The following is a 564,553-nucleotide window of genomic DNA, read 5'->3' on the forward strand; positions in this document are numbered from 1 at the left end:
TTTACATGAAGTTCGAAATAAAATATTGGTTGGGCGGTTGGTGAGTGTTTACAAACAAAAATACTTCCAGGAGGACCTATTACCTCTCGAAATTGGCATACGTATTTTATAAACAGCCTCTAAAGCAATAGATTATATGACAGCAATATCCAATTATATTGGTATTGCATTCAATTGAATTCTACACCAAAGCGAGGGATTATATATGGGTATTCGGGTATATATATGGGTGAATGCTTTCTTGACATGATATAACCGACTACAAATAATTTTACGGTTCGTTAATAGATTAATCAATTATTCAAATAAAAATCGGACACCGCTAGAAGAATATCGTCATGTTTACATGCACCGTCAATGTAAAAATTAATGAGACAATTTGAAAAAGACTGGGGCTAATAATAAATGACGTCCCCACTGGAAGAAATCGAGTGCTGACCGATTGCTTTAATTCATCAATGTGTTATAAGATATTACAGCAAAGTGGGAGGAGATGGGTCTAGCAGTTTTTGTTACCTTGTTTTTTAATAATAATCAATGCATTTGAAATAGAACTGTCAACTATAATACTAACACAGTCTTATTAAAAAAAGCTTTACATATAACGGTGTGGGTGGGAGGGTTCTATTATATTTGTTACAAAAGTGTCACGAAGGGGTGAACGATTTAACCGATATGTAATTTATGAATGAGCCCTTAGCTCCAATGTTAGCGAAAGCAGACCGAAAAATGTGAAGTGTATTAGTGAGTATGGGTAATATTTACTTGAACGTTTGAATGTAAAAAAATAAGTAAAACAGGTTGCAGAACGGACTCGAGCCATAAACGTAGGGATTATCACATCTGTGTTTTTTCTCTGCTCTATCCAAACATCTGCTTTTTCTGCTAAAAAAAAGTGTTTGCATGTATTAGTATAATCAAAAATATTACAAGGAAAAAAGTATCTTACATTAATTGTCAATATGACTTATATCATCCACCGTGCGATTCATATACACAGAATGTAAGAACACTATAGTTACATTGATTGCTATAAATATTTCGCTAGAATGCATGATTTATTTGCGTTGTAAATAATTACTTACCGAAGTTGCCAATGTAATTGTTTTTCAGCAATAACTTTCCAAAAAAAAAAAAACAAGCATGATTGTTAATCAGTTTTTATTTATTTTTGCTATTTCTTTCGCAAATATAAATCAATTTATGTTTTATCTGCAGTCCTGCACTACCAATCTCTCTCTCTCTTTTTAAAAGAAAGTTTTTTTTCTCTGTGACAAATCATTATTTAACAAATGATTTTATGAATAAAAAAATTTAAAAAAATCAACATATTGAAAGAAACTGTTAACAGGTATTTAAAAATCACTCATCTTACAAATCGTATTGAAAGTAGACATCATCAAAAATATCACTATTTGCTTTGACAAATAATATTTGTTCAAGTGGAGTCGAACCCAGCTTCATTCTGGCTTTCGTTAAAATGTGTCCAAGTCCGTTAAATGTTCGCTCAACGGATACTTGGGTACATGGTAGTTGAGATACAATTATAGCTAGATCAGACAGTTCTTTGTCTTCCAGCTTTTTTGCTTCCCACCATTTGATAACATCAGTATCCAATGGAGCAAACATCTCCAATGGAATTCTTCGAATCCGCTTTTCCATATCTCCAACTTCTGAAGATTTATGCTGTCGATTAGTGCATAGAAGTTTTTGAATACGTGAAAAAATTCCAGCACCAGTGGATGTAGACGGTACAGGGTTGTCCTCTGTAGTCAAATTTCCTTTCGTTACAGTTCGCAGTACATTCCAAGTCTTCAATAAATGTTGCTGAAAATAATTTTAATAGTCATTATTGCTATGTTAGAAAACAGCTAAAGCCAATAGGGGATCCATTGTGGTGCTAAATGTTGGTGCATTTTTCAATTCATTCAAGGGGATTTTTCGTTTGAGGAGTCTTCGTATTTTATGGCAATGTAAATTTTCTCGAAAATGTTGGATATTTTTTTTTACTTTTCCGTGAACATGACATACATTAAAAAATCAAATTTATTGAACTAAGTATCGTAAAAACAATATAATATTGTGAAATAAATAGCAAGTTATCCTAGGAGTTTATTGAGTATTTCAGCGTGGTGTGTTCTACTGTTAGGGCTTTCCTTAGCTCAACTTGTAAAGGCAAAGCAGAACCATGATTGTCGGTGCCGGAATTTAAATAAAATAAAATCATTATCTAGATTATGATTTATTTGTGCTTTTGTTTTCGCTGATTTCCTTTGACTGTGAATTTTTTTAAAACAGTATTCTCTAGATTATATTTTTTGAGAAATCGCAGAGATAATTTTTTTTTATCATTTTATTGATTCAAAGCTTATGATTTTTTAGCGTGTTAGTTCAAGTAAAAATTGACTAAACATTTTCGGGAAAATGGGGTTTTGCAATTAATATTCAAACGTATCTGCTTTCATACAACCAAAAATTTGACCAGTATACTTGGCCTTTTCATAAAATTCTGAGATTCGTCAGTCCAAACCTGTTCGATAGCGAAAAAGATCTCCGCAGAAGTAGCAACCAACGGTTCCGTATTATTAAAACCGGACCAAAACTGTATACATGTTCCCCTATTAACTTTGCCTCCATTGCACAGTGGTCCAGAACTGGAATGAAATAGTGTCTTCGGTAAAGTTTATCCAATTGTTTTACATACTTGGAGATGATTAACGTCAAATATCAGACTTAAAGTGGTCATTTTATACGATAGATGAGGAGATGAAAGTATATTGTTCCGTTAGAGTACGGTAGTATAAAAATTGTATATAGAGAGTAGATAACGAGCAAAGGTCAATTTTGAGGAAGGCACTAATCGGGGTGATGAATCAATTGTTTAATACAATCTTCTTATATGAGTGAACTAAGGCTATTCCTTACGGGTAATGAGATATAAGTATTTACTTTGTTGTTTTTTAAAATAGATAGTTTAGAGCAACTTATGTTTAGTCTTTGGAATAAAAAATTTGTGTCTTCAGCAAAAAAAAAAATTAAATGTTCTAAAACATTATCCATATTTTTTTTTTTTCCGTCGATCTCCAATAACTGAAAAGTTAATATTTGGAACTCAAACCCCTTACGAAGATTGGCTGAAACAATTGGAAAAAATGTCTCAAAGACACTAAAATCCACTTCTGAAGCATTGTGCAATAATTGGTACATAATAAAAATTCGATTTTTAATGATTGTATTTGAAAAGTTTAAAACTTACGACAGCTTCCTCTTTCTGGTCCTGTGTTAATACTGGAGGATCAAACTCGTTTAGCCGTGGATCTACGAAAAGAGCGGCTATGAAGGCGGGGTTGTCAAACCACATACCTTGTCGGTTCTGCAGTGCTTCGAGCAGTTTATTTCCCAATGAGTCATTCATTTCGGCTAGTTCTAGGCAACACTCCTTCCAATAAAGATACATCGTTCCACAAGTAAGGGACTCTTCTTGAATTCTTTTAGTTAATAAGTAAACTGGAAATGTCGCTTTTACGAACCGTTCAATAGTCATCCAAAATTTATCGTTGAACTCGCGTTGTAGCTCTGCCGGTAGAAGACCCTGCACGAAATCCTTCTGATCCTCAATGCGTTTAACCATTAGGTAGGCAGAGCCCCATCGGGTTTCTCCATCCAAAATTGGCATCTTTCGGGTTTTATCCACTTTGAAGGAATTAACATAGGGCTGAGCTCTCAAGATCTTTACTAACTTCCGCATTTTCGCGAGAAAGTTCGAAACAGTTTTCTTCTTGATCACATCATACACGGAAAGTTGAACATCGTGAGCTGCGCATCTAACACCCACTAGATGAGGTTGATCAATTATTGGAAGGTCGTCATCCGGGTTTTGATCAGGAAATACATTCTCATCGGCAGAGAAGTTCAGAAACTCAGTATCGTCGTCAATGTCGTCGTTTATATCTGCATCCCTATAGTATAAATTATCAATTTCATGATTGACATTTTCCATCCGGGTTTGAGGCCGTGCACTAATTACGTTGGAGTTTATTTTTATTTTTTAAACCCCCTCCCGCTCGAAGTATTACTTAGATTTTCAAAATTACCAAATTTAAAAATTCAATACATTATGAGTAAAGCGGTCATCGATCAATAAAATAACCTCATGCAGAAAAAAAAATTGTGACGTACAAAGGTTCATAAAGAAAAAAATTCAGTGCAATCAAATGGAGAAAAAAAAACAATTGAAATAGTCATTTATGCAAGATTTAAAAAAAACCTTTTAAGGATTGTATTTTTTATGCTTTTTCAAAGATGAGCAATGAATGGTTCATGAGCTATGAATTTTCAAAGTACAATATTAGGGAAAATCCGAAAACTTCAACTAATATTTTTCGATGAAATCAACCACCCCAAATATTTTTTTTAATATTGTTATCTTTTATATAACCATATAATCTAGCTGTGAGCAAAGTTTTATTAAATTTCTGAGACCCTTCGGCTCAAACCAGACCTACAATATAGAAAACAACGGTACCCGAACTGGATTAACCAGACAAAAGAAATGATATACCTACCAAAGAACAAAACCATACAAATGTTCCCACAATTTCATTCCAATACTAAATTTAGCAAATAAATTAGCAAAACGGTACCATAGATGTATTCTTTTATTTGTATTTTGTATTTTAGAAAGTAATTTGCATACATTATTTTGCAATCATTCTTTGGTATTTTACCTCTTATGCCAGCTTGATCCACATTAAATGTTGGTATCAGGATCAAAATGAAGTAAATAATAGTTTTTTTTTCATCAGCGAAAAATATTTTTAAAAGCATGAAAAAATTAGTTGGAAAAGTTGTGTCTCTCAGAAATTAGTATTTCCTGATTTCCTTTGTGATTTTCCACCGTGAACATTTTCGAGGAATTTTTTTTTGCATTGTACTTTTTATGGATTGCTGAAACCATTTCCTTATTAATTCACCTTAGAAGATTTGTTCTACGATGTTACGATAAAAGCAAGATTAGTTTTCGGTTTGATTCAACAGTGTAAAAGTTTGCTCTTCTTTTTGCTGTGTTAACCGTCAAGTCAACCAAAATGAGATCAACTGGAGTATTCAAAATAAGTTACATCATAACACCAAACCAGGGCCAACGGATTCACTTCATTTCCAAAGGAAGATGTGTGTGGAGATTTTTTTTTTTGCCTCAGGAGATAATATTGTCTAACATTTTAGAACTCTAGAACATACCCCCCCCCTCTTTCTCTAACGTAATTAGTGCAGAGCCCTTTATCAACTTCGAAATGTAGTGTATATATATTAAAATCAATCGAATACCTCTATTTGCGTGGTGGGTAGTACCGTCCACCCACTATTTCTCTGTTTCTCGCTGATTTTATTGTATGTAATTATTGTGCATTTTAGACTCCTGTGCAAAAAATATTTGCACAGAAAACAGTGCCAGAAAACAAAAAAAAACATCAATTTATTTAACAGCATTAGCACAAGGGAGGGAGGTTGCTGTCAAATACGAACAATTGTGGCCTACCTCGCATAACTGGTTCCACACGTAAACAAGCCATAAGAAACCTACAGGGTTTGTTTACGTTTGGAACCAATTTCATACAAGAATAATCAGTAGGCGATTTAACAGCACGTCCCACCCCAGCATTAGCAGAGTCAGAACAGTACTGACAATCTACACTGATGAATTCGAGCTCTTGAAAATTTTAAGATACTCAATATTTTTAGTGAAATCTGTAATTCTGACAACCAAAAACTTGTTATTTACAAATAACGAGCGCAATTGGTTCAAAAACAACATAGACATAGTGGTGGGTCCACGATACCACTCACCGCGGAGGGTACTGCATAGTACAGCATTGGAAGGAAAAAAGTAAACACCGTGGTGCCTTCATTAAAAAAAAAAATAATAAAGATCTGTAACTCTTCTGCCTGTTTATTAAAAATTCAGAAATTTTGATTTCTGGTGGACAAAATATTAAATTTTTATCGGTACTGTTTTGAACTTGATTGACAACGTTTTCATTACAACCTTGTTCAAATTGTTGTTTCTCGAAGAACCTACAATCAATTAAATGAGCTGCATTTTTTTTTAATTCATAGGCAAAACATTATGCTCTCAATTGGTACGATATTTACTGAATTCTATAATTAAAGTTAAGAATTCCTAAATAAACGTTACTAACTACCAAAATTTATGGTAAACGAATAGCATCGATCTAAAATGGATTATGACTTTCTGTTTTCAAAATAGCTTCACCAACCCTTTAATCTGTGTACTATTGGAAAGCAGAAGATTACACTGCACAATGGTCCCAAAGCCGTATTTAGGAAGACAACAATGTTTGCGCCCAAACCGATAGAGATGAAAATTTAGTGTCTCCAGCAAAGTTTCTTCGAATTGATTGTTCTACAACTTTTTAGAACACTGAATTGGTCTATCTCAAATAATAAAAAAGTTTGTTTTGTCAATTCGCCTATTTTATGGACCACCCTAATTTCACTAACATAAAAATATTGGCCAAATAAATATGAAGACACATTCTCTAAGACACCATTTACCTAAAAGGCGCAAATATTGTTGTCTTCCTAAATACGGCTTTGAGACCATTGGCCGAAAAATAAAACACAAAAGTGTTAACCGTAATTGTAAAATTAGTAAATTTTATTGTTAAAATACAATAATAATCATGATTTCCGAACTTTTTCATCACGAATAAAATTGCAGTTAATTTAATTCATTGTACTTCGAGAAAAAAAAAAACAATTTGAAAACGGTAGTTCAGCATGACGTGTTTTACGAAAATTGCTCAAACGTCATAAAAACTCACTCAATCAAAATTAAACCAGTACCGATAAATTGTCAATATTTTACTAAACAGCAGTCAACATTTCTGAAATTTTGATAAACATTCTGAAAAATTATTGCTTTGAACTTTTCATGAAATTGAAAAAAAAATCACGGTGTTTATTTTTTCCGTTCCAATGTCGTATACACAGCAGTTTTTTTTATATGAAAAAAATTAATTCACTTACGTAACAGATGCGAATACTTCATCTCCATCCTCGTCCTGGTTCCCCAATTCAACGATACTGTTCTCAATGATATTCTGTTCGGATTCTGGGAGTCCTTGCATTTCGTTTTCGTTTAACACTATCATTTGCGCGTTTCTCATTAGCACTGACGTTTTAAGAAAGTTTTTTCCATTATCCGTAGTTACAGAGTACACTTGTTTGAGGTCGATATCAAACTTTTCCAAAACCTTCTTAATGTCATTGAAAATGTTTTCAGCTGTATTTCGATCCGGTCGCTCAACCATTGCCAGGGTACGAACAACAATTTTACCCTTAATAACAACTTGGCAGTTTATTCCCAATACGGATCTACCTTTTCGTGAAGCTATATCAGCCTTAATACACACGAACTTGCCTTTCAATTGATCCCGTATAAAAGTTGTCATACGAGCTTCAACAACTTCAACATATCGCATTATGTTCCTTCGGCTGACACTGTTTAGTTTCAAAGCACTTTCAAGTGGCCACAAAACATCACTCGCGCACTTCTTTGCAAAAAAGTTCATTGGGATGTTGCATTCAGTAATCCATCGCACTAATGACGTGATGTACGTGTTTTTATCGATGGTTACACTGATTCGATTAGGCTTGGCTGGAGCATCTCCTCCGATCACTTGCTCTTCAGGTGCAGTAACTCCACTTTCTTCTGCTTCTTTTTTATGCTTAACCATTAAATGTCGCGACAAATTAAACGTCGAATCACATTTAAATGGCTTACCAGCCTCGCCGCACAACGAACACCAAGATAAGAAAACCTCCTTTCCTTCTGTATTCAGCACTTTTTTCTTATTGAAGAATTGCTGCACAACATCTTCCCTTTTTCTTTTTTCAGCCATTTTTTTTATTTTCAATCACTCAAACAAAATTAACAACCGACACGCACGAAGCGAAGCACTCATCTGCAGAAATCCTACAAGCTTAATATGCTAGTAGTAAAAGAATGCTTCAACAGCGCTCAAATCTATGCTCTGAAGAGTGGGCTCTGCAGTGAGGTCTCTCGAGAGGTAAACCCTCGAGAACTTTTAGGTGAGTGAACTCGGGAGCACATTTAAATTCATTTCTCTAGAGAGAGTGATTTTAGTTTTCACCACAAAAATTCTCAATAAGCACTCTCTCACACTGGGTTTGTTGTGTTCTCACCGTAAACGTGGTGATTTGCTCGTATGAGTAGCAATGCATACATCCTCAGAGGTGGAAAAATATACGTACGCTAGAGTCGTATTTGGGTGAAATGACATGACTGCATGCAGCTTAAACGAATTTGTGGCTGCGAGGATTAATGTGGTAAGAGAGGTATTGCACATTTTGTACCAAAGTAGATTTCTGCTCATCCTCCAGATTTTGTTTTGCTCAGGCCATTTAAAATAAGTTTTTACTATTTTGAATGTATTAAATCTCAACACGTTACTATGGAACATTATATAATCAGGGTTGCTTCCACTCACTTGCTATAAAAAAAAATATTTTTCGGAATTATGCAATCATTAGATGTTATAATGATATGTTGTACTAGTAAGTAACAAGAAGAGCGTCACAATCAGCGATCTTATGATTCGTGAGCGTTCACTCAGAGTGAGCGCTCACGAGTCGAAAAATCGCTGATTGTGACGCACTGAAAGCAATATTGACAGATTTTATGTGTCAAACATATACTACATGACCTCTTCTTGTAAATTACAAGTACCAATTAGCATTATACTATTTCATAATTTCATAATTCCGAAAAACATTTTTTTTATAGCAAGTGAGTGGAAGTAACCCTGCATATAATCATACTAGTGATGACGGAACTACAAAAAACATCTAATTTTTATTTATTTTTCTGACCTAAGCCTTATACCCTGGACAGACTATGGCTTATATCATGTAATATAGGCTGTCTTGCAATGAGCACTCATACATCTAGTTTTCACTGGAAATCCTATGTATGAGTGCTCATTGCAAGATAGCCTATATTACATGATATCAGCTATAGTCTGAACGTACTATGACGGATATTGTCAACGCAGGAGTCTATTTTTGTGCAAAATGCGCAATAGGTTTGTTGAAAGAAAATTAAAGTCGTTGTGCGTAGAGCGTGAGTGAATACCATTGAAGTTTTTTGTCAGTCACATAACGTCATTTTGTCAGTCACATAATGTCCCGAATAAAAATCATCTATTTCAGGATTCATACCCGTTTGTTTAAAAAGATATCCATAACATCCACGGCCATAGTAACTTGGGTTGATGGAGATGAGTACGAGGTGGTAGATAAATTTTGGTACCTCGGATAATAACTGTAGTATAAAAAAAACGTTACATTCGAAGATCAAGTATGAGGAATAACTGTTCATCATACACATGATGATACCGTGATTGACGTACAGACGCTTGACCGAATATAACTGTATATGTGTGTTACAAAATTTTGAGGCGTTTGTATGTATGATTCTATTACAGATCTGCATAAAAAGCATGCAGTTATGTTTCACCGCATGAACAGATTATGAAACTTGGTCGTCGGAAGGTTGTTTAAATATTTTTTTTTTACTTTTAGGTTGACTAAATTTTTGAACAACCCGGATAAAAATAACTATAAGATTACGATAAAATATCAATAAATTACAATAGATTCTAATGTTGACAATTAATATTATTGTAATAATTTGAACTATTTGAATAATATAATAGTCACCACAATAGGTTTACAACTAATTCTATGAAATCAAAATTTTGATCAATAAAAAACAATAAAATTTATTCATTTTATTTCTGCAGACGCTTTGGACAGCAATTTCACCTTTTATTTAAAAAAAAACTACTATGGACAGTCTTATTGGGTTGTACGCAATTGTGACGTAGGACTACGTGGCCTTATATAATAAATCTTATTTGTTAACTGCAGCAGGAGCTTGTGTTTTGTGCAGGAATAGGAATTTTAGCGGGGTTCTCTCTGTTTATACTCTTTAGTATGCCGCGCTTGACATAGATGGCCCACAGCTACTCAAGAAGATCTACTGATTCCGATCAATAGCGGTGCGGCTTCTTCCTCCTTCTATGGATGCTCATGTGGACTGCAGCTCGCTGCTAGCAGGCAGCCTTTTGTTGTGTACTGGAGAACAACACCACTCACCACGCGGCGATTGAATAAACACCGTTTGGTGAGACCGGATGGAATTCAACTTTGAAATCTTTTTTAGGGAGATCGCATTTCATAGAAAATCGGTGATAATTTTAATTAACATATCAACAGTTTCAGATCCGTTCAATTTCCAATAGTGATATTTTGAAAAATGATAAAGTCTTAATTTTAACAGATGCGTAGAAGAAATCCTATCGATTGGCGTATTAAGAATTAAAATCCATAATCTCTGGATCAAAATCAGACCGCTTTCATGCCACGACCGACTTTGGGTTTTGAAATTCCCACGCCCAATGTTGCCTTAAAGTACATGGTATGATAGATTTAAACATATCAAGATAGAGCTGAAATTAGGCGTGACAACTTTTGTTGATAATGACTTCTCTCGATGATTTGTAGGAATTCAAGACATGCCCACTCAAACAAACATTAATTTCGGGTAGGGGACGTCTTACCCTACCTGATGGTGCTGTGAATTTGCGTGGGCAATAGACTGATGCAAAATTTGACTTTTTCGCTCCACAGTGCTCAAATGGTTTCAAATCGAGTCCTGATTAGCCTCCCAAAGTTACAACTCATATGGTTGGAAACAGACTTCGCACAAGCCATTTGAAGTTTACATGTAAATTACTATGGGAAATCTCAACTTTTTGCTTATTGCCTTCTAGTCTTTTTCCATATTGAGCTGCGAAACAGTTCGATAACCATTATTATAGAAAATTTTGTCAGCTACAACTTTGCTAAACATCGTTTCTACATGTAAAACGAGACAGGAAAAAGTTATTAATTATTTAAGAGATTGGTAAACTTATGACATGATCAAGCAGCTGCTCTGTAGGCAACACTGTATTTTGCAGTGTGACATAGTAGCCATGATTTTTGTGTCCTATTCAATGCCCCAGAAACACCAATGTTGCCTGCTGAGCAGTTGAATGAGCATGATCATAAGACATCAGCGCATTGAACCATTGATAACTTTTTGATCCTTGCATTTGATCAGAAAGTGGTTTGTGGCAAAGTTGTAGCTGGGAAAATTTCCTACAAGTACAGTTGAAAACTTTTGAAGCAGATCGATATGGTGAGTTATTAGATAGACATGAACAAAAATCTTGGTTTTACCATAGTAATTCACATACAAACTTCAAATGGTTTGTGCCATCTCAGTTTCTCATCAAATGGGTTCAAATTTTGAGAGGTTAGTCAGGATCCGATTTGAAATCGTTTAAGTACTGTGGAGCGAAAATTTTAAATTTTGCATCACTCTAGTGGGCAAGCCTTGACTTTCAAGACATCATCAAAGGAAGTAATTATTTACAAAAGCTGTTACGCCCTAATTCCAGCTATATCTTGATATCGAAACTGACATCCGATTGGTGACCTTGACAAATGTCCAAAACATACTCTTTTACAAATTTATGGTGGTCCTGAAAACGACCGCTTTGTCGTGATGGTTGAGTAATGCTGAGCTATCAGGGTGTTAAACACAGATGAGGCTGGTAAGCTGTATGTTGTTTGGAATGAGGGTGACGCGCTTGGCATAGATGGCCCACAGCAACTCACGAAGAGCTACTGATTCCTATCGTGCAATTTTCATTAGTTTCATTTTAAAAAATTATTAAGTCTTAAATTATCAGATGCGTAGAAACATATCTGAACGATTGGTGATAAAATTATTGAAATTGGTCCAGGGACAGCTGAGTTATTGAAGTTCAAAATCTTTCATAATTTTGTTACATGTTCCATTTTTGTTTTTCACAAAGTGTACCCTCATATAGAAATCACAGGCGTAGTCCTACGTCAAAAAATCTACATATGCCAGCAACACTGACTGGCAACTTCTCTGCATCTCTCTTAAGTAAATGTTGGACTAACATACCTATCCCAAAGAAGAATACTAAGATGAAACAATCGGAAGAAAAACTTTCTATTTTGGTGTCCTCTTTCACGGCCCCTTTCATCCACTGAATACCCCCCGTATGCAAGGTAATTTTGTGGTTTGGCTGCTCCCTCAGTAGATATGAAATTTTGCGCTCTTTTTTATCAAAATAATCACACCACCCATTTTTTATATACTCGATTAACAACAAACCGATTATTTTTTGTTCGCTGTACTGTCATTTTTCCACCAATGAGAGTGCAGCTTATGTTTGAAACAATGGATGATTATCATCTGGAGAAGTTAATAATTATATCGGCATGATATAAATGATTACAAATATTTTACTTTTCGGTTCGTTAATCGATTAATCGATTATTCGAATGAAAATCGGCCATGACTAGATGAATGTGAAACGTCATTTCAAATATAAGGACCGTACATAAATAATGATACAATTTAAAAGGGACCGGGACTAATCACAAATTACGTCCCAACGGTAACTGAAATAAACACGAGTGCTCACCGGTTGCCTTTCCTATCCCTACCAGTTGCAAGGACGTGGCCAGGACAATCCTTAACTGTTGCAGAGGGAGATGTCTTTATCTGGGAGATAGTGATTATTTCTTACTTACTATCTGTCCAGTAATAGACATCCGCCTTGCTCTTAATAGTTTTGTATTCGTACCACCTACGATATTGTGCAACTTTTTCGATGCTAATGCAAAGGTTTTATTGTTTTTGTATGGTAAATTTTTATTCAATGGGCTGCAGCTAGAAAATCATCTTTTGAAGGTTATATACGAATATAATCGTTCTGGAAAAAAATTGCTTACATGCTAAAATTTATTGTAAGAACTGGCATTACATTTTTCGTAAAGATCATATGCAGAGGATGTAATAGATGCTGGAACCGGTCAACTGGCTCCGGAGATATGGCCAAAAAATGTTCCGCTGAATACTAGAAGTGAGCTAAATACTAGAAGTGAAAACTGACTGCGACCACTTTCCGTCACCAATCACTCTCGGCACAACGGCTTCAGTTCACCAGTACACAGTCTGGAAGACGCAGCACCAGCCCCTCACCGGCCGAATCAACTCGTATCCAACGCCGAAATCAGAACCGAAAACTCCAGCGACCGAAAACAAACGCGTCTAATTGCGGCCATGGCACTCTTCAATTGCATTTTTGAAAAACAACCTCAACACACAAACACGACGACGTAAACATTTGACAAGCACCTATCGTCCGGGAGGCGGAAGAAAAAAAATGCACACACGATCTGAACTGCTAACGTTGAAAGCCAAACGCGAATTGAAGTGACTAGTGTCTGACTTGGACCAAAACCTATCATGCGACACCTCAAATCACATGAATTGAAAACCTGAATAAAGGACGCTATATTAAGTACACATCCCATTGGTTTTATGAGGGTTCTTTAGACCATGATTTTGACTTGTAGAATGCTATAAAACCGCGATAAAACCTACAATGTTACATGGGATGACCATGTTGCACAGTTGTCCAGAAGGGTGAATTTCAGGAAAATAATTGATGAAGTTGAAGATGAAGTTTCATCAATTTGGTGTCTTCAGAGAAGTTTTTAGATGAAAAATCTGATAAAGGAAACGCATTGGGACGCCAATTGAAAATTCTAACTTTTTTAACTGATGATTCTCGATACTGAAATATTCTACAAAATTGTTGCACTATAAACTTTATTCAAGACACAAGTTTGCTAGCATGTCATTTTCATTGAGATATAAAGCATTCTTTAGGGAAGCTCCCTTAAAATCTATTTTTCGGCTTTGACTTTATTGATTGATTTTTTAGCCGTGTCTCAATTTTGTCTTATGCTTATTTCAAGGAACTTTTAACGTTTTTCTTTAGAATTCAGCTATAATAGGACAAAAACAAAGAAATATCGAAACAATATGTTTTTGGGATGATCTAGGACGTTCAAGCTATTCTGCAGTTCAGACCTTTATCTCTAAAGGATTAAAATACATTTATTTAGAGATTTTATTCAAAGATATGTATTGAAAAATCCTCGTAGAGCCCTAACACACCATATGATATTGCATGGATTATATTTGAATTACGAAACATTTAGGAAAGAATCCTTATGAGGGGCCTCACAGCCTAGTCAATAAAGGCGGTCGAGGGAATCTTTCTTGACTTCCCTGGGCCTAGAGTAGGGTAGATAGGAGCAATATGGTCCCCCTAAGAAAAACACATCATAACACATGAAAAACATTCATAAATGTATGATAGCTGTGATCATGCTCATGCTTTGGAATATGTTTGATAATATACAATGTTCAAAATATGGATAAAATATGATAGACTCAATAAATTATTCTGTTTGAAAAATTTCACTTTGTTACGATCAACAACCATACGGGGCAATATGAGCACCCTTGTAAAAGTTAACGTTTTGACAAGTTTTCACTAGAAAATAACATTCAGGAATCATGTGAAATAGAAACATAAGTGCTTTTAGCAACAGTTACGTGTATTGCTCGCTGTAGGACCAGCGGATCAGTAAAATGTAATATAGTGAATGCAATGCATGTTTTCTTGACTGCATATCTTATAGTATTCTAGAGAATTGTAATTGAATTTTGATACGGTTTTCATGGAGATGAATATTAGAAGCATTTTCAACAAGTTTGTAAAAAAAAATTAGATTGAGATAATAGCTATTATGCCCAAACGAACGGTAGCCCATCTCGCCCCGTATGGTCTTCTTGGTGACTATGCTGACGTATGGTATGGAGCTGCTGATCAAAATTACATATAAGGCAAAATTACTGTACCCAAGGCAAACAACTTAATGATATTGTCAACAAATGCCGCTCCAAAGGTTAGATTCAATTCCCACGAATGAGCTGCATCAAAACATTGTACATATTATCCGGAATGAGATTCTACTACGTTTTCCGGAAATCACATAGCTCGGCAATCTACAGGGCGTGCTTCGCTAAACGTACATACATATCTTTCTCTCGTCTGCCCTAATCTCATCCCAGCGAAATCTCCTATGCAAAATTCGATTTGTAGAATGCAGCTGGCAGGTATCTAGCTGAGCACGCATCGGCACGTGTTGGGCATTCACGAGCGTGGATGCTAAATATCACAATGTTTTTCTACCTCGATTCCCCTGTGTATGTGTGTGCTGCTTGTGATGCTAAGCTGCGGATGACAATCCTGATGACGATGCATCGCACGATGTGGTAGGTGAAAAACGGTGGAACGACTTCTATTGATAGTGATCAAACGGGGTGGTGGTGGCGACACGGGAAGGAGCAGCACGGGATTCTAAATGTAATTTTAACTGAACTGTGTCATAAGCTTCAATAGTTTTCCATCATCCAAGTACGGGAAGGGTTTATTGCTTGGTAGCTGACAACATCATTTGCAGAATGCAACTAAGTTCACTAAAACCAGGTGAACTGTGACGTTGGAGCAGTGATGGAAAAGTTCACGAGCCATAATGAGTTTTTGCCGGTATAAAATATCGAAACAAATCGACATTCTTGGTCAAAGTTGTAAAAACTAACACAATTTGGATATGTTTCAGATAATATCAAAAATGTGGTTCTGTAAAATAATGGTGCGTACGGACGAGACGTTTGTTTTCTTTGCCGTGTTTCAAAATTTGGAAAAAATTTAAATTTATAATTGTCCCGTAATTGGAGCAAATTTTCCGCGATTCGAATTACCAGTGATTACCTGTGATTACCTTTTAAAATTACCTGTTCCGTGTTGTATTTATACATCGGTGCTGATCCGGTCATCAACTACCATAGATATGGACCTGGATTCGATTGCCCAGTTCTGGGTTGCCACCAACGCCGAGATTCAAGATGTTATTTGCACGAGCAGCTCAATTCCTGGTGCAAATGTCCAACAGAGTTATGCATAATTTGAAATTTTCGCTCCACAATACTTAAACGATTCCAAATCGGATCCTGACTAACCTCTCAAAATTTGAACCCATTTGGTGAGAAACTGAGATGGCACAAACCGTTTGAAGTTTGAATGGGAATAACTATGGTAAAACCAAGATTTTTGTTCATGTCTATCTAATAATTCACCATATCGGTCTGCTTCAAAAGTTTTCAACTGTACTTGTAGGAATTTTTTTCAGCTACAAATTTGCTCAAGACCGTTTTTTGATTAAATGCAAGGATCGAAAGTTATCAATAGTTCAATGCGCTGATGTCTTATGATCATGTTCAATCAACTGCTCTGCAGGCAACATTGGTGTTTCTGGGGCGTTGAATAGGACACAAAAATCATGGCTACTATGTCACACTGCAAAATACAGTGTTGCCTACAGAGCAGCTGCTTGATCATGTCATAAGTTTACCAATCTCTTAAATAATTAATAACTTTTTCCTGTCTCGTTTTACATAGAAACGATCTTCAGCAAAGTTGTTTCTATAAGAATGGCTGTCGAACTGTTTCGCAGCTCAATATGGAAAAAGACTAGAAGGCAATGAACAAAAAGTTGAGATTTCCCATAGTAATTTACATGTGAAAATGTACAAATGGCTTGTGCAAAGTCTGTTTCTAACCAAATGAGTTGTAACTTTGGGAGGCTAATCAGGACCCGATTTGAAACCATTTAAGCACTGTGGAGCAAAAAAAAGTCAAATTTTGCATCAGTCTAATGACCAATCACCAGTTACAGAAGATCATCCATTCGGAACTCAGCGAGTACACGTACATCGACTGTGTGCAGGACCTACAAGCTCTACGTCTCTGCGATATCCCCCAGCTCGTTCCTGGAGCCGCTGTCAATCCACGAAACCCTCAACGTCCCATCGTTCGGTGCGATCATGTTGCTGAGGAAGGACTTCATTCAAGTGTTTCAAGTGCCAGAAGCTTACAGCTGACAAACGTCAAATATAAATCGGAAATTTGGTTAACATTGGAGGCATTTGGTGAGATCCTTCGATAACAGTATATTTTATGTACCATTCATTACATTACATATTACTGTTACATTCACTCTTAACCTAACTCGGAGCGTTTGGTTCGGTATGTCCACGCAACCTTCCACCCCTTAAGATTCACGAAATGCATCGCTGTTTGAATATACCGTGTCAGCACCATATTTGACACGTTCCTAATGATGACGCACTCGTCCCTAGTAGCACGCTTGTCTCTAATCGGTTGTGGAAACTTCTATTCGACTTATTTCAGTCATACACAAGTTGCTGCAACTTATTGTAGTGGAAGTGTCCTACTCGGGGTATATTTTTGATCGCATCTCGATTTTGAAAAGAATTTGTTAAAACCTTGTTACACCATCGTCCCTAGAGCACTGTAACTTATATTTGCAGAAGTAACATTTCAAAAATAGTTATTGAAAATAGTCGAAAATTATTGATTGCGTCGATTGAGGAACTGCTTCGAATATGGTACCTACACGGTTTATTTAATCTCGAATCCTTTCTTTGCGGCAAATGCAACGCAGTAGGCCTGGCCGTTTTGATGTTTGTGTCATATTTCAGATATGCTGCAAACATCAATGTTGACAAGAAAAATGATTAGGTCTTATCTAACCTAATCATTTTCCAGGATGCTTTCTCGTACCGGCTGCGTTTGTATTAGATAAGACAAGATAAGATAACATTTGGTTCTGTAAAATACACAGGATCGAATATTTTGTGGCAGTCCATATTTTGCACCAATAGAAACAATACAATTTAACCTAAAAAATCAATAATTAATCCATAAAAAAAAACAGGCAGATGTGCCCATACTTAAGTTGAAATACTTAATAAAAAAGATTAGGAGGAAACATGCATAAGAAAAATTGCACCAGTAAATTTAAAAAAAGGTTTCCATAAAACAAAGGAAATTATCAATAAAAAAAGGGTCCCCTAAAAAATTTATAACGGTTCCCTAAAAATAATGAAACGTTTCATACAAAATATTTGTATTTGTATTTAAATTAATTCATCTGACAATTTATTCTTAATGAATAAATTAGAGCTAATTATACACCGACCTAATCCGATTTGCAAAACGTTCAGTTGGTTCATTGAACTCGAAAAACTCTTCGACAGCCGTAAACGCACGAATACACGCTGAGATTGGTTCGTTGTTCCCAAACATGGTTCGGTGAAAACTTGGTTGCAGTAGCATTGTATTCCGAAGAGATCTGCTCGGCACAGGAAAGTTCAACATCGCAAGCAGGTCGGGGCATCAGTTTCACCATTCAACAGCTTAGCAATAAGCAACGATTGCTGTACTTTCCGTCGTTGTTTCTGTGTGTCTAAGCCCAACAGTCGGCATCTATCAGGATACGGCGGCAAATTGTCAGGATCACTCCACGGCAAGTTTCTCAGTGCCAGACGAATGAACCGTTTCTGAACCCGTTCGATCCTTAGGCACCACGTGACATGGTGAGGATGCCAAACGACGGACACATTTTCGAAAATTGGACGGACAAGTGCACAGTACAATGACTTCCAACAATGTGGATCCGAAACTTCCTTCCCAACTTTGGAAATGAAGCCCAACTGTCGCGTTGCTTTCGATATGATCGCTGAACGGTTTAAATCAAAAGTCATTTTTGTGTCTAGTTGAACCCCTAGATCAGTCACACTGATAACTCTGGTAAGAGTATCGCCGTCGATGTGATAGTTAAACAAAATTGGATGTACCCACCGCATGGTACGTGATAATCTGACATTTTTCCACACTAATAGTCAGTTTGTTTCTCTGGCACCAATCGGCAAACAAAGTCAGCGAGTTTTGCAGAAGCCAACAATCTTCTTGTGTGCGCACCACAATGTTCAGCTTTCAATCATCTGCATAGCCCAGTTTGAATCCTTCGCCCAAAACCAAAGCAGCATCGTTGAAGAACAGAATAAACAGCAACGGTCCGAGATTACTACCTTGTGGAACTCCAGACTTGTTTGAAAACGACGAAGATACACAACCCTCAACCTTCACTCGAAGTACACGCTCTGTAAGGTAGGATTCCAACCAAAAACCAAGTGCATAGAAACTCCAAGACGAGATAACTTGTGTAGCAGTATGTTATGATCAATTTTATCGAGCGCCGCCTTCAGGTCGGTATAAATTACATCGACTTGTGCTTTTTCCTCCATACTTTTTATGCACTTCGACGTCAAATTCAACAAATTGGTGGTAACCGATCGTCCGGGCATGAATCCGTGTTGATCAGTGGATATGTAGCGTTTTGTGGCATCGAGAATAACTCTACCCACTATAATCTCAAACAATTTTGAGACAGGTGAGAGACTCGTGATTCCCCGATAGCTAACAACATTGTAACGATCACCACGTTTAAAAATGGGTGTCATAAACGATTGCTTCCAAAGGCGAGGGAATTTTGCTTGCTGAAGTGAGCGATTGAAGATATCACACAAGTAAAACTTTTTTTGCCGAGATTTGCACAGCCGAGCTCGGTAGAAAAAATTAAGTGTGTGGAACATTCGAAACAAGCCAATCGTTCAAAATGGAGCAAAACATTTCCGCCATTTCATCGACATCTATGACAGTAGATATCGCATTCCAGTCAACGTTTAGCAAAATGTTCGAAAGGGCCGCAAAATCAATCATTCGAAAGTTTAGAGGTCGCTCCTCATGTCTTTCAATAGGTTCGTCACATACCACAAGCGCTGGTAGAGAGATCTCAAGCGGGGGTGGTGAGAGTCAACGGGTAGCAACGGAGCTGAGCAGCTATTCACATTAGCCTCACAATCAGGGTCGCTAGAAATAGGTCATCTATTTTCGTTCTCAGGCCACGTACATTTTGATAATATATCCAGATATCATCATTATCGCGACGGTCATACAAAATATGAAATGCTCCACTAATAATTATATGAAATGTTCCATAAACTTCGGAGATTTCTATAGAACATTTCATCTATTGCACATTTTAATTTGTTTATTGGCTGATTTCATATATTTTAGGGACATTTAATCTTTTAATCGGTTACCACTATTGGACGGATGGAGAGGTTAGGATTCCGCTTATATTTCACCGCCACCTTCTTCGCCGTCGCTGCCACGTCTGGATTACGATTGCCGCCACTTCCAGGCTTCCTGGCGATCGACAGACGCTCCCCGAACACTTTTAAAACGTTTGTCACGGTCGATTTGGCCACATCCAGCAATTTTGCCAACTTGGCTTGTGAGAACGTCGCATTCTATTGCTGCGTGAGCAAAATTTTGACACGCTGCTTCTCTTGCTTGGACGTCATTTTGAAAACTGGAGAGCAAACGGTGAAAACTCATCATAGCAACCATTGTAGGGTAGAGAACTACTTCGACCTAATCGCCAATTTTGGGCCTATCGAGCAGAAAACTTCAAATAAATTCATGATTTCAGAGTTAACAAGTCAATTAAGGCTTGTACTCGAAAAAATGCACCATTTTCATCCGTGTGTAACTTTTTTTATCCGTCGGTAAAAATTGATGAAAATCTGGGTATCTGGGTACTAGTTTGGAGTGAATTGTTTACATGTGCAAAATTTCATAGCAATCGGTTCAGTGGTTATTGAGATGTCATCGAAACAAGAAGAAAATCGCCGGAGAATTTGCGCGCCGTCATGGAAAATCCGACTGCGACCATGAGATGGATCGGAAGACAACTGGGAATCACCCATACAACTGTGTCTCGGATGGTAAAATCGTTTATGGAGTCCCAGACGACCGGGCTGGAAGTGGAAGAAAATCGAAAACAGCTGACCCTGTGAAGGCCCGGAAGGTGTTGGATTATTTCAAGCGTAATCCGAACCTTTCGATTCGCGACGCGGCTCTGAAGGCAAAGTATTCCGCCTGGTTCATTCAGCAAACCATGAAACGAGCTGGGCTTCATGTATTCGAGGTCCGGAAGGCACCGAACCGGCGTGATCAACAAAACACAGCGGCCAAATCCCACGCAAGGAAGCTGTATCGAGAGTGGTTAACGAAATCGATGTGTGTGGTTATGGATGACGAAACCTACATCAAGGCAGACGCAAAGTAGATACCGGGGCTGGAGTTCTACGTTGCCAAATCACGGTTTGATGTTCCAGAAGACATAAGGAAGAAGGAAGTGGACAAATTCGCTATAAAATACTTGCTCTGGCAGGCCATATGCCAATGCGGTAAACTGAGTAAACCGTACATAACAATGGGTATCATCAAAAGCGAAATTTTCCGCACCGAGTGCCTCCAGAAGCGTCTGTTGCCCTTCCTGCGGTCCCACGGAGGCGAGACATTATTTTTAGCCGGACCTGGCATCATGCCATTACGCGCGATCGACGTTGGATTGGTACAGAGACAATAACATTGTTTTTGTACCAAAAACCGCCAACCCCCCAAATTCACCAGAGATTCGTCCGGTGGAAAGATTTTGGGCCATAATGAAGGCCAAAGTTCGAAAATCGTCCAAGGTGTTTAAGAACGAGCTGGAGTTGAAGAAAGAATGGATGAAAGTGACCAAAAAGGTCGGCTCCACCATTGCACAAAATGTAATGAGGGGTCTTAAGGGAAAGGTGCGGGCTTTCAGCGATGGAAAGGAAATTGAATAAAGTAATTATGCACAGCAAAAAATAAATTTTAATATAACATCGAAGAGGATGCACTTAAATCATGTCGAAAATCTCGTGTTATTTTCATGGCCATACAAATACACAAATGCAGTAAAAGCAACGTAATGTCAGTTCATGCACTATATTAATTATAATTTTGCCCTTTTTGGCAAGTAATATTACACCATATTTTCGACACGACTGAAGTGCATCCACTTTTATGTGATATTAAAATTGTTTTTTTGTGTGTGCCGATTTTGAGTACAGACCTTATGCGTTTGGTACGATACTTAAGTAAATAAGCTACCGAACGAAGTCAATGAAAACGCGTGGAATGAAGGTTTACACCCATTATTCTCAAAAACAAAAGAAGCGCTCCGACCGAATCAATTTTATCTTCATCCGATAGGCCGAAGTGAATTCATTGGTGTTTCAATGGTGTTTCAATGCTAGACTTTTGACAATATCTCAACGATTGGTTTCTCTTTATCAAATCTTACGGTACGTACGGAAAGGTAAATAAATTTGGAAGCCATCAGTAATGACAACATTCCGTTTGGTGCTAAACTGCGCTAGATTTAGAAAGAATAATGCGGGTTGTGCTTATTAGGCCGGAAATGGGGTATTTAACCCTATATACACTCAACTTCCAAACGCAGCATTTCAGGTTTTTTTATGCATTTTTAACAGAAATACATCAATTTGAAGTTGACCAATTTTTGCGCGTTCCAGACTTTATGGACAATAAACCGTACATTAAATTTGATTGCGAAACTCTTCTCGGTGATCAGTACTACACCGTTCGTGATGGCCGAATTATTGACGACGTGGAAAAGTCGATTTTTACCGTAAACTTCGGTAAAAAGGCTATGGCTTGGCAAGCCATTTGTGAGTGTTGTATGCATTCCAAACTGTGTGTGAAACCGGTGACAATAACAACCGATCGTGCGTGAGTGATTAAACAAGCCTCTGTTACCCATGATCCACAAATACGACGCCTCAGTACTGTTTTGGCCGGATTCGGCGTCGGTTCATTACGGGACACTCTATAACAGTTTGGTTTATTATTTTATATAAAATCATTACATTTCGATTGGTCATGTTTCATCGATGCCCACTCCATGGATCAGAGGAAATCCTCGTTTAATTTAGGGAAATGGGGCAAAATAGTCCATCTGCCTTCGATGGAATTATCACTAAGCAATTGATTGTGATTTTTTACATAAGAATAATTAGTATTTAATGAACTCAAACATAGTGGGCAAAATTGAGCCGAAAGATTGAACTTAGATCCTAAAAAACTAACTATTCTTTTTTTTTAATCACAACAAATTGGTTGGTGATGTTTTCATCGACAGAAGGTGACGAGATGTGACATATTTAGCCCAATTTCCCCTAAATTAATTAGGGATTTCTGTTAATGCATCGTAAATATTGGGAAAATAGGGCAAAATATAGGCCACTTCCCGTCATCTGCTGTCGATGAAACTATGATCAATCGATTTGTCGTAATTTTTACATAATAATATCTAGTTTTTACCCACTGTGCATTAAGTTGCCAAGAAGAGTCAACAGACGATAATTCCACTGTGCCTTTGATACTTGGATGTGAATGATCTGCACGGCACATTCATCTGCCAGCGAAACCCTTTGAGCTGCAAATCTAGTGTGTCAAGGTACACGGCACGGAAAACGTGCTCGGTATCGTTTACATATGTATGTAGATGACACCTCAACAATCCAGAACTGCACAGGTCCTTGTTGTTACATGCGAATGTAGTAGTGGGTACACGTTGAAATTCAATTTTATTGCAATTTCATACTGTTTGCTCATCACATGTCGTCACGTTCCGGAGTTGACATACAACAATCATGCAGACTATCAAAAGCCATAGGAAGTGACTGGTTGCGCTTCGGTTATCACCTTCCTACATTTGACTCATAACGAATTACATAACCAATTACATATGTAGATACATCTCCGGTAAATGTAGCAGGTGCTATTCATCCTACACCCTGCAATTCAGAGCCATTCATCACCTCAACGACCACCTAAGCGACAGTATGTTTGACATGAATGTCCCAAGTGACTTGACTGACTGACTGCCGCTTGACTGATTCGTCGGATGACGGTCTGCATGCTTAAGGAAATTCCTCAATTCGGAACCATTGAGCACTGGAGTCCAAAAAAAGCAATTTGCAAATAAATTGAATTCATCCATTATCAATGAGCTGGGATTTCATCTGAACCAATCGGTCAACGACTGTATTGAAGCCGAATGGATGGATGACGGACGGGAAATCACACAAGTGCTTGGTTGATCAAAAACCAGCATCCCACCCTTGGCACTGACGATGGGCGTTTGCTCTTCGTGTTAAGCGAAACGAACCCTAATTGAGTTTTCTGATACAATCAATGGACCGCATGGGAACATGGGGAATCGCATTCAATCTAAAGATGATCACTTTTTGCATAGCTGACGGTAATCTCTCTTGCATTGAATCGACTATCATACCTCAAGGAATTGACGGAATGAAAGTGATTGATTCCAATCACCTTACTTTGGATGAGAATGAGTATCATTTTAGGAAAGATTCAATTGTACGTAATAAAATGACATCTTTTATTTCATAGCAGTTTCTATTAACATTCAATTCGGTTTTCTCAATGATTCAATAATGTAAGGATCAATATTGCATTAAGGGCTTACTATCACATGCCTTTAGCTATCTACACTCGTAAAAGAGAAAGGGTTGGTTTGGTAGGGAAACATAAAATGAAAGCTGCATAATCAAAACCGAAAGAAAAATTGAATTTTTGAACGAGATGCAAATTCGATCAGTTACTATGCAAATTTGATGCAATCATCAAGCAGTGGAAAATCTTCCAAGTTTGATTCGTATACTGTAAATTTACTACATTACTATTCATGATATGCTTCGGAATTTCTCCTACATGTCTCTTACTCAGGCCCAATTCTCGGATGAAGGTGTATATATTCTCCGTATCTTCCCTATCAACATAATTATGTTCGAACGATCAAAAATTCAACGTGCAAAGTACATCAGCTGATTGTATCCAACGTTAAATTGATTGCCGAAATACTCAAACAAGCAATTAGTTTATATCTTACCCTCTCAAACTGATTGCATGCATTACTCGTTGAGACGAATTCGAAGACATATTCAAATTATCAAACAGATCATTGGAGTAGCTGGGGGGGGGGGGGTGAGGCTGACCAGTTTGCCTACAGAGTGTTTAGTTTTAACGAAAACATAATTTTGAATCTTCCAATCTTTGGCGGTTTTCACAATCAGAATTTTAAAAGGCACATGATTTTACATCATGTATTTTTGTATTTATTACCCAACTTAATTGAAACCACACAAGTACCATTTTTATCAGAAACTACCTTTTAGCAGCTTTATTGATTCGCATCGCATAGAATAACACACCACTCCTACGAATATCAGAAAATTTGAATGAGAGAAACCATCTTATATATGTATTTGTACAGCAACCCCAAAGGACCTCGGTTCGGTTTTTTGCTGTTTCCAGCATTTGAATTTAATGGGCTTATGTGGCTTCGCAAATAAAAAACTATTTCTGCTCTCAGTGAAAGCGAAATGAAAACTCTTTTAAACATGAGTGAGAGCAAAATTCGTTAAATTTTCCAATCATGCTCGAAAAGTACAGCAAAATTAAAACAATATTGTCAAACTGAATTCCAATTATGACTTCAATTTTATGTTGAAAGCAAAACTTATTTTCATTTTGCTTTAATTTGAATGCTCCACTATATACGGGTAGTTTTTTTTATGGGAAGGGGGGATTGAACCACTGCGTCCATTATTTGAACTTTTGTGGTATCGTGCACGCTGTCCACCATATAATGGATGAACACCTAATTGCCTTGACACATAATTTCCCAGTCCGGTATGATGTGGTTTATAAAACCAACTACCTTTCCAGGATTAGGAGACCATATTTTACTAGGTTGTAAGCAAAGACTACCAAGAAATTAAAACTGCACCACATCTGAAAAGCAGATGTTCCGAGGATTTAATTTCCATATTACTGACACGTCAGATATCACTCTGTACCTGTACAGTATAGAGTTACTAGGCCAGTGTATATACTAAGAGCTCTTTTATTGAGCTCCAAGATAATTTTAGCAGGTTTTTCACTTAGAGTAATACATCTTATCGACTGGTTGCACTTCGAGACCTCCATCCACTTGGACATCAATCTTTGTTCTACCCAGCATTTGAGTTCAATGTTTACCGTAGAATGTGATTTACCACAGTATAGTTCTAGTATAGCATAGCAAAGCATATGCAATTGTACAAATCGTGAGTGGCTACATAATGGTCAACAGCAGAAAACACTTGGTGTTAGTGGTTTTTCCCACACATCATAATTTGAAAAGCAAACATCGTACTATACACCTGACCAGATCCTTACAATTTCAGGGGATAGGAAAGAAAATTTGCCCAACATATATTTAATAAGGTGCAGGGAACCCATGCTACACAGTTAGAAATACCTAATCTTACACGTGACGGAATCCATCTTTAACATAAAGGATGAGACGTAAACAAACATGTCATGTAAAATTAAGTGCTCCGAGATTTTAAAGTTCGAAATTACGTTTCATTTCGCGTATATTATGACTAAAATTTATGTCAAATTTGACGCTCGTATATGTCAGTCTCAGAGCACCTAAATTTACATTATTTTTTTCTAAGTGTGTACCTTTATAGATGTCTCGGGAGGGAACATTTGTGTTAGTAGAAAATGGTATATAGGGGAAATGCCTAAATGCCCCTAGTTTGGACCCATACATAAATTCAGCAATCGACTAAATTTTCAATAGTGACCAAAAATATCCGTTAGTACCGCCCCAATGACGCGTTAATCTAGATAAATTGATAAATACCAGATTTTTAGCGATGGGGCCAATCTTAGATCCATAGGCCAACATGGCTCTCTCCCCTATATATAGGAATTATATTCGGCAATAAAAAGTAAAGATTATGTGGAAATGGAATACAATTAAATTGGTAAGCGTGTTTGCCTCTCACCCCAAAGGGCCTGCACACTTAGAAATAACTAATTTTACACGTGACGTAATCCATCTTTGACATGTCATGTAAAATTAAGTGCTTCGAGATTGAAAAGTGCGTTACTCGACAAAAAGTACGTTTGATTGAGCTGAATTTCTCGTCTATTATGACTCAATTTTATGTCAAAATTGACGCTCGTATATGTCAGTCTCAGAGCACCTAAATTTACATGATTTTTTCTAAGTGTGTGGGCTTCATCCCAGTCGGCGCTGTCGGGATTTTCCGAGGCATAAAATCTCTGATCACGTCTTCCTTCGGAAGGGGAAGCAAACCCGTTGGTTCCTGGTCCATAAGTTGATAGGTAGGGTTCAGGTGTGGGAACTGCCTCCCTGGCGTCGGTAGCATTGGTACTCAGTACAGAAAACAAGATCGACGGAAAGCAAATCAAGTATTCGGTTTTGATACAATCGTCATTCTTGCCTCGCAATGGAATTGATTCGAATTGAAAAGTCCCACTATTTATACCCTTCGAAGAGTGAGAGCACCCTCCAAATGCACGCCCCTCTGTCAGGCAAACTTGGACTCCTTAGCAAATAAAATTAAGCAATGACACCGATAATGACCATGCATCAGAACCTTAGTCATAACCACTTCAAACGAATAGAAGATTAAGAATCACATTAATGAAGACTAACTAACTTATTTCAACAAGACATAAAAAGTAACAAGGAGTAAGATGTTTTCCTTTGATTACTTAAAAACCCTGTTCCCCTAGTTGGAAGTAGTCAGGACTAGGAATCGGTAGTAGATCTTACATCCCGTAACGTACCGTAAAACGGGGTATCTTTGATAATGGGATTAAATTTACTCTCTGCGCTTTTGCTGAATTAGAAACTTTGGTTCCATATTGTAGCTTATAGTATTTCCGTTGATATCGTATGTACTCTACTTGACTGGCCATCTCACCCAGCTTGCAACGTGGATGATAGAACAGGGCTTCTAGACTTCAAGAAAATTGATTATGTCTCATTACTGCAGTATCTTTTTGATCAAGACTGGGCCGATGTGTTTGAATGCATTGATGTCGATGAGATGACTGAGCGTTTCTGTAGCATTATTCAACATTGGTTGGAATCAAATGTTCCTCTCAAAAGACGACCAATTTCCCCAGCTTAGAGAAAAGTCCAGAGAAAACTTCGTCGTCACAGAACAGCTGACACGAAGCGTGACTTCAAGCGTGCCAGTATCGCTTACATTAAACTTAACAGTGCCTTGTACAAATCACACGTCCTCAGAGTCCAGTGGTATTTGCGGCGTAGCCCCCGACATTTTTGGAGCTTTGTCAACAGAAAAAGGAACGATTCGAGTATACCGTCTAACATGCTACTCGATGGGAAAGAGTCCAGTTCTCTTAGCGAAGCGTGTGAGATCTATGCTAAACACTTTGCTTCTGTCTTCGATAGAAATATGACAAGTCACATTGAAGCTGAATCTGCTGTCTCTGATACGCCTAGTGACTTAGTGGAACTGAGCACATTCGAAGTAACTCAGGATATGGTACTTTCAGCAGCAAGGATACTGAAACCTTCCCAACATTGTGGAAGCAGTCGTATATTTTTTTTTGTTTTCAAAGCTGGCAATAAACGGGATATTAAGAACTACCGAGGTATCTCCAGTCTTTCGGCAGCGTCCACACTGTTTGAGATCATCTTGAGCGAATTTGTACTGAGTCGCTCGAAGAACTACATTTCAACTGACCAGCATGGATTTATTCCCGGTAGATGGGTAGCTACTAACCTTTTGGATTTCACCAGTACATGCATCACCACGATAAGGATAAGGCACAAGTCCACGTCATATATACTGATCTGAAAGCGTCGGAGCAACTTAGGTCGTGGTTACATTCCTACTTGACTGGACAAACTCTTCGAGTGTCTCTTCTACGTTTACCAGCACCTCTGGAGTACCTCAGGGAAGTAACCTGGGTCCACCTGAAGTAACCTGTTTGTGAAACACCGACATTCACATCCAGAAAAGGGAAACAAGCTTCCCTTATCTTTACTCAGTACGTCCTCTGTTCCTACTCTGCACGATTTGCAATACAAATGTTCCTACAATTATATCTGATTTTTGCTTTTACCTCCGCCACGACGGTCGTCGTTAATCTACTACTTCCCTTTTGTTCCCTACTATCTCAATAATTGACTGATCGAACTGTACGTTTCACTTAGAAAACTGGTTATTCTTCGCCGATGTAGCAGCTTTGTTGGGAGTTACATGCAAGCTCGTTTATGCAAATGATCTTAAGGTGATTCCTTGTAGAGTCCACAAATGGCCACCACGTAGGCTATAAATGCATTTCCACCTCGAATTTTCAATTACACACATCAATTAATTAGAGAGTTAATTAGGAATTAGAATTAGGAGAGGAAATTAGAGTTCCATTTCACCTGAAATTGCTACTGCATGTATGCTGCAGCGCAGCAAAGGTAGAGTAACAGTTTCATTGTAGTACAAAGGAGTCGCTTTTTACGCGGTTTTTTTTTACACGGTTTTTTTTACGCGGTTTTTTTTACGCGGATTTCGGAATTTACGCGGTTTTTTTTTACGCGGATTCCGGAATTTACGCGGTTTTTTTTTACGCGGATTTTGGTTTTTTTTTACGCGGATTTCAGAATTTACGCGGTATATCGCTTTTTACGCGGTTTTTTCTTACACGGTTTTTTTTTACTCGGTTTTTTTTACGCGGATTTCGGAATTTACGCGGTTTTTTTTTACGCGGATTCCGGAATTAACGCGGTTTTTTTTTTACGCGGTTTTTTTTTACGCGGGACGTATCACCCGCGTAAAAAGCGACTCCAGTGTACGTGTTGTGGAAGCTGATATTTGTGCACTTAAAGTTTCGAAGTGGTAGCGAGAATAAGGATCTCACAGCGAACCACCTTAAGCTATACGGCATAGTTCACTCGATTGCGGATTGTCATCGTCTTCAAGCTCTGCTAGATTTGTTTGTGCCGTTATTGTTATTGCCGTCGCAATAAGCTCATCATCAGCGTTCCAAAGTGTGCAGTGATGACGTTTCACCGCTCTAAGAGTTCAATCCTTTACGACTACTGCATTTACAATGTAACGCTTCGCAGAGTAGAACGTATGACTGACCTTGGTGTTCTTTTGGACCCAAAGTTGACCTTCTATCTTCACTATTCCTCGATCATATCTAAGGCGAATCGTCAACTGGGATTTATTTCGAAGGATTGCACGACATTTCAAAGACCCTCACTGCTTGAAGGCACTTTATTGCGCTTTAGTTCGGCCATACTTGCGAATGCATCTGTGGTCTGGTCTCCATATGAGCTAGTGTGGAATCTCCGAATAGAACGACTTCAGAAAAGATTTTTGAGGTTGGTTTTGCACAGCCTGCCGTGCCGCGATCCAATGAATTTATCACCTTATGCAGGCCGATGCATTCTATTGGACCTGGACACATTGGAACACAGAAGAAAAATGCAACAAGGCTTATTTGTAGCGAAACTTTAAAATGGCGATGTGGACTACCCTCAACTGCTTTCACAATTAAACTTCCGTGTTCCTCAAAGGATGTTGCGGCAATCATCCTTACTACAACCAAGATTCCATCGGACTGCATATGGATACCATGAGCCAATGTTTGCGATGATTCGGGCATTCTCCGCTGTGTAAGAAGCATTTGAATTCGGAGAAACATCGAACCAATTTAGAAACCGATTGAGAAGATTGTGATTTTTTATGTATTATATAAGTGTTATCATCAAGACAACTACTGTCAGATGAATTACAATAAATAACTAAATAAATAAATAAATTACATATTTTACAAACACTTAAAAAACAATGTTGGTGTTTTTCACTTGTTTAAAAGAAAAACACTCAAATGTATTTGTGATAAAGCCATCACAAATTAAATGTTGTATTCTTATTCACGCAGAAACGTTGTATCACTATTTCAACAAAACATATGTTTGAATCAACATAATGGTTTTTTAGAATCAACAAAATTGTTTTTTGAATCAACAAACAGATTATTCACTTTAAAACCGGTTTGTTGATTAAAAAATATGTTTCTTTGAATTAACCGAATAATATATTTGATTCACTAACAAAAATATATTAGGCCCTAAGGGATGGTCCATTAATTATGTCACGCAAACTTGGCCCATTTTCAACCCCTCTCCCCCTTTGTCACATTTTTTGTATGTACCTTAATTTTTTTTGTATGGCTCGTTACAGTTTTCAAAACACCCCCCTCCCACCTAAATGTATGACATAATTTTAGACGACCCCTAAGTCAAAAATATATTCATTTGAATTAAAAAATCATTTCTCTGCGTGTTGCTTATGATGTTTTCTGATTATATACTCATTCAAAGTTTCATATTTCAATAACTAAATTGTCTTTTTTTTCTACATTCATCGAACATTAGCAAAGTAACGCCAAATTAAGAAACTGATGTTTGGTCAGAACGCTAAAAAATAGCTTAGTTAATTTTCGTTAAACAGAAAACTAACGAATAACTTTAGGATCCTCAGTACTTGTTTTAATAAAAATAAAATTTGAAAAACATACATCACTGTAAACAATATTTAAAATATACTTTAAAACGCTATCGATGTTACCCCGTTTTACGGTACCACGAAAAGGTGATCTACCCACGTTACGGGGCATAACAAGTGTTATTTCGTGCATTCTTAGTCACATTATTGTTATCCAAGCAGCTCAGTACATAGATCTATGCTTGTTCACTTTAACGGCACCTTGTAATTGTTTTGCTCAAGTGATTTAATTTCGTTTCAAATATAGCTTAAAAAAAAATCTGCACATGTTCGTCACTGACAGCACTGACAGCATTGAGACAATGCAGAACCTGATTTTTCTAGTTGAATGAGAACCTTATATCGATCAGAATAAATTGTGCATATGCTTAGGAACAACGAAATTGTCAGGTGCAAAGGAGCAACAGGATCGAGATGATAACGTTTATCCTAGCGTTTATCAATTCCGAAAGACTGTTTTGAATAATATGTAATGAGCAGTAACAACGACCAACAGATGAACTACTAACAGCTTTTATTTCTTAAATACTTGATATAACGATTGCCAGCAATGCCGGCTGTGCGTATCCTATGGCTTACCCTATCTACTAACAAAATTCCGGGAACTATTTCAGTCGGAAATTTCCGATTTGAACGTAACAAGGAAAAATACTTGCAACTTAAAAATATGCCATAAAATATCGATTCCAATCGAAATAAACGGTATAATTCGATATATCCCATACCCTTGTCTGGTCACAACTGCTGAAAAATCAAACCCCCTTCAGATGTTACGTGATTTATTCATGTTTTCTAATGGTAATATAGATTCTGTCTTAAAGCAATCTTCGGTTTATTTAAATTTTTGATATTTCAACTTTTTATTGTATCGACTGTCAAATTATCCTTTCAATTTTGACTCTTTGATCTTTTGTTCCATTGACCTTTTACCGTGCAGGACCGAAGTCCGTACACCGTGTTGAATTTGTTTATTTATGTGCATCATAACAATGTAAATATTACATATGAATACATATTCATGTTCATTCATGCATTAGCTTGGATGTCTACGTCAACAATTAAGCAGTAGGTTATGCAATTAAAATAAGAAAAATAAAAACCTTATCACATGTCGGGCTTTTCTGTCTGGTTACGTTTTTAACGATTTTCTACGAAAATCTCTTGGATTTACTTCCAGTTGTTAACCGTATTTAAGTTATATTTGCAAGTAGTTTCCTAAAGGTCGATCGGAGAGGTAAGTGTTCATCGTTTTATATCTCAATTCTAAGCAATGGATCATTCATATGGTATTTATTTATCAAAATTAGTACTGTACGGATTTCGATCCATATTTAACAGCTAATTCTAAATCCGTACACTTGTGCATTAACAATATCGATTCTACTTTATCCAATGTTTTTCAGCAGATCATGGAAGCTAAATACCACTCCGATGGCAGAAACGTCATCCACCAACATTTTGCTTGAAGCCAAAGTTGTTGGTTCTTTGGCTCGATTATCTGCCAATCTAAGACAGCTGATGCAAAAAAAAAAAAAGAAATTATGCTCCATCCATATAGATGTTTGGTTGGTTGCGCGGCAAAATAATCGTGATAAATGTTCTACAAGCGCTTACATATAGGAATTAAATATTTACTATAATAATAATTTTTAAATTCATGATTAGCTTCATGAAAAATTCAAGTTTCATTAATGATTATTTACAAAAGATTTTTTAACGCATACGTGTCGTCAATGCACATATAAACATAGCATAAAAACTGTAGGCTACAGTGCTGACACCACCAATGTCGGTAACTTTTGCAACCCTCCTTTTTGGCAGAGGATTGCTAAATACACGCCGGAGGATTTGGAGAAGCCTGTGGCAATGATGCGTGCGGGGAAATCTTACCGGGAAGCATCCAGGGATTTTGCCGTTCCATTCACCACCAAAAGAGATGCTGTATTGAATCGCTACTCTCTCATTATATTTGTATTGTAAATGTTATATTATTAATATCTTTTAATGGAGAGCGTCAAGAACCATCCGAAAAGTAAAACAACGCAGCTCCCCTACTGGATATCACCAACACGCATAAACAAATTGCAGAGAGCAGACTGAAATGGACAAGAGAACATTCCCAGCAGTAGCCACCAGCGAGGAATGGGCGGAAATATACATGAAAGGATAACGGGAGAAAATTGATAAAGAGAACGCAAAGAAACGAAGGATTGAGGAACGACAAAAAAAAAAGGTTGAGCGACAGGAATAGGAGGTAAGAAAGTTGGAAGCAAGAAAGCAGAAGAATTTATGAATTTACATTTTTTTTATTTGATAAGGCTCAATCGAATTAACTTTACAGAGCTGAGAATTCTTGGTTACTATACAATACATCTTAAAACTATAGTCAAAAGTTACAACGCAATAAACACTTTATCTTCCGCTATCCAAAACGCCTCCTCCATCAGAACGGATGACACTTCCAGTGGTTTCATTGTATGGCAGTTACGCCATCGTGGGGCAAAGCGCTTCCATTGCAGCAATGGACGCAAAACGTGGTCAGCACTCACACACTCATCACGAAACGGTTGCTTTCCAAAGTCGACGTCGCATCGACCGAAAGAACTGCTGATAAAGAACAATGAGGAGGACCACACAATGGTTGCTGCTGAGAAAACAGACGATCGCCTGGCACACATCAAGAAGGGCCTGCTTTTGCCTACAGCCGAGTGAACGCTGAAGCAGAAGAATTTTAATTTGAAAATGCAATGGCAACAAAGGAAAAGAAGCAGAAGAAAGCTGTGGAAAAGAAGCAATGAAAGATCTGCATTTTTATGTTTTTTACTCTCTTGATGTTTAAAATTAAATTAAGTTATAGTCGTTAACTTACCAGTTTTATGAACAAAACGAAACACTCATCCTTGATGTCAGTTTATTGTCTTTTTTGTTGGTTTCTAAGATGGTTGTAATTATTTTTTTTCACTTATCCGCCATTATAGGGCTACCATCTCAGGAACCGCTTATTCAATCGCTTGATGCCAGTGGGTTGGTGGAGCGTTTCCATTATCGGTGTATTAAAGATGTTTCGGCAGTCTTCTCTTAAGTTTGCTATTATTGATTCGACAATATTGGCCAAGCTATACTGCCCAGTTTAATCCCGGTTAATAATGTTTTGTAGCATTAAGCTGGAGTACCCCCAAGCTCCAAAGTATTGCGCATCTTTCACGTTATCACATGTCAAGTTTCAAAGTCCTCGAACTTGTGATCGGAGGTAAAGTAAGAATATTTTACCTAATGCACTAGTATAGAATAACATCTTGGAGGAAATGAGTCCTTAAACATGATACTAGTAAACATATCCAGAAAAGTTACCTTCATAAATAAAAAAATCAGTTATCATTCCTTTGAATCGATTGGAGCATCAATTAATCTAACGCTGATATCACTAGTTTAAAAATAAAAGTAAAAAAATGAACTTGAACTTCTCACCAATGATTCTTATGTAAAATCATGCACTGAATTGTTACTCACTGCGTGTGCTCTCTCTCTCTACGACTACAATGCCCCAGGTCCCTGGTCTAAAGCCACGGGGACCAGACGGGGTGGGCTATCCACCAGCCTCTTTTGCGGCGGCTAGCTCGAGCTTGAGAGACGGAGCTCTCAAGGTCGGCTCCGGACAAATAGGGGACACTGATCAGCAAATGCAAACACGGTCACTTAATCTTTCACTATTTAACTTTTATTAATTAAAACCTACTTACAAATTCTGGGGGTGTGCGTGTGTGTGTAAGGGCCGGCCGGCACGTGGATCTCTGCTGCGGAGAATCGGACGGGGCGGCTACGAGTGCGATCGGATGATCGCTGATATTGCTGCACGTCGGCGGCGTCGGCGTCACTTGCGCTGGACGCAGGGGACTGCTGGTTGAGTGCGATGAATGGGACGGTTGCCACGGACAGTAGTATCAGTGCAGAATGGCACGAGGATCTGTCGCTGCAAACTCCTCGCGGTACCAGGATTCCTACCAAGGTTGAACGTCGGCTCGTTGGCATGTATAGCCAGTCGATCGAGCACTACCTGGCCTAGTGCTCTCTCGGGCTGATTTCACAGACCGTGGCGTGGTATGATAGCATTATTTTATATTGACCGTTGATGATAAGGTGCTGCTGCTGCACCTAATGAATGCTTAGGTGCACGGATTTCGGTCCGCACGGTATTCTGAATTAATTTGAGGCACAAATCTTCGGTCTTATTGTTATAAACTCAATATTGCAGATTTCCTAGCTACGCCAATGTTTCATGTTACCCTCTTCTAGCGGCTAACGATCTCGAGACTTTCATTCAATATGGTGTTAGGGTCGTTCAATTTTTGAAAATAATCTGAAAAAAAGCAATTATAACGGATTAGAAGGGAAATAATTCTACCCACTCAAAAGCTCTTCATAAGGGATTCCGTTAAGAGGCTCGACAAAATTAAAAGATCTAAACATACCTTTTTTATAACTTTTGAAGTAACACTAATTTTTTGAACCCAATATGGCCGAGAGGAAGCAATGAACTTCTCTGAAACTAGAACGACCCTAATGTGGCAATCATCATTAGAAATCATGGCAACCAACCTTGATGCCACCGCCGTCGTTGGTTGCCTAGACGATTTTGGTTCCACGCTTCCAATTCACACCGGATGGTGCTTATCGTTTCCATCTCCATTGACGGATTTTCGCTGCCAAGAACCCTCTTGCTCTCTTAGGCAGTCAAACAGGCATACGCTATCTATTGATCTGAATAGACGGAAAGCTCAAACGATTCAAGCACCTGTAGAAAATGTCGATGTAGCATTATGATTATCGTTATAATCGTGCTGCTGTCGAATTGAATTTTTCGCTCTTTTACAGTCCCATTGCGGGAATTTGGGGGAAAATTATGTCTTTTTGGATCAACTTCTTATGTTTTTTATGCCATTGCTACGTAAATAATGCAAGAATAAAGAACCCTGTATGAACTATGTACCAATTCGATGCTATTTTTAATTTCAAAGAATATAAAAAAATGCTCAATAAGGCAGAGAACAATAAGCAGGACATGGCCATTGTGCAGCAACAAGTTGGTGTTAGAGTTGATGGCAAACATCAATGGATCGATTACCTAGTTGCTGGCAGCATTACCATATTAAGCGTATCGTTTACCGAGACTTGTGTGGCTCCTTTCGGTGATGGCTTAAGCTGCTTCCACAATTTCTTCCATTGTTCGTCGTTCGAGCAGAACGGTCGGTGTCTCTTTCGTACTTCAGTGTATAGTCATCACTTCACCGCTCCTTATCGTTTGGTCGCATCACTCGAGGGGAAAGGTATAGGTAAATTATGATTGAATTATGTCTAGCAGTATATCAGAATTTCCAGGGAGAGTAACGATGGTAAATGTTGGTTGCTATGTTTAGTGATCGAGAATCGAAACCATCGCCTCAAGAATGGTCTGGATTATAACCACATCGTTACTGGTGAGGCTTTCTCTGTGTGGTGAAAAGTAAGGAAGCAATACATAAAATTAGATCTGCCTATGGTTAACAATATTAAATATTTACCACAAACTGGGTCTCATTAATTTTCTCTGGGATTTAATATCTGCACACCTACAAAGTAACAGCGCTAGCTGCCGATTCCTTTTAAGGTTTCTGCTGCCCTGACTAATAGAGTATCTTCTTCCTATCTATTACGTTCCAATCGAAACTTTTGTAAATCGTTAACTTAGTGTTCTTTTAGCTTACACTATTTTTGCATTTGAAAATTTGTTGGTAACGTCGAGAGCTTTTCCTACTTGGAATATTCCACACCCGAACTGGGAATCGATCCCGCCACCTGGTTCTGACATGGATGGACGCATGATGCACTGATTAAACGACCGGGAGGCCCACTAATGGAGCATGTTTGGGTTCAATTAGAGGAACCTTGAAACTGCTTTCCGTAGATCATTAAATTAATTTAATTGCCTGCCAAAAGCGGATTTTCATCTTCAGAGGTGGAGCCTGTTTCTAACAATAGATCTGACACATTTTAATAAATTTATTCATGATAAGGGTTTGAACCTGATTCATTCAGCAACCAGAAGTCATTTATTATGGATGCTAGAAACTGTGTCGGGAAAAAGCCCACTGGAATTTAAACTGCTTCCAATTTTAAACCGTACAAAACCACGTTATTGCAAGACTAATTAAATTTAAAGTTTTTCATTACGCCCCGTAATTGGTTTGAAAGCTTTTTTTATTGTTTTCTCTACCGTTAGGTCAGTTGGATAAAAGCGTAGATTGAAGCATGTTTTTTTTTCTTTTTTTTTTCCTAGGGCAATTTTCGCCCAGTAGGTTTTCGCAACAGGAAACAGACAGAGAGAAATATAAAATTACATTGCCGATTTTTGTTCCCGGGCTTCTAAATGGCTCGAAACATCCAACGTTAAAGCATGTCCATCCACGGGGGCTCGTTAATGAAGCTGTATCCGGAATGTTGGGCCTTTCGCTGGAGAATTCCTGCCGGAACAGTGTGCCTAAAGCGTAATTGTCGAACAGCTAATTGAATTATAGCAGCACCATTTGATGGTGTTGAAGAGTGTGAGCAGCTTGTGCTCTCGGAAATGGTAAGAAGATACGGGACAAGGATCACAAAAAATGTTTAGACCATCGACGCGACGCTCTGATTTAATTCGATAATTTGTTCGCTAATTAACGATTTATGTTATACACTTCACGAGTCTAAATTTCCATGGTTTCCAACGTATTGACTTTGTCTTTTTATCTCTGGGGCTGTGAAATTAAACATTAATTTGCATTTACTGTGATTTAAAATGTATCTACTTGAATCCGGGTTAATTAAATCATGCCAAAATGTACTTCGTTTAGCGATCAAATCTAGACCAGTAATGGAAATAGGCCGAACAACCAAATTTATTCAATGATTTCAATGCAAATCAAAACACGCTCACGCAAACTAATAAGGGCCTATGCATTAATTATGTTACGCTAAATCTAGGATAAATTTACCCCCCCCCCCCCCTATCGTGACGTTTTTCCTATACAGGGTGTCTACTCAATCCAAGGAATCAAATTCCCTGAGTTTTCCAGGTTTTTCCAGGTCGAATGAAAAAATTCCAGGTGCATACAAATTATACACGTTATTATTTTATCTATTTATCCATCTGGAATCCCTTTTATGTACTTATTGATTTATGTTATTTTCGATTGTTCAAACTTGGGCGTTGGTACTTATAAGTCGGCACAGCAAAAAAGTTATTGAATATTACAGCAGAACAGATGCACATAGGTTGTTTAATATCAATTTGTACAACCAATAGTGGAGGTACGTTAGTACAATGTACTTCTATAGCGGCTATAAGCCACCATAGTAACATATTACACTAAAATACCTCCACTATTGGTGCATTTATCCTTCACATAAGTTGCGAAAAGAAATTATATCCATGGGTGTACTGCTGTATTTGGTTTTTGCAATCACATTAGTTATTCATACAGTAACATGCATTACGTCAATCAATATTACATTCTTTTTTGGTATTTGTGTTAATTCAAGAATATAAATACAAGTAAGAAACCTGTCTATACTATTTCGATAAAACGATAGATCAAAATTTGATAACAATATGTTTTCAAAAACAAAATATTATTTTGATAATATGTTTGAGTCCAACTCTGTTTGGAAGACCAAGACAGGATAAATCATGGTTTCACATGTCTAAAATCTCTTAAGGTCCGTTCCCAAGTAGCATTGCAAGTTTTATCGAGGTTTGAAAGCATTCTACAAGTCCAAATCATGGTCTACAGAACCTTCATAAAACCCAAATTGTTACTTGGGTTGAGACTATCTGATTTCTTGGTCTGATTTTGACCACCGCCATAAAGAAAAATCTGCTCGAATTTACTTTCGACACACTTTGTCGAACCCCCCTGTTTGCTGGTGTTCACACTGCTTGCACATGTCGAAAGAACTGTCAATTTAGATTTCAAAACAAAACTGTATCAGGAATCAAAAGTAAATACTTCCATCATGAATTACCGGAAAATTGCTCTAGTTTCGGCAGACGTATTTGCTTTTATTATTTTAAATAAAATGAGAAAAAGAAGGTGAACTTTGTGGAGTAGGAAATGGTTGCTCAGGAGGAACACCGGCAGGGATCTGGCTCATCTTGTCCATCAAGAGCTGCGATATGAAGATGAAAATGGATTTCAAAACTTCGCCAGGATGTCGATACCAACTTTAAACAAGCTAGTGGGAAAAGTTCTCACTAGAAATCCATGATTCCTTGAGTTCTGAAAATTTCTGTTAACAACTCAATTCTGCAAGGTCTTCAAACCTTCTGACGTCCCTGAAGTTTTGTTTCTGTTCTCCGGTAAATTTTTTTTAAAGATCAACAATCTTTCCTGACAATCTGCAAATGTCTAGGTAGTTCTACAGATTTCTTTGAAATTCTGTGTGTTCTTCAGAAGTTCTGCAAATTTTCCTAAAAATCTACAAAGTTCCTGAATCCCTGAAGATTTAAGATCCTTAAAGATCAACAATTATCTCTGATGTTCACAAAATTTCTAATAATCTAAAAACTTCTCAAAAATTCTGTAATTTTCTCTGCAGATATTTATGATTCAATGAATATCTGCAAATATCTCTGAACATCTATACAATTTTCTAAAGAATTAAAAGATTATCTAGAAATTTTTGAGCTTTCCGGAAGTTTAAGGAAGTATTCTGAAGTTTTTCTAATTTTTCTGAAGGTGTGCAAATATCTCTAAAAATCAGTGAACTTAACTGAAGTTCTGTAAATGTCTTTCAAAATCCAAGAACCGCAGTAAAATTCTGAAAATTTATTTAAACATCTGCTAATTTTTGAGTAGATTTACGATCTACCCTCTGAACTTTTCTGAAGTTCCTAAAATTTATTTCAAATTCTGTAAAATTTTCTTTAAAGATCTACAAACTGCTTTGAAGTTCAATAAATTTCACAGTAAATCTCCGAACTTTTATCTTTGTGGATTATTTATCTAAAGATCGGCGAACTTTCCCGAAAATCTGTGAGTTTTGCTGAAGTTTTGCAAATTTTTCTAAAAACGTACGAACTTTCTGACGTTCTACAGACTTCTCTTAAGGTCTACGGACTTCTCTGAAGTTCTTTAGATCTATCTATTTCCGACTTCCATGGAGTTCTGCAAAATATTGTACTTTGTACTTTACTGCGAGTTGTTTTTGGAATTGAGGTGCTTTTCTGACATTTAACGAATTTTTCTTAAGATCTCACATTTGTGTGAAACTGTGAAACTATCTGTCAAATTCCTGCAAATATCTTTAAAGTTCTGTAAAGTTGTCTTAAGCTCCGTAGCTCTATTCCCAAGATCTACAAAAAAAACTTGAGGCTCAATAAATTTCTCAGTAGATCTGCAAACTTCTCTGATGTTTTGTAAATTCCTCTCGGGTTACCCTGAAGATTTGAAAATTGAAAATTACCTAAAGTTGTCAAAATTTATCTGAAAATATTTGAGCTTCTTAGAAGTTTTAAATGTCTCTCTCAAGATCTACAAATTTTCCTGAAATCGTGTAAATATTTTTTTTTTAATTCGCCGAGCTTCCTTGAAGCTCTGCAATTTTTACTGAAGATCCATTAACATTTCTGAGATTCTTGTGATTTTTTCAGAAGTTCTGTAGCTTTGTTCTGAAGATCTACGAACTTTTCTGATGTTGAATAATGTTTCGAGGATCTCCAAACTTCTGTGAAATACTTTATATTTCACTGTAGATTCTTGGAGTTGTCTGAAATTATGCGAATTTCCCTGAAGATTTGCAAAATTTCGCTTATAGTAATTATTTTTACATGCTTGAAGTTTTGAAAATTTCTTTGAACATTTATCTGAAGATCTACGACCTCTCTTGTGATTTTGTTTTTATGAATTTCTGTTAATTACTTTTAATTTGTTTGTAGTTCTGTTCTCAAGATCTACGAACTACCCTGAAGCTCAACAAATTTCTCAGTAGATCTCCGGCCCTCTCTGAAGCTCAAAAAAAAAATCTATGTAGGCCTGCTGTCTGGCATGCTTATTCTTATACAAAACATGCTTCGTATGCTTCCTTTTGACGGTTGCCAGTCTCTCTTTTTCAGCTGTTTACTTTTTACGACGATTTTGATCATCCACATAAAAATCAGCGAAGAGCGAGCGTGACAAGACTCTCTGAATGAACTTGTCTCGTTCACATACGTTGTCTTAGCTGTCAGATGCTTGTCAAGTTCAGTGTCCTTAAGCAACGTTTCGAGAAACTGAACGAAAAACTTCTTTTGAATTACGAATGAAGTGATAATTGGAAAATTCCCTGAGTGGAACGAAAATTCCCAGATTTTCCCAGAAAAAATAAAATTCCCTGTAAATTACCGGTTTACCAGGTTTTTTTCAGGTAGTAGACACCCTGCTATACCTAATGCATTGCTTGTCACAAAATCTTAGACCCCCCCCCCCCTTCTAGATCGTGACATAATATATGCATCAACCCAAATGCCATTAGATTAAGAAAGTTTGCTCTATGATATGCTGGTGTTAGATTGCTTGGATGTGTTTTGATCCTCGAAGAAATTGGGATTCTAGCCATGTTCACGTTTGGCTGTTGAGCCAATTTCAAATGTTGATCTATAAATACTGGCATGAACATAGAATAGAAAATAATCGAAAACAAAACGTTTTTGGTAGTTAGTAAGATTTTTTTCCATCAAATATTAGTTTTTTTTATTTTTTACTACTGAGTATGTTCGGAAGTAACCTCACCCTAACCTACCTACGCCACTGTTGTTTGTTAAGAAATTCCACGCCAAATGAAGATTCGATCAAACGCGGTCTCTTCGGATTTGCATGAAGCTTTGTATAATTGTTTGTTATGGCAAATAATTATGAATTGTGCTACAATTCTGCCTTTATGAATCTTCGATTTTTTTTTGACGTAGAACTACGTCTTTGTCAACTATACTGGGGTACAAATCAAAAAATATGTATGGTAAAATAGTGCTATGTAACTTTGTCATTTATAGATGAAATTAAAATCCAAATACGCCAATCGATGGGATATTACTTCACGAATTTTCAAAATAAATATTTTTCCAATTTTTATTCAAAAAACTATTGAAAAATTTGCAAATGATAATTTTGGTCACTGAATCCATGAACAAAACGTTTTCCCCAAACCAAGTCATCATAAACGAATACCACTTGGTTGCACATCATTCATCTAAAAAAATCACATTTTTTCTCATTTTTCAAAGAAAATTGACGTGATGATGATGATGATGGTCCCACCTCTTACCCCTACAAAGGTTTGAGCTGGACGATTTATCTTTAAGATAATTGAATATGACATTTTAACCAGGTTGGCAAACAAAATCGAACTGGTTTCAGTTACAGATATAGATTCCCTCTAAAGTTTACAGTTGCTTCACAGCGATATAAATGTGGAAAAGCTCAGGCGTCCACCTCTTAGTTCGCCTTTTTGTCCACCTAAAATATTCATAAGTATTACAAGCAATCAAGAGTTAATGAAAAATCAACAAAGCATCCTATTACACTAGTAACCCCGCAATCTGATGCTATCATAATTTTCAGCAATGTCAGGAATGCTCACGAACCCCCAACATTTGCCAGAAAACTTACTACTAACTCAAAGTATCTTCCAAATAAGCTTCAAAATTGCATTTTTTTTTATCAAATATTAAATTCAGTCCTCTATATCCGTAATACGCGCGCGAGGCTCAAACCTTTGTAGACTACTTTTTTTTTTAATTAATCTACTATAAAATCATATATTAAAAATCCATCATCACCCTCGTGGCGAACAGAAATAGTTTTTGCAGTGCTACAATAATTATTAAAAAGTCGTTATGACAGCTATCCATATAAAATAATCCGTTAGAGATAACTTCGTCAAGATACATAATTTGTCAATTCATAAAAAAAAAATCACTGGATAACTGTTCAAAAGACAGTTTTAACGTGTGAAATGCAGTGTCTTTTAAATTCTGTAAGTGTTGCTAAACGTTTGATATGTCTAGGCATCGAATTGAAAACATTTATTCCTTTATAATATAATGAATTTTGTGAAGCACAAGTCAAGAAATGTGGTGTTCTTATTTCAACCGCGTTTCTAGTATTATATCTATGAAAGTCACTTCCTCTTTCAATTCGATCACACAAATATCGAGGCAGCAAACCGTTAACTACTTTAAAAATGAACACCATAGTCAAATATACAATTCTTTGCTTCACCGACAACCATTGTAAGGCGTCTAACATCAAAGTTGAGGAAGTGAATCTATTACATCTCAAAATCAAACGCATTATTTTATTCTGCAAGCGCTGTAATCTCGATATTTGTGTTGCATTGGCCAGAAATAAAATGGAAGGGCAAAAGTCAAGATGAGGAGAGATGATTGATTTGTATAGCTGTATTTTACTGGCAATAGTTAAATCGTTTTTCAGTCGACATAGAATTCCATACTTCTTGGCAATTTTCTTGATGACATTGTCAATGTGAGAGTTGAACTTAAGTGTGTCATCAATAATCACGCCAAGATATTTAATCTCCCGAACGCGATCAATAGTCTCATCATCAATAATAACATTTTTTATAAGTCATTATGTTTACGTCATTATGTCATTATGTTGTACTCAAAAAACCACAATACATCGACTTTTCGGTTTTGCTAAAAACCTTTTTTTTATAATTAGATAGAAAAAAATATTTTTGCATGAAATTTTTGACAAAAATCTAAGGAAGAAACTGATTTTCTTGGATTTTTGATTATATTTCCCAATATTTTTAGAAAAAAAAAAATCATTTCGAAAATATTTTTTTTTCGGGAAACCCATACTACTTTCATAGATGTCACAGAAAGGGAAGAGTTGCGTTAGTGGGAGGGTGAATGATTAAGAAACTCTATTCGTCAATATAGAGCATTTGATAAATCAGTAATAAAAATGGAATAAAAATATATAGATAAAATGAAAAGATCGCACCGAAATGGCCTAATAACTATGCAGCGTCATGTTTTCGGAAATGCTTTATTTAATTTTCCTTGGACCTCCGCAATCACTGATAACGCTCTTCTAACTTATTCTTTTATTCTATTCGCACGCACAAAAGATAGCACTCCACGCATAATCAAGGTCATACATAAATTTACCAAAAGGTGCAAATGTAGACACGACAAGAATAATCTTGATTGTGGCTTCTATTGTTATAAAAAAAAATTATCCCTTTCGCACGCACAATAGGTCGTACCAAGGCCTTCTTCATGATATGCGCCTCCCGTATATACCGCACAATAGCACAATTAATCAACTTCACTAGAGAGGGTCTAGTATAAGAGAGGAGCCGATTCAAAACAAACTGCCGTGGTAACAACAACAACAACAACAACAACAACAACAACAACAACAACAACAACAACAACAACAACAACAACAACAACAACAACAACAACAACAACAACAACAACAACAACAACAACAACAACAACAACAACAACAACAACAACAACAACAACAACAACAACAACAACAACAACAACAACAACAACAACAACAACAACAACAACAACAACAACAACAACAACAACAACAACAACAACAACAACAACAACAACAACAACAACAACAACAACAACAACAACAACAACAACAACAACAACAACAACAACAACAACAACAACAACAACAACAACAACAACAACAACAACAACAACAACAACAACAACAACAACAACAACAACAACAACAACAACAACAACAACAACAACAACAACAACAACAACAACAACAACAACAACAACAACAACAACAACAACAACAACAACAACAACAACAACAACAACAACAACAACAACAACAACAACAACAACAACAACAACAACAACAACAACAACAACAACAACAACAACAACAACAACAACAACAACAACAACAACAACAACAACAACAACAACAACAACAACAACAACAACAACAACAACAACAACAACAACAACAACAACAACAACAACAACAACAACAACAACAACAACAACAACAACAACAACAACAACAACAACAACAACAACAACAACAACAACAACAACAACAACAACAACAACAACAACAACAACAACAACAACAACAACAACAACAACAACAACAACAACAACAACAACAACAACAACAACAACAACAACAACAACAACAACAACAACAACAACAACAACAACAACAACAACAACAACAACAACAACAACAACAACAACAACAACAACAACAACAACAACAACAACAACAACAACAACAACAACAACAACAACAACAACAACAACAACAACAACAACAACAACAACAACAACAACAACAACAACAACAACAACAACAACAACAACAACAACAACAACAACAACAACAACAACAACAACAACAACAACAACAACAACAACAACAACAACAACAACAACAACAACAACAACAACAACAACAACAACAACAACAACAACAACAACAACAACAACAACAACAACAACAACAACAACAACAACAACAACAACAACAACAACAACAACAACAACAACAACAACAACAACAACAACAACAACAACAACAACAACAACAACAACAACAACAACAACAACAACAACAACAACAACAACAACAACAACAACAACAACAACAACAACAACAACAACAACAACAACAACAACAACAACAACAACAACAACAACAACAACAACAACAACAACAACAACAACAACAACAACAACAACAACAACAACAACAACAACAACAACAACAACAACAACAACAACAACAACAACAACAACAACAACAACAACAACAACAACAACAACAACAACAACAACAACAACAACAACAACAACAACAACAACAACAACAACAACAACAACAACAACAACAACAACAACAACAACAACAACAACAACAACAACAACAACAACAACAACAACAACAACAACAACAACAACAACAACAACAACAACAACAACAACAACAACAACAACAACAACAACAACAACAACAACAACAACAACAACAACAACAACAACAACAACAACAACAACAACAACAACAACAACAACAACAACAACAACAACAACAACAACAACAACAACAACAACAACAACAACAACAACAACAACAACAACAACAACAACAACAACAACAACAACAACAACAACAACAACAACAACAACAACAACAACAACAACAACAACAACAGCAATACCAACAATCATAGCAATGGAATAAGAACGTCGACACTTATTAACTCCACACATGCACATACGGCATTACCTCTGGACAAAGAGCTTTTGGCTGCTGCACGTATACAATTTTCTCGTCCACCAAGCACAGACAATGGACTAAAATTCATTAACTTCAAAAAAGGGGAAACTATTCACCCTTATCGCGCCGAAAGGCCTACCGGACATGAACACCCTCCAATCCTGGACCCAATGCGTCCGCCTATAGTCAGACTCACGGAACAGTCTGCAATTGGCGACCGACGCTTTTTGAAGGCACGGTTGCGGGACCCCAAAATTATGGACATTGTGCGGACTTATCTTTCATACTTGCACGACCAGCCACCTTCAGTATGCAATCGCGGAATCACTAAAACTAGTGCAACTTTAATGCTGGCAGCAGAAGGACTACCAACGGAAACAGCCCTTTTACGCGAAATTTTCCTGGACGTTCACGAAGAACTCGGAATTCCACGCACCGACGCTTTGGCAGACCTGAATTCACACCGCGCGTTCCTACTTAGTGAACGCACACAACGACTGCAGCAAACTAGGGAGGCCGCTCGCAAATTTTACAGTCCTCCAAATTTTCAACGGTACTGACGCACTCTACTAAAGGAAGTAACGACGACTATTCCCATGCAAGGGAATTATTATTATCGAATGACAACACTCTACATGAGGTAGACCCTGCTAATGTAAGTAATACTGATCCTCCAAAAATCACTTCACTTCCTCAACAGAATGCGACTGAAATTTTGGTGTATTGCCAAAATTTCAATCGCATGAAAAGCCCAGCTAAAATAAAAGAAATCCACCAGAACATTCTATCTTCTTCTTTTCAAATAATTCTTGGAACTGAAACAAGCTGGGACGAAAGCGTCAGAAGCGAAGAAATTTTTGGAAACAATTTTAATGTATTCCGGCACGACAGGAATTTTCAACTCTGTAATAAAAAGTCTGGTGGTGGAGTGCTCATTGCCATCAATGCTGACTTTACTTCTGAAGAAATCATAACAAATAAGCACAAGGAATTCGAAAATGTCTGGGTCAAAGCACTTATTGCCGGTGAAATACACATTTTTTCTTCTGTGTATTTTTCACCTAAACATGCCCACAAGCAGTCTTTTGAACTATTTTTTTTTTTCAAATTGTTGAAACTATAATGTCAAATATGGAACCAGAAGTAAAACTGCATATTTATGGCGACTTCAATCAACGAAACGCAGACTTTATTACAGACATTGCAAATGAATCATTTTTACTCCCGGTCGTAGGTGAAGATGAAACATTACAATTATTATTCGACAAAATAGGGTTACGGTATGTAATGTGGGTCTAGTCCTTTCATTCGGCCTATCACGCAAATAAATAATTAATTAAGGAATATTACACAAAAAATAAGGAAAATATTGATCACTGATGATTGATAAATGTGTACCACACACAAATCAATTTATATCACAACATTTCAATACATTTTCAGCTCTCGTAAGTAATAAAACTGGTTGAGAATATCACTCTGTTCGGAGTTTTTAGCCGCCATGACTTCTAAGGTTAAGATGGGAAGGTTGCACTGACGATCATCAAATGGCCTGATTATGGCATTTATTGAATGGAATTACCTGATAATACACACTAGACGTAAAACTCACAGTTACTGTTTGAATATTTTATGTTTATTTTAATTGTTTAACAACGTTTTCACAAGTAAATCATGGACCCAACTTTAGGGACACATTTCTTTTCTATGTTCCTAACTTTGGCCCATGAAATTCATTTGACAGCATATAGCAATAAGAGTAACGTCAACAATGTGGTTTGCATTTGGATGATAAGGAACGAACAGGAAGGGAGATTTTTTCTGCCAAATCTGTATAATGAACATCACAATGTTTTGATTTAGATATTCTGCGGTCGAAAGACGATAAGCGAAATTTTTAATTTTTAATTTTTAACTTGAGTGATTTAATGTAGTTTTCGTAAAATTTTCTCTAAGAAATGTTTTGAGGAATGAAGAGTATTAAGTTAACAGTGATAGTGATAAAAAAAAAATACATAAGAAAACGTTACCAAGAGCGTTTTTTTTGAGAATCAAACAGGATAGGACGAAGTTGCATCCATAAATAGACCCAATTTGGGGACAATAGACCGATATTACATACATTTCCCTGGTGAGTTTTTGTCTTAAAAAAAGTAAGTTTTTCAACTTTTTGCGGTTCCTGATAGCAAACGACATGATAAGCATATCTAAGCATACCATTTAGCAGTAGAATATCGTTTGCAGGTAAATTAATTGATGAGTTATGATTAAAAACGTAATCTATGGCTGCATATTAGACCGAGGTTAGGGACGTATACCCTATCTTATTTTGGTCTTAATCAAATAAACCATGTAAAAAATCAACAAAACTCATATTTAGACCTTTTATTTACAAATTGTACTGAAGACTTCTGTGTGGATACATCATTAGCACCTTTATGGAAAAATGAAGTGTTTCACACAGCAATTGAATACTCAATCTTCGTACAAAATTCTTCTTCCTCCAGCGACTGGGAATACGAGGAAGTGCCGGAATACCATAAAGTAAATTACGAAGAAGCCAAACGTAGATGTACAATAAATTGGCAAAATTTAATAAGTATTGAAGGAAATGTCGATACTGAAGTAGAAAAATTTCACTCAATTCTTCAAAGCCTAATTTTAGAAACTGTACCATAAAAAAAAGAAGACGAACACAAAACATGGTTCAATCCACAACAGAAAAATTTAAAGAATAAAAAACAGAAAGCTCATAAACTATACAAAAAAGAAAAAACTGAAACCAATTTGCGAAACTATCACAACTTATGCAACCAATTAAATACAGCCATCAACTCTGCGCTGCATGCTTATCAATATACAAACACTTAAGGAGCGCCGCCAATTTGCAATGCTTTTCTTCATCAACGACATTATTTCAATGCGCATAGATTCGGCAGAAATTCTCGCACAATTAAATTTTTACACACCTTGTCGATATCTTAGAACACGGAATTTATTTTCAGAAACATCGTACAGAACAAACTATGCAAAAAATAGCCCAATCAATCGAATGATGCGCCTATATAATTTGCATTGCGGAACTATCACTATGGCCAAGCAGCAAATAAAAACTAAGCTAAAACAGAATAGAATTAATGCATAGTATGTAAGTAAACATTGTAATAATCATTGTATGTAGTCTACACTGGCTTGGCGAAATGGAAATAAATAAATAAATAAATCGACTCTAGAACATCATTAACCTATGCCTATGTGATTTCTAGAAACACTGCCAATGCAATCAAGATAGACGCTGCTCGATTGGCTCTGGCTTTGACAGTTCGTTTGGCTCAAAACCAGCCAGTCCGCTCCTCTCTTATACTAGACCCTCATCTGTAAACTTTACTGCACAATAGATGAAAAACCGCGTGCGGATGGGAGGAGAAACTTAGAAACACGTCTGCACTGGTCGACTACCGATTCGGTTCCATAAAAGGGTGCACATTGCGTTATACAGTGTAAACGAAACTAGCTCAGAGAGTGAGTAACTTTTACTCAGTTGTGGCTCACGTTTACTCATTCGTATGGAGAAGTTTCTAAAAGGGTACACACTCATTGAAAGTAACTTATAGGCTGAGTCAAGTTGACCATAAAACACACCCTTCTCAAATGTTTACTGGAACATTGTTACAAAAAAAAAAAAATAAAAAATAAACAGGGCTGTGGAGTCGGTTCGGAGCTGGTGACATTTTTGGTAGGTTCCGGACTGTCAATGGTGTTTTATCGGTGTAATAGAAAGAATACTTTTGATTTGGACATCAGGCTCCTCGAAAATGCCACCGACTCTGACTCGGCTCCGCTGCCTTGGAAAAAATACTTGCTTCTGGGTTTTCACTAAAGCTAAAATGACGATTGCAAAAAATGACAGCTAAGAATTCTACAATTCATGGTCAGTAAAATACGTTGAGTATTTTGACGAATGTCCAGGGAAAATCTATGATTACTTTGTGTACAGTAATTATAATTACTGACTTTTCGTACAATGCAGACAATTTAGAACTTTCTGGCTTTCTCAGTAATTACAAATTCTGTGGTCAGTACCGAAGTTCAGTTTTTTTATTTGCTGAATGTCTAATTTGAATTTGAACTGAATATACAGTAAAAGATTTGATTTACGGTTCAAGTTCAGTTATAAAAAAATACCGAACAACTAAATGCTGGATTAGTGTGTACGGTTACGTATTTACGTTATCAGATATTTTCAGAGATGTAAAACTCTTAAAGGCACAACAGCTTCTTAATCAAAATGATTATGAGCTCGTAAAGGCGCATCCGAAATGTTATTCTGAGGTATGTAATCATAATAAAGTTTATATATAGTTCTTAGAACGTGTGATCATGATGAATATGCAACAGCTACGAAACACACGTTGGGTTTTTTCATTCCAAAAACGTTACTTCAACTGTGTTTAACTGCTGTTTAAAAACTGCAGTTTCAACTGCTTCTCTGCCTCTGGCACGGTACCAGACGGTACTAGTGACACTGTTATGTATTTTGATTTAATCCATCACCACCTCTCCACATGGCCTTAATAAAAATAAGCTTTTAGAAGTTGCAAAAAAATGTTGGCATCGAATAGGTCAACATAATTAACGCTTTTCATAGGCGGTAGCATCAACCACCCCCGCAAATCCTATGTATGTATATTAACGCTATATTATACCAACACTTATCTCTCCATTGTGAGGATGTGCATTCGCCACAGACTTATGAAAGGCCAGTAAACGCAGCATGGTGCTATGAAAATAATTAAAAATTAATTAGTTGATGAGCGAAATCAGATTTCAATTATCCCAATTTCCCAATATTATCAACCATTAATACGATAAACAGCCAACCAACAGCTTCAAGCTAATCGCCTTTTTATTAGTTTCGTAATGTTTGCAAACCAATTTTAGATCATGCAGTGAATTGTTGGTTTCCTACTTTTTCAAATACACATGGATCATTAGGGTGCCAATGCAAATTACCATTATGAATTTTCGAAACGGCGCATGTGCAAAATGTTTATTGTTTTGAAAAACGACCCTGTGCAAAATTTGGGCTCAACCGGACGTGATTAAGGGTGGTGCAAAATCGTCAAAGTTTGGGTTTTTTGAAACGAAGCACATGAAATTTCGGAAATTGTTTTTTTTTATGCTGAATGACATAAAAATGCATGAAACGTCGAGATCTGGTGGAATCGAATGCAAAAGTTTTGTCAAAAATCGCCTTTTGGGATTTTGTTCGTGAGATATGGAACATTGGTAAATTGGCCTGTAAACAAATTCCCGACTATTTTCAATCGACTTGTACAGGGGTTGTGAGAATTATAGGGTACTAACAAAATTTTGTCCAACTTTGTACTGTTGTAACTTCGTAAAATTTTGTTAGATTTTTATTCTTCACGAAGAATTCGACGAGAAAACCAATAAACTTTTATTGTGATGCAATGGAAGTGACCATGGCTACCGGATACTGGAGATATTCCGGGTTTCCGGAGGGCATGTCTAAATTGCTAAATTTGTGATGAGTTTTTCTCAGGGTGTCCGTTACTAATCTGTGTTTTTTGTTCATACGGCAAAAATAGAACCATTTTCAAAGCGAATGACGTACCAATAGCGAAACTTGGCCCAGAATTAACCGAGATATGGCAATTTTCCTGGAATCGGTCCTGACGGAGGGTTCTGAGCGCGGTCAGTTCATTTATTCACTCAAAACATGCCGTACGACTTTCTTCATGGCTTTTCATCAGTAGGCTTTTTATTGATTTTGAGTGGGTCATTGACCACATTGGTCACTTCAAGAACTACCAAAGTACCACCGGGGAACCTGCAGTAGGGGACAATTTCATTTTTACACCAAATTACGCCATGCGACACCTCTTTCTTCATGGTTTTTCATCCACAGGCTTTCTATAGACTTTAAATGGATCATTGATTACATTGACCACTTCCGGAACCACCAGAGTACCCCCGAGGGTACCTGTAGTAGGGGACAATTTCATTTTTACACCAAAACATGCCGTGCGACAGCTCTTTCTTCATGGTTTTGCATCAGTAGGCTTTCTATAAAGTTGAATTGGATCATTAATCACATTTTCCGCTTCGGAACCACCGGAATGCCCTCCGGAAAACCATGAGTAGGGGACAATTGCATTTTTACGTCGAACTATGGCAAACGACAGCTCTTTCTTCATGATTTGTTGTCAACCGGTTTTGTAAAGGCTTGAATTGGATCACTGACCACATTGGCCAGAACCTCTGGTATGTCTCCGAGAGTACCTGTTGTAGGGATAAATATAATACTTTGACTATATGTTTTAGTATTACTTCTACATGAAGTCAACGATTTACATAGTTGAAGATGCTAATTTCAAATAACAGACTGTAGTGGTAATTTTTATACGATAGATGGAGTAGATGAAAGCATAGAGTTGATAGTTCCGTTAGAGTACGGCAGTGTGAAGATTGCATATATATATTAGAATAGCGAGCTAGGACAACTTTTAGGGAAGGTACACATCGGTTTTTTCATCTCTCATTACCAAACTCCCCCTTTGGAGAGGGATGGTGAGGGGTGCTCGATAATTGCTGCTACGTCATTTTGTGCAAGCAACTTAATATTTACAATTTGGAATCCATGCTGGCATTGTAACCACTTTTAAAAGCCTAAATGTCAATCAAATCAAAGCTAATTCAAGGAAATGTACACAATACGAAAATTGAATAATATTTATGGTTTCTCCTGTCAATGTCAAAATATGGGTACTCACAGGCACTCCCGACGGCTATTAACAATCGCTAAATACTGGAGAGGCTTGAATTAGATTACCCACATTGGTTGTCCTTGGAATTACCAGGATGCACCCGGGGCACACTGGGGCAGATCAGTGATTTTCTCGGAAAAAATTAATAACTTTTGAACAAAGCATCCAATCAGAATACTGTCTCCGGTAAAGTTGTTTGTATTAGTTAAGCACTTCTTCTGAATAAATTAATTAGTTCGCAACTTGGTCGTAGAGATGGCGCGCGAATCTAACTTTTGAATAAAGCATCCTAGACGAATGGTGTTTTCAACAAAGTTTTTTATCTATTAAAATAAAGGAAAGTTGCAGAAGTCATAAAACTTCCATAACCTTTAGTTTCGGAGATATAGGATGTATTGAAAAATATGATGTCAAAATTCTTATTTGTAATTTTTTTGTATATTTTCATATGTTTGCTCTGGTTTCTGCATTTATTCCAACGAAAACAAACTAGGTGCAAATTTTCATTGCACTATTTGTGGAATTTATAGTGGTTTTAGTGAAATATTCTCGAAAAACATGATATTTTGCCTCTATTTTAGGTGGGTGGGATTCTCGAAAGGGCAGCTAAGGGCAGCTGGACTTTGTCTCTTTTGCTAGCTCATGTCATTGTCTAACATATACCAGAAAACTGAAGACATGATATTCGATGATTTTTTTAAATTTCACCTTTTGTAAACCGTTACAAGTATCTCTACTAATAAGGAAACCTGTCAGTTATGTATAATTTTTATTCGTTAAACTTTTTAAATTGCAGAAGCAGTAATGGTTTAAAGATTAAACTATCTCTTAAGTTAAAGTATTTAGAAATCAGTTGTCCTTAATTGTCACTATTTGTTAAATGAATCCGGTGGTTGTAATAATGCCAATACCTCGCTATTTTTTATAATTTGGGCTGAATTTTTCTTCGGTCTTTTTCGTAGACTTGTAATTAATGGATCTGGTTGTAAAAATAGTTTGATCTATTATCTTTACTAAAATTAATTTTGAGACACCACTAAACGAAATGCATGTTGAGCATATGGCATAGAATAAACAACTGTTGAAAATTTACATTGAAGGTGAATCCATTATAGCAACTTTGTGGATTATTGCTCAACACCGGAAATTGATCACTGAACTGAGACGAGAAAAAAATTCACGCTTATGGATACCAACTACTGAAACATTGACGCACATTAATAATTCTCGATTACTTTTTCGAAGAGATGTATCAGCTTTGTAAACAATGCATTTGATCGTCGGTTTGGCGTAACTGGTAGCTCGCTCACGTATACTAACACTACCATCAGATAGGGGAAAGTTTCTCCTGCATGATAGTGGTGTTAGTATGCGTGAATGAGCTACCAGTTACACCAAACCGACGATCAAATGCATTGTTTACAAAAGCTGATACGTTTCTTCGAAAAAGAAATCGATAATTGTACGTTGTACACGATCACGTTGGCACGGCAGCACACAGCTTGTACGATGATGTCACATATACAACTTTACCTGGGTAATGCAGCTGATTACGTATACATGGTGGAAAGGAACGGATAATCGTGTAGTAAGCAGAGAGTCAAAAGCAGATGATAGCATCAAAAACATGGCCGCCAGCCAGGCCCCTGGTTCGCTGGCAGCTCATAATAAGTAAACAATCTCAAAATTCAGCACAGCATTTGAAAATGGTGACATGTCAAAAATTTATATAATGTTTTTCATTATGTGAAACAGTTCATTTCAATGTAAAGGATGTTTTTATCGGTATATATAAAGTGAAATTTAAAAAAATCATCGAATATCATGTCTTCAGTTTTCTGGTATATGTTAGACAATGACATGAGCTAGCAAAAAAGACAAAGTCCAGCTGCCCTTAGCTGCCCTTTCGAGAATCCCACCCACCTAAAATAGAGGCAAAATATCATGTTTTTCGAGAATATTTCACTAAAACCACTATAAATTCCACAAATAGTTCATTGAAAATTCGCACCTAGTTTATTTTCGTTGGAATAAATGCAGAAACCAGAGCAAACATATGAAAATATACAAAAAAATTACAAATAAGAATTTTGGCATCATATTTTTCAATACACCCTATATCTCCGAAACTGAAGGTTATGGAAGTTTTATGTCTTCTGCAACTTTCCTTCATTTTAATAGATAAAAAACTTTGTTGAAAACACCATACGTCTAGGATGCTTTATTCAAAAGTTAGATTCGCGCGCCATCTCTACGACCAAGTTGCGAACTAATTAATTTATTCAGAAGAAGTGCTTAACTAAAACAAACAACTTTACCGAAGACAGTATTCTGATTGGATGCTTGTTTCAAAAGTTATTAATTTTTTTCCGAGAAAATCACTGATCTGCCCCAGTGTGCGGGGGTCCTGTTACACATAAAGTGGCATACATTTTCAAAACCCAGTTCAATGGCAATCATTTGGAGAAGCCGGAATCACACTGGTTCCGCCTCCGGGGAAGTTATTTGAGTTTATACAACGCATTCAACTGAGTTGGCATGCACTGATCTAGTTCAGTGATGAAGAATCAATAATACTATCTAGGAAAGTAAATGTTCAATACGGTGTGGGTACACCCTTCGCATTTAGAACGGCTTGGACCAGTCTGGGAATTGAATCGTACAGATTTTGGACAGGTTCAAAAGGAACTTTATCCCACTCCTAAATCAAATACTTTTCCCATTCTTTAAGTGAATATGGTCGTGGAAACACACTCCTAATTCGAGCCTCAAGGGTTCACCAGAGTGGCTCGATTATGTTTAACTCCGCTCACTGCGCTGGCCATGGAAGATGGTGGAAATCATGTTCATGCTCTGCGTACCACGATTTGATGGTACGTGCAGTGTGGATTGGAGCATTGTCTTGTTGGAATATTCCGTCCTCATCAGGAAAGACGGTCTTCATAATTGGCAATACTTTATGGAAAATTGGTCAAAATATACATCATTAGCAATATATTTTCTTTATATTAGGGTTTTTTTTATTTGAAAAAAGAAATACCTGGTCGTTCAATATTATTTCACATTCCCTGGCCATTGTGTTGCCCTTCATAGCAACCAAAGGTCAAAGAGAACGCTTTGAAATTGAGCCCGCACCATTACTGAACCCCCACCATGCTTCACAATTGGTCGAAGGCATTCTGGGTTGTATGTTTCATCCGGTGTGCACCACACGTAAGCCCGACCTGTAGTTGGGAATAACGTGAAGGAGAACTCATCCGACCACATCACACGATTCAATTAATCTGCAGTCCACTCCGTATGGTCCTTGCACCAGTGCATCCTTTCCGCAGCATTTTTCGACTTTAGCAGCAACTTTGGAATTGCCACCCGGCCGTGAAAGTTCATACCGTGGAGCTCTTTTCGGACAGTAGTTGTAGAAGAAGGATTGTGTTTAAAACAGCCGTTACTTTAGAAGCACTAATTCGCCTGTCTTCCTTGACGATCCGCTTCAACGAACGATGTTGCCGACTACTCAACTTCCGCCCACAACTGCTTAAATCAACTGACGTCTTCCCAAGCTGCTCGTGCTCACGCATAACCCGGCAAACTGTGTTCCTGGGAGCACCCACCAGTTTGAAAGATTCCGTGATCGAAGCGCCTGCTTGTCGAGCACCGGGGTAAAATGCTTTGTTTTTCGTTGCTTTCCCATTAGAGTGAGGAGTGCGTTGTCACCATCGACGCCTGTAGAAAAAGTTTGAAAAACGTTTGATTGGCGAATGGTATAAAAACCTATTGAAACAATTCAGAAACCGTACGATTCAATACTATTATTGAATTTTCATCGGTGTATACGAAACTTTTCATATCTTTTCATATCGTCACATCTTACATGTTGACGAAAAGTAATGAAAAAAGAACTGTCGTACAGCATGTAAAGGTGTAAAAATATAATTGTCATCTGCTTTACTGCCGGTAATCGCAAGTCAGTCCCATCTGCATTTTTATCAATTTTGAGTTAGCATCATTATTCAGTTTATCATTCTATGTTTTTTGAGATGTGCTATTGAAAAAAATGTGGTATGTTCAAGAAAACTGAAAAACAATACCAAGTCAAATTGTCCCACAGCGAAAAGTAACCGCAAGTCAGTCCCATTAGAAAAAAATATATCAGAAATGTTAGACAACACATCGCATAATGAGATTTGTCTCAATACAGCTTTTGTTCACTTCCCCTAGGGTATCTGGAACATGTCCGGATGTGGTAAATATAGTTCTTACGATACTCAGTTTGACCGCCAATGGATATGGTTTTGAATTATCATGTGAATTGATGTATCGCTTGATGGATTTTAATTAAAAAGGATTTACCACCTTCCCGGGTATACCCGGAACATGTCCGGGTGTGGCCAACATGGTGCTGGTCATTCATCATGACTCTTATTGATCTTATTTTTGAATTCTCTTGTGAATTGATTTATCGCATGGTGGGTTTGGCACGTTTGGCTCTGGTCTGATGAAGACCCATACTCACCGGAATATGTTCCGGCCATTGCTCTGGAACCAGCGGAACAAATCCAAAAACATTCAATAACGTTCTATGGGACCATAGTATCTTTCTACTGTTCAATACTGTGCTAAACTAATGCAGCATCGGCATGGAATTGTGACTGACTTGCGGTTATTTTTCTCATTGACGTTAAATGTAATCGTAAGTCAGTCCCACTCAGATTTTGGCCATAAAATAAAAATTTCACAACATTTTTTCAATATTTTTGGGTAAACATAGATGCATTCTATCACATTGTACGTTTATTTTTAAATTTACCCCTCCAAAATAGGTGTCAAATCAGAAAACTTGGAAAATCTTTGAACGCCGTTTTCTCATTTCCAGTTTTTTACAGATGGGACTGACTTGCGATTATGGGCAGTTTAGGTTTCTGAGGGGCATCTCGATGGTTCCAAAACTGGACAAGGCCGTCAATAATCCACTTCTACATAAACCTTTTTGATGAAAAACCATGAAGAAAGAGCTTTTGCATGGCACATTTTGGTGCAAACATGTACATAATTGTTCCCTGCTAAAGGTAACCTCAAGTGGCCAGCCGAGAGCTGCCAGCATCATAATAAAGTAATGAAACTGGGTTGTTACCGGAATGCTTTGATTTTCATGTGGTGATTTTAACAATTTTATCCATATTTCAACAAACTTCCGATTTTTCAAAATTTCTCATGGACGGGATCGAAATAGATCAGACCATGGCGGATGATAAGTGGAAAAAAGGAAGATCCAGGAGCGGTGTTCTTTGGGAGCTGTGTAAGCTGATGGGCAAAGAAGAACCCAATGCGGTCGCGATGGTGTGAATCCAGCAGGCCAACGTCCGGCGGCTTATGGTGATACTTAGAGATGCCAGACTGTTGCATTCGATGAATTTCTTTTCGAAGACTGGCAACGGGGAGCGATTTTCCTTAATCAAGATCAAAGAAACTTTTCTGAAATGCATTAGGGGGTTTCAAGGGTTATTCGGGTGAGATCCTTTGTTCCTTTAGTTCGTAATATTAAGTGTCATATAAATTTCACAAATCCGGAGTGATTTGAGATTTAGGCGTAATTGCTTTTGTAAACAATCTCACAAACAAACTATACCAAATGATAGAGGAATCATTCCTCTACCTCATAGTGTTATTACTTTTCGAGATTGAGCTTTAATTCGTGAGAAATCGGTGATTGACGTGTTTGTTTACAAATATAATTACGCCCAAATCTCAAATCACTCCGGAAATACAGCTCGAAGAAAACAAATTGAGGAACTCGGTTAGCTTAGCGGCTGCCACTTCTGCTTACTGAACAAAAGATCGTGGATTTTTTTTTTAATTTTTTGCGAAAAATCAATCATTTGCTTTTGGTTATACAGTGCTTGAGGCGTATCCTGACCAAATACCATACCTAATTCTCTAACTCCGTAGTACTTATGAGAGTATCGCTAACACGAAGGCCTGTCGTTGAGTAAGGACTGTTCATTGAAGATAGTGGAAACCTGTTTATCAAAAGTGTAGAGTCAAAACGTAACGAAGAATAGTGAATTTTCGCTCAGTATGTAAAAATATTGTTTATTTTGGCAACACACATAAAAAACTAAAAAAAAATGAGAAATTTCGAACGATTGGTCGCATTAGCTTATAAACTCGCAGATTGATTCTGCACAAATGTTTTTTTTTTCCGAAAAGTTGTCGTTACGAGAATTGGCAAAAAATGTGAAATGCAGTAAATCTACAGTGTTCAAGATTGTTGAGAAGTTTGGAGAAACGTGTTTTCTTGAAGATTTACCGTAATCTGGGCGAAAAAGGGGGCATCGGACCAGAAAAAGGAGCTAGCAGCAGTATGCCTTTTGAAATCCCATAAGCCGTGTTCCGTCGAAACTGTGCAGAATATAAAAAAAACGAAACAATATCAGAACTTACAAGAAGCAAAAAGCACCCAAAAGGACGGATTCATAGAAAGCTTCTTCGAAAATACGGTCACGGACCGGTGCATTTTCATGGTCGACGAGACGTACGTCAAATTGGATACCAGTACACTGCCCGGGCCGCAATTTTTCAACGCTGAGCAGAGGATAGATGTGCCTGATGATGTGCGATACATTCGAAACGAAAAATTTGGATAAAAAGGTGTGGCAAGCCATTTGCTCCTGTGTCTTGAAGAGTTCTGCGTATTTCACAACGGGTACAATCAATGGTGAAAATTACAGAAAATAATGCATCGATAAACTGTTTCTACCCAAAGCACACGGATCCTCTATTGTTTTGGCCGGATTTGGCATCTGCTCACTATGCTTCTGCTACGTTGGAGATGCTCAAGAAGGAAAGAGTCGATTCAGTTGAAAAAATCCAAAATTCCCCAAACTGCCCTGAACTGCGTCCTATCGAAAGATACTGGGCAATAACTAAACGGCATCTTAAGAAAGATGGAAGAGAAGCAAGCTCTGTTGACTGCTTCAAGAAAATTTAGTGCTGCTTCACAACGAAAAGTTAAGAAAAAAGTTGTGCAGAATCTAATGGGCAGTATCAAGAGAAAAGTCCGAGCGTTCTTCAGAAATGTGAAGTAAACATTTGAGGTAGAATATGACAAGACAGCTGAGCCTGAGGATCATGGCATCTCACATAACTTGAGGGATGTCGGGCAGTATGCAGCAACTTCACCCCCTGACCAGCACGACGTAAGTGACCATGTCGCTAGTTTATCAAGTAGCTCTTTTTTAAATGAAACTACAGTCTATTGCCAAAATTTTAACCGTATGCGTAGTGCGTATAAAATAAATGAAATTCAAAATAAAATAAGCGGCTGCACATATGATATAATAATTGGAACAGAAACTAGTTGGTCTGAAAGTATTAATAGCGAAGAGGTCTTTGGTAGTAAATTCAGTGTGTTTCGATGTGACCGCAATTTATCATTATCAGGTAAGAAATCAGGTGGTGGTGTACTTATCGCTGTGAATGCTACATTTCAAGCTGAACAAATTGCTAGTGAAAAACATAAAGATGTGTGGGTTAAAATTTTAATAAATGGTGAAGAACATCTTTTCGCTTCTGTCTACTTTCCTCCACACTTTTCCAAAAAACCAGCATACGAAAAGTTTTTCACTATTGCAGAACTGAAAATTCAAAGAGAATATCCAAGAACCAAAATTTATATTTATGGAGATTTTAACCAGAATACTGGTTATTTTATTCAGGATAGTGATAATGATTCTCTGCTGTTACCAATTGTAGGTGAAAACGATACTTTGCAATTCATCTTTGATAAAAGCAGCCACTTAGGACTTCATCAAATTAACCATGTTCGTAACCAGCTCAATTCCTATTTGGATTTTATGTTTACTAATTGTACAGAAGATTTTTGTTTTGGGAGTCTGCTTTGTGCTTTGGTTGAGAGAGGTTGTGCCGTTCCTCCGTGGCGTGTTATTTTTCTGGTGTCGGCAGATTAGTCCCGTGCGCGATAATTTAATCTGATTGAATTAGTTTTTGCAAACGTTTTGTTCTGGAATTAATGATGCAATGGTGTTTTGTGTGCTCTCACATTGTTTTTTGTTATCCGGCATATGACCTCAATCACGCCTGATCTATTGTTCGGTTGGTGCGATGAGCCAGGCTTTTGTTCAAGCGAGTGAGCGCGCTGATCTATTTTTCTGTTGCTGCGATGAGCAACGTCTTTGTGTAATGTTAAAGAAGAAAGTCCAAAAACACATGACCTTGATTATGCGGGGAGTATGTTCTTTTGTGGATGCGAGCTAGAAGAGCGTTATCAGTGATTGTGGTGGTTCAAGGAACATTAAATAAAGCATTTTCGAAAACATGACGCTGCAAAGTCACTAGGCCAATCGGGTGAGATCTTTTCATTTTATCTATTTAGATTCCATTTGTGTCACTGATTTATAAAATGCTCTATATTGACAAATAGAGCTTCCAAATCATTCACCCTCCCACTAACACAACTCTTTCCGTCCTGTGACACCTATGAAGGTAGTATGGGTTCCCTGCACCTTCTTAAGTAGATGTTGAATTAACTTTCGCTCCCGTCCCCTGCGATTGTAAGGATGTGGCCAGGTGTATAATGCGATGCTTGTTTTGTAGATTTTATGTTTGTGTGGGGAAAATCACAAATCCCAAGTGATATTTTCTGCGTCAACACACGATATTTTCTGCAAAACGCATTAGTTGACCATTAAACAGCCACCCACGATTTGTACAATCGCATACCGTGCGGGACCGAAATCCGTACAGCACCGAAATCCGTACACCCTGTTGAATTTGTTTATTTATATGCATCATAACAATGTAAATATTATACATGAATACATATTCATGTTCATTCATGCATCAGCTTGATGTTTACTTCAACAATTAAGCAGTATAACATGTAATTAAAATAAGAAAAATAAAAACCTTATCACGTGTCGGGCATTTCTGTCAATCGGTTGCGCTCTTAACGATTTTCTAAGAAAATGTCTCGGATTTACTTCCAGTTGTTAAGCGTATTTAAGTGATTTTTGCAAGTAGTTTCCTGAAGGTCGATCGGAAAGGTAAGTGTTTATCGTTTTATATCTCAATTCTAAGCAATGGATCGTTCATATGGTATTTATTTATCAAAATTAGTACTGTACGGATTTCGATCCATATATAACAGCTGATTCTAAATCCGTACACTTGTGCATCACTAATGACGATTCTACTTTATCCAATGTTTTTCAGCAGATATGGAAACTAAATACACGCCGGAGGATTTTGAGAAGACTGTGGCAATGATGCGTGCGGAGAAATCTTACCGAGAAGCATCCAGGGATTTTGCCGTTCAATTCACCACCATAAGAGATGCCGTATTGAATCGCTACTCTCTTATTTTATTCGTATTATAAATGTTATATTATTAATATCTTTTAATGAAGAGCGTCAAGAACCAGCCGAAAAGTAAAACAACGCAGCTCCCCTACAGGATATCACCAACACGCATATACAAATTAGGGACCATGCATAAATGACGTAGCATTTGAGGGGGGAGGTGAGGGTTTCAGAATTTGTGACCGGCCATGTATTGGATATAGCCAAATACGTTACGAGGGAGGGGGAGAAGTATAAAATTGATCAAAAATATGCTACGTCATTTTTGGATGCTCCCTTACAGAGAGCAGACAGAAATGGGCCAGAGAGCATTCCAAGCTACCAGCGAGGAATGACCGGAAATACACATGAAAGTAGTGCGGGCGAAAATTGATAAAGAGAACGCAAAGAAACAAAGGATTGAGGAACGACAAAAGAAAAAGATTGAGCGAGAGAGGAAGAGGAGGAAGAAAAGGAAGAAGAGCAAAGAAAGTTCCCTAATAAACGAATACCATGAACGAACTTTATCCCGGATGGGTAAACTTTCCCACAAATGGTTTGGATGATACCCCGAACACGTCGTTAAGCTCTCTGTTATGGTTATTTTTATTAGGCTTGGAAGCAAGAAAGCATTATAACATGAAAAGGCAATGGTAACAATTGTAGTAATATGATCATTCATAGTGCCACTAAAGCAGGAGAACACTACGAACGTTCTGCTAAATCCGTGGAAATAATTGCATTTGTGATCGTTGCAGTAGTGATCATGCTTGCAATTTTTGTGGTGTATAAACTGATTGCCAATTACGAAAGGGCGAAAACAAATGCACGCATGGACCGAGCCGTTAGCCTGAATAATGTGCGAGTTTCGAATGTGTAAACATGCAAGCTAGTAATGTTTTAATGTGAGTACGAACAATGAAAATCACAATCACAATAATTATGGCCCTAGTCCTGATCGTACTATACGCGCTCATATATCTATTTTGTGTTGAATTCAAAGACTATGTGAAAAACATGAATAGAATGAAATGGGCTATTAAGTGAGTGAGCGGGCGGAGAAAAAAAAATGCAATTCCATATTTAACCGGTCAATACTGACGAACATTCAACGAAAAAAAAAACAGCAGCGTGAATCACCAAGCAAAATTTTGAGCAGTGCCAATCCTGAGCTTACCACTGAGTGCTACGCAGCAGAAATGCTCGGACGAAAAAATAATTTATCATCGATGGTGTGTAACGCAATGAGGAGTCGCAGCGACGCAGTGAAAACCATGTTCTGAAGCAGAGGCGCAAAACCGATCCCGATGCATCCAACGTAAAAAGCAACACACATCAAGTGAATCAGATAAGTAAATGAGTACTCCAAATCCGACACACGATTACAACAAATTAAAAGTTTTGGCTAATAATGTTAAAAAATCAATCAATAATATAAATACTAAAGACACTTTATCTAAACAGTTAACACTATTAAATGAATTATATACAGTTATACAATTAAAAATCAATGGTGAAACAGATGTGCTTGAAGATGAAGACCATATTATAAAATCATCTCCACAATTACATTATGAATCTACCACTATTCTAAAAGCTAAATTGCAAAATTTCGACAAAATGCCACAAGAAACTTTTGATTTGAAAACCGCCATAGCCCTGGTCCAACCATATGATGGTTCACCAGGTACACTTGACGCGTTCACAGACTCAGTGGCCTTATTAAATGAACTTACAGCAGCAGCACATACAGCTGTAGCTGTTAAATTTATAAAAACAAGACTTAGTGGTAGAGCTCGTTCAGCTCTACCTGCTAACGTCAATACTATCGATGAAATAGTACAGGCAGTGAAGCAACACTGCACGAGCACCGAAACACCAGATTCGGTGGTTGCAAAAATTAAGGCATTGAAAACGAACGGCGACCAAGACAAATTTTTACTCAACATTGAACAACTGACCACGCAGTTAACTTCTTTGTATGTCAAAAACAACATACCGCTAGATGTTGCTACCAAAATGGCAACAAAAACAGGGGTCGAATCCATAATAAGCAAAGCCACTGATTCAGACACTAAGATAATTATGAAAGCCGCTAAATTTTCATCAATTCAAGAGGCTATCCAAAAATTTAATGAAACAGCAACAACTCCTACAGCACAAATTTTCAACGCTCAATTTCGGAAAGTAAACTCTGACAGAGGGTACTCAGCTCAAGGAAATCAGAATAACCGTTTTGGGTATCGCAACTCAAACAATCGTCAATTTCAACATGGGAATCGTCAATTTCAACATGGGAATCAACACCAACCTAGATATTTTAATCAGCGTCAACATTCTCGTGGGAATTACCACCAAGGTCGTGGTAATTATTCAAATCAAAATCGAAATCATTATCGATACCAAAATAACAACCAAGAGAATGCGCGTATATTTTACACACCAGCTGAATTACCGCAAGTGCCTCTACAAAACATGCAGCAACAGCAACTTAATCCACCCGCTATGGCTCATGTTCTTATGCCACCAAATATGCCTCATGGTATAAACCAATCACATGTACAACCTCACCCTTTAGGCGGAACGCAAGGGCAGTATTTACAGTAAATGTTACTGCCAGCAATTTTATTACACTTGAAACAAATGTAACAAACCAACCCTGCACATTTATCGTCGATACTGGTGCAGATGTATCAATTTTTAAACCAAAATCCCTATGTACAAATTTATTATTCAATCCTCAAAATCAAAGTGCACTACGAGGCATCACCAACCAAGAAATTTTAAGTTTGGGAAGTGTAAATATTAATTTAATTATAAATAATTTAAACATATGTCATGATTTTCAATTAGTGGATAACTCGTTTCCTATACCCACTGACGGTATATTGGGACGAGACTTTTTAGTATATTTTAGGTGTAATATAGATTACGACTCTTGGATCTTAACGATAAATCTAAAAAGTAATTCTTTAGCAGTACCTATTCAAGATAATTCAAACGGTACGATTATTTTACCAGCACGTTCTGAAGTGATAAGACACATCAGCAACTTAAACTTAGATAATGATGCTTTAGTGGAATCCTCAGAGATTGCCCCAGGAGTATTTTGTAGCAATACTATAGTTTCCAAATATGCTCCATATGTTAGGATAGTTAATACTAATGATGAAAATTTAATATTAACGGATTTTCGACCACGTATTCACTCATTGGAAAATTTTCATGTGTATAATATTACAAATAATGACAAAATTGATAGAAATAAGTTATTAGAGAAGGAATTAAATTTTGAAAACATACCAAATTCTATTCGTACACCACTTTTTAAGCTTTGTAGTGAGTATAACGATATTTTTAGTCTAGAAAAAGATCTTCTTACCTGTAATAATTTTTATAAGCAAAAAATTAGACTTCAGGATGAATCCCCCGTATATATTAAAAACTACCGTAACGCACATAGCCAGCGAGAGGAAATATGTCGACAAGTTGATAAATTAGTTGAAAATGATATCATTGAGCCTTCCGTTTCGAATTACAATTCTCCAATACTCCTTGTTCCAAAAAAGTCTACAACCTCCGAGCCAAAGTGGAGATTAGTTGTGGATTACCGTCAATTAAATAAAAAACTATTAGCTGATAAATTTCCCCTGCCGAGAATCGATGATATTCTCGATCAGCTCGGCAGAGCTAAATATTTCTCGACATTAGATCTGATGTCTGGTTTTCACCAGATTGAAATTGAGAAAGGCTTCAGAGAATTTACTGCATTTTCGCTTCAAGAGCGAGGACACTTTCAATTTAAGCGATTGCCGTTCGGACTTAACATAAGCCCGAATAGCTTTCAAAGAATGATGACTATTGCACTAAGTGGGTTGAGCCCCGAGTGTGCATTTTTGTATATTGACGATGTGATAGTCGTAGGATGTACAGTCGAACACCACTTGAAAAATTTAAGAAGAGTTTTTGAATGTTTTAGACAAAGAAATTTAAAACTTAACCCTGCTAAGTGCAATTTCTTTAAAGCAGAAGTTACATTTTTAGGGCATAAGATTACTGATAGAGGCATCCTACCTGATAATTCAAAATTTGATGTAATTAAAAATTACCCCGAACCACAAAACGCTGATCAAGTCAGAAGTTTCGTGGCAATGTGTAATTATTATAGAAGGTTTATACCTAATTTTGCGAAAATTTGTAGTTGTTTGAATAAATTACTTAGGAAAAATGTTACCTTTAAATGGACTGACGAATGTCAGCAGGCGTTTAAAAATTTAAAGTCTATGTTGCTTTCACCTAGAATACTACAATACCCGGATTTTCACAAACCTTTTATCGTTACAACAGACGCGTCAGATTACGCTTGTGGTGCTGTTCTATCACAAATACATGACAACAATGATCTACCTGTTTCTTTCGCCAGTCGCGCGTTTACAAAAGGCGAAGCAAACAAGCACATCATTGAAAAAGAATTAGCTGCAATACACTGGGCGATAATGCACTATCGACCATATTTGTTATTAAGACATTTTACTGTGCGTACTGATCACCGACCGTTACTTTACTTATTCGGTATGAAAAACCCATCATCAAAGTTAGTTCGAATGAGAACTGATCTCGAAGAATTTGACTTTGATATTGAGTTCGTACCAGGGAAAAGTAACGTCGTAGCGGACGCTTTATCTAGAATTAAATTAGACTCTAATGAGCTCAAGAAAATGAATATTCTGCAAGTGCAGACAAGGTCCATGGCAAGCAAACCTTGTTTGGCCGATTGCGATAAAAATCTTAAACGAACGATGCCTGATCAGCTTCGAGTATATGATGCAACAAATAATGCGCAAATAACAAATTTAAAGAAAATTGCATTTCAAATTTTATTCAATGAAAATCTACCGGTAGTAAATGTAATAATTTTCGATAAAAGATATAAAAATGGCCTAACTCTAGCGTTAGGACTAGAACTTAATCTAAGAAATTTGAAAAATATTTTTCAGATTATTAATGATTTTTTTCAATCATCTTCATCCGACAATACTATAGCAATTTCAAAAAATGACGCTATATTCAATTACATAAGCCTTATTGACTTTAAGCAAACTGGGAACAAAATTTTTAAAGCAGTTCAAATTATTATTTTTAATCCCCCTAAAATCATATCAGATTCTACACAAATACAGAAACTTTTAGAACATAACCACTGTTCACCCACCGGAGGACATATTGGCATAACCCGATTGTATAAAAAATTAAGAAATTCTTATATTTTTCCAAACATGAAATACACAGTTAGCAAATTTGTGAAATCTTGTGAGCTGTGTAAACTTAATAAACACTTTTCTTCTGTAAAAGAAAACATGATAAAGACAACCACACCCATTAAACCTTTTGATATTGTTTCAATAGATACAATTGGACCATTTAGTTTTACATCTAATGGCAATAGATACGCTGTAACGATGCAGTGCGACCTCAGTAAATACATCATTTTAGTCCCCATTTCTGACAAGTCTGCATCCACCATAGCCAAAGCAATAGTAGAAAGTTGTATTCTAGTCTATGGCCCAATGAGTGCTATTCGCACTGACCAAGGAACAGAATACAAAGGTATATTTGACAACATTTGTAATCTTCTTAAAATAAATCACACTTGTTCCACAGCATACCACCCACAGACAATTGGATCTTTAGAAAGAAATCATAGGTGTTTGAATGAATACCTAAGAACTTTCATAAATGATCTCAAAGTCGACTGGGATAATTGGCTTCCGTATTATAGTTATTGTTATAATACAACTCCTAATTCAGCACACGCTTTCTCACCATTTGAAATTTTGTTTGGTAAACCTATAAATAAATTTGAAAATATTAATTGGAATACTATCGAACCATTATATAATCATAGTTCTTATTTACACGAATTAAGATACAAACTGCAAGTAATACATTCTCATGTTTTTAAGAAAATTGAAGAAACTAAAACAAAAAGAACACAGAAAATTAATTGCAATATCAATCCAACAAATTTGTATATCAATGATCTAGTATATTTGAAAATTGAAGGAAGAAAAAAACTAGATAATGTTCAAAATGGACCATATAGAGTCATAAAAGTAGAAGGAAGTAACGCTGAGCTAAAACATGAAATAACAAACCAAACTACAATAGTACATAAGACTAGATTAGTGAAGCATCAAAATTGTTAAAAAAAAAAAAAAAAAAAAAAAAATATTTCATTACATACTAAATTTTTTTTTTGAATGGTTGCACCATTCTTCTAAAGGAGGGAGGTGTAGTAATATGATCATTCATATTATCATCCTCTCTAAATAAATCATTCTTGTAATATGATTCTTTGAAAAACCACCCATAACGAAACATTATTTCTCTTTCATTGTCAGTCATAAATTAAACATTTCAATACACCCTGACACCATAACCTGCATTCCATTCCAACAAAACATCATGACCCGAGAAGAACACAGTCAGCATAAAACCTTTCCTTTTCCTTGTTTTCAAACACACTTAAGTGTTACCACATGTTTTCAATTAACCAAGTTAGGCAGTTTACAAAACAAAGTTAAGCGCCGCGTTTCTGTTTCTTGCACACCATTCTTTACCATCACGTTAGGTTACCACTTAAGCTTCATCCAAAATAAAGACACAGTTGTTAAACTTCAATCGATGAGTAAAGTCGTATTAATATCCGAAGTCCGGTATCTTGCCACACAATGGAGAAGAAGCAGAAGAAAGCTTTGGAAAAGAAGCAATGAAAGATCTGTATTTTTATGATTATTACTCTCTTGACGTATCAAATTAAATTAAGTTATAGTCGTTATTTTACCAATTTTAATTTTCATGCACAAAACGAAAAACTAATCCTTGATGTCAGTTCATTGTCTTTTTTTGTTGGTTTCTAAGATGGTTGTATTTTTCTTTTACTTATCCGCCATTATAGGGCTACCATCTTAGGAACCGGTTAATTTATCGCTTGATGCCAGTGGGTTGATGGAGTTCCAAAGTATGGCGCATCTTGCACGTTATCACATGTCAAATTTCAAAAACCTCGAAGTTTTGATCGGAGGAAAACTCCAGTAAAAATATTTAACCCAAAGCACTGGTAAAGAATAAAATTTGGAAGAAATTAATCCTTAAACATGATATTAGTTAGCATAAACTCCAGAACAGTTACCTTCTTAAATAAAAAGAATTCAGTTACCTCTCCTTTGAATCGATTGGAGCATCAATTAATCTAACGCTGATATCATTAGTTAAAAAATTAAAAGTAAAAAAAATGAACTTGAACCTTTGAAGAATGATTCTTATGTAAAATCGTGCACTGAATTCAACAATGTAGTCGAAAAAAATGTCAGTAGGATAGTTTTTGAGATACAGCTAAAAATGAAAATTCACTTTAAACAAGTTTGATTACTATAATACAAATATCTCCGGTTGTAATGAGATTATATCAATTATTTTAACGCTAAATTAGAGGTAAGAATTTTTTTCGTTCGATCAATTGAACATCAATTGTCAGTGAGATTGATGGTATTGTTGTTAGTTAATAGTTTGTTTTTTAAGTTTTCCTAAGAAAAATTGAATTTCTGCTAAGTTTTTAAGCAATGTTAATTAAAATGTTTATGGTGGTTCTACCATTACTCTCACGGAAAAATAGTGTTATAACGATCGAAAAAAAATTTTATCACGTTTAATTTGGCGTTAAAATAAATAATATCACTTCATTGCAGCCAGAGATATTTGTGTTTTAGTTTTTTTTTAACGTGAGATTTCATTTTTTAGCTAGGGGAAGGAGGGGCATAGTGAACAGGCGGGGCATAGTGAACAGGCGGGGCATAGTGAGCATCCCGTACTTTGGCTCTAGATCTCCAACTGCATGAAACAAATCAACTGGTAGTAGGATCAATATCATTAAGATATTGATCCTACAGCCAACAAATTTGTTCTGAACGGCCGAAAGTCCAAGCTGGAGCACACGCGATGCTCACTATGCCCCACCTGTTCACTATGCCTCTCTTACCCCTATATCTTCAAAACTATCCTACCGAGATTTTTTTTGACTATATTTTTGGATTCAGCGCACGATTTTACATGGGAAATGACCATCAGCGTACAAAGCTCAAATATGCTGTAAACTAGTGTATTTAAACGAATATAGCTGTTTTGGACTCTTAGCCAAGCAACTACAAAAAAAAAAAATTTATTCAAGATAGCAACACGTTTTTTTTTCATTGATTTGGATCGATTTACATTCATGTACGGATTTTGATTCATGACTGTACGGATTTTGATTCATCCTCAACACAGTGTACGGATTTCGATTCAAAACTGTACGGATTTTGATTCAATCGTAAAACGCTGTACGGATTTTGATTCAAGATATGTGCAATTTAAATCATTTTTTCTAATAATTGAAGGTAATTTTATGACCTGGTGTTTGCAAATATTGGAAAAATAAAGATAAATGTAAAGGAAAAAGATGTGATACAGAGCATAATGTGATAGCATTATTTAGTATTGACCGTAAATGATTCTCTCGTGCTTAGGTGTACGGATTTCGGTCCCGCACGGTATGCTATGCTATGCTATGCTATGCTACTAATTGTACAGAAGATTTTTGTATTGTAGAAGCAGCAGTTCCATTATGGAAGAATGAAAAATTTCATACGGCTATTGAATACTCAGTGTTCACAGACAAGCATAGGTCACGCCCAAGCGTTGTTGATTTTGAATTAGTTTATGATTTTAAAAATGCAATTGTTCCTGAATTTCACAGCAGACTGAATAACATAAATTGGCAGAACCTTTTAAAAGATGAAAATAACATGGACAAGGCTGTTGACATATTTTATACTAACTTATACAATATTATTGAAGAATTCGTTCCTAAAAGACTAAAGAGAATAGTAAACAGCACCAAATATCCTGTGTGGTATAAACAAAAAATCAGAAATATTAAAAACAGGAAGCAAAAAGCACACAAGTCGTATAAAAAATTTAAAAATGCGCAAAATTTAGAAAAATACGTTGTTATTTGCAGAGAACTTGAGGCAGAAATATCGTCAGCATATGCGAATTACAATTCAAGAGTAGAGAACAATATAAAATCTAATCCCAAAACGTTCTTTAACTTCGCGAACGAAAAAATGAAGTCATGTACATTCCCATCACGCATGCAGTTTGAAGAGTTTGATAGCACTGATAGTGAGGATATTTGTAACCAATTTGCTCGCTTTTTCCAAAACATATATAAGAAATCCAGTAATGCTCTTGATTTGAACTATTTTTCTTACCTACCTGAAGGGGAAAATGACGTATCAGTTAATAATATCACTGTTCAAGAAATTTTTATGACTCTTGAAAGTCTCGATGCCGGCAAAGGACCTGGTCCTGATAAAATACCTCCATTTTTATTGAAAAAATTAGCAACTAGTTTTGTTAAACCATTGTTTTGGCTTTACAATTTATCTCTCAAAACAGGTGATTTTCCAAAAATTTGAAAGAAATCATTTTTAGTCCCAATATTTAAATCTGGCAAACGGTCTGACATTAAAAACTATAGAGGTATTGCAATTATGTCATGTATTCCTAAAATGTTTGAAGCAATTGTTAACCAAAAAATATTTAACCAGGTTAAGCATCGCATTTCAAATAATCAGCATGGTTTTTTTAAAGGTCGGTCAACTAATCTTTTGGAATTTGTAAACTTTTCTATTGAAGCAATGGATAGAGGCAATATGGTTGAAACCTTATACACTGATTTTAGTAAGGCCTTAGACAGAGTAGACATTCCCTTACTTCTTTTTAAATTAAAACGTTTAGGTATGACAAGTACACTTTTAAATGGATTGGATCATACTTGACAGAAAGAACACAGATGGTCCGCTTTAAAGGAAAAATATCTTCGCCAGTTAATGTTACCTCGGGAGTTCCAAAGGGATCTCATTTAGGTCCTTTATTATTTATTTTATTTGTGGATGACGTGAAGTTTGTGTTAAATTGTTTAAATGTGCTCATATATGCTGACGAAACTGTACATGGAAATCTTTAAAAAAATTCTGATTTGCTACATTTTCAAAATGAAATTGATAAAGTAATGAAATTGGGTTGTTAGCGGAATGCTAAATAAAACAGCAAAAAAGGGTTATCTTCCATTTAATTCCACTTAATTAATTTTGGTATCCATGACAGATACGTATTTCGACTACAATGTGCAGTCTTCATCAGTGTCATTCCCACTAAAGAACTTATCAAAATCTAACCCCCTTAAGTACTCATCCCCTAGGTAAAAAATCTATACAACTCTCTAATAAGGAAAACCCCTTTAGCTTACTTAAATCTTTGGTTTTTGTTAGTTAGGTATTTTCATTACTTTATTATGATGGCTACCAAGCCTTTGGGGGTTTTCCTTATTAGAGAGTTGTATAGATTTTTCTCCTTTAGCTTACTTAAATCTTTGGTTTTTATTAGTTAGGTAGGTTCCGATTCAACACATTGTAGTTTCATTTTTATACCTATGATCTTGATTTTTTTACCTAGGGGATGAGTACTTAAGGGGGTTAGATTTTGATAAGTTCTTTAGTGGGAATGACACTGATGAAGACTGCACATTGTAGTCGAAATACGTATCTGTCATGGATACCAAAATTAATTAAGTGGAATTAAATGGAAGATAACCCTTTTTTGCTGTTTTATTTATGAAATTGATGTTTTCTACAATTGGTGCGTTAAAAGTCTGTTGCACATTAATGTTAAAAAATGCAATATTATATCTTATTCCAGAAAACACACTACTCTTTTTTTTACATGTACTCTAGGAAACCAGCTGGTTGTAAGGTGCGATAAAATTAGGGACTTAGTAGTAATTCTAGACTCGAAGTTGACATTTGTAGATCATGTGAATACCACAATTCACAAAGCAAATAATATGTTGGGATTCATAAAAAGATTTAGTTGTCATTTTAAAGACCCATATACCATCAAAACACTTTATATAGCTTACGTGAGATCAATTCTCGAATATTGCAGTGTGGTTTGGGCTCCATATCATGAAACTTATATAAATCGTATAGAATCAGTTCAAAAACAGTTTTTGTTATTTGCTCTTAGGAAACTAGGCTGGACCTCTTTTCCCCTTCCTTCTTATGAGTCCCGTTGCATGTTGATAAACATTGAAACACTTAAGAAACGAAGAGAAATTTCCATGTTTTCGTGTGTTAATGATATTATCTCACAACGCGTAAATTCAGAAAAAATATTAGCAAGCATAAATTTTTACGTACCATCACGCATGTTAAGAACTCGAAATGTATTTCAACTGTCACCTCACAGAACGAATTATGGTAAAAATGGACCAATCAACAGAATGATGAGAGTTTATAATAATTATTGTGAGCGTATAGATCTAACGATGTCTAAAGATACAGTAAGGAGAACACTAACTGCTAGGCTTTCATCTCGTTAAGTTTAGACAATTTTTATTTCTTAGATATTTGTACATGTAATTTACATTTATTGATAATTTCAAATAAAACGTTTGAATTTAAATAGCATGTAAGGCAACAGAACTATTGTAAAACGGTCTGCACTGATTGACGACAAATAAATAATAAATAATAAATAAATTTAAAAAAACATTCAAACTCACGTGAAATCGTTCATATGTTGATTTTCATTTATATAAAGTAAACTTATTTAAATTGTTGGAAAATAAATATTTTCCTTTGAGAAACAGGTGTCTACTTTCATTAATGAACAGTCGTTAAGTACTACATCAACATTTCCCTCCCTATCCCTAGTTACGGTAAAGATAGGCGAAGTATACCGTACCAACGCTAATCGTGTTTATCGGAAATCCATATCAAATCCTTCTCAAGGACAGTTGTTGTCATCATCGGTGAAATTGCCACCGGGATTGAAATCTAGAGACAGCAAGTTGAACGGGATCTTGATATCTTAGTTCAACCTCAAGCTGCCTCACATTATAGATTAATTATACTATTCTTCTTTTTTTCAATATGAGATAAAGCATAATGAATATCGGTTAGGTTTTCGAGGTTTAGGAAAGATGTGTTGATCAAATATCCACAATAAATTCTTCTCAAGAGCACCCTAATTAAAATTGAATGGTTATTTTGCTAAACGACGAGTTAAGATTATCATCCAAATTATTTGTGGCATCATTTGGATTATCGTTCCGGTATGGTATTTTTTTTTTGGGCAGTTGTTACCGTCATCGGTGGAATCGTCGCCGGGATCAAAACCTAGTAACAACAAGCTAAACGGAAAATTGATCGAGCTCGGTAGCCTAGTAGCGACCGATTTTGCTTGCTGAGCAAAATACCGTGGTATCGAACCCAAGCTCGTCCGCGCTATTGAATCGCTAGGACATCAATTCAACAAATCATTTACCAACACGAATCAAACATCCCAGTGATTTATCGTGGAAGTGTAGAAGTGTTATCGGCTTTCATTAAAGCGAGTATTACGTCAACATATTCCTATCCATTCCTTTCTTGACCTGCATCCGGACATGGCCGGCACTGGTATTGCATAGTTTTAGATCACCAGTATTTACACATTGAGGATGATTGCTAGTCCCAGGCGACGTCTATTGGTTCTCTGTGTAATTACAGCTGATCTGGCAGTAACGGAGTTGCATCCTCGGGCGGTCAATCATACTCATGCTCATATAATTTTGAACAGCAATGTACATTGCTACTCAGCATTTATTCAATGGCTTATTTGTGGTTCTAAAATGTTTGTTGGCGAGCACTAATAACGTTCGGTGAAATTACCATCACCGAAATTGCAAATCCGCATGGTGGGAAACTTTTTCGGTTGATTTGAACATTTTTTAACAATTTTATCATAATGATTACGCTTTCACGGTTTGAAGTATGATAGCTGCAGAAGTACTCCAACTTCAAGTTAATTATCCCATCTCAATTCCACTCACACCCGTTGAATGAGTTCACAAAAACGTGTTTACAGTACGAAGGATTACGGTTGATTATTATTCCCAGGTGATGTAAACATATTTTTTTTTCCCAATCGAATCAGTAATTATATTGCACCAGCAATCATTATCACTCACTGCTTTCGGATGTGTTTCTCGGAAATTGGGTAGTTAGTTTTTCGTTGGAAGCACCAATATAATTCCTACCACGTGCAAAAGTCTCCTCATTTAATCCATCGGAGATGCTACGCTACAATCATGGAGCATAATAAAACTCATCAATGGCAAACCACGTTAAGGGTGGCATATCCGGCAACTTGCTCAGTGCCGAGCGTAAATATCAACTATACAGTGAACCAGTGGCACCGTGATGGCAATCAACTAATTGAAAATTAATTTAAAATTGCAAGCGTAAACCTTGCGCCCAAAGCCAGTATTTTGTCCTATATATTTCAGATCAGGTGCAATCAGCAGGAAAAACAAATCGTGGGTAAAGCAAGATCGGAGAATGAAATTAATAAAGTTTTGCAGCGCAAAATGAGCACTGCAACTGATTGAGAGAGTAAAGTTTTTGCATCGTTTTTTTGTCTCCTTCTGCACAATCGATAGAGAAAATGAAATATATTGGTGGAGACGAAACAGTGCTTTTGTTTGATGAAGCCGAAAATTTATTGACATTTCGTGCAAATGAGGTAACTCGAAAATCTCACGGATATGTGAACTTAAATCGTTTTTTATGGATTTTGGATTGGTAAATATGAAAACAATGTTTTCTGTGAGCCAAAGCTCAGTGGAGTTGAAATTTCTGCAAGTAGGGGTGCTAGGGTTGAAATGGACAATTATTTGTATAATAATAAAAGGTTTGATTTTCAAACACTTTTCAAAGCTGGTTATCACTGCCTAGTATGCTCAAAAATGCACGTAAATTTTCAAATGATCTTTTAGTATCCATCAGAACCATCACACATAGTAATCATGTTGCAACGTAGATGTAATATTTAATAAAAAATAAATGTTTGGATTAAAAAACCTTCGGTATTCGGTGCATTATGGTAGCTTGGATTTGTCATGTTATCTTCGATGTCTCCATATGTTTAGGGCATGTTTTTGTTGAGTGTTCCTACTTGCGGTTAGTGTCAGGAGAAAATCGATAACTGCCTTCAAGAACATGATGTAGACATGAAGGTTGAAATGTTCAATCCGCAGTGCTCAAACGGTTCCAAGTCGGGTCCTGATGAGCCTCCCAAAATTTAAACTCATTTAGAAACTGACTTGGCACAAACTATTTGAAGTATATATGGAAATTACTATGGGAAATCCAAACTTTTCGTTCATTGTCTTCCAGCCTATTTCCATATTGCATTATTACAAAATTCTATAGCTATTCTTAAGAGATTTTTTTTTTTAATAATTACTTTATTTGTACAGGCTCAATCGAATAAACTTAACAGAGCCGAGTTATCCTTTCCGTTATACATTATTGCTGTCTTATAGTTAAAGTTAAACGAACTGGACCGAGTACTCGCGGTTGTCTCGAGGTTAGTAGAGATTTACAATTTTTGGATGGGAAAAGGGAAGGGGAGGTTTGAAATGTGGTTTACGATACAAATATTTAGTTAATCCTAAAACATGAAATTATCTTGATAACAAACATTGAAAAAAAAACCCCCACACGTACAAAATACAAACTTAACACAAGGTTAATCAAACTTAAAATCTAAGGTTAATATTCTTAAAGTAAACATATATGAGTTTCATAAACTCCAGATCGCGTCTAGCCAAAATATCCCGAACTGAAACATTAGGTTGTCTACCTCGAGCCCGAAGGGAATCATTAAAATGTGATCTGACTCCACGATATTTCGCACAAGACCAAAGGATGTGATCAGCGTCCTGGTAACCTTGTCGACATTCACAGAGATTGCTGTCTCCCAACCCCACACGGAACAAGTGAGCGTTTAGACAATAGTAATTGGACATGAGACGAGACATCACGCGTATGAAGTCTCGACCCAAGTCCAACCCTTTGAACCCGACACCTTAGGGATAATTGAATGTAGCCCTCGTCCCAAGCTCCCTTTACTCCATTGATGTTGCCAGCTAACGAGCGACTGCTGACGATAAATAGAAAAAAATTCACTATAGGCGATCTGTCGATCATAAATGTCACCTTCCATAGCGCCCACCTTCGCAAGTGAATCCGCCTTCTCATTGCCCAAAATTGAGCAATTCGAAGGGACCCACGCGAAGGTGATGATGAAAGAGCGCACGGATAAAGCACTAAGCAGTTCTCGTATTTTCAAGAGAAAATACGAGAAGTGCTGTACCGGCCTAATGGAACGGATAGCCTCGACAGAACTTAGACTATCCGTAAAAATAAAGTAGTGGTCTGGAAGAAATGAAGCAATAGTTTCCAAAGTGTAGTGAATTGCTGCCAGTTCAGCCACATATACAGAACAAAGAACTTCAAGTTTTCGAGAGGCGCTATGAAATTCATTAAATACACCAAAACCAGCGGACTCCTCTATTAGAGATCCATCTGTGAAAAACGTTCTTGCAGAATCAACATGGCCAAACTTTGCAGAGTATAATTAAGAGAAATTATCTCAGCTACAATTATGCTCAAGATCGTTTTTCAGCCAAACATTGATTAAAATAGTTATTTTCTGTTCAAAATAATTGATAATCTTAAAGCATGATCAAGCAGCTATTTCGTGGGCAACACTGTATTCTGAAGTGTGACAAAGAAGTTATATTGCCCATGTTTATACCGTTTACGTCAGGCTCATCAACCGCAAGTGCGTTGTAGTCCAAATTCCTTATTCCATCATCCTAATCATCCTAATTGCTCCATCCTTCATTGTACACACCTTAGAGGGGTAGGAAACCCATGGAAACCAACAATATTATGAAGAAACCCCCATTAACAACATGGAAGCACATTAATATGCGAGCGATGCGTGAGTTCATTTATTTTTTACTCAGCTCAATTTGTACTCATCCCATCTTACATTGGATTTAACCGCAAAAAAAAAACCTCCCGCAGTACCCCCGTCTTCAGGTGCCATTATCATCTACGTGTTTTTATGAATTCATTGAACCATTTCGTTGCGCTAATGCCAATACTAATGCTGTAAGCGCTAAGCACGTCATTACCATCCCGACACCCACGATCTTTGCCGTTACTGTTGTCGCTGGTTTGTTCGTTTTCCTGTTTCCGGGTCTTGCACGTGTTTCATCTTGATGCGGTGAGTTGAACGAGGAAAACCGTTGGATTAAAAACCACCAAAAATGTCAATTAAGGGGTCTAATAATAGGCACAGCCCGCTCAGGCCGTAAGGTAATTTAATTTCCTGCAATTTACCATAATAAGATTATCGAAGGGTTCGCACATCCATTTTAATTGGGAGACAAACTTTACTGTATAGATTATTTAATAATAAATTTTAAATTTTTTGTTAATTCGTTTATTTGTACAGGCTCAGTCAAATAAACTTTACAGAGCCGATATATTCTTTTTCTTCTACAATAAGAATATTAAAACTAGAGTTAAGGGGGTTTAACCGATTACTCGCGGTCGTCTCGAGGTTAGGGAGTTTTACAATTTAAGGATGGGGAAAGGTTGAGAGGATTACGAATTTTATTTTTTTAAATATGGTAACTATTTCTAAAACTCTTATCTAAATCTAAAGAACTGATGATTTCAACATAAGATGAACATGAATACTACAGAAGGAATATATACACACACATACACACTTTTTCTCGCAAACACATTCATCCTGACAAACATACCAAATTAATTAAGAAAACAAACTATCTACAACATAAGGTTAATGAATTTCAAAAATTCATATATGAATTTCATATATTCCAAATCGCGCCCAGCCAAGATATCTCGAACCGGAACATTGGGGATTGAAATCTAAATGGACGTCAAAACTTACTGCATAAATAATCTCCCGAATTTCTAGAAACGTGAAATTATGTATGTTTGAACATCAATATCCAAATGGTTGGTTTGAATCCATGGCCAGGTTATGTTAATTTTTAATAATTGTGGGTCCATAAAAATTATCATATGAAAATTAAATTATATAGTTTGTTTCATACAATACTGGTACAACTCAAATGTATTATTTGAGTTGTACCAGTATTGTATGAAACCGACGAAACAAGCAAAAATGTCACATCATTTTTGTTTTAAGCAGATTTTATGCCTGAATTGAAACCTTTTGTTTTCCACCACTAGAAAAAAAAACATATGGCCTTTAAAAACATGGTATGATAAAGTGATATTATTTAGGTTTTGTTTGCTTTTAAGGCGACGCAGAACATTTTACACAAAATTCAATAAGCGGCGAAAAAGTAATCGAGAGTTCTAGAATTCTCATATGACTTTATGTGTCATATGGTGAGTTTCGGATCTGGCTCTGTTGGTTTCCTCCATTGGAGGTACACGGGACATATCCAGACGTGACCAATGTGTTCTTGGATCCACATTATGATCTACAATAATGCAACGCAATAGAAACATTGAATTTTCAAGACTGTTCATCTTACCCCGGATTTGTTTATTTCACCAGCACAAAAAATAAGTTGTGATTGTTCTTGGCCATATATGATTATCGAAAAAAGTGGTTTTATTAAGATTTATCACCAATCCAGACACGTAGTTTCATTAGGCATTAGTTTATCCTACAGAATACTGAAATTACCAGCAAAATGCTTTATTTATTAACGAAAAAAAAATAACAATCCGCAGGGTGTCCATTAGACTGATGCAAAATTTGACTTTTTCGCTCCACAATTTTCCACAGGTTTCAAATCGGGTCCTGATGAACCTCCCAAAGTTACAACTCATTTCGTTAGAAACAGACTTCGCACAAGCCATTTGAAGTTTACATCGACATTACTATGGGAAATCTCAATTTTTTTCCATTGGCTTCTAGTCTTTTTTCCATATTGAGCTGCGAAACAGTTCGATAGCCATTCTTATAGAAAATTTTCTCGGCTACAACTTTGCTGAAGATTGTTTCTATGTAAAACGAGACAGGAAAAAGTTATTAATTATTTAAGATATTGGTAAACTTATGACATGATCAAGCAGCTGCTCTGTAGGCAACACTGTATTTTACAGTGTGACAGTAGCCATGATTTTTGTGTTCTATTCAACGCCCCAGAAATACCAATGTTGCCTGCTGAGCAGTTGATTGAACATGATCATAAGACATCAGCGCATTGAACTATTGATAACTTTCGATCCTTGCATTTAATCAAAAAACGGTCTTGAGCAAATTTGTAGCTGGGAAAATTTCCTGCAAGTACAGTTGAAAGTTTTTGAAGTAGACCGATATGGTGAATTATTAGATAGACATGAACAAAAATCTTGCTTTTACCATAGAAACTCCCATACAAACTTAAAATGGTTTGTGCCATCTCAGTTTCTCACCAAATGGGTTCAAATTTTGAGAGGTTAGTCAGGATCCGATTTGGAATCGTTTAAGTATTGTGGAGCGAAAATTTTAAATTTTGCATCACTCTAGTGTCCATCTTCCCCTACCTCATGTTATGATTTATATTACAGGCTGTTATTTTTCAGTTGGAATTGACTTACCTGAAGAAATGATTTAGACTTCTCGGGCACTTCAGATAACTTTCAGATGCAGTATTGTTTACGAGATTCTCAATTGGATTATTATTCTAGTTTGCATGGACTATGGGCGCTGATTTTCGTTTTCCTTGAATAAATCAAATTGTATCTATCCCCTGAACTTTGGAACATTAAACTTAAGTAAAATGGAAGTAAATCCTTAAATCACATAAGAATTCAAAACTAAGAACAGACACAGAGGTCCAGAAACCGAATGAATGGAATAAATTTATTTATAATCACCATCTTTGCATTGGAGCCGCACAGACTGAATTGTCGGGACTTAATTCTATTCTTTAAAATTAGTTTACTGATATTAAAAACACATACATTGAACAGTCTGCAACATTTGTTGAGTGGATTGTTATAGCCATAAGCATTACGGTGTCCAAGAGTCCCCAAGAGGTACGTATTGCGGAGACAACGAACTGGAGCGTGGAAATTGATATCCCGAGGCACACTACTGCAATCAATATGTTTATGAATCATGTCAAAAATAAATAGTATATTGCCACTCTCTGATCGGTTTTCGGAATTGTCCTTCAGGCTCCTCACATGGTGGGAAATTATGAAACCACTGGTGATTGCAAACTTTGAGAAGCATCTTGCGCTATGCCCTCAAACTCATTTTTTGTCATTATACTACGTGTACATAACACAGTATGTCAGCCCTTCACAACATAATCCTCATCGTGTATGCTTCTCCGACTTCAGCAATTCAATTAATTTTGAGTTATCTATGACGCAAGAGATTCGCGGAATCCCAGAGCATGATTGCTCCGTAAATTTTCGCTGCAAAGTTTGGACAAGTTGATTCCACAAGATCGTTCTTCACAGATTGATCACTAATAGAGGCGTCCGCTGGTTTTGGTATTTATAACGAATTCCATAGCGCCTATCGAATGCAAGGAGCTTTTTCCGTATGTGTTGCTGAGCTGGTGGCAATACATTATACGCAAGAAACTACTTCCACCAGATCACTACTTTATTTTTACGGATAGTCTCATTTCTGTCGAGGCAACTCGCTCCATGAGGCCGGTAAAGCACAACGGCTACAACGAATTTTTCTTCATTTATCGTCAACAGTCGCTCTATAGCTGGCAAAATGAATGGAGCGAAGGGAGTTTCGGGCGATGGCTATATTCGATCATCCCTAAGGTGTCTAAGTATCCTTGGTTCAAAGGGTTGGAGGTGGGTCGAGATTTCATTCGTGTGATGTGTCCAATCACTATTCGTAAACGCTCACTTGATCCGTGTTGGGCTGGGGGACAGCAATCTCTGTGAATGTAGACAAGGTTACCAGGACGCAGAACACATTATTTGGTCATGTACTGAGCATCGTGGAGTCAGATCTGAGCTATACAATTCCCTTCGGGCTCGAGGTAGACAACCTAATGTCCCAGTTGGGGATATTTTGGCTAGACGCGATCTTGAGTTTATGCAACTCATATATGTTTTCTTTAAAAATATTATCCAAAGATTGTAAGTTTGATTAACCTTGTGTTTAGTTTGTATTTTGTATGTGCGTGTGTTTTTTTTTTTTTGTTTCTGTAATAATTGTATAATTACAGAGCTGATATTACGTTGGATAGGATGAAATACATGTTTGAGAATTAGTTAATTTTTTGTATCATAAATCATACTTCAAATTTCCTCCTCCCTCTCCACATCCATAAAATTGTCATCCACTAACCTTGAGAGGACCGCGAGTATTCGGTTGAATTCCTTTAACATTATATTTAAGACATTAATAATGTATAACGGAAATGATAAAATGGGCTCTGTAAAGTTCATTCGATTGAGCGTGTACAAATAAAGTAATCAACAAAAAAAAAATTTCTCGGCAGAAAAATTCGGCAACTTGATAGTGTTTGCAGTTCAATAAGCGCACATCTGTGTTCGCATGGTGGTAGGTTATGGTCCATGGAAGCTGTCGTAAGGCGAGTCTGACAAAACGTTTCTGGATTCTTTCGATTCACGATATGTGCACAGCATAATAGCACAGATTATAGCATAGGGAGCCCCACTCCGTCAAGCTTGTGGCGGAATGGATGAGATCCAGGAAACTGGAGCTTGCCCATCACAAGACGGAAGTGGTCGTAGTCAACAATTGCATGTCGGTGCAGCATGCAACGATGACAGTCGGCGAGAGCACAATTAGGTCTGTGCGCTCTCTGAAACTCTTGGAGGTTATGGTCGATGATAAGCTCAGCTTCGGCTGCCACGTCGAATACGCCTGCAAGAGAGCGTCTACGGCTGTTGGGGCATTATCCCGCATGATGTCAAACAGCTCGGCAGTGAATGCCAGTAAGTGCAGGCTCCTCGCTAGGGTCGTAGTATCTATCCTCAGATACGGCGGCCCTGCGTGGACTGCGGTACTGGATATTGACTGTCACAGGCGGAAATTAGAGAGTACCTACAGGCTAATGTGCTTGAGGGTGGCCAGTGCATACCGCACCATCTCGAGGGAGGCTGTCTTTGTCATAGCAGGGATGATGCCAATCGGCCTCATCATTAAGAAGGACGTGGTGTGCTATGACACGAGGACCGTTCGAGGGGTGCGCAACAACGCGCGCACGGTGTCGACTGCGAGATGGCAGTCGGAGTGGGAAAACTCAACAAAGGGGAGGTGGACCTACCGCTTGATACCTTCCGTATCAAGTTGGGTCAACAGGCGCCACGGGGAAGTAAACTTCCACCTGACACAGTAGCGATATGCAGAGCGGATACCAGTCCGGATAACATCATCCCTAGGATGTGTGGTACGACCGAGAACTGGAGCGCGGTGGTGACTGCGGTTACCCACATAGTTTCGGAACTGCAACGACAGTGGCGTGCCGAGCAGCAGTTGCCTACTGCCCGACTAGATCGATAGAGTATTGCTAGAAGAGTGCCATAGCGCTATAGCGGCCCCTCGCACGAAGTAATGTCTTCGGGCGGTTCCGGGGAGGTCAAGGGCCAAGCGCACAGAGTAAGGTTTAGTGGGTCGGGAGTGCAATTCTCCCATCCCCACACCCTGAGTTCTTTCTCAGGTGTCTGCGAGCAGATTCCCCCTGTATAAAAAAAAAAATAGCATAGGGAGCCTCGATTTGTACTCCATATGTGTGGCATCATGAACCTTAACCAAGGCCTTTCTGGAGGATAAATATGATTTTAACCAGCGAACGACCAAGGCGGTTCAGCTTGGTGATTGCGAGGTCATGAGGTACTTTTTCGAATGCCTGACGCATTTCTATACAACCAATAGGAGTGTTGGTGTAGGACATAAAGTTGGAGATCGTCGAGCGCTTTTTCATGAATCCATGCTGGAAGACTAGAACTTTGGCCAAACAATTAAGGATCGAGATAGGCCGGTGATTTTCCACGCAGTGAATGTTACCTGACTTTATGATCGGTGTAATTGATGCAAGCTTCCAGGAATCCGGAAAAATGCCATCCAGAAGTGAACGATTGAATATAGACATAACGGGTGTGGCCAACGATGCTGCACAATTCTTGATGAAAGACGGTGGAATAGATCCGGACCTGGACCTTTCGATGCATCCACCGAGCAAAGGGCTTTAATGGTCGATGTACTGCTGCTGCGGAGAAGTTTGGGCGAGTTCGAAAACGCTTCGGAAGAAATCAGCGAAGAGGTTTGGCATCGATTACAGTAGGTGACGTCTGCCGGAATACCAGTTGATCATTTGCGAGCGTTTACGAAAGACCAGAAGGACGATGAGTTTTTTTTGAAGCCATTCTCGAGGTTATCGATATACTCACGAAAGCGAATTTCATGCAAATTGCTGCGCACCATATTTGTTATCAGCAGTCTTGGAGGGAAAGGAACGTTTATGGGCTTTACGCAGATTACGCAATTGCGGATTCCACCACGGTTGTTGAAAATGCATATGCAACATCCCCGCTTACCATTACACCACCGACGCCGCTAGACTAATCCACCTTTCGGTTTTGCTGAGAGTCCATTTTTTTTATGAGATAGAAAAAAAATATTTTTACATGTAAATTTTCTCAAGAATCGAAGGAAAAAAATGATGTTCTTAGATTTTTGATAATTTTTCCTATTATGTTAAGAAAAATTGAAACGTGTAAAAAAAATAAAAACGTGCCATTATGTTAAGAAAAATTGAAACGTGTCAAATATATTTTCGGGGCAGTAAAATTTCCCTTAAACGTATATGGCGTACATTTTTGCCGAAGCAACTTATTTACTATATCATTTCGTTGAATAGTTACGTTGTTTTCAAATGTTGTTATCTAAAAATGGCGAAAGTGAATTTGCATGCAATTGGTTGCATTTGTAAGAACATAATTTTCTAAATTGATTGATGAGCGTTTTAGTAGAATAATTGTACACGTTATTACGTTTATTTGTGTGTAACAAAATTCACTTAATTCTATGTCTAGTAGGAGTTGGGCCGAATACTCGCGGCTTACCCGAGGTTAGAGGCGTACATTGTCGAAGGATAGGAAAAGGAAGGAGCTTAAGGGTAGGGTTTCGTTGTCTCATTAGAGCGATGTCGCCAGTATGAACGGTAGTAGAACGGTCGTCTGCTGTTCGACCATTCGCAGGATTGGCTTTACTCCGTTGGTTTTCGAATGAGCCAACATTAATCTCACCGGCGGGCAACCCATCGACGCTAGACCTGTTCCTGACAAATACCGGCTTGTCCAAGACGGTAGCCTTGAACGAACTCAGCTCCGACCACGGTGGTGGCTGAACTGGGCTACGACGTGGCCCCTGCTCCAACTCTGCACAAGGACTACCACCGCGTAAACTGGGCCCAGTTTGGACGCGTGGTAGACAGGCACATAATCGACAACCCGCCGCTTGACTCCGTGGAGGACATCGACCGAGCGTTGGAGGGACTCCACCAAGCCATTACCTTCTGGGAAAAAAAAAACGTGAAATGGCCGATCTGAACAGGCAGATTGCTTCCAGAATGGACTCACTCCGAAATGAAAGTTTTGGGCGTGTTGTCCAGAATCTAGACGACCGCTCCAGACCATTCTGCAAGGTCCTGAAAACTCATCCCAACTCATCGGTGAGTATGTCGCTTCATCGCATTCGCTTGGCTCGAATATCCAAAATCCGCTCGAAGATAAGGTTCCTCCCCTTGTGTCGTGCCTCTGGCGGATATGATTACAGTACAACAAATTTGCTCAGCGCTGAAATGCACCAAGAACATGAAGGCTCCCGGGTTTGACGGTATATTCAACTTGATCTTGAAGAGACTCAGCATGAAAGTGCAGTCTCTTCTAACCGCTATCTTCAATAGATGCTTGGAACTGCACTTCTTTCCAAGCATCTGGAAAGTAGCAAAAATCATACCAATCCGCAAGCCCGGTAAGGATCATACATTGCCTCCAAGCTACAGACCAATCAGCCTCCTTTCAGCGCTGGCCGTTTGTTCGAGAAACTCATTCTCAATTGTTTGCCAAGTTTGTCGAGGAAAACAACTTTCTCCTTCCGGAACAGTTTGGGTTCAGAAAGGGTGGGTGATGAATAACATCCGAAGTAACAAAGCTGTATCCAAGTTCACAGCCATGGCCTTGTTAGACGTTGAATTTTATTTTTTTTTTTTTTTTCCTGTATTATAGAGATTTTTAGCCATAGGCTAGTTCATCTCTTAAGACGTTGAAAAGGCGTTTGATAATGTCTGGCACAATGGGCTTGTATACAAGCTTTGTAACTTCAACTTTCCATTACATCTGGTTAAAATCACCCGTAACTACCTCCAGCAAAGGTCGTTTAAGGTATCGTTGAATGGTTGTCTTTCACACATTTTCCATCCTAGCAGGAGTCCCGCAAGGCAGTCTGCTGGGCCCCTTGCTTTACAGCATTTACACTTCCGACATTCCTCCCCTCGGTGACGGTTGCGTGTTGTTCCTGTTTGCAGATGATACCGCAATAGCCGTCAAAGGAAGGATGCCTCGCGGAAAAAAGAAAAAATTTCAACGATGCCTTAATGCCTTTGCTGATTATGCCACCACGTGGAACATTAAAATCAATCCCTCCAAAACACAAGCGATCATGTTCCTCCATCGGCAATCGCCCAAACTGAATCTGGCTCCATCTTGTACTGTAATCATGGATGACACAAGGGTTGAGTGGTCTGCCGAAGTAACTATCTCGGGATGTTGTTTGATGAAAAGCTCCTCTTCCGTTCGCATGTAGAGAAAACTGTAGTCAAGTGTTCCGCCTTGGTTAGGTGTCTATATCCGCTGATTGCCGCAGATCCCACCTCTCAAGGGTTAACAAACTGACTGTCTGCAAACAAATCATAGCACCTGCGATCCTCTACGCAATTCCGGTGTGGGAATCATGTGCAAAGACTCACAGGAACAAAATCCAGGTCGCTCAGAATAGAGTGCTGAGGATAGTACTTGATCGTCCTTTCGACACTAGAATAGCAATTTTACACGAAGAGGCAGGCATTTCCAAAATAGATTCCAGAATTAACGAAATTAACACTAAATTTTCACAAACACCTCAGAACATGCTTTGATAAGCAATTTGTATATAGTAGATTAGATGTATATAGTAGTTGTAGGTTAGTTGTAGTTGTAAATAGTAGTTATAAGTAGTTTTCTTCTTCACTTTGAAACAAACCAATCCCACCAAGGTGGTCATTCTCTAAAACAGGCCTGATAGGACTAGGAACTGTAATTAATAATAATTGAAATTCAAAAGAACTAAAGTTGAAAAAACGCATCTTGATAAATTATACATGTAAACCACACCAATTTAAGAAATAAAGATTATTAAAGTCAAAAAAAAAGTATGAACAGTAGTGTGGCTCTAGATTCGTCTGAAGTTCGAGCGGTTATGGTGACCAGTGGGTGACGATGAGACTCATCCAGACGGGGGACAAGACAAACAAAAACTAATAAAGAGATGCAAAAGACAAACGAATTAAATTATTATACTAGACATTTGAAGGAAGACATAAATCGACTGCATATACCGGAGATCGCGGGTACCAACACGTCTCTGATAGGGATATATAGTTGTCTTCCTTGGGCCTCAAGGGTATTTAAAAGTCGCTCTCTGGCGGCGTCTCTATCCGTACATTGCCAAACTCACGTTATTACTTTGTTTTTCCTTTTAATTCTACTACCATTGTATCACTTTCATTTTCTCCAATTCACTTTCACTTTCACTAATTCATTAATTCACTTTCACTTTCACTAATTCTCTTTCACTTTTAACTTTCACTATAACTTTTGATAAAATCTATAACAGATACGTATTTTGTTTACTACTTGTAAACTTCTTCGGTGTTTAGCCATAGACACTGAAGAAGTTTGCAAGTAGTAAACGAAATACGTATCTGTTATAGTTTTTATCAAAAGTGATAGTGAAAATAAAAAGTGGAAGAGAATTAGTGAAAGTGAATAAATTAAATAATTAGTGAAAGTGAAAGTGAATTAGTGAAACTATAAGTGAATTAGAGAATGTGAAAGTGATACAATAGTAGAAGAATTAAAAGGAAAAAGAACATAGTAAGGTAAACATAAGTTCATTTATCTACGATGAAATAACTGCGAAGGAATTTTTTGTTAAACTTATTTTAATCACTTTTGAAAAGGGCGTATTTTTACTGAAAATTTATCTTAAATGACCTACAAAAGCGGATAGCACCTAAGTTACCCGGCAAAAATGTGCGATATAGAATTTAATAAAGATTTTAGAACATACTGTTTACGAGAAATCACATTGTTTCTCTTAAAAAAATGATTTTTTAGGAGACACCCTGCATTACACATTAAAAGCATATATAAATAGTGAACCTTTAGAGATAATAAGCTGCTTCATTGAGCAAAGTTGCTTCAAATGAGTTGTTCTATAACTTTGTTGAACATTACATCTATAGAATTCCTTGATTTGTTGTCCGTTGATCTTGTTTTCCGTGCTGAGCACCAATGCTCCCACACCTGGACCCTACCTATCGACCCATCAACTCATGAACCGGGGACCAACGGCTTAACTTCCCAGCGGTGCCAACTGGGATTGAACCCAGGCCTGCTGGGGTTAAAGGTAATCACGCTTACCACTACATCACCGGCGACGCTGTCTTTTCGAATTGTTTCAGTAGACTGTACAGTATGCATTTACAAAAAGAATAATGTTTTTACGTACCACTTGAAACTTTTTGTGTTCAAAAAGGTTCAAAATATGATGAGTAATAAGTAACGTAAAACGGGGTAACTTTGATAGTTTTTTGAAGTACATTCTAAATATTTTTTACAACAATGATTGTTTTTCAAATTTTTATTTTTTAAAACAATACTGGGGATCCTAGAGTCAATTCGTAGGCAACATGTTTACCAGGAATTATTGCACTATTTTTATTGTCCTATGACGGAACATCAGATTTTCGTTTCGGGGTTACTATGATAACACTCGATGAAATTAGAAAACCATGCGAGAATCGCAAACAATTTTGATCAAAAAATAAGAAACTTGGAATGAGTATATAACCAGAAACATCATAAGCAATAAAAAAATCAATATTGAATTTGTCATGGCTACATAGGAAAAACATTTAAAAAGTGATTGTTTGAGTGCCTTTTCAATCAGGCGAACAATAAGAAAACATAATTTTGGACGTATTTGGAAAATATGTAAAACATACTGCAAAAAACTCTACACGATATCAAAGGTAATACCGTAAGCTACAAAATGGAACCAATATTTCCGATTCGGAAATAGTGTTGAGTGTGAATTTAATCATTATATTCTACTATCTACTTTACGGTACTTTAAATTAGACTTAAAGTTTTGATTTTTAGACATACAATTGATGATTTTTCAGCTGAGTCAGCAACGTTAAAAGTGCTGTCAAAATTCAAAACCTAATCCATCATCCTTATTAAAAAAACGTTTATCAATGGGCGATAAAGCTAGAACAAATATAAAATATCAAAAATAAAACATTATTTTTATGGGTTTTGTCCGGCTGCCAGCCACTGTTCAGCCTATTGGTTAGGATCCATACCTCTTACGCCAAAGTCACGAGTTTAAATCTCATCCCCGGACAACTCACGAATACGAAGTAACTATAATGACAAAATCATAGCAATTGCAGTGAATAAAGGGAAATCAAAGAGCAGACTACATGACGCTGCACCATGTATTATTTTCTGTAAATTAGATATTAAATGCTTTAGAATCAACCAAATTCCACCGATGAACAATCAGTTTCAACAGCAAACGATGACATTCTGATTCACCATAAAACATTCCAAACCCTATCAGATATTTTGCAGCTAGAATCCAGACAAATAAATCAACCAACTCTGTGGAATGGGCATTTCTCAACTATCTATTCCAGTAACTAAAACGAGTAGAGTTTATTTCATAGAATTTACTTTGCGCACATGAATGCGTGGCCAGGCCCCGGAATACCTATCCTATTTTTGTTCAATAAATTTCAAATTTATACCTCTAATTTATGTACAGTATTTATCTCTCACTTTGTTTGCCGCATTTGATTTATGACACTAGTGTTAATGTACAATTGATTTCTCCTATAGTCATATTTCATTGTGTATGTTTAATCTATATGTAGGTGCTAATAACGATAAATTTTCGTAGCCGTTCTATTTAATTAATATTTAAGACAATTGCACTAATTCACCTACACTATTGTTACTATTGACAGCATTCGGTGCCGATAGATTACTGTTATTCGTCGCATTGGCCGTCCGCTGCTGTTCGTCGTTGTTACAATTTTTCACATTGTTCCCGCTACTGCTGTTGTGGTGGAGGTTATTGTTGTTATTGTTATTATTCATTAAGCTCCTTTGGACAACAGGTGGACTGGGATTCCGTGAGGACACGGTAGATGCTGCCGTGGTTGTCGTGGTGGCTGTCGTGGTCGGGTCGATCAACAGCCGATGTTGAACTTTCGATGTGGTAAGTTGGGTCGTGTCAGAGTTGGTCCGAGTACGGGACCGCTTCGGCATGACACTATTTTCTAGTTTTAGCTGGGCATTTACCTCAGCTCGGGCGGCACAAGTGCAAGCCTTCATGAAACTTTTCTTAAAATTTTCACTAAGGTATGCATACAGGATGGGATTGATAGCTGAGTTGATGTAGCCTAAGCAGCCGACCAGCAGGAAGAGGATGATATCGAGCCGAGTACTACAGGACCCATCCGGAGAAGTAATTAGGGCTACCTGTGAAATCCAGTACGGTAACCAACAGAGGATATAGACGGTAATCACGGTGAGTACTAATTTCGTTACTTTTCGGTGTGAACGTCGTTTTCCGCGTGATTTGTTCGTCGTTTTGGGGCCTACGTTCCGAAGTTTACGTATCACAAGACAGTAGAATGTCATTATGAAGCACAGTGGCACAACAAATCCCAGAATCAGCGAGTACAGTGTGAACGTGTATCCGGGTATGTGTTCGTGCGATTCAGGCCACACGATTTGACACGAGTAGCTGTTGGGTTGCAGCTCGATGATGTCACCGTATATCATTATTGGTAGCATGATTAGAGCCGATGCTAGCCATGCCAGTGCTGAGACTACACGCGATACCAGTGGCGTCCGGTACTTGGGCGATGAGATATGATGACAAATGGCAATGTAGCGGTCAGCGGACATGATGAACAGAAATATTGACGAGGTAAATTGCGTAATCGATGTGCTGACCATGTATGCTTTGCACATTGCACCGCCAAAGACCCATCGTTTCATGTGCATCGTTGCTATCAGAAACGGAATACCGATCAGGAAGCACTCGTCCGCAATCGCCAGGTTCAGAATGTACATGTTGGTCACCGTCTGCATGTTAGAAAATCGCAGCACCACATAGATTACCAACGTATTGCCCATCACACCGACCAGACACACGACGGCGTACAGTATCATGAAGACAGTGTACGTGGTTGGCATATCCGTCGAGGGGCAGGTGAAGTTGGAACGAGGAAATGTGTCATTTCCTCCTGTGTCATCCGTTGCATCCACTGACAACTCGCTGACTGAGGAGTTCTCACCAAACAAACCACCCGCAGTCAGAAAGTACGTTAGATTACTACTATCCATGTTGTTACACACCTGCTTCAATTTCGATTTCGAATGAAAAGACTCAATTACCACACTTCGTAACGCTATCGAACATTTAACAAGTTTTCCATATAAAAAAATATAGCACCTCTCTGATCCACGGGCAAACTGATGCTTGCTACCGGCCGTCAACGACTCAAACGTAACTGAATGACTGTGAGTGTTTCCAACATTCCATAGCCAAATGGAGGGAGTGGTCAGTAGTGGCAGCAGGACAGGTGATGGGGAAACATTTCCCAGATGTCCTCCAAGCGGTTGTCCCACGACGGAGCGCGTTATTGGCTATCGAGAGGGTGTGTATCCTGCAAATAGACAGACACAGAGAATGAAAGGAACATTGTGAAAATCAGGTCAGAGGTGTTTGTTATTGAGTTTGAAAAAATATACCCATGAGCGGACGTTGCATATGTGCAATGCGTTGGAAGAGGGGATTTGCGCTGATACGGTGGGATTGTTTTGTAGTATATTGGAAAAAAAAAATTGTCGTATCAGAGAGGCTTCCAAGGTTTTAAGAACAATCCTAAACGTTGCATTTGTTTTATCTATTTCAGTGCTGGTCAACCCCCTTTTTTATCAGTGGCTGTATTTTTCGATGGTAATACCTTAACTTGCATTCTGTGTATCCTCCAGTTATTTCAGTCATTCAGTCGTAAATTTAAGTTTATGGCTTTAAAAAAAATGATATCCATTTGAAGATTATTCATAAAAGAGTTAAATTTGAAACGCTTGTCGAATGATCGTCTGCAGATTATTGTTGTAAAGCTAAATTTGTACTGCGTCTTGATTCCAAATTTGCCAAACGAGCTTCATTTTCGTCCTAACACACTGAAACGTCATTGGGTTAGCGCACGGATGGAGGCAGAATAAAATGGATTCGCTAGGAGCGCTCTTATTGTTTTCTTTTCAAACTTTGCGATCTTGTAGACTTTGTGTTGTAGCTATTGTTCTAAACAATCGTACCAAACGTATGAGTGATTCGTTCACGTTCACGTGGTATATTTGATGTTTTATGCTCGATATGATGGAACTAGGTGCTTATACTGAATTAGTTATCTACCCTACCTCAAACGCTTTTATCACATGCATGCTCTAGGGTGTACACTCAAAAAAAAAAAATCGATTCGTCATTGTTACGTGAATCACGTGGAGCATATCTTTTCACTTTTATGTAAAATTTAGCTATGAACGGGAAGTCCTTTTAAGGTCTCTAGTGATTTTCACATATGAAAAAAAAAATGAGTTCCTCACTCATAATGGTACACAATATGGTGGTATTGCAATGTGTATTTTGACGTAGGACTACGTCTGTAATTTCTATATGGGGGTACACTTTGTGAAAACCGAAAATGGAACATGTAACAAAATTATGAAAGATTATGAACGCTAATAACTCAGCTACCCCTGTACCAATTTCAATAATTTTATCACCAATCGATCACATATGTTTCCACGCCTCTGTTTAATTTAAGACTTTATCATTTTTTAAAATGTCACTATTGAAAATTGTACGAATGTGCAACTGTTGCTTTGATAATTAAACTATCACCGATTGCCTGTACAAAGCGATTTCCCTAACACAGATTTCAAAGTTGACACCCATCCGGTCTCACCAAACGGTGTTTATTCAATCACCGCGTGGTGAGTGGTGGTGTTCTCCAGTACACAAAGAAATGCTATCTGGAAGCAGCGAGCTGCATCCCACATGAGCATCCAAAGAAAGAAGACGAAGCCGCACCGCTATTGATCGGAATCAGTAGCTAATCGTGAGTTGCTGTGGGCCAACTATGTCAAGCGCGTCATACTAAAGAGTATAAACAGAGAGAACCCTGCTCAAATTCCTATTCCTTCACAAAACACAAGCTCCTGCTGCAGATAACAAATAAGATTTTTATATAAGACCACGTAGTTCTACGTCACCATTGCGTACAACCCCATAGGGCTGTCCCTTGTAGTTTTTACATGCCAGTTAAAACCTAGTTAATTCTGGGGCTTATTGAAAATTTTGTGTTGTAAGTATAATGGCTAAACATTTCATCACAGACAAATGTTATGGCACTGACGATAAGCAGTACGATGGATTGGAATGCGAGTTAAACTCCATTGTATCATACATTTCCCTTATCCTTCCCGAGTCCTCTTCCATTCGAATTAATTTCTTCTTCTGTTTGAATATTTGCCACAAATAAGATACAGTCGTATAAAGGAATACTGTAGTATCTTATGTCTTTGTTATTTTCATTTGAAATCACGAATACAACTTATTTGAGCAAGAATTAAGATCATTGAGAACCATCGAGGGAATCACATAACATCTACGTGATAAACCCGTGACCATCTCGCTCACTGAAATGAGCGCTTTCGTATGAGAATCACATAGCACTTACTTGAAAAGAGCGGCAGGAAAATCTATGTATGTTTTCACGTAGCATTGACGTCCAAATTATTCTGAGAGTATTAATCCTTTTCTACATTATACAATTCTAAACGTTTCAGGTATATTGCTTTACAATGTCTACGTCATCAGTGAAGTAAATGAACTAACTGGATGCATTGAAAATCATGGCCTTTTATTAAAGCATGCATTTTTCATATCACCTTCTACTTAGCGTAACGTTGTACATAAGACAGGAAAGACCATCATCCTTCCAAGTCCTTTGCGTTTTTCAAGTGAGTCCGATTTCTTAAGGTGATTCGCTGTGAGATCCTTATTCTTGCTACCACTTCGAAACTTTAAGTGCACAAATATCAGCTTCCACGACACGTACTACACTAAAACTGTTACTCGTTGCGGTGCAACATATATTCAGTAGCAATTTCAGGTGGAATGAGGCTCTAATTTGCGAGATTTGTGTAATTTAAACTTCGATGTGAAATTGCATTTATAGCCTACGTGGTGGCCATTTGTGGATTCTACAAGGAATCTCCTTAAGGTTCAATTTACTTTTAAGCATTTTTTAAAAATTGAAAAGCAGTTTTTTTCGACGCATTATTTTAGATTGCAAAAAGCTCGCGTCATTTTGTGTAAAATATCAAAAGGAATCGAATAGTGCGAGATTTTTGCAATCTGAAATAATACGTCGGAAAAAACTGCTTTTGAAATTTTCCAAAAAGCATCAAAGTAAATTGAACCTTAACCAGGGTTCTGCATTTTCGAAACAAAGAAAAAAAAATGAACTCTCCGCAGAATCGCTTCATTTCGAGCAATATAATTTTCGAATAATTCATTGTGTTTCTTGTTATCGAGTCAAGATGAACATTCCTCCTGTCAAACATGACATGGCTATTGCTTGTTTCGTTTGTCAACTTCATCAGTTCATTAAATTTGAAGCAAAGACTTGTTTCAATTGACGCAATGAATGACTCTAAAACTTCTTCCTTCGTATCTTCCACTTTTACCTCAATTCGGGGCTTCATAATATAGTATCCGCACAATATCGGTTGGCGATAGGGATCGCATCCGGATTATATAAAGTAATAAATTGTTATTTTATATTAAACGAAGATTATTTTAACCATTCTGGAGTCCAAGATGACGGCCATCGGGCTCAGGAAAAGTCTCAAATACTCTACAATATGGGTATTTTTGGAACGGAGGAGACGACGCGAAGATAAAGAAAATCAATGTCCAACGTCATTTAGGAATCCAAGGTGGCGGCCATCGGGCTCAAAAAAATGTCAAATGCCCTAAGATATGGGCACAGACAAACAGACGTAACTCTTCATTGTGTATCTTCGTTCATGCATTTAACGGTTGATTTGAATATTATCAGTTCCGCGAATTACTCGCCGCAGCGCTGGCATCGGATCACTTTGACGTTTCTATATATTCTATAGAACTTTTATGCTATATTGTTTACGAGTTAGTGAGCAAGCTTGTTTTCCGCGAGAAGCCAGATAGATGTCGTTACAGTGGTTATATGTTTTGAGATACTATGTTTTCAAGAACAAGGTTTTCAAAGAGTTACGTCTTTTTGTCTGTGATATGGATATTTTCGAAACGGGGAGGATGCGTAGATGGCAAAAATCGATCTACGACGCAATTATGGAGTCCAAGATTGTGGCCATTGGTTTTCATAAAACGTGTCAAATACCCTCAAAGATATGTGTATTTTCGGAACGGGGACGGCACGTAGATGCCAAAAATCGAAATTTGATGCCATTTTGAATTGCAAGACGGCGACCATCCGGTTTCAAGAAAAATGTCAAATACCCTAAGATATAAGTATTTTCGGAAAGGAGATGTCGCGTAGATGCCGAAAATCGATATCCGACGCCATTTTGGAATTCAATATGGCGGCCATTGGGTTTCGCAAGAAGGGTGAAATACCCTAAGATCTGGGTATTTTCGGAACGGAGGTATTTGACAGTTTCACATTTTTTGCTGAACCAAACGTTACTGGCTGGCAAATGAATGGGATAATGCGTACCACCGGTACTTCGCGTAGTTGTGAAGGTTATAAAATAGACCCGTAACGCAAGTGAAAGTGGTCCTTAGCCTCTTGCCCAGTAACTCCTATCCCTTCCTCCCCGCGGCGCCGGCTGGGGTACGAGTAACCTTAGGGAAGACCGGGTAGCCGGTGGGAACTTTGGTCGTATGCTGACAGGGAAGGGGGAGCCGCATCCTTTTCGGAGGATGTGGCTTACAAAACCCGAGCATCTGTTCTCCATGTTAGGGGCGGCTCAAACAGCGTCTGACTGGCATCCAGCGGTTGAATACGAAATGCTTCTCCCCGAAAGCTATACCCAAGATGGCAGTCCCATCATGGCGGATAGGAGACCTTAGGCCAACCACCTACTGTCTCCGAAACCTTCAAATTGTTACAGAAACCTATAGTGAAAGATTACGAACTGATTTTATGGCAACGACTTTTAGTGCTAAACAACGGACAATAATTGGAACATGGAATGTACTGACACTAAGCCAACTCGCCAGTGAGGCCCGCCGTATGAAGCTAGAAATACTGAGACTTAGTGAAGTCCGCTGGCCGAACTTTGGAGAACACAAGCTGCCTTCGGGACAGGTACTTTTATATTCTGGTATGCGATGCACTCCGCGACATCGTGGAGTTGGCTTTCTGCTTAGCGCCCAAGCACAGGCTGCGCTCATCAAGTGGGAACCTATCAATGAGGGAATAATCGTTGCCAGATTTAGAACACGGGTCCGAAACTTTACCACAATCCAACGTTATGCGCCAACCGATGCTGCCGAATTGCAGGACAAAGAGCACTTTTACAGTCAACTGAATGCTGTCGTGGATAAGACTCCAAGAGGTGATATCAAGATCTACATAGGCGACTTCAATGCGAAGATTGGTTCCGACAACTCGGACTATGAGCGCATTATGGGACGCCATGGTCTCGGAGATATGAGCGAGAACGGCGAGCTGCTTGCAGAGTTTTGTGGCTTCGATGAGATGCCAAGGCTGAAAGTCTCGTTAATAAAGGAAGGTTTTGTGGCAACAACGACATGGTGATTGGGGGTTCGCTCTTCCCCCACCGTCCAGTGCATAAAGTCACTTGGGTCTCCCGTGATGGATATACAGAGAACCAAATCGACCACATCTGCATCAGCCGAAAATGGAGACGGAGCCTTCTTGATGTTCGGAATAAACGCAGCGCTGACATCGCATCTGACCATCATCTCCTGGTCGGTGAGATCCGCCTACGCATTGCGCGGGTTCAACGGTGGGAGGAGAGTCTCGGGCGGCGATTCAACACACGTCGACTGGATGACCCAGCAGCAGTGAAGAGATCGTTCGTCGAAGAACTCGAGGCTCGCGCAGCTAATATTCCGGAAGGTGGCAGCGTAGAAGAACAGTGGACGAGCATCAAGAATGCCTTCATTGAAACAAGCGAGAGCCTCATCGAAGCACAGTACGATGCTTTCTCATGCAGAGTGTTGCACAACGGAGCTTTGTCTGACCCGATTCGGGTAATCGCGGGTGTGAGGCAAGGATGTATATTATCACGGCTACTGTTCCTCGTCGTAATCGACGCGATCATGGTTGGAGCCGTTGACCGTGTACCGAACCGTGGGTTGCTGTGGCAGCCTATTACTATGGAGCATCTCAACGACTTTGATTTGGCGATGTTTCGTTATTAGCACAACGGCGCTCTGACATGCAGAGTAAGCTCGACGACCTTGTGGAACGCTCCTCTGAAGCAGGGCTAACCATCAACGTTAACAACACAACACGGACAACCGTTCCAATTTCACGGTAGCTTAGCAGGTAGGGGCCTCATAGCCTAGTCAGTAAGGGCACGGTATTACCAAGCCGGAGGCAGCGGGTTCCATTCCCGGTCCGGTCGAGGGAATCTTTCGGGTTGGAAATTTTTTCGACTTCCCTGGGCATAGAGCATCATTGTGCTTGCCACACAATATACAAATTCATGCATTGGTAATTGGCATCGAAAGCTCTCAATTAATAACTGAGGAAGTGCATTTAGAACACTAAGTTGAGAGCACGCAATAAGGTAATATGCAGTAAGCAATAAGCTTGAAATGCGAATAAGAAGAAGAAGAAGAAGCAGGCAGTGGGGCAAGTTGAAAGCTTCCAATATCTTGGCAGCTAGATAGCGTCGGACGGCGGTACCAAGGTTCACGGATTAAGAAGGTGAGGGCTGCTTTTGCCAGTTTGCGAAATGTATGAATAGCGAATCAGATCAGTCGACGCACCAAAATCCGAATTTTTAACTCGAACGTGAAGTCTGTGCTGTTATACGCCAGTGAAATATGTTGTGTATCAGCGGAGAGCACTCAGAAGCTGCAGGTGTTTATCAACTGATGCCTGCGGTACATAATTTGTGCCTGGTGGCCCCACAATTGGATCTCAAATTCCGAGCTTCATCGTTTGTGCCATCAGAAGCCGATAGAGACAGAAATTCGTGAACGGAAGTGGAGGTGGGTCGGCCACACACTACGACGGAGCGGAAACGAAATCTGCAAGCAAGCACTGGACTGGAATCCAGTAGGACATCGCAGCAGAGGCAGACCCAGAGGCTCGTGGCGACCGAGCCTAATCAGTGAAATTAAGAACGTTGACCGAAATTTGACTTGGGCAAAGGTCAAGGTCAAAGCTAGTAATCGCCCAGGATGTAAATCTTTCACAAAGGCCCTTTGCACCCCTGGAGGTGCACCGCCGTTTCAAATTTAAAAATGGATTCGGATATCGGTTTCAGGACGTTACTCCGATTCTAAAAAAATTGATGGGTATTTGATAAAACTTCCCACTTTTCCTTAGGTGGAAGCCGTTATCTTGGACTTCAAAATGGCTTCGGATACCAATTCCAAAAATATCCATATTGATTGTTATTTGACAGTGTATTCAATATTTAACCTGGCTTTGTAGTGATTATTGGATAATCGGGTAGAGGTTGAGTAATCGCCTTTCAAGTTCACACATAACTAAACAGCAGGATATCAGCTGTATAGAAGCGTAAATAGATATTCAATAAGAGCTTGTCTCAACCATCACAAGCCACAATCTTGGATTTAAAAATGACGTCGGACATCGACTTCCGGCCTCTAGACGTCATCGCGATTAAAATGAACCAAGTGTACAATCAACAAAAGTCAGAAAAACTGCGCGTCTTTGGATCGAACAGTTACGCTTCAATGCGAAAAAAAAAAGTTGTGTTGCGAGTGATTGGTGATGGATAGTGGTCGCAGAGCATTTTTCTCTACTAAGATCCCTCTAGTCGGAGCAACTAGACTGTGTTTCGTGATTGTTAAGGGTTTCCGCTGCTGTGTGAGGAAGGAAAGGCAAAAGAGCTGAAGAAGTAGCGGCAGCATATCTTCTTCTTCATTCCTTTATATAACGTCGGTCTATGTTCCGCAATCTAGCGCCAATCACCGACGGACATCGATTGCCATATACTGAAAAAAGTTTTCACTTAGTTTCTATTAGGAACGCACATAGTATTTTTTCCAAAAACAAAAACAATGATTTTTACCTGAATATCACATAGCATTAGACATTCTATATGAGAAATCATATAGATTTCATTGGACACATAACGTTCATGTGATTTAGTGGTGCAATTTTCAATTATGGGATCATATGAAAGTTATGTGAAATTCACATGGATATTTTCCACTGGTTATGTGATTTATTTTATGAGTGTATATTGACGAGCAATCGAATGTGCGAGAAGGCAACTTCCACACCTGCGTAGGATATCGCACATGGGCCGGGACCAACGGCTTCATTTCCCTGACCTGAGATTTTTTTCCTTGATTTGTTTTCCGACGCCAAGGAGGCAGCTCCCACACCTGGACCCTACATATCGATCCATCAACTCATGGACCGGGGACCAAAGGCTTTACTTCCCTTCCGAAGAAAGGCGTGATCAGAGATTTTATGCCTCAGAAAATCCTGACGGCGTCAACTGAGACTGAACCCAAACCTTTTGGGGTGAGAGGCAATCACGGTTACCATTACACCACCTGCACCGCTAAAGAGACATGAGATGTTTATGCCTCAGAAAAATCCCACCGACCTCGGCAGGGATTGAACCCAGATCCATTGGGGTGAGAAAGCAGTTACGCTTACCACTATACCACCGGCGTCGGCTCGGCAGCATATCCATGGGAGCTCTTCGAAATTATCTTGATGTCATATTGGATGAGATCTTTCCTTTGTTTTTCTCTTAACTTTCATCCCATTGTTATAAGAAACTTTCATTCCATTATTATAAGAAACACCAGGCCACCCGATTGAATGGAAATGGATGGGAAGAGTGGAAATGCCAACTCCCTGTCCTAAATTTTCCCACTGATTGGGGCATCCTTCTTTTAGATGGCCTGTTTTTTGACCGGTTGCATGACCCTGTTTTTGGAAGGAGATTCTCATCCATCCCGTGGATGCACGTGGGCGATGTTGTCCACCAATTTACCCAAACCGTTTTGACCCTTCATACAATGGCAGGTTGAGTACAATTAGAGGTTATTAAAGTTGATCAAGTCGTTCAGCGAGGATAGTCCACAGTCTACTGACAGTTGTTTCGCTACAGTGAGCGATAGTTCCACTTCATCATCATTCTCTTCACTTTGTATGGTCTATTTGTACGACCCTTTGAACCCATTTTTAGAAATTTTTCTGAAAATTCAGAAAATTGCACACTTAAAAATGTTCTATAGAGTTTTCATGTATGTAGATATTGTTTCGAAAGCCAAATCTATCATTCTAGGAGTGAGCAAGTTCATTATCACCCTAATTTTTTTTAACACCCTAATTCTTATCGTACCTAACGAGATCATGGTAGATGAAATGACCGTGTATAGCATCAATATGAAGCATCCAGTGGTGGGCTCATAAGCCACTCGCGACTTAATCGTTCTTCCGAAAATCATTAATTTTTCTTTCGTTAATAAATTCAGACTGAATTTTTTGCCAGGTAATTCAACAATGATAATAGTGTTTCACTATCAGGTATATAATTCTTTTCATTCTAGGCTTTATACGATTCTTTTGCGAGCATTTTGACGACTCTCAACTTAGTGTTATTAATTGAATGCATTCTATGCCAACCAAAGCATGGAATTGAATATTGTGTGGCAAGCAAAATGATACTCTATGCCCGACAAAATTTCCAACCCAAAAGATGTCCTCGAATGAACCGGTAATCAAACCTTCCGCCTCCGGTTTGGCAATACCCTTCATTTACATACATAGGCTATCTGAGACCACTAGAACTAATGCATAGAGATGACTGAAAAATTCTCATCCGATTGATTGAATTTACTTTTTTTCCTGAAAAGTTACAATTAACAGCAACCGCCTACACAATTTTCCAGAACAATTTGCAGCTTTGTGTGCCTTCGCGTCATCGTTAGGCTAACTAGTAAAAGCGCACATATCATCCGTACACCCGCTCGAAGAGATTGAGCGGACATTCATTGTATGTTCATGACGATGGCACGAATGCTTCTATTTGTTCATCGTTTTATTTGATTTTAGAGAGCATTTGAGTCTGCAGCTGACAACAATGTGTGGAGTCCTGTATGACGTAAATGAATAAAATAATGGACTTCGCAAAAACTGTGGATAAATCAACAATGCATCAAATAGCTGCTGCATGCACAAACTGTTTTCCGGAGTGGCTGGAGCATAAACGCTCTATTGAAAAACCGATAGGTATTCCAGAGATGGGCAGTCCAGAAATGTGTTCACTCACGTGCGAAATATGTACAAACGTTGAAACCGAGGAACAAAAAAATGTGATAATAGCCGTTATTAGAATTGTACTATTGTTTGCACAAATGGTCTATGGAAAGTTAAGTGAATGAGTTCAATTGATTCCGCTTCGTGGTTGTGTTAATCCGAGTAGAATGATGGATCTTTGGGGACTGCAAATTTAATGGTTGCACAATTTTCGATTGAAAATTATTCATTTGATGAATTGAAAGCAAACCATTTTACAATACACACAACACAATTTTTTGAATATTACATCATATTCATATTCACATTTTCAATATTTCATATAACAGCTAGAAGTACGTTGATCGATTCTAAATTTTTTTTTTCTTTGCTGTGAAGGTAACATCAAAACGAACAATTCGGTTTTTAAGGAGTTTGAGTTTATGATTGATTTACTTATGTTCATCTACTTTAAAGGGTTTTCAAATTGTGCTCACCTAAGCCTTTACTAATTCTCTGTGAAGCGTGAATCGCTAAATTTTGTTAGGTGGCATTCAGATTTTCTTCGTCATTGAAGGGTAATGGGATTAAACTTCTGCCTATCAAGTAAATAAATTCTTTTTCAGTCAAGTCAAGATAAGTGCGAAAACGCTTTCGGCGCACTTATTCCTTTGCTCATAACGAAAAAGTGCGCAGTAGAACACCAAGACGATACAGCGTACTTTTATTAACGATTCCACACTTTTGAGGAGTTCAGTTAGAAATTCAAAATAAAATATTCAACTATATACTTTCCCCATTTTGGCACTTTTATGTTTATATATTCTAAATTGCTACTGCAATTTAGACCGTAACAAAAACAAGCTTGTTGGTACCGTAAAACGGGGTAACATTGATAGTTTTTAAAAACATATTCTAAATACTTTTTACAGCACTGAATGTTTTTCAAATTTTATATTTTTAATCCAAGTACTGAGGATCCAAGAGTTAATTCGTTAGTAATATGTTGAACGAAAATTAAAGCATTTGCACTATTTTTTTAGTTTTGTAACCGAACTTCAGTATTTTGATTTGGGGTTACTTTGATAATGCTCGATGAATGTAGAAAATAAAGAGTTAAACTCAAACAATTTAGTTCTTTAAATGTGACACTTTGAATGAGTATATAATCAGAAAACTTCATAAGCAATAAGAATACAATATTGAATTTGTGATGGCTGTATCGCAAATACATTTCATAAGTGATGGTTTGAGTGCTTTTTCAAAAAGGCGAAAAACACAAAAATGGTTTTTTAATATTTTTGTAAAATATGTAACAAATACTACATGAAAACTATATAGGGGAATTTACGTATTCTCGGTAACCTAAGCAGCGACAATCTTTATAAAGCCTTTTTCTCTAAGGAACGCACACATATGCAGTATTGGTTTATTTACAATCTTTTGCTGCCAGCTACTCTAACAATTTCAGTTGAAATAATTGTCAAAAACTGTTTTGAAACGCTTTTACAATGCTCCAATCTTCTCTTGTAAGAGCGACTATTGTGGGCAACATCTTTTTATTCGGCAACCGTTCTATTTGAGCTGCGTGTTAAACAGCTTTGCTTTCATCGGCAACTCGAAATCAGCAGCATTTTAGAGTGCGTGTGTTTCATTTCAAGAAAACCCTGCTAGATTGCTTTTTCTCAGTGGTAAAAATATAATCAAATTGAAGCTGAAAGGCTAAAGAATCGTTTGAATGCATTTAGCGAAGTGTTTTCTTGATTTACTCAAATTATTTTTAAAAAAATAGACCAATGTAAACCCGTATGGGGGTAACATTGGCCAAGAAATAAATTTGGTTAAAATATCTTAAAATATGTATCGTAGCTATTAAGAGTACACTTGGTACAGATCATGATGAACTTCGTATGTATGGCTAAATATCGCGTGTAACTGTAGTCTATGCACATAAAAGGGTGTTGGAACTTTTGTTTCCATGCGGTTATTTTTAAAAACGTGGTTTTGCTACCATTTAGGACACTTAACTTTACAGCACTATTTAAATAAAACAACTGGCAAATGTTATCTACACTTTACTCCAGAAGTTCAAGAAACATATTATAGTCATCATTTTCTTTACATTCAAGATATTTGCATCAATAAACATTGTTGACCCAATGTCATCCCATCTTACAGTATTCGATTTAGTCTGAAAAGAACAATCCTTGCAATTCATTTCTGTCGAAGCTATTCACTCCATGAGACTGGTAAAGCACTCCTCGTATTACCTAATAACAATACGAGTGCTTCTAAGTGCTTTTATCAGCACCTTTGCATGGATCCCATCTCATTGCTCGATTCCGGACAATGAGATGGTGGACTCACTTGCTACTATTGTAAAACGGTCTACACTGATTGACGACAAATAAATAAATAAATAAATAAATAAGGTAGGCGGGAAGGCGATATTTACGAGCGACAAGTCACCTACAATTAATTTTTCTTCATTTATCGTCAACAGTCGCTCGCCAGCTGGCAGAATAAATGGAGTGATGGGAGTTTGGGAAGATGGCTATATTCGGTCATCCCTAAGGTGTCGAAGAGTCCTTGGTTCAAAGGGTTCAAGGTGGGTCGAGACCAGAGATGCCAGATTTTGTTTCAGAAGTCTGCGAAAAATGTCTGTGAATTTCAGAAATGTCTGTAATTGGAATTCATAAAATTAGCAGAAGTTTTGCGTGTGACGGGGGGGGGCAGAGGTCATGAAATGGATGGGAAATTTGAAATTGAGCAAGCAAAACAGACCTGCTTTTAACGAATCGAACCTAATTGGAGTTGGTAATGCATCCATTTACGCCTTATACGTTAAAAGAAATTAATAAAAAGATAAATTACGGTTACACGACAAATGAAGTCAACTTAGAGTTGAGAATAATTTACTCATATTCTTGAAAACGCAGTCACCTCATAGACTGAGTAAAACTTTCCGAGCTTTTACAGAAATTTGTTTTCTAATATGAGCAACATCTCGATGCACATATGACATTATTACACGGAAAAGAAGTTTTCTCCATTGGGAATGAACATAATAATTTTCCATTAACAAAACCAATGATATCTATCTAAATTTCACATAACATTCATGTCATGGTGAGTTCTATATGATAAATCATTTAAATTTCATTTGACACATAAGGTTGATGTGATTTTGTGGTGAAATTCCCAATTATGATATCCCATGAAAGTTATGTGAAATTGGAATGAATATTTTCCATTGGATATGTGATTTATTCTTTGAGAGTTTACTTCTAAACTGAGTAAATTTTTCGTCGATTTGTATCATATTCGAGAAGATTTATGAGGCTCGGAAAATTTTACTCAGTATACAAGTAAACTACGATTTTTAGAGTTTGAGAAATTTAAAATTAAATTTGAGTAGATTTTATATGCCATGTAGTGTGGAAATCCGTTAGTTACTTAGTACTGGTCCTTTTGCACGACAGCAGCGGGGGAACGACCACATCTTAGTGCGAGATTCAACTTTCCACCAGCTAAATATGGAGAAATCGACAATCAAAGAGCAATTTATAAGCTTGTTAGTACGATTCTAAACACTTCGTGATCAAAAAGCGTTGATGGATCAGGATCAGGGTTACTGAAACGATTGAGATAGGATGGAATATCGAAAAAAAGATAATCGAGAAATGGAGAGTACTGTACAACGAAGCCAAGTTCGATGAATTGGCGCTAAACATGAACACTGTTGTAACGATTTTACAAATACAGTTTTAAAATAAGATATATCAAGCAACATATTCATTACATTTTGCAAAACAATTACACACCTGATTTAGCGAAGTTTTTAGCTAAAGATAACAGAATTTGCTAAAACCAACCTTTTTGCCTTTCTCGTACACCAAGGTGAACCTTGAAATCACTTGAAAAACAATGTCTTTCCAAGACCCAGAGAGACGAATGACATATACCAATATAGACTCATCTCAACGGGGTCGGGAAATTTTTCTGTATGTTTGTATATATGTATGTATGTATGTAAGTTCGTATGAGTGTAACTCACTCAATTTTCGCAGAGTTGGCTGGACTAATTTGAGTGGAACAAGTTCCAGAAGATGTGTTTCAGATTCTCATTGATCGCTATTGATTTTTTTTTTTCCCGATCGGATTTTGGTTCCGAAGATATGAACAAAAATGTGAATTCCAGATTTCACTGGGGAATTCGCAAAAGATTGATATTTATATTGATTTTCCTTAACTTATAGATTAGGGGAAATGGCTCTAATGTTAGCGTATGGATCTAAGATTGGGCCCATCACAAACCTGCTATTTATCAATTTTATCTAGATGAACGTGTCATTGGGACGGTACTAATGGATATTTTTGGTTTCTATTGAAAATTTAGTTGATTGCTGTATTTATGTATGGGCGCAAATAAGGGGCATTTAGGCCGACATTACATCCATTTTCATTGGGAATTCATTGGGCAAACGCACAGGGCACTATTCACCTATTTTCTATTTATTATAAGGATGATCATACCTCAGATTTAAAGTTTCACTGCAATCGCGGAGTTTACCAAGCACAACCACGTTGCAATTTGCTTATTCGTATTTATTTGTGTAAACGGTTTTACTTTCCTTCCGAAGGAAGACGTGATCAGTAATTTTATGCCTCAGAAAATCCCGGTGGCGCCTACCCAGACTTTTTGGGGTGAGCGGCAATCACGTTTACCACTACACCACTGGAAAGAAGCTTAAAACCCGTTATAATTGTGTGAAGCAAATTTCCGGAACTCAGTTATATCATAGTTGTAGGCCGGAAAACGAAAATTATGTTATTGTGAAACGATTCTCATTCTCGGATGAAGAACATTCTATGAACCTGTGAAAGTATCTTTAAACATGATCTGTAATAAAAAATATATAAAAAAAAAATAAAGGGAAGGAAAGCGTTGGTCTCCCGGTCCATGAGTCTATAAATAGGGTCTAGGTGTGGAATCTGTCACCCTGGCGTCGGTTGCATTTGTTCTCAGTATGGAAAACAAGATCGACGGAAAATAAATCAAGGAAAAAAAACTAATCTGAATAAATGAACAAATCAACTCTGAAACTTTGGTTTAATTCCGATAAACACATCTGATTTTAGAATATATTTGTTTTGTGGCAACAATTTTGTACTCACCCTTTAATCCCCATACAAACTTAGAATCATATGCGCGACCTCTAACAGGCATGGAATATCATTTGCATTCATTTCGTGCATTCATTTACATTCATTTGCCTCTAACTTTTTTTTTAACAGCATTCCGCAAAATGATGTGTGGAGCTTTTGTAGGTTTTGTTATTAACTACAACTTTTGTTAAAAGGTCAAAACCATATCGCTTATGCATGACGAAGCAGAGCGAACAGAAGCCACTACTGTTTTTCAGTGAATGTATTTTACATTCACTGAAAAACAGTAACAAGTTATGCCCGCTCTAGTTCGTGATGCATAAGAGATACAGATTTGAGTTGTGAGCAAAACTTGTAGTTAATAACAAAACCTACAAAAGCTTCATACATCATTTTGCGGAATGCTGTTGATGAAAAAAGTTAGAGGCAAATGAATGTAAATGAATGTATGAAATGAATGCAAATGATTTTCCATGCCTGCCTCTAAACGTTCATCAATCTTTAGCATTTTTTTTCTCAGACTCATATTTAAAGGTTATCAAACAGGATGGTGGCATTAATGATTGTAAATACTTTTTTTTCATAATGAAGCACCCCATCAGCATAGTAAGATTTGTTCATAAACAGAACTATTGGTTTTTTCTTCAAACATCCGTATGAATCTAATGATGAGTCAAAAGTTTTGTAATGCCACGAATACATTACAATGCCAGAGATTCAGTGTACTCAAAATCCACTATGAAATGTTCAGTTCATACTAGTACCTTCCCCAAAAGCACCGACTCCCCTCGACAAGACATATTGTAAAACTTTCTTAATTTACTATATTATTGAACCATACATAATGCATCAACACATGATATTGGCTGCATAAATTGGATGATAACAGTGAAATGGATTTGCTCATCTTACGAGCAGCAGCCGACCCAGACTCGAAAAGTGCATCTGGCAGGCGAGCGTTTCAAAACGCACCTAATCATCGGAACCGCATTATGCCGCCGGAAGTGGTTTATTAAACTTTGTCGTCTTGGCTTGGATAATGCCGGTCCCAGTGCATGGCATCTTGTGATATTGCAGTAGGACCCTGGAGATCTGCTTTTGTGGCGTACTTTTTTACTGTAGATAAAGTCACCGGAAGTCAACTTTGGGAGCACCAGCCCAGCTCAGAAAGTCGATCGAGTGTCGCCTCCCCTCTACCTCCGAGAAGTATTAACTTATGCTTCCAAGTATTGCCCGTCTAGAAGGAACACAATTTACGGATTCGAACGAAACGATAAATATCAAGTAGCGAGGAAGTTATATTGGAGATTTTCCGGTATTTTTTTATTTTCATTTGAAAAGTTAGCCGGGTGAGTGGAGGCAGTCATCAAATCGAAAATGTGCTATTTTGGACATTTAGAGTGGAAATATATGTAGCCCATATTATAAATTTATGGATTATGGATATCGAGTGATTTTCGGAGATCTGGGTCAAAACGAAAAAATAAATAAAAAGATGATGGAAAACGCAACGATGACAGCGTAAAAGTAGCCCAAATTAGTTTCCCAGAAGCCAATAAATTAGCACTGTTTATACGAAATCGTTACTTTGCTTTGATTTAAAATTTCACTAGATCGACACTGTAAACATTCCATCGAAAAATGTTTGCCAAAACAATCATTTCGACCACCATCAGTCAAAATATTAATAACCCCCGGAGATGCGGAGATGCTATAAATATATCCCCATTAACATCGAATGGCACCAATCAAGGCCATCCCTCCATTATCCGCCATAAACAACACACAAATCAAGCCCCATAATGCAATCGCACCGTATTACGCTCTTATGTGAAGGGTATAAGATTGCTCATCCGGAACAAAGCATTGCTCGAGTATGATGGGCGTGAAAATTCAGAATGAAAACTGAAAAGAAAACGCCACCACCGGGGAACGCAAACCGCTGGCTGTGAGAAAACAAACACATGTGGTCGGTTTAGCGCGTAGGAAGTTGAGCGGCACATTTTCAATTTTGAGAAGAAAAATATATCCGAAGGGAATGAGAGACTCGACGGTTGTGTAAAGATCTCGAAGAAAGCAGATCAATTAGCACCGGGAAAAAAGAAACAACACATAATTGTTCGGGGCCCGGTATTAAGTCGGTCGCGCAACGGGGTAGGATTGGAAATCGGAAAAAGGAAAATGGATTTCGGAGCTAGCTCGCATGTCGTCACGTGGAAACGGCACGCGAGCTGTGAGGGGATGTGGGAGGAGATAGAAAATCGGAAAAACAAAACATAATATAGACGTGCAGACTAATGTGCTAGGTACTCATAAATAAATATACAAAATAAATGGATAGGTGGTGGGATGTGGGGTGATGCAGCATGTGGTGCTGGCTGCTTTAAAGGAAACATCCACTCGGTTCGAATATTGAAACCATATGAGTTTTTGCACAGTGTGAGTTTATTTGCACGAATGAATGTATCTATAAGAAAAGCGGTGGCAAATTGAAATTGATGGTTTAATTGAGTGCGAATGATTTTCCAAGCAGCTCGTTTACAGTTAGTGCACCTCATAAAGAATTACGGGGTTAAAGGAAATTGACTGCGTGGAAAACAAGTAACAGTTTATCAAAGGGCAATAGTAATTATTGTTGGAAGTGGTTATTTATTAATCGTCAGTTTCATGAGTATTTATTTTAAAATTGGTTTAATAATAATGGAAACAGGGATCATAAATATAAACCAGGGAAATGATGTTCTCGTTAAAAAGGTACATTGAGGAAAAATCAAACATTGTTTTTATGTTTCAGCACGCGAATATTTACAATAGCCATCCACTGAAAACATTGGACACATACAGTGCTGTTCGATATAATAGCAGCGCATGCCGATTTTCATACACAATGGTCAACTTGATCTGAAACCTAAGTCACAGAACTACGCCAAAAATCTGCTCATTGGTAGTCGTAGCAACCGTTTTGTCTGTATCGTTGGTTACTTTATGTGTTTGGATTCGCTGGACGGTACTAATGTATATTTTGGTCGCTATTGAAAATTTAGCCGATTGCTGAATTTATGTATGGGACCAAATTAGAGGCATTTAGGCTGACATTACATCAATTTCCCCTACTTCTTGAGATATTTGAGTTATTAGCACTTTTATCTTTAATATTATCTACACTTTACTCCAAGAGTTCAAGAAACACATTCTAGTCATATTTTTTTGTATAAAGACTGTACTCGAAAAAAAAATACAACAGACAAAATGTTCAACAAAAATTCATTTTAAATCGGATATTTTTGAAACTCTCAGGGAATGAATAGACACATATGAGCTATTTTTTGCAAAGTTGGTTTATTCAACCTCCTCTCCTAGGCTAAATGCCCGCGCCTTGGACTTCACGCTACCCATCAAATCCTGTGCAACACTTGTGCCATCTTTTTTACACACTTTCATCCACACTTTCTTCAAATTCTTGTCGTTTTTGTTGTCGTTTGTTTGTTGTTTTGATCTTCCCTGTGAAGGACAGCAGGTGGTTCTGGAGGCATTCTTTTTTATATATTTGGCTGCTGATGGTGCCGGTTGTTATGTACGGCTTGCTTAATTTGCCGCACCCACAGATCACCTGTCACACTAAGTACTTCTTGGCAAATTTGTGGGTGGGACTTGCCGACGAAAAACTCCAGGCCGGAGATCTGCTTGGCGTCCGCTTTAATGTACGTCGCGTCGTCCATTACGATGCATTTCAGCTGCACCAACCACTCGCGGTACAGCTTCCTGGCACAGTATTTGGCCACCGTATTCTGTTTATCGGTACGGTTAGGCACCTTTCTTACTTTGAAGACATGAAGTCCGGCCCGCTGCATTGTCTGCTGGACGAACCAGACGGAAAAATTGACCTTCTTGGCCACTTCCCGAATCGAAAGGTTCGGATTGCGCTTGAAGTAATCCCTCACCTTCCTTGCGTTCACAGGGTCGGTCGTCTTCGCTTTTCTTCCGCTGCCATCTCGCCACTGGGTCTCCTTGAACGATTTTACCAACCGGGTCACGGTCGAATTGTCGATTCCAAACTGTTTCGCGATCCACCTGTGGGACTGGCTTGGATTTTCCACGACCTCTACCCAGTGATGGCATAATCCTCACTCAAATGATTTTGTTTCGCTCTTAAGGGCTCCCAATATCACGCATGATATTGGAATAAAATATCAACCATGATATTGTTTTTACAAGCTCCTTTGATATTGCGAGACTATTCAGAACATGTAAAATTGCAACCACGAGTTGACTTACCACAAAAATGATTCCTTTGCACATCGTTTTCTTAGAAAGAGAAAGCATAGTTTGCTATCTTTCTTTACGCTTCACAGATGGCAGACACGAAGTTACTGCTGCCAGCAGTGATGGAAGTTTCGTTTCGTGTTCGGATGTACAGCAAAAATCTTGAAGCTCAAACTCAACACAGTTTGGTACGAATTGTAGCCGGGGAGTTTTGTTAGCATGATATCATAGCAACCGTATCACAGCTTGTAATATCATCTGCTGTTGTTTGCGTGTTGAGTTTTTGGTCTACGATACTCAAATGAGATTATGCACATTGGTGAGATTAGATCTTTTGATATTTTCACAACACTGCCTCTACCACAATTTTTTGTTGAAGCACTTCTTACTTGAAAGCCATCTCGATAACCACTTGACAGATTGTGACGAGATTTTGCACATGTCAACATTACACTCTAAACTTGGTATACTCAAATTTTCGTCAATAGTTACCCATGCAATAAAAAGTTATACACAAAAGAAAGTTTTGCATTTTTTTCGAGCACAATCTTTATTCAAGATATTTGCATCAATAAACATTTTTTTTTCAATTTGGGACCAATTTCAACCCCTCTATTGTCCATTGCCTGATGGGGGACGTACTTTGCGTTTGTTGGGTTTCATCGTTTCTTCACGATGATTTAGCATGCCCTATTAAAATATGAAAATAACTCACATGATTCCTTCATTTCATAAAATTAATTCAAAATGTTGGATGGCTCGTTTTCTGATCAATTGGCTGATCAAGTTGTTGGAAGGAGTTTTTTAACTGTCCCAAGGAAATGAAAAGGTGAATTGTCTATCAATCCATCCATTCGTTTTTGGCCCTTCGTACAGCGATTTGCTGATGACAATCAGAGGTTGTTAAGCTTGATCAAGTTCAACAGTGATGAGAGCGCACAGCTATAGGACTAGTTTTCGTGCTACAATAAGTGGTAGGCCACTATCATCTTCATCACCATTACTGAAAAGTGTCATTTTTTGACACTTGTTTTGAATAACATAATGGCCTACTTTTCATAACTAAAATAACAGTGTCGAAAAGTAAAACATTTCAGCATCGAGTGCCGAAAAGAATTATTTTTCGATTTATTTTGCATACACAATTCGTTATAAAATTCGATTTTTTCTACGACTCGTATTGAAAAGATCTTCTTTTTGCAACTTGTTGCATATAAAGCTATATTGCAATTTTTTTTATCATAAAACCTGTTTTTCATTACGGTTTAGAATAATATAACGGTCTAATTTTCGTAACTAAAAATTATCGTGCCGAAAAGTACTACTTTTCGGCACTAAAAATCGTATCAATAAGTAGTAGTTTTCGAGACTTTTCTAAATATTGCCTGCTATTAGTTATAATATCTGCCCTGTTGGTTCCTAGACCAAAGTGGAGGAATGCTGTTTGTGTTCCCTTTTCTTCAAGTAAACAAATCAGAACATTCTAATAAACTTTAAACTTCTCGTCTTTTGTTCTTCATGCGCAATTCATCACAGCACGTCCATTGGGCGGTCCGAATCGGAATCACTCATCCTGAATTATTAATGGCAAACATACTTTTGAACATAAAAACCAATAAATGATCCATAACAAATTTAAAAACGCTCCTTAAAAACACCTAAATGATCCATAAAAACCCTGTGAAAATCTCTTAAAATGTGTGAATGATCCATAAAAAATATGAATATGATCCATATATTCATATATCTAATGAAAAAGCATTGAAATTGTAAGAATTACCCATACACATATTGCAAATGATTCATAAAACATTCAGCAATGAACCTTAAACTAATGAAAGTGATCCATATAAAATAAAGTTTGCGCTCTTAAAAATATAGGCATGATCCATAAATTAGACATATACTGCTCATGTTTTGGACACTAACTTTTTGATTTTGTTCTATAAACCTTAAAAAGATGTTCCATTACTACGTAGCTAATTAGATTTACTGTTTTTTTGAGTTAGAAGGGCGAAGCAATGGGTAAGATTCCAAAAAAAAGCTTCTATAATAATATTTTTAACACTCTGAACACGATGCCTCTGATCCAATGTGTAACGGCAAACTTGTAATGTTTGAAGAATTATAGCTCAGCTATTTATTGACGAATTTCAAATTTATGGGCGTCCCTTCAAAATAAAGATTTTAAAAATTTATTCGGTATGAATAGGTTTAAAATCTATTGATAAATTGCTGAGAAGTTCATTTTTCAAACATTACCAATTTCTCGTTACACATTTAACCAGTTGCATCGTGTTCGGAGTGTTAAGAAGCATCCTTGAGAATATTTTATAAGCCTCTTTTAGGTGCTTATTCTAGATGGTCGCCCATCGCTCCGCTCTTCTGACCAAAAAAAAAACACGGGAAGAACAGTAAACCGGAGTAGCCACGCAGTAATGGGGCAATTTTTCAAGGTTAATGGATTAAATAAAAAAAATAGTGTCCAAACATGAACAAAATATGTCTAGTTTATCGATCGTGCCTATATTTTTAGGTGCGCAAGCTTTATTTTCTATGGATCACTTTCATAAGTTTAAGGTTCATAGCTGGATGTTTTATGGACCATTTGCAATATGTTTATGGGTAATTCATGCAATTTCAATGCTCATTCTTTAGAAATTTAGCTTTACATTTTTACAATTGTGTTGCTAAATTTTACATAAAATATGGAATATATTGATATTTTTTAAGGATTATTCACACTTTTTATGAGATTTCCTGCGGTGTTTTATTGATCATTTTGATGTTTTTTAAAGAATGTTTTTCAATATTTTATAGATTGTTTTATCAATCCTAAAGGTGCATACTTAGGGCTGCCATTATTAATGATTTGAAACCTCGATCGATATTGATGAGAGCTTGAAATTTGGTATCAGTCATATTTCACAGCCTACTTGATCAGAAAGTTTTGGTCATACGCATGGACTTCCATATGCAGTTACCCATGAAGCTGCGCTGCGTTTTATTCAGATAAAAATAATTAAATCTCAAAGGATATTTTTTTAAATTGCGAAAATAATTTCATGCAACTCGTTGCAGAATTCGAATCTTTCAGCACACGTCGTAATTATTTAACTTGACAAGCCCCGTCGTATACATGTGCGGCTCGCGCTGAGAAATCTTCATTTTGCAACTTTTGCATAAATAACTATGTTGATACACTATTCCGAAAAGTGTCTAACTAAAATAACTAACTTAAGTGTCTTACTATTCATAGCCACATTTTTGAAGGTTTCAAGATTTTCAAATTTACTAGATATTTCGTACAAAAAATAGTGGGAAACCCATTAAATAACACATGCTACCCCACTAAATGTTCCAACAACTTTTCAATGAAGAAACTAATCCAACTTACATATGTATGTGAATTAAATTAATTATACAAGTATCAGTAAAATTAGATAACATTTGTCGAAAAAAAAATAATTTTACCCTGTTAAAAGTAAAACGTATCCGCTTTCAAATGATCTGAAGTGAATTGTCTGTATGATTTTAAACTTCTACAAACCATCAAAGAACCTATGAGGTTCTTAAAATGATATTCATTTACATTTAAAGATTTTTCAAAATAAGTTTAAAAATAACGGAAAATCTTAATATACCCAAAACTTTGAGATAGCTTTCAAATACATCCGTGATAAACGAGTACCATACATTAGAATTATCAGCAATGGTGCAACTATATCACTAAAGATTTGGATGGTATCCCGGATAGGAGAAGAACAAAATAGTTTGTAGATTCAAAGCCTTTTGATTAGTAATATTATATTTTTTAGATCATTTGCGATTGTAAGAAGTAATAATTAATACGTAGGGTAGTACAAAGACTCAGGAACAAGTTTGACGTGCATTTTCTTTGCTGTGATTTTTTTCGGAGAATTGATTTCGGCATATTTTTAAAATAGTATAAAAACCAATCTGATAGTGATTTCTAAAGTTATTCAAGTTTGGAGCTGTCTTTCCGTGACTCTCAACAAAACCCGTATCACGAAGTTTTTTTTCAGAGCTTCAGAGGGCAGCATCTCCGAAAACAAACTCGTCACGTCACGACGACGTCACGGAGATGTCACGGAGAAGCGAACCACAAGGGCTGATCCTGGGACTCTTTTAGTGATATTTCATATTAGCTGAACCTGATCTGGATGATCAAAATGTGAAAATTATAAAAAGATAACAGATACAGGACTACAGGAAATTCTCCCTGAAGAAAAGGAATCACCAGGAATCAAGATTTATTCAAGGAGAGGCAACATGTCAATTCGTTGAATAGTACCAGGTGGATATCATCCTGATTCAAGCAGGTAAGATGGACTATGAAAGTACCAGTAGCGCCATGCAATTTCATTCTGTTGACATTGCTCATGGATTCATTTGGTGAGTTCGTTCCTACTTATTAACACTTGTGATTATGATGGTCAACAGTGTTAAATGGTCACAAATAACTGCAGAATCTGGTGAGAGCTTACCATTCATTTAATTTAAATATTTGTACAGTAGTCGTTTGATTTAGGCACGGTTAGATTTTAGCAACAAAATCACAAAACCTTTCGTTTTTGGCACGGGGTTTAATTTTGGCAACGTGCCAAGATTGAACGGAATTTGAAAATAGTGTGTTTTTGCTCCTTGTGATTACAACTTTTAATAAAGTCCGAAGTCAATTAAATCATAAATTAAATTTCAAAATAAGACCGTTCAATAAAGGCAACACTAAATTTTCAGGCTTGCTGCCAAAATTGAACGGGTAAAATTTAACTGCAAAGGAATAGGTGGATTAAAAGTTTGTTAATAAACGTATTATAATCTTGTACGTGAAAACCCAACCCTCTTACCCAACATCCCAGTGATTCCTCGTGAAAGTGCAGTGGATCTCTTGGCTTCCATCAAAGCGAGTGTCACGTCAACACATTTCTACCCATTTTTTTCTTGGCCTGCGTTAGGGCACGGCCGGCGCTTGTATTGCCTAGTTTAAGTTTACCAGTTTTTACACATTGAGGATGATTACTAGTCCCAAGCATCAGGATTTTCCAGTAATCAATGGATCACATTTTAGTCCATATTACTTTTATGACTTGATAATAGTGACAAGACTCGAATAGTGACAACCGCGTTCTTCATTTCTATATTGTATATTTCAAATCAAAAATATTGTGTATGTTCATAGATTTCACATAATCCTTTTCCCTTTGTCCATCTCCTTTTCCTTTCCCTCTTCTCTTTTCAGAAAGTGAGTAATGGCGCTATAGCCATAAGTCATACAAGACTAGGACAAGAGTTAGTGCTCATGCCCCAACCGTCAGAAGAAAATGGAGCATCACTTAACCTTTCTAGCTTTGATGCTTCCAACGACCAACCAATCATATAATTACCAAAATCGGAACGTACGGTACGAGATGTCCACGTTTCATCCATTTATTGGATTCTGAAGCATCGTGTTTAAATTTTTGATTTAAACAGGCCCGATGTTTATGAATCATCTTGCCCCTTAAATACTGCACAGTAGGCCTGGCCGTTTTGATATATGTTACGCATCTTCGATGTGAAACATGTATCAAATAGACAAGAAATTTTTTTACATTTTCCAGGATGCTTTCAAGAACTGGCTGTGTTGGTGTTAGATAAGATTAAATTAGATTAGATACGTAGGGTTGTACAAAGACTCATTAACAGAAAAAAGTCTGACCTTTGGCACCCAACGAAAATCAAAAAACCAACACCTAATCCCTTAGTTATTTATTTATTAGAAGGCAACAAACCGGGACCTCATTTGGGACAAAACAAAAGTTAAGTTTTGATCTTTTGGGTAAGTACTGTTAAGTGCCAATGGTTGAAACGCCATAAATAAATTTGATTCAAATTTAACAAAATTGGATAAAATTTTAGGGGACTACAGTGTTGTACAAATTTGTTCATAATTATTATTTGAACTACTTTGTTGAAGACTGCTCATTTTTAGAAAGGCATCCGAAAAAGATACAATTTAATAAAGTATCCAGAAGCTTAATTGGAAAATTGCTTAGTATTTAAAAATTGCAATTCCTCGTGAAACCTTCGATGGATTAGTTTGATGAACTCTTTCGACTGGTCAACACAGATTTTATGAACATTTACATGACACCGTGAATATGTTGCGAGTGAATATGTTGCGAGTAAATATATAATATGTGATCCTTCACACCTGATCACATGGTAAAACAACGTTTGCAGCCAAGCGTTTATAGCGCTATTGTTCGCCATTTTTGTGCGAATTGATCATGGCAAATATTTTGATAGATTGGAATTTATTGACCAAGCAATAACGGTGTTTTCAGTATTGTCAAAAGAAAAGATTTACCAAAAACTACGGAGGATGTAAACATTATTTACAAGGATATCAAGAGCATTCAACGATTATAAACTGCCTTTCATAGATCTCCTCATTATCAGGGAAACATCTTCATTCGACCAAATTGTTGGCAAGCTGCTTCACCAAGTAGCAGAAGATGATACACGTGTATTATGGGGTGTTTAGACTTATGATATTTCCCTAGCGCTAATGAACCAGCTGCTAGCAATAAAGCTCACCAACATAATGTAAACAGGGCATCAGCGTCTACCAGTATGAGATTTCAGAAGCAACTGAAAATCGTGCTAGTTTTTTTAGTACGCTAGTGCTAGCAAATACGCACAGATGTAAACACCCCATTAATGAGATTTTGTTTTGTTTTGTCTTTTCTCGATCAAGCTATATCCTCAACCGTTTACCATTTCATTTTACTGTTATTTCTATGAATATTACTAAGCATTTTGAGCAAGCATAGCAGTTTTGCCAGAATCATAGTAATTTTGATAACATTCATAGTCAACTATACTGAATTCGTAGTAGATTTAACGGTAATAAGCGAGGTTATATTTAAAATAAGTGTTTTCTGCAAAATAGTATTCCTTACAATGGTCCTTGTTTCAGTGTACGTTTGTCAAGCCAAAAAGAACTCTTGAAATGACGGATGTGGACGGAGTTGAATCTCAAAGGACTCATGTCGACTTCAGATCTAAGGTTGCAGAGCAGAATTTCTCTAAAGAGGCAATATACACTGCAATCTGGTTATATGACCACTATGCATATACCATACACCGTATGGTTGTACCGTACGGTATGTAGTAAAATCATAGCGGTTGCACAACCAGATTGCAGTTTGTATTTGGGAGAATCATCAGGATCTGATTTAGAAACGATTGAGCCTGGTGGAGCTAAATCAATATTATGATGAAGGGCTAGGACGATGAAAACAAAATGTCCGCTTTTCCCTAATTAAATCCCATAAAAACATCAAAGGACTAGTGCAATTTCTAAAAACCTCAATTTTTATAAGAATGATCAAGACCTGATTTGAAATCGATTGAGCTTGGTGGAAAAAAAAAACGATATTTTGAGCCACCCTAATATAGAACTATGATGCATACTAGCACCACGTAGTGAACAGCACCCGTTTACAATACAGTAATTACCCGATTTTTTCAGCTTCACTGGATATCAGAATTTTATCTTTCAATAACTCTTCATAACCGTAATTTCAAATCTTTCTCATTCATCTGTAAGCTGAATGATTAATGTATACTTTGGTGCACTAAGACCACTAAAAAAATGGCATGGGTTTCGTAGAATATTTGAATATTTTTTTTAAAAGGGGCTGACACAATCGGGTCATTATTTTAATATGAAAGTACAGTAGCTTTTGTGACGTAGTTCACAATTAAACCTGAATTTAACGGGCACAGATAGTCGGTCTAACCCAGTACGATAAATTTGTCGAAGGCGCCAGTGGTTTATATATTGAAACAAATGAGGTAATCATCCACAGACATTTAGTGATACTCCCACGAGCTGTGGGTATTCTTCTTTGTGGATACTAGTTCTCGCCCCCCATCAAGCGCAATGAAGGATACCTAATTGTATTAATTTATATCCGACACCTCACACGTGATAACTAAATTAGACTTGACAACATCAATTATCGAAGAAATAATTGAAATCCGAAATAAATCATATACGTGCCTCACCGCAGCAAACTTCTTATTTAAATCTTCATTGTGTACGACCTTCCATGCTCTAGCATTGCGGCAACTAATCAAAGTGCTTGCATCATAAGAAAAATTAGATTATACATTTCAATCAAGAACAAAAAGCTTCTTCTTCGTTTGTGACTATTTTCTGCATTGTATTCAGATCATTTCAGTCTTGAGACGGATACTCATTCATATCTAAATTCAAAGTGGGTTATACAAACTACACCACCACAAACAAAGCCTAACTTCGCCCTATCGTGTTATGCAACAAGATTTTCTTCAGACAAAAAAAAAAGAGACACATCCTCCAATCAATAATCTACCCTGCCCTGCGTTAGGCCTTTTCCGAGGCAGAGATTGATTGTCTCTATTGGAAAACGAATCTCATCTATTCAAATCTCAAGCTGATTTAAATCCACCAGAGCTGCTGATTTCGGATCCCGGCGAGTTTAGCGAAGAGTTTTTTTTTTGCTCTAGACTCTCATGTATCGGAACAAACAAATCACAAACTAGAACTTGAAATAGAATAACTTATAGGGCAAGGCAGATCAAAATGCACCCACGGGGTAAAATTGCAAATAGCGTTAATTCATTCTATTCTTAATTCGTAAATTTGACGAGTGGCATCGCTACTTCACTACTGAAACTAACATTTTTGCATAAGAAAATTTCTAAGATTTAATCTGAGAATTAGAAATAGGCCACCAGACAAGCTCCATTTACCCCACGGCTGCCTTTCCCAAGGCTTGAAAAGAAAATCTCGCCCTTTTACAGCGTATCATTAATCAATCTTCTCATACTGTTATACTTTCTACCTACAACTGAGGTATACATTTGGATCCAGTTTTTTATCCAGTATCCAACAGGGACTGCAGGAGTGAATAAAAAAGAAGTCTAAAATGAAGCCAGATGTCCTGTCTTGTCTTAGTTTTAAATGGGCTCAACAAAGAATTGTGAATTGCCAAGGTGTTGGACGTTGCGTTTATTTAAGATATTCGTAGATGTCAGTGATTCAATTTGCCCCACTCCGCCACTGATGTCATTTTCCAGGACACCTGCCAAGAAAAATCTATTGTTTTGAAAACTCGAGGTTGAAGCTGGAATGCTATTTTTGTGTCAGAATAATTAATTTCGATGCCACGTTCATGACAGGTTGAATAAGCGGTCAAAGTAGAAAGCAAGCGAGTAAATGACAATATCTGCCACTCCAATTGGATAAACGGTGCTCCTTCTGCCGATATTAACGCCATTGAAATATAAACCTTGTCTTTTCATTCACAAGAAAAGCCTGCATTCAAAAGGAAAGCCTCCATGTTCAATATAATGGCATTTCATTTCATCGCCCACTCACGAAAATTTCGAAAGTTTACGTTGCCACCCATGGAGCTATTTTATTGGTCACGCAAACATTCACCGGAGGCCTTCGCCATAAAGCACACGCGTCCAGTTTCAGAGGTGCTTCAGTCACGATGCCTACCATCACATCCAAATTTGGCGTACAGACGACGGCGATTTAGATTCCAAAAAGATCCCCCTCAAATGATAAAAGCGTGGCAGCCAGAAAAAAACACGATCCTTCAAAGTGGCAAATGGCGATCCGTTGGAGAAGGCTTTATTTCTTTTTATAAAGAATGGCATACCGCAGTGACAGGTTTGTTCAATCTGACATGGATATTTCTATCCTGTCAGGCAGATTGAACTAAAGTGGCACGAAACGAAATCGAGGTTTGGCTTTCACCGAAGAATGCAACCGCCGATGCTCAATGGATTTGGGAATTGACGAAGGTTAAGGCATTAGGGCCATTGCGTGAGCCGGCTGAAATTGGATGAGAAAATTTATGGTCAAATTGTGAGAAGAATCGAAGAACGGTTGCATGTAGTAAATTTGAAAGAAGCGTGGGATTAGATTAAGTATTAACGAGCAAGGGGTGAACACACAAAGTAATGGAAGGCTTCTTCTTATCTTAGCATGTAAGAGGTAATAACACTAGCAAATTCCATCGCTAAATTCATTCAAACAACATTATCATTTCATTTTCCTGTAAAAACAAGTCTGATATCATACCGAGCACATGTCTTGCAGCATTACTAAGCAAAATTGTGCACCAATTCGAATTATAATACATAAAACAAGGGCCCACCCACTTTGCCGTCCTTCCAAACCTCTGCTTTACCGAAATACAAGGGAATAGGGGAGAACAGCCAATAATGCACCTCTGTTGTGAAATGACCACTTGTGCAAAAACACGATAACTTCTTAGACGCTTTTTCCGGGTAACGGTTGTGCTTGTTTCCATCTGGAGGTTTCGCAAATAATTCCTCATCATGAAATCATTTATTGACATAGGTACTAAATCTTAAAAAAAAAGAATTTTGAGCAAAACATGGCACAGTTGTTAAAACCATCGACTACAAATTTAGCTTTTAACAGCATATATGCTGCAAGAATGGAACGAATTCACTTTTCGTATATTTTTTAGATGTTTTACTTCATGAATAATACGTTATTGAGACCATGTTTCTGATGTAAATATGGTTTGTCTCTATCAAACGGTGCATTTTTCCCCATTGTTGTCGTACGTCTTGCCCCAATGTTGTGGTATTTATTGCACCGTGAATCAGGCGTTTTACCCCGATATCATGTTGGAATCGATTTAAAAATTACCTTCGTAGAAAACATTGTAAGGAATCATACTCAATTAATTTCTCCTTGATGTTAGCTTCCACACGCAAGCAATTGACAATTTTGCTTAAACGGTGCGTTTTTCACCATGCTACCCTTCAAATTGTATCCTTACTAGCCTGTCTTTCCCTGCTGGATCCATGCAATCTCATTGTGAATATGAGCATAGGCGGAGCCAGAGCACACCGAAAGAATGACAGAACATATTTTCTGAGAAACGTGCTTTGCTTCAATGACGCATTCACACGTCAAATTTCAACGAGCATAGCATTAGCATTGATGACCGTATAATTCGTAGTTGCTACTCTACGATTGTACAAATCCAGAGAAATTTACACAAATTCTCAGTTCACACTTCATTGAATCAGTACTTTCAAGGTCAATACCGGCCACGTCCTTTCAGTCATCGAAAAGGGGAAGGATTGATAATTTGACATCCGATGGTACTAAAGACCAAGAATACATCTGCATCCCCACAGCTGTCACGGGAAGGGCGTTTTTGTTAGTGGGAAATGTAAATTAGATCTGAATTCACTTTGGAAAGTGAAGTTTCCTTTTATAAGTAATGCAAATCATGTGACCCTTTCAAATCAGTCATGTAAAGTAACCTGGGATTGAGCCCACGATCATCTATTCAGTTGGCAAAAACGGTCGCCATTAGGTCACCGAGCCTTGCACATTGCAGCAAACTGCTGCGACCAACGATCGCTTAAGCTTTCAACACTCGCACGCGCCATTATATTTACTTACTTTGGAGCTCGCTCAACGTGAAACTCAACATGTTTCGTAAAATGTAATATCCATGTCCAATAGATCAATAGTTTAAGAATATTTTGGAGAATATCAGGTTTATATCCTCAAGCTACACTAATTTATTCAAGCTCTATAAAACTTAAAAAAAAATCAATATTTAAATTTGATAACCAGTGCGAAAATATTACACTGTGCACTTATGTTTAGGAGTCTTATCAAAATGGCAGGAAAGAATCCAGTCAGCTCTAAACCTTATGGGGACTCCGAATAGCCCATTTCAGTCAGAGACCAGCATGTAAATTTTTCAGCGACTATGAATATTTTGACTAAGTTGACGTCCCGAAACGTGGGTAGATCACCTTTTCGTGGTACGTTAAGGGGTGTAAGATCTACCACCGATTCCTAGTCTTGACTACTTCAAACTAAGGGAAATTGATTTTTCAGTAATCCAAGGAACACATCTCTGACCTTGTTACTTTTTATACCTTGTTACTTTTTATACCTTGTTGATAGTGACAAAACTCGGCTTTGTCCAACGAGGATGATCTTGAAACAAGGAAAAAATGAGTTAGTTAGTCATCATCTATGTGATTCCTAATCTTCTATTCGTTGTTCTTTAGTTTGAAGTGGTTAAGACTAGAGTTCTGATGCATGGTCATTATCGGTGTCATTGTTTAATTTTGTTGCTAAGGAATCCAATGTTGATTGACAAATGGGCGCGCCTTTGGAGGGTGTTCAAACACTTCAAAGGGTATAAATAGCGGGACCTTTCAATTACAGTTGGATCCTGTCCAACTGTAAAAAAAATCGAATATTTCATCTTTTCTCAATAGTGATGGAGTAATACGACATGCACAAAACTAAGGACACGGGATATACTACAATATATCAAATTACTGGACGCAGTGGTGTTAGGTCCCGAACCGAGGAAAAAGTTGACGCCAGACGTTAAGTTTCGGTTGGAATGTAGGCTTGTCATTCGTATATGTTTAAGTGTATTGTAGAAATTGTGTTCATTAATCATATGGAAAACAATTCAAATTCATAACAAAAACATACTTCAAACTGCTACCCGCCCTAGCTTCGTGTGCGACCATCAGTGGAGTCACTGCTTATGTAAAACAAGAAAAGCCCTCTATCAGTTTTTATACTCTCACCTTGTGCCATCAGAAAGACAGTACTGGTGGTATGAAGAAGGTAAACTCAGAGGCGGTCTTCAGTTTCCTTCAGGGCAATCATGTCACTAGGTCTATAGTGTTTCTATAGTAGGATGATAGTTTCTTTAGAAAACTGGATCACCATCGTGTCATCGTCGTCATCACCATTGGACTGATGTGTTTTGGCACTACAAAGCCTTGTATGGATTCCCAAGCGAGGGATTGTTTCCAGCCTGATGGTGGATGTACTGGGGGGTAATTGTAAAGTTTCATCAAGAACCAGCAGCACAATCAACCGGATCTTCAGAAATCCCGTTCACACAAAAGATGCTTTCATAAATAGTGAAAATGTTCAATGGATCTAGCAATTCATTCCGAAAATGTTGCTAATGTAGTGAATGAAAAGCAAATAAAATTTTACTACTCGTTTCTCCCCGGTGGTGGTGAGCATGCTACCGACGGATGGTGATGTAACCAACGCTCGGTCCACGCCCGTTACGGCACCATCACGAAAACTGGAGCATTTCTCTTGAATGATACAACGATAAAATGTGTTGGACGGTTTTGTTTGCTGCCTGTTCTAGACGGGTAAAGTTATCCTTCCATCTATGCGGTGGGTGGTACCGTCCACCCACCGCTATTTCTCGACTATCCTTCAACCAACTGAGCTGATTGTATGTAGATAATTAGTTTATGATTGACACCAATCACAGAGGTGAGTAAACGGTACCACCTACCGCATAAATGGAGAGTATGCTGTATTCCAGTCGCCACCCCACTCCGGGAGTGAGTGAGACAAAAAGGATTAGCAGGCCCGCAGGACGATCATAGTTATATCTAATATGTATGTAGCATAGAAGAGGAATTCCTTGCAGCGCGCTACTGAAAAGTACCAGACCAGGATCAGTTGCGCTTGGCACTGCATAGTCAAGGCGCCTTCCGTGGAATGACCTGTTGAATGTGCTTTTTCCTTTGCTTGGCGAAATGGGACTTGCCAGAATAACGGTTGTCAGTGGCAGTTAAATTGGTTTGTTGGAAAGATAAAATGCTAATACTTTTTCAAGTCAGTAAGCCAATGAACGGAACGAAACGCCTTCATTGCATAATACAGCACTTGCAAGCGTCGTTCGAGTTGTTCAGACAAAGTGAATTGCATGAATTACTGTGCAACAATTCGAAATAATGTATTCCGATTCGGACGAAGAAATAAGCATGGCGCTCAAACTGTGAGGTGTGCAAGGTAGGATCTGTTTTAAACACCTCGTCTCGTCGTCGCTGGGCAAGCGAAAGTAAGAGAGGTATGCTTAATCTTTGCAAAGGTTAATTCTGCTGTCTATGACTATTACGTCCCAAATGCAACTTTTTGCATGCCCTCAAATTAGTGATATATGAGCATTTCCACAGTTCTAATATGGATTTGGCAATGAACAGCGATCGTGTAACGTTGTTTGGTGTGGATGTTTTGCGATTTACGTTGACATATAGAAAAATTAATATGCGCTTTTGGTGCATCACTTTGAAAAAAACATCCACCACTTTGATTCATAACCTCAAAAAATGTATTCATTTATTTATTCAGAACCGTCTTTGTCTAAATCTAAACGCACTAAAAATGAAATAAAATTACGCCAAATAGTGAAAACATAAACGAATTTAATATTTTGCTTCCCAAAATTCCATGAATCTTTGGATAATTGTTCACTAGGGACAATAAACAAAGTTCGTGCTAGAATTCGACCATTATAATATTTGACTCACGCCTAATTTTTCAAAATGACGTTACGGTTTTATCACAGCTCGTTTTTTCACACTCCATTTATATCACTCTCAGTTTTATCACGAAAGCTTTTCGTGATAAAACCGAGAGTGATATAAATGGAGTGTGAAAAAAACGAACTGTGAATATAACGCTGATTCGCATTTATCACGTTTTTCAGATTTAAATAATTAATATGAAAACATATATGTCATTCCAGCTCAAGTCTGTACAGAGTTGTGGTCAATGTCACCGATTTCAATCAAACATTGCCCAGATGCTTATTTTTAATTATTTAAGTGCTCGGAACCCTCTGGGCTACAACCCTGGGTTGTATAGATGTTTGAAAATTATATCTGTGAATAAAGATTTCTCCGCAGCCAAACAAGTTATTTGTGTCCTATCGTATAGAGGCAGATTATCGGAAGATTAAACAAAAATGGCTATTTTTCATACTGCTCGGCATTTATTGTTTTTCTAGATATTGATCTGAATTTTTTCCAGTTATTATAATAACCATTTAAAGATCTGGTCAGAAAATGAAAGAATTTGGATGTATGGTAAATGAAATATAATCAAATGAATGAGTACAGTTTTTTCAGTATTTTAGACGAAAAATCATGCCATCATACTTTTGAATTGAGATTACTCCGCAGTCAAACAAGTTGTGTTTGTCCATAACCCACCAATTTGAAGAGTTTTTAATTTTAAATTTCAAACATAAGTACATATTGGATTTGTGTTATTGAAACTACAGTATAGAAGCAGATTATAGAAGCAGAAGGTATCCAAATTAACATGAAATGACAATGTTTCGTTATGCTCGGGGTTTGTTGTTTTTTTAAGGCATTGACCTGAAGTTGTCACCAGATATTAGAAGAATTGTCTTCTGGATGTGTTCCAAAATTAAAATGATTTGGGTTTATGGGTCAATACATACTGATATTTCTTTCATATAATGAAACTCTTATCTTTTGATAAGATACAACACGATGTTCCTTGCTATTTCCAAAGTGCATTTATGTTTAAAATAGTTTTAGTTAGCGAATACAATACCTGTGCTTTGACATACGTTGGTTGATGAATCGATTCTTTCAACGCTGCCAACGTTGAAAAAATCTCATTGTATCACCCAAGCAAAAATTATCTTGTACACATCCCGATGTATTTGAATTCCTTGTCGAAGGGTGCAAACTTTGTGTATCCTGCGAACTGACCGTCAAAAAGTCACATCAAGCACAGAGTTCTATTAAAAAGGACATTGCGTTATCCAAACAGGGCTCCAGTGGTATGTTACCATAAAAAAGCGAAACAACTCTGGTGGGTGTCAAATCTTCAAAGATGGAGGACGTTAACAAAACGCTTCAGACGTTGGGGCTTAGTCCATTAACAAAATGAAAGCTAACGCGTTCAAAAAATTACCGAGGTAATTGATTAACAGCTTAATGGACAGAGCAACTGAAGCCGATGCCAAAATCACGAGTGCCTGGATTTCGAGGAAGCAGGTAAAGAGATGAATAATCAACTGAAAGACAAATTTTCAACTACAGTCACACAGAACGCAAATAATCTAATTCTGTCAGTGTTACCAAATTCTTGGAGTATCCGCCGAAATCCGAAAGAATTTGACTTTTCCACACGACTTGTACAGGTAGTTAAACAAAATGTTGCTGAAAAAGGCATATTGTGTACCGCAAATACAAAAATAAACAAGCCACTTCCAACAGCGACGGCAGAAGCAGTAGTTGCTTTCTACCATGAACAGGATGTAAGCAAAGGATTACCAGGCAAGAAAGACTTCGAAAGTGTTAAGGCAGGAAAAACAAAAGAACATCGGCAGAGAAAAATAATACTGGGAAATTTGAAAGCGATTTATGTACGTTGTTTTCAGGGATAAATTCCCACAGTACACAGTCGGATTTTCACCGTTCGCGGAATTGTGGCCACCAGAATGTGTGCTAGCTGGCGCTCTAGGTGTGTATGCTAGGTTTTTTTGTTATTTTGGTTCATCTTTTACCCTTGTTACACAGAAGGGTATAGATATCACTTGAAAAACCGACTATCGATCCGAGGCCCGGAGGGCCGAGTGTCATATACCATTCGACTCAGCTCGACGAGATCGGAACATGTCTGTGTGTGTGTTTGTGTGTGTACGTGTGTATGTGTGTATGTGTGTGTGTATGTAACGAAATGAATGCGCTCACGTTTCTCAGCAACCGCTTAACCGATTTGGACAAACTCGGCGCCAAATGATAGGTCTTGGGGTCCCATTGAACGCTATTGAACGGTTTTGGAATCGGTGAATCGGTTCCGGAGATATGGCCGGAATAAGATCCGGTGAATATGGGCCTTCACGCTGGATTTAACGGAAAACGTATCAAAACCATCATGCGACACATCAAATTACTACAGAATTCAAAAATAAGATCAATGCAAGTCGTGTTAAGTGTTCCAGACCACATTGGACACACTTGGACATGTTCCGGGTACCCCGGGGAAGTTGCTTGAATATGAATTGAATTAAAACCCATTAAATCACATTAAAATACGATGATAAGGTGATTGGTAGCCTCACCAAATAGACTACACCAGGATATATTCCGGGTACCCCCAGGCAGTGGCGTAGCGTCACTGGATGACACGGGGGTGGGGGGCTTGGTCACTGATAATGACAATAAAATAAATAAACTTGAATAAGTAAGAAGGGTCTGATCACACCATAGGTGGATAAATTCGGGTTTTTTCATTTTTATTCGTTTAGAAACACATATTGTTTGTGTATGCATGATACATCAGAATTTCAAGCTTCAGATAAGTGGAACTAGACTTGCACGAATTGACAACTTTTTGACGAGACTAAATTTTTTGGGAACTATACGAAATGCATTAGCATGACCTTTTGTTTAACACATGGAGAAGAATGCTATCTGGGGTCTTGTACAAAGTTATTTCCGTATGAGAATGACCAAGCGTAAAAATGTGGCGATACTCAAAGAATGAGAAAAGCGCTACTTTCGTTTTTTGATAGTGAACATGTAGAAGAAATTGAGTTTAAGCACTGGATGCAACAAGCACGATGAAGTCTTGCTGCCAGTATTAAAGATGTGGACAGTTTTTGCGATCAATTTACAGTAGCCATTCCAATTCTTAGAAAGAACAAGGAAGCACCTCCAAACATGGGTAGTTCTTGTAGTTGTATATTTTGCTGAAAACTACGCTTCCCCTTATCAAGACATTGAACGGTGTTCATTTCAACAATAATCAGGCAACTGTTCATTCACTCGCGTGCTACATTTCCACAGAGAAAAGAATTAAACTTACGAACTGTATAATAATTTCTTGCCATTTGGAGCATAAAACAGCGGCAGTTCATACGTTTCAGAGTAAACTGGTTTCCAAAGTCAAGGCTAATGTACCACAGCTGAAAAAAATATCTATTTCACGGATGTTGCAAGTGTTGCAACTATCCAACACAAAAACAGATTAAACATACTCAACGTTCTTTACCATAATGAAGATTTTGGTGCACCAGCTGAATGGCATTTTTTTTTGCCACATCCCATGGCAAAGGACCAAGTGATGGTTTGGGAGGCACTTTAAAGAGACTGGCCACTAGATCCAGTTTGCAAGGTGTTCAAATTCAAACGGTGAAGGAGTTGTTTAACTGGGCTACAAAAAATTAGTGGACCTCACATCGAATTTATTGCGTCGGAAGAATACACTAAACAAAGCAAACGGCTACAATCACGATTCAACAAATCTGTAAGTATTCCAGCAATAAGAGGAATACACTGTGCAATATCGCAAACCATGATTATAAAACAATTATCTTCATCACCAGAAGGAACATCATTTCAGAAATCTACATTAAAAAAAACCTTCAAATTGGTGGGACAAGGACAAAAATAATTTTTTTGGCTGCGGAGTAATCCTTATTCAAAGATATAAAAATATCCGAGCAAAATCTAAAAAAGGCATTTTCTTAGACTGTCTATATAAGCATCTGGGTAAAGTTTGGTTGAAATCTGTGACATTGACCACAACTCTGTATACACTTGAGCTGGAACCATTTCTATGTAAATCCCGAAATTTCAAACTGCTTTATTGTGTTTAATACCAATTATTCAATTAAAGCACTTTGAAATTTCGGGATTTACATTGAAATGACTTGAAACCTATTTGTGTAACAGAACGGAATTGTAGAGTTTTAATGATTATGTTTCTAGTCCCACGTGAAATATCATTGGTATTATTCAGAGAAGTGTATTATAACTTGATGTATTTATTATGTATATCAATGATATGGAACGCATTAATCGTTCTTGAAATATAATTTTCCCGATGATACAGTACAGGTTTGGTATTATGACTGTTAAATGTCATTATCCTGGATGCTGTAATAAGGATTATGATTGAATTTTTGAATCGCTGGGAATGCTGACGAATATTTGTGTCCGACTATAATGGCCTTTTTTCACTTATGTCGTTGTTGATACAATTGAAAACATTCGAACGAATCATTAAGTAAATCAAAGTGGTAAGCGTGACTGCTTTCTCACCCTAAAGGGTCTGGGTTAAATCCCAGCCGAGATCGGTGGGATTTTTCTGAGGTATAAGAATCTCTGGTCACGTCTTCCTTTGGAAGGGAAGTAAAGCCGTTGGTCCCGGCCCATGTGTGTTGAATGGGTGTGATATCCTACACAGGTGTGGAAGCTGGAAGAGAAGGATTAATAATTTCATTTAATTCCACTACCCTAATAACATATCCTTGACATATACGCGTATATCATCTATGTACAATGTGCAGACTTCTTCAGTGTCTTGTACTAATACTCGACTATTAGTACAAGACACTGAAAACGCGTATCTGTCAAAGATAAGCAGTTAAGGTAGTGGAATTAAACGGACATTAATAATCCTTCTCTCTTTCTTTATACATGTATTCAACCAAGACGCCCACATTCATCGGGATTTTAAAAATTAATATTAAATTGGAAGACAACACCTATACCAAATCTTGTATCACTTTATATCTTATCTTTAAACAAAGACAGCATACCAGGAAGACTGATTTAAGCTTTCTTATACAAATTCCAAAAGACAGTGAAAATCTTACTATATATTCCCAAAAAGTTAAACCTCACAGCGAATTTGATAGCAAAGATGTCAACCTCAAAAGAGAGTTTTGCGGATTTGGTCATTTTTTATCCAGTAATGCTCAAGTGCAGCGTTACAGTGTTTGTCCCTTAAATGCTGGCAGAGTTTCCATTCTTATTGATATGGTGTCTTCGATTTAAGAAAAAATCAAAGGATTATTGTTATTTCGAGAGGAATTTGTTTTAGAATAGCAATGTATGAGAAAATTACATCACTAAGGAAATGCTAACATGAGGCTTTAGTGTGATAATTTATTAGCTAGAGAATGATCTTTAGAAGAGGGTAGGTGGATAGTTCCGTTAGAGTACGGCAGCATGAAAATTGAATAGAAGTTGAAAATGAGCGAAGGGCTAGGGAAAGGACAGCTCCAAGAATCAGCATCAATACCAATGGTGGAAATATTAAATATTTTAATATGTGTGATATTTGCGAATCTTATGCTTAGTCTGACAGTTGTTTTGTTTTTGTTGTTGACTATTGTGGGTTTTAAGTGTACATCTGAAATTCGTTTAATCAGCAATTGATGTCGCACGAGAGGCAAGTCATTTTATGGTAATCTTGCTGGCCACCGCCACCGAAATCCGCTATTTGTTTCCATAAATTCGGTATTCTTTGGCAGCTGATCTCAGTGCACATACACGGCTGCACTTCCGTTCCCAGGAAATAGTAATTAATTTCCATGAATTCTTCATCGTCTGCGAACCAACGTGCTGTCCTCCAATGGAACGGGAACCGACTGACTACGCCGCTTCTGTAAACGGAGTCTCAGAGTGATGGTCCGTGGTCGTACTACGCTCGATTCCCCATGAGCCTGCAACTTGGATAGATTTGCTGCTGGGGAAACGTCCAGTGCCGTTTTTATCATCAAAAGCCGAAAACGAAAATCTAGGCAAAAATGATGACAAACAGAAAGCTGCAGTAAACATAAACAGCAAAGATGAAACGTCATTGAGTGTATGCGTTAAAGTTACACTGTTAAAAATTTTACTTTGTTGATTTCCACTTGACAGTTAATATAATTAATATTTATACTAAAAACTATAATAACTACCAATATGAGTAATTTTTACACCAAATATTACTTCAAATCAAGTTGTACTTCCCCTAGGCGAAGGGCCATTAATGCGACAGTTTTTAAAGTCAGACGCACATCTTTTGCCTAACCCGTACGATGTACGCGGAGACTTGAAGTATGTCTTCAAGTCCACAGGCAAAAAATGTGCGTCCTCCTTTTGCTCATAAACTGACTGCGGCTGTGGAATAGTTCTAGCGACGTTTGTGTTGCTCCTCTCGTCATGAGAGAAGGCAGTAGGGTGGTTGTTGCGTGCTGTACCATCATCAGCATTGTTGACGGCTACTCCCGCCTTGAGTTGTTACATTCATAGTTTTTTTTATGTTACTTCATACGCGAAGTTAACGATTTTCATAGTTGGTTGGAAATGCTAACATGAGGCTTTAGTGTGACAATTTATTAGCTAGAGAATGATCTTCAGAAGAGGGTAGGTGGATAGTTCTGGATCAACAATAGAAAAGGGCCCATCAGCATTTGTAATCAAACCGTTCCAAAGCCCTTTACTCACAAAGCGAAGGCCACTCACGCAAACCAACACCATCATCGGATAGGGGAAACTTCTACCTACACGATGATGGTGTTGGTTTGTGTGGGCGGCCTTCGATTTGTGAGGAATGGGCTTTGGAACGGTTTGTTTACAAATGCTGATGGGCCCTTTTCTATTGTTGATCCAGAGTTCCGTTAGAGTACGGCAGTATGGGGCTTTAGGTAGTGATGAAACGTCGCTAGAACTATTCCACAGCCGCAGTCAGTTTATGAGCAAAAGGAGGACGCAATAGGAGACTTCAAAAACTGTCACATTAATGGCCCTTCGCTCATTTTCACCTTCTATTCAATTTTCATACTGCCGTACTCTAACGGAACTATCCACCTACCCTCTTCTAAAGATCATTCTCTAGCTAATAAATTATCACACTAAAGCCTCATGTTAGCATTTCCAACCAACTCTGAAAATCGCTAACTTCACGTTTGAAGTAACATAAAAACACTTTGAATGTAACAATTCCATACAAAACAGTTATTGTAAGTCTCAGAAATTCGTGAAAATTGCTGTAGTTCTTCCTTATCAAGAAAAAATTGGACTAGTATCTTTTGATTCCGCCAAAAGGCGTGTTAGAGTGATCCGAAGAAAAAAATCTATTTTCAAAAATTCCTTTTTTCGTTAGTTGTAAGGAAATTACGAAACACTCAGAAATATTTGATTTTGAATGAAAAAATACGTAACAAAAGATTCACTTGATTTTCACTGCAAGGGTCTTCAACAACTTCTTATTTTAATATTTTTTAATGAAAGATCATTTTATTTTACATAACATATCAAAAAATTAGCGATGTCGGAGGAGTCGTTTTGGGGATACAATTTTTTAATACACATAAAACAAAGAATTCATTATGTATCTCCGCAGTGACTCCTCTGACATCGCTTATTTAAACAACATTAAAAAAATATTTTATTTGAGGGGTCAACCGTAAAAATCGGTCCAGCGGTTCAGCAGTTATGAATTTATGAAAAAAGGAATTTTTGGAAAAAAAAAGTTTTTTTGGACCACCCTGACACGGAAATGGTCACCCTAATGGCGGAATAAAAAAAATGCGAGTTTAATATATGTTGCTAAGGAAGAACTATGCTAATTTTCACAAAATTCTGAGTCTGACTATATTTTTTTTTCTATAAAATTGTTGGTAGGGGAAATCGATGTAATGTCAGCCTAAATGCCCCTAATTTGGACCCATACATAAACTCAGTAATCGACTAAATTTTCAATAGCGACCAAAAATATTAATTAGTACCGTCTTAATGACGCGTTCATCTAGATAAAATTGATAAATAGCAGATTTTTAGCTATGGGCCTAATCTTAGATCCATGTGCCAACCAATAGAGCCATTTCCCTTATTTGATATTTTATCAATACATCATTGCACAAAAACGGCTCATCGTATCGAAATGACGACTGAAACAAAGTTAGAGGAAACTAGATTGCTTTTTGATAAAAAAAAATACTCACTATTTTAACACACAAATGTTTACAGGTTTAGGGAAGTCTTTTGCAATGCTATCTCTCTTTAGAAGCTCAGCTGAATCGGTTAATAACTGATGAAATAGGATTAATACCTTTTTTTTTAGGTGAGAAAGGTTGGATACACAAAAGTTAAAAAAAGCCTTAAAGAATAAGTTGAACAATAAAAACCAAAACAAAAACTTTTAAAACTTCGAAATTGCATTGAAACCATCAACATCCCGAAAAATGGCCTTTGAAACGTCAAAATGACTTTAAATCACTGAAATGGCTAAACAACACTAAATAAGCCTGCAAAACATTAAACTAATTTATTCTATTGCCAAACATGTGTAGCCAAAATTGCATAAGAATACTGAATAACTAGGTAAACGCAAAATGCAGAATAAAATGTATAAAATCGCTACTGACAAAGCTCGGTTGGAATGGTGCAAAAACAGTGATACTATCGGTGAAGGATGTTGTGTGCTCGCTTTGGGGTTGGAACCATAGTTGGCTCCGGGCGCAGTGTTCAGAAAAACTCAAAAACTCAAATCTCATGCGTGAGTTTATTCGTCTGTGAGTTTTGCCTTGCAAAATTTATCTGAGTAAAAATCACCGATGAGGTACAAAATCGTTATTCATTGTTATTACTGTTGTTTTAGTATCAGTGGTTGGAAAGTTAACACAACATGCATTAGTATGAGCTGTCAATTGACGTTTGAGCGATTTTATGGGTTTTAAGAAGGCATTATTTTTTTTGGCGTTGCGAGTGTGAGTGTGTGAAATTGCATGAGAATCTCAAGCGTGAGATTTGTATACCAAATTCACACGCGAGTTTATTCGCTATTTTTCACACACTGCTCCGGGGACGTAATTTCATTTCGAATATGAAATCATACAATCATTAATAATTTCATGCCACCAAGCGTGATCGATCACCGGTAGCAATGGTTTGTTATGACGGAAGGGGCTCGGTGGTCTAATGGTGACTATTTTTGCATGCTGAGCAGAAAATTTTCATTCAGTGTTCCCACTAGCATAAACGTCCTTCCCGTGGCTCTACACGGTGTAGATGCAGAGGTGTATTTGGTCACTAGTAACAATGGCTGGCGAACCCTTCCCTATGACCATAAGGACGTGGTGCAACCTGATAAATTAATTAACCTTCGGAAAATCTGAATTGAAAATGATCAGTTCATCCCCTCAGCTCTCATCAGTGTTCACTCGGCTGTCGACAAAAGCAGGCCACTCTCGATGTGTGCTACGCGATCGTCTGTTTTCTCGGCAGCAACCATTGTGTGGTCCTCCTCATTGTTCTTCATCAGCAGTTCTTTCGGTCGATGCGTCGTCGACTTTGGAAAGCAACCTTTTCGTGATGAGTGTGTGAGTGCTGACCACGTTTTGCGTCCATTGCTGCAAGGGACGCGCTCTGACCCTCGTTGGCGTACAACAATTTGCCATACAATGAAACTACTGGAAGCGGCTCCAGTTCTTATGGAGGAGGCTTTTTGGATAGCGGAAGATAAAGTGTTTATTGTGTTGTACCTTTTGACTATAGTTTTAAGATGTATTGTATAGTGACCAAGAATCCTCGGCTCTGTAAAGTTAATTCGGTTGAGCTTAACAAATAAATAAATAAAAAAAAAAAAAAATCCCCTCAGCTCTCTGCTGAATCCATATGCAATTCCGCAGTTTCTTTTCAATCACTGAGTAGATTTTTCCTTTGGCTAGTTTTCTTTATAGCTCAAGGTTTTTAAACCAGTTTATGAGTTTCATCTCTTACTTTCTTAAACTTGATCCAATGACCGTTTGGCGATAAAAATATCCGCATTACTCGAACTCATAAATAATTTTAATTTGGGAACTCCTCGGTGATACCGGTCTATAAAAAATTATGAAAATACTAGTTCTAGAAAAACGTGTTGTGATCTTGAAGCTAAAAAAATAAAAATTAAACCCGAACTGACAATAACTTTAAAAAATCTAACCGAAGTCCAGTGCTGCTGAGAATAAAATGTTTAAATAAAAAGTCGACGACGATCCATTATCAGTAGAACCTAAATCAAATATTTATTTTTTTTTTAAATCTGCATTGCCAATGGACGAAAGCATGTGTCAATTTTAATCAAGAAACGCTTGAAGTCATCGCTTGATCATGATCAAGCGAAGCTCTGGTGAACATTCCGACGCAAACCCTGCGCCAATCAAACACCAACTCGAACTCTACCAGAGACCAACATGACATTAATCAAGCATTCATCCGATACGAACTTAACATTGAATCTTCATCGGGATGGCACGTCTAATCAAAATTATTTTGTTGTACGTACTTATCCCAATTGAAGAAACTTCAATCCAACTGCGAAACTAAGCAGATGTGCCACCATAGATATCGAAATCTGAAGATCACAAAAAATAAAACCACTGCACTGCTCATAAAAGCATAACTATCCCATCTCTGCTTGATTCCCAATTCATATGGGACATTTATGCTTTTATGGGCAGTGCAGTTGGTTAATTTTATTTTCCTAAGTAAAGAATAATCATTTGAATCGGAAGTCCAAGAAGCAAGCAATAAACGTCAATTCTATGAAAAATAGCCACTCAACCTTTTCTTCTGAAAGTACGGTCCCAAGAGCATTTCATTCAGTAACTTGATTGTGAGTTGCGACCAATTCCAAATGCCAGCTCTTCTCAGCATACAAATTCAATAAAGCTCCCAATTATTATTCCGACGGTATTTTCTGCACAAATTGGACAAGCGCAGAGCTACTTATTCAAAGAAAACAGCCTACTTCATGAATACAAAATTATTATCTAGAGTTTATAATTTATTAAAACTCATAGCAATCGAAATCCCAATTTGAAGGCAATTTGTCTGTTGGCCTACAAGAGCAACAAACAACTATTCCACAAAAACGTAATAACCCATTTCGGCCACTTCAACCACGAAGAATAAGACAGTCAGTTTTTCTCCTAATAATTCAGCTTACTCCCATTTTTCTTTCTTCTGCGAATGTAAGCGTTTGTTTATTTTCTTTTCGCAGCCAGAATCCTCGATAAACGACCGCCTATAGGGCTGTCTGTATACATAACCTAGCAAAAGCAACACAAGCCAAATAGATGGGATTTTGCAAAGTCATATTACCACCAGAAGGTTACATAGCCAGACAGACACACGAAACGGAAATCTAACAAAAACAAGCGGTTAAATAATTGCTTTTCCTACCTTTTCAACCGGAGGCCACAGCTACTCTAGAGCAACATCTGAAGAACCAGTTGAGATATCTCCTTCAGGCAATTTGTTCGTATAGCTCGTACGTATGATCTGGATATGGAGTACGATCCGACTGTGTTAAGCTCGGCGACAGGAGTGTCTTCCTCACTCTGTACGGTGTTGGTCCAGGTGTGCCGTGAAAAAGCACGGAGCGAGGTATGGATGGAGTCTTACTTCCGACTCTAACTACTAGGCTGTGCGTGCATATCCCTCGGGGTTGGGTTTGGGTGGTGGAAATGTAACATAATTTATCCAGTTTTGGGTCATCCTGAAAGGAAGTAGGAAGCAAAGTGAAAGGGATTCGTTAAATGGATAACGATTCGTTTCCTAGACTGGTGTAAGTAAGTTCGGGTGGGAAATTTGAGTTATCATTCCTGAAATAGTGATACATGATAGGTATTAGCGGGTGTAAGGGACGGTGAGTGCTATATTAAATATTTGATGTTCACTAAAGCCCTGGTGCTTTGGAAAAAAAATGTTAAGGTCCAGGACTAATAAAAGCAATAATTTAAAAGGATCTATTATCCTCTTCAGGCGTGTTTCTGCCACTTTACCAAGTTGTTTGCACATATTCAGTCTCTCTTTGCAAAGTAAATTGCACCACTAGGGATGTTGAAAATTGTCTTTTAATCGATCAATGATTACTCATGTGGATAATGTCAAAGTCTGATTAAAAGTAAATTTATACACCGATTTCAATGTACCACGCCCCTAGAGCTCAGAGCAAGAATATTTCGACAGCAGTATCATTATTTGTACTTTATACTTGGACGATTATCTGGTGAAAAATTTCGTCAAAATTGATCAATACGTTTCAAAGTTATAGACCAGGGACGCGATGGTTTCAATGCGAATCTATGACAAAAGGTTTAAATACAAAAGGTCAAAATACACAAGGTCGATAGGACAAAGGGTCGATAGAACAGAAGGTCGAAATGACAAAAGGATTATATGACCTAGGTCGAAAATACAAATACAAATACGAAAAATTTTTGGACGAATTAGTGCATTTTTAAGATAAATAAATTGTATGGATAGGTTGGCTTAGGTTTTCTTTATCAAGGAGGTTTTCAACCTGGGGCTGGTTCGCCTCCGGATTGTATAGATATCTCGATGAACATTTCAAATGGTCCTATCTGCTTTGATCGATTCTCTTCATCGACTTTCTCTTTTCATAACCACTGCTATGCAAACAGATTTCGCGCTAATTCTACCACATAGTTTGATAAAGGAGGTTCTTATCTAGCGTCCAAAACGTCAAATACAACAGGGAAAGGTTTTGCAGCTGAGTTATTGACGAAAGAGAAAGTCGATGAAGAGAATCGATCAAAGCAGATAGGACCATTTGAAATGTTCATCGAGATATGTTTTCAATTCACTGCTCACTTATAAAATAAGTAAAAATCTTTGGAAAACATTAGATTTTCATTTCTCAGATAAGAGCAGTCCCACAGTAGTTCCAATTTGGCGGATTCATCTCTTTTGGCACATATGTGACTTTATGACTCTTGTACCACTCTAGCGAATCCTTTGGATAGTGGCAGGAAGCAAGATCAGGTCAAAAGATAACAGGTTTGTCATGCTGCCTGTTTTCCTTCACGTAAACTTTGCCATTGATTGTGTCTGTCGTTATAAATGGTCGAGAATTTTTCCAAACTGGCATACCGCATGCCGGTGTAAATGGCTTTGACCGTTTCAGGAACATTCTTTTGTGCGAAGTGTAGAACTGCGGTCCTGGCAGAGTCTGATAATCGAGTTTCACGCATGTCTCATCATCCATGATTATACAACCCGATTTCTTCTTCAGCATTGAGCTGTACAGCATTTTCAGATTTCCTCGTAAAATAATCAAAACAACTGACAACACGCGTTTAAAACTCAAAGCCTTTAATACAATTTTTAATCACAGCATTTAAAATAGTTCTCATAAGGTACACATATCCAATGGAAAATGTAACTTTCAAGTGATATCATAATTGGGAATTGCACAACAAAACCACATGAACCTAATGTGTCAAATACAATATAAGTGATTTATCATATAGAACTCATGTGATCACGTGAATGTTATGTGAAATTCAGATCGATATCATTGGTTTTGTTAATGGAAAAATATTATGCACATATGGAAACTACATGAAAGCTTTTTTCCGTGTATGTTGCCACAGGGCACTCGCTATCGCACCCGGTGAACTGGCAACCGATCCAATCAACTATCAAGCAGCCCGCCAGTCTAAGTGCGACGTCATCGACAGCATAAACGTCACCAGAAAAGACGTCATCCATTCGAATCAAGTAGACGAACAATCACGAGTGTGTAAAAGTATTTTTTTCTAAAACTAGTGCCTACAATAGTTCGTTTTTATAATCTAGTTCTACCTATTGTTGCGCACGGTAAATAATCCTAAAGTCTACAGTTTGAATTTGAACCTAATGATATTGATTTCTACCTAGTACTAAAACTAATTTGGGCAGCCAGAAAAAAGGCCTGAGCAGAAAGGCCACTGATTTGTAAGTGGTAACCTACACACTTAGAAAAAATGATGTAAATTTTGGTGCTCTGAGACTGACATATACGTGCGTCAATTTTGACATAAAATTAAGTCATAATAGATGCGAAATTCAGCTTAATCAAACGTACTTTTGAACTTTTCAGTCTCGGAGCACTTAGTTTTACATGACATGTCTGTTTACGTCTCATCCTTTATGTCAGAGATGGATTCCATCACGTGTAAGATTAGGTATTTCTAAGTGTGTATAAATCTGAACTAACCCTAAAGGCCCACGCACATTAGATCCGGATCGGACACGTTGCGGCAAAGTGACAGGTAAACCTATTGTCTAACTGTCAAATTTACGTCAACTCAACGCAAACGGATCTAATGTGGGTGGCCCTTATCTGAAATTTCCAATTTGAAGCGATCACAAAACAAAATAAACACTGTTCAATAACAGTGCCGTGCCTTTTAATTTGGCCGTACCAACAAGGTAAATGTTGGCTTAGGCACCCATTTACCGTTTTTGCAAACAAAATTTCACTGTATTTTCCCATCAAAACACTTCGCAGAATGTATTGCGCATTTTGCACCTTACTGGACTCCACACTTTGAAAGTGCGGGGATGAAATAAGTGCGGGCCATGCGTATGTCCGATAGAGTTGTCAAAGTCACAGTTATGCTTATCCGAAGTCGATGTGCGGTAACAAAGGTGAGGAGAAAGGAAACTAGTGGACTCTTTCATTCTGACGAAGTTCTTATGCAACAGCAGACGTTACGTCACGTCTGTTGCTGCGTAAGAAGACGCGAGAACGAAAGAGTCCACTAGTTTCCTTTCTCCTCACCTCTTATACCGCACATCGATCCGAAGTGAGTGTATGTTTTGGTTTTTGTTGTTGTTTTGATTTCAAGATCTTACACTCTCATTGCATTCTACTCGAAACACGTGTAAAAATAATTTTGCAAAATATTTGCAACTTTGCAAACAATTCTAAATTACTTATTTGTGAACAATTATATGGTTTTTCAAGCATGAATTAGATTGAAAATGATTTTAAGACGTGTTTAAATTCAAATGGTACACCTTTTTTGTTTCCAAATGTGTTAAACTCAATAGCGTTCTAGGCGTGAAATAGCCAAAAAGTTCGTTGTTTTTCGTCAGCGTACCATCAAAGTGCAACTCAAAATATTCCCAAAAATCCAGTCACCACTGCAACAGACAATATTCAAACGATTCCTTAGTCTTTGAGCTTCAATCTGATTACATTTTTACAACTGATCAATCCTATTAGACCAGATTTTTCTTTAAATGAAACCTTCGCACTACAAAATGAGGCTGACTGAGAGTTGCCGATAATAGAACAGCTGGTTAACAAGCACTGCAAAAGGAAAGGTTGCCAAAGAAAAAAAAAGCTTCCAACAATAGTCGCACTCACCGTTGAAGTTTGGAGCGTTGCAAAATCGCTTTCTAACAGTTTCGAACAATTCTGTCGATTGGAATGGATAGAGAAGCAAGTAGCAGATAAATGTAAACAAACAAACGGGTCATATATGTGCGCGACACTGAGAAAATGCTTATAGAAGCGAATACGTTAATACCCCTAATTAAAATAAGAGAAAATACCAAATAAATAATGTTTTTTTTTTCCCATCTATTAAACATGAGCTGAATTCAGATAGGTTGGTTTAACAATACAATGCGATGCATTCTCTTTGAAATTAAATCCAAACCGCGTCGGTTTTTTTTTTCATTTTATTTCTCTCTTAAACAAGTAACATAGTTTCTTCAAAAATAGTTCTTCTTGAAAGTTCGAATCATAACACAAATAATAACGCCGCACTGTTGAAAAAGTAAAATAAATCAAAAAATTTCATGAACTGTTGATTCTATAGTATTTGGTAGCTACTCCTTTGCTCTTAATGATTTTAAAGATTCACTTCGGCATTGAGGTAACAAGATTCTGGATTGCTCCCAGCATTCCCTTATGTACGCATTGAGGTTCTTCACGGTCTTGAACTGACGTCCATTTGCGTAAACCTTTGATGCCATTATTCCCCAAAGGTTCTCGATAGGGTTACAATCCGCACTACAAACAGGCCATTCAAGAACGATGATTTTCTTTGCCTTAAATCATGCCTTTGATTGGCGTGATACATGGATTGAGGCATTATCCTGCTGAAAAACAGCCAAATCGTCCAGATAATCCTCCAAATACGGCTTCAAAACATCTTTCAGAAGCTGGCAGTAAGTGGTTGAGTTCATTCTCGTGGCTATCCAGGTGGCAGATAGGACGCTTAGCATCGTAGGAAAATGCACCCCATACCATTACCATTCCTTCTCCAAAATTTCTCTATGATCGGATGGCCTGTTATCCCTTAAATCGCACCAATAATGACTTTAGCAATCAGGACCATCCAAGTTGAATTTTTTCTCAACAGCAAAAATTACGTGGTTCCATTCAATAATCCAGCGCATGTGGTTCTGTGCAAATTTCAATCGATTGACTTTATGCTGGGATGTAAGCTTCGGTTTTGACGTTGGTTTTATCCATTTTATGTATGAAGACCAGTCTTGTAAGCGGTCACGATAGTTGACACATTTTCTGTGATAATTGACTGCCTTTGCCACCGACACTTGCAAAACAAGCTATCATAGTACAGTACCAAACTAAAATGTCGTATGACAGACTCTGTCATACGACACTGTCGCCGAAGACCGTCACGAATGTATGTATTTTAGTTTTTCTCAAAATAAGAGCTGCTGATGGTGTGTTTGTGTGAATTCTGAAAATAGCAAGCAATGATGTCCTAGTAATACTATTACTGATCAGAAATGGTTTGATTTACTCCAAATTGAGGAATTACAACGAAATCACACATGTCATATGATAGCTATTTTGATAATTTTCTTTTAGCTCGAATGTTATTCTACCGCTCGTGTTGTGTGAGAGAGACGACGGTAGAGCATGAGTGTTCGAATACAAACAGACTGTCGCGCACGACAACGAAGCGAGTGTAGTAAAAAACGACAACTGTTTCAACCCCTGATGAAGACGCAATCGAGTTTGCTAATAATCTGGCGGCAACTCAAGTGATTTTGCGTTACTTCGGCCCGAATGCGTCCTTTCTGTTTGGCTGTCAATTTTGAATACCCTTGGTACGTACAATAATTGCGAACAACCTTTTCTGATCTGATGATCTTCCGAGGAATCTCACGATTAGATTGCCCTTCCCATGTCTGGAAAAATCAAAATCAATTAGGAGACTTTACTTGAATGCAGATAAAGTACAAATTTTTGTGAGATATGAAGCATTTTAAGTAAAATGGTGATAAACATCTACTGCGTCTAGGCGTTTGCAACGCACCGAAAGCAGAAAATATGTCAAAATTGAAATCTGCTACCTATTGAAAACGGTAGAAGCTTTCGCAAAGAGTTTTAAGCATGGTTGAGCATCTCACAACCACATGCATACGTAGAAAAGATTTCTTGTACTGAAATAAAAAGCGGGCAGCTTTATTTTTGAAGTGCGGCTAAACCAAGTCCCCGGCAAGGCGACAGATAAACTTAGTTTCACGTACCCACTTGCAAATAGTAGATGTCGCCGCACAAAATAAACAAAGAGATTGTCCTTTACCGTCGCAATGACTTTTCTCTATGGGAATCCAACTTTTTGTTTCTTCATGTGAGGATGTTAAACAACGGCAAGTATGTTATATGATAAGAGCGAATTTATTATGTTCGTGGTGAAATGAAATAATCCAAACAAATGGAAATCAAGTTGACATTGATGGAGGTTCATTTTCTTATATAATCAAATCACAATAACAATACTTTGCTGTCTTCTATTTTATTTTGCTCTTGAATATAATCAGCCTAAAGAGATTTTTTTATCATAGTGGTGCGATAAAGGCTTGCCATGGGCCGTATGAGTTTACTTTCCTGTGCTTCTCTATTCTAGCGTTCTTGTGCATTTTTCTGACATGCAAGACTTTTGAAACTAAACTGAAAATGCTCATTAACCACCACAAATATTACAACGTTGGAAGATATTACGAACGGCTTGAAAATAATAGAACATGTTTTTTTTTTTAAACTATCAGGACTTATTTTTCAGCAGAATTCAGTAGACAATAATCGCAATATCTTGATAAAATTGAGCATCGATTTATATTTCAAAAGCTGGCTTGAGGAATATGCCAAAAACTTTGGAAGCATTAAGAATTCTATCCGCAAAAAACTTACAAAATTTATTATATTTCGCGGTGAGGAGCAGTTTTGCTGGGTGATCAGGAACATTTTGTAGATACATTTAAAATTGAAGAAATACATAAAATTAAATGAACTAAATCAGATAAGGGCCTCACAAAAATATTCACAATGAGCTTCTAAAATGAATAAATTGATAATCTTTTGTTACACCTGTCCGTATTCTTAACGTTATTTCTCACCAAACTTGAAGAATCAAGAAACAGATGAGTCCATGAATTTGTATGTTCTATTATTAATCAGAATTAATCAAAAATTAGATCTGATGATTTTTGCACATGAGTAATGGTCACTGATCCATTGTAGCAAGATATTTAAATTTAGTCAAATTGAATAATAAATCACATATTTACCTTAAATGCATTTAAGGCCTTCGACATACGTACATAGTACATCTTTATTTGGTCATCATCGACGATAATAGCAATGGCGTTGAAAACACCGCAAGTATCCTTGTTCAATTCTCATTTGTTCAAATTAATTCGATGAGTATCATCCTATTTTCGTTTTACAAATCAGCTTTTTGTTCTGTACTGCTCACATACATACGGTACGCAATATAAACAAAAAGTGTTATGTGTTGTGCATACTACTGAGAATCAAATCGAAATTTTTAGCTGGCATCACTGGAGTTCCTATGTCGCTAACGTGGCGTGTGTAGTTTGGTAAGCGTGCGACAATAAGATGAATTTTAAACTTTAATTTTATTTACTGTACATCATTTCCGCATTCGCCCTTTTCAGATAACACTTCTGGAATTTGTGAATTTGACAGAACCACCAGCACCAAATTGTCAGGGTACACTGGCAATATACTGGAGCTTTCAAATTGCCCCCAAGTTCGGCTAAGCGAATGCATCGCACTGTATAAATATGAAAGAACAGTTCATGTTTTAAAGAAGTCAAAATAATCAATTCATGCGTATTTTTCATTCTGTTTAAGTTCTTTTATTCTTCGCGTAAGTGTTATCAAATTCCGATCATTCCGGTGATCACCTTTCTCCTAGCGGAACCACCTTGGCCACTGCATGCTTCTTCATTTCAATAACCATTCGATCATGCGCCCGTATCATCCGACATTCTTCCACATTTGTAATAATGAGCGATTTTCTGAGAAGCGTATATTGAAAAGTGTAGAATTTCTATTATACCATGCAACATTACAGCAAAATCAATGATGAACATGGGAACAGTCATCTGAATAAATCTGTAAACAAAATTTTGAAGAACGTTCAATGCTCGAAGAAGGGAAAATAGTATAAAATCAAATGTTTCTTTTGAGAATCAGTTTCAGAATATTTTCTCAGCATTCGAACTTCTGTCCTTTTAAACTTTCGAAATTTTGCCCTTTTGACCTCTTATCCTTTCGACCTATTATCCTTTTGACCTTTTATCCTTTTGATATTTAATCCATTTGATCTTTTGTTCTTTCGACTATATGTCCCTTCCGACCAGCGAAAAAAAAATATTCCCATTTGGTTTTGATGAAATCTCGAACTTTTCTTCAAATACCACTCATCATATTTTGGACACTCTGTTGGCTAACCAGAGCGGCCGTTTTGTTCCACCATTTCTTCATCTCTGTCGCATCCCGAGTCATCCACTCTTCTTTATGTTTGCCAAGTGCCCAATATTTCTCAATTGGGTGGAATTGATGTCCTTTTCGAAGAAATCTACCCCGTTGTCTCGACACCACCAAAGCAGAATATTAAGTTGAAACTGTCGGGAGAAAAGCTTTCTATTTTAGTGTCCTCTTTCACGGTCCCTTTCCTCTAATGAATACCCTCCGTATGAAAGGTAATTTTGTAGTTATGCTGCCCCCTCGGTAGAGATGAAATTTGGCACATTTTTTTTTTAAACAATCACACCAAAATCAAAGATGCCTCATTTTTTAATTACTCGATTAACAACTAATCGATTATTTTTCAATCGCTGTGCTGCCATTTTCCCACCAAAGAGGATGCAGCACATTTTTAAAATGATGGACGATGATCCTCTGGAGAATTAAATGGTTTTATCGGCATGATATAACCGATAACAAATATTTTATTTTTCGGTTCGTTAATCGATTAATTGATTATTCGAATAAAAATAGACCATCACTAGATGAATGTGAAACGTCATTTCAAATATAAGGGTCGTTCATAAATAATTATAAAATGTGAAAGGGACCGAGTCTAATCACAAATTACGTCCCCACGGTAACTGGAATAAACACAAGTGCTGACCGGTTGATACTATCTCTTACCTCTATGATACTACCATAGAGGTAACTCTAAGACTAGAAGGTCCCGAAATAACGTGCTCAACTTTTTGGCTCAGCTCTGGTACTCTCTTCCGTCCCAAGCTAATCGATTCACCCCTCGAAACATAGGAAAAACCAATAACCGCTCATTTTATCTGTCAAACTTTCATAGCGAATCAAAACAAACATTGCGTAGTACTAGAACTACGACTAGAATGGGATACGTTAATCGTTTGCTTGGGACCAATAGGCTAGTCAAGTAGTGAGCCAATTTAAAATCTTTAGTTTCGTATTGATTGTTGATACTACTGTAGAACTTCTCCGCTGTAGTAGCAGCTTACCAAAACTGTACAGGTCCATTGTGAACCTTAAAGCACGGAAGAATACGTTTTTTCAGGCACACCTTGCCAGATCATAAACTTTCTTGCAAAATTATCGGCAAAAATGAATTTGAACTTGCTAGGGACATCACCTCGACCAGTGGCTTTATAGAACTGATGTCCGGGAAGCTACCCATAATCCATCTTCACGTACGTTTCGTCGGCCATGAGGATGCATCCTTCGTACTTTGTAAGAACCTCATTGTACAACTTCCAGGCACGTCTTTTGACCACTATATTCTGCTTCAGTGTCCTGTTTGGTTGCTTACTGACCCGAAAAGATCGAAATCCTTCTCGCTGACGAATCCTTCGGACAGTGTTTTGGCTGGAATTGAGGTTCTTGGCGATCCCTGCGCTTTGGTCAGATAGCGTATAGGGCGTCGTTGTGACAATTTGGTCGTGGCACATTTCGAGTATGAGAGAGTGATTGCAGTTTGCTCAAAAGTGCCTGAGTAAAATGCAAGTACTTTCGATGATTACCCATTAGACTGACGCAAAATTTGAAATTTTCGCTCCACAGTGCTCAAATGGTTCCAAATTGGTCCCTGATTAGCCTCCCAAAATTTGAACTCATTTAGTTTAAAATTGACTAGGCACAAACCATTTCAAGTTTATATGGGAATTACTATGGAGAAACCATAATTTCAGTTCATATCGATCTTAAAATTCACCAGTTCACTCTACTTAAGAAAATGATAGCTGAGCTTGTTGAAAATTTTCTCGGCTACAACTTTGTTGAAAATTACTTTTCGATCAAATGTAAGGAACAAAAATTATTAATGATTCAAGTCACTGATGTCTTATGATTATGCTCAATCAACTGTTCAACAGGCAACATTGGTGTTTATGGCGCGTAGAATAGAGGACAAAAATTATGGCTACTATGTCACACTGCAGAATACAGTGTTGCTCACAATACAGTTGCTTAATCTTGCCATAAGATTATCAATCTCTTAAAAAATTAATAACTATTTAATTTGACGTTTGGCTGAAAAATGATTTTCTGCAAAGATGTAGCTGATAAAAATTCCCATAAGAATAGCTAGAAAATTTGTTAACAGTACATTATGTAAAAAGGCTAGAAGACAATGAACAGAAAGTTTTGTTTTCCCATAGTAATTTCCATGTAAACTTCAAATGGTTTGTGCCAAGTCAGTTTCTTATAAAATGAGTTTTCACTTTTGGAGGCTAATCAGGACCCAATTTGGCACCGTTTGAGCACTGTGGAGCGAAAATTTCAAATTTTGCATCAGTCTATTACCCATAGTTGTTACAGTGAAGATATACACCCATATTCTCGTTTATGTCTGAACGTGTTTGTCATACAGAAACATTTTTAGCTGATTTTGTGTGGTGGATGGGTTTCGGGCGTGGACGGGCATATGGGTGATAATATTAAGTTTAAGTTAGGATAACGTTGAAAAATTGAGAAATGTATCGCTTCAGTTTGAGAAGCCCTTCACTTCGCAACCGATGAACCTTTCTGATGGCCCACATTACCGTGCAGGCGCCGTGTGTTGACAGGGTCCAATATTGGACAGTTTGATGTTTATAAAGTACCATCAGTTAAAATTGTATTTTTCAGCTTTATCTCTAGGTGTTTCTTAGAAGATTATCATGTTGGTGTACGCTGATTCAAAGAATAAATGGTATTAACATTGAGCTGCCCATAGTTGGGCGTTGTTGAACTTGTGGTACTTGCACAACATTTCATGTGAGTACCAAAGTAACCATATAACCACAAAATAACTTTAAATGTAGGTTCAGAGTGAGACAATGCCACTGAGGTATGGTTAGTTGGGTATTCAGATGAAACTATTACTTTAAAAAACTAATCCTGGTTGTATCTCCTTTTCGTTTACATGTAACACTGTTTGATATTACTAACCGCACCGAGCCTTCCGGGTGGTGAGCAAACCTGAAGAAGAAGAAGAGCCCCTTCTCGGAACGAGTGCATTGTTGATGGACCTGGTCTACGATTCAAGGATGGATTCTGTGCTGATGAGCATCACAAAGAAGGTAAAATAAGTTGCACGGTCTTCATCGAAATGTAAGTATTATTGACAATAATCATAACAATCAACTCGTATATACATATAAATTCATATATAAAAGGGAAGGGACGGTCCAACAGGGCACCCGATTGAAGCGATTTGGACGGGGAGAGTGGGAATGCCAACTCCCTGTTGATAACATTTCGTGGATAAAAGGTGGGCTCTTTTCCCACTCATTGAGGCATCTTCCTGTTTTGGGGCTTGGCTTTTTGACCAATTAGCTGATCAAGTTTCTGGAAGGAGATTCTTTATTGTTCCGTAGATGCGTACAGGCGACTTTGCCTATCGATCTACCCAATCCGTTTTTGGCCCTTCATACAGAAACATGTTGAGGACAATCAGAGGCTATTAAGCTTGATCAAGACAAACAGAGAAGAGAGCCCACTGGCTGTCGGACTTAGTTTCCGTGCTTCAATGGGTTTGCCCTAACCGTTCTTAACACATTCAAATACAGCTTCCGATCCTTAGTTCCACTTAGACGCTTACTATGATCCTGCCAATCGATAGTATGCCGCTCACGGAAACGTCTGAGAACACTGCACACGGTCGGTTTAGCAATTTCAACGACGATTTTTGAACCTAACCACGTCGGATTTTCCAAGTGGGTGCCCAAAATTAATTTTCGGTTCGCGGCTTCCATCAAATATAACTTCTTTTAAACAAAATGAATCGTGACGAACTTTCCAGCACTGAAAGAGGAAACATTTCAAAACAAGCTGCTGTCAAAACATTCCAGATCCAACCGCTAGGAGCACTGCAGTAAAATAAACAGTGCCTCCAGATATTAAATGACTCAAACTTTATCTGTTGGCTAGACAAAACGAGCGCGATGGGGATCGCTTGAAAAGAAGTGTGATAATTGTCGCAGATGGTGTATGAATTTATTTACCTCTAATCATTGGTGACGTCCGATAACAACTGCAGCAGAAAAATTCGGAGTAGCATTAATTCCGCAAGACTACGCTTACTACCGTCTCCACAAGACCCTGAGGTGTGGTAAACTTCGCAATGCTTGAGGAGAATCTGCAAGCCCTGGGATTTTTCTAAGAACGCGTGATTATGACCATTTATGGTAAGGTCGGTGTATGCAGGAGAAGAATGAACCACGAACTAGCGTAACTCTATGGCGAACCCAGCATCGAAAAAGTCGCTACAACTGGAAGGGTACAATTCTCGATTACTTTTTCGAAGGGACGTATCAGCTTTTGTAAACAATGCCTTTTGATCGTCAATTTGGCGTAACTGGTAGCTTGCACATGCATACTAACACCACTATCAGCTACACAGCAAAAAAATAATGTTGATATCACATCAAAGTGGATGCACTACAATCATGTCGAAAATTTCATGTAATTTTTATGACCACATAAATAAACAAATGCAGTAAAAGCAGCGTAATGTCAATTCATGCATTGTATTAATGATATTTTTGTCCTTTTTAGCTAGTAATATTACACCATATTTTCGACATGATTGTAGTGCATCCACTTTGACGTGATAGCAAAATTATTTTTTTGCTGTGTAGGGTAAAACTTCCCCTGTCTGATAATAGTGTTAGCATGCGTGTGCGAGCTATCAGTTACGCCAAATTGAAGATCAAATGCATTGTTTACAAAAGCTGATACGTCCCTTTGAAAAAGTAATCGAGAATTAGTGGAACACGTTGTAACAATGGCAGACAGCAATCCTTCAAAAAATGAGTTTTCCTCGAGCCCGGCCGGCTCAAGACGCAAAGGAGCGCAGCGAGCTATGTGGTAAGACCAAGTGGAGAAAAGGTGAGACGCCCAAGAAACTGGATTCAAGCAACCACGAACCAAGTTAGTTGGTGAGGTACGTCAGACCATTGAACTTAAAACTAAAGTATACCCAATTTATTGCTTCGAGACTGATATGGCATGATATGGTACTCAACGAAGAGTTCGTTTGATTATGCTGAATGTTACGTCTTTTATGATTTAATTATGTGTCAGAATCTACGCAGTGTCAGCAAAGATGAATACAGTCAGTCTCAAGGCACCGAAATTTACATGATTTTTTCGTACAATAGAGGATGAATGATCAAATTCACCGCATTTGGCTGGCCCATTTGTCCTCGAATAACGTTAACTTAATACTTTTTAATTCATTCATTGCAATACATAATCAGGGTGGCCAGTGAACCGGGAAAACTGGGAATACCAGGAAATATCCGAAAATTTGAAAAGTAACCGGGAAAAACCCGCACAGCAAAAAAATAATTTTGATATCACGTCAAAGTGGATGCACTACAATCATGTCGAAAATATGGTGTAATATTACTTGCTAAAAAGGACAAAATTATCATTAATACAATGCATGAACTGCCATTACGCTGCTTTTACTGCATTTGTTTATTTATGTGGTCATAAAAATTACATGAAATTTTCGACATGATTGTAGTGCATCCACTTTGATGTGATATCAAAATTATTTTTTTGCTGTGCGGGAATTCGGTGGAAGAAACGGGAAAAATAAATTAACCATACCATAGGAACAAATTTTAACACCATAATTTTAGAATTAACCATTAAAATAGAGTGATTATTTACCAAATGAATGTCTTGCTTAGAGGTGCCGGTGGTGTAGTGGTAAGCGTGATTATCCCTCATGTTCTGAGGCATAACATCTCTGATCACGAAGGGAAGTAAAGCCGTTCGTCCCCGGTTCTTGAGTTGATGGGAAACAAATCAAGGGAAAAAATGTCTTGACCTTTTTGCTGCATAATTTACTTCAGTTTCGCGTCTTATTGTTTTTAGAATTAAATTACTTAGCAAATTTGCAATTTGATTTTTGTCGTTTCAATTTCAGATGTAAAGTGCATGGGCCTTTATAAAATATTGAAGATGCTGGACTTTGGAAACAAATATTTGTAAAATCCTAAACTGAACTATTCTTTTCCTCGGTTTTAATTTTTCATTATTCAAAATTCTCATGAGATGAATTCCAGAATTAACTTAAAATTTTTCTCTGAATTATCTGGAATTCTTCTGAAATTAACAAGAAAACACTCCACGTAATAATTACCGGAATAATTAATTCCATTATTAATTTTTGGAATTTCCTTAAAAATAAAATTTCACTTACTCAAACACAAATATCTCCGGCTGTAATGAAACTTTATCAATTATTTGAACGCCAAATTAAAGATGAGATTTTTTTCAGATCAGCTGAACATCATTTGTCAGAGAGATTAGTGTCATTGTTTATGTTTTTATGTTTTGCATATTTCCAAGAAAATTGGGTTTCAGCATAGTTTTTAAGCAAGGTAAATACAAATGTTTGTAGTGGTTGTGCCAATACCACCAATCTCACTGAAAAATAGCATGAATTAATCGAAAGTAAAATTCCACTTCCATTGGCATTAAAATAGTTGATATAGCTTCATTGCAGCCAGAGATATTTTTATTTTAGTAAATAAAATGTTATCAGGTGAAATTTAATTTTTTTTTTATCTGTATCTAAAAAACTATCCTACTGAGATTTTTTCAGACAACATTTTTCGAATTCGCACACGATTTTACATGAAAAACGACCATCAGCGTACAAAGTTTAAATATGCTGTAAACTAGTGTTATTATCATTTTTTTGTAATACATTTTGTTGGAGCTCTGTGATGAATCTTTCTACCTAGGGTTGAAATTAGCGCCAGAACACTCTTAGAACTCTGTGTCTTGTTGAATTTTCTTCTTAAAATTCATTTGCCATTTTCCTCTCATACAAATCTCCTCAGAATCACGTAGGAATTTTCACAACTCCTTTTGAAATCTTTATTTAATTTAGCACTTGCATTCTTTTCCACAGAAATCTCTCCAAATTTGTCTTACAATTTTTAATTCAAAAATTGAATATAATTCTGGAATTCTGCGCTCCTTGGAAAATTATGTGGGAATACTCCTCAATATTTGTTTGAAATCAACACTTTTTATATTTTCAAATTTTACTAAATATTCCAGGGTTTGTTCTATCGACTGTTATGTAATGTGTTATAACCCTTAAAATGCTTGCAAGTCTCAGAGCCTTGACAATTGTAACTCCACGACTCATAAGTATGATTTTTTTTTTCAAATCTGTGATCCTGAAAAATATAAAAAAAATCACATTTTAATTATTTTGTTTCCAAATCTTGTTTCACGAAGATTGTTATTAATCACAAATTTTGAAGTCAGAAACTAGAACTGTACACAAATTTCAAAGTTCCAGAATCTTGGGAATCTTCTTAAATCACATTTTGTATCCTTTAAGTAAATTCCTTTCAGTAAATAACCTTTCAGTAATATTTTTCAAGTATTGGTCTATTGGACATGGGTATTAAATTTCATGAACCATATTTAGTTTCACGTTGAGTGGGTTCCAACGTTAAAAGTTTTTTACATTTTTTTGTGATTAACTTTGTAGATCAGCGCGAGTACTGAAGGGTTAATATTTATGTTAGTATAGACAACGGAGTGAAGACACATTTTCCTTATCTGATAGCCATAACAATTTCTTCTAATTCTTATTTGTATCAAGTTCATTTTTTCTGAAACAATTTTTTTAATTAAATCTCATTCATTATTATTCATCCAGATAGCATTAGGCATAGTGACCTTAATCTCTGTTTCTCCATAAATGCTAGGGCTTTGAAATCATAAGATGTATCGAGCATAATCAATGATTTTTTTTTAATACATTAAGTGACTCATAGAGTTGAAATTATACTTTCAGCTTTAAAAAATACCTTCTATAATTCTGCTTTTTCTTTTCCCACAAATAACCTTCGAAGATTTACAGCTGGACACGTTTTTAAAAATGCGTACAATTTCGTTTTTAGTTGAATATTAACAACCCTTTTAGTTGAATATTAACAACAGGAAAACACCGGGAATTTCAAAAGGAAAATTCACTGGCCACCCTGTTTAATGCACTTCTGCAGGCCAAGCCAAATCTTATAAATTATATGTGGAATAGTATTTTAGTAGGTCCACTATACACACTTAGAAAAAATCATGTACATTTAGATGCTCTGAGAGTGACATATACGAGCGTCAATTTTGACATAAATTTTAGTCATAACAGACGCGAAATATAGCTCAATGAAACGTACTTTTCGTCGAGCAATGAACTTTTTAGTCTCGGAGCACTTAATATTACATGACATGTTTGTTTACGTAAAATGTTAAATGTAAAATTAGTTATTTCTAAATATGTAAACTAAGGCTGACATGCTTCTAGCTGGGTAGAAAAGTTCTACTTTTTGCCACAAATCACAACATGTTTCATGTAACATACAAATCCAACTTTCCCTTCCCAGAAATGAACCCCTAATGCCATACAAAACACCAGAAAAACAGCGGACATGCCTTTCGACACTTTTTGTGGCGACACGGTTATTGTATTCCGGTGGCATTTTAAGTATGCTAATGAGATGGTTTCTATCAAGACCACGACAGGCACCCTCGTTTCATTTCCATCATCCACTCTATTCTCTTTCCGAATGTCCGCATCCTCATCATGATGGAATGGTCTTTAAATATAATCGGAGCTTCAAATTCATGGTAGGTAGTCAGCTGCCGTCGTCGTCGTCGTCGTCGTTAGCCAGTTCCATTAAATCTTGGTCATTTATTGATTTGCCAACGAGCGCGATTGTAGGGACAGGTCAGGCACAGCAATACGGTATTTTGTTATGGTAATAGTAATAAAAATGTATTCCCATCTTATTAATGCCGTATGTGAGAATTTGTTCAGGCAGGAAGAAAAAGGATATGGTACTCGGAAGCTTCGTCTCTGCTAATGCGGAATTTTCTAACGCCTGAACAAATTAATGGTAACTTTTTTTTTCTCACCAGGGAAAGCCAACGCTGCGAGAGGCTTGGTTTTATTTACAGCTGGGATCCTATGTTAATTAGATTCTTGAGAAAATTTACGCTTTTTCTTCGGTTTGTTGAAGCTGCTGATATATGTCACAGCTACGTAAAACAGACAAGGATCACACGAAAAAAGCATGAACCGCAGTCAAACCATGCGCTCCTAATTTGAACGACTAATTAGTTTTTTTTTTTTTGCAAAAGGTTTTGACTTCTGAAAGCGGATATATTCTCTGCCAAATGAAACCCAGACTCCATTCATCTACTCTAGGGACTCCAAAATCATTGGTACGGTATGCATCGATTTTCAGCGGCGCCTGTGGTGTAGTGGTAAGCGTGACTGGCTCTTAATCCCAAAGGGCCTGGGTTCAATCCCAGTCGGTGCCATCAGAATTTTCTGAGGATCCCTTTGGAAGGGAAGTAAAGCCGTTGGTCCCCGGTCCATAAGTTGATGAGCAATAGGTGTAGGGTCCCCAGGGTCCCCTGTCGGTAGCATTAGTACTCAGTACGGAAGAAAAGATCGACGGAAAACTAATCAAGGAAAAAAATGCATCGATTTAATCCTTAAGACATTGAAGATATACTCAAGACCTCAGGTTGATTTATGTTCTTCCTGCAACAGCTGGTTATATTTGAATCCCGATATTGTCATATTTGCTATCACTCATATCGAATTCATTGAGCGAACAAAAATAATAATTACGACAGAATCTCAATTTCCAGTAATTCAATTATCCCTATTGTTGATCAAAGACTTACCATTAATTATAAAAATTAATGGCTCAATTCAATAAACAGATTATCGTTATTATTATTACGGAACACCCTCCGGCTTATTTTGTTGTTGAGTAATAGCACTCGCTGATAAGATGCATAAAAATTTCACTCGACCAATTAAAATAATTAATGATTTCCCAATAGCACTCTCTAAACCACCTAAACATCCCCCCCCCCCTCAGGTCTGCTCTGCTGGATGCAACTTAAATCTACACTCATCCCGCCAAGCAATATCCATCGAACGGGTGCGCAAATATGCTGGTCTACACATTATCCAAACAGCTTGATTATCAAGAAGCAAATTTAATTAAGCTAGCTGTCAAAACACCTGTTCTGTTTGCCGAATAATACGCAAACATTTACCGGATTCCATTAAAACCCCATCACACCGATGGAGTGTGGTAAACTCCACGCTTCGAGTGGCTAACGAGTAGAATATTTCGCAATCAGCAGTTTATCGGTTCACGTTGTTGTTCGGTGGTGAGTGTGTGGAACCGTTGTGGGATGCTAGTGGCTTGAAACGCATGTTTCTAGTTCGTAACATTTGGTAGCTCTTGACTAGAACCGAAACAAATAAACATCATTTATACTAGGTTGGTTTTCGATTGGTTCCGAGGCAATGAAGTGCTGTTTTCGATTTGAAGCAAGCTGTAAACAACTTGATGGGAAATGAATTCCATTTGTCCACACCTTCACCAATGAAAGGCTGAAATATGGCTACGATTTTTGATATATTTTATTAATTATCGGCTGGTTCTTCGAAACTTTGTCCATGAGCTGAGTCATGCGATGAATAAATTTATACCTATCAGCAAAATTTGTGAATTTACAACCCCTTTAACACATTTTAGGTCATTCGTGACTTATCCCGGGATGAGATATGAACTCGTGACATTTAGCTACGCCGGGCCCGCCTACAGCGAAATTACATCAAAGTGCCATTTCTGGTTAAATTGTAGTTTTGTTCGCAGCATTTTCTAAGAAATCACATCTCCTAAAGAACGTTAATGTTGAGAAATATCAGATTTAAATTGAATCTCCTTCCCAGAAATAACGCTTGACACTTAGTTATCTCTAAATAGAAAATCTTCTCGGATTTTCCGCTACAGTATTCTTTGATCAAATCCGATTCTCGAAGAAGTAATCAAACTAAGGCAAACGATTGAAATGAAACATCACTAAAAGAGATGCCTTCATCAAAGTAATCGAACGTGCGCGTGCAAAAGCATCAAACAGATCTCGGAGTCGAGCATCATCTACTCAAACGAGATCCATTCAGCAAAAATGTTCTCTCACAGCCCATTGACTCGTTTCTGTAATCAAAAATGCTCACTGTCAATAGCTCTAGCAAAAAAAAATAGATTCGATTTCCACACGGGTTGCCTCCGCACTTGAAATTTTCATGTCGGTAAGCATTGCCGTTTTGCTCAGTGGGTGCCATACCTAAGAACGTGAGTTTGAACACTGATGACAGATAATTTAAACATTGATTTCAGTTCAACAACAGTAAAGACGTTGCGTGATGTTGATTAAATATGACTGGAAAGCAGATTAATAGTGAACACGCATGGGAAAACCGTTTCATTATAAATGTCTATTGTCTAGACGAATTCTTCGAAAGGTCCTATCCGCTTTGATCGATTCTCTTCAACGACTTGCTCTTTTCATAACCATGGCTTTGCAAACAAATGTGGTGCTATTTTCGTCACACTGTTTGATAAAATAAGTTCTAGCGTTCAGAAGCATAAGGGCCTAACTTCGATGATAGATTCTCTTCATCGGTTATGTCTTGAATTAATAACTCAACTGAGTTATTATTTATCGGTGCGTTTGATGCTAGCCAATACATCCTTTTACATCACTGCATTGGAAAAAAAATCGGAAAATTTGTTCACTTAAGTGTAAAGTCTAGAACGCGCAAAAAATTGTCAACTTCTAATTGATGTATTTCTGTTAAAAAATCATTTAAAAAAACCTGATATGCTGCATTTGGAAGTTGAGTGTACATACAATGGTTGCTATGATGAGTTTTCACCGTTTGCTCTCCAGTTTTCAAAATGACGTCCAAGTAAGAGGAAAAGCGTATCAAAATTTTGCTCGCGCAGCAAGAGAATCTGACGTTCTCACACGAAACGAGTTTTATACAGCATCAGGAAGAAGGAAAGTGGCTGAAATTTTCAAAACCATCAAACTATCGAAGTTCCTGAAAAAATATCTCGTCTGGCAGGCCATATAAACGTGTGGTCTAAAAAGCGGCATTTTCATTACTATGGTAACCATCAATAAAGAGATCTACGTCCAGGAGTGCCTGGAAAAGCGGCTGCTACCATACCTAAAGCAACATAATAGACCTGGGCTGTTCTTGCCGGTCTTGGCGAGATGCCACTAAATATGGGGAAAAGGCAATCAAGTGGTACGATGCGAACAACGTGGTTGTGGTACCCAAAGACCATAACCCTCCCAACAGCCAGAACTCCGCCCTATCGAACGGTATTGGGCCTTGGTCAAACGGAATCTCAAGAAAACTAATAAATCCACGAGCAGCAGTTTAAATCTAACTAGCGTTCGGCGTCGAATAAGGTCGATGAGACCACCGTGCAAAATTTAATGGGAGGGGTTAAGCGGAAATCACGGCAGTTTGGATATGGCAAACCAAAAGAATAAACAAACATTTTCCAATAAATATATGAATAGAACTACCAAAAGAAAAAAAAGAAGATTTTTGTGATATGTATTTTGACTGAAAGAAACGATTTTTAGTACAAAGATAAAATTATTATGTATTACGATTAGTAATACAAAGATAAAATCGAAGAGAATGGAGCATCGCAGTTAGGCCCTTTTGATTCTGAACGCTAAAGTTCTTATCCTAAGAGAAGAGGTGACAATACGGGGGCGAAAATGGACCACTTTTGTGTCAAACGTGAACCAGCTCCTGATTGACCGATTTCATGTGCGTAAGATAGAGATAAAGATAGATAAAGATAGAGATAGAGATAGAAATAAAAGAGGAAGAAGCCAATTGTCACCTCTTCCTCTTAGTTCTTATCTAGTGCTCAGAACGTCAAATACATCATGGAATGTTTTTGCAGCAGAGTTCGCATTGAGCAAGTTGCACAAATTCGTACACTAAGGAAAATAAACTTAAGAAATTCATAAGGCTCGACTTATGAACGACACATATAGATTTTATGAATGATTTTCGCCTAACATGAGGTAGCTCTATACGCCTTTAACCATTTCATTTTCCCAAACTTTGAAAGACGAGTGGTTGACACACGGGCCCCGTAATCTCAACGTCCATAGTTCGGTGTCCATCTGCTTCGTTTTATTATTTTTTAATCAACATTATTTTTCATAAGGCAAATCAATTAAATTCATACCGATTTCTTGTGACTACAACTCAAAAGTGGTTCTTTGTTCTTTAGCCTCTGTGTACGACGTACAAGTCCTAGAACAATGTTTTAGAGTAGCTACCTCCGTACGTTACCGTATTAACCGAGGAAATGGTACTATCTCCAACAATCTAGAACTTCCCTGGCCACGTTTTTGCAACTGCTGGGGATGAACACGATTTTAAGTTGTACACTTACTTAAGAGAGATGCAGAGAACTCTACGACCTCTCATAAGTGTCACGGGAGTTTGGTGGTTCGGTAAACGATGTTGGCTGATTTATAATAACAATGGGAATAGAATAAGACATAGTGGAAAATTGTACGGAAAGGGTTAGGGGCAGGGATTGAACTCCTGACCATGCTTGGCTTACACAGTTTTACACACCAACTGCTCATTTGTTAACAGCTTGTCATTCAGATGTTGAAATTAAGTTTTCTTTGAAGTAATTGATAGAGTAGGATCATAGTTTAATGTAGGTATGCCAGGAGTATTTAAATCTTAACTTTTGAATCAACACGATTGAATTCTAAACTAAAAGTACGAGATGTGTAGCAAGCTTTTCTCACTTCATTTAGGCAACGCAAAAACAAATACAGCTGATTACTAAAACTGAAACCTACTATTTTTTACGTATCTATAACAAGCTTAAACTTGATTCTATTGACTGCTGCAAAAAGAACTGTATTTCGTCTACTGTGGGCAAAGTCATTAGCAAATGAGCAGCTCGTGACCAAAAATGTGTATGACAAGCATGCTCCTGACCCTCTGCTCAGTAATCAAAGACGGTAACCAATAAGCTACCGAGTCCGTCATGTTTTTGCAGCAGAGTTATTAACGAAAGAGAAAGTCGATAAAAAGAATCGATCAAATCTCGAGGAACATTTCAAAAAGTCCTATCTGCTTTGATCGATTGGCTATGCAGACACATTTGGTGCTTTTTTCGTCACACAGTTTGATAAAAGAGGTTCTTATCTAAGTCTCAGAATGCCAAATACAACAGAGAATGTTTTTGCAGCAGAGCTATTAACGAAAGATAAAGTCGATGAAGAAAATCTATCAAATCAGATAGAAGCTTTCCAAACGATCATCTAGATATAATTTTCGCTTTAACGAGCATACGAATTTAGAAACATTCGGAAATTTGTCCGAACCACCCAGATATCGTTCGTCTTCGATTATTGTTCGAATTCATTCGGTGAACGCAAAATCAAGTAAAAATTGTATTTAAGAGAAAATACTTATTTGCTTTCTAGATTCAAACACAAATTACACATTCAATTTGATATTGATACTTGAGAAAAGCAATATATTGTAGCTCAAGTAAAGGTAACAGTGTCACTCATTTAAACTAAAATTACAGTAGTCTGACCTATTTCCTGTCTTCAATAGGATTACCTCTTTACTACTAAATTCGATATTTTATTTTTATGTTACGTACAATTTATATTGAAAATTTCTATTTTTATTTGAAATATTTTGCTTCAAGACAATCAAACAGCTTAAAATGTATTAAATATCTGGTATTATTGTTTAAATGTGTTTTCCGTTAGCCTTGGAATATTTTAACTATAATGTATTCTTATGTTCCAAACATCACAGGATAAATCACTAAATTAATATTCAATACACGTTCTTAAAGGAAATATTGAAATCTGAGATCAAGGATCACTTAGAAAATATCTGGAATATCAATAAATTTGCTATGGAATATAGTTTTGATTAAATGTACTAAAACAGTTTTTGTTTAAACATTGAATTAACCGGATTTCATTGTAAAGGCTGACTAAAAGTAATTTGATACGCCCCTGGCACGCCGCTAGCACGCCTCTAGTGTTGGGAATCGAACATCTTTGTCAGTGGTTTGTTTAAACTTCTATAGAGAACAACTGGTGCAAGTTTGATCAAAGTAGTCAATCGCGTTCAGAAATAACGTCAAATGGAACTCGAAAGAAGAAAAAATACTGTGCACAAACAGCTGGAAAATCTGGAGTGGTCCGGTTCCAAGCTGGCTACAGTGCTGAAGATGCTGAAGACAACAGTTTGTCGAGTGCTCAAAATCAACAAGAAAACCCTGAGTGTGGAAAGGAATCAGCGGACCTACGAAAAAACTAGAACCAGGGATCGTCAGCTGCGCCGCAAGGTGTTGAGGTGCGTTAAAGCCAACCCCGGTCTTTCGATCCGAGATGTGGCCAGAAGGTACAACGCCAACTTTCAAACGGTGCAGAACATCCATGCCAGTGAAGGATACAAGTCGTACAAAGCCAGTAAACATCCGAACCGGCTCATGAAGCAAAATTCCGTGGCCAAAAAGCGTGTAAGGTTCTTGGGCTGCACTGTGATCGATGACGAAATATACGTCAAACTCAATTTTAAGCAGCTTCTCGGTCAAAAGTTTTACATCACGACTGGACGTGGGGATGTGCCGGGAAGATTCAAGCTCGTGTTTGCCGACAAGTTCGCGAAGAAGGTCATAATTTGGCAAGCGATTTGCAGTTGTGGCCTGAAAACGGAACCATTCTTCACATCCTCAACGATAACATCCCAAGTTTACATTGAAGAATGCTTGAGGAAGCGTGTATTCATCCGCAAGCATACGGGTAAAGTAATCTTTTCGCCCGCTACTCCAAGGTGGTTCTGGAGTGGTATGCTCGATTTTGTCCTCTAGCTAATGAATCCTCCAAATTGCCCGGAATTTCGACCAATCGAAAAATACTGGGCAAATTCAAAGCAGCGATTTCAACGAAGCGGCGGGACAGTCAAAGACATCGAGCAAATGCGGTCAAAATAGAAGAAATACGCTGATTTAGTATCCGTTCCACTGTGCGGGCGCTGTTCGAAGTGGAGAAATGTAACCACTAGTGCTGTAACTTTGAAGTTTTTAAAAAATTACTGTTAAACAACCATTAATGGACTTATTAAACTTATTGAATCACGAATTACAGGTCTTTTTGTGCGTACCAATTTACTTTAAGTCAGCCTATAGCACATTTTTATTGTGTTTTGTTTGAATCGCAGTCGGTAAGTAAGTTATTTTCAGATCAGAGGAGTCGGAGTTGGAGCTGGATCTGGTCGATTTAAATCCGACTCCACAGCAAAATTAAACAATTCCTGTTAAAATAATGAAAATCTATCTTCAAATCTTGTATTTGACAACAATATTGTAAAATTAAAGTTAAAGAGGTAAATATGTTTTGTTACCTTCAAAATAAATTGTTTATATGAGTGTTTGTATGAAACATCTGTGAATTTATTGAGAATAATGAAATACACAGACATCACAGAATAACGATCTTGCACAAATTTGCACAAAATTATTTTGGCGTATTCTGAAAGAAGAGTAAAATCAAATATATCATATTAACAATATGATCCATTCATGCCTTTTCAAATGTTGCAATGGCGACCCGCAAAATATTGCTTCACGCACCATCTAGCGTTGAAAAAGGTCAGCAACAATCATTCAATTACAATCGAGGGGTGCGAATATAGCACTTATTACAAAAGTAAGAGTCAAATTATTTTCATTAATTACATTGTGTATATTGCTTTAAAATTTATCTGACATGTCACTGTTGTCATCAAATAAAATAAAATGCTGAAATACATTCATTTGAAATATTAAACAAATTTTCATTTGGTTTACCCCTCGTGACGATAAACAAATACATTGGTAGCCTTTTTGGCCACAGAGGTGCTTTCATCGCTAAAAATTCGCTTCGCCAGCTAAGCAAAAGAGTGGATCATATTGTTAATATAATATATTCGTTAAAATGCAGGTGATCGTGGCACATGCAATCAACCTTCTCCAATTTTTACCAACAATAATTGAAATATGCTCATATTGGGTCGATATATTGAAAATTCATTCGATTATGTTAGTTGGACCGCCCTATTTTTCTTAATTTTTTTAAAACATGCTATTTTCAATCGTCAATATCTCCTTGCCAAGATAAGATACATAAAATTTTAGCAGTTGTTTTAGGCTTGAAATTTTGCAAAACATACGAAAAAAATATTTCATATATTTGGCAGTGTTACGGCGCCGGTGGTGTAGTGGTAAGCGTGATTACCTCTCACCCCAGCAGGCCTGGGTTCAATCCCAGTCGGCGCCGCCGGGATGTACTGAGGCATAACATCTCTGATCACGCCTTCCTTCGGATGGGAAGTAAAGCCGTTGGTCCCCGGTTCATGAGTTGATGGGTCGATAGGTAGGGTCCAGGTGTGGGAGCTGCCTTCCTGGCACGTCGGTAGCATTGGTGCTCAGCACGGAAAACAAGATCGACGGAAAAAAACAAACCAAAGGATTTGGCAGTGTTACCATATATGTTATTTTTCAAAAGTAGTAAAAATCGTATTTTACACTAAATACATGTAGTTTTTTCGACTGCGGACTCGTGTTCTCCAGACTTTTTTAGTCTAGTTCGATCCAAAGTAAAATATGCCGTTGCTGAGATGTGGCGTTTTAAATAATGCAGGATATTTTTTTAATAACCGGACAGGGTGGGCCAAGGGTCTTCGATTTCTATGAAACTTCTTTTAGCAACTCTCTTTATTCAAATCAGGTATAATATCTTCAACACATATCTATCTATACCTAAAAACGGTTTTTAACGGCGTTATTAGGAAAGTTTGCCTGCAAAGTCGCTAAACCGTAAATCAAAAAGGCGTTATTAGGTATTAGTGGTGACGATAATCCAAACGATCTGTTCATAATGTCGACCAGATCGTTTGACTTAGATAAATCTACTCGGCCGACCTCTTGATTTTAATGTAATTAAATTTGATTTTATTATAATATAGATGTGTTGGTAGGTATTTAAGCTACTAAGCGTACGCACGGTGTGCGAGGAGAAAGAACAATTTGATTTTTTAGGAAAACCACTAGACCGGTAATCAGTTTTTCGGGCATATCTCAAAAACGGTATAAGGTACCATCTTGAAATTATCAGTGATAAAAGTTTATAAATTTCCAAACATTTAAAAAATAATGATAAAACCCATGATACAGACGATAATTTCCATAGCTTTTCTTTTGGTTTTTCTTTAATGGTGAAAACCTTCTAATTTCAAGTAATTGTTGAAAATTGACTTTGACTGTGCATTGGTTCAAAAGTTATGATTTTTTAAAGTTGGTGGTGTCCGAAAAAATCGGACAACTTTAACTAAGATTTTTTCGGAAAAATTGGCAACCCTAATTTTTATGAAATTTACTTTTGTTAATATATCTATGAACTCTGCCTATTGGCGAAGTTTTATAGAAATCGGAGGCCTTTCGGCCCAATTTGTCGGATACTTTAAAACAAAAATCCCCTGCAGTCAGTAGGTTTTCATAAAAAAAACCTATAATTTATGAAAATTACGGCACTTTAATCTTTTTATTGGAGGATACACAATATAAAACCATATAATTTGCATCATAATTTGCAAAATTTAAAAATTGAAAACAGCTGCTAAAATTTTCTCATCTTGGCACGGACATATCGATGTTTGAAAATAGAATGTTTTTAGAAAAATCCGAGAAAAAAAGATGGGCGCCTAATCAGAGGGGCGTTTCACAATCGAATGAATTTTAAATATTTTGACCCAAGGTGAGTATATTCTAATCAATTATAATCAAATACTAATCGGTCCCAAAGTTAAGAACCAGCCACTGGCTGAAAATTACTCTAATAAACAAAAAAAAGGGGGGGGGTCGATTTCAATTCTGTATAGTCTTGTGAATCCATGGTGTGGAATGACCCTAGTTCATAATTTTAAGAATAATTCTGAATTATTCCATCTACTTTAATGTCTGGCCCTATTTATCTATATGAATTTGAAAAATGGTTCAAAAATCTATTTAAGGAAGTTCTGAGTAGCTAATTTCTAACATTAAACCAATATGAACAAAAACACGCAATAGGGCTCTAAATTTTTGAAATTTAATTTGTTACACGAAAGATTCTGGTTCATGATGGGTTTTGTCCATTTGCTCCAATGTCGCAAAAAAAAGGTGGATGTGTATGCAGTTCAAAATAATCACAAATCATTGAATCATTTAAAGTCATGAACTAGAACTAGAGTTTTATTTCATTCATAAAACGTGTTTAACGCATCATTTTTATAACGCCTAGCTAGACTATCATCACGAAACGAAAATGAAGAAGAAGCACGCTAAGAACGAGAGGCTGGCTGTGGATTTTCTCGCCGTTGCTTTTCTCACCCCTTTCATTTGAAGTATCGTTGATTTTCAAGTAAAACGAGACCTCATTATGGCTTTCAATCCCTTTCACCGACACTGACCGCTTTTTCAATTTGTTTAACATGCGTTATGTCACATTTTCGTTACTTTTTTATTGGTAAATATGTGGACGGATGATAAATTAAACTTATTACGTGAAATTTTTAAGTGTTTTCAGTTGAGAAATTCTTTAAATATATATTTTTATTTTCCGTCATAGACGTTCTTAAACCTCGGTTGATGTGTTTCATGAAAAACGAAACTATCAAAGTCAAACGCTCTTTCACTCGTCGGCTTCTCCGAAGCTTGATAGAAATACTAATGAAGCGACGGGAGAAAGAGAGACAAATGATAGAAAATTTGTTTGCACACGGAGAAAAAATACTACCCAAAATTTGGGCTCTAATTACTAAACTACCCAAAATTAAGTTCAATTGACTCAAATTTGAGAATATCTCATATACACACTAGTAGCTTATTGAACGATAGTCATGAGAAAGTCGAATCTCTCGTTCCGTTTTTGACAACAGCAAAAAGTGAGAGTGGGATGCAAAACTAAAAATTACCCAAAATTAAGTAAAAAGAACTTAATTTTAGGGTAATTTTTTTTTCTCTGTGTACCCATTTAAGCACACCAACGCCATCAAAGAGGCTTATAGCACGGTCGGTGATTCCTTAAGCCGCGAAAATGATGCACCTGATTCTTAATTCTCCTTTACATGTGTCAATGAATTTATTATCATTAATGCTGTAGTGATACCCCTTCATATACAGAAAATAATCATGCACCTAGCCACCAAGTCCAACCAAGTGTAGTAATCATAGTGGTTGATTGATTCAAACCCACACTTTGTACATTTTCCTTACCTACAACCTATCCAAAAATGATTCCAGAACTCAAACCTCCAGATTTTCACACACCTCGGAACCAAAGAGCCTGAATTTATAAAGAGACGACATCTTATCCATTTGACAGGTCTTCTGCTCGATTGGAATGACTTTTCCTACGACTTTGACACATAATCGATTGTTCCAATTTTGACATGTCTTATCTTTATAAATTCAGGCTCTTTACTCGGAACTATAGTGCAGGAAGCCAAAAGTAGGTAAAGTGGGTAGGTGATTATACTCAACGTGGTTATGCCAACAATCAATACGAAGCTAACGATTTTAAATTGGCTCACCACTTTAGTAGCCTATTGGTCCCAAGCAAACGATTAACGTACCCTATTCTAGTCGAAGTTCTAGTACTACGCAATGTTTGTTTTGATTCGCTATGAAAGTTTGACAGATAAAATGAGGGGTTATTGGTTTTTCCTATGTTTCGAGGGGTGAATCGATTAGCTTGGGACCGAAGAGAGTACCAGAGCTGAGCCAAAAAGTTGAGCACGTTATTTCGGGACCTTCTAGTCTTAGAGTTACCTCTATGGTTATACCATAGAGGTAACTCTAAGACCACTGGGTCCCGAAGAAAATCATTTCTATTTTTGGCTCACTCAGTACCAGAACAACGGTCCCAAGCAGTCCCAAGCTATTTCACTCACCCCTGCATGTTCTGCATGAATCCACACACCCCTGATGTTACCTGTCAAACTTTCATAGCGAATCAAAACAAACATAGTGTAGTAATAGAATTTCAACTAGAATAGGGTACGTTAATCGTTTGCTTGGGACCAATAGGCTACTAAAGTGGTGAGCCAATTTAAAATCGTTAGTTTCGTATTGATTGTTAGTTATACTCAAAGTTAAAAGTAGGTAAATGTGATCTGCTGCTGGATACTTTTTTCTTATCGTGTATGTTTTTGTATTTGCATCATCCTTTTGGCGCCTTTTTCATATCCATTGATGGCTTCGACCAGTGCTACCAGAACGATACATATGTTTGCTATAGAATATTGTTAGGTTCATTTACTTCAATTTTTTTTTCTTGAAAAACAAAATAAGAAATTGGTTTTAACATTTATAAGTGATGGTTTCTAAGTTGAAAACAGTTTAAGCGCCTTCAAAAGCAATAAAAGCATTGTTCATACACATTTTTTTTTTAATTAAATGGTCAACACTGGATACGATGATAGATGATCCCTATACACACCTTCATAATGCGGTATGTAGAAAAAGGTAAACAAAACAGTTTCAGCTTTTAAAATTATTCTCGGCTTGCGATTTTAACGATGCAAGTGATATTATTTAAATAAATATCCTCTTTAAAAGTACATTAACATGAAAGTGCTTGTAAAAGCTCATGTAGTGATAGTGTGGTTCTTAGCAGTTCTTCTTCTTGTTCACATTTCAAGCTTATTGCTTAGCGCATATTAGCTTATTGTGTGCTCTCAACTTAGTGTTCTAAATGCACTTCCACAGTTATTAATTGAAAGCTTTCGATGCCAATACCAATGCATGAATTTGTATATTGTGTGTCAAACCCGCCGCCTCCGGCTTGGTAATGCCGTGCCTTTACTGACTAGGCTATGAGGCCCCTAAGCAGTTAAAGCTAGGAAAACAGGTATTGAAATTCCATGCCTTCAGCTGAACAAAATCAACGTACGATAAGTTTTTTAGATTTGAAAGCAAATGTTACGAATGCGGGAATCCAGCTGTTACAGCCATACAAACATGCTTGGCATGCGCAGTTGTACACACCAACTGCTCATTTGTTAATATCTTTTCACTTAGTTATTGCAATTTGTTTTTCTTTAAAGTAATTGATAGATTAGGATGATAGTTAACTATTGATATGCAAAGAGTGGCTAAATCTTAACATTTGAATCAATACCAATAAGTTTGTCTTCTTAAAGTCCGAGATGTGCAGCGAGTTTTTGCAATGCAAAAACAAATACAGTTTATTATTTGAATTAAAATCTACTTTTTTTTACGTATCTGTAACAAGTTCAAACTCTATTATATCTACTACTTCAAAAAGAACTATGTTTCGTCAAGTGTGCGCAAAGTTATTAGCAAATGAGCAGTTCGTGACCAACATTTATACTATACATACATAACTGGAGAAGACTATGTGCCCCTTTACGAAATAATACTCAGATAGAAATGCTTATATCCAGCACTTTAAGACACCAACGCACTAAAACCACATAATATAATCAAGCAGTTTTGGGACGACCACCTACCAGAGATTTAAAGAAAATGAGGTAACAAATTGCATGGATTCTTTTTAGGGAGATCATAAACATAAAACTCTGTTTCCTCGAAGTACTATAAGCCAAAATTTCAAAGTATCGATCCATTTGAATCAAGTGGTAGAAAACTACATTTTAAACTGCACAAATGCTGTGATTAATTGATTGCAATGAAAACAATTTCATTCCACCAAATACACAATCTGGATTATACACTGCTCTGGGCAGAAAATTTCTTCGAAAAAAAAGATCACAAATCGTAAGAAACAGGTAAAGTACTTACAAAAAATCTTCCACAACTATCCTCTCAAAAATGTTGCAATCATTCCGATCAAATCGCAACTTGGCTTGCAAATCTTATCGTTGAATTTGCTATTCTTGCGTACCTGAAAGACAAAAGAGAATATATTAAATTATATTGTTCGATTGAAGAAAAAAACTGAGCGGAAAATTTCTCCTCTCACATCTCAAACGAAACTGTTTATGATAAGAGATTTCTTCTGCGCTTCTGTTGCAAACATTTCCCATCGGTTTTACGAAACGCTTAGAACAAAAACAGCAAAATAACTCCTTTCTCGCATATGGTGCGATGGGTCCCCCGTGGACCGTTGTTTACTATCACTCGCCCGTATTATGTATGCTCTTTAGCGAATCGTTTACTATCGTTTTTGTGTACTATAGTCATCATGGCATGGAATGGCATGACGCGGTGCGATGGAGTGTAATTCCTAACCCAAACTGGTTCAGTTTGGATTTTGTGTTTTTCTCTACACAAAAAAAAAAACAGGAACCATCTGATTCAAAACACCACCATGGTCGAAGCTGACGGAATGGGAACGGAGGATGAAAGAAAGACTGACCGTGATTTATTACATGGCTTCATGGCATATGTGGTGGTGATTTACTAAATGGACGGAGAGGGGCTTCCTGGAATCTACGCAGCTGGGATAGCCGGATTAAAGGTATTTACGTTCCGTTGTTGATGGGCAGTTGTTTTGGTCCTCAAGGATTTCGTGGAAAGTTATGGGCAAACAACTGGCTCGTGCCGGGTATGGGATGTGAATTAATAATGATGGGCGTCAATGACTGCTTAGCGGCGCCGGTGGTGTAGTGGTAAGCGTGATTACATCTCACCCCAGCAGGCCTGGGTTCAATCCCAGTCGGCGCCGCCGGGATGTTCTGAGGCATAACATCTCTCATCACGCCTTCCTTCGGAAGGGAAGTACAGCCGTTGGTCCCCGGTACATGAGTTGATGGGTCGATAGGTAGGGTCCAGGTGTGGGAGCTTGCCTCCCTGGCGTCGGTAGCATTGGTGCTTAGCACGGAAAACGAGATCGACGGAAAACAAATCAAGGAAAAAAATGATTGCTTAGACCATTTTCTTAAATACCACTAAAATTTCTAAAAATTCTTCTACGAATCTACAAATTACCAAGCGCCTCCACACTTATGGCAAAGCTTATATCGGATCACACGTTCCTGTTTTTAATTGTATAGTCTCAAAAGGAATCAATTCTTTTCGCCTTCCAGATGGGGTATTTTCCGGAACAAAAACAATGGATCAGGAGATTTTTTTCAATGGGCCGCATCGTACGATGCATAAGAGAACATTCAAAACGTTTCCCAACATCACAATAAAAACACCAATCTTATTAGAACAGTCATGTCGTGCTCGTTAGATTAGAAATCTTTCCAAAAGAATAACATCCAGGAAGCTCACCGCCGTGTATTAATTAGAAACAAAGTTTTTATCCAATTTATTTCCTTTCTCGCCGGTCTGATAGAATCTGAAGCCGGTCGGTTTTACAATCATAAATACGTTGTTAGATAGACTCCCTGCCTGGTATCTTCCAAAGTCGAAAATATATGTATACGGGAAAACGAAAAACTACCAGTCTGACTAACGACATCACCACTTGTTGTTGTTTGCATGTAGATATTAATTAATTAACCACCCAAGTTGACACGAGACTGTACAGCGATACGCCGGTACACAGGCAACTGCAACCTAGCCAAGCTGCCGACCGGCGGTAGGTAATCGTCCGTGGTAAATATAAGAACCTCTACCAGTGACGGAGTACTACCACACCGCTCTTGTATCGTCACCGGTTGCTGCATTAGTTTGTATCATTTAGGTACCACAGAAGCCTTTGGTTGAACTCTTTAATATTCAGTTGAATATTTATGGACAGGGTTGTAGTATTGTGTTGAAAAAAATGTATTCAGTAATCAAGAATATTTTTTCAAACACATCTGATACTTGATCAACTGAAAAAAAAACCACCACCGAACGAGTGTAGATAACATTCATCCGTCTCTGGAGATTCCAGAATTATGCATCGATCCACAAAAATCACGCAATGACTGCACTGGTGTGAATATACATATTGCATGTAACGAAATGAATTTTCAATAACAAAAACATGACAACAATAACATGTTTACTGAAACTTACGCAGCTGATGGCATACAGTATTCACTATTGGTACCTATCACGTGGAAAACCGGGAAAACCCAAGGGGGGGAGGTGGCTGTCAAATACGAACAATCGTCGCCTACCTCGCATAACTGGTTCCAAACGTAAACAAGCCATAAGAAACCTACAGCGTTTGTTTACGTTTGGAACCAGTTTCATACAAGATGATCAGTAGGCTGATTTGACAGCACGTCCCCCCCAGGGAAAACCTTCTCGATTGCAACCATTGCCATGACAGAACAGAACAAGCCTGATTCTATGATCTTAACCTGATTTGACGGTATCTTAGCATACTTAATATTATAAAAAATTGAATTCCCATATGCCATAAGAGGATCATGTGGCTATGATTTGTACAACTTCCCTATTCATAGGAAATATTATCAGCTATAACTCAAGACGAACAATGGATTAGGTCCTAAGTAACATTGGTCGATTCTCTTCATTGACTTTCTCTTCCGTTAATAACTTGGCTATAAAAAGATTCTTGTCGTTTTTGGCGTATTAGCTGAGCTTCCAGGCAAAATCAAAAAAAAATTATTCAACCTGCTCCGATATGTATAAAATTTTGCGTAATTGTTGGTGATGGATTTTTTTTTTATTTTTGCTAAAATTTAGCTTTTTTGGATATTGTAAAATTGTCAAATTGGCGTCCTTGAATTTTTTTAAATTGTATCACAGAAACGGCATTTCTGATCGAAATGAGGTCACAATAAAATGGTTATTTTAAGTAAAAATTTGAAAAAAGACATAAACCCCAAAGATCTCAAAATGTCTTTGCCCGATTTAAAAAAAAACTTCAAAAAAAGCTTATTAAAGCCGGTTCATGAGTTGATGGGTGGATAGGTAGGGTCCAGGTGTGGGATCTGCCTCCCTGGCATCGGTAGCATTGGTGCTCAGCACGGAAAACAAGATCGACGGAAAATAAAAAAAAAAAGATAGGCCACCCTCCAGTTGGATTCATAACCCAAAAATATGAACCTGTGCAAAAAATAATAAAGATTGATGAGGTCGCGCCAATCATTTGAATTTTGTATGAATATTTAGGAGAATAAATATGAGAAATTATTGGTTTTCACTTACATTACTTTAACATTGGTTGTAGTTACCCAAACGTTAAAAAAAATACAATGTGGCATGACAATAATCAACAAGCCAAGTTGTGATGAAATTGGCGTTGTTGTATTGCAAAATATGTATATTTTATGTATTTTTTATATTTCTTGATATGCTGATCATTGCAATAGCGGCAACATATTGGGGGTGCAATTTAAAAAAAAAACCTTAATTGACCGCATTACGAAAAGTGGTCAGGTTTTGACGACATATAACTCTGTCAATAGCGGATGGATTTTAATTCTTAACAAGCCAATTGATTATAAATGTTACTACGAGTCTGCTAAACTGAACACGTTATTAATTTTCAATAGGTCACTACTGAAAATTACACAAATGTCCAACTATTGCAATAGTGATCAAAATTATCAACGATTGCCTGCAAACAGTGCATTCTTTAACACAGATTTCAAAATCGAATTTGATCCTGTCTCCCTGAACGGTAGGATTGAGCGATCTTCAGAGAAAGATCGATCTTGACGGATCGATCTTATATTTGGCTCTAGAATCGATCTACTGATTAAATCGATACAAAATAATCGATCTTTGGTAGATCGATCTTTGATTTTTTTTTAATACGCTTTTTAACGATGGTACCCGGTAATATTCAATTAAATCACCGGCTTGAATTTTTCTTTGACTAGAATGCGCGCAAGGTAACGAGTAAATGAAAACAAAGAGGAAATGAACGTCACACTTGCTCACTTTCAATAAGTGTGTCCATTCAGTTCGGTTGCCAACAAAGTACATGGAGAAACAGAATATACATTAATGATTTAAGTTTAATCATTTTCGAGAAAAACCGAGAGAAAAACGGGACAACTCATAATGAAAAATAATTTTTTATCATTTTTGTGTAGTTTTTAATCACTAATGATTAATCAATCAAAATAAATCATTCTGATTCTCCGTATTGGCAAATCAATGTTGGCTCCCGTGAAGAATAGAAGAACTATGAAAGTGATGATGGTTTCAAAGTTTTCCACGGGGAGGTATTCGAGTGCAATCTTAAAATGCATTGCAAATGGAGCATATTATTTAAATCTGGTTGCTGATACAGTGGTAGAAAAGCTGAAATATATGCATGCAACTAAAAATCTTAAAAGAAATTATTTTTGCTATATTATATGTCTAGTCCTTAAGTTTTCTACTTACGTAGCATTAACCAGATTTTATTAAAATAATTTGTTTGCAAAGCAAATACATTTTAAGATTGCACTCGCATAATTCACTGTGTAAAATTTTTAAACCATCATCACTTTCATAGTTCCTCTATTCTCCATGAGTGCCTACTTTAATTTGCCAATAGACAAAATGTGACAGAAAGGAGCAATGAGCACAGGAGGAAGGTAAGGTAAACCTTTAAATGTTGTTGTATTCGAAAATATTGGAAACACAAATTGTGACGTCATTGTAATCCAGCTAATAACATAGGGAGCAATGCTGATGTTGATGTTATGTTCGTTAAATTTACCACGCAGTCTGGGGTGAGAGTAAATAGTTTGTTCGATGCTAGGTCCGATGTAAATACACTTAAAAAAATGAAAACCTATTTTTTTTAAGATCGAAAAGATCGAAAGAAAAAATCGATTTCTTCGATCTTTTCGTGGACAAAGAATCCATCCAAAAAATCGGAAATCGCGATGAAAAAGATCGATCTTTCAAAGATCGATCCAAGATCGCCCAATCTTAGAACGGTGCTTATTTAATCACCGTGTGTGGTGGTGTCAGGTCGGTCGTCAGCAGCAGCAGTGCTTTCGGCGCGTAGCGTTGAACATTGTTCACAACGAAAGGCTGCCCGCAAGGAGTGAGCTGGAAGGAGGAAGAAGTCTCACCGCTACTGATCGGGATCCATCTTCGTGAGTCGCTGTGGGCCATTTATGCCAAGTGCGTGCGTCACCCTCGCTCCAGCCTCATCCGTGTTGAACATCCTAATAGCTCAGCATTACTCAACCATCAAGACAAAACGATCCTTTTCAAGACCACCATAAATTTGATACAGAGTACTTTTTGGACATTTAAAGCTGAACATTGCATTAGGTCCTAAGTAACATTGATCGATTCTCTTTGTTAACTTTCTTTTTCGTTAAAAACTTGAGCACATAACCTTTTTGTGTTTGTTGTAATAGATGCTAGATAAACGCTTCTTTTATCGATCAGTGTGCTGAAAATACCTGGGAATGTCATTACATGGCCATGGGGATACAAAGAGACAGTTGACGAAGAAAATCTGTCAATGTTACTTATGACCTAATGCAATGTTCAGCTTGATTTGTCAAGGTCATCAATCGAATTTCAGTTCCCATATGTTTAAATCTAACATACCATATATTTTAAAGGCAACGTTGGGGGTGCAATTTCTGAATCCAAAGTCTGTCGTGACATGAAAGTGGTCTGATTTTGATCCAGAGATGTGTGTGTGTCATCCTCTATCCTTCACCCAGCCGGGGGCGTTAGACAAGTAGAACTGCGAATAATTTGATCAAATCTCATGCTCCGTAATGGTGCCCTTTATGTTGTGAAGACTAGTACTTCAAAAAGGGGAACTTTTGAGGCAAGACAGGGTGTCCTCAACAAGAACAGGATGCACTAGATGTCCACAACAGGTACAGCAAAACATCATGGTCTGATTTTGATCCAGAGATGATGTATTTCAATTCTAAATACGAAAATCGATAGGAAATTTGTTAACGATTTAAGGGGAAGTTCATTGCTCCTAAAAATATAATTACTTTTCGATTTTTCGAAAAATATTGAAAAAAACATACAGAAAATCTAATATAATAACCTTTTTTTTAATTTTTTAAAGAAATTTAACTTGCAAAAACATTTTTTGTAAGTCATCATGGCATAAAGTTGGACTCAAAAAACCTTAAAAAATTAACCTTTCGGTGAGTCCAAATTTTTTTTAATAATGAGATAGAAAAATATATTTGCATGTAAATGTTCTCAAGAATCTAAGAAAAAACTGGATTTCTTGGATTGTTGATATTTTTTCTCATTTATTTAAAAAAAAATGTTCCAAAAATAATAATTTATTTTTGGGCGGTAAACTTCCCCTTAAATGAACACTTCGACAAAGAGCATGCATAAGGGCGTAAACGCGATGATCGATTCGCTTCGTCGATTTTCTCTATGTATTACTACAGCTAAGCGAAACAATTTTCTAGAATTTGTTCAATGTAGAGTTGTAACAGGTTGTATTGGCTATCAAAAGCAACAGCAAACGCACCGTGAAACGTTAGTTCTAGCGAGTTATTAACTAAAGAGTGGAATCAGTGCTCGTCGTAAGCCGCTGTGGGCCATCTATGCCGAGCGCATCACCCTCGTTCCAAACAACATACAGCTCGTCAGCCTCATCCGTGTTAACACCCTAATAGCTCAGAATTTTTAAACCATAACGACAAAACGGATCTTTTCAGGACCACCATAAATAATTGTTGTTTAAGAGTTAATTTTCATTGAACGTTCGCTCGCCTTGCTGTAAGCCACATAACCCCCAAAGTTTGTGGTCAAATGCGTAAGAGTATTGAAGTGGTACATACAAATTCTCGCAATGACCGAATACCACATGACCTTGGCAATTAACCAGAAACATTTCGAATTAAGGTAAGGTTTTCTCCAGGACGCTAGAAAAAAGCAAAAAAGTCTGATCACGATTGGAAAAATTTTAGCAAGAAATTTCTCCAATCAACTTTCGCTTTTTCTTATTATGTATTGGATAAACTAAAAGTTCTGTGCGTTTTGTGCACGAAAATGCATAATTTGGAAATCAGAAAACGAGGCGTTTTCCGTGATGGGAAAAGTGGTTTCCCAAACACAGTCACCGAATATTTATTTCAAGCACTGAGCATGCCAGACCGTACTCATTTTTATGCCTTTTGTTGCAAATTTCAAGCCCCTCATATTAAAATAATTATGTCAAAAAATCTTGTCGAAGTCTCTTAATAGAAATGGCTTAAAATTTGCATCAAAAAGCATAATCGTAGGTACCGTCCGGTAGGCTCAGATTCTGCGATTGATGTGTTTTCCCTAACAGATATTTCATTTCCGCACCGCTATCATCTCCAAGAACATTGAGGACAAATTTCCACAGCATTGTTCTAAACTGGCTTCCAAGCTTCCAATCCATCGGTCCTTTTCAGGACCAAAAATGACTGATAAATGAGTTAACTACAGAGTAAGAGCTTGTATCCAAGACATATCGCCCAGGATTGGCTTCGGACATCAACAGAGCACTTCACAAACAGAACTCTCAAATTGCTGTTGAATTTCAACCTATCGAACTTTTTCACTGATAAAGAGTTAAGAAATCAATTTAATATATACTATACTTTTGCTGTGATATCAAAACTACCTTTGTTTTGTGCCCAGGGGTTGAAACAGTTGACGTTTTTTACTACACTCGCTTCGTTGTCGTGCGCGACAGTCTGTTTGTATTCGAACACTCATGCTCTACCGTCGTCTCTCTCACACAACACGAGCGGTAGAATAACATTCGAGCTAAAAGAAAATTATCAAAATAGCTATTATACAGGGTGTTTGGTTCCGGGTTTTACATATTTTCAGGGTAGATAGGGCTCCTAAAGTTATGAAAAAATCGACATGAAACATAGGGTCGGAAATGACTGCTAAGTGAGTTATTCAACATTTTTTGTTTTTTTGTATTGCCAACTTTGGTTAGCTATATTTTTTTAATCTTAATTTGGTTTTCTGATTTCAACATACCAAATGAAAGATTAAAGTCTTAGCTATCAATACTCTTTGAATAAGAACTCGATTAAAGTTAACTATCATACATTAAAATTGAAAAGTATGTTGAAAGTACCAAAAAACTGGTAAAATTTCACACAATTTAGTGTTTTTGAGTTGAAAATTTTCATTTCTGTTTATTTAGTTGTTCTACAAAACATTTTCCATGCAGTTCCCTAGATTTATGTCTTTGGTAGTAACCTTGTAACCTTACTAGGGAGTTAATCTCGGGCACTATTGTGATTTGAGGCACTAAATTATCATCACAGTTTTGTTATTGTATGTTTTCCGGTAGCAGATAATGGCCTCCTGGAAAAAGCGAAGTGGAACCAGAGCCCGAGGTTCTGAATCAACAATCTTTATGTAAAGATCCCTTCAGACCGATCGCGTTTGTCATAGTGGTCTTTGCTTTCTTTTTTGTTCATGATTCCATTATAAAAAAAATCTGGGACTTTGAACAGTTATCTGAAGTCTATGACTTGGAAAATTGGTAACTACACTGCAATGCTCATTTCTGTTTGCAAACTTTGTAAACATATCAAACAGAAATGAATAAATAGTGTATTACTGAATTATAAGTGGGGATGGGTGGCATTCACTAGCCCGAGAATACCCTCCACATGCTGCCTCTTTACCAACCATACATCAGTACACACTTATCAAGTCAGTAATTTTTACCGAGTTTTTGAATTGCGGAACTCTTCGGTAAAATTTAAAAAAATCTGTGAAAAATTCAAAGTTGAGAAAATGTGTTACAAAAATTTACCCCCGTGTAATGATGAAAAATAAAATTTTTCGATTTTAACCAATCTTTACGATTAACAGTCATTTGAATTTTAACCGAGTCAGTAATCCAAAAATCCAGTAAAAATACTAACTCCTATAAAAAAAATCTAAGTGTGTATGCAGAAGCAGCGGAGCTCCACACTCCTCCATCGAAACAGCACCGCAGCTGAGCTGCGAGTGCTATGAAATAAAAAGGACATCGACTTATTACCACCTACCTAGTTCTCTCCCTTCCGCTCTCAGAATTCGCTGATTCGGTGTCTCTCGTTGTGTTTTCTGCTGAGACTGAGCAATATTCGATACCGCGAAACATCTCCGCAGTTATGTTTTCTTTCGGCGCAGGAGATGTGCGGTAATTAAAAGTTAAGAATGTAGCTAAACATTTACAATAACATTCTACCAAATTTTCATGTGCGTAGTCCACTGCTACAGCCGAACGTACGAACGAATAGGGTGACTATAGCGCATTTTATGAAAACGTCACAAGTTTTTATCGCTGTTTTAAATCAATAATTACGAAGAAACCATAAAGCCTATAAGGTTACTACCAAAGACATAAATCTAGGGAACTGCATGGAAAATGTTTTGTAGAACAACTAAATAAACAGAAATGAAAATTTTCAACTCAAAAACACTAAATTGTGTGAAATTTTACCAGTTTTTTGGTACTTTCAACATACTTTTCAATTTTAATGTATGATAGTTAACTTTAATCGAGTTCTTATTCAAAGAGTATTGATAGCTAAGACTTTAATCTTTCATTTGGTATGTTGAAATCAGAAAACCAAATTAGGATTAAAAAAATATAGCTAACCAAAGTTGGCAATACAAAAAAACAAAAAATGTTGAATAACTCACTTAGCAGTCATTTCCGACCCTATGTTTCATGGGGATTTTTTCATAACTTTAGGAGCCCTATCTACCCTGAAAATATGTAAAACCCGGAACCAAACACCCTGTATGACATGTGTGATTTCGTTGTAATTCCTCAATTTGGTGTAAATCAAACCATTTCTGATCAGAAATATTATTACTAGGACATCATTGCTTGCTATTTTCAGAATTCACACAAGCACACCATCAGCAGCTCTTATTATGAGAAAAACTAAAATACATACATTCGTGACGGTCTTCGGCGACGGTGTCGTATGACAGAGCCTGTCATACGACATTTTAGTTTGGTACTGTTTTGCAAGTGTCGGATACAAAGGCAGTCAATTATCACAGAAAATGTGTCGACTACCGTGACCGCTTACAAGACTGTTTGTGCCACTCCCCCTGGCTTTTTCACTTTTGCGATGCCATCATCACATTCCATAAAGAAAATGTTAACAATAAAAATAAACCGCAACAAATGCTCACTATTGCATCTGTTTTCTCTGACTTGAAACGGGAGTTATTCAGCCCGGAGATACCAGGTGTATTGAGAGAAAAAAAAACCTTCAACGAGATCGACGAGATGTCATCATATGTCTTCACCTGTACCACCGAAAATTCTAGGTGGTAGAAGGTATTCAATATTTCAGATTTATAAAGTTGAGTCTTCCCATAAGTTCGGGGATCTTCTTAGAAGTTAAGGGCAAATCGTGGAAGTTAAGAGTACATCACTTGATTTCAGAGAACTTCGTAAAAGCTCGGAGCACTTCTCAAAAATAAAGAGAACGATGTAGAATTTCATAGAACTGCATGGATCTTCCAGAAACATCGAGAAACTTTTCAAAACATCATGGATATTCATTGAACAGTGCAGACATTTTGGAAACTTTCTAAAAGTCCAGCAAATCTTAAAGATGTTCAGCTAACTTTGTAATAGCTCTATGAACTTCATATAACTCTAGACCTTTTTTTGAAACGTCAGCAAGTTTTGTAGAAATTCAGAAAATATAGTAGACATCAGTGATGGCATGATCATTAGCAAATTGATATTTTTCCACTCTCATACCCCGTTCACATTACAGCGTATATCACGTGATATACGCTGTCTTGCAATGAGCACTCATACATCTAGTTTTCACTGGAAATCCTATGAATGAGTGCTCATTGCAAGACAGCCTATATTACGTGATATAGGCTGTAATGTGAACGGGGTATCATACGCTCTCAATATCACGCGTGATATTGGAGCAAAATATAATACTTGATATTGATTTTACAAGCTCCTTTCATATTGCGAGACTATTCACAAAGTGTAAAGTTGAAGCTGAGAGCTGAATCGACGCAAAAATGATTCCGTTGTACCTCGTTTTCTTAGAAAGAGAAGGTATAATAATGCTATCTCTTTTATCTCTTCACTAATGGCAAACACAAAGCGACTGCTACCAGCCGTTCGGGAAGTTTCGGTTGCGTTCGGGTGTAAAGCAAAAATCATGAAACTCAATCTCACCACAGTTTGGAGAGATTTGCACCTGGTGAGTTTTGTTAACTTGATATTCCGAGCTGCAACATCACAGCTTGCAATATCAACCGCAGTTATATGCTTGTTGATTTTTGTCTACGAAAATCAAGCGGGATCTTAGGCTTTGGTGAGATTTGATTTTTTATATTTTTCCAACACTGGTAGACATTCATTAAACATTGTTGAAACTCAGAGCTTTAGAGAAATTCAGTGAATTTTGTAGAAAATCAAAGAACTTCCCGTTCAATCAGTTGATAGGTCGATAGGTAGAGTTCAGGTGTGGGAGTTGCCTTCCTGGGGTCGGTAGCATTTGTACTCAGTACGGAAAACAAGATCGACGGAAAACAAATTAAATTTCAGGAACTTATTAGATGTTACTCCGTAGAGTTTCAAAGGATTTCAAAGAAATTCAGGGAGCTTTGTAAGAAATCAGAAAAAATGCATATAATAGAGAACTTTATGCAAGTTTGGTGAACTTCGTTGAAATCAATGGAAGTTTGTTAATTTGAAAGAAATTTAATTAAAGTTCTTCTTTTAGCTTCAGGCAATGCGTTGATGTTTAATAAACTGAAAATAAATTTAAAAAATATAGAAATTCAGGAATCTTTGTAGAACTTTCAGAGATCTTCGCAGTAAATAAATACAATTCTAAAAAGTTCAGGGACCTTTGTAGAAGTGCAGCATAGAAATTGTGAGAACTTTGTAGAAATCAGGCAAATTACTTACGTAGCAATTCAATAGCTAGATTTGGTTTCTCTCTTTGCGTGACTCTTAAACACAGACTCTGGGCCAATGTTCGTAATCGGGACTAGCCATATGTTGTTCAACTGTGGCACTTTAAACAGTTCCATAAATAAATATCGAGGAGATAATTTAAGTTTCATATATTAGGCCAAAAATTGCAATGGTTGGCGAACTCCGGAGATTATGTTTAAATGTGCAATTTTTCTGCCGCTGATAACTTTGGTAGGTAGCCAACAACAAGCCTACTGTTGGTTGCGGATCTTATATCGGTCAAAAAACAACTGAGGTACGATCATTTTCGTGAAATTTGTTCTGTAAAAGTGGTCAATGCTTAAATGTGTGATTCAAACGTCTTGGGGGCCGTTCATAATCCACGTAGACCACAATTTGATACTTTTTAACGCATCATAAGGAATACTCCGGAATCCGGATATACGGATAAATTTTATCCGGATATTTGTGAACCATTGGATATTCGCATATCCGTCTATCCGCGTCTGGATATTCGGATTTCCACTTTAAATCCGTTAACATATATGTACGTCATGCAGTCGTCAGATATCCATATAGCGGATAGATACGCATCAAAGTCTCAGATCATCGTCTGGTGGGATTCTCGGTTATTTTCTTGTGGTATGATTAGAATAGGATCTTTAATTTAATCTTTATGATTAGAATAGGGGGCCTCCCTTAGCTCAGTCGGTAAAGGCGCAGCTACAAAGCAAGACCATGCTGGAGGTGGCTGGGTTCGATTCCCGCTCCGGTCTAGGAATTTTTCGGGTAGGAAAATTTCTCGACTTCCCTGGGCATAGACGTATGATTGGACTTGCCACACAATCATATCAATGCAAAAATGGTACAGGCATCGAAAGCTCTCAATTAATAACTGTGGAAGTGCATCTAGAACACTAAGCTGAGAGCACGCAATAAGCTAATATGCGAAGAAGAAGAAGATTAGAATAGGATCTTCCTAAACATTAATGAAGACGCAATCCATGAAAACTGAATGACATAAAATTTAAACATTGGCCAAAATCCAGAATGTAAACGAACAACTTCAGCCTAACTAAACATGCTGTAAATGCTTCTGTTCACCTTTTCCATTTAAATTAAATACCCCCAAATTCCCACAAGATCGAGATCTAACTACAGGCCAAAGAGCATGCAACGGTGTAATCCTTTCCGAGCAATTTTACGCTGTTACACTCTTTAACCACCCTCCACAAAGCAAACTTTCACACCCACCGAGTAAACCCCTGCCAAAGCCAGCCGGGCGTTCGCTACGACACAGAACCGGAACGGCACCAAAGAACCAAAAGCAAATAGTAAACATCGACACGCAAACGATAACACACCGTTCGGAATGCTATTCGTACGCTGCCTGTTACGCATCTACAACTTTATGCCCCAGTCGCGTAGTCATTTCTCCGTTTAATTGCAGTCCGCGTCATCTACCATTTTCGCTAATTTACTCGGTTTTTCCCCGCTCATTTGCGCCCCCTTGACCGGTCATCCTGTGGGGGATCCCACTATTGCCGAGGTGCGGAAGCGCTCTCGGGAAATTAAAAGTTGTTTACACGCACCACCGTTCGGGACTGAATGAAAAGTTCATTAGGTGGAAATATTTCCTCGCCACAATCTGCCACAGCCAGCAACGTGGTCGTATGCGCAATCCGGTAGGTGGAGCTTGTACACGTCCTCCCCTCCTGCTGAAAGCGATTTTTCGACGCAGTCTGTCGATCCGGCAACTGGCGTTCTTCTTGTGTTTGGTAATTGTAATGGAAGGGGAGTGTTGCAATTAGCGACAAATGCTGACGGGTTTTTCCTGATGACTTGTTCTCATGTAATGAATACGTAAATAAATACTGCTGGTTACGATTTACGATGAAAAAGGTAACGAATTAGAATCGCTGAAAATTAAAAGGATTCTAATTATGATGTATGTGCTGGGACAGTTCAAAATAATAAAAAATACACAGAGCTTCACTAATTGAGTTCATGCAAGTCTATCATTATTAACACATTATTATTATTATTTTGGCATGAACATTGATGTTCATTAACTTCGGGTTGGTTCAGGAGATGTTTAGCCATACTTCGGGTTAGATTGCTTCTTATTGGGAAAAAATATCTTCAAAAACTCCCAATACAACCACAAAAAAAAATCTCAACCTTTTAATTGTTCATTCTCATCCATTTCCATCATAAACGATTCCTTTTTCCGACTTGAATAAATACCAATTACCGTAAACAAGGCACCACGGAAAAAGTTGTCCCATTTAATTACGCTCCATTCGCCGCCATCCAGATTACGAACGCTGCGTGACGTAGAGCAATTCATTCGATTCCGGCCAATTCGGCCCAACTGAAATATTACCACAACGAAGCAAATGGTCACCAATTTGCTCCCCCCGAATCCCAGCAACCATAACAAGTGACAAATTTTTCCCCAAATTGAGTGCCTGCTGAGTAGGCACTGCCCTGTCCTTATGTGTATCGACTGTAGAGGACCTACTACGTCTTCCATCACCACCGGCCGGTTGTCCAATTGAAGTTCATCACAGGAGTCTGGCGTATTGCGCTATTGTCAGTTTCTTATAAATGATGTCGTCGTCGTCGCTCACTGCGGGAAACAAATGACAAAATCATGAAGTTTTACGATTATGGTCGGTTCTTCTGGAGAATAGAGAGATTGGGAGAAAGTATGAGGTGCTGTGTGCATGACGTCGGCCTAATGTGCAAGGCGAAGCAGCCTGGGAGCACATATATTTTACGGTGAATTATTATGACCATGTCAGGAAGCTGCTCTGTGTTGGTGTCTTCTACTGAATACCTTTTTGAGGTTTCATGCCGGATCATTTAACTTGAACCATTTGCGGTAAGTAGCAATTTGGAGAGATGTGCTAATTTAGAAGATTTCACATTTATTAGATGCTTTCTAGATGTACTGCACCCAACCGGGAAATTTAAGATTCAATTACAGATTTGCATTAAAAATCTGCAAAATTTGCAATGTTTCGTGGCATGACCATAATCTATAATATGACTGCCGGAAGGTTTTTTAATTAATTTCGAAATTTTTATGTTTGCTTATTTTTCGAACAAAGTTTGTTCCCCCAATTGCATTGCGTCTAGAAAATCATCTCGTCAAGGTTTTATATAAAAATATGCATTCTGGTGTGCTTGCTTGTACAGTGCAGTCTATTACAATAACTGCCATTACATTTGTTGTATGAAACATATGCAGAGGATGTAATAAATCCAACCTTACATTGGATGTACGAGAAATTTGTTTTGCGTGTGTTTTAATTAAGAAAACAGACAAACAGACATAACACTCGCAAGTTGTTCATCGAACAAGCATTTAACGGTCAATTTAAAAGTATCGTAGTTGGTAGTACCGCCAACTGTGGCGCGTATAGTCAATTCCCTTGCGTTTGACGTTTACACACTACCGCCATCTGTTCAGCGTACTACCCACCACAGTGTACTCAACAGATGGTGGTAATGTTTTAGCGACGATGATTTACAGTGAGAAATAGTCAATGTGTTATGTCTGTTTGTCTGTGGTTTTGTTATGCGATCATTGCAACGAGGTACAACTCCATCGTTGGATCAATGAGTTGCGTGACATCCTCGATAAGGGCGATTTCCATCGATTGGAAGCAGTTAATCAGGAATTATATCTACATAACTTGGAACAGGTGGAGGATCCATCGTTCCCGAATAGTTTCCCTTCTCCCGGATGATGCAATGAAGTTTATGTGCCAAGTTGGAATGTTTGGAATAGTTGACCCTTTCGCCGAATGAAATCGATGCTATGGTTCGGAAGGTAGCCAATTTCCAGCTGAGTGACAGCTTCTGAAGTTGTCGAAAGTTTTCCGCAATCCCAGTTTCTCACTGATGCATGTGTGATAAGACAATTGAGGCGGTTAGAAGGAAAGGAGTGTAAGTGACTTTGATCGATTCTCTTTATCGAGTTTCTCAGTTTCTCTTTTGATAGCCACAGCTTTATAAACATATTTTGCGCTATTCCTGCCACATTGTTTGATAAAGGAGGTTCTCATCTAGTATCCAGAATGGCACACGAATCAAGGAATGTGTTTGCAGCTGAATTATTAACGAAAGAGAAAGTCGATGAAGAGAATCGATCAAAGTCACTTACACCCCTTTCCTTCTAACCCCCTCAAGCTGAACATTGCATTAGGTTCTAAGTCAAGAGCATATTTTCATTACGTCGAAAGTAACAAAGGTAAACAAAGTCGAGCTATCAGTGTCAATCGATGCTCCTGCTATTACACTATATACTGTCCGAACATAGGATCACATCCCATTTTTAAATTTATTTACCAATCAAATTGCTTTTTGACGTAATCACCTTCCGATCAAAATAGTTTTCGATGTTACTTAAGTCACCCGATTTCTATGGAGATGCCGTTTGACTTAAGTAACAGCGCTGAGAAACCCGTGAAAAGTGTACGTTCGTCGTTTCGCTTTCTCATTATTAACTGTTTGTTGCTAAGATGATTTCGGTGGTCCTAAAATGATGAATGGGCTGCACGTAAGGAGACGTAATTGATAATTCTCCCGAATATCCTGGTAAATACACTTTGACTAAGTAACAATAGGGGCCACCAAACGACGTATAATAACTTTTGACTTAAAAACCAGTATTTTTAACATGAAAGCTAGCGAATTGCATTTGTATGATTAGAACCCTGCTATATATGTTAAACATTGCTATCACTATGAGATTATACGAGTTTAATTGAAAATAGGAATAACTTTTTGGTCATTAAAACAAAACTTTATTTTTCTCGGATTGATGCGAATGTTACTTACGACATAATGAAAATTTGCTCTTGAAGTAACATTGACAGATTCTCTTCGTCGACTTTCCCTTTGCATCCCCATGGCTATGTAAAGACTTTTCCAAGTATTTTAAGCACATACACAGCGATAAAAGAAGCTTTTATCTAGCATCTAATACGACAAACACAACAAGAAACGGTTATGTGCTCATGTTATTAACGAACAAGCCTAAATTTTAAGTGCGTCTCACAAGCCACTTTTACTAGATTTGTAAACCATGCAATTTCCCAGAACCAATAACCCAATTGCACAATTCTATATGTATCACACCATACGGTCCCACGCTAGCAAGAAGATCGAATTATAGACCTCCGTGCAGCCTGGGATTCTGTTGCGACAAGCAACGTTTTAACACATGTTGCATTTCTCTTATTTACATACCAAATACATATCGATCGCCAAACCACAACTAGGCTAGAATTAATTTCAATTTCAAATAAAATTCATTCGATAAACTACATGTCGTCGGGTACACATCTGGATGACAAACTATGATCATGAGCATTTGTATAATAATTATGAGCACTATAGTGCAACTATACAAAAACCATGGATGTGCTCATAATTTATTATGCAAATAATGGCCGTGTTCATAGTTTGTCATACAAGTGTATCCGCTGCAGAAGAGTGATGACTTCCAAGTCAAGAGCAAATTTTCATTATGACGAAAGTAACATTCGCACCGATCCGAGAAAAATAAAGTTTTGTTTTGATGATTGAAAAGTTATTCCTGTTTCCAATTAAACACATATAATCTCACATATAACACATTTAATCATACAAAACATTCATGCTAAATATAGTGGTTTTTGAGTCAAAAGTTATTATATGTCGTTTGGTGGCCCACTAATGTTACTTAAATCAAAGACAAACGGCATCTCCATAGAAAGTAACATTGAAAAATATTATGATGGGAAGATGATTCGTCAAAAAGCAATTTGGCTGGTAAATAAATATAAAACTTGGATGTGATCCTACATTTGGACAGTATATAGTGTAATAGCATCGATTGACACTGTTGCTCCACTTTGTTTACCTTTGTTACTTTCGACGTAATGAAAATTTGCTCTTGAAGTATGATAACATAGCAGTGGAATGGCGACAACACATGTTATTCGGATCATCATCGAAATGCAATTTATGGAGAAGGGTGGTCTGTTTTTATTCAGAACGTGACGGAAAAACCATTGACAATATTTTTTGTATTCCCATCAATGTTAAGCGTCTATTTTGACGGCAGTGCATCCTGAACCGCATTCACTTCACTCTTCTCAGTCGGCTGCTCTGTTGTTGTTAACCAGTTCAGTCAGAGCATCGCTACAATTATTACTCGACTATCCTTCGGCATTCCCTTGTGATTCTACACTGAACCAAAACATCCGCAATACTTCGAATGATTATTGCATTGCTCGAGCCCTTTAACAATATGCATTCGAATTTCGGATGATTTTCTTATGGTTGAATTCGTCGTCAGATGATGAACATCCATATGACTGTCATCCAAATACAGGATGAGTTTCCTTTGAAAATTAGCTATAAAACATACGGCACTCAGAGGACAAACATTTAAGAATAGTGTGACATGCAAGTGCTTTTAATTAGATTTATAATTTGATAATCTACAATTCCATACTGAATAGCCATTATAAGCCATTCCATTATGCATACAAAAAATTTCCGTGGTGGAGAAAACCTCCTTCCCCACGAATTAGCCAAACATTGGTTTTCATCCTTTACCTATGTTCGTAACAGCTCTGATAGCGATGCATACCCGAGCAAAGCTGAAGATCAAATTGAAATCAAAATTTGCTGTTATGATGTAACTTATATTGAATACTCCAATTGATCTCATTTTGGTTGACTTAACGGTTAACACAGCAAAAATGAGAGCAAAATTTACACTGTTGAAGCAAACGGAAAACTAATCTTGCTTTCAATGAAATCAATTTGATTACTGATTTTGCATTCATAATGTTTAACTGAATACGGGCCTAGAGTAAATGGTTACCATTCATGTTTCTCAAGCTGAAAGACTTAGGCTCCAATCTCACCGCGGGCAAGTCACGAATAATCTAAAATGTGTTAAACAAATCAGATAAACGATAATCATTAGTTCAACGACGGATGAATTTCAATTAAATTTTAAACAAGACGTAAACAGCAGAACTTCAAGTTAAGTTGCTTTCATTTAAAACGTCTTGACTGCATAATGAAAGCACAATATGATATCAGACTTATGTCGCAACATTTGAAATCAAAATGAGTTTTCATTATGATAGGAACTGCACACTTTAATATCGATTTGCTTTCATTTTGTTAACCGACTTTGCTCGGGTATGCTTTCACCTCGTTTGTCAGCTCAGATCAGCAAATGACGTTCGATAGAATTATTTACATCATCGTTTTGAATGATTTGCGTTATGGGGCTGAACCAATACCATATGCATTTCCATTTAGTATGACAGTCATTCTGCAGAGAGCATTACGCATTTCAACTGAAGGCTCTATCCCTTCTCATAACAAGTTTCATCCTATATTCGAGAGGAAAATCATCTGATTTCAAAACAACCGTCATCCGGTTGCAGCTATCATTCGAAAAAGCGATTTCGGTGTTTTGTTTTGAATAGTCTGAGGTTTCATTCGATCAGAGGATGATGTTTGTGTACAGTGTACGTTTGAAAGCCCCACTTGATTTATTTTGCTCTGTCTCTAGGCGGATCCATCTTTTTTGTTTAATTTGAAACCCGTGAGGGTTTTGTGATGCACTTAATTGACATCAAAAAGCAACAATATGTGCTTTTTGTTCCCGTTTGAAACCGAATAGTTTTATAATTGCTTTTATGTGATGTGATGTGATGTGATGTAAATGGAACCCACCATCAGTGCAAGGATAACCAATGTCTGCAGATACTTTACCGGTTGTAAATGTTCTGCCTGATGGTTTGTTGCAGCAGGGTTAATCAGCTCCATTGAAGGCCTTTGGAAGACAAAACGACCAGATGGCTATTTGTAATCACGTGACCACACAAGTAACAATTTTGTTTTTATTAGGGTTTTGTAGACCATGAATTGGACTTGTAGAACGCTTTAAAACCTTGATAAAACTTGCAATGTTACTTCGGCAGGGACTGGCACATCCACGAACCGTCGTCCAGCCAACAAATCCTTTGATTAGCCGGCGCCGGTGGTGTAGTGGTAAGCGTGACTGCTTTCTCACCCCAATGGGTCTGGGTTCAATCCCAGCCGAGGTCGGTGGGATTTTTCTGAGGCATAAAAATCTCTGGTCACGTCTTCCTTCGGAAGGGAAGTAAAGCCGTTGGTCCCGGCCCTGTTGTGTTTGAATGGGTGCGATATCTGACGCAGGTGAAGAAGCTGCCTTCCTGCACATTCGATTGCCGTCAATAGATGGCAATCGATGTCCGTCGGTGATTGGCACTAGATTGCGGAACAGAGACCGACGTTAAATAAAGGAAAAAGAAATCCTTTGATTCCTTTAGGCTGCCACCCAACCCAGTATATAATATAATGTTTTAAAATTTAAGGTTTACAGTAATGTTCCAATTTTGTGACCTTCTGAAAGCAAAATTGACAAATTTTATATGTCATATACAAACTTTACCACCTCTTCTTGCATCTTACAAATAAAAATTATCATTATAGTATCCCATTGTTTCATAATACGAAAAATAGCATTTTAGCTGTAATGAGCAATTGCAAGCAATTTTTTTTTTTATCACCATGTGTGGATGTCAAACAACAGGCAGAATGCCATATGAAAAGAGCGACTTTGTGATTGAACCGATTGATTGAGTTCCATCTTATATCATCGAATCGCAAACAAAATACTTTGATTTATATTTTTTTTTTGCTATTGAATTTGATCATGACTATTGCTTTCAAGTTTGAACATGGTTGTGCGATGATGGTTTACTTTCCCGTGTTTCTCTTACGGGGTGAGTAAAGTAAACGGTTTGAAGAGCTAAAATAGACCTTCGACAGACGTACAAAGCACACATTTGTATTAACGTTGTACTCTTTTAAATTTGTAACTCAAATTGTACATTATGAAGTACTAGCTGCACAAATTTGACGGATTAGCGGGATACGCTCTTACTTGCTGCAAAACCATTCTTTCTTTGTTCAACAATTTTTTTCAGTTTTCTGGTGACAGTAGTCCATACTTTTACTAGAGTACTATACCCAAGTAACTAAAAGTTCTGATAAAAGGCTATTTGTGGCTTAAGCAGCTTGGTTAAAGGTGGTCTATAGAATTCTAAGCAGCTTAATTTTTAAGTCGTTATAGGAACTTCCGGTACCATAATTGAAGAGCATTCTAAGCTGCTTCTGGCAGAACTTGAACAGAGTTTTAGAAAATAATTTAAAAAAAGGTTTTGTCCTCTGCACAAATTTTATATTTAGTTCACACTTTTATGAAAGTTAATTCTAAAGTCAGGTATTTATGAAAGTTATTTCTAAAAAGGCTGGTATGAAGTGTATTTATTTATCAGCCTTAGTAGTAGAATTGGAGCTGTTTGAAAAATTAAACCCAGTCCTTCTGCATGAGAGCCCCAGCACGAACCGCTACGTCATCTGAGATATATTAAAGTGAGCTGTTGCCCGCCTTGTTGGAGTTTTTTGCATACGACTGAAAATGAAAATGACTGGACATCACTGGACTTCCTATGTCACTAATGTTAATTTTGACGTCGGACTTCACGTGTACCACACCCGCGTTCCGGTTTGGTGGACGGGCAGCAATAAGATGAATTTTAAACTTGCATTTCATTTACTATAGATCATTTCCGCACTCGCCCTATTCCGATAACACTTCTGAACAGTCTTCGGTATTGAACATACAACGTTGTGTTCAAGATGAACGTGTTTTCGCTGTGTTGCTGCCTTTCATGTTTGCACATACACATAACTTTTTACCCATGTGTTCAAACATGTATCACAGATGTGGGCGCGTCCAATGTTTGTACATGATGTTTGAACATTGTGTTTTCAACGTCTCAAACAACAACAGTGCAGCGAATGTTTGAAGGCATTTCTTGGTGAACTAAAATTCTAGATAGAGCTGGAATTAGGGCGTAACAGCCTTTGTAAACAATGACTTCTCTCAATGATTTCTAGAAATTCAAGACGCGCCTACACAACCAACTTCCCCTGAAGTTTTCCCCTAATCGATGGTGATGTTGATTTGCCTGGAAGAGCCATGATTTTCGAGAAATCCTCGAGAGAAGTCATTGTTTATAAAAGCTGTTACGCCCTAATTCCAGCTCTATCTAGAATTGCATGCATTGTGCGTAATTTAATGCTATTGAGTTCACAAATATGTGTGTGGATGAATATATGTATTAAGTTGGTACAAAAATATATAGAGAACATAGATTTGTTATCAACATTTGCTAATAATAGAGATTACAGAGAAAGTTAAAGAGTTTCATCAAGAAAGTATTCTACCATATAATAAGATTTCCAGATAAAAACATTCATATATACGTATTGTTCATTCGATATGTGCGAGTATTGATGGTCCGAAAGTGAGGATAACAATACAAACTAACATTTTTGGCAATAGCGAAAGTGAGGATAATAAACTTCGCTCTTCAAAATGGGATTACGCAAGTGTGCGTGTTATAAACGTCAGAAAGGTCAATAAGAGACGTTTACGACACACAGTAATCTACACGCTATTTCAAAACTACCCAAAGATCTGTCAAAACTGAACCTACCCAAAAATGGGTAAACTGTGTTGGGAGTGACAAGTTGACAAATGAACAACATTGATATGAATCCGATCGACGTTGTTCATTTGTCAACTTGTCACTCCCAACACAGTTTACCCATTTTTGGGCAGGTTCAGTTTTGACGGATCTGGGTAGTTTCTACCCAAATTTGGGAAATTTTGAAATAGCGTGTATGCAAGGCAAATTTTGCGTCGCTATAACTGTTCGTTTATTCACCACCGAAACGAAGTAACACCAGATTAGATTTCACGACCGATACCTAACAGTGTAGGCTTGATGAAAATTTGAAACTTAAAGTTTGATACATTATTATGGTTTATATTTTTGCATAGTGCTTTAAATACGTAAGTTCTATGCTTTTAATTGTTCAATTCAATGTATTTTTATTTGGAAAAATAACGAAATTCAATGTTAAGGACAAGTTTTAAGAGCTTGGTGGAAAATGTTACTCATCGAAAAAAGATGCTGCATAATAATGAATTTGATCACCCTGAGGTGCGATTCGTGTATCCATGCAAAAATCGTACTGGCATTTTTCACAGATTCACCTTCAAAATTGGAATGCAAGCGGTAATCATGTTTCAGATTTAGAAAACAAAATGGGATTGAAAGCTACAAATCTAAGTCCATCGATACGTAGCGTGAGTCGTCTTGTTTTCAGCAAGCTAAATGCTTAATGCATTTCAGTTTAAAATTATGTTTAACTGCGATTAGCAGCCTTGCAGTAATTATTACCAAAATCATTCTTGTTTCGAAAACTTGCGATGAACAAAATAAATTAATGCAAATTGGTTGGCTGGCTTAGGGCACTACCCGTAAAATTTGAATCACGAACGGGCCTATCTCGAACTGACACAATTGGTGGTAAGCTCCAACCGGAATTATCCTCGGATTGAATCCTGATCATCAATATCCGGGTACTTTGATGTCGATTTAATCAGATTTAATCAACAGGACTCTAAGCAAATATATCGCAGATCATCCAAACAGGAACGGGATGAAAAGTTAATCCGAGTTGGAGCTTAACGCCAAAGGTGAGGGAAAAATACCGTAAAAGCACCAAATTCCACACAGTGTCTACTTCTGCGCATAAAATTATATTTGTTAATTTTCAACAACATTTTTTAAATGTTACTACTTTAAATATTAAAGGGAGAACACGAAATTATTGCGACACCGAAAATGTCATGCCAATTTTCTTATAATGTTTAGAATCAAACCAAAATTTGAGGGTAGTTTTATACATATATTTACTTCAGAAATCAAAAGAAAAGTTAATCGATGGAGCCTTGAGTGTAAAATTGAACGCATTTTCGCTTGATGCCCTCCATCAAAGTCTTTACAGTGTCATCCGGTACCAGTTTCTCAGTTTTTTTTCCATTTTCTTAACATGTCCTTCTCGTCTTTGACTGTCTTCTTGCTCTTCCGAAGTTCCCGCTTCGTTATTGCCCAGTACTGCTCCACCGGGCGCAGCTCCGGACAGTTTGGCGGATTCATGTCCTTTGGAACAAAATGGACAGAATTGGCCTCATACCACTCCAGGACACTTTTAGAATAGTGGCATGATGCCAAATCTGGCCAAAATAGCGGAGCTTCGTCGTGCTGCTGCAAGAACGGCAAAAGGCGCTTCTCGAGGCACTCAGATTTGTAGATCTCGCCATTTACTGTGCCCTTTGTCACGAAAGGCTCACTCCTCAGTCCGCAAGAGCAGATGGCCTGCCAAATGAGATATTTGGAGGCGAACTTCGACATTTTCTTCTTCTTAAATTTGTCGTCCACATCGAGCTTGCTCTTGCCGGTGAAAAACTCCAACCCCGGAATTTGCTTAAAATCGGCTTTTATATACGTTTCGTCGTCCATCACACAGCAGCCATATTTTGTCAGCATCTTCTCGTAGAGCTTCCGTGCCCGAGTTTTAGCCGTCGATTGTTGCCGCTCATCGCGGTTTGGGAAGTTCTGTAGTTGGTTGATTTTTACCCAACGGTAAAAATATACACACATATCTCCTCTGTTATGTCCAGTTAGAATCCGGAATCACTTATTATGTTGCAGCGGCACAGAAAGTGACCGCTGCAAGAATTATTTTACAGCGGTTTGTTTACCTAGGCGCCCATTTTCTGTGGTATAAATTACACGGTGTTTCGTGCAGTGACTCAAAAATTATTCCAGATGGAAGCCGAGAGGAGAGAAAAAATTCTGCACACCCACGTTGATAATCCAACGTGGTCCGCAATAAAAATCGCAAAAACGTTGAAAATCGCCAAATCAACCGTGTATGATGTGCTCAATCGTTCCAGGGAGCGAAAGAGCGTGGATCGAGTGCCTCAAGGTAAGCGTCGTAGTGTAACATATGACCGTAAGCTGAACCAGAAGGTGTTGAGAACCGTCAGAGCAAATCCTGGACTATCAGATAATGAAATAACACAAAAATACGCTGCTGCTCGCAGTACCGTTCGAAGAATTCGTTTGCGAGCAGGATATTGTTCTTATTGAGACAGCAAGCAACCAAACAGAACGTTGAAGCAAAGTTTCGTCACCAAAACTCGAACTCGGAAATTTTACCAGCAGGTTTTGACGAAGTACCAAGGATGCCTGCTCATCGACGATGAAACCTACGGCAAAATGGATTTCGGACAGCTTCCTGGCCAACCATTCTACATGGCGACGGCACGAGGAGATGTTCCTGCAAAGTTTAAGTTTGCTTTTATGGACAAATTTGCCAAAAAAAAAACTGATGATTTGGCAAGAAATATGCAGCTGCGGAGCAAAGACCAGAGTCTTCGTGACGAATAAGACGATGGACTCGAAGCTGTACAACGTAGAATGCCTCAAAAACCGCGTACTACCTTTCATTAAAGCCCATAAAGGTCCCGTGAAGTTTTGGCCAGATTTGGTGAGTTGCCACTACAGCCGGGAAGTCATCCAGTGGTGCCGCGATAATAACGTAGATTTCATCGATACAAACATAAATCCACCAAACTGCCCGCAGTTCCGGCCCATCGAGAGATTTTGGGCAATAATGAAGAGGAAGCTTAAGAGAGTGGAAAACGGCTCGGGACGCGATTCAGATGACCAAAATGTGGAACAAATATGCCAAGGAAGTTGACTCCGGAGGTGTGCAGCGTTTGATGGGAGGAATAAAGAAGAAAGTGCGAATTATCATTAGAAACGAAGAGAAATTATTTGTTTTGATATTTTTTCCCCAAAGTGCCTTTTTGATGTATTAACCTTATTTGTACGTCAATCCGTTACCGAGATACAGATGATTTTATAATTCTCGATTCTAAATGGACATAGCTTTAGCTGTATATAGCGCTTTCTAGGGGATGTTTAAATTTGTATGTGAATGTCCAGAGGTCCCGGTGTTCATGTTCTGATCGTAGCCCCAAATTTAGCCATGTACAAGTGCCCCCGAAAGTTAGCAATATCGACGAAACACACTAAAATAACTCTGTGGCAAGTTAAAATAGCAGCATCAATAACGGTTATCCGAAAAGATACGTTCCTATAGTGACATTGTTCAAGTATCCTTTGCAAATATTTAAAAAAAAAACCGTCAACCCCGAACGATTAATGCGTACAGAAAAAAGAAAAGTCAAACAGAAAAGGATACCTACCCACATTCAACGAGGGAAAGTCAAAATCCTCCCTTTACCGGAAACGACCCCCAGATTGTAGAAGTGTGGATAAGAAGCACCGGCAACACTCAAATTGAATCCAAGCTCTGCGCTCAGACACCACCAAAGCATGGAACCTAAAAGAGGAAAGATAAATTTCCAGCCAAATTGTTTGAATATTGAATCGGTAGAAGGCATGCCATTCGCGTGGCGTTCACGTCCAAGTGGTCTTCTATACTGGACCGGATTGGAATTCTATTAGCAGCTCCTCCGTTCGCATTCACACCGCGTCAGTACTACCTACTATGCTCCGCGCCAAGAATTGCGAAAACGAAGAGCAAAAAATCGTATGAATATGGATTGGAATCTGGTCTGGTCCCAGCGTGCACTATCCGAGTTGGAGCTCATTCGTTTTCCCATCCCCGGAGAAATTAATCATGCCAAACTGAACTGAAAATGCCATCCGCCCCCGAAAAAGACGCCGGCAGCTCCACGCAGTTAAAAGCAGCCAAATTTGAAGAGGGTCGACACGAATGTGAGTGATTTAGTTCCGTCTGGACCAGGACCTTTTTCTTGTAGTGTGTGTAAATGTATGTGCGAGGTGCTATTGAGAACGGTGCATCTCAATGGGGCCTTAGATAACCTAGTCCGTAAAGGTACTGTATTACGAAGCCATTAAGGTTGGAAATGTTATCGACTTCACTGGGCATAGAGTATAATTGTGCTTGCCACATAGTATGTACACAAATTCATGCATTGGTTGGCATAGAAAGCTCTCAATTAATTGTAAGAGATGAACTAGCCTATGGCTAAAAATCTCTATAATAAAGTATTAAAAAAAAAAAGCTCTCAATTAATAACTGTGGAAGTGCATCTAGAACACTTGAGTTGAGAGCCTGCAAAACGCTCGGTACAGAAGTGTAAAAATCGTGGAAGAAGAGGAAGCATCTTAATTCTATAAGACACAGAGAATGTATGTGAACACTACGGACAGCAACTCAGCCTCAGGGGAAACTATTCTAATTGAAGAGTTGCAAAGAGGATTGAAGCATTTTGAGTTGAGGTTGTGAAGCTTACGAGTGTCATATTTAATTAATAAAGTATGTATTTACTTCCAATTATGTGTTGAGTCTGCAACGTGCTGTAGAAAATTAGTTCTCAGAAAAAGAGCAGAAACTGTGTTGCCAGTGTTCGGAAAATCATTCTCAAATTGCATTCATTGAGTCTCCCTGCTAGAATAAACTCGCTTGCGAATGCGGCAAGCAAAATTCACGCTTGAGATTCTCATGCATATTCACGCACTCACACACACAACACCGAAAAATCATTCCAGATTTAAACTTATAGAAGCCACTCAAACGTCAATTAATACCATGCCTTTGCATGTTGTGTAAGTTTTCCAACCCCTGATGCACAATAAATAGTAATAACAATGAATAACGCCAAAATATTAAGCAATGAATTTTTGAACCTGAAAACTCATCGGTGATTTTTGCGATGATGAATGTTGCAAGGTTAAACTCAAAGGCGCTGAAACTCATGCATGAGATTTGAGTTTTGGAGTTTTTCCGAACACTGGTTGCCTGATCTAGAAATTATTTATTTTCCCGGGAACCAGTTAAACTCAAAAGTTGAAGCTTTGATGAACTTATTAAATTGCTGTTGGTTGCAGTTGCGACACAATACTTTTAACTGCCAGAAGGTGCAGCTACATGTTAATCTTTTCCCAATATTTTTGAAAACCGTGCATCAACCACACCACAGTTTATGTCAACCTAGGCTTGTTTTCCACGTGCCACGGTTTGGTCACGTTGCTACTGCAACAACCCCAAATTCAAACATCAATCCTTATAGCGAATTATTCGTAATGATTCTATAGAATGTTAACATTAAATATCAATTGCAACAAGAATGGTATAACTCAACTAAACGCATAATTAACGTAAGTCAGTTAGGCAAATTTTCATATCAGCAAAACGCGTGATAAAACTTGTTAACACAGATGATTTAGCCAAATGACAAAATTTAGTTTAAGTATGAACGACTGAATAAGTTTATTAATAGTACAAAGTAGTGTCTTAAGAAAGGCACAGTAGGAGTAAGAACCATAATAAGAAGATCCAGTTAAAAATTTAGCAAATATAGAATAGTTAACAGCGCATATCCTTGAGAAGAATCTCTTCGATATTATTCTCAAGCTGGTTAAGTAAGAGGGGATGCAAAGGCCTCAAATTCCAATATCAATCTGAGTAAGAAATTAACCAGTAATAGACCCCCATACGGTAGTAGAAAATACACAACTTAACAGCAGCAGTGACAATGTTGCACATTTCCAGGGTCAGTTGTTTATAAACAGTTGCTACCGCGTCGTCAGCGATGCGCGCTGGCTTAACTAGGTGCTTCGAGAAAGGTCAAAGTAAACATTGGTGAGTAAGCATCCTACATAGCCGTTCCTACCGCGAGGAGCATTAATTCTTGTTAAAAAAAACAGACACCGACTTTCCAAGAGAAAAGCTATCTGTCTCGCTTTATATGTACATACTGGAGAAAAACTATTGTGTAGAGTTTAAGTAACAAATTCATGTATAAAAGGTTTCGAATAATAAAGAATCGGGGCAGTTGTTCTCATGAGTTTATTATCCGAGGTTTGCTAGGTGCGGACGAGCACAGTTCCAACCTCAGGATAACTGATTCATCAAAGAGCTTTTTCCATACAGTAGAAATGGAACTACACTGTCTTTCATTTTACGGAAAAAGAAAGACCACGCGAGTTGTTGCTCTACGTTGGGCACTTCAACACGGGAGTGAAACATGGATGCGCAACGGAGTATGGGCGCTTCATCTGGCCCAATTATTTCGGTTCCTTTTTCTCACATGTACTTAACCATTTACTACTTATACTCTCTTTATTTCTTCTACTTTCTAGAACCTTCCTAGCAAGCCATAATTCTTGCCATAACTTGTGTGCAACTCCTCTGTCTCTATGTGTACTCTCATGCTCTCAGCGGGCCAAACCGCCTCTCTTAAGTCACCGCCTCTTAATTCTTAGTACATAGTGTTCATTCATTAATTCATTAGCATATATTCTAGTCTCTTTCCTGAGTCATGTCCCCTGTTCGAACGTAGCGACATACTCTGGCGTCTTCATTTGTTTATATTGATATTTAATTTTGCTACTCTGCATGGCCCTGTTATTTGTTCCCATTTGGAGCGCCATTATGAACGTTACGCTGCTCTTCAATGTTTATTTGCTTACATAACCGAATGAAAACATTTCCACCTGTTTGGCGTGTGGTGGTTATTCATTTGCTAATCTTTTCTATGCTTACGTTTACGCTGAGTCAGTGAATCTTGGGTTTACGGAAAATGGGGCGTTGCATCCCCCTATACTTATTGAGCTTGAGATTAATCTAGAAGAGATTGATCACAAACGATTGCGCGGGAGAATAAAACCTTATTTGTATACCTGACTTGTGATTCATTCATTTATGACGTCTTTTCATGAGCGTTACTTGTTTCTGATATTTGGTGTGTAGCATCCTGTCATAGTAGCTGCTTTCGTTGCGCTTTGTCCAATATGTTACTGCATCCATCTTGATTGTGCCTTGACTCCTCAATTGGTCCATCTCGGATTTTAGGTGTGGGTTTCGGTGATTCTATATTTCAGTTTCGTACCATCTCTTGTGCCACTCGTCGTTTGCCTGTCGATCCTATGTCATTCGTTCTTTGGTTTCTCCCAAGTTATTTTTCTGTTATTACTGTTTGTTTCGCGTATTGAGTTCGTTCCGAACGTTAGAAATTTTCGGTTTCCATTCTGTCAAGGGTAAGTTGGAGCTTGTGATAGTTTCATAGTGGACTGTAAAGCTGTTTTGACTTGATTTTACTGCACTCCTTTTCTATTTTGTAATGTTATCCATTGTCCATTGAATTGCTATCTTTCGCCGTTTCTTCATATCATGCCAAGTGATATTCCTAACTACCTAATTCACTGTATATATATTTTTTATTTTTTTTGTATTATTTTCAACTTCTACTATGTTTACTGTTTTGTATTATTTTTAATTCTACTATGTTTACTGTTTTGACCAAGATTCACGACTGTTTTGGCGTTTTAAAATTTGCAGCAATGGGTTTAGCTTAGATTTGCAGTTAATTTCTAGAAGGTCTCGTCGCCAAATTGCTGCAAATGCTCCCCTTCGCTAAAATGAGGTGGAAACGGTGGGTATCTGTAAGTAGACTCAAAATTCAGTTAGATTCGTTCATAAATTCTCGTGCATTCTGGGCTCCGGATGCCCTTGTCCAATTGTTCATCCTCATCCGTAACTGTCTGTAAAATAAAACGTCTTTTTAATAGATTTTCAACCGTAGCCTCATTTATGACTCTGAGATTATTTGCAGTATTAATGCTGTGTTTTGACGGTATTTACCGTTCAAAATTGATTTGCATTCAATCTTGCTGTGAGATTCTAGTACACATTTATTCCAAAGCCTTTTGTAGATAAACTGTGAATATCCACTATGTTTGGGGTTTTCATCGCTTTTGTACTATTGTTATTAGCATTTTTTTTCAATGTCTTATTTTTGTCTTGTTTTTCAATAGTTATTTCTTCCATAGCTATTGCATCTCCTTTGTGCTCTGCTATTTTTTTCTTTGGCTTGATTTTCTTCAAACTTCTTTTGTTTATACATTTTTTTTCATTGTCTATAGTTTTTACGCATTTTCCACAATCTGCTGCGTTTTTTTTCCGAATTTCCACTACTCGTAATTCTCACCTCGCCCGAGTTTTCATTCTCTATTTGTTTTCTTGCCATTTTTTCCCATTTCCCTGGGCTAAAATCTAATGTCTTAGCACAGCAGGAAATTTTACCCTTGAAGCAGCACAAAAATATTCCAATTAGTCCGCCAATAATCATTATAGTAGTTGATGTAAACCATGGATTTTCTAATGGTGTATACATTATGTTTTGTAGAGTTGTACGCTGATTGTCAAGATCTTTAATGTCTATCCCTAAGTCAAACAACTGTTTTTTATTTATAAATGAATACAGCTGCTTTGTATCATTTAGGATTGGAATTTTGCTGTACTTAAACTCTCCAAATTCGAAATTGGAAAAATTGAAATGGGGTTGATATACCGTTATGTCTGGAGTTCTGTTGAAGTCATCAAAAAATGTTATCAACATATTTTTAGTTTTCAATCTCATATCGTGTGAGAGTTGAATAGTTCCCGATTCCAATATTTTCATGTTCGTTGTATTCGAACCATGAGTTAAATTTACTTCTATAGGAAATGGTGCTATGTACATCCATCTGTTTGGTGTCAAAGTTGCAAACCAAACATCGTGGTGTGTCCTTAGTATTTTAGTTCTACAGCTATCTGATCTGTTTTGAAAATACAACTCAGTTACACAGAATTGTGAGTCTGTTAAATCTACTTCTGCTTTGTTTGTTTTACACAGCCTTGTCGTATGTAACTTTTGGCAGGTAAGATATTCGGTTTCTGTCATAACAAATCCCATTTTGGTTTCTACGTCTATAACTACGATATTATCTACAATGTTAATTATTGTTATTGTATGTCCCTTTAGACCTGGTGAAACAGTTCCACGAAATGTTTCAAAACGAGTTTTTCTAACTAGTGGAATTTTCAGGGTGATTTGTAGCCTAAAGTTATTCGTTGTTACAAAATCATATTCAAGAATATTCAAAATCTCTGGGAACAATTCATTGTTCGCCTTTCTTGGAAAAGTTACATAATCTGGAAGTAAAATTTCTTGTTTCTCAAGCTGAATGAAAAATGATTCAGGTTTGATGATTTCTAGAACTTCATTTATGTGTAGCTTGTTTCCCGTTAGAATTGATACATAAATTTCTTGAGCTTTCTTGATGTTGTCTAGTAATTGTTCGATCCACAGCCCTAATTCTATCAGTTCTGATTCTAGAAAAATGAATTTCCTTATGTTGTCTGTAAATTTTAGTCCGTTATCAATTTCACCTTTCATATCATCGAAATGTTTTTCTATCCATCCAATTTTCTGCTCTACTTTAGATGAGGCATTGTTTAGTAGATCAAACATTGAATCTACTACAAATGTTTGATGTTTGATGTTATCCTGCAGTTGCTCTTCATTCCCTCTTAATCTGTCAAAATTTTTATCAATTTGAACTTTGTCAGCTGAATTCATAATTCCAAAGAATGACAACACTCCTCTATTAGATCTATGCGGAAAAAAACTCCTAATAAAATCCTGTTTTGAACTGACTTTACTGTACACAAATTCTAAGTTTGTGTTGAGTCGGTTGCATTTCAGATTATTTATTTGAGCGGCTAGTAAATTGCATGATTTATTGTATAAATTCCATGCATCTTTTAAATATTTCGTGTTTTGATTTAGCTCGGTGAAATCTAAATTTACCTCTAAGCCAAATGATCCTTGCAATATTAGTGAGTCATCCAGCTTTTCCATGTATAGCCTCGGAATTTCTATATCTGATGGGCTTACGCTGGCAGAATAGAACCTGAAACAAAAACATCGTATCAACTCGTTAGCATTTTTATGCAATATTTCTGATATGCTTGTTTGAGTCATAAATAGACCACTACATGATTCATGATGGATTTGTTTTTCATTTGTTCCCATCGGTGTTGGGTTGGACTGTTCACGCGCGCATTTTTTTTTTCTTTTGTGTAGCGCTCGCTGCTTAGGTTTTCAAAACATATTGAGTTCTGCTTGAAAATTTCTTCTTTATAAGTGACTTGAATCCTTCAAGCAAACCATCAGTCATTGGTATACCTTCGTTAAGTAACCAGTCAACTCGTCATCATCAAGATGTCCTACACCAGCATCAGTACGTTTGACGAACCTCGGGTCTTGGGACCCCGACGAACTCGATCGGACCGGACACTAATCACTCGGCGGAGTAGTGCAGCGACTAGGCAGGCAGCTCGGCCTCGGCCATACACCACTATCCGGAATCCTTTGAAGTCAGCTGACCGGACGACTAAAAATCGAGTGCAAGGGTATGAATACTGTTTTGTGCGGCCTTCAGAGCTATGTGCGCCTACTCACGCTGGTGAATGGGTGAACGGAAAGGTTAGCATCTGGCTTAGCTGTATGCTAGAGTTGAACAATCTACCAACTATGACTAATGAAGGCTATTTGCCTTCATTCCGCTTAGCTGGTGTTTCTTTAATCTTCCGTTTGGTCACCTTCGTTTTACAACGTCGGTTGACGTTGTGGGAGTTTCTAAGTGAGCTCCGGGATTGTCACATCCGGCGTTGGAAGCTTGCTTCCAGCCCTGGTTGCCAAACATATTTAGACCAACGCAGGTTGGAAACCGTCTTCGGATGGTTCCACCCTATCGTTGGTTGGAAAGTGCACCTTTCACTTTTAGAAAGATTCAGACGTTACTTTTGTAGAGGTGACCTCTGGATCAACGATGCGATATTCGAATTTAATTCTGAAAACGAATCTATTATGTTACTAAAAAAATGTAAGATATATGAATAAATTTGATTTTGATGTGAACTTGAACCGTCCCAAATTCTCTTTCGAGATTGGTTCTCACTTCGGGCCATGTTTCCGCATAAATGCGTTTGAAATACCCTGATGCCGGATCTTTCAATTTCATCAAAATTACCTGAATTAAAGGTTCATGCGATTCTTCTACTGGCAATTTCTTAGCGAAGAAATCGCACTGGTATAAAAACGATCGTAATTCTGAGGCTGCGCCTCTGAACTCTGGAATGCATTGAATAGCTCTTTCAGTTGGGAACTCTGCCATTTTTTTTTTTTCGAAGCAAACGAGAAAAAATGCGACTGTTTCTCAGTCTCTTATTAAATTATGGATATTGCTATTATCTTCCGTTTTCACGAATTTATTTGGATCAAAAACGCTTTCAGCGTAAATTCAAGACAAAATTATTTTTTTCATGTTTTGTGCTTTGTTAATTAAATTTGCCTGCTGGCCTTTTAAATTTGTTGAAATTAATTTAACGTTCCCTTAAAGTGGTTGAAAAAGAAGGATAATAATTACACCGCAAAAATTCTGAATTTTACTTATGATGAGTGGAAACTTATATTTCATATCACGCAATCCAGCATCTTGCAAGAAATATTGCTTACAAAGATTAAATGTACAATATTTAAAACATTGCTTGAAACGTATCAGAACTTTAATCAATTTATAATGTTCACTTGTATGATATGAGACACTCCATTTATGTGTATCTAGAATAGAACTTAACACATTTTTTTTAACCGTGTACTCACCCTATCAGGAGCAGGATCAGGGTTATTCCTTGTTGAGTCTGCGATGAAGTTCCCAGATGAAGTCCCCATATCTTTATAGTTGACCAGATGTGCACCAATGTGCTGTACTCTTTATTTATCACTAGTTCACTTTTTCCTTTTTTTGCAATTTAATCAAAGTCACTTTTTGGTTTTTTAACACTTACTGATTTTAGCCAGGCGAAATCTTGGCGTTCCAACGCTTGAAAATAGCGGTTTAGTTTCCGCTGTCACCAGATGAAGCGCCCATACTCCGTTGCGCATCCATGTTTCACTCCCGTGTTGAAGTGCCCAACGTAGAGCAACAACTCGCGTGGTCTTTCTTTTTCCGTAAAATGAAAGACAGTGTAGTTCCATTTCTACTGTATGGAAAAAGCTCTTTGATGAATCAGTTATCCTGAGGTTGGAACTGTGCTCGTCCGCACCTAGCAAACCTCGGATAATAAACTCATGAGAACAACTGCCCCGATTCTTTATTATTCGAAACCTTTTATACATGAATTTGTTACTTAAACTCTACACAATAGTTTTTCTCCAGTATGTACATATAAAGCGAGACAGATAGCTTTTCTCTTGGAAAGTCGGTGTCTGTTTTTTTTAACAAGAATTAATGCTCCTCGCGGTAGGAACGGCTATGTAGGATGCTTACTCACCAATGTTTACTTTGACCTTTCTCGAAGCACCTAGTTAAGCCAGCGCGCATCGCTGACGACGCGGTAGCAACTGTTTATAAACAACTGACCCTGGAAATGTGCAACATTGTCACTGCTGCTGTTAAGTTGTGTATTTTCTACTACCGTATGGGGGTCTATTACTGGTTAATTTCTTACTCAGATTGATATTGGAATTTGAGGCCTTTGCAGCTACATTCAAATTACCAACGTGTAAGCAAAAAAGATCAATCAAACATGATGCAACTCTTACCACATAATATAATTGATTTTTATGACTGGGTAGCTCCTCGCTAGAGGCTTGATCAAATACAAACCTATATTGTTAAATTTGCGATCCCTTACACGTTGAGAAGTCAGGGCCGGTATAAATTAAATTATTCAACAACCTTCGAGCCATAACTTTGTAATGGGAATCTCGCGTAAGCATGTTTTCCTCATTTGTCAGAGAATATTACCCTTTCAGAGCAATTAAGCTACAACCAGTCCTATCTGCTGTCCGCTGCTTTTGGCAAAAAATGCAAACGTTCTGTAAATATGTAATAGCTTATTGCATCCAAATTGAAACACATGAAAAAAACAACGAAAGCGCTGGAAGGCACACAAAAAGGTAATAGGTACATACAACCGTGGTAAATATTTGCTCCGCCTGCGTGCAGATTAGATTCTAGCTTCGAATTGCAAATATTAGACAAGGTTATTTTCGGGTCAACATAACAATTAAGTGAATCTTGAATATTCGGTTGTTCGATAGAATTGCTCACAAATTAACCAATTTAATTATATGCATTTGTTATTCAATATATCAAATGTCAGAACTATCATCTTCGAACATCGCTGCGCACAAACAAAAAAAGCTATACGGCGAAGGTGAAACACAACTCCACCAAGGGATTATACGTTTTCCAGGAATGTCAGTAAAATGTGGGTTGCCCTAAAGTAAATGTTTACTCATCAGAGAGGTCCAATATCGATACCAACAATGCTTTTGATATTTTCGGTCCTCCTACAAGGCCATCTATAATGGGGTGTCGTTTTCGTCATCAGACCGACATGGTATCGTTCGTTATCAATACGAAATATGATTTTTTGGATAACCCATCTTTGGCATGATATTCAAATTCCATAGACTGATGGTTGCTATATGATTTGATACTAGATGGTTCGTGTATAGAACAAAAGAATACTGCCTTCGGGAGGCAGGAACTTTACAGGTAGTCACACTTAAATCAGTGCAGTTTGTTATTATTACAAGCAAACCAAAAATGTATTACAATGAAGGTTAGTTCCATTTCCTATCATCCTCTGTTCATGAACATCGCATCGAATGTTAGAAGTTGACCTTGCAGGCGATGTAATGGTTTTTTGCCTATTTATTTCGTGTTCTGTCTGTGCTTTCACCTACACAAGAAAGCATTTGCCTTGATTTTTATGTATAACATGTTAGAACGACGCACACAGTTGCCTCGAATCTCTCCAGCAGAAAATGCATACGAAGTCAAGTATGAGAGGAAATGAGCGCTTCTTGTTTGCTTTTAGGCTAATCAAATTCAAAAGCATGGAGAGAGCAATGGAGAAAGCACAGGTCTGATAATCGCAACGCTCATTGTTCGCGTCCAGTCGGCAACCTTCTTCCTATTTTTTTCGACATAATTAATTTCACTCACTAATACACTCCACATTTTTCGTTCTCCAATTTTCTTGCATTGGACCGCAGCTAGGTGTATTGCATCCTCGGTTCATGCGGTCTCCACTTACATCCTCTGATGATGAATCCCACATAATTGTAAGCGAATCTTACATCCACCGGTTGGGTGTACTATTCAATTATTATTCCACGTTGGGTATTTCTATAACTGCGGTTATTACTTTGAATTTTTGTAAACAATATAGTAAAATTTCCAGGCTGATCTGTCAAGCAGCGAATAAAATTAAATCAGAGCTAAACTTTATGATTGAACGTAAAATGAAAATAATTTGCTTAATATAAATATGACAAATTAAAAAATACAACCAATATTTGCTCAGCCTGCATTGCCGGGGAGGAGGCCCGGGGAAATTGCCCCCATTGCCCCGCAAAGCCGGCCCTGCTTACACACACTTTCATGAGTTAGCAGCATTCGATTTGAGAATGTAAACAAATTCTCAACATCAATTAAAGGAATTGCCAGTTTTCCTCCCGGAAATTTTACTATATTGTTTACAAAAAATTAAAGTAATAACCGCAGTTATAAAAATACACAACACGAAATAACAAACACTTCGTTAATTTCACGAAAGACTGACAAACAATTGAATAGTAATAATAACAAACTGCACCGATTTAAGTGTGACTACCTGTAAAGTTCCTGTCTCTCGAATGCAGTATTCTTTTGTTCTATACACGAACCATCTAGTATCAAATCATATAGCAACCATCAGTCTATGGAATTTGAATATCATGCCAAAGACGGGTTATCCAAAAAATCATATTTCGTATTGATAACGAACGATCCGATGTCGGTCTGATGAGGAAAACGACACCCTACTATAGATGTCCTTGAAGGAGGACCGAAAATATCAAAGCATTGTAGGTATAGATATTGGACCTCTGTAATGAGTAAACATTTACTTTAGGACATCCCACAGTTTACTGACATTCATGAAAAACGTATAATCCCTTGGTGGAGTTGTGTTTCACCTTCGCTATATAGCTTTTTTTTGTTTGTGCGCAGCGATGTTCTCTTTTGAAATTGATGGAATTTTGTTGGCATTCATCAGTGCGAATATGATAGTTCTAACATTTGATGTGTTGAATATCAAATGCATATAATCAAATTGCCATCTGATCTCATATATATATGAGATTGTTGGTCAGATCTTTCTGCAAATCAGCTTTGATTAATTTTAAAAAAGGTCATAGCGTTTTCCAGATGCACAAAAGTGTGCGTGAGACCGCGCGCTACCTTTATAAGTAGTTGTGATAACGCAATACCTGGTTCTTCTTCGTCTTCATTTTTATATATGTATATTGGATTTTAGCGTTCGTGAGATAGCGCTTGGAAATCTCTATTGAGGACATCGTCAACTGCTGAAAGGCTGAGTTCCAAAGTAATGTTCTTAAGAAGATTGATTCTGGAAAATTGACGTCAACATTGAAGCTAAATGTAGGCAGTAGACCTGTTCATTTTAACAGAAATGTTTGGAATGCACCAGGTCAACCGTGATTACTGTTCGTCATGTTAATTTGAAATTCTGTGCAAATTTTTAGCAAAATCGGTGATGATTTAGAGGTGCTTCAAGATAATTTTATGTTTTTAAGGTAATTTACGGCTTATAATATTTGTATCTCGAGACTGAAACGACGAAAACTGCTGTAACAACTTTCATAGCAAAGCTTAATATGTTATCTACCAACTTGTGACCAAAAATTGACTATTCAAAGTGATTTTATTGAAGTTTGACTTAGTTTCATGCTCAAAGGTATCTTAAAGAGTGAAGAATTTTAAAGTATTTGTTCTACGATTTTCCACCCATCTGATATAAAAATGTGTAGTCCATGGCATAATATTCCTCATACTGTTCTAGAAATTTCGTTCAAACATAGTTTTTGTGTAGATTCCATAGATGGAGAGATAAAAATCATAAAAGAGGCCGTCATAGCGAGGTCGGTGGGATTTTTCTGAGGCATAAAAATATCTGGTCACGTCTTCCTTCAGAAGGGAAGTAAAGCCGTTGGTCCCCGCCCATGTGTGTTTGATATTGATATTGATAATGAGTGGATATTGTACGCAGGTGTGGAAGCTACCTTCTGAAGAACGTCGGTGATTGGCACTAGATTGCGGAACAGAGACTGACGTTAAATAAAGGAAAGAAAACTTAGTTCAATGCAAAATGATACTCTCAAGTTAAGGTGATATTCTTAGTGTGAAACTTCAAAGGCACAAATGTCAGCTTCCACAAAACATACAAATTTGAAATTACTATTCCTTGTTTGCTGTGAAGTTTCACGCTAAGGCTTCCTTAGAGTATCACAACAATCGGTCCAACTCATAATGAAAAGTTATCAAGATTTATATTAATACCAATCACCAACCCCGGTGATCAATTTGCCTCCGGATCACAGTAGTTACAATTTTTTCATTTTTTTTTGCAAGATGTTTTTTTTTTTATATAATTACTTTATTTGTACAGGCTCAATCGAATAAACTTTACAGAGCCGAGTTATTCTTTACGTTATACATTATTACTGTCTTAAATTTAAAGTTAAAGGAACTGGACCGAGTACTCGCGGTTGTCTCGAGGTTAGTGGAGATTTACAATTTTTTGGATGGGAAAAGGGAAGAAGGAGGTTTGAAATGTGGTTTACAATACAACTATTTAATTAATCCTAAAGCATGAAATTATTTCTATTCATCTTGAAAACAAACATTAAAAAAAAAACCCACACGTACAAAATACAAACTAAACACAAGGTTAATCAAACTTACAATCTAAGGTTAATATCCTTAAAGTAAACATATATGAGTTTCATAAACTCCAGATCGCGTCTAGCCAAAATATCCCGAACTGGAACATTAGGTTGTCTACCTCGAGCCCGAAGGGAATCATAAAAATGTGATCTGACTCCACGATACTCCGCACAAGACCAAAGGATGTGATCAGCGTCCTGGTAACCTTGTCCACATCCACAGAGATTGCTGTCTCCCAACCCCACACGGAACAAGTGAGCGTTTAGACAATAGTGATTGGACATGAGACGAGACATCACGCGTATGAAGTCTCGACTCAAGTCCAACCCTTTGAACCATGCAAACTTCGACACCTTAGGGATAATTGAATGTAGCCATCGTCCCAAGCTCCCTTCACTCCATTGATGTTGCCAGCTAACGAGCGACTGCTGACGATAAATAGAGAAAAATTCACTATAGGCGATCTGTCGATCATAAATGTCGCCTTCCATAGCGCCCACCTTCGCAAGTGAATCCGCCTTCTCATTGCCCAAAATTGAGCAATGCGAAGGGACCCACGCGAAGGTGATGATGAAAGAGCGCACGGATAAAGCACTAAGCAGTTCTCGTATTTTCAAGAGAAAATACGAGAAGTGCTTTACCGGCCTAATGGAACGGATAGCCTCGACAGAACTGAGACTATCCGTAAAAATAAAGTAGTGGTCTGGAAGAAGTGAAGCAATAGTTTCCAAAGTGTAGTGAATTGCTGCCAGTTCAGCCACATACACAGAACAAGGAGCTTCAAGTTTTCGAGAGGCGCTATGAAATTCATTAAATACACCAAAACCAGCGGACTCCTCTATTAGAGATCCATCTGTGAAAAACGTTCTTGCAGAATCAACATGGCCAAACTTTGCAGAGTATAATGACGGAGCAATCATAGGACGATGATGCTCTGGAATTCCGCGGATTTCCTGCGTCATAGATAAATCAAAATTCACTGAATTGCCGAAATCGGAGAATATTACACGATTGGGAATATTTCTTGAAGGCATGACATCCTGTGTTAAATATAGGTAGTACAAAGTCATAAAACATGTTTGAGGATTTAGCTCCAGAAGCTTCTCAAAATTTTCGATCACCAGTGGGTTCATTACTTCGCAACGGGTGAGGAGCCTCAGAGATAACTCTGAAAAACGGACGGATAGTGGCAACATGCCCGCCAGCACTTCGAGACTCATAGTATGAGTCGAGTGCATGCATCCTAACGCGATACGAAGACAACGATACTGGATCCGTTCCAGCTTGATGATGTGCGTTTTAGCTGCCGACTGGAAGCAAAAACTACCGTACTCTAAAACCGATAAAATCGTTGTCCGGTACAACGTCAGAAGATCTTGTAGATGGGCTCCCCACCACGTTCCGGTAATTGATCGAAGGAAATTGATCCTTAGTTGGCATTTTCGTCTCAGATACTCAATGTGGGATCTCCAGGTGCATTTGGAATCGAACCAGACCCCAAGATATTTAAAGGACATGGAATGAGTGATCGGTTTACCCAAAAGTTGAAGCTTCGGTTGTGCTGGGCTATGCTTCCTAGAAAAAACGACCAACTCAGTTTTCTCCGTGGAGAATTCGATACCTAGCTGAATAGCCCAAGTAGAAAAATTGTCCAAGGTATCCTGTAAGGGTCCTTGCAGGTCAACCTCTTTTGGCCCTGTGATAGACACTACGCCGTCATCTGCAAGTTGTCTCAACGTGCAATTGTCACTAAGACAGACATCAATTTCTCTAACGTAGAAATTGTACAAAAGGGGGCTTAAACATGAGCCTTGGGGGAGACCCATGTAGCTAAATCGAAAAGCTGTAGAGTTTCCATGAGAAAAGCTCATATGTTTTTCTGACAGCAAATTGTACATAAAATTATTCATTAATGTAGACAATCCACAAGCGTGGAGTTTCTCTGAAAGAACTTCAACGGATACTGAATCAAAATCCCCCTTGATATCCAAGAACACAGAAGCCATTTGCTCTTTCTTAGCAAAAGCTAACTGAATTTCCGAGGAAAGCAACGCGAGACAATCGTTCGTTCCCTTACCCCTACGGAAACCAAATTGAGTATCTGAAAGAAGGTGGTTCGTCTCAACCCATTTGTCGAGGCGAAAAAGGATCATTTTCTCCATCAATTTCCGAATACACGACAGCATCGCGATGGGCCGATACGAATTGTGATCCGACGCGGGTTTATCAGGCTTTTTAATGGCTATCACCCTCACTCGTCTCCAATCGTCGGGAACAATATTGAGCTCCAAGAACTGATTGTACAAGTTCAACATGCGCCTCTTAGCGACGTCTGGGAGGTTTTTCAGCAAGTTGAACTTGATTCTATCAGATCCCGGGGCTTGCGAGATGTAGATTCCATATCTTTAGGTATTTTATTTTCTTCGGATGTTTTAAAATTATTTTTTTATTTTATTTTTCATATCAAGATGGTAAGAGGAAAAATACGATCGTGCATTTGAAATTGAAACTTCGAAAGCATATAATATGGGGGCCGCCCTAAGGATAGCTGTATCTAGCACCCTGGATCTTAAAACCGGCGCTGTGCACACCGTGATGTTTGTTGGAGTGAATTCTAACGATCCCAACGAAGACAGGATTGAATTCCAAGGCCCAAAGACGATCAAAAGAGAAGGAATAAGAAGAAGTTTTGATCAGATAGTTTTAAACTATTGTTTACATTCTTATGTAGACAACCAGGATCAAAAGTGTAATTAGTGAAGTTTCTTTTGACTTCCAGATGTAGATCCTAATTTTCCTAATGTTTTACATCATCGACCGCAAATTTCTTCCAACTTCTCTCAGGAGCAGTCTTCACGGTACAGCGTAGCACCGATGTGCAAGCAGGCTTTTGAACTTACATAAGCATCAACTCTGTGTTCACGTGTGCACTCCATCAAACGAACACACACTTTAACGTGAGTACAATGTTTATGTTCGTACTTCGTTTGTTTCAGCGTTAAAAAGAATTATACCAAATCCATGAACCTTTAAATCTCTACTAGCCTCGAGACGACCGCAAGTAATCGGTTCAATTCTTTCAGCTCTAGATTTAAGACATCAATTATGTAAACCGCAAATTATAACTTGGCTCTGGAAAGTTTATTTGATTAAGCCTGAAGAAATAAATTAATACAAAAAAAAAGAATTACAAAACGGATAAGGTCAGGCTAGAACCATGAACTTTGAGTGAATTAAGGCCTGTACTCGAAAAAAAATGCACCAGACAAAAGTGTTCGCCAAAAATTTATTTTACGTCGGATTTTCTTGAAATTTTCAGGGAATGAACTAATACCTATGGATTATGTTTCGCCATAATTACTTTATGCAATTTCCTTTCCATCGCTGAAAGCCCGCACCTTTCCCTTAAGACCCCTCATTACATTTTGTGCAATGGTGGAGCTGACCTTTTTGGTCACTTTCATCCATTCTTTCTTCAACTCCAGCTCGTTCTTAAACACCTTGGACGATTTTCGAACTTTGGCCTTCATTATGGCCCAAAATCTTTCCACCGGACGAATCTCTGGTGAATTTGGGGGGTTGACGGTTTTTGGTACAAAAACAACGTTATTGTCTCTGTACCAATCAAACGTCGATCGCGCGTAATGGCATGATGACGAGTCCGGCCAAAATAATGTCTCGCCTCCGTGGGACCGCAGGAAGGGCAACAGACGCTTCTGGAGGCACTCAGTGCGGTAAATTTCGCTGTTGATGGTACCCATTGTGATGTACGGTACACTCAGTTTACCGCATTGGAATATGGCCAGCCAGAGCAAGTATTTTTTGGCGAATTTGTCCACTTTCTTCTTCCTTATGTCTTCTGGAACATCAAACCGTGATTTGGCAATGTAGAACTCCTGCCCCGGTATCTGCTTTGCGTCTGCCTTGATCTAGGTTTCGTCATCCATAACCACACACATCGGTTTCATTAACCACTCTCGATACAGCTTCCTTGCGTGGGATTTGGCCGCCGTGTTTTGTTGATCACGCCGGTTCGGTGCCTTCCGGACCTTGAATACACGAAGCCCAGCTCGTTTCATGGTTTGCTGAACGAACCAGGCGGAACACTTTGCCTTCAGAGCCGCGTCGTGAATCGAAATTTCGGATTACGCTTGAAATAATCCAACCCCTTCCGGGCCTTCACAGGGTCAGCTGTCTTCGATTTTCTTCCACTTCCAGCCCGCCGCTCGGTCGTCTCGGACTCCTTAAACGATTTTACCACCCGAGACACAGTTGTATGGGTGATTCCCAGTTGTCTTCCGATCCATCTCATGGTCGCAGTCGGATTTTCCATGACGGCGCGCAAAATTCTCCGGTGATTTTCTTTTTGTTTCGATGACATCTCAATAACCACTGAACCGATTGTTATGAAATTTTGCACATGTAAACAATTCACTCCAAACTAGTTATACCCAGATTTTCATCAATTTTTACCCACGGATAAAAAAAAGTTGCACACGGATAAAAATGGTGCATTTTTTTTGAGTACAAGCCTTAGACCTGCATTTTCACCACACGTCTGTCTTTACTCTGAAAATTTAGTAGCCTAAAGGCATGTTGTAACATAGCAAGCCCCGATGTTCACACTTGCGTACAGGTACCAAATATCATGTTCGATGTGCAGAATACACCTGAGTTCAAAAGACAGAACGTGCGTTCAATTAACGCACGAAGAAGAAATTTTAACTCAAACTCAATGCCGTCTGTGTTTCGTGAAGACTGCTCAGGAGTTTCATTTAACTTCATCTCGAAGTATCGAAAAACTTTTCCCGGAATTTCCCTGCCTTATCATATGGGTGAACAGATTTAGAAAACCATTCACTTACAACGAAGCATTGCAAAAACGTCACATGACAACCGCATAAACCCAGTCAAGCTACACCATTGGTGAAGGCCCTTTTGAAATATTAGTCTTGAATCATACATCATACCGAACACATGTAAAAATGTTCATCAAAATCGGAGTGAACTGAGCTAGGTTATTTTGAAAACTCCACTCCTCTTAAAAACAAAAACCAATTCACTAAGATGCATATAACTCGGTACAGTAAACAGATAAACGCATTCTTCCATGTTCAAAAATAATCTACATAAAAATTTCTTTAAAAATAGTCCATTCGCAATAACGGCAAAAATGTGATTGTTCTGCATATACATATATGTAGAACAATCCAATAAACCGTTCATGCCGATTTGTTTCAGTGTAGCATCATGCCGAATAGCTCAGGACCAAGCAGTAGCAAGATACGTCTTCTGAATAGCCTATGTTTGTCGATACTAAGGCACGGAGGTCAAACCTGGGGTACAGAGCCAGCCAGGCGGAATCAAGTGAACCGGAGCACGTGATTTTCAATTGCTTAAGATTCTAGGCTGTGCGAAGGGAGATGCATACACTCCAAAAAATATGCACGTCCGATCTACGTGAAAACATAGGTAGCTTTCGTCCATACTACTTTTCAAGTAACATTTACGTTAATACCATGTAGCCAAAAATATTCCCATTTAGCGGTCAACGTGAGCAGTAAGGTAAATATAACGTGATTTCCACTTAAGTTGGAAGCGGTTATCACGTAATGTTACAATAATAATAATGATACAAATTTTGTATCGTCTACGTACATGACGCAATTAGTTCATTCTTAAACTCATATTTTAGAAAGATATTTTGATTTTCCTCAGATTCTTCAAATTAAAAGGATCCATGCTGTTTAAAGTGTCCTTATATTAATTTCCACTAGTGTATTCAGCAACGCATACTTTCAATTTTACGTTCAGTTGACTATATTAATTCACTAATCGTTCATGTTTATAAGCCGAGATTGGCTCAGAAATGTCTTTGATCAATGATCTATAGGATACCGTAGTCCATTAAGTACGATGTACTGAAGAGTAGAAACTGTGAACGTCTGGCGTGTTTCAGCACATCTCAATGATCAAAAATGTCATCAGTGGCACTCGCAGAAAATAAGTAAAAAAAAATACAATCAGCGTAGAAACCTGAAATCTCGCAAAAGTTACCAATCTACTAACGACAAAGAACCACGAATATAAAATATCTCAACTTACAGATGGCAATGGAGAATGATGGGATGCGTCGTTATAGTCGTCGCCGTCGTCGTCGTCGTCATCGTCGTCGTACTGGTCGCATTTGTTGTGCTGATATCATGGAATCCTTTCTGGTCACGTAGTAGCAGTGCATTATTCTTCTCCCTCCGATATCGAGCAGCGTGCAAACAGGTGAAGAATATATTTCACTTTGCTTCACCATCAGCATTATCGTAAAGGAGGAAGTTATTGAAGTTTCCCAGAGCGAATAGATGCTAAAGTGCACCACGTATAAAGCTGGAAGGGTAGCTGTTTTTCTTTACATCCAGCGCAACGTGAAAAGATGGATAGAGTTGAAATGGAAAAGTTGTGATTTGATGTATTTCATCGTAAACAGTTAGCCCTTGCTTCCCAGGTCCTCTGTTCGTGGGTGGAGGTGAAGAGAGGGAAAAAATGCTTGGCTATAAAGATCCATCGCGTTATTGCACGTGAAACCAGTCAGTGTGCTCGGAGGTATGTGTTGCAAGAGACCATTACTGCCGTGGAAATAATATAAAAGCAAATTATGATACCTTCCTATGATGATGGGTGCGAATATAATACGCGGTTTGAAGCGCATAACAAAGAAAATTTCGCTGACATTAACAACACACCCCGTTGCTGGTGACACGCATTGTCATCCCAGCTGGAAACTGAAATAAATTACTTTTCCTTTTCCTGCGAGGGCTGATTAGCGCACTGAGGCGTAAAAAGGATTTGGAATAATGGCTCATGGTATGGCTCAAACAAATGTACATGATTTTTTGTAAAATTCTTATCGTTTAGATGGTGGTGACGTTTTGCTAATAAGAGTATGCGGTATAAGCCAGGATTTTTCGAAATTTCGCAAAACTTTTGGATTATGGTTATTATGGAAGTTTAATGTGTGGATCATGGTTCTGCGGTCTAGATCTCTCAGTTGAATAAAATATTCTGTTTTGATTGTTATTCCCGGAAATTTAAATTTTGTGTGGTTTCATGTGTTTAGAAGTCAAAATATCTTTCTAAAATATGAATTTCAGAATGAACCAATTACGTAGAAAATACAAATCTCGATTATTTTTCTGAAAGGACGTATCAGCTTTTGTAAACAATGCATTTGATTGTTGATTTGGCGTAACTGGTAGCTTACCCACGCATCCTAACACTACTATCTGATAGGAAAATTTTATTGATTACAAAAGCTGATACGTCCCTTCGAAAAAGTAATCGACAAATGAGGCATTCCACGAAGGTTCGCAAATCGATCCTGACCGATCATTTCCAATTACGCTGAAACTTTGCACAGTTGTTCCTTTTTAGTAAAGGCGCCATTTTGTGCTCTCAGTTTTTCATATTGAATTACGACTTCTTTTTGAAAAGGGCCTGTGTAAAAATAGTACTAATGAGTTTAAAAATATATATTGCCGAAACGCTTTGTTCGATTGATTTGGGGTCTAGAGCAAAGTTGTAGATATTATTTTGGCAATTGTGTAAAAAATATACACTGTAAAAAATTTCGTTTGTATCAATGAAAAAAATTATATTTATTATTAAAAAAGTTAATTTCTCAAAAAGCACATTTTTGAAAATTTTCGTTTTAAGCCTCATTGAAGCTCATAATGTTTGCTACTAACTGGCAAAGTTGGTGATGGTAAACTCAAAAACAAAAAAAGTTATGGTTTTTTTAATATTTCACGATTTTTACATTTTCATTAAAACACATTTTTTTTAACCGTGTATATTTTTTCAAGAATTGCATTTTAATTTTGCACAACTTTTTCGAAGACACCATAGCAATCAAGCAAGCCGTTTTTGCAATGTATTAAAATGTTTATTTTATAAGCGCTTTTCTACACAGGCCCTATCGAAAAAGTAGTCGGGGTTCGCTATTACAATTTGTAATAGCGAATCCCGACTACTTTTTTATTTTAAAATCTCAACTTAAATCCACAAAATACATTTATCTGCTCTTTTTTACTTTTCTTTTATTGGAAAACCTTATGGACAAATGATACATAATTTATTTTCATTGTAATACACTTACTTTCTATTTTTATTTACATCACTTCTTAAATACATCGAATATTTTGGCATCATTATCATTACAGTTTGAGTATCGTTTGGCTTTAATTTTATTTTCTGATACAGGAATGAAAGAATGCAACTTTTGAGTTCCTTGAATTATTTTTTCATTATTATATTGCTCGTTGAGGTGTGAAGCCATACATTCGTATTCCTCTGTTGTGGCAAAACTAAATGATAATTTTGTTAATTCTTCTTCTTTTCGATTATTTGCCCAATTATAAAGCTCTCTTGCATTTTTTATTGGATGTTCACGTTCTTTGGCCAAACTTGCTCTAGTAGCCATACATTTTATTGTACCTCCAATAGCGTCACAAGGACCTTTCCCATGTGAAGTTGCAAAGAAATGCCATTCGGCTTCAATTCCATACTTTGATTTAAATTTACAAAGGCTAGCAAAATTTTTCCGGTTCTTGTACTGTGACGCGGCTCCATCGGACATAAAATAAATCTTGTTGATATTTTTACTTTGGTTAATGCGTAAAAAACTTATCATTTTAGAAATAAATAAGTTAACAGCCACTGAGTCATGCCTTAACTCTTCAGAAATTATAATAAAACTTAAATGTTTAACTTGCATATTTTCTCTAAAATATATAAGAAATGGATGAATGGTAGCTTGTTGGACATTCCATTGATGAGACTGAACTTCATCCTGTAACACAAAGCTGTAGTTTTCGGAAAAATCGCAAGTAATTAAAAATTCACCTTCTTGCAAATTATTTCGTGTAGTTTTCAAAAAATTAGATTGCTGTGTTTTTATGAAATCATGTGGTATCAAACTTGTCAATTTCAAGCAGAAAAATGAAACAAACTCGTCTGCAGGCTTTACAATAGTTTCTAAATCACATCTATCCGTGGTAACCCACTGTTCAAATGAAAGCTGATCAATGCATTTTTCCTCTAATTGTTTTAATAAAATGTTTTCTAATGCGGAAGAGTCTGGACAATCTTCACAACACCGTAGATAGCAATATGTTGTCTTGTTTTCACAAAGTAGGCTGTCAGTTAACGTTTTTACATCATTTAAATGGTTAAGTTTTTTCAAACTGTGTAAAACTAGATTGATGTTTTCATGCGTTGTGCACACGCAAACATTGTGGGTTCCAGAGCTGGTTAAAAGTTTACATTGCTTAGGGCGGAGTTTTGCAAATGAAGAGAATCCAATTTTTACATTGCAGTGAATTTCATTGAATCGTTTATAAGCTTCTCTCAAAGTCATCATTAGTAATCTTTTTTGAATGGCTTGTCGTTTTCCTTCTTTCTGCACAGACATATAATCTTTTTGACCAGGCATTGCCCGGCTTATATCATCATCTTCAAAAAAAATTTTGACTGCCAATTTTGTTTCATCACTTAAGGCTGTGCCATATTTTGCGGTTTTTGACGAATGACCTTCCTTTATCAACTTAGCCTCTGTTGCAATATATCTACTAGCATTAAATTGATCCATAACTTTTTGTGTTGACCATGAATAAGGCAATAACGATAAAATTAATAATTTTTCACTTCTTGCAGTGGATGCATTGGAAAACTTTTCCTTCATGTTTTCTAAAACTTCTTTGAGTTCATTCACTTCGTCAGCCTCAGGCTCGAAGTTGAAAAGATTCTTTCTAATACCTTCGTTGATTTCACGGTGCTTCTTTTCGGGGTAGTGGATGTAGTTGAGTTTTCCCACGTCTATCGGTGATACCTGGATTCCTGCAATGTCTCGGTTGAATATCTCGATGTTGACTGGTTGAGTAAATTCTTGGTACGATTGAACTGAAGTAACTGATGTCATTGATGGTACAGTTGTAAGGCTTTCACAGCTCGGTACGACAGGTACTATCACTGTAGTTGGCATCTTTGAGCTTCCGGCAACATGCTGTTCCTCGTTTGAGATGAAAAGAGCTTGTTTATCAACACGAAGACGACAGAACGTGCAAATGTGAAAACCAGTATTCAATCCTGATGCTTCAGAATATCCAATCGATTTTAATTTCTGGATGGTAATATTCGAAATATTCCTCAGGTCTTTCGAGCACTTGACTTCCTCGAACGGCCGAATGCACCTGATAAAACATGCTCGTTCACTCATGTTGCTTCCTGTATCAAAAAAATTAAAAATAATAATCTTTAAAAATGATTGCATTGAAATACAACTGAAGGTTATGCTTACCTTTTAACCAAATGGTGTTACACTTATTTCCTGTGATAACGTTTTAAGATGTATGCGGTAAAAAGCAATCTTTGTGATCAACTGCTTGTTTTCACCATTCAAACTCATTTAAGTATCAGATCGATAGGTATAATTTCTACATTAGGTACAGACAGATATTTTTGGTGTTCACTACTACAGTGTTGAGTATTTGACTTATTACCGTTAAGATCACTGATACAACTATGCAAAATTGAAGACAATGAATAAAAAAGAAAATTAATCACTAGTTTGAGCATCATTTCACTTTTATTTAGTTCTAACTCAATATTCATCAAATGAATTTTTTAGTTTTGTTAGTAACGATACCTTTTCATGGTATCAGATGTAATGAATCCTAACTTTTCAATAGGGCCTGTGTAGAAAAACTCTAATGAAATAAACATATCTATATTGCAAAAACGGCTTGCTTGATTGCATTGGTGTCTTCGAGAAAGTTGTGCAAAATTAAAATGCAATTCTTGAAAAAATATACACGGTTGAAAAACATGTGTTTTTAATGTAAATGTAAAAATCGTGAAATTTTCAAAAAATCATAACTTTTTTGTTTTTGAGTTTACCATCACCAAACTTTGCCAGTTTGTAGCAAATATTATGAGCTTCAATGAAGCTTGAACTTTTTGTAAAAAAAATGTACTTTTTGAGAAATTAATTTTTTTAATAAGAAATATATTTTTTTTTTTCATTGAAACAAACGAATTTTTTTACAGTGTATATTTTTAACATTATTGCCAAAATAATATCTACAACTTTGCTCAAGACACCAAATTAATCGAACAAAGCGTTTCAGCAATATAAATTGTTTAACTCATTAGTACTATTTTTACACAGGCCCCAGTAGAAAAGTAGTCGTGATTCAATTTGAAGAACTGATAACACAAATTGGCATATTTACTAAAAAAGAACAACTGTGCAAATTTTCATCAAAATCGGAGCCGACAAATTAAAAAAAAATTAAAAAATTCGTCAATCTGTAGAGAATTGCTCAAATGTGATTTTCTCCATCGGATATATACATAAAGACGCCATACAAAAATGTATGGGAAATTGGTAAGCTCTATTTAGTATCTAAAAAATTATTGTTGCACCAAAATAATCAAAAAGTTAGTTCAAATAATGTTTAAACTTGATATTTGCAAAGGTTTACTGAGATCCAATCAGTTGAAGTTTTCAATTTCACGAAAATGCAATTATTGGTTGATCATCGGTGATCACTTAGGAGATACATTCATTTAGGTGTTTCCCGAGCTAGTTTCTGTGTTTCCAAGAAAATTCTAGTTGGAACGTCAAAAGCATGAACCTAATATGATGGATTCCATGATATATTTAACATGATATACGTCAAATCTAGCGTTAATAACGTGTGTGCTATATATCACCAAAATTTACATGAATTTTCCAATGGTATTTTCTAATATACCCACCGATAAAAATAAAACTGTAACGATAAAATCAACGCTATAACTTGCAATTAAGAATGAAGTTTGACTAGTTTACGACTGCTGCATATTAACCGATAGATTTCTTCCAGCCATATGCAAATACCACACATGCTGGATTACCCCGTAACATTCAATTCATTACATCATTTAGCCAAAAGCAGCTGCGCTGCGCTGCATCCACATACTACTTCCTATATTATTATAGATCTGAACGGCTGGTGTACCAGAAATATGCATATAATCCTGTCTGCAGTGCTTATCTATCGGCTGGTACCCGAACAAATGCGCAACCACCAAACCGGTAGTTATAAACAGAAAAGCACCCGCTATTTATTGCGCCAATGTCAATAGGTACAATACTGTATAGCTACGACGCCTATCTACCAATGTGCCTATCAGTGTTAAACTTTTGGCAAATCGATGCATTTCCTCCGTTTTTGACACCGGCCATCCAACCATCCCCGGCGGCAGAACAGAAAGTCAAATTATTTCCTAGCTTTCACAACCTCAAAAATCATTGTCATTATGAAACCACGATGCCCAGCATCCTGTTCAGTTGGCCTAGAACCAAGGATAGGCTCGATGTCATTACAGTCAAATGCAAATAACGCTTCCTTTCACGTCGTTCGCTGTTGTTGCCGGATCGTCAAACCCTCTCCATCCGAATTGTAGTGCACATCCGTCGAGGGTTCCGGAAATTTACGATACGCTATTAGGCGCAGAGATAAGATTTCATCATTTGCTTCCGAAGAACCCCCCGCCGCCGTCGCACATTTCCGTCCATTTACTGTATCGGAGATGACACATAGTAAGCAAAGAACCTATGCACGATGAGCCACCGCTACTGTCCCCCAATATTTATTGCGCTGTCAATCAAAGCCTCCTCAAAAACACCAAGTGATATGCGACGGCAAACAACAACATCCCTTCCACCACCTACCGATATATAGACCACGGCCACGAGGGTGGAAATTAATGAAATTTGGTCCATTCGTTTTCAAGGGATTATTCTATCGGAAAGTTTTCGAGAGGCGAATTTTCCGCTCCTCCTCGACGAAATATGACTTGGCTCAAGCATATCAAATCATGGATGACTTTCATTTGAGCCCCTGGCTGCTGAGCTTCTGAGAACCATTTGCAAGCATTTTAAAAATAAAGTCCATCCACTTTAACAGCGATGTCAGTGAACATTAGGAAACTTTTCGTTGGCGTAATTTACTTCGAAATCGCTGTGTTTTGTTCAACAAATTAAGTGAAGAACTCCGATCAATCACTTCGACTAATGGCATTGAATTAAAAAGTTTCGCGGTGAACTTTTAAAAACTGGGTATTGCTGCTGTGACCTGGTTATGTTTTTGAATTAATTGGAAATAAGTGTTCTCTCGTGGATGGATGTGCTTTAGACCTCTCCACGAGTCACGTCACGTAGATTTTCGGCCATTTTCGTTTAAAACTTATAATAATCTTCATAATGAGGCGATGTTATGTGCACCAATAGAAAGTAGACATGCTGTTATTTGCTTTACAACCAAAAGCTATGAACACTAATTCGGGGGCAAATTGATCACATTGTTTTAAAAACGGGAATATTTTCTTAGCTTGTGGATTATTTATAATTCAATTATTTTTAAATTCATTATCATATAAGCATGAGCATGAGCTTGATTGACCGTGCGCGGATTCTACTCTGCTATTGCCACACACTTAGAAATAACTAATTTGACACGTGACGGAATCCATCTTTGACATAAAGGATCAGACGTAAACTTAATGTAAAATTAAGTGCTCCGAGACTGAAAAGTTCATTACTCGACGAAAAGTACGTTTGATTGAGTTGATGGCTTGGGATTGAACCCACGATCTTCTGCTCAGTAAGCAAATACGTTTGGCACTAGGCAAACGAGTTCCTTTTATTACAACACACCAATGATCGAATTGTTGTTACCCAAAGGGTGGACACACTTATTTTGCGCCAACTTTTTTCTCAGTGTGTCTCAGTGTGTCCCAGCTGTACCGACAGTGCCAAGAAGTCATTGAACTGACTTTTGTTTGCTTGTATAATGCCTTGTTTTTCAATGTTTACAAAAACGACACGGACTCCAGTTGGGACTACACATTGGAAGCAGCCGTCTCCAAGAATGCCTGCAACGGACGAGCCCCGTTGCTACACGATCCTACCATCTTCAAGGGAAAGCCGACCCCGTACAATGACCGTCAATCTTTAGTCAACCATGGTCCTAAACCAGCCCTTCTGGGAGCCGGCGGAGGAAACGGATTTGCATCGAATTTTTCACCGCCCGAGTTTCATCCGTCGGAAAGTTGGAAACCAATACCGGCCGGAACACTCGTCGGACTGATGAAAGACGCACCACTGACCTGAAATGGACCAACCAACTTCATTCAACCGGCACAGCAACAGGGCGCAGTGATGATAGTCTACGAACTCGATAACAACACAAGCACCACCAATAAGTTGTTCAATCTGTTCTGTCTGTACGGAAATTTTAAGATAAAATTCCTGAAGAGCAAAGAGGGTACCGCCATGGCCCAGATGGGAGACGCCATAGCAGTCGAACCAGTCGAACGCAGCATCCAGCACTTGAACAACATTCCAATCGGAAATGATGGCAGCAAAATTCAGATTGCATTTTCCAAGCAAAACAACTTGTCAGAGTCCACCAACCCCTACACCCTGCCTGAAAATTCGATCAGCTTCAAGAACTACAGCGCCTCCAAGAACAATCGCTTCCTTTCATTGAACCAGGCCAGCAAAAATCGCATTCTGCCACCGAGCAAGATTCTCCTATTCTTCAATACCCCACCCGTTACATCCGAGGATCTTCTGCTGAATACATTCACCACCAAGGACAGCCACCCGTCGCAAGTGCGAATGTTCGCGCTGAAATCGGAACGTTCCTCCTTCGGATTGGTCGAGTTCCCGAGCATAGCTCTGGTGGTGAACGCCATAATGAAGTGCAACCACAGCGCGATCGATCACAAAGGCACACAATTCTCGTTCATTATGAAGCTGTGTCTCTCCTCGTCCAAGACGGTGCGTGGAGCAACGAGAACATCGAAAACATGGGCATGGGCATGGCATTAGCACCTGGTAACCCAATGTCGGCAGTGGCTGCGATAGCCTCCGTCCTGGCAGCAGCGTCCGGTGGTGTGACGCCCATTTCGGTTACGGGCGGCTGACTCAGATTCGAACACGAAGAACCAATGTAAGGTGGCGGCCAGGGTATACGCGACGCGATGTGACTCACGCAAGAATTAATAATAAATAATCAGATTCTTTTGAATTGGTAGCGCCGCGTGTCGCGTCTACCTTGGCCGCCACTTAAGATGGAGTTCATGTCCTTAGAAGGAAAGCAAAAGCAACGACGTAGCTCATTTGTCAGCTCTCACCCCACCATCAACGATCATCATCCTCATTGTCAGCACCATCCAAGACCACACATACACACCCCCCCCCCCCCCCCATGTAATGTCCTTTCCAATTCGATTCGAGACTACACGGCGGAAGATCGATCCACTTATTGAATGGAGAAAATATCAAAGCTAAATTTAAGGCACAGTTCAAGACATAACTTAAATAGCGCATTGCTAGAGCCACGGCTACACAAATTAGCGATGTAGCTCCCACGGCTGCGGCTGCTTCTAATGCTGCTGCTGGTCCATCTCCTACAACATTCTTTTGACGAATTTTAGAGGAGACGCAGGTGCAGAAAAAGTTCAGTGTTGCCAGTAACTTTAAAGATCAGAAAAATTGTAACCATGGGTGCCAAACAGTGCCAATGACTGTGTCCAGGTGTGCTCAAGCTTGTTTTTGGCACACTGTGCGGAGTGACCAACCCCTTTTTGTTACCCCAATGTATTCACATTGACAAATAAATCGATTAACGAATCTTGAACGTGGAAGAGCTTCAGATTAAACTCATGATGTTCTACTCAGTAAGCAAAAATGGTCGCTCTAAAGCCACCAAGCCAAGATGACGATGGTAAATTTCACAAACACACGATAATCAAGTGATGTTACTATAAGTCTCCCTAATATAATAGGACCTGGGATTTATTCAAACTCAAACTCGACGGAAGTGCTTTTTACCTAAGAATAAGCCTCTACGACCGACGTTCTTTCAAACCTGACAAAAAAGCAAACCTGACAAAAAAGCGCGTATGCCTTCATTAAATTCTACTTTTACGCGCCGTTCGTTGTTTCGATTTGGTCCTTACGTAAGACGGGAACAGAATCCATAAAACTTTCACATTTTTGGGCTACCGTGCCCCTAACTTTACAAAGTAAACTATGACTAACGCGACGACCAACGAACAAATATTGCACACCTTTTAAGCTATCTCGACCGAACTCTAATGCGTTTTAAAACGACTGTTTTCTCCTTCATATTTCACCAGACCGCCCTATTCAACATCAAACTACCGCATCAAAACCACCAAACCACACTACCAAACACAACCCACCGTGTCTACCGTCAGTCTTCAACCACGGCCTTCATGATCGTGTTAAAGGCACACCTAACACCACATCAAATACTAATCGGTCAAGTGCCAAGCATGCACGTCCGATCACGGCATTTATATACTTAACGAATCATGCTCCAACATGAAAAAAAAACATGATGCATTATTTGTAGGCACCCAACCGTACAAACCGAGGAACATACCTCACTCGATCGAGGTAATCCCTCTGACAAATGGGAAACGATGAATATAAATCTCCATTACTGCCCACAAAAGCAAACACATCCCCTCAAAAATGCAATCGAGAAATTTTTAAGAACAATCTTCAGATGGAACGTACTCACCAAAATCAATATATCCGGGAGCGCAATCCCGATGCTTCCACGCATATTTTCTTCTAGTCATGTTTAAGCAATTCCTCCTGCAGCGATTCCAACCACACAGTAACAAGATATCACTTTTCTTTTTTAAATCATTCTGGGCACAAAAGCAATGCACATCGCAAAAACCTAACAATAGATCAGTGCGGTCGAATCACACCGGCAACAAAGGTAAGCGAGAGCACACTAAGCACCTAAGCAACAGGGGTGAAAAGATCAGCCCAAACCATTCCAAATCAAATTATCGCACCCGGGTCACAAAACTATTCAAATGTACGCCAGCACAAAGACAGCCCCGACTCAAAAAAATAAAATGAAATAAAAGCCCGCAGTGGAGTAAAAAAAACAACCGTTCTTGAAAGATTCTCAAAGCGAACTCCCTAATAGCTTTCGTCATCAAATGATTTATTTATCTATTTGTATCATTATTCTCTGTTGTGTATCGGATCAGCAATTGTCACGTCGCGACTTATCTACGGTATCGGGCTTGTCAGTAGAGTGAAGGATTCAGTGGTGCAGACTCTTGCGCCCATCTACAACCGGATGGTCCGGTTCGCCTCAAAGGCGTACGTCACCAGTCCGATTCCAGCGATTATGGCAAAAGCAGGCACTTTGCCGTTCGATATAATGGTTATGCAAGCCATAATTCATGCTGCAATTCGTTTGATAAAGAAGGATTCCAGAAATATCGATCTTCCAGTTGTGGAACGAGCGTCCGATCGCCTGGCGACGATTGATGTAGAGCTTTCAAACATCGCTGTACGGACACGTCTCGGCTACCGAGAGTGGTAGGAACCCAAGCCGCATATTGTTTGAGATGTGAAACGGCAGATGAAAGCTGCCCGAGCAAAGTCGGTTAACAAAATGAAAGCAAATCGATATTAAAATGTGCAGTTGCTATCATAACGAAAACTCATTTTGATTTCAAATGTTGCGACATAAGTCTGATATCATATTGTGCTTTCATTATGCAGTCAAAACTTTTTAAATGAAAGCAACTTAACTAGAAATTCTGCTGTTTTCGTCTTGTTTAAAATTTAATTGAAATTCATCTGTCGTTGAACTAATGATTATTGTTTATTTGATTTGTTTAACACATTTTAGGTCATTCGTGACTTGCCCGGGGTGAGATTGGAGCCCAAGTCTTTCAGCTTGAGAAATATGAATGGTAACCATTTACTCCAGGCCCGTATTAATTTTCCGTTTGCTTCAACAGTGTTAAATTTTGCTCTCATTTTTTCTGTGTAAACCGTTAAGTCAACCAAAATGAGATCAACTGGAGTATTCAAAATAAGTTACATCATAACAGCAAATTTTGATTTCAATTTGATCTTCAGCTTTGCTCGGGTGGGGATCCCCCGAATACAGTGCGTCTCATCGTGCAGAAATTGCTGGCTAACCGGTTTAACCGTGCTTTGGCTGAGCAGGTGTATTTAGTAGCAGCATTCAGCAAGCAATGGGTCTTCCGTCACAATGTAGCGTGTTTTCGGCGGAGGCCTTTGCAATCAAGTCGGCCGTCATCGCTGCAAGAGCATCAACCGAATGTGTTATCATTCTGTCTGATTCGGCCAGCTGTCTTTCGACCATAGAGAGTGGAAGATCGCAGCATCCGTGGATCCAGGAAATCGAGCGCTTATTACGTGGATAGCCGATCCACCTTTGTTGGATCCCTGGTCATGCCGGATTCGCGGTAACGAAGAAGCAGACCATCTAGCCAGTGAAGCACGAAACAGTCCACCAATCAACGTCGCCGTACCAAGGATTGATTCCCGCAAGAACATGAATCAAGTTTTTCGTCAGCTATGGGAAGCACGTTGGGCACAATTGACCGATGTGAAGCTGAAGTAGGTCAAAAGGGAAACGAAGAAGTGGATCGATCAGTACAGCTCTGCCGATCAACGCGTACTCACTCATCTGCGCATTGGTCATACTAGGGTTACGCATGAATTTCTGCTGAAGAAAACAGCTCCGCCAGCACGTGAATGCTGTGGAACCGTTGTCGATGTTCGTCACATTATTCTGCACTGCAGGAAATTTGAAGCGGCCAGGATGAAATACGGAATCGATTCCACAAGCCTTTTTACGACGTTACGCAACGACGATGATTCTGAGAAGCGGTTGCTGAAGTTTCTGTATGAAACCAAACTTTATCGGAAGCTTTGAAGGGTGAAGATAGAATGGAAAGGAAAGTGCAGGATGCACGAAGAAAACGGAGCGGAGGATGAAGAAAAAGCAAGCGATGCAGAAGAAGGAACGGAGAAATTAAAAATAATGTGGATCATGAAGAATGAAGATGGTGAATATATATATATGTAGAAGAAGTAAAGAAGAAATTTATGGAGAAGAAGTGTAAAACATGAGATGAGTATGCAGACGATGAACCAGGAAACGAGCAAACGATAAGAAAGCTAAGTGAATTTTGAATTGTATCGTAAACACTAACACTCACCCTCACATCACTCTGAACACACCCACACACTGTTTACAAAAAAAAATCAATTTAACTGACATGAATGCATCCGCAAGATGTAAAATGTCACTAATAAAGAACAACAACAACAGCAAATCATTAAAAGTTATTCGAAAATTTTAATTTATTTTCGTGGAGAAATTGATCAAATAAATAAATAAATAAATGAGAAATAAACCCTTTCGTATCTATTTTGACTAAGGCCATTGCAGTACACATAAGTCGTCTTCATTTCACGATCCATGGATGCACATCACCAACCTTGCAGTCAGCGATGGATCCGCAGGTCACCTGGTCGATCCACCTTACCCACCGCGCACCACTTCCTCCCATTCCAGTCCGTTCGTTATTGAAATCCATTTTCTCCGGACTGTCGTGAGACATTCTTAAGACGTGCCCAGCCTACCATTGGTGCTGAGCACCAATGCTAACCGACGCCAGGGAGACAGCGCCCACACCTGAACCCTACCTATCGACCCATCAACTCATGAACCGGGGACCAACGGCTTTACTTCCCTTCCGAAGGAAGGCGTGATCATAGATGTTATGCCTCAGAACATCCCGGCGGCACCGACTGGAATTGAACCCAGGCCTGCTGGGGTGAGAGGTAATCACGCTAACCACTACACCACCGGCGCCGAGAGGAGTAATTAAAACATACTTGTATACTTATATACATGCTGCACAAAGTGGCAAAGCGAGGCCTTTCTTAGCTCAGCTCAGTCGGTAAAGGCAGCGACTCCCAGTCCGGTCTAGGAATTTTTCGGGTTGGAAAATTTCTCGACTTCCCTGAGCTTAGAGTGTGATTGTACTTGCCGCACAATTATACCAATGCAAAAATGGTACAAGCTTCGAAAGTTCTCAATTAATAACTGTGGAAGTGCATCTAAAGCACCAAGTTGAGAGCACGCAATAAGCTAATAATAGCAATAATAGTCTAATGTATGTTCCCACCATCGCCCCAATTTCTTCGGGGAATCGAAAATCGTACAACTCGAATCTATCCCCGCTCTTCAGATCACAAAATCCAAGACGATATTAAACAGAAAACACGAAAGTTCAACACCTTGCCGTAATCCTCTTAGAATTTCGAATGGACTCGAGAGTGTTTCTGAAACTCGATACATCGTCGCTTTGACCAATCGCTTCAGTTTACCACCCTCCTCCAAGGAGTTATCGATCTCTTTAATTCTGGCAACATGACCCCTTTATGTACTAAACTACACGCTTGCCACTTGATCTCTTCAAATCAGGTAAACGTGTAGACCAGTAGTGTCAAAGGAGAGAAAATTTGTACTACGCGTGAAGATCCAGCCAGATAAGCTAACCTTTTAAGAAAATGTCTTCAATGGCATATTAGTTGTTGTGTGTAGTAAATTGTTTAATACTAAGTTTGCAGTGTTAATTATCTTTATAACTTATATTAGACAAGAATTGGTAGTCATGAATGCTTCAAACACATAAGAGATTGCACCTTACTCATCGGAGTCACTCACTTTATTAATACGTATCACCTTTTCTCTCCTTCAGAGTCATAAGCATTACCAATCCTCTAGAATTTAATTCAATACAATAAATAGAACGTCTTGCACAAGAATTTTCAATCGTCGAGAACAAATAAATTCAACAGGGCAGCACACCAAAACGCATCGCTCCGATAGTTAGTACATTATACCCACGTTCTTGTTTTCCTGCAACTATTATACTTCCACTGCTAGTATACGGACATTCAAGAATGCACACTCCATCAGGTGGAAAACTATCGCAATAAGCACATTCCAAAGTTTCATCAAAGTTGCAGTCGACGGCGACGACTCCGGTAAGTGCAAGGTGGAATGTTAAACCAAGACAACACTCTTCCGAGCACACCAGACCGACACCAGACACATGCCGTTGGCTTCGTAGCACAGCAGTAGCATACTGATATAGCGAAACAATCGTGATAACTATCTGATGCATGAAATTTACTCCGAAAGAGTGCATGGGGGCAACGAAATCATCGATCCAGGGCGGGAAAACTTCTTACGGAGCCTTTCCTTCCATAGGAAGGAATGGAAGCAGAGCGAAGGACTGTTGATTGTTAAACTTCTTCTAAAATAGCAAAGTTTTATTTTCGCTCTCTCACATCTCCAGACTAGACGGGAGCATTCCATAAACAAAATTAACTTTTACCAGTAAGCACTTTCCTTTGTTTTTTTTTTTCTTTTCGGTAGCATTATTCTACTCACTCTTTTGGAAGTCATAAATTAAAAAATATTAAATTGTTTGGACTGCTCGAACGCATCGCACAATTTGAAGTTTTATTGAAAACTTGAAAACTTTAAATGAAGGGACGGTTAGCCGACTACTCCATTGTTGAAGAAGAGGAGTGTCAGTTTGCAAGAAGTTGTGCATCGTTTAATTATATTTTGTCGAAAATTCAGAAGGAGAAGCTGCATCCTTACCCAGCAATCTAATAACAGTTTTCTCGCCAATTTAATACAGAGAAAATGAAGGCTATCCATATTGTTTGAGTTACCGTTAAAAGGATACAATAATATCATTCGAGAGACAGAAATAATAACACGATTCGTACCCTTCCAAACACAAGATCAATACAGGAAAACCTGCTAAATCAATACTATGATTATTGGCTATTAATCACATAGAATCTATTTGCAAACATTCTTCCCCGGAAAGGTTCGCTTCAGGGGGAAAATTCCCTAATGACACAAAAGACACGATGCCGAACCAAGTGTCATTATAACACAAAACGATAATTGGTCGAAGGAGCCCAATGAATAGTGCGCTGTGTTTACCTTACTAATTGGTTTCCTTAGGAAGGCGAGGTATTTCCCAATGCGTAGAACGTTTCCGAAATCGAATGCACGTGAACAATGATCGCTATGCTAGCACATTGATAGTGATAATAAAAAACATCTTACGAGTGTTTATTTCAGAAAGTAATGTTATAAACGTGTTATAAAATATGTGCGAAAATGTATGTAGAGTGCAGTATGTTTACTGCGCTTAATGGGAAGCATCATGCAAAAAACATCTGGCACGATTTGGTTTGCATAAACATAAATATGTTATAAGGATATAAAATATACAAGAAAATTAAATAGAATTCTTATTCTATTCCTTCTTCTTAAATTATACATTTATATCTGAACTCTTCAATTCAGATATCAATGTATAATGTTGTTGCTACATAAATGATCATCATGATTAAAATTAACTTCAAAGGTGAGTCGCCTTGATTTTTTCCTTAATTTTTTTTCCGTCGATATTATTTCCCATACTGAGAACTAATGCTACCGACCCCAGGGAGGCACATCTTCCTACACCCGGACCCTACCTATCGACCCCCCTCCTGAACCGGGGACCAACGGCTTTACTTCCCTTCCGAAGGACGGCGATTTTATGTCTCAGAAAATCCTGGTGACGCTGACTGGGATTGAACCCACGCCCTTTGGGGTGAGAGGCAATCACGTTTACCACTATAACACCGGCACCGCTAAGTTACCATGATGACCCAAAGTTATAATGTTGTATGTATGTAACAAAATCGTTATCAGTGATAACGATAATCGGTAATTAAGAAGTGTACCAGAATGTTACTTAAGACTTTAAAAAACATAAAATAAAGTCAAAAGCTTTGAGGCAAAATTAATCCAGAATTTGTGGTATTAACAACAGAGCCATTAAGTGTGGGGGGAGGTATCTCATCGATTCTTCCGGTTCGCCTCCTAGCATCGTGCTATAAGGTACCAGGCGATAACCAGGGTAGTTGATCGATAGCTCGGTGACGTCATTTCGTTGGCGTCTGCAATGGGAAATTCTCATAGCAGGCGTTGACGATGGGACGTTGTCGAGTTGTTGAATAGCAACTATCGTGGTAACTCACCGATTACCTGTCGATCTGCCAAATTTGGAAAGACGTCTGCATTGAATTGTCTCATATAATAATATTCCGCCCACTATATCACAAGAAATTGCGAGTAGCTGAGTGGAAAGGAGATAAGTTAAGCATTGGGTACAGGACCAAGTCTCCCCTGGGTGGTGCAAGAAGATGAGCGCAATAGAATCATCAAGTTGCCATAAGGCGCGGAATGAGACTATTGCATGGCTGGGTAGTCAAAGTCTTCCATACGTTAGTCATTTCAGGTGGATTAGAACAGGTTTAGGTTTAGGGTGGGCGTTGGCCAGATTTGGATTTTTCAGATATAATCCTAAATAGGACCTAGATTATTTAATACACTAGTAACCTCAACTTCTGTCACAATGTTTCATTGTGTCTAATCAACAATGAATGGGTAAAATATCAAATTTGCGGTAAATTTGAAAAAAGGGAACTTGGAGTGTAGAGCGCACTGCCCACTGGACGATTCTGAAGCCTGACCAATGTATATAGATACATTCATACCATTGGCATTTTGTATTTGAGATAAGACAGAGACAGGATGCGGAGGGCCCGCTTAGGGGGAGCGTAACCCATGTTATGGCTTCCATTTATTAAATAGTTCAGATAGGCTGGAAATGATAGGTTCATGGTGAGAAAATGTACCATATGGTGCCCGTTCACTGATCAAAATTAAATTAGATTCAAATCGTCAGGCCCTGCCCTGTAATAAGGGGATTGACGATGATTTGTCAAGTTTCATTTTGCATTTGCATATAATTGTAAGTTTAGGTTTGCTTTTGTAATTGTAAGATAGATAGTTTGGCTCAATTGAAACATTGAGTTGTATAAACTTGACGAATCATACCTCTAAAATAGTAGTAGTTACAGTGCCGCATTATCTAACAACCACTGCCTGCAACTAATGTTGGAGGGGTCAGCAGGGCTGATTACGGATCAAAACTAACATAACTCTAACACTGAAATGATCCCGAAACTAACGCTCATTCATTGCACTTTGAGTCATAAAGTAGTTTTATTTATTTTCCTACTAATCTATCTAACACTTAGTTTTTTCTACCGAGCCCGGCTGTGCGGGTCTCGGCGGGAAGGGAGTTTCGCTGAGATCTCGGCGGGAGTGACATTTGATTGCCGAGTCTCGGATAATGCCTTTTCTAATAATCTGCCTACGTTTCTTTTATTTGTTATCTACTTCATCCCTTTTTTTATTTGTCTGCTCTTCTTTCCTCTTCTCTTCTTTTGTTTTGTTTGTTTACATATAACTAATACTAATACCTCCTTGTTTTCTCTCTAATTTGTCTACTATGTCCCACCATCACGATGTGAGATGAGCTACCGTACATGGTACACGCTCATATACACTCCCAAAATAGTATGCCGCAAGTAAGTATATCACAGATGCAACTAAAGATCCAGAAACGATAACCGATAACGCTGAAGATAATGAGCTGTGGTGATTTATATGACTAAATAGTATTATTTATTTATACTAACCTAAACACAACGTGGGGTGACCCAAATCCAAACGATCACTAACCAAAATAATAGACTTATCTTTTTTCAGCAGCACTACACCAGCCAGCAAAGTTCAACAATCCATCGTTGCTTATGCCTTTGTTGTCGTTTGGAACAAGTTTTGCAAGGTAGGCGACGATTGTGCGTATTTCTCGCGTAACTTTTGAAAAGAGCCTATTTATAGCCTGAACAATACATAAAGAGCAGATTGAAACATTGAACGTCGCGTGAAAGTGGGACTTAATGAAGGCCTAAGTACTTTTTCGTAGTTTTTAGTTTTCGGATTTGAAAGATCGTCGGTTACAGTGGCCTGCTTACTGAGCAGAAAAACGCGGTCCCAGGTCCTTACATATCAAATAGATTTATAGTAAAATCGCTTGTGTATCGTGTATTTTGTGAAACTCGTTGTTGTCGTTGGTTCCGGGTTTGAATGGATACAAAAATTTGAGCAACGGTATTATGTGATATGAGGGGCTCGGTGGCCTTAGAGCAACCGTTTTTGCTTACTGAGCAAAACATCATGAGTCTAATCTCAGGCCCATCCACATTCAAGATTCGTCAATCGTTAATATGACTACATGGTAATAACAGCAACTCGGTGATTAAAAAGGTGCTCGTCTGCCTAGTGGCAAACGTTTTTGCTTACTGAGCAGAAGACCGTGGGTTTAGTCCCAAGCTCCTTCGCGTTATATGATCGTTAGGACATCAATTCAGCTTATCGTTTACCAAAACGAACCCTGCTGCAAACCCAACCCTCTTATCCAACATCCCAGTGATTCCTCGTGGAAGTGCAGAGGTGTTCTCGGCTTCCATCAAAGCGAGTGTCATGTCAACACAATCCTTCCCATTCCTTTCTTGACCTGTGTTCGGGCGCGGCCGGCGCTGGTATTGCCTAATTTAAGATCACCAGTTTTTACACATTGAGGATGATTGCTAGTCCCAAGCATCGTCTATTGGTTCTCTGTGTAATTACAGCTGATCTGGCAATAACAGAGTAGCAACCGTGGGCGGTCAATCAAGCTCAAGCTCAAGCAAGCTTAACAACAGAGCCATTAAGTGTGAGTGTGTAGCCTTTCTGGAGATATAAAAACATTTTAAAGTGGATAAATAGCATCCGAGCAACATTACTTTGAAGACGAAGAAAAAGTGACAACTTTATTTTTTATTTGAGACACGGAGATTTAATCCGAATGGATCGCTTTCCCAAATACAGGGCTGGTAGTGCTGATGCGATATAATAGTAGTGACTTTAGTGACTAAAATTACGGAAATAGTGAGCAAATAGTGACTTGTAAATACTAAATAAGTAACCATTACATGGTAACTTAGAAATTCAAACACGGTTTGATATCGAAATGAACTTTTTATGTCATGGAACTTAAAATCAAATTTCATAAATTCCTCAAATTTAATCGAATCTCACAACGGAATCATGTGAAGAACATTTGAAGTGATTTGTATAATTTACTTTTGCTTACGTTTTTTTAGAAAATAGTAATTTCCATTTTTTATGATATTGAATTTGATTCTGCGTTCAAAATCTTTAATTTGGAAATGCTTAACATCAAATATCAGAAAAAAAAAGTGGATATTTTATACGACAGATGAGGAGATGAAAGTAAAGAGTTGGTATGAATAGGGTAGAGCTTCTCCTTTACCAAGCTCATCCGTTAATGAGGGATGGTGAGAGGTGTTTCCCCCTGCCACCGGTAAAAGGAAAGAAAAGAAAATTGATCTTGCACACCGTTTTATTGGTGATGAAAAGCTTGGTTTTGAGTCCGCAGCTGCAAATGCCTTGCCAGATCATCAGTTTCCAGGCGATTTTATCGGCGAAAACAAACTTGAATTTACTGGAGACATCACCCAGGGAACATGCCTGTAATCTATCTTGACAAAGGTTTCGTTGTCCATGAGAAGACATCCTCTGTACTTCTTCACAACCCGTTCGTACAACTTCCAGGCGCGTGTTCTGGCCACTCGATTCTGCTTCATCGATTCGTACAGTACGATTCGTTCGGTTGCTTGGAGACACGGAATGAACGGTAGCCTGCTCGCAGGCGGATCCTCCGGGCAGTACTACGGCTGGCACCGTATTTTTTGGTGACATCCCGATTCGAAAGGCCTGGTTTTCTCTTGATCGACTTCAACACCTTCCAGTTCGGCAGCTGGATTCGAAGTTCCAGCACGAAGTTTGCTTTGAACGTTTGCGATCAAGGAATCGCTTGAGAACATCTCGGATTTTCGACGTGGGTGTGCAGGATCAATTTTCTTTTCTCGTCTTCCATCTAGTACAGCTTGTTTGATACTGCACTTGTCGAGGCGAAACTTTCACTACTGAAACACGTGTACTTTAAAAAAAAAAATCACTGTCAAAAAATTCCAAATCCGATCACTAGAGGCGCTGCTATCGAATAAAAAAAATTGTCCGGATTCTAAGTGGAGCAGACTTTAGGTAAACTGTGAGTGAGTACCATGAAGTGAGGTTTTGATTCCCGTTTCAACAAGGTGAATTTTCCATTAAAATGAAATTTCTTACTGGTCTACTGGGTTTTTTGTGTGGTACGTTGTCAAGAATTGAATTGTAAGTCTGAACTCCCTCAGTCAAAAATATTATAATTGTTTATAACTAATAAAATCTTTCAGATATAAAATGCTGCTTCAAATAGTAAGGGCTAAACATGAAATCAGTTATTAAAAACTCAATCCAGGTTACTCGATTCTATGCTTCTTGCTATTACAGGGTACAGTTTTAAAAAACAAATCTATAAAATGTTTTCTTAAGTATTTTATTTTTTTCATTGAATTCAACTCAATTCCTGAAATTCTGCACAATGAATATGTAAGATTTTTGGACGCACGTTGCTAATACTTTTTTTTTATCTTTTTCATGATTTTAGCAATGACAGGATTTCCTGATTTTGAATTTTAACTAGAACAGATTTTTTGGGGTCGGGATGTGCACTCTTCAAAATGTTGGCTTTGGCTTTTAGAAGAATCGACTGAAATTTTGAAGAACTGACTCCCAAAAACGTCAAGTGATCCCTACCATGCACACTCCACCCCATGCTCACCACCCCATGCAAAAGTAAAACGATAGGAAAAGTATCAATACAAATAATGCAAAAAATACGTCCGCAAGATGGTGCTAACTTGACTGTGGTTGCTAGTGGAAGAAACAGTGTTAAACCTTTGCCCCTCAATATTCCCAAGGACTACTGTTCTCGCACTTCCGCCAGGACACGCATACACACTCACAAAGGTGAATCCCATCACAATCACGCTCAGTCGCCTTTTTATAGACGATTTATAGCGAAGCGCACAACTTTCCCATATGTTGCCCCAGTTGGACCATGACCATGGTAGGAAGCAGGTTGCGCGTCTGATGATGGGAAAGCAGTATAAAAAGGGTGTTAAAAGCTTTCTCCGCACTATAAAATAAAGTTTTACTTCGTTTCCCGCGAACCTTTTGAAGGCACTGATATTCTTTCTCGACGACGACGGCGACCTAACGATGAACCACATGCCATGGCATGGCACCAGCCAATGAATGCCATGGATGCTTGAAGAAGTAGCAAGGAAACCGCTTTTAAATTGGGTCACATAACGTCGTAAAGGGTTGCTAAAATTACGGAAACAATTTTACGATTATCGCATTCGGAGGTTTGCACTATAGATGCGCGACTATGGAAGCATGGTAGTAGTGTGTAGACGTTGCTATATTGAAGTCAAGCCATCGGAATTCTTTTTATGAGCAATTGAAGGGTTTGTTCTGCTTGCCAGCATCAAACGGTGTCTAATGTGCAAGTCGTACAAGGAATAATCATGCTAAAATTTAAACAACCTCATTTGAAGTTGATCGAATCTCTGTGCCGAACCATGCGTCTCCATTATAGCATCAAATTCTATGGAATGTTTTCTTCTACCACTAGATATAAAACCCATCAAAATTCATAAATTTGGCACCATCACACTTTCTTTAACATCCCCCAAGAAACGATCCTAAAACCACCACTACCATCACACTGGCCAGAATGCTCGTGTATGTATCTCTTTCTTCGGCCATTGGTCCAACCCTATAATTTTAGTACCTCTTCCTGTAGTAGCCGAGTGACCTACTTGCTATGGCAACGTGGCCACGGTAATGAGGGAAGAGTACTAAATTATGCATAATTGCCACATTCATCAGGTTGGTTGGTGGTACACTCTAGCGCAGCTGATGTCGTCGTCGTCACTACACAGCCTTTCTACCATCTACTGTTGAAAGGGTGCATATCTCCAGTATAACGCCTGCCTGGCTCCCTTCGCAACCCCTAGAATACCCAACCATATGGCACCTCTGCCAAGCTTGTATGTGGACATGAAAACAGGCGAAAAAAGTGGCTGTTGATGATGGGGACGTCAACTGGTGAAGATTATGATGATGCTGAAAGTGATGATCCTTGTGCTCTGGTAGGGGACACAGCACTTCCGTGCTTCCGTTAAGACAGCATGTTCAACTTTTTCGTAGCAATTCTACACTGTTATTTGATTCGATTCAAATTTGAAGGGATGATTTTGTAGAACGACAAAAAGGGGCCATTGCATTGCAGCAGATCAAATCAGCATTTCGATATCGACTCACGAACGGTTACCTATAGTTTTACCTTTGCTCTGGTTTGTCACCCTAGGATAGGAAGTGTAACGTTTGCAGCCAGAGGAAAATCGTTTCCTACTTATGCGACAACGACGGCGATGATGACGAGGCCAAGAATGTACGTACAACATTCAAGGTGCACTATAGCAGCAACCAAAATGAGCACATAAAAAGAGCGGAAAAATAAATTGTTTTCTTCAAGTACCTGCACGCTAACTCACGAGCATGAAAGGTGTTACAGCTTGTGAAAAGTTTTCCGTCCTACAATATTTTTTTTCACTGGCAGAGCACGGAAACGAAATAAAAAGTGAAATTTAAAGAAAGTAATCCAAGTACCTTAGAAGTGTTATTATGAGAAAATAATGGAAGCCATCTGTCACAAAATAAACCCACGTGTCGCAGAGCTACCGATATTAATGCTTCTAAAAATCACAAATATTTTCATAATTAAGTATTTCGACGGTGACACCGTGCGTCATAAATTTTAGTTTCTTCCAGGCGTGGAAAATCATTTACATTAATTTCGTACATTCATTAACATTCATTTTTCTCTAACTTTTTTAATCATCAATATTCCGTAAAACGATGTATAACGCTTTCTTAGGTATTTTGATATTAACTACAACATAGGCCGTTTACAATGCTGAGGTTCAAAATTGTTTCAAACTACTCGGCAGTTCTAAAATTTGAAACTGTCAAAAATGAAACTGCAACACAACCCGCACAACGCATAGCTTTAAAATGTGTTTGGTATTCATCCCTACATATGTGTGCGTGTGAAAATTTTGTTTGCTACAGTGATTTTAACACGAACGGAGAAGGTGATTCTGATTCAAGAATGTTTCCTGGAACAAGATGATTACCACAACGTAATCGAGTGTTAGGTAACGAGTAACTACGAGAACAGGTTCCGAACGATTCTGATTCTGAGAATTTCAGAATAGACGTGAGTATCGCTAGTATCCAATCTACGAAGTATATCAAAACAACGCTAACGCTAACGCTAACAAATTTGATACCAAATTTTGATTACATTTTGCTGTACATTTGCTTTTTAAAAATATGGTGTTGCATTGTTTTCAGTGCCTTAGCAAAACATTGAATACCTTTTTAGTTATCAACAGGAAAAATATACATCAAATTGAAGTTTCAGTTTGCTCTCACTGATAGCAGAATTAAGTAGTTTTCAATGTGATGTCATAGGAATATTGTTGTGTTGAGTACTTGGCACTGATGAAGTCTGCAAGCAGTAGACGAAATACGCGTATCTGTCAAAAGATAAACAATTATAACGGAATTTAAAGGAAATAAACCAACACACTCAAAGTTCTTCATAAAGAGATTCCGTTAAGAGGTTCGACAAATTTTAAAAATTGCGGAATATTTTGTTGCTTTAAGTTTTGATATTTTAACCGTTAAAACGACCAAAACGGCAGCAATCTGAGTAATCATAATCAGCGATATCTTAACATAAAATGTAGTATTAAATTTAATCTCATACTTTGGTCGGGTTGGATTGTTGACGGGTATTGAGGTAAATACATATTCGCATTGAAAATGGAACCGAAATCCAAAAGTTCATCAATTTTGGTGCAGTGGAACTATTTCAAATATGTGTGATTACATTAGCAATAAATCACCACCTTAACGCTACTCAATGGGACTTTTTATGATAGCGAACTGTCAACAAATAGAATTAGCGTCAAAAATTAAAAATGTAAATCCTGTTTTAAAATTAGTGATGAATCTATGGGATCGATAAAAAATATCGTTTTGCTCAGAAAACGAAGCTATTTCAGATGATATATAACCCACTGCTCATACTTTCTATGACTAAATTGTGATAAAATTAATCATTTCGATATAGCGCTTTATTGTTTCGAATCATTTACGTAAAACACTGTTCACTTGAAAATCTTTCGGGATATCCTCAATCGCGTCCCTCAAACTATCGACCGTACAGCAGTAGGTGAACCCGCGATCGAAATTTCCGAATCTCTCATAATTCCAACCGTACTCTTGACATACATCCTCACAAAGCGTCTCATTCACTGGCATAGCTTTGCGGAATGGATCGTTGTTAGTGACGAATGCAATGCCAGCACTTGTGGTGGGGGATATAATTATCTTCCAATACCACTTCGGTGCCCTGATGCCACCTGCTTCAAGTGTTATCGGTATCGATTGTCCGTCAACATGTGGCAATAGTAGAATATCATGTACTCCATCATACACGATTACATCCTCTCGAAGTTGGGCCGCTTTGGAGCGAGACAGATTTTCCACCACTAACCAATTACCGGCGTTGACAACCTGTTGAGTATCTGCATGTTCACATGAAAGTACTAAACTAATCTATATACGATCCTGTGCATACCTGCCACTGTGGGGCAACGTTTACATAGAAGAAGGTGGCCCACTGCCAGGATCTGTAGATGCCATCAGCATCCGGAGCCAAATGGCCACGAGCCAAATAATATGATCCACCTTGAAGAAACTGTTTGGCTTGGTCCTCAGATCCTAGCAGTTCAATAAATCTGTCCATTTGTGCTAGCTGAGTGTACGAAGTCGCTGGACTGACATGCGAAGAAGTTCCAGCTATCTTGAATCCAGGTCGGTAAGCTTCCTTTATTGAATCTGTAGAATAAACCTCCTGCAGCAAGATGTATCATAATATCATGCTAAGTATCTTACACTTGATGGCTGCACCAGGTATCACATGCTTGGTATAAACTACCGATGCCTCCGATCTATCATAGCACGATTCGATGTACGTCAGAAATCCCAATCCTTCGACATCAAACCCAAGCTTCAACAAGGTCCCACTGGTCCCACATTTGTCACCAGTCTCTTCAACTTCTCCAGTCATTCGTCCAGAGCATTCCAATTCTGACGAGTTAATAGGCATACCATCAACCAGAAAATTTTGCTCGGATAGGCACGTAAGCGATGCAGTGTTGTTGTTCACTACAACGGTTATTAATACAGATCGACTCACTGATATAAACTAATCAATCATCAAATTACCGTTCGTGAGCGACGCTTTGGCACAAGCCACTATCGAGCTTTCCTGCTCATCCCAAGTTAGTTCAGGTCCATCCGGAGCCCACAGCTGACCGTTCTTGATGAACAGCGGTTCCAATGGTCCCAAATGGTCCTGTAGATTCACAATACATTCTGCAAATGGTCACATTACAAATTTGCACCAAACTCAATTTTAAAATGCTCTTACGTAAACGAACCGGTTGTAGCACAGCAGAAAATAGAATGAACCCGAGTCCTGCCAAGTGCATTATGAATGATGAATAGTTACTATAAAGAATGTCTGGTTACAGGAGATCGTTACCTTTTATAGTCTGGCTGAAGTGTGCAACGTGCACACAAGTGCATAGAGAGAAAGAGATCCCGCTAAAGCGCGTAAGCTGATAACTATCAGCTGTAGAGTAATCAAGTGGCCGCTTGATTCGATTTTTTTGGATTTGTACATACGTTCATCTTCCAATCAAGTGATGTCATTTTAGATTAGTTGCCAATTTTCATAACTAGATAACACCTACGGAGCCTTGAACTTACACAAATAAACAAACAAAACAGAACGCATGCGGCATCGCTTGCGGTTGTGTATCTTCGTGTACATAGCTTTACCGTTCGCTTGTACATTTATTGCTACAATAGCGCAGCTTCAACGATACGATACGTGAACTTGAAGATAATTTTCCGTGCGTAAAACTGGAAAATTGTTACGGTTTAAATTCTTCTGCTATCTGAGGACAACCGAAACAAATGAAGTAAATCTTTTCCGCTTTCTATCCCCGCCTACAGTTCATACGGGGGTCTCAGATAGCCTAGTTAGTTAAGGCATACTATCACCAAGCCCCAGGGGGTGGGTTTGAATTCCAGTCCGGTCGAAGAAATGTTTCGAGTTGGACATCTTCTCGACTTCCCTGCGCATAGAGTATCAGTACCTATGGAGAACATATAACATCTGATATGTATGGAACGCAAATGATGCACGTACTCTATACGATAGTTAAAACATGCATGGTTGCAATGGAAATTTATAAAGTAATGGATGATCTCTTTGATAAATTGACTTGAACTCCAGAACAATTTGGAGAAGCTTTAATGTCTGCTATACATGGACCATTTGCGCGTCCTCTAAACCTCATTCTCTGCTTGACCGTTAAGTAGTTCAGTTCGGTTTTGGCTCGCTCTCTTGAGTTGTTCGCAAAGTTCGTTGCGCAGTTGGCATCGAAGAAGTTGCTGGCGAACAACAGTTATGCCATATTGGAAAACGGCGATGAACCGAACACGGAAAGGAAAGAGAAACAAACAAACCTGCAGCTTGATATTGTTAAGCTAACAAGACATCAAGCTTGGGACAACAGTCGGCGCAATCAAAACGGTATCTTCCTGAATAATGACCTGCAGGAAGTGCAGTACAACACTCCCATTCGGTTGAGTCAGTCCGGTGCTCACGCCACCAAGAACTCAGCTCGGACCACTATCCGGTGGTGGCCGCAGTTCATTCCGCGGTGAACCGATTCGAACCTTCGCGGGACAAATACCATCGCCTCAACTGGTATCAATATTAACACTGCGTCGATACAACCATCGTCTACGATGTCCAACCGGAGACGTCAGCAGACGTTGGCAGGTGTCTGCAATCCATCTAGGAAGCAATACCCCAAACCAGGGAACAACAAATGCCAGTATCCAGACAGGTGAGTAACACTAAAGACTACTAAAGACCACATTAGTCTCCGTAACACCATTCGTAGGCAGATCCAGCGTACTGGTCTGCCTAACTTGAAGACCAATTGCAATCGAATAACAAAGATCATTCAGGATGGTGGATCTCAGAAATAATTATTCAGCAAACAAGATCCATTCTATCCCAGATTGTGCAAAGCCTTTTCTGGAAGCTAACCAGAATCTTAAAAAAAATAAGCCCAGTCCCCACCACTGGTTCCAATGAATCGTCCCAATGATTCAGTGGTTCATCTGATAACTCCTGTTAAGAAGGCTGCTATGATTGGCCAACACTTCGTGAGTTCCCACAATCTCGGACAAAACATGACTAGTCCACATGAGTTCTAAATTCTACGATTACCTGGCACTGATTATGGCTTAGTCACTTCCCCTCGTGCTAGAAATTAGCAAAAGTCATACCCATCCGGAAACCTGGGAAGGGTCCTTTGTCTCCTATCAGCCATATCAGCAGGGTTATCAAAGCTCCTTGAAAAAGCAAGTGATTTACCGGCGTCATCAAACATCTGCCGTCGAAAATAACATCTTACTCGAGCAGCAATTTGGTTTCCAACAAGGTCGGTCGACTACTTACCAACTGACTCGAGTAAGCAATATTTTCAGATGGAAGAAGTCTGTATCTAAGACATCTGCCATGGCATTTTAAGACGTTGAAAAAGCGTTTGATAATGTCTGACATAATAGCCTCGTGTAAAAATTACAACGATACGGTCTTCCAATCTTCCTCGTGAAGACCATCCAAAATTATCCCTCAGACAGGACATCCCAAGTCTATCTCAATGGCAATCCACATTGGCGCGGGCATTCCGCAATTAAGTGGGCCCATCTTCTTCAACTTGTTCACCTTCGTTATCTCTGTTTGCAGATGAAACATCCATCGTCTACCAGGGAAGGGCCATCGGAGCTCTTACTGCCAAACTTCAGAGTGGCTTGGATGTCCTATCTGAGTATTTCGACAAAAGGAAGATCTGTGTCAACGCGGCGAAGATCCAGGTGATCATATTTTCACATTTTCTCTGTCTATATTTAGGTAAGTACTTCTACTTGTTCAGAGGCGCGTCCAACAAAATAAAATAAAAACTACCGCTCGGTTACTAAATTATAACAAATATGGTTAGGGAATTATCATGTTCCTAACGTAGCTCGTTACAAAATAACACATTAGGTAAAATCTAAATAAGGTATAAGCTGGGATTTTAACACATTTTTGGATGAATTTTTTAAGTGTTTTTCTATGTTTAGATCGTCATCAAAAATTAAAAACCAGGCCTCACCCGCAAGGCCCTGGCACCCTTGTTCAAAATTGATTACCAGATTTAAAAAAAAAAACCAAAAGTGCTGCAACCGGGATTTGAAACCAGGCGTCGGAGAATCTTGGAAATGTAGAAAACACATCAAAATATACAGCTTCAGTTCATTGTTCGGTATCGGTTTTCATTGCCTCCCGGGAGCCCGCCCAACTAACATGTTGAGCTTTGTAAGCCAACTTTTCCAGCTTGGTGCTGTAAAGTAGCTGAAACAAAGCTGCGGATAAAGCTACAAGCAGAAGCTAGCAAAATAGTTTTGGAGAGCGTTTGTTCAACTTTTTCACAACCATTATTCAATTTGTCAGTCGCACTGAATAACTTCAGCCAATAAACGCTAATGTCACTTCAATACAAATTTTAATCAACTTGCAACTTTTAGCTGCAAAAACAAAGCTAATAAAGCCAATATATTACTTATTTGATGGCTTCTACACAACCAACCACTCGTGCTGAATAACATAAACATCAAAAGTGCTTTTTCAACAACTAAACAACCTGTACTCAACTAATAAACTGTGTTAGCGCTACTTTGGAAGCTATTTTACAGTCAACTAGGTTTATTTTTAGACGTGTGCAGTTTTACAGCTTTTACTCTGCTTCTTTCTAAAGCTGAATTAACTAGTCGAGAAAAGTGATTCATGTGCACTATTATAAAGCCTCTACTCAGCGATCTTGTTGTAGAAGGGCATGTGTTTTTGTTTACGTCAGTTCAATGTGTTGGCGTAGCGAAGTTGGTAGTATCAAGGTTCGCCAATGGGGTCGTCTCGAGTTCGATTCCAGGCTCCGGTGTAAATTAATAATAAATAAAAGTGTGAATCATTTGGTGGTGTGTTTATAACTAATTTCGATTAATTTGATTCGAATAAAATAAACATGATAAATTTCTCCAACAAAAAAAAAGAGCGTAAACAATATTTAACCTGGCGTCAAAAGAAAACTGTGTAGTGATTATTGGATAATCGGGTAAAGGTTGAGTAAGCGCTTTTCAATTTCACACACAGCTAAACAGCAGGATACCAGCTGTATAGAAGCGTAAATAGATATGCAATAAGAGCTTGTCCGAACCGTCACAACAGCCATAAGTAGCTGAATAAGTTCGCCAGATTTGCTTGTATAGAGGTTGAGTAAAGGTTTCTTCATATCGTATAACATTTGAATACAGCTTGAGGCTGTATAAATGAAATGAGTAAAGCGTTCGAGTTTTGATGGTGATCCGGTGGCCGACGTTGCCGTGAATCAGCAATTTTTCCGCTTGCAAAAGTGCTCGGCTGCTGGTCTCTCGCCGGTGTCGGAGATTGCGAGCAATATGAAAGATGCCTCGCTGGATACGCACAAGACTGGACGGGTGGTAATTGGTGGCCGCGAACTGTTCCTGGGGAAAACACTAGACGCGAACCTCCTCCCAGATGGCAATGCAAATTTGTGTTCGTTGAAGGAACAACGATAAAAGTACATCACGAAATGAGATGCAAAGCTTAGAGAAAATCAAAACTACGGAACCCATTGGAGGATCAAACTAACATGGTCCAAATACATTTAGAATAAAAAAAAAAACAAACTAAATACTAATATTTTTGAACCTGGAAGCGTGTATGTATTACCAATATCCATTTGATAACGGTGATGCATACATGCGGGGCTTATTGTAAGTGAAAGTAACCTCGGAATGGGCGTGACTCTCCAGACATCCTGAAATGGGTTGCTGGATCTACAATAGAGCTATCACTTTCTAGCTCCCGGACTAAAACTGTCTACAATGACCATAAATGCGACATTTTAGAGAGAGTTCTTCCATAATAACACTGCCGGCCAGTGGTGGTTAGAGGGATACACACACACACACACACACACACACACACACACACACACACACACACACACACACACACACACACACACACACACACACACACACACACACACACACACACACACACACACACACACACACACACACACACAAACTTAAGGCATATTCTGTGTCTGAAGCATATTGTAAATGTCGATTTTACCCCGAATGAACTATTGCACAGACGCAGACAGTATATGAGCAAGTCAAACGCGCTCTTTTTTGCCTGTGTATTTAAGGACATACCTCAAATCCCCTAACCCTTCAAAGTATGAGCTAGGTAAAGGAGTACGCATTTGATTAGTATTATCGCATTAATGGCCCTTCGCTCAATTTCAACTTCAGTAACAACACACATTGATTGAATTTTGTTTGTTTGTTCAAATCCGTTCAAAAAAGAGAGTTAAAGTGCAAATTGTGCTTACATAGCGTTATCTATGAATACAACATAAATTGTAAAAATTATCATGGAAGCTAATGAAAGCCCCATTATTCCTTCGTTAATAAACTATAGCACGGCCGGCAACCATGCTCAATCTGCCGAGCACACTTATCAAAAGAAAACATCCTTAAAGGCAATATCGCAGCTTCATGTTCATACTTACGATTAATTACTCCGCTATTATGTAAATCCTCAATGGAATCCGATCCATTCTATCAGCCCCGTCGGCAACCATTCATCTTTCAAAGCGCTCAACTTATACAATGTCTCACTTTCTGTGTTCAGATTTTCTTCGAATTCACTCAGTTTTTCTCATCTCCAGCTGTTTCAACTTAATAAACTTGCCAATGCATCCTCCCACCGCAAAGAGTTACGACAACGACGATCCGACACTCAAAGCAACAGTCGCCTATGATGATGCCAGCACAAGCAACAAAACAGTAATTAATTTCATCGCTTCCACTTCACTCGTCTCCCATAATTGCACAATTAATAACGTTTTTACAATAATTTTAAATTTTCTTCCACTCTGGCGATGACCCTTGTGGTAGGAACTTTCTCACTCTTTTCAGGAAAAATCGTAAATCCACTTTTTATTATGATTTTCATGGACCGTTTCACCGACTGTCGTCCTCCCGCCGCGTATCCTCAACTCACAACTCTAATGGTTTGGTCTTGGACGAGTTCAACATTCACTACACTCCAACCAACTGTGTCTGTCGCTTTTAAGGGACGCTAGAAAAGTGTAGAAATTGAATTTTGCTTCGTTGTGCACGTTTTTTTTCGGTTCTAGCGCATCGGTCTGGCTGCACCAACATCCAGCGTCATTTCCCGATTGAAGCGGAAATTCCGAGTCTCTCTGTCTATTTTCCAAAAGCCAATACCGCCTCTTGACCTGGCGCTGGCGGCAAGTATCTCATCACAGCTCGTGAATGCTGCTGTTGTCGTAGTCCTCAGAGAAGCATCGCCGTAACGCAGAGAATAAGGAAGCAAGCAAAGGGCAAAGCATGAACGCTACGCAGGCAGGCAGGCTTTAATAAATATTTTCATTTAAAACTCATAAATTTTCCATCATTTTCCACCTCATAAAAATGTACACACAGAAGCGAAGCGTTGATGCCCGGGATGTCAGTAATGGAACCGGTACCTATGGACCGTCACATTGCTTCGTTCGAGTCGATTCTCTACACTTTGCCGTTTCATTGGCTCGCACTATAACCGGAGTTGGCGAATAAAATTGCAACGTATGAATGTGAACGCTGTCGTCGTCGTTTGCTGATGTATTTTTTTTTTTGCCGCACTTTCTGATTGCGTTCGTCGTCGATTCCTGGCTGCCACGTAGGTACCTACTTATTATCCGTTATCTTTATTCAGCAAAGTCTGTGACCTACATTGGGATGTAACGTTCACAGTACGGTGAATAGGATTTGCTGTGGTGATTTCGGTTTATCGGTTCAATGGGAACATCACGCCAAATTTGCCTTAACAATACGTTTGATAGAGCGTAATAGATGGATTTCTGGCAAAAGGTTTTTGGAGAACTAAGAATTTGTTTTCTAAATTTATCGACTATAATTCATGTAAATGACTGTTTTTGGAAATATCTATTTAATAAATACTGAGAAGCTAAGCACACATATATATATACATATATATATGATCAGAAGAAGAAAATATTGCGAAAAAAAATCTACGGAACCTGTGGGATTTGAACCCATATAAACCAATCAGTACATGGGCGCATTGGCAATTATACTACGGGTATCGCTAAGGTACACAATATTTGGCTAATGACGTGAAGACACTCTGCAAATTGTAGATGAAATACGCGTATCTATCAAGGATAAGAAAACAAGGTTGTGGAATCAATTGGAAATTACTAATCTTCCTCTATTTCCTTATACGCCCACATTCATCAGAATAGAATATGCCATTTTGATAAATTTTTTCCCGTGAGACGTATTTTCCCGTGGCTTTTTTTTTTTTTTGCTCAAATGTGAATGTATGGCCATAAAATTGCCAATTTTGCAAAGTTTCATGCAAATCGCAGATGGTCGAATCTGAAAATCAATTTATTGTTGCTATTTGGCCTGAAAATGCTCACCACCAGTGCTGATAAAAATCATTCCTTCTACACTCAACTTAGCTGAAAATGAAGACAACCTTAACAGATAGACCAACTACCTGCATGAATTTGAATTTTGACATAAAAGGAAAAGGTTGCCTTGATACCTCTGAGTATCGAAGTCGACATTTGTTTTTGCTCATTCGTAGCTGTTTCTTCATTATCGTCATCTTGGTGGGGATGATTTTGAGGATCAATTGCGCTGTAAAACGTGTTTTGTTGGTTTTTACTCACAGATCGATACAACATTATTGACTCATGCTGAATTGATGATAATATTGAGGTTTTAGGCTTAAGGGTCGACAATATTCAAAATAATCATTTTGCCCAAAATGAATTTGATTATTTTGCTTTTGAGGATCGCTTCTGATTTTGATAATTTTGGGTTGGATAATCAAGCACTGGTGAATATCAACAAACGCGTATTCGTTGATGTATTTTGAACTCATTTGTTCGTTTTGCTCGTACGTGACAGCGAAGATGTTCAAAACGAACACAATTCATCTACACTATGTTGAAGCGCTACTCCTTGCGTGTGATGGTAAATGATAAAAACAGACACTGCTCACCACCATGCTTGGAATGCACAGTTGTACACACCAACTGTTCATTTGTTAATAACTTTTCACTCAGTGGTTGACATTGAAATTTGTTTTTCTTTAAGGTAATTGATAGATTAGGATCATAGTTTACTATAGATATGCAAAGAGTAAGGTAAATCTTAACATTTGCATCAACACCAATGAATGTTTACACTTAAAGTTCGAGATGCGAAGCGAGCATTTCTCACTTCAGTTTTACAACGCAAAAACAAATACATACAGTTTATTACTACTTACTAGAATTAAAATATAACAAGCTAAACTCTATTCTATCTACTGCTTTAAAAAGAACTATGTTTCGTCAACTGTATGCAAAGTTATTAGCAAATGAGCAGTTTGTGACCAAAACTGTGTATGCCAAGCATGCTCACAACGTTGTCATTATTCCTGTGTTGAAGTAAGTTGATTCCTTCGAAAATTTTCACATTTACAAACATAGAACGCAGAAATGATTATGGTGATTTAAAAATTGTTTACTCAAACATGTCGATGTAAAGGTGAATTTCGAGCAGCACTGTAATTACCCACTTTGAACAATGTTAGTAGATCATAGTACATTTATAATCATGTATATCCGAATATATGGCAAGATTAAGGTTACGATCTATTACTGACCGCTAACATCCTAGACGTAATGTTTCTCTAATAATGTTCCAGCATTCTCGGAACTAATTTCTGACAAGTTAACTTTTATTGACGCTTCTGATTTCCCAAGCGATCAGTCTGTGGTCACTCAAAGCTCAACACTAAAGGGCACAGCGAATTATGCTTCATTTTTTAAAAAAAAGTAATTGGACTGAAATATGAATAATGCATACAAACGGCATATTCATCAAATATTGGATTAAGTGTAGTACATTTATCTGAGTTTGAACCTCCCACTGTACATCACGTAATAGTCTGTCGATAGCAGCTAGTGTTTTGGTAAGCTTTTGTAATTGATTGCAGCTCAATTGCTTTAGTCGTTGTTGTTGTTGTTGTTGTTGGGAGCATAAATGAGTGGCGTTGAATATGGAATACGATCGAATTCATTTTTCCCAATGCCCATTTGAATGCGAATTTCGTTCAGATGGAAGCAACTTATCGGATTGCGGAGGAGAAAGCATTTATCATAAAATTCAAGTCAGATGAAACGATACTGCATGCAACACTGCTTGGAAGCAGTGATTGAAAAACCATTCCCAAATCTCATTCATTGAGCCCTTCCCGAGCAAATTCCAGCATCAAAATGACAGTAATCATTATCAGCGAAATCACAACATCAAATTTAGATTTCAATTTGATCTCAGACTTTGCTCGGGTCCTGAGATAATAAACTCGCAACCAAATGAAGCCGATACTAGAGCTTCCATTCTGGGATTTGGCATTTTCCTGGATTCCCTGGTCCCAGGAAATAAGCTTTTTAATCCCGGGATCGCGTGCATCACAGAATTTTTGTTTGAGTAATTTTTACTCCTTTTTTCTCTTTGGCTGGAAGTGGGATGATGAAATAATTAATTTTTATTTTTTCCCCTTCGTTTGACGTTAAAGTAAGGTTAATCACAGCATACATTTTTCATAAGAATTACATTCACTTGAAAGTATTTCATGAAGCTTATCTCCAATGATGGTAAGACTCAGTATTTAAAACAAGGTTGCAAGTAATCATTACAGTTAAAATGCTACTTTTAGAAATTATGGAACTATGAGATATAATAATAATAATGTTAATATGTAAGATGCAAGAATAGAAGCTAAAGTTTGTGTATAACACATAAAACCTGTCAATTTTGCTATCAGTTTGTTTCATTTGTAATAAGCAATCGCGATGAGTGAGCGCTCATCGTTATAGCTAATCGCAAATTGTGTCACTCTGGAAGCGAAATTGACGAAAGGTTTTATGTGTCATACACAACCTTTGCCTCCTCTTCCTGCATCTTACAAATAAAAATTGCCTTTATAACATCTCTTAGTTTAATAATTCCGAATAATAACATTTAAGCTGTAGTGAGTAATTATAAACCTGATTTAAAGTGTCTGTAGAGTTCTCCTTTTTGCTTTTATATCTTTCAAATTTGGCCAGCGAAATTTCAAAAAAATGCCTTTTCCTTCTGGATGAGCTTCTATCGTTCTCCGACAGCTTTCATTCTCCCTCTTTGCTCTGTCATTTCCTGCACGCAAACCAAAAATTTATTACATTGAATGTTAGTTGCGTTTCCTTTCATCCTCTGCAGCGAATAGCACAGCGAATGATATTAGTTGACCTTGCAGACAATGCAATGATTTTTTTTTCTTTTGTATTTCGTGTTCTATCTACACTTTTTACTATACATAATAATGGTTATAGCATTGTACAACGACGCACACACTTGCCTCGATTCTCTCCAATTCCCGTTCAGCAAAAAAAGCAAACGAAATAAAATTATCATAGTATGAGCGCTTCTTATTCCCCCGTTGGGGTGTGTGTCTAGCATTCGCAGATATGTATTATTCTTATTGACAATTATGTATATTTTTATAATTTTCTCAAGTACTTTCGCGAGAGAGATCATCCATCACGGAGATAATGGATAATTGCCGCATGTGACATTGCGGGAAATTCTAGTCGTCCCTTTTTATTTCAAAATAGGGTGTATTGAATTTTATTTGAACACTTAATATCGATTTCAAACTGCTAGAAAGGTAGCTTACGATCCTTTATTTTTCTTTAATTCGTTAATTTGATTAAGCTCAACTGTCTTAATAGAACCTTACAGAGCCGAAAGCCTTTGAAAACAGTTGTACTAAATCAATTAAAAACACTATTTGGAAGCATTTTTGCAGGGGGGTCGTGATTATTTCTTCTGACGTTCCCTCGGTAAAGATTCACAGTGTGCGTTCTACTGTGTTGTTCCTTTATCTGTGTCGGCCACTTGACCTTTTCTAAGTCCCTATTCCTGGAAGTGTCATCATTCGGATGCTTGAATACCGGTGACAGCTGTTTCTGAGCATCACTTACTTCCTCTTCACAGTTTTCCACCCTTGGCCTTCGGGGTTCATTTCTACCATTTCATCTTCAAGCGCTTGTATCTCCTCTTCCGTTTCCTCATCATTGTTGTCCAACAATGCAACTTCTGCCACCACGCCAGCGCACAGTTTTAGTATGCTCAATATCAAGAACTATTTTATTAACGCTTTAAATATAGTTTTATTTTTCAAGATGGTGTTACAGATGAAAATATTTTGTAATTTTCAACTACCAACTGAAGCAGGTTTTTAAATATAAAATTGCATGTTTATCGATCTGAAGTTCAAATAATTATCGGTGAAATTTACACGCTCATGTAAATTTACATCGTTGTTCGTTGAGAATTAAATCAATTTCGATTGAACTTTTGACTTCCAAGTAAAAACACACGTTCATGTAAAATTCAATGCAAATGAATGTATTATTAAATGCTTTCATGTAACATTAATGTTTTATTGCTGGTTTAGTGGTAAGCGTGATTACCTCTCACCCCAGCAGGCCTGGGTTCAATCCCAGTCGGCGCCGCCGGGATGTTATGAGGCATAACATCTCTGATCACGGAAGTAAAGCCGTTGGTCCCCGGTTCATGAGTTGTGATAGGTCGATAGGTAGGTTCCAGGTGTGGGAGCTGCCTCACTGGCGTCGGTAGCATTGGTGCTCAGCACGGAAAACAAGTTCGACGGAAAACAAATCATGGAGAAAAAAAATGCCACATTCATACTCGAATCGGTTGAAAAATACACTTAATTGTCTTGTTTACTCGATACCTATCCATTGCAAGCAATATTTTGATATTTTTTATGTGTTGAGAGTTGGTGCACAGGTAGATTGAGGTTAAAGAAACGCCACTGCCTTACATGGTTCCTAATGAAAATATCGAATTAAAAAGCTAAAAAAAAAGCTTCTCATCAATTATATTTACTTTTCCATATAGCTCGAAAACAGTAGGCTGTGGAATTTTAACGTCTTCAAAGGAGCTACTTTGTTTATTTGTTTATTTTATTTTAGATAAAAAAAAAAACTGTATCTAGAATGTTAAGGTAATAAGTTAGATGTTGGCGCCAGTTTCGAAACATCTGATTTTACCATAAGATGATCCTCATTGTAATAAACAACGCCAAGACACGGATGTGCTTCGTTTTGTCATTATTTATATTTTCCCGCAGGATTGCCGACAGCGCAATGCCTTTCCATCAGCATAATGGAAAGCTAATTACTCGGGGTTATGTTTAGTGGATGCAACAGCTTGAACGTGATGAAAACCACTTTTTCCTACGAAATCCCAAGAACCCTACAACACTAATTTGAAAGTCGGTGTAAAACAAAGAAGAAGTACTGTGTTGATAAAGGCAAACATGGGCTGTTCATAAACTGCGTACATACTTTGGAGTGGAGGAGGTTGAAGAATAGGCACTCTTCAACTTCCCCCCTCTGAAGTATCAACGTGGTTTCCAAAATGTGTATGAACAACTGTCTACGCGGGGAAGAGTTTTTAGAACCTCTAAAAAAAGGTGCACGTATTTTATCAATTTAAATTTAAAAAATTTAAAAGCGATTTGCAAGCAAAGTTCAAGGCGACACGGAATTTTCTCTAAAAAAAATTAAAATCAACATGTTGTGAAGCTGAACAAAATGAAAAAAAAAATCATGATCTAAATTTAGGTTCTGATGGGGAAAATTGATAATGAACTTTTGAGAACAGTTCCGTGCACTTAAGTTGCAATTTACTTTGGTGCTTTTTCAAAACTTCGAAACCCTATTTTTAGACGCATATTCTTCTGGCTATTTTACATAATATGACGAAGATGAGATCTTGACTCACTGCTTATTTTTGTACAACGGTCCTAGTGGTCGATTCTCGAATTTTTGGGAAGCTCTACTTTTTCAGTGGTAAATGTTTTGTTACGATTCATTAAGATTTAAAAAAGTTAAATTGCTAAATCGTTGAATTTAGCTAAGTGCGCAGTGTCCTCAAACGTTTCCGTAAGTGGAAAACTATTGTTCGCATGGATCACAGTAAGCATAGTAGTGGAAATTACGGTCGGCAACTGCATTGGAAGGTACTGAGAACAATTAGAGCAAACCCATGACTCTCTGATGGCGACATTGCCATTAAATACAATTCCAACAAAAGCACCGTCTGGATGATCCATCTACGCGAAGGCTATCGTTCTTATCGTGCCAGCAAGCACCCAAACTGGACACTGAAACCGAACCGAATGGCCAAAACATGCGCTCGGAAGTTATATAGAGAAGTTCTCACGAGGAATTCCGGATGCATACTGATGGACAACGAAACGAATGTAAAGATGGACTTTGGGCAGCTTCCAGGGCAAAAGTTGTATGTGACCACGGCTCAATTAAATGTTCTCAACAAATATAAATCCGTTTTTGCGGATGAGATCGCTGGATAATTTCTGATTTGGCAAGCGATTAGCAGCTGTGGACAAAAAACTTAAGTTTTCGTTACAAATGAGTCTATGAACTCGAAGCTCTACAAGGAAGAGTGCCTGAAAAAAAACACATTCTTCCATTCATCAAAGCAGGCCCTGTAAAGTTTTGGCCAGATTTGGCTAGCGGCCACTACAGTCAAGAGACACTTCAGTGGTAGGGTAATTGATTCTGGTTGGACCTATCGAAAAACTGATGATGGTTGGACCTATTTTTTCAATCGCCAGTTTAGTCAATCTTCGCTAATATTTTTTTCAAAGACCACTTTACTATCATAAAAAAAAACTCTTTTTCTTCAATTTGCATGGGTGTTTTATAGAAAAAAAAACTTCAAAACAATTGAGTTTCAATGTGTTTTCAAAACAGTTCACTTTCCACACATTTGCTCGTCATCATGCCTTACTTTCAAACATACAAAAAAGGAATATTTTTTACATTTAATTTTATTTTCATGCAGTAAAATACTGCTTTAAGGTGTAAACAACACGTTAGTACCCCATTTATCCATTGGTTTCACTAAAATGTTTGAATAATTGACGAAATTCGAATAGATAAATATGATCATGGTTGGACCTACGCATGATGATGGTTGGACCTATGTGTTTCCTAAGACGGCCGCTAGGTGCGCTTCGGTTTGTCTACATCCTTCATGCGCAGCTGATTTGAAATTCGATTTCGTTTTGGCTAAAGAAAAGAGTTATACGGTCGAAAATTTTCAAAAGGCTGTTCTTTTAGCAAGAAATAAATCACTTACCGCGTATTAGGCACAGAAAAGGTACAATATTCCGAAAACGACACTTCACGCAAAAATTAAGGGAAGCCACGGCAAGAAATATGGAAGGGAAATAATGTTGAGTGTTGATTTGGAGAACCAGCTAGCGGATTGGGTTTGTATGTGCGCTGCTTCTGGCTGTGCCAAGACGGCCAAAAAGATCTGGGAAGCTGCTAAAGACCTTGCGTCACTAGTTGAGCGAAAATTTAAAGGAGGAATTCCATCGTTGGCTGAAAGGGTAACCACCGATTTCCGAACTACCACGAAAGCGCCGAAAGAATCTGTTAATATGAATTGACACTAATTACTTCTCATACACCTTCAATGTGTGAATTAATTTGAAATAAAATGTTAACAAACTAAAAATTGCTAACTGAAACATATTTCCGTAAAAAATCTCCTAGGAGAAAAAAGAACTATAAAACCGGAATTAAGTTCTGATATTTTGTCATTTTAAGCCCCTAAATTCCCCGGGGGCACCCAAAACATGCCCGGAAGTGGCCAATGTGGTTCAAGGCACTCAATTTTGTTATTGATCTTGTTATCGAATGATAGGTTTTATTCCTTCCATGTCAAAATTAGGTCCATGTTCCATATACCCTGGAACTTGTTCCGGCCATATCTCCGGAACCAGTTGACCGATTCTAAAAATATTCGATAGCTTTCAATGGGACCACAATACCTATAGTTTGACGTTTAAAATTTTCAAAATCGCGTCAATGATTTTCCGAGAAAATGAGCCATGATGAATAGCTAATGAGTGGAAAGTGAACTTTTTTAAAAATGAAGTTAAACTCAAATTTCTTGATTTTTTAAAATAGCAAATTCATAAAAACTGTATAAAAAGGTTTTTTTTCATGATACCAATAAGCTATAAACTAAGTTTTTGAACAATTATGGGCTAAACTAGCATTTGCAAAAATAGGTCCAACCATCATCATTTTTTAGGTCCAACCAAGATCAGTATAGGTCCAACCAACATCATAATTCTTTGCTGAATAAAAACGTTTTATAAAATCATGTGTTCATAATATTTAACTTTTTATGTTATTATTAGAAACAAGAAAAGTAGATCTTTCACCTAATCACGCATTTTTCATAATTATATGTTGAATTCATCAAAAAAATACGACATGAATGTTGACGTCGTATGAAACCGGCCTAAATAGGTCCAACCATCATCAGTTACCCTACCATGACAACAAGGTGGATTTCATCGAAAAAGACCTCAACCCACCCAATTGCCCTCAATTTTGCCCAATCGAGAAATATTGGCCAATTGTTAAGCGGAAGCTGAAAAAGATTGGAAAGGTGACTCGGGATGCTGCAGAGATGAAGAGATGGTGGAATAAAATGGAGGCTCAAGTTGACGAACAGAGTGTCCAAAACATGATGTGATGTATTTCAAGAAAAGTTCGTCATTACATCAAAACCAAATCGGAGTAAGACTGTTGATACTTTTCCTGAAAGTTGAAACCTTTATTTTGAATGCTCAACTGTTTTATTTCATCGAAACAATCCTGAAATAGAACTGATTTCTAGACTAACATTTGAAAAGGGCGTAGCTCCAAAATGACTCCAATCCTATTTCACGACTATCCATTTTCTGGATGATTTTATAAGCTTGACACATAGTTAACAGTGTAATCTATCATCATGCATCACAATCATAGAGTTGAAAGTTGTAAATACGCCATGTAAGAAGAAACGTTTTTGATGATTTGAAGTGATATTTTCTTCTACTTTTTCGTGTTTATCGAGTAGATTGTGAACTGTTCTCTCTATATGTGGCAAAATATGGATTTTTTACATTTTAGAGCTACCCCCTTTTCAAATGTTAATCAATATTTCTTGCGTACAGATATAAAGTGAATCGGTTAGTTGCAAATTTTAATAGAATTTTATATCACCTCCTTAAAAATTTATTATTATTTATTGTTTATTTATTTATCACTAAATTAGTTGTTCACACATTAATATTTTTTTCGTCGATTATTTTTTTTTATTTTTTGCCCAACCCTATTTAAGTGATTATTCTTTGAATCGGCCTTATGCATTGAAAAGAACAGTGTTTGATTTTTTTAAAAATGTGGCCAAGAACCAATATAAAATTAAAAATGTGTTCTGTTCAGATTTAAACAGTGCCTCGTATTCAAACTCGACTTGACTCATGTCATGTAAAATTCGCGATTTTGCTGAAGCCATAAATTCCGCAAAAGTTATAATAAACCCAAAATAATAACCTGTACAAAAACTAGTAATGTTCAAATGGTTTAAAGTTTGTATGGAGAATATGGCAAATTACTATGGAAAATTTATAAATTTCACTCACATCGTTCTACCTTTGATTCATGCGATCAGAATACTGTAAATATGTAATAGGTGGTTGCCATAGGCGTAGCCAGATGGGGGCAGGGGGGAGGCGACTACCTCCTAAACTCAGCAACAAAAGCCTTTTGGGGAAATGGAATTCGGCCAAATTTTCCATAGTACAATTTTTTTTTCGCACCTCCCTAGCTCTAAACCTGGCTACGCCCTTGGTGGTTGCAATAGTCAATAAACTCAAAGATTTTTTTTTTTACTAAAATTGCAAATATTTTGCTGTCAATTAACTCTATTTTGCATTTTTATAGCATTCTACCTTCATTGTTGCCAAATTATCCATTACAATAACAGTTTTGTTGGTCAGTGTCATATCAACAGCATAATCAATTTTGATATCATTTAGACATCTACACCCAAACTTAAAGCGATACTGATGAAATCTAAAATTCATCCAAACTTTAAATATTTTGAGTGACTCTTAAACCTTCAGCAATATTTAGAGTTTTTGTACAGGCTCATATTCTGTGACAATGAATCAAACTGAAACACTCTATTGTTCATATCCCGATAGTCAGGACTGACAAATTACGAGAAAAGAGCAAGCTTTAGTATTAATTAATGTTCTATCTAGTATAGACATTCTTTTCTGGAACTGATAAGAAACATCTCGAAGTTCATTTTATTAGTTTTTACCAACAAATTTAAATGGTGATTATGGACGACTAATGTTCTAGTAGTCTTTTCCCTTTTGAGTATAACATACTAAATGGTTGAAACTAGAGACGGGCAATCAGATCCAAATCCGTTTAAAAGTATGCAGAGGGAAAGATCCTCGGCTCACTTATTATCAGAACTCTGAGTTCTCAGACCGAAAACATTAAGAGATTCAGAATGAGATGCCGAAAATCAAGGTTGCAAATACTCATATCAGATAAAACAATGTTTTTCTTAAATTATAAAATAATTAGATGCCATGATCATATTTTGAATTGGTAGGATATTTATTTCACTTCATGAGAGTCACAATCAGTGATTTTTCACACACTCACTCACTCACTCAGCGATCATAAAATCGCTGATTGTGACTCATAGAAAGCAAAATTTACAGGTTTTATGTTTCAAGCGCATACTTTGTAACCTCTTCTTGTAAGTTACAAGTAAAACATGCCATCATACCATCTTTTGGTTTTATTATTCCGAAAAACATTATTTTAGCTGAAATGAGTATTTGCAACCTTGCCGAAAGTCACTTCTTGTTTTTGGTGGCGACCACCTCAATGAATAATTGATGAAAATAAGTTGCGTATGAAATTATTCTGCGTTAAATAACGAACGATCACAAAATTTCAAATTTATCTTGGTTAAAGTGATCCGATGAACCATTCAAAAGATCCGGGTCAACTATATGAACGAACCGGTTCTGAGCTGCTCATCTAAGTGATCCATTTTGACCATCTCTAGATGAAACGTAGATTGATTTTTACTGCATTCACTTCATTGTCGTGGGCTAAAGTCAGTTTATTTTCGTACACTCATGCTCTACCATCATCGCTCTCACACAGGATGAGGGGTAGAAAAACATTAGCTTAAAACAGAAAACTGTCAAATAACATATTGTCAGCGTCACTTCGTTCTAATTTTCCTATTTTGGGTACACAGCAAAAAATCAATTTTAATATCACTTCAAAGCGGATGCACTTCAATAGTGTCGAAAATATGGTGTAATATAACTTGGTGTAAAATTATCATTAATACAGTGCATGAACTAACATTACGTTGCTTTTACTGCATTTGTTTATTTTTGTGGCCATAAAAATTACATAAGATTTTCGACATAATTGACGTGCATCCTCTTGGATGTAATATTAAAATTTATTTTTTGCTGTGTATATTTCCACTATTTCTGATTAGAAATGCTTCCACTCGGCTATCGTTGGATATTATAATAAGATGTGTCACAAGCACGGCAGCTCTCATAACCAGAAGAAATAAAAACACGTAAGAGTAACGTTCTTCGGCGGCACAGTCGTTTAAGAGCCATATCATATGACTTTTTAGTTTGGTACTGTAGTTTGATAGCTTGTGTTGCGAGAGTGAGATGAAAAGGAAAACAATTATCACAGAAAATACGTCAACTACTATGACCGCTTTAAACACTGTTTCCATGAATACATGAATGATTTTTTCTGCCACTAGAAAATTAATTGATCATAATTACCATCTAACTTCATACGATCAAACAAGAAAGTGGAATTCGGCACTTTAAGAAATTGATAATACAACAAAAGTATGATATGAACAACCATGCACCTCCATCAAAATCTGATTGATATCCTTCAGTCAACTTCAGTGCCAGTGTCCAAGTGATGCACAAAGCTGACGATATGTACCATGCAGCATAAAATATTCATGCACCGAACCGGGAAATGTAAGATTCTATTACAGATTTGTATAAAAATTATGCAGAATTTATAATATAATATGCATTCTGAAAAAAAAAAACTTGCTTGTACGCTGCTGGCAAGAACTGCCATTTGTTGTATGAAAAATATGCAATTAATCCAACCTTACATTGGATGTAAGAGAAAGTTGTTTGGCGTGAGCCAACGAGTATCTATTCTACCATGAACATTAGACTAAGGAACCGCAAATTGAGGATTTTGCTAGAATCGAAGCTTGAAAATTTTATAAACAAGAAATAGACATCGTAAAACCGTGCTGATCTATACCTACTATACAACTTTTTACGTAAACAGTATACGCAAATCCATTAAATCGGGTAATAAAATTGCTATAACACACAATCTTCCTGTTGACTAGTGTCTTTTCTGTTGCTTAACAGGTTATTTTCCCTTCCGTCCCATGACGATATAAGCAAACGTTCGCAAATATTTAACCAACCCCGAGAAATGCTTCATTATTGTATTAATGGGACAAGACGCAACGCTGGAAATTTAGGTCATCAGTCAGTATGTCACTGATGACCTAAATTTACAGCGGCATAAAACTCGCTAAATATTTACACAGATCATATTACTTTCCGGGATTTGATTGAAAATAGGCACATAGAATGATTTTAACAGATCCTTAGTTAGAAAGCAGTTTTTTTTTTCATGAATATCATACCTTGCTGCTGATGATTGACCATTAGAATGTTTCCATCCCGACGCGAATCATTCCTTCGGCAAACTGCGATATGACGTTTCCAATCAACTTAACCGTGGCACTGATTAACTGGAATCTACAATAATCCGGACTCTTCTGATCAAATGAACTGCACTTCACAGTGTAGGATTCTTAGTATTCACACCCCGAATTCGTAAACACTATCTTCCCTTCGCACATCCGCTGTCTCGTCGTCGTGGTGATTATTTGATTGAATTTGCCTTCGTTATTTTTTTTTTCGCTGCCTATTCCTCCTGTTTTTACAGATAACACATTTTCCATAGACGCATATGCTCGATGGTACGCGGAAATATCGGCTCAAGTTTCGTAATTCCACTCACGAAGTAGTGGTTATCGTTTTCGTAGTGTTTTCCTTCCTACACAGTAATACACCGAGAGAGGGTGGACACAGAAAAACCGTTAGTCTGCTTTAAGTTTCACTCCTGCTTCGTCTATACTAGACTCTCTTCTAGTGAAAATTCATCTTCAGCTAGAAACGCAATTTTCTTTCAATTTCTGCACCGTCACACTTTTTTAATCATTTCTAAGACAAAATGCAAATATTCACGTCACTTCATTTCTAGGCTATAATCAGTGTTGCACGAACAGATGACTACGAGAAAAGAGTATCATCATCATCATCATCATCATCACTTTATTCTCTTATTCATGCAGCTGGACATTTAAATTATACTCGGAAGGAAAGAAGCTGGACTTCCTTGGCTGAAATTATGCGCCTGGGTTGAAGTTACCGTTTCCTTCAGAATAATGACAAACTTTAACACAATGCACTAAGTTCCACACATCTCGATCCTAATTCAGAAACTTACCAGCATCGGAAGCACACCAGTCACGGCACGAGCACGGAACGATAATGAGATTTTACGCCCTGAACTTGAGTTTATGAACCGGCTTCGCGAACGGCAACATCATAACTGTCGGTTCATGAAATATGTTACGGGATGGTAAACAACAATGCTCGCACGGATGCTCGTGTCGTGCGATGGCCAAAGGAACAGAGAAAACAGAAACACCAACCTAGCTACTATGTAAGCAGTGGGTAGTGGGTGTTGAAGGAACTCACACCGAGCACGAAGACGGCGTCTCACAGACGAAACGCGCGTCGCCGGTTGAACGTGTTCATTCGTTCAATAAATACCTACCACCTACATACCTACGTGTGAGTTCCCTGTCACATTCGAGTTCAACGCCACGCGGTTCGTTTTCCAGACGATGCCGGCGCGCACTCACGGCTGACCGAGTGAACGAATGTTTACGGAAAATGAGTGGGGTGTCTGTGTATCTGTGTTGATCGGAGCGCGGTTCTTCTTGTTGTTTTTTTTCTTCTGCCCATTTTCCACAAATCGAACGAACGACCGGCGTCTTACTATCACCGTGGCGACGGTGCGTAAATTTTGGCTCCCGAGGTGACGGAGATGTTCAAAAGTGGTAGATTATTTCATTAATATTTTTTCCTGTTCTAGGTGACATAACTAAACAATGAATCTTGAATATTGTGGAACCATAGTGACAAGAAAGGGCCTAATTTTCACTATGTTTTCATATTGTGTAACTATATTCAATTTTAGCTATGTTTAAAGTTTTAAAGTTTTCCGTGAAAAACAATTGAATGTAATAGTTTTTGGCCCACTCTGACATAAGAACACATGCAAAATGTATAGATTTATTCGATATTTCTTGATGAAGGATTTTAAGTTTACTTGGTCTATTCGTACTTCACATTCAACAAATCTCAAATAAAACTGGATGCAGATTAAATTATCTTGGATCATCAATTTCTAATTGCCTTCCATCTTGACTACATAGAAGGTTCATCTTGGGTAAAGTTGTTCAATAGAATGGAGATATTCTATGGTAGGTAATAGTAAAGTGCGATCTTGGATCCAAACACAAAATATCGATTATTTTGGATCGATTAATCGATGTTTTGAATCGATCTCAACCACGAAAAAAATCGATTCGATCGATCCTTTTCATTCGATTTTTGTTTCAATATAAAAAATGTTTTCAGTGCATTTGCATTTGCAATTAAAGATTGATTTTTTTTTGTCTTCACCTTTGCACATCATTTGCCTTGAACATGAATTCGGTAAAAGATTTGGCGGAAAAAAATTTCACTGCAGTTTGACGAGAGGTTCAAAGAAGTTAAGCTGGTGGATACACACTTAGAAATTACTATTTTTACACGAGACGTAATTCAGCTTTAACGTAAATCAATCAACGTAAACAAACATGTCATGTAAAACTAAATGTCCTGAAACTGAAACATTTGCAACTCGATGAAAAGTGCGTTTGATTGAATTGATTTTCTCGTCCTTTTCAACTGATTCTTATGTCAAAAGGGCCGCTTACATGTGTTGGTCTCAGGGCACTGAAATTTACATTACTTTTTCATAGTGTGTACATTAGACCTGTTCATTTTAAACGAAATGTTCGGAATGTAACGGGTCAACCGTGATTACTGTTCGTCATGTTAAGTTGAACTTTTGTGCAAATTTTCAGCAAAATCGGTGTTGATTTAGAGGTGCTTCAAGTTAATTTTATGTTTTTAAGGTAATTTACGGCTTACAATATTTGTATCTCGAGACTAAAATAACGAAAACTGCTGTAACAACTTTCATAGCAAAGTTTAATGTGTCATGTATCAACTTTGTGACCAAAGGTTGACTATTAGAAGTGATTTTATTGAAGTTTGACTTAGTTTCATGCTCGAAGATATCTTAAAAAGTGAAGAATTTTAAAGTATTTGTTCTACGAATTTTCCACCCGTATGATATAAAAATGTGTAGTGTACGGCATAATGTTCCTCATATTGTTCTAGAAGTTTCATTCCAACATAGTTTTCGTGTTTATTTCATAGATTGAGAGATAAAAATCAGAAAAGAGGCCGTTTTAGCTAAAATTCACAAGACAACAGAGCCAATAAAAGTCAATTAGATTGACAGAACATAGTTGCATTGCTTTTCAATGACGACCGATGACTGTTTCATTGATATATGATTTTACCATAACTATGAATCCTCAGTAGACGTGTTTTTTTTATCAAAGGCAAGTGAGGAACATTATGCCGTACACTACACATTTTTATATCATATGGGTGGAAAATTCGTAGAACAAATACTTTAAAATTCTTCACTTTTTAAGATATCTTCGAGCATGAAACTAAGTCAAACTTCAATAAAATCACTTCGAATAGTCAACCTTTGGTTACAAAGTTGATACATGACACATTAAACTTTGCTATGAAAGTTGTTACAGCAGTTTTCGTTATTTCAGTCTCGAGATACAAATATTGTAAGCCGTAAATTAGCTTAAAAACATAAAATTAACTTGAAGCACCTCTAAATCATCATCGATTTTGCTGAAAATTTACACAGAAATACAAATTAACATGACGAACAGTAATCACGGTTGACCCGTTACATTCGGAACATTTCGTTTAAAATGAACAGGTCTAGTGTACATTAACTATTGCAACAGGGGGAGAGGTAGCTCATCGATTCTTCCGGTTCGCCTCCTAGCATCGTGCTATAAGGTACCAGGCGATAACCAGGGTAGTTGATCGATAGCTCGATGACGTCATTTCGTTGGCGTCTGCAATGGGAAATTCTCATAGCAGGCGTTGACGATGGGACGTTGTCGAGTTGTTGAATAGCAACTATCGTGGTAACTCACCGATTACCTGTCGATCTGCCGAATTTGGAAAGACGTCTGCATTGAATAGAGATTGCTAAAGTATGATTGTATCAGTGATTTGTTTTCATCGGGAAAATTTTCCGCTATGAAGTTTTTTTTCCCGATGAAAACATTTTGCGTATACGTATACGTGACGTAGTGTGCGTACGACAAACGTCAGCAATCTCTATTGTCTCATACAGTCGAAGCTCTTTATAGCGACATCGCAGGGGACTGTCGTTATAGAGAACTGTCGTTATAATAGATAGTCGTTATATAGAATTTCAATGTCGTTATAGAGAGAGATACGTTACTCCATGCTAAACAATCAAAGTATATTTTAGATGATTCCAATCGATTTTTAACATTACAATACATATCGTTTAAGATTATACCAAATCAAATTTCGATTCATTCTTCCCTTATAACCTGTTTTTTTTAATTCAAAAAATTTGCTGAAACTGTCCTTTGGCAGATCTTCCGTAGTTAATAAACCAGCATATATTGTTTGGAAAGCATCTGAAAGTTGATTCTTAGAAGGCGCGCTGGTTAATTCATTGTCAACAGTTTCATCAGTCAATGAGTGGTTTTGATCATCGATACTGCTGCTAGATGACTGATCATGAACAATTCGGACTATGTCATCGTCAGTCAAAAGTTCTCCTTCACAAAGGCCGTCGTCAAAAGTCACGTAGTCTGGAATACACAAATTTCATAAATAATATTATTGAAACATTACATACATGTGTATACCTCCAAATGAATCAAAACCTTTCTCAGTGAGCATTTCAAATTTTGATTGAAATAAACTTTCTTCAGTTATATCAGTTTCAATGCTACTCTCATTAATACATGGTTTGGTTTGACAAAACCAGCTTTAACGAAGCAATTAACAATTGTGGATTGTTTAACGTTGTTATTCCATGCATCAGCTATCATGTTAATGCACTGTAGTAAATCAATTTTCAGTGATTCACCATTTTCAATAGCATTCAGTTGATATTTCAATAGCTTGTTGCGGTAGTGCACTTTCAAAGACTTGATTATGCCAAGATCAAGTGGTTGGAGCACAGAGGTCATATTTGGAAGAAAATATGCCAGTTTGATGTTGCTCAACTTTTGCTGAATGTTTGGATGGCTGGGACAGTTATCGATAAACAAAATTATTCGCCTTCCTTCAATCATCATTCTTTCATCAAGTTTAAGCACCCATTCTTCAAACATGAAGCTTACCATCCATGCTTTTTTGTTGCTTCTATAGATGACTGGCAGGCTCTTGATATGTTTAAAGCATCTAGGTTTAGCACTTTTACCAATGATCAGAAGCTCCAACTTTTCTGATCCGTCCATATTTGTGGCAACAGCAACCGTAATTCGCTCTTTAGAGTATTTTCCCCCATGACATTTATCACTTTTGAAACAGTATGTTTTATTGGGTAAGCATTTGAAAAATAGACCCGTCTCATCCATATTAAACACATCTTGTGGACTGTAGTCAGCAATCAACAGTGGCAACGTATCGGATATGAATCGCCCAGCGTCAACAACATTTACAGCTCCACTTTCTCCACTAGCAATTTTGAACGACAATCCATTCCTCTTAACAAATTTTTGAAGCCATCCGTCGCTCGCTTTAAAAGAATCGTGTTTCATTTTCTTTGCCAGTTCATTTACTTTTTCTTTTATAATCACGCCAGATATCGGAATTTTGTACGAAATCGCTTGCTGGCAAAATAACATCAGAGCTTTTTCTAATGGAACACACTGAACCGAGCGAGTTTTTTTGTGTTGCAGTGAATACAAACGGGCCTGTAATGAAAAATTTGGTAAGATCGAGGGTAAGATAGACTTTATAGCACTTTCAATCAATATCCTTACCTTTTGCTGAATCTGTTCTTTGTTTTTTATGATGGATGAAATAGTATTGTGTGGCACTTTGAATTCTTCGGATAATGTTTTATTTTTAACACCATTTTCGAATTTTTCAATTATGTCCAGTTTATTCTGTAATGTTAATGCTTTTCAAGTTTTTAAACTCATTTTCGACCGTGAACTGAAAGCGAAAGCAATGTACTTTTACTTGACACGAACTTTAATGCATCTTTTGTTTAACAAAAACACGTAAGTTAACCACTACGTGAAAATCTCGTTCAGGTGGTCAAGATTCACGTCAAAGAAAACTGCGACCAAAAAAACATCTTTTACTAAACCTTCAAATTTAATATTGTCTACGGCTATAAAACCACTGTGAGATCGAGGGGGGCGACACATCTAAATCTCAATTTTAGATACTCAAAAAATCTCACACTAGCGAATCAATCTTCGAAAAATCTTCTTGCATTTCTCGCATCTACTTGCATCGCTCATCAATTTTTTGCAGGAAATCTTCAGAATCATCATCAATCTTCTTTCTATCTACTCAGCGTGTGAGCAGCTAGCAACAACAAAACACAATCTTTCCTGCAGCGTAGATAGAGTCGTCCCCCTCGTGTGAGATGCAAATAGTACCTTCATGATACTGAAAAATGTCGCAATAGAGAATGACAAGTATGGGTAAAAAGCAACGATGGTGTGTCGTTATGGAGAAAGGTCGTTATAGCGAAATGTCGCAATACAGAAGAGGATTCCTATGAGAATTTGAAGAAACCTGTGGAAATGTCGTTATAGAGAGATTTGTCGCTATACAGATGGTCGTTATAAGGAGCTTCTACTGTATAATAATATTCCGCCCACTATATCACAAGAAATTGCGAGTAGCTGAGTAGAATGGAGATAAGTTAAGCATTGGGTATAGGACCAAGTCTCCCCTGGGTGGTGCCAAAAGATGAGCGCAATAGAATCATCAAGTTGCCATAAGGCACGGAATGAGACTATTGCATGGCTGGGTAGTCAAAGTCTTCCATTCGTTAGTCATTTCAGGTGGATTAGAACAGGTTTAGGTTTAGGGTGGGCGTTGGCCAGATTTGGATTTTTCAGATGTAATCCTGGATAGGACCCTGTCATTGAACGTCGCGTGAAAGTGGAACTTAATGAAGGCCTAAGTACTTTTTCGTAGTTTTTAGTTACAGTGGCCTGCTTACTGAGCAGAAAAACGCGGTCCCAGGTCCTTACATATCAAAGAGATTTATGGTAAAATCGCTTGTGTATCGTGTATATTGCGAAACTCGTTGTTGTCGTTTGTTCCGGGTTTGAATGGATACACAAATTTGAGCAACGGTATTATGTGATATGAGGGGCTCGGTGGCCTTAGAACAACCGTTTTTGCTTGCTGAGCAGAACATCATGAGTCTAATCTCAGGCCCATCCACATTCAAGATTCGTCAATCGTTTTATTTGTTAATATGACTACACATGGTAATAACAGCAACTCGGTGATTAAAAAGGTGCTCGTCTGCCTAGTGGCAAACGTTTTTGCTTACTGAGCAGAAGACCGTGGGTTTAGTCCCAAGCTCCTTCGCGTTATATGATCGTTAGGACATCAATTCAGCTTTACCAAAACGAACCCTGCTGCAAACCCAACCCTCTTATCCAACATCCCAGTGATTCCTCGTGGAAGTGCAGAGGTGTTCTCGGCTTCCATCAAAGCGAGTGTCATGTCAACACAATCCTTGCATAATAAAAAAATACCATAAGCGAACGATAACCCAAATGATTGAACTATTCCACAAATGGTTTGGATGATACCCCGAACACGTCGTTAAGCAAATTAACCATAACATTTTTATTAGGGTTCCCATTCCTTTCTTGACCTGTGTTCGGGCGCAGCCGGCGCTGGTATTGCCTAATTTAAGATCACCAGTTTTTACACATTGAGGATGATTGCTAGTCCCAAGCATCGTCTATTGGTTCTCTGCGTAATTACTGCTGATCTGGCAGTAACAGAGTAGCAACCGTGGGCGGTCAATCAAGATCAAGCTCAAGCTCAAGTGTGTACATTAACTATTGCAACACTCCTTGATCCTCGTTTCAAGACACTATACCTGGAGTCTTCAGCTCACGCTCGAGCAGATAAAATTGTGTCTGAACAGATACATAGTACCGAAAGAGTATAAGATTATGCATATCTGCACACATCTGTGTCTCCACCAAAACCAACCGGAGGCCTGTGGGGTACTCATGACGAAATGGTAAAGAAAGTTATTTTTCTACATATGTACAAACATTCCCTTCTTATGACATATTTCAGGTTCATCAGTCCTCTGCTATGTCAGAACTGGATCGCCATTGGGGCATACCGGCAGAATTACAAAATTTCTTGTATCAGCCCGTTTTCCCACGTTCTGTCGATCCTTTTCAAACATGGAAGGGAATCCGTAGTGAATATCCCGATGTATACCCCATTTCTCGAGAATATTTATCAAGAATGGTAACAAGTGTTCCGTCAGAGAGGCTATTCTCTAAAACTGGTGAAACCACACAGAATCGATATCGGCTAAATGCAAACGCATGGCTCAATTAGTTTTCTTGGGATCCCTCTCGGATGAGTTTTGGAATATCTGAATTAAGTACTTTCCGTACTTACCTGCTTTTACACTCCGACCATCTAATCGTTTTGTTTCATATGTTAATCTTTCGTTTTTTAATCGTTCATTTAATACTGATAAAACGAATATTATAACTAATTAATCAAGTATCCTGAGCAAATACTTCCACATGTGAAATGAAATCAAAATAGTCATTTACTACAAGTACGTACAACACAATTTATTTCTAAATGATATCAATCATCATACTAAATGACTATTATAGGTGAAATCAAGCTGAACATTGCATTAGGCTCTAAGTTAACTTGACAGATTCTCATTGTCAACTTTCTCTTTGCATCCTCACGGCCATGTTAAGACGTTCCCAGCTATGTTCAGCTCACAGATCTCTGAAAGAAGCTATTATCTATCTTGTTATATGACAAACATGACAAGAAACGGTTCTATACCCAAGTTATTAACGAAAGAGAAAGTCAATGAAGAGAATCGATCAATGTTACTTAGGACCTAATGTAATGTTCAGCATGAAATGTCATAACAAGATAACTTATGTAACGTAATATCAATTTTAGACTGAACTTGGTGTTAATCAGCACCAACTTTCCTATGATCCGTTATATTTGAAACAATTTTGTGCCATTTTGAAAAATGAATCGATTCAAAAGATCGATTCACAATGATTCATTAAATCGGTGAATCGATTATTTAAAAAAAAAATGAACCGATTCACTTGGATCGATTCTTGCCTCAAGATCGCCCAATGCTAGTAAATAAACAGTTGAACATGGCTTAACCAACAATCAATACGAAACTAACGATTTTAAATTGGCTCACTACTTGACTAGCCTATTGGTCCCAAGCAAACGATTAACGTACCCCATTCTAGTCTAAATTCTAGTACTACGCAATGTTTGTTTTGATTCGCTATGAAAATTTGACAGATAAAATGAGGGGTTATTGGTTTTTCCTATGTTTCGAGGGGTGAATCGATTAGCTTGGGACCGAAGAGAGTACCAGAGCTGAGCCAAAAAGTTGAGCACGTTATTTCGGGATCTTCTAGTCTTAGAGTTACCTCTATGGCTTAACTGTGTCTATATATTTTTGTTTTTATTTGACCTCGTAACTTATTAGAATACACTGAAAATATATTTTAGTGTATAAAACACACCTTTCATAAATGGTACGAAACATTCTTTTTTTCTGTCATCTGGCGCAATGCTAATATTAAGCCTTATTCGTATAATATACAAATTCTTCATTCCTTTATTTAACGTCGGTCTCTGTCTAGTGCCAATAACCGATGGACATCGATTGCCATCCATTGACGGTAATCGAATGTGCAGGAAGGCAGCTTCCACACCTGCTTCGCACCCATTCAACACAACACATGGGCCGGGACCAACGGCTTTACTTTCCTTCCGATGGAAGTCGTGACCTGAGATTTTTATGCCTCAGCTGGGATTGAACCCAGCCCCATTGGAGTGAAAAAGCAGTCACGCTTACCACTGCAACACCGGCGCCGGCTTATAAACAAATTCAACTTCATACAATCAAGCCCCCAACTGCTCTTCTTGTCTCCTAAAGTGCTGATTGTGTGTTGGAGATAGAATATTTTTTTTCTAAATATTGTCGGTCTGACCAATGCATGCAAGTTACCACAACAAATCAAATAACTGGTCGCGGTGATTTTATGTCCCGTACAGAGATAAAAATACATGCAAGTAGCAGAAGAATCAAACGAAATCGAATTACAGTTCTATGAGTGCTTCTTTGGCTTTACCATTTCTCGTAGCACAGATAGAGCAAAGTATAAAGCACAAATCTGTCTATCGCAAGGTCCATGATTCGAGTCCGATCTGAATGTTTATTCCTTCCAATGAAGAATTTTTTTTCCATCCTCATTATCATACTCCACATTTTTCAATCTCCACAACCAACACTTGTGGCCCTTTGGTTGGGTGTAGCGATAGCGAGTGTGACAGTTCTAACGAAACTAGCTTCATACAATAAACAAATCAATTTCGAAAACAAAGAATAAATTCGTAGAACAAACGAGCGATTTCGTTGCATAAACGAAATTTTATTTTCAGTGTATAGCTCTCTTCATCAATATTGGCCAGAAAAAAATACTCCATAAGTTGCCAACTCAATTCAGAAGATTCATGTCATCCACATTTAGAAAGGAATACGCAATCCAATTTAACCTTTCGTTTATTAAAAAAAATCTCAAAAATAAGGCACGATTCATCAGTAACTTTTACTCATAAATAGTCTAGAAAACTGCCTGCCCATTTAAACAACTTTACCGAAGACGGGAACCTTCTATTTAGTTCATATGGTAATTTACGAAAAAAAAATTCAAAATTTATGTCACACATGCACTTAAGATTAAGTCTTGTCCATCTGATCAACTTTACCCAAGATGTAAACCTGCTATCTAGTCCATATGTTAGGTTAGTGCAAACAATGAAAAATTAATGTCTCACTAGCGCCGCCTGGTGAGTAAATTCTGAGCTGAACTCTTTACCATAATATAGGTCTTATTCGTCTGAACTAATATGCCGAAGACGGGAACCTTCTATCTAGTCAAGATTTTAAGTTTGGGCAAGCAATTAATAATTAATGTCACACTAGCGCCACTTGGTGAACGTATTATGAGCTGAACTCTTCACCATAATATGGGTCTTGTCCATTTGAACAACTTTTCTCAAGACGAGAACATTCTATCTAGTGAAGATGTTAAGTTAGGGCAAGCAATTCAAAACTGAATGTCATACTAGCGCCGCCTTGTGAGTAAATTCTGTACTGAACTCTTTTTCTTAAGATTGGTCTTGTCCGTCTGAACAACTTTACCCAAGACGGAAACCTTCTATCTAGCCCATATGTTAAGTTAGGGCAAACAATGTAACATGAATGTCACGTTAGCGCCACCTGTGAGTGCATTATGAGCTGAACTCTTACCATAATACAGGCCTTGTAGATCTGAACAACAAGCAATTCAAATGTCATACTAGCGCTGTCTTGTGAGCAAATTCTGAACTGAAGTTTCATTTAGGATAAGTCTTGTTCATATAAACAACTTTGCTCAAGACGGGAACCATCGATATGGCCAGAAACTGTAGATTGCGTTATATGATGTGCATATAAGATGGCGCAACTTGATCATTTTCGTTCAAGCGCCATCTAGTAAGTATATCCTCCCAAGTAACATTTCAAGTTTTATGAAATACTACAAAGCAACTATAAAACAACATTAATAAAACTCTGGTCAAGGCTATTTTGTCATTAATGCATCCAGCAAAACCTCATTAAGACTGGAATATGTCTAGTTGGCCCACTCTGGAGAAGGTTCTGAAAGGTGTATTCTCGAAGCTCTTCAAGATTGATTTACTGCAAAAGGTTGTATGACGAACGCTTTGAGAACTATTTGAAAGCTAGAACAAAAGTTATTTAGCAACAATAAAAACCCTTTCCGAGCCATTTCCCGTAGCTACTTTCTAAATCCACTAGGAAAGCATCAATCAAGATAGAAAACTATTTATTAATCCGACGTTATCAGAATAATTAAAATAGAAACTGATGGTATAAAAATCTTGTTGAATATCCAAATTTATTACAATAGCTCTCATTAAGTGGCCTAGTTTTAAGTGCCTTATGTGAAAACATCGAAAAAAAATAAGTGCGCCCTCGTAAATCGTCAATTTGACTAATTATTATACATTGAAAAAAATCTTCAGATCGAGCTAGGTCGTGATTTTTTTATGATTTTCATCATTTAAATGTTTGCGCATTGCTAAATTTACCAAAATATAGTTATATCCAAGGAACTATAGAATGAAAATCGAAGATTCTAAAAAACAAGCAAACTAATTGTAACATGGCGGTGGCATAAAAGTTGATTTTCATGGGTAATTTGTGATAAAGTTGTTTTGCTTTCAAGAAATCCTTAACAAATTCATAAGGTTTTAAAATGGCTTTTATGGAGAAAACTTGCAGGTTGAATTGTATTTATCTAAAACCGTTATGCTTGATCCTAACCCGTTCAGATTTATGGCGGCAAAGTTACCTGCAAAAAGTTAAACGTCAAAGTTTGTTTATCTTTCGATATTTAGTTGCGCTGTGGGATCCAGGGTTCTTCCAGGCGGTTTTCTCCCGATGGATTAGGAGCAACTACTCAGATACTATGCGATGCTGTTTTACAACATTTCGCATTTCGAACAGCTGCCAGCGCAATCGTTCCCAAAAAAGATCCACTTCTTCCGAATAGTTAAATTTTCGAAGAGTTGATTCTTTCGCCGAATAAAATGACTGCTATGGATCGGAAACCAGCTAATCTTCGCTAACTAACAGTTTCAGTGGTTTGCTGTCGGTTGTTATTTCGATTATCATCTATTCGCAAGATCTGGAGAAGGCTGGTATGTTTTTCAAATTTCGACAATGTTTTATGAGTTCGTTATGAGTTTACTTTTCTCTGCCAGATGTTCAGTTGTTGATGGTGTGCTGGTTCTTCTAAAGAAGAAAATTTTGCTGAAATCGACTTGGATTTGTCATCTTACTTCGTCTATCCTTCGAGATTTCCGTGTCCTAAATTTGGCTTTTATTAACTACGAGGAACCATCTTTTAGGCTCAATTTATAAACATAGTAATTGGGGAGTTTATGATGTACTTTAAAAAACCTAAAAAGCAAAACCTAATGGTTTTATGGTTGCTTTATTGAATTACAGAGAATTTTTAAGGAGGTATTGAGAACTATTTAAAATTTATTTTTAAAACAAGACAGTTTTTGACTTTCTTGCCAGACTACAAAAGGTTTTTAAAACAGCAAAAAGCTGAATTACTAAGCAGGAATGCTTTACACTTTGAAATGCTGTATTTATACTAGATGGACTGTTCATTACCGTTATAAAACCATCATAAATGATAGTGGATGCCAAATGGTTACTGAATTGTTACTTGGTCTACACTAAACATAGTTTAGAAGACATTGAATTCTTGAATATCTTTTCAGCAGGAAGCAACATCCTATTTGGTTGGGATCTCGTGATATAAACATCTCTATCATTAAAATATGCCACTTCATGGAAATATTTTTACTACGACTCAGCCCTATGAGAGATCCGCCCATTGAAATAAACTTTGATACAGTAAACTGAAAGTACATTAAATTCACTTTACAATACATTATTTCAAAAATCCGTTGAACCTTCGCTGAGATATGACAATTTGAATTTGGGGTCAAATTGACCCCAAGGTACAGACAACGTTTTTTTTTTTTGGCACAGACGAAGGGGTAAAAAGTAAAACAAGATGTCGGGCCCTGGGAAGTTTGTTAAAGGTTTGGACTTGCATGAATGTACTGGAAGAATGCTTAAGACAGTTTAGATGTGAGTAGGGATATTCTGAAGACTGCTAGGTGTTCCTGAATAGAGTTCAAAAGAAATTATGATATGAATGATTTTTACTTTTGTTTATTAATTTGTTTGATAAGGCTCCTTGTTCACTATACACAACATCGTAAAACTATAGTCAAAAGGTACAGCACAATAAACACTTTATTTTCCACTATCCAATAAGCCTCATCCATTAGAACGGGATCCGCTTCCACTGGTTTCATTGTATGGCAGTATCGCCAACGGGGAGCAGAGCGCTTCCATTGCAATGATGGACGCAAATCGTGGTCATCACTCACACACTCAACACGAAACGGTTGCTTTCCAAAGTCGACGACGGATCGACCGAAAGAACAGCTGATGAAGAACAATAAAGAGGACCACACAATGGTTGCTGCCAAGTAAACAGACTATCGCGTGACACACATCGAGAGTGGCCTACTTCTGTCGACAGCCGAGTGAACACTGGATATGAATAATAATGGCTCTAATGTTCACCTATGGATCTAAGATTGGGCCCATCGCTAAAAATTTACTATTTATCAATTTTATCTAGATGAACGCGTCATTGGGACGGTATTAAAGGATATTTTTGGTCACTATTGAAAATTTAGTCGATTGCTGAATTTCTGTCTGGGCCCAAATTAAAGGGCATTTAGGCCAACATTACATCTATTTCCCCTATGTGTCAATTTTGTGGTGAGAACTTTAGATTAATTCATTTGGGGAGTTCTAAGGTTATGTGTGGAATTACATAGCATATCTCAGCGTAATTCCATGGGAGATGGGAGTAGTTCAAGAAAATTTCATAGGAACTCTGAAGATCATTCATAGAGAATCGGTAGATATTTCCAATGAAATTTTATTGACAATTCCCATATAATTATAACCGGGAAATTTCAATCCTTCAAAGGCATTTTGACGTGGATTTTAAGAAAATCGCAATACGAATTCCAAGAGCATCTGAATCTGAAGATAGTTCCAATGAAATTTTAAGGGACATTGTTGTTTATCGCAAGTAGTTAGTGACAGAAATCCAGATTAATTAACAAACTCAGAGCTTTTGAGAAAAATTTCCAAGGGATTGGGAAGAGCAGATATTCTAGGAGCATGCTAAAAGCATTTCTGGAGAATTCAAATGGGATTTAAAAAAAAATCCATGGAAATTCTGACATAAATCTATATGATATGAATTCAAAGGAGATCTAGGTCTGAGTAAAGATCCAAAATAATTTTAATGTGGATTCCAACTTAAGGGACGGTTTCAAGAGAATTACGAGATAAATGACAAGGAGTATAAAAAAAGAAGCGTTTTGTATGAGACGTATAGATTTTGATTAATTTCTTTTGTGTACGGATTTCGGTCACGCACGCTACTTAGTGAATGCTATAGAGATTTCTACAGTAATGTTTTGAAGAATTGCAATGAATCTCTGGAAGTTTTTCAAGGAAGCTTTATAGAGTTCAGAGAACTAAAACTACAATGGACAGCCCTATGGGGTTGTACGCAATGGTGACGTAGGATTTCGTGGTCTTATATAAAAAATCTTATTTGTTAACTGCAGCAGGAGCTTGTATTTGTGTAGGAATAGGAATTTAAGTTGGGTTCCCTCTGTTTATACTCTTTAGTATGACGCGCTTGACATAGATGGCCTACAGCAACTCACGAAGAGCTACTGATCCCAATCAATAGTGGTGCGGCTTCTTGCTCCTTCTATGGATGCTCATGTGGGCTGCAGCTCGCTGCTTGCAGGCAGCCTTTCGTTGTGTACTGGAGAACACCACCACTCACCATGTGGCGATTGTATATACACCAGTTGGTGAGCACGAATGGAATTCAACTTTGAAATCTGTGTTAGGCAAATCGCTTTTCGCAGGCAATCGGTGATAATTTTAATTATCAAAGCAACAGTTGCTCATTAGTGCAATTTTCAATACTGACATTTTGAAAAATGTTAAAGTTTCATATTAAATATTTATATTAGAAATATATCTGATTTATTGGTGTTAAAATTATTGGAATTGATCCAGGGGCAGCTGAGCTATTAATGTTCAAAATCTTTCATAAATTTGTTACATGTTCCATTTTTGGTTTTCACAAAGTGTACATATAGAAATCACAGACGTAGTCCTACGTCAAAAATACCCGGGTGGGTCGATCAAAAAAATTTACGACCCATGATTTTATAAAGAATCGAGACAACAATTAACGAACTATTTGAATAATTTTATACGATTGTATTCATGGTTTCACATTAGCTCATCTCTAGCACATTGTTTTACACCATGAGAGCAGTTCTTGAATATCTTCGAAAGCGCAACACAGTTTGTTCGAAGAGTGCAAAGAATCAGCGCTATTTTGGAAAATTATGAGCCTCTTTAGCAACAGTTGCAAAACTTAAAAGATTCTCGAAAGCCAGTATCGGAAACAGCTATTTGCCTGTTGTGTGCAACTTAAACCGTTTTGTGCGTGACGGGATAAACAGGTACCCAGATCCCATTTGCAAAACAAGGTGTAGAATCTTTCACAAGAGATTAAAAAACCCTTAGCTTCGGTTCATGGACACAGATAAGCTGTCTGTGATAAGTCATGACGAGTATGAACACAATGATGTATTCAAAATACAACATGTGAGTTGTACAACTTGTAAGTTAAAAAGTCCATTAAAACAAAAGCATGGTTTATGGACATCATGAAATTTCTAAAGTTACTCCCCTAATAAGCGAGTACCATACTCAAACTATATTACAAATGTTGCAACTATATCACATAAAGTTGTAATGATGCCCGCATAGGTGGATAAACACTTTTTATAGTTGGTTGGAAATGCTATCTAACATGAAGCATTAGTGTGATAATTTATTATCTAGAGAATGGTCTTAGAAGAGGGTAGTTAGATATCTCCGTTAGAGTACGGCAGTATGAAAATTGAATAGAGGTTGGTAATAAGCGAAGGGCCATTAATGCGACAGTACGAGTCACACGCACACTTTTTTGCCTAACGCGTACGATGTACGCGGTGATTTTAAGTATGTCTTCGATGTGATGTGATTCAATATTCATACTGCCGTACTCTAACGGAACTATTCACCTACCCTCTTCTAAGACCATTCTCTAACTAATAAATTATATATCAGGTTTCCCATAGAGCTTGGGATTGGTTAACTCGTGTTCAACTGCTGTTGACACGAAACCCTTCTCCACTTCAGTTGGATGACTGATTCCATTCGCCTCTGTTCAAGAGCAATTTTGACTCAACTTACAGAAAACTGTGCAATTCTTGAAAAAAAATAGAACTCCAGAATCCCAGTCTAAGAAATATTGAAGATATAAAAAAAAAAAACACTTTATGTTTCTAATTCAAGCGAATGGATTGAATATATTGGGAATGGTGCGTCATTTTAATGGACTACCAAGGGAGTAACAATACGGCACTGTTAATCAAATTTTATTGAATGCAATTTAAGCTAGGTGATTTGTTCAATTGTTTTTTATACTTTTATTAAGGAGACTTTCAGCCCTGCCCAACGAACATTGAATGCTGAATATGAGCTTATTCAGACAAACATTTCCTTCATCAGCTAAAAAATTGCTTATTCAGCTATTAATCAGCTCAAATTGTTTGTTGGGTGGGCTGGTTCATCTCCGGAGCCGTTGTTCAATTAGTGAAACCAAACAGTTAATTTCAACTCACAATAATCAGTCACACGAAAAAAAAAAATTATGTAGAAATTAAATACCAGCATAAACGATTTATGTATTATAACAAATTAGAACATATTTTGCAGAATTAAATTCCTTTCAATTCCGTGGAATTTTATCTCCAAATTATCAACAACTCCTAAATATATGCAATGAAAAAGCAATTGCTTGGTATCAACCATAAATAATATCATATTGCATAGCCTTATGCAAAACTAAACTGTCCTTCATCAACTGCTCTCAAACTGCATAGTTTTTTAGTTCTGTTACTTCAAAAACCATGTAATTTATAACCCATATTTTATTCATACACCCTTTGCACTGGATCTACTAAACCGTAACTTAACCTAACTTATCCATCCTACATTTTTAATGACCGTGATATAATATTTCTACAATGCGCAATATAGACATATAGCTTGTTTTCCAATCCTACAATCATTGATCTACCTTGAAAAGAAAAGCATATAAACCCGCTCGAAAGAGCCATCTGCTCCAGAAAATTTCTTACAGAGCACGCATTTGTCTTTTCGCAGTTACTCTCAGCATTTTATAACTTCAAAAAACGATAAAATTGAGCAAGTGACAAATATTACAACGTTTCCTTTGCACTTTCCACAGTCAACTAGCGATGTCTTGATTCTCGCATTCCTTGCATCAGTGTAGAAATTGGTTAGAAGACGGACGGAGAAGCAATCGTCGTAATCTTTTTCATGGTCTATTTCCTTGCTCGACTGAAGGAGTAGCAAAAGTGAAGCATTGATAGGAGCAACCGGAAAAAAAAACCCCGCATCGGTGGGAAAATGTTGCAAATTTATAGCTTTCATTATTTCTCCCAGAGTTGAGCTGCTCCCGCCCGACTGAAAGTAACCCTTTGCATGATTTGTTCCGGGGGCTTTCCACAATAAAAGTTTGTGCTGGCTGGTGGGGATGGATCATCGGCTTGCCGCTAGGTGTGGCATTAAACGGATTCGGATGGGGAAGTAATAAGAAACACCGAAGTACCATGAAATGGCAGCAATGATAAAAAAGAGGCACCTTGCTACACGATTTGGATACCTACTGTTTGCATGAACGATCATGCCAGGAAGAGCGTAAATTAAAGGACGATTAAATCTTTAAGAACAGGGTTGCATAGTAATAGGAAATTGTCTAGAAGTAAGTGGAGATAGCGTGAGCTGTAATGAATTCACTCCGTCAAACTGCTTGAATTTAATTATAATTCCTATATAATTAAACAGGGTCTTACGACCACCATTGCTCCAGTGCTTGTCATTATTAGCATTCATGACTGTTGAAAATAAATCAAAAAATAATGACTGATTAGGGTAAATGCTCCTATAGTTGCGGTAAGTTAGAAGCGTTAGGTTCCTATAGTTGTGTATTGAGTCTCCATGCACAACTATAGGAACCTAACGCTTCTAACGTGCCGCAACTATAGGAGCGTTTCCCCTACAATGTCTTCGAAAATTTATTAAATGCATTCATTTTTCAGTTGATTTCATAGGCCATTTTCATCATTTCGAACGTGTTTGGGTAACCTTGCGTCTCCACCGTAATTCATCTTCGAACCGCAATGAATAACTTTGATATCTAAATTACATCTACTTTAGGGGCTGTCCATAAACTACGTAGACCATTTGGGGAGGAAGGAGGGTTTTGACAAGTGTCTACAGTGCAAACCAATTTTCAAAAATGTGTATGGATGCTTTTCTACGCAGGGGAGGAGTTTCTAAAACCTCTCTAAAGCTGTCTACGTATAGTTTATGGCTAGCCATTATTAGGTCGCATTAAAGGTCAACCGTTGTGAAAAAGAGAACAAAATGAGGGGCGTTTGATTCATTACGGAGGGAAATCAACAATTTGTCTTGTCTTTTGTCTATTTCATCTTTTCGATGAAGATGTGGATGCTGATTTAATATTTTAGAAGTAGGTATACTGATTGAACATAAAAAGTCAAAGGCGAACTCAAATTTTTCTTTTAATTTTACACATGACGGAATCCATCTTTGACACAAAGGATGAGACGTAAACAAACATGGGCAACGAGACTGAGCAGTTCGTTGCTCGATGAAAAATACGTTCGATTGAGCTGAATTTCGCGTCTGTTATGACCAAATTGACGCTCGTATTTGTCAGTCACAGAGCACCTAAATTTATATGATTTTTTCTAAGTGTGTACTTATGCTGTGTTGCCGTTGTAAACTGTTAATTTTAATCATTTTTCATTGGCCGCTCGAGTGATTTATGATCTTTCTCTGATGATTAATTGAAATAAGAGTCAGGGATAATAGGCGATTGGCCAAACAGCATTCTTCTTTAGCCAGGCAGGTAGCCCAGCACTTACTTTTTACTACCACCCTGTTGAAAGCGAAACAATTACTTTATTCATCTATTTATCATTAATCACAACACACCTACGCAAGGTACCTGCACACCCAACCGGAGGATGTAAGATTGCTTCAATTATGATGGATTCATCATTGCAGGATGTTAGTGGAGACCGCATGAACGGAGGATGCGATATACCGAGTTGCGGCCCAATGCAAGAAAATGGAGAAAGAAACATGTGGAATGCAATAGTGAGTGAAATGAATCATTTCGAAAAAATAGAAAAAAAAAGTTTAGTCTCAAACCTCAAACTTTGCGATTAACTGATCTGTGCTCAGTGATGCCACATATACAGATTTATTTGTAATCATACAGATTTTATTTTTTATTTTTGTCAATATTTTGATACAGATATCTGTATATACAGATTACAGATTTTTGAGAAACATGCAGATTTTACCAGGGATTTAACAGATTTTTCAAATAAGGGAATTTATTGTATTTAAATTTTTATATTTATTAATTCCGATGAATCATCATTTCTTCCAAAAGGAGCAGCTGGAATTGTACCTTTGAGTATCAAACCCAAATCGTATTTCTCACTAAATAAATTGTTCAAATATTAATGTGAATCTTTTGAATTGACTTATGATGTTCTAATGTTCTGATCGTTGTAAGGAAAATTAGTTTCCCTTTCTTATGGTGACATATACGGTGTTTAATTCACTTTGTTTTTGGTCAAATCGGTAAACAAGCCATGTTAGCAAACCCTCAAACTGATTGATTACAGCTTTGTGACTCGAAGAGTCAACTGGATATTTTGATATTTAAATAGCGTCATATTACAGAAAAAATAAAAATGAATAATGTCTGAAATTCAACTAAACTTTCAGTTACGAAGTTGAAAAAAATGTCGAGATAAAAATCTGTAATCTCAGACATAAGAAAATTAAATTCTAGGAAATTGTGATTGTTACATCACAGAGGAAGTTTTCAGTCTGAAGCAGATTTGTCTCGCTCTACTGTATCTTTTTTTTGTATTTTCAGACGGGAAGAAAAAAATACACATCACTTTAAAAAAATCTAGATTCCAGGATTTCGAGATTTTTAAAATTCTTTAGAAAGCAATATTTAGTTATTTTTCAAGATTCTAAACTTTGAACAAACTCTCTCTGGACTATATATGAAGTCAATGGAGATTTACGTAAATTCGCTCTGAGACCATGATAAAGAAATTATACAGCCAGATACAGATTAAAAGGATTTTTAGCGATGAATATACAGATTGAAACTCGAACAAATGTGGCATCACTGCCTGTGTTCAGTGTTCACTCGGCTGTAGACAGAAGCAGGCCACTCTTGATGTGTGTCACGCGATCGTCTGTTTACTCACCAGCAACCATTGTGTCGTCCTTCTCATTGTTCTTGATTAGCAGTTCTTTCGGTCGATCCGTCGTCGACTTTGGAAAACAACCATTTCGTGATGAATGTGTGAGTGATGACCACGTTTTGCACCCATTGCTGCAATAGAAGCGCTCTGCCCCCCGTTGGCGATTCTGTCATACAATGAAACCACTGGAAGCGGATCTGATGGAAGAGGCTTATTGGATAGCGTAAGATAAAATGTTTATTGTGCTGTACCTTTTGACTATAGTTTTACGATGTTGTGCATAGTGAACAAGAATCCTCGGCTCTGTAAAGTTAATTCCATGGAGCCTTATCCAATAAATTAATAAACAAAACAAAAAAACATACCTGTGCTTTCTCCACAGCTCTCTCCATGCTCCGGAATATGGAAAAACTAAAAGTGAATAATAAGCGCTCATTTCCTCTCATACTTGACTTCGTATGCTTTTTTTTGCTGAACGGGAATCGGAGAGAGTCGTGGCAAGTGTATGCTTCGTTCTACAATGTTAAAAAAAGGTTTAATAGCTTGCAAGTATAGGCAAATGCGCAGATAGACCACGAAATAAAAAAAAATAAAAAAAAGTCATAACATCGTCTACATGGTCAACTTATACCATTTGCTGCGATATTCAATGTCATACATTTTTGGTGGTAACTAACTGACATTACTTTTGCTGGTCAGCTCGGCCACCAGTTTTAACTATGCCGGGTCTAAGATTTCTTTGATGCAGAATACCTTCCCTGAATCGGCGTTGGATCCTAGCTCCAACCAGTTCGACTGTCTGGCTGTAAATGACGGAGCGATTTTGCAACCGTTGCGTGATCCATCAAACTAACTCACACCTCGGATAATGTCGCAAGATTATGTTCTAAAACAGTTTAATCGATTTCACTCGCGAGTTTGAAATGAGCCGAGCGTAGCATTTTTCTGAGGAGTAGAATACCAACTGCCAAATCATTCCACTGAGCTTCAGAGCTTGTGAGCGAAGGGGGATAAAATAAGAAAGAGGTTTGCTGCCATTCATGTTCATGTTTTCTATCACACGCTCTTACTCTCACTCTGGGTGAACTCTGAGTTTCTTGCGTCGAACAAAAAAGTCATCCGGAGTTTCGAAAAGCGCACCTCACGTCAAATCATCCTCTCGCTGAATTTCACTCTCCCTCTCTCTCGAGGAGTTTTTGTTTACTTCTTCCATACTCCTGCCGCCACACACTCAAGGTGAAGGTTAGCTAAACTCGCAGGACAAAAGTGTATTAAAACCTCCAGTGAATTTGAGAAGTTTCAGCAAGCCTGTATTTGTCTAAACGTGAATTTATCCGCCTATGATGAGACTTTGCCCTTCTGTTAGATAAATTCCGACAAATTTCCACATTTAGGGAAGAGAAGTAAGATAATTTTGGATGATATGTGCGAATTTTCATGCGATACATAATGACAAATTTTGGATAAAGAGCATTCGGAACCTATTTGAATTTTGATGTGATTTTAATTTCTACTACTTTCCTGCAGATTGAGTGGCCAATGTATACTTGTTAATTAAACTTTCATGCACAGGGTGGCAACTACCTGGTAAGCCTGGAATCTGGAAGGGAGTTTCAAAAGACCTGCAAATTTCTTGAATTATCAGGGAATTCGTCCATCAATCAGGGAATTTGTTTAAAGTAGCTGGAGCTGTTGAATCTGTTCGTAATTATTAGTTTGTTGATTGACTTTATTTTTATGGTGCAAAGTTTCAATAGTCCAGAAACATGTAGTTTCCATTAAATCTCAGAATTATGTTATGTTTTCAAAGTTCCAGAATCATGAAAATGCTGGTTTATTTAAGTGCTAGATATTGAAACTTTTTATTAACTATCGATTTTTTTCTATGTTTTAAGCAATTCATCATTTTTTTACGTCTCACAATCTTGGAAATATGTTAATCCAAGATCATATTTCTTCAAGCCTCAGAACCATGAAAATTGGATTATGTCCCAGAATTATGTTTTTGTGATTTTCCGATTATGGTTCAGCAGCATTGAATTTCAAGTCTCTTGGTTGAAAAAGTAAGTCCAAAATAAACAATTAATTTATATACATATTTTAATTAGGTGGTTGTTGAATAAATCCTAAACATAAAATTAAATATGGAATTTAGGAAATCAGTTCCTTTATTATTCTTAATTATGTTCCAAACATGTTCATTTAGCTTTCGGAAGCATTCTAATGTGAGTCATGGCAAAACAACTTAAGAAATCAAAATGCACCTGACATCACTAATCTTTATGTTGCAGAACTATGACAGATAATGACTTTCAACTAAAGCTTATCTAAGGTTACTTAAATTCAGTTTATGTTTATCTGTGCTCAATTGAAAATAAATAAAATAACAAACGTTTGTAATTGAATAAACGGAATGTCAATTTGATTGTTTCATTGAAGCTTATTAAACACCCAATTAAACCATATACATACAACATATAGTTCTTGTTCACAGCAAAATTGGAACAGTATTTATTTAGAAGATTCGTAGAGTTAGTTTCCATCGATTGGCGTATTTGTATTTTAATTTCATCTATAAATAACAAAATTACAAGCATTCACAACCTAACATTATTTCGTCACACATTTGTTTTGATTTGCACCCCAGTATAATCCACAATAAACATAGTTCTACGTCGAAAAGTTCCGCAATCCGGGGGCAAATTGATCATTTCCATGTGCTTTTAGCTGTACCGTATAAAACTTTCGGTTAAGATATCAAGCGAATTCTTTATAGTATTTCATCTAATGATTGTTTTGATGAGATTTTCGGAACAAAAAAGTATATTTTAAAAGTAGTATTCGTGCATAAATTTAAATTTTATTGTACTGCCGCTCAATAGCTTACAATAGGTATGTTGCCGTACTTGCATTTCTGTAAGATTTTGTACATTTACATTAATTTGTCTATAACTTGTTTCATCAAGAGAATTTCGTGAAATAGTGTTATAAGCTTTTGTAGGCTTTGATATTAGCTACATCTTTTTTCAACAACTCATATCTGTACCTCTTATGCATGATGAACCAGATCAATCAGAACCCACCATTGATTTTCAATGAATGAAAATTGCATTCACTGAAAAACAATAACCTGTTCTGCCAGCTCTAGTTTATCATGCATAAGAGGTTCAGATTTTAGTTATTCACAAAAGTTGTAGCTTATATCAAAAGCTACAAAATCTTTTTACACTATTTCACGAAATTCTGTTGATGAAACAAGTTATAGACAAATGAATGTAACCCGAGTAGCACACTTTCGTTAAGAATAGTTGCAGCAACTTTTTTATGACTGAAATAAGTAGTAAAGAAGTCTCTACAACCGATATGTGACAAGCGTACTACTAGGGAAATGAATGCACGAAATGAATGTAAATGATTTTCCATCCCTGGCAAAAAGCAAAAGTATGTTCATGTACTTTATGTACCACATTGTTTTCTTACAGGAACTTGCAGAAAGTTTCAGCAACTTGTAGTAAAAGCAAAATATCAAGGAAGGGAACAGACCTAATATCATCATTCAAACAAAACTATTAAGGATTATTTCATTAATTACGTATAGCTAATAATTTAAATGTTCAACATCCTCACAAACAAAATGTAACACGGAAAGTAATCCCCCTCTTTTTATTCCGTAACGCTCTTAAAGGTCAAAGCTGCGCCTCGTATGCCTCGGAGTCGGTCAGTGGCGTTTCCTTGAATGCCCAGCTTTTAAAATGGCTTAACATGATGGTACCACTTACACGAGTAATCTTTCATTTCCGGGAAGGTCCAGTCCTGTAGCATCAATTAGGGGTTCAACCGGAGGATAAGTAAGCCCAACGGGTTTCTGATCAGATCGAGTGTACCAGAAGCTCGGCAGGTGCATGTCATGGACTTAGCTACCTTCGGCTCCACGTGTTCGCCCTGCTCGGCACAGTTCGCGAAGAACTTAAACGCGGAGAAGTTTGCAGAGAGATACCCGGTGGCGTCAGAAGCGAAAATTAAGGGCACTTCTCATTACACCGTGCATGGGACAGACGGGACTGGATTTGCGTTGGTATAATAGAGGCAACTAGAGACGAACCAGCTAAATGCTGAAAGTCTCTATAATAAAGCAAAAAAAAAACTAGAGCTAGTTGACTCTCTCATTCCACCGAAAATCCCTCCCCGTCCGTAGTGAGAGGATGCCTTTAAGCGGCACTATGCCCAAGTAACATTGCAGGTTTTATCAAGGTTTTATAGCATTCTACAAGTCTAAATCATGGTCTACAGCAGTGCTGTAAATTCTCAAAATCATTTGAACATTTTTGATGAAAATGAGAAAAGTAGCTATTCGCTATCAAAGGGGACCTCCTCCGAACGGGTGATATCAGTTGCTTAGTCATTTGACGAAGGCATGGATCATTCTCATTTGAGAAATGCTATACATGTATCATTCAATTGAGTTTAACCTACACACAAACGGAGCTCTGGACGACATTCCGGCGAAAAAGCGAAGCCAACCCGACACCAACCTGACATCTATCAAAGCCCAACCCGATGTTGACCCGACATTGACCCGACATAAACTCAAAATTGACCCGACAACAACACTACATTGGGTCGACATCGACCTTAAATTAGCCTTACATTGATCCGACATCGGGTCGACTTGTCTGTTCGGACCATTTTGCTGGATTTCTTCCATACTCCACTGTCGTATATCAAATGATACTGAGGGACTCAATTGACAGTGACAATGAACTTCGAACGAGAAAAAGGCTCTTCAAATTATGGTCATGTGAGAATTCGTTTACACAGAATTGATTGAATGGTTGTATTGGTTCATCTTCAATCGAATGATATGAAAATTTACAGCACTGGTCTACAGAACCCTCATAAAACCAAAATTGTTACTTGGGTGTGGACGATTACTACGATAGGGGAAATGGATGTAATGTCGGCCTAAATGCTCCTAATTTGGGCTGATACTTTAATTCAGCAATCGACTAAATTTTCAATAGCGAGCAAAAATATCCATTAGTACCGTCCCAATGACGATTTTTAACGATGGGCTCAATCTTAGATCCATAGGCCAACATTAGAGCCATTTCCCCTATGTGGAAACAATCGGAGAGGCAGCCAAGCGGGCCAACGAGGGAAACTATGATCACTATGATCACTATCACTAGGATGGTTCAAAATATCGTTTTTCTCCATCAATTGACTCAAAATCAGGTCCTAATCATTCTCCCGAAATTTGAGTTTATACGGATGTTAACTCATGCTGCAATTTATAGTTTATATAAGAATTTTTGTGAGAAAAATGAAGTGAATGTTCTCAACGTCCTAGCCCTTTGTCATAATAATTTGCGAGAGTTTGTTATCTGCTCATATGTGAAATTGTATAAACGACAACTTTGCTGAAAACCACTTTTGGATTAGGCTTCAAGGAAACTAGTTATTAATTGATTTCGAAGCCGATAACTTCTAATATGATTATCCGACTACTTTCAGGGCAACACTGCATCTTGCACTTATGACATAGCAACCTGGATTATTCCCCTTTTATTCGTGTCAAGCACACCAATGTTGCCTGCTGAGCAGTTTATGAACCATGTCAGAAGAATGTCATCTTTCTGATTAATTAATAACTAATAATCCTGACGTTCAATCCAAATGCGTTATTCAGCAAAGTTGCAGCTGAGAAAAGTTCACATTAGTTCCTTTGAAGTTGATATGGGAATTACAATGGAAAAATGTAATTCCCATATAAACTTCAAAGGGCCAGTGCAGTATGAGTTCGCATCCAAATGAGCGTTTTTTCTCCTTCAAAATTCGCTGGACCACCACGACCATGCACCATTCTTTCGCATCACAACCATCGACAGGACCTGAACAAGGCCCAAAAATTGAAAAAAACATTATGAACATTATGATGGAGTTGACACTCGGCACACAAGTGTATTCCTTTAGCATCTGACTCACACCTTTATGCCATTATCTCACTTAAGTGAGATGCTGGTCGAAAACAAACCCAATCCGAACCGCCGTGACAGCTTGTGAAGGATGAAGAATACGAACATGACAACACATCAAAATACTATCGTTACAGCTGAAAACTGGGAAAATCCACTAGCGAAAACCTATTTTACCCTCATTCTACGTTATACATAGTGTCGGCAGTAGTGCGCATTATAGCGCATAATTGTGGGATTACAGCGGAAGTAGTCGACACTATGTATTATCGGTACAGTTGAGAACCGGAAAACCCAACACGCGACAATCGATTTTGCTCTTTTATTTTTTTTTTTTTGCTTTATTATAGAGACTTTCAGCCTTAGGGATTTTGCTCTTGTTCTGTACTACGATGCACACTATGTTCAACGTTATGTTTAACGAACACAACGATAGTAAAATCTAATGTCGCTAACTTGACCGACAATATAACGAATAGAACGACAGTAAAATCGGTTTTCACTAATGTTTTTTTCAGTTTTCAGCTGTAATGACAACATGATCTATGATCTGACGAATTCCAATTCTGCATATCAATTGCGATAAAATCCCACAACACGAATCATATTTCAACCAAGTACTGATCACGCGCGACTGCTGCCATCCCAACGGATATCAATAACATGTTTTCAACTGGAATGAACTCGCCAAATTATACCATGATCGATGTCAGGGTGGCAATCCCAGAATCTTCCACGCTTTTCCTCACTCTAGCCTATTTTCAAACTACACGATAATTAGAAATGATTAACTTTTATTCCATTCAATATTCATTTTTGATTTGTTAGCACACTGGTTATTAACTCCAATCAGCCATGATTCAAGTTCAAGCACTGTTTGATAGAACGTGTTTTTTGAATCGATTATATTAAGAACACAGCACACTCGCGTCACAAAAAGCCTGACTCATCACACCGTCACCCATGAACAATTCATCACAGGCGATCGAGGTCATACCGGGAAACAAAAGGGGAATAAATGGGCAACGATGATAAGAGGGACTTATTCATGTAGCTCATCAAATAACATGTTGGCAATGGAAATCGTAACAAATTGTAGGAATTGGAACGCAAAACAAATGGCCTATTTGCAAATAATAAAAGCATGAATTTTTTTCATCCTCTGTAGATATTTCTTACGAAAGCTGTAATGTAGGTTCTTTCAACCATGCTTGGCAAACACAGTTTTGGTCACGAACTGCTCATTTACTAATAACTTTGCACACAGTTGACGAAACATTGTTATTTTTTAAAAAGTAGATAGAATAGAGTTTAAGATTGATTGATTGTAAAAAAAATAGATTTTAATTCTAGTAATAAACTGTATTTGTTTGTGCATTGCAAAAATGAAGTGAGAAGTGCTCGCTGCACATCTCGGACTTTAAGTGTAAAAATTCATTGATGTTGATTCAAATGTGAAGATTTACCTACTTTTTATAGTAAACTATGATCCTAATCTATCAATTACTTTAAAGAAAAACAAATTTTAGCAACTGAGTGAAAAGTTATTAACAAATGAGCAGTTGGTGTGTACAACTCTGCATGCCAAGCACGCTTACAACAGCCTGTAGTAATCAAGCAACTTTTTCCAAAATCAATTTATTTTCGTGCAAAACCAGATCATTTTCTAGGTTTAATTTACTTCGAAAATAAATAGATATCAGTAGCAAACCTAAAATCAACCTCACGCATTAACAAAGTTTCAACAAGTTCGAAACGGAATCTAATAGCTCTTCTAAACAGAACCCAACATCAGGAAAACTTAAAACGGAAGCAATGCTTGACTTCCCGGGTACATTCTATTAAACCATTTTCTCTTCTTTGGATGCTTCTGCTCATTGTTGCAGTCGGTCAGGCTTTCGCTTGTGGCATCCAATTACATAATTTTTCCATTAATTTTCATTTCTTCTTCCTGTTTTGAGGCACACATCCACGAGTCGACTACCTACGCTTTATTTTCCCTGAGAGCTCAATCCTCGGGACTGTGGCCCGATATGCATATAAGTATGTAGTAAGAAAATGTAATACATTGAAGCTCAAGTCTTTTGAATGGCGCATACAAACATCACTGAGTGCGAGGAGACTTGTTTTTCAATCTGTATGTCTACTGAAAGATGTCATTCTAGAAGAAAAAGGAAAACCGCGGTGGGTGCATTAGAAGAAAATGTTGCAAAAGTGCAAGAGAAAACCAGTTCATGATTTTCTGTCACTATTTGCCCAACACTAAATCGGATGCCAATATAAAAAGATGGACAAATTAATCCAAAACTTACGATCGTTTCTTCTTTTCTCAACTTCATTGCCGGTGAAATAGACCGTTGGGAACAATACAAACGACAGCTTCGTAGATAGTTCCTGCTACACAGTAGCTGTGGCAAACAGCAAAGCATACCCCAGGGACATTTGCAACTGTGATGGAACGGCCACGTCCCTTCCATGTGATGTGCCGTTCATCATGTGATATCCGACCAACTGGATTCTCGTTACTCACTTCTAACTCCTAGGGCCCACAATGTTCTTCATTTCTCTTCCTCTTCCGGTACAAAAACGAAACGAACGGAGGAGAACCCTCCGCCTCTACGATAAGCCAGTCGGTAGTGGCTGGCACTTTCAAGTGCGAAAAGTCTCAACTTTGCTTTCTTGTTTGCCGCCTGCAGCCACACCACCACAGGATGTACCGGCCGATTCAAAGTTAAAGTGTCTTCCCGAGCGCCTCCCGGTCTGTTAGTGGGGTTTTCCTACATCTACTTGTGCGCTCAGCCTTTCCAGTCAAACGACAAGCGGCAACATGAATCAACGCGGAAGCTGATGATAAAAAGCAGATTTAATTTACTTTGCACAATTTTATGAAGTTTGACGCAGAGAAAATGGAAGAAACGATAAACCTGACGGATCCCGCAAACTTTGACCGGGAGAGGGAAATTCATCCAACTTGGTAGATAATCGCTTTGGTAAAGTTCGTAACGGTGACGCGGGTGAAATGGGTGAGTTTCTAATCTTTGAGTTCTCGGGAAGTTTAACCAGTCGAACACTCCTCAAAAGTCTATGATCACTTATGGGAAACCGTTAAAACAAGATAGATGCTCAGCTGTGATTATTTTAAAATAAGTTAATCACAAGTTGGAAATGCGTACTGTCATTTTAAATCGTTACATTTTACTCCAACAGTTCCAATTAATTTGACGTCCTCTTCTTAAACAAACCATCCCGTGGAAATCTATTATTGGAAGGAGATTCTTTTATTCCCGCGGGTTTCGCGTAAGTGTCTCTGCTTACGGGCCTGTCCATCTCTTTTTGGCCTTTCATACAGCAGTATGTTGAATTCAGAATGATGACGAAATTTGATCTTGCTGTTGAGTGGAACCGCATGCAAAGCCAAGCTAGGATGGGGGCTATTTACATATATGTAAGATAAACACAAGTTCAAAATCTTTTTGTTTTACATCGAAGTATGTAACTCACCGTATTGCATGCGTACCTACTGTAAAAGAAGATCTAAAATGTATTGATTAAGTTTATATATATAACGGCGCCGGTGGTGTAGTGGTAAGCATGATTACCTCTCACCCCAGCAGGCCTGGGTTCAATCCCAGTCGGCGCCGCCGGGATGTTCTGAGGCATAACATCTCTGATCACGCCTTCCTTCGGATGGGAAGTAAAGCCGTTGGTCCCCGGTTCATGAGTTGATGGGTCGATAGGTAGGGTCCAGGTGTGTGGGAGCTGCCTTCCTGGCACGTCGGTAGCATTGGTGCTCAGCACGGAAAACAAGATCGACGGAAAAAACAAAACAAAGGAATCATAAAAATTAATTCATAGAAAATCAAGTTTGCGCACCAATAAATATAGGAATCATCAAAAAAATTAAATTGAATCCACAATATTATTCTCAGTAAACAAAATCGGTCACTGCTAAGCCACCGAGCTCCTTTCATCACAACAAACCATTACGACTAACGATCGCTAAATCCTGGAAACATGAAGCTATTTTAATGGAATCGATTTTGCCCGGGTGCTCATCGTATTTTTTGCACGGTTTTATATAAACAATAAAATTTGATAAAGCATGTTTGATTTTAGCAATACATGTTGCTGGAAAAAAAGTGTACAACAAAATTAAATTGTCAATTTTTGCGACTTTTGTGAACTTTATTCCAGGATGGTCTAAAAATAATCATAAGTGCCAATTTGTATCTAATCTTAACCCATACTTTTAGAAAAATCTAAAATAAAATGGTTCTAACAAATGTTCAAGTTAATGATGATTATTGAAAAACTTTTATCGAATAAAATGGTAGATCTCTACCAAGACTAAGTTTTCAACCATAATTTTGAAAGTCGTTAAAGATAAATAGCACGCAACATAAAGCTGTTCTTTTATTTTGGTTTGCTTAATTTTCAGAGTCACACAATATTGTTAAATTTTCTAAATGCTAATAGCTTAGAGTTGATTATATGGACAACATTAAAAGGCTTTAGATTCCTTGAACGATTCGTAAAACCAATTTATCGCTTTTCCCCCCTGGTTAATTATTGATTCTGGTTTTCTTCCTAATGTTATTGAGCATGATTTCCATCATCATTATCAATAATTTGAATGAGATAACTTGAAGCTTGTTACTAAGAAAATTCTTGGGAAAATTAAAAAAAAATGTTGTTAGGGTTTCTAGGGAAATTAAAAAGATCCGGTAGTGGAAAATCATAAGATTGTAAGACTAAAAACTAACTTAATTTTAATATGACCCTAGCGTTTTGAAAGGTTCTGGCACTCTGGATACATTATTTATAAACGTATTTTATTTTTATACAAATTCATACAATACCAATGACATATGCCGAAGTATGACTGAAAATTCAATATCGGTCAAGCAACGATCGACTTAGTAATCCGTACGGTATAATAGCGTCACAGACAAACAGACATAACACATAGAATATTGCTCAATGTAAAACATCGTCACTAAAACATTACCGCCATCTGTTGAGTACACTGTGGTGGGTAGTACGCTGAACAGATGGCGGTAGTGTTTAAACGTCAAACGCAAAGGAATTGACTATGCGCGCTGCAGGTGGCGGTACTACCAACTACGATATTTTTGAATTGACCGTTAAATTCTTGTTCGATGAACAACTTGCGAGTGTTATGTCTGTTTGTCTGTGATAGCGTTATAACACAATTATTAACAGAGTTAACAACATGCTTGGTTTCATAAAACGTTTCTGCTGAGCGTCGTGAATTTGCTATGATGTCATTCTTAAACGATATCGTATTGATTCAATAGAACTATTGTCATCCTTAAATGTATACACACCATCCTCTTTGATAATGTACCCAGCAACCAAACCTTTGCCGTCAAATGCGTAACAGTATTGAAGTAGTACATTTAAATTCTCGCAATGACCGAATACCACGGCCCTTATTACCAATGTCACTTCACGGTGAAGTGACAACTTATCATTCACGGTGAAGTGATTTCCATTTGATTTACACGGCAATCACTTCATCGTGAGAGACAAGTGGTCACTTCACTTCATTTTCACCGTGAAGTGTCATCCGTAATAAGGGCCCACATGACCATGTCAATTAACCAGGGACACTTCGTAAGGTTTTCTCTAGGACGCTAGAAAAAGCAAAAATATCTCGAAATTATATGATTGATCGCGATTGGAAAAATTTGAGCAAGAAATTCCTCCAATCAATATTTGTTTTTTTTTTTTATTATCTATTGAATGAAACAAAAAATCCGTGCGTTTTGTGCACGTAAATGCGTAATTTTGTCATCAGAAAACGAGGCGTTTCCGTAATGGGAAAAGTGGTTTCCCTAACACAGTCGCCGAATATTGATATCAAGCACTGAGCGTGCCAGACGGTACCGATCTTTATGCCTTTTGGTTTAAAATTTAAGCCCCTCCTATTAAGAACATTATGTCAAAAAATAACCTTGCCGAATTCTCTTAATAGCAGGGGCTTAAAATATGCATCAAAAAGTATAAACGTAGGTACCGTCCGGTAGGCTCATATTCTGTGATTGATGTGTTTTCTCTAAAAGATTTTCAATTTTATCTAGATGAACACGTCATTGGGACAATACTAATGGATATTTTTGGTCGCCATTCAAATTTGAGTTGATTGCTGAATTTATGTATGGGCCCAAATTAGGGGCATTTAGGCCGACATTACATCCATTTCCCCTACATATTTAATATCCGCACTGCTAGCATTTCTAAAAACATTGAGGAAAAATTTTCACAGTATTGTTCTTAACTAGCTTCCAAGCTTCCAACCCATCGGTCCTTTTTTGGACCATAAATGACTAAAAAAAGATAAAAAAAAGATTAAGAGCTTGAATCTAAAGCTGAAGAGCCAGGTAGGCTAATCAATTTAAATGTTAAATCAATGTAGTACCATAATCAACAGAAATAAACATAATTTTACAACTTGAATCCAAAACATATCATCCAGGGTTGGCTTGTACTACATGGACATCGACAGAGCACCTTAAATACAGAACTCTCAAATTGCTTCCGAATTTCAACCTATCGAAATTTATCTTAGTGATTTTACGAATTAAGAATTCAATTTAATATTTACCATAATTTTTCTGTGACATCATAACTACCTTTCGTAATCCTACGTCAAATCTACGGTCGTGTCTTGGATACAACCTCTTAATTGTTTTATTTGTTTTCAAGACATAGGAGAAATGGCTCTAATGTTGGCCTATGGATCCCAATCTTAGCCCATCGCTAAAAATCAGCTATTTATCAATTTTTTATCTAGATGAACGCGTCATTGGGACGGCACTAATGGATACTTTTGGTCGCTATTGAAAATTTAGTCGATTGCTGAATTTATGTATGGGCCCAAATTAGGGACATTTAGGCCGACATGACATACATTTCCCCTATTGTAATTTATATTACAAAGGCAAAATTGTAACATAGGCGCCGGACGATGTAATGAATGGTTCATATAATATAGTGTAATGGAAAGATCTCACCAACTGCCTCCAATGTTAGCCAAATTCATAATTTATAGATAAAAATGGAATGATCGCACCAAAACTTTTCCGAGCTCTGAAAAACTGCTCGCTTTGGTCACTTTTTCTTGATGTGGCTGCATTACACGATTGGATGTTGGAGGTTTAAAGGAGATTTATTTTTTTGTAACTACGACTTGATCGGGGATCGAGAGGTTGTGCAAGGGGGCAACCAAGGGGTTGGTCACTCTACACAGTGTGCCAAAATCAAACTTGGGCACACCCGGGTGCAGTCATTGGCGTTGTTTGGCACCCATGGTTTCAATTTTTATGATTTTTAAAGTTACTGGCAACACTGAACTTTTCTGCGCCTGTGCAGTGTGCATATGTCAAAATTAGTCAAATTATTTTCAAATCAACCGTGAATCTCCACCAAGTCTCGCCATGGATTCTCAAAATCGTTTCACCCGTGACGGCAGTCGCATCCACATTTCCTCTCAGACGAAGAACAGCTAACAGCGGTATCTTGACCTGACCGAGGTTTCTGGCCATGGCTACACGAACTAGTGATGCAGCTCCAACGGCTGCGGCTGCTTCCAATGCTGCTGCTGGTCCGTATTTTTTTTTAATTTTAGAGGAGACGGACCAGCAGAAGGAACAGCAGCAGCAGCATTGGAAGTAGCGGCAGTCGTGGGAGCTACATCGCTAATTCGTGTAGCCGTGGCCGACGCTGGAAATCTTGGGCCGGTTACGACAAGCGGTGCTTGAGTGTTAATCGGAAAGTCAACAACCAAACAAAAACTATACCATCCGACCATTCGAACTGCTCGAATACATCCATGGCGGTGGCTGCTACACCAACCATTCCATCGTCCAACATATAATGTTGAAGGACCGTCTTAGCAAAATCTCAAATAGTTCAACAAATTATTTTTACTCTCCTGCCAACTAACAGCTTCATAATGAACGGGAGTTTTGTGCATTTGTGATCGATCGCGCTGTGGTTGCACTTCATGATGGCGTTCACCGCCGCCCTGGCTCGGGAACTCGACCAATCCGGAGGAGGAACTTTCCGATTTCAGCGGGAACATTCGCACTTGCGACGGGTTGCAGTCTTTGGTGGTGAATGCAGTCAGCAGCAGATCCTCGGACGGCATACGGGTGGGAAAAAGTGGAGAATGCGATTTTTGCTGGCCTGGGAAGTAGTTTTTTGGAGGCGCTGTAGACCTTGAAGCTGCTCGAATTGTCCGGCAGGGTGTGGGGTTGGTGGACTCTGACAAGTAGTTCTGCTTGGAAAATTGGCTGGTCCGTTTCGGGTAAGTGGTGCGTCCTTCATCAGTCCGACGTGTGTTCCGGCCGGTGTTGGTTTCCAGTTTTCTGACGGACGATACTCGGGCGGTGAAAAATTCGGTGCAAATCCGTTTCCTCCGCCGGCTCCCAGAAGGGTTGGTTGACTAATGATTGACGTTCTTTGTGCGGGGTCGGCCTTCCGCCGAAGATGGAAGGATCGTGTAGCAACGGAGCTCGTCCGTTGCAGGCATCCTTGGAGACGGATGTGTAGTCACAACTGGAGACCGTGTCGTTTTTGAAAACATTGAAAAACAAAACAAAAACAAGAGCTGTTAATATACCGGGTTGCCAAACAAGGTATTATTCACAAGCAAGTCACAAGTCAGTTCAATGACTTCTTGGCACTGCCGGTACAGCTGCGGCACACTGAGGTACACTGAGAAATAAGTTGGCGCAAAACAAGTGTGCAGAGTGACCACCCCTTGGGGGCAACTCAATTTTTTCTATACATTACGTGGTATTATGGAGACCAAAACCGATGGTTTTCATGACTGTGATCGATCATCACAAACTTTTTCATCTTCTCTCTTTTTTTCAGCCGCTCACTTCTTGATGATAAGATCTTCCTGCTTGTATTCAAGTCACCCTTCAACTTGACGACGACCACATTTCCTTTTCTAGCCCAACCTTTCACAGTTATATTGTTAGCGCTTCGCAACCAGCAAGACACTCTCAAACGGTCCTTTTCCAAATCGATATACCATCAATTACGATATTTTCTTCCAATACCAATCAATCGCCCAAATACTTATCACACATTTTGTAAAAAAAAACCTATTTGAACTTGAAAAATCACCTGAGCCTACTGCGATCTAACCCCTCCCCCCCACCTTATATATGTTTTTATATATTTTTAACGGCCTGATGCCACGCAAAAATTTTGTAAAATAATTATCTCGATATCTCTCAAATAACAACTCAATCATATAAATCAACATTACCTTAGATGGAGGTATGTCTCGACTTTCCGATGGAATCATTACTTTGCTTGATTGCATGATCGTTTGCTAGAAATCGGCGATGGAAGTCGAAAGTGACAGATACGTTATATAGAGGTATGCTTGAATGTGGCTCTTTGATGAATGTTGCTTGCTTAATGCTTGGCGTGGTGTTTGCCTTCTCGCTTTATCGATGGTTCGAGTTAGGGCTGATTTTTTGTGTGAACTCCGATGTACAGTTCCTGAACTTATCGTTGACGCTCACTTCGTAAGAAACTCGGTCGGCTACCTGGGACGACGGGAGATCTCTAAATGGTTATCATAGCTGTGGATGCACCGTATAAATTAATGTAAATTTCTGCAATATATAGTGCAATACAGTAGTGACCCGATTTTGTCAGCCCCCTTATTCAAAATATTTTCTAATGTTCTATGAAACCCATGGTCTTATTGCAATACCTTAAATATCCACGTTGAAGATGAATGAGAAAGAGTTGTAATTACGGTTACGTGAAATTATTGAAAGATAAAAGTCTGATGCAAGGAGGAGCTGACAATATCGGGTCATTACTGTACCGCATAAATTTGCAATATGGGTTACAATCTTGCAAGCAATTTCGATGTTTATGCCAACTATAGCTCAAATTAAACGAGAGGAGATTTTACGCGACAGTTAAAATTCAGAACATTTTTCTGTGTCGATAGTCACTACCTTATCAGACATCAGAGCAAAAAAAATAAGACGTGAAAGGGTAAAAGTATATTCATGACAATACTCACAAACATAGTTAAATATGGATAGATTTTGTTTTGCCCTAGAAAAAATAAATTCCAATTTGTCGTACAATGATGTTAGAGGGTCAAGTAAATCCGTGTTTAATTTGATATGAAGGGTATGTGAAAGTAAACGCTTGGACACTGCACTGCGAGGGCGGAGAGTAATTTAAATTCTGGCCAACAATTTGATTTTTTTCGATTTATTCTTGTGTGTATTAAACAAATATGATTTGTGATCAGAAAATCATTTAGTAAATATATTTCAAATTGCTTCCATACAACTTTTAAGGATTTTTACTCATTCAAACACTACACTAGTGGTCACGTTTCAGCTATGACGTCTACCGCCTGCTAAATCCATGCAATTGATTCCACATTTGAGTTAATCAAAACAATTTATCCAACCATACCCGATAAGTCAATCTTATCGGCTATCGTCTGGGCACCGCGATAAGATAAGTCGATTCGTTCACTTTATTTAAAAGACTTCAACCAAGTCTCCAAGGCAATCAGTTTTTAAACCTCTTTCACCATGGAAGCCCTAGTCTTCCTGTTTGCCATTTTGGCAGTGCTGGCTCCAACCACTGCAGAAAACTGTATGGTAATTATTCGAACCGACATTCCTGCTCGGGATCCAGTGTACCTTAAAGTAGTCAATGGCCAGGCAGATCTTTGGGCACCAAATGGTCCGGCCCTGATTTGGAACTCGACTAATGAGGTGACTGCACTGCTTTGCTCCGGAAGTAATAATGCGTTGGTGGCAACGGATATGGCTACGAGTCACAAGACGTGCATTGAGAGAACTACCTTCAACGTCGAGGGAGTACATGCTACCTCACAGGAACTGCAGTGCCGTAATCAGATCACCGGAGATACAATCAACACTGGACAATCTTGTGGCGGACGTGGTACATTGCTATACTTAGGATTCAACTCGCAAGTTTACGGTTTCATTCCGTACATTCATTCGTGCATGGACATGCAACGTGCTTCTCTTTTGTGGACCAGGCACATTCTTCCCGGTGCTGCTGTTGCTGGTGCGATGATTGAGTCTTCTCGTCCAGCGTTTAAGGTAGCAGGAATGCCGGCTCATGTACGACCGGCTACTTCGTACACTCAGGCTTCCCAGTTGACCCGATTAACGGAGCTTTTGGGATCAGTGGAGCAAGCTGCGAAGTTTGTGTTTACAAATTCATTCATGGCCAGAGGGCACATGTCTCCCGACGCGGATGGAACATATAGGAGTTGGCAGTTCACTACGTACTTTTTCACTAACGTTGTTCCGAAGTGGCAGGTATGTCAAGTAGTGTCGTATATAACGTGCAATAATTCTAATGATTGTATTTCAAATAACAGGTGGTCAACAATGGAAACTGGGCCCGCGTAGAACGAGTAACACGCGATACAGCTCTAAACCTACATGAGGACCTTGTGATTATCCAAGGCACGGATGGCATACTAACCCTGCCGCACGAAGATGGAAGACAAATTCCTATCACGCTGGAAGATGGAGGTATTGAGGCACCCCAATGGCTATGGAAGATTATCAAATCTCCAAAGCTGGACGCAGGGATTGCATTTGTTACGTCAAACAATCCCTTCAAAACGGACATTCATCCGCTGGATTTCATATGCACTGACATATGCAGCCAAACAGGGTGGGCACAGGACGAGTATGCCGATTTTGCTCGTGGTTATACGTATTGCTGTGATCCGAACGAACTTATTGCTAACGTGCCTACCGCATCCGCAGAGGGTCGTGTGGGAAGAGTTTTACTGACGACTATGTTGTAAATATTAAATTGACGAAATAATCAATGATATGTTACCCGTTTCGATTTCGGAAATATTTCATTCAATCAAAATACCATTCGTATACCACCGATATTGGTTGGAAGCAAACAAATACCAAAGTAATAATTTATAAATTTGTTGATGAGCCTCGAAGTAAGCAGTGTTTCATATTAAACGGTTTATGTGGTTTTATTCGATTCTGAAAATAGTGCAATGTACAGTAAGGGAATCGCACTTCTGTACTAAGCTCAATGAAGAGATCACGGCCATTCTAACTGTTGTGCAAACATGAGGTGATATACTATTGCTCGCACAGTTAAACCCAGAACGGACAAAAGTATATCACATTGTGTTCGTGCAGGCGAATACTACTGCCTCTACCCTTAACATGAAGTAGCTACTGTACCTATCCATAGATGTCACCCCGTATCATTGTCATTGCTTGTTTTGTAGTTTCCTTGGTGTGTTACGATAAATAAATGTTTATAGTTCCTTAACGTGGGTAGATCACCTTTTCGCCGATTGTTACGGGATGTTAAGATCTACCACCGATTCCTAGTCCTGACTACTTCAAACTAGAGGAACAGGATTTTTCAGTAATCCAAGGAACACATCTTAGTCCTTGTTACTTGTTATGCCTTGTTCATAATGATAAGACTCGGCTTTGTCCACCGTGGATGATGTTGAAACAAGGAAAAAATAAGTTAGTTAGTCTTCATCTATGTGATTCTTAATCTTCCATTCGTTGTTCCCTAGTTTAAAGTTGTTAAGACTAGGGTTGTGATGAATTATCATTACCGGTGTCATTCCTTAATTTTGTGATTGACAGAAGGGCGCGCAATGACAACTGTAAAAACAATCGAATACTTCATCATTTCTCAATAGTGATGGAGTAATACGACATGCACTAAACCAAGGACACACGGAATATACTACAATAGATCAAATTACTGGTCGCAGTGGTGTTAGGTCCCGAACAGAGGAAAAAATATTTTTTGAACCTCCGCCATGGCAGGACGGTCAAATAATCGTTCTCGTTTCAATATTTCCTTTTATCACACAACGTAAAAATCGGGTCCTATACGTGCGCGATCATAATGGTGCCGTGAAAAGTTGCGCGAACCGTTGTGAAAGTGACCGATCGTAAAATATCGAACACTTGTTGCGATTTAACGCCAGTGCTATCGAGGATTCGACTACGCTGCCGACTACGATGGTGTGGCTTTACAGTAGCCATCTGGCAGAGCATCTTGCACCGGGTCTAGTTCACCCTATGGTACTGCTGCAGACGGTACAGTATTTGGCTAGCAGCAGATGCTCAATTTCAACGGACTAGTGTCTACGTCTGATACTCACTAGACTACGTGTTAACAACAGTGCACACTCATTTCATCGGTCAACAATGGACAACAAGCAGCTCGCTTATCATCACAGAATGTGCAGCAGATAACAGCAGATTCACTGTCGAAATCATCAAGTCAAATATAAAAAAAAAAAACTCGTTTTGGGGGGGGGGGAGTGTTCGTGCAGGCGAATACTGCCAACCGGTGGAAACTAACGATTTTGAATTGGCTCACTACTTGACTAGCCTATTGGTCCCAAGCAAATCGATTAACTTACCCCATTCTAGTCAAAATTCTAATACTACACACTTCGATTTTTTGCCGAGATGGGCACATCAAGCAGCTCGGCAATTTATTTTGCTGGAAATTCAACAAAAAATATGTTTGTTAGCTGAGATCTCGGCAAAATTCCCGTTTGTTAGCTGAATCTCGGCAAGTTTTTCACCGAGATCCAGCAAAATAAAATGCCGAGCTGCTCGGTGGTGCCCATTTCGGCGAAAAAATCTAAGTGTGTACACAATGTTTGTTTTGATTCGCTATGAAAATTTGACAGATAAAATGAGGGGTTAGTGGATTTTCCTATGTTACGAGGGGTGAATCGATAAGCTTGGGACCGAAGATAGTACCAGAGCTGAGCCAAAAAGTTGAGCACGTTTCTTCGGGATCTACTAGTCTTAGAGTTACCTCTATGATACTACTGCTTCTACCCTTAAGTAGCTACTGTACCTACCCATAGATGTCACCCCGTATGATTGTCATTGCTTATTTTGTAGTTTCCTTGTTATGTTACAATAAATAAACGTTTATAGTTCTCATGCCTCCGCCATAGCAGGATGTTCAAATAATCGTTCTCGTTTCAATATTTCCTTTTATCACACAAAATTTAACCCATGATCAGAGCTGGTAAATATCACGGCCGTCATGTGACAATGAGAAAACAGATCCTCACACTATCACGAGACGAAACTACCTATCATTAGCTTTCTTGTAATTTTCCAATGATCAAGCACTCATGAGAATAATTCTTATGCGGTTTTTACATCTACATTTCCAACTGATTTAGATTAATTCAAGCAAGTAATCTACGTAATCGGTAGAGTGAATATCCTATTACGATTCTCGGTACAAGTAACTTTAAAAATAATAAATGAGCTAGTAATTACGATGATCACAACACTGTCACGTTTTGTCATGACGAAAAATTCGATGAGATTTTGAAGAAAATCTACATCATCGTTTTCTCATCCGATGATAGTGACAGATCTCTGTAAATATCGCGTGAGGTCTTTCATTGAAAATGACATTTGCCAGCCCTGCCAATGATGTGGAATGGAAGTACGTCAACACGCTCGACAACCCTGCAGACGTACTTTCGCGTGGGCTCCAACCTAGTGAGATGCGACACTTTGACCAATGATGGACAGGACCGCCATTCCTGCGCAAGATCGAATCACCTTGGCCAATTCAACCACAACCCACACCCGCAGAGCAACTCCCGGAAACGATAAATCTAATAGTAAACCTAATACCCCGAACAGACTATGGTTTATATCATGTAATATAGGCTGGCTTGCAATGAGCACTCATACATCTAGTTTTCACTGGAAATCCTATATATGAGTGCTCATTGCAAGCCAGCCTATATTACATGATATAAGCCATAGTCTGTCCTGGGTATAACAGTCACTGATAATCCTGTATCGTTCATCCTGTTCGAGATCGAGAGCAACTTCCGGAAAATGCAACGAACAATGACATGGGTACTACGATTCATCGACCACATTCGAATGGGAAATCAAAAGGAGCACCGATTCGGAGAATTGACCTTCCAAGAACTTCAACAATCAACGTTGGCTCTCACCAGCATCGCTCAACGAGAAGCCTTCTTCGATGAAATCAACCGTCTAAAATCTGGAAAGAAACATCCCATGGTACTTCCATCTGGTCACCCGTTCACGCAAGCTTTTGTCTGATCGTAACAATGCGAGGTCGCTATTGGATTCTTCACGGTCGCAGTACTGTTCGTAGCGTCATCCAAAAGTGTGTCACTTGCTTCAGGGCGAAGCCAACCGTGATGCAGCAAATGATGGGCGACCTACCCAGATCCCGTTTGGAATGAGTCTACCTGTTTCTTAACGCGGGCAACAACTTTTGTGGACCGATCTACATTCGCCAACACAACAGGCGATCAACCGTCACCTACAAGGCGTATGTAGCAGTTTTTGTATGTTTCGCTACACGAGCGATTCACTTGGAGCTAGTGGTCTGACTGCTGATGCCTTTATTGCAGCCCTACAACTCTGTGCTACAACGCTTGGTCTCTCGAAGAGGTAAATGTGCAAAACTGTTTTCCGATAACGGCCTTAATTTCGTCGGCTGCAAAAACAAGTTGAGGAAAATGTACGACATGTTCCAGTCCCAGCAACTCAAAATCAAACTGGACGATTTCTGCACGAAGACCGCTATCGAGTGGCATCTGATCCCACCTCACGCACCGCATTTCGGCGGACTGTGGGAAGCAGGCGTGCGTTCTTCCAAACATTGAGGCAAATGGACGTAAGAATTCCATAAGATCCACTTATGAATTTTAGCCACAAGAAGTCAGTATGAATTTCATAGATGTGCCTTATGAAAAATAATGTTGACAAAAAAATAATAAATCGGAGAAGACTGGAACCGATCCATGGACGTTGAGATTACGAGTCCTGTGTGTTGACCACTCGTCTTTCAACGCTTATGAAAATGAAATGGCGTATAAGAGCTATCTAATGTTACCCGAAAATCATTCAAAAGTCACGCTTATGAAATTCATATGTGTTGTTCATAAGTCGAGCCTTATGAAATTCTTAAGTCTATTTGCCTCAGTGAATACCACCTGAAGCGCATTACTGGAACTGCCAACATGAGCTTCGACGAGTACACAACCTTTCTTGCCCGCATCGAAGCCTTGCTAAACTCAAGGCCTATCACTGCACTATTAGAAGATCCTGGCCTCTCACCCTTGGACACTTCTTGGTGGGACGTCCACTGACTGATATCGCCGAACCAGACCTTTCGGACCGAAAGGAAACAACACTGTCGCGCTGGCAGCGACAGACAACACTGTTGGGCTCGTTGGTCGCAAGACTATATCACGACGCTGCAGAGCTGGAACAAATGGCACAAACCTGTACCTGTAAAGCCGGGCCAAATGGTGATCATCCGAGAAGACAATTTGCCGACCATGCAAGGGAAACTTGGGTGAATCGAGGACGTATTCCCTGGTCAAGACGGACTGGTGCAAGTAGCAAACGTGCGAAGTAGAAGCAAGGTGATCCGACGACCGATTGTCAAGCTGTATTTACTGCCGACAACGACAACAATGTGCACTCCGATGATGAGCTCCACGTAGACGATGACGACAACGATGAAGAACAAATAGATTGAAATCATCCTATTTCAATGGGGGCAGCATGTTCAGTACTAAACGACCAAATAAATAGCTAGGTAGAATGTTCGATGTTTCGTGTAGAGTTGTTTCTTTGATGTCTTGTGATATCTATCTTTATCACTGGTAATCATTTGTGTTAGCGTAGAGAAGAGAGCAATTTTAATGTCTGACCCGAACACAGACTCTCTAGGGCAAGCTAGGAAAGAGGATTGAATAAACTGGCAACTTGGCTATTGACCATCGCACGATACGGTCGTTTTTGTGTAGTCCACGCCTTTAGTTTTATAATGTGTTGGAGTGTTCGACTGTTAGGTTTTACCACAGACAAACAGACGTAACTCTTTGAAAAAGTTTTTCTTGAAAACATAGTATCTCAAACATAGGACCTCAGTAACGACATCTCTCGGGCTCCTCGCGGAAAACAAGCTTGCTCGTTAACTCGCAAACGATATTGTATAAAAGTTCTATAGAATGTATAGAAACGTCAAAGTGATCCGATGCGAGCGCTGCGGCGAGTAGTTCGCGGAACTTATAATATTCAAATCAACCGTTAAATGCATGGACGAAGATACACAATGAAGTGTTACGTCTGTTTGTCTGTGGTTTTACAATAGTCAGTTTCGGTTTTTCGGTTTTACAATAGTCAGTTTCGGCTTGGCAGTCTGGCAATCACTCAATCAGAACAAATTAATTTTGTAATTTGTCCCTACGTTTCGGCTCTGATTAGGGCCGACAAAAAAAATCAAAAAACTTTGAATATTCAACTAAAAACCGCTATGTATAAAAACTTACCAACAAAAAAAAAACAGATGTTAGACTTCAAACAGTATTTAGACAAAGAACAAATCCAACAATTGTGAGTGTAAAATATTCATTAAATGTGAAACAGTTAATATTAAAAATAAAATTCCCCTCAGTTTCCCCTGAAGAAGGCCCTAATCAGAGCCGAAACGTAGGGACAAATTACAAAACTAATTTGTTATGATTGAGTGATTGCCAGACTGCCAAGCCGAAACTGATTATTTTAGTTTTAAAGTTCGTCCGATTGTTCCGAATTCCCCGTTTTCTGTGGCCATAGTTCACGCCGCGTGTGCAGCTAAATCGAAGAGCGAACATACATAGACTTCAAAATCGAGTTCAATCCGGTCTCACCGAACGGTGCTTGTTCAATCATCGTGTGAGGTAGTATCCGGTCAGTCGTCGTCATCATCATCATCAGCAGCAGTCCTTTCGGTGCGGTGCTTTGAAAATTGTTCTCCAGTACACAACGAAAGGCTGCCCGCAAGCATCGAGCTGCAGCCTGCATGAGCGTCTATTCACCGAAGAAGGAGGAAGAAGCCTAACCGCTACTGATCGGATTCAGTAGCTCTTCGTGACTCGCTGTGGGCCATATATGCCAAGCACGTCACCTTTGTTCCAAAAAACATACAGCTCGCAAGCCTCATCCGTGTCGAACACCCTAATAGCTCAGCATTACTCAACCATCACGACAAAACCGTTCTTTTCAGGACCACCATAAATTATTGTTGTTTAAGAGTTATTAAACAAGTATTAAAGTGGTACATAAGTCAATTTTCGGTAAAAAAAAAATTGTAATTTTGTCATCAGTAAACGAGGCATTTTCTTGATGGTAAAAAAGTGGTTTCCCTAACACAGACGCCGAATATTGATACCGAACACGTAATCCTACGTCAAATCTACGGTCGTGTGTTGGATACAACCTCAGCGTTTTTCTCGGCTGATATGCTTTTATCGGCAGTAGACAACGAAAATAAAAATTTGTTTTGGCATTTTTTAACTGACCAGTACCGAAAATACCGGTATTTTCACATGTGAATACTGCTATTTCGGTAGCGGAAAATCACCTGGTATTACCGGTAAAACCAATCTCCTACCAACGATAAACGCACACATGCTGGTATTTATTCCAATCAGAATTGCTAGATATACCGATTTATCGGTATTCATACCGATTTTCGAGCTTGATACCGATATACAGATAAAGATCCTCAAAATACCGTTGTTTGAGATTTTATACCGATTTATACCGTTTTTTTTTAATATTATTACCTGCCAGCGCTGAACTGTATAGCGTCGCCGGTGGTGTAGTGGTAAGTGTGATTACCTCTCACTCTAGCAGGCCTGAGTTCAATCCCAGTCGGCGCCACCAGGATGTTCTGAGGCATAACATCTTTGATCACGCCTTCCTTCGGAAATGAAGTAAAGCCGTTGGTCCCCGGTGTAATGCAATTACATTTGCTTCAGAGAAACTGCAGAAACTTTCAAGAAGTTCTGGAACTTCAGAAAAGTTTAGACTTTTGGGTAAGTTTAAAGATCTGAAAGGGTAAGTTTCGATAAGTCATAGACAGTTTCCTTAAGGTGTTTCGCTGTGAGATCCTTATTCTCGTAACTTTAAGTGCACAAATATTAGCTTCTACGATACGTACCACAATGAAACTGCTATTCCACGTTTGATGTATTGCAGCATACATGAAGTAGCAATTTCAGGTGAAATGGGGAATTAATTTCAGAGATGTGTGTGAATGAAAATTCGAAGTGGAAGTACATGCATAGCCTCCGTGGTGGCCATTTGTAGAATCTACAAGGAATCACCTTAACTTCTGTTACAAATCGAGAACCCGTGAATTTCAGGAAAGTCCAGAGAACTCCAATGAACTTAAGTAAACATCAGAAATAGTTAGTAACTTCAAAAGTCCAAAAAACTTCAGGGAAATTTAATTGTTTTCAGGACAGTTCCATTTCCCCAAAAGACCTGGGTTAAATCTCTGTCGGCGACGCCGGGATTCTCTGAGGCATAAAATCTCTGTTGACGCCTTCCTTCGGAAGCAAAATAAAGCCGTTGGTGCCCGGTTCATGAGTTGATGGGTCGATAGGTAGAGTGCAGGTGTGGAAGCTGCCTGCCTGGTGTCGGTAGCATTGGTACTCAGTACGGAAAACAAGATCGACGGAAAAACAAATCAAGGAAAATAAAGGATAGTTCCATTTGTTTCAGGAGAATTGAGAGAACTTAAGGGAAGCTATGCCAACATCAGAATAGATCAATTAATATCAAGGAAATCGCTGAAACTTTAATGGAGTTCCGAGAAACTCGTGGAATGGTAATGTTCCGAGAGGCTCATGACCATTTTGGAAACGTAAGGTATGTTACATGAACATTAGAAAATTGTGAGAACACTTAAAGGGAAGTTCCGTACTTTTTAATAGCAGCTTCGAGAACTTCAAGAAAATTAGAGAAATCAGGAAGATCAGTGATCATCAATGCTGATGTTCCATTAATTTCAATGAAATTTTGAGAGCACTTCAGAGGTTCCGAAATCATTAAGAAGTCCAGAAGATTTGAGAATTCCGATAGTTTCATTATAATTAAGGAAGTTCCAAGTACCTCAAGAAAATTGCAAGATTTTTCAAGGAGTTCCGCAAAATTATGGAATATTCCGAAGTGCAATTCAGGAATGTGCTGAAAACTTCAAAGACATTGTGGGGTCTTCAAGGATGATTTTCTGTTTTCTGAGCTTCTTCTGGCAAATGGCAACTGTTTCTGATTTCTGGCTTCCTCTGGATGGGTCATCCGATTTTTTCCTTTAAATTTTCGTCATAAGTCTCTCAATATTTGTGTTGGATGTTTTTCCGACTTTTCTTAGAACTTTCCTCAAACTTCCTCCAGAAGATATTCTTTATTCTTTATCTAGAAGTTTTAAAGCTTCCTTTGGAAGCAAATTCAATCATTCCCCGGAAATTTCTTCCAACCTCTCCTGGAAAGCAGAGGTCCAGACCAGACCAGAAGGTCCCAAAGAAACGTGCTCAACTTTTTGGCTCAGCTCTGGTACTCTCTTCGGTCTTAAGCTAATCGATACACCCCTCGAAACATAAGAAAATCCTGGGGGTGCGACACATCTAAATCTTAATTTTGGATGGTTAAAAAATCTCACACAAGCGAATTAATTCACGAAAAATCTTTTTTCAACTCTTGCATCTAAAGCCATCTACTCCTATCGCTTTCCACCTTTTTGCAGGAAATCTTTAAAATCTTCATCAATCTTCTTTCTATTTACTTAGCGTGCGCGTATCTCACAATAGCAAACAAATTTTTTCCAGCATCTTAGATAGAGTCGCCCCCCTCGAGAAAATCCACGAGCCCTTCATTTTATCTGTCAAACTTTCATAGCGAATCAAAACAAATATAGTATAGCACTAGAATTTCGACTAAAGTTTGGAACGCGTAAAAATTGGTCAACTTCAAATTGGTGTATTTCTGTTAAAAATGCATAAAAAAACCTGAAATACTACATTTGGAAGTTGAGTGTATATACAATGGCTGCTATGATGAGTTTTAACCGTTTGCTGTCCAGTTTTCAAAATGACGCCCAAGCAAGAAGAGCAGCTTGTCAAAATTTTACTCGCGCAGCATAATAATCCAACGTTCTCACACGCCAAGTTGTCAAAATTGCTGGATGTGGCCAAATAGACCGTGACAAACGTTTTAAAAGTGTTCGGAGAGCGTCTGCCGACCGCCAGGAAGCCTGGAAGCGGCAGCAATCGTAATCCGGACGTGGCAGCGACGACGAAGAAGGCGGCGGTGAAATATAAGCGGAATCCTAACCTCTCCATCCGGGACGTCGCTGGCAAGCTCAATGTCTCCCATACTACTGTGCAGCGGGCCAAGAAACGAGCCAGGTTGTCGACGTTTAAGAAAGTGAAGGTGGCGAACCGAGATTACAAACAAAACACGTCGGCAAAGCAGCGGTCCCGAAAGCTGTATACGAATCTGCTCACAAAGTTCGACTGTGTCGCCATGGACGACGAAACTTATGTGAAGGCGGATTTTAAGCAGCTTCCGGGACAGGAGTTTTATACCGCATCAGGAAAAGGGAAGGTGGCTGAAATTTTCAAAACCATCAAACTATCGAAGTTCCCAAAAAATATCTCGTCTGGCAGGCCATATGAACGTGTGGTCTAAGAAGCGGCATTTTCATTAATTCGGGAGCCACCAATCAAGAGGTCTACGTCCAGGAGTGTCTGGAAAAGCGGCTGCTACCATTCCTAAAGCAACAAAATAGACCTGTGCTGTTCTGGCCGGACTTGACGAGCTGCCACTATGGGAAAAAGGCAATCGAGTGGTACGATGCGAACAACGTGGTTGTGGTACCCAAAGACCACAACCCTCCCAACAAAGCCAGAACACCGCCCTATCGAACGGTAGTGGGCCTTGGTCAAACGGAATCTAAAAAAAACTGATAAATCCATGGAAAACGAGCAGCAGTTTAACTGGCGTTCGGCGGCGAATAAGGTCGATGAGACCACTGTGCAAAATTTAATGGAAGGGGTTAAGCGGAAGGCACGGCAGTTTGGATTTGGCAAACCAAAAGAATAAACGAACATTTTTTTCTTTAAATATATGAATTGAACTACCAAAAGAAAAATAAGAAGATTTTTGTGATATGAATTTTGAGCGTTCCAGTCTTTAGAATGGGGTACGCTTATAGATGTACTTGGGACCAATAGGCTAGTCAAGTAGTAAGCCAATTTAAAATCGTTAGCTTCCACCGGTTGGTATTACCATGCATGTACCATAACAGAAGTGGAAGGAACGAATCAGTGTACCAAATGTGGGGCAAAATGTTTGATCACCAAGCGATCCTTGTGGATGCGCTTCACACGGGTTTTCTATGGGCGCGCACACCATCAAAACATGCTGCCTTGTAAACTGCAGGTTGCCTTCTACCGCTAGGTGTGCTAGCGTTCACAAAAAAAAATAGAGTTACCTTTGCATCCAAAGTTCTATTTCTGTTCTGTGATGGAGTGCAAATTAGCGGGGTTCAAATTAAAAAGCGTTCAGATTTAAAACGGTCAGAGTACCGGCGGTTCACGGTATCATTGTTGAGAGCCTATAAAAATACTATAAAATGAAAGTTAAGTTGATTTTTGTATATTAATAATTTTAATTATGACCTCGTGCAGCAATAGTATCCGTGAGGTGAGACATTTTGCTTAGTGAAATAATTAGGAACAAGTGTCTGATTAGCACCACCTTAACCTGTCAGTAACTAGACACTCAAAATGAATAATCACGCAATGAAAACACTGCATTGCACCTAATCAGTGGCCTTTTTTGAATGAATGCATTCAAGTAAGAACCGGTTTCATATTTATCTTTTTGGCTACAACTTCAAAGCGAACTATTTTTAGGTATATAAACGACTCATATGATTCAACCATTCAGTATCTCCGAAGAAAACAAGCAGCAACTGTTTGTCGTTGGTCAAAATGAAAAGCTACTACATTTGCATTTTTCTATTCGCATTCTTGAGTGCACTATTCCGCTCATCTAGCGCTGAGGGAAACTGCCCAATGCCATGTACCCACATAATGGAGCCCGTATGTTCGACCGATGGCAGTCAAATCAAGCGTTTCTCGAACCGCTGTCTGATGCAGGCGTATAACGAGTGTGAAAGTGAAAATGGTAGAAGTAAGTACCTAACGCCGATGTATTGTCAGCAAAACCTAGTACAAATTATTTCTATTTTCCACAGCTTATCAAGAGATCGATGCAAGTCATTGCGGTGACGATGAGGACAACTGGATCTGATTGTGTCAACTCAGTCTCGGATCCTAGCGTCTTGTTTTTTTTTTTAATTAAATGCATAGAATATTTGAAAAATATGTTGGAAATTAAATATATTTCCAAATACCTATTCACCCAAATTGGCATTTCATTCTCTAAGATTTTAGATATTGAAGTCCAAGAAATAATAATAAAAAAAAAGAGTTTCTAGTTGCTTGAGACAGTTCAAGTCAATATATACTGCGGTGATAAGGACAACACCTTGATTTCATTGCTTAGCGCAGGCATGTTTAAGCCGGTTATCGCCTCTGTTTCAACAGAGAGTAGGAATCGTCAAACTGTTGTTGTTGTTGTTGTACATCAATCATTATAAAATACATAGTAAAAAAACTCATCGGTGCTTTGTTGTTTCAGAATATTTGTTATAGCAAAACTCCAAGTAATATTATTAGCTTGTAATCGTTTCGCTATCAATCGCAGCACCATCCCATGGACCTTGAACTTGTTTTACGGAAGCTAGCCAACATCGTTCTAAATCATTTCAGTCTCATTTTGACAGCCATCGCGCGCCAATCAACACTCTGATATGAATTCAACTGTCGGTTTGTTACTCGCTTTATTGACGTTGTTTGAAACATCGATAGCCAGCAATGAATATCCAAACAAATTCCATAGCATCTACGGATGCAAACAGATCAACGCGGTAAACAATTACAATCACCCCGTGGAATACATTCCAATGCAAAGTTTTGAGAACACCGGTGCTGGAGTCAACTCAACTTTCTATAGGATAGGAATTTTCGGCAAAAGTGATGCAATTATTCGTTTCTCCAAGGTTCCAATGCCGTACAATAAGGATATTGTGCACGAGATTGGTATGTATTGTTAAGTGGAATTCTCAAGGACCATAACTAAATATGTGAACTTGCAGTCATCGGAGCCGGACTAAATCTCTTCACCGAGATTCGACGACAAACTAGATTCAACGTTTTGTTATTCACCAACCACGTGTTGAAGAAGGTACCAACCCCAAAGGTGCTTTCCGAAGTGGAACCATTCGTGCTGTTGGTGGAGTTTTTTCAGGATGGAACAGTCCGGTTGACTAGAGATGGCGAAATGGAACCGTTTTTGGAATTTTCAGATCCTAAAGCGGAAATCAGCTACAACTACATTGGATTTTCCAACTGGCTATCGAAAATGATATATTTCTTCGATTGTCCAGTTTACAATTTCGATATAAGGCTAGGAGATTTAAATTTATAAACGTGCTGTGCAGAAAGTCGAACTGCTTTCCGCAATGATTGAAACTTTAATACTCAAATAAAACCAGTTTGATATGATTAACTGATTAATTCCTAAAAATCAACCAAAGAGCCCATGCATTCATATGAAAGTAAAACCGAAGGACAATGTGTTTTTCTTTATTATAGAGGTTTTCGAAGCAAATAAAAATGGAGCAGAAAAGTTTTTCCACACTATGGAAAATATATCTCCATTTTATGGACGGGAACGATTTCACCAAATAATATCGTATCTCACTGACGCTGATTGAACAGTCACATTTATTTATTCCACTAACATTACAACGAACTCTACTAAACAAACATTCTAGGAGTAAATCACTTCAACCTACTTCACACAATTCGCAAAAAATTAATCAACCCAACAAATAGCAACATATGTACCCACGCATGCAAAGCAATTCCGTTGGAAGACAACATCGCTGGAGTTAGGATTTCTGCAACAAGTCCCTCGTCGGGTGCATGAGGCACGCTCCTAATGAGGGAATTCGGATCACAACAATACGTGAATCCCTTCGCAAAATTGGAATACTCCTTTTCAGTCCAGCCATACTTTTCGCATACATTTGGACATAGGAGTTGTGATTCCGACAGTGTTGTCTCATGAGGATTGTTCAACGTGACAAAAGCAATCCCAACGTTGCGGCTAGGTGACTTGACAATCTTCCACATCCATAGTGGAACGTCGATTCCGGCGAGTTCCAATGAAATAGGTATCATTTCATTCGTCAAATGCGGTAGAGATAGGACCCCGAATGTTCCCTGAATCACAAGCATATCTTCCTGAAGTAACGAAGCAATGTTTCTGGTGCGTAATTCTACGCTATTCCAATTTCCTTCGTTGATGGCCTAGAATTATAAAATGAAATTGAGAATTATAATTCGCACGTACTTCTCTCGAAAACGTAAACGTAAACCACATTCTTCACTTTTCAGACTCTCGAGCACTACCAGACATAAGTATATAACATCGCGATTTTTTTTTCTCTATAAAAAAGTTCAAAGAGCCAAAACTTTTTCTCGTGTCCTTGAAATTACTACTAATCGGTTGAGTTTTTTTTAACAACACGCTTCTTTTTTTAATAGCCTATTTAAAAATTTAATTTACAAAAGTACAATAATCCAAATATGCTGAAATTATTCTTATTGATAGTCAGGCATGGGAAAAATGTTTCAACATTGCATGTAATACCGCTCACTTGTATACAATATCAGAAACAAGCGGCGTACGTGCCCAGGGCTGTCAACTGATCACTCAATGCGCGCAATGTACTGATTTCCTGAAATAAACAAAGTGAGAATCAAGCAACCACAAAGTTTGCTTGTCTTTCACCCTGCGTAAGTGTAAAGCAGCGGAGGTGAGAAGATAGACACACACCAAGAAATAACGAAAGCACAATGTGCAGCCATCACTCCGACGGCTCCGACACAAAGAGTGCCACTCAGTGTAGGGTTGCAAATGAGAAACCTACATAATGACAGGAAGGATTCGTTGTGCACTTCTGCATCTCCTATGCATGCAGTCGTGGTAAGCAAAGTCTGCAAGAACTCAAGAAGACATTAGCGCTTCTTGTATTATATTCGCTCCCTGCGCCGCACGGAGTGTACCGCTCATTGTGTGGATCGCTTTCTCAAAGATTAGTTGGAAAAGAAGAATGTGCGAAGCAAATAGGAGAACCACACACTCTTTGTCGTGTGTTGTGAGATGCATGCACAAAGTTGCTTTGCAACCGCTCTGAGGTGCTTTTCAGCCCTGTGCGTGCCAGTTTGATTTTGTTCATTTTTTTTCACCGATTTTTTCGCTGAACGAAGAATCGAGCAAAGCTGACAGCTGAGTGTATCGTGATGGATTCTGAATGTAATGATGTGGAAGATTTTTCAGTGTATCCTTTACCCATTTTAATTTGTTCCTGAGTGCATTCGGTTGAAATAACTGAGTGAGAGGAGGAGCAGGAGCTGGTTTTTTGTGTAGGAATAGGAATTTGAACGGGGTTCTCTCCTTGGGGCAAGACAGCTTTTGATCATGAGTAAAATCGGAGTTAATTTTGAGTAACTTTGAGTAACTCGCGTTGCTCAACATAAAATACACATAGCAACCGATACGGTCAAGCAAAGCAAAGCAACAACATTTTAAACGGTGCGCTTGCAATGCTTTACTGGGAACATCTTTCAGCAATTAAAAGGCAATTGCACGTGTATGAAAGGAACTACAAGCTGTCCTCTCAAAATCGATGGATGATTTCTATGGTGACCTTACGGAACAGTCAGAGCTGTCTTGCTTTACTGCCATGCCGATGACGTTTTATTAGGGGGATTTTGTACAATCTCTAAGAGAGTTCCAGTCAATCGCAAAGGGGATTTATGACAGTCTCAGTAGAGATTCCTAACAAGCCTTGGGGGAATTTCAGACAATCTCAGTTCGGTTTCCCAACAATATCAAAGGTAACTTCGGAAAATCTAAAGAAGGAATATGAACTATCCTAGGGAGGATTCCGGACAATCACAGGGAGAATTGCACTCAATATTGACGGGGATTCATGACTGTCCAGGGGGGATTCCATATAATCCAGTTAATCCAAAGGTAGATTCTGGACAATCCCAGTATTAAAAAATGGTATGTGATGGTTCCTACATCCATTCGACGATCGCTCATTGACAAACTTCATATATGTTTCAGAATAGAATCAACTATGAAGTTGACCAGAACTAACCTATTTGGACCTGGGATGAACAATTACATAAAAGACTGCATTCAACAATGCTCCTTTTGTGTCGATCAACACAACAACACAAGACGATGAAAATTCAACCTGTTCCTGTTCAACCTTTTTCAACTCGTGTCTATTGATGTCTTTTTGCAGAAGTATCAGGGAAAACAACGAACGCTTCTGGAGAGAGTTGACCCTAACTCTGACATTTTCTAGCTAAATATTCTCAGAGATTTAAACCCCTCTTCCTTAATGAATGCTGGTAAATAAAATGTTGCTTATCACGAAAGAGTTTCCTCATTTCAGGCATGTAGTGCAACAAAATATGAAACCTCTTTGACCGATTTTGTGAGATTGAGTTTTAATTTTCATGAGCTAAATTAATCTTCTGAAAACATTTGGCTAAATTCTTACTTCCTTAGTCTTGAAATCACACCATCTAGTGTTTCCAATTTACCAGAATTGTTCCCGAGAAGTTTTTTTTTTGTACGAAAACCATGTTAAACATATATTATATTGAAAATGGCCAAACAACTTTCGGGGACAATTGATAGAAATTTCCGGAGAAAGTTTGACGAATCTTTAGTGTGAAGTCAGGAAAGCTTCCTGGCAAAGAATCTTTCAAACGAAACAGGTAGAGGCTTCTGACACAAACTGTGAGAAACTCCCGGGCAAAGTTAGAAGAGACTTTCATGCAAATTTAGGCACCCTGATGAAACTTTCAGAATAATTCAGAAAAAAAAAATTCCGTGGGAAGTCCGGATGAAATGGGAAATAGTTTCCACTTCCAGCGGTAGGACTTCTGATTGTAATCTAGGACTTCTGATTATAATCTGATACTGTTGGAATGAAAAGATGATAAAACTTCCGTTGAACAATGGACGAAGGTGGAAGATTCTTCCAGGGCAAGTTAAAAAAAAACTTCCAGGAGATGTTGGAAGAAACTTTCGTGCAAAGTCAGACGAAACCTCCTGGAGAAATCATAAGAATCCTTCCGAAGAAGCTTGTCGAAATCTTCAAGGGGAAGCTGGAAGAAACATCCAGAAATTGTCGGAAAAATCTTCCTGGAGAAATCCTGACGAAGTTCAAGTTTTAATAAATAACTACCGAAAATATTTCTCGATTTCCGGGAAGAGTCTTCAGCTATTTTAAGATTCCTGGGTAATTATAAATGGCTGCGATATGGAAACACTAACACCACCACATCACCAAAAACTTCAAAGACATTACACTTTAGCCATCCATCCTAGAAAGCAAAAGAGACCTAAACATCCCTTGGCTTGGACAAGAGCCATCTAACTTGGATCTTTTAATGAATGAAAACTAAATCTTGAAATCAAAACGTTCTGTCAGACGGGGATTGTTTGAACATTATTTTATGAAAAATGTTAGACTACTTTGTTTGTTTTTGAGTAAATATTGAGTAACTCAAATTTACTTACTGCAAATATATTAACTCCGAGTACAGTTGTCTTACCCCTAGGTTCTCTCTGTTTATACTCTTTAGTATGACGCGCTTGACATAGATGGCCCACAGCAACTCAGGAGAGCTACTTCCTCCTTCTACACGCAGGCAAAAGAACGTAAGAATTCCGTAAGAAACACTTATGAATTTTAGCCATAAGAAATGAGTGTGAAGTTTATTGATTTGCCGTATGAAAAATAATGTTGACAAAAATAATAAATCGGAGCAAACTGGAACCGGAAAATGGACTTTGAGGTTAGGGGGCTCGTGTGTTGACCACTCGCCTTTCAATGCTTGGGAAAATGAAATGGTTAAAGGCGTATAAGAGCTACCTCATGTTAATCGAAAATCATTCATAAGTCACGCTTATTTGCCTCAGACTGATGCAAAATTTGAAAGTTTTGCTCCATAGTGCTTAAACGGTTCCAAATTAGGTCCTGCTTAGCCTCCCAAAATTTGAACGACTTTAGGAAGAAACTGACTCGGCACAAACCATTTCAAGTTTATATGGGAATTACTATGGGAAAACTTATGTTTTTGTTCATATCTATCTAACAATTTACCACATCACTATGCTTTTAAAAATGATAATAGTGATTGTAGCAAATTTTCTCAGTTGAAAACCATTGTTCAATCAAATGTAAGGAACAAAAGTTATTATTGATTCAAGTCACTGATGTCTTATGATTATGCTCATTCAACTGTTCAGCAGGCAACATTGGTGTTTCTGGTGCGAAGAATAGAGCACAAATATCATGGCTACTATGTCACACTGCAGAATGCAGTGTTGCCCACAGAACAGCTGCATGATCATGCCATAAGATTATCAATCTCTCAAACAATTAATAGCAATTTAATTCGACAATTGGCTGAAAAATGATATTACGCAAAGTTGTAGCTTATAAAATTTCCCGTAAGAATAGTTACATAAATTTTCGAGAAAGCAATATGGAAAATGGGTAGAAGACAATGAACAAAAAGTTTGGTTTTCCCATAGTAATTTCCATACAAACTTCGAATAGTTTGTACCAAGTCAGTTTCTTATCAAATGAGTTTAAATTTTGGGAGGCTAATCAGGACCTGATTTGAAACCGTTTGAGTACTGTGGAGCGAAAATTTCAAATTTTGCATCAGTCTAATGCTCATGTGGGCTGCAGCTAGCTGCTTGTAAGCAGCCTTTCTTTTTTTCCATGGTTTGTTTTCCGTCGATCTTGTTTTCCACCAATGCTACCGACACCAAGGAAGCAGCTCCCACACCTGGATCCTACCTATCGACCCATCAACTCATGAACCGAGGACTTCCCTTCCGAAGGAAGGCGTGTTCAGAGATGTTATGCCACAGAACATCCTGGCGGCACCGACTGGGATTGAACCCAGGCCTGCTAATCACGCTTACCACTACACCACCGACGCCGCTGCAGGCAGCCTTTCGTTGTGTGCTGGAGAATACCACCACTCACCACGCGGTGATTGAATAAACACCATTTGGTGAAAGTAAAGTGAAGTAAAGCCGTTGGTCCCCAGTTCATGAGTTGATGGGTCGATAGGTAGGGGTCAAGTGGAGGAGCTGCCTCCCTGGCGTTGGTAGCATTGGTGCTCAGCACGGAAAACAAGATCGACGGAAAACAAATCAAGGAAAAAAACCATTTGGTGAGACCGGATGGAATTCAACTTTGAAATCTGTTTTTGGGAAATCGCTTTTTGCAGGCAATCGGTGATAATTTTAATTATCACACCAACAGTTTCACATCCTTGCAATTATCAATAGTGACATTTTGAAAAATGATAAAAAATTAATTTTAACAGATTCGTAGAAAAAAATTCTATCGATTGGCGTTTTAAGAATTAAAATCCATCATCTCTGGATCAAAATCAGACCACTTTCATGCTGCGACCGATTTTGATTTTTAAAATCGCACTCCCAATGTTGCCTTAAAGTACATGTTATGTTGGATTTAAACATATCTAGATAGAGCTGGAATTTGGCGTAACAGCTTTTGCAAACAATGACTTCTCTCGATAATTTTTAGGAGTTCAAGGCACGTCCACGCATAAAAACATTCCGGTCGGGTAGAAGAAGACTTACCCTACCTGTTGGTGATGTTGATATGCGCGGGCGAGCCTTAAATTGCAAGGCATCATCGAGAGAAGTCATTGTTTAAAAAAAACTGTTACGCCCTAATTCCAGCTCTACCTTGATATGGAAACTGACATCCGATTGATAACCTTTTCAAATCTCGCGCAACACGAGAAATGGTCCTATCATTGTTAATCGATTTTCTTTTTCCCGAATAACCCAACTGCAAACGAATTTACCATTCAGTGTTTTGTTTCAGGCGCAAGCTAACATCATCTTCTATCGAACTATGCTGCGAGCTTAGCGAGAAATTCGTTTATTTTGCCGTGGTACACCAAAGAGAAAGTCAATGAAGAGGATCGATCAACGAGGATAGGCCCTTTTCAAATGTTATGCGAGAAATGTCCAAAAAATACTCTTTTACAAATTTATGGCGCATTATGGTTGAGTAATGCAGAGCATTAGGGTGTTAAACACAGATGAGGCTGGTGAGCTGTATGTTGTTTGGAATTAGGATGACGTGCTTGGCATAGAAGGCCCACAGCGACTCACGAAGAGCTACTGATTCCGATCAATAGCGGTGCGGCTTCGTCCTTTTTCTATGGATGCTTATGTGGGTTGCTGCTCGCTGCTTGCAGGCAACCTTTCATTGTGTACTGGAGAACGCCACCACTCACCACGCGATGATTAAATAAACACCGTTTGGTGAGACCGGATGCAATTTAACTTAGATATCTGCGTTAGAGAAATCGCTTTTTACAGGCAATCGGTGATAATTTTAATTATCAAAGCAACAGTGGCACATTCGTGCAAATTTCAATAGTGACATTTTGAAAAATGATTAAGTCTTAATTTCAACAGATGTGTAGAAATATATCTGATCGATTGGTGATAAAATAATTGAAATTGGTCCAGAGGCAGCTGAGTAATTAACGTTCAAAATCTTTCATAATGTTGTAACATGTTCCATTTTCGGTTTTCAAAAATGTATCCCCATAAAGAAATCACAGACGTAGTCCTACATAAAAATTATTATTTCGCAATATAGCTTCATATGAACTTTAAGTGTTGAAAAAGACATTGATATGTAGAAAATTATTATTTTGTAGCAGCAGAACGTAACACTGCCAACTTTTAATCGGTTGTACAATCGGTAGGGAAAATTCTTAGATTTTTTTCACCTTTTCGTTTACCCTGTTTTGCTGTTATTCGTTTCAAGTCTGTGTGCAAAGTCACTTACTTGGAAACATTTGCACTCACTCAGCAATCTGTTAAGAACCGAGAATGGATATTTGATTTCTGTGGAGCTCGCACGACTGAATGAGTTCTCCCATGCTTGTTAATATTCAAGATATCTTTTTCGCCATTTGAAACATTTTAGAAGGTTATATTCTTTTGTCCGATCTGGATTTTCACTCTGCGGAGAGTATATAACCTCTTCACGCATTGCTGCGGTGTGAAAAGAAGTTATATACTTTTGTCCGCAGAGTGAAAACACAGCTCGGACAAAAGTATATAACCTTGCAAATTTTCACAACTGATAAAAGTTGAATCCTGATGAATGTGGGCGTCTTAGTGGAATACCTGTATAATGAGAGAGAGAAGGATTAGTATGTTCCATTTAATTCCACTACTTTATTTGCTTATCCTTGACAGATACGCGTATTTCGTCTACAATGTGCAGACTTCTTCAGTGTCTTGTACTAATACTCGACAAGACACTGACACTGAAGAAGTCTGCACATTGTAGACGAAATACGCGTATCTGTCAAGGATAAGTAAATAAAGTAGTGGAATTAAATGGAACATACTAATCCTTCTCTCTCTCATGATAAAAGTTGTTTTGTACTAAACGGATTTTAGTGAAACTTAAAGTATTGGAAAGAACAATGTCTTGTCTATTTTAAATAGGCTCTTCCAAAAAGAAGCGTATTGCTAAACACGATCAAAATACATACAAATTCAACCGATTACTGTCAAAATTGTACCGATAAATTTCGAATACATAAACAACTAGCAGAATATTTCACAGATATCCGAAAAAGTTAAGGCTTTTTGAACTATTTTTGCAGAGAAAAAAAATTGCGATACTTATGCCCGGTACTGTATGTGTTTCTCAAGTGGCAACATGGTTTACTTGCGATTCCACTTACATTCCACTGAGGAACTGCATTTGTGTAGAAGAAGGTTGCATGCTTCCAAGTGTGGAACACACCATCGCCTCTTGGTGTTAGGTGACCTTTGTTCAGGAATACGGTTCCTGTTTTCACAAATTTTTCCGCCTGATCCTTGGATCCCAAAAGCACTGTCAACCGTTCAACTTGCGCCGCTTGCGTGTATGAAACGTCAGGTTTAACTTTATCTCCAATTCCATCGCTTCTCCAGGTTTGGAAATCATCAGCAACAACGGCATCTACAAGATGAAAAAAATAAGCATATGTTCATATGATTTTCACTTAAATCCATACTTGCAATGGCAGCTCCCGGAAGAATGTGCCTGGTGTACAAAACTGATGATCTGGCAGTGTCAAAACAGGCATCAATATAAGTAATAAACCCACTGGCTTCGGCGTTGAATCCCAGTTTATTTAGAAAACCTCGCCCATTTCCACACGGGCTTTCACTTGTAGCAGCATCTCCATCTACAGCGACCTTGCATTTCAAATCTTTTGCACTAACGGTTTCCCCTGCCACCGTAAATTGCGATCCTCGAAGACAGGTCTTCTCAGTCAGTACAGTCCCAGTTTGTTCCAGACCATTTCCCGTTCCCGAGCACAGCAGCGCGGTTTGTTCGCTTGTTCTATTCCACACCAACGTCGATCCCTTTGGAGCCCACAGCTTGAACGATGTGCCTTCGTGTTTTAAGTATACTGGTTCGTTCTGAGGTAGATCCTTCGCCGGAGCTACCGAGCAGAGTGGTGACTAGAAAAAAAAATAAATAGCACCATTTAATCAGGTTAACTACATGTCTAGAGCTAACGTGCAGTTATCGTATTATCACAGACAAACAGACATAACACATTGAATATTTCTCATTGTGAAACATCGTCGCTAAAAATTACCGCCATCTGTTGTATACACTGTGGTGGTCACTACGCTGAACACATGGCGGTTGTGTGTAAACGTCAAACGCAAGGGAATTGACTGTGCGTGCCACAGGTGGAAATACTGCCAACTACGATACTTTTAAATTGTCCGTTAAATGCTTGTTCAATGAACAACTTGCTAGAGTTTTATCGGTTGTCTGTAGTATTATTATTATTTAAAAGGAAATGTGATCCATATTTACCAAAAAATCACGTTTCTCGATTATCGGGAAACTGCTCCCATTTCCCATAGCACGGCTCATTTAATAAATGAGTCATTTATGTTATAATCAAACGAGTAAACGAATTCCTTCCCGGCTGTACATAGGAGATCATTTCGAGTAGTGTTTCAATTTCCCAGTCATTTATGGCTGCCCAGGAATCGGGAAACAGCTGATAGCTCTTCAGAGAATTTCAGAGAATCGGGAAACATGTTTATACGGGGACCAGATATAATTACGACCATAGTTATTTATTTATTAGTTTACATCAACAGGCTGAGTGTAGAATAACATTAAAATACATAGTCCAGCTTATTAAAATACACAATACATTAAAATACATGATCATTCAACGGTTTACTGCGTCAGATAAAGTACGGGAAAAGCGCCCGCGTAGCATCTCTCGTGTAAGGTAGAATTTTTTTTTCCTTTATTTAACGTCGGTCTCTGTTCCGCAATCTAGTGCCAATCACCGACGGACATCGATTGCCATCCATTGACGGCAACCGAATGTGCAGGAAGGCAGCTTCCACCACCTGCGTAGGATACCCAACTAACAATTTTAGCTGCAGACTAGCTAATACAGCTGAAAATTGCCTTTTGCAGCTAATTTTTGTCTGTATAAGCTTACCTGCAGCTGAAATTGTTTGTTGGGTATCGCACCCATTCACAACAACACACATGGGCCAGGACCAACGGCTTTACTTACCTTCCGAAGAAAGACGTGACCAGAGATTTTTATGCCTCAGAAAAATCCCACCGACCTCGGCTGGGAGTGAACCCAGACCCATTGGGGTATTAGAAAGCAGTCACGCTTACCACTATTTACACCACCGGCGCCGGCTAAGGTTGAAATCGAACACTGAAGAAACTCGACTGAACACACGTTGAAGGCCGTCTATAGCACCGTTCATGCTATAGTTAGTGCGATGCTGAGGCAATCTTAACATAGCGTTATTTCGCAGCGCTCGGGGTTGGACGTTCACGTTGATCTTCTCCAGGATTGTAGAACAATCAATTCTACCCTGTAAACTATCCGCGATGAGCAGGGCCCGCGAAGTGTCTCTCCGAGTACGTAGAAGCTCCAGATCAATCAGTTGACATCGACTTTCATAACTTTCTAGACGAAAAGGGTTTCTCCAAGGCAGCTTCCTCAGAGCAAATCGAAGAAATCGACGCTGAACGGACTCAACTCTTTCAGCACCATTGTTATAGCTTGGGTTACATACTGCAGAGCAATATTCCAGGGTGGACCGCACCAGGGAACAGTATAGCGATTTGAGACAATATATATCGGAAAAATTCTTTGCAATCCTGAAAATGAATCCCAAAGATCTTGACGCCTTGTCGACAATGAACGAGATGTGTTGCTTATAGGTTAACTGGGAATCTAGAATAACTCTCAGGTCGTTTACGTGGTTGACACGGCTGATAGTTGTTTCCTGAAGTACATAATTGAACATGATCGGTTCCTTCTTGCGAGAGAAGGTGATAACTGAACACTTCGCGGGGTTGACCTCCATTCGGTTCAAGTTGCACCAGTTAGCAAACGCTTCGAGCTGGCATTAGAGGAAGTGACAGTCATCGAAAGAGTGGATCCGGATATAGATTTTAAGATCATCTGCATACGATAGACGAAGGCCTTCGAGGACCAGATTCACGTCGTTAAAGTACAACAGGAAAATCAACGGGCCTAGGTGACTTCCTTGAGGTATCCCTGACGTGGCTGGGTAAGTAGCAGACTGACATTCACCAACGGTTACCATCAGCTGGCGATCACTGAGATAAGAGCGAAACCATCGCAGGAGGTTGCCATTTACCCCGAGTCTATCTAACTTAGCAATCGCAATTGTAACGTCAGACATATATGATCTTTCTCATCTGCTCCCTTACCTTTGAAAGGAAATAAGATGAGTGCCTACCTGGTTTCAACGGCCGAATAGCCTGAATCGAACTGAGACTATCCGAGGAGATGAAGAAATGGTCTGCGGGCATGTTGGAAATTATCCCTAATGCGAAGTTGATTGCTGCCAGCTCAGCAACATAAACGGAACAAGGTTCCTGAAGTTTGCGGAAGGCGCTAGAGTTTTCATTGAAGACACCGACGCCAGTGGATCCATTGAGACGTGACCCACCTGTAAAATATATTTTCAAGCAATTGACGTGTTAGTACTTTTCAGTGAAAATACGTGGGATAATAATAGTTCGAAGTTGATCTGGAATCCCATGAAGCACTTGTTTCATGGACACATCATATTCAATTGAAGAACTGCAGACACATATCCGAAGATATGTAGTGAAGGTAGATTCTCATAAATCGAGAATGTGAAAATTTTCAATTATAATTGTGTTTGTCACTCCGCATTTGATTAGTATCCTGAGAGCGAGCTCGCAAAAACGGTTCTGGAGAGGTGTTACTCTTGCCAGAACCTCGAGACTCATGCTATGCGTTGAGTGCATACAGCGGAGAGCAATACGCAGAAAACGATATTGAATTCGTTCCAATTTCATTAGGTGACATTTTCTTGCCGAGAGAAAGCAGAAAGAGCCGTACTCTAGAACAGAGAGAATTCGACAGTGAGCATTCATAAGGGCGAATACGCGATGATCGATTCTCTTCATCGATTTTCTCTTTGCATTGCTACAGCTAGGCGAAACAATTTTCTAGAATTTGTTCAATGCAGAGTAGTAACAGGTTGTATTGGCTATCGAAAGCAACAGCAAACGCACCGAGAAACGTTAAGGTTCAATTTACTTTGATACTTTTTGGAAAATTTCAAAAGCAGTTTTTTCCGACGCATTATTTCAGATTGCAAAAAGCTCGCACTATTCGATTCCTTTTGATATTTTACACAAAATGACGCGAGTTTTTTGCAATCCAAAATAATGCGTCGATAAAAACTGCTTTTGAATTTTTTAAAAACGCATTAAAGTAAATTGAACCTTAAATCTAGCGAGTTATTAACAAAAGAGAAAATCGACGAAGAGAATCGATCATCGCGTATAGGCCCTTATGCATGCTCACTGTCGAATTGTTGTTTTATAAAGCGTTATGATGTCTCCCGGATGAGCACCCCACCATGTGCCGCAAATTGAACGGAGAAAGTTGATCATCTGTTGACATTTTTGCTTCAAATACGTAATATGGGTATTCCAAGTGCACTTTGAATCAAACCAGACCCCAAGGTACTTGAAAAACAATGATTGAGTAATGTTTCTGCCCAAAAGATTAAGCTGCATTTGGGCTGGGTACCGCTTTCGAGTAAACACTATCAGTTCAGTTTTCTGCGGCGGATCGATCATTAGATTTCTAGCAGAAGACGACAAGTTATCTAAGGAACTTTGCAATGGTCCTTGCAGGTCCACGACATGTGGACCTCTTTCGGGAACTACACCGTCATCTGCAAGTTGTCTTAGCGTACATTGTTCTGCCAAACAGTTTTCGATAGTTTTAACATATAAGTTATAAAGAAGGTTGGTTGGTTGTCTTTATTACGGAGGATCATCTCCGGACAGTTATAAAGAAGAGGGCTGGGACATGAACCTTGGGGCAGGCCCATGTAACTGATTCTGGAAGTTGTCAGTTGTCCAAGGGAAAACAGTAGAAAGGTCTGTGCCTAGAGGCACGAACGGAAGCATTACGTAGGACCGCTAGTGGACTGAACAAATGTGAAGAGCATTTAGTTCTTTTAATTGATCAATAATCAATTATCTTAACTCTCTCCGTTTTTGATTTGTAAGCGTACCAAATTTGTGGTATTTTTTTCAAAGAGAAAGTTGATGAAGATAATCAATCAAAATCACTTGCACCCCTGCTTCCAAGTTTGATTACAAGATTACAACTCTGTAGAGCATTTTGTGTGGTTGTTGGGTGCCTGTGGTTCTGATTATGGACAAACAGGCACAGATAAATGCTATACCAACTCTTTACTATTATAAGCTTGTTGGCCCTAAAAAGGGCCGTTTTATTATAGACGACATCCATGGCCGCTTACGCGTGGCGTGTTCAGAGTAGGTGACAACATCACGGATCACATTTTCCAGGAACACCTTCAGCACACCTCGTAGATCTAACCGGAGATAAGTTTGACACCACCACGGCGAGCCAGACGACGGATGGTGGTTATCTCGAAGAACTTTGTGATGACGCTTGGCACATCCTTCACCAAGACCTTATCCTCCTTTGCCACGACCAATCAATTGTTGCTTGTTGGGTGTAGAAGAGTGGACTAGCCTCCACCTTCCTACTGCTGCTATTGCTGACCACCACGCCGTCCGAAGCGAAAATGAGCTGATGACAGACAGCAGCACGTTTTTATATCTTTTAAGGTTAAAGCAGAATGATGTGCAACCAAGTGGTACTCGATTATGACTACTGGGTTTGGGAAGAACGATTATTTCATGAAAACAGTGATTAAATTATCCCTTTTTATTTGTACATTGGACAATGCTTGACATTACCACTTTTTTAATAGTTTCTCGTTAGTCGGAAGCATTGCTATAGATGCGTAGAAATATTTCTGATCGATTGGTCATAAAATTATTGAAATTGGTACAGGGGCAACTGAGTTATTAATGTTCAAAATCTTTCATAATTTTGTTTCATGTTCCATTTTCGGTTTTCACAAAGTTGACTCCCAGTATAGAAATTAAAGACGTAGTCCTACGTCAAAATCATTTGCTTTTCTGACAACAAATTGTACAAGAAATTATTTAAAATTCCTTAATATCCACATCTGTGCAGATTGTCGAACTGAGTCCGGACAGACCTTTTTAGCGAATATCCATCGGTGGGAGTATTCTTCACTCTCATTAGAAGATGAGCGGTTACGCATGTTGCGATCCACCCTCCACAAGGTGTTCATTAACGGCGCCGGTTGTGTAGTGGTAAGCGTTCAATCCCAGTCGGCGCCGCCGGGATGTTCTGAGGCATAACATCTCTGATCACGCCTTCCTTCGGATGGGAAGTAAAGCCGTTGGTCCCCGGTTCATGAGTTGATGGGTCGATAGGTAGGGTCCAGGTGTGGGAGCTGCCTTCCTGGCCGTCGGTAGCATTGGTGCTCAGCACGGAAAACAAGATCGACGGAAAAAACAAACCAAAGGAAAAAAAAAGGTGTTCATTGGGGTTTCTTGTGAAAGTCCCTTGACGAAATTGCGCCAATAACCGCGTTTTTTGCTTTACCCTAATTGTGTCAGCTTTGTCTCAAGCTTTGAATATTCCTCAACGTATGTGGAGGTTTTGTGTCTACGAAAAGCTTTGAAAGCATCAGATTTTTCTACATGCAGTTTTGTGCATTCTTCCTCCCATCCAGGTGTGGCTGGTCTCCTGTTGAAGGGTGCTCTTGGAACTTTTCTTTTTTGAGCTTCCAGTGAGCTTTTGTATATCAAATCGGCGAGGAATCGATATTCTTCCAATGGTGGAAGCGTATCTATTGATTCGACACCGATTGTTACCGCCGTTGCATATTTTTGGCAGTCAACATCGACTACAAGGAACATCCCATCCAAATGGAACTCGAGATGGTTCTACAGATTGAGGGCCACGCTTAATTGAAATGATGATTGGAAAATGATCGCTACCATGGGGATCATTGATAACTTTCCACAGACAATCCAATGATAGTGATCTTGAACACAAAGATAGGTCGCGTCTTAGCTATACGTGTCACTTCACCAGTGTTCAAAATAGTCAAGTTGAAATCGTCACATAAATCGTAAAAAATAGCCGCTCTATTGTCATCGTATAGATCGCCCCACCCAGTACCATGGGAGTTCATATCACCCATAATTAACACTGGGGATAGAAGAATCGAAACCAGCCCCTCCTTGCATCAATCATATCTTTCGATGGATTCATCGGGCAAGGTCGAAGATATGATCGCTGTGCTATAGTGGAACTTTAGTGCCTAAACTAGACTAGTTCAAATTTTAACTCTACAATTCTGATTGTGATATATTCGCTCTCTGAAAAACTTGGCTTTTTCTGATAAAGAACTCAAACATAAAGTAAACAATATGTAACTATTAAAAAAAATTACTGAAATTATCTCTTTATAGAAATATAAAAATAAAAACAAAAAAACCCTCCCAACAATCGATTTTTTTTCACTTACACTTACGACACTTAGTTTTTTCTACCGAGCTCGGCTGTGCAAATCTCGGCAAAAATAAGTTTCACTGAAATTTCAACAAAAGCAAACAAATGAAATGTTTGCTGAGATCTCAGTAAAACTTTTTTTGCCGAGATTTGCACAGCCGAGCTCGGTAGAAAAACTAAGTGTGCAAGATAATCACGACGATGTGTTATCTTTCTAGTCCCATCCTATTAATCTCATCAGGTCCCGTGACCATTCTTCACATAAAAAAAACACGCTTACCGCATTTGGTGAAACCTCCCACAACTTACCGTATCCGCGAGTTCTGCCCGGCACTCCCGAATGGATTCCTTCTTGCTTTGATTGGAACTGGCAAGCGCAATGGTCGAAATTATAAAAGCGAACAGTGCTACACTGAGGATCGTCGCCAATTTGTTGTTCAAGATACCATCTATTACGAATTAGGAAATGACATTTCATTTAAAAGGCACATTACAATTAAATGGGTACCGCACCAGTCGGCCATGATTCACTTTCTTTGTTTGTCTGTCCGATTGATAAAAATCAATCGATCGTTGTAACTTGGAGTTCAATTAGAACAACATATTTTTTTTTTTTCGCAGTGTGCAGTGACATGGTTTGCGGGTTTTCAATTCCTGTATCAACTCACCTCTACACTGTCTAAGCAAATCATTTGCAGCCATCTTGAAATGTGATTTTCAAATTGAATTAAACAATTTATTCTAGCTCAAAACGCACTCCCACACCGTCGTACCATATTCGTATCAACTGACTGCGAATCTAATTCGAATTGCTTTCTCAAAAACCTGCTCGATAGCTCTGTAGAGCCGATAAGAGCCCATCCAAATGTTGAATAGAGATAATAGGCCTGTATACTTTTTTCCGCCGATAACCGCTTATCTTCATGACGACATATGGGGGTCTCGATTTTTAAGAACATCCAACCGGTAAAGGTAGTAGTTTCAATTGCTAGATGTATGCAATTAGGTTGTTAGGGATATTGAGGTAAATACATATTCGTAAGGCAGCGTCCATTAATTACGTAACGCTAAAAATCGAAATTTTTTGTAACAAAACGTAACGGGGACAGTAACTCCCCTTTATTTGATACGTAACGCTCTTAAAGCCCTCTCATTTAATGAAAATCAGATTTTTCAATAAATTTTGTTTTGGTTATAACTTTTTCTTTTAAAGGTGATTTAACATATTCAAAATAAAAACAAAAGATAAGCGTAGAGAACGACGAGGTAAGATGACCGACCTAAGTTAAAAGTTAAATTTAAACAAAACTATTCAAAATTTCCGCGATAAATTAAGTGAATATTGATCTTTAGCGTACTTTCCATAATAACATTGATTTTCAGCAATTTTTCTTTTCTTTTGATGACGTTTTTAAATTACATTATTTGTACAGGTTCAATCGAATAAACTTTACAGAGCCATGTTATCATTTACGTTATAAATTATTAATGTCCTTAAATCTAAAATTAAAGGATTTGAACCGATTACTCGCGGTTTTCACTAGGTTAGTGGATGATAATTGTATGGATGTCTTCAGAAAAGTTGTACAGTTGGTCAAGGCCGATTGGTTGGAGCACAGTTCAGAATTATCACACTATGTGGCGCTAATGTGCATGTCAATTTCCAGTATAAACTATATCTTGGAATCTTGACTATATAGGAAGATTCTGTTTTCGGCAAATTTAGTTCAGCTAACCAAGTACTTCTAAATTGTGGGCAGGTTAGTTCAAATTTCTCTCACTACGTAAACTCATAAATTAACCACTTTTATGGAGACCTAAGACGCACACATTCATCAGGATACACTTTTATGGGTATTCCGGATCTTCCTGGAGATCCCTGAATTCATTCTGATACCAGATCTAAAAATGTTTTAGTTAAAGCCTAATGTATTTCAGAAACGAGATATTGTTACATACTGCATTCAGTTACAACCTTGAAGTACATCCAAAAGTGGCCGTCTTACCCCGATATAAGTAAAGCTATAACTGCTCCTCATAAGGATTGATACATATATTATGTCACGCTCTAAAGGGGGTGGGGGGGGATAGTGGTTTAAGATTTTGTGACAAACAATGCATTTGGTATGGGAAAAACTTCACGATAGGGGGGGTAAATTTCTCCTCGATTTAGAGTGACATAATTAATGCATGGGCCCTAATTTAAAGATTTATTTTATTTTATTTTCTCTGTAAGTACATCGAAAAAGACTTGCGCTTTCATAATAGTAACAGCCTTTTTACATGATAAATTATATAACAGCTATAAGCCATTCAATTTTGTAAACACAAAACAGCAAATGATGGCCGTTGCCGTACATAATGCTTGTTTTTGTTGCTCATCTTGACGTTTCACCTGATGTCAAGCTAAAATTAGTTTTGCAACATCAACTAAACTATACCAAAGAACTCGACATCATTTATTTGTTTATTGTTCCAATAATCCAAAGGATGGCCGTCTTCCCCCATCGTCCCTACCAGCGAGTACCTGGTTTTCAAAAGTTTAAAGCCGCTGACAGAGTGAAAACTGGCTTGGTTTTTAAATAAATCGTTCACTGTTCACTTGTAAATCTTTCGGAATATCCTCAATCGCGTCCCTCAAACTATCTACCATCCTCACAAAGCGTCTCATTCACTGACATAGCCTTGCGGAATGGATCGTTGCTAGTGACGAATGCAATGCCAGCACGTATGGTGGGGGATATAATTATCTTCCAATACCACTTTGGTGCTCTGATGCCGCCAGCTTCAAGTGTTATCGATATCGATTGTCCGTCAACATGTGGCAATAGCAGAATATCATGCACTCCGTCATACACGAATACATCCTCTCAATGTTGGGCCGCTTTGGAGAGAGATAGATTTTCCACCACTAGCCAATTTCCGGCGTTGACAACCTGTGGAGTATCTGAATGTTCACTTGAAAGTACTAATCTTTAATCTATATACGATGTTGTGCATACCTGCCACTGCGGGGTAACGTTTACATAGAAGAAGGTGGCCTACCGCCAGGATCTGTAGATGTCATCAGTAGTCGGAGCCAAATGACCACGATTCAGATAATATGATCCACCTTGAAGACATTGTTTGGCTTGGTCCTCAGATCTTAGCAGCTCAATAAATCTGTTGAACTGGGTAGACTGAGCGTACGAAGTCGCTGGACTGACATACGAAAAAGTTCCAGCTATCTTGAATGGAGGTCGGTAAGCTTCCTTTATTGAATCTGTAGAATAATCCTCCTTCAGCAAGATGTATCATAATATCATGTTAGGTATCTTGCACTTGATGGATGCAACAGGTATCACATGTTTTGTATAAACTACCGATGCCTCTGGTCTATCATAGCACGATTCGATGTACGTCAGAAAACCCAATCCTTCGACATCAAACCCAAGCTTCAACAAGGTTCCACTGGTCCCACATTTGTCACCAGTCTCTTCAACTTCTCCAGTCATTCGCCCAGAGCGTTCCAATTCTGAAGAGTTGACCGGTGTACCATCGACCGTGTTGTTGTCCACTACAACGATAATTACTACATATCAACACACTGATATAAACTAATCAATCAACAAATTAGCGTGCGTGAGCGACCCACTAGCGAGCTTTCCTACTCATCCCATTTGAGTGCAGGTCCATCTGGAGCCCACAGCTGATCGTTCTTGATGAACAGCGGTTCTAATGGTCCCAAATGGTCTTGCAGGTCGAACCAGTTGTAGCACATCAGAAAATAGAATGAACCCGAGTCCTGCCAAGTGGAATGATGAAAAGTTACTGTAAGTAATATCTGGTTACAGGGGATCGTTACCTTTTATAGTCTGGCTCAAGTGTGCAACGTGCACACAAGTGCATAAAGAGAAAGAGATACCGCTAAAGCGTGCAAGCTGATAACTATCAGCTGTAGGCAATCAAGTTGTAACTTGATTGGATTTTTTTGGATTTATACATACATTCATCTTCCAATCAAGTGATGTCATTTTAGATTATATGCCTATATCCAGATCACCCCTTCTACCCTTGATCATACACGAATAAACAAACAAAACAGAACGCATGCGGCACCAGCCTGCGGTTGTGTATCTTCGTAAATAGGTACATAACTCCACCGTACAGCTTGTTTTTTTTTATTGCTGCGATAACGCAGCGTCAAACATATTACGTGAACTTGAAGATAATCTTGCGTGAATAAAACTGGAGAACTGTTACGGTTTAAATTATTCTGCAATCTGAGGTCGACTGAAACAAATGACGTGAATCTTTTCCGCCTTATAACCACTCCAACACAAATATAACGGGGGTCTCAGTAAGCCTAGTCAGGCATGGTATTGTCAAGCCGGAGAGGGCGGGTTCGATTTCCGGTCCGGTCAAGGAAATGTTTCGGGTTGGAAATCTTTTCGACCTTCCTGGGCATAGAATATCAGTACCTATGGAGAACATATGACATCTGATATGTATGGAAATGGATCGTAAATGATGCATGCATCCTTTACAAGCTAGTTAGATAAGGCCTAGAATCCCCACTTCCCGAACGACTTCGAGAGACTATAGACTATTACATTAGTGAAGGTCTCAACATTACCATCCGCTTGAGCACGGAGGGCTACAAGCCGATAATCCCGACGAAGAACCACTACAAGGCGGTTCAAGCCATGCTGGACAAACTAAAGGTTAAATGTTTCTCCCACGATCTCGATGTCAACAAGCCGCTCAAAGTGGTCCTGCGTGGCCTTCCGGACATGGACACTGTCTGATGAATTGAAGGCGAACGACGTCAAACTGGCAAGATGGCTCGTCATGACGCCACTCATAAGTATCGTGATTAACTGTATCTGGTCCACCTCGAGAAGAATTCAACGTGCATGAGGAATGTTCGAGCCCTATTCCACATCGTGACGATATGAGAACGGTACAAGCCAGTCCACCTCAACGTCATCCACTGCTTACTTACAACAACCTGCATCACTATGTTAAGCCAATTCACTCGGTCCAGGGCTGCTTGTCTTCAATTTATTGATCGTCGTACCCTTCCAAGATTCTGCTCCACCTTGCCCGCTGAGCTCCTCTTCGTCTTGTACCGGCCGGATTCGAGGCAAACACCATTTTTGCGGGATTGTTGTCCAGCATTCTTAAAACGTGTCCCGCCCATCGTACCCGTCCAGCTTTCGCAACTTTCTGGATACAGGGTTTGCCATAGAGTTGCGCCAGCTCGTGGTTCATCCTTCACCTCCATACACCGTTCTCACATACCCCTCCAAAGATGGTCCTAAGCACTCGTCGTTCGAAAACACCCAGTGCTTGCAGGTCCTCCACGAGCATCGTCCACGTCTCGTGTCCGTAGAGGACTACCGGTCTTATCAGCGTCTTTTACATGGTACATTTAGTACGGAGGTGAAGTTTACCAAACCTCAGGGTCTTGTGGAGTCCGTACACACTTAGAAATTTTTACAGAAATCTGTAAAATTTTACCGAAATCTCAACAGCTGAACGTTCGGTAAACAGTTTCGCAGATTTCCTGTAATTTTTCACAAATAGCTGTGAATTTTTCACAGATATCTGTAACTAATTACAGGAAAACTGTAAAATTGTTTACCGAACGTTCAACTGTTGAGATTTCGGTAAAATTTTACAAAAATTTGTAAAATAATCTTAGTGTGTAGTAAGCACGACTTCCGCCAATAATACGCCGACGAATTTCTCTGCTGCAGTTGTTATCCGACGTCACCAATGGTCCGAGGTACACAAATTCATCCACCACCTCGAACTCATCTCCGTCGATTGTCACGCTTCTGCCTATGCGAGCCCTATCCCGCTCGGTTCCTCCAGCTAACAGATACTTTGTCTTCGATGTATTCACCTTTAATCCAACCTTCTCTGCTTCACGTTTCAGCCTGGTGTACTGCTCCGCCACGGCCTGAAACGTTCTTCCGACAATGTCCACGTCGTCAGCGAAGCAGATGAACTGGCTGGACTTATTGAAGATCGTGCCCTGCATGTTAAAGCCCCCACGTTTCATAACACCTTCTAGCGCAATGTTGAACAGGAGGCAGGAAAGACCATCGCCTTGTCGAAGTCCTTTGCGAGTTTCAAGAGCAAGAACATCGAGTTCGTTTCTCAATGGAAGAAATATTGACATTGCCGTCATAACAGAAACCACCTGAAGTCCGAAATTAACGTCTACCTTTCCGATTTCATAGCTCGTGAGGCTTGATTGAACCCACTCTGGGGGAGAAGGAGTGGCCATCGCGCTAAGGAGAAAAATCTGCTGCCGGATGCAGCCGAGCTTTCAGCTGAAGATCATCGAAGCCGTAGGGGTGGATGTTTCTACTCCTGTCGGCCTGGTCGCGGTTTACTGCCCCAAACAAGTCAACATCAGCTAACACGACGGCAAGAAAACTGCATCATCACTGGCGACCTGAACGCCAAACATCAACCTTGGGACAACAATCGGCGCAATCAAATTCGCACCATCGTGAACAACAACCTGCAGGAAGCACAGTACAACATCTTGAGTTCGGACACTCCCATTCGGTTGAGTCGGTCAGTCAGCGTTGCCAGGATGTTTTAAAGCTTATCGGTATCAAAGGTTTTAAAAAATCGGTATTTATCGGTATTTACTATTTTGATTATTTTTTTATTTTATTTTTTTAACTTTTGGACTATGATCGGAAAATTCCGGCAGAAAACTCCTGGGAATGTTTGAATTAGCTGAAAAAAATCCAGAGAAAGAAGAAAGAAGTTTTCCTGGAGGAAATTTGAGGAAAGTTCTGAGAGAAGTCGGAAAAACATCCGCGGAACTTCTGAGACATAAATTGCGAAACTTCTGGCGAAAATTTTAAGAAACTCTCAGAAAAAATCGGATTTCACATTCAAAGGAAGGCAGAAAAGTTTCGGAAATTGGAAGTAAATTCCACAAGTAGCCATTTCCAGGGGCAGCCAGAAGAAGCTCCGAAAAACCTTCCAATAGAAGTAAAAAAAAAACCAACTGGACGAAATTCCAGAACTAGGCGAAATAAATTTCTGGGAGAAGTTTAATTGAACTTCCAGGAGAAGACGGAAGAAACTTCCTGGAGACGCAGACAGAAAATTCCTAAGGAATATTGGAAAAAAATTCTGGAGAAAGTCGGAAGCTATAGCGCTTACGAAACAGTCGAATGAAACAAGGAGATAATTCCAGAAGAAAGAGCTCCTGGGGGATATTCTTATGATCCAGAAATTTTCCAAATGCTCATAAACATCCCTGAAGACCCCGCAATGCCCCTGAAGTTTTTAGGACATTCCTGAAATGTACTTAGGGATTTTATGCTGTTTTAGAGTACTCTGATCATTTTTGAAATGCTTGGAACTTCCTTAATTATAATGAACATCTCTAATCAACTTTGAAGGTCTCTAGACTTTCTTGAAAACTACGAAATTTTTTAAGCGCACAATTTTCTTGAATTTATTGCAACATCAGCATTGAAGTTCTCTGATCTTCCGATTTTTCTATTTTTAAAAGCTATCGACACCGAGATCGACACTGCCATTAATAAGCACGGAACTTTCCATAAAATGTTCTCACAATGTGCTTATGTTCATGTAAGTTCCCTTACGTTTCTTAAATTTGCATTAACCCCTCGGAACATTGCTGAAGTATTTGGAAATTGCCTGAGTTTCTCGGAACTCCTTTAAAATTTCAGCGATTTCCTTGAAATTTATTGATCTGTCCTGACGTTCTCGGAGCTTCCAAAAGATCTCTCAACTCTCCTGAAACTAATGGAGCTGTTCTGAAGACCTTAAATTTTCCAGAAGTTCTTTGGACTTGTAAAGTATCCAAAATATTTATGATGTATCCTTAAGTTCACTGGAGTTCGCTTGACCGGGTTTTAGAATTTTAACAGAAGTTATTGAAACATTCTTTAATTTATCGAAACTTACTCAAAAGTCTGAACTTTTCCGAAGTTTCAGAACTTTTTAAAAGTTCCTGCAGCTAGTTTGGATCTGAAATCAAAATCAGGAAGCATCCCTGAAGTTCCGGGAAAATTGAAAAAAAAAAACTGGCGGGAGAAGATGGTACAAGTCTTTCACCATAATTTTCTCCAAAATTCGAGTGCGAGCAGGCCATAATCATTTTGATTATTTAAAAAAAATCGGTATAAATCGGTATAAAACCTCAAAAATCGGTATTCTGAGGAACCTTATCTGTCTATCGGTATCTAGTTCGGAAATCGGTATAAATACCGATAAATCGGTATATCTGGCAACGCTGCGGTCAGTGCTGCGTGCTGTCAACAATGTCAGTTGAATGACGTAAGATATTGTTCTAGCTCTGAATTTCACTTCCGTCACTGATATTCGTACACGGTAAGAAAAAATACTCAAAATTAAGTTTAAAAAAACTCAACGTTGGGTTCTATCATTTGAGGTCCACCGTTGAGTGACTCAGAAAAGCGGCGTTGGTTAAAATTTACTCAACTATTGAGTAATAATAAATGAACTCAAATATAAGTTTATTTTCATTGAGGTTGCTTTTATGCGCCTTTAACCATTTCATTTTCACAAGCGTTGATAAACGAGTGGTCAACACACGGGCCCCGTAATCTCAACGTCCATGGTTCGGTTCCAGTCTGCTCCGTTTTATTATTTTTTTTTGTCAACTTGGTCAACGTGGATTCATGATCAGGATTACTCAAAATTGAGTTTTCTTCTTTAACTCAATTTTACCTAGCCCCACGGAAGCCACGTGATGAGTGAAAGGAACTCAATTTTGGGTACTTTTTTCTTACCGTGTACGATGTCAATGTCATTTGCGCACTGACATTGAGGCGAATGACATTGATATAATACCTTTGCGAACTGATACTGATATCAGGAGGCTAGAGAAGTTCAGCATTTTGTAGGTATTGATATTGATATTTTGCAGCACTGGAGTCGGTTCAGTGCTCACGCAACCATCGACATCTACATCGGCAGCATGGCCCACATCTTGCAACGGTTTGTCTTCCAAGAACTCAGCTCGGACAACTGTCCGGTGGTGGCCAAAGTTGGTCCCTCGGTGAACCGATTACCTTTGCGGTGCAACTACCATCGTGTCAACTGGGATCAATATCTACACTGCGTCGACACATCCATCGACTAATATGTCCAACCGAAGTTGTCCGAAGACGTTGACCGGTATCTGCAATCCATCGAGGAGGCAATAATCCAGACCAGGGATGTCAGTATCCAGACAGGTGAGTCACTCGCTGAACCTTGATAGCCCTACTAAAGACCTCATTATTCTCCGTAACATCATTCGTAGACAGATCCAACGTTCTGATCTGCATAACTTGAAGCCAACTGCAATCGATACAAATATCGTTTAGGCCAGGATAGTGGATCTCAGAAATAACGATTCTGCCAACAAGATCCGTTCTCTCCTAGATTGTGCAAAGCCTTTTCTGTAAGCTAACCCGAATCTTAAAAAATAAGCCCAGACCCATTCCACCACTGGTTCCACTGAATCGTCTCGATGATTCACTGGTTCATCTGATTACTCCTGTTGAGAAGGCTGCTGTGATTGGCCAACACTTCGTCAGCTCTCATAATCTCGGACAAAACAGGACTCATCCACATGAGGCTGCTGTTGCTGAAAATGCAGCCAACCTTCATTTGATTCCCAACAACTTCCCCGAAGTTTCAGAGATTTCAGCTTACGAACAGTTGGCTTACATCACATCTTCCAAGCTTAGGCTTGGCCAGTTCCCCTCGTGCTGTAACTTAGCAAAAGTCATACCCATCCGGAAACCTGGGAAGAATCCTTCCTCTCCTTCAAGCTACAGACCTATCAGCTTTCTCGCAGGGTTATCAAAGCTCCTTGAAAAAGCTACTTACAGGTGTCTTCATACATCTGTCGATGAAAATATCATCTTACTCGAGGAGCAGTTTGGTTTTCGACAAGGTCGGTCGGCTACTCACCAACTGACTCGAGTAAGCAATATTCTCAAACGGAAGAAGACTGTATCATGATATTGTTAGATGTTGAAAAAGCGTTTGATAATGTCTGGCATGATGGCCTCGTGTACAAATTACAACGATACGGTCTTGCAATCTTCCTCGTGAAGATCATCCAAAATTATCTCTCAGACAGGACACCAGTGGTGCGCGCATTCCGCAAGGAAGTATCCTTGGCTCTTCAACTTGTTTACCTCCGTCATTCCGGCTCTCCCAGATGGTGAAACATTGTCTCTGTTTACAGATGACACATCCATCGCCTACAAGGGAATGGTCATCGGAGCTCTTACTGTCAAACTTCAGACAGGTTTGGATGTCTTGTCTCAGTATTTCAACAACAACGATCCGTATCAACACGGTGAAGATACAGGTCATCATATTTCCACCTTCCCAATCACCAAGACTTGTTCCGCTGGAAAACAATAAGATCTGATTATACAGCTCAGCGGTGGAATGGTCCAAACAGGTTGGGTACCTCGGACCGAGGGGCGATTCACTTGTGTATTTTCGATTCAGGCCAACGTATTGATGAACGTATTGAAGTATTTTTTATCGAATAAACGTGTATTTTCTGTAATAATGTATTTTTTTGTATTTTTTGAATATATGTATTTTTTTTTGTGTATTAGAAAAATAAAAGTGTATTTTTATGCATTAATGTATTGATGTATTCTGTCATTTCAGTGTTTATGTTTACTACTCGAACCTAGAGTCGGTGTATAATGAGTCACGCCAAGAGTGAAGCCAAGTCTACCTATTGAACTGTCAAACCGGCTACCTATCGTGCAAAATAAATAAACATTACGATGCTATGAAAGGTCCACGAAAGGTATTGCAATAAAATATAAAATATAATCGAAGAAATGAGGATAAACACGCAATGAGCGTTAAATTGTCATGGGATACGCTCGGTAATGATTAGTAATAAGAATTTCTACTATTTTTTGTTAAGATAATTTGACAAAATCACTGATATAATGATTTACTACAGCCGCAATATTTTTTCTCTCGCTAGAAGTCATTTGAAGTTGTTGTAGAAGTCCTCTGTTGCCAAGTGAAAAGAATGGAAATCTTCCGAAAACCGTGATGCGAGTTCAACTGTTTTTCTCTTGGCGTGACTCATTATACACCGACTCTACTCGAACCGAGGATCAAACGGATCAAACTCACAATGTTGACGTTTTGTTTGACAAATGCACAACACACGTGAACTTTAAAATACCCACTGATGAGTAGAATTTCACCCATTTTAAAGAAAAGAGGCTTAACTCATTAACTACGTAGACAGTTTTTTGGGGTTTCCTCGCCCCCCCCCCCCCTTATAAACCTGCGTAGACAAATGTCCAGACAAAATTTTTAAAATTTGTATGGGCCGCGAATAATTGCCATCCCCCCTTAATTGTCTACGTAGATTATGAACAGCCCCTTACCTCGCTCATTACGCATTAATAAGCATCTGTTACATTACGCTACATCTGTTACATTACGCATTAATGAATTATCGTTACTTATTTGTGGCTCACAACTACTCAAAATGTTTTTTTTATTTAATAAATGATTTAAGGCACTTTTCTTAAAAATGGGCGAAATTGTACTCATTAATGTATTGTTTTGTGATTCAAGCTCGGATTAAAACACAAAATAATAAATTTACGCATTTTTTTCGAATTCAGCATTTTGATTGTACATATTTTCGATTTTTTCGTGCAAATGACGAATTATCGTGTATTTTTATTATTCGTCGAATATTTTTGTATTTTTTTTCCGAATTTTGTATTTTTTTGCATTTTTTTGAATAATGACGAGTAATGATGAATTTTTGTGTATTTTTTTCATTAACGTATTTTCGATTCATTCTCGAGAGCAGTGAATTGCCCCTCGCCTCGGACTAATACTAGACAGCAAGCTTCTTTTCAGTGAACACATTGACAAAATGAACACCAAGTGCAGGATCTTGATACGATCATATCACAACAGCAAGTTCACCTTATCCTAGAAAAATAAGCTTGCTGTCTATAGACAACTAATCCTACCTGTTCAGTGGCGCGTCCACCTTCAAAGATGTGGGTGGGACAAGGTATTATCATAGAGGTAACTCTAAGACCAGAATGTCCTGAAGAAACGTGCTCAACTTTTTGGCTCAGCTCTGGTATTCTCTTCGGTCCCAAGCTAATCTATGCATCCCTCGAAACATAGGAAAATCCACGAACTCCTCATTTTATCTGTCAAACTTTCATAGTGAATTAAAACAAATACAGTGTAGTTCTAGAATTTCGACTAGAATGGGGTACGTTAATCGATTTGCTTGGGACCAATAGGCTAGTCAAGTAGTGAGCCAATTTAAAATCGTCAGTTTTCACGGGTTGGTATTATGATAGAGGTAACTCTAAGACTAGAAGGTCCCGAAATAACGTGCTCGACTTTTTTGCTCAGCTCTGGTACTCTCTTCGGTTCCAAGCTAATCGATTCACCCCTCGAAAATCCACTAACCCCTCATTTTATCTGTCAAACTTTCATAGCGAATCAAAACAAACATTGTGTAGTAGTAGAATTTCGACTAGAATTGGGTACGTTAATCGTTTGCTTGGGACCAATAGGCTAGTCAAGTAGTGAGCCAATTTAAAATCGTTAGTTTCGTCACAGACAAACAGACGTAACTCTTTGAAAAACTTGTTCTTGAAAACATAGTATCTCAAAACATATAACCTCAGTAACGACATCTCTCTGGCTTCTCGCGGAAAACAAGCTTGCTCGCTAACTCGTAAACAATATTGCATAAAAGTTCTATAGAATATATAGAAACGTCAAAGTGATCCGATGCCAGCGCTGCGGCGAGTAGTTCGCGGAACTGATAATATTCAAATCAACCGTTAAATGCATGAACGAAGATACACAATGAAGAGTTACGTCTGTTTGTCTGTGGTTTCGTATTGATTGTTGGTATTATGGTCTCATAGAACTTTTTTAATATTTTTTTGATTCGTGAACTGGTTCTGGAGATGTATGGCAGGAACATGTTCTGGCTTGTAAATGCCATGAAACTAAATGCGGCTTGAAATAAATAAAACCTATCACGTTACACTTCAAATGACATGAGAATTCAAAAACCAGTTCAATGGTAGTAATAATCAGAGCAGAGGACTGTTCCGGGAACCCCCGGCTCCAGTTTCTAAGGGCCAAAATCCATCATGCGTTAAATCAAATCACATGAAAATTCATCTATCTTTCTCATCGTATGAGCACTTTAGTCGGAAATTCTATTAGTAAGAAGGATATGATTGGAGGATTAATTCAGGATTTAACTAATAGCTAATTTGTTTATTATTCAGTTCCAACCTGGATCGGGTATCAAGACTAGCTATAAGCTATGACTATTTTTGTGCGTAGGACAATTCCCACCTGTCCCACTCACTCTTCGTGCCTCTAACCTGTTATTAAGTATGATATACCTAATTTGGGAGAGTTGTTCCATATGCCATCTCCTAAAACAAAGGATTCAGAACAAGATCCTAAAGATAATCCTACACAGCCTGTGGACTTGAAATTCTGAGATCCACCTCCTGGCTGGAATTCAGACATTAGAAGAACGGAGTGAATTCATTCTGGAAAGGTTCAGAGACACCTGTCTGAGATCAGATCAACTGATCATACGATATCTAGCACGTTACATTAAGTTACAGTAATCCCTCCATATATGCGATAGGTGTTGTCGTCAACCCTTTGCTGTTTCTCGGTTGTCCATTAACGAATTTAGCTGATTTTCTGTAGATAACTAGTTTATAGTTGACGCTAATCACATACAAAACATCAGCGTTTTTGGTTGAAGGACAGCCGATAAATAGCGGTGGATGGCCGGTGGTATTATCATAGAGGTAAGTCTAAGACCAGATCACGAAGAAACGTGCACAACTTTTTGGCTCAGCTCTAGTACTCTCTTCGGTCCCAATCTAATCGATGCACCCCTAGAAACATAGAAAAATCCACGAACCCCTCAGATTATCTGTCAAACTTTCATAGCGAATCAAAACAAAGATAGTGTAGTATTAGAATTTCGGCTAGAATGGGGTATGTTAATCGGTTTGCTTGGGACCAATAGGCTAGTCAAGTAGTGAACCAATTTAAAATCGTTAGTTTCCACCGGTTGGTATTGCTGTACTAATGCAAAAATGGTACAGGCATCGAAAGCTCCTAATTAATAACTGTGAAAGTGCATCTATAACACTAAAGTGAGAGCACGCGACCCAAGCAACACACTTCGGTCTCAAAAAGTTGCGGTAACTTGATTATGACCGGAATAAGTCGCATAGGAGTTACTACAACCGTTTTGTGATAAGTGTGCTGCTAGGGGATGAGCTAATATGTGATAAGCAATAAGCTTGACATGCGAAGAAGAAGAAGAAGAAGAAGAAGAAGAAGAAGATGATGATGAAGATGAAGAAGATGATGATGAAGAAGAAGACAATTACACTCACAGTGAAGATGCTCTTCCGCTTATAGATATGCTACCCGTTTCAACATCCCCGCGCATTTCAACTTGCCCCGGTGTACCTTACTTCATTCTGTAAGCCTGCCCGTATACAAAAGCAACGACTTGCGGCAGTGATAGCGAAAAGAGTGGCAATAAATTTTCATAGAACAGCATCATCATCATCATCATTCACTTTACAATAAGCGCATATATTTAAAACCGCAGCACATTGGACACGGCAGCTTCAGCAGGAATGGCCGGAATGGCATTCATCAGTGCAGCTACGGTGCAGCAGTAGGTGAATCCACGAGCGAAGTTTCCATAGTTAGCATTGGCCCATCCGTAGGTGCTACACACATCCGAGCAGAGCATTTCACCAGCCGGCATGCTAGTTCGGAACGGGTCATTGTTGGTGATCAATGCGATACCCGAGTTGGTACTGGGTGACTTGATGATCCTCCAGTACCACTTCGGAGCCTGGATACCACCGGCCTCCATGGTGATTGGAATCTGTTGACCATTAACGTGCGGCAAGGTCATAACATCGTGAGCACCAGTGAAGATTAGAACGTCTTCTTGCAAACGTCCAGCAATGTTACGAGTGGCAACCTCCACAGTTAGCCAGTTGCCTCCGTTGACAACCTTGAATAATACACTTGAAAGAAAATATATCACAAAGGAACAATCTCACGAATCTCACCTGCCATTGAGGAGCTACGTTAACATAGAAGTAAGTAGCCCATTGCCACGAACGGAAGATACCGTCCGCATCGGGAGAGAGATGCCCACGGGACATGTAGGAACTGGTGGTGATGAATCGATCAGCCTGCGCTTGTGAACCTAACAAAGCTGCAAGACGAACAGCCTGCGATGCTGTAGTGTACGAAGTGGCTGGGCTCACATGGGAAGCAGTTCCCGCTACCTTAAACGATGGACGATAAGATTCCTGGATGGCATCTGTGGAGATTATTAGTCGATTAGCAACTATAATTTAACAGAAACAGAAATAACAATGAGGACTTACGATTGATTGCCCGCCCCGGAATGATATGGCGGGTATAGATAACTGATGCCGTATTCATGTTGTAACAGGACTGAATGTACGTGACCAACTGATTACTGGGATTCAGAAATCCGATATTTCTGAACAGTCCAGCTCCAGCACCACAGGATGTAGTAGTTTCCTGAATTTCTCCAGTAATACGTTGGGAGCATGTCAGCGCAGACGAGGCAACGGGCGTACCACCGATGGTGAAGGATGTCCCCGATTGACATGTGAGGGAAGCAGTTGCGGTGCCGACTGCAGAAGCAAGATATAGTTTAGGTTGAAAATTTGTAACAAATACTCATACAATACGGAAGACTTACATCCATTGAGCGTTCCTCGCTGGCAGGATATAGTGGTCGTCTCACCAGAGTTCCAGACCAATGCAGGTCCATCCGGAGACCACAACTGGTTTGCCGAACGAAAGAATACTGGTTCATGAGTCTGCAGGTTGGTTCTGATGTTGACGCTGCATTCTGAAAGATTTCATTTCCATGTTATGCATAGTATATGATAAAAACTCCATAAGAGGCTGTAGATATGCTGTACTCTACGGTTTGTTAGTTTAGCTTACTGGATTTCGATCATATTTAACGGCATAAACTTATCATATACATTCAACGTTCGCTTACTGAAAATGATTTTAATGTTTTTAATAATTATACCTATTTACGTACCATTTTTTATCTCTACAAATCTTATCTAAGCGAAAATTCGAACTACTCGCACGCCGAGCACGTCAAGGCAGACTTCAGACAGCTTCCTAGGCAGGAGTTTTATACGGCAACCGGAAGGGGAGAGATGGCAGACATTTTCAAGTATATGAAACTGTCGAAGTTCGCTAATATCTGGTTTGGCAGGTTATCTGTACATGTGGCTTGAAAAGCGACATTTTCAATGCAACCGGGACCGTCAACCAGGAAATTTACGTGTGAACGAGTGTCTGGAAAAACGTTTGCTGCCTTTCCTGAAGCAACACGATTGTTCCGTGCTGTTTTGGCTGGATTTGGCATCCTGGCATTACGAAAAAAAGGCCATGGAGTGGTATGCCGCCAATAACGTGCAGGTGGTCCCCTAGGACAAGAACTCTCCCAACACGCCAGAGAAACACCCAATCGAAAAATATTGGGCCATCGTCAAGCGGATCTTGAAGAAGACCCAAAAAACTGTTGGAAGCCAGAAGCAGTTTAAGGCCAACTGGCGTTCTGCGGCGAACAAAGTGAACCAAGTAGCTGTACAAAATCTGATAGCAGGAGCTAAACGAAATGCCCGGAAATTCGGATTTGGTCAACCATCAGTTGAGCTGATTTTTTTTTTGTGTTCTATAGTAATTGAACTTAAAAAAGAAAAATAATTTGATTTTTTAATTAATAAAAGTAATCAATTGACACGCATTTGGTTAACCAAATTTTGATCTTAACATCCTTCATATCTGAAATACACTGATATCAATAAATCATGCAAGTGTTCAACCGTTATGTCCATTTTTAAGTAACAGTTACTCCACCTCACTCTGTAGAACTTCTGGACAACATCTGAATCTGAGGAAACTTCCAAATTCATGTCTTCCATCAATCCTTACGGCACTAAGAAGCTTTAGAAAATTGAAATGGATACAAAAAAAAATCCAAATATTCACGAATTAAAGAATTATAGAACTTTTAAAATATTAAGAACCGCAAGAACTGAACTTCAGGAATATCTAAAACTCCAGTAAGAGTAACTGATTGTTGAAATATTGTTAAAAATCTAATACTGCTTCTTGACCCCAAACTCGGCCTACGGATTCTAAATTTGGTTTAACACATTAAAACGGCATTGAATTCAATTTAGCCTATTGGAAGAAGATAAAAATTGATTCGTTCGGAGCGCTTCTTTTGTTTTTGAGAATAATGGGTGCAAACATTAATATCACCCGTTTTTATTGACTTCGTTCGGCAGCTTTTGAACTGAACAATCGTACCAAACGCATCAATTACGCCGAAATCATGGTTTTATTTGATGTTTTCTACTCGATAGCCCCAAAATGGGCGATTAGGCCGAAGTAGTTCTCTACCCTACTTAGATTATTTTACAGGAGTCGGTATTTTTACCTGGTGGGAGGTAACTGTCAAATACGAACAATCGTCGCCTACCTCGCATAACTGGTTCCAAACGACAACAAAGCCGTAAGCAACGATGGTTTGTTGATATTTGGAACCAAATTCACATATGGAAAATCAATGAGCAAAAACAGGTGAGGCCCAGTAAATTGATCGTCTCTTTCGTTCTTCGGCTGATTAAATGGATGACGGAGTTTGACGCCACACTCCTTCAGCCGTTTAAACAGCGGGAGAACGAAAGAGATTACAAACTCAATGAGCCTTACATTGATCATCTCATTGATGGATATTCCGTAGGCCGATTTGACTGCACATCACGCTCCTGATTTTTACTGGGTTTTTGAATTGCTGAAAAAGTCGGTAAATATTCAAATAAACCGTTATCCGTAAGAAATCAGTGAAATCGATCAATTTCATTTTCTACCATAAAATGGGGTTAATAGAAGAACAGAAAGTATGTAGGGGAAATGCATGTAATGTCAGCCTATATGCCCTTAATTTGGGCCATACATAAATTCAGCAATCGACTAAATTTTCAATAGTGACAAAAACTACCGTCCCAATGACGCTTTCATCTAGATAAAATTGATAAATAGCAGATTTTTAGCGAAGGGTCCAATCTTAGATCCATAGGCCAACATTAGAGCCATTTGTCATACAAGATCAGAATAAATTTGCTATTTTTTTTTATTTTCCGCAGATTTTTAAACTTATAACCACAGACAAACAGACATAACACTCGCAAGTTGTTTATCGAACAAGCATTTAACGGTCAATTTAAAAGTATCGTAGTTGGTAGTACCGCCACCTGTGGCGCGCATAGTCAATTCCCTTACGTTTGACGTTTTCACACTACCGCCATCTGTTCAGCCTACTACCCACCACAGTGTTCTCAACAGATGGCGGTAATGTTTTAGCGACGATGTTTTACATTGAGAAATATTCAATGTGTTATGTCTGTTTGTCTGTGTTATAACTATAACTTATAACTCACTGGATAAGTGTTAACATAGCTCTGGCAACATCTAGATCTCCAGCAACTCTTGGAACTGCTGTGATCTGAGAACTTTTTTTACATACGGAAAGGTAAATAAATTTGGAGGCCATCAGTAATAATAACATTCCGTTTGGTGCTAAAACACGCTAGATTAAGAAAGTCAAAGTGCGGGTTGTACCATAGAGGTAACTCTAAGACCACTGGGTCCCGAAGAAAATCATTATTATTTTTGGCTCACTCAGTACCAGAACAACGGTCCCAAGCAGTCCCAAGCTATTTCACTCACCCCTGCATGTTCAGCATCAATCCACACACCCCTGATGTTATCTGTCAAACATTCATAGCGAATCAAAACAAACATAGTGTAGTAATAGAATTTCAACTAGAATAGGGTACGTTAATCGTTTGCTTGGGACCAATAGGCTACTAAAGTGGTGAGCCAATTTAAAATCGTTAGTTTCGTATTGATTGTTGGTTGTACTTAATAGGCCGGAAATGGGGTAGTTAACCCTATATATCAAAAACCCCGTTTTAGGGTACATGTTAGATACAATAAGAGGTTGAAAGGCAAGAGTTTGACACATAAAATCTGTTGAATTCGCTTGCAGATAGTCACAATCAGCGATTTCACGACTCGCGAGCGCTCACTCTGAGTGAACGTTCACGAATCATAAAATCGCTGATTATGATATTCTGAAAGCGAAATTGACAGGTTTTATGTGTCAAACACTTGCCTTTCAAAATCTTCTTGTATCTAACAAGTACATTTTTTTATTATAACATCTAATGACTCCAAAATACCGAAAATATTTGTTTATAGAAAGTGAGTGGAAGCAACCCCATTGAGCCTCCCTGAGAGAATAAACTTGCGGGCGAGTCTAGCAAGCAAATCTCACATTTGAGATTCTCATGCATTTTGACGCACTCACACTCACAACGCCAATAAATCATCAAAAAACCCTCATCAAAACACCTCAAACCTCAATTTATAGCATGTACATGCATGTTGTGTTAGTTTTCGATCCACTGTTGCAAAAATAAAAGTAATAACAATCAATAACGCCAAAAATAAAGCAATGAATTTTTGAACCTTAAAACTCATCGTTGATTTTTTGCGCAGTTGAATTTTGCAAGGCAAAACTCATGAATGAATAAACTCACGCATGAGATTTTAGTTATTGAGTTTTTCCCAACACTCGGTAGCAGCCAGCCAGCTCTCAAACACGATTTGCTATAATGGATGGGGATACCATTTATTACCATACCATAATTCGTCATGCTTTTGTTAAATCAATCATTAGACATCCTTCTGAAATTTATTTAGCATCTGTTCTAGTTTATGTCGTGACCAAAATATGTAGCAGTTTGTCTTCATTGTTTTCAGATGTATGATGGAACTGGGCACCATATGACAAAATAGTGCTCCATCCTATCATTGCAAACTCAGAAGTCTGCAAAGTCTGAACAGAAAATTTAAAACTTAACACGTGGCAAAAATTATGGTACACCAGGCGTCTCCATATCATGAACTAGCACTATATGAGCACCAAACACAACTTCTTCATGACATAATGACACCAGGCTCTACTAATTTCGAAGCTTTAAAAGAACACGATCCTTTTTCCATACATTTCGTTTTAACACTTAATTTTCATGGGCCCACATCTTGCAATCTACTGGCTTAATGTACGAAGTTCAAAATGTATCTAAGTATATGATGCAGACAAGCAAGCACTGCGTTTAATTTTCAGATCCATGCGGCTTCTGGATGGTGAGATTAGTGCCTCTGGAAACGCAATGTGGAAGGATTCCGTCAATCTTGTCCTTAAAATCTGAGTTTAAACCAGCCAAAAATAACAGCTCCGCATTCAGAATCCATTTGATCGATAGCTTAATGTTTGATTCCCAACTTCTCATAAACTTCACCAAACATATCAATTCAGTATGAACACACTATCACCCATATGCTCGTGTTTTTGTATGGACAATATTGGGTGTATTTCTCGATATCACGACACTTACGCCCCGAAACCAGCTCCACCGCCACCGCAAGGACCAACAAACCCACGAACTGTTTCATGGTAACGAAATTTTCGAGTTATCGAACTCTACTAACGTTTCACATCGCAGTGGGGTACATTTTTATAGCGAAAACCATATCTTGCAAGATTCACATCATTCCTTATCGAATATATTCGACAAGGTGATACGCGGTTAAAATAAGAACTGTTTTTTTTTGCAGACAAAACAAAGTCTGCGAACGATGAATGGGCTATTCACCTGCGCAATGTTAGGTAGAACCATCAAATACAAATAATGGAGAATTTATAGAATTTTGAGTAAAAAGATCTTTTGAATGGCGTGATTGTCTATGTCAGGCATGTGCGTTAATAAGATGATCAATTAAAAAAATAAATCAGCTAGTTGATTTATTAGAAAATGATTGAATTATCGAAACGGGAATTCCATCTCACCCAACTTGATTAGAAACTCCGATTTGTTACCTTTTATGACCTGAATTAAAATTAATCATCAATTTAAGAAAAGGGATTAAAATACCTACTCAGGATGGGTAAAATGCTCCACCAGATTTTGTAGCATTAAGGACAAAATTGATAGAATCCACAAATGGCCGCTATCCTGGCTGATTTTACAAGGCAAATCAGCCATGACAACGGCCATTTGTGGATTGATAGAATCCTTGTCCTTGTCCATAAGTCGAATGTTTTCAACCCGAATGTAATTTTCCAGAACACCATTTCCCCGAATGGTCATAACCTCAAAGGGGCTGTCCACATTCCACGTGGACAGTTTTTGTGAGGTTTAAGACCCCCTCCTCTTGCGTAGATAATCATCCATATAAAGTTTTAAAAAATGTATGGACTCTGAACATTTTCCCACCATTCTCCCCCCTAAACTGCCAACGATTATGCCGTCTTTTGATTGCTGCTCGCTCTTTTCACATTCGGGATCATGGAATTCGTTGCAGAAGTAACGATATTCGAGGTTGTTCATTACAATAGTTTACTTCTGCATCTTAGCAATGCTCGAACCCAATCAATAGATCATAGCAGGCTGTGTGCGAAAAATAATACTTTAACTCATTCTAGTAATGGTTCTGGTTATCTTTACTATAGAGATTTTCAGCCGTACAGTCTAGTAATAAACTTCTTAACCTAAAGACGTAGGGGAAATCGGGGTAAAACGAACACCCTTAGGATTGTCATTGTTTGCTCGTAAATTAATACAGCATTTTGTTTATATTATACGTATGTTGTAAGATCAACTCATGCTTAAAGAAACTACATATCCAATATTATTTTATATTTTGTATAATAACATCTGTTAAGTGAATCAAAGACGGTCTCCAAATTCGCAACTTGTTTCGGGTGTGGGTGAAATGGACACGGGCTTGGGGTAAAATGAACAGTCTTAAAAACGTTATGTTTCTGCATTATCAAAAGATTTATATAATGTTATGTTTCAAGAAAATCGTTTTGAGGGCTCAATTCCGCATCGACACATTTGGATGCATGTCGTAGTAAGCAATATAGAAGCAGGCATCAACTGGTATGTGTCAAAAATCATGAAGTCTAATTAGCATTCGTGAAAAAATGAATTAAAGGGTGTACGGAATCAAATTGCATCATTTTCATATGGCTGTAAATTTTTACCCATCGGGTATTTTCTGTTGAAATTTTGGGTGAAATTAGTTCTATGTGTATTGTTTAAGAGTTTTGTGTAAATTTCACTAGCAGCTGTGCAATCGTTACGAAGATGGAATCCAAAGAACAGCAACGGCGCAAAAAAAATGTTGCGCACGTGCCTCGAAAATCCAGATCTCTCTCATCGTGCCATCAGCATGAAGCCGGGAATGGTACAAGCTACGGTAATCCGTGGTTTAAACCGGTACAACGAACGTTTGACTATAAATCGGAAGGAAGTCTGAGGTCACCAAATCTGCCCATAAATGAGAAATTGGCTAATGTGCCTGAATCACGAAATCGAGAAAAATGCAACTTTAACATTTTTGTTGGTTCAATAAGGTTTACTAGATAAAATTAACTTTTGAAATGTTCATAACTATATTTCCTATGCCGAAAACATGCCGTTGAATAAAAACGACGAAAAATTTAGCCAATTTCAATGAATACTTATTTTTAATCACAGTAGCCATTTTTTCATTTACAAAGCCGGGAAAATTTGTTAAACGGTCATCTGTTTTGGCTAATGTGCATACGTTCTCATTTATCGCTATGTGAATTCCTGCTAGATATGGCTTTAATTTATCTACAAAAGTACGTAACCAGGGGCATCCCACTCTAGTGCTAGTGAAGTTGTTTATTGATGTAAAATAAACCGATTTATGATTATTTATCCAATTATTACTGTAGCTTCATTCTGTTTTAAATGAAATTAAGTGTGTAATCAGATTGCAGAGCAAGTATTTCCGGAGAACTTCGAGATTAGGGCGTAATCGCTTTTGTAAACAAACACGTCAATCACCGATTTCTCGCAAATTAAAGCTCAATTTCGAAAACTAACAACACAAAGAGGTAGATGAATGACTCCTCTATCATTTGGTATAGATTGTTTGCGAGATTGAGCGTTTATTTGCGAGCAATCGGTGATTGACGTGTTTGTTTACAAAAACAATTACGCCCAAATCTCAAAGTTCTCCGGATTTGAATTATGTTAGTTAAATAATTGAATACAAAAAACTACTGACTGTCTGATGCGCTACCAAACATTTGGGCTCGGGAAAATACGAGACAATTCATGAAAGTGGCGGAAGGACAGTGTCAAGACCGTGGAAGATATCAGATATTGAAGAACGTCGAAATGCAGAGATCGAGAGTATGTTGGACATGGTTTTTGCTGAGCATTGTAAATGTTCAAGCAGGTCAAGGATAATGGAGCTACGCTAGTCATTTACCTGAGAGCAATGACGGTGAAGTGCACCATTTACAGCTGCAGCAGTTCGTTTGGTTGGTGAACTTGGCCATCGCACAGTGGCGGGCCTCCATACAAAGGTCGGACAAAACCTCATATGTTATCCGAAATGGCTAAAACTCACAGGTTAAGATGATTTTGGTATCCTGAATGTATTTCTGATATGAAACTTTTCATATATTTTGGTTTTATTATATTAGGGTGGTTCTAAATTATGAAAATCAGCTCATTTTGGGTTAAGTATAAAGTAATCAATAATAAGCTATCACGATGTGTTAGTTGAATGGAGATTTTGATTAAAAGGGTTCTGAAATCATTATTGATATTGAAATTAACTTACTTGTGTATTTTTTGCTCTTAGGGTGGTCCAAAAGCTATAAAATCGTATAAATTATTAAAAAAGTTCGATTACCTACGTTTTTCATTCAATGGATCGATTCAACTACACACACATGTTAGCTGACAAAACTGATTGGTATTCTTAGGGACCGTCCATAAACCACGTGACGTTTTTAAGGTGCGAACTCAGAGCTAAGTTAATGCTGAAGTTGATGTTATATAAGGATTCATTTCTTTTACGATTTACAATGGGATCAGATAGTCTCAAAATGTGAACTACGTAAAATGTGAAATGTCCCTTACCAATCTCATTTCAACGCTTTCATACATGCTCCTCTGAGTGTGGGCTATAATATACATTGATCTTTTTTTCTCACTTGTCGAAGAGATACCATTGACGAGTGCACGGATGGATTTGAGTTCACTCACTCGACAAAAAGTGACACAACAGCGGGGCCCTGTTTACTAAAAATGAACACATATGTGTTCATTTTTAGTAAACAGGGCCCCGCTGTTGTGTCACTTTTTGTCGAGTGAGTGAACTCAAATCCATCCGTGCACTCGTCAATACAGCGCGCGGCAGCGAACAAAAGAATGATGATACCTCATCTCATTTTACTTGTCGAAAGTGAAACAAATGTCAATACACATTCGCAATACCGAACGGAGTTGCTGATAAACAATCATCAGTGATCGGTAATCATATTGATAAAAAGTAGAGTTCCAGCAAATACTTTCAAATTGTTAATCACTCTTTGTGTGGTTTAGTGGAAATGTGCTCTAAGAAAAACGGTATAGATAACACACAATGAAATTTCTAGTTATATTAGAAGTAATATTTGTTTATATTTTATAGAAGTTTACTTAAAAAGAAAAGACGTATTGGAGGGTGCTCTAAACTGTAGCGATGTGCGTGTAGAGCAGAAACGCAAAGCTGTCGACCAATATGTGTCGCTATATGTTGGATGTGCGGTAGAAGCAACAATCAATACGAAACTAACGATTTTAAATTGGCTCACTACTTGACTAGCCTATTGGTCCCAAGCAAACGATTAACGTATCCCATTCTAGTCGAAATTCTAGTACTACGCAATGTTTGTTTTGATTCACCATGAAAATTTGACAGATGAAATGAGGGGTTATTCGTTTTTCCTATGTTTCGAGGGGTGAATCGATTAGCTTGGGACCGAAGAGAGTACCAGAGCTGAGCCAAAAAGTTGAGCACGTTATTTCGGGACCTTCTAGTCTTAGAGTTACCTCTATGGTAGAAGGTCGTGATGAGATCGTTTCCAAGCTTTTTAAGGAGTTTCAACGAAGATGGCAGGATACGAATCGAAAAAAGGATCAGATTTTGAAGACCAATGAGCAATGGTTTGTAGTTATTGTTTCATGTTTTTTACGGTTAATTATTTTTTGCTTTTATTTAATTTCTTAGGTTAGAAGAGTTCGTCGTTTTTGATGAAGCAACATCATCTTCAACAATGCGGAATGTAGGTGGTCGTCCTTCAAAAGATTTTGAAGACGTTTGTGATCGAACCAAGCGGCGAAAAACAGAAGTGTTGCGTAAATCATTTACTCCGCAAGAACTGAAATTTGCTGCAGGAATGGCTTTGCAAGCAGAAGGAAATACGGAATTGGCTTCGTTACTAAAGAATGGCACCTGCACGACAAGCATTCCGATTGAGCATGCTTTGGCAATATAGGGGAATTTACGTATTCTCGTCAATCTAAGTAGCTTCCGCACTTCTATTAGCATTTTCTCAGTGTCACGCACACATATGACGTGTCTGTTTGTTTACATTCATCTGCTGCTAGCTATTCTATCCATTCCAATCAACAAAACTGTCCAAAACGGTTTGAAAACGTTATTAAGGCGTTCCAAACTTTTCAGGTGAGTGTGACTATTGTCGGCAGCCTCTTTTACTTCGGCAACCTTTCCGTTTAAACTGCGTGTAAACCAGCTGTTCTATTATCGGCAACTTGAAATCAGCAGCATTTTGATGTGCTTATGTTTCTTTTGCAGAAACACCTTCCATAACAGGTTTGCTCAGTCGTAAAAATGTATTAGGAAGGAAGTTGAAAGATTAAGGAATTGTTTAAATACATTCAGCGAAGTGTTTTAGTGAGAAAATACATCGAAATTAACGTTTAAATTGTCGTTGCCGAAAACAGTCGATGGCTGCCGAAGCCATCATTTACCCTATGTCGACGCAAAACTTTCGAAAAAAAAGATACAATATCATTCGCGCACCCGTTAAAATTTTTTATCCATCTTATGAAAAAATATCTTCTTCGAAAAATGAGTGCTTTCCATCACTTGAGCACTTTGAAATTACGGAGACTGCATGTAACATTCAATTACAAGCATTGCTGAACCACACTTGCTCTCGGTTGATTGTACTTGTTAAAGATAAATTTGAAAATCTAGTTCGTGAAGGTTTCAACGATTTCAGCCTTTCACTAAAATGGGGCTGTGATGGAAGTTCTGATTTTAACGAATACAAGCAAAAATTTATGGATCCTAGCTGCTCCGACGCTCACATTTTTTTAACATCGGTGGTACCATTAAGATTAATTACCGACCGGAAAGTAGTTTGGGATAACCCTCGATCGTCCTTTACGCGATACTGTCGCCCTGTTTCATTGAAATTTGCGAAAGAAACTGTCGAGTTAACAAAACAAGAATTTGAGCGCATGAATGACGAAATTTCTAATTTAGAACCATAAGAATTAGAAATTTCAGGCATCAAGGTGTTAATCACATTTGATCTTATGTTAACTATGATTGATGGAAAGACTGTTAACGCCATCACCAATACAAAATCTTCTCAGAGATGCTACCTTTGCTATGCTACGAGTTCCAATGTTAACGACATTGAAGAAATGTTCAACAGAGCTATCATCTCGGATAATCTGGAGTACGGTATGTGTAGCTTACATTGCTGGATCAGAACATTTGAGTGTCTGTTACATATAGCATACCTACTTAGCTTCCGAAAATCGATAAAAACTGCACATATGGAGGAGTACAACAGCGCTAAAGCTCGAATTCATAAAAGTTTCTTCCAGCAACTTGGATTATACGTCGATAAACCTCGTGCTAAATTTGGAAATAGCAACGATGGTAAGATGGCATTTTATAAGACTGACTTTCTTTGATTTGCACGCTAGGATTCTTCAATATTAATACCTTTTACCTGTTAATATTCTAATCTTATCGTTCTTATTATCTACAGGTAACACCGCGAGACGTTTCTTCAAAAATGCTGAGATTTCATCTCAAATCACTGGAATTGATCTTGATCTTATCATTCGATTGAGAACGATTTTGCAAGCCGTTTCATCTGGAGAATCCGTTGACCCAGAAAAATTCCACCAATATGCAAAAGAGACAGCCAAACGCTATGCTTCTTTATATGGATGGTATAATATGCCTACAACGCTCCATAAGTTGCTTGTCCATGGGTATCAAATAATAAATAACGCATTGCTTCCCATTGGTCGTATGTCCGAAGAAGCCCAGGAAGCAATGAATAAAGAAATTAGGCAGCTAAGAGAGCATCACGCGTGGAAAGGTTCACGCAAGCAAGCAATGAAAGATATATATTGTGGATTGGTTGTTGCATCCGATCCCATTGTTTCAAGTTATCGCCATAGGCAAACGGTAGTGGCAGATGAATTGCCTAAAGAGGTACAAGATTTGTTGATAGTTGAAGATTGCGATGAATAAATGTTAGTTTGTTTAATAAATGTTTGTTTATATAAATAAAACTTAAATTTTAATAATTTTTCGGTGTCCCAAATTGATTACGTAATTGACTGTTTAAACGCTACTCAAACTGTTTATCAAAACTCTCAAATCACTTTTTTCTGGAATGAAACCTCTCCAAAAATAAATGTCTTAACAAATAAAGGCTAAATCATTCTTAGTCATCACTTGCCTCCTCTCCACCTAACTGTTTTTTTTTTACCTAATACGTAACACTCACCTCCTTGTGGTCTTTTGTCCGTAGAAAAATTCTAAAATTTGTAAGGGCCGTGGTCATGACCCCCTCCCCCTCTGCCCCTCCCACCTCCCCTCCCCCCTAAGACCACGTGGTTTATTGACGGCCATTTACCTACCAGAATAAGGATTACACTAAATAGTCAGTATTCAGATGGTAATTTTATTTATGTTAAGATAAAATACAATCTTCAAACTATTTTGCTTCCTCCACAACCATGCGTCTCCATAGTGACTTGATAAAAAAAAAATTCGCGCTTTGCGCAAGAATGCTGTGTGGCCTATATACCCAAAAACTAGACAAAATTTCGCGTTAGATCCGGGATATGGCATCGTTTTCTGATGTTTCCTGTAAAAGTACTGACTCTCCTTAATACTAAGTATTTCTCCAAAATTGCATATAAATCAATATTTTTGCACGCTGGAAAACACTATAATTTTGCGAATGGATTTCAAACAAACTTTAAAATTTTTTGGTTATTTATGCCCAAAAACACCTACAGTATTGTCAGATTATCCAAATTTTCCAATGTTTTACAACGAGCTCATGAAGAAAGCTCATAAAATGAAGAGAATAAAAATTGAAAAACAATCACACAAACCTCAACTTTGAAAAAATCCCAAAGACTCAATTTTTGACCAAATGACTTGAAAATTTGGGATTTTCTTAGTTGAAGTATCTATATTGAGAGAAAATATAAGAAAAATAAAATAATGAAGTCAATTTTTGAGGTTTTGTCCGACTTCCGGCCACTGTGCATCGTGCCGCGTTTTGAGGAACATATACATCGGAAACGCTGTATTATGTAGGGCTGGTTAGAGAGTTGAGTATCCTGCTAGTAGCCCATGATTTCTTTTAAAATCAACATGAATTTCACACTGTTAGGTTTCGAATCTACCAAGGTCAGGAAGCTGAAGATTAATAATAACAAAAACACTCGGCTTGTCACCATTCTGTTCTCTAGTGGCAAACATATGACACGTATGGCACGGAAGGCGAAAACGCTAATATTCTGAAATGTAAATTTATTTAGATAACATCCTTAAAGACTTTATTTCAAAAGCTTGTTGATCACATTTCGCCACTAACAATCCAAACTTGTTTGTATTGAATTTATTTCGAACCATTCCCAAAAAAGTCCATATTGATGTTTTAAAATATCACAAACGATTCTGAAAACTTGAGTTTTTCAGACCACTGACAGGTCCACTGACTTGTAAGCTCGCTGATCACATATTCGCTTGTTGGTATACGCGTAAAAAAATATCGATTGTGCTGCCAGATCAAAATATCGATTTCTGTTGTAAAATCAAAATACCGATCACAACTGCTGATTTTATTTGTGATTTTTTAACTGCATAATTTCTAGTTTCGATCCCATGCCATCTGGGGTGCACTGATTTCGTTATTGGTTGCTAATCCTCGGGTCCACGGCTGCTGTTGATGAGCTTATCAACGACAGGCAAACACACTCTAGTATGTGGTTTATTGAAATTTCTGCAAATCTTTTCATACATGAATGCAATATATATTTGTCATAACCATCAACCAGTCAGCCATGTAGCTGTAATAGAGGTCAAAAAGATATCTATTTTCCTCATTGGGTTCCAAATGCCGAGAATCCCACCACGCATGCTATCACGGGTTATTAAATATATAACACATAAACATTTGCTGCGTCGCGGCCATCGGTCTTCTCGTTCATTTACCGGCAGATTGCTTCTTCCGATGAAGTGCCGAATATGTCGATAAATAATATAAACATTGCCATCTATCACCTGGTGTGTCTCGAACTCTCTTTAACCAGCGATGCAAATCGATAACAAGGAGATTATAAATGTGCATTAGACAGATGCAAAATTTGACTTTTTCGCTCCACAGTGCTTAAATGGTTTCAAATCGGGTCCTGATGAGCCTCCCAAAGTTACAACTCATTTGGTTTGAAACAGACTTCGCACAAGCCATTTGAAGTTTACATGTAAATTACTATGGGAAATCTCAACTTTTTGTTCATTGCCTTCTGGTCTTTTTCCATTTTGAGCTGCAAAACAGTTCGATATCCATTCTTATAGCAAATTTTCTCAGCTACAACTTTGCTAAAGATCGTTTCTATGTAAAACGAGACAGGAAAAAGTTATTAATTATTTAACAAATTGGTTAACTTATGACATGAACAAGCAGTTGCTCTGTAGGCAACACTGTATTTTGCAGTGTGACATAGTAGCCATGATTTTTGTGTCCTATTCAACGCCCCAGAAACACCAATGATACCTGCTGAGCAGTTGGATGAGCATGATCATAAGACATCAGCGCATTGAACCATGGATAACTTTCGATCCTTGCAATTTAAAAAAAAAGTGGTCTTCAGCAAAGTTGTAGCTGGGAAAATTTCCTACAAGTAAAGTTGAAAGCTTTTGAAGCAGACCGATATGGTGAATTATTAGATAGACATGAACAAAAATCTTGGTTTTACCATAGTAATTCCCATACAAACTTCAAATGGTTTGTGCCATCTCAGTTTCTCACCAAATGGGTTCAAATTTTGAGAGGTTAGTCAGGATCCGATTTGGAATCGTTTAAGTATTGTGGAGCGAAAATTTCAAATTTTGCATCACTCTAATGTGCATCGATGACAATCTTTGTTGTTCTTTGTCAAAGTTCAAAGTTACGATGATAGGGGAAAAGTTGGCTTCGGCAATACCTTAACCTATTATCGACAGGGGGTAAACAACGTCCTTGAGAGCTCAATTTTGGTATGTGGATACATTGTGTTTCAGAGCAACTAATGGCAAAATTTGACTGCTCTAAGACTTTGTTTACCCCCCTGACGAAAATAGGCTAAGGTATTGCCGAAGCCAACTTTTCTCATATCAGTATTTAAATACACTGGTGGACATAAGTATTCGTCACACGCTCATTATCATTGTTCATGTTACTTTACGGAAATTGTATTTACTATCAACGTAATAATTCGAGTGAAAAAGACTCTCCGCATTGTTCTTTAACTGATGAGTCGAAGTTATAAAAGAACCATTCGATTTTTCGTAGATACTGGCCATAAAATACTTCAGTATCCTTTTTTTTGGGTGGACAAAAGTATTCGTCACGGAATTGAGATTATTTTAATATCCAAGCCAAAAATCTGGGAACACTGCAAATTAATGAATTTGACATTTTCCATTCACTAATGTTTACTTTTTGTCAAATTCGACTGCTCTTGCGCGATCTTTATCCGATTTAAAAAAAAAATGGGTAGAAAAGGCAAAGAAACTACGGTGGAAGAGAGAAAAATCATCTTGAATTTGTTTAAGTTGGGAAAAACTGTTTCCGAAATAGCTGAGAGTGTTGGTAGGCCCAGAACAACGGTTCAGGACATAATCAAACGATACAAAAATGGCGAAAACCTCAGCAATAAGGCTAGAACAGGACGTCCCTGCAGGTTGACGGACAGAGAAAAGCGAAAAATTGTACAAATTATTGGGAAAGAACCGAAAGTATCTTCATCAAAAGTGCGAGCGGAGTTACTGGAGTTCAGTGGAAAAGAAGTTAACTCCAGAACAGTGCGCAGAGTGTTGAATAAAGCCCAGTATAATGCGCGTGTGTGCCGTAAAAAACCTTTAATAAGTAAGGTTAATCAGGCTAAGAGATTGAACTTCGCAAAAGAGTACCAGAATCACCCAACCAGCTTCTGGAACAAAGTGCTATTCTCCGATGAAAGTAAATTTAATGTTTATAGATCAGATGGACGAGTTCTGGTATGGCGGAGACCAGGCACTGAGCTGCAGAAGAAGAACATCCAAACTACCGTCAAACATGGGGGTTCATCAGTGATGGTCTGGGGTTGTATCATAGAGGTAACTCTAAGACTAGAAGGTCCCGAAATAACGTGCTCAACTTTTTGGCTCAGCTCTGGTACTCTCTTCGGTCCCAAGCTAATCGATTCACCCCTCGAAACATATGAAAAACCAATAACCCCTCATTTTATCTATCAAACTTTCATAGCGAATCAAAACAAACATTGCGTAGTACTAGAATTTCGACTAGAATGGGGTACGTTAATCGTTTGCTTGGGACCAATAGGCTACTAAAGTGGTGAGCCAATTTAAAATCGTTAGTTTCGTATTGATTGTTGGTTGTATGGCTGCATCTGGTGTTGGGGAATTGGTGTTTATTGATGGAATCATGAAAAAAGAGGAGTATTTGAATATTTTGAAACAAAATATGAAGCAAAGTGCTGTAAAGTTGGGCATAGGGGACGAATTCTATTTCCAACAAGACAACGACCCGAAGCACACCGCGGAAGTTGTACGTCTTTGGCTTCTTTCTAATACTCCTCACCAGCTCAAAACACCACCCCAGTCACCGGATATGAATCCAATCGAACATCTGTGGGATGTTCTTGATCGGCGCGTTCGACAACATCACATAACCTCACAAAAACAGTTGAGAGAAATCCTTCGTGAAGAATGGTATAAGATCGAACCCTCGGTCTGTGAAAAACTGGTTCACTCGATGCAAAACCGATTGAAAGAGGTCATCAGACAAAGAGGATTAAATACAAGTTATTAATAATTTGAATAATTTCCCCAATGATGATTTTCCAGAGAGATTTTCTTAATGACGAATACTTTTGTCCAGCTGAATTTAGAGTAATTGTTAATGTTTTCTCAATATCATCAGCTTACATTCGTTTTGTTGGATTTTTAATAAACGGAAATGCGAATGAACCTTGGTTGTTTTATTTGAAGTACACTTTGTTACGAAATAAAATCACACCGCCTAGAAAAATATCACGAAAACATGATACATGTGCACGACGAATACTTATGTCCATCAGTGTATTTATTGATAAATATTTGTAAAGAATACTAAAGTCCATGTGACATATCGAAATTAAAAGAAATTTAGTATGGCACCTTTATAAATTACTATCATATGACCGATGAAAAAATAATCTTAAATGTAAGTATCGATCAATAAAGATTTTTAAATGTGTACATCGAAATCATAGAAAATTTAAAGTAAAAAATTGCCGACATTATTTTTTTCACTTTATTTCTGTATGAAGAACTTTGAAGAAGTTTCACGAACGGTTGGTCGGGAGGCGATAATAAACATCCAACCACGAATGAACAAAAACAAATGTAGATTCCGATACTCAGGGGTTGCCTTGACACAAGAGAATGTGTTTATGCCAAAATTCAAATGCATACAGGTAGTTGGTCTACCTGTTAAGGTTGTCTTCATTTCAGCTAAGTTGAGTGTAGAAGGAATGATTTTTATCAGCACTGATCATGTTGTTTCAAAGGTCCTTGAATTTTTGCGGTTCACTGGTCATCCTAGCTAAAAAAATTTAATTTATCAACAGATATGCATATTTTGTCATAACTACTGTAGACTTCCTTAGTGCCAAGTATTCAATTTAAAAATGGTGTTGATATTTTTCCATTGCACTCTATTTTAGTTGTGAAAAAGTGACTTTAGTGACTATTTTTAGGGAAATAGTGACCAGCCCTGTGTAGACCATACAGAGAAGCAGCAAAAAGTCAGCGGCTGGTGCTGTGGAAGGAAACAGGATTGGAAGAAAAAAGGAAGTAGTGGGCACGGCATAAAACGGAAGCAAACCTCCCGTCGCCTCCCTGGCAAAGTAAAGCAAGCATTTCTAAGAGGCGAATGCACAATAGTGTAAAACCTTTTAAATACACGACTAACAACAACAACAAGAACAGTAAGGCAAACAATAATTAATGTGTTCCATGTATATTGATTTATAATTAGGCTGATGCAAATTTTATTTTTATGTAATGTCACCCTTCAATGAGATAAATAAATTACAAAATATTGACGGGACAAAAAAATGTCTGAATAAGCTCTTGTTTTGCTTCCAATGTTTGTTGGGATGGGGGCCCCCATCCTATGTTCAATTTACAATTTTCTAGACATGCGCATATTACCCCCGTTCTCCTCTACCTCCATTGGTATAACGTTCAATCAACGAAAAGCTGAAAATCGATGGATAAGATTAGTGACGAACAAGATTAATATGCCTCACCCGTCCTACTGATGAAGCTCAAGTGCTTCCAAACAGATGATTTCGTGATATTCCAAATTCAAAACGTGACGATTATTAGATTGCTTTATCAACTAAGTTTATTTCAAGTCGCTGTATCAACTGACTTCGAAAACAGTACGTAATAGACGGTCGCAAATACTACCACACCTACCGTTCATTTCTAAACACAAATACCTACAATTAATATATTCTCTAACGAAATGCCACAAAATCGACAAAAGCTGACTGACGCAATGTAGGTATTTAAAAAAAAAAAACTTACACAAACACTACCTAGGCCAGGATGCTCCCCTCCAAACTGTGCTCCACCTTCAGGTTGTGACCGAGCTGGTTGAAAGTGGATGCAATGTCCGCTGCTTTATCCGGATGGCAAACAATCGCCGTTCTGGCTTCGGACGAAAACAACTGCTTCACATATTTGGAGCCGACCCGGGCCAAATCGGCTTCACTGACCTTGCAGATCTGTCGAACCAGTGCCTGGTTGTAGCCAGCCGATACCTGCTTAAAGCTTGACAAGAACGACTGCACCACCACGTTTCCGATGCTCTTTTCCCGTGCGATGATTTCGAAAATCATCGAACTCCGGGCCGATTCCAGCAGGGTCGAGTCCCATTCCGCGTTCGGTTGCAGTTGCTTTTCCTGTTGGAAGTAAATTGTTTAGATCGAACTTTTCCTCTCCCGTTTCTTCTCATGGGTACTTACAGTAATTGACTTGGCTTCTTTGTAGGCAGCAACCACATTAGTTGCACGATATAACGTAAAGTAGAGCAATCCTTCGTTAGGTCGGGGAACGATGTTGTATCCATAGGCGAATCCTTGACCTCGAATTTGACGCCATAGGGGTCCTTCGAGCTGAGTTAGATACTGCAAGAACAACAGCAAAGGAGCCAGATCCTCGTCGTTGAAGTCGGTAATGGCTTTCGAGCTTTGATAAAGGAAGGCACTTTCGACGCTTCCCAATCCAACTACAACACCGGTGGAGTCAACCAGATTGCCGTCCATGTTCATCAATTTCCAGTCAGGGATAACAATAAGCCTATTATTGAGAAAGCAAAATGTCACAATTTTGTCGATAACCTCCCATTTTCGAGCGTTAATTACTGTTTCTCTGAAGCACCCTTCGATGGAACTAATTTCGCCCAGGGTGCCTCCAAATCGAACTGAAGCATAGCCATCTCCTCCCAATCGGCCGCAATGTGCAATCCGAGATTCTCCGGTCTTGTAATAGTCTCACGCACTTTGTTCAACTTGTTAATTACCTTTTCAGCGCTCTGTTCGCTATCCAGCTGTTCGATCAACGTGCTCAAGAACTTTTGCTGCTTGAGAAGCGAACTGACGCGCATGTTGCTATCTGTTTGAAACAAAACATAAGCCTGTTATGATTGAGAGAACATGGGTAACACATTTACAGCACATGGTCCTACCTTTTTCATAATACATAGCCTTCAGCAAATCCCTAACGATGGAATTACCTTCCCGCTTGGCCTGAGCCACATCATTCACCATTTTCGATGCGCAAACCTTGACTCGATCCGGGGTGAATTCGGTTTTGTGCAACAGCTCTGCAATCCAATTGATACCGGTTTCGTACTTGCCCCGTACGACCTGCATACACAGCGTGGCACTGTTGGCAAACGGACCCAGGCTGAAGCGGCTTCTCGTTTCGATACCCAACCGTGCCTCGGTTTCGATGGTATCCGATTCGAGTGCAGCAACGACCGCCTCGTACGGAATCAACTCATCACCCCGACGAATGGGAGATTCCGTGAGCAGCTCCATCAGCAGGAGCAAATATGGACGAAGTTCTGGTTCGACAGGTTCCGTATTCATGGTAACCATGATCTGAAATCAAATTCCATTAACTATTTCACACAAGTGAATAAACTACAACACGACTCACATAGCAAAAATTGGTATGCAAATGGTACGCCTCGGCGTACACTGGCAGTTTCTGTAGGTCCAACCCGGGTGGATTCTTCCCATCCGTCGCCTTGAAGATCTGCACCGGGTGGAATTTGATACCATCGGTCGAAGGAACCGGAATCGAAGTCAACATCTCGTCCGGTGGTGGCACTTCGTTGGCAGCCATGGCTTCGGCCAGCGCTTTGCCCTTTTGGGCCAAACCTTCCTCGCCCAGAGTGGCTCGCTGTTGCTCGATACGATCCATTTCCTCCTTGGCCGATCGTTTCTGCTCATCGATATTGGGAACGGCACGAACCACGACGTACTTTCCCTGCCGGAATGTCAATAGGGAATAGTTAAGGGCTTTGTGACTGGGGGTGGATAGTCACTAAAATGTTTAAAGTGTCATCGTTGTCGTAACGAACGAGGTATATCGCAATGGCATTACAATCAGTTTTTAATACAAACAGTGACAACAGGTACATTCAGTATACATATAAACAATTTTTTGTTCACCAAAATAAAACACCTCGTTTCTCTTATTGACATACGACCCAATTAAAAAGGACTCCCGAAATATTAATTTAGATAAATTAATAAATTAGTAATAGAGTCGCGAAAGCCATCATCAACTCACGCCTAACCTACGGAATCGAAGCTACGTTCCTTGCCAAGCCCCGATTGATCGAAAAGTTAGCGCCGGTCTATCAACAATCTCTCCGAATCTGTTCGGGTCTTTTGCCAGGTACCCCCGGAATAGCTGCTTGCATCGAAGGAGGACTGCTCCCTTTTGATCGCTTCATCTCCAAAACTATCTGCCAACGAGCCATCGGACTTTACGAGCAGACATCAGGAGACGACAAGGAAGATTCCCTCCTCACGGTGGCGAACAATTCACTCATGGAAGCATCCAACCCGACTCTCCCCCCCAATATCCAAGGTTTACTGGGTCGGAGCGAGGGGTTGGAACATGCCGAAGATTCTGACCGACCACACAATCAAACACCAATTCAGAGCTGGTGCCAATCCTTCATTGGTGGCACAAGCGGTACTCGAACTCCAGAACCGGAAATACGGAGGATACACCATTCGGTACTCGGATGGCTCGGTAGCCCAGGGAAAGGTAGGAATCGGGATTTTCGGTCCAAACCTCGCGGAATACCATAGACTCCCGGATCAGTGCTTTATTTTCTCTGCGGAAGCCATTGCCGCCTTCATTGCAGCCACCATTCCCGACGACCGACCAATAGCCATCTTCACCGACTCCGCTAGTGTGGTAGCCGCACTGGAATCCGATACGAGCAAACACCCTTGGATCCAGGCTATACAGGAACACGCGCCAAACAACACAGTCTTTGTGTGGATACCTGGACACTGCGGGGTTCATGGTAACGTAAAAGCGGACCAACTAGTCAAACTCAGGTCACCGATACATCGAGAGCAGGTCATAGTATCCCGACTTCGAACACATCATACAAACATCTCCCACAACTACAAGGGAGACGGACCTTTCCATAGGATCTGTGATCTATGCCGAATTCCTCAAACGGTGGATCACATTATCTGCCACTGTCCGAAATACGAAGCACCAAGAACCCGCTACGACATCCCGGGAAGCATCAGCGATGCCCTCGGTAACGATTCTACCAGAATTACAGCCCTTTTAGCTTTCCTGCGGGGAGTTGAGCTGTTCGATCTAATCGGATCACCTAACTCACCATCATAATCATCACCACCATACCAGATCACACTCGGAACCAGAATTTCACAACCAACCACCCACATCAGCAACTATACAGACCAACGCAACGAAAACGGAATTCTCCAACAAAATGACAGTATTAAGACAGCCACTAAGCAACTAAGGGACCCCTTTCGGAGCCCCACCCTCGGATGTTCCCTTCCAGGGCCACCAAATTAAAAACTCCGTAGCTAAAAACTCTGTTTCCGGGGCCCCACGCCCTTTTTCGGAAATCCCCTCTGGGATCCAAACTATGTTGTTAGGGTAATTTCCCTCTGGAATTCCCACCCCCCTCAAATAGGGGATTCTCCATCTGGGATTCCCAGAGACGAACCAGCCCAAGGCTGAAAGTCTCTTTAATGAAGAAAAAAAAAAGTAATAGAGTCTTTTTTAACTTTATTAGAGAGATTTTTAGCCGTTGGCTAGTTCATCTCTGTAAAATAGGAGGCCCCATAGGGGGGTTCTGCCTGCAAATTTTGTTGCGGAGTTGGCTTACAATTCACATGTACTCAAATAGAAGTAATTAAAACAGATTCCAGTAAAAAGACTAACAATACAGGCAACAAGAAAAAAACAATCTGGTACATCAAAGTTATGTAGGGTTTTGAAAGAGATCGGAGCTCCACCGTAGGAGGGGTAATCCCCCGTCCGACTCCGAGATGTCCAGACAGCCAAAAGAAAGTTAAAAGGACCTAAATGCCCAGCGTCCTTGAGGAAATAAATAAGTAAAGTGGAAGGTTCGTCGCCCAGTATGTTCCTAATGCTGTTGGGAAGTGCGTACTGCTCCCGTAGTTGTTGGTATTGCGGACACAGGCATAGGATGTGTCCACCGATGCAGAGGTTCCGCAAACGTAGAACATTCTGTAGAACTGCGTCCCACCAAAACTATGTGAGATCCTTGTATGGCCTGTCCTAAGACGAGAAACCACATTCTGGTTCCGTAGTTTCGACATATCCGTCCACTTGCTATTTGTTCCGTTGATGGGAACCACTGATTGGCCCCACTCTGCTTCCCAGGCTTCCCACATGTTGCTGACTATCCATCGCTTTATGTCCTGTACAGGCATGGAAAATCATTTACATTCATTACATGCATTCGTTTACATTCATTTGCCTTTAACTATTTTCATCAACAGCATTCCGCAAAATGATGTACAGAGCTTTAGTAGGGTTTGTTATAAGCTACATTTTTTGTCCATAACTCAAATCAGTATCTCTTATGCATCACGAATTAGAGCAGACAGAACTTGTTACTGTTTTTCAGTGAATGTAAAATACAATCATTGAAAAACAGTAGTGGCTTCTGTTATCTCTGGTTCGTCATGCATAAGAGATATGGATTTAAATTGTTAACAAAAGTTGTAGCTTATAACAAAACCTACAAAAGTACAATACATCATTTTGCGGAATTCTGTTGATAAAAAAAGTTAAGGGCAAATGAATGTAAATGAATGCACGAATTGAATGCAAATGATTTTCCATGCCTGGTCCTGTAGCGGCACTTCGTCGGTGTAACGGACTGCCAGGCTGTCGGCTTCGCTATTTCCTGGGAAACCGCAGTGCCCCAGGGATCCAGGAAAACACCGTGTTCGGAGGTGTGGCCTCCACAATACCCTGTATCCAGGGGTGAGTCAGGGTCTTAGATGTAGGGGCTTGTATCACGCTGTACGAATCGAATAGCACCAGAATGGGCCGGTCCGAGGGTGTTGTAACGGCAACAAAGACGGCCGCAGCTTCAGCGGAGAAAACCGAGCACTGTGGCGGTATACTGCTACTCATCGGTGCTGAAATTCCGACTGACATTCTAATTCCGACCCCGGCTCGAGAAAGCGATCCGTCCGTGTATATGTGGGCATGGGTTGCGTAATCCGCGCCTAGTAGTTCGGCTACTGTTCTCCTCAGCGCTGCAGAGTAATCTCCAGCCTTGAACCTGCTCTTTATCCGACTCTCGAGTTTTGGTGGATGTATGCGCCAACGTACCAGTGGACCTTGGCCACTGGAGGGAGCTCCGAATTGGCAGTCATGCGGAGGAGTCTGTTCCTCTCATCGAGGAGAAAGATCCTGTCATTTCCGGAGGTCATTGCTGTAAAGGCAGCGGCTTTCGTTGCATTTGCTGCGGTTATACGATAGCGGAAGGGCAGAATACCCGCTTCGATGCATGCGGCATTGACGGGCGTTGACGGAAGAAGACCGGAGGCAATCCGAACGTAGGGGTTGAAAGTTGGTGCTAGTATCTGCACGAGCTTTTCGGTGGCGATGCACGTCATCTCAAGACCGTACAGTAGGCGACTATGGATGACGGCTCTTGCAACCCGGAAACGAGTGTCGCGATTGTTAGACCGGTGGGGGCGAGAGATGGTGCGGATCAAGTTGATCCTACTGCAGCAGTCGTTCTTGAATGCCTTAAAGTGCTGCTCGAAGTTGAGGGACCGGTCAACAAGTACCCCCAGAATACCGACCGTCTTCTTCAGTGGTATGGGCTGGCTTTGAACTTTGATAGGTGGCCCGCTGACACGGTGCCGGGATGGACACACGTGGCACCTGACGCTTTTGGTGGCCGAAAGCTGGAAACCTACCGCGCTGGCCCACCTGGCTACAGCGGAGACTGCTGCCTTGGCCTTGATCCTGTTACGTGCTGCTGTTGGGCCGGTAGTTACGATAAGGGGCTGTTCATAAACTACGTAGACAGTTTTTTGGGATTCTTGACCCCCCCCCTCCCCCTGCGTAGACAATTGTCATACAAAAATTTTAAAATTTGTATAGGCCGTGGATAATTGTCAACCCCCCCCCCCCTAAACTGTCTACGTAGTTTATGAACAGCCCCTAAGTACATCGTCAGCATACACGAAAATGTAAACATTTTTCGGCAGTCCTCCGAAAACTCCGTTCATGGCCACAAGGAAGAGGGTAACGGCGATAACTGAACCTTATGGGACGCCCGTCTCTTCTCTGAAAAGCTGGGACCTCGTGTTGCCAACTGCGACTCTGAAAGAACGATCGGTCAGGAAATTTTTGATGCAGTGGACCATGGGTCCACACAGCCCCCAGTTGACAAGCTGCTCTAAGACGAGGGGCGTCCACGTCCTGTTGAAAGCTTTCGATATATCCAGCGAGACGATCTCGGTATGGAGACCGCTATCGTTGGCACTCTTGAGAACCTCCCCTAATGTTGCGAAATAAGTTGACGTTCCGTACCCTTGAAGGAAGGCGTGCTGTCGATGGTCTAGCAGGTTTTCGGCTTCAAGAAAATGCTTTAGCCTCCTGTTGACCATTCGCTCCAGGACCTTGGCCATACAGCATGTCAAAGCTATTGGCCGGAGCTTGCTAACTTCACGGGTTGTTTCATTGACTTTTGTAATAGGGTTAACTTCCCTTATTCCCAGCCTATTTAAGCACAACCTGCACTTAGTATTTCTTAATCTAGCGTAGTTTAGCACCAAACGGAATGTTATTATTACAGATGTCTTCCAAATTTATTTACCTTTCCATATGTTCGTTAGTTCTGATAAGGGGTCGCGAAATATTCGTTTATTGTTGAAAATGCAAAACTGCTTCTGACGGCTCAACTTGGCCTACGGGTTTTCTTGGGCCTATTAGCCATTGAAACGCCTTTGGGATTCTCCTTGGTCTATCGAACGGAAAGAAAAGTGAATTCGCGTGCGCCTTTGGTTTTCGAGATCTTATTTTGCGTTATTCAACACTTCGTCTTGCAGCTATTGAATAGAAATATCGTTATGTTTGTTTGACACGTTCACGCCGAATTCATAGATATATTTGATGTTTTGTGCTCGATAGGCCGGGAATGGGTGATTAGGCCGAAGTAGATTTTCCCCTATACTGCAAAATGTTGGCGAAATGCACGAAATTAGGCACTGCAGTATTTAATGGTAGATTGACAAACATGAGACGGACCGAAAAGTGCTGGATCACCTGTGCTACCATGGGAAGGAGAGGGTTAAAACAAAAGATCAAACTGACATTTGGCAGAAGACAGGCAGAGCCAATCTTGATACCCGATCCAGGTTGTTACTTTTTTTTCCATGATTTGTTTTCCGTCGATCTTGTTTTCGTTGCTGAGCACCAATGCTACCGGCGCCAGAGAGGCAGCTCCCACACTTTGACCCTACCTATCGACCCATCAACTCATGAACCGGGGACCAACGGCTTTACTTCCCTTCCGAAGGAAGGCGTGATCAGAGATGTTATGCCTCAGAACATCCCGGCGGCGCCGACTGGGATTGTATCCAGGCCTGCCGGGGTGAGAGGTAATCACGCTTACCACTGCGCCGCCGGAGCCGCTAAGTCAAAAACAGATTCGGTTTAAGTATCTTGAAAATGTGTCCAAGTTCCTGATTTCAATCTGCGAGTTTGATACATTTCTACAGTGCCAAAACATTTGAATGCTTCGGTCTATGGTTCCATTTTGACCCATTGTGTACTAAAACTAAAGCTAGATGCACCTTTTCTCGCTTGAAGATAACCGGAGAAAGATAGCAAGGACAATTACTGTACGGGACTGATAATCTACTTACATCTACAAGGTACTTATTCAGCAGACCAACCCAGAAGTCCTCCGGCTTCGCCTTCAGTGTCTGCAGACATCGGTTCGAGTTCAAGCGGTTATCAAACTGCAATTGTGAAGAAGTCAGTTAGCAACAAATCCAGCACCTATATGCGACACAGAAACTTACGTCCTGTTCCTCGACTCCATACAGAACATCTCCGATAACGTGGAATGCCACGTTATCGTGCGGATTGCTTTCCAAGTTGCTCAACGATTCCAAAATGTACCTCTCCAGCACACTTTCCATGCGTTTCATGTCGATTTTCTCCTCTCCCTTGCCCAACTTTTCCAGCACCTGCTTGAGCTTCCCGTGAATGGCATCCACCTTGTCCAGCGGTACATTTTCGAATGAAATGTACAGCAACGATTCCGAGTTCTCGGCAATGTTATATCCCACTCGACTGGCAAAAGGATTTTCAATTTCAACAAACTCACGCTGCAACGGACTGACCGATGTATCCGACAGGTAACGCAAGAGGACGGAGCATGCGGTCAACTCCTCGTATTCGTTGGTAGCCTTGGGTCCACGCCATCCCACATTCACCAGTCCACAATCTTCCTCATCCGCTGGGTAGACGATTTTAGTGTCCTTCGACTCAGCTAACGGAGCTACCGGTGTTTGCCAGGGACGACCGAAAGCCGGTAATTCTCCTTTGGAGATGATCTTATCTTCAATCGGTTCTAATGCCTTGAAAATGTCCTCCGGTTCAATCTGACCGGTAATAATGACGTGAAGATTATCCGGACGATAGAACCCAGCATGATAGGCGCGAACTTTCTCGTTGTTAGTACTGGTTCGCAAATTACTCATGATTCCACCGGTTTCCGAACTGTACCCGCAGTTCGGATAAATAGCTCGAAGCATATCCAGATGAATCCGTGATTCACCAGTATTCTCCCGCCCTTGCATCTCACAGTAAACCACTCCTCCATCTTCCCCATCCTCGGAGATGTGATGAACTTCCGTTGCATAGCCAGAGTCCGTCAGAGTCGGATAAAGAATGTGATCCAAATAAACCGGTAGCAATGACAGAAAACCTCCGCTTCCGGCCGTTGTCATCGTGTAGCAAGTATGATCGGTATCGGTCCAGGCATTCGTCCCGGATGCCAAGCACCGATTAGCAACCAGATCCAGAATGCCTTTGTAGGGATATTTCTCCGAACCTAAGAATATCAAATGCTCCAAGGTATGCGGCAAACCATCGTCATCGTGCGCCTCCGTTGCCAGCGCAAAGTATCCATTCACAAGCGGACCTGAAACAATAGAATTTTTGTTTTCTTCCATATTGTTTCACCATTTTCCAAAAAAAAAACATTCTGAATACTGACCTTCCACTTCACCTACGATGACGGTCAATCCTGTACGTTCCGAACGATACTTGCGAACCGGAATAACCCCGTTAGCCTTAGCGCTGCTAATTAACTTGAACGTCATCGTGCCGGTGCCCACCAAACAACTACCAGTCGAATCCTGCGGAAAGTACTCCCCCTCCTGCTGACGGAGCAAACAGTACTGCTGCAGTGAGTTATGGAGCAGCAGCAAACAAAGCGGAACCAAGCAAACGGCAACAGTTCCAATACGGGAAATTTTCACAGCAGTTGAAGCAAGCACACAACAAAGGTAAAACAGATCAGATTTTTAACGAGAAAACAGGAAACGAATTTGCACTAAAATCGAACACACGGTCCACCGCGGGATTAGAAAAATGGCCAATCGACGATCGAATCCAAGTCGGGAAAAGAATGATAATGGAAAAATTACCGGTGACAGATTAGCCGTGAGTGCGACCGAAATAACTAGTGTTGCGCAACGGCACAGTCGTTGCATACCATATGTCAAAGAAAACAGATCTGGTACCGTGAATTCGTCATCTCTTTCATTCTCCCGCCTTATATTCGCAACAGTAAGTGTGACGTCGAAGCGTCAAACTCACAGCTCAGTTTAAAATGCATGGGAGTAAAAGAGATGGCAGATTTCAAATTGTCAGAAGGAAATCAATTTTGAAGAGTGGTCGATACAGGTAGCGGAAAAGAGAGAAACAGATACAGAGAGAACAAAGACCGGGTAAACAAAAACATACACAACACACGGAGAAAAAATACTACCCAAAATTTGAGTTCTTTTTACTTAATATTGACTTCAGCTTCTCACTTGTACTCGTTATCGAGCTCGACAAGGGGGGAGGTGGCTGTCAAAAACGAACAATCGTCGTCTACCTCGCATACCCGCATAAACGCGAACCATCACATGACCTTACCGATAATGGTTATAAATTGTTTATAATCCCTGCTAAACTTCAACTGAAATGATTATGGAACTTTACATGAACGTTTGTGTGATAAAGTTTTAACCTTATGTATTATGGTTTTTTGGAAGCGGACCTTACAAATAATGGGTTGTTAAGAACCATTACCATTCCAAATTCTTGTTTTCTCCATACATTTTCGGAAAAAGAACTTATTAGAACGTTTTTACTTATGGTTTGAGAACATTAATGGTTATGGTTATGGTAGTCAGTAAGGTCCATTAATGGTTTTGTATTATCGCTCAACCGCTCAATACGTGGAATATATCGTGAATTGGTAATCAGTAATTTACAGGCAACCAATTCGCGATATATTCCACATAAAGTTGATCGATGTTTCAAAACCATTCATGGACCTTACTGGTTACCATAACCATTACCATTAATGTTCTCAAACCATAAGCTAAAAGGTTTTAGTATAGTTTTCTTTCCGAAAATGTATGGAAAAAACAAGAATTTTGAATGGTAATGGTTCTTAACAACCCATTATTTGTAAGGTCCACTTCCAAAAAAACTATAATACTTAAGGTTAAAACTTTATCATTAAACGTTCATGTAAAGTTCCATAACCATTTCAGTTGAAGTTTAACAGGGATTATAAACAATTTTAACCATTTAAGGTAAGGTCAATTTATGGTTCGCGCTTATGCGGGTAACTGGTTCCAAACGTAAACAAGCCATAAGAAACCTACAGCGTTTGTTTACGTTTGGAACCAGTTTCATACAAGATGATCAGTAGGCTGATTTGACAGCACGTCCCCCCCAGGTTATAGACCTTTTTGACGTTTAATGGTTTAATAGTCTTTCTCTATCTAGCACACATGGATGAATGCACGGTTTGTTTTCCCACTAATCTGTTTCCCTCTTGCTCGCACTCGTTCGTTTTAAATGGTGCAGTAGTGTGCGCCGATTAAACGTCAAAAAGCTCTATTGTTGTCAAAATAGGAACGAGAGATTCAACCCAACGATATAGTTCTGCCCAATAAGTTACTTTTGAGTAAATTGCATATTCTCAAATTTACGTGAATTAAACTTAATTTTGGGTAGAATATACTTAAGAGTAGAAATACTACACAGAAAAACAAAACTACCCACCGCTTGGGTTTTTTAAACTCAAATTTGAGTTATTTGACCTCTGTCCGTTTCATTTCCTCTCGCTATTGTTGTCAAAAATAGAACGAAAGATTCGACTCAACCGTCTAGTTCCGTACAAGAAGCCAAAATTGAGTAATATGCGATATACCCAAATTTGAGTTAATTGAACTTAATTTTGGGTAGAAAAAATTGAAAATTACTTAGCGATGGGTAATTTTTTTTGCCGTGCTTAAATGCAAACTACTTTGAGCCGGTTTACCCAAATTTGGCTTATTGTACGGAACATGGGAGATGAGTGAAAAGAACTTAATTTTGTGTTGTTTTGAATTTCTGTGTAGAAGGAGAGATGAGCGGAGAGAATGTTTTGAGCCAAATGAACTGTCAAAATCCGAGCCAAACGAACATTCCCATTAGATTTTTTTCTGAGGATTTCTTATTCTTACTAGATTAGTTTTGAAAGTATTGCAATCGAACAGAAATTCAATCACCCTTATGTTTCGTGTGCTTCTCAAATTCAACTAGTTTTTAGAATCAAAAGCAATATTCTAGTTCTATTGATTAATTGATCTTATACCCCGTTCACATTACAGCCTATATTACGTAATATAGGCTGTCTTGCAATGAGCACTCATCCGTAGGATTTCCAGTGAAATCTAGAAGTATGAGTGCTCATTGCAACACAGCGTATATCACGTGATATACGCTGTAATGTGAACGGGGTATTAGCACACACAAAAAAAAAATCATTACTACAATCAAAAAGATCGTTTCTAAAATTAAAAGTTTGCATTGGTTCTTTTTGGTAGAAAGCGGTTCACTTTTAAAATGAAAGTCAGCCAACTTTCACATTAAGAGTTGCCCGTTTACTACTTTTAAAAGTTTAAAATTTCAAAATAAATTGTACAACTGTAAAATGAAAAGCATTACAGTGTTGAAATTAATACTGGTTTAATTTTGTTTAACAACAAACTTTTTGGCATGAAAGTTTGATACAGTTGAAATGTCATGTCAAAGTTTTCAATTGAAATAACAAAATTTTCATCATAAAAATATTATTTTTTTTTATTTTAAGTTCTAGTGCTGTGTAAAATTTACAGTTTCTAATATGTAATAGAAAGGTTAATAAATACATTTATTATGCACTGTTCAATAATTTCTAAATCCTCCGATCCAAGAATGCTTGATCGGGCAGCTGCAGCAAACGACGCGATTTGCGATATTTCCTAGTCCAAAGGCCCGTTTATATGTAAATCTGTTTTCTAATGTAAATGTGGATTGCTTGACGAACGGGCCATTTCCACCGAATTACTGGCCACTTTCAGATGCGCATAGGAATGTTTCCACTGGGGATCCAACGAGGGATCTAACGGATACGAGAAATTGTTCTGGATCTAAAAAAAACAAGGGGAAGATTTTACTTCAGATAATTTATTTTCAATGCGTTATGGTGCCTATACTTACTATCATTTTATCTGCAATCCGGCAGATTGTCTCGAATGTGGTGTGTTCGAGCGACTATGCTTCCTCTTATTAAAATCCCGCTCCATGTTCCTATTTTTGATGGATGGCGGAACTTTCCACAGGTCCAAACACTCAAGCCGGTAGATAAAATTGTCCACATTAAATCGGTTTAAAAATAACGTTTCAGGCCGCATTCGATCGCCGCGAATGAATAATTACGTGGTCTTCCATTTGTGAATTGAAACAGATCGAATTGGGGCACATTTTACCGAGCATTTTACTAACGGAATCGAGGCAAACGTTTGCTAAACTCATTTGATCCCTACACACACGTGACTGTTTTCGCTCTTTATACACTCACACTATTCTAAAACTACTCATAAATGAGTAGAAGTCCACCCAATGAAGACGTAATTTTGACAGCTCAACAATTTTCGATCTGAAAATTTGCACTTTTAGAACTACAAGACAAAAACATAACATTTACTTTTAAATTGAAAACTACCTAGTTGTATTAAATGTTGTCATTGCTAGAATAACGAATTAGTGGATACTTTTAAATTGAAAGGTCAGTATTTTTAATGATACAATTTTTGTTTTTTGTGTGCAACAATCAATACGAAACTAACGATTTTAAATTGGCTCACCACTTTAGTAGCCTATTGGTCCCAAGCAAACGATTAACGTACCCTATTCTAGTTGAAATTCTATTACTACACTATGTTTGTTTTGATTCGCTATGAAAGTTTGGCAGATAACATCAGGGGTGTGTGGATTCATGCAGAACATGCAGGGGTGAGTGAAATAGCTTGGGACTGCTTGGGACCGTTGTTCTGGTACTGAGTGAGCCAAAAATAATAATGATTTTCTTCGGGACCCAGTGGTCTTAGAGTTACCTCTACACGAAACGAAAATCAATTATTTTATTCATGTGTTTCACTTATACATTTTTGCCATTACATCAGCCTTATACATTCCATAAGACAAACCACATAGGTCCTATAAGAATGCAGAAAAGGTATGTGTGACCGCTTATACATTTCATTCAACACATGATCTTCATAAACTTTTTGAAAGGCGTCTGCTTATTAGTTGACTTATACATTTTATGAATAATCAGCAATAGAAATTTGCCAAAAGGTATAAGGAGATTTCTATCCGTATATGGTATTAGCACAAACGAAGTGACAGACGACTAACTGGCGAAGAATTCCATTAAAATAATGTGGTTCACTGTAATAGAATTTTCTTGGAAGCTTGTGCCATCATCCACCAGATGGATTAGTTTTATTGTTTTGATTTGAACAAAGTTGATTTTGTGTACAATGATTCTTTGACAGTGTGCAAAGAGTGCGTATCATTTTGTCATTTTTTTTATGCATTTCAGTTTTGAGTAGAGTGAAAGAGATAGAACCAAAACATTCTAATACATTTGGTGAAAATGCTAGTACAATCCAGTAGTAGCATAGAGGTAACTCTAAGACCACTGGGTCCCGAAGAAAATCATTATTATTTTTGGCTCACTCAGTACCAGAACAACGGTCCCAAGCAGTCCCAAGCTATTTCACTCACCCCTGCATGTTCTGCATGAATTCACACACCCCTGATGTTATCTGTCAAACTTTCATAGTGAATCAAAACAAACATAGTGTAGTAATAGAATTTCAACTAGAATAGGGTACGTTAATCGTTTGCTTGGGACCAATAGGCTACTAAAGTGGTGAGCCAATTTAAAATTCGTTAGTTTCGTATTGATTGTTGGTACCACGGTACCACTTAAAGGCCCACGCACATTAGATCCGGATCGGACGCGTTGCGGCAAAGTGACAGCTAAATCTATTGTCTTACTGTCAAATTTACGTCAACGCAACGCAAACGGATCTAATGTGTGTGGCCCTTAACTGTCACATTGAGGTTAACCCCGACGGTGCAAAACCTTGTTCCTCTGAAAATGCATTAAATTTTAATGGCAGTAGTCAATCTTTGAATTTAACGTGTATCTCACTGCAACTGATTCAACCCTGCGACAGACACGTTTCAAACAGAACCGGTTTAAACCAAATGCAGTTCAGTGCTCGCACTGCCGCAGCCAGTTTTTCAACCATCTTGAACCGGTTCGATCCTGCATTTATTTTAACGTATTTTTCGCACCGAATGAAGAAAGGTTTACAGAGAGGACGCGTTGAGCTTCTAATAAAGTTAAATTATTGCGAATTTATTGTTCGTTTGGCTAGTTTTTGCAAGTGAATTAACAGATTCGGCTGTATAGTGTACCGGATGGTTGGAATTTCCTCCCGCAAAAGTGTTTGAACTGCTGGAAGTAGAGATTCTGTTTTGACTCCCTCTCGCCCCAGCATTCGATGGATGCTTCCGTTATCACCATGGATCCCTTGGATGAAATTGAGTAAGTACCCATTATCTCGATTGACGTTTTGCCTGGACATTGTTTCACGGTTAATCTGGGAAATTTTCCATTCCTCTAGGAAAAGATTGTTTATTGTTGCTGTTTCAATATGAAACGTTTTGTTATGTTTACAGGCGGAATGTGATTCAACAGGCGCACGACATAACAACGACTTCGGTACGGCGAATAAAGGAACTGTGGTCGGAGATCTTCGACGAGCATATCTGCCAGGATCACATGAGCCGGCTGCCGGAACATATTCAAACTTTTTTCGAAGAAGTATATGAGGAAAGTGAGGGCAGAAAGCGCAAGATTGTCGAAGCTATCGAGGCATTGCAGCGGGAGGCTTGCAATCTCAAGCGATTACTGCAGGAGGATCCTGGTGATTTGGAACCACATCCGGGGACGCCATTACATATGGTACAGATCAGTTTGGACCGCAGTTTGGAGTTTATGCGAGAGAAGTTGAAACTACGACTTGATCAAATCGACGAGTACCTGTTCGAGCAGGAGACGCTTTGTGAAGGTAGGAAAAATGGATTTATTTTTCTCTGAATGTATCGTCAATTTTGATTAAACAATTTCAGATTTAGGAGAATTACCTAGAGAATTGAAAAAGGATCCGCTGCCATCGGAAGCAGATATATGCGAATTTCGGTCGTACCTGGATAACCTTTGTGCGGAGAAGTTGCAACGGTTCGATGACATCGCTACAATGCGCCGGGAGATCAAGATTATGATGAGCCAGCTGGAGATAGCGGCCCAGTCGGATCGACAGGAAGAACTGATTGAAGCACGCAATTTCCCACCGACCAGATACAATTTGACCGAACTACGTCATTTGCATGAAATGATTAGGTCCCAATTCGAAGATTTGAAAGACAACATCGATCGCATTCGTGACAAGTTGCAGAATTTGTGGGCTTACCTAGCTATTAGTCCATCCGCTGTGAAACGGTTCCAAAAGTATAACGATTACACGCAGACCACCTACGACAAGTTGTTTGCCGAGTTGGATCGGTGCGAAAGTCTACGACGGGAAAATATTCAGGCGTTTGTTGATCGAACCCGAGTCGAAATCGTGCAATGGTGGGAAAAGTGTCTCAAATCGCAAGAGGAGCGTTCGAGGTTCTCAACTTTTAAGAGTGACGTGTACAATGAAGATCTGTTGACTCTGCACGAAATGGAATTAAACGATCTGAAGGAATTCTACCGCAATAATGAAACTATCTTCCAGCTTGTGGAACAGCGAAAGGAAATGTGGGAAAAGATGATGTCACTAGAGCAAAAGTCAAACGATCCATCCCGCTACAATAATCGTGGAGGAAAATTGCTGGAGGAAGAAAAAGAGCGCAAACGAATCAATGTTCAACTGCCTAAAATTGAGAACAAGCTGCTGGAAGCATGTAAGCTGTACGAAGTGGAAAACAAACGTAAATTTACCATCTTTGGCGAATGTATTGAGGAAGTGATCCGGGAACAGTGGAATAAACGTGAGGAAGGCAAACTACACTCTAGCGCAAGGAAGAAGGCAAATTTGGCCACGCCGACGGGAGCCAACCGAACTGCATTGATGCGAACCCCCAAAACGGCAGAAACCTTGGCGAAACACACAAGCATCAATAGCCGAACTAGGATTGCAGCGGGGCCAAGCGAAGATGCATTAATTAAAAATTCTGCCAGCAAGCTACTGTCCGCTTCGAAGCTTTCTTCCGCCGGCATCAAGCGGAAATTGGCTTCTCCGAAAACGGGAGCTATCAAACGATCTCTACTGAAAGATTTAAACAGTCCAAGGACGTTTCTGAAACCCGGAGCTCCGGCGTCAGCGGGTAAGAGTCGATTAGCACAGAAATCCCCCGGCAAAATACCGACCATCAAAGTGTACGATACGAAAGGCGGCCCATCGGCAGCTCAGAAAAGGGTAGGTTATTCTGCTTCAGCTTTGCAAGAACAATAAATCAATAATTTTCTTATCTCAATTCAGCGATCAAGGCGCAAATCTCAAAACAAATCCCGCCGTAGCGTATCGAAGGCTCGACCGGACATCGTCATCACTTCTAGCACGAGTACCACATTGCAATCGGACACGGTATCGTACGAACACTTTGAGGTGGGTCAATCAAGAAATGAAGTATTTTTTCGACCAGTTGCTAAATCCTGTTCCACATCATGGCAGAATTTCTTCGAGACAAACACACCGAATCGTTCGTCTCTGATGCCCGGTCGGGCAGGCACAGCAGGAGCAGGAGCCGGAACTCGACCCAACACCCGTCGTCAGTTTCGCAACCACGGATTACCGCAGTTAAATACCACCGGCAATCCACTCAGCACACCGTCCAAGATAACGTTCCGTAATCCGACAGCTTCGTCCACAATGTTGGCCACCACTATACGGTCCCCAGGGCCAAGTAACACCACCGCCAGCGGCAAGAAGCTCATGTCAGCCGCCAAGAACTGTCCGATAATTTTCTAATCTAACCGATAGAGCGTTGATTGCAAATCGACTCGACTCCTTCGTTCAACGATTGTTCTGAGAAGTTGGCAATATTTTATAAATGTTACGTTGTTCTTAATTATTACTAATTCATCCAGGATCAATTTAACACACCCGAACCAGAAGTAGCTGCCGTTGGTTGCGCTTAAATTATTTCACTCGTACCGCTTATTTAGTTTATGCGCTTTTTCGTTTTAGTTTTTTTTTTTTGTATTATAACATTTTGTAATTATAATGGATACATCTGAAGAGAACAACGATTATTTTTAGTTAATTTTATACACTTGTGATTGAGATAACCTTACGAACAATGAATCATCCCGATCAAGAATATCATAGATAGCAGCTAGCTACGCAAAGCTCTCTACTAGAAACTACCGGTGGTAAGTCGTCATGCTACGGGGGACCAACATGCATCCCACCTAGCTTAAAAATGGATCGTAGATCCACTCGTTGTACAAAGTTCAAAAATCGGTTTCTGTCTATTAATATATTTTAAAAGTTTAAAAGAACGGAAATTCGGTACTTGCTTAGTGCTTATTTGAGATGACCTTCAAAGTTGATAAGCTCAATCAATGTTTGATGATTAGTATATGAATTACAGGGCTGTTACAACTGGCGCGGATTTCGCGATTTTCGCGGATTTGAACTTTCAGTCGCGAAAATCGCGGAAACATTTGTTTATTTATTTGTTATGGTTGCATCAACAGACTAGAAATAGTCCCAATAATGTGTTGTAAAAAAAGTACAGATTATACAGACGACATACATATACTACAGTTACTACAGTTACAAACGAAAATAACTTGGAATGCATTGTCAAGTTACTAAAAATTTATAAGTCTTAATTTTACACTTAGCTTTGGGCATCAAGCGCCTTTGGTCAGCAAAAAAGGCAGAGAATCTTCGGCGAAGCATATTCCGTGTCAAGTGGAAATCGAACATCGACGCTACTCGGTTGAACACTCGCTGCAAGCCGTTAATAGCGCTCCCTAAGCTATAATTAGTTCGAAGAAGTGGAAGTCTTAGCATAGTAGTGATCGAGGTTGAACATTAATGTTCAATTGTTGTAGAATTGCTTCGCAGTCGATTCTTCCTTGCAGAGTATCGGCGACGGTTAAGGCTCTGAAAACATCTCTTCGGATACGTAAGGGCTCGACATTGATCAATTGGCAGCGATTCTCGTAGCTTGGAAGACGAAGTGGGTATCTCCAAGGCAGCTTACGGAGCGCGAAGCGAAGAAAACGTCGTTGAACAGATTCAATTCGCTCGCATTATTGTAGTTCGGGCTCCAGACAGCAGAGCAGTATTCCAACGTAGATCGTACGAGAGAGCAATAGAGCGATTTCAAGCAGTAAATGTCCGTGAAGCTTTGAGTCTAGAAAAACGCCTAAGTCTTTCACGCAGTGCACCCGTTCGATAGTCGTGCTTAGTAGTTTGTAGTTGAAAATAATCGGTTGTTTCTTGCGTGAGAAAGTAATAACTGTACACTTAGCTGGGTTGACCACCAGTCGGTTTAGACTACACCAGTCAGCAAAGATGTCAATCTGATTTTGGAGAGAACGGCAGTCGGCGAGTGAGCGGATGCGCAGAAAAACTTTCAGATCGTCTGCAAACGATAATCGTGGCTCTGTGATAACATGGTGAACGTCGTCGAAGTAGAGGAGAAATACCAATGGTCCCAGATGGCTGCCCTGAGATATACCGGACTTTGCGCAGAAGCTTGCTGAGCAACAAGTACCCAAAGTTACTGTCAATTGGCGCTCCGTGAGGTATGAACGAAACCATCTCAAAAGATTTCCACCGATCCCTAGCCTATCAAGCTTAGCGATCGCAATTTCGTGGTTCAGCTTATCGAAGGCTGCCGTAAGATCTGTGTAGATAACGTCCGTTTGGGTCCGAGCAATCAAACTGTCTGTGATGTAAGACGTTAGGCACAGCAGGTTCGTAGTTGTGGAACGCCCAGTTATGAATCCGTGTTGATCTGTACTTAGATATTGCCTGCAATGCGCATTTAGGGACTCTATGACAACCAATTCAAAAAGTTTTGATACAGCACTCAGCGACGTGATTCCCCGGTAGTTGTTTACGTCGCGTTTGCTTCCCTTTTTATGAACAGGAAACATATCCGCAGTCTTCCAGCAAGACGGAAAGATGCCGCTGGAAAGAGAGAGCTGGAATATGCGGCGCAGTGGATCTAAAAGACAAGTGATGTTCTTTTTAAGAATAATCGACGGAACACCATTGGGTCCAGCCTTAGTTGAAGTCTTAAGTTTAGATGCTGCTCTAGAAATCGTATCTGTAGTGGCTTCGACCATGCTGAGCGTTTGGTTGATCAAAGGAACATTACTGGCCGCGGAAGTAATGATATTAGCGGAGAGTTGCTCGGCTTCAAACACACTAGCAAATTTGGCTGAGAACAGGTTGCAAATGTCTTGTTGATTTCCAGCAGTTTCACCATTAAAAATCATGGAAGAGGGTAAGCCGACTTCCCTGCGTTGCTCATTTACGAAGTTCCAGAAGGATTTCGGGTGTGATTTTAGCCCTCGTTGAATCCTCCTTTGATAGCGTTGAAAACAGAGACGACTTAACCGCTTATACTCGTGGTTGAGTCTGACATAGTAGCATTTCAGTGGCAGTGTGCGGAGTTTAGTAAATCTTCTGAGAGCAGCCTTCTTAGTTCTTTTCAACGAGCGAAGATCTTTCGTCATCCACGGGACACGAGAGTCGATATGGATGATCTTTTTGGAAACGTGTCTGTCAATGAGATATGCCAAGACGTGAGAAAAGGTTTGTGCAGCAATGTTGACGTCTACAGGATCTAGAATATGCTCCCAATCTAGATTAGACAGCACATGGACGATACTGCAATGGTCAGCTCTACGGAAGTTATATGACACAGCGTTTGGAGTGCTGGTGAAATCATGGACAATATTATTTTCGATCACGATAACTAAAGCAGGGTGATGATGCACAACATTAAATGATGTTGCGAAAATCGCGAAGCTGTGCTGTCACAAAAAATGTGGAATTCATCCGTCACGGATTATTCTGCTGTCATCCGGTAAATAATCGAAAAATGATCTCAATTCCATAATTCACACCGGATTTTCACGGAAATTCCCTGAGGTCTGTCCAATGTGAGACATTTTCCTTTTTTCCAATATGAACATAACATTTTTCGTTGTCAAATCATAAACGAATCGTATATATGCGAGTAATTGCCATGTATACCGGATATTCTAGGTTCTCCAAATCATCCTGGAGGTCAGTTGATTTGTTCAACTATATCAACCAAGACTCCAATAATATCTGTAGTATCGAAATATGTCCAAACAGATTCAAAGTGTCTATGTGTATTGCACCCGACCTTTTGCTACGTAATACAAGATATTATAGGTTCTGAAATCATTCTGGAGATCAGATAATTTTTCTACTAGATCACTAATTAAATATCTGTAGTATCGAAATATGCCCAAACAAATTTGCAGTGTCTATGTGGATCATGCCAAATGTTTTAGGATTTCCAAATCGATATTTGATACTACAGATATTATCCTAGTCTTTGTTGATCTAGTAAAACTAATCATCTGAACTATAGGACGATTTGGAGAACCTAGATCATCTGGTATACGTGGAAATAATTAAACATTATCCATATAGACACTATGAATCTGTTTGGACATATTTTGATACTACAGACTTCATCCCAGTCATGGTTGATCTAGTTGAATAAATCATCTGAACTCCAGAACGATTTCTTCTTCTTCTTATTCGCATTTCAAGCTTATTGATTAGTGCATATTAGCTTATTGCATGCTCTCAACTTAGTGTTCTAAATGCACTCTCAAAGTTATAAATCGGGAGCTTTCGATGCCAATACCAATGCATGGATTTGTATATTGTGTGGCAAAAACACAATTATACCACAAACGAAGTGACAGACGGAGCGGCTCGAAAACTTTGGTGACTAACCTGCTGTTTCAATTTTTCAGTGTACCACATGGCAACACCACTACTACTGGATTGTACCACATGGCAACACTACTACTAGATTGTACTAGATTCCATAGCATTTTCACCAAATGTATTAGAATATTTTGTTTCTATCTCTTTCACTCTACTCAAAACTGAAATGCATAAAAAAATGACTAAATGATACACTCTTTGCACACTGTCAAAGAATCATTATACACAAAATCAACTTTGTTCAAATCAAAACAAAAAAACTAACCCATCTGGTGGATGATGGCACAAGCTTTCAAGAAAATTCTATTACAGTGAACCACATTATTTTAATGGATTTCTTCGCCAGTTAGTCTTCTGTCACTTCGTTTGTGATTATACTCTATTCCCAGGGAAGTCGAGAAAATTTCCAGCCCGAAAGATTCCCTCGACCGGACCGGGAATCGAACCCGCCGCCTACGGCTTAGTAATACCGTGCCTTTACTAACTAGGCTAGGCTATGAGGTCCAGAACGATTTGGAGTACTTAAAACATCTGGTATACATGACACTGTGCGTCTGTCTGGAAATTTTTCGATACTAAAGACATTGTCACAATCTCGGTTGATCTAGTAGGTCAAATTATCTGAACTCCAGGACGATTTGAAGAACCTTGAACATCTGGTTTACTCGGAAATAGATCATGCATGATCCACATAGACACTTTGCATCTGATTGGACATATTTCGATACTACAGACATTATTGCAGTCTTGGTTGATCTGGTACAACAAATCAACTGATGTCCAGGACGATTTGGAAAACCTATAATTTCCGGTATACACAGTAATGAGTCGTGCATGATCCACAAAGTCACATTTATACGATTCGGTTATGATTTGATAACAAAAAGTGCTAGGTTCATATTAGAAATAAAAAAAAATCATGAAAATGTCTCACCATTGGGCAGAACCCAAGGAATATCCGTGTAAATACACAACCGCGACTTATGAAACTTTGGTAATTTCTCGATTATGTGCAGGGTTTTTGGTTTGAATCGGTAAAAAATTGAGAAAACTAGAGCCAACATTTAGGACAGCAAAATTCGTCTCTGGTTAACTTTCAAGAATTTCAAATGAAAATACATTAATTTTTTAATAATGTTTCATCAAATCTAGGCCGGTATTATTCAATAGAATCTCATAATGTAAGGGTGTTTTATTATGTTACTATTACTCAGAATTTATACTATACATAAATAACTAAAGATGACACAATGTTATTCTTTTTTTTTATTCAAAGGTTACAAACGATACTCCTTTAGCTCAGTCGGTAAAGGCGCAGCTACAAAGCAAGTCCATGCTGGAGGCGACTGAGTTCTGTCCCCGTCCAGTCTATTAATTTTTCGGGTTGTAAAATTTCTCTACTTCCTTGGGCATAGAAAGCTCTCAATTAAAATGTGAAAGTACTTCAAAGAACACTAAGGCAAAAATCTAATATGCTATAAGCAATAAGCTTGAAATGCCATGTAGTAGTTTTTTTATTTTTTTATAATGCGTTTATTTTTCCAGGCTCATTTGCCGTAGCTTTGCGGAGCCGATATTCATTGTTTAGATTACAAAGTTTCTTAAAACTAACGTTAGTAAAGCGGGGGCCGATTACTCGCGGCTATCTCGAGGTTAGGGGTAACACATTTTAACAAATGGATGGCAGGGTAGGGATTGAGAACACAAGGTTTGGAGAGCAATGTGCTCTTGATTTCGAACTAAGAGACCAACTGATGAAAAAGACAAACATGGGGGTACACCGATGGGCAGCTAACAACTTGGGGGAACACAAGATGACACTAACTACTAAATCCTCAGATCGATCCGTTTTAAAAACACATAAATTAAATTAAAATATTCGAGATCTCGGCTCGCCAAGATGTCTCTAACGGGCCGCAAAGGTTGTTTTCCTCGGGCCCTGAGGGATGCGGATAACTCGGATCTAGCAACACAATGTAGGGTGCATGACCAAAGCACGTGGTCGATATCGTGATAGCCACTACCACAAGCGCACAAATTGCTGCCTGCGAGCCCGATTCGGAAGAAATGCGAGTCTAACGAGTAGTGATTGGACATGAGCCTTGATATGACCCGTATAAAGTCACGGCTCATGTCCAATCCTTTGAACCATGGCTTGTTCGACACCTGTGGGAGAATAGAATGTAACCATCTTCCCAGATCACTCTCATTCCATTTTTGTTGCCAGTTGGTGAGGACGTGCTGACGGGTAATTGAGAAAAATTCCGCAAAGGCGATTTGTCGATCAAAAATATCGCCTTCCATAGCGCCCACCTTAGCTAGCGAATCCGCTTTCTCATTACCCGGAATTGAGCAATGAGATGGGACCCAAACTAAGGTGATAGTATAGGATGCCATGTAGTAGTATACAAATGCTATTTTTAGGCAATGAAAACAGTTTTTTTTTGTCGCGGATTAGTATTTGACGTCGCGGATTTCTTTTGAGAAATCGCGGATTTCGCGGATCAAATTTAGGAAATCTTGTAACAGCCCTGGAATTAATCAATCTTCGAACCAACTATACTTCCGTGGGAGCGCCAGGCACACCCAGGACTTGAAAAAACAATAATGCAGACCCTAATAAAAATAACCATAAAAGAGAGCTTAACGACGTGTTCGGGGTATCATCCAAACCATCTGTGGGATAGTTTACCCATCCGGGATACAGTTCGTTTATGGTATTTGTTTATTAGGGGAGGAGTACGCAGACCAAGTAGCCTGATGCATCCAGAGCCATAAACGAAAATCATTATGTTGATGATCTATATGGACAGCGTGAAAACTGTAGAGCAACTTCCGAGCCAAGCAGACGTACTTACGCTATCGCTATTTCTGGAAGTCGATCTCAAGCTATATATATCGTTTGTCGCGCTGCGTTTTTCTATTGCCGAGCCGTAGCGTGTTCCCGCGTACTACGACTCCACGATGGCACGTCGCGCGAACACGTTCCGCATAGATTATGCGATGTTGCCGAAAAACCGGACTATGCAAAAGTGCAAAACTTTGTTGGAACCATGTTGGGTTTAAAGCCCGGTGAAGTGCTGAGAATACAGTGTAGCAGAAGTCTCGGGTGTGCCTTCGTGGAGGTCGTCGACCTGGAGTTTGCACAAAAAGTGTACGAAGAACACGACGGAAAACACGAAGTGCAAGTGGGTGAGGGGAAGACGGTTCCCCTGCGAATAACCATGGAAGACGGGGCAGTGGAGGTGAAGCTGTACGATCTGTCTGAGGACGTATTGGACGAAGCCATCATCCAATTCCTGTCCGCGTACGGTGACGTCATCTCAGTTCGCGAACACATGTGCGGAGGTGATTTGTACTTTCCGGGCATTTCCACTGGTGTTCGGATTGCCAAGATGATCGTGAAACACAACATCGAGGGAATCGACGTTGCTATCGTATTTTAGTCAACGTCAAACTTGCCGGCACTGCCGGGATTTCATCCACATCGGCGCCACCTGCGTGCAGAACAAAAAGCTGCTAGTGCAGAAGTCGTATGCCGATGCGACAAAGCAGCCTGCACCAACACCAACCAAACCAAATGCGAAGCCACGGAGCCAAAAGCCAACGTTGCAGACAAAACCCCCCACCGTCGAAGAAGCCGAAACAGCAGTTGTTGTCGGTTACACAAAAACCAATTAACACGCAGTCGGAGACACAATTTCCTCCACTCACTCTCCCCATCATACCCGTATCGGGTCCAAAACCGCCGCCGGAGAAAAGGTCGCTGTCCAACACGTCCGGTCAACAGCCCCCTGATGGTGGAAAGTCCGATGGCAACGAGACAGACGACTCGGCAATGTCAACGCACAGCACAAACTCTAGAGGACGCCCTAGAACCAGAAAGCAACGAGATGGTATCGATGACGAGCGGGATCTGGAAAACCAATCGTGAATCCAATCGCCAGCTACAACTTCGCTACTATCAATATAAACACGATCACCAACGAAACAAAACTCAACGCCTTCCGAACTTTTATCAGAACGATGGAGCTTGACATCGTGTTTCTGCAAGAAGTGGAGAACGAGCAGCTCTCGATTTCTGGCTATAACGTTGTCGCAAATGTCGATCATTCGAGAAGGGGGACTGCAATAGCGCTAAAAGAATACATTCGATTTTCCCATGTAGAAAAGCGCTTGGATGGCAGGCTCGTTGCTCTGCGGGTTGAAAACACCACATTGGCAAACGTATATGCACCGTCGGGCACAGCAATGCGTGCCGAGCGAGAACGCTTTTTCAATAATACCGTCGCCTTTTATCTTCGGCACAACACCGAACATCTAATACTTGCCGGAGATTTTAACTGTGTGCTACGATCATGTGACTCATCGGGCTTCAACGGTACAGCAGCTACAACTCAACGATGTTTGGTTAAGTTGTACCCCACGACCCCCTCCTCCACATACGTAACGCACAACTCGGTCTCCAGGCTCGACCGCATATACGTCAGCAATGGTCTATGCACGTATCTCCAGAGTGCAACCACGCATGTATGCTCTTTTACGAACCACAAAGCGCTTACAGCAAGAATATGCCTCCCTAGCCTCGGACGTAAACCTGGCCGCGGTTACTGGTCCCTTCGTCCCCATATTCTCACTGCAGAGAACATCGAAGAGTTCCAGATTAGATGGCAGTATGTAACCCAACAGCGACGGAACTTTCCAAACTGGATAACGTGGTGGATATCATGCGCTAAACCGAAAATTCTTTCTTTTTTTCGGTGGAAATCTCCGAGGTGTACAGGGAATTTCATGCTGAACACCAACGTTTGTATTCGCAGCTTCGGCAAGCATATGGCAACTATTATCATAATCCAACGATGTTGGCTACGATCAACCGTGTGAAAGCGCAGATGCTTACTCACCAGCGAATGTTTTCCCAGCACTTTATGCGTATCAACGATACATTCATCGCAGGGGAAAATATCAGCACGTTCCAGCTTGGCGAGAGGCGAAGGAAAAAAACCGTCATAACAGAGCTGGGTATTGAGAACGGCGAGACTCTAAACAGCTCCGAAACAATTGAAAACCACCTGCTAAACTACTTCAGGGAGCTTTACACAGCGTCTGACGAGAGCGAGGAGGCACAATCTTCTTTCCACTGCGAACGAGTGATTCCAGAAAGCGACGAGCGAAACGAGGCGTGTATGGCTAATAGCGAATTCGTTTATTATTCAGTTCCAACCTGGATCGGGTATCAAGATTGGGTCTGCTTGTTTTCTGACAAACGTCAGTTTGTTCGTTTGTTTTTAAAACCTAGCTCAGGTTGAGGTTCGCACTGACAGAAAGTTCGGTTTCGCATAAACGAATTCGCTATAAAATAACAACAGCAGAAATAATGTCATCTATTAGCACATCGGCTAAAAGGAAGGCTTCTGGCAGCGACGGGCTTCCCGTCGAATTTTACCAACGTACGTTCGATGTCATCCACCGAGAGTTAAATCTCGTTTTAAACGAAGCTATGACCACGGAGCTCCCCGCTGAGTTCGTCAACGGAGTGATCGTGCTTGTACGAAAGAGAGGAACTGTAAACACGGCACGAGGATACCGACCGATCAGCCTTCTAAACGCAGACTACAAAATCCTCAGCCGTATACTCAAATCTCGTTTGGAGATTGTGTTGAGGTCGTACCCGGTTTTGAGCGATGCGCAGAAGTGCTCTAACGAAGGGCACTCAATTTTCAAGCAACTCTTTCTCTGAAGGATTGCATTGCAGAGCTGATAGCGAGGAAGCGGAGAGGGAAACTAATAAGCTACGATCTCGATCACGCTTTCGATCGAGTGTCCCTATCATTTCTCTATGGAACGATGCGGCAGTTGGGGATAAACCCAGCCTTCGTCGGTTTACTGGCTCGTATTGCCGGACAATCTTCGTCTCGCCTGCTGGTCAACGGGCATCTCTCGCAGAGCTTCGCCATCGAACGTTCGGTTCGCCAGGGGGACCCTTTGTCTATGATACTCACCCCTATTCTGTATTTCGTTTCGAACGAAATTCTCATACAAAAAATATTTTTTTGTATGAGAATTTCGTTCGAAACGAAATACAGAATAGGGGTGACTGTTCGTCATCTACCTCCATCCGTTCCTGCAACAACTGGAGCGACTCGTCGGCCCCGATCTCGTGGTGGCTTACGCAGATGATGTGTCTGTTATAGTTACCAATACACGCGTGATTGAGCGCATCAATGACCTGTTCGGACGTTTTGAACGTGCCGCCGGCGCAAAGCTCAATAGATTGAAAACTGTTGCAATCAACGTCGGGCTCATTGATGGAGATCCACTGAATGTGCCATGGTTGCAAACAGTAGAAACCACAAACGAAGTGACAGACGACTTACTGGCGAAGAAATCAATTAAAATAATGTGGTTCGCTGTAATAGAATTTTCTTAGAAGCTTGTGCCATCATCCACCAGATGGGATAGTATTTTTGTTTTGGTTTTGCACGAAGTTGATTTTGTGTACAATGATTCTTTGACAGTGTGCAAAGAGTGTATATCATTTTGTCATTTTTTTATGCATTCCAGTTTTGAGTAGAGTGAAAGAGATAGAACCAAAACATTCTAGTACATTTGGTGAAAATGCTAGCTCAATCCAGTAGTAGCAACAATCAATACGAAACTAACGATTTTAAATTGGCTCACCACTTTAGTAGCCTATTGGTCCCAAGCAAACGATTAACGTACCCTATTCTAGTTGAAATTCTATTACTACACTATGTTTGTTTTGATTCGCTATGAAAGTTTGACAGATAACATCAGGGGTGTGTGGATTCATGCAGAACATGCAGGGGTGAGTGAAATAGCTTGGGACTGCTTGGGACCGTTGTTCTGGTACTGAGTGAGCCAAAAATAATAATGATTTTCTTCGGGACCCAGTGGTCTTAGAGTTACCTCTATGGTAGTAGTGTTGCCATGTGGTACAATCCAGTGGTAGTGGTGTTGCCATGTGGTACACTGAAAAATTGCAATAGCAGGTTAGTCACCAAAGTTTTCGAGCCGCTCCGTCTGTCACTTCGTTTGTGGTAGAAACGGTGAAGATTCTTGGCATTTATTTCACTAACTCAATCCGCGCAATGACTAAGATTAATTGGGATGCTCAAGTTACCAAATTTGCTTAACATTTGTGGCTGCACTCGATGAGGGGACTTAACCTTCAACAGAAGGTTATTTTGCTAAATACTTACATCACGGCAAGGATTTGGTACGTGGCATCAATCCTTCCACCATATTGTGCCCACACAGCGAAAATCACAGCAACCATGGGATCCTTCTTGTGGCGCGGCCAACCGGCGCGGGTTCCTGTGGAACAATTGGTACGAGACAAAGCATCTGGCGGACTAAAGTTGCAGCTACCGGCACTCAAATGCAAACCCGCATAAACGCGAACCATAAAATGACCTTACCTAAAATGGTTAAAAATTGTTTATAATCCCTGCTAAACTTTAACTGAAATGGTTATGTAACTTTACATGAACGTTTAATGATAAAGTTTCAACCTTATGTATTATGGTTTTTTGGAACTGGACCTTACAAATAATGGGTTGTTAAGAACCATTACCGTTCCAAATTCTTGTTTTCTCCATACATTTTCGGAAAGAGAACTATATTAGAACCTTTTAACTTATGGTTTGAGAACTTTAATGGTAATGGTTATGGTAGTCAGTAAGGTCCACAAATGGTTTTGTAACATCGATCAACTTTATGTGGAATATATCGCGAATTGGTTGCCTGTAATTTACTGATTACCAATTCACGATATATTCCACGTAAAGTTGAGTGATAATACAAAACCATTAATGGACCTTACTGACTACCATAACCATTACCATTAATGTTCTCAAATCATAAGTAAAAACGTTCTCATATAGTTCTCTTTCTGAAAATGTATGGAGAAAACAAAAATTTGGAATGGTAATGGTTCTTAACAACCCATTATTTGTAAGGTCCAGTTCCAAAAAACCATAATACATAAGGTTGAAACTTTATCATTAAACGTTCATGTAAAGTTCCATAACCATTTCAGTTAAAGTTTAGCAGGGATTATTAACAATTTTTAACCATTTTAGGTAAGGTCAATTTATGGTTCGCGTTTATGCGGGAAGCGCTTCTGGTGAACCGTCACTTACAGGATAGTGACTCCCTTTCCTACTATCAGTCCCTTCTGAACCAAGCAATTTCTCCTCCCGCAGATCTTCCTTGCCTTAAACTATTAGTCCAATAAATTCCACTTCTCCCCCCACTTATCCGAGAACACCCCTCCAGCGACCAAATTCACCGTGTCCTTCTGGTTCTGGAGCGAACAGATACACCACGGGTCGAGAGAAAATATCCTGGATCAAACTGGAAGAGTATATGGACGAATATCGGGTCGAAACAACTGTCATCAAGCCATCGGAGCAGCTTGTATATGCTGATCAACGAGAAGACGGAGCATAGAAGGTTGATGAAGATCATCCCACGGGCAGACGGCGAGAGCTGCTTGCACTGCAACGCTACGGTTGAAACATTGCAGCACAAGTTCAGCGCCTGCCCCCGCGTGGCGCACGCATGGGCTTCCATACAGCAGAGGACTACGACGATACTCGGCGGCTGGCATAGGCTGTCCATCGAGGATCTGCTTCGACCAGAACTTCTGAACATAGGACTAAGAAAACGAAAAGAAATTTTGAAAATCTTTGTATTGTACATCGACTATGCAGGGCTGGTAGCAGGTCACTTTTTAGTGACTTGGTCACTATTTTCAAGTCAGTCACTAAAAAGTCACTTTTTTCATCAAAAAGTCACTAAAGTCACTATTCCTTAAAATTTAGTCACTAAAGTCACTTTTTAGACCAATGTTGAGAGTAAATAATTTCCCTTCCCATGGACATGGAGATTGACGGTACTGAAGCAAAGGGTTATGTTTAATTTCTTTATATTTGCAACGATGATGATTTCCCGTAGTGACACATATCACCTTCATAATGCTTCCGTATGCCTCAAACGATTAATTCTTGGTTGTTAATAGAACTTCCTTGATGAAATCGGCTGCTTCATGCAGACTGAGCAATTCTGATTATAGTATCAGATTTGTTCTGTATACAGAGGAACTGGTAGGGCTTATTAGAAACTTCTCACCAATAAAGTAATGAGCTTCTAGTAAATTTTGCATACCATTTTTTTATTTTTTTTTATTTTTGCATATTATTTTTATTACAGTCAATTGGCATTAGCATACGATACAAAAGATTTAATATTACTTGCTCGTTTTTGTGTAAAATAATCAATAATACCTTTGAAAGATTTTTCAAGTTTTTGTGATCTGATAGATTTCCCAGTTTGGTAAGAAGTTTCGAAGCTAACGCATGTCCACAGGCTTAATAGAAAGATAGGCAGAAAAAGTGTATCATGAAGAATGGTTGCATGCAGGGTTGCTTCCACTCACTTGCTATAGATGAGTGATTTTCGGAGTTTTGAATTCGTTAGATGTTGAAATGGGGATTTGTGTTTGTTGGATGCGGGAGGAGATTGAAGGGCCGGTGTTTGACGCATAGAGCCTGTCAATTTCGCTTTCAGAGTGTCGCAGTCGGTGGTTTTATCACAAACGAAGTGACAGACGACTAACTGGCGAAGAAATCCATTTAAATAATGTGGTTCACTGTAATAGAATTTTCTTGGAAGCTTGTGCCATCATCCACCAGATGGGTTAGTTTTTTTGTTTTGATTTGAACAAAGTTGATTTTGTCATTTTTTTATGCATTTCAGTTTTGAATAGAGTGAAAGAGATAGAACCAAAACATTCTAATACATTTGGTGAAAATGCTAGTACAATCCAGTAGTAGCACAAACGAAGTGACAGACGGAGCGGCTCGAAAACTTTGGTGACTAACCTGCTATTGCAATTTTTCAGTGTACCACATGGCAACACCACTACTACTGGATTGTACCACATGGCAACACTACTACTAGATTGAACTAGCATTTTAACCGAATGTACTAGAATGTTTTGGTTCTATCTCTTGGTTTGAGAACTTTAATAGTAATGGTTATGGTAGTCAGTAAGGTCCACGAATGGTTTTGTAACATCGATCAACTTTATGTGGAATATATCGCGAATTGGTTGCCTGTAATTTACTGATTACCAATTCACGATATATTCCACGTAAAGTTGAGCGATAATACAAAACCATTAATGGACCTTACTGACTACCATAACCATTACCATTAATGTTCTCAAATCATAAGTAAAAACGTTCTTATATAGTTCTCTTTCTGAAAATGTATGGAGAAAACAAGAATTTGAAATGGTAATGGTTCTTAACAACCCATTATTTGTAAGGTCCAGTTCCAAAAAACCATAATACATAAGGTTGAAACTTTATCATTAAACGTTCATGTAAAGTTCCATAACCATTTCAGTTAAAGTTTAGCAGGGATTATAAACAATTTTTAACCATTTTAGGTAAGGTCATTTTATGGTTCGCGTTTATGCGGGATTTCACGGGTTTTGTGTGTCGGACGCTTGCCTTTTGGCCTCTTCTTGTGTCTAGCATGTGCAGGGTATTATTATAGAGTCTAATGGTTTTCAGATTCCTGGTTGCGTTTAATACATTTGTGAGAATATCTTTTTGAGATTTTAGTAGTAGTAGTAGTAGTAGTAGTAGTAGTAGAGCAACTTATCGTCATAAAATTAAAAATTACATTTAGGTATTGTTCGGGCGGTACACCCGGAATGCCGATACGAAGGCTTGCTTAACAGCACTGTTGGCCTCTGGGCCCAGAAGGTTTGCCACACTGGCACGAAAATTCGTATCAACGAAGTTTAACGGGAATCACCACTGTTCCAACACACGCGGCGGTGTCTTCTACACCGAAATCACTGACCTTTGCTCACCTTCCTTCTCACTAAGGACTAGGTTGAGGCACACAGGATTCCGCACAACCGAGAATGATCGAGTACTCAAGAAAAAACTGGGACCTTCCCACTGGAAAAACTGGACTAGCGAAAAACTAGTTAAACCGACGAACAAGAGGGGAAATTTCGGACCGCGTACAGAACGACGTTTTCTGTCTGACACGTTTATTTTACGAGGTGTTGATCGTAACTGATCCGTCTCCTACGTACGATCCACCTTTTGCTATCCCTAATTATATACATTCTTTGTAATCGGCTATCGTTGTTTGTGAACTGTATGTATCGTGTTATCGCTTTTCGCTCCTATCAGTTGTTTTCTTCCAGTATATAAGGAAATTAATTAGACCTGTTTCAATTTTGGGTTCACTGCTCATAGTGGCCGTAGTTTAAGTAATAATAGTAGAACTGAATTAATTTGCATGATAGATATAATTGTTTAGCTTATGTTTATCTAATTAATAATTTAACTAGTGCTAGTGTAGGTATCGACGAATTCAAGTAGTCTTTAAGTTTATCAAGATAACGCAACGGCATTAGCCGTAACAGGTATTAGTCAAAAAATGTGGATAGTAAGTTAGATATGTTATGGTATGAACTTTTGCAACGTTTTTCGTTTGTTTGTTTTATTTTTTATTTTTTATAATCATTTTTTTTAGTCAATTATTCTTGAACGCAGTTAAAACTAGGAGATGAGGAAGAAATATAATCATTTGGTGCAAACACACACACACACCCACATACATACCCTGATACACAAACACATCATGACATTAGACAAGAAAACATCCAGACATTAAAACTGACGTACGAATGAGAAGAAGACATAGACAAAGACAGACCAGCGATTACCGAGACATAAAGATTTTCAAGAAGATTATGATTAATCAATATCGTGAATCCGGTGTTTAATTGGTCACCAGAGACTAATCCGTCCGGTATCGTAGTCACTTGAAAATTTTTCTCATCAACCCCGATCATTGCAATCCTATGGGGATAAAAAAAAATGTGAATAAATAATTTGGCTTTAAAAACTCAGAGTAAAGTCTGACCAGAAGAGTTGCGAACATATGGAAACGTTTACTGTTCACGAAATCTAATATTTTATTTATTTTTATCTTGAAATTGTCATAGACCTATCACAGGACCTATCATAAATTTTCAGAGATTTCTAAAAAAAACTCTAGACCCAATATTCTGGCTGTTTTACATGGAGATCTTGAAAGTTACACTGCAACTAAAAGTTATATAAAATTCAAATGAATAGGCACGTTTATATTTTCCATCATACTTTTCAGCATGCTTGACATGCACAGTTGTACACACCAACTGCTCATTTGTTAATATCTTTTCACTCAGTTATTGAAAATTGATTTTCTTTAAAGTAATTGATAGATAAGGATCATAGCTTACAATAGATATGCAAAGAGTAGGTAAATCTTAACATTTGAATCAACAGCAAAAAAATTTTACTAATAAAGTCCGAGATGTGCAGTGAGCATTTCTCACTTGATTTTTACAACGCAAAAACAAATACAGTTTATTACTAGAATTAAAATCTACTTTTTCTTACATACATTAGTTAACAAGTTATTAGCAAATGAGCAGTTCGTGACGAAAACTGTGGATGCCAAGCATGCTTTTCAGGTGAATATTACGTATTTTTGGGGGAGAGATTACATTTGAGTAATTCACATAGAAATCAATTGATTTTCACGAAAATTTTATCGGACTTTCCGATAATCTTCAAATTGGCATCACTCAACAGCTACGGAAATTAGCAAGTAGATGTTACTGGATTTTGTAGTAATGATAAGGTGAATTGGTGACAGAAATAGCAGGCACAAACGAAGTGACAGACGGAGCGGCTCGAAAACTTTGGTGACTAACCTGCTATTTCAATTTTTCAGTGTACCACATGGCAACACCACTACTACTGGATTGTACCACATGGCAACACTACTAATGGATTGAACTAGCATTTTCACCAAATGTACTAGAATATTTTGGTTCTATCTCTTTCACTCTGAAATGCATAAAAAAATTAAAAAATGATACGCACCCTTTGCACACTGTCAAAGAATCATTGTACACAAAATCAACTTTGTTCAAATCAAAACAAAAAAACTAACCCATCTGGTGGATGATGGCACAAGCCTCCAAGAAAATTCTATTACAGTGAACCACATTATTTTAATGGATTTCTTCGCCAGTTTGTCGTCTGTAACTTCGTTTGTTGTATGACTGAATCCACTTTAATAAATGTTGACTAAAACCGAAGACAACAAATCAAGAAGACTGGCAACTTTTCCATTTTCTCATACGAACTCTATGAGACAGGTACAATCGCGTCATCTGCCGCTCAAAGGTAAATGCTTCGAACGAATTTGATACCAAAGATTACATCCTCAGACGAAGGGTTTGTGTATTTGCTCATTTTTCTATGCGTTGCTTCCACCTTCACTCACAATATAGCAACTCCACGGTATTTTTTTTTCCACTTTTGAACATTGGAATCAAATACGGGCTGGCCGTTGACTTCACTGTCTGCTGTTCTGTACATCTAATGAACGGATAGAGCCCAAAGAAAAAGTGGACGGAACTCGGGAGTCTGTTATCGATTTTGATTACGGTTTTAAAGGATATCATGAACCCGGAAGGGTTATTGAGGCATATCACAACCGGTAGTGTTGGGCGAGGTGTTGGGATTGATTGAGGCTGAGGGAGGGGTGTTGTTATGCATGCGATTGTGATGATTTTCAGCGCTGCTGTATCGTGATTGACCTGATTTGTTCATGCTGGGTGATCGGAATGAGTGAATGCAGTCTCACGCGGTATGATAGCTTCGGACAGGTATTAGGATGCGCGCTGACAATTTTGAGGAATCCAATTCGATTTTGGAGAATCCATGGTGGGACTTGGTGGAGTTTCACGGTTATGGTTTGTAAAAATTGGATTGTGATAACAACATTGGCAAATTTTGACACATTCGGACTGCGCAGGCGCAATATTATATCAGTGTTGCCAGTAACTTTAAAGATCAGATGATGTATTCATGAGTGCAAAAGAGTGTTCCCGGGTGTGCCCAATTTTAATTTTGGCACACTGTGTGGAGTGACCAACCCCTTGTCTTGAAGAGACTCAGCATGAAAGTGCTCTCTCTTTTGGCCGCTATCTTCAACAGATGCTTGGAGCTGCACTACTTTCTGGAAGGTAGCAAAAATTATACCATCCAACTTCCCATCACATCTGGTTTAAATCACCCGTAATTATCTCCAGTAAAGGTCGTTTAGGGTACCGTTGAATGGTTGTCTTTCAGACACGTTTTCCATCCCAGCAGGAGTCCCGCAAGGCAGTCTGCTGGGACCCTTGCTTTACAGCATCTACACTTCCGACATTCCTCCCCTCGGGGACGGTTGCATGTTCTTCCTGTTCGCAAATGATACCGCATCAGCTGTCAAGGGTAGGATGCCTCGCAAAATAACAAATAAGCCTTTGCTGATTATGCCACCACGTGGAAAATCAAAATCAATGCCTCCAAAGCACAATCAATCATGTTCCTCCATCGGCAATCGCCCAACCTAAAACCAGCTCACTCTTATTGTACTGTAATCATGGATGGCACCGAAGGGGACGACTCTATCTACGATGCAGAAAATAATGTGTTTTGCTGTGGCTAGCTGCGCGTAAGCTGATTTTCCGTTCGCATGTAGAGAAAACTGTAGTTAAGTGTTCTGCCTTGGTTAGATGTCTGTATCCGCTGATTTGTCGCAGATCCCACCTCTCAAGGGTGAACAAATTGGCTGTCTACAAAAAACATAATAGCACCTGCGATCGACGCACAATAGATACGTTTTCGGGTTTTTTGACAGATAATGCATGGGCTAACTGTCAAAAAACCCGAAAACGTATCTATTGTGCGCCGGCCTTTATAACATGTTATAGCGCTATCTTGATGGTGGTTTCTGTGTTGCAATTATTTGACAACCGTTATAACATGTTATAACTCTCCAGTCTGGACAGCGTTTTACTCACATATATGCGTTATGTTATTTCTGTTAGATGTCACCACGAAGAACCGAGGGGGACGACTCTATCTAAGCTGCAGGAAAGATTGTTTTGTGTTGTTGCTAGCTGCTCGCACGCTGAGTAGATAGAAAGAAGATTGATGACGATTCTGAAGATTCCTGCAAAAAGATGATGCGTGATGCAAGTAGATGCGAGAAATGCAAGAAGATTTTTCGAAGATTGATTCACTAGTGTGAGATTTTTTGAGTATCTAAAATTGAGATTTAGATGTGTCGCCCCCCTCGCGAAGAACAGCAGTGAAATCTGAAGGAAAATCAACGCAGAAGGAGAGGTTTCAAATGTTGTGACCGGCCGTGTATTATAGTACGTTCAGACTACAGAGCTATAACATGTTATAGCGCTATCTTGATGGTGGTTTCTGTGTTGCAATTAGTTGACAACCGTTATGACATGTTATAACTCTCCAGTCTGGACAGCGTTTTAGGTATAACAAAATATGCTGGTAAACATAAGCTACGTCATTTATGCATGTTCCCTTAAAGGGCTTTGACTTTCGGATTAATTGTCATTGCGTTCTTCTCGTAAATTTAAATTTTATTGATTCTGCCTAATTCACAGCTAACGTAAATAAAAAAAAATATAAACCTGAAGACATGCATGGAAAATAAATGCGGTGCAACTATAATACCTTACAATGACACGTAATCTAAAATCTAGTCAAGTTTGCTTACTAACATCCTATACACATTTTTTTTGGAAAACATATCCTGAGGAATCGTGAAACAGAAATTAGCTGGAATAGTTGATTATCACCAGAACTAGACGAATACTACTACGGTGTTGCGTTTTCTCAAATTACTCGGAAACGGGTGGGTGGCAAGGTGTATGGTTATTTGCTTACGACACTTCAAAGATCATTTGTTTGTTTTTTCTTCTAATAACTAAGCAGTAGAACGATCGAGACCGGATGCTATTATGTTGATAAAGATCGAAGTGGAATTCGCTCCACTTGAATGTCGCAGATATAAAAGTTTCGAATATTTTTGATTCGAAATATCCACGACTTCATGCTTTCGGCTGATGATATGTACATCAGATCGTACATTGCAGATTAATGGCTTCTTTAGTAATTATTGAACGTATTGCCTTTGGAAGCGGGTGGTCCATTGGAAAATCCAGCACCGAATCGATTGCTTTGGCTGGTTGCACTGGCAACATTACTTCCACTAGGACTCGAACTGTTGGGACTGTCTGAGCTGTAAGTTGATTTCGTTAGATAAATCCTAAGACGGAACATTAAAGTTCTGACCAATACTTACACCAATTGAACGTGCGCCACATTCTTCAGGTGGGCATTGACTGCCAAAGCTACGGAGTCGTTCACAGAGAGCTGTAGATTTTCCTCAATTTTGCGCATCTTTTTATTCAGATAAACTTTCAACACCTCATAGTGGTACTTGCAGCTGCCATGGCGCTTTCTCTTCGAAGCAACCGAATCTCGTTCCAGTTCTTCCACCGCTTTTTGCAATGCTGATTGGTCCTCTAGCGACGAGTTCAGCTGCATCTGCGACTTTATCGTATTGAATTCTTCCCGTGTGACAAACGGAATTTCCAGCGATTCCATAAAATTGCTCATTTCGTCGTAATCTTTTCCCATTTGAATCGTCCCCTTCACCAGGCGATTCATCAGCTTATTATGATGAATGTAGTTTTCCGATGATCTCGTTATAATAGCCGAACATTTGCTGCACTTCATGGCGAACGTGGAATAGCATCCGCTCACGTACTCCTGGTAGGGCTTCAGTAAACCTCCCGGACAGTGCTTCGAGTGCATAAACTGAGAATATGCTGCCCACTGAAGAAAGTGATCTATTTCTATTATGCGGTACCCCTTGAACTTGGGTATATCATCGGCGTCCAATCCGTTCTGAACCCCATGAGCCTGCTGAGCACCATTCTGCAGCATCCCTGGAGCTGCCTCCGAGATTCTCCGATGAGCGATACGGGCGTTCTTTCTTGGCTGTGAGGTCCCTGAAAAAAAAAATTACATTCGTTCGTGACAAACTCAATACTTAAGCATTAGAAAATACCCACTTGGTCCTGGAGTTTTCCTGCCATCCGGCACTGCCGATCGAGACTGGTTAGCATTATCCTCCTTCTGATGTTTTTGCTGTTGCACTAACTGCGAATCATGCACCGACTTTCTTCTAGTGATCATTTTAGTAATCGATTTCCCACTAAAATCACAACTTAGCAATGGAATAACAACCGTTTCGCGCTGCTTCGCGTATTGAGATCAAATTCAATCCTTTCAACAATGGCAGGGACGCTATGGATTTTGTTTATAGGTTGAAAATTATACAACAAATAACAATGCTCAATCGCTTGTTTACTTTAAAATCTTTAGCCGAAACGAGAGAAAATTAAACAGAATTGGTTCTTGCTTCTTTTCTGTTGATCACTAAACAAATAGACACGTTCGATAATGATTTTCAGTTCGATTTCGATGGCCTCCTACCAAGAAGGTGAAGAAGAGCTCTATTCGATGCTTTTTTTTCTCGGGAAGCCCACAAACTCGATCAGATTCAAGCACAAGCGAAAGCGGAGAGAGAGGCAACTGATTGTAAATAAAAATGGAAGATGAAAATGAGCGAACAAAAACACAAAAAGAAGCAAACAAAAAAACCGAAATGTCAATTATGGCAGGTAACGCATAACGTTTTTCAAATGGGTAGGGGTAGGAATGTAAAGGCTTAGAAATAACGGTGATATATACACTGAAACAAAGACCATAGTTAGGAATACTATTTTGCAGAAAACACTTATTTTCAGTATAACTGTGCTTAATGCCGTTAAATCTACCATGATTTCAGTATAGCTGACTATAAATATAAACAAATTTAATACCACTCTGTCAAAACTACTATGCTTCCTCAAACGGCATAGTAGTTTTGATAGAAAAATAAGTAAAATTAAATGAATTTCGTTTCTGCACAAATCTATTGGTGCGAGTATTTAATTTAACCATCAATATAGTAATTTTGCTAATGGATTTTGTTTCTGTGTAGCACCACTCTGGAGCCCTTTATGATTGGGTCGTTTTGGGTTTTTTTTGTATGAGAATTTCGTTCGAAACGAAATACAGAATAGGGGTGGTTGGCTTTACTGAAATGTGAGACGCGATTACCTCGGAGATATAAGTTAAACACACGAAATCGGCGATAATTGTAACGACGAATATTATTTGGAGACCATAACAGCGAAAAATTCATACCGGCCCTAATAAAAATAACCATAAAAGAAAGCTTAACGACGTGTTCGGGGTATCATCCAAACCATTTGTGGGATAGTTTACCCATCCGGGATACAGTTCTTTTATGGTATTTATTTATTAGGGGGAGTCAGGGTGGCCCGAGTGTTAGCACAAACGAAGTGACAGACGGAGCGGCTCGAAAACTTTGGTGACTAACCTGCTATTGCAATTTTTCAGTGTACCACATGGCAACACCACTACTGCTGGATTGTACCACATGGCAACACTACTACTAGATTGAACTAGCATTTTCACCAAATGTACTAGAATGTTTTGGTTCTATCTCTTTCACTCTACTCAAAACTGAAATGCATAAAAAATGACAAAATGATACGCACTCTTTGCACACTGTCAAAGAATCATTGTACTCAAAATCAACTTTGTTCAAATCAAAACAAAAAAACTAACCCATCTGGTGGATGATGGCACAAGCTTCCAAGAAAATTCTATTACAGTGAACCACATTATTTTAATGGATTTCTTCGCCAGTTAGTCGTCTGTCACTTCGTTTGTGCACAGCAAAAAAAAATGTAATATCGATCAACGTAATTCAAGCTGATGTATGAAATAATGATGTAATAGCAAAATGCAGATACAATATTACATCAATGGATGTTATTTTGTTCGCAAAATCGATGTACATCGTACAATGTGATATTACAAAACCGATGGATTGACCTGGTTGCAGCAGTTTCGATGTAATATTCAACAACTTTTTTTGCTGTGTGGTGTTAGTGTGAGGGATCACATTTGCAGTTCACGTCCAGTGTTGTAGTGGATCCGAAAAAATCTTGTTAATGTAATTGCCACTGCCACACAAAAAATAAAAATTGTTTTAGTAAAAATATCACATTTTTAATTTAAAAGTTTCCCGAATTTCGTGATATTATCTGTTTCTTTGGTAACAAAACACGCCGAAAACGACGCAGAAATCATCGCCTTACAAATTCCTATGGCAACGATTTCTGCGTCGTTTTCAGCGTGTTTTGTTACCAAAGAAACAGATAATATTAACTACGAAAATATTCACCGCAAATGTTGTTCTTTTAGTTTAAGGGGTTACGCCTACCTGCAAAATTTCCAAAAAATCGATTTTTTTATTGTCCTAATCGAAAGTATATAAAGTCAAGAATATTTCCTCAAAAGATCAAGTTGATCCGATGAAAATTGTGAAAGTTATCCGACGTACAAAAATATTCACAACAACAAATCAAGAAGACTGGCAACTCTTCCATTTTCTCATACAAACGCTATGAGACAGGTACAATCGCGTCATCTGCCGCTCAAAGGTAACTGCTTCGAACAAATTTGATAGCAAAGATTACATCCTCAGAAGAAAGGTTTGTGTATTTGCTTATTTTTCTATGCGTTGCTTCCTCCTTCACTCAAGTGCAGCGCTACTGTATCTGTCGCTTGGATTCTGGCAAAGTTGCCAGTCTTCTTGATTTGTTGTCTTCGACTAAACCCAACTTGAAACTTTAAACGCTATTATCTCGGAATCATATTTTCAAAACTGGTGCCAAAAATTTCTCGAAATGTATACATTCGATTCGTCCAATTTGTTTTGATTTCTGTTCAGTACTATTTTGTGCAGTCCACGATCGTTCGGATTTAGTCTATCATTTAATTTCGATTTTTTACAGCCGATCAAGACAAATTTTAAGGCTAGGGGCAAGACAGCTTTCAATCATGAGTAATTTTCGTGCAAATCTTGAGTAACTCTGAGTTACTCGCGTTGCTCAATAATGAATATCGTTGTCAAAATGAAAACTTGTATCGCAGCAACTCAGTTGAACAGGTTTCCCGAATAGAAATTGTAATGTAGGAAACATCAGCAGACATCTTCAATACATTAAATTTTAATGTGTATTGCTGTACCCTTAATGTATTCAGACTTCAGTGTGACATCCAAGTACATAAAAATACATTAGCCTCAAACGTTACATCAGAATCAAACGTCTTGACGATGTAAAATTTGACATCAGAATACATCCAATGACAACAGAACCAAACGTTACATAAGAATCAAACTTCATCACGATGTAATTTGTTGCACGCATAAAACATCAGAATACATCCAATTACAACAGAACCTAACGTTACATAAGAATCAAACTTCATCACGATGTAATTTGTTGCACGCATAAAACATCAGAATACATCCAATTACAACAGAACCTAACGTTACATTAGAATCAAACTTCATCACGATGTAATTTGTTGCACGCATAAAACATCAGAATACATCCAATGACAACAGAACCAAACGTTACATAAGAATCAAACTTCATCACGATGTAATTTGTTGCACGCATAAAACATCAGAATACATCCAATTACAACAGAACCTAACGTTACATTAGAATCAAACTTCATCACGATGTAATTTGTTGCACGCATAAAACATCAGAATACATCCAATGACAACAGAACCTAACGTTACATTAGAATCAAACTTCATCACGATGTAAATTGTTGTAAAAAGTACAGGAACTCAGTTTTGAGTTAATTTACCTCTGTTTTTCCAGGTTTTCCAGGTTTTTCCAGTAAAATTTTTCCGAATATAAGAAAAGTAAAGATTGGATTCTGTGGATTTTCGTCAATCCTAATTTTCCGGAAGATTTTTGAAGTTTTCCACCGGAAAACATGAGGCAAATCTCGAGGCAAATTTACTCATCGCTGCGTTCCTGCATTTTTTGCGATTTTGAGTACACTGTATTCAAATTTGGGTTGATCACATTGGCCGTGTACAGTTTTTTTTTCGCGGTGTCCGTCGCGAGTTTTGGTGGCGATTCGGTGTCCGGCGTTGCGGCAAATCCTTTGGTTTGTTTTTTCCGTCGATCTTGTTTTCCGTGCTGACCACCAATGCTACCGACGTGCCAGGAAGGCAGCTCCCACACCTGGACCCCCGCCAGTTTCGAAGATTGCGAGTCCCGCGATCGCCCTTGGAAAAGGAAGGCTGTTTTTCAGGTAAGTAAAATTTAAAATTTTAAATTAATGTACTGTAATTATGTTTTTTTTAGGAAAGTGCACCAGTGCGAAGCCGGATCCCGGTAGGGAGTCCGAAGCTGGATCCCGGCGGGGAATTCGAAGCCGGATCTCTTTGCAGGTTAGTGAATGTGTTTATTGTTTTGTTTTTTATTTGATTGACAAATAAATAAATAAATAGGGGGAAGAGGGGCATAGTGAGCATCCCGCAGTTTGGCTTTGGATCTCCAGCTGCATGAAACAAATCAACTGGTAGTAGGTTCAATATCATTATGATATTGATCCTACCACCAACAATTTTTTTTTCCGAACAGCCGGAAGTTCAAGCTGGATGCTCACTATGCCCCACCTGTTCACTATGCCCCTCTTACCCCTACTAAAAGCTAAAATAAAGTGGAAAATGACGGGTTCCGTAGGCGGATCCCGATGACGGGTTCCGTAGACGGATCCCGATGACGGGTTCCGTAGACGGATCCCGATGACGGGTTCCATCGACAGATCCCGATGGGGAAACCGAATACGGGTCCCGATGGGGATTCCGTAGACGGATCCCGATGGGGATTTCGTAGACGGATTCCGATGGGGAAACCGAATACGGATCCCGATGGGCAAACCGAATACGCATCCCGATGGGGATTCCGTAGACGGATCCCGATGGGGATTTCGTAGACGGATCCCGATGGGGAAACCGAATACGGATCCCGATGGGCAAACCGAATACGGATCCCGATGGGGAAACCGAATACGCATCCCAATAGGGATTCCGTAGACGGATCCCGATGGGGAAATCGAATACGGATCCCGATGGGGAAACCGAATACGGATCCCGATGGGGATTCCGTAGACGGATCCCGATGGGGATTTCGTAGACGGATTCCGATGGGGAAACCGAATACGAATCCCGATGGGGAAACCGAATACGGATCCCGATGGGGAAACCGAATACGCATCCCGATGGGGATTCCGTAGACGGATCCCGATGGGGATTTCGTAGACGGATCCCGATGGGGAAACCGAATACGGATCCCGATGGGCAAACCGAATACGGATCCCGATGGGGAAACCGAATACGCATCCCAATAGGGATTCCGTAGACGGATCCCGATGGGGAAATCGAATACGGATCCCGATGGGGAAACCGAATACGGATCCCGATGGGGATTCCGTAGACGGATCCCGATGGGGATTTCGTAGACGGATTCCGATGGGGAAACCGAATACGAATCCCGATGGGGAAACCGAATACGAATCCCGATGGGGAAACCGAATACGGATCCCGATGGGCAAACCGAATACGGATCCCGATGGGGAAACCGAATACGCATCCCAATAGGGATTCCGTAGACGGATCTCGATGGGGAAATCGAATACGGATCCCGATGGGGAAACCGAGTACGGGTCCCAATGGCGAAACCGAATACGGATCCCGATGGGCAAACCGAATACGGATCCCGATGGGGATACCGAATACGGAGCCCGATGGGGAAACCGAATACGGATACCGATGGGGAAACCGAATACGGATCCCGATGGGGAAACCGAATACGGATCCCGATTGGGAAACCGAATACGCATCCCAATAGGGATTCCGTAGACGGATCCCGATGGGGAAACCGAATACGAATCCCGATGGGGAAACCGAATACGGATCCCGATGGGGAAACCGAATACGGATCCCGATGGGGAAACCGAGTACGGGTCCCAATGGGGAAACCGAATACGGATCCCGATGGGGAAACCGAATACGGATCCCGATGGGGAAACCGAGTACGGGTCCCAATGGGGAAACCGAATACGGATCCCGATGGGGAAACCGAATACGGATCCCGATGGGCAAACCGAATACGGATCCCGATGGGGAAACCGAGTACGGGTCCCAATGGGGAAACCGAATACGGATCCCGATGGGGAAACCGAATACGGATCCCGATGGGCAAACCGAATACGGGTCCCAATGGCGAAACCAAATACGGATCCCGATGGGCAAACCGAATACGGATCCCGATGGGGATACCGAATACGGAGCCCGATGGGGAAACCGAATACGGATACCGATGGGGAAACCGAATACGGATCCCGATGGGGAAACCGAATACGGATCCCGATGGGGAAACCGAGTACGGGTCCCAATGGGGAAACCGAATACGGATCCCGATGGGGAAACCGAATACGGATCCCGATGGGCAAACCGAATACGGGTCCCAATGGCGAAACCGAATACGGATCCCGATGGGGAAACCGAATACGAATCCCGATGGGGAAACCGAATACGGATCCCGATGGGGAAACCGAATACGGATCCCGATGGGGAAACCGAATACGCATCCCAATAGGGATTTCGTAGACGGATCCCGATGGGGAAACCGAATACGAATCCCGATGGGGAAACCGAATACGGATCCCGATGGGGAAACCGAATACGCATCCCAATAGGGATTCCGTAGACGGATCCCGATGGGGAAACCGAATACGAATCCCGATGGAGAAACCGAATACGGATCCCGATGGGGAAACCGAGTACGTGTCCCAATGGGGAAACCGAATACGGATCCCGATGGGGAAACCGAATACGGATCCCGATATTAAATATTAATTTCTTTAAATTAAATCAAGAACTTTATTATTCTCTTCCGCAATCGTGGGGATGGGAGTGATAGGGCTGCAGATAGCAGTGGTGGGGGACTTGGTGACTAATCCGATGAAACTGTTACTTCTTGATGCTAATCTTTTTCGTATTTCTTTCATTCTCTTTTCGCACTTTGCATATGACACCATCTATGTACATTAATATCTACATATCTACATTGAACCTACATTGATTCAATGATGTGTGGAGAGCTCATTCCGAATGATCAGTGGACCAGCCTCATCCCAGATGACCATGGCAATGCAAGAAAATTAGTTTTCATTGAAGGAAGTATCACAACACAGGTAACTGCTATTAAATATTTTTGCAGACAATGACAGATGGTGAACATGACGATCCAGTTATGCTGTTATATAGTACTATACGTACATTTAAAATTAACCATCAATCGCAGAAACTATACGAATTATCGCGTATCTCTTTTGTCCTTTGCATACCAAGTGAAAACCTAATCATATATTGTCGTGGAATGTTGGCAAACGTATAAGATACTTACTTTACTTTTGCTGGTCCGACGTCCCTCAAGATTTGACCTGTATAACAAAGTTGCGCCAACTAACTCGGTCCCTGACTGCTTGTCTCCAATTTCTCGAGCATCCCACACTTCCTACATCTTGCTCCACTTGGTCTAACCACCTAGCACGCTGTACTTTTCTTTGTCTTGTACCGGCCGGATTTGAGGAAAACACCATTTTTGCGGGATTGTTGTCCGGCATTCCTAAGCACGCGTCGTTCGAAAACTCCCAGTGTTCCTCGAGCATTGTACATTGTCATATTTTTCATGCACAATAATTTTGTTTATTATATATTTGCAGTTCGTCAATTAGGTAGAAGACTGGTAGCCCAAAACTTTCCGCATTTGTGGATCATCCCGATCCACGTCCAAAGTGTCATGCATTATTGACAAATTGGCACAGCGGGTCGATTTAAAGGGAGATCTGGAGGCGCAGCGATCTTATTGTCATGATTGTCTGGTAGTTCACTCAAAAATGCTATAACAATCGCCAAGCTTGCTGTAATGTCACCAAGTGCCTCGTCACCCACGAATAGGCGCCTATGTCAGTGGTCTAACAACTCTTAGCGCGCTAATGGCATAGTTCCCCTGCCGCATAGAGAGTTGCCACAATGATATTAGGTTAGCTAAGGTCAGTTAACTGACTGGTGGGAAACGGGAGCTTAAGCAATGGCTATTCTGTATGCATTTAAGAGATAGTCTACCAGAATGGATGTTTTTTTTGTACTATTTTATGTTTTCTGATGGTTTCGGTTATGCAAAACATGAGAATTAACTTTTCCAATGCTTTCAATTGTACAAAGCATTAGAGCTAGAAACATGATCTTGTAAACACTACACACCTTAACTGGTAGTTTGCTAAAAAAATGCTACAACAATCGTCAAGCTCGCTGTAATGTCACCAAGTGCCTCGTCACCTACAAATTGGCGCCTATGTCAGTGGTCTAATAACTCTTAGCGCGCTAATGGCATAGTTCCCCTGCCGCATAGAGAGTTGCCGCAATGATATTTGGTTAGCTAAGGTCAGTTATCTGACTGGTGGGAAACGGGAGCTTCAGCATTGACTATTATGTACGCATTTTTATGATGTTATCTAACAACAATGGTGTGTAGTGTTTACACGATCATGTTTCTAATTCTAATGTGTTGTAAATATAATTGAAAGCATTTGAAAAGTAAGATTCTAGTGTTTTGTATATCTAAAAACATTAGTAAACATCTACATTTGAAAACATTCAAACAACGTTTACTTTAAACGTTTTGTACATCTGAAAACATCAGAGAACAACAAACACGAAGTACAATTGAAAACATCCGAACAACGTTTAGTTCTAACGTTGTGTACATCCGAAAACATCCAAAAAATGTTTGGTTCTAGCATCGGGAAACATCTACGTTAGAAAACATCAGAATACATTTACATATAAAAACATCCAAACAACGTTTAGTTCTAACGTTTTTTACATCCGAAAACAACCGAAAAACGTTTGATTCTAACATCAGGAAACATCTACATTAGAAAACATCAGAATACATTTACATATAAAAACATCCGAACAACGTTTAGTTCTAACGTTATGTACATCCGAAAACATCCAAAAACGTTTGGTTCTAACATCAGGAAACATCTACATTAGAAAACATCAGAAAACGTTTACATTTAAAAACATCCGAACAACGTTTAGTTCTAACGTTTTTTACATCTGAAAACATCCTTAAAACGTTTGATTCTAATGTCAATAGATTGAAATTTTTGACGTCAGACCGACATTAGAATGGCAAAATTTTGTTCCAAAATTTCTGATGTATACACCATGTTACGTTGCTTAAATACAACTAAATCATAATGTTTTCTAATGTTTGACATCAGGCATACATTTGATTTCGATGCTGATGTAGACATCAAAATCAAACGTTGGGCTAATGTAAATTTCTATTCGGGGTGAGTACCCTGATTCAGCCGGTTCGATTGAAATCAAATCCCGAGGTAGAGACGATTCTGTGTTTCGTCAAATATTCGCAAGTATGGAGTCTAGCAGTCATACAACTGTGAAAAACGATATTCCAAAGCGAGGATCCATAAGCCAACTTCATGGAGTCATCAAAAACCAACGACAGACCATCCACAATTTACGAGCTGAGGTATTTTTTATTTGTATGTACTGAAATCCCTTCAATTAATGAGGTGGGTAATACAGTCCGCCCGCCGTTATTTCTTTGCTGCCTCTTTCAGTTTCGAAGTCAATGTACTGATGAGACATCTTTTTGGTTTGTTTTTTACTATTTCTAGGTACGAATCAAGAAATCAAAAATCAAAAGCAACGACCTACTGCTGAAGAAAATGACCAAACAGATCAACGATTTAACCAAGAACAACGATACTCTTCGGAAAGCTTGTGATGAGATGGGTTCTGTTTCCGAAACCGTTATCGAAAAACGAATTCGTGGAGCCTTTCTTAAGTTGTTTTCAGAAAATCAGACGAATTTAATGTTGGGCACAAAAAAGAAGGTTGTCTGGACGGCAAAGGAAATAGCTAATGCCTTTGTCCATGATTATAACAAAACAAAGAGTTGGGTATTCGATGTACCTGATTAATTAAAATTAACGATAATGATAAAGAGCTGATGCATCTCCGTTCGTGAGGAATGATTTATTAACATTTTCTTCTTTTAATTGTCCACGTGGGCTGTGTACAACCCCTATAGTTCCTGGAAGCAATTATACTCATCCACCAATTAGCTTTCAAAACGTTATCATTGAACACATTAGAAGCAATTATGGATATTCTATACTTGCTTAGCATTCTGTTTTTTTTTCTAATTAAGGGGGAAGACGGAGGAAATAATACTTTTGGATGGTTAATGCCTTTTTAATCATGGGTATGATGTTGAAATTGTGGAACATAAAGTAAGTATCTCATTTATTTAGCCGATTCTATAATTTTACTCCATACACGCCCATAGAATGTTGTGCTAGTATTACGTCATCACTCGCTAGCTCAGCGATGTTTACAACATTATGGATTCCAATACAACAAAGCGGTATGTTGACCCAGACCTTATATAAACGTCATTGGGAGGGACGTGCTGTCAAATCAGCCTACTGATCAGACTGATCATTCTTGTATAAAATTGGTTCCAAAGGTAAACAAACCCTGTATATAGGTTTCTTATGGCTTGTTTACGTTTGGAACCAGTTATGCGAGGTAGGCGACGATTGTTCGTATTTGACAGCCACCCTCCCCCCTTGGTGATATTAATTAAGGGTAGGGTTGCCAGTTTGTTTTTTAATCAAAATACAGCGCACGGTTGCTTCAGCTAACTCACCGGGTGAGCCGATCGTACTCAATTTCGTCTGATGCATTGGGCCGTACACAGCAAAAAAAAATGTAATATCGATCAACGTAATTCAAGCTGATGTATGAAATAATGATGTAATAGCAAAACGCAGATACAATATTACATCAATGGATGTAATTTTGTTCGCAAAATCGATGTACATTGTACAATGCGATATTACACAACCGATGGATTGACCTGGTTGCAGCAGTTTCGATGTAATATTCAACAACTTTTTTTGCTGTGTATAGAGCTTTTTGACGATTAATCGGCGCACACTACTGTACCATTTAAAACGAACGAGTCCGAGCAAGAGGGAAACAGATTAGTGGGAAAACAAACCGTCCATTCATCCATGTGTGCTAGATAGAGAAAGATGAATAAACGTCAAAAAGGTCTATGTATAAAAAGAGTTGACTTTACTTTCCCGTGCTTTTATTACGGGAAAAGTAAAGATAACGCTTTTATTCATACGACCTATACGCCTTTTTAATGCACCACCAACGTAGAGTGCGCCACGTGAGTTCGAGAAGAAACGTCAACCAAACTGTTTGTTTACATCAGAATAACAATTTTTCACAACGCAAATTAAAGCATTTTTCATTCAACAACGTTTGGTTCTGTTGTCATTGGATGTATTCTGATGTTTTATGCGTGCAACAAATTACATCGTGATGAATTTTGATTTTAATGTAACGTTACACAGCAAAAAAAAAATGTAATATCGACCAACGTAATTCAAGCTGATGTATGAAATAATGATGTAATAGCAAAACGCAGAAACAATATTACATTAATGGATGTAATTTTGTTCGCAAAATCGATGTACATCGTACAATGTGATATTACACAACCGATGTATTGACCTGGTTGCAGCAGTTTGGATGTAATATTCAACAACTTTTTTTTCTGTGTAGGTTCTGTTGTCATTGGATGTATTCTGATGTCAAATTTTACATCGTCAAGACGTTTGATTCTGATGTAACGTTTGAGGCTAATGTATTTTTATGTACTTGGACGTCACACTGAAGTCTGAATACATTAAGGGTACAGCAATACACGTTAAAATTTAATGTATTGAAGATGTATGCTGATGTTTTCTACATTACAATTTCTATTCGGGGTGTTCAAGGGTAGAAATGGCATCACAAAGGACAGTCATGTTAACATTCAGATCAAATACTCCAGAGTCATTTCCATCGGGCAGTACGCTGCTGTTCAATGTCGTATTTAAGAAACTGGATCGATCGGTGCACCCAGCATACAAATCAAAGCGGGACGAGACATCAAGCACTAAGTCTGAACGGTCCAAAATTGATGCATTCAACGAGCTGCTGTTGCTAGCTGCATCTACATGCAGGCTCTTGTCAATCTGACTGCTCTTCTCTTCGATAAATTCGGATCCGGTTTCGTCATTGAACATTGGATTTCGCTGAATAATTTCCAGAATATTTGCTGGTAATGTTTCGGAAGACACGATTTTTTTCACCTGGTCGTGTTGTTCCAGCATCTGCGCCACAAGACTTGCACGAGATTTTCGCTGAGCCCGCAATGAACGATCTGATGGATGTTCCGGCTCGGGGAGACGAATCGATGGAACAGCTGTAAAATAAAATTTAAATGGTTTGGTTGAATACATTTTAAATTGTTTTAAAACACTCATTACCTTCTCGGGACAAGACACGCCGGATATCGCTATACTGTAAACGTTTTCGAAATCCTCCTGCTCGAAATGACGGGAACACAAAAATAGTGGCACGGATTGATCTTTCAGCGAACAAAACGTCAGCCACTTTCGGCGTCGGGTATTTTCCCTGGGAAATGCGTGCAGTTGGATCGGAAGATTGTGTTTCCTTATATGGTAACTCGACACGGCACATTTTTGCAAAGCACATTTAACCATTTTCACCCAAAATCGTCAATAAAAACTACAAATTAATGAATTCATAAAATATCAACAATCACAGAGCTAAGAAGTGAACGATTTCAAAACAAACAGTATTACGTAACACCAGCTGAGAGCTTGTGTAGAGTGCATAGGGAGCGCGATAGTATAAGTGTCAACAACGAATTTCACCCAATAATTCACTAATACTGTTGTGTCAACAGGGCCAGACCTTATATAAACGTCATTGCGTCCCTCCCACCTCAATATCACATGGTCAGCACATGAGTATCAGGGGAAGGCGCCAAATGCCAGTGAAATAAATAACATTAACAAATTGAAATTTAATTTAAAATTAACATTTAATGTTAACCCTGCTTGCACGCATGTGAAATTTATTATACTCGAGAATAGACGCATAAAACTAAGGGAAGGGTAAATTAAGGGAAATTTACCAAAGCTACAAATCCGGTAAGTAGTTCGGAAAATTCTTCCTTTTTCGGATGGTACATATTTTATATTTATTGTTCCTTGTCTGATTCTGCTTAGCTTTCCAGGCAAATATCTTCTAGTAGATCCGTCACAGATGAAACTGCCTTTCAAGCATTGTTATCAGCTGCAGAAGCATTTGTGTAAGTACCTACCTTGTACCATCTTAAACCGTATGCTATTATGAAATGATAAACAACACCTAGCTTGATTCTTTCAGTTGCTAAAATGTCCACCTCGGCTGCGAAACCAATAGTTCCTTCTCAGCATAATCTGGTTTGGATTGATCTGGAAATGACCGGACTGGACGTCGAAAAGGATCGCATAATTGAAATTGCCTGCATTGTCACGAACAAGAATCTGGAAATTTTGGAAAGTGGCCCAGATGTTGTAATTCATGAACCGGACGAGATACTCGCAGCCATGAACGAATGGTGCCAGGTGAACCATGCGAAAACGGGACTCACCCAGGCGGTACGGGATTCGAAGGTGAATGTAGCGGAAGCGGAAGATTTGGTTCTGAATTTTGTCAAAAAGTACTGTCCGGAAAGGGCTTGTCCATTGGCAGGTAATTCGGTGTTTATGGACCGGATGTTCTTGAATCGCTACATGCCTCGGTTGAACGAGTATTTGCACTACAGGACTGTGGACGTCAGTACCGTTAAGGAACTGTGCAAGCGCTGGAACGGTGCGGTTTTCAGCCACTGCCCATCCAAGAAGCTGGTGCACAGAGCGTTGAATGACATCGAGGAAAGCATTGAGGAACTAAAGTACTATAAGGGGCACATGTTTCAGAAATAAGACGCGTTTCTAGTCGAATCGGATTGAATCTGATTAACACAAACTTGATCGGGATTCAATCCCAGGGTAATACCGTTCGGAGTTTACCACCATCAATGCAAGACTTAATTAGATTAGATTAGATTTATCCTGACTTATCGGGAATCAACTATGAAGCTGTATTTCTGGATATAGTTTTTTTTTACTAAGGACATAGAATTTTCTTTCTTAGATATCTAAAATAAACAATTGATTTTATGAATTACATTTAATACCGACTTATGAATTCCAAATAAATAATCTTTTAGACAATGTTCGTGAGATAACTAGCTTTAAAAGCACGATCAATGCAAGCCCTGAGAGGGTAGCCTATCTCACCCGAATAGTTGCTAGTCACTGGTTACCTCCGCTTACATGAAGGTTAGGGCCGCGGCTACCACACCGGAAACTGCCAGCATAGTGTATCCGGTGGTGTAGACCTCCTTGATGGTCAGGAACTTTCCCATATCCCAGAACAGATGACGTACTCCGTTGACGGAGTGGAAAGCGAATGGATAGGCCAAGGTGAATTTAAGTGCCATCAGCGTGGGAGCGCTCAGTCCTTCCAGCATGGTCAGATAATGGGTGGCATCGTGCGGCAAAGCCAGCGCTCCCAGTCCCATCATGGTGGCGTACCCGGCCAAAGCCATACCGGTCATGCGATGCGTGATCGACAGCATACTGGTGAGCTGCGGAGCGTAGATGGACAAATGGGGAGACTGGGGTCGCTGAAGCCGAGCATTGCGATCATCGTGCGACTCTCCGGGACGGTTGTCCGCCTGCACCGGTTTCAGCACCACGGTACGTACGGCAAAAAGTGGCCCAGCAGTGTTTTGGCTTTGCAGCAAAGTGCGTCGGCAGGCGTTTCTGTGGAGTAGGAAAAGCTTTTCTTTAGCTGTGATCTAACGCAAACATAATCGGTCGGTCGGTCAGCTCGGGGCAACATTATGTAATCCGTAAACAGGAATTTTGGGAATGGAATTTAAGTAGCACTGCACGGGAAACGGATAGTAATTCGTACCTCAGAATGAGCGATGCCATTTCGGGAAATATCTTCGCGAAAAACTAAGTCGATAGAAAGTTTTTTCGAGCGTAATTTGGCTTCTCCTCGGAACACTCGCCACAGGATCGTTTTGCGATTTTTCGGATTCTTCGCAGAGATGACAGGAGCTATTGGTGTGCGTTGGTGTTTTTTATTTCCCAATCAAGCATTCGAAGCAAATTCTAACGATTTGTGAGGGGTATGACTGTCAACAGTACGGTCAGGATAAAAGAGGCATTATTTTTTATTTGCATAATTATGAATTATGAGCCGAATTTGTAAATTATATTAGGAAGTATTTACAATAAAATTTTTAATTGAAAATATGTATTAAATATCTCAAAGCTTTCAGAAAATTCTGTGAAATTACACAGCAAAAAAAAATGTAATATCGATCAACGTAATTCAAGCTGATGTATGAAATAATGATGTAATAGCAAAAAGCAGATACAATATTACATCAATGGATGTAATTTTGTTCGCAAAATCGATGTACATCGTACAATGTGATATTACACAATCGATGGATTGACCTGGTTGCATCAGTTTCGATGTAATATTCAACAACTTTTTTTGCTGTGTAAACAGTATTTTTTCCGCTGGAAGTGCCGGTTGAACAATCTTCAACCGATACTGTTCATTCGAATCAATCGAACCCCACTGGGCTAATCTCGCATGTTGACGCTTCGTAAAATTTCATCGCGATCAGAACAGTCGCGAATCAGCTGGAAAAACAGAGCCGCAAATTGAGAAAAACCTGCAGAATAATATTGAAACCTTTTTGAATCTTGAATCGTAAAAATCAACCAGTATGGACGATAACGACGAGCTGGAATTTGTGGAGGAGGATTACTATGCATTCCTGAATGTACCGCGAAATGTAGGTTTGATTTTAATTAAAATTCTCGCAGCGATCCCGTCTGCGCGCCGGCAGCGGGTTTGAACGAGTTGGTTTCGTAATCTAACCTTTCGATTACATCAAGAAGCGATTTTCGCGAAGATATTAAACGATGGTTTTCCCACGCAGGCAACGCCGGAGGATATCAGCACTGCCTACAGGAACTTCAGTCGGATGTACCATCCGGACAAGCATATCGACGTTCGCAACAAGGAGAAGGCGGAGATGATGTTCAATCGAACGAAGAAAGCGTATGAGGTGCTGTCGGATCCGCATCAGCGTGCAATCTATGATTCCCTCGGGAACAAGGGTCTCGAAACGGAAGGTTGGGAGTTGATTCAGCGAACGCGGACGCCAGCGGAAATTCGAGAGGAGTACGAGCGGCTGGCCCGTGAACGTGAGGAAAGGCGACTGCAGCAGAAGACCAATCCTCGGGGCAACATCACGGTGCAGATCAATGCAACGGACATCTTTAGCCGGTATGAAGATGACTACGATGATGGGGGGCTGTTTCCTACAATTGAAGTCTCCGGAATGAGCATGTCGCAGTCGATCGAGGCTCCACTGTCCCGGACAGACACGGCAACGCTTTCCGGAAACCTTCATCTGCAGAATGGGGTTGGTAGCGGCAATTTCCTTCTGTCCGGAAGAAGACTGATTAATAAGGGATGGTTCGAAGTGGATTGCGGGGCTGGTAGCGGACCTGTGCTGGGGCTGAAGGGTTCGAGAAATCTCACCAATCGACTCTTTTTGAACGGAGGCACGACGGTGAACTTTCGACAGAATGCTATCATTCCTGGAATTGCTAGCAGTAAGTGGTCGAACTAGTTTTAATGTGAAAACATCTTCTGCAATTACGTCTTTGCAGCATTGGCAATCCAACTAGACAAACATACGGTTGGCTACTTGACCTACAACGCCGGTTTGCAGAGTTCGATGTCGACCACGATTGAGCACAACGCGGAAAGGTATCACTATAATCTGAGCGGTACGCTTGGCATTCCTCACTGCTATCTCACTGCCAGCTATACGAGAAAGTTCCTCGAACAGGAGCTCAAGCTGAGGGTAGCGCTAAAGTAAGTTAAACATTTTCAATTCAATTTCCGAGCAGTTTGAAAGTTTATATACTTCAGGGGAGGCACGTTCGGATTCCTGGCGGAGTACGGTGCCGAGAAGAAGGTTTCCAAATACAGCTCTGTTGTGGCAACCGTCAGTTTAGGTGTCCCTACTGGAGTAACGCTGAAAGTGAAGTAAGATAGCGAATTTATCCATATACGGTCTTTCAATGCTCATACTTTCCAGGATCATTCGTTCGACACAGACGTACCTATTTCCGATTCACCTAAGCGAAGAAATAATTCCGGCGGCTATATTCTACGCCACTGTGACGCCTCTACTAACGTACTTTGTACTGAAAAAGATGCTCATAGATCCAATGAACGAGGCGGCCAAACAGCGAAATATCGAAAAGGTCAAGGAAACCAATCGATCGCGGTACGCTACAACGTTAAAAACTAATTCCATCACGACGAATCTAACGCACTTTTCTCCACAGCATGGCTGAAAAGCGCCGGGAAGCGGAATCGGCCATCGCCCTGATGGGGGCGCTGTACGAACGCATTCGCAACGACGAACAGAAGCGAAAAGGCTTGATCATCGTGACGGCTTTGTACGGAAAATTTAACGCTGATGAAAATGTCTCCATCGAACAGCGCGACGAAATGGGATTCATTCAGCACAACCCGAACGTGATCGATGTCAGACTTCCGCTGCAGTGCCTCGTTAAGGATTCCCGCCTGCAGTTGTATGGTTCGACAAAGGTAAATCCTGAAATTTCCACTGGGAAAAAAATATCTGAATTCTCAACTTCTAACTTCAGAGCGAGCTGCCCGGTTTCTATGACCCGTGCTTCGGAGAGGAAAAGCTTCTCCGGATCGACTACGAGTTCCAGGAGCGATCCTACAGCATTACGGTAGCGGACAGCGAAGATATTAAAATTCCTGAAAACGGCAGCAGCTCCCCGGGGCAAAGTTGAATTTGTGAACTAAAAAGCTTCCAAAGCGCATCGTAGACCGGTGGTAGTCGTGTTGTTAACCAGTGCTTAGATTTAAACTGCGACTGCTTTCAAGAAAACCTGTTTAGTCATAAACGAAAAGGAGCATGTCGCTGCTGTGAACGAAAGTGTTCAAACTGCCGGGAAAATAGAGACTTGTTACAAATCCCAATGTGTAAGATGGTGTCATTTTTCTTCACTCTTCGAGCACCAAACTGAAAATGAACTCGACACTTTGAAAAAAAAAAAAAATGAATCGGATTCTATGTATTCGTTTTCTTATGTTGTTATACTATTGTAAAGGTTATTTCCTCAAATGTTCATTAATATGTTGGTCACGCTTCCTGTTTTTGTCATTGCACCTTAAAATTCAGACTATTATTTTTCAACATTTGTTTTCCAGAGGCCAAAACTCTTTCAGTACTAACTAATATCCTTTCCAACAAGATAAAAACATCAGAAATCTTTTGAAAATTGCCGAATATATTACGAAAAATGTGATTTTTGTTTGATGCTCGAAGAGTTAATGTGTTCTGTTTTGTATGTCCTTCGTTGCTAATTGATTTATGATTTTTCACAGGTGAAATGATTTCAATAAAATAGTGCGATTGTAGTTGTATATCACAACACGATGTTGGCCGTAACATTTGAGGTAAGCGGGGTGCTTTTGAAATTGACAAGTGTAATTTGAACATGTCGCGGAACAAATACCAACGGAAAACGTTTAGGGATATCCATTAATTACAGCTTTAACTACTTTAATTACACCCTGTTCGCTCCCGTAGGCCATGTCTCGTGTCTAGGTACTTGTTCCGAAGGTATAGCAAATCATCCATTTCTACCTCTTTATTTTTCAAATTTTTAACTAATATCACTCTTACTTTGACTATCCTCTGTTTTCAACAACTTTCTTACTATACGGCATTTTAAAGATATTATTGTCCTGTGCGAAACGTGGCTGGATTATCGAACGCTTTCCAGTCAAGTCTTCGGTCCTGACTACGAGGTCTTCCGTTGCGATCGGAATCCTAATAACAGCCGTAAATCTACTGGTGGAGGTGTCCTTGTAGCTGTCCGTAGCGGGTTGGAGGCAAAGGCCATCGAAAACGATTCATGGAACTATGTGGAGCAGGTTTGGACAGCCATCAATCTGGGTGATAGCACACTATTTCTATGCGCTCTGTACATTCCACCTCATCGAGTCCGCGACAATGAACTCATCGATACTCACTGTCGGTCAGTTTTCACAGTTGTCGAAAGTTCCACTCCAGTTGATGAGATATTCATTTTTGGTGACTTCAATCTGCCAGGCGTTTCGTGGAGTCCATCTCATAGCGGATTCCTGTATCCAGATCCTGGTAGCTCTATACATTTCACGCAGAAGCTATTAGCCTTCTCGATAACTAAAGGGTGTCCACGATGAAATTGCCACACTATGAAATTGCTCTAACTTTTTAACCGTTGGGTAGAATTTAATGAAAATTTGGGTGGATTTAGTTCATACTGCATTATTTACATCCTGCAAGTTTTAAAGTCCTGTGATCAAAACTCGCGGAAATGGAGTCGAAAGAACAGCTCGTGCGTGATAAAATCTTGCGCATTCATCACGAGAACAATGATCTCTCGCATCGTTCCATCGCTAAAACGTTGGGAATCGCGAATTCCACGGTGTCGCGAGTGATTAAGCGGTTCGAGGAACGGTTGACCATCGATCGGAAGCCCAGAAGTGAAGGAAAAAGTATTCCGTACAACACCAAAAATCACAACCGCGTAGTTGGGGCCTTCAACCAAAATCCGAACGCCTCCGTTAGGGATGTGGCTAAGAAGCTGCACCTAAGCCGAAGTTTTGTCCAGAAGGCCAAAACTAAGGCTGGGCTTCGAACGTTCAAGGTACAAAAGGCCCCTAATCGCGACGAGAAGCAGAACAAGTCCGCCAAAACCCGTGCCAGGAAGTTGTACCTCAACATGCTGACGAAAGTTGAATGCTGCATCATGGACGACGAAACATATGTGAAGGCCGACTTCGAACAGATCACCGGCAACCTGTTTTTCACGGCCAAGGATAAGTTTAGCGTTCCGGAGCATGTCCGCACTCAGAAGATGTCCAAATTTGCGAAGAAATTCCTGGTTTGGAAAGCCATCTGCACGTGCGGGAAGCGGAGTGCACCTTTCGTGACCCAGGACACGATGAACGGACAGGTGTTCATAAAAGAGTGCCTCCAGAAGCGGCTGCTTCCTCTCCTGAAGGCCCACAACGTCCCAACAATCTTCTGGCCGGATTTGGCCTCATGCCACTACTCCAAGGACGTGCTGAAGTGGTATGCGGACAATAAGGTCAATTTCGTGCCGAAAATGTTCAACACTCCAGAGCTCCGCCCCATCGAGAAGTACTGGGCGATTATGAAGCAGCACCTTCTTAAACGACCTAAGGTAGTGAAGACAGTCGAGGAACTGAAGAAAGTATGGGTTTACATGCAAAAAACGGTTGATTCACAGGTTGTGCAGAATCTTATGGCCAGGGTTAAGGCCAAGGTGCGGGCATTTCCGTATGGACTGTAAATAAAATACGAGTAAAATGGTAAAATGAAGTTTAATAGTTATTCCTCAATCCCTGAAAATTTGATGGCAATCGGATGAAAACTCGAATTTTGCGAATCAATTTTGTGTGTGGTAATTTCATCGTGGACACCCTTTACAGCGCAGCGACGCTTTCTCAAATTAACCATGTAGTTAACGAAAATGGTCGTAGTTTGGACCTCTGCTTCGTGAGCACACAGGACAGGGCTCCATCAATTTCCTCGGCTCCTTGTGCACTAACTAAGCTAGTTCCACATCACCCTCCTCTACTTGTCACTGTTGAGGACAAACTCGTGCGTGATTTCGGCGACTATACTGCTACGGTTTCTTATGACTTCCGTAAAGCTGACCACCGTAGCATCATAGATGTGTTGTCTAGCATGGTATGGGAGAACATCCTTGATCCAGATGACGTTGAGGCTGTAGCGCAAACCTTTTCACATGTCTTGGCATATGTCATTGACAGACACGTCCCGAAAAGAACTCACCACAAAATGTCTCACCCTCCCTGGCAGACGAGAGAGCTACGTAGGTTGAAGCCAATCAAGAGAGCAGCATTGAGAAGATTTACGAAGTATCGCACGCATCCTCTGAAACTACATTATGTGAGGCTGAATGACATGTACCAGCGAGTCAGTCGTGAATGCTTTTCAAGTTTCCAACGAGGCATCCAGCGCAAACTTAAGCTACACCCGAAATCCTTTTGCAACTACGTGAACGAGCAACGCAGGGAATCCGGCCTCCCATCGTCTATGGAATTCAACGGAGAAGTTGCTACCACTGTTCAGGATATATGCCACATTTTTTTCCGAAAAGTTTGCCAGTGTATTCACTAATGAGACACTAACTAACGACCATATTAACCTGGCTGCCAGAAACGTTCCAGTAAACGATCAAACGCTGGGTGCAATTGATGTTAATGCAGAAATGATTTCTAAGGCCGCGACTCTGCTCAAGTCATCCTTCAATCCTGGACCTGATGGAGTTCCATCTGTATTTTTGAAGAGACATATTGCTAGCTTGTTAATTCCGCTTCTTCGCCTGTTCCGAATGTCTCTCTCAGGTGGCATTTTTCCATCTTGCTGGAAATTTGCGCACATGTTTCCCGTCCAAAAAAAAGGAAGGAAACGAGCTGTGGATAACTATCGAGGAATTACATCGTTAAGTGCCGTTTCGAAGCTATTCGAGCTAGTGATTATGGAACCGTTGCTGTCCCATTGCAAGCAGTATTTGAGTGCTGATCAACATGGGTTTACTGTCGGCCGCTCTACAACTACCACTCTGCTGTGTCACACATCGTATATAACCGAAAGCATGTCGGATCGGGTTCAAACGGACGTATTTATTCAGACCTATCCGCAGCATTCGACAAGTTGAACCATGCTATTGCGATTGCTAAACTCGGCAGACTCGGTGTATGCGGTAATCTTCTGAGTTGGTTTCGATCATATCTTACCGGTCGGCAACTAAAAGTTGCCATAGGAGATTGCAGATCAGCTAGCTTCTTCGCCACATCAGGTATACCTCAGGGAAGCCACATGGGACCGTTAATTTTTATACTGTACTTCAACGACGTGCATCTGGTCATCGAAGCTCCTCGGTTATCATATGCAGTTGATCTCAAAATCTTCCTACAAATCTGCTCCATTGCTGACTGTCACTTTCTTCAACGTCAACTGAATGTATTCGCTAGTTGGTGCAGGTTAAACAGAATGGTAGTGAACCCAGCCAAATGCTCCGCTATTACGTTCTCACGAAAACAACAACCGATACTATTTAGCTATGACCTGCTTGGCTCGACAATCGAACGCGTGAATCAGGTGAAAGACTTGGGTGTGATCTTGGATTCGCAGCTTTAATTCAAGCAACACATTGCATATGTTGTTGATAAGGCGTCAAGAACTTTAGGGTTCATTTTTAGGATAGCTAAAAACTTCACTGATATCTACTGTCTAAAATCTCTCTATTGTTTGATTGTTCGATCGACGCTTGAGTATTGTTCAGCGGTTTGGAACCCAAACTACAACAACGGTGCCGAGAGAATTGAATCTGTTCAACGTCGCTTTCTTCGTTTTGCGTTGCGTAGATTGCCTTGGAATGATCCGTTTCGATTACCAAGTTACGAAAGCCGTTGTCAACTTATCGACCTAGAACATCTCCGGGCTAGAAGAGACATAAGCAGAGCCCTAACCGTGGCCGATATTCTACAAGGAAGGACAGATTGTGAGGCTATCCTGAGGCAAATTGACCTGAATGTTCAACCCCGACCGCTTCGTAATAACCTTATGCTAAGACTGCCTCTACGTCGCACAAATTATGGAGCGTACGGTGCGATTTGCGGACTGCAGAGAACATTCAACAGAGTTGCATCTGTTTTCGACTTTCATCTCTCCCGTGATGCGCTTCGTCGAAAGTTGTCTTCTGTTTTTCGCCGGCAGGAGTTAAGATATTGACTATAAGATATACGTTTTTTAATGTTTTTTTTTATGTTATGACCATGCTTGAATGTATTTTTTTTACCATAGTTGATAAGGTTAAAATCATTGGGGCTTCATCCAGCCTGTTGATGTAAAACAATAATAAAGCAGGATTCTTTTGACCCCTGTGTAACCCAATTCTGGGTAATTCTGTGATGCCAAATCTATATCTCTACCCTGGTGCAGTATAAACAGTGAATTTTGACTAAAGACCTGGCACTACAACCTCTTGATATATGTTTATACTAATATTCCTTTCAGTATTAAAATAACGTTTTATATTCCATTGATTATGATTTTTAATTTTTCGTACATTTCAATTGATTAGCATGAAGTGCTTTTCATCTTTGTTTAATTTGTTATTCTAATTTACGTGTTTACGTTTTCAACTAGTTTACATGATACCCCTTTGATGAGCGTTTTGATTGAATTTAAAATATAATTTGATAACCTCTAACTACGCATAACTTAACCTAATTTGCAAGATCGCATATGATCTGCTGATTTGATATAAGACAGACGTCTCTGAACCTTTCGAGGTGAGTTGTCTAACAGCTGTCTACAGCGGCAGTTGATTTTTTTTATTTGGGTGTGAACCAGGCGAAAGCCTGTTTTCGAGACTCGCTATTATCGAAGACAACAAATCAAGAAGACTGGCAACTCTTCCATTTTCTCATACGTACGCTATGAGACAGGTACAATTGCGCCATCTGCCGCTCAAAGGTAAATGCTTGGAACGAATTTGATAGCAAAGATTACATCCTCAGAAAAAGGGTATGTGTATTTGCTAATTTTTCTATGCGTTGCTTCCACCTTCACTCAAGTGTAGCGCTGCTGTATCTGTCGCTTGGATTTTGGCAAAGTTGCCAGTCTTCTTGATTTGTTGTCTTCGCTATTATATAGTTGCTCTTTGTTCGTTGCTAGCAGTTCGGTGCCTTTTGTTGCTACGCTACGGTACAAGATGTATGAAGTAAAAAACACCATCAAGTTTAGCTTCAGCCATTGTGATGCTAAACCAAACATCGGAGCGATTGTAAATTTCGCCAAAGCACTCGACACGGATCCGGCTGAAATTGAAGCTGTTTATCGCATTGGTGAGGAAAGGGGAGTCTTGATGAAGTTCAAATCAGAGGAAGCGATGCTCCATGCTCTAACATTCAATTCGGAGGATTTAATCTTTCATTATGGCAACGAACGACGGTTTTGAGGTATTTACAGGGATAAGCGGTATATAATATATGGTTGTTAAGAAGGAAATCCCCACGTCATTACATTTCTTCAATCGCAAAGGAAATATATTTTATGATAGCAACAAAGATAAATGTTTTCTGTGCAAGGCGGACGGACACCGGAAGCTTTCCTGCCCCAAGCGGAAGGCTCGGAAGGAACCGGAGAAGCAACTGAAGGAAAAAGGAAAGCAAAGTGAAAGAAAACAAAACAGCAGCAGTACGTATGCTGGTGTAGTGGTGGAAGGTGCGTCGTTTGTCATTAGCGACCAGGAAACGGACACGGGGTTGGAGATGTTGAATGAAGATAACGAAATGGACGAGACGACCCCGACGACCGACGAGAGTAGCGGAAAGCATGCAACGGGAAACGACGTTCAGAAGCAGCAGCAGCGATCACGATTCGGGTTCAACGAAAATGAAGAACAAAATCGGGAAAGAAAGAAGTTGCGTGCACGGGAGAAGATCGCTTTGTCGCCGCTTCGATCGCCAGCCAGAAAAATCCTATGATAAAATACATTTTTATACCTTTTTTTGTATTTTGAGTACCAAAATTGGTATTCCATGTTACCCGGCTCCGCTAAGTTATTTTTATAACATTTGAGCCTGCCTGCCTGCGAAATGAAAAAAAAACCTTTCGAGGATAAACGTACTCCCACAGACAAACAGACATAACACATTGAATATTTCTCACTGTAATACATCGTCGCTAAAACATTACCGCCATCTGTTGAGTACACTGTGGTGGGCAGTGTGTAAACGTCAAACGCAAGGGAATTGACTATGCGCGCCACAGGTGGTGGTACTACCAACTACGATATTTTTAAATTGTCCGTTTAATGCTTGTTCGATGAACAACTTTCGAGTGTTATGTCTGTTTGTCTGTGGTACTCCGTTTCTCCAGTGTCTGACCACCAGACCACATTTCAAAAGGTCCTATCTGCATTGATCGATTCTCTTCATCGACTTTCTCTTTCGTCAATTACTCAGCTGCAAAACCTTTCCCTGTTGTATTTGACGTTTTGGACGCTAGATAAGAACTTCCTTTATCAAACTATGTGGTAGAATTAGCGCGAAATCTGTTTGCATAGCAGTGGTTATGAAAAGAGAAAGTCGATGAAGAGAATCGATTAAAGCAGATAGGACCATTTGAAATGTTCATCGAGAAGTTGTTTTTGATGATCTTAACAAGGAAGCTCGGAAAGTTGTATCGATGCAGCTTGTAAAGACTGTTCATTAATGAAAGTAGCAGTGTTCGGAAAAACTCAAAAACTCATGCATGAGTTTATGCGCCTATGAGTTTTCCCTTGTAAAATTCAACTTCGCAAAAATCACCGATGAGTTTTCAGGTTCAAAAATTCATTGCTTTATATTTTGGCGTTATTGATTGTTATTACTATTGTTTGTGCATCAGGAGTTGGAAAACTTACACAACATGTATAGGCATCACGGCGAATAAGAACGACCCAAATTTGAGTTTAGTTCACTCATAATCGCCAAAAGTGCAGGAACTCAGCGATGAGTAAAATTTGTCTCATGCTTTCCTGTGGAAAACCTAAAAAATCTGCCGGAAAATGAGGAATTTAAGGAAAATTTTGTTCAGTCTCGGAGTAGTACCAATATACTGAGTGAAACCAATCTTTACTTTTCTCAAATTCGGGATTTTTTCCCTGGAAAATCCTGGAAAAACCTGGGAAAACATGAGGCAAATTAACTCATCGCTGAGTTCCTGCACTTTTGGCGATTATGAGTGAACTAAACTGAAATTTGGGTCGTTCTCATTCGCCGTAATGATATCAATTGACGTTTGAGTGGTTTTTATGAGTTTAAAGCTGAAATGATTTTTCGCCGTTGTGAGTGTGAGTGCGTGAATATGCATGAGAATCTCAAGCGTGAATTTTGTTTGCCGCATTCACACGTGAGTTTATTCTCGCAGGGAGGCTCAATGAATGAGATTTGAGAATGATTTTCCGAACAATGGAAAGTAGACACCTGTTTCTCAAAGGAAAATATTTATTTTCGAACAAATTCATAAGTTTACTTTGTATAAATGAAAATCAACATACATATGACTGATTTCACGTGAGTTTGAATGTTGACTTCTCATTTCTGAAGAAGGCTCGGACTTTTCTCTTGACACCGCCCATTAGATTCTGCACAACTTTCTTCTTAACTTTTCGTTGTGCTGTAGATCAAATTTTCTTAAGATGCCGTTTAATTATTGCCAAGTATTTTTCGATAGAACGCAGTTCAGGGCAGTTTGGGGAATTTAGGAATTTTTCAGCAAAATCAACTTTTTCCTTCTTGAGCATCTCCAACGTAGCAGAAGCATAGATCCGGCCAAAACAATGGAGGATCCGTATGCTTTCGGTAGATAGGTAGAAGCTGTTTTTTGATGCATTCTTTTCTGTAATTTTCACCATTGATTGTGCCCGTTGTGAAATACGAAGAACTCTTCAAGCCACAGGAGCAAATGGCTTGCCACACCAAAACCTTTTTTCCCAAATTTTTCGGTTCGGATGTTTCGCACATCATCACGCACATCTGTCCTCTGCTCAGTGTTGAAAAATTGCGGCCCGGGAAGTGTACTGGTATCCAATTTGACGTACGTCTCGTCGTCCATCAAAATGCACCGGTTCGGCTTTTGAAGGAGAACGTCATACAAGTTCAGTGACCGTATTTTCGAAAAAGCTTTCTGTGAATCCGTCCTTTTGAGTGCTTTTTGCTTCTTGTAGGTTCTGATATTGTTAGGGTTTTTTGATATTCTGCACATTTTCGACGCTGATGTCCTTTTTTTTGGAAATTTCACGAACGGAACACGGTTTATGCGATTTTAAAAGGCGTACTGCTGCCAGCTCCTTTTTCTGGTCCGATGCCCCCTTTTTGCGACCAGATTTCGGTAAATCTTCAAGAGAACACGTTTCTCCAAACTTCTTAACAATCTTGAATACTGTAGATTTACTGCACTTCACGCTTTTTGCCAATTCTCGAAACGACAACTTTTCGGAAAACCATTTGTGCAGAATTAATCTGCGAGTTGATAAGCTGATCCGACCCATCGTTCAAAATTTCTCACTACTTGTTTTTTTTTAATTTTTCAGGTGTGTTGCCAAAATAAACAATGTTTTTACACACTGAGCGAAAATTCAAGTAGTGAGTATCAACTTTTCGAATAGCTTCGAGATGTAGAACAAGAGGCTTATGGGGCGATCGCTTTTGGCACTGGTAGGGTCTTTGCTTGTGGATTGAAATGACTTTGGCTAACTTCCAGCATGCTGGGAAGTAGCCAAGCACCAAACACTTATTGAAGACCGCTGCAAGCTGCTCGACGAAGTCAACACTCAAGTTTTTCAACTCGAGGTTGACCACTCAGCCGACACCAGCGGCCTTCATGTTCTTGGTTGATTTAATGGCTGCTATCACCTCATCAGCCGATATTCTACTTTCGTCAGGGACAATTGCGGGGGTGGCAGCGACTCTTGACATTGCCTCCGATACTGCAGGCTCGTGGCATTGGCTTGGCCAAGGTTATGCGAATTTAAAAAGTGTTGACTAAGAGCATTGGCCTTTTCAACTGGGGTTAAAACAAAGATATTTCATTAACAAGATATCCCACAAATCAATTCCTCGAACAAGGCAATGGATACACCACCCTTATGTGATCGCAGTGCCATCTCGTGAGTGCACATTGAAACTGTTGGGAGTCCCCCGCCAACTTTACCACCAGGGCTCAATAAATGACAGGTGTCAGTATGACATATGCCAGCGTGGACGTTGATGATCAGTCGAGGGAAGAGGATGATCGATGTCATCATCATTATATTGCGATAGCAAGATTCTCACTTCGTTATGATTGCATCCATTTTCAATCATTACCACACGCATCAGAAAACCTTGAGAAAACAATAATAAATGCAGATACGAAATCATTGCTCAACAAACGTAATAAAATATGCCGTCTTCCTTGGCCAACGCTGCACGCTATTGGCTATTCAAAAATTACGTTGGAATAATGATTACTTTTCTATTTTATAAAGAAGGTATTTTTCAATGACGGCGAATTAAATCGTAAACTAAAGCTGCCGAAGCTGAGTGATGACGATGAGTAATGACACCACTTCGTGTTTTGATTTGCGCTGTGGTGTGGGTTCGTACATGTATAGATGATGGTGTCCGTGTTTTCTTCCAACGCTGCAGTTCAACGTTGTATCGCCAAAGACCTATTGGCGCTGTTATCTGTCTCTATAAATTCCAAAGAGTGAAGGGGGTCTGGTTAAAAGTAAGGATGAATCCGAATTCTAAGGGGAGAGGGAAAAGGGGAGGGATGGGCCTAGACTTATTTTTTAAAATCATTGTCGTTTTCCAGAACGGCTTAGCACAATCTGAACCTTGTTTGCAAAATCGTTATTTCTGAGATCCACCATATCCTGGCTTGGATGATATTGTTAAAACGGTGGCAGACCAGTACGCTGATACCGATACTGCCTACGGATGGTGTTGCGGAGTCTCATGAGGTCTTTAGTGGGTCGGTCAAGGTTCAGAGTATTACCAACAATCAATACGAAACTAACGATTTTAAATTGGCTCACCACTTTAGTAGCCTATTGGTCCCAAGCAAACGATTAACGTACCCTATTCTAGTTGAAATTCTATTACTACACTATGTTTGTTTTGATTCGCTATGAAAGTTTGACAGATAACATCAGGGGTGTGTGGATTCATGCAGAACATGCAGGGGTGAGTGAAATAGCTTGGGACTGCTTGGGACCGTTGTTCTGGTACTGAGTGAGCCAAAAATAATAATGATTTTCTTCGGGACCTTCTAGTCTTAGAGTTACCTCTATGGTATTACCAACAATCAATACGAAACTAACGATTTTAAGTTGGCTCACTACGATTGGCAAACGATTAACGTACCCAATTCTAGTCGAAATTCTAGTACTAAGCAATGTTTGTTTTGATTCGCTATGAAAGTTTGACAGATAATATGAGAGGCTCGTGGATTTTCCTATGTTTCGAGGGGTGAATCGATTAGCTTGGGACCGAAGAGAGTACCAGAGCTGAGCCAAAGAGTTGAGCACGTTATTTCGGGACCTTTTAGTATTAGAGTTACCTCTATGGTATTACCACCCGGTGGAAACTAACGATTTAAATTGGCTCACTGCTTGACTAGCCTTTTGGTCCCAAGCAAATCGATTAACGTACCCCATTCTAGCACCGACGAACCAACGTGACAGCTCATACAAGCTACTTTCAAATTCGTGCCCAAGACACCATATTTAAAATACGAACACTACCGACATCTACTCATCCGATCGCGTCATACCATAAGCAAGGACACGAACCCACGTATAATTTATATTGCCTTGGTTTGCGTCTCACCTCGTTTGACAGATCTGATCTATAGTCGCTATATTCCTAGTCTGGCGGATATAATCTCGGGAACCAATTGAGCAAATCACGACCAACAACAGAAAAGAGCTCATCAGCTATTGCGATCAAAACTTCGGAAACCCTTTTCGAGTGACTCAAGGATCGCCTACGCAAACTAACACCATCTTTGGGTTGGGGAAAGTTTCCCCTATGTGATGATGCTGGTAATTTTCGTTCGATTGGCGAGGAAATAATAATCAACGTTTTGTTTTTAAAAGTTGATAGTACCTTTTCAATTGTTGGTCTACAATATATTGAATTGGTTCCGCTTTTTGATAGATCGAAATTCTATCCGCCAGACTATTAATATAGCGACTATAATCTGATCGCCCGTTTGAAAGTTCGAATCGCTCGTTTGACAATTCTTATTGTGGACAAACGAAATGCTCCTGTGGCATGTCGGTTCGTCGGTGATTCTACACAGCAAAAAAAAATGTAATATCGATCAACGTAATTCAAGCTGATGCATCGATTAGCTTGGGACCGAAGATAGTACCAGAGCTGAGCAAAAAAGTTGAGCACGTTTCTTCGGGACCTGCTAGTCTTAGAGTTACCTCTATGGTTGTACGCAATGGTGATCTAGGACTACGTGACTACATAAAAAATCTTATTTGCAGCAGCGAGAGCTTGTGTTTTGTGTAGGAATAGGAATTTGAGCGGAGTTCTCTCTGTTTATACTCTTTAGTATGACGCGCTTGACATAGATGGCCTACAGCGACTCACGAAGAGCTACTGATTTCGAGCAATAGCTTTGCGGCTTCTTCCTCCTTCTATGGATGGTCATGTGGGCTGCAGGCAGCCTTTCATTGTGTACTGTACGTGAACCACCACTCACCACGCGGTGATTGAATAAACACCGTTTGGTGAGACCGGATGGAGTGCAACTTTGAAATCTGTGTTAGGGAAAACACTTTTCGCAGGCAATCGGTGATTATTTTAATAATCATAGCAACAGTTACAATAGTAACATTTTGAAAAATGATTAAGCCTTCATTTTAATAGATTTGCAGAAAAAAATACTATCGATTCCCGTATTAAAAACTAAAATCCATAATCTCTGGATCAGATTCAGACCACTTTCATGCCGCGACCGACTTTGGTTTTTGAAATTGCACCCCCAATGTTACATTAAAGTACATGGTATGTTTGATTTAAACATATCTAGATCAGTATCGTTTCTTTAACCTCAATCTACCTGTGCACCAACTCTCTAAACATAAACAATCATCAAAATATTGCTTGCAATGGATAGATATCGAGTAAACTAGAAGATTAAGTGTATTTTCAACCGATTCGAGTATGAATATGCCATTAAATATTTCAAAACCAGGTGGTGCACAGATAAAAAGTGAGGTTACGGGACGCCACTGATCTAGATAGAGCTGGAATTAGACATAACAGCTTTTGTAAACAATGACTTCTCTCGATGATTTTTATGAATTCAAGGCACGCCCACGCAAACCAACATTACCGTCGGGTAGAGGAAGCATAGAGGTAACTCTAAGACCACTGGGTCCCGAAGAAAATCATTATTATTTTTGGCTCACTCAGTACCAGAACAACGGTCCCAAGCAGTCCCAAGCTATTTCACTCACCCCTGCATGTTCTGCATGAATCCACACACCCCTGATGTTATCTGTCAAACTTTCATAGCGAATCGAAACAAACATAGTGTAGTAATAGAATTCCAACTGGAATAGGGTACGTTAATCGTTTGCTTGGGACCAATAGGCTACTAAAGTGGTGAGCCAATTTAAAATCGTTAGTTTCGTATTGATTGTTGGAGGAAGTCTTACCAACAATCAATACGAAACTAACGATTTTAAATTGGCTCACCACTTTAGTAGCCTATTGGTCCCAAGCAAACGATTAACGTACCCTATTCTAGTTGAAATTCTATTACTACACTATGTTTGTTTTGATTCGCTATGAAAGTTTGACAGATAACATCAGGGGTGTGTGGATTCATGCAGAATATGCAGGGCTGAGTGAAATAGCTTGGGACTGCTTGGGACCGTTGTTCTGGTACTGAGTGAGCCAAAAACAATAATGATTTTCTTCGGGACCCAGTGGTCTTAGAGTTACCTCTATGGTCTTACCCCACCGATGGTGATGCTGATTTGCGTGGGTGAGCCATGACTTTCAAGACAACGGCGCCGGTGGTGTAGTGGTAAGCGTGATTACCTCTCACCCCAGCAGGCCTGGGTTCAATCCCAGTCGGCGCCGCCGGGATGTTCTGAGGCATAACATCTCTGATCACGCCTTCCTTCGGATGGGAAGTAAAGCCGTTGGTCCCCGGTTCATAAGTTGATGGGTCGATAGGTAGGGTCCAGGTGTGGGAGCTGCCTTCCTGATACGTTGGTAGCATTGGTGCTCAGCACGGAAAACAAGATCGACGGAAAAAACAAACCACAGGAAAAAAGACTTTCAAGACATCATCGAAAGAAGTCATTGTTTACAAAAGCTGTTACGTCCTAATTCCAGCTCTATCTTGATATGGGAACTGACATCCTATTGATGACCTTGACAAATGTCCAAAAAAATACCCTTTCACAAATTTATGGTGGTCCTGAAAAGGACCGTTTTGTCGTGATGGTTGAGTAATGCTGAACTATTAGGGTGTTAAACACCCTAGGCTGGTGAGCTGTATGTTGTTTGGAATGAGGGTGACGCGCTTGGCATTGATGGCCCACAGCGACTCACGAAGAGCTACTTGATTCCGATCAATAGCGGTGCGACTTCTTCCTCCTTCTATGGATGCTCATGTGGGCTCCAGCTCGCTGCTTACAGGCAGCCTTTCGTTGTGTACTGGAGAACAATGTTCAACGCCACGTGCCGAAAGCACTGCTACTGATGCCGACGACCACACACGGTGATTGGAACTGAATCCGATCAACGGTTGAGGCCAGACTTGATAGCTAGCTGTTTGTTGGGAGCTTTTCGTTGTGTACTTGAGAACATTACCACTCACCACACGGTGATTGAATAAACACCGTTTGTTGAAACCGGATGGAATTCAACTTTGAAATCTGTGTTAAGGAAATCGCTTTTCGCAGGCAATCGGTGATAATTTTAATTATCATAGCAACAGTTGCACATTCGTGCAATTTTCAATCGTTACGTTTTGAAAAACGGTAAAGTATTAACTTTAGCAGATGCGTAGGAATATTTCTGATCGATTGGTGATAAAATTATTGAAACTGGTCCAGGGGCAGCTGAGTTATTAACGTTCAAAATCTTTCATAATTTTGTTACATGTTCCATTTTCGGCTTTCACAAAGTGTACCCTCATATAGAAATCACAGACGTAGTCCTTCGTCAAAATCGATTTTTTAACCCCACCCAGGTGTATCCCCTTAAGTGTGTCACGCTCTAAGGAGGAGAGGGAGCGGTGTTTAGCAATCTGTGACAAGCAACGAGCTAGATGATTTGAGTAAGTGTAGTACGATCCAGGAAGTGTAGGAAACTCGATAAATTGGAGACATGCATCCAAACTAAGGCTATCTAGGCACTGAAATACTGATGCTGCTTCAGTAATCAAACGAATACCTACCATTGCCAACAAGTTTACAGTTATTTGATATCAGTGAGAAGCACATCATATTCATGTAGGTATTTAACAAGGGAATTAAGTCTCGTTAATCAGTCAAAAATGATTAACTAGAATTTTAACATACGATAAGGAATACATCAAAAGCTAGGTAGTGGAACAGTACATGTTGAGACGTTCAGAGAATACTGGACAAAAACAAGCGTAGCGAATAATTAGCGTGAATTCACGACACTGTACAGAATTTATTAGAAAGCATTTCTCAACTCACATGTTCAAACAAGCGTCAATAGCGTTTAGAAAATTTTATACTGACAAAAAATCCCTTCCAATCATACATAATTCCACGGTTCAATCGATTTTGTAGTTATAAGCCATATCGTAGTTCGTCACCAGCATCTGCAGTATCAATATATTGGAGAAGAAAAACACAATGCTCTGGATCCAGATGAACTCGAAGGTGTTCCATCCTTTGAACTCCAGTAGATACGCCGGAAGCAACCAACCAGCCTGGGATATGAACCACATCACCGGGATGAAGATCGCCTTGCGCATGCCGATGTTCTTGAAATTTTTGACGCTAAGCGGCAGCAGCGACAGGAACCACACGAAGTACTGCGACGTGACGACCGGATTGTACGTGACCATCACAAAGGCAATGGCGAACAGGGAGAAGCCCAGCGTCTGACGATGCTTCCCATAGCGTAGGGTAATAATCACGATGAGCACAAGCTGTGGTAGAAATGTGAGGATTTTCTCCAGTTGAGTGATGTCGAAGTTGGAACTCAGGTATTGAAGGTAGAAGTATAGCGAAAAGTTGTGCCGCGTGTCTTTCCGAACCAGATGGTATAGGATGGATTCGTAGAGATATTGATATCCGTAGAGATAGTAGAAAAATCCGGTTGATAGCGCTAGGGACGTAATTGTTCCGAGTACCAAGGCTAGCTGTTTGGTGCTGGGCATTAGCACTGCCTGCAGATAATCCTTCAGTGTTTGCAACGGCTTATCGAGCGTGGCTAGGTAAAACGCCAGGCAAAATCCGATTGGATAAAGTCGAAAATGAATTGATATGCCGAGGAACAAACCTGCCATGAAGAACTGAAAGATGGTTTGTTCATTTTTCAGTAAGAAATAAAGCGCTACTAGAACAAGCGAACAAGATACACAGTCTCCATTTCCCCTAGTTGCAATTACCATCGTTAGTGGATTGTAAAGCCAAAAATACGCGCTTATTTCAGCCATTCTGATGTACTTCGGTGGCAATGATTCATTACTATTGTTCAGGATTTCGTTCTTTCGCTTCATGAGATACTTGTTGCGATTGTTCAACGTCTCCAGCTTTAACAGTTTCTTCTCGATGGAAATCTTATTTCCACGATAGCAGTTGAGTAAGATCCATTTGATTAGCACCCCTATGAAGATGTCGAACAGTGAGAACATGAATTTGCCAAAACTGTGATGCAGCAGCAGATTTGGCAGGACGAGATATGCCAGTAGTGGTGTGTAACGGTATGTATGCCTTTTAAAGGGAGAGTTCAGGTTGAGAACATGACTAGCTCCATCAGTAACCACACGGTAATCGACGTCGGTGTATTGAATCTCGGACAAGCTATCCTGCACCTCACCGTAATATACGAGAAAGATGCGGATGGCGATACTGACGCCGAGGTGCCTTTTGAAAGACATCATGTCCGAATGATTTACCGACTCAACTATCTGAAACGAGAGGCAATTATGAGTTGAGGTCGGTTGTCTTGTCTTGTCCCCCAAGATCCTCAAGGAATATTAATACTGATACTCACATTTCTAACCAATTTTATTCGTTTATTAAACTACGTGAAGTGTTAGTAGTATTGTTTTCCGATTTTTTGGTTAGTTAATTTTTCGCAATAACATTCACACACAAAAAAATCAGTTCACATGATCCCCCGCCACTCATAGTTTTGTTTTCATATCACTAGCTGCCTTTTGTAAGCACTGTTTGAATTGCTGAAATTCCTGATCACACGTTTTATGCGCTACATTAAGGTCCGTTGTTATACACGCGCCATAGGCAGCAGCGGCCACCGAACACTTGGCCAACAATATGGGATAGTTTCTAAGTCTTTGGTTAGCCTTCCTCACGGATTCCATTTTGAAAACTTCGCCCCGCTACTTTGGACCAATTCGAATCGATCGTAGTTCCCGCCTGATCGGTGGTTCGTCCGCGATGAATGCGTCGTACAGTGGTTTCGAAAAAAAGATCAGCAGTGCCGTTCCAGTTACGCTACCAACAAACAATCGGGGATTACGTTGAGCCCAGTTACGTTTCGGAACGATCACCCGACGTCGAGGGTCGTGGGTCATTGCTTGCTATGTTGCTTTTCTTGCCTTTCGCGTTCGGCTGCTTCCTTCTCTAGTCTATAGTTACGTTCCAATTTGATCCCGGAACAGCAAATCGACACCTTATGAAATTTCAGGCAACATTGGCGCATGTCCTCGAGGACATCGTAGCATTTGGTCTCGTCGAACTTATGCTCTGTAGATAACAAGTAGAAGAAAATAATTAATTTCCGGATTAAAATAAAAAAAAACCCGGACGGTGATGACAAGCCGGTTCGAGAAGCGAGGTTAAGTTACGTAAGAGATGCAGAACCTGGAATCGTCGCAAGTAACAAAGAAAGTACCTTTCAAGCAGGTTTGAATCCGACACGCCGAAGATTTACACGGATCTTTTGAGGTACTTCTTGACATCCAAGATCTGCGAAATGTACGTGAAAATAAATAATAACTCTTTAAACGAATGTAAACAAACTACTAACAAGGTACTTTTTGAATTTTGTTTTTAAATACCTATTTTGTAGATATGAAATTTTAGTAGTTGTAGGTACTTACGTATCTCTGAGGCAACGGTTTAAGAAAATTGACAGAAATTTTCTAACTTTTTCAGCGAATACCTACTAAGCCAATAATTCAGAAAATCATTCGTTTCACAACACATCTACTTATTTTCACGATTTTCACTGACTACTGAAGTTGTTTTCCATCAATCAAACGTCATTTGGATAATTTATTAGCAAAGCCGATAAAGTTGAATCGGTTCACCTCAATCTGTGCCTCAATGGTTGCCAGTTTGGTTGATTATTATAGAGTTCCCCAAAAACCCTCTACACTGATAAAAATAATATGGTATCACGTACACGGATAGAAATCTCCTTACACAGCAAAAAAAAAAATGTAATATCGGTCAATGTAATTCAAGCTGATGTATGAAATAATGATGTAATAGCAAAAAGCAGATACAATATTACATCAATGGACGTCTGTCACTTCGTTTGTGCAAAGAGTGTATCATTTTGTCATTTTTTTATGCGTTTCAGTTTTGAGTAGAGGGAAAGAGATAGAACCAAAACATTCTAATACATTTGGTGAAAATGCTATTACAATCCAGTAGTAGTGTTTCCATGTGGTACAATCTAGTAGTAGTGGTGTTGCCATGTGGTACACTGAAAAATTGAAATAGCAGGTTAGTCACCAAAGTTTTCGAGCCGCTCCGTCTGTCACTTCGTTTGTGGTTAAAAGTGACATTTCGAAAGTTATTTTCTATGTTCGAAAATCCCTGTGCTGTCGATCGACCGGTTTTCGAGAAGAACTCAGCCACAGTTGTCAAAATTTAACTTCTTGTCTGTCAGAAGTAACCACCCTCGGATAGCAGGGTTAATCGATAACTTTTCACCTGTCAAATTTTAACCAAAAGTTAAAATCATCCACCAGATGGTTCAGAGCCTCAATGGATGAAAACAGTGGTGCTGATTCAAATGATAATCATTTTGATTTAAAGGTGTTATACAGTACATATTTTTCAACGACAGATCACTGTGTTTCAAAATGCAAATAACTTGAAAATCAATGTTAAATCACTTCGATTCGTAGTGCCGCATAACAGACTGAAGGCCGGCGCACAATAGATACGATTTCAGGTTTTTTGACAGTTAGTCCATGCATCTGTCAAAAAACCCGAAAACGTATGCATTGTGCGCCGGCCTTGAGTCACAAACGAAGTGACACACGGAGCGGCTCGAAAACTTTGGTGACGCACCTGCTATTGCAATTTTTCAGTGTACGACATGGCAACACCACTACCACAAACGAAGTGACAGACGGCTAACTGGCGAAGAAATCCATTTAAATAATGTGGTTCACTGTAATAGAATTTTCTTGGAAGCTTGTGCCATCATCCACCAGATGGGTTAGTTTTTTTGTTTTGATTTGAACAAAGTTGATTTTGTGTACAATGATTCTTTGATAGTCTTTGCATTTTGTGCGTATCATTTTGTCATTTTTTATGCATTTCAGTTTTGAGTAGAGTGAAAGAGATAGAACCAAAACATTCTAGTACATTTGGTGAAAATGCTAGTTCAATCTAGTAGTAGCAACAATCAATACGAAACTAACGATTTTAAATTGGCTCACTACTTGACTAGCCTATTGGTCCCAAGCAAATCGATTACCGCACCCCATTCTTGTCAAAATTCTAGTACTACGCTATGTTTGTTTTGATTCGCTATGAAAGTTTGACAGATAAAATGAGGGGTTATTCGATTTTCCCAGGGGGAACGACACTTCAGGATTATCCCATTTTTACCAAAACCTCTCATAAAATTTTCAACGTGCACAAAATTTCAATTCATCCTATCTATTTTTTCTATTCCCAACTTACCCCTTCTGCATGCACACAAATTGTCAAGCAAGCCGTGCAGTTTCTCGAAGTTTTCAGGTCGACCGCGAAGCACTCTGCCATACTCACTGTCATTTTTCAACAATCTCTACAACAAACACCATTTGTGTCAGCTGGCTACGCTGGCTATGCCAGCTAAAAATAGGTGCGAAAACTTAAAAAAGATGACGGACCACTTGTCTAAAATCGGTCGCGGGACAACATCAAGTGCATCACGGAGAAGACGGCAACGCACATCCATTTCCCGAACTCAAACCGATCGAATTCGACGGATAAGCGCCCAGGTGTCTGTGTGTTGTAGCATGGAAGTTACGACAAGCAGGTGGAGAAGGAATTCAGGTCATTTTTCCAACCGGCCCAAGTTTTACTCGTTGCTGCTACTGGTCAAGGATTCGGATAAGAAAGAGCTAATGGTGAAGAAAGACACCCACCGGCTGATGGAGTTTCTATGCGAGAATATTGGGAATCAAATTCCCGTCCAAATATAGCTGGGAATAATGACCGGAACCTAGTATCCATCGCAACCACCTACTGTGCAGTTTCGACATATTTGATACGGAACCGTTTTCTGCACTGGAGCTGTGATCTTTGGTTAACATTTTTGGGCGGTGTCCATTAATTACGTTACGCTAAAAATCAATAGTTTCGACCCCCCCCCCCCCCTTTTAGAACAAAACGTTACACTGAAAATGATCCCCCTCTATTTATTACATAACGCTCTAAAATACATCCCCCCCCCTTCCCCCCGCCCGTCTCATTTAATTAATTTGTGATTCCGGTATGTATGTGTAGGTAGGTAATTGTATTATTAATATTCAAATTTAAAACAAAAGATCAGCGTAACATCATAGGTAACATCGAGACCCTGCTTTTCAAAAGTTTAAGCGTAGCAAAAATCTCAAGATATAAAATTAAAACCCAGATTAAAACATATCCATTTTGCAAGCAAGATTTAGTGAAGACATTTTTTGACCTGTATTTTCAAACTTTACATCAAGAAAAAAAAACAAAATGTTCTCGTTGTTACGTAACGGAAAGCTTTACTCCTCCTCCCCTATTTAATAATTCGTAACTATATAGGTGACCCCTGCCCTCTCTCCCTATAAGCGTGACGTAATTTATGGACGCTGCATTGCAGCAGATTTTTCTTCTTTTTACACCTATCCTCTTCACGTTCGGACTTGTATTCCTCTGAAACTTTTTAACACCACTTACATCACATCCATTCCCTGATCTATCCCATCTATTTTTTCAATCGGTGCTGCATTTTCGTCAACACGACACACTCAAAAAAATCCCATCAAATATGTTTTTCCTCAAAAATCCCAAGTAATTACTAGACTGAAAAAATACATCCAAATGAGTGTCGTTCCCCCTGGATTTTCCTATGTTTCGAGGGGTGAATCGATTAGCTTGGGACCGAAGATAGTACCAGAGCTGAGCCAAAAAGTTGAGCACATTTCTTCGGGACCTACTAGTCTTATACCCCGTTCACATTACAGCCTATATCACGTAATATAAGCTGTCTTGCAATGAGCACTCATACATAGGATTTCCAGTGAAAACTAGATGTACGAGTGCTCATTGCAAGACAGCGTATATCACGTGATATACGCTGTAATGTGAACGGGGTATTAGAGTTACCTCTATGGTAGTAGTGTTGCCATGTGGTACAATCCAGTAGTAGTGGTGTTGCCATGTGGTACACTGAAAAATTGCAATAGCAGGTTAGTCACCAAAGTTTTCGAGCCGCTCCGTCTGTCACTTCGTTTGTGCCACTACTACCATAGAGGTAACTCTAAGACCACTGGGTCCCGAAGAAAATCATTATTATTTTTGGCTCACTCAGTACCAGAACAACGGTCCCAAGCAGTCCCAAGCTATTTCACTCACCCCTGCATGTTCTGCATGAATCCACACACCCCTGATGTTATCTGTCAAACTTTCATAGCGAATCAAAACAAACATAGTGTAGTAATAGAATTTCAAGTAGAATAGGGTACGTTAATCGTTTGCTTGGGACCAATAGGCTACTAAAGTGGTGAGCCAATTTAAAATCGTTAGTTTCGTATTGATTGTTGCTACTACTGGCTTGTACCACATGGCAACACTACTAATGGATTGTACTAGAATGTTTTGGTTCTATTTCTTTCACTCTACTCAAAACTGAAATGCATAAAAAAAAATGACAAAATGATACACTCTTTGCACACTGTCAAAGATCATATTGCACACAAAACCAACTATGTTCAAATCAAAACAAAAATACTATCCCATCTGGTGGATGATGGCAAAAGCTTCTAAGAAAATTCTATTACAGCGAACCACATTATTTTAATTGATTTCTTCGCCAGTTAGTCGTCTGTCACTTCGTTTGTGGTAGTGGTTACTAGAAATACTCAGAGGAAGAGATGGGCGGAGAAAACAAAATACAATTCGGCAGCAGGGATTTGTACCTAAATAATCTTGCAACCCTTGCTAGAAGCTACACTCTAAAAAATCTTCACGTCCGATTTACGTGAAATATCACGTACCTGATCTGTATTTAGAAAATCTCAAATGTTACGTTACGTTAGTAACTTTGATCTGCATTACACGTCATGTCCACTAAAAATGTTGGTGAAATTGACCGTATATTCACGTTAACATATTTAGTGTATTTGTGTTTGTGTGTTTGGGACTTCGATATTTCCGTGAAACGAGATTTACGTGATTTTCAGGTACGCAAAAAAATCAATATGGCGTCACCGAGCGTTGTGGAAGACCTCTTCAAAGTTTCAAAATTCCTCAGCGCTTGTTGCAAATGTTGGACGGTAATTAGATTCTTTTATATTAATTTATTTATGATTATATGTAGCCTTTTTTAGTTTTATAATTTCAGACGGTGACATCAGCATTTTGAGTCTGCAACAAGTGTTAATATTTTGTCAGAAATAAAAAAAACTCATACACGTTTCTACCTTATAATAATCAATTAGTCAATATTGTACAATTTTATGAGTAGATATAAGTATTAATTTAAACACGTGAAATTTATATCTTCCCGATAAAATTGCATAATATTGACTCGTTCTATACATACTTCCGATTGTTATCATTAAAAATTCACATACAAATTACATAAAAAGTATTTTAAACCAAACGGAATGTCACGTAAAAGTTACCAGATGTCCAGTAGTTTTCACCCCCATATCACGTAAGCAGTACGTGGAAATCAGGTCTTATTTACGTTATTAGTCACGTAGATAATTGAAGCTGAATTTTGATTGGCTACGTGCAATTTCGGTATAAGTTACGTGAAAAATAGGGTGGACGAAAACCACCTATGTTTTCACGTCAATCGGACGTGAAGAATTTTCAGAGTGTAGCATTTCACATGACTTTTATTTTTGATTCGATTTACGTGCAAAATAATAATTGGCAATGGCAATATTTTGCACATTGCTTGTTGCTATTAGTTGACCAACTAAGATCAATCAATCAATAGAGTAAGAATATTGTTTTTTATTAAAAAAAACTAGTTGAATTTGAGAAGCACACGAAACATAAAGGTGATTGAATTTCTGTTCGATTTTTATCTAGAAGAATAAGAAATCCTCGGAAAAATTCTAATGGGAATGTTCGATTGGCTCAGATTTTGACAGTTCATTTGGCTCAAACAAAACATTCCTTCCGCTTATCTCTCCCTATAGCAAACCCCACACGCATCAATATATTGACGCGAAGGGGAATTATTGACAATACTATTGATGACGCGAGTTCAGAAATATTGTCAATCTCGATGTATTGACGTCAATATAGAATTTTTTGACAATACTAATCGTCAATAAAAGCAATCGTGTAGGGTTCACTTATGAGTATTTCTAGTGGTTACCATGGGACTGTTTTCAGTGTAGTTAAAATATGGACGACTGTCACCAAAAAATTAAAAAAAAAGCTGTTCCAATTGAGCAAATCTGTGCATTTTGACGGTGCGATTAGAACAACTTTTGGCAGACGTCCATACTTTTTCGTTTGTCCGTAACTCGATCTGTCAAATGAGCGATCAGATCTGTCAAACGGGCGATCAGATCTGTCAAAGAAGACCAATGTCCTGGTTCACGATATGACGCGATCGGATGAGTAGATAGCGGTTTAACATATTTTAAATATGGCGTATTGGGCAAGAATTTGAATGCAGCTTCTATGTGCTGTCAAGTTGGTTTGTCGGTGTGTAGGGCTTTAAGTTCCCCCCGTTCGACCACTGTCGTTTATGCTCGCCCTTTTGCGCATCCACAAACTTCACCTTCTCTTCTTGCATCTTACTATAAAAATTATTAGTAGGTATAGTATCTCATAGTTTAATAATTTCGAAAAGTAGTATTTTAGCTGTAATGAGCTTGTTTAAGCTAGAGTCGGTGTATAATGAGTCACGCCAAGAGAAAAACAGTTGAACTCGCATCACGGCTTTCGAAAGATTCCCTTTCTTTTCACTTGGCAACAGAGGACTTCTGCATCAACTTCAAATGACTTCTAGCGAAGAAAAAAAACTAAAGTCTGTAGTACATCATTAAATTAGTGATTTTGTCAATTTATCTTAACGAAAAATAGTAGAAATTCTCATTACTGACAATTACAAAACGTATCGCATGACAAATGTAATGCTCCCGGCGTGTTTATGATCATTTCTTCGATTATATTTTATATTTAATTGCAATACCTTTCGTGGACCTTTCATAGCATCGTAATGCTTGTTTACTTTGCACGATAGGTAGCCGGTTTGACAGTTCAATAGGTAGACTTGGCTTCGCTCTTGGCGTGACTCATTATACACCGACTCTAGTTTAAGCCTGTTCTCTGGCATCTTGCTCTAGAAAAAAATCAACTTCAGGAGACTTTACAACGCACAACACAATCTTTTTTGAGCTGTGCGCGTGCATCCAGACGATCCCTGGCTCATACAAAATTTCCCAAACTTCTAGGCAGTTCACTGGATTTCTACTGGTTTTCTGAACTTGTACAAATTTCCTATCACTTATAAAATGTTTCCTTAACAATCTACAAGATTCTCCTAATTTCTAGAAAATTCCCTTAACTTCTACGTAAATGACGTTTACTAGTTACCACCCGAACTTTGATATAATACAATATTTTGTAACGGCGCCAGTGGTGTAGTGGTAAGCGTGATTACCTCTCACCCCAGCAGGCCTGGGTTCAATCCCAGTCGGCGCCGCCGGGATGTTCTGAGGCATAACATCTCTGATCATGCCTTCCTTCGGATGGGAAGTAAAGCCGTTGGTCCCCGATTCATGAGTTGATGGGACGATAGGTAGGGTCCAGGTGTGGGAGCTGCCTTCCTGGCACGTCGGTAGCATTGGTGCTCAGCACGGAAAACAAAATCGACGGAAAAAACAAACCAAAGGAAAAAAAATACAATATTTTGAGATTTTTTCTTCTGCCTAAGAAAAGTAGCAAAAATTTGTGTATTTCATAAAAAAATAGTAATTTGTTGGTTTAGTTTTGTGGAATAGTTGGTAGAAAGTCACACGAAAGCTGCTTGACGGACCACTTTTGATATTTTTTCAAGCTATCATTATTCTACCTATCTATGACCTTTTCCGAATTTCAGAAAATAAAGTCAAGCTTTTCTACGTTCCCAGAAAACTTCCAGAGAGTTCATTGATTATTTTTAAAGTAAGGTCTTTGACACACTACTGAGAAGTACCCTAAACTGATACTAAGATCCCTGCACTGAAACAAATGTTGTAGTAACAACAAATAGCAAATTATTTTTAGAAATACCATTAACAGAATCAGTCAATATAAAGAAATATATTGTTGAAAATACAGTAAATGTTGAAAAAAGTACTATTCACCAATGCAGTTTGTCATAGTCATTTTCGCAGTTTCTTTGTATTCAAATTGAACTCATTTATGTAGTGAAATTTACTATGACATGTATTCTTGCTCAACGCATTGTTGTCAGGTTCACCATACACATAGTAAAAACAAACACAAAATAGCGATAATTTGTACCGCCAAAATTGTCCCTTGCTCATGATCCGACAAACGAGGCTCATGACAATGCCATATTGAATAGTCATTTTATTTTGCAAGTTGCTCGATACGGTTTGTGTTTTTTATCTAGTTTTAAATCCTGTTTTAATTATGGACGCTAACGGTGAAGAAAAAGTGGAAATTATAATCGATGAGATTCTAGCAGATCCAGCACTAGTTGAAGGTGGTTCTCATATTATGAATGTTGTTTACCTTTGCTTAATGTTTCTAAATTATGCTTTCTACATTCAGAACATGATGAAATTCCAGAATTTCGTTCACTTATTGTGAATAAGTGGGGATTGGATGCATCCGTGTATTCAATCTTAATCGGTGAGTTCCCGTTTGCATATTTTACACTACGCTCATGGAAAGCTTTCTAGTCCGGGTGTTTTCTAGTTGGAAGTTCGGGAGTTGAAACAAAACCCATCTTCATGAAATTTTATTATCTATATTTGGAAATGATCTAATTATGTTTTGTATGAAGAACTTTGATACTTCCAACTTTTATATTCCCTAATAAAGATGGGTTGAAGCTGTCTACAGAACAGCATGATGGTTGTAATTTTGTTTCTATAGGACACGGCGTAACAGTCGAATATCTAAAGGATATCGATGAAGTGGCGTTGCAAGAGATTTTTTCTGTTGTTAAGTGGACGGGCCATGAGTATGCGCTCAGAAAGAAGTTACAAAATTGGTATGAAAATACATTGTACCAAAAGGACGTTACCCTGGAGAGGGCCTGCCTTCCTGGCCCGTCAAGACACCCTCTATTATCTACATCGGTAACGAAAAACCTTCTAGAGGACATACTTGAGAGGAACGAAAAAGGAAAGATTGTCCGGCATTACCACGACAAGCATCGTCGATTGGACTCGCAGCACAGAAAATATCTGACCCACATCATAGTAGACTACTACATTGCAAATGAACGCTACTTTACACTTACTGATATGGCCAAATTTGCGCAGTGCATCGCAGAGCGGTTTCCTCCAGAATTGGCTGTAACTGAAGCTTAATTCAGTCTAATGTTAATAACCTTACCATTTCATTCAATTATCTCTATTACAGGAAATCTACTATAATCCTCGAGACTGTACGATTGGAAAAAAAAACATCCCACTGGACTCATATATGACCGCTTTCATAACCGGAACAAAAAATCTTTGTTGGAAAAGCAACAACATCGAAATACAGACATCGATTATTGGAAGATTATCAAGGCGAAGGCGCTACTTCTATCTGGTGAAGGTAATTTCTGATTTTATTTACTTAACTTCATTTATTTTTAAATAGTCTACCAGCAGATATCGAAAAACAGAATTCTTTCAAAAATTGGCTCCGAAATAATCAACAACCGGCTGAGAGAGTCTCAAAGTTTTGGGAAGAATCATTTTTGTTACGCATACGAACCATTGTGCAGGATACAGACGGAGACAAGACAAATGTACTAAAGGAGTGGCCAAGACTAATGGATGAAAATGGATACTTGCTGGTTGTATTTTATTGAACGTAATAAAAAAAACATGATTTAATCTTTAATCGTTTTCAGATCGACGCAGACTTTGATGTTATCTACGGAAAACTGAATAATCCTACCAATATTTTTGACGCTTGGAAAGGATTCATTCAACGATTCCTAGCCTATGTAAATCTAAACGGATTAAAGGACGATTATTCCCGACAACTGCTGTCTCATCTTCAAGAAACATCTGTTGCTCAAGGTAGTACAATGAATAAACTTATTTTTAAAGCATACTTTCTTTCTCACTATCGTTTACATTTCAGATACCCGAGATTTCATTTGCTGTACCATTTTCCATGGTGTCATTAAGTCAGTTCGTACATCGTCACGAAAGCTGCCAACGATTCTTCAAGCGCAAACCGATATGTGTTTTGCATTCAAAACAGAAGAAGAATTTTTGGAATCAGTAGACAATTTGCGTGAGGAACTCAAAGCGAATGATTTTCAATTCTCACCTCGCATCTTCTTGGTTGGAGAGATCAACAAGCTGATAGGGTTCTATGTAGTAAACGCGAAGCTCCAGTTTAAGCTACCATCATTCTTGCGCTGCGTGGATCTAGTAGTGAAGCTAAAGTTCGCTTTGAATTACAACTTCCCTGAAAGCTGCGAGTTACTTTGGTGCTTCATTGCAAAATACTTCTACAAGATCAACTATACGCGGAAAGTAATGAACAGCCAACTTCTACAACTTTTCGCATTTTTGGAGAACCGCGAAACAACAGCATGAACTGTTTTTTGTGTAAAATTCCATTCGGGACGATTCCAACTTTCTTCGATCATTTGATGATTTACCATGGCACACCTACCGTCTTCAAATACACGTGTACAGCATGTGTACCCTCTACATCGTTTCAAAACGTGCATCGTTTCAAAAGACACATCAATACCTACCATTCCGGATTATTTCATTCGAATAATGCTACCGATAATGAAACAACTTACGCCAATATCGAAATCCCAATCATCACAGAAAGCGACATCGACAGAGAAGAATATGTGGACACTACAAGCATGAACGACATGGATACGTCCGGAATTGTGAATGAAGAAAAAGAGAAAACTACGATCAGTGAAAGTGATACTCTAGATATAAGAAATAAGTTAAGGGAAACGTTTTTAAACTTCACGTTAGATTTACACAGCAAATCAAACTATACGAGAAAAGATGTCATCAACTTACAACAATGTATTACCGATCAAATAGTTAAACTAATATGCGACACATTACTTACAGTAGCACCAATTGTTCATAGTAATGAAAACATCAAAGAGTTGATCAATGATATATACCAACCATTTCAATTCATAGGCACTGAACAAAAATTCAACAAGACACTGCATAGCATAAATCTAAAAGATACATTACAACCCGCATAAATCACAACCATAAGGTTACCACATTGAGAATGGTTCAGTCAACTTTAATCGAACCATACCTAGATAAAGTTTTGACCATATTGATTAAGGTTTTCGAAGACCTAACCATACGAATAATGGGTGGTTAAGAACGTTCACCATACGAAATCTCACTTTTTCCCATACATTTTTTGCAGAGAAACTATAGCCTAACCACATCAGAAAAGGTTCAAGTTGGAAATGTGAAACCTATTTCCATTAATGTTCGAATAAGGTAGTACGTTTTAGAACCAACCATTGTTGTTAACTTCAATATATACTATGAACGGGTAGAAACGACCATACTTATTGACGTTATAATACTGTCGTAGTTTATGTGGAATTCAGCAGATATTGTTTGTTCTTTAATTTTAATGTGGTTTACAATATTGCTTTTTGTGAATACCTCTCCCTTCACTTGGGAATTGTTTTTATTGTTCTTCATATAAACAGAGCACTAAAAGAAATACACCCTGAAATACGAACCTTCATTCTATTTGAACCTGCTTCGATTTCCTGTTTGGGTTAATGTGAGCCAGAAGAATCAAAATTTCCAACCCATGTAGACCGCTGTTTCTTATCCATGATGGCTGGGATTGTCAAAGGCCCTAGATATTTTTATAGGAAATACATGCTTTTTTAGAAATACTTTATACTTTAAGCTGGTATTACTTACGTTATTCATTTTTCTCTACGATAAAACAGGTTTTCCATTTGGAGTAAAGTTTTAAAAATAAAATAATAAAGCATAAAAAACACCGTGAACTCATGGCCGCCGTTCCAAAGAAAAGCATTTTCCTCTGTTTGTGCCAGTTGTAAAAACATAAAGCAACCATAAGCGAAACACGTAAGCATTGTACAAGTTGTATACAACTTTTATTCGTAATGTTTTGAAACAGTTCAATATAGTTTCGTAAAGTTGATCAACCGTAACAAAATGTAGCTGGAACATACCAGAAACTGTAACAGTATAAATTAATGTTTCTTTTCTGTTTATTACATTCCATAAACCATAACAAAACTATTTTGTATAAAGTTAATATAGTTAGTAAGGTTTCAGTGAAGTTTGAACTATTCTAGAAATGGTTCTTTTCTATGCGGGAAGTGATCAACTATGAAGATGAGGATGGAAGTATAATTTCTAAAGGATGTCTTATGCCGATCAAGCATCAGTTCAAACTATTTTTTGAAAGTGGAGACGTGTTCAACGAAACAATTATGCATATGAGTTCTTTGGAGAAGAGTAATGTTATAACAAACGTCGTCAATGGTACGTTGTGGAAAAATGTAAAAGAAGAGTTTGCGAGTAGATTTGTAATTCCCTATTTTTTATACTCTGACGAAGTTGAGATGAACGATGCTATTGGAGCCCACTCTGGTACTCACAAGGTGACAGGATTATACTATAATTTTCCTACAATCCCTACACATTTTTTATCACGATTGGAGAACTTGTTTGTTGCTGGTTTCATAAAAGCGTCTGACTTAACAAAACTAGGCCCATCCCAGGCTTTGAAAGATTTAATTGACGTGTTCATTGATGTAGAGCAAAACGGTATTGAATTGGATATTAACGGAAGTAAGATTTATGTCTATTTTGTTCTAATGGGTATCTTAGGAGATAATTTGGGAATAAATACGTTAATGGGATATGCTACATCCTTCAGTGCGTTGCTCTATTGCAGATTTTGCACAATGAATAAATATGAATCGCAAACGAATGTAAGGCTTGACTTTCATCAAAACCGAAACAAAAGCAATTATGTTATTGACGTTCAAAAACCATTTAAAGAATCAGGTATAAAAGAAGAGTCTACATTCAATAAATTAAAGCATTATCATGTGGCTGAATTTGTTTGTGTTGATTTAATGCATGATTTTTATTCTCATGGAATTTGTAACTATGACATGTATCTTGTTTTATCTTACATGATCAAACATTTGAAAATTTCCTTGAAAACCATTAACTACCGAATTCAAATGTTTGATTGTAAAGAAACAGAAAAAAGGAATACGTTTAAAACAATTACTAAGGAACAAATCAAATCAACTAATTTTAAAATGACAGCAAGAGAAATGATGTTCTTTGTGCATTACTTTCCTTTAATTTTTGGTGAATTAATACCAGAAAATGATAAAGTATGGAATTTTGTTTTATCGTTGGTTGAGTTAGTGAACATGATTTTGCTTCCTAGATTTAACGATGAACTTCTCTGTACTTTAGAAGAACAAATAATTTGTCACCACACGCTGTACAAAGAAATATTTGATGAACATCTTAAACCAAAGTACCACATACTGCTTCACTATCCTCAGACAATTAAACAAATAGGCCCTCCGCGATACACATGGAGTTTCCGTTTTGAAGCATTCCATCAAGTGTTTAAGAAATATTGCAGAAACATAACATCTAGGCGTAACATATGCTTTACACTCTGCACGAAAGCTAACTTAATTTTTATGCAGAATATACGAAATTTGAATCATTTCAAGGACCCTTTAGTGTACGAAAATACTGTTAGCTTGAGGCTTATAGATTTACCTTATTTTTCATCGTTAAATTTAACAAGTAAGCTACTAACTTCAGGCTTTAAAGCTTCCTGCACTGTAACCTACAGAGGCACAGAGTATAGAGTTGGTCAATTTTTAACAAAATCAACCATAAATATGAATGCCATAGAACTACATCAAATCAAAGATTTACTAATCTCAAACAATGCTTTAAATGTTGCATGTCAACAATGGCAGATCCAAGAATATTCAACCCACTTTGCATCCTTTAAAGTGAACAGCTGCATGTCACTATTTCATATACTCCATGTAGACCTATTTGATGGACCTCCAATTCATATTTACAATGTTCAGGGAAACAGTTACATTAGACTTAAGAAATTCTTTATGTAATCAATTAAATGTCATATTATATAAGCATACTTGAATAAATAAGTTTCAAAATCAATAAAAAAGGATAAATTATAAATCGTAAAACGAAATCAAAAACATTAATTTTTCTATACCAAGAAAAACAACCCTTGTTTTAAAATATACCATACTTCACAGTTAAGCTTACTTTAAAAACGTGCTGGTTTTAAACGCAACTGATGGTTAAACCATAGAGGTAACTCTAAGACCACTGGGTCCCGAAGAAAATCATTATTATTTTTGGCTCACTCAGTACCAGAACAACGGTCCCAAGCAGTCCCAAGCTATTTCACTCACCCCTGCATGTTCTGCATGAATCCACACACCCCTGATGTTATCTGTCAAACTTTCATAGCGAATCAAAACAAACATAGTGTAGTAATAGAATTTCAACTAGAATAGGGTACGTTAATCGTTTGCTTGGGACCAATAGGCTACTAAAGTGGTGAGCCAATTTAAAATCGTTAGTTTCGTATTGATTGTTGGTTAAACTATTAACCTGGAATTATTGTCGAGAGCACTATGAAGCATAGTAGTTTTAACTTCAATGCATTGGCATGATTGTCATGGTAAAATACACAACTATCAATTTTAAAAAGAATATCATATGTAGTCTGCACAAATTTAGTGGTGTTATGTATTTGAAACAACCCTACAATATAGTATTGACGAGTGCACGGATGGATTTGAGTTCACTCACTCGACAAAAAGTGACACAACAGCGGGGCCCTGTTTACTAAAAATGAACACATATGTGTTCATTTTTAGTAAACAGGGCCCCGCTGTTGTGTCACTTTTTGTCGAGTGAGTGAACTCAAATCCATCCGTGCACTCGTCAATTATCAACTGCGGAACTGCTCTCAGTGTGAAATTCATGTTGGGTGAATTTTAACGTTTTACCCTTCTTACAAAGAAGGGTATAGATATCACTTGAAAAACCGACTATCGATCCGAGGCCCGGAGGGCCGAGTGTCATATACCATTCGACTCAGCTCGACGAGATCGGAACATGTCTGTGTGTGTGTGTGTATGTAACAAAATGAATGTGCTCACGTTTCTCAGCAACCGCTCAACCGATTTGGACAAACTCGGCGCCAAATGATAGGTCTTGGGGTCCCATTGAACGTTATTGAACGGTTTTGGAATCGGTGAACCGGTTCCGGAGATATGGCCGGAATAAGATCTGATGAATATGGGCCTTCACGCTGGATTTAACGAAAACGTATCAAAACCATCATATACCATTCGACTCAGCTCGACGAGATCGGAACATGTCTGTGTGTGTGTGTGTGTGTGTGTGTGTGTGTACGTGTGTATGTGTGTATGTGTGTATGTGGGTGTGTATGTAACGAAATGAATGCACTCACGTTTCTCAGCAACCGCTCAACCGATTTGGACAAACTCGGCGCCAAATGATAGGTCTTGGGGTCCCATTGAACGTTTTGGAATCGGTGAACCGGTTCCGGAGATATGGCCGGAATAAGATCCGGTGAATATGGGCCTTCACGCTGGATTTAACGGAAAACGTATTAAAACCATCATGCGACACATCAAATTACTACAAAATTCAAAAATAAGATCAATGCAAGTCGTGTTAAGTGTTCCAGACCACATTGGACACACTTGGACATGTTCCGGGTACCACGGGGAAGTTGCTTGAATATGAATTGAATTAAAACCCATTAAATCACATTAAAATACGATGATAAGGTGATTGGTAGCCTCACCAAATAGACTACACCCGGATATATTCTGGGTACCCCCAGGCAGTGGCGTAGCGTCACTGGATGACACGGGGGTGGGGGGCTTGGTCACTGATAATGACAATAAAATAAATAAACTTGAATAAGTAAGAAGGGTCTGATCACACCATAGGTGGATAAATTCGGGTTTTTTTTTAGCTTCTACGAAATTCTCCGAAGTTTGATATACTTCTACAAAGTTTCCTCGGCCGAACCCTAGTTCTGACTACTTAATACTCGGGGAACATAATTTTTCATCTTAGTCCTTGTTAATAGTAACAAGACTTGCTCCATCGAGGATGATCTTGAAACCTCGCTTGAAACAAGAGAAAAATGGGTTAGTTGCTAAGGGGCTGTTCATTAACTACGTAGACATTTTTTTTGGGATTCTAGACCCCCTCCCCCTGCGTAGACAATTCTCCATACAAAATTTTTAAAATTTGTATGGGCAGTGGAGAATTGCCAACCCCCCCCCCCCCCCCCCCTAAACTGTCTACGTAGTTTAGGAACAGCTCCGGATTCCGATTTTGAATGACAAAGCGGCGCGCTTTTGGAGGGTGCTCTTGCTCTTCAAAGGGTATAAATAGCGAGACCTTTCAATTAGAATCGGTTTCTTGCGATAAAGGGAAGAATTACAACTGTATTTAAACCGAATACCTACTTCATCATTTCTCAATAAATAGTGATGGAGTAGTAATAGGACACGGGATCTAATACAATAGATCAAATTAATGGTCGCAGCCAAGGATAGCATTTGACTTCCAATTGCATACTTTAGTGTGTGAATGAAGTAACAAAACAATATTATAAGTCATACATCGTTAATGCGGACGTGTCTCGGACTCAACCCCGAGCTTTTATTTTTATTTTCATCAGTTGTTACTATCATCAAATATATTACATATCAACACTGTCTTTAGCCGATTGCTGCAGAATAAAAAAGTTCTGTGAACTTATCATGTCCGCCGTCACAAGAATAGCTTCCTTTCCATCAGACGTGTGGATGATTCGAGGAAGTTGAAGTGGTTTTGACACCGGTGCAGCCAACGTTAGGGTAACTAGCTGTGATTCTCCGGTATTCGCGATCACTTGAGGTTCTGGGTTTTCCTCTGAATTTGGTTGATTCTCGACAGGTTGTACTACGTTATGCGATTCAACATGTTTACTGTGGGAATTTCGATCAGGAAACGTTTCACTACAAATTGAACAGGCGTGCGACTTCTGAAACGACGTTTTCGCATGAGTTCTTGCATGGATGACCATATGCCGCAGTCGATTGAACCGTCGTCCGCACACTTCGCAGTTGAATCGCTTTTCTGCAGTGTGAACCGCTCGGTGGCCATAGTATGTAGATGAAGTCTTGAATGTTTTCGAACATACTTCACACTCGTAGGGCCTGCGACCGGTATGGGTATTTTCATGGTCAATGAAATCCCTTAACTGACCAACGCGAAGCCCACAATAGCTGCATTGGTAACGCTTGCGATGTTTTCTCATATGAGAGTGATAGCTAGATGCATTCGGCATCTGCTTATCACAGGCCTTACAATGGTAATCTCTTTTACCATCTTTGGAGGATGCCGTATTAATTTTCCGAAAGCTCTTTTCTTTAGATATGGTAGGTGTCTCAAAATCGTGGCTCGCCATGGCATGTCGCTTCAGTTCAACATTCGATCGAAATTCTTCCCCACAGCTTGCACACCGGAACGGTTTCTCTGTACCATGCAGACGACGTTTGTGTACGACCAAGTTGGATATCCGATTAAAAGAAGCTGGACAAAAGGGACACTTGTTTGGTTTTTCTTTCGTGTGCACTCGCATATGTAGTTTCAATTCGTATCCAGACGAAAGCTGTTTTCCACATAGTTGACACTTCATCGACTCTGGATTTGTGTGGACCTAGCAATAGAAATATGGTTGACACATTAGCAGCTCCTTTGGTAATAGAAACTGAGCAGAAACTGTTTTCAGTTAATTTTTAGTTGTTGCAGCTTGATTCAGAATCAGTTTGTGCTACTTTGGCACACTATTTAACTCTAAAGTTCATTAAATTTACCTTAAAATGATGCTGATGTCCTCTGAGGGAATGGGAAATCTTCCCACAAATCTCGCACGTGAAAGGACCACTGTTTTCGTGGCTATTTTGTTCATGCAAAAGCCGGGTACTGTAGGTGGAAAACCTGACGTCGCACGACCTGCATTTCAATGGTTTCTGATGCATTAGAAAGTGCTTATTCAACGAAGCCAGTGTTTTGATGGTTATGGCCTGAGATGTATACTGCTCACAGTTGAACGGTAGCATAACAGTATGTTCCGGTAAATGTCGTTCGAAATCCTCGTTCGATTCATGCTCCTGTTGACAGATGAAACATTTATGTTTCGCATTTTTCAATTTTTGAACGACATCACGAACATTTTTTCGTTCAACCCGTTCTTGTGCCGTTACAACCCGTTCCTTATTGGTTCGCAGTGGATTACGCACAGATTGAACGGAAGTAATGGTTTCATCTTGTGTATTTGCCAGTTCCACTGCCAAAAATTCAATTTCTTCATCTTCTTGCTGATCAAGATATTCCACGGACGAGTCAAAATTTGGAGATGGACCTTTGCATTCTTCTGTTTGCTCTTCTGAATGGATCTCGCTATTTTCATCATTATTTGTTTGGACAATTTCTCTCAGTTGGTGAAGTTTGGAATCATACTTCTTCAAGATGGTTTCGAACTGAGACCACCGACATATTTTCATGTCATGACCTAAAATCCACTGAAGCTTCTCATCCGCTTGTCGTACATTCATCAGAAATAGTTTCATTTTCATATCCTCGTATACTTTTATACTATTATCTATTCGAATGGCACTGTCGGTATCGTGTTCATAAATGTTGTAGAAGTGAAGCACGTTGTTATTTTGATAATGATGCCACCTTTCCAGGCAAAGTTTTTCGCTTATCTGTTGACTAAAGCTATCGAAATCAAGGATCAATTCTTCCATTAGGCCATCGACGGGCTCGAGATGTTCTTCGTATAAAACATCTTCGTATTGTTCATCCTCGCCCAAAGAGTTCCCTTGAGTTTCGGTTTTCCTAGGTCTACCCCGCTTGACAATCGGTCCCTTGTTAGACAGATTTTCGAAAATCGATGGCACAGCTTCTGGTTTAAGCTTTGCTGGTTTGTCGTAGCGTACTATATCCTCCGGTTGGAAGTGATTAATACAGATACTTGCCGTCCTACCAGGCTGCCAGTCGTTTCCCCTATTAAGTGCCCGTAGCCAACTATCTCGAAGATGCTTTTCCTCGGGGAACTTGAATGTGCTGATAGTAGACTGACCTTTACGTAGTACTGCATCGTAATTGGAGCTACACTTAGGCACGCAACATTTGCGTCCCATCCTAGCTGGGGCCTATGATTTGTTGTAGTATTAAATAAATGTGGTACGCACAAATTTCGTTCTATTTACCTATTTAATGTTCGAATGCGCTGTATTGAATTTTCGTTCACCAGTCGTTTATTTTTTACTCTTCTTAAACGAATGTTATCATCATTCTATTTTGGGGAACTTGGTAATTATTTCTGTAATTGTCAGATTTTTAGTTGCGCAAATAATCAATAGTTTATTGATTTAATAACTAATTGAAAATAGAATAATAGTTCACTTTTACCACCAGCCTCTATAAGCTTCGTAAGCAGCTGAGTTTATTTTGATGCCTTTATTTACAAACATTGTGAACCGGTTCGCCGTTTGATGTTTATGGATCTGCTCATAATTTTTTGCTACACTGAACCAAAACATCATCCTTTGATCGAATGGTTATTGCTTCACCGAAGCCCTATTACCTAAAGAGCCTGAATTTATAAAGAGGCGACATCTTATCCATTTGACAGGTCTTCTGCTCGATTGGAATGACTTTTCCTATGACTTTGACAGACAATCGATTGTTTCAATTTTGACAAATCGTCTCTTTATAAATTCAGGCTCTTTACTATTACCACAAACGAAGTGACAGACGGAGCGGCTCGGAAACTTTGGTGACGCACCTGCTATTGCAATTTTTCAGTGTACCACATGGCAACACCACCCTAATAAAAAATAACCATAAACGAACGATAACCCAAATCATTGAACTATTCCACAAATGGTTTGGATGATACCCAGAACACGTCGTTAAGCAAATTAACCATACAATTTTTATTAGGGCACTACTACTGGCTTGTACCACATGGCAACACTACTAATGAATTGTACCACATGGCAACACTAAATGTACTAGAATGTTTTGGTTCTATCTCTAAACTGAAATGCATAAAAAAATGACAAAATGATACACTCTTTGCACACTGTCAAAGATCATATTGCACACAAAATCAACTATGTTCAAATCAAAACAAAAATACTAGCCCATTTGGTGGCTGATGGCACAAGCTTATATGAAAATTCTATTACAGTGAACCACATTATTTTAATTGATTTCTTCGCCAGTTAGTCGTCTGTCACTTCGTTTGTGCTATTACCAACAATCAATTCGAAACTAACGATTTTAAATTGGCTCACTACTTAACTAGCCTATTGGTCCCAACCAAATCGATATAGGGTACGTTAAGTCTAGTCAAAATTCTAGTACAGTACTAAACAATGTTTGTTTTGATTCACTATAAAAGTTTGACAGATAAAATGAGGGGTTATTGGATTTTCCTATGTTTCGAGGGGTGAATCGATTTGCTTGGGACCGAAGATAGTACACTGAACCAAAACATCCGCAATACTTCGAATGATTATTGCATTGCTCGAGCCCTTTAACAATATGCATTCGAATTTCGGATGATTTTCTTATGGTTGAATTCGTCGTCAGATGATGAACAGCCACATGACTGTCATCCAAATACAGGATGATTTTCGTTTGAAAATTAGCTATAAAACATACGGCACTCAGAGGACAAACATTTAAGAATAGTGTGACATGCAAGTGCTTTTAAATAGATTTATAATTTGATTATCTACATTTCTATACTGAATAGCCATAATAAGCCATTCCATTATTGATACAAAATTTTTCCGTGGTGGAGGAAACCTCCTCCACCACGAATTAGCCAAACATTGGTTGTCATGCTTTACCTATGTTGGACACAGCTCTGATAGCGATACATATGCTTCCACCTCGTTTGTCAGCTCAGATCAGCAAATGACGTTCGATAGAATTATTTACATCATCGTTTTGAATGATTTGCGTTATGGGGCTGAACTAATACCATATGCATTTCCATTTAGTATGACAGTCATTCTGCAGAGAACATTACGCATTTCAACTGAAGGCCCTATCCCTTCTCATAACAAGTTTCATCCTGTATTCGAGAGGAAAATCATTTGATTTCAAAACAACCGTCATCCGGTTGCAGCTATCATTCGAAAAAGCGATTTCGGTGTTTTGTTTTGAATGGTCTGAGGTTTCATTTGATCAGAGGATGATGTTTGTGTACAGTGTACCAGAGCTGAGCCAAAAAGTTGAGCAAGTTTCTTCGGGACCTACACGGATAGAAATCTCCTTATACCTTTTGGAAAATTTCTATTGCTGATTATTCATAAAATGTATAAGTCAACTAATAAGCAGATGCCTTGTAAAAAGTTAATGGAGATCATGCGTCAAATGAAATGTATAATCAGTCACACATACCTTTTATGCATTCTAATAGGATCTATGTGGTTTATCTTATGGAATGTATAAGCACAACCCGCATAAACGCGAACCATAAATTGACCTTACCGATAATGGTTATAAATTGTTTATAATCCCTCCTTAACTTTAACTGAAATGGTTTTGGAACCTTACATGAACGTTTGTATGATAAAGTTTTAACCTTTTGTATTATGGTTTTTAGGAAGCGGACCTTACAAATAATGGGTTGTTAAGAACCATTACCATTTCAAATTCTTGTTTTCTCCATACATTTTCGGAAAGAGAACTATATTAGAACGTTTTTACTTATGGTTTGAGAACATTAATGGTTATGGTTATGGTAGTCAGTAAGGCCCATGAATGGTTTTGTAACATCGATCAACTTTATGTGGAATATATCGCGAATTGGTTGCCTGTAAATTAATAATTATCAGTTCGCGATATATTCCACGTAAAGTTGAGCGATAGGGGCCTCATAGCCTAGTCAGTAAAGGCACGGTATTACCAAGCCGGAGGCGGCGGGATCGATTCCCGGTCCGGTCGAGGGAATCTTTCGGGTTGGAAATTTTCTCGACTTCCCTGGGCATAGAGTATCATTGTGCTTGCCACACAATACACAAATTCATGCATTGGTATTGGCATCGAAAGCTCTCAATTAATAACTGTGGAAGTGCATTTAGAACACTAAGTTGAGAGCACGCAATAAGCTAATATGCGCTAAGCAATAAACTTGAAATGCGAATAAGAAGAAGAAGAAAGTTGAGCGATAATACAAAACGATTAATGGACCTTACTGACTACCATAACCATAATCATTAATGTTCTCAAACCATAAGTAAAAACGTTCTAATATAGTTCTCTTTCCGAAAATGTATGGAGAAAACAAGAATTTGAAATGGTAATGGTTCTTAACGACCCATTATTTGTAAGGTAGCTTCCTAAAAACCATAATACTTAAGGTTAAAACTTTATCACACAAACGTTCATGTAAGGTTCCAAAACCATTTCAGTTAAAGTTTAGGAGGGGTTATAAACAATTTATAACCATTATCGGTAAGGTCAAGTGATGGTTTGCGTTTATGCGGGAAACGAAGTGACATACGGAGCGGCTCGAAAACTTTGGTGACGCACCTGCTATTGCAATTTTTCAGTGTACTACATGACAACACCACTAATGGATTGTACCACATGACAACACTAAATGTACTAGAATGTTTTGGTTCTATCTCTTTCACTCTACTCTAAACTGAAATGCATAAAAAAAATGACAAAATGATACACTCTTTGCACATTGTCAAAGAATCATTGTACACAAAATCAACTTTGTTCAAATTAAAACAAAAAAACTAACCCATCTGGTGGATGATGGCACAAGCTTCTAAGAAAATTCTATTACTGCGAACCACATTATTTTAATGGATTTCTTAGCCAGTTAGTCGTCTGTCACTTCGTTTGTGGTAATGAGAGTGGAAATTTTCACCGTGAAGCATAGGAAGAGGAAAATATTTTCACCTCTCCTGTTTAATTTATCCACCCCAGGCTCGACCCCAGGTGCTTGAAATCATCATCCACGTGGAATATTTTGTTTTCTGTATCGATAATAAAATTAATGGTAAATGGCTCAAGTGAAAAAAAGTGATTTTTTGTATGGTTAAGATACATAACAACCCCCTTGTAGATTATGCAATTTACCATAGATCCTTTTGTGGAAACAATAAATACTATGGTTATTTTATAGTTGTGGACAATACGAGTTATTGTAAATGCAATAAATTCTATTGTATGGTTACAATACATTTCATTGTACCTCTACGGTTCTTTTGTACGGGTCACTCGTTGCTGGTTTCATTCGAAAACAAAAAAAAAATCACATTTAATAGGCATTTATGAACACACCGTATGAAGAATCATTCGATATATGGCAGGTCTTTTCTTACAGTGTAGAAGAGACGATTTTTCGACGGGGCCATCAACAGAAATTCAAAACATAAACAAATCAAGACGCGACGGAATTCGAGTCCCCAGTATTGTAGAAAAAACTATATACATTAAATTATTAATTAGTATTCCATTTTCCGGTTAAATTTGGAACAATTTCCACCGGTTCTGCTAGAACGGCATGGGACGGAAATGCAGCGTGCCAAAGTGTGGATCCAACTACGAGAGCAGGTTGCGAAAGGGACGAAACGTAATTAGCACTTTCAAATTCCCCGAAGATCCGGCTCTTCGCGACCGGTGGGTTGCGGCCGTAGGTAGACCCGATAAATGGCTACCGAAAAAAACGTCCTGCGTCTGTATGAATCACTTTAAACCGGAAGATTTGGAAAAGCTAGCTAAACCGGCGAAGCTGAAACTAGACGCTGTACCATCGCTCTTCGGAACATCGGTAGCTCAATATGAACAACCGAAACAAGTGGTTGATTCTCCGGAGGAATTGATTCTTGACTTCGATAGTTTTTATGCACTTATCATCGAGGAGGCGGACTTTGGAGGATGGCATTTCTATCGGATGAGAGATGTTGTACATTTCTATAACGTTGATGATACAAATCGGGATAGTGCGATTAAGATAGTTAACAGTATTCAAATATTTCCAGACATGAAAGTGAGCTTGTTTGTGAGAGATGTGAAGCAACCAGACGTAGCTCTTCGACGAGTGCTTGGAAGAGATTTAAAACTATGTCTATGGTCACAGTTTGTGTCTTTACTGAAGAGATACGAATTTGGGCCTATTTCGGTAGGAAGAGATGATCTAGAAAACGAAAACGGAAAACATCTCAACCGAAACGACGATGTTCAAATGGTGAATGTTAAAAGAGAAGCTTTAGAAGAAAACGACTCGCCTTGCGTAGATACCGATAGAACCGGTCAGCAAAAAGATGACCAAAATGAAACTATGCTTGTAATGGATATTGTAAAAGAGGAGACTAACTTAGTGTCAGAAAACGACAATGAACAAGACACTGGTCAATCTTCTGAAGAGCGACTCAACATTCATGAGACGATGCGTATTCTTACGGAAGCTAAGCACAAATGCTTCATTTGTGACAGAGAGCACGAAACGAATGAGGAGTATGATTACCACCTATCGCAACATAATGATATGCTTCCATACCAATGCGAACGATGCGTCACGGAGAAGGTAGTCATAAGAACACTGCCATCCTTAAACAAGCACTTCATGATGCATTTGAAACCTTTGAAGTGTCGGACCTGTGATGCTCGATTCTCCAGCTATGGACCGAGATTAATACATGAGAAAAACTATCATACCGTTAGCGAATCAGTTTCCTGTGAAATTTGTGGGGAAGTTGCTCTTTCACAACAGAGATATGACGAGCATTTGAAGGTATGTAATGTATCTGATTATGAGCTACAATGCAACAAACATAAATACTATGTAAAATATCACCGTTTTAGACACACACCGACCTTGAAGTAGTAACGTGCCGAACTTGTGATAAACAGTGCATCACGGCCTATGATCTTAACGTGCACATGAAATCCATCCATCCAAGTTCGGCTTCCTTCAACTACGAGGAGCTTTCTACAATGGATCCTAATGTAACATTCGATGTTTCGCCTGAATGTGCTAATGAGAAACCCAAGAAGGAATATTTCTGCATCGAATGCAACAAAGCTTTGCCGAACCGAAACAGCTACTATTCCCACATGCAAAGTCACCGGAAGCAGTTCCAGTGCGGTTACTGTGGCGTGCGAATTGCACGGTTGCGTGATTTCCGGGACCACGAAAATACTCATACCGGTAAACGGCCGTACGAGTGCGAAATCTGCAAGATGAAGTTCATGGCCTCTTCCACCTACTATGGCCATCGGGCGACGCATAAGCGGGAGAAGAGATTCGCCTGCGAAATATGTGGACGTACTTTCTCCAGGCTTCAGCACATGGTCAGTCATGCACAGACACATGCTAAGAAAACGATTCGCCGTCGAACGAAGGCGAAGGCAAAGGTGGTTTCAATTGAAAATGATGATCCATCTGCTGGAAAGGAGGCCTCGACAAGTGGCAGCGCGGAAGATGTTGCCGTATCAGATGTGAAAAACGAAATGAACAATTAAATATTATAACCTTTTATGTTCAATTAAAATGGTGAGCATGTTGAAGTCTTGTTTGTATTAGTCAGTTCACTGTACTCACTATATCACACTTTTGGTCATTCGTGACATGTACGGGGATGAGATTTGAACTTGTGAGCTTAAGCTTGAGCGGTATGGATACTAACAACTAGGCCGGGCCCGTCCCCAACCATGTTAAAGTAAGATTTTCTCAAATTTTTCACAGTATAAAACAGGGAGGTATTCCTTGCGGTGTCGATGGGGGTGCATTGATTTTAATATGCGATTTACGATGCGATGACAACGATTATAAAGGTTATAGTATAAGATGGTTTTACAATTGATAAATCTTTAGACACAACAAACTGCTAAAACATGGTGCGGTTAAAGATCTCAAACATAACACAGCAGTATAATATATAATACTAATATCAAACGATTCACAAAAATATTTTTAAACTTGAAGTAACAGTGCTACACCGGCGAGGGTCCATTTCGCCGGCTTGTCTTTGGTTTTCAAATTGAATGTCCAAATGTAGGTGGGTCCTCTGGTTCGTGTTTTGTACACGGGACACTCGTACATATTGCGCAAATCTTGCTTGTCTTGCGTCAGGGCCTGAAAAGGAGCGTCGATGATTACTTGTTAAAACATTCCAAAATGAGTAACTGTTTTCTTACCCGAATGTTGATAACAGGCATCTGTGGGTACAGTTCCTTTAGTTTAGATTCCATTATGATGCCTTGTTGAACATCCCACCGGGCTCCTTCCATGAATATTCCATGTACGTATGCTCCTTCCCTGGGGCCAGCTCTGTGTTACAGAGGACGCATGATGGTTATTTTTTAAAAGTACAATAATAATGCGCTTCATTTTGAGGAAGATTCGGACGATGAGAGCAACAATTGAGTTGAATTCGATTCAATTTAGTCATAAGTGGATTTATTCACAAAGTGTGTGAAATTTTCCGAGCTTTTCCAGGAAAAAAATTACTCAGTCTAGGAGTATACCAATAGACTGAGTGGAACCTCTCTCTATTTTCTTCATATTCGAGAAGTTTTTCCTGAAAAATCTCGGAAAACTCAACTCACATTTGAGCAACTCCACTTTTGGCAAAATTTAGTCGATTTCAACTCAATTTTGAGTCGGTCTCATCATTCGTGTATGGGCTGAAAATCTATGGGAAAATGAACTTTTAATGAATCATTTCGATAATGGTACAATTGTCAATTTGTTCTATATTTTATTTCTTCATGATTTTGCTATTACTAAAAAGAACAAAATGTAGAATTTTATTCACCGCAAGAAGCAATGTTTGAAAAGAAGTCAACGTTTTTTTTTTAAATCTCCATACCGAAAAACTGATTTTATCCTCCACTGGTGCACGGCGAATGAGAACGACCCAAATTTGAGTTTAGTTAACTCATAAATCATATAAAGTGCAGGAACTCTGCGACGAGTAAGTTTGCCTTAAGTTTTCCTGGTTTTTCCAGTTTTGTTCAGGAAAACTTCCCGAATGTTTGAAAACTAACTAAACTCAAATTTGGGTCGTTCTCATTCGCCGTGTGGGGTAATACTTAATTTCTATATTTTGTTCTTTTTAGTAATAGCAACATTATCTAGAACTAATATAGAAAATATGGATGCGATATCCTACGCAGGTGTGGAAGCTACCTCCTTGCACATTCGATCGTCGTCAATGGACGATGTCCGTGTCGGTGATTAGCACTAGATTGCGGAACAGAGACCGACGTTAAATAAAGGAATTAAGCAGAAGATATAGCGAACAAATTGTACCATTTCTGAAAAGTGCTTAATTAAAAATGCATTTCGCCATACATTCTCAAGTCGAATTTCCACCATGCGATCGAAGGCCGTAACCACACTTGACACGCACGAGGTGTCGTTCGGATTAACGGGGGTCTACGGCTGCCTACGGTAGTATAATATTAACTGCAATTTCGTTTACTACACCAATAATTGTCGTTGTCATTGATTTATGCACTTTTGATTGTGTTTATACCAGAATGAATAGTTCACCGTCCGACGTTTTTGACGCAGCATTGTACCCAACTAACAATTTTCACAATGTAAACGCTTTACTCATTTCATTTATACAGCCTCAAGCTGTATTCAAACGATATGAGGAAACCTTTACTCAACCTCTATACAAGCAAATCTGGCGAACTTAGTCAGCTAATTATGGTTGTTGGAGCAGTTGGGACAAGCTCTTATTGCGTATCCATTAACGCTTCTATAGAGCTGTTATCCTGCTGTTTAGCTGTGTGTCAACTTGAAAGGCGCTTATTCAACCTTTTCCCGGTTATCCAATAATGACTACACAGCTTTCTCTTGAAGCCGGGTTAAATACTGTTAACGATTTTTTTTATGGATGAATTTATTAAGTTTATTTTGCTGTCACAAATCAAATTAATCGAAATTAGTTACAAGTCATCACCAAATTATTTTACCTAGCACCGGAACCTGGCATCGAACTCGAGACGACCGCATTGGCAAACCTTGACACTACAAACTGTTCTACGCCAACACTTTGAACTGATGTAAACAAATCAACATGCCCTTCTACAACAAAATCGCTGAGTAGAGGTTTTATAATAGTGCACATAAATCAGCTTTGTAAAGGAGCAGAGTAAAAGCTGTAAAACTGCACAACCTAACCTAACCTAACCAAATAAACCTAGTTGACTGTGAAAATGCTTCCGAAGTAGCTCTAACACAGTTTATTAGCTGAGTACAGGATTTGTTGCAAAAGCACTTTTGATGTTTATGTTATTCAGCAAGAGTGGTTGGTTGTGTAGAAGCCATCAAATGAGTACGCCCAACAAACAATTTTAGCTGCAGCTTAGCTTATACAGACAAAAATTAGCTGCATAAGGCAAATTTTGACTGTATAAGCTTATCTGCAGCTAAAATTGTTTGTTGGGACTATATTAACTTTATTAGCTTTGTTTTGGAGTAACAAGTTGAAAGTTGATTAGTATGTGTATAAAAGAGACATTAGCGTTTTTTGGCTGTTGTTATTCAGTGCGACTGACAGATTGAATAATGGTTGTGAAAAAGTTGAGTAAACGCTCTCCAAAACTATTTTGCTAGCTTCTGCTTGTAGCTGTATCTGCAGCTTCTTTTCAGCTACTTTACAGCACAACGCTGGAAAAGTTGGCTTATAAAGCTGAAAATGTTAGTTGGGTAATAGTACGTTAAGACTACAGAGTTATTACATGTTATCAACAATCAATACGAAACTAACGATTTTAAATTGGCTCACCACTTGAGTAGCCTATTGGTCCCAAGCAAACGATTAACGTACCCTATTCTAGTCGAAATTCTAGTACTACGCAATGTTTGTTTTGATTCGCTATGAAAGTTTGACAGATAAAATGAGGGGTTATTGGTTTTCCCTATGTTTCGAGGGGTGAATCGATTAGGTTGGGACGGAAGAGAGTACTAGAGCTGAGCCAAAAAGTTGAGCACGTTATTTTGGGACCTTCTAGTCTTAGAGTTACCTCTATGATGTTATAGCGCTATCTTGGTGGAGGTTTCTGTGTTGCAATTAAATATTTGACAACCGTTAGCGCGCTTCGGGTTGCTGGCACCACTATATTACCCCAGCGGTTTGTAGCATTGGTACTCAGTACGGAAAACAAGATCGACGAAAAATAAATCAAAGGAAAAAGAATCATTAAATAACGCAATTTTGAAAAATAAGGAAATGCTGAACTCAATTCCCCCGATAAACCCTTACGTAATAAGTACATTACCCCTTACATGTATGGGCCTGTTCATAAACTACGTAGACAGTTTTTTTTTGGGATTCTTGACCCCCCCCCTCCCCCTGCGTAGATAATTATCCATACAAAATTTTTAAAATTTGTATGGGCCGTGGATAATTGTCAACCCCCCCCCCCTAAACTGTCTACGTAGTTTATGGACAGCCCCTATGAATTTATTTGAATCTGAAGTTTACACTTGCCCTGAAGTTTTTAGAAAATATTATAGTTAAACTTAAAACTGCAAAATTACAATACTTCCCCCCTTTATAAAGATGAACAATAATTTACTGTATGTATTGGTACTCCTTCACCAAAACCAATACATACGTTCAAATCATTTATGCATACTTATACATACAAAGGCTAAATCCAATCTGATTTGCACCTTAAGTATGGCGTATAAACCGTTAACTATAGTCACTTGGAACGCTTGCTCTGTACGAGCCAAAAAGTTCGAGCTTGTTGACTTCCTCCGCAAGCATAGTATAGACGTGGTCCTCCTATCAGTGACCCATCTAAAGTCCGGGGACAGCTTCTGGTTGCCTGACCACAACATTATTCGGCTTGATCGCACCAGCTCCAAGGGGGGGGGGGGGGGTGTTGCGGTCGTCGTCAAGAAAGGAATAAAATACCACACTCTGTCCCATATCCGCACTTCTATCATCGAGGCCCTTGATGTGGAGGTGGAGTCGTCGACTGGAAACGTCCAGTTCATCGTCGCCAACTCGGGGGCAACTTGACAGTTCCGGTATATTGCCAGTGTACCCCGACAATTTGGTGCTGGTGGTTCTGTCGAACTCACAAATTTCAGAAGTGTTATCTTAAAAGGGCAAATGATGTACAGTAAACAAAATTAAAGTTTAAAATTCATCTTATTGTCGCGCGCTCACCAAACCGCACACGCGATGTTAGCGACATAGGAACTCCAGTAATGCCAGTTAAAAATTTCGCTTTGATTCTCAGTAGTATGCACAATACAGTATCAGTTTATGAAACAACCTAGGCTTAAACATATGATTTGTAAAAGAAAATAGATGGTTGTCATCAAATTAATGGGAACAAATAAGAATTGAACAAGGATACTTTCGGTGTTTTCAACGCTATTGCTATTATCGTCGATGATGCACAAAGAAAGCATGGTTTTGCAGCGAGTAAGAGTGTACTAATTATACGCAGCAAGTACTGCAAAATGTACAATTTGAGGTACTAACATAAAAGAGTACAACGTTAGTACTATGACAGTACAACGATTGTTCAACGTACAACCACAAACGAAGTGACAGACGACTAACTGGCGAAGAAATCCATTAAAGTAATGTGGTTTACTGTAATAGAATTTTCTTGGAAGCTTGTTCCATCATCCACCAGATGGGTTAGTTTTTTTGTTTTGATTTGAACAAAGTTGATTTTGTGTACAATGATTCTTTGACAGTGCGCAAAGAGTGTATCATTTTGTCATTTTTTTATGCATTTCAGTTTTGACTAGAGTGAAAGAAATAGAACCAAAACATTCTAATACATTTGGTGAAAATATCCATTAGAATTTCACATAACTTTCATGTGATCTCATAATTGGGAATCACACCACGAAATCACATGAACCTTATGTGTCCAATGAAGTTTATGTGATTTAACACATAGAATTCATATGATCATATGAATCTTATGTGAATTTCAGGTAAAAATCATTAATTTTGTTATTGGAAAAATATCATGTGCGTTCCCAATGGAAACTATACGAAAACTTTTTTCAGTGTAGCACAAAACCAGTAGTAGTGTTGCCATGTGGTACAATCTAGTAGTAGTGGTGTTGCCATGTGGTACACTGAAAAATTGAAATAGCATGTTAATCACCAAAGTTTTCGAGCCGCTCCGTCTGTCACTTCGTTTGTGGTACAACGGTGTACTTTGTACGTATGTCGAAGGCCTCTAATGAATTTAAGCTAAATATGTGATATATTGTTCAATTTGTCTAATTTTAAATATCTTGCTACAACGGATCTGCGACCATTACTTATGTGCAAAAATCATCAGAGCTCAATTTCAGCTAATATTCTAGAAAATTCTGATTAACAATCACTTTACTCATATGATCACTACATTTTCAGCGTTCTTCATGGTATTTGTATTGTCATTGTCACTATGCCCATAACTGTGTAACTACATAATAGAGCATACAAATTTATGGAATCATCTGCTTCTTGAGGCTTCATGTTTGGTGAGGAATAACGTTAATGATACGGACGGATGTAACAACAAATAATCACTTTAATTTATTAATTTTAGAAGCTCACTAAATTTTTTATGAGACCCTTATTTGATTTATCAAGATATTGCGATGATTGTTTACTGCATCCTGCATACATGCTCATTAGGATGCTATTTTCAAGCCGTTCGTAGTATGTTCCAACGTTGAAATATTTGTGGTGATTATTGAGTATTTTCAATTTAATTTCCAAAGTCTTGCGTGTCAGAAGAATACACAAGAACACAAGAACACAAGAGTAGAGAAATACGGGAAAGTAAACTTTTGTTTATTCATATGGCAAGCCTTTATCGCACCACTATGATCAAAAAAAGAAATCTGTAGGCTGATTATATTCAGGAGGAAAATAAAATAGAAGACAGCAAAGTATTTTTCTTGCCATTTGATTATATAAGAAAATGAACCCCCATCAATCGGTTTCAATTTGTTTGGATTATTTCATTTCACCAATAATAAATTCGCTCTTATCATATATCATTCTTGCTTGTTGTTTGACATCCACACACGGAGAAACAAAAAGTTGGATTTCCATAGAGAAATGCCATTGCGCCGGTGAAGGACAATCCCTTTGTTTATGTTGTGTGGCGACATCTACTATTTGCAAGTGGCTACGTGAAGCTAAGGTTATCTGTCACCTTGGCGGAGACTTGATCGTCGTCTACTGCCTTCGACAGTGTGCCGCCAGCAGTGGACTAGCAGCTAAATTCAAGAAGGACCTGTCCACCATCACCCGTACCGGTTCCCGCTTCGTACTTGGAGGAGATATAAACGCTCGCCATGAGGCCTGGTGGAACTACCAGCAGAACCAGAACGGTCGCCTGCTGTTCGACCCCTCTCACAGCATGTGCTGTACTCCGTTTGGTTTTCGGATGAACCAATATTTATCTCACCGGCGGGCAACTCATCGACGCTAGACCTATTCCTGACAAATATCGGCTTGTCCAAGCCGGTAGCCTTGAACGAACTCAGCTCCGACCACCAACTGGTGGTGGCTGAACTGGGGTGCAACGTGACTCCTGCTTCAACCCTGCGCAAGGACTACCATCGCGTAAACTGGGCCCAGTTTGGACGCGTGGTAGACAGGCACATCATCGACAACCCGCCGCTTGACACCGTGGTGGACATCGACCGAGCGTTGGACGGACTCCACCAAGCCATAACCGTGGTTGACGAGGCGTGCGTCCGACGAGTTCCTGTGAGGGGTAAGTTTATTGCCATTGATTCCCACACCCAACTCTTGATTCGCCTGAGAAATGTTCGTAGACGCCAATTTCAGATGACTGGAGATCTGGGAAAAAAAAACGTGAAATGGCCGATCTGAACAGGCAGACTGCTTCCAGAATGGACTCACTTCGAAATGAAAGTTTCGGGCGTGTTGTCCAGAATCTGGACGACCGCTCCAGACCATTCTGGAAGGTAGCCAAGGTCCTGAAAACTCATCCCAAACCCATTCCACCTCTCAGAGTCGAAAATGATGACGATCGGCTTCTAATCACCCCACAGGAGAAAGCAAATGCGATCGGCGAGCATGTCGCTTCATCGCATTTGCTTGGCTCAAATATCCAAAGTCCGCTCGAAGATCAGGTTGCGCAATGCGTTCAAAACCTAGATGCCTCCCCTTGTGTCGTGCCTTCCGGCGGATATGATTACAGTACAACAAATTTGCTCAGCGCTGAAATGCACCAAGAACATGAAGGCTCCCGGGTTTGACGGTATATTCAACTTGATCTTGAAGAGACTCAGCATGAAAGTGCAGTCTCTTCTAACCGCTATCTTCAACAGATGTATGATTTTTGCTACTTTCCAAGCATCTGGAAAGTAGCAAAAATCATACCAATCCGCAAACCCGGTAAGGATCCAACATTGTCTTCAAGCTACAGACCAAGCAGCCTCCTTTCAGCGCTGAGCAAATTGTTCGAGAAACTCATTCTCAATCGTTTGCTCAAGTTTGCCCAGGAAAACAACAGTTTGGATTCAGGAAGGGGCACTCCACCAATCATCAGCTAGTACGGGTGATGAATAACATCCGAAGTAACAAAGCTGTATCCAAGTCCACAGCCATGGCCTTGCTATACTATGAAAAGGCGTTTGACAATGTTTGGCATGACGGACTTGTGTACAAGCTTTGTAACTTCAACTTTCCTTTACATCACCCGTAACTACCTCCAGCAAAGATCGTTTAATGGTTGCCTTTTAGACACGTTTTCCATCCCAGCAGGAGTCCCGTAAGGCAGCCTGCTGGGTTCCTTGCTTTACAGCATTTACTTTTCCGACATTCCTCCCCTCGGAGACGGTTGCGTGTTTTTCCTGTTTGCAGATGATACCGCAATAGCCGTCAAAGGAAGGATGCCTCGCGAAATAAAGAACAAACTTCAACGATGCCTTGACGCCTTTGCTGATTATGCCACCACGTGGAACATCAAAATCAATGCTTCCAAAGCACAAACAATAATGTTCCTCCATCGGCAATCACCCAAACTAAAACAGGCTCCCTCTTGTACTGTAATCATGGATGGCACAAGGGTTGAGTGGTCCGCCGAAGTAACCTATCTCGGGATGTTGTTTGACGAAAAGCTCCTATTCCGCTCGCATGTGGAGAAAACCGTAATCAAGTGTTCCGCCTTGGTTAGGTGTCTGTATCCACTGATTTGCCGCAGATCCCGCCTCTCAAGGGTGAACAAACTGGCCATCTACAAACAAATCATAGCACCTGCGATCCTCTACGCAGCTCCGGAGTGGGAATTATATGTGAAAACTCACAGTTACAAAATCCAGGTCTCTCAGAATAGAGTGCTGAGGATGGTACTTGATCGTCCGTTCAACACTAGAATATCACATTTACACGAAGAGGCAGGCATTTCCAAAATAGATTCCAGAATTAACGAAATTAACACTAAATTTGCACAAAAATGCATTTTATCAGAACATGCTTTGCTAAGCAATTTGTACATAGTAGATTAGGTCCCAAGTAACAATTCAGTAACCATTTAGCATCCACTCTGACTTATGATAGTTTTATAACGGCAATGAACAATCCATTTAGTTTAAATATAGCATTTCAAAGTGTAAAACATTCCTGCTTAGTAATTCAGCTTTTTGCTGTTTTAAAAACCTTTTATAATCTGGCAAGAAAGTCAAAAACTGTCTTGTTTTCAAAATAAATTTAAAACAGTTATCAATCCCTCCTTAAAACTGTTCTGCAATTCAAGCATAAACGTCATTAGCAATTGTTTATTAATGTCTTGATAAAATACTTTATAAACGTGTTCTATCATTATAAAAGCAACCACAAAACCAGTAGGTTTTGCATTAGAGCAAAAAGCATTTATTGTTGCTTTTTAGGCTTTTTAAAGTGCATCATTAACTCCCCAATTACTCTGTTTAAAAATTGAGCTTTAAAGATGGTTCCTCATAGTTAATAAATGCCAAATTTATGACAAGGAAATCTCGAAAGATAGACGAAGTAGGATAAAAAATCAAGTCAATTTCAGATAAATTTACTTCTATAGAAGAACCAGCATACCACCAACGACTGACCATCTGTGGGAGAAGAGTAAAGTGAGCGGAGCCCTCGAACTCCTATAACATTGTCGAAAGTTGAAAAACATACGCCTTCTCCAGATCTTGCGATGACAATCGAAATAACAACCGACAGCAAACCACTGAAACTGTTAGTTAGCGGAGATTAGCTGGTTTCCTATCTAAAGCAGCGATTTTATTCGGCGAAAGAATCAACTCTTTGAAAATTTCATTCAAGCGTACATCCCTGCATCATTGGATGGTGCACTTCTGTAACCATCCAGAAGAAGGGGATATTTTTCGGGAACGATTGCGCTTCCAGCTGTTCGAAATGCGAAATGTTGTAAAACAGTATCGCAAACTATCTGAGTAACTGCTCCCAATCCATCGGAAGAAAATCGCCTGGAAGAATCCTGAATCTCACAGCGCAACTATCGAAAGATAAACAAACTTTGACGTTTAATTTTTTGCAGGCAACTTTGCCTCCATAAATGCTGCCATAAATCTGAACAGGTTAGGATCAAGCAAAATGGCTTTAGATAAATACTATTCAGCCTGCAAGCTTTCATCATAAAAGCCATTTTAAAACCTTATTAATTTGTTAAGGAATTCTTGAAAGCAAAACAACTTTTTCACAAATGACCCATGAAAATCAACTTTTATGCCACCGCCATGTTACAATTAGTTTGCTTGTTTTTTACAATCTTCTATTTTCGATCTATATTTCCTTAGATATAACTATATTTTGGTAAATTTAGCAATGAGCAAACATTTAAATGCGAAAATAATAAAAAAATCTCGGCCAAGCTCGATCTGAAGAATATTTTTTTTTCAATGCTAAATAATTAGTCAAATCGACGTGTATATAGTAGTTGTAGGTTAGTTGTAGTTGTAAATAGTAGTGATAAGTAGTTTTCTTTTTCAATTTAAAACAAACCAATCCCACCAAGGTGGTCATTCTCTAAAACAGGCCTGATAGGACTAGGAACTGTAATTAATAATAATTGAAATTAAAAAGAACGAAAGTTGAAAAGACGCATCGGTCTCACTTGATAAGTTATACATGTAAACAACACAAATTCAAGAAATAAAGATCATTTAAAGTAAAAAAAAAGATACCCCAAAATGCAGCTGATTTCTAGCTGTCGATAATAGAACAGCTGTATGAGACGCCAGATTAAATAGCAAGCTTGCCGAATAGAAATAGGTTGCCGATAATAGTGGCAATGATCTGAGAAGATTGGAATGTTGTTAAAACTTTTTGCAACAGTTTTTAACAATCCCATCGATTGAAATGGCTAGAGCAACCAGCACCTTGCAAATGTAAACAAACAAACACGTTGATATGTGTGCGCTACACAGAGAAAATCCCCATAGAAGTACGGACGCTGATTAGATTGACGAGAATACGTAAGATCCCATATTGTTCATGAACTGATTGTTCCCTTGGTACACACGAATGTTTTCGTAATGTTCGGGAGTCGTCAAGCACTTACGTAAAATCGTCTTTCTGCTTCTTGGTGACATCACAGTGCAGACACATCTTATCCAGAGGAAGTTCGTTCTTTCTCGCCGTTGACTGCATGATTGCAGTAAGCAGTGACTGCGGGTTGAAGAATCCTGCAAGCCAAACTGACGTTGGAAGCTGAAAATAATCGAGATTGAGTCCCATTATTAGAGTGAATAATTAGAAAGTCATTGTGTGAACTAGGGTCTATACTTACGACAAAATCAGCCGACCAGGTTTCCAGCTCACGTAGTCTTAGCAATAGGTCGACGAACCACGCTGTCAAACCCAACAGCGATGGATATGCCCGGGCACCCCAGATCGTAGGGACTTGATCCAAAAAAAGTGAATTCTCCAAGTCCTCCATATCGGATGTGATCGTCAGCTCACCCTTCATACCGAGATCCAATTCCTTCAGACTCCTCTTCATTTCTCCGGTAAGGTAGTTCATCCGTTCGCACTCCTGGAACGCTACCACCACGTAGGGTGTGCGTTCTTCTACCTTTCCCATGATCTCCGCCATGTTGAATTCCTCCGGGAGCTTTTCCACGATTTCGTCCAGTATCTGCTTTACTTTGTCTTCTCGGGTGACCGTCGTTCCGGACCCGGCACCGGCGTCACGTGGCTGCATTTCGAACACTGTTCGAAACAGGTTCTCGGATGTTGTTGTTAGAAAACCGATTTCCGCATTCGGGTGTAATCCATACAGATACGGTGACTCTGGAGGCATTGCATCGTCTATGTAAGCGTGATAGCCAACATAGTCAGTATTCGGGGGAGCGGCGAATCCTGGAGCTAGAAACAGTTCGCCGTCGACTAGATCAGGTTGCATAAGTTCTTCAAGATATGTGATACACGTTCTGCGGTCCCAATCGTCGGTAATGTGACCACCGTACATAATTTCACCAAATAGATAACGCAGATCTTCCCATGGAACTTTCGTGTTTGCTTCCAAGTAGTTGTACAACACGGAAACCGAAATGTTCAGATCACCTACATTGAAGGGATAGATTTTGTTCCATCCTTGTGGTCCAAATTTGCGCCGTTCAGCAACGACGGCATGGAAGTAGCAAAGTGAGAAGAGAATTACTTTGAATTCAGCTTCCTTTCCACACATTTCCAGTGTTTCCTGCGTAAAGTTGTCCAAGGCCTTGTGCAGGTTGGCCTGCATTCCCGTTGGCGGTTCGTTAGTAATCTTGATGGAGGACTCCAGGATGCCTTGTGGAATGATATGGGCCGATGCGGTAGCCGCCGGTTCTGCGCTCATGAATATGCGATAGTTATCGTGGGATCCTTCCGAGTAGTACTCCAGTTTTTTCTCCAACGAGGGAAGCCATTTTTTCACCAGATGAATGTTTTGCAGTACAACCCAGTGCCCACTGGTTGCTGCTTTGTCCATGGCCGCTTCGGCAACCACTTCCTGACCTTGGCCAAGGGAAACGTTATAGAAATTGTCATTATCTGCAGAGTAGCCCAAATGTTTGCCCAGGGATTCAACATCCTTCAGCGGATTGACACCCGGTGACAGAATGAAGAAAATTGGCGTTGATGGACTGGCCTCTTCAAATGATTTTGCAAATTCCATAGTGCGGTTCTCAACGTATTTCGCACCAAGTTTTTCCTCGATGAAATCTCTATAAAGCAATAAAACATAATTTTAAAAAAGCACGGTTTACGTTCACAACTATATGTACGTCATTGCGTAGGTCATTCGATCCGGTCTCAGCGCGCGCATCATGCAAAGTCTCTGAAGAGCAGTTTTGTTCTTCCACTCCTGTGGGAACTTTTCCTTTTCCGGACATTCTGACTCGATGAGCTTTTTCCAACGCTTGGAAGACGTTTCTATATCGCGATCCAGGTTACGGAACTCATCCTTGGAAGCAAGACTGCAGATACCACCCCATGCGGTGTTGGTGAGGAAATCCACTGGTGAAGTAACGTGTGGCTTAATGGGGAAACGTAGCAGAAAGTCAAGCTCCGCAGGGGTGATTTCTTCACGGATCAGCAAAATCTAAGGACGAACGAGCAATACTAAAGTGTGCGTACGCTAGGTTGCATAAATGTTTACCTGGAATGCCATTTGGGACATGAAGATTAGTTTGTCGCATTCAAACAAACCTCTAGTGGTGTACTGGAAAACTGAAAACGATATGCAATCGATAAGGTTATTGACTCTGGCCGGTACTGTGTCCGCTGGATCGGCTTTTGATATGGCTTTTTGGAAGACTACACTGAATGCCTTCAGTGAGAATTGATAAATTGGATTGATGGTGTTCAGATCATTCAGGATGAAGTACAGCAAGCTGGCACGAGCTGCTGCCGGTCGGTAGTGTTCACGGGCTTCATCAATCTCCTTCGATGTTACCTTAGCTTCAGTGACCTTCTCCTCGATTTCCGCAGCGGTTTTCTTAGTAGTTTCGAGGTTTTCTACCAGTGCTGTGTCGCCTAGGATGTTGCCACCAGCTGAGGATAGACGCGAAAGGAGGTCGTCTTCCAATGTTTTAAGCATAATCTTGAAATCGTTCTGCTGCTTGGTAAGATCTGCCTTAAGTTCCTCTAGATCGGGACGTTCGGCTTTGACGACTTCGGCCAGAAGTTGGTCCTCGAGACCATCCCTAGTGACGGTAAAGTTGATGAGCGTAGTTTGCGCTTGCATTTCGGGTTGATAGTGCTGAAAAAGAGAATTCATATATACAGACCAATAGTCGGACAATCATGTTGCATTCTAGGTTTACCGGATTTGCCAGTTTAGTATGTAGAATCAATCGGAACTTGTGATTGTATTCCACTTCTTTGTCTCCTATCTTGATGGCTCTGTGAGTTGCAAAATGTATTTAGAATTCTACAGTGATTTTTTATACCTCCTACTTACCTTCCTTTTTTGATCAGGTTCCTTCCTAGCAAAGGGTTTAGCACCGGATCTACATTTTCTCCGATGTTCTCAATTAGCACGGTACTTCCTTTGGCTAATGCTTTTTCAAGTACCTCTAGATATCCTTTGGATCCAAGACGGATAACTTTCAAAATGTCTCCGTACTTTTGCTTGATCCATTTGATACCTTGTAGCTGCGGGTCGATCATCAACGGCCATCGATCGGAGTTGGAAAGAATCGTAGCATTTTCGATTGACATTCGATCACTAGGCAAGCCTTCATTTTGCCAGGTTGCAATCTGAGTGTCATCGGTTAGTAATCTTAATGGATCAAGGCTGTCCGTTATTGGAATGCCTGGTTCTAGAGCGCGCAAGAAAGGTAGCCACATTTTGTTAAGCAAGTCCATTCGGAACTGTTTAGTGAAACAGCCGACGTATGATATGAAGGCCGTGATTAACAAAATATCTCCCGGTAGAGTTGTCGCTTGCTGCATGAATCTGAAATTGACAGAGGGCTTGCATTTATTCACTTTTGATAATTGTATTCAGTTTAGTGGATTTACTCAGCCACTGCTTCCGCCCAACGAACGTTTTCACTGGCAAGACCACCAACCAGCCGATTGGCGAGCTGAATAGTGGCTTGTGTAGCATCTGCCTCCTGCTGACAACGAAGCTTGTCGGCAATAGCCTTTTCAAAATCAGCAGTCAGTTTAGCAAGTTGTTCCTCCAATGACTAAAAAAAAACCGAATAGTTGTAATTCGTTTGGACCACCCTCCGCCCAGTAGTCAATCCAATACATACGGAAACTTTCCTCTTGATGTTGGCCAATTTTTCCTGTGATGCACAGAGTTCCGCATTGGCCGCCGCCAGTGCTTTCCTCTTCGGTTCAACATCGCAAAACACATCGTAGAATTTGATAACATTGATAACCCATGCGCAAAGCCCGGCAGCCGCAGCTGACTTCGACCTTACGAAATCAGGATCGAATTCCGTATCTTTCAGGTACGGTTGAATAGCTTTGATGATCTCCGGGTGGATATGTTCTTTGTCGTAGGTGATCAGCATATCGAGGAAGTTATCGACCTTGGCCATCATGATTTTGGCTGATTTCCAGCTACGATCTTTTGGAATCTTACCGTTCGGTGCTAGCAGAACCATGACGGCAGCTGTTACGTTGGTCACAACACCAGGAGGCGAGCCGAACGACTTCAACTCAGTTAGATTGGCTTTGTTGAGGGTGTTCAAAGCTTCCTGGGCTGCAACCAGTGCTGGTTCTGCTTTGACAAGATCTTCTTCACAATCGCGTTGCTTCTTAGCGACTTCTTTCGCAATAACGGCAACTTTCTGTTCCTCCTCGTCGGCAATTGCCTTTTCTGTTTGAACTTTCTCTGTTTCAATGCCGACCATTTCAATCAAAGCATCAGCGGCATCGTTCTTTTCCTTTAGCTCGATTTCCTGAACTGCTAGTTTTTGCTTGAGTGTTGCTACTTGATCGGCTGTGGTGCGAAGTTTTTCCAAACCGTTTTCCAGACGTTCAACCTTCTTGCGTAGTTCACCGTGTTTTTCCTTCAGCAACTTATCATACAAGCTGATCTGTTCCAGATAGGACTTTGGAGTTGTGTAGTTGTAGCGCCGTTCATTTTGTAAATAGACTTTTGACATCGAGTTGACCGAGGTGTGTACGTAAGCCATGAACCGTGCAATCGAGTCCTTGCAATCGCCCGGTAGAATAGTCAACTCTTGTAGGAACCGCAACGACACGGACATCAAGGCTTCCTGCGGCCACTCGTGGAACCAATTGATTTGAGTACATGTAATTATAGCAGGAAATTTGCGTGAGCGCACACGTAGCGTAATGCCGACGGGTGAAAAGCATAGAACGACCTTCAGCTGGCGGCGAACACGATCGATAAAGAATTTCCAGCAATTTTCACGTGTGTCAACCAGACCGGCACCTTTCACTTCGTTGCGTACACCAGAGATGATGTTTTCCACTTCGTCATCCGGGAAAAGATCCGGTATTTCACCGGACGAGAGCAAATCGTTAATGATCACCAGAAAGCTCTCGCTCGATACTTGGGCATCGGTCATGAGGAACATGATACCGACGTTTTTGAGACCTGCTTTCAGGTACAATCCGGAAAGCTCATTCTAGAATGAAAGAAAACAATTGGCATTCAAATCAAAACATACTATCCAAATACCTTTAGATCGGCAACACTGTATCCTTTCTTGAGCTGGATTTGAGCCACCTCCAAACTGGAGATGAACGCCGCTAGGCGACTTAAGGACTGCTTTCCACTGCCTCCTACTCCCACCAGTAGGGCACTCCCACGGGGTGATTCCAGGATTCGATTAATTCTGTTGAAAAATGAGATATTGCTTAAGCAATGTATTGGAAGATCCAAGACGTTCAAACATTCCTACCTGCACACGTGCATCATGGCGTCCTCAAAGAGAACCAAATTCATTGCAGCGATCAGATCATTGTAGGACATCATCGCTTCTTGCAGTAGCTTGGATAGTATACCCCAGTCCGTGATAGGCATGTATTTGGGTTCACCAATGCCTCCGGCAAAGTGACAGTAGATGTTTGGTTTGTCGAACACGATAGATTCGTCAATTTCTTCAAACGACTTCTTCACCAAATCGTTCTGCATCTTGGTAAAGCTGTCAATATCTTTGTCATCCAGTAGCTTATCGCCGTAGACCCGTTGGGTTTCGTGTAGCCACAGTCGGATAAAGTCGTTGGACGTGATCAAGCAATCGTTGGTGCTGAAAAGGAGTCCCTGAAAACCGAATCCGAAACAGATTATCCCTAATGACCTTATGCCTAGTTACCCATCGTGGCTACCTGAAAGACGTTCGTCAGATCACGCAGATTGAAAACGTAGTGAAACTTGATGGCCGTCGGAAGAAACACTTGTGCCACTTTAGAGTGCAGAGCCAAACTTGCTGCGACAATATTTTGTGATATTTTAGTTACAGCTATGTTGAACTTCTGTTCCGCGTTCGCAAAGTGCTGGAGAAGGATCGAATGATAGATGGTGGTAACAGCCTCAGAGCCGGGAAAGCTCACAGCGAATACACAAAAATGACGTTGCAATCGGGGGTTGATCGTAAAACTACCCGAGGTGGGATTCATACACGATACGTACTGACAATTGTGGATGTCTTTTAGGGTAAGCTTATTCCGATCGTACCAATGGCTGTAGTCCATGTGCTGCCGAATTAGTGTATGAGGTTGAACCGTTCCGTAGGTATCCACCTCAGGCATGTTCATGTCGTCGATAAAGTAGATTAGCGTTTTGCTTCCGGGAGGACCGTAGTTACGACCCGCTTTCTTTTCTAATGGTTTCTCCATAACTTTTTGAAGCATCTCAGAAGAGGTATAGAAATTGAACGGGATGTTTGCAATGGCAAAACTCTCAGATAAATTTGCCAATTTCTCGTTGACGACGACCGTTTTGCCACAACCTGCAATACCGACCAGCATCACAGGATGCGCACGATCCATCAACAGATCGAGAAAGAATCTTAAACGAATTGATTCCGATGTGTGCACTAACACCGCCTGTAGCGGTTGATCGCAGTCCATCTCAAACTTGGGAAGAATCTCCGTCCAGGGAGTCCACTGTTTGGTTTCTGTGTCGATAAAGTAGTCGAACACGGTTCCGGTAGGGGGGAATTTCACAGTTTTGAATTCATTGACCCACCATTTGCTGAACTCGACGCGGTAATCAATAGCCGCGTCTTGGAACATAGCTGAACCGAATGCCCAAACGCATGAGAACACAAAATATAGGTCATGCCACTCCTTCGGACAATCAGCGGGAGTATTGAGTGGGATCAAGAGACACTCCAATAAGTGACAAAGCATTTGGATGTGGGCCATCTCGGCGATCGGGGTAATCTTCTTGAATCGCGTGCGGATGTTATCCAGACAGGCCGGGATGTACTTGTCGAACAGGATGACCAGGTTGGATTTTTCAGCTGGGATCGTTCGGGTTTCGATCCAACTCGTAACGTACCTAAAACAAAACGAACCTATTAGTGTCCCAACGAGGGTTCGGAATCATTGGGAACGAAAATTACGGATTCCATCCCAAGTCTTGCGGGTTTATGTACAGAATACCGGCTCGCGATACAGTAGCTGGAGTAGCCGTTCTTAGGTTAGATATCTCAAAGATCAGTCGCATGTATGGGGTCAATGCTATACGTTCGTTGGAAGCTAGCGTCAGAACCTTGTTGTCGTCCATTACGGTATTTAAACTTTCGATCCACATCGGATCGATATCACCATCCAGAATGATCCATTTTGGGTTATCTCCGGAAAGACTGGCTTGGTCTCGCATGATGACCGAGAAAAGTCCATCTTTCCATTCTCTGGTGGCTGGGTTGATAATTCCGAAAAGTTCGTCATTAGTAACTGCCTTTGGGTTGAGATCGTTGAACACCGGTTTCTTTTTGATATTTTGGTACGTTTTGTGCAAGGTTTTCCAAACTTGAGTCTTACCGGTACCCGCATTACCCACAATGAAAACCGAATGTCGCACTTCTAGTAGTTCCTCCAACTGTACAACCTTCAGGATAAAATTATCCTCTGGTTGCAAAGCGAGATCCAGGGTCGCTTGCTTCACCGTTTTCTCAAATTCCATGTCTCGCTTTCTTGGTACATCCAGAGCCGGGAACAGATCTCCAATCAGCCCCATGAACACGGGCATATCGTCAGTGACGATTTTGGGGATGTTGAAATCACGCAACGCTCTCATCAACACTTCTTCCTCGGGACGGCCAGGATCTCCGCGCTGCAAAGATACATAGCCACATTGGAATTCCGAGCGGAGTATGGCAATGTGAACCTACCTTGAGCGATCCGGCAACGACAAGTACCGATTTAATAGCTCGCAATCCCCAATCGTAGTGATCTTGCTTTGATAGCAGTTCTTTGCACAGTGTGTACAAGGTGATGAACTTTCTAGCAAGCACTCGGGCGTCTTGAAAGCCTTCAGCAACCAGCATAATTTCACAGATCAACTCGAAATCGGGAACAACCATTGCGCACGGTCTAGCAAAGAAGGAAACGAAAGCTGTATAAAAATTCTCACTAAATAACCTCTTAAAGCATACCTGAACAGTGCCTTCAAATTCTCAGGCAACTCCGTACGTCCAGCGTAACCCGGGTTCATCGTAATGAAAATACCAACCGTGGGAATGCACGCTATAATCTCACCCATAAAGTTGAACTTGTCTTTCTTGTCCCGAATAGCGTCCTGCACGGATTTGACTTGTACGGCTACCACGGACAGCACTTCGACCGAGATTCGATTGAACTCGTCGAAACATCCCCAGGCACCGGTCTGTGCCAGACCTTTGTAGATATTTCCGCAGGATTTGTAGTCCATCTGTTCGGAGCAGTTGAATACGTAGACCATGATGCCAAGAGCTCGGCCGAGATCCTTGGTGGTCTCGGTTTTTCCTGTACCGGCTGGCCCGGCTGGACCTCCTCCCATCACAAGATGCAAGGACTGCGTTAATGTGATGTAGCAGCGATCAGTTAGCGGAGTAATCACCAAACGTGGTGTGTTTCCAAGATATTCATGACTGTAAATAAACTGTGCGTCGCAGATGTTTGCGAAGCAGTCCTTCTCTGTATCGTCCCAACGGTGACGCAGCTGAGATTGCCACTGGAAGGCCGATGCACTTTCTACCTTGGATTGGATCAATTTGCTAACGACATCCCGTGAGTGTACATCGATCGTACAGATGGTCATAATCTTTTGACGATCACCTCTCGTCAGCTCGCCGAGCAAAAGGGTAATCAGCGTGCTGAGTTGGGAAATTTGCTTCTTGTAGTAATCCTTGATGGCATTATCGTAGCCCTCCTCCAGCCGACTGAAGGCAATATTAACCTCAGTGCTCCACCAAATCTGCGTTCCACAAAGTGAAACCTGAGCCGGATAATCGAATAACCAGTGCTCACGCTGCTTTTCCTCGTATGACACGACTGCTTCGGCGATGTAGTTGCGAAGGGAAGTTCTCATCGATCCTTGCACTTGATTCAACCAGACTTCAACCTAAAATGTAATGGTAGGGTGCAACTCAGTTCGATACTTGATATTATTTGGAAATACCAACCGGTCCCGTACAGCCGCATATTTCGTAGAATTTGACATACTCGGTGTCCTTCGCTATCATGCCAAGTGAGAACTTGGTAGCACCGTCGGCTTCCGATCGGAACTTGAGTTTTGCTATGGAGTCGAACAGTTTGGTAAGATGCTTGCAGACCACTTCTGGCCTGTTGCCGTTGCTTAAAATGTCCAGCAAATCAGCGGACGATATGAAGTAGAATCTAGGGAAATACAACCGCTTCGTTTCTAGATACTCAGCAAGAGCTTTCTCGCACAGCGTCAGTTCGCTTTGCAGTTCGTCGAGTTTCTCGCAGAGGCCATCTCGATTGGTGGCGTGAATTACGTTGGATGTTTTGGACATTTCTTCCATCATGACTTTGAAATCTGTATCGATTTGATCGAAACGAGCCGAATCAATCGGAAGTTGTTTCCGGATGTCTTCGGAGCTCATAAAGATCGATTCCAGATGGGTCCAGGTTCGCTGGACTTCGAACCAAACCGTGATGACCTGATCGGCGGTGGTCAGCTTTTTCTGCCAGCCGGACACTTCTTCCAGGAAGTGTGCGACAAACTTGGAGGTCATTAAGTTCTGTAGAACAACTTGGTTTTCTTCCAGTGTTTCGATGAGCTCTTCGGAGGCTTTGAGAAGCGAGCAGCCGGTTCTTGAATGAATTTCGTGCTCGAATTCCATGACCGACCATGTAGTGTTCAGATCACGGAGAATCTTTTCCATGGACATTTCTTTGACGGCTTTGTCGACGATGTTCTTGACCTCTTCCTCGCATTCGTGTAGGTTCAGGGCCAGGAGGTCCGACAGCGTTGTATTTTTGTCCATTATGAATTGGACCTAGAAGTGGAGGTCAGGGTTAGTGTAGCATATATAGGATAAATGTATAGTTGTAGTCAAAATCAAAAATCTAACAGTGTGGGTAACTGGGTGAACATTGAGTTTCTTATCTCGAATGCGTATTTACATAGCTTGATAACTTACTGTAATCTCTGGCGGCAGATTAGCTAAACTCTGTGGAAGGCAAACGACGGTATGTACAAGTTTTGGGTTACAGATGTGTGTATTTACAGGAGGTTCATTAAAGTAAGGTGTTGTTACATTGATGCGGAAAAAAGAGACACGGAAAAGAAGAGAAACGTTAAACATTCAGGTATGTACAAAGCAATACTTTTCAATTGATTCCATAGCTAACAGAGCGCAGAGGAAAAGGATGCGGGAGGTAATGAAATTATTCCACACATTTAGTGCAACATGGTCAACATGATATGTCCGCCAACCGTTTAGAAGCGGTGGCAGACAAGGACTAGGTGCTTTTCAACGATTCGTACAAGTTGATATTGAAGAGGAGGATAATTCAATTAGCTACTAACTGTTTTGTTCATATTGAGGGTTGCGTGATGCGGAATCATTATGGTTCATAGTTTGCAGGTGATTTGGTAGATCTTAATGGGGGAGAGTTCCGGTCGTTTGGATGGAGTGTGTTTTAATGGTTGCAATGTATCTCGATGAAAAGCGCCTGTCAATATTACTACTGGACACGTGCCATGTGGGGAATACTTTCACGACCTGTGCTATTCTTATTTGGATAACAGTCGAGGAAGATTTGTGGCAATGGATGGGTCATAAAACCATCTCCTCGATTGTTCAATAGAACGAAAATTTGGAAAATGAATAGAAATTTAACAGACTTAGCCGTAGTTCCTGATGAACCAAAGCGTCGTATTAACCTTTGTCGAGGACATCAGTTGATTCCAGTGACGTTCTCGGATGGCCGGATTCTGTAGTTCACCGACAGCTCGGAGCGAGGTTAGCATGTTCTTCACGGTGGCTTCCAACGTCATGTAGGTATCCCATGAACGCATTTCCTTGTCTAGTAAACGGATATCTTTGGCGAATTTCTTACACTCGATATCCATGTTTTCAACGTCGACCTTGCGCCAGGGGGTTGTCTTCCAGTCTTCGATACTGGTACGTACAATGTAAACGTAATCCCAGAGTTGCTGAAAAGAAAATCTCGCTTTAGTAAAATGTCCCAAAAACTATCCAGAAAGATCCTACCTTTAGCATTTTCATTTCCTTGCGACATTGCTTCAGCAGCTTGAACTCCGGCACGGGTACTTCAAACAGACTGCCCGACTCGTGGATATCGGACATATCCCTTTCCAGGCGTTCCATGTCTCCGTTTATACGATTCAACAAGCTGTACGGATAGTTACAATCATACTTGAAGAATTCGTATGTCCGAAAAATATCCCTGAATAGGGTAATGTGCAGATCGAATGCGGCTATCTTGTTACGGATGCCAACAACTTCGTTCGCCTGCAGTGGCGCAACTTGCTGCTTAACAGTGAGTGCAATCTTTTTAGTATTGGCCCACTGTTCCGGTAGTTCTTGCAGATACACATTGACCTCTTCTGGGATATCCATGTCGTAGTATTTCAGTAGTTCAATGGTCTCCTTCATTGGTTCGAACATTTCGTCGGTGGTGGCGGTGCGTTCCTTGACGTGCAATAGGTAAGCCATAATATTTACTAATCCATCGTAGTCGCCTTCCTTCACAATCTGCAGCAGACCTTCGTCGGCCTTCCGTATAAATTTCCCCAAATCCGTAAGACTATAGGTGACGTTGGTAACTAGGTGATCTTTAAACATGTTGCCCCACTTTCTGACAATGTTCAACAATGACTGCCGGAATGGTCTTACATCGACTTGAAACCACGCGTTGAAAATTTGGTGCGGTTCTATCTTCTCTATTTCCAGGTATAATGACTCATAGTGATCAATCTGTTCACGAAAAGCTTCTATTGTTGGTGGGCAAGGTTGAGGTGCATCGGGATCTTTGTTAGATATCATCTCCAGTTCATCCATCTCTAGCTGTCGACCGTACTCCAGAAATATCTCCATGCTATACTCACGGTCTTCCAGCCAGAGGTAACTATATCGTTCGAAATCTCTACAGAATTGAGCCGCTTCTTGAATCACCCGGTCCACGCCTTGCAAAATCTCCACTTTCATATCTTGGATGTCAGTGTTCTTCATTACCTTCTGATCATAACTTTCATCGGAATTTTTCAGCAATCTGGGAATCAGCGATGACATGTAGGTAATATCCGTCACCAAGGCTGCCAGCAGTATGTTAAAACCATTCGGATCGTTGGGATTGAGTGATGGTACAAATACCAATTCTGGTTCCAGTAATTCCAACCTGGACTCAAACAGTGGCGCTAGGTTATTGTTCGGGTCCATGTTCTCTACAAGGTATCCCATGCTGCAATTGATTGTCATTATAGATCTCACCTTGTGTCTTCAAAATAACATTCCTACCTGATCCCAATCATGAACAACAAATTTTCATACGCAATATTATCAACAAATATAACGTATTTAACCCAATTCCAATCGTCTTGGCTTTCATCCATCCCGAACAGCTGCATATTTGCATCAAGCAACTGATGGACTTTGATAGCGGCAGCTTCCAGCTCACCATACCGCTTCGACTTACGATCATTACGCTCCTCCAGGCAAAGAACGGTATCCTTCTTGGAGTCCTTTCGTTCGAACAGAGGCGCCTTTGCCCAGGAAGACATGATCGTACGTATCTCCTTCAGATTGTTCTGTATGTTTTGCATACGACCTTGCAGCTGTTCGACCGGATTACGAATTTTGATCATATACTCGGTAATACCTGTAACAGTTGAATTACATTACAGAGTGTTGCCATCGTATTGTCAAATCACCAGAATCACTACCTTCAGAATTCCAAGTCAGTTCATTTATCGCCCTCTCCAGCAGTTCATCGATCATTTTTATCTCTCCCTTAATCAGCTCCAACTCCACCTCTGTGCAGTTGCGTCTGATTTTGTTGTACCAATCGACAGTTTTCTCCAGATTCAACGTGTACGAACGGAACACATCACTCTTTTCCGAAAACTCCAGTCCACGATCCGGAATGTCCTCCTTTTCCATCAATCGTAGATAGTGAACTTCCCTCAGGATTGAGGACAGATGTGGACTGAAGTTTAATGCCAATTCAGCGCAGTTGCGCTTTCTTACAATCAATGGTTTGTCGAGGTTTTCCTCGATTGTTTCATCGATCGATTCTGCCCACGCATCGAAGATGGATCGTTCGAACGCATTCAGTTTCTCAATCAATTCGTCATAGCGAACGACCAGCATTAACCCTTCGTCCGATTGGACGACCCTGAAAAACAACCGGTCTGAAAAAAAAATCCTTCTCCCTACACAGCGCCGAACTTACGGGTGCTGCAAAGTCTGGAACTGCTTGATCGGCTTCGTGATCCGGTTGGTAAGCTGTAGGACCCAGCGGAGACACGCCGTTACCGGGGGAGCACTTCGATCAACGAAAATGTGGCCGTCCTTGCGGTGGTACTCCATTTGCATGTCGTAAATATCCTCGCAAGTGCTGAGCTCTTCGTCGATCATGTACAGTATCTGGCGGTACTTGCCGGTGAATTCTTCTCGGATCTTCGGGCGATCCAGCACGGTTCCGACTATGCTGATCAGCTGTAAATTCGAACAAACGTTGAACCCCTTTCAGACGACAGCTACCATTCTCGTTGAGTATCAAATACCTTGAAAACGCTCTCCAGATTGTGACAATCATCGAAGGCCTGGCAGAGAATGGCCGCCAGTTTCAGATCCAGCTCCAAGATGCGGTCTTGAAACTTTACAAAGTCCTCCTTGAAGGTCGGATCGTCCGGATCCAACACGTCGTAGGTTTTCGAGGCGAACACCGAGAAGCACTGGTTAAACTCGACGGAAACACCCGTGATACGTGCGCTCAGTGCCCGCCCCTTTAGGCCACCGATTTCAACTTTCTCAAGTTTGAGAAATTCGATCACCGTATTAAAGAACCACTGGATGGTGAACAGTCGTTCGAGGAACGCGTTGAATCGCTCAAAAACGGCGTTCGGATGGAAAGTCCAGTTGACCACAGGGCGGTCTTTAAAGAACGGAGCGATGTTGTCTTTGTACTCATCGTACACGGTTCGGAAGTACTTGAGAATTTGAATCGACAGCGAGATGCGCTGCATGGCCTCATCGATGTCGCTATGGAAGATCGACGACGGATCGAGGAATCGCTTGGCCTACAAATATATATGGTTCGGGGTTTCAGACGTAGCGTGGTAGTGTTTTTGTTTTGTTTAGTTCTGATTAGCATATTGGATGTGAATGGTGTGAGCTACAGGTAAGTGGGTACTGCAAAATAACAAGTATCTTTTCCTATGACAATTTAATTAATAAATCATTGTCTAAGTGATGCACACAGCAAAAAATAAATTTTAACATTACATCCAAGAGGATGCATTCAATCATGTCGAAAATCTCATATATTTTTTATGGCCACAAAAATAAACAAATGCAGTAAAAGCAGCGTAATGTCAGTTCATGGACTGAATAAATGGTAATGTTGTGTTTTTTGGCAAGTAATATTACACCATACTTTTTGACACGATTGAAGTGCATCCACTTTGATGTGATATCAAAATTAATTTTTTGCTGTGCATGCTAATGAATGCAATATATTTAACTTACGCTAGCTAGTTAAGCATTTTTAGGTGCAGTGCACGAATTCTACAAGTGACCAAAATGCATTGTGTCTTCTCATGAATGTTTTCCAAAACTTTTAATAGTATTTTCTTGAGAAAATTTGTTCAAGTGTTCAAGGTTTTCAACTCGAATTCGTCATTTAGCTTCGGTTGGAAGATCCAAGTTTTACGAATTTGATCAACCGACCAATGAATCCATCACTAACTTAACTGGCTGGTTGAAACAACCAATTATTGGACCGAAGATTTAAATTAGTCAACCAACCAATCAGTTCATCAATCTACTGATTAGTTGATCGCGTAGCTACTTCCATAAGAATGCCACTTCCAGAAACATACTTATAATATATGTTTCTGGAAGTTTCCGGCAAGAGATTCAGAAGCTGTTATAATTCATGCCAATTTCTCAAGGACTTTTAAAAACAGTTTAAAAAGTTAAATAAATATTAGTGCTTAAAAGCTTTAGGAAATGTTCCAGGAAATCTAGGATAACTGTTTATAAACTACAAGAGAATATTGCCTTAAGATTTTCATCTGGAATTGTGTGAGTACTCCTGGAACTAGGGCTGTGAAGTCGGAACGGATTCGGGGCTATTTTTTTATGCATCTGGAGTCGAAACAAGTGATACTTTTACTATTCTACCGGTAAAAACAACATTAACTCTTAACTCCGAACCCAGATGATACCGGGAATGCCTCCGGTTCCGGCTCTTCTCCACAGCGCGGCCTGGAACCATGAGCATTCTTCAATAATATTGAATATTTTCATGAAGTTCGCTTACCAGCAAAATTTATGGACTGCGTTGTATTTTCGATGAGTTCTTGATTTTCTTTTGGGAACTCTTTCGAGTATTTTCAGAAATACATGAGCAATTCCCTACAAATTCGCAAATCGGTTTATTTTTGTATTTTTTTATTTGGTTGAAAATTTGCAGAAACGTTCCTTATGACCGACAATGTCATTTTGAATCTAGCCTTATTTTTGAAAAGGGGATATAGAAAAATATCAAGCTTATCTTCAGAAAAAATTTACTCGAAAACTGTTTGCCCGATCGGTTTGGTGTCTTCGGCAATATTGCAGATAATGGATGAGACTATTTGAAAAAAAAAATGCAACCCAAAAAAATTACCCAACTTTTTTTTCAATTTCAAATAAAATCTGTATTCAAAATAGTGATATGATGATGCAAAATGGCATTGTAGGTCATAAGGAACGTTTCTGCAAAATTTCAACCTAATAAAAAAAAAAAAAACAAAAATAAACCGATTTACGAATTTGTAGGGAATTGCTCACATTCAGTAAACATAAATCAGCTTTGATAATCTTCAATTTACTACGGCAACATAATCGAATTTTTGACTATCTTTGCAACACAGATGAGATGTTTTAAGTCGGTACTCAAAGTTTAAAAAGTATGAATGGGTATGAGAGTTTTAAAAATCAATTCCTTGCGTGCATAACGGGGTACCCATTTTGATGTTCAAATTAATGTAAAACCAAGTACATGGTTAAATTCCTAGAATCTTCTAACGGAATCCCGTACAGCAAGCTTTTGGAATGGGCTGAGTAATTTCATTTTAACTCCGTTATAATTGCTAATTTTTTGACAGATATACGTATTTCATTCACTACTTGTCGACTTCCTCAATTCAAAAATTCCTTGAGTTTTGATACTGTATAGCTCTGAAACTCTTCGATATTTTGTCGTGTACCAGTTTGATGAAATTTTATGAAAGTTGCGCTCTGGGAACGGCCCTGGCGTATTGGTTAACATCTATGCCGTTAAAGTCACCAAATTTCATCCCTGGGCAAGTCACGAATGACCCAAGAGTGTTAAAGTGACTTTAATAAGCCTACTCTCAACTTAGTGCTCTTTGAAGCACTTCCACAGTTTAAAACTGAAAGCTTACTATCCCAATGAATTTGAATTTGTGGATTGTTTGGCAAAGCACAGTTGATACCATAGAGGTAACTCTAAGACCAGAAGGTCCCGAAGAAACGTGCTCAACTTTTTGGCTCAGCTCTGGTACTCTCTTCGGTCCCAAGCTAATCGATGCACCCCTCGAAACATAGGAACATCCACGAACCCTTCATTTTATCTGTCAAACTTTCATAGCGAATCAAAACAAACATGGTGTAGTACTAGAATGTCGACTAGAATGGGGTACGTTAATAAATGTACTTGGGACCAATAGCCTAGTCAAGTAGTAAGCCAATTTAAAATCGTTAGTTTCCACCGGTTGGTGATACTCTATTCCCAGGGAAGTCGAGAAAATTTCCAACTGGAAAGATTTCCACGGGAATCAAAATCACCATCCAAGCCAACCGTCTCGAATGAACTTAATTCTCCTCTACCAGGGGAACAGTTTAAAGAGACGTTAATAGACGGAAGCACGGAAGCATCCAGGCCAAATAATAAAAACAAAAATATGTCTCGACCTTCTCCGATTTGCATGAAACTTTGCATAATTGTTTGATATGAGCAGGGTTCCTTCAGTTCATTTTGGCTAAAAACGTTTAATGAAATTATGGAATAATAAGATTTTATGATAATATTTTGTTTGTGTAAGGAACAAGAAAAGATTAAGAAGTATGTGTTTGACACATAATACCTGCCAATTTCGCTACATGAGAGTGGCAATAAGCTATTTTGTCATTTATCTCACCCACTCTTCGCTCTTCAATCTTCGGGAAGAGGCGATCAGAAAATCGCTCATTGTGACTCTGTCAAAGCTAAATTTGCAGGTTTTATGTGTCAAACACAAACTTTAAAAACTTTTCTTGTTACCTACACATACAAAATATCATCATTTTACTCTGTTCGGGACTTAACACCACTGCGACCAGTAATTTGATTTATTGTAGTATATCCCGTGTCCTTAGTTTAGTGCATGTCGTATTACTCCGTCACTCATTATATCTTATTATTCCATAATTTCATAAAACATTTTTTTAGCTATGAACATTTTATACTATAGATGAGGAGATAAAAGTATAAAATTGATAGTTCCGTTATAGTACGGCAGTGTGAAAATCGTATATAGAAAGAAGAAAACGAGCAAAGGACAATTTAGAGGAAGGTACGAATCATATCGAGCATTCTTTTTACCGAACTTACGCGTTGGTGAGGGGCGGTGAAGGGTATTTCCCCTCAGCACCACTGGCAAAAGGAATGATCGCCGATTTGCACATGATTGTTACACACTCAAGTAGCCATCCCAAGTAACAAACCTAGAGCGACTTGGTTTAAGCCTCGCGCGCGGAATACAGGTATCCAGTATTTTACGATCGCTTATGGCCGCCACAATCTGGCTGAGTTTCTGGTAGGGAACATAAGATTTGAAGTTTGGCTTGTGTCGTTTGACGTGTAAACGATCAAATTTGAACGTTTACACGTTAAACGACACAACCCAAACGTCAAATCATATGTTCCCTACCAAAAACTCAGCCAGATTGTGGTGGCCATAAGCGCTCGTAAAATGCTGGATAAATGGCTGGAAGTCGTTTCCCTGGATAAAGTCCTGGCACTGCGGAAGCTTATACGTGTAAATCCCAGGGTACGTGTAAATGGAAGTATGGTCGAGGATTATACTTGGACTCTTGATAACTTTACACACTTTACAGGTTACACCTGTAAATGTTTTTGGTTTATGCCTATAACATATTTAACAGGGAATTTATATCTGTAATTGTAACCAGCTCGATTTTGTTAAAAATGTTGTTTAAAATGTTTTTATTTAATAGTCTTAAAGATAACTCGTCCAGCTCAAACCTTTGTAGGGGTAAGAGGTGGAGCCATCATCATCATCATCATCGTCATGATCATCAACACGATCATCATCATCATCATCATCATTCATTTGAATTTTATAAAGCTTTTATTGCAGCAACAACAATCTCCAATAGTTTTTTTAAGGTGTAACAATTTCCAGCTGAAGAAACGCTTTCGTTTTGATTTTGTTCAGCTGCATGTTGAATAATAATTGCACAATGTGTTCACCACAACTTTTATAAAACCCTTGTTTACACTGGTTTGGAGAACCTATACAACTGCAACACAAAGGTGTTGTCTAACGTATTCAGTAAAACGTTTACCCAACATCAATTTCTTGTTGAAGAAACGCTTCCATTGTGATTTTATTCAACTGCATGCTGAATAATAACTGTACAATTTGTTTATTACAACTTCTGTAGAACTCTTGTTTACACTGGTTTGGAGAACCTGTTCAACTACAGCATTATATGTATACGCGGTATAGGAGTAGAAGCAACTTTTATACAACGTTTATAGATACATATTTAAACTCAAGCTTTATTATTTTGGTGAAAGCTCTTATAAAACGTTTGTAGACACTTCTTGACAGCTGCTTTGAAATTTAGTAGAGAGTAAACCTGAGAGGCGTTTGTTGCACTCTTTTATGACTCCTAAATAATCATTGTACAGCAAGCGGTGAAAAGCGTTTATAGCACTTTTCAATGACTCCTTAACAACCGGATAGAAGCAACTTTTATGCAACGTTTATAGATACATATTTAAAGTCAAGCTTTATTGTTTTGGTGAAAGCTCTTATACAACGTTTGTAGACACTTCCTGACAGTTGCTTTGAAATTTAGTAGAGAGGAAACCTGAGAGGCGTTTGTTACACTCTTTTATGACTCCTAAATATTAATTGAACAGCAAGCGGTGAAAAGCGTTTATATCACTTTTTAATGACTCCTTAATAACCGTTGTGTAAGTACTCACAATATTCACAGATTAAAATTAGTTTAACAATTTTCGTGGTACGCCAAAATAATTGCTTGTACAGTTTTTATTAATTTAATTTATTTGTGCACATTGAAAAAATATGTAATTATGCCATAATTCATATTCTGTGATCATGGAGGAAGTAGTAACAAGCATCTGTTAAATCTTTGATTGATATTCTTTCAATTAATCTCTCTAATCATTAATTAAGAGAATTTATCTAGAAATGTTATCGTTGATTATACGATATATGTCTTAAATTAATGTTTGCATTTATTAATAAAACCTATATATAATTTACCTCTACTCCACCGAGGGTTTCTCGAAGCAAGATTCGAACTCATGATCCCGGATTGCCAGCCGCTTCTGTTTCCATCTGCTCTATTCTTGAATACATATTTTGATCATATGAGAGAAGTATATGAAGCTCATCTTGAGTGACTTCTCTTGCAGTCGAATAATCATTGCCTTATGGTCATATAAACGTGCCTATCACTTGTGCTATTTTTAGCAACAAAATTGTGGTTGGTGGTTGGTCGAACGTAAACAATCATTTAAGAGTGCTCCAAGCAGCTTTTGAAGCTTTTAACCAAATGGCAATACAACTACATTCTTGTACAACTCTGGAAGCTATTATTCAACGTTTGATCAACTCAGGTGTTGTATAAGAGCTCCCAATGGTTTGTTTTGATGCGTTTATTCCACGTTCTATATAGCCCTTGTCAATCGGTTTGACTAAGGTGCTATAAAAGTTCTCGTAGGTCTTATAAAGCATATAGGTAAACCGAACGTAAACAATCATTTAAGAGTGCTCTAAGCAGCTTTTGAAGCGTTTAACCAAAAAGGCAATACAACTACATTCTTGTACAACTCTGGAAGCTATTATTCAACGTTTGATCAACTCAGGTGTTTTATAAGAGCTCTCAATTGTTTGTTGGGTTCACATCATTGTCATGAAAGGTAAGTCATATAAAATATTATAAGCTATCTACAAAACCTTAATAAATCATATTATAAAACCAACTGATGCTAATGCTATTCTTATTTATTAAAGGTTTTATGATAGTGTCTGATAAAGCTTTTATGAATTGTTCTCTCGATTGTTCTCATAAAACCCAACAACCAATCCCTATGTTGATTTATAAGCAGCCGCAAAAAAACTAGTTGGTACTATCTTCGGTCCCAAGCTAATCTATGCACCCCTCGAAACATAGGAAAATCCACGAACCCCTCATTTTATCTGTCAAACTTTCATAGCGAATCAAAACAAACATAGTATAGTACTGGAATTTATACTAGAAGGGGGTACGTTAGTCGATTTGCTTGGGACCAATAGGCTAGTCAAGTAGTGAGCCAATTTAAAATCGTTAGTTTCGTATTGATTGTTGTATGTACTCAGTTCCAATTTGTCAAAGTTTGTAAACAGCTAGCGCCATCCGAGAACATTATTGAAAAACGTTCGTTTTAAAGTGGGTTTGAAATGGTAATGTCTCGACCAAACAGATTCATTGCTGGCATGATGAAGAGAAATTAGATTTATTGTCGAAAACATTATTGCTCCCGGTAATTACTGTCAACATCTCAGCCGCCATATTGGTATAACGGACATTTGTATCCTTTGTATGAAGAAAACAAGCATTTTCGGTAAAATAACAGATAAATTGAAGATGTGAAATTGATTTCGGTGTGCTTGCATATGATTGAATTTGGTATGATCAATTTTTTAGGAATTTAAGATAAACTTAAATTCAATTTTGTTTAAATTCACTTGTTTGTTTTCTAAATCTGCGCTAATTTGGTGGCGCAGGAAACAATATTTGAGTCATTCCAAATCGTTATACGTGCAAAAATTTCCTTAAAAAGCTAGTTAACAAGAAGTTTAAAAATATGACCAAAAGTTGATGTTCTACGATTTTCGTAAATTTTCAAGTGTCTTTTATTTTAAATACTCATAAAGTTTGCCTTTTTCATGAGCTTCAATCAAAAAGTAAATTATAGATATTTTGCATGATTTTGCGATATTTCAGGTTATAACACTTTTTTTGATTTTTTATCCAAAGTTACTTTTCTAAACAACTTTGTCTCAGACGTAATTTCGATCAGAAGTGACGTTTTAGTGCTACAGTTTATTGAAAAATGGCAGATTTAATCAAAAATGTGAATAATTGCCCATATCACATAATTATGCAAAGTTTCATACAAATCGGAGAAGGTAGAGCCTTAAACTTTTTTTTATCCTATTTGGCCTGGAATTGGACTTGAGAAAGAACCTGTGGAAAATTTAAACACTACTAAGAGTTCCGTGAGGAAGTGAATATTCTAAAGATCTTATCTTTCCGGGGCTTTGTAAAGTTTTGCGAATTTCCAGAAGTTCTTTGGGTTCTAGAAATTCCTCGAATACGATGAATTATTATGAAGGCAGATATAGCCACGGACCACTGGGTGTGTGACAACGTTGCTGCACAAAAATTAATTGTAATGTGATCATGATCATCCTTTATTCTTTGTAGGGGTCTTGTTGATCACTCTCCCTTTCTAAATTCTGTCAAGCTCTTAATAGAACCTACTTCAAAATACATAGCGTAGTCATTTTTGTTTGGAAACCAAGCACTTGAAATTAGCAGAGTAACAAGATAAGCAGATAAGATTTTCAGCTTATCAAATTGAGGAGAACGATTATGAAAACACATTCACATTGAGGCAAACACAAAACGAAACGGAGAAAGCGTGGTGAGCTTGAATAAAGCTACTTTCCTCAATGTACTCTTTAAATAAGAAGCTTTTGGATTTTCGCTCGGTGGCGAATGACGTATTTAGAAAAGTATCAAAAGACAAATTAATAAAAGTTACAACCGCGATTCGAATCAAGGACTCTGGGATCTAAAGGCACGTACCTAACCAGTTAGTCCAGCGAACATTTTGATGAAAACCACATAAGAAGCATGCATTCCTTGGCTCGCATCTCAATCAAGCTAAAAAAAAAATTCTCAAAGAGGAAAAAAATGTGGTTTCCTCAGTTGTTTTCACATTGCCATCCGAACAGCCGCCCTCAGTTTTATAGAGGAAAGTCGAAGCAAAGCAAAGAATAGCGTAAAGTATTGAAAACTGAGTTAAGTTGTTAAGACGTGTTTCTCAGCAAATACTAGGCCCAATTTGAACGCAACAATGAAAGATTCCATGGTCCCATAAAGCGCTTGTAAATATTTGTAGAAGCGGTCAACTGGTTTCGGGAATACGGACAGTAAAAGATACGAAATACACGGATTCAGGAAACTAAGTCGTTTTGCTCTAACCGAATTAGATACAACAACCACCAAATGAAAAGTACTAGGGTCCTATTGAACTCTTTGAATGTTTTAAGAATAGGTTAACTGGTTCCGGCGATATTGCCGGAACATGATCCGGTTTGTATGGGCCATGAGCCGTAATCCGAACAAAATCGAATAAAAGCCATTCAAAATTATGTTCAATGGTAGCCATTTGAAGTGCCAGTCTCTGACTTCGGTCAAAATACATCATATGATACCTCAAATCACATCAGAGTTCATCTACTAAATCACATCATATGAGCACATTTTCAAGTGGAACAGTTTTAACAGTAAGCGTGAGGGGCTTGCTATACGCAGGTTTTAAATCGAACAATTTTTTTTCCTTGATTTGTTTTCCGTCGATCTTATTTTCTGAGCTAAGCACCAGCTACCGACGCCAGGGAGGCAGCTCCCACACCTGAACCCTACCTATCGACCCATCAACTTATGAACCGGAGACGTGATCAGAGATGTTATGCCTCAGAACATCCCGGCGGCGCCGACTGAGATTGAACCCAGGCCTGCTGGGGTGAGAGGTAATCACGCTAACCCCTACACCACAGGCGCCGCTCTCTCGAACAATATTGTAGTGTAAATATTTAATATCCACTTGTCCGTTAGTGATGTCGTTTAAATTATTAGCATTTGGAAGACATTAAATTTCAATATACAGCTTTCATTTGAAATATTAAACTGCCATGAGGGCCTCCCCCATATAGAAAACACAGAAGTAGTCCTACGTCAAAAACAAAAAAAAAAAAAAACAAAAGAAAAGGAAAACTGTCTTCACGAGTTGCATCTCAGACACAGGAACAGTCGGATTTCGCTCGTTGGGCTATCTTTGGGTGGGCTACGGTTTAGCTAGACTGTAGCCCACCTAAATCAAAGTCAAACGTCATTTCTGAAAGTGCTGATTCCTTTTCGAAATTTCCAACGACTTTATGCGAAAACTGGCAAACGGGTGGAGTAATGATAGAGATTATTTCAATGCGAAACAACGAGTTGCTTCCTTGAAGGTTATCAATGATGTGGCTGAACGAGGTTTGAATAAATCCACCCGAGATCCAGTTCAACAGCAACATTTGCTTCAGGTTTCAGCATCGAAAAGAGTACCGTGAGAAATCGTAGAATATATTAAACTGAAATATTCATTACAATCCAATGACATTTGTGTGAATACGTCTTAAATTTATATAGGGGAAATGGCTCTAATGTTGGACTTTGGATCTAAGATTGGGCCCATCGCTAAAAATCTGCTGTATATCAATTTTATTCAGATGAACGCGTCATTGGGACGGTACTAATGGATATTTTTGGCCGCTATTGAACATTTATTCGATTGCTGAATTTATATATGGGCCCAAATTAGGGGCGTTTAAGCCGACATTACATCCATTTCCCCTATTACACCAAAAGAGTAGGGAAGGGGGTGAGACTACTAACTTTCAAACTGCTCTTATGAGATCGAACAATTTTTGATTAACCCATCCGAACAACTCGAGAAATGGGGAACTCCGAAGTTATTTTAGTCTTTATTTTTACTTTCGTTTATATAAGTGAGGAAGCGGAAGGTATACAGTAAGCCACACCAACTAAATGGAGCAAATGTTTTGAATACATCTGAACTTATCAAATCGATAAGATAAGAAACTCCGAAGTTACTTCAGTTTGAAACTTTACTTCCATTGATATGAGTGAGGGGGGCAACTTCGCATTTTATTTTTTAATAATTAATCTGAAAATACCAAATCGATAATCAACTCCGAAATTATTTCAGTTTGGAATCTGACATTCATTGGTACACCCATGCAGTGTTGGCAGGAAAGTGATTTTTGGAATTTAGTTCAAAACATCGATCTTTGAACAGCTATAACTTTTTTAGAGGAAATCTAGCACCGTACATCCTTCGGCAAAGTTTTTGAGCACTACCGTATGCGTGATGATGTTTGCACCATCGTACAAATAAGGTTCCCATTTCACCTGTGCATACAATGCCTTGGTTTTCTTTGCATGCACGTAACCTATAGCTCATACCGTAGTAGGCTGTGTATAAAAGAAAATGATTTACTTAATTTGACAGTTGCACCATGACGAAGTGACAGCGTATTCGTGATTTGTCCCACGCGCAAATATCGCAAAAAGACATTTCAATCGCCGTGGGAGTGTCCCGGTGGAGCGTCAAAAATTTTTTAGACCGAGAAAGGAAGGACAACTATTCGCGAAGGTGGCCACAGGTCGTCCGAGGTCAGCTCGGGTTCCGAGGGTTATCGTTGCTATCAAAAGGAAGATTCGGGTGAATCCAGTGCGTTCAATAAGGAAAATGGCAAAGGAACACGGGATCAGTGACTTTACGGCACGGAAGATCATAAAGGAAGATTGCGGGGCGAAGTCGAGGGCATGGAAAAAAAACTCACATGATTACCAACCGCATCCGGGAGCTAGGAGTCGAACGATGCAAGAAAATCTTGAACTTGCTTAAGCGAAAAAATCCGGTAATCCTGTTCACCGACGAGAGCGTGTTTACGTCGATCCCGTATCAAATTCCAGAACCGACCGGTATATTAGTTCTCTTCCGGTAAAAGACGTGGCCGACGAGCACAAGAAGGTGTATCTGACCAAGCATCCTGCTAGCGTTATAGTGTTTTGATTGGTGGCTCCCGATGGCAAAAATAAATGGACCCGGTGTTCATTCCAGAAGGCGACAAGGTCAACACGGAGGTCCACATCGGGATTTCAAGTAAGTATGTTCTTCCATGGATCAAAGAACAGTACGGTTCGAAGCCAAATTTCAATTAGATGGGGCTCCGTGCCACACCTCGAACCGCACTCAGAAGTGGTTGCAGGAACATCTTCCGTTCTGGGCGAAGGATATGTGGCCGCCATCCAGCTCCGATCTTAATCCGCTGGATTACTCAATATGGCGCGTCATGAAGGCCAAGGCCTGTTCTAAACGCCACCCGAGTACAGCACGCCTCAGACAAACATTGACCCGTACCTGGAGAGAAATGGATCCAGACTACATTATTTGAACCTGCCGTGCATTCCGGAAGCGTGTGGAGGCCGTAATTGCAGCAAGTGGAAACTCGATCGATTGTTAACATAGTTTAAGACTCTGAGAAACATCCCCCTTTGAATAAAAAAAAAAACTCCAAAACGAAATTTTTGAGATTTTTTAAATTTTGACATTGCTCAATGGTGCAAACATTATCACGCATACGGTACTTTCTGGACTATAATTTTATATGATTAGATGCATGGCTCAAGCAAAATCGTGGTCCCTAGGAATGAAAATGCAAAAAGTAGGTTTTCTCATACTTAATTTCAAACGCAATGCGGAAAGCTGGGTTACAAACAATCGTCCTAAAATTTTATACAGTTGTTTGGGACCCGAAATGGAACGAAAAAAATATTGTTCTGTTAAAAATATAATGATGACCCACCTTAATATATACATATATTTTTTTGCAATAAAGTTTTGCGAAATTCGCAAGAATGGGCTCATTGCATTTTAAGTACAAAAAAACATCTTTTGCGTGTAGTATTTCAATTCCATGGACCCACTCATATCCCGGGTGCCCCTAAGTAAATTATCAGAACTAGGTTTGAACATATGAGACAGATCTTGAACGATGAAACCAATGATTCCGAAACTTCCTAATTTCGTGCTTCCATTAAAAAATGAAGCTCGCTACTAGGAGAAAAAATAACCAGCTTGATTCACGCTGGAGGCACGCTCGTAGTAAGTTTAGGGATCACTTTGAAAGAGCAGTAAACGTGATAATAGACTTTTTCAGTGCAAGCATCTTCGTGGCTTCATGTGGTCCATCTGGAACTTAGCGTCTCGTAAAAGCAGAACAAACATATTCATAATGGGAGTGAATTGTGCTGCTACATATATCCGAGTCAATCGGCTGACCAAGCGGGACTGAACGTTACCTGTTGTATTATCAAGTTACAAATTTGTCTCAGTAAAACTGCAATGAAAATAAACCGTGTTGTGAAATTCACCATAAATCGTTCTTTTCTGCTTCTAACTTACCGATCAACTTAGCTGAGTGACAGTAGTAAAGTGAATTGGACCAAATGAGACACACAACGTGCATCAACGGTTTAAGCAGCACCCTGCTTTCGGAAAACTCGGTATCCTCCAGCTGTTGGAAGTGCCGTGTCAGTGGGTTCAGGTACAGTGTAATATCACGTGCTTCAGCCAGGGCTGCAGAGGGGAAAACGCAGGGAGAATCACTTCTTGACCGGTTTGGAAAAAATGCTGATGTAAGTTATCCTACAGCACGCCATCCAGCAAGATTTTGGCTCCTTGCTCGAAAACAGACGGGAATCCGCGTGCTGCTCGACCTAAACTCACACGTCAACCGACAGTGAGGTCTGACAGCACACGACTGCCCGTTTATTGTATGAGGAAATGAGCAGGATGGTATGGCAGGATAACTAAGATAAGCTTTTTTTTTTAATTGCACTACCAGATCTAACCTGTAACTACATTTTTAAACAGAGTCTTAAAACAAGGATAATAGGCACTATCGGTGAATTCCAATATCAATGCCATGCTACGGATTCGCTCGTGGCGAAGCTGTTCGTAGATATAGGTGAGATTCTTGAGCCGGTTGTTCCAGAAGTTAATTTCTGCATTGGGATAGAAAGGTTAGGGGTTGTTGTGTGTTTTTGGAAAGACTTTCGCTCAGCGTTCTTTCTCACCAGCAGAAGGTACCGGGTTCTGTCCACCGGTGAATGCATTCGCACTGGTCTCGAGCATTACGTCGTTCACCTGGGTGGCCCACTTGATAACTACACCTTCGATCGCACTCTTCAGATAGAGATTGATCGAACATTCTGCGTTGACCACTAGTTCTTTTGCGGTCTGCACACATTTATCAACTCCGACGGGCATTGGTAGAACGGTCTGTCCACTAACTTGACCCTGAACTTGATAGACGGTGCTTTTCAGGCTGTGAACCTGCTTTTGTACGTCTTGTGCGACCATTTCTGGCCACCCATGGTGGTTGTCTGAGTTCGACAGCAGTGGTACGAAGATCTCGTCTACGAGACATGACAGCTGATCGATGGTGCGAGTCGCTAAATCACCTACCACTAGACAATCCTTGCAACCCTCGCGGGGTACTTCTATTGCATTTTTCTTAACAAAATAAACTCCTGCAATTAGGAATGGTTGAGCAAATCGAAAGTTTCCGCCAACTCGCTATCTATATGATCACTTACCTTTATTCTTCAACTGTTGAATAGGAAAACTTACTAACGGAATCAACTGTGCCGATGGGGTAAGTATAATAATCAAAACTAACGATGCTGGATTATCGAAAAACTCCTTCAATACTGCTTTGTGCTCTTCTCTGGAATCGGGAGGAAAGGAAGCATTCAATCAACGTACATTAGGATCGCATATATGGGAATAAGCAATGAGAGATAGCGTTTATGTGAATCGCTTACAGTGTGACTAAACGGTGCCATTTTTCCGGCTTCAATTTAAGCGTTTTCTGTACAAACGAACCAAGGAACTCGAACCGGGGATCCGAGTTGCTACTTCCACTGCCTCCTTCCATTTTTTATCCACCCTCACCGTGGAGTTGTGCGTGGAATGGTGCGAAAAACTGGTGTAATTTATTTACTGTTATTATCTCCTTTCAAGTGCGCCGCGGTCTAGGTTCTACGAGGAGAAACGGGGGAGAAAATAGGATATAACGTAATACCGCTCTGATTCATGTTCCGGATATCAGTTTGATTGAAACCTTGGTTAGGGTTATTACTTTTTTCATGTTTTAGATGTTGAGGTTGTGTGCAGTTATCTTAAAATGACTATATGTGCGGTGGCGATATAGTAAAGCACACATAGTCTCAACACTAAGAACAAGATACTTTTCCAGTTGCATTATAAAAAAAAAGTTCTGAAATCTTCAAAAATGTTATCAGTAAACTGATTCCAATTTCAAACACTTTTCAAACCGCTGACGGAAAAAAGTGCCAGCTGGCCAAAATCATTATTAGTTAGCTTATTCATAGATAACCTAAAAAAACATTGGCAAAATGCACTGACAAAAATCCAAAATATCAGCTGCTTGGAAGTTTCCACCCGCAGGACTATATTTTCAGTGCATAAAAATGGTTGTTAGAAATTGGAAATTATCTAGACTATGAATCAGAAAGGTATCGGTACCGGAGCTATTTCAAAGACACCATTTCAAAACCGTTTCGTTTTTATCACCATATACAGAGGTTTCCGAGGCCATTTGCTTTGTGTGCATGTTCAAGTGACGGCTTAGAGTTTCCGAATAAAATCCATCTTCAATCTAATCATAATGACAGGTTTCTATTTAGCGGGAACTACTACTACTCTGACCATTGCTACCTGATTTATTTTCGATGATAAATCTTACTCTTAACTATGATCGATAGAAGGTGGATTTTACATGATCGGAAACTCTTAACTGACACACTAATTCTGGATTCCGGTTCCTAAGAGCCGTAGTTCGATGCAGAGTAACTGCACTGTTTGTCGTATTGGATCATGACACTGAAATGTGGAAAGCACATGAATGAAAATATTCTACAGTTAGGTGACAGTATTGCTCGACTAATACAGTTGCCAAATGTGGGTTGAAGTCGTTGCAGCAATTAGGTGTTTGGAAATCCAAAAAAATACACCCTAGAACAGATCTTCCTTTTGTTTCGTTTGGAATGGTTAAAAAACACAAGTGCTTCGACAAAAAGTTCTATGTGTTCCTTTCTCTTCCCTCTGTGAAACCGTATTAGTCGATTTTAACAGTCATCCTTTTGTACCTGCACGAATTTTGAAAATGCAATTTTAACAAAAATATTGACTATCCTATTCTAGTATGAATAAAACACTAGATTCCACTGGAAATCTCTTGTGTTTACACCTTTAATTGCCACCTGTTAGTCCGTGCAACAAAATAGCACGATTGAATCATACAACTAAACAGTTTCTGTGCCATTGAGTATTATCAGCTAGACTCCATCAAATAATATGCAACCCCACAGCGCCTATGGCAAAATAAATAAAATCAGACACCTGTTGAAGCTTTATGCATTTTGTATTTGTTTCGTGCCGTCTGTGTGTTTGGAATCAAACCACTGCTTCTGTTTGAGTTTGCTCCGTAAATAGCACGAAAAAGTTTTCCCATTCATTGCTGAGATCGGTAGGATAAACAGTAGGTGAAAGCATGTTTTTTTTTAATTAATAGGGATGTATATACGGTAGCAGGTAGCTATGTACCTTTGTTTTGTCTTTTAGAAGCCTAGTCATGCGACATATGGATAACTTGCAAATTTGGTGGTAGGTTTTCGCGTTCTTTATACAAAAGTAAGTTCAGGCTATTTATTTCAGCAAGCAGAATTTTCTTTTGATGGATGAGGCTGTTTACTGGTTCAACATATTCTAAATTGACAGACTATGTTTTATGTTGCTAGCTTATCAAGTGAATTTTGTTAATGCAATCATTGTTTGTTTGAAAAGCCGCATTAGCCAAAGATGTAGCTACATTTGTTTATCGGAACCCAAAGTGAAAATGAAGTCGATTTTTTTTTCAAAGTAATGTATCTAGATTTCTGATTATTACTTGATCTCTTCATACCGTTAGAAAGGTTGCTTTCTCAATTTTGGTTGGACTTGTTCTTGGACCAAATGCTGAACTATGTTGAGAGAAAAATTGCTTAGTTTAATTAAAAATTTTACCATAGGCTTGATCATTCTATTAGATATTTATAAAAGCTTCCTGAGAAAAATATCGTGGACGAAATAAATCAGTTTTAGCTAGCTAAATCAAGCAATCTACTGATTCGTCAGATATGAATCCAGAATTTATGGAATGATTGATGCCTTTTATAATGTTTCTTTATTTTTTGAGTACTTTATTTGAGTAGTGAGAAATTTTCTTTAAGAGGAATAAACACTCAGATAAAAAATAACTTTTTTATTCTTTGTTCAAATTGATGAACAGGTATGGAAACATTGTAGATGAAGCTAATTGAAGAAACTTTGTATAAGATGAAAACTTTTTAACTCTCAAGTGGATGAAGTTATAGGGTAAAATTGGAGTACTAACGGTACCCCAAATTCGGGACTTATGAGGGTTCTGTAGAGCATGATTTAGCTTTGTAGAATGCTTTAAAACCTTGTTAAACCTTGCAATGTTATGTGGGAAGCAACTTTTTGAGGAACTTCGACTTTTTTTTACTTTAAATTCTTCCAGGCTCTCTTCTGGCCAACCGAGGTATAAAATTCTTGCCCAGGTTCTTATCAAAATCTGCTAGGAGTGGATAGACCGAGATTTTTGTTTCGAGCGTGCAGAATCGAATTGCGACGTGCATGATGAAGCCATGAATGTAAACAAATGAACTTATCCTGACAACCAATGCCTACTATGATTATATTCACTCTTAGGTTCAATGGGTGAAATTTTTAAAAATTTGACTCAAAAAATGGCCTAATGGCAGCGTTTGTGTGCAACCTTTACAGGTTATATATATACCTGTTTTAAGGAGAAAATCACGATTGACGATTGTGATCCCCAAAAAACCCCTAAAATCGCGATTGAGGCCTTCAATCTCAGGTTTAAGAAATCGTGATTCTGATAATTTGTTGAATTTTCTATTACACTTTCAAATGACTTTGAATGGAATTCAACAATTCTGAGGAATTTCTAAAGATGGAATCCTCTCAGAGCGTTCTGGGAAGTATTTCATGGTAGTTCTGAGTAGAATCCCAAAGAGAATTTGAAGAGGAAGTCTGATGATAGCTTCAGGCGGCTTAGAGGGTGCTGCCAACCCGACGCTTTGACACGACATTTCTTTAGTTTTCATTTTTAAAGTATTCTTAACAATTAAATAAATCGGAATTATGACTTTTACCTCACATATTACTAACACAAGATTTGGCATAATTTTACAAGATATTTCACGTAAATTTAACATAAATGTCGCGAAAAATCGTCAATATTGTATATCGTGGTCAGGGTTATGCATTTTCGAAAAAAGAAAAGAAAATGAACTCTTCAGAATCGCTTCATTTTCTTGTTATCGAGTCACGATGAACATTCCTCCTGTCAAACATGGCTTGGTTATCGCTTGTTTCGTTCGTCAAGTTCATCATTGTTTCAATTGATGTAATGAATTACTCGAAAACTGCTTCCTTCGTTTTTTTTTCCACTTTCACTTCTATTCGGGGCTTATTCGACTAGCCACGCGTCGCGTCTTCAGGCATCAACATATCGTATCTGCATAGTATCCGCACAATATCGGTTGCCGATAGGGATGGCATCCGGATCAGGGGTTGAAACAGTTGTCGTTTTTTACTACACTCGCTTCGTTGTCGTGCGTGACAGTCTGTTTGTATTCGAACACTCATGCTCTACCGTCGTCTCTCTCACACAACACGAGCGGTAGAATAACATTCGAGCTCAGGCATGGAAAATCATTTACATTCATTTCATGCAATCATTTACATTCATTTGCCTCTAACTTTTTTCATCAACAGCATTCCACAAAATGATGTATGGAGCTTTAGTAGGTTTTGTTATTAGCTACAACTTTTGCCCATAACTCAAATCTGTATCTCTTATACATCACGAATTATAGCGGGCAGAACTTGTTACTGTTTTTCAGTGAATGTAAAATACATTCACTGAAAAACAGTAGTGGATATTGTTCGCTCTGGTTCGTCATACATAAGAGATACGGATTAGAGTTGTTAACAAAAGTTGTAGCTAATAACAAAACCTACAAAAGCTCCATACACCATTTTGCGGAATTCTGTTGATGAAAAAAGTAAGGGGTAAATGAATGTAAATGAATGCACGAAATGAATGCAAATGATTTTCCATGCCTGTTCGAGCTAAAAGAAAATTATCAAAATAGCTATCATATGACATGTGTGATTTCGTTGTAATTCCTCGATTTGGTGTAAATCAAATCATTTCTGATCAGAAATATTATAACTAGGACATCATTGCTTGCTATTTTCAGAATTCACACAAGCACACCATCAGCAGCTCTTATTATGAGAAAAACTAAAATACATACATTCGTGACGGTCTTCGGCAACAGTGTCGTACGACAGAGCCTGTCATATGACTTTTTAGTTTGGTACTGTACTATGATAGCTTGTTTTGCAAGTGTCGGAGGCAAAGGCAGTCAATTATCACAGAAAATGTGTCGACTACCGTGACCGCTTACAAGACTGATCCGGATTATATGAAGTAATAAATTGTTATTTTATATTAAATGAAAATAATAATAAAGAGGTCATTCTGGAGTCCAATATGGCGGCCATCAGGCTCAGGAAAAGTCTCAAATACCCTACAATATGGGTGTGAAATACTCTAAGATATGGGTATTTTCGGAACGGGGACGACGCGTAGATGCGGCCATTAGGATTCACAAAAAGTGTCAAATACCCTAAGATCTGGGTTATTGGGACCAGGGACGACACGTAGATGCTAAAAATCGATATTCGACGGCATTCGTAGGGTATTTGAGACTTCTTCTGAAATCGGAAGCCAGCATCTTGAATTTCAAGACGAAGTCGGGCATAGATTTGCGACTTCTAGATGTCACCCCGATTCCAAAAATACCCACATTGATTAGAGTTTCACACTTTTTCTGAACCAAAAACGCCATCTTAGATTTTAAAATTGCGTCGGACATCGGTTTCTGGCTGTTAAACGTTACTGGGATTTCAAAAATACCCACACACTTAGAAAAAATCATGTAAATTTAGGTGCTCTGAGACTGACATATACGAGCGTCAATTTTGACATAAAATTGAGTCATAATAGACGCGAAATCGAACTCAATTAAACGTATTTTTCGCTGTTTGTTTACGTCTTATCCTTTATGTCAAAGATGGATTCCGTCACGTGTAAAATTAGGTATTTCTAAGTGTGCATATTGATACGAATTTTACAGTATTTCCTACTTTTTCTGAAACCAAAAGTCGCCATCTTGGATTTCATGGAGTCTGACATCGGTTTACGGCAACTACGTGTCATCCAAGTTCCTAAAATACCCATATTTTAAGGTATTTGACACGTTTTCTGAAAGCAAAAGCCGAGAATTCAAAATGGTTTCGGGTACCGATTTCCGGCTTCTAGACGTTATTCAGATTCTAAAAAAAAAAAAACATATTGATGGGTAGTTGATAGAATTTCCCACTTTTTCTTAGTCGGAAGCCGTTATGTTGGACTTCATAATGGCTTTCGGATACCGATTCCAAAAATACCCATATTGATGGGTAGTTGACAGTATTTCCCACTTTTTATAAAATCTGAAGCCGTCATCTTGGATTTCAAAATGGCGTTGGCCATCGATTTCCGACCTCTAGGCGTCATCTCGATTCCAAAAATACCCATATTCATGGGTATTTGATAGTATTTCCCACTCTTTCTGAAATCGGAAGCTGCCATCTTGGATTTCAAAATGGCGTCGGTCATCGATTTTAGGCCTCTAGACGTCATCTCGATAAAAATGAACCGAGTGAGCAATCAAATAAAATTCAGAAAAACTGCGCGAATTTGAATCTAACAGCTTGCGCAAGAAAGTTCATTTGACAATGAAAGACAAAATGAACACGCATGAAAACTGATCGAAAGTGGTTCTGTTGTTGTTGAAGTGGAAGACGAATGACTTTTAATTGAATGTGATGGTTAACAGCTTCGTCGTCGCTTGACGATTTTCGATTGAAAGTGACTTTGTTGGACCCTGATCGTGGTAGTCAAGGATTTTTTTTTCCAGTAAATCTTAAATTTTAGAAATACTCTGGATACGGAATCCATCTTTGGCATAAAGGATGATATGTAAACAAACATGTCATGTAAAATTAAGTGCTCCGAGACTGAAAAGTTCGTTACCCGACGAAAAGTAAGCTTGATTAAGCAGCAAACAAGGAGTTCCGATTTCATGAACATTGTTGCAAAAATTTGCGAGATTTTTGCTTAGAAAAACTTGAAATGATAGGGCATATCAACCATTATGACGGCCATTTGTGGACTTTTCATGGAATCACCTTCATGTTATTATTGGCAGAAGCGACTTCCATCGGTTAATTGTATTGTTTATGCCATGTTTAGCCACCACACCATTTTAAACAGCACTATTATGGGCTTATGAACTTCAATACCATCGCAACGCGTCGCAATACACATGTTCGTCAATTAGACTATGTTCATCAAGTTTATCTCTCAATAAGAATCCCAATGCAGACTAAATTCATATGATAGGTTTCTCGGCTTTTAGCTTAGCTTAGATTGACTGCACATATCAATCGTTGCTACTCTGTGATTGATCCAAACCAGTGAAATTACTCAATGAATCATTTGTACTGGTTCCGGAAATGCATGGCTGGAAAATTTTCGGGTTTGTAAATGTCATGAAACTAAATACGGCCTGAAATGAATAAAACTCACATTAAGTGACATATCAAATGACATGAGAATTTAAAAACCAGTTCAATGGTAGTCATAATCAGAGCATAGGACTATGTACTGTCCACATCCGGTTATATTTCGGGAACCCTCGGTCCCATTTTCTAGCCACTTAGGGCCAAAATCCATCATGCGTTACCTTAAACCACATGAAAATTAATCTATTTTTTCTTATCGTGTGAGCACTTAGTTGGAATTTCTACTAGTAAGAAGGGTAAGAATTTATCATGGGATGTTTTTAACTATGTTCTCTCAAAAATCGTGGGTGGGATAGCTTTGACTGTCCCACCCAGGCATGGAAAATCATTTGCATTCATTTCATACACTCATTTACATTCATTTGCCTCTAACTTTTTTCATCAACAGCATTCCGCAAAATAATATATAGAACTTTTGTACGTTTTGTTATTAGCGACAACTTTTGGTCATAACTCATATCTGTATCTCTTATCCATCACGACCTAGAGCGGACAGAACTTGTTACTGTTTTTCAGTGAATGTAAAATACATTCACTGAAAAACAGTAGTGGCTTCTGTTCGCTCTGGTGTGTCATGCATAAGAGAAACGGATTTGATTTTTTAACAAAAGTTGTAGTTAATAACAAAACATACAAAAGTTCCATACATCATTTTGCGGAATGCTGTTCAAGAAAAAAGTTAGAGGCAAATGAATGTATATGAATGCACGAAATGAATGCAAATGATTTTCCATGCCTGGTCCCACCCCGGTATTTTTGTGCGTAGGACATGTCCCACCTGTCCCGCCCATTCATTGTGTCTTTTTTCTGTCAAAATATTTGACGCATCAATCGGTTTCTGCATTAGAAAATACGTCAGTCATGCCATGCTAAAGCTAACTGGGAAGGTATATATATATATATACATTTCGTTCAATTCGAACAAACAAACAAATCAACAGCCAGTTTTATACGCCTCCTCGGTGGCATAAATGTTAAAAGCTATATATTTTTTCTCAATTGCCCATTTATTTATGATTCGTGCACGTGCACGATGTGCTGCTTAGTTTATATTGGGCCTGTTTTCTGCACGCGAACTGATAGGTACCAGCAGGTAAAGCGTAGTTTGTCAATCATGTTTATAAAAATAAATGAATCGATTCGTGCTCCTCGCTGAAGGTTAGAACCTCTTTTTGCGATTTAGTTTCACTTGGCAGCCATCTTGTAAAATGGAAAATTTTGTGAAAATTTCGGTTTTTCCACTATTTTTGGTGATATTATCCCAAACTGTTGAGTGGTTTTCTTTCAAAAGTATCCAAAAACGGGTAATCCACAGATAGGCGAAGAAATAATCCAAAATATGTGGTAATCCTTGGAGCTGCAGGGTATATCCGCACTATGATTCCAATATCACATTTTTTTAACAATTTGTTACTGCACTCCGTAGAAATTATCATTTGCTTAACTTTGGCACTCACTTTAAATAATTTTTATCATATTTAATAGCTTTTTCAAACACTTTTCACTTTCGGTTTATTACGTAACATTGTTCGCATACCTAAAACTTGCTATTTTCAACAAATCTAACGATGATCTGATATATTTCCCGCAAATCTAACTAATATCACAATAGTTACAGCGCTTTAAGTAAGTTTTAGATGATTTTTTAAAATTTTTGATAAGTGACGACCGCGTCCAACACGGGTCTGCACCGATTAAGATCCGTCCGAAGACTAGCGAAAAGTTGACTCGCAAAACTTGAACGAAGTGACATCCCAGGCATTTCGTGCCAGAAGTTTATTTATGAAAATTATTTTTCATAAATAAAATCGGTATCTATGGTAGTGACGTACGATATAGCGAGAGCTTTCTGTGCCACTATTCCCCTCCGCATTGCACGAGCTAGTTGGTATCATAAGACTGGAATGATAGGAAGAAGTCGACCGTTGTTTAGTCGATGTGTCAGCCTTGGGTTATGACATCGGGTTGAATTGTTGAATGAATTCCACAAACATTCTACTGGATCCAGACTCGGTCGAGTCTGTTCCGTCTGGTTTGCCGAATATGCCGCCAACAGTTCCCGTTTGATTGTGGAGCATGCTCGAAGCTTTATGAATGGAAAGCACAAGTAACTTTTTGCCCACTCTTGTTTTTGTGTGCTGTTTCTCGTTTGAGATTTTTGATGTTTTATTTTGTTCGCATGCCTCCAGCAACAAGTGAATGATATGCTCAATGATTGGGACGGGGGGCGGGGCCCAATAAGGCGTTGAACCGTAGCTATAGAGGCATTCACATGAATACACAAAAATGTCTATTATGGGATTATTAGATTTATTACCCTTGTCAGATATACTGACAGGAGCGGAGACAGCGAATAACGTTCGATGGTTTTAATGGTTTTCATTGAGAATAACAACATGATACGTAATAATTATTTTGTTATCATTTTCTGTTGCAATTTGTTCACACTCACGTTAGTTAGCCTCATATCATAACTGATTTACATTGCCTATAAACAAAAATGCAAACACACATCTTTCATAACACATTGATGGTATAGATAATCCTAACGAAACTTTTAATCCTCCACAACGAAGTCTCATACCTACGTTCCAGTGGTATCGACCTTTTCTATTTGTATACTATTTCTCACTTCCCTAAGGACTACGGATGTCTGAATAAACATTTCAAAAGGTCTTATCTGCTTTGATCGATTCTCTTCATCGAATTTCTCTACAATGGAAACGGATTTTGTGCTACAGCATTCGAAACGTCCAACACAACAGTGCATGTTTTTGCAGCTTAGTTATTAACGAAAGAGAAAGCCGATGAAGAGAACCGATCAAAGTAGATAGGATCTTTTGAAATGTTCATCTGAATTTCGTATGCATATGAACACCATCCCGCTCTGTCAACATTTTCCTCCGACTGATGCTTACTTCTATTTCTGTCGAATTATGGTATACCACATAGCATGGGCATGTGCCAAATGAGCCAAATTCTTTCTGAACTATTTGCCATGAGGGTAGAAAGTTTCCTGATTTTCAACGTCACTCTTTGTGATCCGTTTCACTGCTTATCTTCAGCATCAGTAGGTAGGGGTATTCGGGGCAAGACGAACAGTTGATTGTTCGACGGCTTAACCATTGGATAATGAGATTTTTGTCACATCCACTCTTAATTTACGATATTTCGTTTGTTTTGTAAAAAGAACATGTTTCGCGTTTCGTAATATTTGAACGGGAACCAAGAGAAAAATAATATTGTAGTCTCATTGAAATGTTGTCAATGCCACCGATATCACCCGGTCGCAGCGCCTGCGATAATATTTAGCACGACGGCACAGAGAGGGAGAAAATCTACCTATTGCTCTTGCTTGGTGCTTTCCACACCGTCCGAAGCAAAAAGGAGCAGAGGCACCGGCACGACAGCAGCGCTGTTTATAACTTTTCAGGTTCAAGCAGAACGATGTGCAACTAAGTGGTACTCGATCATGGCGACTGGGTTTTGTAAAACCGTTTATTTCATAAAATCAGTGATAATATTATCATTTGTAAATTTTTCTATAGTTTTTTTTTTTGAAAATTGAAAAAACAATGTATTTCAGCAGGTTTGTATGGTAATTTCCCATCGATTGGCGTAAATGACAAAGTTTCAAGCGTTCAAAACCTAACACTATTTCGCCACACATTTTTTTGGTTTTCACCCAGTATAGTCCACAAAGACGTAGTTATGCCTTAAAAAAATCAATGTCTGAATTTACACAATGATGTAGATGCCAAAATATGACCAAAATAGATCCACCGCTAATGAACTTATTCTTGAATACTAACGTGTTCGTCTTACCCCGATTTCCCCTATATATGGCCAGGAAGGAACTTTTTTTTTATGGGAAGTCAGTTTTCATCAGCTTGCTACAATAATTCTATAAATCGAACAGGGACAGGTCATCGCAGATTGGAGCAACAACTATCAAAGCGTTTACGCTTGGGAACTTTTGGCAACATCATATTCGTGTTTCCAACTTATGCTTGCTCTGCATTACAATGATAGGGAGGAGCAGCACTTACCCGTGTAGGCAACGATGGTTAAAGGGGCCATCGTTAGAGATTGTCGGAGCCACAGCTGGTTGCCACTTTGGTAATGGGGAAAGTTTTGCCGGCTTTACTTGTCAAAAACCTGTGATGATAGCTTCTCATGAAGATTGAAGGGTTTTGTTGTTATAGCTGATATATTTTGATCAAGCAAATGGTACAATCAATGAATATCAATAACTCAAAACTATTTTTCGTTGACTTTGAATTTCACAAAAATCTATAAAAGAATTGATTAACAAACCAGAACTGCATCGTGCTTTAATCGATCATTTCACGATATCATAAGTCCAGCTGTTCGGGTCGTGCTTCGCTAAACAATAGCCTATCAACAAAACTGAATTGTCTCTCGGGGCAACTGGAGCTGTTGTGTCTGGTGTGGAAATCAATTTGCAATTTAATGGACGAATAAATTGAAGTCGGAAAAAGAGGGAGAGGGAAAGCGTGAGTGGTATTCGGCTTCTTCCAACGCTGCAAATGCACTCAATGTCGGGCAGGGTGAAGGATGATCCGTTAGGATCTAAAATCAATTACTGATCTATTATTCCCCTCGGTAGGTCAGAGTGAGTCCTCTGTCATGGTTGTGCTGGTGCATTAGCAGCAGAACTATATCGGTAGTACACCTGCATAGCAAAATGAAAGTTGATTGTAATTTCCGGTTGGTTTGTTGTTTTGTATTCTGGATGAGCTTTGAGTTTATGATTTTGCTATGCATGTTAGGCTTTGTATACTTGACTAAGCAACTAAAGGAATGCATTTTTAAGCATTGAATAATTTGCGTGATTTTCTTTTAAATGTTTCATGATCTACATTTTCATTTCTCCATTCACCTATTGCGCCCAGCAATTTTAATTATTGCAGTATAAGGGTGCTTCATTTAGAAAAAAAAAAATTTGCAATCTTATATGCCAATCTCCAGTTTGATTCATATCGACCTCTAAACCATTATCAATCGTTACCATTTTTGTTACAATCGGAAGTTTGTTAACATGATTAAAATGGTTTAAATCACCAAATGAAAATCAGCAGCAAAATTAAAAACGTGTCAACTTTCCAGCGTGACCTACTTCGATCCTCTTATGTGTAGACATAAAATTCATGTGTAACCATACATACTATTAATTTGACTCATACATTTCATGTGTACTTTTGAGTGGATTCTGTTTATGTGTGGACACATGATAATCATGTGGAATTTTACATGGAAATTCACCAATAAAAATGTGTCGAATTTTATGAGTGTAGACTAGGCGGATTGGGTGGCAGCCTCAAGAGCGCCAACAACAACATCACGGTAAAGTCAGGCATCATAAACAATCAGGTAATGTCTTACTAAGTTTCCCTTTATTTTACTTATATTTGAATTAATCACCTCTACCTATCTATGAATCGGCACAAACCCCCCTCGCTTGTCTCTTCCCTTATGATAGCTAATTCACTAATGTTGAGATGGGGTCTTGCCGATACGTTACCCTACCGTTGATGTCACTGTGACTCGCCCTGTTTCACATTCGTGGATAGCACAGAACTTATTTAACCTGCTCGAAAAGATGCTGTGATGCGACCCCCCTGTCTACTGGTATAGCGTTGTCTAAAAGCATCGGAGACCTGGCCCTTGACCCCCTTGTATACTACACAATCACAATCACTATCACAAAACAAACAAAAGCTAAAATCATCACTCGTATCTAACTGAAAAAAATCGAGCAATATATCACATGCAATCGAGGTTTTCCCACCGGGTAACAAACAGAAATCATGAACAACGTTAATACATTCATAAGAATGTTTTTCAACTGGAACAAACGCATCAAATTTACTCATGATCACTACCCTTGAATCTCGAAGGAAGTTACGGCAAGGTGATGGACTTTCGTGTCTGCTATTTAACGTCGCGTTAGAAGGTGTGATCAGAAGAGCTGGGATAGACACGAGTGGCACGATCTTCACGAAGTCCATCCAGCTTCTTGGTTTCGCCGATGACATCGACATGTATGGAACGGTTCGACTGGGAATTGATGTGTGTTGTGAAGGGCTGTTCAGTCTCGACAAAATCAAAATACTGCTATTTAATTTTTGTCCAACGTTTCGGTCCGTTTGGGACCTTCTTCAGGGACTCTAAAATTGTTTATTAACATTTTAGTTGTTTGAAAATGTGTTTTAATAATTTTTACAAAATTTGTTATTTTTACCAATTTTTACAGTTTTCTCGTCTAGTGTGGTTCTGTGGAACCTGAAGATGTCCCGAGGTCAGAGTTTCTGTTTTTGTTTTTAAAATGTTTTTATATGGTTAGCATTTGGTATCCACTCACGCTGAATTTTATCGTGTACTTACTCCCACTCAAACACAAACGGTACGAATTCATTTATCCGTCGAAAACCCTTTCCAATTTCTACGCTCTGGAATTCAGTACACGGCACTAGAATGATCACCATTGCTTTTCTACCCAGTCCGTAGTGTTTGTGTGATCATTCCTCAGCTGATCAATACGTGTGTGTGTGTGTTATAAACTTGCTTGTAAATTGCCTGTGTTTGCGTGTATTTAGCTATCCACTGTTTGTTTTGATTTTGGTTTTCAGCTCAGCTGATCAATACGTGTGTGTGTGTGTGTGTGTGTGTGTGTGTGTTATAAACTTTAGCTATCCACTGTTTGTTTTGATTTTGGTTTTCAGTTTCTCCCATTCCGATTGTTTTTCAGCCAATGTAGAACTCCTGCATATGCGACGTGAAGATTGTCGGTGTCCGTCCGTTTGTTGACTGTATTTTTTTGTGTTGTGAATGTGGCAGCTCTCCAGGATGGGTAGATTGTGTGATTTGTGTGTTGTGTCCATTATTTTCGTCTCTTCTAACTTAAAGTTGTGTTCCGTTCGGGCTGCATGGTTGACAATAGCGGTTGTATCCCATATCGCTTGGATTGCTATATCGTTCGTTGTGTGTCCCGCTCTTTGTAGTGTTTGTAGCTTTTTGAGATTAGACTTGTGTTTCGACAACCGTGTTTTCAACTTTTGTGTGGTCATACCAATATAGCAGGCATTACAGTCAGAACAATCTATTTTGTAGACAACATCAGGGCGTCACAATATCAGCTTCAATCGACCAAATAGATGCGACGAAGAGACTGCTGGCTTTCTTTTTCTGTTAAAGTCGAACAGCTTCGCAGCATTCTAGAACCTCAGTCGGCGTGCACAAACAAATGTTCAATCGCTTGTCTCTCTTTCTCCCGTCGCTCCATTGGTCTTCCTTTCAAGCTTCGTCGAAATGGATGAGCCAAAGAACGCTCGAGTTTGATAGTTTTCTCTTTCATGAAACACATCAACAGAGGTTTCATGACGTATATGACGGAAAATGAAATAACACATTTAAAGCATTTCTCACGTCAAAACACTTGAAGATTACACGTCATATTTCTAATTTATCTTCCATCCATATATTTATCTAAAAAAAATGATCGAAAACGGGACATAACGCATTTTAAATTGAAAGAGTGGTGATAGAGTGTTCGTGAAAGGGGATTGAAAGCCATAATGAAGTTCGTTTAACTAGAAAATCGACGTTAGTTACATTGAAAGCGATGAGCAAAGCAACGACGAGAAGTTCCACAGCCAGCCTTTCCTTCTAAGCGTCCTTCTTTTTTATTTTCGTTTCTTGCTGATAGTCTAGCTAGGCGTTATAGAAATGAAGCGTCGAACACGTATGTATGAGAGAAACAAAACACGAGTTCATTTTAGAGCTTCGAAATTGTAGAGCCCTGGACAACATTACTGCGTTCATCTACTGGTGTTGGATCTTTCACCCGTGGTAGGAGGGATCCAATGTTTTTGTGCTGACTGCTAGCTATGTTTACATTCGGATATTCCTTCCGTAGTGTTTTCGTTAGAGTTTGAGACAAACCCCTAATATTAGTGAGTGAGCGGAATGTTGTTGTTGTATCTTCATTGCTGCTCACTTCCATAACTGTTTCTGTTTGCCTGTTTCCACTGACCCTGTTTATTACGCGATTAATGATATTCGCGGGATAATCATTGATCCGTAAGTGTGCAAAAATAATGGATTTTATCTTTTTCAGGCTCAGGTTAGTAGAGAAAAGTATGACCCGCTTGACAAAACTGGACGCTACATTAATTTTTAGTGACATTGGGTGCCCTGAATGGAAATTTAGGAACCTACCGGAAGCAATCGTTTTAGTATACTATTCCGTCCTGATCGTGCGATCCTCTCTTCTAACGAGTACCATATCCAGAAATGGGAGGCGGTTGTTTTCCTCCTTCTCAACCGTGAACTGGATGTGTTGATCCTGCTGGTTGAAAACATTTTGGACTTCTGCTACTTTGTCAGTGGGAAGGACTAGGAATAGGTCGTCGACATATTTCCTAAGGAACGGGATCGCGATGACACTTGATGCTACCGCATCGTCCAGGAGGTCATCCATCACGTAGTCTGCAATGATGGGAGACAGTGGGTTGCCCATCGCTGTGCCAAACGTCTGTCGGTAGTAAGCTCCTCGAAAACAAAGTAGCTGCAATCGATGCAAAACTCCGTAACTTCCCAAAACAGGTCCAAGCAAATCGCTGTGTTTTTCCCAATGTCGTCCCAGTGCCGGAAAATGCTCCTCTTGACAAGACTTTTTGGGATAGAGGTAAACAGTGCCACCACGTCAAACGATACCAGAATATGTCCCTCCGGAAGCTCGATAGAGTTAACATATTCACAGAACCCAAACGAATCCTTGATGCTGTATTTACTGACCAGCGAATTTTGCAGGATTTTGCCCACATATTTGGACAGTTCGTATGATGGTGCTGTCATACAGGGCACGACAGGTCGTAATGGTAAACCTGGTTTGTGTGCCTTCGGTTGTCCGTAGATCTTTGGGCAAACCGCTCTGTAGGTCTTCAGTTTCGAGGCAAGATTTGGTTCTAAGTGTAGATCTTGGAGTCGTTTTACAATGGTGTTGTTTTTGTTTTGAAAAGTGCTTGTGGGGTCTTTCGCTAACCTTAGGTATGTTCGATCGTCCTCTAATAGGGTCTTCATCATGGTCGTGTATTGCTCCCGTTCCATTACCACAGTTCGGTTACCTTTGTCTGAGTTTACGACAATTATCTCTGGATGGGTCTTGAAGAACTCCCTGGTGTGCTGCTCTGCATTCCTGTAGAAATTCGTTACAGGGTCATTGGTGCCACCGTGTTGAGCCTTATGTAGGTAGTTTTGTATCTGGTTTGCCACTGAGCATCGCGTTCGTTCTTGAACCGCCGTATCGTCATTGGTCCTGATGACGGACTCCACATCGGCAATGAGATGATATATCGGAACTTCGGACAGGTTTTTGTGCGGTAATGCGAACTTAGAGCCAAGGCTCAGAAGATGTTCCACTTCCCCCGGCAGCGCAACGGCCGTCGCGTTTAGAATGGCTTTGTTGTTCAGCGTCGGCTCTGTTGTAGTGAAGCTCTGATGAGGTGTGTTGAGCAACATTTGAAACTTTTGTTCGATCTTCCACTCGGTTTTCGCTTTGTTTCGGTCGCTATACACCTGTTGCTTGCCCAGAAACTCTCGGGAGACTCCTTCAGGCACCACTTCTTGGATTTTGCTGCGAAGACCGTTGAATTGCTGCTGATACGTCCTGAGTTTGAAGAACGTGTGTTTCACTTCTGTGTTCAGAACGGACTTCTTGAACCTCGCAATGTCTCTTTCCAGCTTTCTCAAATGGGGGCTCTGTTCTACTAGCAGTTCCGAGATGCACTTGAAGGAGTTTTGAATGTGTGGCGGAGACAGACCTGCACGACGGCATTTGAGCAAAAACTCTTTCCGCGTTTCCATGTTGCTCAGTTTTCTGTTGATATCTGCGTACTGTTTGAAATCTTCTTTTACCGTGGTTCCGAATTCCTGGTCAATTCGATTGAAAAAACCTGCCATGGTTTAATGTGTATGGAACGGTTCGACTGGGAATTGAGAGTGTTGTGAATGGCTGTTCAGTCTCGACATCGACGTCATGGGACGGAACTTTGAGACGATGGTGGAAACGTGCATCAGACTGAAGGCTGAAGCTAGCTGGATTGGACTTGCCATCAACGCATCGAAGACGAAATACATAAGAGGAAGAGGTTCTAGGGAAGACAACGTTAGCCTCCCACCCCGAGTTCAGATTGACGGTGACGAAATCGAGGTGGTTGACGAGTTCGTGTATTTGGGCTCACTGGTGACCGCCAAAAATGATACAAGCAGAGAAATTCAAAGACGCATTATGGTAGGGAATCGTTCCTGCTTTGGACTCCGGAGGACGCTCGGGTCGAATAAAATTCGCCATCGCGCGAAGTTGACTGTCTATAAAACGCTGATTAGACCGGTGGTCCTCTACGGCCACGAGACCTGGCTACGCTCGTGCACTCAAATTAAATGCCTGATATTTTTCATGAGCGTAAAACACATAGATTGTAAGCAGAAACATAAATTTATATTTCATGTGCGTTTAATAAAAGGTATGTGCGGTACTATTAAGAAACATTATGCGTAGATTGAATTTGAAGTGCACTGATATGGAATCCAATACGTCCTGCATAAAAATCAGAAGTGAAAACATAAACAAATTACGTGACCAGCCGGAGTGAAAAATGGCGCTAGCTGAGGATACAAATTAGCTTGCGGACGTAAATTACACCGACAACACTTTTAAAAATATAACTAAAGGTGCGAACATCCGGCTGGCCTTGCGACTAGGACGCATTATTCGAACGCATCACCAGCTGCGGAAGATAAACGTAAGTACTTATTAATCCATAAGTTTGTTTTCATATTGTTTTAATCATGGAATATTTTATATACTGCAGGGATTGGATATGATTACTTTTACAAAAGTAATCGAAGAATGGTTGTGCAGTGAGGGCCAAGACGTCAGCGTATTCAGGCTCGAAGATTGTTTTGAATAGTCGAGCGAATCGAGCGGTTCTCCGAAACAAAAGTGCACATGGTCTTCCCAACAGCAGTCCGATGTGTCCGATGCTGACGCGACGATCACTGGGTGTTCGTCAAAGAAACCATTTGATCCCGGTGCGATACCTTCCGGTGACGACGATTTGCCACCATCCTTTTGTAGTGAGGGTCAGGAAGTTCAAACCTCGCCATTTATTCTCTACCACCGCAATGAAAGCATTCTTTGGCCTTCGTGTATGTTAACAATACAAGGACGACGTGAAAATAATAAATAAATAAATGTATATTTTATAAAAACATATGATTATAAAATACTGCCTTAATCGATGGCAGTATTCAACAAAATCTTTCCTTTTCTTAAATTCTAAAATTCAATTTAAAAATAGTTTTGGATCAGTACAGATTACGGGTGATATAATTTAATTTTAATAGTATCAGCTGCTATGCAATAAACCCAGCAATAATTTTCATTAGTCTTACAAATATAAATCATTTTGTATAATCATAAGACTTTCATTAAAAATCAAAAGAACTGCACATAAAAACGATCTTTATGGAATCAACAAGATTTCATTAGCGCTACACATATTTTCTATATGCAAAAGTAACTGGTCAAATTTTAAGTGCCGTGCACATGTATATAATATGCACTTTTTTATGAGTGTGGAGGACAAACGAGCGAACCACGAAATGCATCAGATGCTGAGAGAACCATCCATTAGCCACATTGCGAAATTTGGGTGACTACGGTGGCCTGGGCACGTCGTAAGAATGCCGGACGACGACCCAGTGAAAATGGTTCTCGAAAGCGACCCAACCGGAACAAGAAAAAGAGGCGCGCAGCGGACAAGGTGGGTTCGGCCAAGTAGAAGCCGACCTGCGAACCCTTCGCAGACTACAAGGCTGACGACGTGTTGTCATGGATCGAATAGAGTGAAGACGACTTTTTCCGACAGCAGAGGACATCAAGGCCTTAACCTTTTTGAGTGAGTATGACCTTTGTATTCACTTGATTCAGAAATGGCAGAAAATGACCCGGAACTCGTTTCGGTCATTCACTCCGAGCAGCCAAAGGCCAAGCTCAAACAATGCATGATCGAACGTGTTTTCGATGTCTGTTCTTTTGCACCACACACGTGAATAAAGGCGTTTTTCATCGCAGCAACCGAACAATAGATCAGTGCGGTTGAGGTCATACGGGATAACAAAAGGACATGAGTAAGCATACCAAACACCATTGATTCAGTGATATAAGAACATTAGCAAAAAAACTTATTCAATAAAATTCAATTATCGCGCACGGGATTTAAAAACTAATAAATTGCGAACAGCGGTCCACGAAATGCGAAAAATTAATTTAATAAAATTATCACATGGGAGGCCCTGAGCTAACAATAATATGCGACCGACCCGCTCTTTTTTTAGGTTTACCTGTAGATTCTTGGTTCAGATCAATTTTCAATAACAATTTAATTAACACTGTTATAGTTATGTGAAAAAAGGAAAAGACAACTTTTCACTGATGAAGTAGACCGAAATTTCCACCTGAATTAGTAAAGTTGATAAATACTGGTTTTGTCGCTCAAAACTTTTACCTTGGTGCTCTACGCTCTACAGCATAGCATCTTCTACTGTACGATGGCAATTCCCCGGTGAAAACCACAATACATCATAGAACTGTGCATAATTTGTGTCTACATTAAAGGAGGGAAAGTTGTGTTGGATGGAACCGAAAATAATTATATTGCTTTGCGGCAGGGACTACCTTCCTAATTGGTCATAATTTTGGCAGAGTGATGAAAACTTTTGTTGAATAAACTACGGTGCTTGAAGACCAACAATTAATTTTAGAGATTTTATATTGAGTGATGCCGTTGCCTTTCCGGAGCCTTTATGTACTTCTTAAATATAGTTTCTTCGGATTCTGTTGTATCTTGGTTCTGAAAAGTGAACATGCAGATAACGATGAAATTGTACCTATCTTTCCCACCAATCATACTTTCTCAACTGTTTCACCCACTGTACTCTCGCCGTCTGAGCCTCTATTTGGCTGGTCTTCAGCTTCATCCGACTGGTTCATTGCCAGCAGTCTAAGGTTCATATTTTCATGCAACAGCTGGGAGCATCGCGTCAGCAGATCCAGATACTGCCGGTGGCAGGCGCTAATGCTCTCGTTGCTAAGTTTTGCCTCGACCGCGGCCAGCATGTAGCGATTCTGTTCCCGAACGTACGCAGCAAACTGAAGGCACATCTGTTGGTAGCGATTCCGATGTCTTTCGTGCCGACGCTTGGTAGACCGCATCCGAAGGAACATCTCTCCCAGTCGAAACCGGGTTCCGGCACAGCCACGCATGTGACGAGCTAGTTTGCGGTTGGATACGTGTAACGATCGCTGGGTATGGGGATGCTTCAAAGTTAGACTTTCGGTAGATTATGGAGCACAAATCATACTACCTGCATCAGCTTGAGGGAAGACTTTATCCGTCCCATTTCCAACTTTAATAGCTCGTTCTCTTCTGCGAAGGAATCCCTTGATAGGATAGAGAAGTTGATTAAAATTATACGTCGAAATATTAGAACTTCCAGCTTTACCTCTGTTTATCCAATCTTCTTACTAATTTAACGTTAGTGAATTGCGTTTCATGCAGCTCATTGATCAAATACTGCTTAGAGAGTGTCATTTCGTTCAATATTTCCTATTGGAGAGCGTTAATTTTTTACTCGATTATGTAAGGGACTACACATTCTATTACCTTTAAGTTTTGTATTTCTGTATGTGAATCATTCAAAGATTCCCTCATATGTGCTAGTTCTTTTTTAAGGCTATGTTTTTTGTCACTTGGTGACATTTCTTCGATTGCATCTACTCAATGACTACAAACACTACCAAAAATATCGCAGTAAGCTTTGAACAGCTCTGGACGATTTTTGGAGCAATCTGAACTGCCTCTGCTAGATTTCCTATTCCTATAGGACAGTTATGCTTTTATGGGAAGTGAACTAATTAAATTTAAACAGTTCTGGTTGTAATCTAGTAGTTGGAATACATAGAAATTGCAACAGAATCGGAAAATATACCTGTCATAAAAAATAATGAAATAGGTCATAATCAGTGACTACGGTCGTCCGTTGGCGAATGCAACAAAACAATTCTTTCGGTTTACGTCATGGGCACAAGATAACTTCCGCCTGTTCGCCCAGACCAGCCTTCAAAGACCACCGGATGCTACTATATGACGCCGTTTGCCACAATTCAACACACGAGGGGCTGTTCATAAACCACGTAGACATTTTGTAGTTTGGTTGGTTGAGTATCTACGGTCTATATAAATTTCTAAAAAATTTTCACCGTGGGGGAGGGCGCATGTCTAAAACCTTAACGGTTTACGTAGTTTATGAACAGCACCTAAATGGTCCGAACTGAAGTTGGCAGCTTAGGTACTAACCAAAAGCTGCTCTTTACTGCGAGTATAAAAGTGCACCCATCACTCATTGTTTGTCTTCTCCTCACCGGCTCTAGACTGAGCCGAAAGAGGACGGAAGCCTAGCCGTAACTATTACCAGTTCCTGTTAGTTGCCATCGCCATCGTCATCATCATCATCATTATCGTCATCATTGACCAAAACAACGTTCTCCACTACGACGACGATAGGAAACTGTTGCAACTGCAAATTAGCACAGGTTTGATTTTTCATTTCAAAATTATTTGTTTTAGAAACCAACTTGTTCGTATTTTTTTTCTAAAATAATCTGTAACAGATGCAATGAAATTTGTCATTACTGAATTAATAAAGGATGAGCCCATCCTCTTCACTCGCGATAGCAATCGTCTGCCGTCTGTGCCGATAGCCACTTTGAAAGCTCATAGAACTCGAGTTTTATCCTTTCTCTGTTTTCTTTTCCTCTATTTGCCAACCAATGTCCCATGGTCGGAGAGATGGAAGCTGACCAGAATCTGAGCTTTGTAGATTACGTTCAACGCATCTCGTGGAGGGTAGGAATGCCACGCGAGATGAAAATAATAGTCATTGTGAAGGAAGTTGATTGCCGGGAAATTCCAGGTTATTACTTTCTCACTATACCTTTCATATTATTATCCTTGCTGTCTGTCAGTGATGGCATTGAAGGCAGCTTTTACTAGAAGAAGGTTATGAATTTTGTGGGATTTTCATCCTCATTTGTTGCCATCGAACAATTCGAACTTTAAGGTGAGATAGATTTAGAAGGGGTCTTCCTTAGTTGGTAAAGACGCAGCTACAAAGCAAGACCATGCTGAAGGTGGTTGGGTTCGATTCCCGGTCTGATCTAGGAATTTTTCGGGTTGGAAAATTTCTCGACTTCCCTGGGCATAGAAGTATGATTGGACTTGCCACACAATTATACTAATGCAAAAATGGTACAGGCATCGAAAGCTCTCAATTAATAACTGTGGAAGTGCATCTAGAACACTAAGTTGAGAGCAATAAGCTTGAAATGCGAGGAAGAAGAAGAAGAAGAAGAAGAAGAAGTAGATTTATTTAAATTTGAGATAAATAATCCCAATTACACGCAGTTGAGCACAGTTGTGTCGGATCTGATGCAGAGACAATGTTCCGCTTTTATCGGAAACAATATCGAGATAACCAAAAATTACCAATAACTCACAAAAGCACGTAGCAATATTTGTTGCCATGCATCTCATTTAGCTGCCAGCGAAGGAGTAAGAAGAAAGCTATTATTCACGTCCCACACACGAACGACCGTCTTCTATATTCAAACGGGGTGGGATCTTTGGAGTTCAAGGTATATCGTCCTTGTGATGCTTTTTGAGCGCTGTGCTTCCCACATAAGCGAATGCTCTGTGGAAGCTTCTTCAGAATTCCCGTCTCTATTTGCATGTATTCCATATTTAAATTGATTCTTCGCTTTACCGGCGAGCAAAAATGTGCGATTCGAAAGACGACCGGCAGGCACACAAACAATATTCAATAAAGGTGGCTTTTCCACCGCAACTTTTGAATGGTGTCCAGGGTTGCCAAGTGATTTTTCGCAAAATCTGGCTGTTGTTGAATAAAAGTCTGGATTTGTCTGGATGTTCTCGATAATGACGTTGTTTTGTTGTACCAGAGATATGTACCATGTATGTCAGGGAGATTTGTACCAAGCCATTAGTGTTAAGGCTGCCATGATTATTTGTAACCAGAATTACATGCATTATCGAAAAATGTTGTCTGTTTTAAGATTTCGTTCAATTTATATTGAAGTCTCCCTGGAATTCTACAAACAGAATAAATTTTCTTAGTTGAGGCAAAATGCCAGCTCACCACCACATTTTGTTGTGGCTCAAACTTTAAACCCAAATGTTAACCACCTTGCATGTTTCATCCAGAAAATATTTCAAAAAGTTAAGATTTATGAACGTTTAAAATGTTTGATCATCCACCTGAATCATTTCCCGAGGAATAATAGTTGAACATTTTCCGTGAGCGGTAAAATCGTATAAGTTAATCAAAGAGATGCTCCAGGCCCATTTGATGGTGAGTGCGATATCTTTCCAGGTATGGAAGCCGCCTTCCTGGCATTCGATTGCCGTCTATGGATGGCAATCGATGTCCGTCGGTGATTCTTCTTAATACCGTTATTTAACATCGGTCTCTGTTCCGCAATCTAGTGCCAATCACCGACGGACATCCATTGACGAAAATAATTTTTAGTATTCATCACATATATAGAAAACAACTCTAAAATCCCCTTTTCAACTAAATTTTCTATAACGACCGGTTTTGCGTAGTTTTTATCCAACACTCACTCTTCCTGAAACAGTTAAATGCTCAGGGAACTGACACTCAATCAGATGCATTTTATTCAATCTAGACTTGGCAACGCTGCTGTGGCATGCGAGCAGGATGGAAAGAATTTCAGACAGCGTTTTTCTATTTTTACTCGAAAACAGTATACTGTGGAGTTTTGACGTCTTGAGAAGAGTTGTTTATTTTATCAATATAAACAACTTTGCTCAAGACTTCAAATCTTCAAAACGCAATTTCAATGAATTAAAAAAAAATAGAAAAAAACATGTTCCACTAAAATGATGAAATCTCAAGGACGCCAAAAATAAACCTCTCTCAAATTTTGATAGGATTTTGTTTATCGAGTATTGCTTATTTTTTGCTGAAAATTTCAAGTTGCGATTTTTTTGCGCTCTGGGAGATTGAGAACCAGTATGTTTCGTGACAAAATTTCTTGATTTAATGCATTTGCATGAGAGAAAAATATAACATTATATGGTTGTAAGCAATAAACAGAAACAGAAGGATACTTTTTTCTTTAACTCTATATAACTCGGAACCAGTAGGCTATGGAAATTTTACATCTTGTAAAGAGTTGTTTATTTTGTCAAGTTAAACAACTTTTTCTAAGACATCAAGTCTCCAAAACGTCAGAGAAAGAAGTTAGATTGTGGCGCCATCTTTGTGGAAGAGTTTTTAACTATTTGTTTATGTCAATAGATGGTTTTTATTATGATGAGAAACTTTGCCCAAGGTACCAAGTCGCGAAAACGCTTAGTTTCGGAGTTATTAATTTTGCTCAGCTAGATTACATTCCTAGCCCAGTGTTCAATGCAAGCAAATTATTCGAATGAAACCCAAATTTGGCAACACGGTTATGCAAAAAGGGCTGAACCAAACAAATGCCAGCATCCTCATGCAAGTGGTGCAGGAATCGACAAAGCAAACGCTTTTTGACAGGATAATTGGATCACTTCCACATTTCCTTCTGCTCTTCACGCAAAACGATACAATGGCACTGCGGTGAGTAATCTGGTTGGGACATGATAGCTGAAGATTTCCAGTCATACCACGGGCGACGTTGCGACTTCATTGAACATTGCTTTCGACATTAATGTGATTGTAATCGGTTGAATTCAAAATGCCGTTTTGGAGTTACGGGTATTCCTTCGCTTCGTGAATAGGTCCTATCGGGGATGCTTATCTCCATAGGACGTGAGTTGTTCTGCCTCAATTTCAATATTTTCAGGAATGTAACATATTTTTCGTCGATTGAATTACTAACAGTATGGGAAAGAAACAATATTGCCATCCTCTAATATAAATGTGAATTTTTCTAAGCATCTTGAAATGAAACAGACCCTTTCCATGAAGTTCTTCACCGAGACTTTTCAACTACATTTCTTATAATCTGTGTTGTTATTACTTTGAATTGAGGTTTACTTAAGACTAAACTTGAAAATCATGTTTGAATTTATCTGAGTAATATCAAAATATTTCAATTTACCGGAGAATTTATATTAAAACAGAGTTAAAGTCGAATAATGCTATTTTCGCGTTGTCACGTCACGTAGTATTTTACTTCTAGTAGCATTTATTAATGACTATATCCATAACTTTTGATTGGAAAACAAAGTAAATTTTGTCTACTAAGTATTCTTCTACAGACGGTAATAAAACGCGAATGCTCGGTTTTGGGAGAGTATAATTTTCCTGTAGGATGTAGAATATTTTAGGTAAGAATTGCTACTTAATAGATTACAGGTTTTGCAAAACGTACAATTATTATACCTATTGACCTTTCAGCAACGAATGTTAGTTTTAGTTGAAGTTGTAGTTCGAAAAGGAAAGATTAGCTTAAAGCTTTAGTTAGTTGACTTACGTTTAGTTGCTTTAGTTTATATCAAGGGTACGAATTACGCAATTCTAGGCCGGATTAAACTTATACATCCTCATAATGGTAGAAATTAGGCCTTTGTTTATCTTTATAATTCAACAATCCCATCTTCTCACCAATAATGGTATACAGTGCAACGTGCAACAATAGCTGATAATTTTGACGCTATAGATGTAGGTAACCTATTTTTAAGGATAGTGTTTAAGTTACATTTAAGTTTTCTTCGAGTGGCTTGAGCTTACCAAATTCCATATTTTAGATAGTAAAGTTCTTTCCAGTTAGAATCCGGAAACACTTATTGTGTTGCAGCGGCACGGAAAGTGACCGCTGCAAGAATTATTTTACAGCGGTTTGTTTACCTAGGCGCCCACTTTCTGTGGTTTAAATTTCACGGTGTTTCGTGCAGTGAGTCAAAAATTATTCCAGATGGAAGCCGAGAGCAGAGAAAAAATTCTGCACACCCACGTTGATAATCCAACGTGGTTCGCAATAAAAATCGCAAAAACGTTGAAAATCGCCAAATCAACCGTGTATGATGTGCTCAAACGTTTCAGGGAGCAAAAGAGCGTGGATCGAGTGCCTCAAGGTAAGCGTCGTAGTGGAACATATGACCGCAAGATGAACCAGAAGGTGTTGAGAACCGTCAGAGCAAACCCTGGACTATCAGATAATGAAACCGCATAAAAATACGCTGCTGCTCGCAGTACCGTTCGAAAAATTCGTTTGCGAGCTGGATATCGTTCTTATCGAGCCATCAAGCAACCAAACAGAACGTTGAAGCAAAGTTTCGTCACCAAAACTCGACCTCGGAAATTTTACCAGCAGGTTTTGACGAAGTACCAAGGATGCCTGCTCATCGACGATGAAACCTACGTCAAAATGGATTTCGGACAGCTTCCTGGCCAAAAATTCTACATGGCGACGGCACGAGGAGATGTTCCTGCGAAGTTTAAGTTTGATTTTATGGACAAATTTGCCAAAAAACTGATGATTTGGCAAGGGATATGCAGCTGCGGAGCAAACACCAAAGTGTTCGTGACGAATAAGACGATAGACTCGAAGCTATACTAGGAAGAATACCTCAAAAACCGCGTACTACCTTTCATTAAGGCCCATAAAGGTCCCGTGAAGTTTTGGCCAGATTTGACGATTTGCCACAAATCCACCCAACTGCCCGCAGTTCCAGCCCATCGAGAGATTTTAGGAAATAATGAAGCGGAAGCTTAAGAAAAGTAGAAAAACGGCTCGGGACGCGATTCAGATGACCAAAATGTGGAACAAATGTGCCAAGGAAGTTGACTCTGGAGGTGTGCAGCGTTTGATGGGAATAATAAAGAAGAAAGTGCACATTTTCATTAGAAACAAAGAGAAATGATTTGTTTTGATATTTTTTTTCTTAAAGTACAGTGAATTATCTTTGTTTTGATGTATTAACCTTATTTGTACGTCATTCCGTTACCGAGATACAGATGATTTTATAATTCTGGATTCTAAATGGACATAGCTTTAGTGAATCCACAAGCAGTTTAGAGCACTAATTTAGTTAAATTTAGATTTGATAGTTTCGTATTGAGCATGAACATGATTGACCGCCCATGGATGCTACTCCGTTATTTCCAGATCAGCTGAATAGAGACATAGAGAACCAATAGACGTTGCTTGCAGCAACTATCCTTAATGTGTAAATATTGGTGATCTAAAACTAGGCAATATCAGCGCCGGACACTTTTGAATGCTGGTCAAAAATGAATTGATGTTGACGTAATACTCGCTTCAATGAAAGCCGAGAAAACCTCTCCACTTCCACGAGAAATCACTGGGGTATTGGATAAAAGGATTGGGATAGCAGCAGGATTCGTTTTGGTAAACGATATGCTTAGTTGATGTCCTACCGATTCAACAGTGCAAAGGAGCGTGGGATTGAACCCACGGCCTTTTGCTCAGTAAGCAAAATCGGTCGCCACTAGGCCACCTAGTTCTTTATATCACAAAATAAATACGAACAAGTTCCCATTCAACTTGTTGTTTCGATCCCGGCGGTGAATTCAACGACGACAACAACAACTGCCCTTGAGAAGGATTTGATATGGATTCCAATCAACATGTCTTGTTTAAAACTCAAATATTACTTCTTTTACGTACTCGTTCCTCCAACCGAATTTCAATACGCTATATCTTAAATTACATAAAATTAAATCTGATTCACACTAAAACTCTATAATGTAAAGGAGCTTGAAATTGAACCCAAAATGTTCTACTTAATAAGCAAAATCGGTCGCCACACCGAGCTCCTTATATAACAAAAAAAAAAAAATATATTACGATCAAGATCCCGTTCAACTTGCTGTTACTAGACGGTCCTGGCGACCTCACAGACGACGACAGCAACTGCTCTTGAGAAGGATTTGATATGGATTTCCGATCAACATGTTTTAAACAGGCGATCTTCTATTCAGTCAGTAAAAGTTGCAGCCATCAAGCTAGCCGAGCTCCTCAATTAATTTATTGAGACGTTATTTGGCAAAGATTGAATTCAATTGGAAAGGATCTCATCCGAATGATCTGTAATTAACCGCCCTCCATGTTTTATAAGCTTAAAATTAATTGCTCTTCCAAGTTCACCGCTTAAAATATATATGCATATTGAAAAAGATTGACGTTATCGCATCGTACTGACTATACTGAACTAACGAATATTCACATGAACACCCAAAACCCCTTCTAATTTCGATTTAGGCCTTAAATCACGATTAGGCCTCAATTTAGGAAATAAATGCGATTAAACTTTATTTTTTGTATTGAAACACGGCTCGAACAAAAACCAGAATAAGGGTGTATAGTAGAAATTTAAAGAAGTTCCATCATCGGAGAGCTAAAAATAAACTTAAATAATTTAATTCAATATATGAATGAAACATTATAATACAAATCCAAAGATTTTCCATCATCGAAGAGCTGCAAAATCAATCAACCCAGCCTAAACGAAGGCTGAAAAAAGTGAATCTAAGGATGCCTCATCCTTGAAGAGCAAAACGTAAACGTAAATTAAGGGAACTTCTGATAAATTTAAATAATTTAAATCAGCAGATCCAATGGTAGTTTTGTAACATCTGTGTCACAAATGTTGTGTTGTTGATTCTTTAGCTGCACGATAATCTGATATGAATAACGATACTTCCATATAATTTTCACTGGCTAGAACCTCAATCACACACTCCGATCAGTGAAAAGCCAATCTCAAAAACTCACAAAATCAAGTAATCAAGAACAATGATAACAAATGTTTAAGATCGTTTATCCACCAAATGGAACACAGACTAAATGCTTTTAAACTGATCAGTGAGTGTCAGTTTTCACATGTCTTCAGCGTTACTCTTCAAATTTGGAGGTGATCAGATGTATCCAACTGAGTATTTACAGAAGTTCAGGAATGTTAAGGGAAGATCATTTGGCTTCAGGGAATTTCATAAAAGTTCAAGGAACGTTGAAGAACTTCATGGAGCTTCGTAGAAGTTCAAGAAGTTTTCTAGAAGTACATTTTTAGAAGCGTAGGTAATATTCTAGAAGTTTAGGCAACTTCGAAGAACTTCAGTGAACTTGGCAATGTGACATAAACAAGCTACAGGTTTTTTTAAGGTTATATTAAAACTGACTAGATTCCACTAACCGGTGTTCTGCAGAAATCTGGGGCAAGATTCATCTATCCAAACAAAGTCTTTTAAATCAAAATGTTCGGTTCTTTTCCAACTTGGGTAATGCACTGCTGGACTTTTTAGTTCATTTTCGTTCCTTTATTTAACGTGGGTCTCTGTTCCGCAATCTAGTGCCAATCACCGACGGACATCGATTGCCATCCATTGACGGCAATCGAATGTGCAGGAAGGCAGCTTCCACACCTGCGTAGGATATCGCACCCATTCAACACACATGGGCCGGGACCAACGGCTTTAATTCCGTGACGTGACCAGAGATTTTTATGCCTCAGCTGGTATTGAACCCAGACCATCTTGGCAAAATCAGAAATCAATTGATATTTTTCCGCTCTCATGGGCTCGCAATATCATCCGTGATATTGGAACAAAATATCATGCTTGATATTGATTTTACAAGCTCCTTTGATATTGCGAGACTATTCACAACGTGCAAACATCAAGCTGAGAGTTGACTCGACACAAAAATGATTCCATTGCACATCGTTTTCTTAGAAATAGAAAGTGCTTTCTATGCTCTTAGTTTGCCATCTGTTTTTTTTTTAATCTTCACCGATGGCAGACGCGAAGGGACTGCTGCAAGCCCTTATTGAAGTTTTGGTTGCATTCGAGTGTAAAGCAAAAATCATTGAACTCTATCTCACCACAGTTTGGTGATATTTGCAGTTGGTGAGTTTCGTTAGCTTGATATTCCGAGCTGCGATATCACAGCTTGCAAAATCAACCGCAGTTGTTTGCTTGTTGATTTTTGTCTACGAAAATCAAGCATGATCTTGGGCGTTGGTGAGATTTGATTTTTTGATATTTTCCCAACACTGACCCAGATCCATTGGGATGGGAGAAAGCAGTCATGCTTACCACTACACCACCGGCGCCGGCTGACTTTTTAGTTAGAAACCATTTAAATAAACAGAAAAGTAAATTTGGACTGATGTCTTAATGTACCACCGCACCCCTGGTGACTGTGTAGTGATCGCAGCCAGAATCTTTTGACAGCAGTTTGTTTATTATACCTGACTTCATGCGACACCTCAAATTACATAATATTTCAAGTGTTTTTATTGAGTGTCCAGGACCATATTGGCAACAGCCGGACATGTTCCGGTTTCTCCGGGGAAGTGCTCATAATCTGACATGAACTTTTAATGCAATAGTTTTTCTATTGAAAATTGGAAAAGTTTTTCTGTCAGCAGATTTGTAGAGTTATTTTCTATCGGTTGGTTTATTTGGCTTTTATTTTCATCTATCAATGACAAAGCTAAAAGCGTTCAAAGCCAAACGCTTTTTCGTGACGGTTGTAATTTTAGATTTCGATTCATCCCCTGTACCAAGGGGCAAGACAGCTGAACTCAGAGTAAAAATATTTGCTGCGAGTAAATTTGAGTTGCTCATATTTACTCAAAAATGAACAAAGTAGTCTCGTATTTCTCATCATAAGAAGTTCTGGAAACAATCACCGTCTGACAGAATGTTTTGTTTGAATATTTTCAATTAAGGAAAAATTTAGCATTTGGCGTCAGATTATCAACTTTAATATAGCATGATGTCCATGAAACTGCAATATTAAGTTTTAATGTGTTAAAAGATCCATGTTACATTGCTCTTGTCCAGGCCAAGGGCCTCTTTTGCTTTCTAGGGATTGATGATATTTGAAGTTTTTCATGATGTGGTGGTGTGATTTCAAGACCAAAGAAGTTGGATTTTGACCTAATATTATGAGAAGATTATTTTAGCTCATGAAAATTAATACTCAACCTCTCAAAATCGATGTAAGAGGCTTTTTGTTCTGTGAAATTAGTTTCTGGCATGAGGAAACTCAACATTACTAATTATTTATAATTGAGGTTGATTAAATTTACAAGCTTCCATAATGGAAGATCGATATAAATCTTCGAGAATATTTTGCTAGATAAAGTCAGAGTAATGGTCAACTGTCTTTCTAGTTTCGTTGTTTCCCCTGATACTCTTGGAAAAAGACAGTTGAAAATGGTGATCAGAAACTGGTTAAATTTTCATCGCCTGGTGTTGTTGTGATGATTCACGTTTAGCACAAATGGAACATTGACAAAGGCGGTCTTTTATGTAGCTGTTCATCCCAGGTTACAATAGATTAGTTTTGGCCAACTTCATAGTTGATTCTATTCCGACACTTACATGAGCGATCGTCGAAGGGATGCAGGAATCCATTCATCTCATGCTACTTATAATTGTTCAAAATCCTCCATTTGGGATGACTGTAATCCTCCCTGAGATGGTCTGGAATCTCCCTAGAATTGTACGGAATCCTTTCTGCGATTTTTTGGGATCCTCTCTGGAGTATCATGAATGCCCTTCAATTTTTACTTTAATTGTCCTTTTGACTGTCCAGAATCCCTGTTGGGTTTGCCCGAAGTCCCCTATGATATTGTCCGGAAGCCGTACTGAGAGTGTATGAAATTATCTGTTACTACCCCTAGACTAGTTCGGAAGGGAGATTATCATAAATCCCCTTTTCGATTGACTGGATTCCTTTCAGAGATTGTCCGAAGTATTCTAGAGATTGCCTAGAATCCCTCTGGGACTGTCCTAAATCTTTTTTGTGATTGTCCATCAGAATCAGCCCCTTATGTGGTTGCTAATGTTTCGCAGTGTGCTATACGAAAGTGCAATTGCCTTTCCATTGCCGAAATATCTTCTCGGTTAAGCTTTAGTTTGAAAGGGCACCGCTTAAAATGTAGAAATGCGTATTACAAATTTACAAATGCAATTACTCCCCTTTGAAATGGTGCCATTGAATTATCTTTGCTTGACAGCATCGGTTTCAACACAACAACCAGGTTACTAAAGGGTGATACGGTCAAAATTTGGTCAAGGGAAAACGCGTGTAAATCGGTGAAATCGTTTATTTAAAAAATCAAATTAAATTTCTTTTTCAAGTTCAATTAGTATAAAATTCAGGAAAAATATTCAGTTAGGCTTCCGCTTTTCCAAATCCGAATTGCCGGGCCTTACGCTTGACCCCTGCCATCAGATTTTGTACAGCCACCTTGTCCACCTTCTTCGCCGCAGAAAGCCAGTTTGCCTTGAACTGCTGCTCGCCCTTAGCAGTTTTTTTGGTCTTCTTTAGGTTCCGCTTGACAATAGCCCAGTATTTCTCAATTGGGCGGAGCTCTGGCGTGTTGGGAGGGTTCTTGTCCTTGGGAACCACCTGCACGTTGTTGGCGGCGTACCACTCCATGACCTTTTTACCGTAATGGCAAGATGCCAAATCCGGCCAAAACAGTACGGAACAACCGTGTTTCTTCAGGAAAGGCAGCAGACGTTTATTCAAACACTCTTTCACGTAAATTTCTTGGTTGACAGTCCCGGAAGCTATGAAAATGCTGCTTTTCAAGCCACAGGTACAGATGGCTTGCCAAACCAGATATTTCTTTGCGAACTTTGACAGTTTCATGTGCTTGAAAACATCTGCTACCTTTCCCCTTCCTTTTGCCGTATAAAACTCCTGTCCCGGAAGCTGCTTGTAGTCGGCTTTTGACGTAGGTTTTGTCGTCCATTACCACGCAGTCAAACTTCGTCAGCATCGTCGTGTACAGCCTCCGGGATCGCGCTTTGGCCGTCGTATTTTGTTTATCATCGCAATTTGGAGTCACTACCTTCTTGTAAGTCGATAGTCCGGCTCGTTTTTTGGCTCGATGCACGGTTGTAGACGATACACCCAGCTTATTTGCGGCATCTCGGAGAGAGAGGTTAGGGTTTCGCTTGAAACTACCGGCAACTCTCTTTGTCGTCTCAGCGGCTTCCGGTTTTCGATTTCCCCCCGATCCAGACTTCCTGGCTGTCGACAAACGTTCCCCAAACACTTTAATTACATTTGTAACGGTTGATTTGGCAACTTTTAGCGATTTTGCCAACTTTGCGTGCGAGTAGCTCGGATTTTCGCGATGCGCGAGCAAAATTTTGATACGCTGCTCTTCTTGCTTGGACGACATTTTGACAACTGAAGAGTGAATTCCAAAATCAAAATAGGAGCAACATTCTACACGCACACACCTTCAAAATGAGGGGTGTTCAGGTTTTTAAATGCAAAATTGAAAGAAATACGTCAAGTTGATATTGACCAAATTTTGACCGTATCACCCTTTATGTGTAAATGTTGTTGAGCAATGCGAGTTACTCAGAGCTACTCAAAATTTACTCCGATTGTACTCAAGATCGAAAGCTGTCTTGCCCCAAGCCCTGTACCTTCCCGTAATATGTAGTCTGCGTCAACAGATTCTAAAAGGTGAAATGATCCTCAAAAATACTGATATGTTCCAGAAAAGTATGAATTGCGCCAATAAATCATATTCTGTCTATAAGCCTGTATGTTGTCAAGAATTCATTGAATTTTTCATAAAGCTCAGAAGAAACTGTATGGAGGTCTAAAGTTTGAATGACTGTTTTGTAAAATTTACATTAGATTAAGCAACGCTTACATGGAAACAAATTGATCAATCTAAGGACCGTAATCCATAAAAAGCAAAAAAAAACCCTCGTCTGTCACAGTCCTCGTGCCGTCGAGACCTCGTCTGCTTAAAGTAATCGATTTATTCGAAGTCGAATATTAGTACAAGACACTGAAGAAGTCTGCACATTGTAGACGAAATACGCGTATCTGTCAAGGATAAGCAAATAAAGTAGTGGAATTAAATGGAAAATACTAATCCTTCTCTCTCTCATTATACAGGTATTCCACTAAGACGCCCACATTCATCAGGAATCGATTTATTGTTAAGAGGAACCTGCGCAGGTAAGAGCCTATGGTCACTATAGTCATATAATATATAATCTAACACCAACACAGCCAGTTCTTGAAAGCATCCTGGAAAATGATATGTATACCTACATCATTTTTCTTGTCTATTTGATATATGTTTCACATCGAAGATGCGTCACACATATCAAAACGGCCAGGCCTACTCTACTGTGCAGCATTTAAGGGGCAAGATGATTCATAAAACATCGGGCCTGTTTAAATCGAAGATTTAAACACGATGCTTCAGAATCCAATAATTGGATGAAACGTGGACATCTCGTACCGTACGTTCCGATTTTAGTAATTATATGATTGGTTGGTCGTTGGAAGCATCAAAGCTAGAAAAGATAAGTGATGCTCCATTTTCTTCTGACGGTTGGGTCATGAGCACTAACTCTTGTCCTAGACTTTTATGGCTTGTGGCTATAGCGCCATTACTCACTTTCTGAAAAGAGAAGAGGGAAAGGAAAAGGAAAAGGAAAAGGACAAAGGGAAAAGGATTATATGAAATTTATGAACACAAACAATATTTTTGATTTGAAATATACAATATAGAAATGCATAACGGCGGTGGTCACTACCCGTGACTTATCATAAAAAAGTAACAAGGACTAAAATGTGATCCTTTGATAACTGGAAAATCCTGATTCCCTAGATTGAAATTGTCGCGATTTGGGTTCGGTGGTAGATCTTATACCAGTAACGCACCACAAAAAGGTGATCCCCCAACGTTACTGGGTTGAAAAGATAAAAATTTACAAAACGGAACGAACTCACCAAGTTTAGCCAATTGAACCTGAACGCTGCTTGACATGTGTTGATGTAGAAGTCTAAATTGTAGACGAAGCTTGACGAAGTTCAACTTGAACTAGTCGATTTTTGCTGTGCATTGGCAAACCTTTTCGTGGCCAATAGTCAGGTTCAACGCTGCGACTCAATGAATGATGGAACTAATGATGGGACGAATGATGGGACGCCTTGTGGAGGTTCTAATTGGCTTCGGAACAGCTTCTCAGTGGCAAATAATAGGGACCTAGAATGAGGAACTAGAAATTGTTTCTTGGGCCTGGTTTTGGCCAGATCAGCAACCGATTATAGATTCGGAAAAGTCTCACCAAATTCTACCAGTTACTCAATATTATCCAAAGCCGTCACGAAACTTCCTTCTCCCATTCTTTGCGAGTATGCGACATCTTCACTCTTCTTCTAAATTGTCTTAATGCACTTCACCCAGGTTTTTTTTTATACATTCACGGGTACCACCGTTTTGTCCGCGAATCGGTTTCAGATAATTCCCTCCTCGACTCTTCATTTTTCGGAACTTCATTTTTCGGAATGGGTTTCCCTCGACTAGGACACATTTCTAAAGATTTTTTCCTGAATCACAAACACTAAAATATACTTTTGAAATAATCAACCGCGTTTGAAACTTCATAAAATCATACAAATTCACTCGAAAATAGTACAGCTGCAAAAATAAAACACGTCAACTTTTCATCGCGGCCTACCACGATCTCCCGATGGTCACTATAGTCATTGTGAAAAATATCAAATGTTACTTTGACTTTATGTTTAGTATTACTTCTGCGTGAAGTCAACTATCAAATGTTAATTAAAAAATATTAAAAACTAGTACTCGTGCCACCACTGCTCTCAGAATACAGCCATTTCCGTTTTTTCTCTCTTTAATATCGTGATTTTTAGCCGTATGCTACGTCATCATGTTCAACGCAGCCGTTTCCGTTTTGTTTCCCCCTCGATTTAATAAGCATCGCTTCCCTTTTGAATTTCCGCATCGTTCAGGGAATTAGCCAGAGTAATTAATTTCGTTCATACCTATAATGCCAGATCTAAGGGAAATGGATGTAATGTGGGCCTAAATGCCCCTAATTTGGACCCATACCTAAATTCAGCAATCGACTAAATTTTCAATAGCGACCAAAAATATCCATTAGTACCGTCCCAATGACGCGTTCATCTAGATAAAATTGATAAATAGCAGATTTTTAGCGATGGGCCCAATCTTAGATCCAAAGGCCAACATTAGAGCCACTTCCCCTACTTGGAATTTTCATGAAGTATCCTCGTTACATACTGACGACCCTTCGAGAAGAACTCTGAGAAATTGGCTTATTATCCTGAATTGGGGTAGATGTAGTCATAACATATGTTAACTATTGGTTAACATAACTATTACGGTGTGTTCCAATTATAGCCTATGGGAATTTCAAAATTGGGGCCATAATTAGAACACACCATAATAGGACCGTATAGCCATAACTGGTACACCTACCCTGGTAATATTTTGCTATCATTATTGCGAGCTTCTTCTAAAACATGAACTACTAATGCATCGTCCTAGGTTATGAATCCATATTTCACTCTCAGGCAAGTAACACCTCACCTAATGATGATGTATTTCCATTCCCGCTACAAATCTATGACTGTAAAATCGATCACGTTTTGACACAATCCAATTACCCTAGCTCGAATAGCTCGATTGATTTAGCTCGCTTTAGCTTCTAGGACTTGAGTAACGTTATATCCATATGATGGTCGTTCATGCTGTGATCTAATCCACTGGGTCGTTTCACGAGAATAACTCACATCGGAACGAGATATAGCTTACGAAGCACAAGATGTATTTTGAAAGATTAATCACCAGATAAATTTACTCCTTGAAGCAGTTGGCAATCAGTGATAGAAGTGAGAGTTACATGTGACCGGTCGGGACCCTCACTCTTGTCAATTAGTATCAATCTGATTTATGTGTTATAGCTGCTATCGTTGAGTGGTGTCCACCCCAGTCACTCTGAAGCTTTTTGGGATAAATGAGAAGTTACTGAGAAGCCAGCTCAATCTGTCGTTGTGTGTGACCTTTAGTGCTTTCTGCCTGATGAAAGAGTCTGCCTCTTTAATCGGATCACCTACTCCTGATAGATCGTCTTCCATTTGCAATGTTTTATTTTGCATTTCTGGGATTTATGGTAAATGGCTCAAATGTTGGCCTATGGATCAAAAGATTTGGCTAATCGATAGAAATCTCCTGTTCTTCAATGTTTCTTAGGACAATGAAAATAGATATTTTTGGTTGCTAATGAATGAATATTAGACACACTTAGGCCGACATTAGGGACATCAACCCTAGTTGATGTAGAGGGGAATTAAATTTAAATTGGTTCAAGCCTTGAAGTTATATATTACCTAAATTTTGAAATTGTAAGCTATCACATATGCTGTCATTTGATTACAAAAGTACCAACTGCAACATGCGGAAATGATTCCACAGAACCAACTTCAATAAAAAGTATGAAACTTGAACCGTGCACACTGAAATTGCTTTGAATATTCAGATCGCACCTCCGCACATCATTCCGAAAAGTCGCACATAGAAGTGCTGCAGAACTCCATTTCCGCGCTATTTCCTTTGCTTTGCATTTGTTCACGATGCATGACCGCATCACGGGTCCTCTTCGGCATTGGTGCCTAGACAGAGGTACGCAAAATTGCTAAATTTATGCGCAAAACATTTGCATAAAACCAGATTTCCATCAACCGTGCGTCGTCGTACCGGACCACAACGCAGAGGGTAACTTTTATTTACTTTCCATGGCATTATTTGTTCTTTTCTATATTCCTCTTTTTGTTGTTCACGCTCCCGATTAAGCCATGGCTTCTGGATGCAATATTATAGAAAGCATCCTGCGCTGAGTGTTTGCAAACTTTGCTCGTCAAGTGCTGTTAAAATTCAATTTTTTTTCTCATTTATTTCGTTTCCTTGTCTCAAATGGCTAAGTTCAAACTGCGCCGTACTTTAGATTCTCACATAGCTGTTTAGCTGGGGAAGGGTCCTTCTTATTGGTGACCATTACGTCTCAATTGGAACTTTACACTTGCCCAGGCTCAGTGCCAAGTACTCAAACATCACTAGCTTGGCACTGAGGAAGTCTATAAAAAGTGGACGGGATACGCGCATCTGTCAAAAAAGATAAACAATGGAATTAAAAGGGAATTACTCAACTCACTCCAAAAGCTTTCAATAATGGATTCCGTTATTAAACGAATTTCGAGAAAAAAGGTTTAAAGTCAACTCCTCCTTGCTTACTCGATATTGTCCAGCTGGATAAATTCCAACTCGATAAAAAGAGGCTAGAGAAAGTACACCAGCTATGGGGTACTATTTAAAATTTGCTTCAGTTTTGGCATATACCAATCATGGCCTATTTGATTTAAGGAGAGGGCCAAAAATTGGTACCATTGTGCCATAGCTGGTTTATAAACCATAACCGGCTCACCAATCCTACTGTGTTCAATTTTTCGCGTTCAAATTTCCGGAACTGTATAAGGTCTGTCTTTTGTCTCTTCTTAAGGACTGTTCAAGTTATAAACACAGCAAAAAAAAAAATTTAATTCCTCAAATGTATCTCATGTAATTTGTATGGCCACAAAAATAAACAAATGCAGTAAAATCAGCATAATGTCAGTTCATGCACTGTATTTATGATAATTTGGTCGTTTTTGGCAAATAATATTACTCCATATTTTTGACACGATTGAAGTGCATCCACTTTGATGTGATATCAAAATATTTTTTTTGCTGTGAAACGGAAACAATCCCTACTTTTGTAGTTTACTACTTAGCTTAATTTGAACTCCAGGATCAATTCTGCAATTGTGTCAAGCCAGATATTTTTCATTTCAGCTCTTCCAAAAGATGATACACACCATCGAAAATAAATATGAATTTCGTAGAAAAAAGTGTTTGCACGATTTTGTATAATTTTCGGTGTCATTTTTCATCCCGTGTTTGCAACTTTGTAAATTCGGCTGTAATATCTCAAAATACACATTTGAAACTCATAAAATAAATTTCTATCTGACTATTAACTATGTAAACACACTTTTTGTGCTTTTCAAATAATCAGATAAATGTTAAGGATAAGATGTTTTACCTAAAAACTTGTGGAAACTATAGAAGAAAAAAAAAATGAACATAACTTATTTGTTTACGCGAATACACTAAAAGATGGAAATATTTTTTTTTTTAGTATTTTGTAAATGCATTTTTTGAGAATACTTACTTTCATAGTACATTCTGAAGTTGTGCGTTTGATTATCATTAATTTAAGCAATGCATATTTTAGCTTGGATCATAATCTATACATATCCTGAATAAATAATACAGAAACGAAAAAGCTAGATACAATTTTTGATGTCCGTTTTATAACTTGAACAGTCCTTACTTAGGCTTTTTCGCTTCTATAGCACACGTTTTTCCAGCTCTCAACTTAGTCTTCTAGATGAACTTCCACAGTTATGAATTAAGAGCTTTCAGTGCTAACCAAGGCATGAATTTGTATATTGTGTGACAATCACAATGATACTGTATGCCTAACGAAGTCGAGAAAATATCCAACCAGAAAGATTTCCTTAACCGGACCGGAAATCGTACCCACCACCTCCGGTTTGGTAATACCGTGACTTTACTGACTAGGCTGTCTGAGGCCCCAAAACTCGATAGGGTAGGTGTGGTGATTTTTAGCCCTGGTGGTCCTCTATTTGGCCCTATCTCATACAAATATGAAATAAAACCATGACAATTTGATTTACACACCTACCATATCTTCCCTAACTCGATGGGAAGTGGGAAAAGTTTACTGTATTTTGAGTTGAATATGATTTATGTATATTTTTTGCCTAGTTTCTCGTCTAATAAATGTTTGTACCACCAGAACCATTTCCAATGCAGACAACTTGATTGTTAGTGGCGTTGGTGGTGTAGTGGTGCGCGTGATTGCCTGTCACCCCAAAAGGCCAGGGTTCAATCGCAGGCGGCGCCGCCGGAATTTTCTGAGGCATAAAATCTCTGATCAGGAAAGTAAAGCCGTTGGTCCCCAGTCCATAAGTAGCTGGTGGGTCGATAGGTAGGGTCCAGGTGTGGGAGCTGCCTCTCTGTCGTCGGTAGCATTGATACTCAGTACGAAAAACAAAATCGACGGAAAACAAATCAAGGAAAAACAAATCTTGATTGTTAATTTATGTATGGCCCCTTAGAATCAACTATACTAAATTTTTAAAGCAAGACCATGCTGGAGGAAGATTGGTTCAATTCTCCCAGTCCAGTCTATCATATTTTCGGGTTGAAACATTTCTCAACTTCTCTGGGCATAGAGTATAAGATTGTACTTGCCACATCACATACTAATGCAAAAATGGTACTGGATTAGAATGCTCTCAATTAACAACTCTGGAAGTGCTCAAAGAACAGAGCCTTACGGACATAATAAATCAAAGAAGAAGATGTAAGATCAATATTTATAGATTCAGATAAGCCTGTAAACGAAAAGTGATTTGTCAAGTAAGGTCTGTATCCACATTAAAACGGACACCTTCAAATCACTGTAACTTTTGAAATATTGCACGTAGGAGTGAAAAATTTCGCTGAGGTACACACTAAAAAATAATGATTTTTAATGGTGATGTAAATAACCATGCATGCTAAAATTTAAGCATGCAAACTTCCTTTTTACGTAAACTAGCAACTTGCAAGAAATATTGCTTACAAAGATGGATGGTTGCATACAATATTTAGAATATTTCATGAAATGACTCATAATTTTACACGATCTGTAATGTGAGTTTGTATGGTATGTGACGCTCCATTTATGTGCATCATAGTCACAGAAATTTACACAACTTTTTCGAACTGTGTACCTAAATCCACACACTACTAAAAAGTAATGTAAATTTCGGTTCCCTGAGACCGACACATATAAGCGGCCATTTTGACATAAGAATCAGTTGAAAGAAACGAGAAAATCAATTCAATCAAATGTTCTCTTCGTCGACTTGCTTATGTTTCGGTTTGAGAGCACTTAATTTAACATTCAATGTTTGTTTACGTTCCATGATTTACGTCCAATTTGGATTACGTCTCGTGTAAAAGTAGTTATTTCTAAGTGTGCACTGTTTACGGTGTGCTCAAATCATTTTCGAAACGTTTGACGGTCGAGAGGAAACTGAGAAGCGATAAAAACATTGGACGTGCTTATCCTGTCATGGACCGAATGGTGAAAAGGATATTAAAGGAAAACCCGAATCTCTCTGTTCGAACGGTGGCTTGTAAAATAGTAATGTAAAGTAAAAACAGTTCCAAATCGCAACGACAAACATAATTTGACAGCAAAATCACGGGCTCGACGTTTGCACTGCGAATATTTGACGAAGTTTTTATGTGTTGTTATGGACGATGAAACTTATGCCCTGGAGGATTTCAAGCAGCTTCCAGAGCTGCTATGGCCAAAAATGCTACAGATGAGTATATCAGGACGAAGAAGGCATCGAAATTTCCCAAAAAATACCTTATTTGGCAAGCAATTTGCACGTGTGTCAGAAAGAGTAAATCGTTCGTCACTACAGGCACAATCAGCAATCAGCTGATTTACCAGAAAGTGCTCCTGCAGAAGCAATTGCTGCCCTTCATCAAAAGCCATAAAGAAAACCCTTTGTTTTGGCCCGATTTGGCATCAAGAGTGGTACTAAGCAAATCAAGTGAATATCCCAACTAACAATTTTCGCAGAGTAAACGCTTTACTTATTTCATTTATACAGCCTCAAGCTGTATTCAAAATTTGAGTGTTATACGATATGAGGAAACCTTTACTCAACCTCTATACAATCAAATATGGCGAACTTAGTCAGCTACTTATAGCTGCTTTTATTGCATATCTATTTACGCTTCTATACAGCTGTTATCCTACTGTTTAGTTGTGTGTGAACTTGAAAGGCGCTTACTTAAACTTTACCCGATTATCCAATAATCACTTCACAGCTTTCTCTTGACACCAGGTAAAATATTGTTCAGGTTCACGTTTGTTGGAGGAATTTATCATGTTTACGTTACTGCGAATCAAATGAATCGAAATTAGTTATAAGCAACACCAACAAATTATTTACACTGTACCGGAACCTGGAACCTTTGAACTGACGTAAACAAATTTACATGCCCTTTTACAACAAGATAGCTGTAAAGGCTTTAAAAGGTGTACATAAATCACTTTTCTCGACTAGTCAATTCAGCTTTGTAAAGAAGCAGAGTAAAAGCTGTAAAACTGCACAAGTCTAAAAATAAACCTAGTTGACTGTAACATAGCTTCCAAAGTAGCGCTAACACAGTTTATTAGCTGAGCACAAAATTGTTTAGTTGTTGAAAAATCACTTTTGATATTTATGCTATTAAGCAAGAGTGGTTGGTTGTGTAGAAGCCATCAAATAAGTAATATATTCGCTTTATTAGCGTTCATTGGGTGATGTTATTCAGTGCGACTGACAAATTGAATAATGGTTGTGAAAAAGTTGAATAAACGCTCTCCAAAACTATTTTGCTAGCTTATGCTTGTAGCTGTATCTGTAGCTTTGTTTCAGCTACTTTACAGCACAACGCTGGAAAAGTTGACTTATAAAGCTGAAAATGTTAGTTGGGATTGATATTGAAAACCGCAAATCCACCAAATTGTCCAGAGTTAGTCCATTCGAGAGATATTGGGCAATGATCAGGTGGAAGTTTTCTGGAAAGAAACAAGAAATCAAATATATCAAACACTTCCAACCAATTTGGACAAAGACGGAGTCTGTACAAACCCTAACGGATGGAGTTAAGCGCAAAGTTCGAAAATTTTATTCAAATTCCGAATAATTATGTTCTGACTACGTGAATTTTTAAATCATACCCCAAGAATCTGAAATAATCAACTACAATCGAATATAATGCGTAAATTGTGTTTTGCTTAAATTTTGATGTGTCCGGATTATTGTGGATACAGACCTTACAAAGAGACAATCGGGAATAATAGCCCAATGCTCGCGCAACACGAGAAAAGGGCCTATAATTGTTGATCGATTCTCTTCATCGATTTTCTCTTTTGCGAATAACCCGACTGCAAATGAATTTCACATTCAGTGTGTTGTTTCAGACGTAAGCTAACATCATCTTTTGTCGAACTGTGCTGCGAGCTTAGCGAGAAATTCGTTGATATTTCCGTGGTAAACCAAAGAGCAAGTCGATGAAGAGAATCGATCAAAGAGGATAGGCTCTTTTCAAATGTTAGGCATGGTGATGAAAGTGCCGGTCACGGAGGATGGATTGTGTCATTCATAGATTTTAATTAATTGTACCAACTAGGAACTAACCAATATGAACTCTATTTTTTTCCTTTGGTTTGTTTTTTTCCGTCGATCTTGTTTTCCGTGCTGAGCACCAATGCTACCGACGTGCCAGGAAGGCAGCTCCCACACCTGGACCCTACCTATCGACCCATCAACTCATGAACCGGGGACCAACGGCTTTACTTCCCATCCGAAGGAAGGCGTGATGAGAGATGTTATGCCTCAGAACATCCCGGCGGCGCCGACTGGGATTGAACCCAGGCCTGCTGGGGTGAGAGGTTATCACGCTTACCACTACACCACCGGCGCCTATATGAACTCTATCGCGATGCTTCTGGAGACTGTGAACCACCTTTCTCAATGCTGTAGTTCCGCCTTGCTCTGTTGTGTGGAAAGATTAGGTAGGATCTGCTTGAACAACTACCGTATTCAGCGAAGAAACGTTTGTTAAGGAAGCCTTAGCGTGAAACTTCAAAGGCACAAATGTCACCTTCCACAAAACATACAAATTTGAAATTTCTACTCTCTGTTTGTAGTAGCACAGCAAACAAGGAGTAGCAATTTCAAATTTGTATGTTTTGTGGAAGCTGACATTTGTGCCTTTAAAGTTTCACGCTAAGGCTTCCTTAGAGTATCTTAACCTTAAAATTGTTCAACCAGTTTCTAGAACGGAATTTTACTCCTAACGATTGGAGAGGGATTAGAGTTATTGCCATTTAGAAACTTGGCTGCTTCCTATTACAATTCGCACCGTCCTATTTCTATGTTATCGTGCGTTCGTAAGTTGGTAGAAAAAATGATGCTCAATCGTATTGAGAAATGGACGGAAGTAAATAAACTGCTTTCGGATACCCTGTTTGGCTTCCGCAGAGGGAAAGGGACCAATAATTGATATTTTAACCAATAATTGGATTGCTTGCTACTGAGGTTGATATAGCTTTGAGTAGCAAACAACAGATGGCTTCAGTTTTTTCTTGATATCAAAGGCGCGTTTGACTCAGTGTCAAACTACATAAAAGAGAAACTACTTAAAAGTGAGCTTTTACCTGTTTTCAACAATTTTTTGATCAACGTTTGGAGAGAGAAACGTATGCATTTTGATAGTGGATCTGTCTCTTCCAATCGTATCAGCTACATGGGCTTCTCTCGAGGCTCATGCCTCAGTCCGCTCCTGTAGAATATCTACGTCAGCTTAGACAACTAGCAGACGATGGTGTAGTATCGGTAATATGTACCAACGGCATTGATATGCAAGAATCTCTGAACAAAAAGTTTTGTTTTCCCATAGTAATTTCCATATAAACTTCAAATGGTTTGTGCCAAGTCAGTTTCTCATCAAATGAGTTTAAACTTTCGAAGGCTAATCAGGATGCGATGTGAAACCGTTTGAACACTGTGGAGCGAAAATTTCAAATTTTGCATCAGTCTATTGTGCAATATCTGAAGGTTAAATGTCAGCAGAGAATCAATTTTCTTCGTTCAATGACAGGAACTTGATGGAATGCCCAGACTAAGGACTTAATCAGAATGTATAAAACAACGTTTCGATCGGTGGTCGAGTATGGAAGCATTTGCTTCTAACAGGCTGTTAACAACGCATATTCTAGTATTAGAAAGGATACAATATCGTTATCTCCGTGTAGCACCACGCTCCATGAACTTAACTCATACAAAAAGCCTGAAAGTGTTATCAGTTGTTTTTTCTCAACACACTTAGAAATACATAATCTTACACGTGACGGAATCCATCTTTGACATAAAGAATGAGACGTAAACAAACATGTCATATAAAATTAATTGCTCCGAGACTGAAAAAGTTCGAAAGTACGTTTGATTGAGCTGAATTTCGCGTCTATTATGACTCAATTTTATGTCAAAATTTACGCTTGTATATGTCAGTCTCACAGTACCTTAATTTACATTAATTTTTTTAAGTGTGTACTATTAAGGTTCTACGAGCTATCAAGTCGGTTTCTTATTCGCTGTGAAGTCATGAATTGAATTGTTATGACTGATGAGTTTTCACCATATCACTTTTATTTATTTATTTATTTCTTTATATATTTATTTATTTATTTATTTATTTATTTATTTATTTATTTATTTATTTATTTATTTATTTATTCATTTATTTATTTCTGTTTGTTATATGTTTATCTGTTCGCTGGAACCAACAGACAATTTTTAGCGATATTAAAATCAAGACAGAACTAAAAGCTCTAAGGCAGGAACTCAACGGACTATTGAACCCATAACTAGTTCTGTGTCTGGGAATAAAGATTAGAATGGGATACTGTAGTTGACGATGAGGCGCGCTGAGTGTAACTTCTTGCAGTATGTCTGGACAGTCAATGTTGTTCATCAAGATGTCGAATATAACCGCTCCGTCTGTCACTTCGTTTGTGGTTATTACATTTGAATAGCATGAATGATCGCCGTTCGTAATGGTTTATTGTGATGAATAAGGAACTAGCCCGAGTGACAAGCACCTACGAATCGAGTTAGTTGCTTTACATTGTACTGCAGGTCAAATCTTTAAGGACGATAGACCAGCAAAAGTTAGTAATTGTCTCTGTGAAAAGGGACATATGTTTGAATATACCAAATTTTGTAAAGTGAAAAACTAAAACCCAATAATTGAGCTGAAAAAAATCTTTACGATTAAGAGTCAAAACATTTTTTTAAGATTCTGAGACATTGATAAACATTGTGACACTGTAAATCTATATGGAATTTATTTGAAGACGGAGAAAACAAAATAAAAATTTACGCTATATACTTTTTAGAACTGTGTAATTTTTCATATCGAGCTATTATAAACATATACAGGTACACTGGATCTGCTGAATCTGATAGGTCATCAAAACAAATTTCCCACTCCGGAACATTTCCGCAGGAAGCTTTTTACTGTCATCAAACATCAAAATAGGTCGGTAGTTCAAACGTGACACTTTTATGTACCGTACAACGGGGTAGTTTTGATATTTTTTTCAATTAAATATTATTTTTCAAATATTTTTTTTTAAACAAGTGCTGAGGATCCTAGAATCAATTCGTTAGTCATATGTTTAATGGAAATTATAGCATGTACACTATATATTTTTTTTTTAATCTTTTGACCAAACATCAGTTGTGTGTTTTGGGGTTACTTTGATAATACTCGGTGTATGTAGTTCAAGAAATATGAAACTTTGAATGAGTGTATAATCAGAAACATCAAATACAAGAAGACAACATTGAACATGCAGGTTAAAAAACCTGTTTAAAATACTGTATTGCCAAGACATGAACAATGTAAAAACACTTAGATATATATCATAACAATTAAGGCTGGTACGTTACTGCAGTAACTGGAGCACCTAGGTTAAAATGAAATGTAATTTATTTTGAATTTGGAACAAATAAAGAGTTAAAAAAAAAAAAAAAAATTGAATTTGTGATGGCTTTATCGGAAATACATTCAAAAAGTGCTTTTTGAATCAGGCGAAAAACAAGAAAATTGTTTTTATTACAGATATTTGGGAAATATGTAAAACATACATAGTAAAAACTTTTTTTAAAACTACAAAATAGAAACAATGCAACCAATTCGGGAATAGTGCAGCGAGTAAACTTAAACATTATATTCTACTATCAAAGTTACCCGCATCATCGAAGGTACCCCGTTTTACGGTACCTACTTGCGATGGTGTTGAGCGAAAAGAGCGATGAAAAAATCCGAAGACTTGTACCATCATCACCAGACATGGGCATGGCAATATACCAACGAACACATCAAAGAATATCACAAAAATTGCTGTCACCAAATGTGACATCTCTCGAATTACGATAATAATCCAGTCTGACATCCTCGTGGCGCTTCGCGTCGGTAAGCATTGAATCTCCAACTTCTTTGATTTCCCCATACCTAGAGTTGAGTGGGTGTGTGCAAACACCATGTATGTGTGTAGATGGAAAGAGAAGAATCACATTTTCAAGGTACAGAGAGGTACCGTTGTTTGCGGATGGAGTTTTAGTCGGTATTCTTTTTTCTGGCTTCCTTGGTAAACGGTTTTTTTTTCAATAGTAAAGATACCATTTGCGGTCAGTATTCGTATTACCAAAGATCACCCAGCTAGGAATTGGGAAAAAGTAATATCGACTAAAACTCCATCCACAAAAAACGGTATCTCTATGTACCTGATAGCGAAGGGTATAATCAAGCATAAAATTGCTACCGGGCGGGAGGCTATACTCGAGCACCAGCAAAACCGGCTAACATCACCGCCACTTCTCTTTCCCTGTGGTGGGTTTGTTTCGATGTTATTGATTTGGTAATTTTATCCTAGCTTGTTGAGCGTTGAGCAGCAGTATCGTTTCTCGAGATTTGGGAAAATGGATCGGAATAGGATCAGGGTACGTCTAAACGTCGAAGCAATGATTTTGGTATCAATTTCTCAAGTGCCACTTCAATATTCGGTTAATTGCAAAATAGAATATGAATTTGATTCGCGTTTATTTGCATACAGTTGTTTCAGTAGTAGGGTTATACTATCTTCAACTCAGCTATCCTTAAAATTAAATTTAAGCTTTCCAAAGGTGTTTTATTGGCTCATTTCTTGTTCTCGACGGATTCAACAAAACATTAGATCCATTTAGTAAAATAAGACGTATTCTACATCGATATCAAAAGCAATGATCAAGTTGCTGATCGAACAACAAGCATGCATTTAAGGAATTTGTACTGCAGTTAAGGAATTTGTACTGTTGCGAGGTTTTGCAATCTAAGATGATGCGTCAAAAGAAACTACTTTTGATTTTTTCGAAAATGCATCAAAGTAAATTGTAATGGTATACAGATGTATAAAGGAATCTGGCAACATACAAACCAACATAACTACACTGTAAGGGCCACCTCGACCATTTTAAGCTCGGCATGGAAGCGATATCAAAAGATGCAGACCGCTACAAAGATAATCCAATCATGCAACAGCTATACTTGGTTGCTTTCTACATTCCGTATTTTACCTGCTTTATAACCACCACGTATCGTCACACACACGACATACGACTAAGCTTGTGGGTGTGCATGTTTTGAAAATATATCCTTTGTTATTTCACAGATCGTGTTGAGATTTGCAGTGGATCTTGTCGTTTTTCTTTTCTCAAGGGGGTTTTGCATCCGTTGATCTTAGAGTATCGGTTCCGGTTTATTGTTGACCGTGTGAAAAATATTCAATTTCAATAACTACCTTTCGAAAGAATTTCACACCAGTCCACACACTGATGTTTCTCATGCCTTGTTTAGCAAATTTAAAAACTGCTTACAGCAGAGCACTCGCCCGGTTTCACAGTTCGTTCGTCTTAAAGTTGATCGAGAAAAGTGTTTTAGCCTTCTTACAATATTGCATGGAAAACCGACTAGTATCATATAGCCTACCATTCGACTCAGCACGACGAGTTCGAAAAATGTACTGTAATAAAATCAAAAACATAAATTTTAAACATTTTTAAACTTAAGTCAGCATTTTTAATAAATTGACCAAAATTGTAGAACATCTAGGGTTTTGATCTAATTTCCGTCCTACTAAGCACAACCCCCGCTTTACCTCTCTTTTTTGAACGGGTTTGAACAAAAAATGAAATATTTCTGTCAAAGATGACTTCTAAATTTATTCACCTTTCCTGGATTTGATAAAGAGTCACAAATGGTTGAGATATTGTTCAAAATCTAATGCTGCTTATTGATTCTAAATTCGTCCTACGAGTTTCAATCCCGTCCTTACGCATTGAAACGCCATTAGATTTTCTTCGTCCTACGGATAAACGTAGAAAAAAGAGGATTCGATATGAGCGCTTCTTTTGTATTGAGAACAATGAGCGTAAATATTCATACAATGCGCTCTAATAGGATTTATGTTGTAGCTAATTCATTTGATTACTACAATTTGATTACTGATTTTGCATACATGTTGTTTAACTGAATACGGGCCTGGTGTAAAAGGTTAGCATCCATGCTTCTCACGCTGAAAGACTTGAGCTCAAATCTCACCCCGGGAAAAACACGAGTGACCTAAAATGTGTTATACAAAACAAATAAACAATAATCGTTAGTTCAACAACCGATGAACATAAATTAAATTTTAAACAAGACGCTAACTGCAGAACTTAAGTTGTTTTTATTTAAAAAGTCTTGACTTCATAATGAAATCACAATATGATATCGGACTTCTACCGCGGGAATTGAAATCAAAATTAGTTTTCATTATGATAGGAACTGCAAACTTTAATATCGATATGCTTTCATTTTGTTAACCGACTATGCTCGGGTACCCTACTACATATTTTAAGCTTTTGTCCACATATAATTTTTATTGTTGCATAAAGAACATATTTTTTAGTTCAAGAAGTCGTTTCCTATGCAAAAATCACATAAATATTGCTGTGAAAAAAAAATTATGTTTCAAGATATTGGTCTATTTTGAAGTGTCCTTTGTGTCCATTTCAGAAAAGTTATCAGTTATTATAAGTTTCAAATAAAAATAAGTTTAACAATCCAAAAAATGTCCTCTTTTGTTTTTGAAGAATCAATTTTTTTTTCAGTTTTGACGAAAAAAAGTTTGTTTTTTTTTTTTTATTTTAGTGTATGCCTATTTTTTTTTAAAAACATCGAACAGGCCATTTTGAAAAATTAGATACGAAATGGCCGAATTACGGAACAAACTTGGTTCATTACCCCCAGGGAACAGTTATGCAAAGTTTCATGGAGTTCTGGGAAGCAAAATCAAAATTTGTTTATATTTCAACAAACCATGGCCCACTTATAGCGAATTCGTTTATTATTCAGTTCCAACCTGGATCGGGTATCAAGAATGGGTCTGCTTGTTTTCTGACAAACGTCAGTTTGCTCGTTTGTTTTTAAAACCTAGCTCAGTTTGAGGTTCGCACTGACAAAAAGTTCGGGTTCGCACTATTTTGCTTATTCCAGCGTTCCTAGTGTACGTTTTGGAAAGTTTTTGACGCCCATTTATTGACAACAACAATAACAATAACAGTGTATTTTTTCAACTCATAAAACACTGGAGACAGTCACCATAAGACGAGCGTTGAAAAAAATCGTGCACAGTCACCTAAAAAATCCATCGTGGTCAGCGTCCAACCTGGCTAAACGCCGGAGTGGCCGTGAAGGTTTACAAGCATACTGCGCCAGTAGGCATCCAAATCGATCACTCAAGCAGAATACCGCAACTAGAACCCGTGCTCGAAAGCTGTATGATAACCTGCTTACCAAGTCCGGTGGGTGCATACTTATGGACGATGAAACCTATGTAAAGGCCGATTTCGGACAGGACCAAAATTTTACAAGGCGAAGGCTTGAGGAGGTGTCTCTGGTAGATTCAAATTTTTTTTACAGATAAATTCGCTCGCAAATATGGAATTTGCAGTTGCAACTAGAAAGCAAAGGTTTTCGTCGCTGAGAAAATGATGAAATCGGGAGTTTACAAACCCGAATGTCTCTGGAAGCGAATTCTGCCAGTCACATGATGGTCCCATGACATTTTGGCCGGATCTTGCGAGTTGTCACTACAGTTGGGAAGTACAACAATGCTACAATGGCAACGGAGTCGAGTTTATCCGAAACCCTCAATCCGCCCAAGTGTCCCCAATTCAGGCCCATTGAAAACTACTGGGTAATTATGAAACTTTTAAGCGCAAAAGAATCATTACCAACATAGAAGAAAATTCAGTAAGATCCTTCCATTGCATTATTTTATGATTCTTCAATATTGTACAAATATTTACACATTACACACAACTACACATAGTAACTCGGAGCGTTTTGTACGGTATGTCCACGCATCCTTCGACCCCTGTAGATTCAAGAAATATTCCCGTTCATTTCCAAGAATCATCTTTGCGGCAAATACAACACAGTAGGCCTGGCCGTATTGATGTTTATATCATATCTCAGATATGCTGTAAACATCAATTAGACAAGAAAAATGATTTTACCTCATCTAACCTAATCATTTTTAAGATGCTTTCTCGTACTGGCTGCGTTTGTATTAGATTAGATTAGATTAGATTAGATTGAAAACTACTGGGTAATTATGAAGAGGAAACTGAAGGTAAAAGGTACAGTCATCAAAATGGCAGCTTAGATGAAAAATTTGTGGGATAAAATCACCAAAACAGTGGACGAAACCGTTGCGCGCCGCTTGATGGGTCGTATTAAGTGAAAAGTTTGAGAGTTCTTTCGAAACCACGACGAATAATTCGTTTCGAATTTTATTTTTTCTTAAAATATAAGGAATAGTATGTACATGAGTGAAAACCGTTTTCAAATCCGTTAATTCAAATCCGAAATAGACCCAAATGAGGTTGTTCCATTACTAAGTGGGCCATGCTTTATTTGGCCTGGAACTGCTCTATTACGTGCCTCTACTATTTCCTTTGGATCTTCCTAAGTAATCTCCATTTGAAATGCTGTCAAAAATTGATCATATTTTTACATTTATTTTGGAAAATTCAGAACCAGATTCCCTTGAAATTCTTGTGATAATTCTGTTGGAATTGATGTCAGAATTTTCATGAAGTTATCGTCAGAATTTCCCTTCAATTTTCTCCTCCCTCACTTGTAATTTCGCAGACAACTTTCTTTGAAATCCGTCTTGATTTATCCTTGCATACAAGGAATTTAGAAGTCATCATTAGTAGAAACATTTTTTTTTCAAATCCGTTCGAAAAAGAGAGTGAAATTGTGGGTTGTGAGTAGTATGACGGAATTTAAACGTAAACCCTTTATTTTTTTTTCTTTTTAAAGGCCACTTATTTTCATACAACTTTGTCTCAAAAGTTATTTCGAATAAAAGAGAAAATTTTGCGCCATGGACTTTCGGATTTTATTGTATTTGTAATTTTGAAAAATAAGGCATGTTCGAATTTTAGCATGAATTGGGAAGATTCCCTAAAAGAGAGTAGTTTTGAGTAAAGTTCCATAAAAATAAATCACATCATTCGAGCAGAGTAAAATGACGTTTCCTAGCACTCAAACTTTGGCGTGGTACAATATTTATTTTTAGTGAGGGGGGTGACACATCTAAATCTCAATTTTAGATGCTCAATAAATCTCACACTAGCGAATAAATCTTCGAAAAATCTTGTTTCATTTCTCGCATCTACTTGCATCGCGCATCATCTTTTTGGAGGAAATCTTCAAAATCGTAATAAATCTTCTTTCTATCTACTCAGCGTACGCGCAGCTAGTACAGCAAAACACAATATTTCCTGCATCGTAGATAGAGTCGTCCCCCTCGATTTTTAGGTCATAGGTTTGATAAGTTTGATTAATCTTAAATTTAATGCTTCATCTTCATAAAATTGGTGGTAGAAGGACGTGTGTGTGTAATCCATCTTCAACTGACCGACCGTATTTTTATGGAAAAAAAATTTGGCTGCACCTATTTGTTGATAGATTTGTGTTTATCAATAGATGCAATATTTTTAGCCCAGAATTCTTGACTCACAATTACATATTAAATCAAGGGGTGGTCACTCTACACACTTATTTCGTGCCCACTTTTTCTCTGTGTGCCGCATGTGTGCTGGCAGTGCCGAGAGTGCCAATATTTTTTTTTGTGAAAAATGGGATGTTTGGCATCCCGGTTAATTTGACAGTTCAATTATTTTGTGGAAGACAACCAGCAGTGGAATCCAAACCGAGCCAAGATGATGACTCAGATGCACCCCATACTGAACAAACTGGTCCTCGATAAGTTGATCAAGTTCCTCTGACCGCTCGTCATCGAAACGCGTCTGATCGCATTGTAAATTTTCAGCCGCGGCAGCTGCGCTGGGGAAAGCTGCCGTGGATGTTTTAATAGTTGGAACAAGCTCACGATATCGATGCCGTTTGTACGATTCGGTTATACAAAATTTTGGGAAGCAATTTTCTGCCCTTTTCAACATAGTTGTCCCATTCGTTAAAACACCTTGCTGAGAAAAACACTGTTGAAGATATTTTTCTCCATGGCCTCTTATGGATGGGACAACATAGTTTTCGTACTTTTAACGACTTTTTCTGAGCATAGTAGGAAACTTTTCGTGTACATTGTAATGTGATTTAAATTTTAACTAATTTTCGCCAAAAATTCTAATGGGACTGTTATGCTGCACAGGGCAGTATTGTTGGCAATGAAATCGATGAAAGCGTGAAGCTGGTCATCGATCAGGAAAGGGAAAAGCTCTTCCAGAAATCTAAATCAGCTGCCGAGATCAACGATGGTTTCCTAGCAGCGAACCGGGACAACGCGGATGCACGGTTTGAGATGGCCAAGGACAGAAGAAACGCGACGGAGCGTTTTAGTTGCTTAAATCGGCGGATTTGAAGACGGAGGAGCTGGAGAATGCGACGTGTTCCTGCTACTAAAGGCTGGTTGCTTCAGTGGTGTCCAACTACCAAAAGCGATTCCTGGTGCTCACCACCACTACTCTCATCGCCGCTTGCGTCTTCATCTACCGTCACTACCAGTTCCAAGCAACAGTCATCGAAAGCCCCCATGCCGCAACTAGAGCAAAATAAAAGCCAACTAAAACTAGACGATTTCAATCTGTTCTAACCAGTGATGGAAAAGTTCGCGATAACACACTATGACTCGCGAACTTTTCCCATGGTGAACTTCGTTAAATATCGCGAACTTTTCCAACACTGGTTCTAACCGTTCTAACCGAAACACCACACACAGTAGTAGTAATGGTAGTGGAGTGGTGTAGGATACGGTTCCATCCGTTTCTCTTCCTTTGTTTCATCATCTCCTACACGAAACTTACCGATATATCTAGTTAGTTTAGAAGAAAGCATCAAACTTAAAACCATTGAAACATGTTTTCAAATATACAATAAACATCAAGCAACATAAGCTTGTCGAAACCCGAGAGGATAATACTGATACCAGATTGGATGAATTATCCAAGATCGTTGTTGCAGCTTGTAATGGCCGATGTATAATCAGGTGAAAAATTACAGCTCGGTTTCACAGACCGTAGCTCGAATGTTTTGATTTTTTGATTTGATGTTCCGAACATTAGTCCGTCAGCTGATCTCTCAGCGCACTCGATTTTCGGTATTTAGGGTGGGTCTTAGGTGTCAACAACAATGATTTGACACAAGCGCTGCATAGGCGCAAAAATAATACAGTGTTGCCAGTTACTTCAAAGATCATGAAAGTGTCTATCCATGGGTGCCAATGAGTGTATCCAGGTGTGCCCAACTGTGTTTTTGGCACACTGTGTGGAGTGTCCAACCCCTTGTATTCACTTTAATAATAAACAAAATCAAATTAAAAATTTTACATATTCACTACAGTGAAAATGGATATCCGGCTGGTTTTATTAAAGCCAAAAAGCACGCGGAATCACGAAACTCATAACAGCGAAGAGCGAAAGCAAAAAACAACCGTTTGCAGATGGAGCCTACTGCGCATTCATCATAGCGTTTCTTAAGACTACACACTTAGAAATAATTAATCTTACACGTGACGGAATCCGTCTTTGACATAAAAGATGAGACGTAAACAAACATGTCATGTAATATTAAGTGCTCCGAGACTGAAACATTCGTTGCTCGACGAAAAGTACGTTTGATTGGGATATATTTCGCGTCTATTATAACTCAAATTTATGTCAAAATTGACGCTCGAATATGTCACTCTGAGAGCACCTAAATTTACATGATTTTTTTTATAAGTGTGTATCTCTAAATTATCCTGAAATGTCGGTCGGACGTCTGTTAGAATGATTCCCACATTTGTTATTCAATCCTCCAAGCATTTCTTTGGAATCAACGCTTTAATTCATTTTATCCCAATTACCATTTTTGGTTTTATGAGGGTTCTGTAGACCATAATTTAGTCTTGTAGAATGCTACAAATCATCGATAAAACCTGCAATGTTACTTGGGATATTCTCTTCAAAATTTAATAGGTATTCTCGCCAGAATTCTATAAAAAAAGTCTGTAACGTTTAAAAACCCTGAAAGTTCTTGGAAGTCCCAAAGTCTTGAAATTTCTCCAGGGCATAATCTGGGATCTTGGAAGTTTTTCAAAAACTCACATTTTGAGTATTTATTTTAAAGATTGATGGAAACATTTCCAATTCTGTTCTGTTCTGAGCGCTGCGTAATAACGTTATGCTGAGAGCGGCGATTGCCACTTTGTCGCACAAACTATGGTATGAACGGTAGACGCTATGTTTAAAGGTGACTTTTATAAGAAGTGACTGCACCTAGAATTTTATTCCGAACGATTCCGAGATGAACTAGTCAGCCTTTGGATAAAAATGTCGTCAGTGAAGGTGTTAAAAATCCGTGTGATCATAGTTTGGGACCTCTAGTTTCCTAATTGGTGTAGTGTAAAATATTTCATCGTTGTAAATTTGATTTGCCTAATATGCTCGAAACTGCTCGACTTATTCATTAATTCGAGAGATATCCTTAAAAATAACCAATTTCCACCATACTTGTTTGTACTTCTTGCAGCTTTAATGTTTGCCGTTGATTTATTATATAGGGGGAAATGGTGTGATACGCGCCAGCGGGGTAAAATGAACTGCAGCATAATTCAATGGTTTATCATCCAGAACTGCTAGGTGAGCTGCGTATATATCATTTAGTGATAGTTTACTACTTTTAAAGTGCTTGAAAAAGTTTGATGGTCATATTACCCTGCTGGCACTTAGTACACCCAGTTCCCCTATGTGCCATTTCCGGGGCTTCAATTAAGTATCCAACGCTAATAAATTCTACCTTCTACCCATGTCCGTATGAAAAAGGTCTCGCTAGGCCATATTGCCTGTTTAGATGAAAGGATACCGTACCGACGCCAACATGCGAAATAAAACGCCTCTTACCGACATATGTGCGTGATTGACGTTCTTGTAATGCTCATAGGAATTCACACTCTTTCCTCACGTTCCATCGTATTAGCTGGGGAATTGCTTTGCAAAGGAAAAGGATACATGCTAAAGGTTTCTTTCAAGTTCCAAGATGAAAAGAGAAGAAGAACGTACTTTCACGCTCCATTGACGTTCCATTTTCAATTGACATTTTATTATTATTTCAGCAGCTATGCTACCTCTTTTGCTATTTATTGGTATCTACTTTGTTCTAAACGACAGGTTGAAAAATTATAATTTATATAAAACACTAAATTTTAAAGTAGATTTCTCTGTCAATTGTTCGACTGCTCTATATCTTACTCGTTTTGTCAGTTTTGTGTATTTTAAGTTATAGGTTTCACGGTGCTTTTGGCTATTCTGCTCGGTTTACGCTCGCTACTGACTGGTTGTTGATGTTTTACCGCGTGGGTAGATGAAAATTGCGCTACGTGTGGAAAGTTATGCTATATAAAATGCTTGCTCTGGAATAATGGAGGATGTCTAAATTATGATGATGAGGTGGTTGGGAAACATTGTCGCTACATAGTCGGTGTGGGATGGCTTAAAACGAGTGTATAAAAGTGTATTCAACTTCGGTGTAACACCTGAGGGGTAGGCCCATGTGTGTATGGTTTTCCTACCACCATGTCGGATGCTGTTTTGATTGTGTTGTACTTGTTTTATCTCTTGTTTAACTTTGCATCGCATTGTTTCACTGTTTGTGGGTGGTGGTAGTTCAACAGCCTCAAGCGATTTTTTTCCGTTCCAGTTCACTAGCTCTACAACTATCTTTTGGGTGGCTGGTTTCTGGTGGTTACATTTGTCTGTACTACTCAGTGCTTCACTGCCCCTACTCTATAGCATTGTCAGCTTAAAGCTGTGCTTCGTGGATGTTATACTTTGTTGTGGCCCTATGGTCCCACAGCTGGATGGTTAACATTCTTCAATTTTAGTTTCGTTCGTTTTGCGCACAGAGGGAGAAGACATCAGCTTGTTTATTGTATCAGTGTTAATCCAGTTCTAATTCTAGAGTTAACTTATTTGTTTTGTTTTTCTGATTAACATAGACGAGTGAAAATCTCAGTTAAAATATTGTTTGATTGGTGAGGTTTAAGCCATTTTACCCCATTCTTCCCAAAGCATGCCATGCGGCTATACTTTCAGTATGTCACGCTAAATTGAGGAAAAATTAACCCCCCCCCTTTCGTCACGTTTTTCCTATACCTAATGCATTGTTTGTTACAAAATTACACCCCCCCCCCCCAAGGTTGCAAAAGACTCATTTCAGCTAAAACAATGTTTTTCTAAATTATGAAATAATTAGATGCCATGATCAAATTTTGAATTGGTAGGATACAAGAAGAGGTTGCAAAGAATGTGTTTGACATATTAAACCTGTTTATTTCACTTCATGAGAGTCACAATCAGCGATTTTTCACAAACTCACTCACTCACTCAGCGATCAGCAAATCGCTGATTGTGACTCATAGAAAGCAAAATTTACAGGTTTTATGTTTCCAACGCATACTTTGTAACCTCTTCTTGTAAGTTACAAGTATAACATGCCATCATACCATCTTTTGGTTTTATTATTCCGAAAAACATTATTTTAGCTGAAATGAGTCTTTGCAACCTTGCCCCCCCCCCTTCCTAGTTAGAGCGTGGCATAGTATATGAATCACCCCTTAAAGGGAATATAAAATCATTTCGAATACTGCCGCTAGGTGTCAGACGCTAACCACAGCTATCATTTTATGGAAATGTTCATGGAATCGGATTGGAGCATGTATAGGATCTTGAAGCCCATTTTGGCACATTCTTCACAAAACTAGTTAAATATTTAAGGGAAACTTTATGTAATGTAAAATTAAAATGTAGAATTAAGAGCTCTGAAACTGAAAAATTCGATACTCGACGAAAAATACGTTTGAATTTCGCGTCTGTTATGACTTAAACTTTTGTCAAATTTTACGCTCTTATATTTCAATCTCATAGCTCCTAAATTTACATGACTTTTTCAAAGTGTGTTTGTTTATTGCTGCTAGATACTAGGCTACTTTCTGTGCTCTACGCTATTCAATACATGCTCCAATCGAATCATTGAACTTTTCTACATAGGGATAGCAATGTTTAGAAAAGAATTGCTCAAAATAATAAAATGATATTTTTCTTTTTCTACCAGATCGCTTATCAAGTTTTAAGCCTGTTAATTACCGGCATTTGCTAAATAATAAAGCTTAATAACTGCTAATTTCGCCAGAAAATGGGCATTTTTAAATTCTCGAAATCTATTGAACATATTTGATGAAAACGAGAAAAGCAGCTATCCGCTATCAAAGGGACCTCATTAAGGTTAGTCATTTGACGATGGCATGGATCATTCTCATTTAAAAAAACGTTTGCTATCATTCAATTGAGTATAAGCTACACATATACGGAGCCCTGCTCGACATTCCGGTTGATAAAGCTAATCCAACCTGACTTCTAACAAACCATATGTTGACCCGACATTGATCCGAAATAACCAAAAATGAACCCCATATATAAGGTGTGCCTTTGGTGTATTGGTAAGCGTGATTGCCTCTCACGACAAAAGGCCTGGGTGCAATCCCAGTCGGCGCCGCTGGGATTTTCTGAGGCATAACATCTTTGATCACGGGAAGTAAAGCCGTTGGTTCCCGGTCCATGGGTTGATGGGTCGATAGGAAAACAAGACCAATGGAAAACAAATTAAAAAAATGAACCCGAAATTAACTCGACATTGAGTCGACATCGACCTTAAATTGGCATGGCATTGATCCGAAATCGGGTCGACATATCTGTTCTGAGTTTCTTCCATAGTCCACTGCCGTATATCAATTGATAATGAGGTGACTCAATTGACAGACGGTCATGTTCGTTTGAGAAAGTGACTCTTCAATTGATCTTCTTCTTCTTCTTCTTCTTCTTCGCATTTCAAGCTTATTGCATATCGCATATTAGGTTATTGCGTGCTCTCAACTTAGTGTTCTAGATGCACTCTTCAATTGATGGGTATGAGAAAATACGTTGCGCAGAATTTAAGGAATGGTTGTATTGGATCGTCTTCAATGGATCACTGTATGCTGTCAGTTTTGATCTTCCTAGAGGCGAAAAGAATACCGGAAAAACATATGTACGCTGAAAACGAATCTTACTCAGGGAGTGAGTCACTTTTACTCACTCATATGGAGGCATTTCTAAAAGCGTAGGTTACCCATGCACTACAATTTTAGAAATGTCTTCATACCAATGAGTAAAAGTGACTCCCAACTGTGTAAAAGTTATTCACTCTCTGAGTTAGTTTCGTTTTCAGCGTATGGAGATTTGAACATTTTTCCAACAATATTGATTTTGGAACCGAAAACAGAACACATATTTGATAGAGGTGTTGCGTTAAAAATTGACCCAGCACCTGTATCAAATATTCTTTTCAGAAATGGTCCTTATTTCGTTAAAATCACCAGTTTTCCGGTTTTCTGCATACAAAATAAATGGCCATACCTCTTACCAGCGCCATCTGCTGCAAAAATTTGTTATACTTCTAATCCTTTAAATGGTATGAAAATTGACAGCACTGATTTTGTTAGTCAGCACAAAACAAAACCAGTGACATTTGATTTTTTCGGATATTTTTTTCTACATAAGAATAGGTAGCTCACATCTCCCGAAATCAGCAGTACGAAATTAGCACTATTTCAGGCCAGTTTTTGCCACTGGAGAACTGATCTTAATACGATGCCATGATTTGCGGTTTAGAAGACCTCTCTTCCGTAGCCATAGACAGGTCGTTGGCGATAGCAGGTCGATGCGAAAAAAAAAAAAAATTATCATATCAATCCTTCAATCGCATTGAAAATATGGTGTAATTTTAATGGAATAACAGCTTCTATTTTTACCGAAATATTTTTTCTGTTATTTGGAAAAAATGTTCAAATCTCCATACATATTATGTTTAAATAACGTTTTGTCCTTGGGAAGGTGACGCCATGCTGTCCTGATTGAGGCGATTTGGATGGGGAGAGTGAATTGAACATGGGCTCTTCCCAACATTGAATGTTGAATAAGAGCTTATTTAGACAAAAATAAGTTTCTTCAGCTAAAAATAGCTTATTCAGCTGTTGATCAACTCAAATGGTTCGTTATGTTCTCCCCACTCATTGTGATACCTCCTCGTATGATAGCTTGTTCTGTATCGGATTGGAACATTTTTAAGTGGTTCTGCTTATAGGCAGGGCTGGAAAGCACCTCAGAGCGTTAGCAATTCAACTTTGTGCATGCATCTCACAACACTCGACAAAGAGTGTGTGGTTCTCCCATTTATTTCGCACACTCTTTTCCAACTAATCTGTGTGAAAGCGATCCACACAATGAGCGGTACACTCCGTGCGGCACAGGGAGCGAATATAATCCAACAAGCACTAATGTCTTCTTTGAATTATTTGCAGACTTTGCTTGCCACGACTGCATGCATAGGAGATGAAGAAGAGCATAACGAAGAAGAATTTTGTCTTTTTGCTGGGTTTCCCATTTGCAACTCTACACTGAGTGCCGCTCTTTGCGTCGGAGCCGTCGGAGCGATGGCTACACATTGAGCTTTCGTGATATCTGGGGAAGTGTCTGTCTTCTCTTCTCCGCTGCTTTACACTTGCGCAGGGTGAAAGACAAGCAAACTTTGTGTTTGCTTGATTCTCACTTTGTTTATTTCAGAAAATCGGCACATCAGCACATTGAGTGATCAGATGCAGTGCTGTAAATTCTCAAAATCATTTGAACATTTTTGATGAAAATGAGAAAAGTAGCTATTCGCTATCAAAGGGGACCTCCTCCGAATGAGTGATATCAGTTGCTTAGTCATTTGACGAAGGCATGGATCATTCTCATTTGAGAAACGCTATATATCATTCAATTGAGTGTAACCTACACACAAACGGAGCTCTGGTCGACATTTCGGCGAAAAAGCTAAGCCAACCCGACACCAACCTGACTTCTATCAAACCCCAACCCGATGTTGCCCCGACATTGACCCGACATAAACCCAAAATTAACCCGACAACAACACGACACTGGGCCGACATCGACATTAAATTAGCCTTACATTGATCCGACATCGGGTCAACTTGTCTGTTCGGGACCGTTTTGCTGGATTTCTTCCATGCTCCACTGTCGTTTATCAAATGGTACTGAGTGACTCAATTGACAGTGACAATGTGCTTCGAATGAGAAAGGGGCTCTTCAAATTATGGTCATGTGAGAATTCGTTTACACAGAATTGATTGAATGGTTGTATTGGTTCATCTTCAATCGAATGATATGAAAATTTACAGCACTGATCAGATGACAGCCCTGCTTACGGGTCCATCCTCCGTTTTTGGCTCTTCATACAATGGCTAATTAAACACAACCAGGCACTTGCTCAAGTTATACGAGGTGGATAGTCCACTGTCTAATGACTGTGCAGTCAGTAGTGGTGAGCTTAAAACTGACAGCTTACATTAATACATTACCACGAGATGAAAAATTTGGCTTCCGGGCAGTGCATGTATTGAAATTAGATGTGAGTGAACAAATCGATGAAAATTTGCTTTTCATATTTGCAATGCAAATTTTGAATGATTTCCATTTGTTGCGTTATTACAGTGTTGGGAAAATATCAAAAAAATCAAATCTCACCAACGCCCATGATCAAGCTTTTTTGTTTACCAAGAACTTTTGACAGATCACAGTAGAACTGGCAGTTTATTTTCTCAGCACCATTAACACCATATCACTCACGCACTCTAGATTTCTAGCTGTCAGTGCCACTGAGAAACGTCTCTTGGATCACCTTATTGCGTTTGCACTGTTGAAATATTGTTTTGCTGTGAGGAATAACTCGAAGAAGAATGGGCTTCCGTAGGACCAATTTTAATGCGCTCCAGTGTGCAATAAGCGCGAATCAAGTGTGTCCACGATAAAAATGGGCTGTATTTTTTGTTAACCATGACACTCAAATAACTTGAAATTTTCAGTAAAACTTCTTCAGTCCATATTGTACACATGCACGGCCGATGAGATCGCCTTAATAGTAAGTCGTTTTTCACTAAAATTCGTAAATACGCAGGCTGTTCAAAGCCTAAGATTTTTCACGATTTTCCTCAACAATATGCTTGAGTATGGGAAAATCGAGAAAATTTTCACTATGTCGATATATATATAGTATATTTATATACTTCTATAGTTGAAAATTATTTACTTTTTCTTATATTCAATATTCTTTTGGTGGAAAATTTTACTCATTCTATGAGTAATAGGGTATACACTACGAAATAGTCATGTGAATTTCAGTGCCCTGAGACCGACACATGCAAGCGGCCCATTTGACATAAGAATCAGTTGAAAAGGACGAGAAAATCAATTCAATTAAAACTACTTTTTTCGAGTTGAATATGTTTCAGTTTCAGCAAACTTAATTTTACATGACATGTTTGTTTACTTTTCATAGTTTACGTCAAAGCTGAATTACGTCTCGTGTAAAAATAATAATTTCTTAGTGTGTAGGTCAACATTACAACCCAATGCTGAGGTCCTCAACAACTGTGTACATTTTGAGAGAATTAAGCTATGATCTGGATTTGCAGGAGAATTTTTAATATTTTATCGAAAAATGAATAAGAAATAGAACGAAACATTTGCTTGTCAAATATTCAAAAATAGCGCTATTTGATCAAACCTTGGACTTAGATTAGGGATTCTATGTGGAACAACTTTTTTGAAGACTGAAAATTGATTTAACTACAGGCATAAATGTATTAAACTCTGCAATTTTTTGTCCAATTTTAGTTCTCTTTGCAGTAGTTGAAAGGCAATGAATGTAGCTTACTACGTTGGTATGTTGCTCATCATAGTTTTCCTGTTTTGAATACTATAATTCTAATTAAACTTACAACAGCGATAAACCATACCGTGGGGTGAACCCAAAATTTCGATTGATGACTTGAATGACAATTTTGTTGATTTA

The 564,553-nt window shown here is 38.8% G+C and overlaps 19 protein-coding genes and 3 pseudogenes across 22 annotated transcripts; 8 read left to right on the plus strand and 14 right to left on the minus strand.

Annotated features, from left to right (window-relative positions):
- Positions 1–90,812: 90,812 nt before the first annotated feature.
- LOC135701933 (somatostatin receptor type 2-like) lies at positions 90,813–261,674 on the minus strand. 2 transcript variants are annotated; one of them, XM_065222883.1, is made up of 3 exons: positions 260,730–261,674; positions 137,962–138,277; positions 90,813–92,796 (listed from the first exon to the last, which is right to left on the minus strand). In XM_065222883.1, the coding sequence occupies exon 3, from the start codon at positions 92,471–92,473 to the stop codon at positions 91,037–91,039; it is 1,437 nt and encodes a 478-aa protein (XP_065078955.1). In that variant the 5' UTR covers positions 92,474–92,796; positions 137,962–138,277; positions 260,730–261,674; the 3' UTR covers positions 90,813–91,036. The 2 variants fall into 2 exon arrangements, with proteins under 2 accessions (XP_065078955.1, XP_065078956.1); XM_065222884.1 differs by lacking the exon at positions 260,730–261,674 and adding an exon at positions 169,123–169,175.
- LOC135701948 (heterogeneous nuclear ribonucleoprotein L-like) lies at positions 138,067–223,788 on the plus strand (annotated as a pseudogene).
- LOC135701949 (uncharacterized) lies at positions 239,818–328,917 on the minus strand. Its single transcript, XM_065222900.1, has 12 exons — positions 328,593–328,917; positions 328,234–328,373; positions 320,989–321,442; positions 320,674–320,933; positions 312,610–313,119; positions 305,539–305,698; positions 295,692–295,949; positions 241,207–241,299; positions 241,002–241,151; positions 240,669–240,941; positions 240,352–240,611; positions 239,818–240,287 (listed from the first exon to the last, which is right to left on the minus strand). Exons 1-12 carry the CDS (start codon positions 328,624–328,626, stop codon positions 239,859–239,861), a joined length of 3,021 nt encoding a protein of 1,006 aa, XP_065078972.1. The 5' UTR covers positions 328,627–328,917; the 3' UTR covers positions 239,818–239,858.
- Positions 298,314–299,645, plus strand: LOC135701935 (uncharacterized). The gene is made up of 2 exons (XM_065222887.1): positions 298,314–299,113; positions 299,176–299,645. The coding sequence occupies exons 1-2, from the start codon at positions 298,352–298,354 to the stop codon at positions 299,611–299,613; spliced, it is 1,200 nt and encodes a 399-aa protein (XP_065078959.1). The 5' UTR covers positions 298,314–298,351; the 3' UTR covers positions 299,614–299,645.
- Positions 311,522–312,536, plus strand: LOC135701943 (uncharacterized). Its single transcript, XM_065222898.1, has 2 exons — positions 311,522–311,844; positions 311,901–312,536. Exons 1-2 carry the CDS (start codon positions 311,556–311,558, stop codon positions 312,230–312,232), a joined length of 621 nt encoding a protein of 206 aa, XP_065078970.1. The 5' UTR covers positions 311,522–311,555; the 3' UTR covers positions 312,233–312,536.
- A 1,564-nt stretch (positions 328,918–330,481) lies between the features above and the next one.
- LOC135701950 (uncharacterized) lies at positions 330,482–331,217 on the minus strand (annotated as a pseudogene).
- An 11,352-nt stretch (positions 331,218–342,569) lies between these two features.
- Positions 342,570–348,667, minus strand: LOC135701936 (uncharacterized). Its single transcript, XM_065222888.1, has 5 exons — positions 348,564–348,667; positions 343,766–343,918; positions 343,422–343,697; positions 343,098–343,354; positions 342,570–343,039 (listed from the first exon to the last, which is right to left on the minus strand). Exons 1-5 carry the CDS (start codon positions 348,619–348,621, stop codon positions 342,611–342,613), a joined length of 1,173 nt encoding a protein of 390 aa, XP_065078960.1. The 5' UTR covers positions 348,622–348,667; the 3' UTR covers positions 342,570–342,610.
- Positions 348,668–361,969: 13,302 nt separating this feature from the next.
- On the minus strand, positions 361,970–371,849 carry LOC135701930 (uncharacterized protein C05D11.1-like). Its single transcript, XM_065222876.1, has 8 exons — positions 371,447–371,849; positions 370,245–371,371; positions 370,086–370,181; positions 363,811–364,143; positions 363,335–363,752; positions 363,012–363,261; positions 362,613–362,946; positions 361,970–362,549 (listed from the first exon to the last, which is right to left on the minus strand). The coding sequence occupies exons 1-8, from the start codon at positions 371,550–371,552 to the stop codon at positions 362,184–362,186; spliced, it is 3,030 nt and encodes a 1,009-aa protein (XP_065078948.1). The 5' UTR covers positions 371,553–371,849; the 3' UTR covers positions 361,970–362,183.
- Positions 371,850–377,122: 5,273 nt separating this feature from the next.
- On the plus strand, positions 377,123–380,302 carry LOC135701910 (protein regulator of cytokinesis 1-like). Its single transcript, XM_065222858.1, has 5 exons — positions 377,123–377,383; positions 377,518–377,909; positions 377,971–379,304; positions 379,368–379,493; positions 379,560–380,302. The coding sequence occupies exons 1-5, from the start codon at positions 377,340–377,342 to the stop codon at positions 379,854–379,856; spliced, it is 2,193 nt and encodes a 730-aa protein (XP_065078930.1). The 5' UTR covers positions 377,123–377,339; the 3' UTR covers positions 379,857–380,302.
- A 19,082-nt stretch (positions 380,303–399,384) lies between these two features.
- LOC135701939 (uncharacterized) lies at positions 399,385–401,390 on the minus strand. Its single transcript, XM_065222890.1, has 3 exons — positions 400,900–401,390; positions 400,125–400,836; positions 399,385–400,061 (listed from the first exon to the last, which is right to left on the minus strand). Exons 1-3 carry the CDS (start codon positions 401,021–401,023, stop codon positions 399,929–399,931), a joined length of 969 nt encoding a protein of 322 aa, XP_065078962.1. The 5' UTR covers positions 401,024–401,390; the 3' UTR covers positions 399,385–399,928.
- Positions 401,391–413,813: 12,423 nt separating this feature from the next.
- LOC135701942 (probable oligoribonuclease) lies at positions 413,814–415,261 on the plus strand. 3 transcript variants are annotated; one of them, XM_065222895.1, is made up of 3 exons: positions 413,814–413,962; positions 414,041–414,123; positions 414,201–415,261. In XM_065222895.1, exons 2-3 carry the CDS (start codon positions 414,078–414,080, stop codon positions 414,779–414,781), a joined length of 627 nt encoding a protein of 208 aa, XP_065078967.1. In that variant the 5' UTR covers positions 413,814–413,962; positions 414,041–414,077; the 3' UTR covers positions 414,782–415,261. The 3 variants fall into 3 exon arrangements, with proteins under 3 accessions (XP_065078967.1, XP_065078968.1, XP_065078969.1); XM_065222896.1 differs by having other exon boundaries at positions 414,049–414,123; XM_065222897.1 differs by lacking the exon at positions 413,814–413,962 and having other exon boundaries at positions 414,100–414,127.
- Positions 415,014–415,967, minus strand: SdhC (Succinate dehydrogenase, subunit C). The gene is made up of 2 exons (XM_065222899.1): positions 415,821–415,967; positions 415,014–415,666 (listed from the first exon to the last, which is right to left on the minus strand). The coding sequence occupies exons 1-2, from the start codon at positions 415,838–415,840 to the stop codon at positions 415,171–415,173; spliced, it is 516 nt and encodes a 171-aa protein (XP_065078971.1). The 5' UTR covers positions 415,841–415,967; the 3' UTR covers positions 415,014–415,170.
- A 616-nt stretch (positions 415,968–416,583) lies between these two features.
- LOC135701912 (dnaJ homolog subfamily C member 11) lies at positions 416,584–418,967 on the plus strand. Its single transcript, XM_065222859.1, has 7 exons — positions 416,584–416,721; positions 416,869–417,550; positions 417,608–417,815; positions 417,873–417,989; positions 418,042–418,233; positions 418,295–418,559; positions 418,619–418,967. Exons 1-7 carry the CDS (start codon positions 416,653–416,655, stop codon positions 418,772–418,774), a joined length of 1,689 nt encoding a protein of 562 aa, XP_065078931.1. The 5' UTR covers positions 416,584–416,652; the 3' UTR covers positions 418,775–418,967.
- A 15,378-nt stretch (positions 418,968–434,345) lies between these two features.
- PIG-M (Phosphatidylinositol glycan anchor biosynthesis class M) lies at positions 434,346–435,945 on the minus strand. Its single transcript, XM_065222860.1, has 2 exons — positions 435,858–435,945; positions 434,346–435,771 (listed from the first exon to the last, which is right to left on the minus strand). Exon 2 carries the CDS (start codon positions 435,742–435,744, stop codon positions 434,407–434,409), a length of 1,338 nt encoding a protein of 445 aa, XP_065078932.1. The 5' UTR covers positions 435,745–435,771; positions 435,858–435,945; the 3' UTR covers positions 434,346–434,406.
- A 32-nt stretch (positions 435,946–435,977) lies between these two features.
- On the minus strand, positions 435,978–436,276 carry LOC135701915 (uncharacterized). Its single transcript, XM_065222863.1, has one exon. The coding sequence runs from the start codon at positions 436,186–436,188 to the stop codon at positions 435,991–435,993; it is 198 nt and encodes a 65-aa protein (XP_065078935.1). The 5' UTR covers positions 436,189–436,276; the 3' UTR covers positions 435,978–435,990.
- LOC135701914 (cx9C motif-containing protein 4) lies at positions 436,256–437,036 on the minus strand. The gene is made up of 3 exons (XM_065222861.1): positions 436,930–437,036; positions 436,722–436,795; positions 436,256–436,573 (listed from the first exon to the last, which is right to left on the minus strand). The coding sequence occupies exons 2-3, from the start codon at positions 436,786–436,788 to the stop codon at positions 436,398–436,400; spliced, it is 243 nt and encodes an 80-aa protein (XP_065078933.1). The 5' UTR covers positions 436,789–436,795; positions 436,930–437,036; the 3' UTR covers positions 436,256–436,397.
- A 7,883-nt stretch (positions 437,037–444,919) lies between these two features.
- On the plus strand, positions 444,920–447,060 carry LOC135701951 (uncharacterized; annotated as a pseudogene).
- A 6,171-nt stretch (positions 447,061–453,231) lies between these two features.
- Positions 453,232–456,051, minus strand: LOC135701916 (zinc finger protein ZFP2-like). The gene is made up of 3 exons (XM_065222864.1): positions 455,850–456,051; positions 454,449–455,792; positions 453,232–454,291 (listed from the first exon to the last, which is right to left on the minus strand). Exons 2-3 carry the CDS (start codon positions 455,778–455,780, stop codon positions 453,290–453,292), a joined length of 2,334 nt encoding a protein of 777 aa, XP_065078936.1. The 5' UTR covers positions 455,781–455,792; positions 455,850–456,051; the 3' UTR covers positions 453,232–453,289.
- A 4,026-nt stretch (positions 456,052–460,077) lies between these two features.
- LOC135701952 (zinc finger protein 568-like) lies at positions 460,078–462,141 on the plus strand. Its single transcript, XM_065222901.1, has 2 exons — positions 460,078–461,410; positions 461,482–462,141. The coding sequence occupies exons 1-2, from the start codon at positions 460,181–460,183 to the stop codon at positions 462,139–462,141; spliced, it is 1,890 nt and encodes a 629-aa protein (XP_065078973.1). The 5' UTR covers positions 460,078–460,180.
- Positions 462,142–462,466: 325 nt separating this feature from the next.
- Dhc93AB (Dynein heavy chain at 93AB) lies at positions 462,467–509,992 on the minus strand. The gene is made up of 31 exons (XM_065222877.1): positions 509,845–509,992; positions 501,323–501,539; positions 501,095–501,225; positions 500,573–501,028; positions 500,348–500,500; positions 499,899–500,072; positions 499,796–499,833; positions 486,826–487,341; positions 486,492–486,757; positions 485,983–486,434; positions 485,558–485,918; positions 484,292–485,501; positions 483,961–484,233; positions 483,215–483,244; positions 482,231–483,070; positions 481,223–482,169; positions 480,959–481,160; positions 480,188–480,900; positions 478,947–480,123; positions 478,520–478,881; positions 478,297–478,453; positions 476,894–478,243; positions 476,655–476,824; positions 476,092–476,589; positions 475,955–476,033; positions 475,288–475,890; positions 474,914–475,230; positions 473,437–474,853; positions 473,209–473,357; positions 462,817–462,949; positions 462,467–462,754 (listed from the first exon to the last, which is right to left on the minus strand). The coding sequence occupies exons 2-31, from the start codon at positions 501,433–501,435 to the stop codon at positions 462,593–462,595; spliced, it is 13,449 nt and encodes a 4,482-aa protein (XP_065078949.1). The 5' UTR covers positions 501,436–501,539; positions 509,845–509,992; the 3' UTR covers positions 462,467–462,592.
- A 6,578-nt stretch (positions 509,993–516,570) lies between these two features.
- Positions 516,571–518,291, minus strand: LOC135701953 (uncharacterized). The gene is made up of 2 exons (XM_065222902.1): positions 516,863–518,291; positions 516,571–516,818 (listed from the first exon to the last, which is right to left on the minus strand). Exons 1-2 carry the CDS (start codon positions 518,289–518,291, stop codon positions 516,571–516,573), a joined length of 1,677 nt encoding a protein of 558 aa, XP_065078974.1.
- A 2,868-nt stretch (positions 518,292–521,159) lies between these two features.
- On the minus strand, positions 521,160–522,154 carry LOC135701917 (uncharacterized). Its single transcript, XM_065222865.1, has 5 exons — positions 522,059–522,154; positions 521,898–522,001; positions 521,760–521,835; positions 521,305–521,697; positions 521,160–521,245 (listed from the first exon to the last, which is right to left on the minus strand). The coding sequence occupies exons 1-5, from the start codon at positions 522,152–522,154 to the stop codon at positions 521,162–521,164; spliced, it is 753 nt and encodes a 250-aa protein (XP_065078937.1). The 3' UTR covers positions 521,160–521,161.
- Between the last annotated feature and the right edge of the window lie 42,399 nt (positions 522,155–564,553).

Source organism: Ochlerotatus camptorhynchus, unplaced genomic scaffold, assembly GCF_037179485.1.
Source record: "Ochlerotatus camptorhynchus isolate MF236.1 unplaced genomic scaffold, CSIRO-AGI_Acam_v1.1 ptg000180l, whole genome shotgun sequence".
Classification (NCBI taxonomy): domain Eukaryota; kingdom Metazoa; phylum Arthropoda; class Insecta; order Diptera; family Culicidae; genus Ochlerotatus; species Ochlerotatus camptorhynchus.

Bases quoted from the DNA above. Each gene is read 5' to 3' on its own strand.
- LOC135701916 (XM_065222864.1), bottom strand. From the start codon at position 455,780: ATGGGACGCAAATGTTGCGTGCCTAAGTGTAGCTCCAATTACGATGCA. The intron at 454,292-454,448 runs GTAAATTTAATG...TTCTATTGCTAG, and splicing joins GACATCAGCATCATTTTAAG to GTCCACACAAATCCAGAGTC.
- LOC135701953 (XM_065222902.1), bottom strand. From the start codon at position 518,291: ATGGCAGGTTTTTTCAATCGAATTGACCAGGAATTCGGAACCACGGTA. The intron at 516,819-516,862 runs GTTTGGCACAGC...CCATCATTGCAG, and splicing joins GGAGCTTACTACCGACAGAC to ACTACGTGATGGATGACCTC.
- LOC135701939 (XM_065222890.1), bottom strand. From the start codon at position 401,023: ATGATCACTAGAAGAAAGTCGGTGCATGATTCGCAGTTAGTGCAACAG. The intron at 400,837-400,899 runs GTGGGTATTTTC...TTTTTTTTTCAG, and splicing joins CAGGAAAACTCCAGGACCAA to GGACCTCACAGCCAAGAAAG. The intron at 400,062-400,124 runs GTAAGTATTGGT...ATCAACTTACAG, and splicing joins GTGGCGCACGTTCAATTGGT to CTCAGACAGTCCCAACAGTT.
- LOC135701912 (XM_065222859.1), top strand. From the start codon at position 416,653: ATGGACGATAACGACGAGCTGGAATTTGTGGAGGAGGATTACTATGCA. The intron at 416,722-416,868 runs GTAGGTTTGATT...TTTCCCACGCAG, and splicing joins TCCTGAATGTACCGCGAAAT to GCAACGCCGGAGGATATCAG. The intron at 418,234-418,294 runs GTACGCTACAAC...TTTTCTCCACAG, and splicing joins AAGGAAACCAATCGATCGCG to CATGGCTGAAAAGCGCCGGG.
- LOC135701930 (XM_065222876.1), bottom strand. From the start codon at position 371,552: ATGACGTTCAAGTTAATTAGCAGCGCTAAGGCTAACGGGGTTATTCCG. The intron at 364,144-370,085 runs GTAAGTAGATTA...ACATTCCGGCAG, and splicing joins TGAATAAGTACCTTGTAGAT to GGAAAGTACGTCGTGGTTCG. The intron at 362,550-362,612 runs GTAAGTACCCAT...TACTTCCAACAG, and splicing joins AAGAAGCCAAGTCAATTACT to GAAAAGCAACTGCAACCGAA.
- LOC135701933 (XM_065222883.1), bottom strand. From the start codon at position 92,473: ATGGATAGTAGTAATCTAACGTACTTTCTGACTGCGGGTGGTTTGTTT.
- PIG-M (XM_065222860.1), bottom strand. From the start codon at position 435,744: ATGATGTCTTTCAAAAGGCACCTCGGCGTCAGTATCGCCATCCGCATC.
- LOC135701935 (XM_065222887.1), top strand. From the start codon at position 298,352: ATGGAAGCCCTAGTCTTCCTGTTTGCCATTTTGGCAGTGCTGGCTCCA. The intron at 299,114-299,175 runs GTATGTCAAGTA...TTCAAATAACAG, and splicing joins ACGTTGTTCCGAAGTGGCAG to GTGGTCAACAATGGAAACTG.
- LOC135701936 (XM_065222888.1), bottom strand. From the start codon at position 348,621: ATGAAACAGTTCGTGGGTTTGTTGGTCCTTGCGGTGGCGGTGGAGCTG. The intron at 343,355-343,421 runs GTAAGTCCTCAT...TAATCTCCACAG, and splicing joins TCCGGGGCGGGCAATCAATC to ATGCCATCCAGGAATCTTAT. The intron at 343,040-343,097 runs GTGAGATTCGTG...GTATTATTCAAG, and splicing joins ACGTAGCTCCTCAATGGCAG to GTTGTCAACGGAGGCAACTG.
- Dhc93AB (XM_065222877.1), bottom strand. From the start codon at position 501,435: ATGGAAGGAGGCAGTGGAAGTAGCAACTCGGATCCCCGGTTCGAGTTC. The intron at 500,501-500,572 runs GTGAGAAAGAAC...ATCCCAATGCAG, and splicing joins GAACCCGGTACCTTCTGCTG to AAATTAACTTCTGGAACAAC. The intron at 485,919-485,982 runs GTAGTGATTCTG...CAACTGTTACAG, and splicing joins ACTGACTTGGAATTCTGAAG to GTATTACCGAGTATATGATC.
- LOC135701917 (XM_065222865.1), bottom strand. From the start codon at position 522,154: ATGTCACCAAGTGACAAAAAACATAGCCTTAAAAAAGAACTAGCACAT. The intron at 521,836-521,897 runs GTAAAGCTGGAA...TATCCTATCAAG, and splicing joins AGAAGATTGGATAAACAGAG to GGATTCCTTCGCAGAAGAGA. The intron at 521,698-521,759 runs GTAGTATGATTT...CCCCATACCCAG, and splicing joins CTTCCCTCAAGCTGATGCAG to CGATCGTTACACGTATCCAA.
- LOC135701942 (XM_065222895.1), top strand. From the start codon at position 414,078: ATGAAACTGCCTTTCAAGCATTGTTATCAGCTGCAGAAGCATTTGT. The intron at 414,124-414,200 runs GTAAGTACCTAC...TGATTCTTTCAG, and splicing joins TCAGCTGCAGAAGCATTTGT to TTGCTAAAATGTCCACCTCG.
- SdhC (XM_065222899.1), bottom strand. From the start codon at position 415,840: ATGGCATCGCTCATTCTGAG. The intron at 415,667-415,820 runs GTACGAATTACT...CCTACTCCACAG, and splicing joins ATGGCATCGCTCATTCTGAG to AAACGCCTGCCGACGCACTT.
- LOC135701943 (XM_065222898.1), top strand. From the start codon at position 311,556: ATGAATTCAACTGTCGGTTTGTTACTCGCTTTATTGACGTTGTTTGAA. The intron at 311,845-311,900 runs GTATGTATTGTT...GTGAACTTGCAG, and splicing joins GGATATTGTGCACGAGATTG to TCATCGGAGCCGGACTAAAT.
- LOC135701952 (XM_065222901.1), top strand. From the start codon at position 460,181: ATGGGACGGAAATGCAGCGTGCCAAAGTGTGGATCCAACTACGAGAGC. The intron at 461,411-461,481 runs GTATGTAATGTA...TCACCGTTTTAG, and splicing joins GATATGACGAGCATTTGAAG to ACACACACCGACCTTGAAGT.
- LOC135701914 (XM_065222861.1), bottom strand. From the start codon at position 436,788: ATGTCAAGAAGTACCTCAAAAGATCCGTGTAAATCTTCGGCGTGTCGG. The intron at 436,574-436,721 runs GTACTTTCTTTG...TGTTATCTACAG, and splicing joins GATTCAAACCTGCTTGAAAG to AGCATAAGTTCGACGAGACC.
- LOC135701910 (XM_065222858.1), top strand. From the start codon at position 377,340: ATGGATGCTTCCGTTATCACCATGGATCCCTTGGATGAAATTGA. The intron at 379,305-379,367 runs GTAGGTTATTCT...ATCTCAATTCAG, and splicing joins CATCGGCAGCTCAGAAAAGG to CGATCAAGGCGCAAATCTCA. The intron at 379,494-379,559 runs GTGGGTCAATCA...ACATCATGGCAG, and splicing joins TATCGTACGAACACTTTGAG to AATTTCTTCGAGACAAACAC.
- LOC135701949 (XM_065222900.1), bottom strand. From the start codon at position 328,626: ATGGCTGCAAATGATTTGCTTAGACAGTGTAGAG. The intron at 321,443-328,233 runs GTAAGTTGTGGG...TTTTTTTTCTAG, and splicing joins GGGCAGAACTCGCGGATACG to TCACCACTCTGCTCGGTAGC. The intron at 241,300-295,691 runs GTAAAAATAATT...TCCTGTAACCAG, and splicing joins AGCTGTTAGTTGGCAGGAGA to ACATTCTTTATAGTAACTAT.
- LOC135701915 (XM_065222863.1), bottom strand. From the start codon at position 436,188: ATGGAATCCGTGAGGAAGGCTAACCAAAGACTTAGAAACTATCCCATA.